This window comes from Paramormyrops kingsleyae, chromosome 1, assembly GCF_048594095.1.
Source record: "Paramormyrops kingsleyae isolate MSU_618 chromosome 1, PKINGS_0.4, whole genome shotgun sequence".
In the NCBI taxonomy this organism is placed as follows: domain Eukaryota; kingdom Metazoa; phylum Chordata; class Actinopteri; order Osteoglossiformes; family Mormyridae; genus Paramormyrops; species Paramormyrops kingsleyae.
In genome coordinates this window covers 73,360,511-73,912,907 of record NC_132797.1, presented here as the reverse complement: position 1 = coordinate 73,912,907, position 552,397 = coordinate 73,360,511, and the positions used below count along the sequence as shown (strand labels likewise).

Sequence of the window (552,397 nt, the reverse complement as noted above, 5' to 3'; positions counted from 1 at the left end):
CGTTACCTCGTGTTAATCCCTGATTGTCATCACCTGTTTCCTGTTCCTTTTGACTTGTCCTGTGTATATTAGTCCGCGTCTCCCACTGTCTCCCAGATCGATCATTGTGTAGTGTCGTGTTGGATGTTTGCTGTTTGCCCGGATCCCTTAATAAACCCCGTTTTCCCGTCTGACCGGCTCATCTAGTCTGCTTTCCTGCTCGCTCGCTCCACCAACGTGACAGCTTCCTTATGAGAAATGTTTATTTTTGAATGCATCACTCTTTGACTGGTTTATCAGGTATTTATTAAGCAGGATAATTTATCGACATTGTTTTTCATTGTGTGACTACCAATCGGTGTATTGGTTGCAGCGCACAAGTATTGTGCAGAATGATTTGTTGTTTTGTATTTTATTCAAACCACATTGCTCACAAGGTGGAGTCTGATCTTCTTCAATACCGGAAATGAAACCAAAACCGGTTCACTCACTTTGCAAAACTTGCATTGCAATACCAGTCCGTTCCAGCCTTAGGGATATTGATTTCGGGGAGGCAGATGAGGGGCATCCGGCAGGGCGGGGGTGATGACCAATGCTTGGGTGGTATTACGGTAATATCGTAGACTCCCGGAACTGCATCTGCCATTGCTGCCTTATCTGCACCCGTAGAACACGTTTTCAGTCTTGCTGGCAAGACAAAATGTTTAAAAGTATGAGGGCGCGCCTGCTATTTGGGAGAATTGCCTAAATAAGCCACACCTATTGCTGGTTGTAGCTGAACTTGCTCCTAGATGATTCCATGTCACAATCACTTCACTTGTGGTTGAGCAGGGCAGCTCTAGCAGGATCAGAATGTGGAGAACCGACTTGTTGGAAAGGTGTCCAATGATGGTGCTGCTCTGACTAACCTGTCCTGTATGACCACCCCATTCCGTGTTATTGTTTGATAATGCAGGTTGCATGGCTGTGTGCTTAATTACACACCTGCATGTCAGCAATGGGAGTGGCTTATGTGTTCAACTCCTGTAATTACTATGGGTGTCTTTTGTTCATATATTGTAGGGTGCCATCTTTCAAAGGGGGCAGTTTGCCACATTTCTGCCCTGTTGGAGCTGATCTGAACCACCGTAAGAGAAGAGACTGTGAAGTGGAAACATCTCGGAGCTGTGCGGTGGTCGGTCACGCTCGCTCACAGGAAGGGACCTGATCACACGACATCAATACCCAACCTGAATGGCAGCAATCAGCAACATTCCAGTATCTAATGAAAAGCATTCTGTCCATTTCTGCTTATTGGTGTATTTGACAGGGACACTATACAGTATATTAACAACATTACAGTAAATATCGTAGAGTTAGCCAAAAAGCTAGTTTTGAACTGCAATGGCAGGGTTATTCATTCAAGATTCAAGGTTCGAGAGGTTTATTTGTCACATACACAGTTGTACACACACAACATGTAGTGAAATGTAACCCTGATCACTCAGAGCAGCTGTGCATAATAAGAGAATAAGAACATGGGAAAAATGAGTAAGATATAAAATATAAAGATAATATAAAATAAAAAATATATGAAATATATTCCACTGTACATAATCTATACATAAGTGACACGGTCACAGTGAATGTGCTGTGTGATATAAGCACAATGTGCAAGAGACATGAAGAATGTACAGACAAGTATGAACTGAGTGTAAATAGTGCTGATGGGATAATTGGTATGATGTCCGTGTTACAGTCACTGAAGAGTCACTGTAGAGTCCAGTGGGAGACCAAGGGGCATTCAGCACTGTCCTGGTTTAGGAGCCTTATGACCTGGGGAAAAAAGCTCCTCTTTGACCTTTCAGTTCTGTTCATAAGGCTGCAGAAGTATTTGCCTGAGTTCAGCAGGCAAAACAGAGAGTTTTTGGGGTGGGATGGGTCCTTGAAGATTTTTGTTGCTCTGGTCCTACAGCGGCTGGTGTAAATGCCTTGTAGGGAGGGCAAGGCAGATCTGGTGCAACGCTGAGCTGCTCTAACCACCCTCTGCAGGGCTTTCCGGTCCTGGACAGAGCAGTTCCCCAACCACGATGTGATGCTCATGGTCAGGATGCTCTCTACAGCAGCCAGGTAGAAGGCCTTTAGGACAGCGGGATAGACCTTAAACCGCCTCAGCTGCCTCAGATGGTAGAGCCTCTGCCTCGACTTGCTGACCAGTGTGTGTGTGTGTGTGTGTGTGTGTGTGTGTGAAGTGATCATTAAATCAGAGGTAAAATCTACAAATAATCTGCCTTCTTTTATAGACTTTGCTCTATAGGGAAGAGCACCAATTAAGATAAAAACACTGATAGACAAGTAAAAGCTATTATAGCAACAACAGACTGACTAACTTCAGATTAATAGCCTGAGGGGTCGATCCTCCCATCAAGTACTTAAGTCAAGAAAGTGCCTTTGTGTATAGTGTATTCTCCTCTCATAAACACACACACACCCACCATACATAATCCACAGCTGTGCAAGAAGTGTGATTAATCAGTCAAGTATGAAAAGGGGGTGACGCCCTCAATGATTTTCACAACAAGCAAAATGAGGAACATGGCCTATTTAATTTACATTGTAAACCTCTCTGAAATCCGCGGTATTATTCTGCATATGAAAGCATGGCGGTGAGTTACTATTCCAATATTGGGACATTCTCACGATCATGACAATCCACCGACGAAAAATGAAATGTTATAAATATGTTTATTTCCATCTTTGTCACAAGATGATTTTGATTTTTGCCGCTATCCTTATTTAATATACCATTTCTGTTATTCTGTACTTGTTCATTGTAATGTACCGTGAAAAGGAGCTGTTTGCATGTGTGTGATGTAGTGTGGTATGGCAGCGAGTACGGAAGTACATATGAAAGTTATGCGTGTGAAAGTAAACACGGTATGAAAGTCAACACGGCTACTGCAGGTTTGTGTATCTCCTTTGTTTTATTAATGTTAACAACATTCAGCTCTGATTTAATGATCACACAACCATTTTCCCCAAATAGGCAGTACCAGTGCAGTTTCAAGATCAAATAACACAGAACTAGATAAAATATGCTAATATTTTAAACCACAAGTAAGCCACAATAGACAATCAATATATGATGATGTGTTATGTTGTCCTATAAAGAAATAGATCTCTATCTTTCTTTTATTGTCAACTATATCGTCTCACACATATGCAGTCTGGTCTCTTCCTGGTTCCATTCTTTGTCCTTGCCCTCTCGCGATTCTTTTTAACTTTACTACATTTTCTCCCTTTACAGATTAAAATTTTTTTTTTTCAAAATCACATTTACATTCCAACATAGTTCTAACACAAAAGGTATAGCCTTTTAAGACTTTTTAAATGAAAATCCTTCCTTTTCAACTTAAAATTCCACTTCACTAAAAATAACATTGTGACAATTTTATGTCCTCAGTTCCTCTAATGTCCACGTCTTGTGTCAGTGGTTCAGGGATGTGGAACTCCAGTGGCTGAGGTACAGTACACATCAAAGAAATGTGAAATTCCTGATGACCAGTTACATTTTCAGTGTTCACCAGTTTAAAGGAAAGGGTCAGACATGTTTGTTAGTGTGACATAGCGAGTATCTCAATGTCTCCTGTTATGAAGTTATGTTCTTTTGCTCCATTTTTCTGGTCTGCATACTCATTCATACTGTTTATGTATTCATCATGGTGTCTTCTAATATCTCTTGTCCTGTTTGCTTCCTTCTCTAAGTCTGGGAGCTTTGTGTGAGTGTCCCTTCTGAAGATCAGGTAAGCTGAGGTTTCACCTGATGCTCTGTGGGTAGTTGTGCAATATGCCATAAGAATCTTTGGCAGTCTTTACAATTCTTCCCTTCAGATTTGGCAGCTCTTTCTTAGATGATGATTTAAATGTTCGATCCTGCCATTACTCCTTGGATTAATACAGAGATGCCTTTATGTGTTTGATTCTACAGGTCTTCTAAAAGAATTCAGAGATTAGCGACGGACTGTCTGTCGTTATCCATAACGCCCTCTAGGGGGTACCCAAATTGTGCAAAGAATTTCATCAGCTCTCTAATCACAGTTTGTGATGATACAGTATGTCTGATAAGACTACTGCATCTGGGTAAGAAACTAGCTGTTAGTATGTATTGGACCTACCAGATCTATGCTCAACTTCGTCCATGGCTTAGGAGGTAAATCAAATTGTGGGAGTGGATGATCTTCCAGAAATGATGGATTCAGAATGTAAGTAGTTCAATTCCTGATCATTCTCTCAATATCAATATCCATGTTTGGCCAATAGAATTTATTCCTCAAGAATTGTTTGGTTTGAAAAAAGACATATTTAGGTGTAATTTTTTGGGGCCGGGAACCAATTAATTGGTTTTCCTCCATTTTTTATGGGGAAAATTCGATCAGAACCCGAACTTTTTAGGATTTGATCCAGAGTTCTGAATGGATTAAGTTCGAGTTCTGAAGTATCACTGTACGTCCACAATGCCGCAAAGTAGCTCTTTCTAGCTCATCTGCAACATACATAGTTCTTCTTATGTCAAAAAATTATATGACTCCATCCAAATTGCATAGTCTATTTATAAAACCACAGCTCCTGGGTCTACTGGAGTTGGCAGTGATATTTGTGCATGTGCATATCCGACTGTTTGTGGTGGAGGAAACTGTTCAGTGATGCCATTTCAACAACCAGCAGCAGTGAAATCTTCTCCGTGTTCTGTGAGCTCCTGTGATCTTGCTCGCTACCCAGATCGAATGTTATACATAGGCATAAACTTCATCAGTTAACGTTAAATCCATTGTTCCATTTGCCTTGGAGTGTCAATTCCATCTTCATTGCCATAAATGTTGTGTTGTCCAATAACATACAACATACATCGAACAATGAACCACTGGGCAACTGAACTGAGGCAGGGACTTAAATACTAAGGGGTAACTAGACTAACACAGGACAGGTGAGACTAATTAACAAGGGTTGGGAAAACAGGCTACAGATGAAACTAGTAATTAATCAGAAACTAAACAGGGAAACTAGGAACTGACAACACTAAAGACTGACAACACTACAGACTGACAACACTACAGACTGACAACAGGAAAGACTGGGACAAACAGGTGCAGACCCTGACACTGACACACATGCGGCCCGGTCACTTTTTGGTTCCATTCTCTGTTTTCACCCTCTTGAGATACCTTTAAACTATATTACACCATGTATCCTCAATTGTTTTGTATTGTCAATTGTTTCACTATGCAGCTGATTAACTACAACAGAAGCAGAATCATATTTTATCATATAATTATAGAATGGTTGCCAGTGTATCAGTCAGCCATTAATGAATAACTTAAGCAGCAAAATGAGCACTCTCTTGCGTCACGTTTATTGCCCGATACGCAGGCACCAATTGCGTGTGTTAGTTACCGCTAGCGTAAGAGAGAATGGCATCTGCTTCTAACGTAACGCTAGGATCTCTGGTAAATCATTACAGCATTTACGTCTGAAATGGAAATGCTGGTATCTGTGGTTGGAATGCGTGACTGTCATGAGTCACACACGAGTTAACATGAGAGAGAGAGCATCCAGAGTACCTGACAACCTCACATGCCTCGCGTATCACCCACCTATGCATCCATTTTCCACAGCACTTACCAAGTAGAGGGTCTCGATTGACCCATAGCTCGTATATGGAATCACTGGCCAGAAGACAGAGGGACTCCCAGGGGAGACTCCAGTCAACTGCAGGGCACGCAGTGCAGACGCAGCCTGCGGGGCAGCTTAAACATAAAAATTCACCCATTATATTCAAGCAATGTTCTCTAGGATACAAAAATAACATTTTCTTGAGTCTAAACCTATATTTGATCCACTTTTAATATTTTAACCATTTTACACTGCAATAGTATAGTCTGACTGATTTTACTAATTGCAATAGTACTGTACACAGTTAGAGGTGTGTTGGTTTATAGATTCCCCCACTCCCTCTACCTCTGGCTTCCAGTGAGGCAGCTTGAGGTCAACACAGCCCTGCCCCCCCTTCCCCATCTCATATTCCTGGGTGGTAGGCTGCATAACTCACAAACTAAAATCAAAAGCCACCCCCCAACAAGGTTAATTGTCACACACGGTGACATGATATTATTGACGTGATCTGCAGATAAGGGATAGAAAACCGATTGTGCAAATTTTACCATTCTGTTTTTTTTGGTGCGGGGGCCCTGTGCCCCCCGGCAGAATGCCAGCCTGGGCGGCTGCCCATGTCTCCCTGACCTAAATACGTCAGTAAAGATGCAAATGTCTCATTTGCTGTCAGAATACAGCAACCACAGAAAAAAACGTAAGTAGCTGAAACTTGATTCCATTCATCCTTTACTCCAATCCATTTTATTCCTGCTATGTGGCCAATAGGAGCCGCTGGCACAGAAGCCTGTCCTAGTAGCTCCTTTATAGGGATTCATTATTGGTCATTGAAACTTCTTCTGTAACCTTGAACAAAGCTGGAAGATGGATTTATGCATATAGTTGTCTCTCTAAATTTTATTATGACTCCTGTTGAATATTGATTCACAGAAAGAAATATAATAAAAACAAGACAAAAAAAAGCAAAATACTCTGCACTTCAATGTCTTGAATGTCTGATAGCTTATAAATAACATAAGTGCATTAGAATGTTGAAAAAATGTAGGCTAATGAACAGAAATACGGAATAAAATGATACGCAACAGTGAATTGAATCCAGCCCTGTGAGCTGGGGAATAGGGGAAGGAATCTAGATGATGCAGTTTTTTCAGCTTGGTTCAGGTTTTTCCTCATTACTAGCAAAATATGGAATAAAATACAGATAAAAAGTAAAGAAGAATAAGATCGGGTGTAAGAGGGAGGGACGGAGTCAGATGACGGGCGCTGTCCTGAACATCACTACAGCGGCGCTGTCCTGAACATCACTACAGCGGCGCTCGCTTCCTCCACGGGAAGCCCTCTGCAGCGTAGCGCTGATCTCAAACAGCGGTCGGCAGAAATGCATTAAAAAGTATCTTGTTACAAATAAGAAATACTTGTTCAAGAAATGTAACGATAAAATAACAATAACAAAAACTACAAAATACTGGTGTGAGAAAATGTATTTAATTGAAATACAAATAAGTTATTATATAATATAAAATATTAAATGTACAAGTCTAATATGTGTGTGAACTGTTACAGCCCTGGTGATGTGTAATATTTATAAAATGTACCTGTAGCTTTCCCTAACATCAAATCGAATATTAATTTTGTGATTTCCGTGTGTTATAGGCACAGCGTTTGTTTGTTTGTTTGTTTTTTGTGAAATGAAAAATGACTTTTGTAACATTATTAAACTAATGAGAGCTGAACAGGCTGCACCAGCTGGTTGTGGTTGGGGTTTGAGGGGATATCGCGGTTCCGGAACGTCTCCGTTTCAGAATCATCTCACGCTTGATTCATACCCGGCGTTTCGCGCAGAATTAGTGGCGGTGGGTGACAGGGGTGCCGGGGTGTGTGTGCACGCGCAAGGACCCACACCAACGCTTTCTTAAATTAATTAAAATAATGCGTTAATTTCCTGCTTTATTTTACAATGGGGTACCGAACATGCGCAATCTCCAAGAAGTAACAGTTAGTAGATATATGCTCAAAAAAAAAAAAAAAAAAAGCACACAACCAGCGGTTGTGATGCATATAGTACACAACGTCAAATCCTTCTTGCCTTTACAGAGGCTCACTGGCTTTTGGTTTAGCTAATCGAAATAAATTTTGTCCTTAAGAACAAAAGTAGCTATCCTAATGATGTTCTCCATGAGGCAAATTAACAAGTCTGTAAGCTTTTTGAAGAAGTTCCTTATAATGACAGAAAATAAATACAATGAAATGTTTTAGTATTTTAAATACATAAAATCAATCTCTTAAAGTATCTTGTTAGAAATTACATTTGATTTTTTCTGTCCAGCAAAATACAAATCACAAAATTCACAAAAGTCAAAAAACGAAAAATAAAAATTCAAACCAATTTTTTGACGAAGTGACAATGACATGCGTAACTAAGAATGCTCATGAACATCAGCATTACGCAGTGTCAATGTACTTTCGACATAATGGTTAGTGAAATATTTTATGAATGTTTCTTGATGTAGCTTAGTGTAATTATCAGCTAAACTGCAACGTCATTACTGCGCGTGTTAAATGAGTACAGCCCCCCCACACATACATACCAACTTTAAAATTTACCGATCGGCTGCAGTCACCCAATTTGGGGCGGGGGTTGGGGGGACGCTCCCCAACGATTAATTTTAGCACTGTCGCTAAGTGAGAAATATTTAGGAAGCATAAGTTATATTATTATATTATTAATAAGATTAGAATAATTTGTCATAATGTAGCAGGTTTTAGCAGGTACCCTTCGCACAAAATTACCATTGCATTGCTTACATCATGTAGCATTGTTCTAGTCAGGAAAATCTAACGACGTTATGAATTTTACACATTATATGTACGCCTTAGTCGCTTTTCCCCTGTAATTATGGAATTTCTGTGTAGAATGGAAATATACAGAATTTAATTTCTAAAAAATATATTTCTAAAATGTTTGGCAAGAGCAGTACACAATGTAAAGTGGTGCTTTGGTATGGTACATAATAAAAACATTTTCATGATATGTTCACAGATTTGGAGAGTGCCTCACAATGCTGTTATATTCGTGTTGGAAGATATTTTGATGTTATAGTTAAATCTTTAGCGTCAGGTAGGGGCGTAGCTCACATTCTTCACTAAGTGCGCATATAGGCGTGTTTGTCGTAGTTGATAGGCGAGATAGCTTTAAAAACCTCTCAAGAAATTAGAATACCAGAGGTGAGAAGATACCATACTCCACAAATAATCCAATGTGACAGAATCAACAAGGTACTTCAAAGGATTTTATAATTCGATACGAAGAAACAGACAGAGGGATCGCTTTCAATTGTTTTAAAAGGAAAGACAAAGTGTTTTCTACAGATAGATTTATACATTATTTATATTATATTTATACATTAATTCAATTCTCTGAAAATGAGGACAACCATGACAAGGATTTTATTTTTCATAGGTAAGTTTGTAATTTTGTTAATCACAATATTGTTGATTATATCTATAATATTACTTATAATATATTGTATATTTTACTACACACACAGTATTATACTATATATATTTTTTTTTTTTGGTTACTTATGGTTAAGATTAAGGCTGGGTAGGGGTTAAGGTTTGTCATGGGGCTTGAAGAGATGGTCCATACAAAGTTATGAATATGAACATCTCTGTGTATGTGTGTGTGTGCATATAAAAAAAAATCAAAAGATTGATTTAGAATAGGAACTTTTCGATAATTCAAGTCTTTCACATTTTAAACAATGTTACTGCTGAAACAAATCTTATAAACTTTTATAAGATCACGCAAAGTTATTGTAAAATAGTTTATCTCAAAACAGTTTAGCTTGAAAATAAATAAGTAGTATATTCTGTAAAGGGGGGATTAAGTGGTCACGATAATCGATGGATGGATGTAAAGGGGAAAGTGTTTCGTTTAAATTTTATCTTTAAAATGTTTTCATTTGGTAAAAAACAAAATACTGCAATTAATTACATTTCAAAAATTCATTCCATGTCAAAACCAGCATTCATTTGCTGGCAGAATACTACAGCACAGTCAGCAACAGAAACTTATGCCCCGACATCTTCAACATCAGCTTCCACAGCAATAAGCAGTATCCGAACAAGCACAACTGCAGCAGCCTCAACAGAAACTTCAGCAAGTAGCACTTCTTCAACTAAAACAACCACAGAACCCCTCACATCCTCGACATCAGCTTCCAAGCAGACTAACAGTAGCCCAACAAGCTCAACTGCACCAGCCACGACAGCAACTTCTGCCAGTACCACATCTACAACTTCAAAAGCCACAGAAGCCCCAACATCTTCAACATCAGTTTCCACAGCAACAAGCAGTAGCCAATCCAGCACAACTGCAGCAACCTCAAAAGAAACTTCCGCAATTAGCACTTCGTCAACTCCAACAACCACAGTACCCCTCACATCTTTGACAACAGCTTCCACACAGACTAGCAGTAGCCCAACAAGCTCAACTGCACCAGCCACGACAGCAACTTCTGCCAGTACCACATCTACAACTTCAAAAGCCACAGAAGCCCCAACATCTTCAATATCAGTTTCCACAGCAACAAGCAGTAGCCAATCCAGCACAACTGCAGCAGCCTCAAAAGAAACTTCCGCAATTAGCACTTCGTCAACTCCAACAACCACATTACCCCTCACATCTTTGACAACAACTTCCATGCAGACTAGCAGTATCCCAACAAGCACAACTGCAGCAGCCTCAACAGAAACTTCCGCAAGTAGCACTTCTTCACCTCCAACAACCACAGAACTCCTCACATCTTTGACAACAGCTTCCACGCAGACTAGCAGCAGCCCAACAAGCACGACTGCAGCAGCCTCAACAGAAACTTCCACAAGTAGCACTTCTTCAACTCCAACAACTACAGTACCTATCACATCTTTGACAACAGCTTCCACACAGACTAGCAGTAGCCCAACAAGCACAACTGCAGCAGCCTCAACAGAAACTTCCGCAAGTAGCACTTCTTCAACTTCAACAACCACAGAACTCGTCACATCTTCGACATCAGTTTCCATGCAGACTAGCAGTAGCCCAACAAGCACGACTGCAGCAGCCTCAACAGAAACTTCCACAAGTAGCACTTCTTCAACTACAACAACCACAGAACCCCTCACATCCTCGACATCAGCTCCCAAGCAGACTAACAGTAGCCCAACAAGCTCAACTGCACCAGCCACGACAGCAACTTCTGCCAGTACCACATCTACAACTTCAAAAGCCACAGAAGCCCCAACATCTTCAACATCAGTTTCCACAGCAACAAGCAGTAGCCAATCCAGCACAACTGCAGCAGCCTCAAAAGAAACTTCCGCAATTAGCACTTCGTCAACTCCAACAACCACAGGACCCCTCACATCTTTGACAACAGCTTCCACACAGACTAGCAGTAGCCCAACAAGCTCAACTGCACCAGCCACGACAGCAACTTCTGCCAGTACCACATCTACAACTTCAAAAGCCACAGAAGCCCCAACATCTTCAATATCAGTTTCCACAGCAACAAGCAGTAGCCAATCCAGCACAACTGCAGCAGCCTCAAAAGAAACTTCCGCAATTAGCACTTCGTCAACTCCAACAACCACAGTACCCCTCACATCTTTGACAACAGCTTCCACACAGACTAGCAGTAGCCCAACAAGCTCAACTGCACCAGCCACGACAGCAACTTCTGCCAGTACCACATCTACAACTTCAAAAGCCACAGAAGCCCCAACATCTTCAATATCAGTTTCCACAGCAACAAGCAGTAGCCAATCCAGCACAACTGCAGCAGCCTCAAAAGAAACTTCCGCAATTAGCACTTCGTCAACTCCAACAACCACATTACCCCTCACATCTTTGACAACAACTTCCATGCAGACTAGCAGTATCCCAACAAGCACAACTGCAGCAGCCTCAACAGAAACTTCCGCAAGTAGCACTTCTTCACCTCCAACAACCACAGAACTCCTCACATCTTTGACAACAGCTTCCACGCAGACTAGCAGCAGCCCAACAAGCACGACTGCAGCAGCCTCAACAGAAACTTCCACAAGTAGCACTTCTTCAACTCCAACAACTACAGTACCTATCACATCTTTGACAACAGCTTCCACACAGACTAGCAGTAGCCCAACAAGCACAACTGCAGCAGCCTCAACAGAAACTTCCGCAAGTAGCACTTCTTCAACTTCAACAACCACAGAACTCGTCACATCTTCGACATCAGTTTCCATGCAGACTAGCAGTAGCCCAACAAGCACGACTGCAGCAGCCTCAACAGAAACTTCCACAAGTAGCACTTCTTCAACTGCAACAACTACAGTAACCCTCACATCTTTGACAACAGCATCCATGCAAACTAACAGTATCCCAACAAGCACAACTGCAGCAGCCTCAACAGAAACTTCAGCAAGTAGCACTTCTTCAACTACAACAACCACAGAACCCCTCACATCCTCGACATCAGCTTCCAAGCAGACTAACAGTAGCCCAACAAGCTCAACTGCACCAGCCATGACAGCAACTTCTGCCAGTACCACATCTACAACTTCAAAAGCCACAGAAGCCCCAACATCTTCAACATCAGTTTCCACAGCAACAAGCAGTAGCCAATCCAGCACAACTGCAGCAGCCTCAAAAGAAACTTCCGCAATTAGCACTTCGTCAACTCCAACAACCACAGGACCCCTCACATCTTTGACAACAGCTTCCACACAGACTAGCAGTAGCCCAACAAGCTCAACTGCACCAGCCACGACAGCAACATCTGCCAGTACCACATCTACAACTTCAAAAGCCACAGAAGCCCCAACATCTTCAATATCAGTTTCCACAGCAACAAGCAGTAGCCAATCCAGCACAACTGCAGCAGCCTCAAAAGAAACTTCCGCAATTAGCACTTCGTCAACTCCAACAACCACATTACCCCTCACATCTTTGACAACAACTTCCATGCAGACTAGCAGTATCCCAACAAGCACAACTGCAGCAGCCTCAACAGAAACTTCCGCAAGTAGCACTTCTTCACCTCCAACAACCACAGAACTCCTCACATCTTTGACAACAGCTTCCATGCAGACTAGCAGTAGCCCAACAAGCACGACTGCAGCAGCCTCAACAGAAACTTCCACAAATAGCACTTCTTCAACTCCAACAACTACAGTACCCATCACATCTTTGTCAACAGCTTCCACACAGACTAGCAGTAGCCCAACAAGCACAACTGCACCAGCCACGACAGCAACTTCTGCCAGTACCACATCTACAACTTCAACAGCCACAGAAGCCCCAACATCTTCAACATCAGTTTCCACAGCAACAAGCAGTAGCCCGTCCAGCATAACTGCAGCAACCTCAAGAGAAACCTCCGCAAGTAGCACTTTTTCAACTGCAACAAGCACAAAACTCCTCACATCTTTGACAACAGCTTCCACGCAGACTAGCAGTAGCCCAACAAGCACAACTGCACCAGCCACGACATCAATTTCTGCCAGTACCACATCTACAAGGTCAACAGCCACAGAACCCCTCACATCTTCAACATCAGTTTCCATGCAAATGAGCAGTATCCCAACAAGCACAACTGCAGCAGTCTCTACAGAAACGTCCGCAAGGAGCACTTCTTCAACTCCATCAACCACAGAACCCCTCACATCCTCAACATCAGCTTCCAAGCAGACTAGCAGTAGCCCAACAAGCTCAACTGCACCAGCCACGACAGCAACTTCTGCCAGTACCACATCTACAACTTCAAAAGCCACAGAAGCCCCAACATCTTCAACATCAGTTTCCACAGCAACAAGCAGTAGCCCGTCCAGCATAACTGCAGCAACCTCAACAGAATCCTCCAGAAGTAGCACTTCTTCAACTCGAACAAGCACATTACCCCTCACATCTTCAACATCAGCTTCCATGCAAACGAGCAGTATCCCAACAAGCACAACTGTGGCAGTCTCGACCGAAACATCCGCAAGGAGCACTTCTTCAACTCCAACAACAACAGAACACCTCACATCTTTGACAACAACTTCCATGCAGACTAGCAGTATCCCAACAAGCACAACTGCAGCAGTCTCTACAGAAACGTCAGCAAGGAGCACTTCTTCAACTCCATCAACCGCAGAACCCCTCACATCCTCAACATCAGCTTCCACACAGACTAGCAGTAGCCCAACAAGCTCAACTGCACCAGCCATGACAGCAACTTCTTCCAGTACCACATCTACAACTTCAAAAGCCACAGAAGCCCCAACATCTTCAACATCAGTTTCCACAGCAACAAGCAGTAGCCCGTCCAGCATAACTGCAGCAACCTCAAAAGAAACTTCCGCAATTAGCACTTCGTCAACTCCAACAACCACATTACCCCTCACATCTTTGACAACTTCCATGCAGACTAGCAGTATCCCAACAAGCACAACTGCAGCAGCCTCAACCGAAACTTCCGCAAGTAGCACTTCTTCACCTCCAACAACCACAGAACTCCTCACATCTTTGACAACAGCTTCCACACAGACTAGCAGTAGCCCAACAAGCACGACTGCAGCAGCCTCAACAGAAACTTCCACAAGTAGCACTTCTTCAACTCCAACAACTACAGTACCCATCACATCTTTGTCAACAGCTTCCACACAGACTAGCAGTAGCCCAACAAGCACAACTGCACCAGCCACGACAGCAACTTCTGCCAGTACCACATCTACAACTTCAACAGCCACAGAAGCCCAAACATCTTCAACATCAGTTTCCACAGCAACAAGCAGTAGCCCGTCCAGCATAACTGCAGCAACCTCAAGAGAAACCTCCGCAAGTAGCACTTTTTCAACTGCAACAAGCACAAAACTCCTCACATCTTTGACAACAGCTTCCACGCAGACTAGCAGTAGCCCAACAAGCACAACTGCACCAGCCACGACAGCTACTTCTGCCAGTACCACATCTACAACGTCAACAGCCACAGAACCCCTCACATCTTCAACATCAGTTTCCATGCAAATGAGCAGTATCCCAACAAGCACAACTGCAGCAGTCTCTACAGAAACGTCCGCAAGGAGCACTTCTTCAACTCCATCAACCACAGAACCCCTCACATCCTCAACATCAGCTTCCAAGCAGACTAGCAGTAGCCTAACAAGCACAACTGCACCTGCCACGACAGCAACTTCAAAAGCCACAGAAGCCCCAACATCTTCAATATCAGTTTCCACAGCAACAAGCAGTAGCCCGTCCAGCATAACTGCAGCAACCTCAACAGAAACCTCCGCACGTAGCACTTCTTCAACTCCAACAACCACAGTACCCCTCACATCTCTGACAACAGCTTCCATGCAGACTAGCAGTATCCAAACAAGCACAACTGCACCAGCCTCAACAGAAACTTCCGCAAGTAGCACTTCTTCAACTACAACATCCACAGAACTCCTCACATCTTTCACAACAGCTTCCACAGCAACAAACAGTAGCCCATCCAGCACAACTGCAGCAACCTCAAAAGAAACCTCCGCACGTAGCAATTCTTCAACTCCAACAACCACAGTACCCCTCACATCTCTGACAACAGCTTCCATGCAGACTAGCAGTATCCAAACAAGCACAACTGCACCAGCCTCATCAGAAACTTCCGCAAGTAGCATTTCTTCAACTACAACAACCACAGAACCCCTCACATCTTCAACATCAGCTTCCATGCAAACGAGCAGTATCCCAACAAGCACAACTGTGGCAGTCTCTACCGAAACATCCGCAAGGAGCACTTCTTCAACTCCAACAACCACAGAACACCTCACATCTTTGACAACAGCTTCCACGCAGACTAGCAGTATCCCAAAAAGCACAACTGCAGCAGTCTCTACAGAAACGTCCGCAAGGAGCACTTCTTCAACTCCATCAATGGCAGAACTCCTCACATCCTCAACATCAGCTTCCAAGCAGACTAGCAGTAGCCCAACAAGTTCAACTGCACCAGCCACGACAGCAACTTCTTCCAGTACCACATCTACATCTTCAAAAGCCACAGAAGCCCCAAAATCTTCAACATCAGTTTCCACAGCAACAAGCAGTAGCCCGTCCAGCATAACTGCAACAACCTCAACAGAATCATCCAGAAGTAGCACTTCTTCAACTCCAACAAACACATTACCCCTCACATCTTCAACAACAGCTTCCACACAGACTAGCAGTATCCCAACAAGCACAACTGCAGCAGTCTCTACAGAAACGTTCGCAAGGAGCACTTCTTCAACTCCATCAACCGCAGAACCCCTCACATCCTCAACATCAGCTTCCAAGCAGACTAGCAGTAACCCAACAAGCACAACTACAGCAGCCTCAACAGAAACTTCCGCAAGTAGCACTTCTTCAACCACAACAACCACGGAACCCCTCACATCTTTGACAATAGCTTCCATGCAGATTAGCAGTAGCCTATCAAGCTCAACTGCACCAGCCTCAACAGAAACTTCCGCAAGTAGCATTTCTTCAACTACAACAACCACAGAACCCCTCACATCCTCAACATCAGCTTCCAAGAAGACTAGCAGTATCCTAACAAGCTCAACTGCACCAGCCGTAACAGCAACTTCTGCCAGTACCACATCTACAACTTCAAAAGCCACAGAAGCCCGAACATCTTCAACATCAGCTTCCACAGCAACAAGCAGTAGCCCGTCCAGCATAACTGCAGCAACCTCAACAGAATCCTCCAGAAGTAGCACTTCTTCAACTCCAACAAGCACATTACCCCTCACATCTTTGACAACAGCTTCCACACAGACTAGCAGTAGCCTAACAAGCACAACTGCACCAGCCACGACAGCAACTTCAACAGCCACAGAACCCCTCACATCTTCAACATCAGCTTCCATGCAAACGAGCAGTATCCCAACAAGCACAACTGTGGCAGTCTCTACCGAAACATCCGCAAGGAGCACTTCTTCAACTCCAACAACCACAGAACACCTCACATCTTTGACAACAGCTTCCACGCAGACTAGCAGTATCCCAACAAGCACAACTGCAGCAGTCTCTACAGAAACGTCCGCAAGGAGCACTTCTTCAACTCCATCAATGGCAGAACTCCTCACATCCTCAACATCAGCTTCCAAGCAGACTAGCAGTAGCCCAACAAGTTCAACTGCACCAGCCACGACAGCAACTTCTTCCAGTACAACATCTACAACTTCAAAAGCCACAGAAGCCCCAACATCTTCAACATCAGTTTCCACAGCAACAAGCAGTAGCCCGTCCAGCATAACTGCAGCAACCTCAACAGAATCCTCCAGAAGTAGCACTTCTTCAACTGCAACAAACACATTACCCCTCACATCTTCAACAACAGCTTCCACACAGACTAGCAGTATCCCAACAAGTACAACTGCAGCAGTCTCTACAGAAACGTCCGCAAGGAGCACTTCTTCAACTCCATCGACCGCAGAACCCCTCACATCCTCAACATCAGCTTCCAAGCAGACTAGCAGTAACCCAACAAGCACAACTACAGCAGCCTCAACAGAAACTTCCGCAAGTAGCACTTCTTCAACCACAACAACCACGAAACCCCTCACATCTTTGACAATAGCTTCCATCCAGATTAGCAGTAGCCTATCAAGCTCAACTGCACCAGCCTCAACAGAAACTTCCGCAAGTAGCATTTCTTCAACTACAACAACCACAGAACCCCTCACATCCTCAACATCAGCTTCCAAGAAGACTAGCAGTATCCTAACAAGCTCAACTGCACCAGCCACGACAGCAACTTCTTCCAGTACCACATCTACAACTTCAAAAGCCACAGAAGCCCCAACATCTTCAACATCAGTTTCCACAGCAACAAGCAGTAGCCCGTCCAGCATAACTGCAGCAACCTCAACAGAATCCTCCAGAAGTAGCACTTCTTCAACTCCAACAAACACATTACCCCTCACATCTTCAGCAACAGCTTCCACACAGACTAGCAGTATCCCAACAAGCACAACTGCAGCAGTCTCTACAGAAACGTCCGCAAGGAGCACTTCTTCAACTCCATCAACCGCAGAACCCCTCACATCCTCAACATCAGCTTCCAAGCAGACTAGCAGTAACCCAACAAGCACAACTACAGCAGCCTCAACAGAAACTTCCGCAAGTAGCACTTCTTCAACTCCATCAAGAACAGAAGCCCTCCCATCTTCAATACCAGCTTCCACAGCGACAAGCAGTAGACTAACGAGCACAAGTGTAGCAGCCACAACGGAAACTTCTGCTAGTGCTAGTTCTCCAACTCTAATAAAAACAGAAGCCCTCACATCTTCAACATCACCTTCCACAGCATCAAGCAGTAGACCAGCGAGCACAAGTGCAACAGCCACAGCAGACACTTCTGCAAGTGCCATTTCAACTCCAAAAACAACAGAAGCATTCACATCTTCAACATCAGCTTCTACAGTGACAAGCAGCAGATTGACGAGCACAAGTGCAGCACCCACAATAGAAACCTCTTCAAGTACCGCTTCTTCAACTTCAAAAACCATAGAAGACCTGACATCCTCACCATCAGCTTCCACATTGAGAAGCAGTAGCCCAACCAGTAGCACTGTAGCAGCCTCAAGAACATCTGCAAGTAGCACTTCTGTATTCCCAAAAAATACAGACACTGCAAAAGTTGCAACCTCATCTTCAAGCACTTTGTCATCCCCGGTGAAAAATACCATGTAAGATTTTTTTCATATTTGCTTTAGTGCTTTTTCCTCAATTTTTTTGGAATCCAGTAATTTTATTTTAACAAATTACATTGGTAATATTTATTTTTTGCTTTTTCATAATTTATTTTATGATGTATCACAAATTATATATATTGTTCATTCATTTGTTTGTTTGTTCATTCATGTTTTCAGTATTGGATCAGTAGTAATCAGAATCCAGTTCTTCTTCTATTTAATGAATGTTGCCAGTGAAAGCACGATACTTGCTATCATGAACCAGTTCCAACATTCACAAGTCAAAGGTCTGACTCAACCTCAGATGTCGCGGAATATAACTTATCAAAGTAAGTTTCTCTTAGGTCTCTAGCGCTTCACGAACAGACTTTGCTTATTATTATTTGTGAAATTCTTGGGAATGTTTACTTCACTCTATTAACATCCTTTCCTCTCCTTATTTTACCTTTATATGTGAATATGTTTTTTCTAAATATATGGAACATTTAAAGCTTGTTGACACAATAGCAGGACATAGTCAAGGCTGTAAATCAAGATTTATTATACTTTTTTTTAACTTTGTTTCAGAATTGTCTAATGGAGGCTTTGCCATCCAGTTTACTTATGTGATCAACAATGTGAACATGTCAGAAAATGTTCTGGACAGAAATGCGACTTATGGATTGGTCCAGGACTCCATCAACAGTCTGGTGAGAACATTAATAATTTCATATGTAACTTTGAGTTTGAAATGTCATGTGGTTATTCCTATATAATACTTATTGTGCTGTCATGTACGGCTTTTTGATTGAATCTTTTTGTGTTTTATTCTTCATGAATCTTCAAACCACAGTTGAACTCAATATTGCAAAAACCAGATGCTAATCCTTTTAAATTTCCACTTGCAAACTACACGTAAGTGTTATTTTCAACAAAAAAAAAAAAACATTGTGCCAATATATTACATGCACTATATTGCCAAAAGTATTGGGGCACCTGCTTTTACACACACATGAACTTTAATGGCATCCCATTCTTAATACATAGCACTAAACAGGTATAATGGCTTCAACTTTTCTGGGAAAGCTGTCCACAAGGTTTAGGAGTGTGTTTATGGGAATTTTTGACCATTCTTCCAGAAGAGCATTTGTGAGATCAGGCACTGATGTTGACGAGAAGGCCTGGCTCCCGGTCTCCCCTTTAATTAATCCCAAAGGTGTTCTGTCAGGTTGAGGTCAGGGCTCTGTCCAAAATGGCTTAGAATGCTGCAGCATTAAGAGTTCCTTTCACTGGATCTAATGAGCCAAGCCTAATCCCTAAACAACAACCCCACACCATAATCCCCCCTCCACCAAACTTTACACTTGGCACAATACAGTCAGGCAAGTACCGATCTCCTGGCAACCGGCAAACCCAGACTCGTCCATCGGATGGCCAGACTGAGAAGCATGATTCGTCTCTCTGGTGAACACATCTCCACTGCTCTAGAGTCCAGTGGTGGCATGCTTTACATGCTTTACAGCACTGCATCTGAAGCTTTGCATTGCACTTGGTGATGTAAGGCTTGGATGGAGCTGCTCGGCCATGGAAACCCATTCCATGAAGTTCTCTACGCACTGTTCTTGAGCTAATCTGAGGGCCACATGAAGTTTGGAGGACTGTAGCTATTGACCCTGCAGGCAGTTGGTGACTTCTGCACACTGTGCGCCTCAGCATGCGTTGTCCCCAGTCTGTGATCTTACGTGACCTACCACTTTTTGGCTGAGTTGCCATTGTTCCCAATTGCTTCCACTTTGTTATAATATCACTAACAGTTGACTGTGGAATATTTAGTAGTGAGGAAATTTCACGAATGGACTTATTGCACAGGTGGCATCACGGTACCACGCTTGAATTCACTGAGCTCCTGAGAGCGACCCATTCTTTCACAAATGTTTGTAGAAGCAGTCTGCATGCCTAGGTGATTGACTTTATACACCTGTGGCTATGGAAGTGATTGGAACACCTAAATTCAATGATTTGGAGGGGTGCCCCAATACTTTTGGCAATATAGTATATACGTTCATTCACTCCAAATTTGAAAATGAAATTTATTTTTGCATTACAAGTGTACATTTACATTCATTTGTTTTTTCTGTTCTTTTAGGAGTCAGAGTAACCAAATAGTGGCTAATATAGACTACGTCTTTAAAGATGGAGATATTAAGAATCCAAGTGGCTTCCTCCTTGCAATCTTGGAATCCACTGGTATGTTTCACGTGACAACATTGCCACTTAGACTCTATCAATCGATAACTGTCCCCAGCACTAAGAAGGGCTTGAACTACACATTTGCTATGCATGTTGGATGAGGTCCAAATCAAAACTAACATAAATTTGACACTACACTCCGAAAGCCATGAGAATTTGTGGATCGTAAAAGTCATTCCATAAATAATGCCTCAATATTGCACCTCCAGGCTCGTTGAGTACCACCGCAACTGTACCGCTCACCACTGGGGCAAACATCACCCACGTGGGAGGTGGCTTTCCTGGCTGGGCTTTGGCCATTATCATCCCATGTGGAGTCATCCTCCTGCTCATCCCTTTCTGGATTATTCTTTGTGTAAGTATGAGAACATTTTTGTGGTTACTGTCTTTGTGAGCTCCTTACCTGTGTGTGATGGCTGTCATTCCTGACTGACATCCCTCTCCTCCAATCGCTCGCAGTGTCTGCTGTGTGGCTGCTGTGCAGCTAAGAAGAAGCAGAACTACAACATTAACTACAGGCTACACAACGCATAACGAGGTAAGAGTTGTTTCATAATATGAATGTTATGTCTGCATGTGTGAGTGCGCACTGCGGTGAGTGGGCACCCTGTCCTGGGTTGCTCCCTGCCTTATGCCTATAGGACAAGTGGGCGCAACAAATGGATGGATAGCTGGATTGTGTCTTTTCCTTGGGCTCCCTGAATTTCCCCCACATGCACTGTTTGATGAAATGGTTTCTGGACATATCCCATGGTGTGTCTGTCCTGTGATGTGACAAGTGACTGTGTACTGGAAACACATTTAACTGATTGCATGGATTAACAATTAATTTTAACTTGGTGAAGATTCTTGTATTTAGTTCTTTAGGCTTTACCCCATTTTTGGTATTAATCTTTCAGGCAGTAACAGGAAATGCAACTCTAAGCCCACACTGGTAACCAGTCACGGAACTGGGCCAGTGCTGCCCCTGCATCTTCATCCTGCAGTCAGAGTGGATGTCCATCTAAACCCCTCCATCCTCTTTCCTTCATGGTTCAGTATTATCATGGAAAATCACTTTAAATATTAGCATTCAATGGAATTACACAACTTTTGTCCTGGAAAGATTTTTTACAAAGCAATAATGTGTTTTCTTTATGATGAAATCATCAGTTGTCTGAAACAGGTTATTTTTGTTAAATGTAAACTGAAAAATTGTAACTGCATTGCAATTATCAATATTATTGTAAAAATTATTACTGTATTGAAGAATTGTAATTGTAACAATAACAATTCTTGTTGTTTTGTTGTTATTATTGTCATTTTAGGTAGAATTATTTTTGCAAGATATTTATTATTTTTAACGATTTTTTGTTTTTAACACAAAGTTAAATCATTAAAAACAAATCATTAAAAACACAATCATTGACAGTTTATTGCGTTCTTAGTAATAACGTAGGAAAACATGCTAAACTGAGTTATCTGTGTAATAAAGACAGAACAGTGAATTGAGATGATGATTTTTTTTTGTTTCATTTAAATTTTCAGTGGAGTCAGTGGAGGGTCAGATCAGGGCTCCAGTGAGATTGAGTGAGGAGAATCAGAGTCTGGGTTTGTGAGGGTACTGGATCAAAACTAAGATACAGGTCCTTAATGACCTCTTGTGGTCATTGTACTGTGGTACTGTGTCTCGTTGGAGAATCTTTGGGTACAACTGGTTTGCCATTGTGTCACACGAGCGGTTTTTCTAAGGAGTCCTGAATGCGGTACATTACCAGCATTGTGAGGGAGGGTCCGTTATGGCACTGCGTCCATGTGGCGAGATTCCCTGAGGGTGATCCTGCGAGCAGGATCCTCACTGCTGTAGTCCACAATGCCAGCACCCATTTTTTGCATAAGTTTCTATGATTTACTATAGGTAGACATAAAACATTCATGTTTGTTCTTTTTTCTCTCATTGTGGGAAAATTACTCAAAATATGTAGCATCTCACTGCTTCTTTTTTTTAAATTTTTTTTAATTTTTTAAATCTAAAACACTCAATTGATTTTTAGCCAAGGACTAGAAATTCTTGAGGAACAGTATCCAGAAATAGGCAGTAATGAGGCACATTTACTTGAGTCCTGACAGTAAGCAGCAGACCAGTGTCCTTCAGGTGAGCTCAGGCTCATGGTCCAGCCTGAGTCTCGCTCTCATAGGGGCACCAGCTTTGATGTCTCAGGCTGAGGGACACGTCCTCACACTGTAGTCACAGCTCTCAGTGCACGAAACCACAACTCAGCTCATTATCAGCCTTGTGAAGAGAGTCTGAGCACAAAGCCCAAATGACACCATGAAGGCCGTACTGCTGCCAGGGTCACATCAGGTACCGGAGGACTCAGCTGCAGGGCCGTGTTCAGAGCAGTGATGGCGTGTTTCTGCAGCCTGATTCTCCACGATTCGGTCCTGTCCTCTCTCCCTCCCCCACATCCCCACACCTGAGTTTCTCAGAGAAGATAGAAAACGTGGGGTCTGCTGGAACCAGAGTCTTATTCTCTGCCAGTGCCCAGATGTCCACCAAAAACTGACGTGCCCCATCTCCTCCGAAACCCAGTCATCCTCCTCAACCAAATTAAAAAACAAAAATTATACACAAAACAAATTATATAGGGTGTTTGCTACTCTGCGGTTTCAGCTGTTGGCTGGTAAGTCTTGTAACCCTCCCTTGGATTGGCACTACAACTACGGAAAACAATCACATGCAATATGTAACTAAATCATTTCGAGAGATTGTATTTTATGTATTTAAATTACTTCATAAAATATGTCATTTTATTCATTTACTTTCTGCCTTTTTAAAAGCCTTTATCACCAGGCTTACACACTTGTTAATGCAGCCTATCTTTGGCATTTGGCACCGTCTTTGGCTATATGCAAGTAAATCACATGACACGTCCCAGTTATTTCTGCATTTTCACAGCTGACTGAGGGAAGTTTGCACAGTGAAAGTGAATTTTTAGAATCTGGTGTTCAGTATTGACACACCACAGCACAAAGTGAACAACAACGAAATACGTCCTCTGCATTTAACCCATATGTGACATTGTGACATAGCAGGGGGCAGCTAATTCAGCGCCCGGGGAGCAGTGCTTGGGGGCGGTACCTTGCTCAGGGTACCTCAGTGGTGCCTTGCTGGTCGGGGATGCGAACCAGCAATTTTTTAATTACAAATACACTTCCCTAACCATTAAGACACCACTGCCAACTGTCAGAAACTGTCAACTAACGACAAGCACTTGCAGCGGTGAGGACGAGTTTTTCTTGTTTCTTTTGAGCAAACAAGTGAAAAGGGCAAATATACCGCATACATCCAATTCCATGGAAGCTTATGCTTACAACCACAATTGTTTAGTCAAAAAGAAGTTTGTGTCATGCCCCGGATGCCTTTTCCCCCATGTTCCCTGTTCTGTGGCTCTAACGAGCCTCACCTGGTCAGCCCCCTTGTGGATGATCTCAGGTGCCTCTTGTCTGCCCCCTCATCTGTGCTGTGTATAGTGCCTTCTCATCCTGAGCTCCCCAGTCTGGCCATTGTATTGATGTGTGTCTTGTTGCCTGGATGTTGCCTCTTGTGCTCCCCCCATTTACCCAGCGCTCCGTCTCTCTCCCTAGTTGTGACCCCTTGTGGTCCATTTACTTAGCTTCCCCCCCAATAAAGCCACTTTATTTTTCTCCCCAGTGCCTGCTTTGCTCCCGTCCTTCCCGCACCGTGACACTTCGGATGTATCCGTCTATTATCAGTTACATAATTACAGGGGATATTGCAGAAAGCAGGTTAGTGGTATTTCAGGATAAGCACAATTAATATTATGAACATGCCAGCAACATAATCTGTTATCAGTTTATTAACTAAAGGAATAGAAAAAAACAGCACTTACTGATTATTTTTATTGGATATTAATTGTATACAGATAAGGCTATAAACCAAGCAAAAGAAAGATATTAAGTAGACACAGTCTAATATAACACAGGAGGCATATTACAAAACCTTAAATTAATGATCCATATAAATAAAAGCATTTCGAACGGTCCCTGGGCGCCGCTACGGGTGGCTGCCCTTCGCGGACAACTTACTCTATGGAAAAAATATAACATTTATAATATTATAATTATTAAATATAATATTGCCAATCAATATATATATGGAAAAAATATAAGTTGAGGGAGGTGTAAAGACAATTTCCCCACGGAGATCATTAAAATATCAATTATTATAACATGCCCCTTTGTCATCAAATAAGACAGGCTACGGATTATTTCGATCTCAATGTTTTCATTTTGAAAATCAATTCTAATATTAAAATATGAAAAATTAACATTGTAAGTTCAACATATATTGTAAGAGGCAGGATATGAACTGCCCATAAGCGTGGAGAAAGGGGAACGGTACCCAGACACGGCACGATCTATAGGCAAAACCCCCACCCCCGGTTCGTTAATTATTGTTTATCGTCAGGGTTAAACCTGCACTGGATACAGTGGAACTCGAAGATAATCCATTCCAGAAGGCTGTTTGAGAAGCAATGTGGTCGAAAACCGAATGAATTTTCCCGTAAAAAATAATTTAAATTCGATTAATCCGTTCCAGATTCCCAAATTGCAGCCTATTTTAACTAGTATAATTGCATACATAACGCCAAAACCCTAAATAAAAACTTTAAAAACCATAAATACATGATATAAATTAACATTTGACTGCATTTATCCTGTACATTGGATAGATAACATACAATTATTTAATTCCTTTTTAAGCTCTATCTTGGTTCTTTGGTTTTGCTGTTACCACTAACCATCTTAGCACACGATGGGCCATTTCAAACCAAAGTAAGATCAACAAAAGCAAAAAAATAAAAAATAAAATAAAATAAAACTCAAAAAGGAGAATATTCACAGCACATTTCGGTGGAAATATTCACTACGCAAGAGTTACCGGTAGACTGACTCATGCACGCATTCTTTCCTTTGTCTGTGCGTAAAGAGACGCGTACTTTGTCAGACAGGTTTTAGGGCGAAAGGGTTGGTTGAGAAATGAAAACATGTTCGACAACCAAGACATTTATTATTATTATAATTTTTTACACCGAACAATATGGTCGAGAACCGAATTGCGCGAGTTGTGAGACTTTCGAGAACCGATGGTTCCACTATATTGGTATCTGCAATACCAACCTTGGATAGAAACAAAGTCGGATCAAAATTTGTATCACGTATCATTGCAGGGTTGTGTTGTAAACCAAATGAATGGTTTTCTTCCTATTAAAACTTATCACATGTAAAAACTGACATCCTATTACTCATTGTTTTTCTAACGCAATGACAGGTCATGACAAGGCGAACTACTTGGTATGAAAGTGTTAGGGTCAGCTCCTGTTTGTCCAAGTCTTCAGTGTGTTGTTCCTGTTTCCCAGATGCTTGCATGGCTCAACAAGCTGAGCGTGTGGTTACCTGTTAACTCCTTTGTTGTGTGTTTGAATCCTCCGTTTTTGTTTTCTTGAGTTAATTATTTGTTTCACCTGTTGCCTGTTGTTGTGCCTGCCCATGTGTGTTTACCTGATTGCCTGTTGCCCTGCACCCTTCTGGAATGGTTAATTGTCTATGTCTCACTCCTGCTGTGTCATTATCCATTTTAGTTTCTGTATTTAAGTTCCCGTCAGTTTACTTATCTAATGGGTCATCTATATACTTGTAGCTGCTGATGGGTCTTGTTGACTGTGTGTTTGAGTTTTGATTTCCCGCCTGTTTCTTAGTGTAACCAGTTGATAATTTGATGATAATTTTTGTATGGGTGAAACTCTCCATTAGTGTCACAGTTCTTGAAGCAATTCTCGCTGTGAATATCAGTTGTGCAGATTGTTTCACACAGTATTTCAGTAGTTATACACCTGCAGCTTCCGAATGCCTGAGGTCGATGCACAGAGGCAAAGTGCTGATTATGTTCTTTACCTCCAGCCGGAACCATGCAGAAGGGGCACTGCTTTCCACAGCCATACACCCTCTTGAAGAGCTCATCCTGAGGCTTGATGGCGAGGCCTTGCAGAACATCGGGAATGTTTTTTGTTTCATCAAATTCAGTCTTAAGCACTTTTTCCAGATCCTTTACTGCTTCTAAGAGACTGTCTGTGAAAGACAGGGGTTTTGATTTGATTTGAAATAAGACCCCTTCAACTACATCCATAGGAATCTGCATGTCCTTGCTAAGAGTTCTGCATAGATCTTTAACAAATATACTAGTGTTTTCAATGTCGTTAGGTAAAAGCTGGCCATCACTGTTGGCCTTTGAGGTTTCTATGGCCTCATGGATCTTCTGCATAATCACATGAAGAATCTTGCTATTTATCTTTCCAGCCGACCTCTCTGTAGATAGCCCATTGACAATTCGCATCAAAATCCAATCCTTGACAAATATCTCATATCTTAGGATATATTTGACATAGCTCTGAAAATCATCTTTCTCTAATAGGTCCTTCAGAATGATGAACTGAAAGTAAGATCGAGAGCTGTATTCGGTGGAGTGACTGCTTGTCAGGATTTCATCCACAATGTCAGTCCCCAATTATCTGTTGATATAATCTGTCACTGCATGTTTAAGACATAAATTGACAAAGTCTGTCACTTGTCACTGTCCTTCTCGTGGATACAGATCCAAAAAGTCTAAGTACCGAGCTTTAGAATCCTCTAGGTGTTGATGAGGATCTTTATTTTTAATGAACCGCCTGTGCATCTCAAGGAAATCCCTTGCAGCATGACTACAGATGTACAGTTTTAGATCAACTTCACACTCTGTGTTGATTTTAAGGTTGGTTTATCTTTTCAAGCAAATCGTTGGTGAACATGTCACTGTAATTCTCCTGCCTCTTGACAAGGTCATTAACAAACCTTTGGCAATTTTCAATGATCTCACTTATAGCATATTGTGCCTTTGAATTTCTTTCTTTCTTTAGAAATTCATTCCATTTCTTTCTAATTCTGTTTCCTTTTAAATGTTTGCTCTTAACTTCAAAGGTCTCACCAGCATAGTCAATCAAACCCCGTAACATTTTGCAAGTCCTCATTGACGTTTCGTCTTTGCAAATTCTTGGCATAACTGTGCAAACACAGAAGAAGCAATATCTCGCTCCTTCAGACCTGTAATATTTATCACAGTCTCAGTCCACATCTTTTCAAACTTTTTGCTCAACTGCTCGTCTGACAATTAGGTATTTGTGTTTTTACACGATTTCAGGACTCTGGACACTTGCTCCTCAATCATTTTCATGTGCTGACTGTGAATGTCTCTCACCTTTATCATGTTTCTTTCTAATTCAACAGTTGTGTCCAGTTTGTTATTCACAGAATGTTCAATGTATTTCTGCAGACATCTAATGCTATTAAATAAAATAAAAAAAAACTCAAAAAGGAGAATATTACTTTTCAATTAGATGTTTGAGGTGATTGCAAGTCTAATTGACTGATTAGCTGCTCAATAGAAGGATTATTTATTCTTTTTGTCTCTTTATCAATCTCAACAACCAGGAAAAACTTGGACTGGGATTCAGTATTTTTTAGCCTGATCCAGAAAAGATAGTGGATGACACAAATATCTTGTCGCAAACTAGCCACTGTCAGGTTCTGGGTAGATATCAAGATTTTTGTTACCACAAGGAAGATACAGTGAAAGTTGAAAGGGACGATGCAGTCATTTCGCATTGATAAGGGGACATTTCCAGGAGTCCCCTTTCCCTGCGCTGAGCAGGGTGACCCTGCACTGATTTGTATTGGTGACGGATAGGTGTATTCATACGGTACGTAGAAAGCTAGTGGAGAGTTCGTGTGAAAATAAGCAAATTAAAATTTCCTGTGTGTGTTAGATAGCGATGTGCAGAGCCCTCACTACTGTGGCTGTAGAGAAGTTTACCCTGGTTGAATCCATTGAATGTATCCCTGCTGTACCTCCATGTGCTTCCGTCTGTTGCTAGATTGTATAGAGAGAATTTTAAAAATTTATTGTATACCTTAATAAAATCAGTGTCACATCCTGTCATTTCTGCATGGACTGGATAATTTCTTGTTCAACATTTTCCATACATTATGGCCAGTTTCTGTCTTACATGCTATAAGGAGGGACAACCATTAATCTGAAACATCGCGACCACCACTGAAAAAGGATAAATCCAAATACATTATCCTCCTGAGACCCCACCTATTCATTTATGTCCATTGTAGTGGACATTTTGTTTTTGCATCTATCTTTTCACTGATGTAAGGAAACATATTTATTCCTGTTGTACACTAAAGAGGACATGCTGTGAAATTAAAAATAAAAATGAATTAGAAAAAATCTAAATTGTAAGATGTCTTATTTCCTCCAAAGACAAAAAAACTAAAATTGAAGGACACTCAATTTTAATTCTCAGGAGGATCTACAATATGAACTGCTATACTTACAGTAATACTGCCATCTTGTGTGGTAACCTGGTAGTGCAGGCTATTTGAAAGCAGTACAAGAATTCTGCAGTGTCAGTGATCCAACAGTGTCATCATAGGTTTGTGTTACTCTTCAAAAGAAACATCAAAACTGGCTGAATAAAAAAAATAGAAAATCCTTTATTTTTATTAATTACATGGACAAACATGATCCTATGAGCTATTTCAGAGCACGTACAACCCCAATTCCAATTAAGTTGGGACGTTGTGCAAATTGTAAATAAAAACAGAATGCAACGATATGGAAATCTCATAAAGCCATATTTTATTCATAACAAAACATAGAAAACACATCAAATGTTTGACAAAATGTATCATTTAAAGGAAAAGACAAGGTCATTTTAAATGTCATGGCAGCAACACGTCTCAAAAAAGTTGGGACAAGGCCATGTTTACCCCTGGGTGGTGTCCCCTCTGCTTTTAACAACAGTCTGTAAACGTCTGGGGACTGAGGAGATCAGTTGCTCGGGTTTTGGGAGAGGAATGTTGTCCCATTCTTGTCAGATACAAGATTCTAGTTGCTCAACTGTCCTACGTCTTCTGTGTTGTTATTATGGTTTGCTCTCTCTCTCCCCAGTTGCTTGCCTCCTCCACCCAATGCTCCATTGTACACACAGGTGGCTTGTGGATAATCCTCTCATTGAACTCCTGAGCGACAGTGACCTGGAAGAGTCAGAGGAGGAACCCGAGGAGACTGCAGGCCTGTGAATAGCCCCACTGTAGTGGATGCCTTACTGGTCACATGGTGCCAAGGAGGACCTACCCATACCCCTTTCCCCAAACCCCACAGCTGTGCTCCAGGTGAGGGTTCCTACTCCTACCTAGTTTGGGGCAGATGTCAGGACCTGTGCTGAAGAATGAGGTAGGAGAGATCTGGAGCTGGAGGATTCTTGAGCAGCTGAAGGACTAGCTACTGGAGCTGGCTTGTGTGGCAGAGATGGAGGTGATGGAGCCGGTGGAGAGTTACATGTTGCTGAAGAGTGGGTGGAAGCCCCACTGCTTGTCCCTGATGCTCCAGCAGACACCTTCATACTTCGTGAGCTCCAACCACTGCATATGGAGGCATAACAGTGGACTGCTTCGGTGTCTGTCTTGTCCACTGACCTAGCAATTCCTGGTCCTGTTCATGTCTGTTTTCTTGACTCTGGTGATGTCTTGTCCATCCTGGGTCCTATTTGGTAATGTGTCATGTGTGTAGGTCTTTGTGTGAGATTTGGCCTTGTTCTGTCATGTCTGGTGCTGCGCTTTATTTGCCCTGGCGTTAGGTCCCGTCCTCGGTCTGCCTTGCGCACCCAAAGTGCATACGTGGGGAACATAAGAACATAAGAACATAAGAAATTTACAAACGAGAGGAGGCCATTCGGCCCATCAAGCTCGTTTGGGGAGAACTTAGCTAATAGCTCAGAGTTGTTAAAATCTTATCTAGCTCTGATTTAAAGGAACCCATGGTTTTAGCTTCCACTACAATAGCAGGAAGACTATTCCATACTCTGACTACACGCTGTGTAAAGAAGTGCTTCCTCAAATTTGTTTTAAAATGTTCTCCCGCTAATTTCCACTTATGGCCACGAGTTCTAGTATTTAGACTAATATTGAAATAGTCATTTGGCTGAACGGCATCCAGACCCGTTAGAATCTTATAGACCTGAATCATATCCCCCCTTAGTCTCCTTTGCTCAAGGCTGAACAGATTCAGTTCCGCTAACCTCTCCTCGTAAGACATTCCTCTAAGACCAGGAATCATTCTCGTAGCTCTTCGTTGCACCTTTTCTAAGGCAGCAATGTCCTTCTTGAGGTATGGTGACCAAACCTGCACACAGTATTCTAGGTGGGGTCTTACCAAGGAATTATATAAGTGTAACATCACCTCCCTTGACTTAAACTCCACACATCTAGAGATATAACCCAACATTCTGTTCGCCTTTTTTATTGCTTCCCCACATTGGCGAGAGTGGGACATGGAAGCATCAACATACATACCGAGATCTTTCTCGTAATCAGCTACCTTTATTTCAGTGGAACCCATAAAATATCTGTACTGTATATTTCTGCTCCCTGCATGGATTACCTTACATTTCTCTGTGTTAAATTTCATCTGCCAAGTATCAGCCCATTCGCTAATTAAATCCAGATCCCGTTGGAGCCTCTCTGCTGCTAGATTAGTATCTGCTACCCCGCCCACCTTAGTGTCGTCTGCAAATTTAACCAGTTTACTGTATGTATTCGTGTCAATATCATTAATGTAAATTAGGAACAATAGTGGTCCTAAAATTGAACCCTGCGGTACCCCACTATAAACGGAGGCCCACTGTGACATAGTGCCTCTAATAACTACTCGCTGCTTCCTATCAGTTAGCCAGTTTTTGATCCAAGCTGCCACAGTTCCTAAAATTCCTGCAGCTTTAAGCTTTAACAAGAGCCGTTTGTGGGGGACAACATCAAAGGCTTTCTGGAAATCTAAGTAAATCACATCATAGGCCTTTTTGTGATCAATTTCACTTGTAGCTTCCTCAAAGAACTCAAGCAGATTCGTTAAGCAGGATCTACCTCTCCTAAATCCATGTTGGCTATCCTTTATAATGTTATTTGTATCTAGGTAATCTACCATTTTCACTTGAATTATAGCTTCCATTATTTTTCCAGTAATGCTAGTTAAACTGATTGGCCTATAGTTTGCCGGATTACTTCTATCCCCTTTTTTGAATATGGGTGTTATATTAGCATGCTTCCAATCTGATGGTACCACACCCGCAGATAACGATTTCTGGAATATTAAAGTCAAAGGTTGGCTAATAATATCCCTCATCTCTTTCAAGACTAAAGGTAAGATGCCATCAGGCCCCTGTGATTTATTTATTTTGAGTTTAGCTAGGCTTAGTATCACATCAACCTCAGTTATACATATATTGGTCATAGACGATGCTGTATTCGTATTAATTGGTGGTAAGTTACTTGTGTTCTCTATTGTGAACACCCTTGAAAAATAATCATTAAACTCATTTACCATATCAATTTCGTTATCAATTAAAAGGCCCATACTATCCTGTAAATTAGTGATTTCAGCTTTTTGGGCTCTCTTGGAGTTAAAATATTGGAAGAAACCTTTACTGTCATGCTTAGCCTCCAATGCAATTTTTCTTTCTACATCCCTTTTTGATAGCCTAATGTCATTTTTTAACTCTGCCTGTAGACTTAGATACTCCTGCTTGATTTTGAAATCATTAGTTATTTTCCAGTTGTGGAACAGAGCCCTTTTCCTCCTGACTTTATTCTTAATTTCCTTAGTAAACCACCTTGGTTGTCGTTTCCTAGAGTTTTGCTGGAAACAGGTATGAAGTCCTCTTGCACTTGCAACAATGTGCTTTTGAAAAATTCCCATGCCTCTTCTACTGTTTTGCTATTTAACTCTGCCCAGTTTACAGTTTCTAATTTCCGTCTCATACCATTAAAGTTAGCCTTCCTAACATTGTATACTTTTAATTTAGACTTTGCTCTTTGGACACTAAAATTAACCTCGAATTTAACCATGTTATGATCACTACCATACAATGGGTCTAAAACCTCTAATTTTCCAATCCTATCCTGGTTATTACAAAAAACGAGATCAAGAAGGGCTTCTCCCCTGGTAGGAGTATTAACAAACTGAGTAAAAAAACAATCCTGTACTAATTCCACCATCTCAAGTTCATTTACAGAAGAGCCAGAGACTGTGTCCCACTGTATCCCAGGTAAATTAAAATCACCCATAACCACCACATCATTTTTATTACTCATAATCCTGATATCATCATATAATATTCTGCTTTCCTCTACAGCTACATTAGGTGCTCTATAACAAACCCCGACAATTAGGCCATTTGAATCTTTAGCATCAAGTTTGATCCATACAGCTTCTGAATTTTTATTTTTATCAGTGAGATCCCTTGCCTGCAAGTTTTCTTTTACGTATACTGCAACACCACCTCCCTTCTTGCCTATCCGGTCTCTACGGAACAACGTATAACCATCCATATTATATTCATCACCATCATTGTCACTCATCCATGTTTCAGTTATTCCTATAATGTCGTAATTGTCTGAAGAAATTAAAGCCTCTAAGTCATTAATTTTGTTTCTAATACTCCTAGCATTCAAATACAGACCACTAATGGTAGGCCTTTTACAGTGTCTACTTTTAATTTTTATTTGGGCTTTCCGTCTCTCCCCACATAAATTCTTAACTGACCTCCCTGCCCCCCCAGTCCCTAGATGGTGGGGGGGTACTGTCATGGGCACTTTTATATTACTTTTATGGTAATATAAAGACAGAAGGCCTATAAAATCGATCATCGACCTGTAGCCCCTGTATGTTCGTACAATGGACACCCTTATGCTCGGACATGGTGTTCGTTATGGACAAACCATACATTGCACAGAAGTCCAACAACAGAACACCACTCGAGTTCAGATCAGGGAGTCCGTTCCTCCCAATCACCCCCCTCCAGGCCACAATGTCGTTGCCCACGTGAGCGTTGAAGTCCCCCAGCAAAATGATGGAATCCCCTCGTGGTGCACTAACCAGCACACCACTCAGGGAGTCCAAGAAGGCTGGGTACTCCAAACTGTCATTCGGCGCATAGGCGCAAATGACAGTCAGAGACCTCTCCCCGATCTGAAGGATCAGGGAGACAGCCGGGATAAACGCCATTGTTAATGCACCGAGCTGGTGGTGCACCCTCAGTAGCCCCAGCCTAGCCCGGTGTAGCTCACCCGCCGCAACTCCAGAAGAAAAGAGCATCCAGCCCCTCTTCAGGAGATTGGTTCCAGAGCCCACGCTATGCGTTGAGGTGAGCCCTCTACTGATATCTCTCTACCTCATGCACAAGCTCAGGCTCCTTCCCCACCAGAGAGGTGACATTCCATGTCCTGAAAGCCAGTTTAGTCAGCCGGGGATCAGTCCATCAGGGTCTCCCTTGACTGCCACCCAACCCATCGCACCAAACTCCTGGCATTCCCCTTGCGGGTGGTGGGCCCACCTGGGGACAGTCCCATGTACCTCTTTCAGGCTGGTCCCGGCCGGTTCCCACGGGCCAAGGCCCGGCCACCAGGCACTCACCAACGGGCCCCTCCCCCAGGCCTGGCTCCAGGGTGGGGCCCCGGTGACCCTAGTCCGGGCAAGGGTAACGAGACCTTGTTGTAATACATTTTCAACATAGGTTTAAACTGATCATATGTGAGTAAATAATCAGTAATTGCCATGGCAGGGCAGGTATGGTAAACTCATTATGTTCTTATTCCCTTCTAACCTGAAATGCCAATACAGCGCCTGCAGGTCTGTTTATGATACAGAACTGAAAGTATGCAGCAGGATTTTGTTTGTTTTGTTTGCTTATGAAAAGCAAAATGTTATGTAGGATATTTCATGGTTAAATGACTTGAATGTCATGTACAGGAAAGTAGGGTGTTACGGCGCATTATGTAATAATAACTCATACAATAACAAAATTAATCTCTCCATTATCTGAAGCACCTGCATTTTCTAAATGCAATATGTAGTGAATTTCGCAGCATTTGTCAATTAATTATTACATATTGCGGTGGTAATTACAAAATGCAGGAGTTTTACTTTTTAATTATGAAAATGTAATACTGTGCATTACGTAATAAAAAAAAATGAATGTCTTCATTGACACCTAGTCAAGTTATTATGTTATGCCAGATTATTAGCTAATGCATTGTTACAGGGATTCATAAGGTGCTTGTATCATAATTATTTAAGTTTGAAGTCAAATACTTATATTTTCAATAGTACAAGTAGTATTGGGTATAAGCAATTTCAGAATGTATTACGTGTATTATTGTCTGTGTTTGATGCTCAGTGCATATCACCATTGTCTCCAAGGTTGGCGGTTTGAATCTTGCCTTTGCTCTGTCTCTATGCAGTGTGCATGTTCTCATGTAATGAGCTTCCTCTGGATACTCCAGTTTCCTGCAGCAATCCAAAGACACACGTGTAGTTTGCCATTATGAATGATACCGGCCTCGTGTTCTGTGCCGCCTGTGGACTCCAGGCCCCCCTGTGACCTAGACCAGGATGCAAGGCTGATTATCCCAGTGAACGGGAGTAAATGAGGTTAAAATTATTAGAAGTTTTGTTTTCATTATTTTAATTAGTATAATGAAATGCCCTGTGATGGGTTGGTGCCCCATCCTGGGTTGTTCCCTGCCTTACGCCTGTAGTCTGTGGGATAGGCTCCGGACCCCCCCCCCCCCCAACCCTGAACAGGACAAGTGGTTACAGAAATTGAATGGATGAAATTAGTATCATTATTTAAACAAATACTTATTTACAGGAACACAATAAACACTGGGGGAGGTGCAGTGGTTAGCACTGCTGCCTCGCACCTCTGGGACCAGGGTTCGAGTCTCTGCCATGGCTCTGTGTGTGGAGTTTGCAGGTTCTCCCCATGTTGTTGTGGGGTTTCCTCCAGGTTCTCCAGTTTCCCCCTGCAGTCCTGCCTCATGCCCATAGGCTCCAAATCCCCCACAATCCTGAATAGGACAAGTAGTTTCAGAAAATGGACGGATGATTAATGTCACATCATCTTTGAAAATTTAAATGTTTTCTTTTAATATTAATTTTGAAATGGTAAATATTAAAATATAACAACTTCCTTATGAGAAATTATGTTTATTTTTGAATGCATCACTCGTTTGACTGGCTTAACAGGTACTGGTTAAGCAGGATAGTATATCGACATTGGTATTTACGCAATGAAAAACAATCTGTGTATTGGTTGCAGCGCACAAGTATTGTCCAGAAAAATGTGTTGTTTTTATTCAAACCACATTGCTCACAAGGTGGAGTCTGATCTTCATCAATACCGGAAATGTAACCAAAACCAGTTCACTCACTTTGCGAAACTTGCATTGCAATACCAGTCCGTTCCAGGCATCCCACCTTAGGGAGGGAGGCAGTTGAGGGACATCTAGCAGGGTGGCGGTGATGACCAATGCTTGGCTGGTATTATGGTAATACCGTGTAATGTAATATATATATATATATATATATATATATATATATATATATATATATATATATATATATATATATATATATATATATATATATATATATATATATATATATATAAATATAAGAGATTGGTGGTAAAATCTGGGGTAGAGTTGCAACAGTAAAACCTTTTGCAGACAAATTTCACAACTGCTGAATAGCGAAACAACAGATTTCCAGGGCGCTGTGCATCATTTGTGGGCGTCGGGAGCCGCTGTAGCTTGCACGAGACTCCCGGAACTTCCGGGAGAGGTGGGGCGTCTGCCATTGCTGCCTCATCTGCACCTGTACAACACGTTTTCAGTCTTGCTGAATCACTTAAATAAGCCACACCTATTGCTGGCTGCAGCTGAACTTGCTCCTAGATGCTTCCATGTGTTTCAGTACGAGAGGGGGATTATTAGGATTGTATGAGAAGCAATGCAAAATAACCTCGTATTACAAATGATATCAAATAGTATTATATATCATAGCCAATAATAATAGGTGCAAAGATACGAAAGGATTATACAGTGCATCTGGAAAGTATTTACAGCGTATCACTTTTTCCACATTTTGTTATGCTACAGCCTTATTCCAAAATGGATTAAATTAATTTTTTTCCTCAAACTTCAACACACAACACCCCATAATGACAGCGTGAAAAAAGTTTACTTGAAATTTTTGCAAATTCATTAAAAATGAGAAATCACATGTAGATAAGTATTCACAGCCTTCGCTCAGTACTTTGTTGATGCACCTTTGGCAGCGATTACAGCCTGAAGTCTTTTTGAATATGATGCCACAAGCTTTGCACACCTATCCATGGGCAGTTTGGCCCATTCCTCTTTGCAGCACCTCTCAAGCTCCATCAGGTTGGATGGGAAGCGTCGGAGCACAGCCATTTTAAGATCTCTCCAGAGATGTTCAATCGGATTCAAGTCTGGGCTTTATAGAAAAGAAGCAATAATGCATATAAAATGCGAATTATTATCACAAGCGGTGACAATCAAATCCAATAATCAATGAAACTGTATCCTACCGTGTGCCACGCCCCCTCATCTACCCTGTGTGGATTCCCCGTCTTTACCAGCTGTTTTGTGTTATTTCCGATTAGTTCGGTGTATTTAAATCAACGTCAGAGTATTTTTCCCCAGTCCTGTCATTAACGTTGCGTTGAAGTTTCGTGGTTTATGTTGCTGTTTCCCGATTACACCCCGTATTTCCCAATCCTCCGTCTTCCTGCTCTTGCTTCCCTGTTCCGATCGTGACAGAAACGCACAAGCAGTTGCAAAGCTATTCACACTCGGACGTGCCATCATCACCCGCCTTCACACACAGACTGGGGAGCCCCTTTCAATCCTGGTAGTTTTCCCCATTCCTTTATATTAAATTGGGAGCGGTACGCGTGCGGGCAGGAGTCGAGCTGGCTGCTTGCGCTTGCGGTTACAAAGCATTTTGGGTAACTCTTTCCCCTTTCCTCTGGGAAACACAGGAAAAGCATCCCTTTCCCCAGAGAAAGACAAGACAAGTCTTCTACCGCTTTCTATGAGAACACAACATATTGGGCAACACTTTCCCTTTTCCTCTGGGAGAGACAAGATAAGCGTCCCTTAAGGTCCCCAGAGAAAGGCAAGACAGGTTTCCTAGCTCTCTCTATGAGAAACAAGTTATATAAGTGACCAATGAAAAATATCTTTGTGCAGTTTGACCAAAGCACAATAATATTATGTGTGAATCATGGATGACATATCTCAGGATTAATCCATACAAGATCAGAATCAATCCATACCTCAATCACCTCTTATGTATGTCTAGGTGGAGTTGGAGGTGCTCCAAACTCTGAGTAGTGGAGTAGGACAATCACAACTTCCCATATCATTACAATAACAAGAGGACAGTGAAAATATTTCTTTAATTCTATGCTACATTGGTGACGTGGTCCATCTGCAAAGCCACCTGAAAGTTCATTTCAATACACCATGTCACAATCACTTCACTTGAGGTTGACCAGGGCAGGTGGACAGCAATGTGAAGAACTGACTTGAAAAGGTGTCCAGAGATGTCCGATGATGATGCTGCGCTGATTACCTTCTCCTGTATGACCCCCCCCCCCATTCCGTATTCTCGTTTGATGCTGGAGATTGCATGGCTGTGTGCTTAATTACACACCTGCATGTCAGCAATGGGTGTGGCTTATGTGGTCAGTTCCTGTAATTACTATTGGTGTTTGAATACTTTTGTCGTAGGGTGCCATCTTTAAAAGGGGCCAGTTTGCCACATTTCTGCCCCGTTGGAGCTGATCTGAACCACCGTAAGAGAAGAGACTGTGAAGTGGAAACGTCTCGGAGCTGTGCGGTGGTCGGTCACGCTCGCTCACAGGAAGGGACCTGATCACACGACATCAATACCCAACCTGAATGGCAGCAATCAGCAACATTCCATTATTTAATGAAAAGCATTCTGTCCATTTCTGTTTACTGGTGTATTTGACAGGGACACTATACAGTATATTAACAACATTACAGTAAATATGGTAGAGTTAGCCAAAAGGCTAGTTTTCATCTGCAATGCCAGGGTTCTTGTCTTTAGATATAAAAACACTGATAGACATGTAGAGGCTATTGTAGTAAGTGCTTCCGAGTTTAGCATATTCTCGCCTCATAAACACCATAAACATGGACACACCTACCACACATAATCCAAAATAGAACATGCAGCCGTAATTAATCAAGCATGAAAAGGGGTTGACGCCCGCAATGATTTTCGCAACAAGAAAAATGAGGAACATGGCCTATTTAATTTACATTGTAAACCTCTCTGAAATCCGCAGTACTATTCTGAATATGAATACAAGAACTTCAACATGAATATGAATATCGGTACATTCTCACCATCATGACAATCCACCGATGAAAAATGAAATGTTACAAATATGTTTATTTCCATCTTTGTCACAAGATGATTTTGATTTTTGCCGCTATCCTTATTTAATATACCATTTCTGTTATTCTGTACTTGTTCATTGTAATGTACCGTGAAAAGGAGCTGTTTGCATGTGTGTGATGTAGTGTGGTATGGCAGCGAGTACGGAAGTACATATGAAAGTTATGCGTGTGAAAGTAAACACGGTATGAAAGTCAACACGGCTACTGCAGGTTTGTGTATCTCCTTTGTTTTATTAATGTTAACAACATTCAGCTCTGATTTAATGATCACACAACCATTTTCCCCAAATAGGCAGTACCAGTGCAGTTTCAAGATCAAATAACACACAACTAGATAAAATATGCTAATATGTTAAACCACAAGTAAGCCACAATAGACAATCAATATATGATGATGTGTTGTGTTGTCCTATAAAGAAATGGATCTCTATCTTTCTTTTATTGTCAACTATATCGTCTCACACACATGCAGTCTGGTCTCTTCCTGGTTCCATTCTTTGTTCTCACCTTCTTGGGCAGAGTGGTGGCTCTGAGGTTAGGGACCTGAGCCACCAACTGGAAGGTTACTGGTTCAAATCCCCTCAATGCCTGGAGTGATTCTACTCCGTTGGACCCTTGAGCAAGGCCCTTAACCTGCAATTGCATTGTCCTGGGTATGATGTTAATCTACATCCAGCTCTATATATAAGGAGATCCTCCAACTTATGGGGAAAGACTTTGGGGTTGGTGGCAGGATTGGCACTGCAGCCACTGGGGGGGGAAAAAACACACTGGTTCATTTGGTGTCACCCACCACATGGCTGCACTGAGATTTTCATCCCTGAGGTAGTTTGTTGTGCGGTGGATGTGACAATGCACTGTAATCAGTGCATGCCCCTTGCCTCCTCCTCTTGCAATAGCTTTTAACTTTACTACATTTCCTCCCTTTGTAGACTTTAAATATTGCAAAAACACATTTACATTCCATGATAGTTATAACACAAAAGGTATAGCCTTTTAAGACTTTTCAAATGAAAATCCTTTTTTTCCAACTTAAATTTCCACTTCAATAAACATAAGATCTCTTTTCACATTCTATGACCTTTTTATTTCACACCATTCACATAATCATGTCCTTGAAGCGTGAGGGTTTCCTGATAAGCCTTCCTGATCTGGGGCCTGCTGGCTGAGATTCTGGCACAGTCACATCCTTCTGAGCACAAAACAAGCCATAAACATAGCACATGAAGCACATCAAACAGTCGTTCAAACCAAACAATTCTTGAGGAATAAATTCTATTGGCCGAACACAGATATTGATATTGAGAGAATGATCAGGAATTGCAATGCTTACATTCTGAATCCATCATTTCTGGAAGATCAACCACTCCCCCCATTTGATTTGCAGTACCTCCTAAGCCAGGGCTGTTCAAATCACGGTCCTCAAGGGCGGAGCACTGCTGGTTTTCCAGCCTTCCTTTACCTGAGAGACAGTTGTGAAGCCTCTGGCCACTTGTTTGATATTACCACAGCAGGTGGTTGTTGTGGCTGTTGTATTTCCTCAATTCCTCTAATGTCCATGTGTTGTGACAGTGGTTCAGGGATGTGGGAACTCCAGTGGCTGAGGCACATGTCGAAGATGTTTGACATTCCTGATGACTAGAGTTCTATTGTCAGTGTTCACCAGTTCAAAAGAAGTGTCAGACGTGGTTCTGGTCTGCATACTCCTTCAGGTTGTTTTTGTATTCATCATGGTGTCTTTTTATATCTCATATCCTGTTTTCTTCCTTCTCTAAGTCTGGGAGCTTTGTGTGAGTGTCCCTTCTGAAGATCAGGTAAGCTGAGGTTTCACCTGATGCTTTGTGGGTAGTTGTGCAATATGCCATAAGAATCTTTCGCAGTCTTTACAATTCTTCCCTTCAGATTTGGCAGCTCTTTCTTAGATAGTGATTTAAATGTTCGATCCTGCTATTACTCCTTGGATTAATACAGAGATGCCTTTATGTGTTTGATTCTACAGGTCTTCTAAAAGGATTCAGAGATTAGTGACGGACTGGCTGCCATTATCCATAACGCCCTCTAGGGGGTACCCAAATTGTGCAAAGATTTTCATCAGCTCTCTAATTACAGTTTGTGATGATATGTCTGATAAGACTACTGCATCTGGGTAAGACGTGTAGTAATCTATAACTGTTAGTATGTATTGGTTATGCATTGGACCTACCAGATCTACGCTCAACTTCGTCCATGGCTTAGGACCCCCCCTGTTCAAATCTGGCCCTCGATTCCAAATCCAGGCCTTGTTTTCAAGTCTCCCAGGTACTTAGCTTAATAATTTCTGGCTCTAATTGGCCAGAGGCTTCACAACTGTCTCTCAGGTAAAGGAAGGCTGGAAAACCAGCAGTGCTCCACCCTTGAGGACCGTGATTTGAACAGCCCTGGCTTAGGAGGTAAATCAAATGGGGGGAGTGGTTGATCTTCCAGAAATGATGGATTCAGAATGTAAGCATTGCAATTCCTGATCATTCTCCCAATATCAATATCTGTGTTCGGCCAATAGAATTTATTCCTCAAGAATTGTTTGGTTTGAACGACTGTTTGATGTGCTTCATGTGTTATGTTCATGGCTTGTTTTATATTACTTTTTGGAAGCACAATCCTATGCACTCTCAAAATCAGTCCATTGCATATTGATAACTCATCTGAGCATCTTCTGTATGGTTTCAACTCTGTAATCAGTTTAGGCCATTGTCCCATCTCTATGATTAAAATCAGTTCTTTCAATGCGTCAACTTTTCTGTGCCTTTTCTGATTCCATCAATTGTCATGGCCGGTATTTCACTTTTAATAATGGAAAATATTCTCTCCATGTATGTGTCGATATACTCATTGTCTTCTGTGACTGCCAAAGGCAGTCTCTAAGGAGAGTATGCCACATTACATTTTCCTGCGATGTGTTCAGTCGTGTACTCAGATGGATGCAATCTCATCCCAAGTCTCTCTATTCGTGGTGGTAACATTGTTGCTTTATCTGGATTGAACATGCTAGTGAATGGTTTATGGTCTGTTTGTAGTGTGAGCTTACTTCCCCATAAGTACGTCCAAAAATGTTCTATGGCCCAGCTACATCCCAGAGCCTCTCGCTCTATTTGAGAATAACATCTCGCTGTGGCAGTCAGTGAGCAACTAGCATAAGCTAACAGCTTGTTTTGTCTATCTGGGCTGGCCGAACAAGATAAAGAACGACGTAGGTTAAAAAAAAAAAAAAGTGCAATGACGAGCAGCGATAGGAAACGGAAGCAACACCTCAAAAGACGCCTTAAGACAGCTTACTGTGAAATGCAGCTCTGGAAAAAATTGAGATATTTTTTTAAAAATATGCATTTTTAAATCCTGGTTTAATCCTTGCAGCAGAAGGCTACACTGCGAGGCAGGCTGCTTCCAGACTCAAAGTTTCTAAGACAGCAGGACACAAGAACAAGGCGAAGCAGAAGGTTCTGAGCATAACCAAAAACCAGCCAGGTAGAGGGCAGAAGCAACTTTCTAATGCCAGAGATGACTGTCAACTGACAGTGCCTCATAAATGGGAGGATGACCTCAAGTGACCTTCAAAAGGAATGGGAAACATTAAGCGCAGGTGTGACGTGCACTGCTAGGACAGTTCATATCAGGCTCCTAGAAGCAGGACTGAAGACCCATAAAGCAAGGAAGAAGCGCTTCATTAATGAGAAGCAAGGAAGAGCCAGGCTGGAGTTTGCAAAAAATGTATATTTTACACAGGTACATACCCATAAACTGAGAAATGAATGAAAATGAAAAGTTTGCTGTGGTCTCTTAATTTTGTCCAGAGATGTATATTTTAATGAAATAATTACTGCAATGTTGTGCAGCATGGAACCCATATGAAGAAGAGGACAGCAGCATGCAGGGGAAATCCCAGCAATCCCAGCATCATCTGCATCCTTTCTAAAGTCTGTCTTTCTTTCTCTGTGTCCCACTTGTGCTGTGCGGCCAGTTTTATTGAAGCACACATGGTTAACTCTGGGTTTACTGCTTCCTGACAGGGATTTAGCTTCAGCCTGAGCAGCCTTGAAAGGTCCAGCTACCGTGAGGGTTCGTTCCAGTGTGAGCCCTTCCTCCTGTAACAGCGTGTAACACAGCCCCATATTTGCACACTTCTCTACTATTTGGTGTCTTAACACGTTTGCTTCTAGTGTGCAGAAATCACATGATCTAGCCAGTTCCCTCAAGACATTAACGTAGGCTTGTCAAAATTTATGCCCTTCAAGAATTACATTTCTCTGTGATGAAAAGTAGGTTTTCAGTGCTTCAACCATTTGTGTATATGTCATTTTCTCACCAGGCAGATTTGCAAAAATTCATTACACAGGTGCTTCTATACAACGCCGCAAAGTAGCTGTCATGTCCCCATTGTGCCGCTCCTCCTGTGTGCCACGCTCCCTCGTTAACCATGCGTGGAATCCCTACATTACCAGCTGCTTCTAGTCTTGTCTAATTGAGTTCCTGTATTTAGGTACTTCCTTGTTAGTCTTTCCCCAATTCTGTCATTGATGTTACTACCTGTTTTTCCTTGTGCTCCATTTTGTTTTCCTAATAAATCCCTCGTTCCCCGATCCTGCGTATCCTTCTCCTACTTCCCCGGTCTGTGCTCCCCGTGTGGTGTGACAGTAGTTCTTCTTACCTCAGCTGCACCATACATCGTTCTTCAAAAAAAAACATATCCAAATTGCATAGACTATTTATAAGATCACAGCTCCTGGGTCTATTGGAGTTGGCAGTGATATTTGTGCATGTGCATATCCGACTGTTTGCGGCGGAGGAACCTGTTCAGTGATGCCATTTCAACAACCAGCAGCAGTGAAATCTTCTCCGTGTTCTGTGAGCTCCTGTGATCTTGCTCGCTACCCAGATCGCAAGTTATACATAGGCTTAAACTTCATCAGTTGACGTTAAATCCATTGTTCTATTTGCCTTGAATCAATGCCACGTAGAATTAAGGCAGTTCTGAAGGCGAAAGGGGGTCAAACACCGTATTAGTATGGTGTTCCTAATAATCCTTTAGGTGAGTGTATATTCAATTGTTTTGTGTTGTCAACTGTTTCACTTTGTAACTGATTGACTGCAACAGAAGCAAAATCAACATCTTAGACAATGTGTCTGCCGTCAAACTAATTCTAAGAATTAAAGAAAATCGATGTGTGTTTGGTGGGGGATGCAATGTTTGATTCTAATCTAATTGCCATAGCCACTGCCACTTACAGTACACCCCACACGTGCATTAGAATGCTTTCCAATTTGTCAGTCAGCCATTCATGAATAACTTAAGGAGCAAAATAAGCATTCTGTTGCGTCACGCTTATTGCCCGATACGCAGGCACCGACTGCGCGTGTCAGTTACCGCTAGCGTAAGAGAGAATGGCATCTGCTTCTAACGTGACGCTAGGATCTCCGGTAAAACATTATAGCATTAACGTCTGAAATGGAAATGCTGGTATCTATGGTTGGAATGCGTGACTTAAGGGCATTTTGCTGTCGCACATAGCAGTGTACAGTGATGTCATACAACATGCTGCTGGAGACAGTCGCACATGAGTAAACATGCAGAATACCTGACAATCTGACGTGCCTCATGTATCACCCGAGGCAGACATGGTAATGAATGATGCATCATTGATATTTTAATGTATAATTTATTTTCATTTACTGCATATTTTCTGAACCACATTTGTATCCATTTTTCGCAGCTCTTACCAAGTAGAGGGTCTCGACCGACCCGTAGCTCGTATATGGAAGCACTGGCCAGAAGACAGAGGGACTCCCAGGGGAGACTCCAGTCAACTGCAGGGCGTGCAGTGCAGACGCAGCCTCACCCACTATATTCAAGCAATGTTCTCTAGGATACAAAAATAACATTTTCTTGAACCTAAACCTATATCCTCCTGAGACCCAAGGAAAAAAGTGTCCTTCAATTTTAGGTTATTTGTCTTTGGAGGAAATAAGACATCTTACAATTTAGATTATTTCAAATTTATTTTTATTTTTAATTTCAGAGCATGTCCTCTTTAGTGTACAACAGGAATAAATACATTTCCTTACATCAGTGAAAAGATAGATGCAAAAACAAAATGTCCACTACAATGGACATAAATTAATGGGTGGGGTCTCAGGAGGATACTTGATCCACTTTTAATATTTCAACCATTTTACACTGTAATAGTATAATCTGACTGGTTTTATTAATTGCAATAGTACTGTACAAAGTTAGAGGTGTGTTGGTTGATAGATTCCCCCACTCCCTCTACCTCTGGCTTCCAGTGAGGCAGCTTGAGGTCAACACAGCCCTGCCCCCCCTCCCTATCTCATACTCCTGGGTGGTAGGCTGCATAACTCACAAACTAAAATCAAAAGCCACCCCCCCGACAAGGTTGGTTGACGCACACGGTGACATGATATTATTGACGTGATCTGCAGATAAGGGATAGAAAACCGATTGTGCAAATTTTACCATTCTGTTTTTTTTTGGTGCGGGGGCCCTGTGCCCCCCGGCAGAATGCCAGCCTGGGCGGCTGCCCATGTCTCCCTAAATCCTTCAGTAAAGATAACTGCAAATGTCTCATTTGCTGTCAGAATACAGTAACCACAGAAAAAAAACTTAGGTAGCTGAAACTTGATTCCATTCATCCTTTACTCCAATACATTTTATTCCTGCTATGTGGCCAATAGGAGCCGCTGGCACAGAAGCCTGTCCTAGTAGATTCTTTATAGGAATTCATTATTGGTCATTGAAACTTCCTCTGTAACCTTGAACAAAGCTGGAAGATGGATTTATGCATATAAAATAAATTAAAAACCAGACAAACAAAAAAAATGCAAAAGACTCTGCACTTGAATGTCTTGAATTTCTGATAGCTTATAAATAACACAAGTGTATCAGAGTGTTGAAAAAATGTAGGCTAATGAACAGAAATACGGAATAAAATGATACGCAACAGTGAATTGAACCCAGCCCTGTGAGTTTGAAGAATAAGGGAAGGAATTTTCAGCTTGGTTCAGCTTTTTCCCCATTACTAGCAAAATATGGAATAAAATACAGATAAAAAGTAAAGAAGAATAAGATCGGGTGTAAGAGGGAGGGACGGAGTCAGATGACGGGCGCTGTCCTGAACATCACTACAGCGGCGCTCGCTTCCTCCACAGGAAGCCCTCTGCAGCGTAGCGCTGATCCCAAACAGCGGTGGGCAGAAATGCATTAAAAAGTATCTTGTTACAAATAAGAAATAGTTGTTCAAGAAATGTAACGATAAAATAACAATAACATAAAATACAAAATACTGGTGTGAGAAAATGTACTTAATTGAAATACAAATAAGTTATTATATAATATAAAATATTAAATGTACAAGTAAAATAGTCTAATATGTGTGTGAACTGTTACAGCCCTGGTGATGTGTAATATTTATAAAATGTACCTGTAGCTTTCCCTAACATCAAATCGAATATTAATTTTGTGATTTCCGTGTGTTATAGGCCAAGCGTTTGTTTGTTTGTTTTTTGTGAAATGAAAAATGACTTTTGTAACATTATTAAACTAATGAGAGCTGAACAGGCTGCACCAGCTGGTTGTGGCTGGGGTTTGAGGGGATATCGCGGTTCCGGAACGTCTCCGTTTCAGAATCATCTCACGCTTGATTCATACCCGGCGTTTCGCGCAGAATTAGTGGCGGTGGGTGACAGGGGTGCCGGGGTGTGTGTGCACGCGCAAGGACCCACGCCAACGCGTTAATTTCCCGCTTTATTTTACAATGGGGTATCGAACATGCGCAATCTCAAAGAAGTAACAGTTAATAGATATATGCTCAAAAAAAAGCACACAACCAGCGGTTGTGATGCATATAGTACACAACGTCAAATCCTTCTTACCTTTACAGAGGCTCACTGGCTTTTGGTTTAGCTAATCGAAATAAATTTTATCCTTAGGAAAAAAAGTAGCTATCCTAATGATGTCCTCCATATGAGGCAAATTAACAAGTCTGTAAGCTTTTTGAAGAAGTTTCTTATAATGACAGAAAATAAATAAAATGAAATGTTTTAGTATTTTAAATACATAAAATCAATCTGTTAAAGTATCTTGTTAGAAATTACATTTGATTTTTTCCGTCCAGCAAAATACAAATTACAAAATTCTCAAAACAGTCAAAAAACGAGAAATAAAAATTCAAACCAATTTTTTGACGAAGTGACAATGACATGCGTAACTAAGAATGCTCATGAACATCAGCATTACGCAGTGACAATGTACTTTCGATATTAAGGTTACTGAAATATTTTATGAATGTTTCTTGATGTAGCCTAGTGTAATTATCAGCTAAACTGCAACGTCATTACTGCGCGTGTTAAATGAGTACAGCCCCCCAACACATACATACCAACTTTAAAATGTACCGATCGGCTGCAGTCACCCAATTTGGGGCGGGGGTTGGGGGGACGCTCCCCAACGATTAATTTTAGCACTGTCGCTAAGTGAGAAATATTTAGGAAGCATAAGTTATATTATTATATTATTAATAAGATTAGAATAATTTGTCATAATGTAGTAGGTTTTAGCAAGTAACCTTCGCGCAAAATTACCATTGCATTGCTTACATCATGTAGCATTGTTCTAGTCAGGAAAATCTAACGACGTTATGAATTTTACACATTATATGTACGCCTTAGTCGCTTTTCCCCTGTAATTATGGAATTTCTGTGTAGAATGGAAATATACAGAATATAATTTCTAAAAAATATATTTCTAAAATGTTTGGCAAGAGCAGTACACAATGTAAAGTGGTGCTTTGGTATGATACATAATAACATCTTAATGATATGTTCACAGATTTGGAGAGTGCCTCACAATGCTGTTATATTCGTGTTGGAAGATATTTTGATGTTATAGTTAAATCTTTAGCGTCAGGTACGGGCGTAACTCACATTCTTCACTAAGTGCGCATATAGGCGTGTTCGTCGTAGTTGATAGGCGAGATGGCTTTAAAAACCTCTCAAGAAATTAGAATACCAGAGGTGAGAAGATACCATACTCCACAAATAATCCAATGTGACAGAATCAACAAGGTACTTCAAAGGATTTTATAATTCGATACGAAGAAACAGACAGAGGGATCGCTTTCAATTGTTTTAAAAGGAAAGACAAAGTGTTTTCTACAGATAGATTTATACATTATTTATATTATATTTATACATTAATTCAACTCTCCGAAAATGAGGACAACCATGACAAGGATTTTATTTTTCATAGGTAAGTTTGTAATTTTGTTAATCACAATATTGTTGATTATATCTATAATATTACTTATAATATATTGTATATTTTACTACACACACAGTATTATACAATATTAATTGTGTTTGGTTACTTATGGTTAAGGTTAGGACTGGGTAGGGGTTAAGGTTGTCAAGGGACTTGAAGAGATGGTCCACACAAACTTATGAATACGAACATCTGTGTGTGTGTGTGTGTGTGAGTGTGTGCATATAAGAAAATCAAGATTGATCTAGAATAGGAACAAGACTTTTCGGATAACTCTAGTCTTTCACATTTTATAAAATGTTAGTGTCTAAACAACTCATAAACTTTTATAAGATGACGCAAAGTTATTGAAAAGTGCTTTATCTCAGAGCAGTTTAACATGAAAATAAATAATTAGTATATTCTGTAAAGGGGGGAATAATTGGTCATGTTAATGGATGGATGGATGTAAAGGAAGATGTTTCATTTAAATTTTATGTTTAAAATGTTTTCATTAGGTAAAAAAAATACTGCAATTAATTACTTTTCAAAAATTAATTCCATGTCAAAACCAGCATTCATTTGCTGGCAGAATACTACAGCACAGTCAACAACAGAAACTTCTGCAAATAGTACTTCAACTCCAACAACCACAGAACCGCTCACATCATTGACAACAGCTTCCACACAGACTAGCACTTTCCCAACGAGCACAACTGCAGCAGTGTCTACAGAAACTTCCACAAGTAGCACTTCTTCAACTACAACAACCACAAAACCCATCACATCATTGACAACAACTTCCACAGAGACTAGCAGTATCTCAACGAGCACAACTGCAGCAGCCTCAACAGAAACTTCCACAAGTAGCACTGCTTCAACTCCAACAACCACAGAACCCATCACATCATTGACAACAACTTCCACAGAGACTAGAAGTATCTCAACGAGCACAACTGCAGCAGCCTCAACAGAAAATTCCACAAGTAGTACTTCAACTTCAACAACCACAGAACCCATCACCTCATTGACAACAGCTTCCACACAGACTAGCACTTTCCCAACGAGCACGACTGCAGCAGCCTCAACAGAAACTTCCACAAGTAGCACTTCTTCAACTACAACAACCACAGAACCCCTCACATCATTGACAACAGCTTCCACACAGACTAGCACTTTCCCAACGAGCACAACTGCAGCAGCTTCAACAGAGACTTCCACAAGTAGCACATCTTCAACTGCAACAACCACAGAAGTCCTTACATCATCGACAACAGCTTCAACGCAGACTAGCACTTTCCCAACGAGCACAACTGCAGCAGCCTCAACAGAAACTTCCACAAGTAGTACTTCAACTGCAACAACCACAGAACCCCTCACATCTTTGACAACAGCTTCCACAGAGACTAGCAGTAGCCCAACAAGCACAACTGCAGCAGCGACAACAGAAACTTCCACAAGTAGTGCTTCAACTCCAACAACCACAGGACCCCTCACATCATTGACAACAGCTTCCACGGAGACTAGCAGTAGCCCAACAAGCTCAACAGCAGCAGCCTCAACAGGAACTTCCACAAGTAGCACGTCTTCAACTACAACAACCACAGACGGCCTCACATCACTGACAACAGCTTCCACAGAGACTAGCACTTTCCCAACGAGCACAACTGCAGCAGCTTCAACAGAGACTTCCACAAGTAGCACATCTTCAACTGCAACAACCACAGAAGTCCTTACATCATCGACAACAGCTTCAACGCAGACTAGCACTTTCCCAACGAGCACAACTGCAGCAGCCTCAACAGAAACTTCCACAAGTAGTACTTCAACTGCAACAACCACAGAACCCCTCACATCTTTGACAACAGCTTCCACAGAGACTAGCAGTAGCCCAACAAGCACAACTGCAGCAGCGACAACAGAAACTTCCACAAGTAGTGCTTCAACTCCAACAACCACAGGACCCCTCACATCATTGACAACAGCTTCCACGGAGACTAGCAGTAGCCCAACAAGCTCAACAGCAGCAGCCTCAACAGGAACTTCCACAAGTAGCACGTCTTCAACTACAACAACCACAGAACCCCTCACATCACTGACAACAGCTTCCACAGAGACTAGCACTTTCCCAACAAGCACAACTGCAGTAGCCTCAACAGAAACTTCCACAAGTAGTACTTCAACTGCAACAACCACAGAACCCCTCACATCATCAACAACAGCTTCCACAGAGACTAGCAGTATCTCAACGAGCACAACTGCAGCAGCCTCAACAGAAAATTCCACAAGTAGTACATCAACTTCAACAACCACAGAACCCCTCACATCATTGACAACAGCTTCCACACAGACTAGCACTTTCCCAACGAGCACAACTGCAGCAGCTTCAACAGAGACTTCCACAAGTAGCACATCTTCAACTGCAACAACCACAGAATTCCTTACATCATTGACAACAGCTTCAACGCAGACTAGCACTTTCCCAACGAGCACAACTGCAGCAGCCTCAACAGAAACTACCACAAGTAGTACTTCAACTGCAACAACCACAGAACCCCTCACATCTTCGACAACAGCTTCCACAGAGACTAGCAGTAGCCCAACAAGCACAACTGCAGCAGCGACAACAGAAACTTCCACAAGTAGTGCTTCAACTCCAACAACCACAGGACCCCTCACATCATTGACAACAGCTTCCACGGAGACTAGCAGTAGCCCAACAAGCTCAACAGCAGCAGCCTCAACAGAAACTTCCACAAGTAGCACTTCTTCAACTACAACAACCACAGAACCCCTCACATCACTGACAACAGCTTCCACAGAGACTAGCACTTTCCCAACAAGCACAACTGCAGTAGCCTCAACAGAAACTTCCACAAGTAGTACTTCAACTGCAACAGCCACAGAACCCCTCACATCATCAACAACAGCTTCCACAGAGACTAGCAGTATCTCAACGAGCACAACTGCAGCAGCCTCAACAGAAACTTCCACAAGTAGTACATCAACTTCAACAACCACAGAACCCCTCACATCATTGACAACAGCATCCACACAGACTAGCACTTTCCCAACGAGCACAACTGCAGCAGCTTCAACAGAGACTTCCACAAGTAGCACATCTTCAACTGCAACAACCACAGAATTCCTCACATCATTGACAACAGCTTCCACGGAGACTAGCAGTAGCCCAACAAGCTCAACAGCAGCAGCCTCAACAGAAACTTCCACAAGTAGCACGTCTTCAACTACAACAACCACAGAACCCCTCACATCACTGACAACAGCTTCCACAGAGACTAGCACTTTCCCAACAAGCACAACTGCAGTAGCCTCAACAGAAACTTCCACAAGTAGTACTTCAACTGCAACAACCACAGAACCCCTCACATCATCAACAACAGCTTCCACAGAGACTAGCAGTATCTCAACAAGCACAACTGCAGCAGCCTCAACAGAGACTTCCACAAGTAGCACATCTTCAACTGCAACAACCACAGAATTCCTTACATCATTGACAACAGCTTCAACGCAGACTAGCACTTTCCCAACGAGCACAACTGCAGCAGCCTCAACAGAAACTACCACAAGTAGTACTTCAACTGCAACAACCACAGAACCCCTCACATCTTCGACAACAGCTTCCACAGAGACTAGCAGTAGCCCAACAAGCACAACTGCAGCAGCGACAACAGAAACTTCCACAAGTAGTGCTTCAACTCCAACAACCACAGGACCCCTCACATCATTGACAACAGCTTCCACGGAGACTAGCAGTAGCCCAACAAGCTCAACAGCAGCAGCCTCAACAGAAACTTCCACAAGTAGCACTTCTTCAACTACAACAACCACAGAACCCCTCACATCACTGACAACAGCTTCCACAGAGACTAGCACTTTCCCAACAAGCACAACTGCAGTAGCCTCAACAGAAACTTCCACAAGTAGTACTTCAACTGCAACAGCCACAGAACCCCTCACATCATCAACAACAGCTTCCACAGAGACTAGCAGTATCTCAACGAGCACAACTGCAGCAGCCTCAACAGAAACTTCCACAAGTAGTACATCAACTTCAACAACCACAGAACCCCTCACATCATTGACAACAGCATCCACACAGACTAGCACTTTCCCAACGAGCACAACTGCAGCAGCTTCAACAGAGACTTCCACAAGTAGCACATCTTCAACTGCAACAACCACAGAATTCCTCACATCATTGACAACAGCTTCCACGGAGACTAGCAGTAGCCCAACGAGCACAACTGCAGCAGCCTCAACAGAAACTACCACAAGTAGTACTTCAACTGCAACAACCACAGAACCCCTCACATCTTCGACAACAGCTTCCACAGAGACTAGCAGTAGCCCAACAAGCACAACTGCAGCAGCGACAACAGAAACTTCCACAAGTAGTGCTTCAACTCCAACAACCACAGGACCCCTCACATCATTGACAACAGCTTCCACGGAGACTAGCAGTAGCCCAACAAGCTCAACAGCAGCAGCCTCAACAGAAACTTCCACAAGTAGCACTTCTTCAACTACAACAACCACAGAACCCCTCACATCACTGACAACAGCTTCCACAGAGACTAGCACTTTCCCAACGAGCACAACTGCAGTAGCCTCAACAGAAACTTCCACAAGTAGTACTTCAACTGCAACAACCACAGAACCCCTCACATCATCAACAACAGCTTCCACAGAGACTAGCAGTATCTCAACGAGCACAACTGCAGCAGCCTCAACAGAAACTTCCACAAGTAGCACATCTTCAACTGCAACAACCACAGAATTCCTTACATCATCGACAACAGCTTCAATGCAGACTAGCACTTTCCCAACGAGCACAACTGCAGCAGCCTCAACAGAAACTTCCACAAGTAGTACTTCAACTGCAACAACCACAGAACCCCTCACATCTTCGACAACAGCTTCCACAGAGACTAGCAGTAGCCCAACAAGCACAACTGCAGCAGCGACAACAGAAACTTCCACAAGTAGTGCTTCAACTCCAACAACCACAGGACCCCTCACATCATTGACAACAGCTTCCACGGAGACTAGCAGTAGCCCAACAAGCTCAACAGCAGCAGCCTCAACAGAAACTTCCACAAGTAGCACTTCTTCAACTACAACAACCACAGAACCCCTCACATCACTGACAACAGCTTCCACAGAGACTAGCAGTATCTCTACGAGCACAACTGCAGCAGCCTCAACAGAAACTTCCACAAGTAGCACTTCTTCAACTACAACAACCACAGAACCCATCACATCATTGACAACAGCTTCCACAGAGACTAGCAGTATCTCAACGAGCACAAATGCAGCAGCGACAACAGAAACTAACACAAGTAGTGCTTCAACTCCAACAACCACAGAACCCCTCACATCACTGACAACAGCTTCCACGGAGACTAGCAGTAGCCCAACAAGCACAACTACAGCAGCCTCAACAGAAACTTCCACAAGTAGCACTTCTTCAACTACAACAACCACAGAACCCCTCACATCACTGACAACAGCTTCCACAGAGACTAGCACTTTCCCAACGAGCACAACTGCAGTAGCCTCAACAGAAACTTCCACAAGTAGTACTTCAACTGCAACAACCACAGAACCCCTCACATCATTGACAACAGCTTCCACAGAGACTAGCAGTATCTCAACGAGCACAACTGCAGCAGCCTCAACAGAAACTTCCACAAGTGGCACTTCTTCAACAACCACAGAACCCATCACATCATTGACAACAGCTTCCACAGAGACTAGCAGTATCTCAACGAGCACAACTGCAGCAGCCTCAACAGAAACTTCCACAAGTAGCACATCTTCAACTGCAACAACCACAGAACCCCTCACATCATTGACAACAGCTTTCACGCAGACTAGCACTTTCCCAACGAGCACGACTGCAGCAGCCTCAACAGAAACTTCCACAAGTAGCACTTCTTCAACTGCAACAACCACAGAATTCCTTACATTATCGACAACAGCTTCAATGCAGACTAGCACTTTCCCAACGAGCACAACTGCAGCAGGCTCAACAGAAACTTCCACAAGTAGTACTTCAACTGCAACAACCACAGAACCCCTCACATCTTCGACAACAGCTTCCACAGAGAGTAGCAGTAGCCCAACAAGCACAACTGCAGCAGCGACAACAGAAACTTCCACAAGTAGTGCTTCAACTCCAACAACCACAGGACCCCTCACATCATTGACAACAGCTTCCACGGAGACTAGCAGTAGCCCAACAAGCTCAACAGCAGCAGCCTCAACAGAAACTTCCACAAGTAGCACTTCTTCAACTACAACAACCACAGAACCCCTCACATCACTGACAACAGCTTCCACAGAGACTAGCACTTTCCCAACGAGCACAACTGCAGTAGCCTTAACAGAAACTTCCACAAGTAGTACTTCAACTGCAACAACCACAGAACCCCTCACATCATCAACAACAGCTTCCACAGAGACTAGCAGTATCTCAACGAGCACAACTGCAGCAGCCTCAACAGAAACTTCCACAAGTAGCACTTCTTCAACTACAACAACCACAGAACCCCTCACATCACTGACAACAGCTTCCACAGAGACTAGCACTTTCCCAATGAGCACAACTGCAGTAGCCTCAACAGAAACTTCCACAAGTAGTACTTCAACTGCAACAACCACAGAACCCCTCACATCATCAACAACAGCTTCCACAGAGACTAGCAGTATCTCAACGAGCACAACTGCAGCAGCCTCAACAGAAACTTCCACAAGTAGCACTTCTTCAACTACAACAACCACAGAACCCATCACATCATTGACAACAGCTTCCACAGAGACTAGCAGTATCTCAACGAGCACAACTGCAGCAGCCTCAACAGAAACTTCCACAAGTAGCACTTCTTCAACTACAACAACCACAGAACCCATCACATCATTGACAACAGCTTCCACAGAGACTAGCAGTATCTCAACGAGCACAACTGCAGCAGCGACAACAGAAACTTCCACAAGTAGTGCTTCAACTCCAACAACCACAGAACCCCTCACATCACTGACAACAGCTTCCACGGAGACTAGCAGTAGCCCAACAAGCACAACTACAGCAGCCTCAACAGAAACTTCCACAAGTAGCACTTCTTCAACTACAACAACCACAGAACCCCTCACATCATTGACAACAGCTTCCACAGAGACTAGCAGTATCTCAACGAGCACAACTGCAGCAGCCTCAACAGAAACTTCCACAAGTAGCACATCTTCAACTGCAACAACCACAGAACCCCTCACATCATTGACAACAGCTTTCACACAGACTAGCACTTTCCCAACGAGCACGACTGCAGCAGCCTCAACAGAAACTTCCACAAGTAGCACTTCTTCAACTACAACAACCACAGAACCCCTCACATCATTGACAACAGCTTCCACACAGACTAGCACTTTCACAACGAGCACAACTACAGCAGCTTCAACAGAGACTTCCACAAGTAGCACATCTTCAACTGCAACAACCACAGAATTCCTTACATCATCGACAACAGCTTCAATGCAGACTAGCACTTTCCCAACGAGCACAACTGCAGCAGCCTCAACAGAAACTTCCACAAGTAGTACTTCAACTGCAACAACCACAGAACCCCTCACATCTTCGACAACAGCTTCCACAGAGAGTAGCAGTAGCCCAACAAGCACAACTGCAGCAGCGACAACAGAAACTTCCACAAGTAGTGCTTCAACTCCAACAACCACAGGACCCCTCACATCATTGACAACAGCTTCCACGGAGACTAGCAGTAGCCCAACAAGCTCAACAGCAGCAGCCTCAACAGAAACTTCCACAAGTAGCACTTCAACTACAACAACCACAGAACCCCTCACATCACTGACAACAGCTTCCACAGAGACTAGCACTTTCCCAACGAGCACAACTGCAGTAGCCTCAACAGAAACTTCCACAATTAGTACTTCTTCAACTGCAACAACCACAGAACCCCTCACATCATTGACAACAGCTTCCACGGAGACTAGCAGTAGCCCAACAAGCACAACTACAGCAGCCTCAACAGAAACTTCCACAAGTAGCACTTCTTCAACTCCAACAACCACAGAACCCCTCACATCACTGACAACAGCTTCCACAGAGACTAGCACTTTCCCAACGAGCACAACTGCAGTAGCCTCAACAGAAACTTCCACAATTAGTACTTCTTCAACTGCAACAACCACAGAACCCCTCACATCATTGACAACAGCTTCCACGGAGACTAGCAGTAGCCCAACAAGCACAACTACAGCAGCCTCAACAGAAACTTCCACAAGTAGCACTTCTTCAACTCCAACAACCACAGAACCCCTCACATCATTGACAACAGCTTCCACGGAGACTAGCAGTATCTCAACGAGCACAACTGCAGCAGCCTCAACAGAAACATCCACAAGTAGCACTTCTTCAACTACAACAACCACAGAACCCATCACATCATTGACAACAGCTTCCACAGAGACTAGCAGTATCTCAACGACCACAACTGCAGCAGCCTCAACAGAAACTTCCACAAGTGGCACTTCTTCAACAACCACAGAACCCATCACATCATTGACAACAGCTTCCACAGAGACTAGCAGTATCTCAACGAGCACAACTGCAGCAGCCTCAACAGAAACTTCCACAAGTAGCACTTCTTCAACTACAACAACCACAGAACCCCTCACATCACTGACAACAGCTTCCACAGAGACTAGCACTTTCCCAACGAGCACAGCTGCAGTAGCTTCAACAGAAACTTCCACAAGTAGTACTTCAACTCAAACAAGCACAGAACCCCTCACATCATTGACAACAGCTTCCACGGAGACTAGCAGTAGCCCAACAAGCACAACTACAGCAGCCTCAACAGAAACTTCCACAAGTAGGACTTCTTCAACTCCAACAACCACAGAACCCCTCACATCATTGACAACAGCTTCCACGGAGACTAGCAGTAGCCCAACAAGCACAACTACAGCAGCCTCAACAGAAACTTCCACAAGTAGCACTTCTTCAGCTACAAGAACCACAGAACCCCTCACATCATCAACAACAGCTTCCACAGAGACTAGCAGTATCTCAACCAGCACATCTGCAGCAGCCTCAACAGAAACTTCCACAAGTAGCACTTCTTCAACTGCAACAACCACAGAACCCCTCACATCATTGACAACAGCTTCCACGGACACTAGCAGTATCTCAACGACCACAACTACAGCAGCCTCAACAGAAACATCCACAAGTAGTACTTCAACTTCAACAACCACAGAACCCCTCACATCACTGACAACAGCTTCCACACAGACTAGCACTTTCCCAACGAGCACAACTGCAGCAGCCTCAATAGAAACTTCCACAAGTAGCACTTCTTCAACTCCAACAACCACAGAACCCCTCACATCATCAACAACAGCTTCCACAGAGACTAGCAGTATCTCAACCAGCACAACTGCAGCAGCCTCAACAGAAACTTCCACAAGTAGCACTTCTTCAGCTCCAACAACCACAGAACCCCTCACATCACTGACAACAGCTTCCACGGAGACTAGCAGTATCTCAACGAGCACAACTGCAGCAGCCTCAACAGAAACTTCCACAAGTAGTACTTCAACTTCAACAAGCACAGAACCCCTCACATCACTGACAACAGCTTCCACACAGACTAGCACTTTCCCAACGAGCACAACTGCAGCAGCCTCAACAGAAACTTCCACAAGTAGCACTTCTTCAACGACAACAACCACAGAACCCATCACATCATTGACAACAGCTTCCACAGAGACTAGCACTTTCCCAACGAGCACAACTGCAGCAGTGTCTACAGAAACTTCCACAAGTAGCACTTCAACTGCAACAACCACACAACCCCTCACATCATTGACAACAGCTTCCACACAGACTAGCACTTTCCCAACAAGCACAACTGCAGCAGTGTCTACAGAAACTTCCACAAGTAGCACTTCTTCAACTGCAACAACCACAGAACCCCTCACATCATTGACAACAGCTTCCACGGACACTAGCAGTATCTCAACGACCACAACTACAGCAGCCTCAACAGAAACATCCACAAGTAGTACTTCAACTTCAACAACCACAGAACCCCTCACATCACTGACAACAGCTTCCACACAGACTAGCACTTTCCCAACAAGCACAACTGCAGCAGCCTCAATAGAAACTTCCACAAGTAGCACTTCTTCAACTACAACAACCACAGAACCCATCACATCATTGAGAACAGCTTCCACAGAGACTAGCAGTATCTCAACGAGCACAACTGCAGCAGCCTCAACAGAAACTTCCACAAGTAGCACTTCTTCAGCTCCAACAACCACAGAACCCCTCACATCATTGACAACAGCTTCCACGGAGACTAGCAGTATCTCAACGAGCACAACTGCAGCAGCCTCAACAGAAACATCCACAAATAGCACTTCTTCAACTACAACAACCACAGAACCCATCACATCATTGACAACAGCTTCCACAGAGACTAGCAGTATCTCAACGAGCACAACTGCAGCAGCCTCAACAGAAACTTCCACAAGAAGTACTTCAACATCAACAACCACAGAACCCCTCACATCACTGACAACAGCTTCCACACAGACTAGCACTTTCCCAACGAGCTCAACTGCAGCAGCCTCAACAGAAACTTCCACAAGTAGTACTTCAACTTCAACAACCACAGAACCCCTCACATCATTGACAACAGCTTCCACACTGACTAGCACTTTCCCAACGAGTACATCTGCAGCAGTGTCTACAGAATCTTCCACAAGTAGCACTTCTTCAACTGCAACAACCACAGAACCCCTCACATCATTGACAACAGCTTCCACGGAGACTAGCAGTAGCCGAACAAGCACAACTACAGCAGCCTCAACAGAAACTTCCACAAGTAGCACTTCTTCAACTACAACAACCACAGAACCCATCACATCATTGACAACAGCTTCCACAGAGACTAGCAGTATCTCAACGAGCACAACTGCAGCAGCCTCAACAGAAACTTCCACAAGTAGCACTTCTTCAACTACAACAACCACAGAACCCCTCACATCATTGACTACAGCTTCCACAGAGACTAGCACTTTCCCAACAAGCACACCTGCAGCAGCCTCAACAGAAACTTCCACAAGTAGCACTTATTCAACTACTACAACCACAGAACCCATCACATCATTGAGAACAGCTTCCACAGAGACTAGCACTTTCCCAACGAGCACAACTGCAGCAGTGTCTACAGAAACTTCCACAAGTAGCACTTCAACTTCAACAACCACAAAACCCCTCACATCATTGACAACAGCTTCCACACAGACTAGCACTTTCCCAACGAGCACAACTGCAGCAGCCTCAACAGAACCTTCCACAAGTAGCACTTCAACTGCAACAACCACAGAACCCCTCACATCATTGACAACAGCTTCCACACAGACTAGCACTTTCCCAACGAGCACAACTGCAGCAGCCTCAACAGAATTTTCCACAAGTAGCACTTCAACTGCAACAACCACAGAACCCCTCACATCATTGACAACAGCTTCCACAAAGACTAGCACTTTCCCAACGAGCACACCTGCAGCAGCCTCAACAGAAACTTCCACAAGTAGCACATCTTCAACTACAACAACCACAGAACCCCTCACATCATTGACAACAGCGTCCACACAGACTAGCACTTTCCCAACGAGCACAACTGCAGCAGCCTCAACAGAAACTTCCACAAGTACCACATCTACAACTTCAACAGCCACAGAAGCCCCAACATCTTCAACATCAGTTTCCACAGCAACAAGCAGTAGCGCGTCCAGCCTAACTGCAGCAACCTCAACAGAAACCTCCGCAAGTAGCACTTCTTCAACTCCAACAACCACAGAACGCCTTACATCATTGACTACAGCTTCCACAGAGACTAGCACTTTCCCAACAAGCACACCTGCAGCAGCCTCAACAGAAACTTCCACAAGTAGCACTTATTCAACTACTGCAACCACAGAACCCATCACATCATTGAGAACAGCTTCCACAGAGACTAGCACTTTCCCAACGAGCACAACTGCAGCAGTGTCTACAGAAACTTCCACAAGTAGCACTTCAACTTCAACAACCACAAAACCCCTCACATCATTGACAACAGCTTCCACACAGACTAGCACTTTCCCAACGAGCACAACTGCAGCAGCCTCAACAGAACCTTCCACAAGTAGCAGTTCAACTGCAACAACCACAGAACCCCTCACATCATTGACAACAGCTTCCACACAGACTAGCACTTTCCCAACGAGCACAACTGCAGCAGCCTCAACAGAATTTTCCACAAGTAGCACTTCAACTGCAACAACCACAGAACCCCTCACATCATTGACAACAGCTTCCACAAAGACTAGCACTTTCCCAACGAGCACACCTGCAGCAGCCTCAACAGAAACTTCCACAAGTAGCACATCTTCAACTACAACAACCACAGAACCCCTCACATCATTGACAACAGCGTCCACACAGACTAGCACTTTCCCAACGAGCACAACTGCAGCAGCCTCAACAGAAACTTCCACAAGTACCACATCTACAACTTCAACAGCCACAGAAGCCCCAACATCTTCAACATCAGTTTCCACAGCAACAAGCAGTAGCGCGTCCAGCCTAACTGCAGCAACCTCAACAGAAACCTCCGCAAGTAGCACTTCTTCAACTCCAACAACCACAGAACGCCTTACATCATTGACAACAGCTTCCACAGAGACTAGCAGTAGCCCTACAAGCAGAACTACATCAGCCTCAACAGAAACTTCTGCAAGTAGCACTACTTCAACTCCAACAACCACAGGACCCCTCACATCATTGATAACAGCTTCCACAGAGACTAGCAGTAGCCCAACAAGCACAACTGCAGCAGCCTCAACAGAAACTTCCACAAGTAGCACCTCAACTCCAGCAACCACAGAACCCCTCACATCATTAACAACAGCTTCCACACAGATTAGCACTTTCCCAACAAACACAAATGCAGCAGCCTTAACAGAAACTTCGGCAAGTAGTACTTCAATTCCAACAACCAGAGTACCCCTCACATCCTCAACATTAGCTTCCACACAGACTAGCAGTAGCCCAACAAGCTCAACTGCACCAGCCACGACAGCAACTTCTGCCAGTTCCACATCTACAACTTCAACAGCCACAGTAACCCCAACATCTTCAACATCAGTTTCCACAGCAACAAGCAGTAGCCCGTCCAGCATAACTGCAGCAACTTCAACAGAAACCTCCGCAAGTAGCACTTCTTCAACTTCAGCAACCACAGTACCCCTCACATCTTTGACAACAGCTTCCACACAGACTAGCAGTAGCCCAACAAGCACAACTGCACCAGCCACGACAGCAACTTCTGCCAGTACCACATCTACAACTTCAACAGCCACAGAACCCATCAAATCTTCAACATCAGTTTCCATGCAAACGAGCAGTATCCCAACAAACACAACTGCAGCAGTCTCTACAGAAACATCCGCAAGGAGCACTTCTTCAACTCCAACAACCACAGAACCCCTCCCATCCTCAACATCAGCTTCCAAGCAGAGTAGCAGTAGCCCAACAAGCTCAACTGCACCAGCCATGACAGCAATTTCTGCCAGTACCACATCTACAACATCAAAAGCCACCGAATCCTCAACATCTTCAACATCAGTTTCCACAGCAACAAGCAGTAGCCCGTCCAGGATAACTGCAGCAACCTCAACAGAAACCTCCGCAAGTAGCACTTCTTCAACTCCAGCAACCACAGTACCCTTCACATCTTTGACAACAGCTTCCATGCAGTCTAGCAGTATCCCAACAAGCACAACTGCACCAGCCACGACAGCAACTTCTGCCAGTACCACATCTACAACTTCAAAAGCTACAGAAGCCCCAATATCTTCAACATCAGCTTCCACAGCAACAAGCAGTAGCCAATCCAGCACAACTGCAGCAACCTCAACAGAATCCTCCACAAGTAGCACTTCTTCAACTCCAACAACCACAGTACCTCTCACATCTTTGACAACAGCTTCCACACAGACTAGCAGTAGCCTAACAAACACAACTGCACTAGCCACGACAGCAACTTCAACAGCCACAGAACCCCTCAGATCTTCAACATCAGCTTCCAAGCAAACGAGCAGTATCCCAACAAGCACAACTGTTGCAGTCTCTACAGAAACATCCGCAAGGAGCACTTCTTCAACTCCAACAACCACAGTACCCCTCACCACTTTGACAACAGCTTCCACGCAGACTATCAGTATCCCAACAAGCACAACTGCAGCAGCCTCAACAGAAACTTCCACAAGTAGCACTTCTTCAACTACAACAACCACAGAACCCCTCACATCCTCGACATCAGTTTCCATGCAGACTAGCAGTATCCCAACAAGCACAACTGCAGCAGTCTCTACAGAAACGTCCGCAAGGAGCACTTCTTCAACTCCATCAACCGCAGAACCCCTCACATCCTCAACATCAGCTTCCAAGCAGACTAGCAGTAACCCAACAACAACTACAGCAGCCTCAACAGAAACTTCCGCAAGTAGCACTTCTTCAACTACAACAACCACAGAACCCTTCACATCTTTGACAATAGCTTCCATGCAGATTAGCAGTAGCCTATCAAGCTCAACTGCACCAGCCTCAACAGAATCTTCCACAAGTAGCACTTCTTCAACTCCATCAAGAACAGAAGCCCTCCCATCTTCAATACCAGCTTCCACAGCGACAAGCAGTAGACTAACGAGCACAAGTGCAGCACCCACAACAGAAACCTCTGCAAGTACCGCTTCTTCAACTTCAATAACCATAGAAGACCTGACATCCTCGACATCAGCTTCCACATTGAGAAGCAGTAGCCCAACCAGTAGCACTGTAGCAGCCTCAAGAACATCTGCAAGTAGCACTTCTGTATCCCCAAAAAATACAAACACTGCAAAAGTTGCAACCTCATCTTCAACCACTTTGTCATCCCCGGTGAAAAATACCATGTAAGATTTTTTTCATATTTGCTTTAGTGCTTTTTCCTCAATTTTTTTGGAATCCAGTAATTTTATTTTAACAAATTACATTGGTAATATTTATTTTTTGCTTTTTCATAATTTATTTTATGATGTATCACAAATTATATATATTGTTCATTCATTTGTTTGTTTGTTCATTCATGTTTTCAGTATTGGATCAGTAGTAATCAGAATCCAGTTCTTCTTCTATTTAATGAATGTTGCCAGTGAAAGCACGATACTTGCTATCATGAACCAGTTCCAACATTCACAAGTCAAAGGTCTGACTCAACCTCAGATGTCGCGGAATATAACTTATCAAAGTAAGTTTCTCTTAGGTCTCTAGCGCTTCACGAACAGACTTTGCTTATTATTATTTGTGAAATTCCTGGGAATGTTTACTTCACTCTATTAACATCTTTTCCTCTCCTTATTTTACCTTTATATGTGAATATGTTTTTTCTAAATATATGGAACATTTAAAGCTTGTTGACACAATAGCAGGACATAGTCAAGGCTGTAAATCAAGATTTATTATACTTTTTTTTAACTTTGTTTCAGAATTGTCTAATGGAGGCTTTGCCATCCAGTTTACTTATGTGATCAACAATGTGAACATGTCAGAAAATGTTCTGGACAGAAATGCGACTTATGGATTGGTCCAGGACTCCATCAACAGTCTGGTGAGAACATTAATAATTTCATATGTAACTTTGAGTTTGAAATGTCATGTGGTTATTCCTATATAATACTTATTGTGCTGTCATGTACGGCTTTTTGATTGAATCTTTTTGTGTTTTATTCTTCATGAATCTTCAAACCACAGTTGAACTCAATATTGCAAAAACCAGATGCTAATCCTTTTAAATTTCCACCTGCAAACTACACGTAAGTGTTATTTTTAACAAAAAAAAAAAACCATTGTGCCAATATATCACATGCACTATATTGCCAAACGTATTGGGGCACCTGCTTTTACACACACATGAACTTTAATGGCATCCCATTCTTAATGCATAGCACTTTGCAGGTATAACGGCTTCAACGTTTCTGGGAAAGCTGTCCACAAGGTTTAGGAGTGTGTTTATGGGAATTTTTGACCATTCTTCCAGGAGAGCATTTGTGAGATCAGGCACTGATGTTCACGAGAAGGCCTGGCTCCCGGTCTCCCCTTTAATTAATCCCAAAGGTGTTCTGTCAGGTTGAGGTCAGGGCTCTGTCCAAAATGGCATAGAATGCTGCAGCATTAAGAGTTCCTTTCACTGGATCTAATGAGCCAAGCCTAACCCCTAAACAACAACCCCACACCATAATCCCCCCCTCCACCAAACTTTACACTTGGCACAATACAGTCAGGCAAGTACCGATCTCCTGGCAACCGGCAAACCCAGACTCGTCCATCGGATGGCCAGACTGAGAAGCATGATTCGTTTCTCTGGAGAACACATCTCCACTGCTCTAGAGTCCAGTGGTGGCATGCTTTACAGCACTGCATCCAATGCTTTGCATTGCACTTGGTGATGTAAGGCTTGGATGGAGCTGCTCGGCCATGGAAACCAATTCCATGAAGTTCTCTACGCACTGTTCTTGAGCTAATCTGAGGGCCAAATGAAGTTTGGAGGTCTGTAGCTATTGACTCTGCAGGCAGTTGGTGACTTCTGCACACTGTGCACCTCAGCATGCGTTGTCCCCAGTCTGTGATCTTACGTGACCTACCACTTTTTGGCTGAGTTGCCATTGTTCCCAATTGCTTCCACTTTGTTATAATATCACTAACAGTTGACTGTGGAATATTTAGTAGTGAGGAAATTTCACGAATGGACTTATTGCACAGGTGGCATCACGGTACCACGCTTGAATTCACTGAGCTCCTGAGAGCGACCCATTCTTTCACAAATGTTTGTAGAAGCAGTCTGCATGCCTAGGTGATTGACTTTATACACCTGTGGCTATGGAAGTGATTGGAATACCTAAATTCAATGATTTGGAGGGGTGCCCCAATACTTTTGGCAATATAGTATATACGTTCATTCACTCCAAATTTGAAAATTAAATTTATTTTTGCATTACAAGTGTACATTTACATTCATTTGTTTTTTCTGTTCTTTTAGGAGTCAGAGTAACCAAATTGTGGCTAATATAGACTACGTCTTTAAAGATGGAGATATTAAGAATCCAAGTGGCTTCCTCCTTGCAATCTTGGAATCCACTGGTATGTTTCACGTGACAACATTGCCACTTAGACTCTATCAATCAATAACTGTCCCCAGCACTAAGAAGGGCTTGAACTACACATTTGCTATGCATGTTGGATGAGGTCCAAATCAAAACTAACATAAATTTGACACTACACTCCGAAAGCCATGAGAATTTGTGGATCGTAAAAGTCATTCCATAAATAATGCATCAATATTGCACCTCCAGGCTCGTTGAGTACCACCACAACTGTACCGCTCACCACTGGGGCAAACATCACCCACGTGGGAGGTGGCTTTCCTGGCTGGGCTTTGGCCATTATCATCCCATGTGGAGTCATCCTCCTGCTCATCCCCTTCTGGATTCTTCTTTGTGTAAGTATGAGAACATTTTTGTGGTTACTGTCTTTGTGAGCTCCTTACCTGTGTGTGATGGCTGTCATTCCTGACTGACATCCCTCTCCTCCAATCGCTCGCAGTGTCTGCTGTGTGGCTGCTGTGCAGCTAAGAAGAAGCAGATCTACAACATTAACTACAGGCTACACAACGTGTAACGAGGTAAGAGTTGTTTCATAATATGAATGTTATGTCTGCATGTGTGAGTGCGCACTGCGATGAGTGGGCGCCCGGTCCTGGGTTGCTCCCTGCCTTATGCCTATAGGACAAGTGGGCGCAACAAATGGATGGATAGCTGGATTGTGTCTTTTCCTTGGGCTCCCTGAATTTCCCCCACATGCACTGTTTGATGAAATGGTTTCTGGACGTATCCCATGGTGTGTCTGTCCTGTGATGTGACAAGTGACTGTGTACTGGATACACATTTAGCTGATGCATGGATTAACAATTAATTTTAACTTGGTACAGATTCTTGTATTTAGTTCTTTACTCTTTACCCCATTTTTGGTATTAATCTTTCAGGCAGTAACAGGAAATGCAACTCTAAGCCCACACCGGTAACCAGTCACGGAACTGGGCCTCTGCATCTTCATCCTGCAGTCAGAGTGGATGTCCATCTAAACCCCTCCATCCTCTTTCCTTCATGGTTCAGTATTATCATGGAAAATCACTTTAAATATTAGCATTCAATGGAATTACACAACTTTTGTCCTGGAAAGATTTTTTACAAAGCAATAATGTGTTTTCTTTATGATGAAATCATCAGTTTTCTGAAACAGGTTATTTTTGTTAAATGTAAACTGAAAAATTGTACTGTAACTGCACTGCAATTATCAATATTATTGTAAAAATTATTACTGTATTGAAGAATTGTAATTGTAACAATAATTCTTGTTGTTTTGTTGTTATTATTGTCATTTTAATTAGAATTATTTTTGTATGATATTTATTATTATTTAACGATTTTTTGTTTTTAACACAAAGTTAAATCATTAAAAACACAATCATTTACAGTTTATTGCGTTCTTAGTAATAACGTAGGAAAACATGCTAAACTGAGTTATCTGTGTAATAAAGACAGAACAGTGAATTGAGATGATGATTTTTTTGTTTCATTTAAATTTTCAGTGGAGTCAATGGAGGGTCAGATCAGGGCTCCAGTGAGACTGAGTGAGGAGAATGAGAGTCTGGGTTTGTGAGGGTACTGGATCAAAACTAAGATACAGGTCCTTAATGACCTCTTGCGGTCATTGTACTGTGGTACTGTGTCTCGTTGGAGAATCTTTGGGTACAACTGGTTTGCCATTGTGTCACACGAGCGGTTTTTCTAAAGAGTCCTGATGGCGGCACATTACCTGCATTGTGAGGGAGCATCCGTTATGGCACTGCGTCCATGTGGCGAGATTCCCTGAGGGTGATACTGCGAGCAGGATCCTCACTGCTTTAGTCCACAATGCCAGCACCCATTTTTTGCATAAGTTTCTATGATTTACTATAGGTAGACATAAAACATTCATGTTTGTTCTTTTTTCTCTCATTATGGGAAAATTACTCAAAATATGTAGCATCTCACTGCTTCTTTTTTTTTTTTTTTTTTATTTTTTAAATCTAAAACACTCAATTGATTTTTAGCCAAGGACTAGAAATTCTTGAGGAACAGTATCCAGAAATAGGCAGTAATGAGGCACATTTACTTGAGTCCTGACAGTAAGCAGCAGACCAGTGTCCTTCAGGTGAGCTCAGGCTCATGGTCCAGCCTGAGTCTCGCTCTCATAGGGGCACCAGCTTTGATGTCTCAGGCTGAGGGACACGTCCTCACACTGTAGTCACAGCTCTCAGTGCACGAAACCACAACTCAGCTCATTATCAGCCTTGTGAAGAGAGTCTGAACACAAAGCCCAAATGACACCATGAAGGCCGTACTGCTGCCAGGGTCACATCAGGTACCGGAGGACTCAGCTGCAGGGCCGTGTTCAGAGCAGTGATGGCGTGTTTCTGCAGCCTGATTCTCCACGATTCGGTCCTGTCCTCTCTCCCTCCCCCACATCCCCACACCTGAGTTACTCAGAGAGGATAGAAAACGTGGGGTCTGCTGGAACCAGACTCTTATTCTCTGCCAGTGCCCAGATGTCCACCAAAAACTGACGTGCCCCATCTCCTCCGAAACCTTGTCATCCTGTCCAGTCACTTAGTAACAACCATTTTTAATTAATGATTTTATAAGCACTTCTAATATTTATATTTTTAACAAGAGAGCAAACAGTAATGTGTGGAAGAACTGTACCAATCATCTGAAATTCTCACGGTGTGTGCTTATGTTAAACAAATTGAGCGATACTGATAATCACTCAGCATACTCTCCTTTCACTTTCAACTACAAAACACAGCACATATGGGCCCCTTATGGGCCCTATACCCATGTCATTCCAGGGTCCCCGGAGAATTGAGTCCACCTCTGATGAACATGGAAAAACAAATTATATAGGGGTGTTCGCTACTGTCTGCGGTTTCGGCTGTTGGCTACTGGGTCTTGTAACGTGTCGGCCACAGATTCGGGGACCTACTGTACAGTATAACGACTACATACATAACATCTACATTGTACTGGGTATTATAAGCAATCTAGAAATTATTATTATTTAAAGTCGTGGATTTCTTGTGAGGTTTTTATAATTGAATCGGACTGAAAATACATAAATATTAACAGAGATGGGCAGTATTTCAAATAAATATATTTAAAATATGTGTTTGATTACTTTGAAATATTTTGTCGTTTGTATTTTGCTGAACGGAAAACAATCCCATGCAATATATAACAAAATACTTTTGAGAGATTGTATTTTATGTATTTAAATTACTTCATAAAATATGTCATTTTATTCATTTACTTTCTGCCCTTTTAAAAGCCTTTATCACCAGGCTTACACACTTGTTAATGCAGCCTATCTTTGGCATTTGGCACCGTCTTTGGCTATATGCAAGTAAATCACATGACACGTCCCATTTATTTCTGCATTTTCCCAGCTGACTGAGGAAAGTTTGCACAGTGAAAGAATTTTTAGAATTTGGTGATCAGTGGTCATTGTTGACACACCACAGCACACAACAATGAAATGTGTCCTCTGCATTTAACCCATATGTAGCATGGGGCGGTACCTTGCTGGTCGGGGATGCGAACCAGCAACCTTTTAATTACAAATACACTTCCCTAACCATTAAGACACCACTGCCAACTGTCAGAAACTGTCAACTAACGACAAGCACTAGCAGCGGTGAGGACGAGTTTTTCTTGTTTCCTTTGCGCAAACAAATGAAAAAGGCAAATATACCGCATACATCCAATTCCATGGAAGCTTATGCTTACAACCACAATTGTTTAGTCAAAAAGAAGTTTGTGTCATGCCCCGGATGCCTTTTCCCCCATGTTCCCTGTTCTGTGGCTCTAACGAGCCTCACCTGGTCAGCCCCCGTGTGGATGATCCCAGGTGCCTCCCGTCAGCCCCCGTGTGGATGATCCCAGGTGCCTCTCGTCTGCTCCCTCATCAGTGCTGTATATAGTGCCTTCTCATCCTGAGCTCCCCAGTCTGGCCATCGTATTGACGTGTGTCTTGTTGCCTGGATGTTGCCTGCTTGTGCTCCCTCCATTTACCCAGTGCTCCGTCTCTGTCCCTAGTTGTTCCCTGCCTAGTTGTGACCCCTTGTGGTCCATTTACTTAGCTTCCCCCGTTGTGTTTTGGCCCAATAAAGCCACTTAATTTTTCTCCCTGACTCCAGCTTTGCCCCCAACCTTCCCGCACATTTCGGTGGAAATATTCACTACGCAAGCGTTACCGGTAGACTGACTCATATGCACGCATTCTTTCCTTTGTCTGTGCGTAAAGAGACGCGTACTTTGTCAGACAGGTTTTAGGGCGAAAGGGTTGGTCGAGAACTGAAAATATGTTTGACAACTGAGACATTGTTTTTTGTTTTTGTGTTCCAGTTTTGAGCTCCTGCATGTTCCTTAGTGTAACCAGTTTTGTTTGTTTACTTAATACCCCTTTTTAGTTTTGACCCCTCGTGGTCCTTTTTGTTTTGTTGTGTTCCCCGTGTTTTCTGTTCAGTTAATAAAGCCCTGTGTTCCCTGAACCGCCAGTCGGTCCTCCACCTCTTTTCCCTGCCTGCACTATGCCACGCCCCCCCTGCCAGAACCGCCCGAGTCCATGGGAGAAAGCCTTCAAAGAAATACATCTGTTTGTGTCTGAATAACGCAATACGTTTTTTTTTTTTTTCGTTTCAAAAAATCTGACTCGGTGTGAAAAGAGGGCTAATGTCCAGAGTTCAGTCTTTGGTTCGGATGGGGGTGGGAGGTGAGGAAGCATACAGGATGTTATAAATGTTCAATGCTATCAAAATTAGTTTTGAATCAAAAATGAATCTGAATTGTCATCGTTGGGGGTAGCATGGTGGTGGTTACTAGGGTTGTAAAAGCACACATATTCGTCGTGAACCACTACTAATTGTATGTATTTTTGTATTTTCAAATGACAAATTACTTATATTTAAATTAAATACATTTTCTCATGAAAACATTTTTTCACACCAGTATTTTGCATTTTATTTTGTTACATTTGATGAGCAAGTTGTTACAATTACAACTTCTAAAGTATACTTTAAATTCAGCTGTGTATTTTAAATCAGCCATTTAAGTGACTTATTTTGATTTTTTTTTTGTAAGTAAATGCTACCCATAAACATACTTAATCACACTATCAATCAGCTGTTCCTGTGAGCTTCTTTCATTGTCTTAGGAAATATAAGATTGTTTTTAAATAAACATCTCAGTTACATTATTCTACTATACGATCCACCTTGTGTGGTGTATGACTTTCCCTGTAATTATATGAGACTCAAGTACACTGATTGTGTAGACATATGTAAGCCGTGGCTACAAGCTGCAAACAAAACACCCCAGTGTCTCCATGGCGATCTCTGGGGATTTTAGTGTTGCATGGTTATTTGGCAAATGAAATTTAACTACCTTTGATATTGAAGGCTATGTTTAAGCTCTCCAGGGCTTTCTCTCTGGTGATTTGTTTCCATGCTTCTGGAATCTCTGCAGGTTTGGCTTTGTACTCCTCTGCAAACCTGTCATTGTATCTCTGCAGCACATACTTCCAGTAATCAGATGCTTCAATTGATGCATCAGGGGGGATGGTCCAGTCAGGGTAAATGGAATGATAATTTTTGTATGGGTGAAACTCTCCATTAGTGTCACAGTTCTTGAAGCAATTCTCGCTGTGAATATCAGTTGTGCAGATTGTTTCACACAGTATTTCAGTAGTTATACACCTGCAACTTCCGAATGCCTGAGGTCGATGCACAGAGGCAAAGTGCTGATTATGTTCTTTACCTCCAGCCTCACAGGGAACCAGGCAGAAGGGGCACTGCTTTCCACAGCCAAACACCCTCTTGAAGAGCTCATCCTGAGGCTTGATGGCGAGGCCTTGCAGAACATCGGGAATGTTTTTCAGTCTTAAGCACTTTTTCCAGATCCTTTACTGCTTCTAAGAGACTGTCTGTGAAAGACAGGGGTTTTGATTTGATTTGAAATAAGACCCCTTCAACTATATCCATAGGAATCCGCATGTCCTTGCTAAGAGTTCTGCATAGATTTTTAACAAATATACTAGTGTTTTCCATGTCGTTAGGTAAAAGTTGGCCATCACTGTTGGCCTTTGAGGTTTCTATGGCCTCATAGATCTTCTGCATAATCACAGCAAGAATCTTGTTTTTTAGCTTTCCAGCCGACCTCTCTGTAGATAGCCCATTGATAATTCGCATAAAAATCCAATCCTTGACAAATATCTCATATCTTAGGATATATTTGACATAGCTCTGAAAATCATCTTTCTCTAATAGGTCCTTCAGAATGGTGAACTGAAAGTAAGATCGAGAGCTGTACTCGGTGGAGTGACTGCTTGTCAGGATTTCATCCACAATGTCAATCCCCAATGATCTGTTGATGTAATCTGTTACTGCAGGTTTAAGACATAAATTGACAAAGTCTGTCACTTTTCGCTGACAATGATCCTTCTCGAGGTACAGATCCAAAAAGTCTGATAAGTACCGAGCTTTAGAATCCTCTAGGTGTTGACGAGGATCTTTATTTTTAATGAATCGCCTGTGCATCTCAAGGAAATCCCTTGCAGCATGACTACAGATGTGCAGTTTTAGATCAACTTCACACTTTGTGTTGGTTTTGAGCTTTTCATGCACAAGATCATGGTCTATCTTTTCAAGCAAATCGTTGGTGAACATGTCACTGTAATCTTTCTGACTCTTGACAAGGTCTTTAACAAACCTTTGGCAATTTTCAATGATCTCATTTATAGCATATTGTGCCTTTGCATTTATTTCCTTCTTTAGAAATTCATTCAATTTCTTTTTAATCCAATTTCCTTTTAAATGTTTGCTCTTAACTTCAAAGGTCTCACCAGCATAGTCAATCAAACTTGTAACATTTTGCAAGTCCTCATTGACGTTTCGTCTTTCCAAATTCTTGCGTAACTTTGCGAACACAGAAGAAGCAATATCTCGCTCCTTCAGACCTGTAATATTTTTCACAGTCTTAGTCCACATCTTTTCAAACTCTTTGCTCAACTGCTCATCTGACAATTGGGTATTTGTGTTTTTACACGATTTCAGGAGTCTGGACACTTGCTCCTCAATCATTTTCATGTGCTGACTGTGAATGTCTCTCACCTTTATCATGTTCCTTTCTAATTCAACAGTTGTGTCCAGTTTGTTATTCACAGAATGCTGAATTTCTTTCTGCAGACATCTAATGCTATTAAAGAAGTCCACTTTGTACTTTTCAATTAGATGGACATGCCTGTCTTTTCTTTTGTAGTATTCCTTTAGTTTTTCAGTCATTTTTTGTTCCTCTGTCTTCAACTCACTTAATGCATTTTGTTTTATCTTTGTGATAAATTGCTGTAAATCATGCAGATTATCAGCATTTTCTATCAGAAAATGAGAAATCTGCACTTCTGCTCCTGCTACCCACTGGAGCATTTGTTTACCAAATTCCCATTCCCATTGACTGAAGTCCTTGCACAGGTTGTCGTAGGCGTGGGCCACCAATGTGTTTCGGAAGCTGAAAATGAAGTTTTCATATTTGACTGCTTTCCATAGACTCCGCATCCATTCCAAGAATTCAGGAATTTGTGAAGGATGTCGTTCTGCCTTGCAAGACTTTATCTCTTCTATGAGGTGGTTCTTGAATTCATACACAGCTTCACTGTAACCTGTGTTGACTGGGGCCATTGGTGGGGTGCCATGCCACAGCCCTGGGATATACCAGTTATTCTTCTCCATATCATAATCTAATACATCTGTGAATTTAAGGACTTCACTCTGTTTCTCCATTTTAGCTGCGATATTTACCATCTCATCTAGCTGGTCCATGAGTTGTCGTCTTTCTGCAGTGGTTTTATTGTGTGCTGAAACTCCAGCCACATTCTGATGAACAAAATGGCATCTGGGCTTCTTGCCAACTTCTTTCATCCTGAGAAATGCATGAACAACAATCTGCAAAATGTCCTTCATTTCTGTTGAGTTCTCCATGGCGATGTTGATAATAGTAATGTCACTCAAACCAACGACCAGGGTGGCTAGCTGATTGTCATGTTCATAACTGTCCTCAAGCTGGGACATCTCTGAAGACTTGAGGCCCTCTGTGTCAATCAGCAGGATAAAATCACAGCCCAGTTCTTCACGCAGGTCCTCCTTGATTTTAAGAAGCAACATAAATGCCCCACGGGTACATCTGCCACTGCTGACAGGGAACTGGACCCCGAACATAGCGTTGAGCAGAGTTGACTTTCCTGTACTCTGCACCCCAAGCACTGCCACCACCCACAAGCGACTTTTCTCACCCACTGCACTGTGAAGCTTCATGAGCACATCTCTCACCCAGTCCACTGGGATGTTAGATGCATCTCCATCCAAAAGTTCCAGAGGGACTCCATTTAACAAAATTTCTGCGGCAATATTAGGAAGATCAGAGAACTGATTGGACCTACCCTTAAAGGCCTCATAGATTTGTCCCATTTCTCTAAAGTAATGCTCAATGCCCAGAGAACTGTCAAGAAGCTGTTGGTCAAGCCGTGCCAGTGAGTCCTTGTTGATTTTCTGCTCCCGTGCTTCCTTCAGCTGGCAGCGAAGTTTGCTTAATACTTTTTGGGAATGAGTGTCCAGACTGAGACTCAACCATTTAAGGAAAAAGGCTCTTTCCTGTTTATCTGAGGTTGAGAGAGCATTAATAAAGCTCAGCATAGGTTTAGTTGTTTGGTAATTCCCTTGTTTATTTTTTATGTCCTGTATCTGCTCTTGTAGCTGAGCCTTGTATGTTTCCAAATGTTGATCTCCTGAGTTGAGCAACCGACACTCTTCCTTTTCTAGTTGTGCTAATCTCTTCCACGGTTCACCTTGCAGAGGCAGAAAATTCTTCTTGTATTCTGCTACGTCTCGAACACCAATTGTTTTCTCAACCTCCTTGGCAGCCATTTTTCCAGATCTAGAAGCATCTGTTTGGTCTTCATCAACCTGAATGCCTAGATCATAAGCCACACTTGAAATCTGTCTTAGGGTTATACTCTCCTTGCAGTTCTGCATTACGTGTGTGACAGCAGCAGTTAGCTTATTCGAAAATCTTGATTTGTTGTCCTTTGCAGATTTTGATATTATATTACTTGATTGCAAGTCTAATTAACTGATTAGCTGCTCAACAGAAGGATTATTTATTCTTTTTGTCTCTCTATCAGTCTTAACAACCAGGAAAAACTTGGATGCAGTATTTTTTATAGAGCTTAACAGCTTAATTTCTGCCTCTTCAGCCTGATCCAGGAATACAAAGATAGCGGATGACACCTTAGTGAGAAATGCAAATTGAGTTTCTGAGGAACAAATATCTCCTCGTAAATTAGCCACTGTCAGAGGTTCTCGGAAGATATCAAGATTTTTGTTACCACAGGGAAGGTACCAAGTAATTTCAACCAAACCATCAGCGATGTACCTATGTACGTTTCCAGCCTCCATGTCAATGTGTGTGAAGATGTTGTGCATTTGCTGAGCTTTGCTCATGATCTCATTGAGAAGCTGGGACTTGGGCAGGCTGCATTCACGTAGCCTGACAAAGGAGATGAATGGCATGCTGACATTGACAATACTGTCCTCCTCAAATCCTTTTGTGTCCAATAGGTAATGGGGACGCCACTCTTTCCGGATGTCCAGCATGGCCCAGAGCATCAGCGTGCACTGGGATCCACTGCCTGGGGGTAGTAGAAGGGGCAGGGCAAACTGACACATTGACATCTTTAGCATCATTGCCTGCTGAAGGAAGCTGTCCGCGCAGTGGAAGAGCACAGTGACGAGGTCCAGAGGATTCACTGTGTCGCTTTCCCCATCATCATCGTCATCGTCGTCTTCTGTTTGAGCCACGATGCTTCGGCATTCAGCATTGAGCATCATCAGCCGCTTCAGGAAGCGCATGGGCAGAGCCCTCCCTGAGTCTGACGCTGCATCTGTACTGGAGTCACTGGTGATCTTCAGTAGACACTGGAGAGACAACTTGTTGGGATAGTATTTCTCCAGTCCAAGCTTGCATAGTATTTTCCTTAGATCATGCACTTTACGTGCCACTGAAACGAAATGCAATGTCACAGACTAAGATAAATATAATGGCCAATTTATAAAACTGAATTTAAATAGCATAATACATGATTATACAATATAAATCCATCCTCACTTAGTTTTCCTTTATGCACTTAAAAATGTAAAAAAAAACTAAACATAAATTCAAGTTACAAACAGTGCTATCTTAATTCAAAATGCAGATGAATGATCAATTAGAATTAAGTACACCACACATACACAGTGCATTATCATAACCTTAAAAGATGGAAGGATGTAGTTACCGAAGCGCGGCCGGCTGGGCTGATCAGGGCTGTCCATCGTCCCTCCCTGCTTCAAATGCCGAATGCAGCTGCTACTGCTGTATTTATGACACAAAACTGAAAGTACGCGGCGGAGTTATCTTTAGCGTCAATCTTTAATCTGTAGACCAATCTGCTTATAAAACCAACTTTAAAAGATAAGTGGCCATACAGTCATGGACAATAAGAATTATCAGAAGACATTTAAATCCTATTATGAGGTTCAGCCCAATTTTGTACCATGCAAAATATATCCTTATCTTAAAATTATATATTGAACAATTTATTCATTCAGTTTTCTATTAGCAGAACGACACACAAATTTAGGTCTGTTTTCACTTGGTCCAAATCCATTTCTGCAAATGCTTTTAAAGAATACCCTGTATATTGATAACTTTTAAATATTTATTTTCAGAGGCTGGGACACATGTAGCACAGTGACACATGTAGCACAGTGACACATGTAGCACAGTGTTACATTGTTTGCAATATGTGTATTATTTCTGTGGATTAATATAAACTAAAATTGCATTGGTGGAAGTGTTTGCATCTGATGGCCTTTGTTTCCTGTTGTTTCATTTCTTGTATTATTTTGTGAGAACTTTACAGTTGCTTACGTGAATATATACATTTTATCTCAACGTATCTGCATCAGAGTTACATGTCATGGTTAAAAATTAGGTTATAATTCGTAATTTAGATTTTAAATCAGGTCTGCTTTATGCTCCCCTTGCTTATCTAGAGAGACCTTTAAGCAGAACAATAAAAATACTGACTGGTCAGAGATCTCTTCACTTTAGGATTTACTGTATGTACTGTAATAAAAGATGACTTCCTGATGAGAAAAGGTCTTTTTTAATAAATCTTTAACATTTGCATGTTAATCCTTGTTTGTAGGACAAATTTAATCACGTCGAATTTTAATCCTCACATACGTCATCATTACATTTCAAACATTTACACATTATGTGAATGTCACTATATTTTATTTTCATCCTGTGTTCATTTTTCCTAAATCTATAACCAGATTTTTGCAGCAAAAAGTGTTGCAAAATTATGTGGAACTTTCCGGGCGATTAATGGGACAGACGACTTCACCCAGTGTGCTCTGCACATGTGGGTTTGAATCCCACTTTGTTTTCCCCGAGTGGGGGCAGCATGTGGCTCAGTGGGCTAAGCCTTTTTGCTGGTGATCAGAAGGTTGCTGGTTTGAGCCCTGGCCTCAGCACCTCAGGGCCCTTGAACACGGCCCTCAAACCCCAGTTCCATGGGTGCCACAGCAGGTTGCTGCTACTTGTTGCCAAGCTGACATTCAATTTATCCCAAATGAAGCTAATGCAGGTGAAAAGAGAATTTCCCCATGGGGATCAATAAAGTATAATCATCATCATGCATGAGTTAAACATGCTATGAAATGACATTTAATGCTTTCTGGCAGGTATTGTGAGGTTATTATGTTAATGTGTGTAATTAATATGCAACCCTGATCAAGACAATCTGTTCTATGGATGGATGGATTGATAGATGGGTGAATTAAGGCCATTTTATTCTACAGTCATAATATGAGACATATAATAAGAGAGAGAGGCACAAGATGGGGCTTAGAACTTATAACCCTTTAACTAGTGTCTGTTGCATATTTCTGAAGATCATGTGTATTCAGTATGTAAAATATTTCCAGAAGAAAACCACGGAGCAGCCCCAGTCATCGACTTTAACGTGATTAACTTGCCCAACCAAGACCTGAGAATGTTGGACACCAGTTGCACAGTTTATTTTTATTTGCATTTCATTTCAGTTTTTTTGCATTGTGTTTAGGGAGGCATATACAAATCCATACCATTTACATACAGGATCATGACTAACTACTGAACAATGGAAAACGTGATTTATGAAGAGGTCTTTGATCAGAAGAGGCCTAATTTAATTGTTCCAGCCCTGCAGCCCATAATGATGCGGGTCTCCAGAAGCTTCAGCATGTCAACTTTGACCTAGAAGAGACACCACAATGTGCATATTAATATAACCGCTTGTGAAATGTCATGTATCCACCCCAAACAATGAACTCTGCAGGAGACACTGGATAGCAAGTTAATTCAAATGAACTTAATGAATAACTTCTTAGTGTTTTTAAGAAATGCATAAGAAGGAAGATAAACCATTGGAAGGACCCTTAAAAAATTCATTCAGAGTAAAGTTTGTTTGACTTAACATTTTCAGCAGTTACTATACTTCTGGCACCAGGTGGCGCTCTCTCACCTCTGGGATGTCAACCATCCTCCTCAGCTTCTGGTCCCTCCAGTTCCAGTCAAGCACCACATACTTCAAGGCATCCAGGGTCAACCCATCTGTGATCAGGGAGGGAGTCTCACATGAAGGTCACATGACCAGGCCTGGAGCCATTATTTTTGTAGTGGCAGAGCATCTAAATATTACCGCTGTAATTCTCAGTGCTACTTATTAAGTAAATTATTTGGCCTGAACCTCTGCAGGAAACTACTGCAATAACGAGAACCTTCTGTATGTATGCTTCTTTCGTACCACCAGGGGGCAGAGTGGCACACATTTGATCAGTTCCGGAGGTTAAATAGATAGCACTGATATTAATTTTATCCCAAATTAATGACAAACAGTGTATACTTTATTGCATTTTCCTCTCTGTGTCACGCAGTAATGCAGACCCCCCCCCCCCCTTCCCCGTGCTCCCCCCAGTGGTTAACAGCAAGTAAATGTGACCCCTTGCCTTTTTCAATGAGCGCTTTTATTCTCCCTGGCGTTCCCACTCCGATGTGTGCCACCCCCTTTGCCAGCAGCTTCATCTGCTCCTCCACCTGAGGGGGGGGGGGGGGGAATTAGCGGCGTTACACAGCAGACCTCCATTCATCACACACAGACTAAATCTGCTCCTTTGCAAAACTGTTTTCAGGTGTGCTGAAGTAAATCTAATCACTGGAGCTCTGGACTGTGGCACTGCTTACTGGAATTCACTGGAGCTCTGGCACTACAAGAACATACATATCTAGCTCAAACATTTGAGCTGCTGGGGCGGTGTGGTTGGCTCCATAAAAAGCAGTGTGGCCTCACACCTTCGGGCTTGTGGGTTTATTCCTGCATATTTGTGTTTCCTCCCACAGACTAAAGACAGGCAGAGAATTCCATCTGAATTGCCTGCAGCATTTGAGTTGCTGTCTTGTGATGGGTCAGTATCCCACCGTTTTTGGGATAGACTTCAGGCTCACCGTGACTTTGTACAAGACAGAAGGTTATGGAACATGCTTTGGATAAGAGTTAATCAGCAACAAAAAATATCTAATTTTAGACCAAGAAAAAGAGCACAAGAACTTCAGCAGAAAGCTGCGGCATTGCTCACCTTTATGTGCTTTGCAAATAATTTAAGAACTTTTCCTTCTCCTTTAAAAGCCGTCAGCTGCCTAACAAGAGGAGGAATGTGAGCTGAAGTCAGTATTTTCCTTGTGTACAAGTACATTTTCATTGCATTCATACTTCAGATCGTGACTGAATAACAGTCCTCTGTCACTCACTTGATGAGCTCGATAGTGCGAAGGGCTGAGCTACAGATTATCAGCAGGACGACAGATCTCTTAATTGCGTGGTTCTTCTGCACTTTGGCCCATTTTGGACAAACTGAAACATAATGTGAAACCAAAACAAGGTCATCTAGCAATTTGCAGGAAGAAATTTATCTCATCTACAGTTTATCCAAAGTGTAAAGTAATAAACCCTCTTATTGACAAACCCACAATGATTCACTAATCATATCAACAGTGATTTGGCCAAAAAATAGCGAAACCTATAAGATACAGGCAGAAAAATGGCCGCAGAAGATGGATTAAGCATTCCCCAGATACAAGGAGCCCAGCTGTGTTCCTGGAAGGCTGTGGGCATCAGGTAACTTACTAACCAGGGTTGGGCTTCTGTCACATGAGGCACAGTTACCAGACGCCAGGCACTTACTTTCCTTAAGGTAGGAGGACAGGGAGTGTGAAAGGTCATTTCTGGCCAAGAAGCAGGAATCTGGCATGAGAAGCGAGATGAAGGTCACAGATGAAGGGGAACTTAGGATTCACCTGGATCATGCTTCAGCTTCCATTAAGCAGACGGCTGCATAGCTTTAGTATCAGTCACAAAAAGTTAAAAAGCTGAACCACTTTCATATTTGTGTGCTGCCTTCCAAAGGATTCTTGCCTGGACATTATTCCCTGGGGATGCCCTTAGAAACATACCTGGGAGCTGCAACTCCTCCAACTCAATGATGGAGAGCTTGTCGGCGTAGTGATCACGGAGAAGTTCCTGAAGATCGGCTGCACATCCTGGCTTGGGCTCAGATGCGGCCAAAGCATCGGTGATGTTCTTCTTCTACACAATACATGAAAGATCATGCGAGTTCAGAGGAACACGGTAATGGCCGGCTTCATCAGTGGCATGCACATTGAGTGCAGTTCCCCATTTATTCCTGCAGGTGTCAGTAAAAGCAGGGTTGTCTCCTCCATTTGGACAGTGCAGCTAAAACAGTTTTCTATGGGTTTTATGCATTGCTTTACCTTTCTCCTCTTCTTTGGCTTTTCAACACCTTTATCTTCAGCCGTGTCTTGCTTCTCCTGAGCAACGAAGCACTCCTTCTGTAAGAACATCTAGTGTAAAATGATAAAAGTCAATGCATGTTATGCAAATTTTAAACTAGGGTTTTTCATATACCTTCTTCTTCTTAGCCTTTGTTAACTTCACACTCTCAGTCTTCCTCTTCCTCGGTTTCTTCTCATCTGCAGCTTTCTCTGAGGGCTTCTCTTCTTCTCCCTCATAGGATGCATCTGTCAAAACGACAGGGTTATTTTTTTTCTCTGCGTTTCAGAGTCACGTCTCACTTCTGTCCACACGAGTGGACGAACACTGCCTCTGTACCTTCCATAGTTTCCACTTCAGCCACAAGTGTGTTGCAAAGGGTCCATATTAATACAACGGATGAACAGGTACTGTTTTGCTGCTACAGGATGATAATTTTCCAGCCATTTTTGTGATACAAGTTGTTCACACCTTTCCGTCACGGGTGCCCGTGTTCTGTAGCAGGATATCTGCATTTCCGCCCACTGCACCATCTGCTCCCAAATCAGAGCAAGGAAGTCGGGAATAAACGCATCAACATCATGGAATCATGTGGGCGAAAGCTGCCAGATTGGCTCTGGAACAAGGCCTTACAGCAGAGCCCTGAACCCCTCACCATGCAGGGCGGAGATAAGTGTTGCTTCAGTTCGTTTCACTCATGCTGAAGTGGACGGCAGGGGAGGTCATTGCCGACAGGGAGATGATATGACAGTAGGGGTGGCCAAGCATAACTGACAGCTATCTTTAAAACGGCCGACCCAAGCTCCAGGAACAGAAGGCTGCGGAGAATGCTGAATCATAAATACCTCTTCTTTTAATGAAAGCAGCCTCCTCCCCCCCACTCCCCCTGTGCTGTGAATCCAAGCTTAGTGACACTGAACTTTAGCACAGCAAAGGGTAGGAAAGTCCCGTGGATTTAATGCTGCGCTCCACACAGCCCAGGATCCTCCCCCAGCTGGCCTAGAGGGAGCTTGTACCCAATAAAGAACATGTTTCGTCGTTCCCCCATGAATGTCAGCTGGTTATGTTCCACCACTGCAATGTTCAACACCGTAAACCTTCCTGTCAGAGCCTGCAAGGCCACTAGACGCAGTGGAAAGGAATTCTGCTGTGTGCGGTGCAATTAAAATCGACGGGGGGAAATTAGCGAAAGAGAAAGTAGAGGAACCGGGGGAGATCCAGGGCAATACAACAAAACAAGGCATTCACTGAAAATGGATCTTATAAAATATGTAGTTTTGAATAAGTTTCCCGGAACTGAACTGGACAGTTCTGAAAGCATGCACAGAAATAAATCAATCAATCAACCAAATTTATTTATAAAGCACATTTAAAACAACTTCCATTAACCAAAGTGCTGTACAAGCATAGGAACAAGTCGATATATACTCTAAAATGTATATAGTTGATATACAGTTAGCATTAATACAATAAAATACCACAGGACCCAAAATGGAACCTTGAGGTACCCCACAGCCAAGAGGCGACACAGTGGAAGAATACTTCCCTAGCTGGACAGAGAAACTCCTGCCTGTCAGGTATGACTGGAACCATTAAAGAACTGACAAAGAAATCACAGCAGGATGAAGCAGACAGATTAATGTGTTTGGACTTCCCACACACCTCTTTTAAAATCGTGCAAGGGACTGAAAAGACCTGGACCATCTTTCTTGGCCATCCGAGTGTTTTGGGGTGGGAAGGAGATCCAGAGAGCCTGAGAAATAATTTTCTACAAGCACTGATGAGCAGCAGGGAGGGATAAAAAAAAAAAAAGGGGATTTAGCAGAGAGCCGCAGTGACAAACGGCAATGCGCGATCGCCAGTGGGCCAGCTTCTCATAAAAGGCCTTCAGTGCTGAGGCGGGCCCCAAGAAGGCGTTTACAACTGTTTGGATGATTACATTTCCATCTGAAGAAGCATGCAGCAGGGGAGCTGTTAAGAATGTCCCCATATCGCTGGGCGGGATATATCGCATCCGCTGCTTGAGTGCGGGAGAATCCTGTGGTAGGTTTGCCCACACTGCTGCCACACTTGTCCTCAGTTGTAAGTCTGAAAAGGTTCATGGCTTCCACAGCACCTACCAAAGCTCCCACAGCCCCACGAGCGAGACACACAGCCCTGAGTGGCAGCAACTCATGTCCCTGGAATCTCTCAGCTGCAAGCAGATGAATGCAGACCAAATCTCAGGAGCTGCTGATGGCTCCTGTGTCTATATCACTGATCGTTATACTCAGTAAAAAATAGGTAAAATATAACTATTACTAACAGAAGTGTCTTTAAAAGCAAAGGAACAAAAGAGTTTGATATACAGCAACCCAGACTGTGAACATAATAACACTGCAAGTCAGAACCTCATTTGACATCTAAAGACCAGTTATGGAGAATCCTCTCCGTAGAATCTTTATAATATTGGTGAACCACCCTGACTGAGACTGCAGTCTCCCTGGAAATCAGACCACGGTGTCCATGGAAACCAGTCTGTAACATTAAGTTCTCCTAGCATCTGACCGGAAAACTGATTCTTGCCACGCCCAGTGAGACATCTGCCTCGATGTCCCTTTCCTCACGGTTTTGGGAGCAGTCTAATTTGGGATGTTGTAGATCCCCCTCTTCCTTGGCCGGCTGCAGGTGGAGGTACGACAGGGTTGGGAATCAGCCTGCTATCGGAATAGCAGTTCCACTCTGGTGGGGGTGATGAGAGACAGGCGGGTGTGAACCCTGCACATTGCAACGGTGCCTGCTGAGCTGTGGCAGTCAAGGTTAGTTGAGAGACACTTGAGATTAGTGTCTGGTTTCCCTTGGGGGTGGGTGATCTGACTGAGGGGACCCTAACTCAGACACAGATAAACAACCACAACAAAAAAGCATGGTGCAGGAGATTGCTGCTTATCCTCAAGCTTTATCTTTAAATATCATTTTGGAATCATTGTTCTTGAGATGGAATGATGCTGGTCCAGAGCTGGTCCTGGAAGACCCTTCGCGTATTCTTAACTAGGAATGGTCGCTCATGCAGATGACTCTGTGTCCACGTCTTGGAATTCTTCCCATTCCGGTGACAGATTATATTCTGTAAGCCTGAAGATCAAAGCCCAGCTTGACCGAGGCAGTACAGTAATCCCTCATTCCCCCGTTGAGTGTTGAGCGAGGCGTAATGAAACTCCGCTAATCAACTGCCTATTGTAATTGCGGATGTCAGATAATTCCTCCAGTTTATTGCTGCACACAGCTTGTTCTTGTTGCAGTAGTCCTTTCAGTAATGGGCCATGATTCGCAGAGCAGCATACAATCTACACTGTGTATTGCTTCTGTTTTTTTTAAACTGGGAATTATTAATGCTGAAACACCAAAAGTAAGATGCACAGATTAAACATTTTGAACACAATATTTATATGGTAAATCAACAGCACAGGAAGCGATACCTAAAATGTAACCATGTGAGAAATTAGCTGGACTTTCAGCAGAGAAACGAGCTGCACTCTGTGTATCAAGATGCATCTCTTCCCCTGAAAAGGACAACAGGTGTCTGACAGCAGGGTCTCCATGACAACCGCGAGCTCATGACAAATACACTGGGAACACTGGGACAGAACTTGTCAGTTTAAATTTACATGGTATCTTTCTTGTAGGGATTATGAGGACTGCCTTGCAGTCCATTTTGCAAGGCTTTATATGCGTGACACTGGAGACAGGGGGGGGGGGGGAGCGTGGAGCGACATATGGCAACAGCTGTGACGTAGATATTGATGTAAATGCAGCTCATTCTGTCTTCTAAAGAAAATTCCACAGAGCAGACAGCCTGGGTACTTTCCAAAGGCTGAGCAGGGTCTTTGTGGACAAATGTGCAGAGGTATCTACAGAGCCTTATTCTGACATCACAGACGTGCCAAAGTCTTGTGTTCTTTTTATTGTATCTGAATATAATATAGAAGTAATATATAATACAATTACTTCTAAGATTTGGAGCGCAAGTAAATTTTACTGATGAGAATGAGTCTTGAAAGCAAAGCCACTTACTGCTTATATTGCTCACTGTTTTTATGCAAAATGCATTCGTGGTCCAGTACAAATATAACTGCCAAAACGTGCCAAAGTTAATGAAGAAAGACTCAGGAACACTGACATCCATAACAGACCTCAATCCAACTTTGTTCTCCCTTGTGCTGTGATGTTAGTTCATCATCATGACCCCATTTTTGGACAGTCAGACAACTGGTATGTGCTGTTGAAGCTCCAAAAGCAACCTCATGAAGACATGATGAAGATGTTTTCCACAGTACCTGATACTGCATCAGTATTCAGGAGCGGCTATTTATGCTGAACAAACACTCAGCAAACTAACTGGAAACACAAAACTACAAAAGCAAAGCTTGCCTTTCATTTTTTTTTTCAGTCTTTGAAGACATCTCCTTCCACATGCTGCAACCTGGCTGTAGCATGCTCTAGAGTCTAAGATTTAACTTCCGTTAAATTTTGGACTGCCATCAGTGAATATTTCTGTGTGAAGTGTACAAAGCAGCATCCGACTGATTTCGGCAGCGATCTAGAGATTTCTTTCTAATCACACGGACCAGGGTGAATACCAAATGAAACATATGTTCACTAATTCAGCTAACATCTCTATCGTTCCAGCAGTGCTGATCACATCTTCCATTGGATAGATACATCCCTATAGCATAGTATCCAAATACATAAAAGAGCATTAATATACAAGTAGCTCCATGAGATTTCGATTACTCGCTCAACCAATAGCAAATTGAAGGCTTGCCATTGGAATTGCATTTACGTACTTTTTCGGGGCCTGGGATAACCTCATCTGTCCCCGGTGTGTTTATAAATCCACAAAAGTCATGACTCCTACGGCTTTCCCGAGGACCACCTCCTCCACATTGAGGACCAGCGCTAATCTCCACCACCCCTCCTCCAAGAACAGCCAGTTTACTGCAGGTGTCCCTCACAATGCGAGAACCTGGCTAATCTGCTTGTGCCAATCACTGAAGTCAAGCGTGCAAAACGAGCACCATAATAAACATGAAACCTAGTAAACCTGTAACCTGCACTAGTACACACACACACACACGCACACACGCACACACACACACACACACGCGTGTACGTTTATATTCATATCTTTCTTTAGACTCTCCATTCATTTCTATGGCCATAACCCTAATCCCAAGACTGACGACCTTAACCCCCACCCAGCCCTAACCTTAACCATAAGTAGTTTTGTGGACTGAGAAGGTTGTCCCCACAATGTCAAAGTAACAGGTTTTTATCACATTGTGATAAAAATGTAATTTATTTTTTTAAATAATTTTTTCACATTTTTATGACACTCAGGCACACACACACACACACACACACAATCGTGTTGATTCACTCCGGAGCTGGTCCGCACTGTTCTCCTTACCCTTACTCACGTTTGCACAGATCCTCCTTCTTAGGTATCACGTCTCTCCCTGGGACAATTTCTTAATCCACAGGACCACTCACCAGCTCCATGGGGGTCACTCTCCTGACAGGACCATCTGCGTCGGGGGTGGGGGGGGGTGTAAGTGCCTGCTGGGGGCCGAAGGGTGAGCAGGTTAAATTTAGTGGCCCGGCTGATTTCTGCATGCCAGGTCCTGCTCCAGCAGCTCCCCCCCCCCCCCCCCGAGCCGCTTATCCCGTCCTCCGCTACACCGTTCTCTCTTTGCAGAGCTCTGTGACAGCCAGTAGCTCTAAGCACTCCCCCCCCCGCACCCCCACCCTCACCAGCACCTCCATCCCCCTCCCTGGCTGAGGCACGCTCCCACTTCAGAGATGACCGGCAGGAGGCCGGTGAGGACTGCTTCAACGCACTAGCCCCCCCCCCCCCCTCCCCCCACCCCATGGGCTCCAGATCGACCTGGACTCCACCAGACACACGCGCAGGCAGCGGGCTGGAGATAAAAACACATTACAAACACAGCTGGAGAGAAGGCAAAAGGCTGGGACCGTGGTACTGGATAATAATTCCTCTCCGCTGGCAGGAGACAAAGCTGCAGCAGGCTGGGATCGACTTCAACTGGGAGGTAGGCTACGTCTGACGCTGGGTCAGCTTCAGTGTGGTGCTGCTGGGGGGGCGTGGGGCTTTTTAATACATTGCTTCAATCGTTTTTTTTTTGCTTCGCCTTTTGCCGTATTTACTGCCCGATCTCTGTGCCGCACACGAGCCCCAAGGTGCAGGTTACCATAAGATTGCCGTGAAGGTTACTGCAGAACGTGGGTGTTAAACCCCTCGCTCGGCATCTGCAGGTCCTACTGAACTCCGCACGGAGGGACGAGCGCTCTGTTGCCGCAGAAACGCCTAGTCCTACGCAACGCACCTTCACGAATCCTGCCGTGCAAAATGAAATGAAGAACGACGTGTTCATTGAAATAACGCCGGTCGGCTGACTCACGTGGAGAGCTGCAAGGCGCGGAGCTTTTTACAGGATCATCAGCAGCAGATAAATAACAGGGTCCTTTAGAAGTACGTGTAGACGATGTACACATTGCCGCAAAGTCGGCCTATAGGAGCCCAGCGTCCCCCTCCCACTGATATGAGCTCTCCATGGGAGTTTCTGCCTCGGCCCTGGGCAGGGATCAGCAAACTAGACAACCCCCTGGTGGCACTCGTATAGCAACGGTGGTCTTAGCCGTCAACCACTTGCGGCCAACTCCAGGCCTATTTCTTTGCATGTTGATGGAGATTCTGAATGATGTTAGAGCCTCAAATACTTGAGTCACAAATACATGGACTTGAGTCTGCAGTACATAATCCCATGTCGGGAGAGGGCCTGAGCAGATGTCCCCACTATGCAAAGGGTAAACTTACTGCAGTCGTTTGACCTTTTCTATACGCATTATATATAAGGCACAACAGAGACATTTTTTATTGTATCACATGGTGCTTGGGTTAGGGGTATCCAGGGAGAGGCAGACTTAGCAGAGTATGTGCAAGCACCCGGACATTTACGGTGGCTTGAATGTTCTGCTGGAAGGTTTTCGTTGAGGGTTCTGGGACTCGTCTGCCATTTTCAGAATGGAAGCTGCACCACTCTGCTAATCAGCATTTTGTCTCCCCCAAGAGTCTGAAACGTACGTAAGAATCGTGCACTAGAACGCATCCAGCCACATTCTGAGCACTAAACGGACGAGCCAAGTGTATTACAGGATGGGAATCTAGCTGGGAGGTTTAAACACTGGAAAAAAACAAGAAAACTCAGCAAAGCAGCCCCCACGTGTCGCTGGTGTATTTCTGTAGCTGCCTGTGGACTTCTGCTCTCGATCCCTGTAATGCGCTTGGAAGTATCTCAGCTCTCAAGCTGTCATCGAACATTCCCTCACTGGTGTCCCCATTGCGAGCACCACACACTTTCGTCCGGCTGGAGAGAACAGGACAGGTGGACGGCTGGGATGACAGTTCTGTTCGCTCAGGATTCTTGGACCTGCCGTAACGCTGATTCTTCTCAATTCCCAACGTATTCTCTTGTAAATGCCGACAACCAGCAAAGCGAGCTTTCCTTTTTTACCCTCTGCACACCGTATTTTCCATATAATTTTGGCAATGGGGGTGCATGAGATGCACACTCTGTCCCCTCCAAAGCACATAAGTTTCCTTTTACATCAGGGATCCAGTTTCCTCACTGTGTGCCTTCCCAGGCTCTCGGAAAAGGCCACTATTTATACACAAACTTCTTAATGTGGTCTCTGTTTGCACAGACAACAGTCATTTTTTTTAATGACTTCTATACAGTTGTTCAGAAGGAGGAACTGTTCCCCAAGGCTTCCACGTTTCCATCTTCCATGGTGGAACATGCGAGATCTATTTCATGCTGCACTGGAACATCTCCAGCCTCCAACATCTAACAACCGGAGGTCAGTGGAGACATTGAGTGTGTTGGCTGATGGACGGATTAACAGCCAGTGTTAAAAAAACTCAGCGGCCCCCATCAGTGGAATCGAAGCTGGGCTTTGGCACTGCTGGGGGGGGAAGGGGTGTGGTGTCCCACCATGGAATCATGAACACTGTCAGGGCAGCATCCTGACGTAGCCCCTCTCACCTGACGCCAAGCTGGATGTCCATATTCACCATTCGTTTTTAGACAAACGCTGCTGTACCTCAAGCAGACCACAAGTGCTGGCTGTCCTTCCTAAGCAGGGCACAAGTGCTGGCTGTCCTTCCTAAGCAGGCCACAAGTGCTGGCTGTCCTTCCTAAGCAGCCACAAGTGCTGGCTGTCCTTCCTAAGCAGGCCACAAGTGCTGGCTGTCCTTCCTAAGCAGGCCACAAGTGCTGGCTGTCCTTCCTAAGCAGGCCACAAGTGCTGGCTGTCCTTCCTAAGCAGGCCACAAGTGCTGGCTGTCCTTCCTAAGCAGGGCACAAGTGCTGGCTGTCCTTCTTAAGCAGGCCACAAGTGCTGGCTGTCCTTCCTAAGCAGGCCACAAGTGCTGGCTGTCCTTCCTAAGCAGCCACAAGTGCCGGCTGTCCTTCCTAAGCAGGCCACAAGTGCCGGCTGTCCTTCCTAAGCAGGGCACAAGTGCCGGCTGTCCTTCCTAAGCAGGGCACAAGTGCTGGCTGTCCTTCCTAAGCAGGCCACAAGTGCTGGCTGTCCTTCCTAAGCAGGCCACAAGTCCCTGCGCCAGTTACAGTTCTCTGGGTCCATTCATTTCACCTGACCTAAGCAGGAAATACATTCTTGTCCTTCGCCAGTGACTGTGTTCAATAATTCCAATCAAAGACATCGCTGTACTTCCTGTTAACCTTTGGGCCAATCGCAGCCTTTTCTGTGAGAACCTGTGAGAGATTGACTTCAAGGTCCGTTATAAACGTGAAGCTTGACGGTGGTCGATCACGGGCCGCGGGGTCAACGTATCGCTCGGCTGGACCTTCCCGGTAAGGTCAGCAGTCACAGGGTGATAATTGGCAAAGAAAATCCCCTTTGCTGCCCCCCCCCCCACCAAAAAAAAAACTGGGCCTGCTGATATCAGCATGCTAAAAGTGACGAGGGCTTAGCATGTCGGACCCTTTCCACGCTCACATTCATTAAATGACAGAGGTGATTATCAAGCTATTTTCCACCCTTGGTGGAATCTCACCATGGCCTAATTTAAGCCCGCCGTGGCATTTACACTGCTCGTCGCTGGGACAACGGGTGGGGGGCACAGGGCGTGCTGTAGGGTTGAGTGGGTCCATTCACATGACACGACATGATTTACAAGGTATCGGCTTAATGCCCATTCCTCAACCTTGCGACTAAGCCGATGGTTCTGCAGAAACAAGAACAATTCCACCTGCTTCTAACAACCTTTCGGACGCTTGGCCCAAAGCAATCAATGAACCATGTGACGACAAGACAACAGTGTGATTCGACCTGAAAGCAGAACATTATGCAGAGGCGACTCTTGGAACTTCTAAGGTTGGGTGCATATAAGGGGACAACATTCTCATTGGCTGATGATATGTTTCGAATCAGTGAGTGACAAGGGAGGGCACATTTCGGAGGCCAATCAGCTTTCAGCTGGGGCTGGTATGCACCCCTGCAAACAGAAGGAAACAATTTACGAAACAAGTGCAAAAAATTATTACAATGCCCATAGTACTCTTCTGAGCCAGTGGGGGAACGACTCCCTGTTGTAATTTGAGCATCGCCACTGGTAAATGGAATCAACGAGACATTTTTCTATAGATAATCGTTTTTTAGCCCTGTGTCTATTGATTGACCGTGTGATGGCAGATCTTCCCCGTGAACCCCAACAGCTGCTCAGAGCTCGGTTGGTTAGAAGTTCTCCCATTCAGCTTGGTGCTGGAGGCCTTCCGCCCACACCGGCCTGGGGACAGGTTGTTCCCCAAGGGGAGTGCTTCGGTTTCTGCTGACAGATGGAAGTCTGTCCTGGCCTGTCTGCCCCCTGGACCAGGAAGCCCCATCATAACCCTAACCCCCCAACCTCCAGCATCTGTGTGACTGTCTCCATAACCAAGCAGTTCAATCCTTCAGCGGAAGCTCTTTATCGCTGCAAAGATCACGCATATTACTTTGATTAAAGGTACCAGTGTAACTTGATGGATTGGCTCGTTTAATTACAATTTTCTGCTCCTGCAGCAAACATGCTTCCAAGTGTTAAAAAAAAAAAGAAAAGAAGTAATTCAGAGCCTAGCAATTTGCAACGCCTAAGAGGAAACATCCTGACTATTTATTGCGGGCCAACTAAACCAAACCCAAACCCAAGAGTGGAGCTGCTTAGCAACCTACTGGGAATTTAGTGCAGTTTGCCGGGGCCCGCCCTTAACTTCCGAGAGCAACCAGAACTCCGAACTCTTAGTCAACCTTTTTGCTAATCCCACTCAAAGTCAATGTTTAACATTGTGCCGGTATTCCAGCGTCTACCTCATATTACCTTTAAATTCACAGGCCAAAAAAAAAAGCCTGTTGTGGGCAGGCTAATGGGCTGCGGCTAATAGCCAAAAGGCCATTCTCGGGTTCGAGTCACACGAATGGAGCCATGCCAGGAGCCTGGGTGGCATGAAGGTGATCCTTGGAAAGCGGCGGAGCTGGCGTGATGCCCGGGTGTCACTCGGTCCGCCCTCCGGTACAGTCGGCCGTATCAGGTGGCCATAATTATAGCTGGGCAGCATGGATTACAGGGCAAACGTCCAAAATATAAGCAAGGCACATAAACGTGAGGCAGGAATGCAGCCGGCGGAGCGCGGGCACAGCGGGAACAGGCTTAATAAGGGCAAACCGCGAGGGTCCCCATCGCGTGGCCGCATCCACACCTGTCGCGCGGTGGTGTACAGCTGACACTGGGCCCTGCTAAGGTTCAGCTCTTTGAAGCAGGCAGGCAGGAAGAGGGGTTTGGACCAGAGACGATTCCAGGATGTGGGCCTTAGGGAGGCTGAGCCCTCCGAAGAAATACGGGCAGCCCGCAAGTTACGAATGAGATTTACGAAATTTGTAGGTAAGTCAGAGCAATAATGATACACGACACAATAATTACATAACAATAACAATGAAAATACGAGCGACTTCGAGCCGACGGATCGCTGAAGGCGCGCAATGTTCTCATGAGTATCACAAAGCAGTGTATGCGTTGGTTATTATGAAACACTGTATTTAGGTCTAATTTTGAATATTGGCAGTCTGTTCGCAAGTACGAGTTGTCAGATGTTCTAAACCTAGGGACTGTGTATGAAACACTCCCCCCCCCCCCCCATCCCCCATAAAGTTTGCTGAGCGGTGGGCTTGAAGTGTGTACAGAAATATAGGAAAAATCTATAAATGGTTTTAGAAAAATTATTTTCTGAGGCAAAAAAAATGTCACCCCCCCCCAAAAAAAAAAAGGGTTGCTTATATGTGAGACTCGAACCCTGGTCCTAGAGGTGTGAGGCAACAGTGCTAGTCACTGTACCACTGTGCCACCCCTACACACATATATAAAAATATAATATATATTAAAAAAAATTTGACAGACATCTCTCTTCTACAAAGCCCATCGTCATGGTGTTTTGGTGCTTTCAGAGACAGACAGATATACCCAAATATATGCAGGGATGCCCTGACACACATTTGAATTAAAAGTAAAGAAGGTCATCAAATAGAGGCAATAATTATACAAGCACCAGCAATGGAGAGAAAGGTTGAAGCTGGTTGTTCTCTGACAGAAAGAGGACGATGAGGCAGCGGTGAGACCTGCCCGAACGCCTTAGGGAGCAGCACATCTCTCCAGATGTCTGGAGCTGGACGTAGACGGTCAGGTCATTGTTAATGCATAACTCTGCAGAACTTCTCTTCACAAGGTCACCCTTGACCAGGGTGACAGGAATAAAAATGGGGAGGGGTGTGAAGTCACACACTAATCGTCTGTGGCTGTTTTTTTTTTTGGATGTTCGAGTCTTTATTTGTATTTTATTCTGTAGTGTAATTTGTCCTAAGCTCCTTGCTGTCATAATTTGCTGAGCCCTGCCACCTACTGGCCAACCTGCAAACTTGTCTGACCGAACAAAACAAAGCCTTTCAAACATGACGGAAGGAGGGTCGGCACAGTGACGCAGTGGCCAGTGCTACTGACACAGTGGCGCAGTGGCCAGTGCTACTGCCTCACACCTCTGGGACTGGGACTCAAGCTCCCCCTCTGGCTCAGCATGTGTGGAGTTTGCAGGTTCTCCCCATGTCATCATGGGATTTCCTCCAGTTCCACCCCCCCAGTGCAAAAAGGTGCTCATTGGTGTGAATGGTGTGTGTGCCATGCAATGGGTTGGCACTACATCCAGGCCCTACCCTGTGCCCGTAGGCACCAGACCCCTGGAACCCAACACAGGGCAAGCAGGTACAGAAAACAGATTATGGAAGGAATATATTTCATCATTTTCAAATGATAGTATAACCTGGTTCAAAATGGTTAAAATATAAATGATTCTACAAAAAATGTTTTAAATGTCCCAGAAGACTGACGTCGTCTGCTTCCTTCACAATTTCATATTGCATTTGGTTACTGTTCTCTTCATCAACACGACTGACTGTTTATCCAGAGTCTGACAAAATGAAGAGCCAAAACGAATAAAGGCAAAGATCAGTTTAGACTAAGTGCAAACAGCACAGACACTTAGGCCGCCTTCCTTAAGCTTAACTGCTTCTGGAGTTTTCCGTGAACCTGCCTGGAGATCCGTCTTGTAAACGTATAATGAAACGTTTACCAACAACGAAACCATTAAGGTGACATCACAGTACAGCTGTTCCAGTCTCGGTTGCCAGACGGACCTTGACAGCCGGCGCCGAGCTCGATGTTGGTGTTTCGTGCTGTTGAAAGTTGCTGGTTCGTGTTTCTGTGCAGTTTGGACAGCATTCCATTAGAAGGAGTGTATTTAGGAGGCAGTCCTTACAGACTTCTGACAGATAAAGCGCAGGTATGGGTGATCTGTGCTTGTGAGCAAACGGGAGGTTGATCATCATGCGACATGCGGGTTTCGGAAGATGGCGGATAAACCTCACAGTGTTAGGTCTTCTCACAGTTTTTACTCTGCGGTACTGGGGGCACTGCCAGTCGTTATGGCCAAAGCAGACTGGGAGTCCCAGTGACGCAGAACCCACACTGGCAGCCTCAAGTGCTTCCTGTAACATCGACAGGGAAACCCACACCCCAGGCACTGGAAGATCTTTATTCTGTTCCCAAACTCAGAACACAACACTTGCCTAAAGCCCTCCAAGAGGCTTCTAGCACATCCCCAAGTTACTGACCATATCTCATACACCATCACCCCCCAAAATTAGTATGTATAGGTGCACTGTAAAGGTGCACACCTACACTCCTCCTCCCCTGTGCACCAGAGCAGGGTGCCACATGGAAACCTCACTCCGGCGTGAGCCGGGCACGACGAGTTAGCGGGCGGCTGCTAGGGGGATGCCGGCCTTCACAGTCAAGCATGAAATCTCCCCAGCTAAGCTCGCTCTACATGTATCCCCACCCCTCCCTGTCCCCCACAATTTGGCAGAGAACATGGATGCCAACCGCGATCAGTTTATGTTCCACACGGTAGGAGAACCTTTCCTGAGAAACCAGACCTGCTGCAGGTTCCTGATGTCCTTTTTAATTAATCGTTTAATTGACCGTACAATTTCCCTTTGAGCGTATGGAAACAGCTGTACATTGTTTCGGCAAATTCACAGTCTTCTGGTACTTTTCCCTGCCCCCGTTTGGGGCACACTTGAGCTAATGTCTGGGTTATTAAATCACCGCCGCCATGTGTCCCAGTGACTGTGCTGGACCTCAGTGCACTCTGGGGACCCAGAAGGTCATGCTGTCTCGGGGCGGAATCACCTGCATGTGTGGGCTCGCTGCGCAGAGCAAGGGGATTACGTAACAAGTCTGAAGTGGGGAAGATGGCAGGGTGCGGGGATGTGTGTGCTCACGAGTGTGCTTCATTATCCTGAATAACTGTGGGAAGCACAGACAGTGATGCACAGAACACTGGATGTCTGAGATACGTGACTCAAAAATGAATGAATAAATAAATAAAACCGCTAAAATTTATTTAAAAATTTATTTCGACACCATAAAACAAATATCTTTAAAATGGCGACATCTTAAGCAGGGGGGGTTAAGTGAAGCATCACGGGTGTCCAGTGTGAGTGACTCCCAGAGTCTGATCAGGCCATGATGTCATTGTTTCCAAGAGGGCTGCCTGAAGCGGCAGAGCAAGTCAGAGCGAGTCAGAGCGACCCTGTAACCACCCCCCCCCCCATCAAAAAAGAAAGCACAAACACAGGAACCAACATTGTTTTTCTGTCCCTCTTGTGGAGCGCTAACAGTCACTGGACCGAGACACACCACCCCCATTCTGCTTTGGGAAACTGCAGTGTGTCTGACTTCAGTCCTGTGGAATTCCCAAATTGGGCTTATGTTGCTTCAGCTTCAGCGTAAGGCAGCGGGGTGCCTCGAGAAGGCTTAACGGCACGCGGGGTCAGTCCCGGAAGGGGACCGCAATCGCTAGCGAACGCCCTCCATCGCCATGGTGACCTGACAGTGGTTTGTAAACAATATACTCCTCAAGAGAGAGGAAGGGCCGACAACAAGGCATCAAGCACAGCTTACACTGTCCAAAACAAGCTACATGGATGATATTTATTTATCTCCCTTCTTGTCATCATTTCTGCTGCTGTGTGTCTCTAAGTCATGCTTAGTCAACAATGGCACCTCTAGTCCTCTTCAGCTTTCATGGGATCTTACAGCATTATTTTATGAGGAAGGAGGAGGGACAGTGGTAATGGGGTAAGGAGGATTGTAAATGTGTAATTTTCTTAGCATGGATGAATACCTGTGTCCTCAGACAGCTAGATGGACTCGCCGACCTTTAGAAGTCTTAGGTAAAGCCTCAGTAAATATCAGCTCATGAAGAAACAGCAGGGTCTTGTGGGCAGGAGATGTCCAAGCCGGGACAGAACGGCGGCACCCAGCTCTGGGAGAGGCGTGAAAACCGCAGCACGTCAGCCGATGGCATTTCTGCGGCCAGGTGAAATAGTTTCCAGGGTGGAAGCAAACAGTGCTGACGAAAGTGTCACACGGTCTCACAGGGCAGGGGGGGGCAACCACAGCAGCTAAGCAACCACTTACGCAAAAGGCAGCACTCAGCTTTGTCCACAGGACCCCCAAAGCCAGACTCCTGGTACAACTGGAAATGTGCTGAAAGACTATGTTACGTTTAAGCTAAACTCAGTGCTGCAGAAGTTCTGTCGGGGGAAAAAAAGAAAAACTCAAGTAGTGGTTACATAAATCCAGCACAAAGAGGCCCGACACTGAACCGTAACCAGTTACATACCACTAGACTGTCCCCACTTCCCCTCCCCCGTGGATAAGAGTGGAAAAACTATCTCGAGAGGCCTGTGTTTCCTCACGTAAAAGAGCAGCTTTGATTCTGCTGTAACATCTGCTCACATCACACTACAATCTCAGTCTTCCATTCATTTATCTGATGCAGGACAACGTTCCAAAAATAAAACCTGACATGGATAGCAATGGCTGTTCTCCCCTCTGCAGATAGCTAGGCTCTTACAATTAGATACCATTAGCTACTAAAGCAATTAAGGGTTTAATTACATTGCTAAAGGGGGAATCATGGAGCCCATTTCCGAGTTCTTAAACACCTGCTGTCCTCATGATTAAACATGATTTTGATGTTGCTGTTTTTATTTCATAGCTTATTTAGAGAGACTTGAGTCGTGATTGACAATTATACTCAGTTATATGAACTCATGATTTCACTAAATGAGTTTAATCCAGGTTAAAGCGTCTTAGGGCTGAAGCCACTGGACGTCTGTTTGTGTCCATATTGCTATCTGCTAGCCCACCAAGCTATGCTTGATCTAATTTCCTCCCTAACACTTGTAATTAGTTGAATATGCTGTGGGACTTAGCTTTCATGCACAACTACGCACGAGCTGAACCTCTGTGATGACTAGCACTTGCCACAGGCTTTGTCTGAGGCAGAACTCGAATCCGGTTCCTTCTCTGTGCCCCATAAATCTGTCCAGGCAGGAAGATCGCCCACTCAAGGCCACTCCTGGGGGCTCTAGAGGAGCCCCCTCCTTTCAGCACCACCTGCTCACTCCGAGCAAAGCCATTGGATCAGCCCGGGCCATGTGCTCTTTGGCGAGTGCTACACAAACACACCGTGCCTCTTCCTTCGCCGACAGATTTATACGTTCTCGGCACCGGCGGATGTCATGTGACGTATGTTCCACACCGATGATCTCAGCATCTGTCTCCTTTTGACCTGACCACCCGAGGGCCATCTAAGAGCCCCCCAGAGCCCTCAAACTTTGCTGTTCTTTGCAGGCACATGCGTGTACGTATGTGTGTGTCCATGTGTGCTGACATGCATTCTCAAGTGTTCCTGCAGTGTCTGGGGTCCGTATGAAGAGACAGGATGAATTTGCGGGCCGCAGTGCTCTGCTGAGTACCAGTGGGTCACGCCTGAGTACAAGGCAACGCCGACGGCAGTGAGATACATGTTGATAGGTATATATAATCGGGAGCTACTGCGATTGCAGTGAGATACATGTTGATAGGTATATATAATCGGGAGGCACTGCAATTGCAGTGAGCCTTTCAGCTAATGCACTGCTGCAAAAAAAGATGAATATCTGACAGCACTAAAACAGAATCACTCCACAGCCTTTATTTCAATCTCTGAGCACGCTGACAATTTTGGGGAAGACTACATGATCGGTATTTTTAAGGCCGTGACCGTAAGGAAATAGCCGATTAAGAAGCATCTTTATTTGTGGTTTTGCTCATGCAGTAGGTCACATGGAAGGTTGGTCACAGCACTGGCTTCAGTCCTGATGGGTCGTGACTGTAATAAAAGGAAAGCTGTTCTGTGACCTTCTAGGGGTTTGTTTCAGTGCTGTTTTCATTAAAAACGGGAGCAGGAATGGCTGATCCACGTCAGGCAGCAGCATTACAACATACCTTTGGCCTTCAAAGTAGTTACTGCTGTGTTACCAACATTGCTCTGATGTTGGCGTAGATCACACTGCCCTCCGTCAGTGGTCAGTGTGGAGGTAGACCAACGGCAGCTCGGAACATTTGGAGCAGTTTCTCATGTCTATCTCTCATATCTACATCCTTTATTACATGCTCTTCTCCGCTCCCTCTTCCTCCATTTCTCTTTTTCTCCGTCTATCCTTCTGTCTGTTCTTCTTTCCCCTTGTCAGGTAGCTGCCTCAGATCAGCGCGGCCTTTCGTCCCTAATGCTTCAGTCACATTAACAATGATCTGATGTCAGGCTTCAGGAATGCGAGGTTGTACTGGAACATGCAGTGTGTGTGTGTGTGTGTGTGTGTGTGGGGGGGGGGGGGGAGATTATGTTTATATTACATTGTGAGGACCAAATGTCCCCCACATTGTAATAAAAACCTGTTATTTCGATGCTGTGGGCAATTTTTCAGGTCCCCACAAAGATCTGTGAATGCAATCAAAAAACTAAAAATGACAATAGTCTTGTATTTTGTTGGGTTACTTATGATTAAGGTTAGGGCTGGATGGGGGTTAAGGTCATCATGTTGTGATTTGAGTTTACCCCATAGAAATGAATGGAGAGTCCCCACAAAGATATAATTACAAACCTGCGTGGGTGTGTGTGTGTGTGTGTGTGTCAGGACGTGGGGCTGGCAGTGAGCTCAGGGTAGCAGTGCAAACAGACCCTGGAGCACGGAACACACCTGCATCTTCACCGTCCAAACCTCTGGCTTTAAAAGCCCCATCCTGCCTGTAAAGGAACAGCAGAATACTTTACAAGACCCAACCCTGTATCCAGCGAAAGGCCCTCTGGACAGAGTGTGCTGCAGTTATCAAGGAATTATAGTGTCACACCTAGTGCTGTACTTTGTGTATTTTGCATAAAGCAGGTACAAAATATAAAGACATAATTCCTTCATGACCACTGGAGATATTTATCACTGGTAAAAAAAACAAAAAAAAACAACCAAAACCCACTACATGTGGTTAAGAGCTTTACCCGAGTGAGTATACGTCTCATAAAGAATTTTCAACAACGACGTTTAAAAATATGTAACATTAAATGTAAGGGAGAGATGTCATATCAGCCCACAATATCTGGACAGAAAAAGCTCAGCAGAGACTGTCTGGAAAATTGATCCACAGAGTATGTGAACTCAACACTAAAGCCTGCATTCTGGTAATCTTATTGTACATGCAACATATAATCCAATACAACTCCGGCCAGACGTGTAAAAAAACACACCACTTAAATCCCAGCAAGCTCCTGTGTCCTAGTTCTCAGTTTAAGAAAATGACCACATCAGACTCAATTTATACACTGGAGGCCACGCTGCACACCTTGAATTCTGCTCACAGGTCCGGTGGTCAACATCTTACGACTGTCCAGTGCTCGGCTTTAAACACCTGGTCTGGGGGTGGTCAACGTCTCATGAGAAACCCCAGAAGAGCAGCAGGCCACTGCTGCTACAGCGGCTGATTGTCCAGAAGGGGGTGCTATTCCTGCTGAAGTGAATAAGCTTAGGTATTGCCAGGGTCACAGCACTATAAAAGGTCTTGTCTTTAAAATTTCAAACAAAGCACAGTCCCATTATAGCACTTGAAGTCAGCATGACCTTTCATGGAAAGTTCAACATGCGTGACCCTGCAAAGCCACCAAAAAAGGACTCAAATATAAGAGTTTATGGCCCAGATTACTAAACTACACTTCCTCTTACAAGGAAAATCAATAACACAGAATTGAGCAAGAGCAGAACGGACGTAATCTGGATTTCACTTTAAGCGAGCACATTTTAAATTAAAATGTAATTTTCATTTGTAACCACAAGTCAAGGTACAATTTAACTGTATAACATCTGAAGGCTTTTAGTGCTGCTAAACCACACCTATTGATCATAAGCAAGAACTGAGGTTAGATCCCTGCAAGGATTCCAGTTCCATAACAGGGAATGTGTTCCATTCCAATAGTGGGAGAAGCATATGGAAGTAACGGTATGGAAAAAAGCTCCGGAAATCTTCTGCTGACAAAGTTCTGCAGCAAAACCTTTTGTCTGCCCCAAAACACACTGGCGCTGGAATATCCAAGAAACCAATATCTACAGAGCAAAGCAGACGACCACCAATGTAGTCTAACGTCTAAGCAACACAGGGTTTCACTGCACAAAAAAGATTATTTAAAGCTACCAGCGATCTTCTCGGAGGTACCTAAACACCCTGGTTAATTTTGTCCCTGGAGTTTCTCTGTTGTGGGGTTTGAAACTGGACCTTAAAATGTCAGATGTTATTGGCGGCAATGTTTCAAAGAGCGATACAGGCCAAAACTCCCAAAAGCCAGTGGGACGCATAACCATCATACAGAATTTTCCTCATCGTTATTGTGCCATTCAAGTCCCCTGAGCTGATGTCACTAAAAAGGTCCTTCTGTTTGCTTGATTACAGATTTAACAAATTGCCTTGAAGGGTCTTATCTGACTAAGCCTAAGCTGAGCCTATTAATAAAAACCTTGGCCAGAACTTGCATTAACATTAAAGAAACAAACCGGCACAAAAAAAATGAATGAATAAAACAAGTGGCGTATTCTGAAGTCCGTATTTACATGGGTTAGATGCAGACTGCCAGACAGCATAGTGTGTAGCAAGGGGGTCAATTAGGGGGCAACTCTGGCCAAGTCACTGGCTCCACAAAGTCCAGACTGCTGCTGTAGCGACAAGGTGCCAAGGAGAAGGAGACCACAAAAGCACGATTCAAAGAAAGTGAAGTTATTAGGCCTGACAGCAGGAAAACAGGCAAATCACAAGAAACAGGTGCAGAGTGGATGATCGGGACGAGTTGCGGGGACGCATGCTCCATTATGCATGAGTCCTGAAGGAATAGCTGTTAGCTAATTATTTACATGGTTATACGAGCTCAACTGCCATCCAACAATGGGATATTCACGTACTTTTTAAGCATTAAATAGAAAATGTACTGGGATTAAACCATAGTACTATAATTGCAGTAACTAATTGTGGAATTTCAATAAACCTCAGCAATGCTCGTCTCATCAGCGAGCAACTGAATTCCTTTACCCTCGGCCTCGTGACAGCTGAGAACACCTTCACCTGCACCAAGTCCTTGCTTCCAGCCAGTATTTCGATGTGCCAAACGAAAGGAAGCCACTTGAACATCTAATACCTACAAGCTGGGGGCAGGGAATACAGTTCAGCTCGGCCTGTAATCCCTCCTGACAACAGCCCCAAAGTGCCTATGGGTCCGGCCAGCATTTGGCCTACCCCCCCAAGCATGGCACTGAAGATCTACGATGCTACAATCACCACAAAAAGTCTCTGAATACTAGATCTCCTGCATCCATCGGGGGAGACCTGGAAAAACACGGCAGATGAGCATGAAATCACATCCGGCTAAATTGATATTCACTGTCACCCTGCCAAGGACCGTCTGCGCTGAGGCGGAATGAAGCCAGTATGCCGTTGTGGTAGCCATCTGATTAGCTGCAGTGTTGGGAAACAATAACATAAGAATGGAGTAATAGATGACTTTGGGTGGAGTTTTGTTTCTTACTTACTACAGAAAATGCTGTCACTCTCTCAGTGCTGTAACCTTTAACTTGCGGGCTTGTTATGACTTGCTTGACCTGGAGTACAACTGATCAGTTTACTGCTGTTCTGTGATGTCATTTTATCCTGACTCAACCTAAAGGCGAAAGGCACTCAAGTCGTAATTTCATCAAGGGAAGGGGCTGTGGTTGGGGTTCAGCTTGAGTTACGGTGGCTGGTTAATTTTATTTTCTGATCATGAATCTCAAACAATACATGTTTTTTGTCCAACTTGATCTGTGTTCTGCCGAAATTCTGAGGCACTAGATTGTTTATGTTTTCTGGATGAAGACTAGACCTGTTGAACCTTGAGCAGAAAAACTTGGAAATCAACACCACCTGGGTTGTCCCCTACAAGGCAGAGCTCTCTGTTATCCCAAGCTAGTGACCATAAATATCTCCAGTGGCCAGAGCTCTATACAGATACACACCCCCTTATAAAATGATCCCAAATCAGCATTAAAATCATGACACATTAGCTTAGAATTTAAGGAGGGAAAGCTGAACTCGAACTACTGGGAAGTAATTGGGAAACCTTTGCTCCGAACAAGAAGCTGCATCATCCCAAAATGTGCCCCATGATAGCCTCTTCCTAGAATTCGTAGGGTTGGGACACTGCGATTCTCTGCTGCACTCCTGCCAACCGTCCCCATGATAGCCTTATGTTTTATATCGGCGTACATGCGTGTGTGTGTAGCGCTACTTGGGAAGTATCCTCAAAAGCATCAAAGGCAACCGCCAACTCCCCCACAAACAAGCCAGGCTTTTATTTACCATTAGGTCACCTATTGGCAATGGGTTCTTGGTGTTACTGCAGCTCAGAAAAATGGGATCTGCCTGAGCGAGTCAAAGTCGTGAGGCACCTATGAATGTACTGTTTGTTTAGCTAGTCAGCTTAGCTCAGGCAGCCAATGGGCTTTGCCATCCAGGGAATCTCCTAAACACAAAAAAATAGCTACTTATTTTGATGAAATTTGATATGAGAATAAACTAGCCTTCAATCTCTTCATAGTTCTCCACTATCTGTGTAAGACTCGCCCCGTTAAATGGAAGAGTCTTGCTATGCAGCTTAGGAGTCTGTTGTTAATATTTCCTTTTAACAGCTAATCACCTCACACGTCCTTCATAATTAGGTGTGTCCCCATAAAAAAGTGCATGAAAATCATTTCATCTCACTCTGAATGTTTGTAATGTTCCCCAACGTAACTACTGCTGTTGTTCTCTTTCTGTTAAAGACTCCCATAAACATTTTAGAGCTTACACGAGCCACGCACTGTTTTCCTCATATGGTCACTAATTAATCTGCAATGTACTGGCCAACCTCGGTGTTCTTATTTCCTAAGTGTACACCTTTCAAACAATGATGTAACAGAGAAACTATGAGCACACAGCAACAACAAACAGCAACAGAAAATTACAGCCACCTTCTCTCCTTGACAAACAGCTACCTAAACGCCATGACAAAGTGTCTACATTTAAATCATCATCTAATGGATATAAACGCTGATGATTTCGGAAAAGCTCATTTTACTCTACAAACCTTCATTTGCTTTCAATATTGCACAGTACTAAATTTTTCAGTATTAAATAAAATCCTTCATTTTGGACCTTTCTCAGCCTTGGAAACCCGTATGGTCTTTACAGTTACATCATATTCTCAATATTCCTAATTTATTACTATTTGTCAGTGATGGTCTTGCAGCTGAAAATGATGTCAGTCTATGTGCAGGAGTCTGCACACCAGAACTGTAAATCCAGACCCTACAGCTCGACGGCAAACATAATGAGAATCCGCGAATGAAAGGCTTTAAATCAGTAAAACTCCCCATTTTGTTTGAAACTGGAGGCAAGAAAAACCACAGAGATTTGTCCATATCCTCCTGAGACCCAAGGAAAAAAGTGTCCTTCAATTGTAGGTTATTTGTCTTTGGAGGAAATAAGACATCTTACAATAAAATTTTTTCAAATTTATTTTTATTTTTAATTTCACAGCATGTCCTCTTTAGTGCACAACAGGAATAAATATGTTTCCTAACATCAGTGAAAAACTAAATGCAAAAATACAATGTCCACTACAATGGACATAAATGAATAGGTCGGGTCTCAGGAGGATAAACCTGAACACTCCAGATTCCTTAGATTAGTCCAAGAGTCGCCGAGACAGCCACGGTTGGGAGACCCTGGTGTAGGATCGGTAACAGTAACTCCTGTGAAGCCGTAACCCACAGCACTGGCCCTCAAACAAGTGGGATTAGTGTGTGCAGTGATTCTGTGAAGTTGCACTGCAAAAGCCGTCTTGGCCTTAAACATAGAGGGAGCATAACTACAACCTTTTGGTTTACAAAAGCTGGTATGCTTAAAAAATATATAAATAACAAGACATAAACTGTATAGAACAAACATTTCAATTACAGACCAACCCCCCCCGCTACCCCGGCCCCTTGATCAAGCTGCAGCCCTGGGAGGTAGCAGGCACAATCATGGTCACATAGCACACTCTTCAGAAATGCACTAGACAGAGACGGCCCATCTGGTGAATCACCCGAGGTCTGCTGTGCCTAGCGCTGTCCCGGACTGAACTCTGCACGGCTGCCGCTGCTTCCACGTTTCTTGCATTTCACAGAATGTATAGCTCAGCTAAAATCGAACCTTAGGAGACTCTGGGCCCCATATCGTGAACCGTTTCAGTGGAGGTGGGTGGGTTAGATTAAGTGACAGGATGTTGGAACTACGAGACTAGCTATTATCACAGTGAGGCTTGCATTGGCTGTTCGTTAAACCTTTTCTTCTTTTGTGCCATGGAAATACACACATATGCTGGCTTCTGATGATGGGGAGTTTGTAATCAATGGCCGTGTTTAAAGCTGTCACGGAACTTCTAGGGAGCCACAATTAACAAATCCTGCCACAACATAGATGTCTGTACTTTGGCCTTATCTGTGTACACATGTATTTAAGACTTAAATTACTTTCACGCACACAATCTAATGGCCACACAGTACCGTACCATTGCAGTGATGAAATGCACACAATTAGGCCCAAACTTTGATCCACAAGGGTAAAGGTTGTTTAAAGGTCGTTTAGATAAAAAAAAAATCTCATGCTAGCAGACCGTATTGGTCAGAACTAACAGCCAAATCAGCATCCTTAGTCAAACCCGAACATTTGCGTGATAGTTTGCGATCTTGGGCATTTCACACAATTCACACCACCGTGGCACAGTTGTAAATCTAACAGGAAAAAACGCATCCTCTCCCGCAGGTAAACAAACATGCGTTCCCGTAGCAACAGTCTGGAGAAGGCTGCCAAGACCAAGCTGTCCCACCACAGAGCACGCTCGCGGCGGCGGAGCTCCGAGTGCGAGGACCCGCCGAGCCGGGGGGCAGGCCGGGCCCGGCGGAGGGAGCACCCTGACGATACAGGCACCGTCCTGAGGAATCACAAGGGAGGGGACAGTGGGAAAAGTGACAGGAAAGCAGGTGCATCCTCGGGGAAGGGCAGGGACCTGTCCCGGGACGACCTCCTGTTTCTTCTCAGCATCCTAGAGGGGGAGCTGCAGGTAAGGAGTCTTCTGCAAATATAGAGGCCTATCTAGGTGACAGCGGCCGGCGCCCGTCGACCTCAGGTCTTCCAGCTGTTTCTAAAACACAGAACCAATGTATCGTGCAGACGAGCGATCCCAGATTACCTCGTCGAGATGAATAGAAATCCGGCCGCTGCCAGTCGGTAGATCATGACTAGACCTGATCCAGCTGCAGATTCTGTCTGCCTTGCAATGTCTGCCCTGGCTGATTGTTTCTTGTCTCTCATGCGCAGGCCAGAGACGAGGTAATTACCGTGCTGAAAGCTGAGAAGATTGACCTGGCGCTACTAGAAGCCCATTATGGATTTGTTACGCCACACAAGGTGCTGCAGGCCCTGCAAAGAGATGCCATTCAGGGAAAGGGCAACGACTGGCAGGAGGACATCTACGAGAAACCCATGGCTGAGGTAGGAGGTCCAGGATTGTCCAGATAGATTTTATTACTGGGGGAAGTTAAAAAGTGCAGTATATATTGCCTTTTTGGGAACTTCTTGTACCGTTTCTTTGCTTTCTTCATAACTATAAAACTAAGCTGCTGTATCCAGGGATGCAGCAAGTTCAGTACGGATCAGGCTCATCACCAGCCGCAGGAAGGGAGTAGCTAAGAAAAAGTACCTCTTTAACAGAGCATATTATACGATGAAATTTCAAAATACAGCAGCAGCCCAGCTGAAGATCTTCATCTTTAAATGTGCGCTCAGTACTTCACCATCTGGCAGCCATTTTAAAATCCTCCTTCATAAACTGATGAGCACATTGATGCTTCACATTGCTTTACTGTTTAAAAATAAAACAAGGTGGCGGAGACAGCTAGGAACTAGTTCTGGGTTTGTGTGCGCTCGTGTTACCATGGTGAGTAATCACAAGGCCAGAGTTTACAGAGAAATCGCTCAGCAAAACTCCACTGATACCCATTAGCTTAAATATTTTACTAGGGTAATTTTGAGGATTGCATAGGTTTGAGTAGAAGTTTTGGATGGGGTGAGCAGATAATCCACGTAGAGGGGACACTTTGAGCTACTTCAGGATCTACTAGCTACTTTCAAACTGAAAGTTTCCTGTTCTTGGCTAAATTGTTCAGTTCGTGTGCTTTGGCAGGTTTGTTTCCTTGACTGAAACACTCAACCAGCTGTTTCACATTAACATTAATGATTATTAACATGATTAAAGGAGGTCGACCAATTAGCAGACAGCAATAGCTCAGTAAAATCCAAGTCCTTTTAATTGAAATGGTAGTTTACAAATACTGTCCTAGTTCGAAGTGTCCTCCCTTGACATGGAGTCTCTTTTCGTTTACATTCAAAAAAGGCTTTGTCCTTAAATAGATTTTGAGGTTTTATGTTTGATGGAGACTATCTGCTCATTTAACACCAGCCATCCTACCCTGTAAAAGTCCACCCCTCTGGAAGCTGCCAAAATAGCTGGAAATGCCAACTATCCCATCACGTTTGTCTGAATAACTAATGGTTGCTCAGGGTCCGTCGCGCTACTCTGAGAATCATTTCCGCAAAAAAAATCACACTGAAGAATGTATCTGGGTCACTCAGCTTGACAGACTGGTGGAGAAGCAGCGGGAGACGCACCGACGGATGCTGGAGCAGCTTCTCCTGGTGGAACAGGCCCACAAGCAAGCCCTCTGCAAGCTGGAGGACGAGAAGAGGAATCACAGCGACTTTGTGCAGAAGAGTGACGAGTTCACCAACCTGCTGGAGCAGGAACGTGAGAGGTCAGTCACCCTCTTTAAGCTGAGCCACACAGCCTGTCTGCGCGACGTCAGCTCATTCCCAGCTGAATTCCTGCGTTAATGCTGCAGGAAAGCAGCCTTTACGTTTCAGGCATTTAAGGTGACAGGATTTTAGGTGCTATTAGCTTCCCCTCGTAACAGGAGTAATGGTGCCTTATTTGGTACAGCTAATCGGAACCTGCTGGCGACAACGGTTTTCTGAGAAAGAACATAAGCGCTTGTGGAAACTCGAGGGTACGATATGTAATGTTCTAAGCATGTCTGCCAGTCTCCCCTGAGTTTGGTTATCTTTAAAGTATGAGAGGTTGTGGCAGTTATTTTGTCATCGTGAACATATCTTACGCTGCTGGTCTCTCAAACCTTCCTCATTTATACAAAACATGCTCATCACCTCGAGATATTAAGTTTCATAGTTTTGAGAAGGGTCCTAAATGGTTGAAATACAATCCCATTACGTAACGAGTGACAATCATACCCACCAAAATGAGTTTGGGAATTCCCTTCAGATTAACCGTGAATTATAATATATTGCCGACCAGCTGTCCATCTTGGATCATAGAGGATGTAAAGAGCATTTATTGCGCCGAGAGTCTCTTTACATTTCAATAAAACATACACAGATATATTTACTACACTGGAAAATGGAGAGGCAAAGCAGTAGTCAGTAGCAGGAACTTTCCCAAATAAAACATGGTGTTCTGTGACATCATCGCCTACCACACCTCTTAAAACACCTGAATCCTCTAGTCAGCTTAGAACATGGGCTGAAGTTTATCCTCGGGAGAGATCTTCTCCTATGCATGCTTATGGCTGCATGGGTTTGGCACAGGAATGATGGATCCCACCCTTCTGAAGGATGCTCTCTGCAGAGCACTTCTCATTTTGCATTCTTCTGAAATGATTTTCTAAATCTTGAGTACTTTCATTCTCTTAAACTGGTGAGGTTGACAAGGCGCCTGCAGGCTCGGTCTGAGAAATATTTCAGTGGTTTAAACTTGTTTTCTTGGACCAAGCAACCGGTTATGCCCTGGTTGGGAAGGTGGAGGCATCAGCCAAATGGTTGTTTGTCGAAATCCCAGTGTTGGTCTTGTTCGATACATAAACAGCCAGCAGCATTTGCTATGCGTTCCAGTGAGAGCTGGAAAGGGCGGAGCAGCTCCTACTCAATGTTTCTTTTCTTGGTCTTTAGCTGTAAATTGTTGGCTCTGACCTTTCAGACAGCATGATCCCCCATGACTGAGGCTGCTTCCACTCGCGGCGGTTTCCTGTGACGTCACAACACCCTCTTCTCAAACAGTAAACAAAGATTTAAGCTGCTATCTGCAGTCTCCCAAAGGACATTCTTCTGACTTTATTGAAGTGCAGATTTACAAGCCGCGGATTTTTACGGGAAAAGGGGGCTAGCTATGAAGGAGCAGGGATTAAGTACATATTGCCGAATGGGAGGAGAGATCTTTAACACGAAGCCACAACATGATATTGGTTATGTACAGAAAGGCTTCTGGTCTGAATAACATTCTAAAGAGTTGTGGTTTGCGCTTTCATCCTAGTCCATATGCAGTAATCAAAGTCATACCTTCATAGGCTATGCCATTGCTGAGACACGTGGAATAAGGTTTCTAGTAGAGCCAGAAGTACTTCCGGGTGACAGTCAAACATCATTTTCGGGGCACAGTGCTGAAAACCCCATCGCGTGTGACTTTCACATCAGAACTAATATAAAAATCCCCTGTCCCAGGACTGAGACGTTTGAGAATTCCGGTCGTAAATCTAAGCCCTTTCTTGGGTTACAGCTGTTTCAAACCCAAAAAGGCCGAAAATGTGTTAGGAGCCTGGTGCCATGGAAAATAAATCGCTAGACCACAAATAGCATGAGGCACTGGCACAGGGTCCAGGCTGAAATGCACCCAGTCCTTCTGCTGGTGGAGAAGCGCCAATGCGAGCAGATGCGTGCGTCTGTCCTCTGAAACTGCGGATGACGCGTCAGAGCCCCAAACGGAGGAGCGACCTTCCGACTGTCCAGCCTGTCTATGAGACTCATTTCCAATAGAAATCCCCAATGCAAAACATATTCATTATTCAAAAGTCATTACTCGAACATGACCGCCACTTATTCTGGGAAGAGGAGCGTGGGGAAATGTGAGTACAGCTGGCGGACCATGAACACAAGTCCTGGCAGCTACAGCTCTCTTTGTTAAGCTGTCCATTTTTTTTTTCTTTTAATTTTTTGACGTGTCTGTTTGTAAATGGCTAAACTTAGACCTGACATATTACTGCACTGACAGTAGGAGACAATGTCTTTTGTAGGAACGTGTTGGTTACATCACAGATAACCTTGCAGTGAGCTTTGAAGATATATAAAGATATTTTTCTCGGTGGAGAGCGGCTCAGCAGGCGAAGTCTCTGTGCCTGTGATCGTAAGGTCAGAAGATCGGAAGGGCAAGATGGGACAGGCGAGGAGAAGAATTCCAGTGTAGACGTACCTCAGCAAATAAAGGATTTTTTTCATTTTTTCATTATTACCAGCTAGTGATGGCCACCCTGGTTATATCATGGAAATGATCAAGGTGGTCGTAGAGAGAGAGTCAAAACATCTATGCAAAGTGGTCAAGGAAGCAAATTAACAGTGACATTACCCAGGGCCACATGGCCTCTTTCATTTGGCAGGACAAGTTAGAGCCTTGTGGTCACTCACAAAGCAAGTCGGGACGCGGAGCCTGCCATGGAAAACAGCCGTCCATCTGGGATGGTGCTAATCACGCCACGCGAATGGTGGATGGGGCACGTTTGGAAGCAGGCGACCCGCAAGGCGGCTGGACGCTCGTGCGTCGTGTGAGGCAGCTGGGTACATGATACGCCGTGACTCACCGACCTGTTCGGCTGGATCTCTAATCCCGCGTCTCACAGCTCCTAGACAGATCATGAGAATGAGGTACGGCGTGACTCCCATCTGACAACCACTGACAAAAAGCCAAAATGTGGTCTTGTTCTTGCTTGTTCTCGGTGCTTGCATAGATAAATAATTGGTTTCTGCTGAATATTCTTAATGTAATCAGAATGTCCCCGGGAAATTACAGAAGTGCTTAAACGGGAACAGTGTTAATCCCTATTAAATACAAAATGGCCTCTGCGACGACCACCTATGACACAACTGTGATTGTGAGTTACGTCTCGGCTGAACAAGTGCCAGGTGTGAGACACTCTCTCATGATCGGGCGTGGAGAAGCAATGTCATCGCACTGTTTGTCTCTTTTGGGTGGAGAAGAGTTGAGTTCTTTACTCGAAGTATTCCCACTATTACGCTGACACTGATACACATTGACTAAACTTTCCTTTGTTTTCCAAGCCATCCTGTGCTGCAACATTCATGTTCGTATGTGTCCTGGTCCCATGACGTAAGGGGAACTTTGGGGAGAAGCTCACCGGCAGCTACTCAGACTCTTTCCTTCTATGATTTTTAGGGCTGAGAAAAAGAAAACAAAGTCAGAGGTGATGTAGTGAATCGTCGTACATTAGAGGGTCTCTGGTCTGGCCCTCAAGACAACAGGAACTGCATGCAGCTTCAAAGTGGGTAAACCATTTATGGTCCTTGAAAAAGCTCAGCAAAAAGCTTATCGAGGCGAGGATCAGCGCGGGCCCCCATCCTCAAGAGTGCCGTGCTGCAGCGGTTTTTAATTTCATGCTCGTTAATTCGTCGTTGCGCGACGCGTTATAACGGGATGTGATCATTTCCTGTCTGTGGGCTGGCACACGTCCCCCTGCGATTACACAGCCAGCCGGCGCAGCACAGCACCGGGCGCTAACTCCTCCCAGTTCCTTCACCTCGCTTCGGGGGTCTCTGACTCCTGGGCGACCCCCTTGTCTTGAAGCCGAGAGGCGGGAGGAGAACCGAGAGAGGTCAACCAGGACACCCCCCCCCCCCCACCATTTTATCAAGTTACGTGCAAGCAGACTGGGTGCAGCCCTTAATTCACCTCTGTGATGCGTGTGACGACTGGGGGGAGCGGGGGCCTGACTTCCAGCAAATGTGTCAGGAAGCTGCAGCGTATTCTCTGGTGTTCGCTTTTGCCCCTGAACTTACACGGGCGGCTGAGAGCTTCACAGCTACTTCCCAGCAGGACGTTCAGCTGCTCAACCCACCCGCAACCATCACTACAAAACAATCAGCCTAGTCCCACAAGGCTTCTAGTGTCCTACAAGAATTCCATCTTTCCAGGAGAACATTTCTGAATGAATTTTGACCATCTATTGGTTCATATTTCTATTATTCTTGTGTAAACTCTGGCATCAAAGAGCTAGCAGATTATTTTCAAAATCTACATGGGCACTTGTGTTTGATGTGGTCAGTGCTGGGACAGCCTTAAACGTGTCTTAAAAAGTGACCTTCGTAGAACTGTGGAATTCGCATTTCCGCACATATCCAGCCCACGAAAAAAACACCCATGGTAAAGCAGGTGCTTAATACAATTTCCCTGCGTTGTCATTTTTGGACATTCTACCAGTTTCTGTTAGCAGATCCTTAGATGTCATTAAAGGGTTAACAGCATCCACTTCAGTCACCCTCGTTCCAGTGAACATAAAGGAGAATTTCAGTCTGCCTGTGGTTTTGGCAGCCTGTAAAGGAAATTGAGTGCCTCATATGTATAAGCTGTGAGTTCCTGTGACTGTGTATTGAAACTTGACTTTTCCTGTAGATGAGATCATTTGAGAACAAGATGGCAATGACCACCCAAGAATCCATGTATCTTCCATGTTAAGGCACTGCAAGCCAAACTTGCACTGCTTCTTTAAATCTTTCATGAAAGGCAATTAAAATCTTAAAAAAAAAAACAAAAAAAACTTCCACTGGATATCCCTGTGGTTTGGGGTGCACTATATACATGTGCAAGCACTAACCTACAATAATTTATCATAAATGAACACCAGTATGCTGTAAAAGTTGCGTAAAACTGTAGACATTTAAAAAACATCTTGTGACAACTAGCAGTATATAGATTCCTTTCAGCCTTTCGAGCTTCTCTCCAACTCCAGAGGTCTAGTATATTTTTATCATTATTTCCTAAGTTGACCATGTTTCAAGATAAGACCTTCACACCAAACGCAGTGCCAATGACATCCTAATACCAGTTATGTATTCAGTCATCACTGCATAGGCGTACTGACCATAATACCCCTTGAGTACACTCTCTAAAGGGGTCATGCAGATTTCACGCTGAAGCGTTGCTGTGGCTCCATGCTACGTCTCTGGGCTGAAATGAGCAGCTGTTAGTATAGAGAACTTCTCTAGAAGTGTTAAGTTTACAGTGTGATTTAGTTCCATGCAGGACACGATACACCAGGTGGAAGGACGTCAGGCTGGCGGGCCCCGCCACTCTCGCCGCTGCCAGTGCCGGGAGCGCTTTCTCGCTAAGACACGCACTGGGTTCGCGGCTTCCCACTTGCCCGGTGAGATCACCCCATTCTGGAAGTGACATCATAAAGGTGGATCGGACACATTCCAGTGCGCAACAGTCATCAGCCAGTTACTGATTACAGACAATTGTTCCCTCCTCTCAGGGGACTTCTAATCTCCACTCTTTCTCACAGGTTTATTATTAGAAGATATACATAATTTTTGTGCCCCTCCCCCCCCCCTTACAGGCTGGCAGTTTGATGTGTGTTAGCTATTTACTCTTCTGAAACTTTATCAGGAAATAAAATAATTTTCTTAATTTACTTTAGTCGACAAATAGGTTTATAGAGGCTCCAGCCAGCGTAAATATCTCGGTGGCCTATAACTGAATTTCGAAATTTTACACATTTGATAACTAAAGTCTGTAGTATTGAGCCTGTACTCTCGAGTAATACAAAATGTCATACGAATGAGCACTAAAATGATCGCAGGTTGCTGAACAGGGGTCCGTCATGGCTCAGATTTGCCATGGGTTTACCAAAACCACAATCACGCAGCCATGCTTTATACTCTCACAAGGAAAGTGAGTTAAGCGAGCGACACGACACAGTGTGAAAGCGGGAGAAGGGGGGGGCTAAAGTCTTTGATGAGCCTTCCACAAATCTGGGAATGCAGCCTCTGATCTGTCATGCCGTACATCTGCAGAACATATTTTGGCAGAAGTATCTTGGGCAGAATGGTACATTTCCAATCATATGTCTTATTTCTTTGAGGAGAAAAAGTGACAAGAGGTCCGGGAAGAGAGAAATTCTAGAAGGAAGCACCTTGACACATATACGCCGATGAGCCATAACATTAAAACCACTGGCAGGTGTAGTGAATAACAGATTATCTCATTGTAATGGCACCTATCAAGGGTGCCATTAAATATTAGGCAAGTAACAAGTCAGTTCTTGAAGCTGATCTGTTGTAAGCAGGAAAAATTGGGCAAGCATAAGCATCTGAGCAACTTGGACAAGGGTCAAACTGCGATAGCTAGACGACTGGGTCAGAGCATCTCCGTAATGGCAGGTCTTGTGGGGAGTTCCCAGTATGCAGTGGTCAGTACCTACCAAAAGTGGTCCAAAGAAAGCCAACTGGTGAACTGGCGATGGCATCATGGGTGCCCAAGGCTGACTGATGTGACGGAGAGTGAAGGTTAGCCTATCTGGGACTACCACAGGAGAGCTACTGTAGCATAAACGGCGGAAAAAATTCATGTTGGCTACGATAAAAAGGTATCAGAACACAAAGTGCATTGCAGCTTGTTGCGTAGCAACAGGTCAGTGAAAGTGCACGTGCTGACTCCTGTCTACCACTAAAAGCACCTACAATGAGCAATGAGTGTCAGAACTAAACCATGGAGTAAGAGAAGAAGGTGGCCTGGTCTGATGAGTCACATTTTCGGTTACACCATGTGCACGGCTGGGTACATGTGCATTGTTTAACTGGGGAGATGATGGCACTAGGATGCACTATGAGAAGAAGGCAAAAGGGCGGAGGCAGTGTGATGCTCTGGCCAATGTTCTGCTGGGAAACCTTGGGTCCTGGCCTTCATGTGGATGTTACTTTGACAAGTACCACCTAAACATTGTTGCAGACCAAGCACTCCCTTTCACCGAAAAGATATTCCAGGGATAAGGCGCCCTGCCACACTGCAAACATTGTTTAGTAATGGGTTGAGGAACATAAAAAAAAGAGTTCAAGGTGTTAACTTGGGCTCCAAATTCCCCATATCTCAATCTGATTGAGCATCTGTGGGATGTGCTGGACAAACAAGTCCGATCCATGGAGGCTCCACCTCTCAACTTACAGGACTTAAAAGATCTGCTGCTAATGTCCTGCTGCCAGATACCACAGGACACCTTCAGAGGTCTTGTGGAGTCCATGGCTCATTGGGTCAGAGCTGTTTCGGTGGCACAAGGGGGAGCTACACAGTATTAGGCAGGTGGTTTTAATGTTATGGTTGATTGGTGTACTTAGGAAATGTGCATATAATGCAGGCCATTGACCCAGGACAGTCCACGTGCTACAGAACGCAGTTAGCTGTTCTTGCAGCAGTTTATTTTTGTCACAGCAGACAGTGCTCAGACATAGAAACAGGAGTGAAATAGTCATAAGGTGCTGACAGGGGGATGAGCTGGTCTGGGCCCGTCATTTTGTTCGAGTTGCAGCACAGCAACTGTGACGAGGTCAATAATTGCGCAACTCACCATGTTTGCCCAAAGCCGGCCGGACGCAATGACAACATCCTCAAGAAGACCGCCGTCCTCCTCACACGGAAATGCTGCTGGCTTACCCTTTCCGGACATTTTTGATCAGAGCTATGTGCTGGCAGATGGGATGAGGGGAAAATTCTGGCTGTGCTCAACAGAAGTTCTCTGAGCAGTTGCAGATTTGCACAGATCTGCAACTTCTGTGTACAACTGCTAATATGCAGCTTTTTAGCGACAGAAAAATTTCTGTGAGGCTATTTGCGTTGCCTTCATCCAGAACCAGGAAATAAAACTCCAATCCTGACCAGATACAGGTCAAGATGGAGGCAAAAATAGCCCTTTTGATTCATATCATTAAGGCTAAATGCTCATAATCACGCAAGTAGGTTCCAATTGCTTTATCTTAAAAGTGTCATTCCTCCATCCAAGGTTGGCATTCACAGTCTGCTCTTGAAAGCAATGCGATCAGAAAATGGTGTTGATAAACACCGAGGTTATTCTATACCCGCAACAAATATGTTGCTGACAATTGATTAGCCAAAACTGGCATTGTAACTTAGAGTTAAAAACTGGACGAGCACCTAAACTTTTTTTTTTTTTTTTTTTTTAAAAAAGCATCTTCCTTGTCACTCAGAAATCTAAATATTTACTCTTGTTCCAGGAATGGTAGTTTAGACAAAATGTGTGTGGCAGATTGTGTGATGTAAACGGACCAAATGTGACTCGAACTGGGCTAACGTCATCCAACAGGGAAAACAGAATATTATGAAACACAGGGAGACAAATCCTTTCAGACTAGACAAAGAAACCAGGACAGAAAAAAATGCAAAAATGTTGTGTGGGCTGTCTGTTTACAAAAAAATTGCAATAATCTCTTTCTGGCTTTCTGTAGCACAGCAGATTGTAAAGTGACTTGGAGAAGAAAAATTACTGTGTGACCTGTCATCTCCCTGCTGCATGTCACTGTCTGCATATTGTCTGGCAATTTGGAAATGTGCGATCCTTCTAAAAGGTATTAAGCTAGCTATATGTTGAGTAATACAAGTGTCATTTTCTATTCTTCTATTGCTCTTGTGTTGCCCTTCTGATGCTCTTCTGTTGCTCTTGTGTTGCCCTTCTGTTGCTCTTGTGTTGCCCCTCTGTTGCTCTTGTGTTGTTCTTGTGTTGCCCATGTGTGGCAGGGCTGGGGCCTTGCATTCCGGTACGGGTGACCTTGTTATACTCTTGAAAAGAACTGGCAAATGTTTTGTAATGCATATGTACATGCATACACGCAACTGATTATCATTCATGACAATCATACTACCGTTAAAAAAAAAAAAAACCACAGCTACCCTTCTGGATGCATTTGTGCGCATGTAGCTTCTTGAGTTACCACGGCCGTAAGGAATTCTTCTGTAATTGTGCGAGTTGTTCTAATTAGGCCCTGGGCCTCGTCACCACATGGTGTAATGATTACATATCTCTGAGAGAATGTAGCGATTAGCCGCTCAAACCACAGGCTGCATACTTTGGGCCTGTTTTTCTGCCCGAATTTTTTACAAGGAAAAGCCTTGTAAGGAATACCCTGGGATTAAAGGGAGATCGGTCCGGGTTATCAGACTGGACGGCGTCACTGAAAGAGCACAGACAGTGTATGGAGGGGTGCCTCATGCTGTAGATGCATGTTAGGATTGTGGGTAGGTCTGTGCCCCACTCTTGGGGGGGGGGGATCAAAAATCGGGGGTCACTCTGTATTCCTGTTATGTAAGTTTGAAGATTTCCCTCCTGATGGCTGTTCTACCCATCTGTTCTTCTGCCTTTCAGGTATTTTTCATACAAGAGCTGGCAATACACATCTGATTAGTACCTATTTCCCTTTTTGGAAGCAGATTTAAGACTTATTACCATTTACTAGAGTGCATACTGCTCACGCTCACGTTATCCGGCCAGTGGCGTTACACACAGGCTAATATTGATTCCTGGGATGTTTATTGAGGAACACAATGCCGTAATGGCTATCTCAGCCCAATAGAGAGGCACTGCAGCTTTTTTCGGAAAGGAGATACAATCACTGATTCCCAATCTGTAGCCCTCCCTGGCTACAGACACCAAAAGCAAAGGACGTGTAAATGAATAAGAGAAAGACTTCCACTGATCCACTGAGCCAAAATCAAAGATCTTTATGTTTTTAAAGAGACCAACTCTCCACGTTTGAGCCTGGGTTTAATGGCTGACCCGTTGTAGGCCTTACCACAATCCATGAGCTTTGGACACCACCCTTGGTGGTGTGTGAGAGACTTTCCATGAATATGCATGGAATAAACCTAGCATTTCTATCAAAGGAATTGCAGTTTCCATCCACACACTCCCGAGTTCAGATTGTAATATTTTGACAACCCAGTGACGACTCTTACACACGCAAACTCTTAAAAAACCTCAACCACAGTACTCTCACAATTCTGCAGGAAGTTCAAGACCAATTATTAATAAACTAATAATATATTTTGGCGTGAAGATGAATGATACAGCTTTTTGAGTATTCTGTCTCGCTTTTGAAAATCAGAGCTCACAAATGCATAAGAAAAATTATTTATCACTATTAATGTTTAGGCTACAGAAATGATACAATACAGCAGGGTTTGGGACTGTTGAAAGAATGTATGTCAATGGAGTAGATGCTGAAAGAATCTTGGTATTTGTTGGACTGGATAGCGGCCAACGATGCTTCTCTAAAGCCTTCTTGGATTTCAACATTCAATGACACAATATGGCAGGAGCTGTTCTGCCATCATATGCTTTCAGTGCTTTTTCATCCTCTAGACTGTCAAGAATGAACAATTCTGGTATGCTCAGGTGGCTCTTGGATGTGGTAACATACATATGAGACCCTTTCCTTGTGGATCCAGACTCATGTTCGAGAAATGCAAGGAGGACCACTGAAAAACACAAAAGGTCCCTTGCAAATGTGTCTGAAACAAATGCACTTGAAATTACGCCATTTGGAGACGAAAAAAAAAGATGGATTTTCCTGTCCTCAGGGTAGAATTGTGCAGGCCAAACATGGAGACCAAAAAAAGACCAAAGAAGAATCCAGCAGAGAGGGAGGAAAAAAGATTGAAAACAATGAAAGGGAACAAAAATGAAAAGAACTATCCATCAAGGATTCTCTTACAAGGAAGGAGAGGTTTTTCTGATTTATCCTCCTCAAACAGTTGTTAGAGAGGAGCTTTCCCTTAAATTATGGCTTGGCACGACGTTGGAAAGGAAATGAATTTTTTCCCCAACTTTGTCAGACTTGAAGGAAATGACAGCATGATCTTGGACATTAGGACTATAGAGCCAGCAGCTGCTCTGTCTGGACAACATGCTCACATTGGTCGCAAAGCCAGCAGCGTGTCAAGATAGCGAGTAAATTAGTGGAGAAATTGGCACTCTCTGCTAAAAAAAGAAATCCCTCCACGTCCCGAGGGCGTACTCCGGAAAGCTCTGGCACGGCGGGCAAAAACACACACGAGGCCTTGCCGGTTGACCCTGCAAGTGAGACGCTGCGGTGCTGCATGGTCCAGGAGGTGTTCCCACCACGAGCAGCTTCCAAAGAGTACAGAGCAAAGGAAACGAATGGCGTGTTAGAATTACACAAGAAACAGCGGGCCATAGGGGAGCATGGACCGCGTCCAGGGCTGTCTGGAGCCTCCAACAGGAACCATGCTTGATGGAAGGTGCAACGTCCATCCCAGAAAGTGCTGTGAAATGCCTACAGAGGAGGCACATTAGCAGGGGAGATTATCTCCTGGGTGCCTCACAGCCCAAGTGCCTGTGGTCACATGGTCACAGGACCCCACCCACCCCAATCAAGCTCATCCACCAGGCCATCTGCGAGTATGAGGCTGACGCCAACCCGTGCTCTTATGAGCAGTCAGGATATTACAGAGAAACACTGATACAGCAACACTGTTCAGCTGTATATGTATAATAGATTTATTTAAGCAAGCACTAAAAACACGCTAGGTTTTAAAAAAAAAAGAACATTTAAATAAAGGGAAAAATGATCTGACAGATGGACTAAGAGCAAAAATTATGACAATGAATCGTTATCTTCAGATAATGAGACACCCCAAATGGATGCGATTCCTCATCCCTTATTCCCTATTATACAGCCCAGGGAGACAGGAATATGGAAGTTATTATGCAGCTGACAATTTAAGCACATTGTCTGTTGTAATGCAAGCACAGCTTCTGCAATTACGTTTTTCTGAGGTTTCGAATAAAACCTAAAGCAGACCTAATAATTTTAAATACTAAAAGGAAATAACTAATTTTCCGGTGGGAACTATCCATTACTAACATTTATGAGAAATGTAGCATATTGACTTCATCTTGGTTAAAACCCCTTTTGTTTATTTGTTTGGCATAAATGCGAGCCTGCCCTATACTCTCATTTCCTGTCCAACTGCATCCTTGCTCGGACTGTGGACTGAGGTTTGGTCCACTTCCGTAACCAGCCTAATTACTGCAGCTGGAAGTTGCAGCTGAGCCAAAGTCTTTGGTGCATTCAGGAAGATGAATTTAAGTACGGGGGGATGTGCATTGTCAGATGTGATGTGGGGAATGAGGGATAAAATTGTGGGGGCCAACTGTTTGGCAGGGGGAAACAATGTGGGTAGGGGGAGGTTGAGAGACGGAAAAGTGCCATGATGGGTTCAACTGGGATCCCAGTAAGTTTCTGTTGATGGGGCATGGCTTCATGACGTGGCAATCATCGTGTCTAAATAACTCCCCCCTCAAACACTGATTTGAGTAATTTCTTACTTCACAATCAGGAGATGATGTTGCCGGGCATGGCTGCATTTCACAGGACAATGAAAGCCAAGGGACACTCACCTCCAAAGATTATCGCGCACAGACTCCGACACAGTACAGAGTACACTAATTGTAGAGGACTTTAAATAATGGAAGCTATAAAAATAATGGAAGCTATAATTCAAGTGAAAATGGTAGATTACCTAGATGCAAATAACATTATAAAGGATAGCCAACATGGATTTAGGAGAGGTAGATCCTGCTTAACGAATCTGCTTGAGTTCTTTGAGGAAGCTACAAGTGAAATTGATCACAAAAAGGCCTATGATGTGATTTACTTAGATTTCCAGAAAGCCTTTGATGTTGTCCCCCACAAACGGCTCTTGTTAAAGCTTAAAGCTGCAGGAATTTTAGGAACTGTGGCAGCTTGGATCAAAAACTGGCTAACTGATAGGAAGCAGCGAGTAGTTATTAGAGGCACTATGTCACAGTGGGCCTCCGTTTATAGTGGGGTACCGCAGGGTTCAATTTTAGGACCACTATTGTTCCTAATTTACATTAATGATATTGACACGAATACATACAGTAAACTGGTTAAATTTGCAGACGACACTAAGGTGGGCGGGGTAGCAGATACTAATCTAGCAGCAGAGAGGCTCCAACGGGATCTGGATTTAATTAGCGAATGGGCTGATACTTGGCAGATGAAATTTAACACAGATAAATGTAAGGTAATCCATGCAGGGAGCAGAAATATACAGTACAGATATTTTATGGGTTCCACTGAAATAAAGGTAGCTGATTACGAGAAAGATCTCGGTATGTATGTTGATGCTTCCATGTCCCACTCTCGCCAATGTGGGGAAGCAATAAAAAAGGCGAACAGAATGTTGGGTTATATCTCTAGATGTGTGGAGTTTAAGTCAAGGGAGGTGATGTTACACTTATATAATTCCTTGGTAAGACCCCACCTAGAATACTGTGTGCAGGTTTGGTCACCATACCTCAAGAAGGACATTGCTGCCTTAGAAAAGGTGCAACGAAGAGCTACGAGAATGATTCCTGGTCTTAGAGGAATGTCTTACGAGGAGAGGTTAGCGGAACTGAATCTGTTCAGCCTTGAGCAAAGGAGACTAAGGGGGGATATGATTCAGGTCTATAAGATTCTAACGGGTCTGGATGCCGTTCAGCCAAATGACTATTTCAATATTAGTCTAAATACTAGAACTCGTGGCCATAAGTGGAAATTAGCGGGAGAACATTTTAAAACAAATTTGAGGAAGCACTTCTTTACACAGCGTGTAGTCAGAGTATGGAATAGTCTTCCTGCTATTGTAGTGGAAGCTAAAACCATGGGTTCCTTTAAATCAGAGCTAGATAAGATTTTAACAACTCTGAGCTATTAGCTAAGTTCTCCCCAAACGAGCTTGATGGGCCGAATGGCCTCCTCTCGTTTGTAAATTTCTTATGTTCTTATGTTCTTATGACACACGAGCACTTACACTTTCAGAGGAAATGCTACTTTTCAAGCATGATACACCACGTTAATCCAACCAAAGGGCCGTTTTGTCTTGTAGGGCTGCCTTTTTGTGTCTGGCCAACTAACACAAAGCAATGTGAATAGCTGGGCATTGAAAATGCGTAACGTAACCAGCTAACAGCTGTTAGCGACTGCTAACTATATGTATAGCTAAGCAATCTGAACAAGACAAACACTGAAACCAGAACACAGTTTGCAGGCATCCGTTTGTCGCTTTAGCCCTCTCACAGAATTTATAGCCATGGTGAAACATGTGAGAAAACTTTTTATGTCACAGCCTGTAAAATCTGGACATAAATATCTTAGACCATGAAGGGCCTGGCTGGTTGCATATCATTCACTACCCCTGCCTAAAAAAATAAAATAATAAAACATTTTACCCATTATTCTCATTCCCACTTTTTGTGCTCTGCAGAGACATGATGATCATTCCGTGGCCTGCATTACATTAATATCTTGTAATCGCTAGAAACAGAACCCGCATGGAACGGAGTGTAATGAAAGATTTTCAGGCAAAGACTGAAAGGCTCACAGCACAAGCCAAGAGGGTATTCACTCCGCAGAAGGCACCGAGTGGCCAAGCCTTCTCTGTTGCCAAACTTTGCTTGTTAACTAACTAACCCAGTAATTCCGAAATGACACAAGCAAATTTACAGGGCAGAGGTTCTGTGAATCCTCACTAATTGTAAGCAAAATCTGGAAACCTTTAAAAAGCCAAAAATTGGATTTTGACCTCAAACTATTAAGTAAATGAGCATTTTGTTTGGCTTCTTGTATCAACAATCTTTTGAATGCAACGTAAAAATCCAAAGATTTAAAACTTACTGTATTACATTGTTCTATATTTATTTTTTAGTTTCCCCAATTCCAAAATGGGGAATTGACTAAAATGCTCCTGTTTCAATCAGACATGAATTTTACTCTGTGGTTTCACGAGATTCAAAGTATGTGTGGGAGAATGGATTTATCTGTATGGAAAATGTGCTCTGGCATTTGGACCCTTCACCACCACAGAGGCGAGATTCGCTTCATGTTTTGGATTAGGGAGCTGAAGGAAGTCCCCACCCTGCAAGACGATGTCCTTATTGACAACATATTTAATGAGCTGCCACCGATGGTCTCAAATTCCCTCGTTTACACTCAGGATTCCGAGTGAGATACAAGAGCTGAAGTGTCAACATACTGCCTCTCCCGCATGCTCGTAGTAACTGCGCAGTAAATCGTCACTGCCCGTTACCGATCCCTTTGGAATTACTGGGTAACTATGGTCCCATACTGGAAAATCTGGAAAGGAGGGAGCATCTGTGATTTGATGCATCTTAAAGCGTGACACAGATCCAGGAGAGAGTACAAAGGCGTAACATTATGTACCAGTGCGATGTTAGCTCAAAGATCTGACAGGTACAACTCTCTGAGGCCGGAAGATACAGAGGATTTATGAAAGTTCTGAAATGAGTACTTGCCTTGATTTTTAATTTCAATGAAAAGGGTGATCTCATCTCAGAAGAAGGCACATTTACAAAACACTGCATGAGATCATTTTCAAGAAGCTATAAATTACACAAATCTGTAAGATTATGACAGCTCACACAGTGAGCTTTAAATAACCCGTCTTTAAAACATACCGGTGCCACAAACCTTCAGCTTTACGAGGCTAGCCAGACGTGCAAGCCGTGCGTCTGGGGCTACAGTCCTGCAAAGACAGGTTAAGGCTGCTAACGAACCGTGTCAGATCAACAGCACGACAAACATGGCTGCCACACGTCGGAGATCACTCATACCTAACAGGGTTCCATGTACACACACACACACACACACACACACACACACACACACACACACACACACACACACACACACACACACACACACACACACACACACACACACACACACACACACATACATACATACATAGGCCCTACGCAGGGCAGTCTCTGTTCATATAGTGGTAGGCTGAGGTAAACCATCTGTTTCTTATCACAGAGGTGAGAACAGAATCCGTCCAGACCATAATATCACACAACCACTGCCCCGGGGCCTGTGCATGAGCAAGAGTGATGAAATCTCTGCAAGGCATTCTGAAACTACTCCAAGTGTCTCACGCGTTAATGGCTACGGAGCTCTGTTGCATGTCACCGAGCCCTTGGTCAAGCCCTCGGCGTCCCCCCTCGGTGCCGTTCTTTCGGGATTACCGGCTCCAGGTCTGACAGATTTGGCATGCGTGAGCACTTACGTTCACCAGCCGCGCCGATTGTAAATACCATGCACTTACCTCGCCTCGAAAAGCGAAAGGAAAAACAGGCATTATGAGTGACTCGCTCTGCTGGACATGCTCTGAGAAACCTTGACAGGAAAAGGACGCTTTTTGGTATTTAACATTACCTATGTTATTTAACACTAAGCCGTTTCGCTCCCGGGACACAATGATGTCATTTTTGGATCCGTGTCTCTACGTGAAGAGGTTGACTTGTCGGTGATGGAGGGAAATGTCCTCCTTCTCCTGCACACTTCTCTCTTTAAAACACATCAGGACAATTCACATTCCTGGTCAACACAAACGGTCATGTCTTTATCTGTGTTCTGGGAGGATCCTGGGAAATTACTGGACTGCTGCAATGGAAAAGCTGAACAGACAGCTTTGATATAAAGCCAGGACAAATGCTGGTGTAGTAACTACTATGAAGCCAGATCCCTGCGCTTGCTTTGTGGGGGGGGGGGGGGGTTCATTCAATGCCATTTCCCGCAAAATCCACTCAGGACAGCCACACCCTAATCCTTGGCCATGCACTCTTTTTGGTGTGCGCTGCAGGGTCGAGGTTGACATGGAGAAACCTCCCTGATAGGGGACCAGGAGAGTCACAGTTGTGACACTACGGGGTGCTAATCAACACTAAAGCTGGTCAGCACACATTCGCAACCAATTCGTAGAAATCAGCGAACCCAACATGGCTGATATGATAATGGATCTATGGATGGTTTATTCTGAGGAACATCACACTGTACTTCTCAGGTCCTCATGGCTCCTGCTGGAAAAATGTGCCACCACACGATGAAGTCTGGAATCCTCTCTGGAGTTAGATCTCTATGCAGGACAACACTTCACCACCTAATTAAGCTGTGTAGCACACTGATAATTCATACTAGTTAAGTGGCTAACACCAATACTTAAAATACGCCTGATGATGTAATGGCATTCAATCAGCTAAGCTACAGCGCAATCAAAACATTCGCGCCTAAAAACGGACCAGTCTCTAAGGAAACAATGACAATAGCCATTTGTCATCAATGACAATAGCCATTTGGTGTGTTTCGAATGCTACAGCTTGAGGGACACCGTAAAAGAAAGGAAAGCACTAAGAGACCCTCCTACTGATACTGAGATATCTTATGTCCTTCAGCTAGGCAGTTATAACATGAAGTCATCCACTCTACTTCTGTTGAGTCAAAGAAGAACTTAAAAACACCCTCAAAATTGCATTGGCTATTAAGAAGATCCCTTCAAGTGCCATTTGCCAGTCTTTGCGACTCTTTGAAGTAGAATTATTATAATTGCCTGTCTCCATCTCTGCGCTCATGTGTTGTCATATGTTTTAGATAAATCGTCCCCAAACGATCAGGCGCTGAGCCACCAAAGGGTGAAACCTTCTTTGAGAGACCGCAGAATGGTGCAAGAGTCAGTGTAGGGACACCTCCTGACCACTAGGTGGATCCAGCAGGCATCCATTCACAAAACTTCTAATTATGTGGCCAAAGATGTGGCATATGATGAAACTGTTTCAGCAAGAGAAACTAGATCTACAATGAAGCGATGGGGAAACAGTCCAGCATATAACTGACAAGCTTTGAGATATGTGTATTAGTGGACATGGTGAGCTCCTATGGGAAGAGAAAAGCCCCTTGTGGCTGGAGTCTTACGGTTAATCCAAGAGGAGACAGGTAGACAGACGTTAGGCAGAGGGAGGGGGCTCACCTGACAGCTGGGCACAGTTTACGTCTTTTATTATCAGAGGAACACAAGCTTTGAATAAAGGCCTCCATCAGAAGAATCGGGCTTAAATCCTCACGTAAGATCTCCTGTAACTACAGTTTAAGGAACAACGTCTCACGCTTCCGGGGCGGTGGGGACCAGCGCGGCTCCTGGCCGAGGATTTTTCCGTGCAAGACAGACAAATTACCCACGACGAGGGGTGAACTTCACACTCAGAAAAAAAAACTGTAAAAGGAGCATGTGCTATGTCCAAAGCGCCTCGTTCCTGCGGTTGGCTGGGCCGGGCCCCCCTGCCCCCCCCCCGGCCCCAGTGCCAGGCCGTCTCCAGTTTGGGCCCAGTCAGGAGTTCCTTGTTCTCTTGTAATTGCATGAGGTTTTTGTTTCTGCCTTGCTTTGAAATCCACAACGCTATGAAAACATCCATGGCATATCCCGAAAGGAACCCCGGGGCATCGCAGTCCGAACTCGCCGAGCGCTAATGGGTTTCAGCTGTGGTCGGGGGTGGGACGCCATCCCACACGCCGACTTACGGAGAACCGAGCAACAACAGCAAACCGTGTTTGAGAGGGAAAATTGACATGTTCCCTCTTCCATGCTTGTGGACGGTGGAGCGGGTCGGCTGGATGAAACTGCCGTGGCTTTGGTCTCCACCTAAGCAGCTCATACTGGCATTATTTACCAATCTGTAATGCGTGCTCTCTGGTGAAAATAAATATCTATCCATCTCTCTATCCACCATCCAACCGGTTATCCTGGACAGGGTCATGGTGAAAATAATGCCTATATGCTGCTCAGAATATTGGCCTGGAGAGTGCAAGAAGTTCTTGTGTTAATAGTATTTTACACGGACTAAACACAAACATAAACGGAATCGTAATATGTGTGTGTGTGCCATCCTGGGTTATTCCCTGCCTTACACTGTGATCTTCTGGGATAGGACCCCCACGACCTTGTAAGTGTGCACAGGAAATGGGACGAGCTTGGGAATAAGCAAGTAATATGCAGGAGGTCTTGGGTACGGGAAGATGGTAGATGATGGAAGATGGACAGTTTTGGAAAGGAGGTGATTGCTAAGCAGCTTAAGCTTGCTCTGGACTCCAAGCAGCACATCGCATCTACAGCTGAACACCCCTCTGATCACCCACTGTACCATGAAATTATTTGGATCAAGTAAAAAAAGCAGCAGCTAGGAATGAAGCAGCAGACTTTGTGAAAGTGAAAGTCCAGACCTAACCCAGTCCTGAGAGTGACCATGGCCCAGAGGAGAACAAGCTGTCCTCACAGACCCACACGCAACACTCCCCTGTGCCACTCCCCTGAAGTCCAGTGTTAAAAAGAGAAACAAGCCAGTCAGCTAAAAAATGACAGGAAATGATATCATGCGTGATGGGAGGGTGAGGCCCACTCGCTCGCTGCATGCCAGGGGACTGAGACAGCCAAGCGGGAGGGAGGCGGGGCAGAGGACTGCCAAGGTCAACGTGGCTTCCCCAAATCCAGACCTGAAGTGGTTCACTGCTCAGACTGGCGACAGGCGAACGTTTACGAGCCCCTGAGGCAGGAACACCCCCCACACGGGTGCCACCGCCAACAATGGTAAATAAAGATGGAAGATGGCACGGCGGTTAAAGGGCCTGCCCTCGTAGGTTTCAGTCCCAGGAGAAGGGTTACCGCTATGCCCTGAGGTTACAACTCTGCTGAAGGAAAAAAACCTAATAAAAGCTAAAACAATAACATATCATGACACAATTAGCATTAATAACATTAACATGCAGCCTGTCTTCTAGAAGGCTGGAGTGCTTGCCTTCCAAAAATAATACCCACTCCTTGTACTGATTATACAAGTTTTTAATATATGGGTGTCTGCCAGTTCGATCAGACTGCATGTGTTTGGAGCCGGGCAAGCAGCACTGTGGGGGGGGGGCGGGGGGGGGTTGAATATGGGCCTGGCTGGGCCTGCTGCTTTGAGATCATGCATGAATATGGGTCTAATTACAGGGACAGTGACGTAATCCATGTCAGGTACGCCCGGGTAATGGCGCGGGGGCCCTCCTTCTGAAGTGAGCCCCCCCCCCCCATAGCTACATGGCGCGTGCCGACCGTGCAGACTGCTCCGTGAGAACTCAGCATGAATAAAGACCCCAGAGGGCTGTGCCCACCAGTCTGGGTAACCATGCCGATTTGGTGAAAACTCCCAGTAACGGGACCTTTCTGGAATTCTTTCGTTTTCTCAATACGCATAACACCAGTCTTTATTGGGCACCTCAGAAATGCAAATGGAGAGGGGGGGGGGGAAATCTGCAAATAGTTACGCAACAAAAATTAATTTTTCCATGTTTGTCGTTGGAGAGGGTGACGCGATTTGCTGGAGATGCTGCTGAGTATCTTGGCTGGTGACTCGTTAACAGAGACAGAGAGGAGAACATCTGGCTTGGCACTGTGGGACACAAAAAAACCCCCTAATATAATGATGATTCTATATTGGGGAATTTGCACATTTCAAAAGAAAGCAGAATTGTTGCAGACAGGAAGAAACAATTCCCTCTCACCTTCCAAGAAACAGTCCAGACAGACTCGTAATACATGGACAGGGACTTTTGCCGGATCAGGCACTTCGAACCCTATTTTTACACCCGAACTGTAAATCAGTGGAAGTCACGTCTTGTGCTAATTGAATCTAGATTGTATCTTGTACCAAAAAATACAGAAACATCACCAAAGTCAGACAGAAAATACCCATTGTACACACGTGTTTTTATCTCTAACGTCGTTAGTTAATGTCCGTGTGAGCAAAGAGTGTAACATAGCCAGACCATGCAGAATTTATTATATAAACGAAAAGCACCATTGATCACATTAACTACATATGGGTCTGTAAATTCTGTTATTCTCTGCCAACTGCAAATACTTTTTGCTAAGCTTTGTGTCCAAACTTAAATCTGAAGAAACATTAATATAACAATTAGTATTAAGGTTAGCGTTGGAACCCATTTTTGTTATGAATGATATGCGTGTTTGCATTCGCGGTGCCTGTTTAAATTTGAACAGAAAACGCCGACAGCATTTCAGCCATCCCAAGGATGGGATTATTTTACGTAGGTCTTTGTTGTTGGCTGGCAGCCTTCGCACGTTTCGACAAATCGACTGATTCCACTGAAGTCTGCTGCTCACCCGATGGCCGACGCTTGCAGGACCAGAGGCCTCCGTGCTTAAGGCTGAACAGTGTAAGCTCTGCCTGGGCTTTGAGTCACCTGGCAGGTCTTCCAATCAGCAGGCAGCGTGAGAATAGAAACACACATATCACCAAATGCCAGTCATTCTGATCTCACACAGCCATGAGTCTCATGTAAACAGTGCAGGTCATTACTTTCTGAGTATTTGGTATATTTAAAACTCGTCTCAGATCATTAGCTATCTGTGAACAAAAATATCACGTTGGTTTGCTTCATTCTTATAAAAGGCGAGCTTTAAATGGCTGGGAGTGATGAGGAGATTAGCTGCGGACATTGAAATGCGCAACTGCCATCATTTGCAGATTAACGACGGAGCTGAAAATATTGCAAAGAAAACAAAGGGGACGCAAAGATGCAAACAGCCGGAGCAGGGCTCCGAGTCTCTCCTCACGCAAACACGCCAAGAGCAAAGCGGCGCCGCGTGGCAAAGCCCGCCAGGCTGGGGCCTCCAGGGGGCGCACTGTGCTGCCCTTCACATGTTTTGTCCTTGAGTTTGTCCGTCAACGATCTGAGAATTCGGAGAGCACCTCCGTGTTGGTCTGTCCTTCCCATCATCACGTCTGGCATGGTTGGATGATGATCTCATCTGGAAAAGAAGACTAAATCCCCCTCCCCCAGTCTCAAATGCACATGTATACACACACACACACACACACACACACACACACACATATACACACACAAGCACACAGAAAACATGCCACGGATTGAAAGTGCAGCAAAGCAAGTGAACACAGTTTTTAAAAACTTATTTACTCTACACTTGCATTAGGCATGCTGAGACGGATGTTCACCGAGAAGAAAAGGGTGTAAGAAGTGCAATAGAGGACACTCCTGTTTAAATGTCTTTTATCTCCTGGACTTTGACTGACAAGGGAAGCCAGCATTTCAAAAGCTTATGACATCAAACATCACGGTCCGTAACGATCCAGTATTTACCCCTTTTATTAAACTCTGTGTTTTTAGGGACCACACACAACGTATGAGGAGATGACCGGGTCACCAACAGATCCCCCTGACTTCTCTACTTCGCACACTCACTTGTGAGACACACACACACACACACACACACACACACACACACACACACACTCTCCCTTACGCGTTGAAGCACACACCCCAGCAGAGGCTGTACAACATAAAGTTCCATATAAGGGCATGCTGATGATGTAATGCTCCATAGGCAGTGAGAATGCAGCAGGCGGATTTTATTGTTTGGTTTCCCCACTGGAATGTCCACATCGAAGGCTCTGAGTGAGACGGGCGCGGAGCTAGAGGCAGCCCTAACCCACAAGGCTGTACGGAGGCACGCAGCAGGTAGGCAGAGAGGCAGACGACCCGCAGCCCTCGGCCGGCGCCTCAGCGCGCCGCAGAATCTCTCCTGTCGCTCCAGTGTCTTAGGCAAAGTCTGACAAGTACGGTGGGCAGCTCATAGCAAACGGCAACGCAGACACAGATGTAAACTTGTAATGAAATACTCATCCTTAGCTGGGGAAGAATGCATTTTAATTTTAAATGAGTCTTTACTCATCTTTATACTTTAATTTGCAAGTTAATAATCTGAACCTGAAAATTTGAAGTTGCCTTTTTATTAAAGAATAGGTTCCAAGAACAAGTTTAATTCATAAAAAATTTGTTAACTTTTTTTTTTTTATTTTACATATATTACATAAAATACATATGGTGATTTTGTCTGTAATTCTTAGCATTGACAATATGGAGATTTTGTCTGTAATTCTTAGCATTGACAATATGGTGATTTTGTCTGTAATTCTTAGCATTGACAATATGGTGATTTTGTCTGTAATTCTTAGCATTGCGGTCTGTCGGTTTTTGGTGCAAAGATGTAAACAGAGGTGCTAGTTTGAGGGGCTGGAGGTCGGTGCCGACGCATCTCGCTGATACTTGGCGGTCCGGCTGGCCGTCTCATGGGGTCAGTGTGAAGAGGCACGCCGCTGCCCCCCCCCATAACTACCACTTTGCAAGTGATAGATTTCAAAATGCTGACATTTTCAGTGGGGCAGCAGGGTCGCGGCTATCCTATCAGTCATTCAGTACCATTGATCGGGTGACGGAAGAGACGGTCAGTCTAAAATGTTTTACTGTTTCTACATCTGACAGTACGTCACTCACCCTTATACTCAGATTGGTAAATATGTAATAATTTTTTTTCAGTAAAAGTGCTAAAATATTAGACCGTTTGTCATTTGAGGATCCACCTTTTCTTGTAGCAGAAAAAGGAATCAGCAATTAAGGATGCGGGCTAGTTAATTAAAATCCACTAATTAAAGCGACAGCGATATCGAGTGTGATATCGAGTGCTATCTGTCCCGGTCCGAAAGCTACCTCAGAGACTATCGTGTTAAAAATGTTAAACAAAACCTTTGCATTTGTAGCTTAAATAAACAGACTAACATAAACATCTGGACAGCACTTGGACAGTCATATGGTTTAGACTAGCTTGCACTACTGTGAAACGGAGTCTGGACATCTGCTCCCTCTTGGTAAGCCACCATCCAAGCTGAAGTGATATCCCAGCCGATGCTACACCGTGCAGAACAATTCAATTAGGCCTATACAAATCGCGGCTTAAGAAATGCTGACACTAGCAGTGATTGCAATGATCAAGCAAGAATTCCGATTTTTTTAATTTAGCTGCAGCTCAGATTATATTGTAGTTTCAGAAATGCACAAAACTACACTTTGTCCTTAATGTCGATTTTACTAAGACTTGTCATTACCGGTCATCGTCTGTTGTCACGGTAATTAAAGTTGCGATTACAGTGCTGTTCGAGGACCTCCACAGAACTGCATTGCCGCTGTCATTGGGTCAGTGAGCACTGCATCATGTGACTCATTACTTCTTGATGAATGAAGATCCCCTTTGCTGGTCATCAAGGACCTAAGGGTTAGTTGCTTGTTTCACTTTTTGCTCATTAAATGCGCAAATTCCTATTCGAAGCTACTCAGAGCATCGGGGAGGCTGTTCTAAAATCTTGTGTAAATGCCTCCATTATCAAAAAATAAATCAGTGATAATGGACAAACCAGCTGTTGGCATCCGAGCAACCTAACCGCGCTTAATCTTGATGGACGTTGCCTGCCACACCACAAGGGGGCGCAGTCTTTCGAAATTCCAAACATCCATCCAATTAAGGAACAAGCAAAATTCCAAAAAAAAAACTTTAGAGAAAAGTACTTTAGAAGAGCAAATATGTTTGACATGAAGTCTGAAATTCAGACTGACATACACTCCAGTGTTTAGTATGTAACCCAACATATTACATGCCAGCAGTCGAGTAGATACGTTGTGCAGCGGCATGAAATCCTTACTGTAAATGCGATGGCTGACAGGCCGAAGCTCCGATATACTTTTTTTCAGTGGAAATTCTTACCTAACTGGTAGCAGCAGGCTGGGATTTGTGTTTAAAATGAATAACTGCAGCATTCTTCGTCATGAAGCATTACTACGCCGTGGTTTAAAGTTTGGGGACACCAAGAACACAAAGAAAAAAAATAAAGATTTTTTTTTTTTTAAAAATCCATTAACATTTATATGACTGGCTATGAGGACGCGCACATTAAAATAAAAAATCTGGTTCAGACCAGATCTGCCTGATGACATCAGTAAGAGTTTCCTCTGTATTTCTGTGATCATGATGCTGCCCTTAGTGTAACGGAGGCACAGCGCTCTGGACTGGGCTGCTGACGCAAACTACACTGCATTCACTGCATTCATTAACGGCAGGATGCTTCGGCCGCCTTTGTCTGCTGCCTTTTTGTTCTTCATGTATTTCATTTCCACCTTTATTTTATTTCGAAATTTATTTTAACAGAATTCCTATACTTGGAAAATATACTCCAAATTGACTTCAAATTTACTCCAAGTATACTCCAAATGTTTGTGTTTCGCTAGAGGATTGGTGCTCGTAAAACTGGTTTTTTCCATCATTTGAGCAGAAAGAATCCAAATAAATCACATGTTTTTCTTAACCGCCAAATAACTACAATATGACTTAAATTACAGAAAATTAAGACATTCAAATGAGTTCCGTTTGCTCTGTTTAATGTCCTGAATCGTCTGAATCATCAGAATCAGATTCCTTTTATTTGTCATGTACAAAGGCTACAAATAATTTGATTTAGTGATGACACAAGCGTACAATTTAAACACATTGTTGAAACAAAAATTTGACTAACATGCCACATGAGGCTAATTAATTAAGAGCTTGGCCGGTTCATAAGCTACCATGCAGAATGGTTTGACGAGGAAAAACCTACATTACAGTATTATAGTAACTAATTATAACATGCTGTAGCTACGTATGAATTCAAGAATCCCCAGACATGTAACCAGTGACTAACTAGTGAAAATCTAATGCCGATTCATCATTTCACACAAAATATTTATTAGTATTACCATGGCAAACAGGCTAAATTGCAAAACGATTTGATACATGATGTGGAACGTGCTCATGCCACAGTTTGTAACAGACAGGCATCAGCTGATCCTCCAGCACATGGCTGTTACCCCATCAGCAGCCATGAGACCTTTGACCTGGAAGCATAAGGTGTCGGCTCATTCCTGTTAATGTTAGCATAGAGACCGTCCCCACCCTAAAAGGATCTGTTTATGTAGCCAGCCTGTAATTGCCTCTGCAAGAAAGGGGAATTCCTTTAAATGTTAATCTGAAGGCAGGCATAGGACAGTGGTGGCAGAGGTGGGGGTCTGAGGAACCCCTGAATTACTAGAATTGCTCGATGCAGAGTGTGGCTGCAGCTCCCAGCTCGAAACAAAACACCTCCCCCCCCCCCACCCCGCACAACACTGATTGCCAGTCCATCACCATAATCCCCGCAGACTCAGAAAACTCCAGGCGTCTTCCCAACGACTGCTATCCCACTCATATCTACTTGCACACCATTCAACCCACCTTTATCGTACACCAGCCCATATAATGACATTAATGGCAAATCTTGTTCCTAAGACGTGAATTTCCTCCAGTGGCATTGTACAGAGTGAAAGAGGACGGCAAGGAGGTGACAGTACAGAACCCCAAACGAGCGGCCAGTGTCAGCTGTGGGTCACGGCCGATGAATAAGCCATCACTTCTATTTTTGATCGAACAAACATTCTGTAGCTAAAATAAAAACCGGTTAGATCTTGGGGCAAGAATAACAACGTAAAGCTCAGAAGGTCAAAGAGAAGACACAGCAGGGATCAGGTCAGCCCAAGCTGCAGGCGTGACGTAGGCGACTGGAACAGACGCATTTGGGCTGGTGCTAGGGAGACCGGACCTCCTCTCTCACTGACGTGGGACAGCGACTGTGCTGCTTTTATGCCAAGAGAAGGTAACGGCTCTGTCGTTGCAATGCACCGCTTTAGGTGATACCTAAAAGAAATGTGGGGGCACTTTAATATATACATATATGAAACAAAACAAATGGGCTTCTGCAAAAACATTTCTGTTCAAATGTTTTCTCAACCCATTAGACCTATGACTGTTCCTGAGTGGTTTTCGAGTGTGAACTGTTCCAGTCAGCAGAACGTGTATCGTCAGGAGAAATAACATGACATCTGGAAACTCTCTTTGTCTTTGACAATTAAAAAAAAAGTTGGGATAAATGTAAGGGGAGGGGTGCATAAATTTATGCTTCGTGGTAGAAACTCTTCAGAAGTCCTTCTGAATTAGCTGTCCTGGGTCCAGTTTACTAGCATTCTGAGACCTGATGAGAATTAGGAGACCCAACAGCTACGCAGACATCTCGCAGGCTACTGGCACGCACAATTAACAGCACGATTATATTTATGATCTATTAATGTTTCCATGACATCAAACAGCAAACAACACGGAAAGCTATGACCAAGTTGTCCTGGCCAGACAAACACATGGGTGAGTTAATACAAATGCTTCCCCTGAAATTGCACTTTCATTTCATTCGTTCCCTAAATACAGAATAGAGACCACAACGCAATTATGGGGGAAGGCAATGGTGCAGCATAAACCAACAGGCCCCCCAAATGCTCCCCTGACAAGTTGTCAGTTTTATATACCAACATCATTTTCAACTAACGGCATTTGCGATTTGAGGATCCAGAACTTGGACCGGTTCGTACAAAAGGAATTTATGGCTGGGTCAACCTTGGCTTTGCTATCTGTGTAAAAGCCACCAAGCTGAGCCAGCAGAATGTGGTACAAAAATGCTAGGGAGTGATAAAACGTCACAATACACTGAGCTGCACAAATGTTACTTGTTTGAAAGGTTTTGTCGAAGTAAAACTTGCGCTGTGTTCTTCGAAGCAAAGCGCACAAACAAAACACACAAATATAACACACATAAAGGAATTTGTGCCCAATTAAATTGCGGTTTTTCTGTATTTTCCACTTTCCTCTCAAAACGTTATGCGGTTGTGTGCCATGACAGCGGACTAAACACTACGCACATCTGGCCAAGGGCTGTGACTAAGACCAGAGCAAAGAACTCCCAAGCTGGGGGGGGGTCTGTAAAGGGAGTGTTTATCAATGTTCTCTGTGCTTGGCAAAACTTTCACAGGAGTGTCATTGTTTGAAATATTAAACCACTGAGCTCCTGGCTTGAGCTGCATACCCAGGGATATTAATGGACTTCCACATTCACTACGGATAAGTAAACTCAGAGCTATATTCAGCCAGGCTTCTCCATATCCAGCTTAAAATCTGGATTTGCAGTTTTTTTTAATTCATAAATCCTACATAAATTAAACCGTATTTATATAAGCACTTAGAGTATATTTGATAGGACTTTTAAACAGCATCTAACTCAAATGTGACTCAAAGACCATAAAATGTTTACATTTATTCTTTAAATCTTTTTATATATTTACTGGAGTAATGTGGATATGGTCTTTCGGTACTGTGCTTTGTGAAATAACTGGTTAGAAATTTACAGGGTGTGTTTCAATGATAGTCAGTCATTGGTTCAATATTTTAAAATATCTATTCTTATTTGTACAATTAAATAAGGTGTAGTAAAGCATGTGATAAAAATCTGAAAGCACGCTTATATTAGCGACTGTAGGTACGGAAACGCAGGATCAATAAATGGGATAAATGTCCTCCTAACTGGATAGACACACACACTTTCATTCTTGAGCATGAAGGTACAATATTTTGACAAACTGACAAAGTCTGTCTCGTTTCTCACTTACAGACTGAAGTTGCTGATTGATCAGGAAAAGGTTTATCAGGAGCGGAAGGAGGAGGAAAACAACAGGAAGACCAGCCGCCTGAAACAGGAGCTGACCAAGCTGAAGTCGTTCACCTTGCTGGTTGTGGATGAGCAGCAGAGGCTGACTGAGCAGCTTACCCAACAGAGTGCAAAGGTCCAGGAGCTGACAGCCAATACAGCCCAGGCGCAGGAGAAACTGAGCTCTGCTCAGGCCAGGGCACAGGAGGAGGAGCACAAGGTGTGTCAGCTGCAGGCGGAGCTGCGAGACCAAGCTTGCCGCTTTCACCAGGAGCAGGAGGCCATGACTGCCAAACTGACCAATGAAGATGCCCAGAACCGGCAGCTCCGGCAAAAACTGGCCAGCCTGAGTAGACAGCTGGATGAACTGGAGGAGACCAACAAGACACTGCGTAGAGCTGAAGAGGAGCTACAGGACCTCCGGGACAAAATTAACCGTGGGGAGTGTGGGAACTCTAGCCTGATGTCAGAGGTGGAGGAATTACGAAAGCGGGTGCTGGAGATGGAGGGGAAGGATGAGGAATTAATCAAAATGGAGGACCAGTGCCGGGACCTCAACAAGAAGCTGGAGAAAGAGTCCAGTCAGGGCCGCAACCTTAAGGCTGAAGTGGACAAGCTGAATCGTAGGATAATGGAATTAGAAAAGCTGGAAGATGCTTTCAGCAAGAGCAAACAAGAGTGCTGCTCACTAAAGTGCAACTTGGAGAAGGAGAGGACTGTCACAAAGTACCTCTCCAATGAGCTAGACTCACTGAAAGTGAGGATTAAAGAGCTTGAAGCCATTGAGGGTCAACTGGGGAAGACTGAGATCACACTGAAAGAGGACCTCACCAAGCTAAAGACACTGACTGTCATGCTAGTGGATGAGAGGAAGACGATGGCCGAGAAGCTTAAACAAATGGAGGACAAGCTCCAAAACAGTACTGGTAAGCTGCAAGCTGAACAAGACAAAGTTACATCGGTGACTGAGAAGCTGATAGAAGAAAGTAAAAAAGCCCTGAAGTCCAAGGCTGAGCTTGAGGAGAAAATGTGTATGACCATCAAGGACAGGGACGACCTCAGGGCCAAACTGAAAACCGAAGAGGAACAGAACAATGACCTGCAGTCCAAAATCAGTATGATGAAGAAGAGGCTGCAGTCACTGGAAGCTGTGGAGCGAGAGTTTCTCAGGAATAAAGCCAAGGAGGAGCAAACCAAAGTGCCCGTTGTAAAACGCTTCCATCAAGAAGATAATAAAGTGAAAGATCTCACTCAGGAAGTGGAGAGGCTCAGACGAAAGCTCAAGGAGATGAAAGTGGTTGAGGGTGACTCAATGAAAACAGAGGATGAGCTTGAGTCCTTGGAAAAGAGATACTCCAACGAACATGAACGTGCAAAGGCCTTGTTGGAAGAACTGGAAATATCTAGGAAGGAACTCTCAAAATACCAACTGGCAGAGAAAGTGGAGTCCAACCAGGAGCACACTCTTTATAAGCGTCTAAAAGAAGAAGAAGCAAAGTCAAGCCACCTTACCAGAGAGGTGGAGGCTCTGAAAGAAAAAGTCCATGAATACATGGGCACCGAGGACTCCATCTGTCGAATGAAATCAGAACATACGTTTCTTCAGAAGAAACTGACGCAGCAAGAAGTGAGGAACAAAGAACTGGCGAGAGAGATGGAAAACCTGACAAAGGAACTGGAGAGATACCGGCGCTTCAGCAAAAGCCTACGGCCAGGAATGAATGGCAGGCGCTTTTCAGATTTACACGTCTCTACAAAGGAAGTGCAGACAGACCCGACTGAAAGCAAACCCCCGGCATACAAGAGCGTGGCTCCACTGGAGCGAGCAGTGATGAACGGGAAACTATACGAGGAGAATAATCACGAAGATGAACCGAATTACAACATTGAACTTCCCCTCACCAAGTGCAGTCCTTCCCTTATGAGTAATGTGAACAACTTAACCAACAACAACTTCCGGAGAGTCTCTTTCCCCAGAAGCAAGGAAAGCCAACACCAAGTAAATGGTAAAGTGCTACCTAGACCCAATGGGAACCACATGCAGCAAGGGGATGTGGTGCTGACACATTCACCTGGGCAGCCCCTGCACATCAAGGTGACCCCAGACCATGGGCAAAACACAGCCATGCTGGAGATCACCAGCCCCACAACAGAAAGCACCCACTCCTACACCAGCACAGCAGTTATACCCACCAGTGGCGGCCCACCCAAGCAAAGAATAACCATCATTCAGAATGCCTGCATCTCCCCGCCATCCAAAGCCAAAGGCCCCACTGTAACAGATGGACCCGGAACCCCTGACAGAGCCATCTCACCCCTTACCATGACCACCTACACCAGAACTACAACTCCAGACTCATGCGGGTCCATTACTCCAGACAGGGCCATGTCACCCATCCAGATAGTGTCCGTCACCACCGGCACTCCGGAGCGCTCCATGTCGGCTGAGGCCGTGGAGGTTCTGGGAGGTCACGCGGTGTTCCGGGTGACTCCGGAGAAGCAGAACAGCTGGCAGCTGCAAAGGTCCAACAGTTCCGGCCCCAGTGTCATCACAACGGAGGACAACAAAATTCACATCCACTTAGGCAGCCCCTATATTCAGGCCATGAACAGCACATCTCGCCCCATGAGTCCAAGCTACACCAACAGCCAGGAACACAGAACTCCAGGTTTAACCAACGGTGTCCCTGCTAAAGGCGGAAACAAAATCACCAGTAGTATCACTATAACGCCCACCGCCTCCCCAATCCCAAGGCCTTCACAAATTACAGTAAGTAATCTTTATGAATGACCCCCCCACCCCCAATAGTCCACCGACCCACTCAACCCCCCCAACACTGAATTCTGTTTACCCAACTACCAACTGATGCCCCCAAACTGCCTCCTCTCTAAGTTTAAATAACAACCTAACAATTCCCTCCCTCCATCCGCCTTGACCAACAGTCAAAGACTCCTATAAAAGCGCTTTGTTTATTTTTGTGTTATTTTTGGGAGATGTTTGTGTGCATGAACTATAACTACAAAAATGATAAATCTATAGAAGCACTAGCAAATGGATATCTTTACTCTGGGTCAACTCCTGTGTGCACTTACTGTATATGCCCAATGTCAAACCACCATGTACCAAAATTATTCAGATGTACTGTTTTCATTTTGTTACACAAGTAGTTTTTTGTTTCTTTCGCGCATTTTTCTTTTCTATCGATTAAAATAAGTAAATGTTGAATTGTTTTATTTTCATTATTTTGGTCTACCGTATATTTTTGGTTTGAGTCTTAAATACTGGTTTTGAAAGAATGTGACTGATTGACCTGCTTTAAGTTGGAGTGCAAAATTATTTGGCACATTGCAGAGTGTTACCCCACAATGTCAAATGTTCTACAGTTAAGAATGAGCCAATTCAGCAATTCACTATAATGTAAATCACCATCTTAACTGCCAGTACTAGAGAGAAAAAAAGGTTTTAGCCTGGAATTTGCATGACTTTTTATAACAGCAGTGTTCAGTGCTTTTGTTGATGGGGAAAAAAATCACAGTGAGAAAAATAACTCTATACTGAGGGGGAACTCACCTTTTCAAGGTTTATTTAAACTTTCTCAGGTTTTATTTTTGATATCAGCTACATGTTAACATTCTGAATTTATATGAAGAAAAGGCACAAAGTTCCACCGTGCGTTTGTTTGGCTGAGCACAGCCTTAGGCTGATGTCATAGTTTCACAGTCTATCCGAAACAGAGGAACTCGGGAGCTGCAGGCTCAGGTCTGCATGGGTTCCGATTTCTCTGACTTTAACCTCCTCTGATGACACACTGGAGCTCTTAAATGGCTCAGATGACTCTGAACATTGAGACTGAACAACATCAGTCTTCATGGAACTGACCTCTCTGTGGCTCCACTTCTCAGTGTGTCTAAATTTATTTCTTGTAGAAACATTCTCAAATGCTCCACAATATCCAACAAAATTGGTATATCGATACATGCATGCCAAAGCAACTACAATACTGCCTGTTTGGATTGCTGTGTTGGACAAAATAGAGAGCAAATAATTTCCTAGCAGAGAGGTAAGTATCAGTACTCAATACACTCAACACATCATGAAGATATCTTGAATCAATTGGTAGGTTAGCCTTCATTTATCAAAGTCTTTGAGCCGAAAAATGTCTCTTGTGCCAATAGGAAAAACAGGAATTGTGGAAAAATGAATTTCCAAAATATTCTAAATAGGTTAAAATGTGGCAAAAAATGTCTGGGGCATTTATTAAGCCACACATTAACCACACGTTTAGACACCACAGTCTCGTAACTGTTTAGTAACCTTAACTGTTAATTAATCAGCTGGGCGATATGAAGACTCAAATCTGCATTGTGTAGCGTCATGTTGTACATTTACATGCTGTGAAGATACAGCATATAATCTATGCAGATTGGGATTTGCTCCAACTTTAGGCAAACAGTAACTGTGTTTTTAAAATGCATGTGAATTACCAGACACTTTTATAGCAAGATCAAGCCAACCTAGTTCAGCATGCTTCTTTGCTGCCCCGAGTCATTTTCTCCTTTTGACATTTTAAGATCTTCATCAAAATATATAAGTAAATATCAGGGCTAGGCACTCTGCAAGTTATCATCTGACAAGACAAAAAACAAATTACACTACAAAACATACAGTTGTACTCTAATGCAGCTGCCTTTATCGAAAGATAACTCCGATAAACACATTCTAGTTTGAAGAATGTTAAGTATAAACACAGATTTTTATTGCCATGGTCACATTCTAACCAGCTCACCCACAAGGAACGTCCTAGGACTTCAACCTAATAGTGCAAGATTGATGATGCCTGACCTGAAACTCAAAGTACTGTCTATGCCCTACTTTCACACAAAACTGACTGACTTTGACTTTGGGAGACAGTCACAGTCAAGAATAGTACCGTCTCTGTCCCTCCAGCTAAGGACATTCATGGTTGCTCTGAACAAAGTCGCCTTTTGATTGGCCAGACTTAACAGCTGCTCATTCAATACACATACATATACACACACACAAATTACATTGCGAGTTCAGGGTGGGGGTGCACCGTGACATGGTGTCAACGTAAAGAGTTACCCGTTAAATCGATTTCATTGGAATCTGTGCAGTTTGGAAACTGTATCCCCCACCCGCTTCGCAGGCCGCAGGGAAGAGCCAGGAAACACTGGCAGCCTGAACAAGGCACCAGTCATTATGGGTATCAGCATGACCCCAATAAAGCGCATTCCACCTGTTTACCGAGCACAGCAGTCTGCCTCATGTGTCATCACCTCTCCATGAGCAGAGTAAGCTACCTTCAGAGTATGGTGTTCTAAGGTAGGTGTCAGTGGAGGAACACGGAACACAGCAGCTCACACGGAGCACTGGAAACAGGGCAAGCTCCTGTAAATGACTGTATTAGGAGGACATATACACACATAAACAAGTGTTCTTCTTTAATTACCTGAATGAAACAGAGGAAACCCAAGGACTAGGCACTGGTCTTCCCTCTAAGTGCCCCAGACAATCCAGGCCCCTCACTCCCAATCATACCTTTTGCAGCCTAGACACAGCTTCCATTCTATTAAGTACCATCACTGAGCACTGCTATAGAACCCCCCCCCCCCCGCCCACATCCTGATTTTCAAAATGATAATTTAACTCAGGAGACACTCAGAGCTCATCTCCGTGTTATACCTCCAAGGGAGGCATAATGAATGGGAACAAGTAATGAATGTGTACCCCTCCGAGATAATTAGACGGGCGCACAGCGAGATGCTCGAGGGGGGAGGCTTCGCATCGCGAGCAGAGCAGAATTCCCAAGCCGGGGCTCTGCAGTGAAGTGCCTCGCTGAGCCAGGCTCTAAACAAATCCCTGTGTTTGGTCGCCATGGAGACAGGCTGCCTCGGGACGGACAGGAGGCCGGTTCCTGCTGGAACCCACTCGCCGTGATACAGACAAAATACCATATCAACAGAAATGGACCTCTGCAGTAACATCTCACATGTTGTTTTAGGAAGGCACCCCAATGCTGTTCCTCTATCTAGGATACATTTCAAACATATACTGTAAATTATTTAAAAAACACAGTCTGGGCTTTTTTTTTTATTATTCCATTTGCAAAACATTAAAAACCATTTACAACCACGATGGTCTGAAACGAATTCCCTGTGCAGTTTTCACTCCATGAATTGGCTTTATCAGGCTATGGAAACTGGAGATCACATGCGAGGAATACTGCCTTAGTGCAACACAGGATGCTACTGGGGAAAACGGAAATCCACTGTAAAAAGCAAAAAACTCCTTCAATCTACCAATAATCTTTCTCATGCTAAAAGAAACACAAAAAATAAATGCCAGTCGTGGGTCAAACTATAAGCCATCTCACCAATTATTTTGCTACTAGTCAGACACAGATAAATATTTTTAATACTTTGTTTGGCTGTTGTGTGTCAATGAAGAACCAGAGCTGCCAGTTGTGTTTCTCACAGATGCACAGAGAGGAAAAGAAATGCAGAGTAGTACACACAGAGTAAAAGCAACGGGTGTCCATAATTTACAAGTGACTAGAGCGCCCTCTTCTGGTAACAACCTGGTACCAACTTCCACTGACCAGATGTCTTCCCATATACTGTAAATCAAACCCTTTTTTCAGCACATTAGTCATTATGCCCTTTTTACTAAGACGAACCCTAATTTCAATAATATGAACTGACAGGATGAAAATACAAAAGTACTGCTGCTGGGCATGTTCTCTACTAAATAGAGAACATTAAATAAAAACACAGATGAGCTTTCAGTTTGATCTATGGTAAAAGTCAACATGTGTCACTTCCTGCCTGGTCTTGTAAACTCCTTGTCATTCGTAAAAGACCATATAAAGAGAAATTATATCGGCGGGGATGTGAACCTTTGTAGGGCAACTAACATCCAGAAGTCTCCCAATCATCGTCGTGGTTCCCACAGGATTCTCCATTAGCTGTGCCGCCTTCATCATTCACACGCTTGTGACTGATGTACATAAACACTCCGTCTGTGCATCTAATTCCAGGTTCCTCTAGAAGCCTTCCGATATCCCGGCCCGACAAGAATCCCGAAGCCGAAAGGCCACGGCACCTTCGGAGGGGGGAGCACCAGGACTCAGTCAGGACAGAGCAAAGGCCAACCACCCGCACAGGCTGCCAAAGACTCGGGTGCGATATCCGGACCACACAACCTCAACAAGGCAAACCGGGCTACCAAAATCTGAAAGGCAACTCTTTTTGGACAGCAGCTTATTCCACTAACTGCTAATCTCTAACTGACTGTTGAGCAATAATGAATTTTGCCCACTTTCACTTAAAAAGTCTCTTTCCAGCTTGAAGGCCCTTGTGTTATAGATTCTCATGAACCTACTTTAAAAGTAGCAGCACTGATAAAAGGACAAAGAAGTTGAACTTCACTACAAAAAAACTCAATTTTGAACAGTAATGTTTCTTTATCAGCTAATGTCACATTTTTAATCACATTTGCTTTTGTACTATTGCCTGTGAACAGTGCAGAGTAGTTATTTTGGAACATACATGTAGAATTTGAAGTTCAGTTTCTACAGAAGAGCATATTTACAGAAAATCATTATCATATTAGTTATGTACTAATAAATGTCTTCGCGTAAAAATTACTATGAATTAACGATGCTTCTTGCCAAGGTAAACTCCAAACTGCAGGAATCAGAATGAACTACAATGATCTATATCGAAATACTGCACCCTAGTGGGGGAATACAACATAACGATCCTAAAAATTTAATTATCTGGTAACGCTATTACTAAATATAATGGAGATTTTAAACAACCCATAAACCACTATTATAAAAAAAAACAATTTATATTGCAACGTGCATTTACAGACTGGCTGCAAAATCCGGAAGTGAACTAAACAGACCTATTAACATCTATTGTGGACTAGCATCTGTAGGCATTAAGATTAATTAACACTAACATGAAAAACGATCTTAAAACATTCATAAAAATGATGCGACGTACTTTTGGGAGCGGCAAAATGAAGCAATTAGCTAAATATCTTAATCGGCGAGAACTGTTCCAAAGAACCAATCCAGTATAAACTATATTTACGAGAATCAAGCTCAGTGAGATTTTAATCATTCATGAGCAGATCGTTAACTTGATGGTAGCGGAAATTGAACGATATAAACAGACAACAACATACACAAATCACTCCCTTTAAACGAGCGTGGAGATCAGTACAACGTGGGTACTCAGTGAAATCATCAGGCATCATTCGTGCATGTCGACAGGCAGCTTTTATAGAATCGCATTCAATAAACATTTTACTGCGGTACGGTCGCCTTTGTGAATGTAAAAAAAATAGTAAGAACATAGTTCTTACAATACATTTACCTGAACTGTCGGCTTTCCACCAGTCCTCTCCCAAAGTGTCTGCCATTTGCAAAACTTAAACTACCGCTGTAACTGGGGATTTAAATAGTCTTTGGTTTACTTACAGCATATTCGATCAAAAAGGATACTCGGAAAAAAATGCCTTGTGTGTCTTTTGATCTGATGGCTATCTAGTAATAATAAAGGCGATCTAATTTTAACAAAAACTATAAATAATTAATTATGAATACAAAATATGTGCAATTCTGCCCTTTAACCATCCACCCGTCGAAACAGCAGTACTGTAAAAGTGTCTTCCACGTGGTACTGAATCATTTACATACAGAAATACAGTGGGGGAGGAGCAATATTTAAAAGCCCTAGAAATCTCAAGCCAATCAGAATTTAAGCGGCACCACGCAGCGAGCCAATCGGCGGACAGTAAAGCTGAGGCCACGCCCGCGCGGTAAATTCCCCCTGTTTTTGTACTAGCACTTTTCATTTATTTATTAAAACAAGCGGGAAGGTGCGTGAAGCGTCTTGGTAATAATTATCGTGCAATTTCATGAGTGTTGTTTTATATAAGGGATGCGGAGGAGGATGTGTTATTTTGCTGCTTAATTGGGAAGTTTAACGCTGGCGTCACAGCACCGCTCCGGGTAGATATTTGCGGGAGCAGTGAGGGGAGCTGCGCCGGGCGCCCTGTTAGTTGCTATACGGCCCGTTTTGTCGTGGTTTCCACCTGAAACTGCGCCTCCGGGGCTGTCAGGGTAGCAGAGGCCGAGGCAGCGGAGTCAGCTAGCCGAGGATGGCAGCCGCCTGTGAAAGAAGGCAAGTCCTGGTGGAAATTCCCGCACCTCAGCCCAGGATAGCAGGTAAACGATTTCCTCACAGAAATAATACATACACTAAAATGACCGGGTTCTGTTGTCTGCAACGAGAAAGCGGGGCGCTTTAAATTTCCCTCCGTCAGATTGGGCGGGCAGGGGCCCTCACTGATAAGAATGGAGAAACTCATTTTTATGTTGAATTTTTCTACTTGTTATCATAATAACTATAGTAACCATGCAAACTAGAATATAGCATAAAGGAAACGTATTTAAATGGTTCGGCTGGTGTGTTCCTGACCCCATTGTAACTACCCGGATTTTGGCGGGTCTGCCTTCATTTGGAGGCCGATTTCCCCCGCCAACCATTACCCCCTCCCCAGATATTTTAACATTAAAAAACTATATAACAAATTTTGAAATTGCAGAAAAACTCCCACTTAGTCACATTTGCGATTTTACTTGTTGTGAAATAAATTAGACGATAGCGGGACAGTGGAGGGTATAATCAGGGAATCTAACGAGCCCTTTTTGTTACATATTATATTGATTATTAATAATTATTATGTTAAAACAAAGTGAAAGTTGCCGACTACGGACCAGTTTACCAGTGACTTACCCCTCCTCCCCGACTAATACTACTTACTATTTTTAAATTAAATATTACTAATGGTTGTGAAGATCTTGATCGGCCCGGACTTTGTATTTATCTCGGACTACAGTTCTACATATTAGTTGAGTAAAAAGTTTGGCAGGGGCCTACACGTGTTCTGGGGGGTCGGCAGTACCGGTCCTAGCCGATGTGGCGCCCTAGGCGAACACCCCGCCCGCCCGTGGCGAAGTGAAATTAGCTGGCAAGTCGGCGCCCCCTCTGCAGTTGGTGCTCTAGGCGGCCGCCTATGTCGCTTATAGGATTTCCCGCCCCCGTGGATCGATACTTCGCTAGCAGTAGGGTGTGTGTGTTGACTGGCTGATCCTGTACGCAGGTGTGATCAGACACGCGTAACATGACTGTGCTTTGCAGCTCATATAAGACGCTCCTACTTGGATGTGCTGAATTCCCGTATGGGGTCGCCAGCCTGCAGCTCCAGAAATCCTGCGCCTCGCTCTCTGCCAAGTCGTGCAAGTGAGTACACCCTTCGACAGCGATCTAGACGTTTTACAAACATCTCTTTGCCATAGGTCTCCCGCTCCACGATCAAACGGTAACCTCAGCTTTGAGAGGCCTGGTTCCTGTTGTAAGTTGCCTAAAACTTAAGAACTTAAAACTCTGGCATGTAGTTAAAACCGTGTCACTGCTCCAGGGGTGTTCTTTTTCAGGGCAGTGTAAAAGTGCAGAACTATACAGCAGCTCTTTTTAGACTTGTTACCACCTTATGTTGTTTCGGGAATCTTTGCTCTGCTAAACTGAAATGTTTTTGGGGGTGTATGTAGATTTCCAGAGACCCAGGGTTTACACGAGGTCTGTTCTTACTGATTTGATTCTCTGGTCGTAGAGGCTGATGTTAAGGCTTCATCTGCGACCAGGCCAGAGGATCTGCAGGCAGAGCAAGTGTCTATTTCACAGCAGCAACTTGTCCACCTCATCCGCTCCCTCATCTTCCAGCAGAAGGTACGGCGGCTTGTTTCTCACCTACCCGCACTGAGGTGTGTTAGCCAGCATTTGTGTTTGGATGCTGATGTTATCCAGTATTACTGGAGTTGGGGTGGAGACCGCATAGTGAATCGCACCCTAACCTTCTGTTCACCGTCTGCACGTTGTGTGTTTGCTTGTAGGAGACAGCAGTTGCGTCTGTTGGCTCAGACTTGAAGCTCTTGCAGGAGGATCTGCACCTGAAGAAGACCAATATCTACAGATCCATACCGTACTCCCGCCTTGGGTCCAACCGAGATGCACACTGTTACAGGAAAGCCTACCCCCACCTCCAGGCATTCAAGGTACGCTGATGCACTGGGCGCGGCTCTTTTGGTGCTGCTGTGCACCAGAATGATACAAAATGTCTCTACTAGTGGTTGATGGCTGGGCTGGAGCCGCTGTGAAAACTTTACCTCAAGCTTGTGGAACCGCAAGAGCAGACATTGACTTGGTCGTAACGAGTCAATATGACATCATGTGTGTCTCTGTGCTGGGACCAGACCTGCTAAACTGGGCAGCATGTTAGCATCTGATGCCTTAAGGCCATCAGCTGATCACCTCATGCAGCTGATCACCATAATTATCACAACTATTTTTTCCTCCACTCTTTCGTTGTTTACCTGTGAAAGTACTCACTGCTACCCACTGGAAATAACTAATCCATCATCTTACACATGCGCAGTCAATGCGCACAGACGTGCCTAGGCTCCGCTAGACACAAAAGTCTGGGCTGCACGTGCCCCAGCCACAGCTGTCCGCAAGCAACCCCCGATGATGAAATTTGTCATCCTCGTCCCCAACCAAAAGCGCACATGGAAAAGTATGAATTGTCCTTCAGTGGGGCTGTTGTAGACCTCGCATTGCCACTTAAAGGTGTGCTGATTGTACCGAGTAGTGATGGTGGTGTTTGAGGACCTCATTGGCCCTCCAGGTGGTTGACTGGAGACTCTCCCCCTTCTCAGCGGTCGTGTCAGGAGGGCGGCCGGTTGTTGGTTCAGGCGCAGCGCTGGAGCGCAGTGCTGGAGTACGCACTGGTGGCCTGGCGTTACGTCAGCGCGCTGCCGCAGTGGGACACCAGCAGCCACAACGCCCTCAGGGAGCAGTGCTACGGCGTGTTGGCGGACCTCTGTGCCTCTGCCCTGCATCACCAACGGCCCGGGCTCGGTCAGGCCCAGGAACTGCTAAGAAGGTGAGTTCACACACTGCATAGTCTAAAGTGCGGGATAATATTCAAGCACAAGAAAAAACACGAAATCAAATAACAGCTATTTTCGCTAGTATTTAACAACTTTATAGTTTATCCATTTATCCATAAATTTCTTCTGATGTTTACCGCTACTGTTTTTGTGAGCTCTGCCAGCGGTTTTTGCAAGTGCTCTGTCAGCTGATTATAATCTTTTTCATCCTTGCTCACTGATAGTGTGGCACACTTCAGAAATTTAGCACAAATGAGTGAGGAGAACAAGAACTGGTCAATAGATGACCTTTGGCTTTCATTAGCGGTAACTTTGTCCAGTGTGAATTTGAAACAATAACAGATTACTGTGTTTGACAAGGGTGGGGGCCTACGTCCCCCTTCATTCACTACTTTGGTGTCATTTGGTTGCACACAGCACCCGTTACTCACTTCCCACAACAAATCCGCTAGTCTTCGTGCAGTGCAGTCAGGCTGTGTCACGCGCACAGTTGGGCTTCGTGCAGTGCAGTCAGGCTGTGTCACGCACACAGTTGGGCTTCGTGCAGTGCAGTCAGGCTGTGTCACGCGCACAGTCGGGCTGCGTGCAGTGCAGTCAGGCTGTGTCACGCGCACAGTCAGGCTGCGTGCAGTGCAGTCAGGCTGTGTCACGCGCACAGTCAGGCTGCGTGCAGTGCAGTCAGGCTGCGTGCAGTGCAGTCAGGCTGCGTGCAGTGCAGTCAGGCTGCGTGCAGTGCAGTCAGGCTGCGTGCAGTGCAGTCAGGCTGCGTGCAGTGCAGTCAGGCTGCGTGCAGTCAGGCTGCGTGCAGTGCAGTCAGGCTGCGTGCAGTGCAGTCAGGCTGCGTGCAGTGCAGTCAGGCTGCGTGCAGTGCAGTCAGGCTGCGCGCAGTGCAGTCAGGCTGTGTCACGCGCACAGTTAGGCTGCGCGCAGTGCAGTCAGGCTGTGTCACGCGCACATTTGGGCTGCGTGTAGTGCAGTCAGGCTGTGTCACGCGCACAGTTAGGCTGCGCACAGTTAGGCCGCGCGCAGTGCAGTCAGGCTGTTATGTTGAGTGAAGCGCTGGAGATGGGAAAACAGTTGGGGGCTTAATTTAGTTACCACTAAAAAGTTGTTTTAACTGTCACTGAAAATGTATAATTTTTCCCTTTTCAGTGTCATTCAGCCTTGCTTTGAAGGCTACTACTGATGTTATCTTTTTGCAGCAGCGAGTGGTGTCTCATTATGTATGGAAATGCATTAATGGAGTAACATTTAAGCCAGAGAAGTGTTGTTGGGATTGTGTTATTAAAAGTCTCCTTTCGCCTTAACTGCCCCAGTCATAGGTAATTAGATGATTCTATGGTGCTGCACTTGACCTGTCTCTTCAGGTTCATTTCAGTTTCAATGTAATTTACTCATGCAACTTTATAATGTTTTGTGTTATTTTGTAACAAGAAGTAATATCTCATTTTGTGTGGTAAGAAATGAATATTCTGTTCAATATTTGATTCATGTTTCTCTGTGTTTGGGGTGGGGGCAGGGTTATTTGAATAATGACCGGTGAAATTTGATTAGTAAGTCTACCTAAAATATCCATCCCTATTAAGTGTATAGCTTTATGAATTTTAAGCTGTTTTACATCTATGCTGGACATTTTTTATACTGTTTAAAATGCTTAAAGTTTAAATATGAGGCTCTTGTCATCTTGGATTATTTGTATTGTATTAATTTCCATTTTGTCCATGTGATTCTCTCCATGTGGAAAATATATGTATCAGCAGAGCCTTAATTTCAGAAAAGGGGCTGTTGTGAACAGAAACCCGGGCAGATCTGTCCTGGTGCACGAACATTCATTGTACCCTTGCTCTCCAGGTTTAAGATGGCCCGCACACAGAGTCACCTCATCTCTCCATGCCTTGAAGAGTTGGAGAAGATTGTGGGCAAGACACAGAGCAGCACGGCGGATGTAGCCTTGCCAAACGGTGGTCCGAGCTAGCGTCAGACTTTGGGGGGCTGCTCTGGTGCCAGATGCCGCTCACTTAATCGTCGCTGTAGTGCAGGGTGATGCTCGGCCTCCGTCCGACTGATCTTCGAGGCTCCAGCGGTGCAGTAACGAGTTGCCGTGGAAATCCGTGTTTGTGGCATGGCGCTTTAGCCCAGATCTCCGCTGAAAGCCGGCGGCCTCCAGGGCACTGCTGGAAATATCCCCTAAAATGTTAAGGGGGAAACAGCTCGGAGAAGGGATTTATTTGACCTCATCTGAACTGCCGCGGCTGCCTTATTCCCAAAGACTTTGGCTTAGGGCTACATTTCTAATTAAAAAAAGGAACAAAAAGCTTTTTAAAAATTGATAAAATATTGTGTCTGAAAAGGGGGTGAAAATGAAAACATTCCACATTAATAGGATTATTTTTGACATGAAGGATTTTGTATCTGTATAGCCTTTTTAATTGAATGTATTAACTTAATATTTATATGCTATTTTTCAAGGGAAGTAATATCCATGAAATCCTTTGCATGTAAACTGATCTGTGTAGAAGTAAATGTACCTGTATGTTCTGCAGATCTATTTAAGTTTATCGTCTACCTGTCTGTGTGCATGTGTGTTTTGTTTGGTTGCGTTATTGAGTTTCTGCAGCTTTGGTTGAAAATAAATTTTAAAACCAGGTTGCATCTGACTGGGGTCCCGCGTCAGCGTAGCATAAATGGCGAGAACTTGAAGCTTTCTTTTCTGAGTTTGTCTGTTCACCTGTTATTAATACGCCATCGGTGCCAGATGGTTAGGTGGTTTGGCATTTACTCTGTCTGCCACGTCGGGGGTGTTGGAGAACGTGGGAGGTGTTTGCAGGAATAGTTTGCCAGCACCCACTGTGACGGGAGCTCTGATCGTACTGTCCATATTGTTGTATCCTGCAGCTGATATAGGGGAGGAGTGTGAGAGGAATGGAGAGACTGAGGCTTATTTTCATTGCTGAAATCAGCCCCCCCCCCTTTTTACTGCAAACTACCCTCCCATCTGTTCCTTTATAACTTTGTGTAATGAGCTCAGTGTCTACATTTATATGATTTGGTCCTTGAAAAGTCTGAAAAGGACACAAAAAGTAGATTATTTCTATGCAAACCGCTGTTAGCACTAAACGCTAACATCCCTGTTTGGTGCTACATCATGGTGTTGGTGTATGTTTAAGTCTAACCAAGGCAGCAATGTGGATGTTAATGTCTGACCTGAAGGTTGCTGGTTCTAGTCTCATAAATGCCCCTGCAGTAGCACGCGGCATCTGCTGACTTGCTCTAGTACATAAAGCCGATTGCATGGCTTTTGCGAAGAGGGAGAGAAACTGTACATCTGTCCCGTCTTGAGCTTCGTGATGGAGAAACCGACCTGACCTCTGACTCACAGTGAATAATGGCAAATGTCTTGGTCATTAACACGTTTTAAACATTCTTGTCTTTTCGCTCAGAACAGAATAAAAATATATTCAGCAATTGTTGCATTTTTCATTTCTTTTTTTTTTTAGCCAAGTATTTTAAAGTTACACCGAAAGAAATACTATGATTGCAGTAATTGTCTGGTGTCAAAGTGACTGTGTAAATAAGTAACATGGTATTTAAGGTGGTGCAGTCAGTGCCATTCGCCCACCTGAATGGAGGCAACGGGGCTGTTTGTGCTGGTTCTGAGATGCCAGGCAAAAGCATTGTGAGAATGAGATAAAGCGAAACAGTCTTGTCAGCTTTCCGGTCAGATCTGGTTTGATCCTGTCGTCTGGCTTTGTCGTTTATATGAGTCTGTTATGGTGTTTAGCCCATTTGGAAAAGGGGGCTCGTCATTAACAGTGTCATTCGCAGACGAGGACTGAGGGAACGGTAACAACCCAAGGAAGTTTATCCTCACGCTGCCTGCATTTTGGGCCAATTCCTAGCGCTGGGTTTGTACAGTCTCTCCGGCATTAATATTCAAACAATGTAGGCAGTCGATATATGAAACGTATCTAGTGGACAATGTCCCTTACAGTATGTGCTGTACATAACAGCTTCTGCCTTTTCCCTGTTGTTTGATAGCACTAGTCGCTTGAAACATAATGTACTGTATTGCTTGCTGTGTGCAGAATATATGGGTTTGCAGTTTGCATTTGCCTGGAATGGTGAGATAGTAAATATGAGAGGCTGCGTGAGACAGGTGTGATTGAAGGCAAAAGCAGAGTTACCTTCTCCGGCATATTCCTCACCGACATCCGTAGCAAACATCTCCCATAATTTCTACCAGTTCCAAACATTCCTCTAAACAGCAACAGCTTAACACCTAAAGATAGTTCTTGTTCCCGGTCTAATCACAACTGTGCGGTGAGCAGATGAGCATTTCTATCTGTGAATCAGATACAGTGACCTGGTGTTCAAATGTCACGTTGCACCTGAGCCACCTTGACTGAGACCCTGGGTTTTTGCATTTGTGCCTTCCAAATAAATAAATATGGTTACACTATCTCACTTACCAGTTAGAAAAGCAAAACGAGCTAAGAGTGTGGCCAGCAATGTTTGTGGAAGAGGAAACGGAAGGGCCGTAAAGGGACTGGAATTAAAGGGGGCGCTCTTGGGTGCCGCCCTGTTGACAGAGAGGGGGAGCTGACAGTTGCTTATTGATTTTGTTTGAGGCGGAGGATGTTCTTTGGATGTCTCACTAATGATCAAGGGAGATTTATTTTTTCTTCAGTTTTTGGAAGGTGCCTTCTCTGTCATGCTGGATATAATCACTGTTAAAAAAGAAAAGAGGAAAAGCTAATTATGCCTTGAAAGCGCGTGGTACTAATTACCAGAACACCCACACATGCCTTTCTCGCCATTTACTCTGGGCTGCGCAACTCTGGGTTCATAATTCCATCACAAAGGAAAGAAAGAACTGTATAAATCAGGCAAGGCTTTTACACATCACGCATAGTAAACACCCCAGACAACAGTCCACAGCGCTCCGGATCTGTCCTGCAAGGTTTCCTCGTTCTTAATCCAGATCTCTGTGGCTTCTGTCTATGAAGTTGTTTCATGCTCCTACTAATGCTCTCTAGATGTAAAAAAAAGACTAAAAATTGAATCGTTTAAAAAGAGTTAATGAAATGATTCATTACTGTTTCTGGGACCCTTAGCACTTGTACACATGCAGTGTGACCGTCCGGCTGATTTTGCTCTTCTGTCTGACACCTATTGGGGGCGCTCATGAACTCTGTTTCTGAAACTCTGGTTTCTCTAAATCCCATAGAGGTAGAAGGAGAATAGTTAGTGTCAGTCATAGTATAATACCCAACTTAAACTGTACTGCTTAATTTTTAGCAATTTTGAACTGGGCAGAGTAGAAATGTGGTTGGTTTTTTTGACAGTTCTCAGCAAAAATAAAGTCTGCAAGCTGAATTTCGATTGCTCTTATTGTTAAAGTGTGAGTTTTTTGGAGGAGGCGCAACTTGGGATGTGGAAAAGCACGCAAAAATCTGAGAGGGTTGGGGAATCGCCGGGCCCGTATCCAGCCTACTTTGTTTCTCGCCTGTTCACCATCAGACTTGTTCGTTGCAATTCTAGTCAGCACCCTTATTTGTTTGGCCAAGAGGATTAGGGTTAGGGTCCAAGTTACAGCAGAGAAACAAACGAGCCCATTTAAACATGGGCTCCAGCTAAAGAACACAGCCCTTCTGCTTTTGGACATTTTAGGCCACACAGCCATGGCAGTTCTTCACTGAGCGTGCTCGCAGCGTCTCCGCTGGGGTAGGACTGCCTTCCATTATCAGTCTCACTTCCCATTTGTATTACCACCCCAAAGCATCAGCAATGTTACATTTCGTCTGGTGTGCTCTTCCTCGCCAAGCCAGTGTCCCGGAGAGGACGTGATATGAGCGTTATTAAAATCGCGGACAAGCTGCCCCACTACTTCCCAGTCACTTACAAACGGCACAATGAATTACCTCGGCAGCAACAACTGAAATGGCACAATAACAGCTTAATATTTGCATCTTATCTTGGAGAGAAAGCTAATGACACTGTTGGGACAGCATTTAGAGGATATTTCATTTTCCTTGGCTTTTGTTTTGGTTAATTAGCTGATAGATGTTCATTGGGAAAAGGCAATTTCACCAGCGATAACAACTTCAGTAATCATCATACTTTGCAATATCCACAAAACACAGCATTTAAACTTTAATTATTGACTTGAGGGAGAGATTTTTGCAATGGTTCTAAGTCAGGTTGCTGTGCCCATCATTGCACACTTGTTCAGTTTATGTGTCTTTATTTCACAAATAGTACTACGTTATAGTCTTTTTAATAAACAATTTAATAACTCTATAACTATTACATTTATAATTTTAGCTACTGTCTGCTTTGACTGAAATCTGCCTCCCAATACAACAAAATTGTCTTGTATTGAACAAGTTGGGATGTAGAAGGTGTAATTAAGATTTGGAAAATGTGTTGGGCTCTGGCCTTACAGACACATACCTCTGGTGTCACAACCCTCAGCTCCTGTCCCTGGGAGACATATTAGTCTTCTCTCCAGGTGGCTGGAAAGAGAAGATGAAACTCCACAGCTTCTCTGGACCCAGGCCCCGGGACCACCTGGAACAAGAGAACACACAACACAGTCACAACCCTGTCAAACACGGGCTGGGGCCGGAGAGGGGGGGGGGGAATGCAGCATAACCTTGTAAGAATTTCCAAACTTGTAATTAACAACTTCACGCATCTTTAATTCCTTCTATATTCATGAGCACCTGTTTCAGATGACCTGGGGATGGAGACAGCGCAATGTTGCATGTTAAACACTTGGAGTTAAACTTCCCCTGCTCCTGTGCGAGAGTGAGGTTGCTGGAGATGACTCAGCGCAGGAGGGTGAATCAGCATAGCAGTGCCTCTTCCGTTAGCTGTTTATGTCCAAGGAGGAACATCAGAGGTCCCACAATGTTCCTGTAAAGTCTTTTGCTGCCAGGCGTCCGGTAGCAGGTACAGGAGTATCTGTTTCACACTCCGGCTGTAGGTCAGGCCGCTGTGAAGTCGATCTCTGTTCTCAAATTTTTCCGTGATGTCTGCTGTCATGCTGAAAACGTCAGCCTTCTAATCGCAACATTATACATGGCCCAACGGAAAAGAGGTAGAACAGAATAGGCATGGCCGACTGGTCAGGAGCGCAAGGCCGGCTGTTGGTTTTATGCTGGGAACAATGAAGAGTAAAAGGCATTTCATCTCCGATACTCATGTGAAGCCCAAAACCTTTCATATGTCTGCTGAAGAGGGCAACGCTGAGCAGTGCGTATCACGCCTGCGTATATGTGGTAAGCATTTTAGACCATCGATCCCTGCACTTCGAGGCATTTTCAAGTATTCTAGGGGTCCACACCGAACATACAAACCCTGTCGAGCTTTGCTACTTTGACACGGTGTGGACTGCCCAGTTTTCTGTGATTTATTATGGCTGGAAAGCAATTATAGAGCTGAACAAAGGCTGCGCAAACAGATGTTTCTACAAAGAAAAGGCCTCAGCAAGCCCCTCGGTTCTTCGTTAGTGGCGTCCATTGTGTGGCATGGCGATCACAACAACCCAACTATACTACCGAAAGGCAGAACACTACACCATAATGCTTCTTAACAATAGGTGGTGCTTCTGTCTTTTTTAAACAACTGACAAGGGAACAGTTATGCTGAGGATGTTCCTACAATGTGTCTGTCTGAGACAGCAACCAGTCTGCAATCAGCTCGTTGCACTAAGGACTCCTTGCTCTGTGCTGCTGTGAAGATTGGGCAGTTTGCCGGCTGAAGGAACCGTCCAGCAGATCTTATCCCCAACAGAACACAATCATTAGCAGACAGACCGTGACGTCTGTCTATATCTATAAACAAAGAACAGCAGACTGAGACATCTGCATATGTCTATCAACATGGAATACCATTAGTGAGTCAGCCATGTGCAGAATGACTGTTTCCAACATACATTCTGGCCAATAGGGCAATGAATACATAAGAAAGGAAATCAAATAAAGCACTGTTACAGTCCTGTGCCATTGGATCCTAGTTTTAAATCTGGAATTGAAAAATGCTAATGAGGGAAATTACAATACCACTGAAAAACATCTCAATGGAAGGAAACAGGTCTCTTGCATTGGAATCTCCTGCAGAAAGTGAGTTTGCTGTTCTAACTGGCAGAAACCATACACTGGGAGACGGGTTCCACAGAATAAGGCGTCAGGCCTCGTCCGCTCCAGGTACACAGCTAAGATTGTTAGCACACAGCACTGGGTGTATGAAAAGGAGTTAGGCCTCGTCCACTTTGTACCTGGAGGGCACGAGGCCTAACGCCTTGTCATACAAACTGCTAGCACACAGAGCTGGGTGTATGAAAGTAACGCAACAAAAAGAGAAAGTAAAACAGGATATAAATAGAACCTTACGAGAGAAATGTGGCTGAGGGTGATGAACGAAAGCCGTCGCGCGTCAGGGGCTGACGTGTCTGTAACTTTACAGTAAAGGCAGAGGTGACTCTTCCCTTGCTGATCTGTCACAGACGGACATGTAAGCCAGTCTCATTTGCTTACAATTAATTGCCTTGCCAATAAAGCACTAACATTATAGCTCCCTGGAGGATTGTAGATGCCTCTCTAGAATAGTGTTTTATTAAGGGCCACTACTTTGTGGATCTCTATGCCAGCGTTTTTTGTATGTGCGCATTTATCAATGAACACAGTTGATGTCGCGTTTCTCAGTCTGTCTTTCTGTATTTGAACTTTAAAATTGCAAGTCGTTTGACCTGGAGGCCTGTCCTGTCACAGCCAATGGTCCTCTAGCACAATAACATTGAGAAATCAGGATCAGAAGCAGAATCATACTATCCCAGCGTCACGCCGCTCAGTGGGTGAGGAAGAAAACAGGGCACTGCTCCGTCTAGAAACCTCCAGCAAAGATTAAATGTAAGTTATTGCTATTCTTTGGCCAGACTAAAATATTGCTTCGTCGTAAAGCAGAGGGAACTAATTCTTGATTGAATGCAATCCCAGCTGAGTAAAACTGTCACACACATTCATCTTTACCCAGAGTGCCCCACTGTGTGCTTTATGTTGGCTCGTCAATACAGTAATCCTGTTATCGCACTATTTTTATTGGGCTGTTCCATTCCCTTGATGGAGGGGAGATTACAAGGTAGGATACACAAGGTGTTAAACCCAACCAGACAACTTGATGAAAATATCAACCATGGTAAGTAATGAGGCACTTACAAAATTCCTCAGGCTACGCAGCTCCGCCTGACTATGAAGCTCCTGTTTCTTCTCCTGTGGCACAAATGTGATTCAGTCGCTCTGTGATATCTGCGACGTTGAACGACAGGACCATTTTTGTAAAGGGAGATGTTGTGAATACCAGAGCATACAGTATTTCATTGAAAAATGACATTAAACATTTAATATAGCCCAACAAGCATGCTTTAGCAGGTAGCAACGTTGCCTTACAGGACCGGGAGTTCGAATCTCCCCATTGCTGTGCTGGATTGCTCTTGTAGTCCAAAGACGTGTCGTTAGGCTAATTGGCGCCTCTGAGATGCTCTTTATGACCCTGTTCAGAAAAAGTGGCTGGAAGATGGAAGGATGAAAGTTAGTTTTCATGGATTAAAAAGGAAATAGATACTCAAAGTGACATCTAGTCAGTAATTTAAGTGTTAAGGGTTTGAACGCTATGGAATCTGGAAGATTCAAATGAATATTTTAACATAATTATGGTTACATAAGAGTTTTTCTGAGGGCCACTGGGCTTTTATATTCAGTAGAGACAACTAGATATTTTTGAGGCCTTTCTGCCTTGTGGTTACGGTCGGGAACCTGTATACACAGCTCCTTGGAGTAAGGGGAGAGGTTGGCGGGATGGATCCCTGAGACGTCCCCGGTCTGTAAATATCAGCAGGAAAATGGGTCCCTACATTGGTGACTGCCTCTCAGAGGCACAGATGGGGGCCGGATGAACCACCGGCTCAGCACAGCGAGGTGCTCATTCCTCAGGGGGAGCTCTCTCCTCAAGACCAACTGGAGAAGATGAGCCGTTGGGGACGAGGGCAGATGCTGTTTTCATCAGAAACCATCGAGGAGGACGGGAAAACCTGCCAAACGGCCGGCAGCTTGCAGCGGATTCCCGATCGCGCGCCCGCGGTTCCCGAGTACGAGCGCGTTTGAGCGAAACGGGCGAGATCCAGGCCTTTCAAATTTTAATGTGAAGGCATCGGAAAGCGGCACACATACAAATCACTTCTTCAGAATCCAAAGTTCATCCAAGTTTACAGCAAAATAATGTCGTGTTCTGTAATGGTGGGAAAATTTGAGCCGTATGTACAGTTAAGTGAAGAACAGTGCGGATTGAAAAGAGATAATTGACTTTTTCACATGGATGAATTTGATGTGAATTGCGAACTTGTAGGGGGTGTCTTTCAAAGGAACTGCTCTTTTGCATTGTAGTACTACTGGTAAATCATACAGTTGGACTGAAAAATCTATTTCATTATGTTTATCAAGACAACTACATGTTTTACCAGAATGAAATTAAAATATGTCGAGTTGTTTATGCCTGCAGGATTGTTCTGTATAATTATCAAAACACAAAAAGGTGTTTGTTTTATGGTTACCCTGTGCACGACTGTTTCTGCTTCATCCTGCCGGTGACTGTTTCACGGAGACCTTCTGGAAGCTGACTGAAGAAGTATCTCCAGCCAGAACCCGCACTCCAGCGCTGCTGCAGCTGTGGGTGTCATGGAACAGCAGGGAAAACACCTAAATAAATATATTGATACTAAGTTACTATTTCTGTTACTAACTCAAGAAATTCTTTGGTTAAAAAAATAGATTTAATTATAAACGGGGTGATTCTAGCTATTGAAAAAAAAATCAGGGGCTGGGTCAAGTTTATCTGGGTCTTGGCAAGTTTCTTTTTTTGAAGGACGACTGTCATCGGGGCTAAAATACCCGGGAATATAGTCTCAAGTGATCGAACCTAACAACACCCAGGATGTCACGTGCGTGCAGGCAGGCGAGCAGGGAAGCAGGCGAGTTGAGCCGGTAATACGCACAAACGGGGTTTATTACGGGATCCGGGCAGACATCGAATATCAAACATGACAATACAATGACAGAACTGGGGAATACTGACTGAGACACGGACTAAATTCTCAAGAGAGGCTGAACTGAACAAGCAACAGGTGATCGCAATCAGGAAGTAACACGAGGTAACGAGGGGGGGCGTGGCACACACGAGGATCGGACGAGCCGGGCGTGACACATGATTAGAAACACTTTTTATTTTATTTTTTTTTTATTTTATCGCCATTAATAATTCTCTGCCATCCATCCATGTGCTTATCCTGATCAAGGTCAAACGGGGGTGTGACACGTATTCCAGTCCATCACAGGGCACAAGGCTGGTGCTCACTTTGGATGGGATGCCAGTCAATGTCTGGGCACAGACACTCGCAATCACAGTTCAGAGACACCAGTTAGCCTTGCGTTAGTTATTCTGTAACTTTGTGGGATTGTAATAAAGCAGTACTTCTCAACCAAGCCCTTAGGGACCGCCTTTTTACTCCCTCCCAGATGGGGGGGGGGGGGTGCAAAAAATGTGGACTGTCTGGAGGTCCCCGAGGGCCAGGTTGTGAATCACCACAGTAAAGGACTCTAGTTATGTGTTTTGATTGTAAGCAAATAGGAAAGTAGAGGCCAAGCTTATATAGCACATACAAGCATGAAACAAGCCATGCATTTTTATGTTTTGCATAAAATGCTCCATAATTACACACTGGGTGTCGATACATGCAGTGGAAACAAACTGTGTGGAAATGCAAATGATTGATTGAGCCTGAAAGCCCTTTTCAGAGAGGGCTGCTGTGCATCACCCTTGTGGGCCAGGGGGTCATCCCCGTGGTAACAGCCAGAGGCGTGTCATTAAGGTGACATCACAGCAGAAGAGGAAACCACCAGTCTGAACCACAGCGACCCCCATGCCACAGAGCATGGACGCCGTACTGGGTGGCAGTGGCGTGACTGGGGGGGGGGGGGGGGGGTGGGTCTGGGTCACAGAAACAAAGCAGGGCCTGCTCAAGCAATTTTTCATTGAGCTTGAGAAAATGAAGGATCCCCTATGGGGTGCTGAGGCGAGCCGGGTCACCTCCACATGGGGGGTGGGGGGGGGGCACTGCTGATAGCTTGCTCAGAGTTCAGTCCCCAGAACCTCATTCAGCTGCTCATTTATTAAATTTGTTTAAAGGCACAACAGAAATGTCCAGATGAATGAAAAAGTCCTGTATCAACTGCAGGCCTTCTGCAAAAAAAAAAAGAAATACAGTAACTATGTGGAATTATATTAAGAAACAAAATTACTAAATAGACGGACACTGATTCATCCTGTTTATTTTCTCCCTCGACCTCCAAGTGTAAGTGTGTGGTAACAATAATAATTGGCTGGACGTGTTCCTGCTGTGTAAATAATAAGCAAAATGTTCCTATAAAATTTCAGTGTCTTGGGAATTTGATCTTCTAATTTATTCAGATAATTACATATTGCTGAACATATGAAGCTGAGAGACGTTAGTCTTGAGCTGCATCGGGCTTAAACGAGCATGTGGTGCCTATCCATAGAGTTCTGTAGGAATTAAGTGTGTTTTTCCTCCTTTAAAGCTTCTTTTGGCAAAGAACAGGAGTGTCTGGCCATGATATGAATCTGAAGAGCCTGATTTCTGCGGTCAATATCAATATTAAACTCAATCATTGTTTTGTTTGTTTTTTATTGTACTTGTCAAATTTATAGGTGTATTTTTTTACTCAGCCTCAGTTCTTAATTCCTATATTGAAGCCACAGTTTGGTCAGTGAGTCACCTCACTTGGATTTATCTGTAAATCCGGCTCTAATGAACGTGTCCCATAAAACCTGCTGGACTTGGCTTGGCTGACACTGACTTTACGTATTTCCCAGAAAGGTGTTGTTTGGAATTCGGCCATCATCCTAATAAGATCACACGGCCATTTTTACCATGCTAGTGATCTAAACAGCTACTGATTACACCAGCTAAAACTCACGTTGAACATTTTTGACAGCGACTCACCAGTGAGCCGACGTCATGCTACTGACATTTGTGGTTCGATTTTTTTTTTCCCCGATTTATTTTTTCCTTAACAAGATATGACCCAGTCAGTATGTTCACAGCTGCTGTTTAAAATGGTCTAGGCAATTATTTCCTATTTCAGAAGCCTTTGATGTGTGATGTACGTTTTAACAACACACTTATAAATTTGCACATAGAGGGATTTTTTAAAAGTGAATATTGGGTTACACATTCAAGATTTAAAATACCTCAGTTTTTAGCGTTTGAGTTTCACGTTCAGGGTGAGTAACTCCTTTTTTTAAATTGTCTCCCATAATATCGAAAAATCCTCATAGGTACTAGGGACTCCTTTTTCCTCTTCAGGACCCGTGTTATTAAATTCTCCCTGCTGGTTATCAAATGCTCCCACAAATAATTAACTTCCATGGTTGTTCTTTAAACTTGACTGGCAACAGAAGGTCTATATATTTTCTGTGGGAGGACCAGAACCTTCCAGAAAAGACTAGCTGTAGTTTCTCTGCACAAGCCGCAGGCTTTGAGCAGGCATCCTCAAAGATAAACACTCGAGATTTACAACCGGGACAGGCGTCTGATTATAAAAATAGGGCACCTCCACAGCAACTAGCGGCGGCAGCGCAGTAACCCCTCTGCACTGCAGATGCACTCAGGGTGGGGGGGGGGCGATATAGAAATAATAATCAGGGGAGAGGTTTATGTGCCTCGGGGCCTAGCGGTTTATTTCAGACACTCTTAGTGTTGCAAAAGACAAGGGTCCAAAGTATACAGGGGAAACCAACACTGACAGAAGCAGCCCCGATGGTTCCTCACAACTTTAGAAAGAAGCTGCAGATGGGAGAAAATGCCACAACGTGGGATTATAAAGCACCGTTTAACAAAGGCTCTAAAGAGGGCCACATGTTCTATGTATCGATTTTCAAAAAGCTATTCTGCAGTAGCATAAAGCCCCCAGAGCACTGGGTGGCAGGTGTCTTCTGGAATCATTTTCACTGGGCCTCTGTGTTTTTGCTTTCGTAGTGGGGGAATGTCAGGCAGGCCGAGAGCCCTGCAGGCCGAGAGCCCCGCAGGTCGAGAGCCCCGCAGGCCGAGACCTCCGCAGGCCGAGAGCCCCGCAGGTCGAGAGCCCCGCAGGCCGAGAGCCCCGCAGGTCGAGAGCCCCGCAGGCCGAGAGCCCCGCAGGCCGAGCACAGACTGCGCCTTCAGCCACTTTTCCTGTCACTCGGAGTCGATGTATGATTCCTAAATCTACCCCCACAAAGTCCAAAAGACCCAAACTGGCTGTTGTAGTTGCAGTGTGTATTTTAAAGCTGACTATCAAAACAGAGACAAAAGATCAGATCCCAGGGAATGCAGGCCGTACAGTTTGGTGGTAACAAACAATTACACACACCCTGTCCATCACCACCACAAACTGGTGGTCCAGTTTCCAAGTGAGCAGCCATGCTCTCTAATTCATCTCCAAAGCTGTGTTTGACCCCTCACCCCCACAGCAGGGCTAATTTTCTTTCTGTATTTCACATTTTCCTTTTTTTAAGCCACATACAAAATGCTATTATTATTTTAATAGAGAAAGACACACAGAAAGCTACACAGTTTCTAATTCAATTAACAAAGGATAATTATCGGTTTAATCCCTGTAAAGCAGCGGTAGGTACCGCCATTGATCATGCAGCGATTTAACAAGAATAGACAGTTCTGTCCATAGTCTTTATGGAAATATGCCATAGTAATTAAGACTTACCCACGCAAAAAATCTCTAAAAGTTTGACAAGTTTGTCACATTTTTGTATTTTTCTTTCCTTGTAATGAAAGCTTGTGCCCGGAGGGCTGTATGTTTTTCCGCTCTGCATCTCTCGCTGCTGCGGTTGTCCTCTGCTTTGCCTCGGCTTTCTGTGCAGGGGCCCGGGGTTCTGGAAATAAAGCCGTCTATGGGCGAGGCGCCTCAGGGGCTGCACCTGCTGGCATGTTCAGGGCTCCCCGCGTGGGGCTCGGTAAACTGAACGAGCAACGTAAGTCCCAGCTTGAGCCAGCAGCCGGGAATGTTTGCCAGCGGGTGCAGGAGACTCCCACACGATCGCGCTCACGCCGCCGCCACGCCGAGCTCAGGGACGGGAACCACAGAGTAAACTCCGACCAGAAAAGAGCCGTCTGCAGATTCCTGGTAGGATAATTGCAATCCAGGCTGAGGTGGATTTGCTACACCAGTTCAGCACCTGGGACAGCTACAGCAGGAAAACCAGACCCAAGCAGCAGGTTCAGGACCGGGAGCTGTCCGGATCACTTACAAGTGCAGGATGTGGACACCAGCTTGTCCAACATCACATTCTGAATCGAATGGTATTAATACGAAGTTAGTGTTGTTGCTACAATAGCCTCTACTGTCAGTGTTTTTATCTTAATTAATGCTCTTTTCTAAAGAGAAGAACCCTGGGATTGCAGATGAAAACTAGCCTTTTGGCTAACTGCCATATTTACAGTAATGTTGGTAATATTACTGTATAACGTCCCTCTCAAATACACCAATAAACAGAAACAAACAGCGATATAGCTGCAGGTGGCCAATAACAGGGTCCAAGCACTACAGCCTGAATAGACATTTCGGCCACATTTAACATCAAATGTTCCATTAGAATGTCTGTAGATGAATGTGAATTAAGTATGGAAGCACTTTGTGTTTGAATGGCTTTATAACATCTACATTACTGTATAAAGGCCTATGGACTATGGGCACTACAGCACCACCATAAACTCAGCCACTGTCTTTTTTTCTGGCCTGATTAGTGGATGGAATATTCCACCATGACCCCAAATTAATTGGGTGATAATAGCCTGCTGAAATTTGATTGGCTGTTGCCAGCCATGTTTGATAAGTAGATAAAATTTCAATATGTGATTTGTCGGAACATCTGGCCACAAACTGACAGACAAAATGTTATTTTTTTATGTCCAATGGTTTCCAAGTTATAAGCTCTTTTGGGTTATGGCGCCCATAACCAGACGATTTCTAGGAAATTTGGTGACTTGCCTCGGAATGTCATACCGAAGTTTGAGAACTGGATGTTCCATGGATGAGAATTAGCTCATTAAGTGCAAACAGGCCACGGCCAAGAATTCTTTGTAACCTATACATGGCATGATATTGCGTTTCTGACCAGTCCTGTTCCTCTCCTTTTTACTTAAGCAATAAGAGAAGTGGGCAGTCCTGCTTTGACTTGCAGGTCAAAAAATATCTGTCTTTGTTTCAGCTGAGGGTGGGGGGGGGGGGGGGGGGCGGACAAAGAGCAACTTTTTACAACCTGAGAAGATTTCAGGAAGGAAGTATCCAGAGGCATCTAGACCAGGCAAATGAATTGCGGGCAACCCCCCTGGGTGCTGCAAAATATACCAATGGGGACCCCCCCCCCCAATTGCAACAAATTATATCAAGTAGCCCCCCATGGTTGCTGCAGAATTTACTGATGCGGACCCCACCAATCGCAGCAAAATATACCAAGCAGAGCTCTCCTGGTTGCTGCAAAATATACCAGACAGAATATAGCACACGGGTCCCCCCCCCTCAGTTGCAGAAAGAAATACCAAGTCCCCCTCACATATGATTTCCATATTTCATTGCAGGAACTGAATAATGATTTGACAGAAGTGAATGAAACCCACTGTCTTGATCCACACTCCTAGAAGCAGAGACCTGGCTTGTTCTTTTGTTTGTTGTTGTTTAAAAGAATAAGTGTTTCCTATTTATGACCAGCGGGGGGGGGGGGGGGGGGTGTGCTCTCCTTCCCATTGTCAGGATCCCCCTCTCCTCATCCTTGGCATTATTGTTTGTCAGAAGATAGGGGGCTCCGTGTTCTTGTTCCAGGAAATAAATCCAGAAAGCTTCTTTTGTGGCCTCTCCAGATAATCCTTCTGGTTAAGAGGAACAAAATAAACCACCTTCTTTGCTCAAAGGGAAAATAAACAGTTCTTAGTTGAGAGGAAAATTACGTGTTCCCACCTTTTATGTGTTTGTGGGTACATTTATTTTGCTACTTGGTAGAGGATGGTGTAAGAGCCTTATGTATGTTATCGATAACGTGGTGTAAAGAACGATATTGGGCATATTTGGGACAGATGTGACAAAGAAGAGAGGTTTATGTTGTGAGAAGCTGGTGTTTGACCTCAAAATGGACTGAAAGGGTCTTCTCTCTGCGAGCACGACCAGCTTAGCGTGCTGCTTGCAGGGACTTAGCGAGCTTCAAGAGCTGTTGGAGTTAATCTCCAAGAGAGAGAGACAAACTCCGTTCTCTCTTACAGTTACACTTCCATTACCCATAATGCCCTGCAACAGCGGTCACTGCAATTCATTCGAATTGGAAATTATTCTGGTTAGTAAGAAACTTTTTTGCCTCCTGGAAATATTGCAGTTTTGTGACATCAAATTTAATTTATACACATGCCGCTAATTTGTGCAAATTCTACTTCATGAGAGATGGAAATACAATGAAACCGAGACAATAACTTGGCAAATAACTAAATGTTCCATTAGATTTACATTTATTTAGCAGGCAGTTTTTGTCCAAAGTGATGCACATGAATTAAAATGGTTGTATTTCATTACAATGAATGAGCTGATTATACTTAGTGAGTTTTCGTATAGCTCAGATTATGAAATGTATTAAATTGTTTTCTCACCCATTCTCCCTTCTCTGCCTGATCAGCATTACATGTTGGAGCAGTATAACGTCACCACTAGAGGGCAGTGAGCACCACAAGTGATATCTGTTTTAGGGCAACTTTTAAGGTTGATCCAGGGTCAACCAGACCTATAAATTTGACAAGTAACTGCAGGGATCCAGTTACTGGTTGGTTTACAGAGTTGTACTTCAGCTTCACATAAAAAAACAATCAATCAATAAAAAAATAAATCAGCTATTTAAAAATTCACTTTTATTTCAACTCATATAATTAAATGAAACTGCTCTCAGATGACATTCTCTATTCTCTATTCTCTATTCTAATGATCCTCTAATGATCACTCTTATAAAAAGTGCAGCTCCAGTTATAAGCAAATGAAGGTGGGTGGGTGGGGTGGAGTTGGTGGGGGTCCGCACTGGAGAGTTCAGACGATATCAATGTGCTGATTCTTAAGCATATAGTTCTCATTTTGTGCCTAAGTGGCCTGTTTGACAGGTTTTTAAATAATCCTGGACATCTTATTTCTGTAATTAATCCTCCATCTTTCCAAGTGCAATTAAGATTGATGTCTCATTTTCGGATAACCTGATGACAAAGCAGTGCTGGGGTTGCCTTTGTGTTGGAAAGCAAACAGCACTAACAGTCCCTCCTGGCTGTTGTTGTAAACATTCACGTTCACCCATATTGTAAGGAATAACGACTGGGGTACTTTGGAGAGAGCCGGTGGCTTGGAGCTTGGGGGGCTTGCAGTTTGGTGGGAATGGTGGGGCGCCCCCTCAGCCCCACAGCCTCAAGGGCCCCCCCTGAATAATCCACACGTCACATGCCTCTCAGTTTATGTTTTATTCATGACACCCATAAATGAACAATCTCACTTTTTTTGGCAGCATATCATCCTGATCTCTAGTTCTGCAGGTGCCCTGCTGTAAGTGTAGGTAACATTTGTTCTTTTTAATTCAATGTATTTTTATATAGCGCCTTTCACAACAGAGTCACCCCAGGGCACAATCACAGGATGGGTGTGTTGTTATACATTCCTGCATAATTTGTACAGAATAATTCAAAAACAGGGAAAAGGGAAGAAAAGAAATTAAAGAACAAGAGCCAGATGACAACAGAGGAGAGTAACCAAAAACTCTCAAGTAGGGACAGAGATTTTTTTCTTTCTTTCTCCATGAATATATTCATACATATATATTATAACTCTCGTTTTGTAAAGCCCCTTCCAGAATTCCATCTTGGTTTGTTCCAGGGTCAAGCTGCTAGTTTGTTGCATTATTTATGTATCTATGTATCTAATGATTTTACGGGAGGAGCATTTCCCCCCAAAACGATTGGCGTGTCCAGGTGGAACTGAAGAATGCACAGCCGGGGGCTCCCCTCGAGATTTTGGGCCCCATGAAAGCATCATCATATTGGCCCCTCCAACACCCATCCAATTATGTTCCACATTTTTAGGGCCACATTCAGGGTCAGTAAAAATTTTCACCAGCGTCCTCCTGGACTCCTCCTGTCCTGATTTCCATTCTGGTTTCTATGGGTCCTTCTATCTGACTGTGCTCCCTCAGCCGGTTCTGCTGACGGACTGTAGGGAGAGACTCTAACGGCCAGAAATGCAGCTTTCGTCAAAAGGGGCATTAATTGTTGGAGCCACTCCTTAGTTAGGAGAAATTTCATGGGGGGGGGGGGGATTCTGGCACAATAGCAAGGTCAATAGCAGCAGAATGCAAACAGTGGCACAGAAATGTAGGACAGAACAGCCCCAAAACACTCAAGACAGAGAACTTAGTCTTTGTGTTCTACGTATGGAACCAGCAGTACTGATGTCAGTATATTGCTGTTTGTACTGTAGGCTATATTGAAGACCATATTGCATATCTCTTATATCCTGTTCTGTGTGTATTTCAAAGCCTTTAGAGATTCTGCTATGCTGTTTTCATTATTTATATTGATGTGTTACATAACACGTAATAATAATAACCTGTCAGGGAGACCAGGGGTGGAAAAATTGTAGCAGCACAGCAACAGGAGCTAACAATTTCAAAAGGGGCACTTTTGGCCTGAATGCTGGAGGACCGTGGTACAGGTAGGGTCCTTCACCCTAAAAGCAACACCCTTCATCATCAGCATCCTCGGCAAACATAACACACTATGTCAATGCATAATGGATCAGATTGTAAGGTTATCTACTGTGGATAAAAGCCCGGGGTACATAATGTCCACACAGGCTGAAGGGGCCACTGGCTTCACTGAGGCCACGAAGCTGAACACCAAGGAACCTGGACATTTCCAGAGCCAGAAGTGAGAGTTACAGTAGAACCCTGGAACTCGAACGCATCTTAACTCGACCAGCCCAGACGTCAAGCGGGTCTGTCAATTTTTTTCTTTGACTTGTCCCTCAACTGAAATCTTGGAACTCCACCGTTCCTGTGAAAACTTTGCATGGGTCGAGACACGTTCAACTTTAACATTTCGGACCTTGAATGGGTTGGTTGACAAAAATTCAGCAGCACCAAAAACTCAGAACAGGACAAAACAAAACCGTCCTGCTAAAACGTGTACAGATGGAGACGCGTCTCCCCTTTGAAACAATAACCCTTCCATCCCTCCTACTCCCCACCTGTCACCTCCAGTAAGCCATCAGCCCACCTCAATACAGGCAAAGTGCTCATCAATGGTCATTCATTTCATGTTTATTGCTTTTGTATGTGTGCTTTTTCATGTGTGTATTAGTTTAATACAGATTGTTAATAATTTTATTATTAGTTAGGTATGTAGATAGATTTAAAGAGGCAATCATTTGGGGGTCTTGAATGGATTAAATTCATTTACATTATTTCTTAAGGGGAACTTGGACCTCGACCAATTCGCAACTCAACCAGCCTTCTGGAACAAATGAAGTTCATGTTCCAAGGTAACACTGTATCAGAAACAAAGGTTGGTATCATGGGAACATGTGGTCTCCCAGAATATTGGACAAAATAAATCTGTATGTTTTCTTGAATGCCTCACAAGCAGACTGTCAAGTGGTTTTCAAATAGAAAAAATAAAGGTGCCTTTGGAAATGTACTTCGTTATCCAAGCTGCCTGTAATTGGCTTATTTTCAGAACCATCAATATGGTACGTTTGCTGACTTAGTTGTTATCTTGGCTGGCCAGTAAGTCACTATTCTTCTTTAGCAGAAGATATCCAATTAATCCTGCTACTGCCAAGGCCATTTGTAGTATTTTATTGCCTTATGTAAGAAGCACTATGAAGTTTTTATTTGTGTTTTCGCTATCAATATATTACATTAAACACTGGACCTAAATGTGGATCATATCAAATTTGTTTTGATTATGTGTTTTATGGGAAAGCATTGTAGCACATCCGGTCTGAAGTGTTGCCTACGTCAGTCTTAGATCTTTAAGTGTTCCCCCTTGCCCATGTTGGCACTTGGAGTTTTTGGAAAGTTGCTGCTAAAGGACTGTAGCAACAGTGGGAAGCGAGAAGGTGGTCTGCGTTCAGCGTCCCTGGTTCCCGGCGTGGTCTTCAGGGATGGTGTTTCTGTTCTGTCTCTGGGGGAGGGAACTGCTGATTGCTGGAAGTGGCACAAGCATGTGAAACGGCACCTTGTTTAGCTACTGCGCAGTAAGAGACACATAAAATGTACTTAGCTCACTATGGAGCAGGGGCACGCTGAAATCTCCGGAGCCCAGACCCTGAGGTTCAACTGATAGCCCCTCAGCAGGCGAGGGCACGGGGCTGCTGGCGTTATGAAGTTAGCGCTCAAAGCTAACAGGCGTGACCTCCCCTGTTGGAAGCAAATCGAGTTAGCGGAGAAGCGGCAGCCCGAGAGCCGATCGGCCATGCCATCGGGCGCGGCAAATGCAAGCTAGCGAGCGACAGCAGACAGGGGCAATTAACTCCTTTCCCTCTAAAGAACCATGCAGAATCACATCAAATAAGCACAGTGGGCTCAGACGCCAGAATCAGGGAAAGACAAAAAAATAAAACTCTGCAGCATAGCCCTATGGCAACGGGCAACCTAGATCTGCATTACTCTATTATGCAATGTTTGCTTATTCACAATGGCAGCTGTACATTTTTCATAAATCACACCGATGACACAGGTGACCTGAGAGCTGCTACAGGGTTCCGTTGGAAGTTGAGCCTAAACTTCTCCGGCAATTTGACCTTGCTACCACATGTTGGCGTTAGAGGTCTCCTTCCCAGATGGACGAACCCCCCCCCCCCTTCACTGAGCCCTGCTCAACCTTGGGCACAGAATGAATTAGCCTGGCTGTGTGTGTGTGTGTGGCTCGGCAAAGTGGATGGGGCGGGGGGGGATAGAGATTCACTCGTATGCCTGTGAGGGGGGCACACAGAGGGTTAACACTGCCCAGGAAGATGCGAACACCGGTCCGGTCCTTACAGCTGTCACCGAGACGAATGCCAGAAGCAATAATGTCACCGTTTTCACCCTCACCTTTATTTTTCTGTGATTATTTTTTCTACGAAGATGCTTGATGATTCAGGCTAAACTGTCTCGTCGCTGCCTGCGTTCAACTCACGTGGCGAAGTCCCGTGTGTCTCGGTGCGGCACCAAGGCCGCGTTTAGGTATTCACTATTACATCAGTGGCTAGAGGCACAACACGCAGGAGAACGAAGCTAAACAAGGCGAATGTGCTTAAAAGCTATTGTTTCAACATTTAAATGAAGGTACGTTGAAAGTGGATTCATTAAAAAAAGAAAACTGGACATAAGGATCATCCTTATGAACATATACAGCTCAAGCAGTGATGCACTGCATCACTTTCCTTGAAGTGCTTCTCCATAATCAGATTTTTGGCCTAAGATTGCTACGCTGAGGCACCTTATTCACAGCTACATTACTCTTGGAGCAAGTTAAGCACCCAGGCCATTACTATGCTGTGCTCCACAACATGCAGCAGAGTTCTTTATAACCCCAGGATATGGGGATCTGCTAACTCACTGCGAATCTCGTGCCGGTGCCCTTTTAATTAATTTACCATGGAAACTGTTCCTTCCTGGAGGATATACCAGTGAAAAATGAAGCTCCGCGGTGAGGCTCCGGTGCAGTGGGGTGGGGGGGGGGCTTAAGCTGGTATATTCCCAGGTGTAGCTCGGGAATGTCTGTGACTGACAGCCGGCTCATCTTCAGCAGTAGTGGGGGGGGGGGAATTAGGTTGCAAGGTGGATGCATGTCTAAATGAGAATTTACCTGCTCAGTCAGTGCAGTCACCCAGAATGACTTACAGAGCTTAAAACATTTTTCATCCCCAAAAAGAAGGGGGGGGGGGGGGGGGCTGAAAGCTCCTTCAGCAACATGCAGGAGCAGAGCGATGCCTGAGTACCTGTGTTTGCAAAGCTGGAGCCCTGAATTTTTCATTACCCCCCCAGAAGGCGAGACGACACTCAGAGCAAGGAAAGGGGACAAGCGAAGCTTTGCCCAGTGTTCTGAAATGACCACATTTCATTGAGACAGGATCTTACAAATGTGTCTGTTTACCAGAAACTGAAACTGACTGAAGCTATTTCAGTAACGCTTTACTTGAGGGATAACAAAGAGTAGTAACTCAGTTACTACTGAAGTACAAATCATGAACAAATATTGCATCTACTTCAGATAAAAGATGTCACTATTCATGAATGATGAACAAACGCAATCAGAATTTCACTTGTTCATTCATTCATTACTTGTTCCTTCAGTAGTTCTTCAGTAGTTCTTCAGTAGTTCCTGCAGTAGTTCACAAAGGTTTACAGAGTTAGATATAGTGACACATGTAGTAACTGCTCAGGAGGAAAGATGCATCATGATTCGTTAATGATGAACGAACATGAGATCAGTATGTAAGTGATACTTAGTTTGTGGTTAATTAATACATAAATAGTAGCTTAATACTACATTATTTTTGCCCCCTCAAGTAAAGTGATACCTATATCTCTGTCAGTGGCTAACAACAGGAACCTTAAAGTGCACCATTATATATAAACACAAATGAGTTCTTCAGCCATTCAGACTGTTTGAGTTTCCGAATCCGATGCCGATGTCAATGAGCTGAGTTTGGATGATCAGTTGTGTTGCATGGTTACTGATTACAGTATGAGCCTTCTGCTAACAGGTAACTCAGTTAAAGACACCCAGCTGGCCCTAACGAGATTAATCGCCGTCTTAGGGCTTTTCTTCTTAGGTCAGATGCCTTACGGAAGACCTCTGCTCCTCTGCCAGCCGCAACATATTTACATAAAAGATCCAAATAATTCCAAAAAGTGCTGTTCTTCTGTTATTTGTTTTGTGTTCAGCCTAACGTACAGGTATTGGAGCCCAGTTCTGCTAAGGAACACCAAACCAAATCAACAAAATTGTTCATTAGAGCATCAAGCTGGAAATAATCACACCCCCTACAGATTTGCTAATTTCTCTGCCGCTAGATTCTGTTTTCTAGTCTTCCTGAATATGATGGGGATTAGGCTTTAAATGTGTAAGATTTTCAAATATGTGCAGAACCCCCTGCTTACTGGACCCCATTCCCCCCACCGCCCTAAGGGGGGGGTTGAATCTGTAATTGAACCATTGTTCTCTGTACTCAAGCCCGGCCTTTAGCCACTGCAACACCTGCATTCAGATTTTCCCGCAAGCATCCCATAAATCAGGGAAGGCAAACTGTAGGCTTAGAAGGCTGTTACCGTTTCTCCCTGTAGTCCTAAAACACGAGTGAGGTGGAGCGCTATCAGATTAGCGTGGCGCTAAGTCTGACCTCAGAGGACCACAACTGGCCAGCCTGCTCCCAAAAGCCCAAGTGCTTCTTAAAAAGAAAAAGGGGAGCATGTGTGTCATTCTGACATGGTGAACCCGGTGTGGGAATGTACCTGTTAATGAGTGTAGGGCAGGATGGCAGGGGGCGTAGATATAGAGAGAGGCCTAGAGGAGGCATACGTCTATTGCACAGGATTTCAGTCTATTTAACACTTTTCCAAAGCATGTCTACTCTTTGGGGAAAAAAGTAAAAAACAATCTGTGTGTTTACTACTAAATGCAGTTAGTGTGTATTTCATAGCCGAATGATTAAACAAATGATGCTCATCTGTGTTCCATAATGGCTCTTTTGAAATTTTCTCTCTTGGTCTTGGTGCCTGCTGAGTAAATCTATATTGAGTGCTAATTTCTGCACCGGACCTGCAGAAAGAAAACCGAGACACTGGGAGGGGGCCATAAGTAAGATATTAAACATTCATATCTGCAGGAGCATCAGCCTGGTAGGTTGGCTGATTCAGAGTCCAAGGTTTGGTGAGTGGCTTCCTTAAGCCAAAGGCCTGTGCCAGTCCACACAGACTGTATCCTAGTATAGGTACATGTAGGGACTGCGACTTTGGTGACCCATAAATCTTTGATAATCTCCATGGAAACGACTCATCTTAATTCATGCTTCTACAAATAAACTAAAGTGTCTTTCCCCTTTCAAATCCCAAACAGCACTCACGTGCTCTTGGTATTCCCCATGCTCATCGACACAGCATCTCAGCTTGGCTCAGGATTACAGCCTGACAGATACCAGGCTCAGCATCTCGGCCTGGCTCAGGATCACAGCCTGACAGATACCAGGCTCAGCATCTCGGCCTCACATCTTTTTATTCGACAGATATTCTGCTTATTCTGCTTAGTGCCAGTGAGTTGCTACTTCCCACAGTAGGGTTGCTGTATTGTACAGAGGTAGGACCACATTACCTCAGCTATTCACTGATGTTGTTCACTATTTGGGATTATCTGAGTGGCAGTTCATAACTGGTTCAGAAACGGGTTGTAACTGGCAGCCATTTTGGAAAATGGCTGCCATGGACACAATGTGAAAAACTAATGAAGGCCCAGTATTCAGATTTCTTTGTATAGATTTTTCCTGTGTGCCAAATTTGGTGTTCCATCACAAAATGTTTTTAAGCTATGCTGCTGGACTACATCTGTTAATCGAAATTTGTCTTAAAATCCACCAGACATTGTGGGGGGGGGGGGGTGTCACACATTTTCATCAAATGCTCTGAGATGTCGAAAGCAGCTTCCATGTCTTGGGACAGTAGCAGCAGTAACAGCCTTGCTGCCTATCCTTCAGTCTGACCTTCCCCGCTGACAGTAAGCCGCAGGGGGTGAGAACCTCACAAATTTCTGCTTCCTAAAAAAGAAGAAAAACAAAACTGAGCCCAAAATCCAAGACCCCCAAAGTTTGGTTAAACCACAAAACAAAATACCTGCTCACAACAATGGTCACTGATCATTATATACGGCCTTAATGTCGATCGTAGGCCCTGAGAAGTCAGCAGAGATTAATCTGCTTGTGAAAAAGGCCAGTGTTAAATCTGCGTGCTGTGATGAAGTGAAACGGCAGGCAGGGCTCTGTTAGAAGCTGCTCTTTGCACACAAACACGCACTAGAGCTTTTGAGTGTGCGGGAACAAACATAGCAGCACAAACACAGTGACAAAGGTACAAAAGGCAGCACCCTGTAAAAAATGCTGTCTTGTGTAGGGTGGTATTTTGGGATGGTTGCCAAGGGCAGGTAGCAACAATTGTCAAGGGGGTCCCAGTAAGCACACAGACTGGTCCACCTCCCTCAGCGATGCCGTAAGCTCTAGAACTTCAGAGGAGCTCTGGGTGTTTGTGTCAGTTTAAGCACTGTAGACAATGACAATGGATTGATGGAGCATGAGATTGTAGTGCTTTGGTTACACGCACACACGTTATTGAACGGTAATGATTTGCGCATTGACTATTCCGGTGGGTAAAGATCAGTCAAGCTATGTTGTATGGAAAAGTTCAACATGTGTGTCTGTTAACATGCCTTTTGAGGTTGTGTTTACCACAACACAAGCCCATTACAACCAATACCTTCATAATGGAGTCTTATGGAGTCACTTACATTAGAAAAAAGCAGAAAACAAACCTCAGAGAGGTACTTAAACCGGAATATTTGATTGACTAGTCTGTGGCCTCTAATGCTGATTAAATATAATTATCTTTAAGGTCAGAGTATTGATTTTTTTTACAGCATTCAACGGAGGAAGAAAGTTCAGATCCAGAAAGTACAAATCCAGACCAAGATTATTTTTCAACCTACCAGTTAAGTATAAAGAGTCACAATCACAGAGTACTCAACTGGTTGGCTGGTCTGGGTTTAAACTTTCTGGACCTGAACCTTCCGCCTCTGGTGTTCAGTACATGCAAAACATTTCATTTTTGTGCTCCGTGACTTTTACTGTAAAAGCTGATATCATCAGAGATGTGAGAAATGCTTCTGTGCCACAAATGAACGCCAGCTTAGTCCACACAAGCAATTGTCAAGGCCCAAGACTCATCTCTCTCTTTTTTTTACTTTACCCTCTTTTGTAAATTGTTTAATTACAGCGATTATTCTGAGAGGAGGTCACCACACCTGATGTTTTCACTGAGTAAATCAAGAACTAATTGACAGATTTGTGTATGTTTTCAGTGACTTGCCTGATTGTGAATGCTAATTCATCATCTTCCAGGCTTCTGGCAATAATTCCTTTCAAACTGGCTGTCAGTGGGGTAACTGGTTTTTTTTTCTCTTTCAAAGCAGTACAGTCATCTTCAAGAATATTTAGAACCTAGTTTCCACATCCTGTTTCTATTTTGATATTTTGTGGTGGATATTTTGTTAATAATTGGGCTGGATTATCATGTGCTATTAGTCAGTTCCTGGCTTAACCCAAATGGAATTAAGTAGCCAATAGGAAGTGGGTTAAACCATTAAGTGGGTGACACACACAGAATTCCTGGCTACTCTGGAGAAGATTGAGCTTTGGGGTGCTTGGAGATCAGTACTGGCTTGCTCTCAGTCTCTACATCTGTCAGCAGGTAGATTGACATCTAGCTTAAATTAGTTGAGCTTATGTTCTTTATTAGAGTCTGATGTCCTTAGAGGAGTGTAACTTGCTAAGTGAAACAGACATTGGTTTGAAGGACAGGAGAGGCAGTAAACTGACATAATTGTGCGACATAGGATAACTATCAACAAAGAGAAACTTGTTAGAACTGTAGCCAACTAATACAGCCAGCCCATTGCTGTTTTTGCACAAATTTTCTCACAACTGTGACCGGTAATGTTGAGTGAAATAAGCCTTTGGAATTTATGTCAAGTGTGATTGTGTTGATAAACAGCTGGTTTAGGGACCTTCCCATTAGTTACTTTAACTCCGTGAGTTAAAACCAGACAAGCCATTCCGCATTTCAAATCTTTGTTTACTAGATCTGTATGTGTCAAATTTAGATGGGGTACATTCAAGACATGTGACCCACAAGCAGTGCAGTTTGGCAAAAACGCCACCAGGAGGCACAGTTCTGATGGGCTGAGAAATTCCATAAGCTGTTCCACAAGCCTGAGTACTGACCCCACATTTTATGCAGCCAGGGAGCTGTCACTGGGGCAATGATCGTTGAAGGCCGTCCCAATTACATTTTGGCCGCATTCCTCTTCCTGCAAAAGAAGGGGGCCGGTCAGGATATCACACTCATCAGCTTTACGACTCCCCGACTCGTCATGATGGAGAAATGAAAACTTCAAAAGCACTTCAGTGATGTAATGGCCTTATAGTAAATCGGCAAATGATGTGTCACTGTGCACACACCTGCCCCCATTCGCGTGCTCTGGCGGTCTGATTGATATCTATCGCTTCAAAATATCAGTTTTTGAGAGTCAATTTTTATCTGGGAGCCTTGTTGTCCTTGTATGACTCATATAAATGCTCGTGAAATTGGGTATATGTCCACTGGTGTTAATATATTTACTCTGTGGACAATGGATTGTTTTTCATTCGCTGGATGGCTTTTTAAACCCATCATGGTTTAAATGGGGAAACACAGTCTAATGCGATGTAAACATGATCACTTATGGTTTACTAGCATCATACATTTTTAAAATCACTATAATAAAACGACGCAATTTAATATTTTTGGAATAATTGTCATAGGACACTGAATGGTTATGAGGTGTGTTTTGTTAATTTTTCTGTAAACATAAATATTTGTAAGCATGGTGAAAAAAGAAAAAGAGAAATTAATACACCGCTGAGATCATCAGAAGAAGATTCTCTGCCTCTGATCCAGTCTGATAAACACTGTTGTCAAGGACACTTTATAGTGTGTACTGATGTAAATCGATAACTGTATCATTATGGTTGTATTCATCTGTGATCACAGTTCATAAGAGTTAATTTTATCACAATGTGTGATCAAAAAAAAAACATTTGTTCAAATATTTTTTATTTTTTTAAATAACCCTTGTGAATTTCTGGAAATGGAACCAAATGAACTTTAATTTTATGCTACAGTAAGTGCAAATTAGTTTCACAAAAATTATTTTTAATCACACCCTGGTGAGTTAATTTGGTATGCAATCACTTTCTTTTGCATACTCCGTAACCCTCAAAGTAGCATGTCAAATTTCAAAGTTGATTTTTGTTTATTCAGATCTCTGGGTTTGTCCAACTCGTTTACAACTAGCTGTGCTCTGCACTTTCCTTTCCACATCTATTCCAGTGCAGGTATTTTGGCTCTGCTGATGCCTGTAAATTATCTTTGGTAACATGTTGATATTTCGTCATGGCAACAGTGTTCTGGAATAGAACCCCCAACTGTTCCTCCAGCCTATCAGAGCGGCAGCTGCGGCACCCCACTCCCACTCTAAGACAGTGAAATTATGGAGGAGTCTTTCCTCCGATGCATTGTGAAGAAATTCCCAGAGAAGAAGCCCGTTGGACTGGAATTCCTTATCTAAAAAAACCCAGCTGAAATTATGTATGTTCGAGCAGATTAGTGTGTTTTTATGCAAATTCTCAGTGGACTAATATACAGTTACTTTGATCTTTATCCTCAGATAAAGATCTCAACCCAGAAAACCTTTTGCCATTTCAAGAATTGATCATAAATCTCACATTAAGGGAAAAAAACCTTATAAAATTTCAATAATAAAACATTCCATTAAAAAACATCTAAAGGCTAAATACAGTGCAAGCGTGTTATACTGACACTGCGTGTAATGTATAACAAATGAGCCCAAAATGCATTTCAAATGCGTGTTTAATACACAGTAATATGTGACAAGTACTAACAGCCAATCATTCGCATGCGCTGCAAATACACAAAGTGCATCCTTATAATGTGAGGATAATTCATTATGGAGTCTGCTAATTCAATGCATTGTGACGAGCATTCATAAGGTAACAATAAAGCATGGTTATTAGAAATGACTAAATTGGGATGGTAATGATTGTGGGAAGAGCATCCTGGTGAGGGCTGTAGTTCCAGTGTGCTCAGCCCAAACACCAGTCAGATAACAGCACCCCCTAGGCCTGGCTACAGGTAAAACAGCTCTGAGGGGGATACAGTTCTTGGTACCTTTCATTGGGGGTCTTTGCTGGGTCACATTATATCTGGCTTCTCCACACAGATCTGTTTGTTAAGGGGACGCCCTACCAGGAACTTAAGCTCTGTACCCGAGCCGTACTGCGAACTGGCGGTTTTCCCTTGCAAAGTATGCGAGCTTTACCTGGGGCTTACACGAGCCGTAACTGCGCTGACGTGGGACTGCTTACTACCGGGGCCGAAAGCGTGACCAAACACCGCCGTCCGATTGGTCGCAATGCATGAAGATACCGGTGTTCTGCGCATGGATTATCTGAAGGAAAAATAGTATATTCTATATATTATTCATTACTAGTCGTATCACGATGTATTGATGCATTCCCTAAAACTCGGGAGCTGAAAATGTCCAAAGTCATACTTTTAAAAGTATTATAGGAAGGCTGAATGGAAAAGATTCTTAATGCAAAATCACACAAGTGAATGGTAATTCCGCTAGCGTTTGATGCTTGCATAACGCGGCAATACTATAAAATTAGGAAGGTAGTAAACATTAAATTATGATGTGCACCATGTGAACAGTAAATAAGCGCCTCTTCGGTTTCACGTCACTGTCGCTCTCCAAACCTGGCGATGCCGTTAGCGAGCCGGAACCGTGCTGTAACTAAGTCTCTCTTCGCGGTGCGGCTTGCATGCTCAGTTCCTGTATGATACTGGAAAAGTGACTTAAGGTATAAAACCCTTCCACTACGCCAAGGTCATGATCCTCAGGGGGCACTGTGGGAAAAAAATAATTTAAAAAGAATGCAGTGGAGGGTGAGCATGATTTGGGTGAAAAGTTCCGCTATAATCGTGTTTCTTTTCTTACGCCACAGACAGTTATTACTGTACCGTCGGCTCTTCACAAACTGTGCAGTTGTCGTAAACGTAATGGCAGTTTGCAGGCCTGTGTCACACGAAACGTTTATCTGGGATTAACAGCAGAAATGTTGTTGTTCTCCTGACTACAGTCGTGATAAACACAGACACTCCCAGGGGGGGCGGAATGGCAAACTTCATAATATACGGATGGAAGTGCCCTGTATTAATTATATTTCATTTCACGTTGTGTACTCGTTTTGTGATGCTTAGTAGAAGCTTTCGGTGACAGCTGCAGACATGCAGCGTTAATGAACATGGAGCCTAGCAGAATACCGGCTTGGTATCTCACTCTGAAGAAGGCAGAGGGGTCGTGTTGCAGATGCTGAAAAAGCGCCTTCCAGAATCAGGTCTGCTCATCTGCTGCTGAGCTCCGTGCCTGTGAGGAGAACATGCATTCGTACACTCATGTTCTCATCATTGCTGTTTATGATTGGGAAACAAATCTATTGTTAGGCTTTTGTGATATAATTTTGCAGTTTGCAAGAAGAACTGTGCAACTGTTCAGTTGTCATTTTGGTCTCACAATATGCTACGTACAGTATGTGTCAGTCCTGAGATCGAGGTTTTAGTTCTGCACCGTTAAGAAGCCTTGACCCCTTGACCCCCAGTGGCTAGTAGTTGGTGAGACGAGAAGACGGAATTGCTGTCTTTTTTTGAAGGTGTTTCCATCGTGTCTTTGCCTGTTCTTTATAATCAGAGTATGAATTCCTCATCGCATGCTTTATTTTTGCATGACAGTTAGGTGTCAGTTTCCATGTGTTAAAAATCCCATAAAAGAAGCAACACTATGTACCAACCCATTATTTGCTAAAATTCTCTGTTTATGTCAATGTCAGCACAGTTGGACAATGAGAGTAGTGATTTGTGGATCGTATTGTACGGTATTGGTTTAAGTGTCAAAGATTCTGCTGGCTAGTGAAGGTGCATTTTGTGCAGAAAACATTAATTATGAATAAATAGTGGCAAGAAACCCAAAGTTACAGTATGCTCCCTCAAGATAATCGTTAAGGCTATGTATTTTCTTAGCCCAAAATAAACTAAGGATGAAACACATTTACCAGAAAATGCAAGAACCATGAAGTTGTGATGTGTCTACAAATGTGTTATTATCGTATCAAACCCCCCCCCCCCAGTTTTCTGTGTTAGTCATGCATTTGTTACAGTTAATGTGCACATTTTTTACAGTTTAATGCAAGGAGGGCCGCCTTCCATCTTCAGGTAATTGAAACGGCAAGCTTACTATTGCGTATTTATAAATGTAGTCGTTTTCAAATCACCTTCCAGGACTTTCTACAGCCGAGTATGAAGACTACATCCTTTTCAAAGAGCGACAGATGGCTTATTTCAGTCACCCCCCCCCCCGCCCTCCTCGGTTTGAGTCGTCAGTAAGAACAACCTAAGTCGTTGTTGAATCGCTCCATCACCACACCTTACTTTTAGGAAACACATGGCATTAATCGGTATGGGTAACTACTGTTCCCCTGAGCTTTTCAGGGGTGGACTGGCAACAAAAAGCAGCCTGGGTCCCATTGACCTGGGGGAGGGTGGGTGGTATTTTTTGGCAACCCAGATCAACAAGTTGGCCTCCAATGAAATAAAGCATTATGCATTAATCATCTCCTGCAATCGACCTGGAAACACACCAAGATAGACCAATGGATTGGGCATCCCTGGTATATAGGCTATATAATAATAAAGAGCTGTCTAGCGGGGGGGGGGGGGGGGGGGGGGGGGGGTAGGGTCACTTACCCAAACAGCCAAGTATCATTAAGTATCATAGCTGTTTGGATAAGTGACGCTTATCCCTGATACTTATGATAGTTACAGTGTAGCTATTAAGATACAGTGTCACATGATCCATTTTAAATATAATGCTACAGTGTAAGTGAAAGGAAAGTAGATGTTCCTCAAACAAGAGAGGAAATGTAGCAAATTCCAGAATCTACACAGAATCAGTTGTACAAACTAATGGTCATAAATGCGATACATTTAACTATCTGCCAATAATCTAGTTATTTGTTTCTGCGGTATCTGCTGAATGTCATTCTGAAGTACACTTAAATATCTTAAATGTACTAATGATTCTCTCCCTGCATGTCACTCTACAACCACCTAAGTGGTTTGGGTCTTTGTTTCTTCTAAAACAATTTTAAAGACTCAGACAAGAGAGCTGACAAGATCAGGCAGTTCTATTACAGCTATTTGAAAATTACATATAATTGCCTTCAAATGCAATGCAATACAAGGATATTGCAGCCGCTAATTAGCTTGTAGCAGCGGGCAGCGTCCTCGCGTGCCTTGACGCCGTGCCCTGTGCAGCTGCATCCTGTGTTTGTGAGTCGGCACCTCATCACAGAAATGGTTTCTGTTTCACAAGACGTGTTTGTCAGTTAGTGGAATGGCTTTAGATGAGAGAGCTGGATTAGGCTCTTTCCCAGCGCTTGGGGGAAAAAGCACAGATTACCTGAAGCCTTTAACCTTGCCTTTGTGGCCCAAGACAAAGCACTTTGTAGGAACTATTCAGCATATTCCTCTGCCAATGTTAATACCAAAAACATTATGCTTCTGCATAAAATGCCCTGATCACCAATATCCTGCTGCCTTTTATAAAGTAAAACTGACATCAGATTTAGGTAAACATGGTGTCATATCACACAATTACAAAACAATGGATCAAATTTATGGACAAATAAAGCTTAGACCTGTTCTGGCATCCCGACCCATTTTGCCTCACGCGGCATCAAGATGAATGAAGTTTATCTGGAGACTGTGAGGAGCTGTAGAGCTCATTGGGACAAGTCGACAGAAGAGTCCCGCAGGCACGACACGAGGCCCCGCACAAGCTGGCAGCCGGATTTGGCAGATTCTGCTGCCCTCCGCTTCCTCAGAGGCTCTGCACATATGCTCCCCGGAGCAGAAGATGCAGGTCGAGTCGGACTGCGGCGGGAGAAGGAGACCATCTGCTAGCAGATCCGGGGGTCAGCGCCTCGCCGTCTCATGCCGAGATGCTGTGCCACCTTCGGCGGGTCTTACTGGGGGCTCCATAGCCACTGGCAACAGGTCTTTGCCCTTTTAAACACCCCCACCTTGGATTTGCCGGTGAAAGCCGGGAACAGTGTGGTTGTTGGTTCATGGGGAGGCTTGGCGTGCCATGATCACCTGCCCGCTTTGCCCAAACTATTTAATGTGCATGAGCTTCAGAGGTACTGAGTGCCCCTTTACTAACCTTTGAGTCTCAAAACGATCTTGATTTTCTTTAAGGAATATAGAAATTTGCATTAACAATATAGAGGGAGTCTCAAAACGATCTTGATTTTCTTTAAGGAATATAGAAATTTGCATTAACAATATAGAGGGAGTCTCAAAACCATCTTGATTTTCTTTAAGGAATATAGAAATTTGCATTAACAATATAGAGGGAGTCTCAAAACCATCTTGATTTTCTTTAAGGAATATAGAAATTTACATTAACAATATAGAGGGAGTCTGAGCAGACATGTGCCAGAAACCATCCCTCAGTGTACAGCAGGGGTCTCAAACTCCAGTCCTGGGGGGCCGGAGCTCTGTGAAGCTTAGTTCTTTTCCCCTTCCACCACAAATGATTCAGCTCAAGAGCTGTGTGGTAATTAGCACAAGTAGTTGAATCAGGTGTGTTAAATGAGGGTGAACCAAAAACTGTGTAGGGCTCCGGCCCCCCAGGACTGGAGTTTGAGACCCCTGCTGTACAGTATAGCTGATTTTCTTTATAGAATATATAGCTCTATATTAACAATATAGAAGGAGTCTGAGCAGACAATGTGTGCCAGACATCATCCTGCATGGTCCCTGGCTGCAGTGCCTTGGGATGTTGAAGACGCCTCTTCTGGCCTTCCGGAAGGATGGGCCGCTTCTCATCACACCACAGCGTCACCTCCCCCTTTCCCCGGAACTACCTCTCATGGGGAGTAAGAAAGGAAGCTCTATTTCTCTGTGAGCTGTGAGGCAGCGAGCCCCAGTCTCCTTTTAGACACATGCAGGACCGACGCAGGAGAGTCAGCCAAAAGCAGCCCACTGTCTCATGCTGCATTAGTATGAGTGTGAGAGGAGGCAAGGCTGACAACAAGGCAACTGCTTCCTGTGACAACTAACATCAACATATAATACAAAAAACATATCGATTGTGCTTTGAAAACACAACATATTTACAGACTTAAATAGGATATTATTGTTTCATTCCTGTACTTATAAAGTCATAAGGCCTACTTTTTAAATGTAAAGGTAGATGTTACATTGGCATTAGGATACAGGTGCGATTTGCATCACATAACTGCTTTATTTAGCAGCTTATTCCAAAGTTAATAATTAAAAATCACCATTGTGTGTCTTCTGAGCAGCTGTAGTGCATATTGCGCCATCTGCAGACCGCTAACCCTGAGCCCCAGCACTGTAACATATAATAGCATTATATAATACAGCATACTCTCCTAAAGCCACCCAGCTAGCTAGCTTGCAAGAGATCTGCGATGGGAAAAGAGGACACTGCACGCAGGGTTACAAGTGACACTCCCTGTGACATCCTACACTGACTGGAGAAGAAAACGCAAAGTCTAAAGACGGTAACTCCTGCATACTATCAGACAATGTTTTCATGTTATGATTACTATGAATTTATCATCAGACTGTGAATGATTTTTTGTAGTATGGGGAAAAATACCTGAAATGTATAATTAATTATTTGCAAATCTTGCAGATGACATATATATTATCAGTTTTAATATGATTTTACAGTTACAGTTTAAAAAAAAAACAGCATGGGGATTTAATAGAGGCAGGTGTGTGTGTGTGGGTCAGATATACATTGTATTGTGGGGGGGGACCAAATGTCCCCACAATGCAATAAAAATTTGTCATTTTGACATCGTGGGGACCATTTTTTTCGGTCCCCACAAGGGGAAATTCCATTAATAAAATCTGCAATCAATGACTGCAATCAAAAAACTAAAAATGCAAAAGTCTTGTATTTTGTTTGGTTCCTTATGGGTAGGGGTTAAGGTTGTTATGTTGGGATTAGGGTTATGCCCATAGAAATGAATGGACGGTCCCCATAAAGATATGAGTATAGGTTTGTGTGTGTGTGTGTCTTACCTAATTCACACAGTGTGTATGTGTATACAGTATATGATGCTGAAAATGACTGATGTGAAGCACAGGGATGGTGTAATTTGCCCTGTTGGGATTTTCCCGCAATGACCTGCCCAGCCTGGCAGGCCCTCATGATCTTCCTGTCCCATGTCAGCTGATTCTGTAGCTCCCCCTCATGGTCGGGTAATTTCCTGCCTGATTGCCATTCATGTGAGTGCCTCGCTGGCTCCAAACTTAAAAGAACTTCCAGCTCCTCATTATTCATTTGTGGAGCAGCGACATTGGGAGGGAAATGCATGGCAGGAACCCGCAATTAAAACCAGCTTATCTGTCTGCAAAGCACAACCTCGGTTCATGGCACCGGTGGCAGTTGTTATGTATCACCGGGAAATTACACAAGTCAATATCTTGTTATCAATGATGAGGCTAGATGCACTTTGTTATTCAGTACATGACTGGTTTAATCACAGACCATTGACTTTCATATTTGAGGGCCTGTTTTCGCATTATCTCTCAGTACAGTTTTGTGGCCCCGTGCCGACGGACTCTCGCGGTTTGTCATCTCATACGGCGCGCACGTGGTGACAGACGCGAGATCGCTATGATTATAAGTCATGCGAAAACTGCAATTTTCTCTGTGAAAAAGAGCGGATCTGCCAGGATTGTGCTGCGTGAGCGATCGCTTTCATTCCCCCTTTTATCGGAGGAGAGCGGAGAAGGTGGGAGCTCAGAGAGATGACACTGGATCTCCGGGCTGTGGAGTGATCATCGTCTGCGGCAGTACGTTTTTACGACAGTTTAGCAATATATTTCACTTAAGGTTATTTACATGACAGCTACGTTGTTCTTTGTCAACAGGAGACACCGATCAGTTAAAATGCTCCTAAGGCACTTTGTCTTTAGCCTCACACTGTTTCTGAAATAGCATAGTGACTAACTAGGGAAAAGGACACCTGTTCTTTTTGGAACGGAAGAACCATTTACAGGGTTCTGTGTTTCTTTTCGGGAGTCGCTTTAAACTTTAGTAGTTCTTCATGGGAAATAAATGCCATGTGAAACAGACAAGCTGTTAAGTTGCAGTTACTTGCAGTTACAAGACAGGTGAGTCACACAGGTGGAAAGTTCAGGTCCAGAAAGTACAAACCCAGACCAAGATCTTGTTTCAACCATCCAGTTAAATACTCTGAGACTGTGGCTCTTTATAATGAACTGGTTTGTCAAAACAAAATCTTGGTCTAGATTTGTATTTTCTGGACCTGAACTTTCCATCTCTGGTGAGTCGCATCCTCATAGACAGCGGCAGCCCTGTGATTGTCTGGTTCTCCTTCCATAATCCTAAAACCAGGCTATTAAGATGAGTTGGGGGCTTTACATCGGGATTGTGAGAGTGCAACGTTGCACTTTTGGGATAGACTCTTAGGAGGTAGTGGAGCAGTTGTTGTTTTTCTGGCATACACTCCCATAAGATGATGGTAACTGGCATACACTCCGATAAGGTGACAATAACTGGCATACACTCCTATAAGATGACGGTACAGTAACTGGCATACACTCCTATAAGATGACGGTAACTGGCATACACTCCTATAAGATGACGGTAACTGGCATACACTCCTATAAGATGACGATAACTAGCATACACTCCCATAAGATGACGGTAACTGGCATACACTCCCATAAGATGACGGTAACTGGCATACACTCCCATAAGATGACGATAACTGGCATACACTCCTATAAGATGACGGTAACTGGCATACACTCCTATAAGATGACGGTAACTGGCATACACTCCTATAAGATGACGGTAACTGGCATACACTCCTATAAGATGACGGTAACTGGCATACACTCCTATAAGATGACGGTAACTGGCATACACTCCTATAAGATGACGGTAACTGGCATACACTCCCATAAGATGACGATAACTGGCATACACTCCCATAAGATGACGGTAACTGGCATACACTCCCATAAGATGACGGTAACTGGCATACACTCCCATAAGATGACGGTAACTGGCATACACTCCCATAAGATGACGGTAACTGGCATACACTCCTATAAGATGACGGTAACTGGCATACACTCCTATAAGATGACGGTAACTGGCATACACTCCTATAAGATGACGATAACTGGCATACACTCCCATAAGATGACGATAACTGGCATACACTCCCATAAGATGACGGTAACTGGCATACACTCCCATAAGATGACGGTAACTGGCATACACTCCTATAAGATGACGGTAACTGGCATACACTCCTATAAGATGACGGTAACTGGCATACACTCCTATAAGATGACGGTAACTGGCATACACTCCTATAAGATGACGGTAACTGGCATACACTCCTATAAGATGACGATAACTGGCATACACTCCTATAAGATGACGGTAACTGGCATACACTCCTATAAGATGACGGTAACTGGCATACACTCCTATAAGATGACGGTAACTGGCATACACTCCCATAAGATGACGGTAACTGGCATACACTCCTATAAGATGACGGTAACTGGCATACACTCCTATAAGATGACGGTAACTGGCATACACTCCTATAAGGTGACGATAACTGGCATACACTCCTATAAGATGACGATAACTGGCATACACTCCTATAAGATGACGGTAACTGGCATACACTCCTATAAGATGACGGTAACTGGCATACACTCCTATAAGATGACGGTAACTGGCATACACTCCCATAAGATGACGGTAACTGGCATACACTCCCATAAGATGACGGTAACTGGCATACACTCCCATAAGATGACGGTAACTGGCATACACTCCTATAAGATGACGGTAACTGGCATACACTCCTATAAGATGACGGTAACTGGCATACACTCCCATAAGATGACGGTAACTGGCATACACTCCCATAAGATGACGATAACTGGCATACACTCCCATAAGATGACGGTAACTGGCATACACTCCCATAAGATGACGATAACTGGCATACACTCCCATAAGATGACGGTAACTGGCATACACTCCCATAAGATGACGGTAACTGGCATACACTCCCATAAGATGACGGTAACTGGCATACACTCCCATAAGATGACGGTAACTGGCATACACTCCCATAAGATGACGGTAACTGGCATACACTCCTATAAGATGACGGTAACTGGCATACACTCCCATAAGATGACGGTAACTGGCATACACTCCTATAAGATGACGGTAACTGGCATACACTCCTATAAGATGACGATAACTGGCATACACTCCTATAAGATGACAATAACTGGCATACACTCCTATAAGATGACGGTAACTGGCATACACTCCCATAAGATGACGGTAACTGGCATACACTCCTATAAGATGACGGTAACTGGCATACACTCCCATAAGATGACGGTAACTGGCATACACTCCTATAAGATGACGGTAACTGGCATACACTCCTATAAGATGACGATAACTGGCATACACTCCTATAAGATGACGGTAACTGGCATACACTCCTATAAGATGACGGTAACTGGCATACACTCCTATAAGATGACGGTAACTGGCATACACTCCTATAAGATGACGGTAACTGGCATACACTCCTATAAGGTGACGATAACTGGCATACACTCCTATAAGATGACGATAACTGGCATACACTCCTATAAGGTGACGGTAACTGGCATACACTCCTATAAGATGACGATAACTGGCATACACTCCTATAAGATGACGGTAACTGGCATACACTCCTATAAGATGACGGTAACTGGCATACACTCCTATAAGATGACGGTAACTGGCATACACTCCCATAAGATGACGGTAACTGGCATACACTCCCATAAGATGACGGTAACTGGCATACACTCCTATAAGATGACGGTAACTGGCATACACTCCTATAAGATGACGGTAACTGGCATACACTCCCATAAGATGACGGTAACTGGCATACACTCCCATAAGATGACGGTAACTGGCATACACTCCTATAAGATGACGATAACTGGCATACACTCCCATAAGATGACGGTAACTGGCATACACTCCTATAAGATGACGGTAACTGGCATACACTCCTATAAGATGACGGTAACTGGCATACACTCCCATAAGATGACGATAACTGGCATACACTCCTATAAGATGACGGTAACTGGCATACACTCCTATAAGATGACGGTAACTGGCATACACTCCTATAAGATGACGGTAACTGGCATACACTCCCATAAGATGACGATAACTGGCATACACTCCTATAAGATGACGGTAACTGGCATACACTCCTATAAGATGACGGTAACTGGCATACACTCCCATAAGATGACGATAACTGGCATACACTCCTATAAGATGACGGTAACTGGCATACACTCCTATAAGATGACAATAACTGGCATACACTCCTATAAGATGACGGTAACTGGCATACACTCCCATAAGATGACGGTAACTGGCATACACTCCCATAAGATGACGGTAACTGGCATACACTCCCATAAGATGACGATAACTGGCATACACTCCTATAAGATGACGGTAACTGGCATACACTCCCATAAGATGACGATAACTGGCATACACTCCTATAAGATGACGGTAACTGGCATACACTCCTATAAGATGACGGTAACTGGCATACACTCCTATAAGATGACGGTAACTGGCATACACTCCTATAAGATGACGGTAACTGGCATACACTCCCATAAGATGACGGTAACTGGCATACACTCCTATAAGATGACCGTAACTGGCATACACTTCCATAAGATGACGGTAACTGGCATACACTCCTATAAGATGACGGTAACTGGCATACACGCCTATAAGATGACGATAACTGGCATACACTCCTATAAGATGACGGTAACTGGCATACACTCCTATAAGATGACGGTAACTGGCATACACTCCTATAAGATGACGGTAACTGGCATGAGCGCCATAAGAAGTCCATATGAGGCAGGGATGAACAGGGCATCAAAGTTTTGATGGGGTTTCTCCACAATTTGTCTCACATCACACATTACTTTGACTGATTCAGTTGCACATTCGTTGATCACTCAGTCCTGTATTAATGATTAAGGGTGAGGTTACTTGAGCAGAAAAGCAGACAAAGCCCGAGTAATGGTGTACACAGGTGAGTCCAGCCTCTCCATGCGAAGAGGAATTGATCCGGTGGTGATGCAGCAGCCAGGAAAGGGACTGAGGGAGTGGTTTGCTAAGTCGCTCAGAAGATGTCGACCTCGGCAGACGTCGCCTAGTGGGTTGACCGATACTGGATGGAAGGCCAACAACTCATAACAAGAACCTCAAATAAAATCAATACAAGGATTAAAAAGTACAAATTCTTCAGCAGAAATTAATTAAATATATGCATGAATCTGACCTACAATTAGGTTTGAGTTTCTCTCTCCTGTTAGACTTAACTGATCGCTGCATGTTTTCAGTAAGTGCAATATCATACATGCACAGCAAATTGCAAAGATGTTTTAAACAATATTTAAGCAATACTTTATATTTGAAATGCCGCATTGCAAGGCAACATAAAAAAAAAAAATCACATTGGTTACAGTGACTGGCCACAAATGAGTCACACTAAAAAACCTAATTATAAACATGATCCCATTGTGTTAATTCTTGGAGGCAAAACTGTGCACATAATGAAGTACATGTGCCATAACTAAAGATTTTTAAGTTTCAGCCAAGCACTGTTGGAATGCCTTTCTTTTAAAAAACACTCCGTCCATATTAATGTTCTCAATTACAAAGCCAGTAAAAGAACAACGGGACCTTGTACAGGCAGAAAAGGCAAAACTGCCTCATTCCAGACTCTTTCAGGCTGCAGACCGTGACCTGGGAGGGACTTTCTGAAAATGGTCAGGTGACCCTTCAGGCACATTCGTTCCCCTCGTCCCTCATTTTTGTCGAACTGTGTAATTTTATGTTCGATTTCATTCTCACTTACAGTAAACCTACCCAGACCCGATGTCCATCATCCCATTTGGTGCATAATTCCCTGAAACTGCCCCTGCTCCCTCCCTGAAATGGGAAACCCCATCCTCTCTTCTGTTTGCTAATCCAGATGGAGCAAGTCTCACACTTCCAAGAAGCTTGTTATAATTACCCCTTTACTGACATTAATGGGAATCCATCGTTTTTCATGTAAAGTCGATGTAAAACCACCAGTGACCTTAAGCAAATTATACAAATGGTCACAATGTTCTCTTGTTTGACAAAAGTGGAATCGTGCACTGGGATACATACTCAACTCTGAAATCAGCGCTGAAATATGAGTTTTTATGTCCATGTAGAAGAATGAAATGCACTTCTCCTTTTAAATAGGAGCATTCTGAGATGGATAAACCCAACCAACATCAACATTGGCTTGTTTCCTTGTTGACTTCAAGGACAGAGTCAAAAGAACATCATTCTGCTTAAAGGAAAAACAAGCACACAAGCAAGCAAACAAACAAACAAACAAATAAATAAATAAAACTCAAGAATAGCTCTCTTTTCACAGCCCAGCTAACAACATTCATTCCGGGTGTAATTTTGTAAGAACGTTGGATCAATCTAAAATACCACTGGTTCCTGCCACTCTAGTTAATTATTCGTACAGTAGAACTTATTCCTCACTCGGCTGGCGACACCACATCAATATTACATGGATGAACTGCAAGCAATAAACTGTTTGAGGGCCTTTTTGTCTTTCCACATACGCTATCAAGTTAATTAGAAAATACCATCACGCCCGCTCTAACAAGATGCCTTAGATTCTTAATCAAACAAAACAATCTTGGGTATTGTTTTCTTTTTAAGTTATTTATATACTAAACTTCGATTATGGATTCCAGGTAGAAAAGCGAGAGATCGACATTTAGTTGGTCTGTAGACAGGACAGCCTTCATTCACATTCTGCATCGATGAGTCTCGGTCACCTAACACCCTCTTGGCGGTTGGGGGTTCTTCCCTCCTCGGACCTCTCTCAGTAGATACTCACCCTGGCTCACTGCAACCCCCCCCCCCCTCCGCCCCACAAGCCTTGTCATTTCAGAGATGCTCTGATCAGGGTCGTCTGGCCATAATGATTTGGCCCCGTACAAAGTCACACAGATCTCTACCCCTGTCCATTTCTCCTGCATTTATCATGTTGACTTTGAGTACCAAATGTTAGCTTGCCATCTAATATATACCAGACCTTGACATTTGCTGTATTTACTATATCAACGTTATTTGTATCACGTGGAGATGGTCATAATGTTCTGACTTTACTTTACGTGGTCTGCCACTTCGTGGCTGAGTTTCTGTTGATGGGTCTGAATGAAATACCTGAATTTAACAATTAAGATGTGTGTCCCAATACTTTCATCCATATAGTGGTGTGTAATGGTTTAATGACGTCACCTGTCTGCATGTTTGAGGAATCAGATGCTGAAGCTCGTTGTTCCGGCCTGGAAACCAATCAGACACAAGTGTGTGGTATTAATGAGGAGGAGTGTGTCCAAGTGCAAGTGGGTCTGCGTAAATGACGGTCATCACCCCTGTATTTATCTCCACTACTGCTGTCTGAGCACAGCAATTACCGCCACATCTGGGGGAGGTGCCGGCTGAATATTGATGGTCACCCACTTCGGTGGCTTTTAATACGACTGACACCGATGACCCCAAATGCACAGTGTATCCTGTTTTCTGTTATGGAAAACTGCAGGTCCAGCAGAATTGGCACTGCATGGCACTGCATTAAATCAAAGTATAAAATCTTCAAAACAAAAAAAAAATGCTGCCGGTTTACTTTAATCAAACTGGATGCTTAATTAAAGTTACCCAGCTTGCCAAGTCATACTGGTTTCCCATTTCCCCTTTTTTTTGTCTCATTTTAGTTTAGATTTAATTAACGTACGAGCGTATGACTCTGGCAATGTATAATGTTAAAATTCAAATGATTTTTGCTGTTTTTGTTTTATGGCAGGATTGTACAGAATTCCAGATGTGCATAGATTGCAGAATTTTATTCCTGGACCGGCAGTTTGCATATATAATCAGCGTGTTTCAATTAAGAAGATTAAATTTATAGTTACGATATTGAAATGTAAGGCTTTTGGACCGTGATCAGAAGAAAGCTGTAAAATATGGAGACTTTTATATACAACAATTAAAGTCAATAAAGTGAACAACAAACTTTAAACGACATCACAAGGCTGTACATATAATCCCGCAAAACAAAGCATAAGGAGTGAAATGCGCTGGTATTTGCTCTACCAGTTCCTGCTAAGATTGCAAAATCTGCTGCTTTTAAAATGAACACAAAGTTGTAGCACATTTACCTTTTTATCACCTGGAACAGCAGCGCTCTTGCAGCAGGATTGCACGGGCCGTCCAGGTGCATCTCAGGATGAACACCAGCTGCAATGGTTTTTAATCAGCTGACCTCTGCCCTTCTCCAAGCTGTGCAATACTGGAAAATTTCAATTATGAGGATCAGTGGGAACCATCCACACCCGCCTTAATTTTCCCCGCGGGGATTAATAAAGTCTGTTGATCAACAACAACAACAATAATAATAATAGCTTTGTTAATGCTTCTCTCAGGAGGACTTACATGCTTTAGGGCACAACAGCAGAACCTCAACTGGCAATCCTAAAGTTACAAAGTTGAGTCCTTAACTACCTCGCTGCCCCCTGCCATATTTCTGCTGCATGTGCTTCCATCAAGACTAAAGACTAAAGACTAAAGCACCCCCAACATGACCTGCTGGATGGTACCTTAAGAACGATGGTTTGCCGTCAGTAGTTTTACTAAAGGACCGCATGGCTGTGATCATTTATTTTCTCAAATGGAATGTCAGGGTGGGAAATAGTCATAATTCGTCATCCAAAGCCAAATACTCGTAGACTTTATTTCCCCTGGCCGGGTTTTGTATTAAACCTTAAAATGCCATATTTGTGAAGGCAACTTCCTGAGAACAGATGGTCTTTTGGTATGTGAGGCTCAGCTGAATAGCCAGGTAAGGTAACCAGAACATCTCACAATCTGGCTGCTGTCCATAATGCCCAAAATGCCAAATTCAGATGAATTACAATTTTAAAAACTGTACAACACATTATAACTGATATCTGAACTAACCACCTGAAATAACATATAATAGGTAATGATTATTATTTATTATTATTGTGAAGTTGATGTGCTAGGCTGAGCAGATACCTCAGGTTTTACAGGATACCTTACAACTGAAAGGCTCCTGTTCTTGGCTAAATGTCTCAGTGCTTCTTGTGTTTTGACTGGTTTCTTTCCTTGATTGAAAGACACATCCAGCTGTTTCACATTAACATTAGTGACATACGCATGTGAGCAACAACTCAATGCTGAAGTGAAATCCTGGTCCTTTTATTTGAAAATCCTGTCCGAAGCTCATAGTGTCCTCCCTACGTGGATTAGGTGGTCACCCTACCATGTGCTGAAGTAACAGGACACAAAACAGGAAAACAAATCATTCAATAAGGCTTTTTGTACATACTGGCAATATGTATCTTGTAGTGGAATTGGAGGATTTCAGTTTCATGCAAAACCTTGAAATTCCTAGTTAATATCATTAACTAAATATACTAATATTTAGTATACCCTTTGAGCAAGGGTATACTAAATATTATTAGGTATTCAACTAAGAATAGGTAGCAACAAGCTTCTAGTGGCTGGAGCATAAAACCCAATAACCTAATTTCCTAACCCAATAACCTAATTTCCTAACCCAATAACCTAATTTTTGATGATGGTCACACCTTGGTACACAGTCCTTCTGAAAGATGCAGTCATGAACTGGTGAAAAAAGCATGCATCATTACCCACGCAGGGGAGGTTACAAAGGATGTTTTTATCACTTTCAAACATGAAAATACAAGTTAAAGTGATCCTGATAAAATGGAAATATGTAAAATATCTATTTATCTATGTAAAATAGCTATAAATCATGCCACGCAGAGATAAATGACTAAATGTAGAAGTACACGGAGGTGTAATAGCAAAGGATAAAATATAATGATTTAAACTTGTTTGCCAATAAGCTCCATAAATGAAGGAGTTGACATGACTTGGGGAAGGGAGGAATGTTACTGATGATGAAAGGTATTTTATATACTGGGTTTCCATAGTGATTTACAGTCCATTGGCACAACATATTGATTGCATATATATTTATAACACATATTGAGGTTTATTTTTTTTGGTCTTAAATGTCTATACGAAACCCAGTGTGCTATTTAATAAAACAAACAACAATGGCCAATGTATGCATTTTAATTACAGGTGGCAGATCCAGGCGGTCATGCTGCGTGCCAATAGAACACGCAGGACCACAGGAACAACAGGTGACCAGCAGGAAACGGCATGTGGGAAGCTGTGTGTCTCAGCCGCCTGACTCTGCGGGACTCCATCTGGAAACTCCTTTACGTCATGCTGGGCCGGGCCCCCTCCTCAGCAGTGTCTATTTGAGAAAAGGGGGGCATCTGCTAACTTCCCTATGCCTCTTTTCTATTAGTCTAATTCAGTGTTTCCCGATCCGATCCATGGGGACCTACAGCCGGTCCACGTTTTTGCTCCCTCCCAGCTCCCGGTGATGTGTACTGTCTGGCAGGGAGCTGGGAGGGAGCAAAAACGTGGACCGTCTGTGGGCCCCCATGCATTGGTGCTTATTTGCTTAACTGATGTTTTTGTACAGAGTGGCTCATGATTCTACCCATTTAGAAGGCTGTGTAGTGCTGTTCCCAGAGCTCATACTGCGAGGTCCCCCTGGGACTTAAGCTAGCAAACTTATCCTCCATGATACTCTGTACACATGCCATTCATTTCCCAAGACATTACAGAAACACAGAGCAGGGCTGTGCTGTACGACAGTGTTCTAGCTTGGTAAGTAGGGCACTACATAATGATGTCATTATGTCTTAAGATAGTGGCTGCTGTGATGGGCTGTTGTGTAATAAACAGCGGCTCAGGATCATAGCCGACTGGCACCGGGATTGCGTCTGACCCAGTTCTCCACTGATTAAAAATAGACACTCTGTCAAGTGGATTACCGTCAGCTGTGGGCCGCGATCAAAGTTGGCGGTAAACGAGTGATGCGCTTCGCGAGGAGGTGGAAGGCGGGAACGATTCGGGCCAAGCACTCTCAGGGGCTCCGTGGCAGCGGCGACGCACGGGGACGTGCTCCCATAATCCCACCTGCCGGTTGAGTGTGTGTGTGCGTGCGTGTGACTATCAGTCAGCTCTTCCGTGGAGGGCCCGCATCCTGTGCTCCAGCAGATGCAGCGTTCAGCAGTTACTCACAACCGGCTCTTACTCATGACACGCCTGTTGACATTCCCGTGGGAGCTGGCATGGCTGATCACGCTCCTCAGGGATGGTACTACGCTACACTCCCGCCCCGCGTGAAACATGCCCTCCTCCAGCACGGCTGATCACGCTCCTCAGGGATGGTACTACGCTACACTCCCGCCCCGCGTGAAACATGCCCTCCTCCAGCACGGCTGATCACGCTCCTCAGGGATGGTACTACGCTACACTCCTGCCCCGCGTGAGTGTAGCGTAGTACGGCATGGCTGCCGTGCACCAACATTTCCTTTTTTGGAAGCGGTTTATACATCTTAATGAGGTTGTCTAGGTTATGCACCATGCACAAAAGTATACCGAATCAGGCCCATGGAGTCACAGAGGTCGGGCTTTAATATGAGAAGTCCTAGGGAGGGGTGGGGGAGGGGGGACAACATGCACATCACTATCCAGCCTCCTAATCCATACAGCTTTCTCCTAAATGAAACAAAATATCATTTTTTTTAATTTCAATATTTATTATGCATTCTAATGATAAAGGGTTAATGTATAACTGAAGGGGAGGGGTCTATTGTATGATAATTTGGGCATTGTTGGTGGGGCATGGTTTTATATCGCAAAGTTTGAGTTCCATGAAGCGCTCTGCTGTGACCCCCCCCCCTTCAGCAGGCCAGTTAACCTGATTTGCTCCAGTAAGCCGACCGGCACAGCAAGTCGACTTGGAGAAGCCACTCAGCTAAGAGACTGAATGTATACAATATGCTGGAAGCCATGAGAGAGGGCGTTGGGCCTCAAAAAGCCTGAACACCCATGAACAACGTCATTAACCCCCAAAAGAAACAGAGAAGCACTTCCACAAGAAAAAAGCTATGAAACTGACACCTGTACACAAGATCACAGTAACCCAATCTAAACTTACTGTCTCTCATAATGACAAGACACATCAACCAAGTCTTTTCTGCAGTGGGTGGTAAGCAATCATCTCATTATCTCTCTTGAAGTTCCTGTGATCAGTCAAACATGTCCAGAGAGTAGAAGTCTAGACAACCTTTCACTGTGATAGTTTCAGACCCAGTAATGAAAAGATAATGCACTCAAGGCAGAACTATTAATAACAAGGACGCAATGGCACATTGTAAACTCCTTCCTCTATGTTGCAGTTCCATCCCCATTCTGCAATATCCCCATTGTAGTATCAATGGATTAACATGAACTGTAATTAAAGGGGTCAGCGCTTTGCGGAAACAAAAAATGTGTGAGAGCTGAGTCCTGCGGCTAATGTGCGTGCGGCTTGTAACCTCTATCAACCTCTTGGAAAGCCAGATATATCAACTCAGCGCTACCTGGCTCTAGAAATGCCAAAAAAATGCTTTAAAACATTCAACAGGCACTGCTGTTAAAAACATGGACAGGAATGAGGAAAACTGTCCACAGGGAGAGATTCTGGGGGCAAAAGGAGGCAGGAATGAGATGCAAAGGGCTGAGGGAGAGGAGAGAAAGCCTGAAGTGTGAGGGTGCATGATGAAATCAGGAGCAAACAATGAGGTACTGCTGTTTAGCTGTCTGTGTGTGTGTATGGGGGGGGGGGTGGAGGCAGACCCACAGCAGATGAAGCTGGATCAGGGTGGGGGGGCATGCTGAGGTGACGCGATGGAAATGGGGTAGATGAAGGTGGCACGGCAGGACAGCCAGTGTCCCGTGAGTGACGATGACCGGTCATGGCGTCTGAGATGTGAAGTCCGACAGGCCGGGAGACAGTTGAACCGCGCGATGGAGAGCGCGGCCGCCCCGTCCCCAGACTGGAATGCGAACACAGCGGGGAGCTGGGCCAGACCTGACAATGCTAACAGCCAAGCCTGCACCCCTGCGCTGAATTTGCCCCCGTCTGTCTGATTGCCACATTATCTCCAGCCAAGTGGCAGCCTTCGCACAGAGCCATGGCTGCCGCCCAACAAGGCCCCGGTCTGGCGCTGTCAGCACAGGGACAGTGTGAGAGTAGGCTTTGAGCAAGATGCGTGTCGACCCCCATGACCTCTGGAGCGTGGGGCATTGGCAACATGCACTGGCTGAGCGAGATCAACAGTACAGGCGGGGGGGTAATGCCTGCCATTCCGCTCCACCCCCGACCTCCAGTTAAACCAGAACACAACAGTACCATACAAAGCCATTTTATGGCTGATCTCAGAAGAAGATTGGAATTGTTTTCAATAGAAAAAAGTAACAAATATAGTAATGAGCAGCATATATGAAATAATTTCAGTATTTAAGTTTCATTGTTAAAAAATACAATTCAGCTATCTTATATTTGATTGCTTGAGCTTATAAACTAAGTAGTAAAACAAATCCAGGGTCACAGAGGTCCATCCCAGGCAAGTGGGATGCCAGAGTGGGATGCCAGAATATCACAGGGCACATGCACAAGTACTGAGGGCAGTATAGAGACTCCAGTTGGCCTAGCTGCCAGTCCTTGGACAAGAGACAAAAGCCGGTGCAATGTGAGAAGAAAACGATACAGCGGAGGCAGGGTTCAAAGCCCTACTCCCACTGAGCCACTATGACACCCACTAATGCAGAAGTATGCCATCTAAAGGCGATATACGGAACTGCTTCCATTGCGTCCTGCTTGTTACTACTGTTCAATTTCTAGGACAGCATTAAAATTGTTGTGAGTTTAGTGGATTACATTTTCTGAAATGTTGGGGACTGGAGGGGACATGGGAGAGGCGGTCTAAGAATATCCTTCCATCATCATCTCTCAGCCAGATCCTCGATTAATAAAACGCACAAGTCATTTAACAACCTTAAAATAACCGTGCAGCAGGGAGCATGACATAGCGTGACAAAGAACCTCTGGGCTGTGTTGCATCTTCTAAACACCATCCTATGTCCTGATTGGTGTTCATCCAGAAAACCTGGCAGCCAATGAGGGCTCACCATTCCGACCAATGGGGATGCTGGGAGCACTTGCATGTTGGCCTGCTCATTTGAGCGTTTCTGAATTCCTGCCTTCCGCAACAGAGGGGAGGAATTATTTCACACCCAAGGAACAGGCAATAAGAGTAAACTTTCTCATAATTACACTAGCCCTGTCACCGTGTAACAGGATTTGGGGACAGACTCCTAGCCAGAAGCGGAAAACAGTCCTGCATTCTCATTTGACAACCATTTTTAGTCTATTTTTTTTGAGGAAAAGAACAGATTTCATTTTTGTGGTTTTGATTCACTTTTATTTTTGGCACAGCCGGAGCTGTAAACTCATGCCTTTGAGGATGCATAATAAAAAGGGGTATTATAGCTTAAGGGTGTCATGTTCTTAAAAGAAGACACTGAGGATGTATCAGTGTGCTGGTTACCTGACTTGTAGACAAGCAAATCATGGTCATTCACATATTCCACATGGTCAGTTGCTTCTACAATTATAATGGCTTGCTATTATCATTATTAATACTTTATTCCCTCAAGTTATAAATATTTTTATTCCTAAACATTTTCAAGAATCTCTCTTGGAGATCTACTGTAAAGGTTGTGATGTTTCTTGTGAGGCTAAGTGATGTGAAATTTTTATATAAAATCATGTCCTGTAATATAAGCTGTACAAGGGTGTCGGGATCGGTCCTTGTCTTGTCCCGTTCTGTCCATTGGTTCTGTAAGTTCCATGTTTGGCCAGCGGGTGTCGCTGGTCATCCCGTTCTGCTTCCTGTGTTACCCTAGGTTTATCCCCACTCACAGTGCCTATAGCACTCCCTGTTCCCTGGGCTGTTGCATGGCTGAATGGGCTGAGCTTGCGGCTGAGAACCGTGTAGCCTAGACTTTATATCCTACCTCACAGGGGACTCTTTAATTTAATGGACACTGAAGATAAATTCAATAAACAAAATCAAATAACCCTGTGAACCTGTACTGGATTTACATTTAGAAGATGTATGTATGTATGGATGGATGGATGGATGGATGGATGGATGGATGGGAAGTTAAAAAATTCTCTTGCATAGAATGTATTTAACAAACTGCTCAGAAAACATGAAAATAAGAACATAACAAGCTGCTGAATCATTTTATTCCCCACTTTTTGGAACATTTGATCTGTAACCTTCTTCTTCAGAGCGTGAATGTGACAACTTTGACATTTGCGTTGTAAGACATTCAAAGACAAAGACTGAGCATTAGATAAGTGCATGAAATCCCCTCAGGAAAAACAAAACTGGGAATGTTTATGTAGCTCGTGTGTTTCTGTGGTTTCATCCTTGACGGTGTCTGTTATATAAGTCACAAGTAGGAATTTCACAAATATGCATGTATGCAAATGTGCATCAATCTTAAAACCATAACAAATGACAAACATGATCCTGACACTCATTTTTGCACTAAGCATCAGTATAGGGTGGGATTACTGAGACAACCTCAAACCAGGACTGAATTTTAAAGTATTTAATTGTTTTAAATTATAAATATCAGCATGTCCATTCAGGGGTAGTTAATCATTAGGCTGCCAACAGTTTTTTCAGCGTTTTGGAGCTTCTAAGCCCAGTGCTTAATAGATTTCCTGAGGCTAGAGCTAGCTCATTCATCAATGCCAATAAAACACTGAGATTAGCAGCCCAAACACACAGACAGGGATTGCACTGAGGTGCCTCGTTCTTCTTAAGGAGACCTTTCAGTAAACCAACGCTTTGTAACACATTTTGAAATTGATTAAAGACCCATTGTCCTGGACAGCATCTTGCAGGAGCCGTTTCAGAAATGCAGGACCTCTACTTAGTGACCTCTGTGTTGTCAACCAGTTATTACCTGTTTAAGTTTACAGGATTCAAGGTATATGCTGGTCATATTTTGTTTCTATGTTGAAAGTTCAAACAAGCATTTTAACCTCTAACGCGCTATTCAAATTTATGAGACCTTTTCGTTTTTGATAAGCAGCTCAAATTTTACATCATGCGGACGGCTACATTATACAAAAATAAATAATGAAATTTTTGAATATATCAGTGAGGCGTTTGTCTTTTGGCAGAAAGTCATTTGCTGCCAGACACATTTTAATGGAGTGTAAAGTTAGTGCTGAAATCAGTCTTTGAAATGCCCTGTTATTCTGGCTGTCAAACATGTCTTGTCTTAACATCTTCAGTGGAATTTTCTCCTTCTAGAGGACATCGAAATCTTTACAACAAGGCTGACCTTTAGATTCAAAAACAGTCACAAGGAGCAGGCAGTAATCGGAAAAGTGGCAACAGAATGCATTAATTTAGATCAGGGAGGCCCGAATCTCCCTATCATCTATCATCAAGCAGCCCGTTTTTTAAGCACTTAAATGTCTATCCTGTTGATGCATATAGTGTCTGTGTTTTTTTCTTCTTTTTTTGTCAGTTTATAAAGTTTTATCGATGACATCAGATTGTTAGACAGCTACAAATATAGTGGCACCAGTATGAACATACAGTACCACAGATATAACCTAGAATATGACAGCAGAATAAAAGAATCAAAAGGAAAATGGGAAAATGGATCGCCTTAGAAGTGTGTCCATTTCACAATGGTTATAGCTACTGGCTACCCTATACTTTTCCTGTACTTACAGCTACATATGCACACTTATGCTTCTCATGACTGAAAACTGAAATCCTGATTCTTTTCACTCAGTCGATTCTCTTGAGTTCATTCAGTTAACAGATTTTTCCAATGATTGCAATGCATCTGCTAGGACAATGTAATGTTAATTTCATTAAGTACATTTGATGTTAATTAAATTATATTAGGCATACTGACTCATTCAGACATCTGTGCATAATTTCACCAGTGGGTGGCAAATATAGGTAGTGAATGAACTGAAAGATGAGTCACTCCGAACAAATTGGTGCAGTGATCACAGGCGTTTTGTTCACTTGAATATTTAGTTTCAAAATGAAGGAAATGCTCATAAACAACACAAGCCTACTGGCGGGAGAGAGGCCACCCCGTGCCTCACCTCCCCTTGGTCGCTCCTGAAGGGTCGGTCCGCCTCGGCAGGACACCTGGTCCGGGAACAGCAGGTGACAGCAAAGGGCTTGTCACCCACGTAAGTGTGAAGAGGTGACACGGCCGCCGGATGGACCGCATAGTGCAGGTCAGAACTGTTTCCAGCTACTTGTACTGAAGCCTCATCACTGAAGCTACACTGACCAATAAGAGTAGAGGTTAATGAAGGTGACCGAGGATGTTTTCACCTTTATAGAAAAAAGGCAAACAACGCAGTACAACTCTGGGATGTATGAATAATTCATAATAAACTGAACAATGACTCATCTGCCCAAATGAAAGTGCATGCGACCCTGAACACTTGGGAAAACACAGTCTTAAGTAATAATGTTTTGTTCTGTTCTGAAGTAGTTGCCGGACTGATCGCCATCATGGAGGTTTGCATGCGCCGCTCGCGATTTGCTGTTAGCAATAGGGTAGAGCTTGCATCCCTTTAAATAAGGGGGTTCCTTCCATGCGGGGGTCGGGCAACAGGTTAATCATAAGCGAACATGTGAGAAAATATTACTGAAGAGAATTCAGTACAAAACAGAGATGAAGTAAATTTCAGGAACTAAAGTTTCCATAGAAATGATAGTTTGTGTTGTTCTGTGAGCCATCCTCTTGTCCTCAAACAGGGAGGTGGATATATTTGCAGCAGCTTAATTTAAGAAAGTCTTTCCACGGTAGCGCTCCTCCCTGAGGGTGTCAGCCGACTGCAATCTCGTTGAAAGGTTTCTTGGCTTTTGCGTTGCTGTCATTTATCAACGTTAGATTACCGACTGGACTGCAAGTGAAGCATCTTCCCCAGAATGCCTCTCTGTCACCCAGAATGCATTGCTTCACATGGCACTTTGATTGACCTGGTTTATTATGCTTTTGTACAAGGGTGAATGTTGGATTGTTTGTCCTTGGGTTCCATCTTCCTGTGACCCATGTTTTGTGTGTGAAAAGTAATGTCACACACTTAAACAGCAGTTTAATAATTAAGCCCTATAACTTGGGGTTTTACAGTGAGTGAGAGGCTTTTAGTATAATTTGAGAATTGAGAGAAATTTCATTACATATAGATGGATTGTTGGTTTAGACATTTAAGGTTGCTGGTGAATCCTGAGCAAGAAATTTACCTCCAAAGGCATCAGGTAGACATGGAAACAAGGCGGAATATGGAGAGACACCACTTCCATACCCACAAGTGCTGTAGGAGTCAAGTAACTGAACTTTTCAATCAACATTCAGGATTTGTAGTCTCTCTGTACTCACTAGTCCATAAGGTAGGCAACCACATTCTTTAAAGCAGTGTTTCTTGACCAAGACTTCAGGAACTCTCAGATGGTCCTGGGAGCAGGGAGGGAGCAAAAACATGGACTGTATGAAGGTCCCCAAGGACCGAGTTGAGAAACACTGCCTTAAAAGATTTGGAACAAATTCAAGACCAACTCACATTGCAAGAATTAGATCACAGGTTAGTGGATCAATCAAAACCTTTCCTTGACCACAAGATGTGGTGTTACAGTCGTGGCAGAAGCATGTGTTGCTCTGCAGGTTCCACAAACAACATTCTGTCGCATGCCCAAATTATTGTGCTGATTAATTCTTCACCTCACACGTGGGAGGTGTACCGTGGCTCTCTGCGTTTCTTTGTTTGAATAACTCGTGGTTCATCCCAACAATAAGCCCTACAACCCATTTATATAAGGCGTAAGTAATACACATGACAGGGTTTTACTCCTTTCTGTGGGAGACAGCATCCATTTAAAACATAAAGGCATTTAACAGGAAGGCATTTATCACTATAACACTGACAGCAGGGCAGCCTACTCACAGTATACTCAAGGTGTCTGCTCCTCTCAGTGGAACTGAAAGCTCTCCAAGCGCTCTACAAGACAAATTATAGAATGATTCTCCTTTATATCCGCTCTCATCGTAGCTCCTTTTACGCCGAAAACTGAATCCCGTTACATTTTGGCTTCAGATCTGCTGGAAAATCATGATTACTCATTGCTGTGGAAAAGGTTAAACATCACAACATCTTCATCACGAGAAGCATACAGCAGCACCAAAGATTCCACGGTCTAAGGCAATGTAGCTTGGTTACTGTTTTATGAAATATGACGGCCTTGTGCTGATAACACATTTAAGTGATACTTCCCTAGCAAGTGGATGAAATTTAACTTAGACTGGTAATTGAGGTCTTTAAATCGACACTGTTGCCTTGGGCAGTGCTATAACAGTTCTGTATGAACTTTTCAATATTTCATGCACTGTAGTTCTACTTATACATCAATACATGTGAATACGGATACATTTTGCACCAATATTTTAATTGCTTCTCTCAAACAGAGGGCAAGCCAAATTGGTTTAATACTCCAGAGGATTAATTCTTAATGAGATATTCTACCCACCCTGCATTTGTTAGGTCCCTGCCCAAGATTTGTCCATGGGATAATATTTGGGGATCATTTGTTATTTAACAATCAAACATAACTGTTAGTAGGTTTAGTGTTAGTGGGTCTTTGAATGGTTTGCACGTTTAAATCCTAGGAGATAAGGCCTATGTCATTCTTCTATTGTAGGCCTCAGAAAATACCAGTTGAACCATACCATACTCATGACTGAAATACCATACTGAACTGTTTAAAGCTGTCATGAATCCAACATAATTTAAAAAATGCTTTGTCGAATGAAAAGTATCCCTCGCTTTTGAAACGTTCGGCTTACGCCACTTGGCTTTTACGGTGGACATTCATGAGTACCTGTTTCTGCTAAACCGAAAGAAAAGAGCGAAGGAGTATTTTCGCTTTTATGAAAAATGGAGAAAAGTGAAAATTTGTCAGTGAGGCGCCACACAACGACATTTCGGTTAACGGTCCCTTAAGACCATAATAGAGCTGTGAAATTCCCATCGCCTAGCAACGTCGTAGCTGTCGTGACGTCATATCACAACGCATTCCTCTCATGTTTATGGTGAGGCTGGTGTAAAGAAACATACTGCGCTGGGAGTCTCATAAAAGAATAGCGCGTATGATTATGTACAGTTCCGAATATTTGATAGTAATAATAAACAACAATTTTACAGGTTTATGTATTTACTATAGTCTACTCCTTATCGTTATTTAGGCTGTACCGTATTACCGTATAGTGTACAGCAGGCTATACCATCTAGCTTTATGTGAAGACACTGTATGATGTTCTCACAACGGCGAAATAGCCTAACAGTGCATTTCTCAGAACGTATCAAGCTGTTAATTCCTATATAATTCCTGCTGTTTCTATGGGCTAGTGTCATTTTAGGTTGTATTTATTATTTGGTGTGATTTGGTAGGTTATTTCGGTCTGGGAATTCTCCAAAATTTTTCCAATATAAATGAATGGTAATAGTCTCTCTGCTTTATGCTATTTCGGCTTCCGAAAGGTTTCACAGGAACGCAAGGACAAAGAATGAGAAATAACCAGATCTTGAAATAGACTGGACTCTGATTACACTAAAATGCCTGTAATGGAGTCTGTGTAGATAAATTATTTTTTAAATTATAACAACTATAGGAACAGCAGGAAGATTGCTGGCTTATTGTTCAGGCAGCACATAACCAGTACGAGCTGGACGAACTAATCCCACAGTGTCACGTTGTTTCTCGTGCCATATTTTCACTCAATTTGAACTGCAGATGGCTGCAATAACACCTTAAAATGGCTAATAAAACAGTCCCAGTGGAGGTCCCAGTTAATGCTTCGACATTAAAAAATCACCTTTTTTCCCTGTGTGGAGACCCTTTCTATTCCCAGAAGCCTTTGCTGTGTTTTTTTTTTTTTTTTTTAAATCTATGGGCTTCTCCATCTTCAAAGCGTGCTGTGATTATCCTATTAATACAAATGCGATGTTGGTGATAGCGTCAAATCCCTCTCTGCCTGCCCCAACCACACGGGCCCTTTCATATGCTCCTGCGCTAAGCGGCTTAGCAGAAATACATCGCCACACTCCTCTCCTCCCAGAGGACTCTTCTGGAATTAGACAGGGAGACTACAGCCACAGGCTCCGCTTCTGAGCCATTCCTTCTTGTTGACAGTGGGTACAGTCATTGTTTAAAAGCATAATTAGACAGCAGGAGTGTAGCCGAAATGGCTAACCTTTTCATTTAAGCTCAGACTAAGCCACAATTAAGAGGCTGAGTACCTCGTTAGTTTTCTCCTCTGTAATTTCATATGGTCTTAAATAGGTGGTTTAATTTAACTTCTCTACAGCTACAGTACAATGGTAATGTATTTACAAATCTTTTATTCAAAGAACCTTTACTTTGTTCTATAAATGAACGCAGTTTATTCCCTAAAGTCACTTATCATGTGTATTAATTAAAATTTTTCATATCCACTGAAATGTCTATAGGGACCCCTGAATGATTGTGATAGAAATACAATTCCCTTATATCTTGACATTCAGTGTAGTAAATTATATAAAAATGTCTGTGATTTGTAGAAGGAATATGTAATGACTAATTCATATAATTTTATACAAACATATCATTCACTCAAAAACGATGGCTTCTGTTCTGTTCAAAACCCAGTTGACTGGTTGATTTCTATACACTTACTCTTTTTGGTCGCTAATAATGTTACATTTCAATGATATTTGACATTTATTGTAATTAATGAGCTGCATATTGTGGTTAAGGTTGGTTCTTTGAATGTTATACTTCCATCCAGTGGTAGGAGGACTAAATTACAAATACAATATGCAACATCCATGACAGAAAATTATAACAGCAAACTCTAGTAGAAGAGCTTATTTTTTTTTTGTGTGATGAAAATGGGGGGGGGGGGTAATTAACATTAATAAAACACTGTTTGTGTTTTGTTTTGACTGATAAGTGGATTTTGTATACTGTATCATGTATTGTTCCTTCATGGAAACACAATATTCTTTACTGCAAGAGAGCCCTTTTGTGTCAAATCTCTATACTTAATCACTGCAGTATTTGTAGAAGTTAGAACATGTTAGAATTTGAAAGGCTGCGCTTATAAAAAAAATGAGTGTGCAAATATGATTCCTAGTGAGGTTGGTCTTCCTTGTGAGGTGGTTAATTGAATGGTATTTTGTGCTGATATTGGCTACATCCACAACCCAAGAAAGTCTTCGCAGATTTGGGGACGTGTTGTTCTGAGTTTTACAGCTCAGGCCAGTCAGCCATCAGATTTTCACATCGTTAGCTATCGTTAGCTGTTTCACAATAGCGGGAGCCTTATGTAAGGCACATATTAACACTCACTATAGTGTATTCCCTGAATAAAACTGCTTTCTCATTATTTAACAGTAATGTACAACATTCAGTACAGTCATTCAAGTAACTTTCACATTACCAAGGAACTTAAAGGCTCTTTTCATTTAAAACTTTTTGATAAGAAGTCTCAAAATTGCAGCCTTGTTAAAAAGCTGACCTACATCTCAAATTAAACTAATTTTTTTTAGTTTTCCGAAAAATAAGTTTTTGCCTGTTGTTATCTTTATTCGGTATGTTTGAAGTTTTTCTTGTGCGAATCCCTTGTGTTTGCGCCAAGTACTAAGCGGAAAAATAAGCAGACCAATGAATATTTTTTTTGACAGTATAAGAATCTAACAAAACATTAACTGTAGATGGGAAGGAGCTTAATTCTGGATGCAAGTTATTAATTTGACTCTGATTGTTAATGCATGTTCCGAATTTAGTAGGTTGATGTCAGCAGAACATCTATTAACAAGAGATGGAACTAGAGTTGACCCAGAAAGGCATGATTATGATTATTAAGTATAATTAAAATGTTTTGTAGATTGCACCAGTGCTCCCAAAGTTCTCTCCACCCATAAAATATCCATCCATCCATTTGCTGTAACCTTTCAGGGTCACAGGCCCATAAAATATAATTTGAGCTTTTTTCCAAGTTGCCTGACTATCCTTCAAACCAGTGCTTGAAGTGGGAAAAAATAAGTGCAGGAACTCTAATTTTCCGACATTTGACATTTGTGCGGTGAAAAAAAAATCAAGTCTTTAGGATGTGTTGGTTCAAAAACTATTTTAATTTAATCATTCTTCCAAGCAATAACCTATAGGCATAGGCTACTTTTTTCTAATTCACAAATGGAATACTGAAAAACCATTAAAACAACATGTAGTCTTTTATCGGTCTTGTGATATTGTCTATTCTCGGGCCACTGTCGCTGCGTCGGATCAGTTTCCGTAAGTACCGGAACGCAGAAAAAAGCGGCGGAACCCAAACTGCGTTCCGGCCCACTTCAAGCACTGCTTCAAACTAAATTGAAAGCTCTGCTGGGCATACAGTGGGACTTAGGGTCACTGGATACACAGGACGCCTTCTACTGGTGTGCTAACAGCTGGGGTTGAGCCTTAGCTTCCAGTCAGGAGCCCACAGTCCGGAGCCCACAGTCAGGAGCCCACAGTCAGGAGCCTACAGTCAGGAGCCCACAGTCAGGAGCCCACAGTCCGGAGCCCACAGTCAGGAGCCCACAGTCAGGAGCCTACAGTCAGGAGCCCACAGTCAGGAGCCCATAGTCAGGAGCCTACAGTCAGGAGCCCACAGTCAGGAGCCCACAGTCCGGAGCCCACAGTCAGGAGCCCACAGTCAGGAGCCCACAGTCAGGAGCCCACAGTCAGCTTTACCTGTGATTACAGAGGAATGCCGCTGGGACCGGCTCTTTATGGGTGTTACCTGCTTTGGGGACGCGACCGCCGGTGAATTTACAGCACAGCGAAGGCAAATGATGTGCAAATCATCTGCTCTGGCGCGATTCTTTAATCATATTCCACTGTCTTGTCCTTGTCACAGGTCACGGATTGCCACAAATGATTCTCAGCTGATTCCTTCAATTTTACAGGAAATTAAACTGACTTAAAAATCAATTAATTTATTAATTAATCTGCTTTAATTAAAGAATTCCAAGTATACTGCTTCCATTAATTATTTATCGAGTAATTAATGGGCTGTAGTAATTAATAACAGCACTGATCTCAATTTTAAGCACATGTACGAATAGCAGGGCGAATCGCTAAGTATCCGTTATTGGCTGGAGGAACTCAGCCGCTGTGGTCATGTGATGCTTTGCCGCACTGGGATTCTTCAGTAGACTTCATTAGCTTCTTCTTTACATAGCTTCTGAATAGAAACACATAGAACACCATGTACACGAATGGTGAAAGCAGCACACAGAAACTCATCTGCTCACTGCATTCCATTCCAGTTTTCTAATATTCTGTAATATATTATATTGTCAACATTCCAGTACAATAAATGGCATGTTTACATAAATGTAGCTGTTCGCCTAAGTCTGTGACAAAGTTCGTCTGTCGAATTTTATCTGTCAGCCCGCTGTAGCTGAATAAGCTTGCCACTAGTGCTCCAGATGGTCAATCAACAAACTGCTTTCACCTTACACAGAACATGAATATAGGTGGGAAAAAATGAGTTCAATTAGACCATTTCTAAGAGACGTCCGTGAGATGTAACTTCTGATCTCAGCAAAAGTTCCAGACGGTTTTGAAAGGCGTCTGTGAGGTGATTATTTCATTCGTAACTGAACTGTTTTATGATGGTTCTCCATTTACTCAGGCATTTTATGTATTTTATTCGAGTTCATGGTCTCAGGCGAATGTAAAAACAAAGTTTCTTCTTTGCAAAGTCTTCTGGCGTATTTTAAAATGATTTTTTAAGAATAGTGTTTTTGTGCTATATAAGGGTAATTCATTTACTTGCAAAAAAGACAGACAGGCCACAGGTCTGGTGAGATATATGTTGTCATGGATCCAAAAATCAGCTGCGTACCAACATTTACTTAAAGATACACAGGTAGCCTGATGGTGGTTAATCAGGCTGATTAACCACCTATAGGATTCTTGTGCTTCTAGGGCTGTGTCCGAATTCAGGGGCTGCATCCTTCTGAAGCTGAATCCAAAGACCGAATGCGTTGCAGTGCTGCGGTGTGGCTGTCCCTTTTCGAAGGCTCCTTGAGATGTGCTCTAGAAATGCGTCCTTCTTTTGCCAAGTTGCGAAGGATGCACCCCGATGGGTCCTTCGTAGCCCGATGTATCCCAGGATTCATTGTGGAGGTAGAGTAGGCGTGTCCCAGGCAATAGGAGCAGCGCTTCGTGACTCAAGGGTAAGGGCAGGAACAGCTGGTAATGCAAATAGGAAATTATCCGTAGGCCAGACCGCCCGCTTTTTGTTTGACCTTTGAAGAACGCAGCCTGCAAAGGCTATGGCTTTCTAGCCCATGTCCTTAGAAGGATGCAGTCCCTGAATTTGTACACAGCCTATATCTTTATCTAAATGAGCATCTCTGTCCCATGCAAAGAAAAGATGATACTGGACAGGCCAAACAGCGTAAGTAAATTAACAAATGAAATGACAACAAGCTCTATTTAAAAACCATGCCGACAAAAACACCATGTAGTAAAATGTGGTGGTTTGACATAAGGATATGAAATGCAATAAAACTATGAGTGACTGCATTAGTGTTTCATATTTCAACTTTTCACTGTCACAGAGCAAAAGTAAGATGAAAAAGTTCAAAAGAAATCTGATGATGTGTCTGATGCAGATTGACAGCATTGCTTATATATTATATACATTTTAGATTCTTCTATTGCCTTTGAAAATGTTTACCTTTCAGTAGTTTTAGAAACAAAGTAATTGAGGAAAAATTGTGCAAGCACAGTGTTTGCCAATCCGTTCCTCAGGGACCCACAGACAGTCCATGTTTTTGCTCCCTCTCAGCTCCATGCCAGACAGTCCACATTTTAGCTACCAGGAGCTGGGAGGGATCAAAAACCTGGACTGTCTGTGGGTCCCTGAGGAATGGATTGGCAAACAGTGTAATAGTGCATCGCTTTGTTTATCATGAGTCAAAAGTATCATGGTAAATTTCATGGTCACATTTTCTGTGTGCAGCAGAAAGCTAATTAACTTCATTTTTTTTGTGGCGAAATTCCAGGAATGAGTTAACAAGCCAAACAACATCCATCATGCACAGAAGTCCTGACCTCCAAGATGCCTGCAAAAGCTCAGACTTATCAGTAAGTAAATGAAAATTCCGTTATATTCTAGGGCTGTACAAAAATGACTGTTTTTGATGAGTGTGCAGTTTCTGCATCTTTAAATAAATAAAGCATAATGTTTCTCTCAGAATGCCATGCTCATAGGCACAGTGCGCTGTTTAAAAAGCTCACAAAAAGAGAGCACATCTTCTTCCAAGATCCCTATATTGTGTGTTTCTCCAGTTTGATGGGTCTTTCAGATTCTGACTTTCAACTGCATATTCACAGAGCTGTTGTTTCTTATAGGTAACACACAATTATCCCTGGTTTTAATTCCAGTATTTACTGGCCAACAAAGAGTCAACCAAGAGTGAGAACCGCAAAAGCGCAGTCTGTACTGGTCATGGTGGTAGTTTGGTAATTGAACGACACTTCAGAAGTTTAAGATACTGGAGCAGACAAGCTGGATAATGTATCAAACTGAACTATCCAGGAAAGAATCCCACTGAATTACTTTTCTTACAAGTTACAGGGGGAAGACTGCTGAGTAGGTGAGCTAATGCCTTTTAGCATCTCTATAACACCACTGACTGGCCAAGGTTGGCAGCTTGTGGATGGCTGATGAACAGCTAGACCTGGAGTTTCTGTAGGCTGAAACCGTTGGAGTCTGTGTTCCGTTACCATGCTATTCCCTGTCGCAATCCCAAGGCGACAGGGCTGTAACTATGACATGTGGTTCGAGCTACAGGAACTCGAGAAACTCCATCCTGAACCAGCTCGGCATCTGCTGATTTCCCAGTTCTTAAAAGCCAGGATCACCATCTATTCAACCATCTATTTCTTTGTCTATCCAACTGAGTTTTTCAGTGGTCCGATTATGTTTCCGCAAATAATCTCTCCATTAAATCTACAAAAGAAATCGCAGGAGCCACCTTTCTAAAATGTTTAAAATGCATCTTTAAATTGAAGCATAAACCTTAAATAGCATCGCATTACAAATGAACAGGTTTAGTATGTTCTTCTGAGGCCTGACGTGGCTGAGTGCAGACGACAGCGCAACATCTGCCTTTCCGAGGTCTTTTACGGCATCACCCTCAGGTCAGGGTTGTACCTGGCTCACTTGGGCTTGTCCTTGTAGCATTTATGCCTATATGTTGACATTTTACAGTATTTTGTCATAGTAATTTTACATGACCCAGCACAGCCTAAGCATGCAGAAGATGATCAATGGATGGATATTTGACACTGCAAAATAATTTCCATAAAAGTTTCAAGTGTGATTATTTCAGATATAGATATTTCCCATTATAATAACCGAACATATATATGATTATATCAATACATGCCAAGCCAATAAGCAGAGGTGGGTAGTTCAGGTGCAGAGAGTAAAATTCCAGACCAAGATGTTGATTCAATCAACTAGTTGAGTAATTTATCACTCTTTATACTCAACTGGTTGGTTGAAACAAAATTGGTCTGGATTTTTACTCTCTGGACCTGAATTATCCTTCTCTGCCAATAGTTTTTCATGAATCAATAATCCCGCAGAAAAGTTTGGGGCTTCATGGTGACTCAGCATGACTGCAGATGGCTACTAAAATGGTCGCCAATGAGACTAGATATTTTATTTTGCAGCTAATTTTCTTTTTCTTTTCCGGTCGCCAATGCAGCTCACAATCCAAGAAAAAAATTAAATACAAACTATTAAGGCAAGAAACGAGGCAGCGTTTCATTAAGTGCACTGTGCTTTTCCTGCTACATTATCACGTGGTTAATTATAAGTGTGGCTGCAGAGCAGAGTTGATAAACTGGGCAGCTCCTCACGCGATCTGGAAGCCTGTTACAGAGACTGTCACTATGGAGCCCCAGAAGGGGCACGGAGGGGAGAAAATCTGTGGTTGGAAAAAATGGACTCTCTCAAAGGTGCCCGCAATAATTTACTGTTATGATTAACTGCACTGTGTCCGTTTAAAGTACGAAAGATAAAATGTATTTCAGTACTAATAAGTATAAACCTAAACGATACAGACATGTCCTAACCTATGACACCGCGGTAAAGTTAGCTGTATGTTCACTTTTCCGGCAGTAATATATTGCAACAAAATCAAGCAACACCCCGTGATTTTCCAGATTTCTTTTCGGGTGAATTTTAATTAATATTTCCGTGTTTGTGTGTGCACCGCACGTTCAGTAGCCCAGCTGTCTTGCTTACATATTGCATATTTCTATGTCATTTTTGTTATTATGTATAACATTGCAGAAGGAAATTGTAGGCAGATCAGATAGGAGAAAGAAAAGGCAGTGTGAGGTAGACCGGAGACAAAATGTGCCATGTGAGTATTTTTTTTTATTTATTTCACGTTTGGCAAGTGATGGAGATTACGGCTCAAAAAAAGCATTTGGCTCCTAAATATATTTGGGTTTAGGAGCCAATGGCTTCTAAAGTTTTTTTTTTTCCTCTGGAGCCCAGCTCAGTGAGCGCTGTTATTGGCTTGCAGTTTAATGAACGTGAGTTTGAATCGGTCTCTACTTGTAGCTCGATGTGTTTTAAATGTGCGCCTCTGTCTGTTTCTACTTCCTGCCTGAATTCTGTTTTCCTGAGACGTGCTGATCAGGCTGACTGGTAGCTGTGTAGTGACCTTCGTGTATGACTGCGTGAGGTGATGTATGCGGGAGAGTTTTGCGATTTATGACCGTACCATCCAGGGCGTGCGTCACCTAGCCCTCATCTTATTCGTGTGTGTTTTGGATCACTGTAACCCTAATTGATTGAGCAAATTGATATTAGATTTGATTAATTTTACTATTGCTAAAATAATTGTTCTAGCAAATTAAATGTATTTGTCTTCATTCATTTTTCCCATGACAATTTTGTACAATATATGCATTAATACGATTTAAATGAAGCTTTGCTCCCAGTAGTTGATATCGAAATGCATTTTTCTACTTAATTCAAATGGAAATTGAAGCTGAGCAAACATGTGGGACAACAATGTGGCAATGCTGAAACAAAACACAGATAATTTATTTTGCAGTAACCTGTTTGCTGCATTAATGCAACAATTATGTCTGCCTAATTGCATCTGCAGGAGCTCGGGCCATGGCGGGCGGTGAGCTGAGACTGGCAGCTTCTCTGCGTAGCCTATTCCCAAACCTGCCGTAAAACCGACTGACCGGAACGTGTTTCCTCTCATCTCTGAAAATGTACAACCCCCCCCCCCCCCACCCCCGCTGCGATACTCTAGCAAATGAGTCTAGCCCGAGTCTGAGTGCCTACTGAGTTGGAGGTTTGAGCAGGTAAAGGCAGGCCACCATATGCTGGGTGTGTGTTGGCCCCCGCCCCTGAGCATGCTGGGAGACCATATCCAACAAGTTTGGCGTACACTCTTAGTGATTTGATAGGCTGTGGGAGCCAGGGAAACCATTACATCACCCTTGACATGAATATGACGACCGTTAAGTATGAGTGTGGAATTCCATAAAAGGCAAGTCAGATCCTCAAAATTTTTTGTCTACATCTACAGTTTTATAATATTTATATGGTGTAATAAACATGAATAATCTGCACAAACTTCAAAGAAACATGTCGCAAGCACTTTTTGCCCAACACAAGGCAGATATGCTCAGTCTCCGAGGGACTTCTTATGTACAAGAAACATTCTCCTGGCTGTTGGTGCCAATATTTACTTTTTGTCTCCACACCTACTGCCCACCACTTGCAGATGCAGGCAAAACTGACACAACCAGCACAATGCAACATTCATGACGCAAGTGATGCAACATACATGATACACGGTTAGCATTCGGTTTTATACACCTATGAGTGTAAAAATGGAAGGAGACGCTTGAGTTGATTCGCTGGGAATATGAAGTATTGAAGATGTGCTGTACCTGTGAGAAGGTTTAGTCCTCATTTCTGTTTATATATGCTGACCTTCATAAAGATACAGGGAGCATGGTGCAGGGGTTTATGGGTAATATCCCAGTTGCACTGGGCTACTGTAACTGGAGCTTCAGCTCAGGTAGGTGTCAGCGGTGTAGTGGGGCTGCTTATTATCTGGACAGATGTTTCTCACCCCCCTTGGCACCGTGCCTTAGTCAGCAGAGCACAGGGGCTCCGCCACTGCAGAATAACATAGCTGGCCAGCCAGGTTTCTAAAAGAGGGCTGCCGTTATGAGACTCCCCACCTCACGGGGATGGAACGGCTGCAGCGGCATGTGATTAAAAACAAAGACTGGATGCGGCGTGGCAAGAGCGGGTGTTTTGGGATTAGGCTGGCACGCCGTTCTTCTGGGCTGCGGCCCCCAGTTGGAGGTCTTGTTGGTTGCAGGGGCATAGTTCACGGTTCTGTGGTTTATGCAGGCTCTGCGGGCGCAGAGAAGAAGCTGCCCGCTCCTACAGCAGCGATGGCTGCAGCTGAGTGGCAGAGTGCTGGCACCGTCTGAATCTAGGGCTAAAAGGGTCCCCCCAGGGGCTGGGGGGGGGGGGGGGGAGGCGAGTGGCATGTCCTAGCCCTGCTGGACGGATCTGTGTGTTGGCTCCAGGCCTTGATGCTTCTGCCAAACCCAGCCCCCCTGGGACGTGCATGTGCGTGTGTGTGTGTGTTTGTAGTGGGGGGGCATGCAGAGCCAGCTGGAGGTGTGGCACATGCCCGTGATCGGCCCTCAGAGAGCCGTGCTGACTCCTCTAGTCAGTCGCCTTGACTCCTCTCCATTTCGTTTCATTGCCTCCTCCCTTCCTGTAAGACGTCAGTAACACCTCAAAATGTCCGAGCTTTGCTCAGTGTCGCCCATCAGTTGACGGCACTTGGAGCTGAATGCATCTCTTGGTCCCGCGATACTCTTTATTTAGACTTATATCCTCTACCCCATCCATGCTTGTCGGCATTTACATTAAGCTACTATTAGCGCCGCTGTGGCTAATTACCAATGCAGCGAGTATAATAAGACTCGCTGTGTAGAATCTCATTGAAACCAATTTATTTGCATTCTAGTTCTATTTCTGCACTGTCAACTGGAAGCCAGATGACTTTTTAATGTTCTTTTTAAAAGATGTTTAATACAGGGAATAAACAATTGAAAATGTTTGTGTGCTCAAATATGTCAAAAAGTTGTGTGTGTGTGTATGTGTGTGGGTCATGTATATATTACATTGTGGGGACCCCACAATGTGATAACCTGATATTTTAACGTTGTGGGGACTATTTTTTCAGTCACACACAAACATGTGTGTGTGTATTGTAGCTGTCCATTGAAAATGGATTTTTGGCAATACATGCATTATTTCAGGAGTATGAAAAAAAGCATTTTCTCACAACTCTACTTTACAAAGTAAAAGAAAATAATGGTACCCTTAGTACCACAAACACAAACCTACCTTTACACAGCCATGAGTGAAGTTTGTTTTAAAGGGACTTATTGTTAGTGAGGTAAATATTTCAGTGTCAACAAGATGCAGACTAATCTCTCTTTATATTTGCAGTTAAAAATCATGTTAATGTTAAAATGTTAATATTAGTGATAATATTAACAATACAAAGTAATCTATCCAAAATTACCATCACGAATACAAATCTTACCTAGAACAAAAATAAATATCAGATAAATGGGTAACTTCATAAAATGTGAGCTTTTCATTGGTCGAATAGATTTCAAACACTATCAGTAGCAGAATGGGTGTATTTCATCTATAGTAAAAAGGGTAGTACTTTGAGGGATCACAAATACTTAGTAACTCAGTTCCTACTGAAGAACAAATCATGAACAAATATAGTAACTGCTTGAGATTTTTGACGATGAACCAACATGAGATCAGTATTTCACTTGTCTTATTCATTACTTGTTCCTTCAGTAGTTCCTTCAGTAGTTCACAAAGGTTTGCAGAATTAACACATATAGAAACAAATACAGTAATTGCTTGAGAAAATGTCACAATTCATTAATGATGAATGAACATGAGATCAGTATGTAACTAAGACTTAGTTTGTGATTAATTAATGCATAACTAATAACATAATACTACATTATTGTAAGTCATTACTGTAAAAGATCACTATCGCCAAAAAGTTGACTTACATGGTTTTCATCGGACAGCGACAATATGAATGACTGATTGAGGGGATGTGTAATATCCCACAAATTCATGACTGCGTGCAGGGGTTTTTAAAATCCCACAAATTCACAACTGTACAGGGATGTGTAATATCCCACAAATTCACAACGGTACAGGGATGTGTAATGTCCAACAAATCAACAATGGTACAGGGATGTGTAATGTCCCACAAATTAATGACTGTGTGTGGGGATGTGCAAAAATCCCACAACTTCATGACTGTGTGCAGAGATGTGCAGTATCCCACAAATTCACGACTGTGTGCAGGGATGTGTAATATCCCACAAATTCATTGCATAGTGGTTTGATTTCAGATAAGCTGATTAAAATGTGCACTGCTGTGCTGGCTCCCCAAACCCTTTATCGCTCAGATTGCTGGGCATCTCTGGCCAATCTGGTGCCACTCGGATTCCTCGCTTTGCTGTCGTGAATTTATGGGGGCGTGAAAGCACGATTTAACTTCCCTTCAGGCATTGCTGGGCTTTACAGTCTCTTCCCTGTTTTTTTTTAGTTCAACCCAGCACTAATAAATTCAGCCTTCCTATCGCAATACAGCTGCCCTCCGTTTAACAAGCCCTAACATGGAAACAAACAGAGCTTTTATGGCGATTAATAAAGCGTCATCGTTTGAAGGAATTAGTCAAGGTTTTTAATTTCACAGAAACGGCCTCACAGTTTGTTTCCTCACAGTGATGACTTTCTTCTCCAGATTTCTTCCCAAAGGTCAAATGAGCTACATGAAATATAAATTGATTAATAAAAAGAGAGCGTTTCACTGATGTGAGAAATTATTCACAGGCAATTTTAATATCGTTCTTTAAACCCTCCATTTCTGTTCTGTCGTCTGAAAAAACACAAACCAGAAAGTACAGTCTGACATGATGGCAGTAGATAACTAGTGATTCCTGATGATTTCTAAACCACAAGAAGTGCATTAGCTTGCCTTCTTAACCTTATGAATACAGTTTAATCACACTGGCTGAGAGTGACAGGATTACAAAATACCACCAACTGGGCTGGTTCAAAGGCCCCCTTGGTCATTACCCTTATTGCTATTTGATTTTACAACCCATTCGCTGCCTTTTAATAAACTCCTGCTTACCGCCAGTGCTGTATCTCTGGCCTGCTGGGGTAGGTCATTCCAGTACTTTGTGATGTTTTATATTATGGCACTGTCCTGCTTTATATTCTTACAGAGGGTTTTATCAAAGATTACAATTTGCATTATGCAGATACCTTCGTCTCGATTAAAAAAGAAAAAAAGACAAAACTTAAGGTTGAAAGTCATAACATTTAATTTTTAAGATGTGATTTGTTTTAAGCACTGTCCTTTTCTGTTCATTAGCATTTCTGAGAGGCTAATTATAAAAGGAGATTAAAATAATTTAAGGCAAGTTGGGCAGTTTCGGAGTCTTACGGACATCCTAGTAGCAGAGAGCGGTGTAATTTATGGGCTTGTGTCTGACTGGTGGCATTGGACAAGTGACAGGTCTCCTTGAAGAGTTCTTGCTCTAAATACACAATAAGGTCGTAGAAATTTGTGTTTTGGGAAAGTTTTTCTTTTCCCCGTCTATTGTACTCGAGGTGAAAAACACACGGTATGGCGTATACCGTAGCATTAGCTTCCCGTTGGCTAACGGTACTGTCCACGTGTTCATCTGAGCTTCCATGACCTCCGCAAGATGCCCTTATCTATGTTTTTAATTCTTCGTGTTCATTCAGGCAAGGTAACCGGTCAGCAGCAATCCAAGTCTCGTCAATTCAGCTCTCGGCCCAAGGTTGTGAAGGTATTCACACTGCAACAGATGGTATCAGAGGGGAGACGCGACACTTTCAGGCCGCTGGAAACCTCTGCACTTCACTGCACACAGGGACACCGTATGCAGCTCTGTCTAACTGCAGGTAGAAGTTGCTCCTAAGTATCGGTCTGCTGCCGGCTGAATGTTCTTAACCCACATGCTGCTGAAGACCTGCTTCTAATTCCTTTCTCTTTTGCTTTAGTGGCAAAGTTGTGCTGCATTATGTCGACTGTATTAGACCGCACTAATCTTTTCTCTTTGACCTTTACTGTGTCGAAGCGTGGGTTCGGAGTGGTGGCTCTGAGGCTAGGGGTCTGGAAGGTTGCTGGTTTAAATCCCATGATTGTCTGGAGTGATTCTACTCCATTGGGCCCTTGAGCAAGGCCCTTAACCTACAATTGCTTCGTCCTGGGTATGATGTTAATCTACATCCAGCCCTATAAGGAGGTCCTCCAACTTACAGGGAATATCTTGGGGGTTGGTTGCAGGATTGGCACTCCATTCGGACTAGTGTGGTTCTGAGGTATCACCCCCCACATGGCTGCACTCAGGTTCTCGTCCCTGAGGTGTTTTTTCGTGTGGTGGGTGCAGCAACGCATTGTAATCAGTGCATTCTCCTTACCTCTTCAGTATGTCTGGTGAGATGACCTATTGCTATGACACGTGGGGAACTTGTTTCTGAAAACCATCAAGTGGTTGTGGTGTACTGTGTTATCAGCAGTATTCTTTTTTCCTAATAAAGATGAACGAAAATATCACGGTGATATATATATATATATAATCATATCCCTGGGGATAGAAGAATCAGACAGTAACTTGATTAGTTCAGTCGCCTTCTTGTAGTAAATAACTACAACGGCTTTATTGCTCTGTTGCTCTTGATTAGCTTGTCAGCTAATTTTATAAAATTAACAGATGTGCACATCACCGACCTCAGACCAAAAATAGTGTGTAGTTATTTTTTTGTGCATATTGCTGCATCACAGTGTTTACTAACTAAGAGGTGATTTAATGCATTGTTGCCACCGGCATTACCAGCAGTGATACTTAGTGCTAATTTAGATTGGTCACCTAACAGCACCAATCAAAGGGCTCCATGAGGGAATTATAGTTGAAGAATGGAGGAAAAAAATGTCCTGATTTATGGCACAGCATCTGCTGTGATCAAACACGGGAAAAATCAGGGACCATCTGTGAAGGTCGAAAGCTAAGCAAGCCTTCGACTCAGATTAATTAAGTGTTTTACAGCCTGGTAGGGTTAAACGCTGTATGTTACGGAAGAAGAAAAAAACAGATGACTTGAGCTGGTCAGAAATGTCCTCAACACATTAATGATGCATGGAAATCTCTCTTATGGATTGTACATGAATACATCTCTGAATATATCTCTATAATTTACTTTCCCTCTAATAAAATTTGCTTAGATGTATTCCCTTTCCTGGTCCCTAATCGACTTTAATTTGTCACTGCTGTGCTCTGTAAAACAGACAAAGAGATTTGTAATTAACTTTCTTTCTCGTACCCCTGTGAGAAATTAAGATCTAAATAACTTCTACTGTGGCAGGTTAAGAAGAACTAAATGACAACATCTGTGTAGTGGGATTTTGCTGAAGAATCATACTGTGTGATACAGAGGATGTTCAGGCACCTCCAGGTCTCGCTCTGTAATTGATGCCTTTTGCAGCTTAATGATTCCTCAATGACAGGTACCGGTTTTGTCGTATAAAACAAAACGGATGACGGCACCTGTGATGGAAAGTCCGATATAATCGGAGCAGAACCAGACTGTTCTGCGATCGTACTAAGAACCATAATTTAGTCAGCACAGCAAATAATCTATTAACCTCTCACTTTGAGCCCAGCCCCCCACTTGGGGGAGACTTTGATGATAATCGGGTACGTCTGTATCGCTAACGGACCGGAACGTGGGAGGTTCTGCAGGTGAGCCGGTCCACAGAGATGAAAAATGACCTGTGCTGGATCATCCGACACCCTCCCACGTCTCCACATGCTTCTTCGGAGACGGAGCCAGGCTCAGAATGAAACTACATAATTAAAATGGTATACAGGATGCCCATTTCCAAATATTAAAAAGCCTCACTGGCAACAATCAATATGCAGTACATTTGGGTCGACCTGCAGTCGTGAATGACATTAAATGTAAAAGATCTTTAGAATATGTTAGAATAATGGATTCATCTTTTTTGGGAACAAATGCCACATACATCCTCTCCCTGGGTTACGACAGGGTTATGTTCCGACAAGCCTATCGTAAGGCTAAAATGCATTTTAATACAGTACATTACATTTAAAACACAGAAAAAAATATGCGCTCTAACACCGATACAACTTAACCGCGCGAGTCGTTGGCGAGAGTGAGGCATCACATAAGGCAGGTGATGTGTACATCTTGGCAGCATCCCAACGTATCGTACCTCATACTGCGTTACGCTTGCCTGCCAGCGATGCCTGCCCGGCAAATCTTAAAATATTTCACAATTTTTAGCGTATCGGAATCGCCATCGGAAAAATCGTAAGTCGGACCGTCGTAACTCGGGGACCACCTGTATTTTCAAACAGTTCATTTATCATCTAGTTTTTGAAGCTGGATACATTTGATATAATTTATTGCAATGAGAGGAGACTGAAATGAGTGACCTTTTGTTAGCTATAGTGTAAGGTGCAGTATGCATCTTATGAACTAAGTTTAAGATTTTACTGCTTGGTTACTCCAGCCGAAAAAAAAAAAATCACTTTCTGGTTGTTAATAAAAACGTCAGGATTCACCGACTTGCAAAGGTGTCGAATTGAAAGCACTTTAGTAAAGGGGATAAACAGAGATCGTCGCTTTTCTCATCCACAAATGTAAAAGTGACATAGTACCAAAAAAAAGGGCTTTACAAAAAATCCCAGTCCCTCTAAAATGACTCACTTCACCCCTGTTACTTCTGCCCTTCAATTTGGGGCTGATGGGGTGGGATCTGGGGAGAGTCAGGCCCTCCCATGACAGAAATGTCTGTTTAATTAATCAGGATGAAGGCGCGAGTAATGGCAGCACTCAATTATGGGGGGTGGGGGGGTGGCAGAGATGTACCCCACCCCCCATTTTGGGCGATCTCTGCAGGTGCATGATCAAGGTCACAGGGAGTTGTCAGTGCACCAGTAATTGCCATGTGTGGAATGCTGTTTGCTGATTGGACGGTCTCCAAACACAAATTCCAGGTTGTAAACTGGGGCAGCTGCAGATAACTAATTGCATATTTTTAAAGAGCTGAAGGTTCTCCTCTGCATTATAGCAGCTATGGAAAATGATTTTTTTGGTCTGTGTTTCTTAGTGACTTTGGTTTCTCGTTAAGCCAAATAGAAAAGCAGTGATTGTTTCAAAGCCATGACTGAGCACTTTGCATTATCGTATGAGAGCAAAGTTGGATTCAGAGCTTAGTGGGAAAAGTCCTTTGCTTAATGTAATTCCTCTCCAACATTACAATGCAATATGCTTCCTGAATGCAAGTAATTACAAATTCAAGTAGAAGTAAGGACTTTAAGTGTTCAAAAGGATACTTTATTTCTGTTCGATTTTCACACGTCCTTCATGTGAGACATAGACACACCTATCTCCAAAAATCCATTATTTCAGTAATGTAAGAAATGCATTTTCTCAGAAATTACTTTACCAAATAAGTCTAAAGCAGTGTGATGTCACTCCCTTAGTATCACCAATAGAAACCTGCTTCACACAGTCGTCAGTAAACGGTTTAATGTTTTAAATGGACTCCAAACGGATTGTTGTCAGTGAAAGAAATGTATCAGCAAGAACTAATCTCACTATCTATCAATGTTAAGTTGTTAACATCTGCAATAGAAAGTAATCCCTACAAACAACCGTCATTAATATAAATGTTAACCAGTACAAACGGTACAAAAGTACTAGTTAAATACATCACTTCATAAAAGTAAGTAAATAAGTAATTTATTTATAAAGCGCTTATCTCAGACAAAAAGTCACAAAGCGCTGTACAGTACTAGAAGGAATAGAACTGAGTAATAGAGAGAAGATAAAACATCTTTTCTTAGGTCAATTAGACGTCTGACTATCAGTATGCGGAGGAGAATGGGCATAGAGAGTCAGGCTGTGTCTGAATTCAGGGGCTGCATCCTTCTACGGCTGCATCCAAAGACCCGAATGCATATACAGCACGTCGACGTGGCTGTCCCATTTCGAAGGAACCTTCAAAGGCGATCTAGAAATGCGTCCTTCTCTTGCCGAGTCGCGAAAGATCCACCCGATGTATCCGCTGTAGCCTCACCTATCCCAAGATTCATTGCGGAGGAAGGGCGTCCCAGTTAGGCAAAAGGAGCGGCAGTTCGTGACCCAAGGGTAAGTGCAGAGGACAGTTGGTGATGCAAACAGGAAAGTATCTGCAGGCCAGACGGTCCTATTTGACAGAGCTTTCTGTCCGACCTTCGAAGAACGCAGCTTACAAAGGCTGCACATCGGAGGATGCAGCCCCTGAATACGGGCACAGACACAGGTTTCGTTGGATAGCGACGACGTACAGGAGAGCACATTTTGGGGTCAGAGGATGTCGGGTTGTGTCCTTGCTTAGGGGACACTGACGATATGACTGCTCTGCTGGCTCTGTTTCTGCCGCGTGTGCTAATCACCACTCCAGAATAATTTCTGATCCCTTAAATTTCTTTTAAAGATTGCTTAGTGTCCATATGTCATTTCAATCCCTTTCTTTTTCTTTCTTTTGTTGATTCAGTTTGTGTATGTACTCTGCTCCCATTGCGTTGAGTGTTCCCAAACCTGTGACGTCGACCGTGCACAGCATACTGACGCCGTAGTGATCTCAGGGATTACCAGTGTGACGGACAGGTGTTTGCTGCTGTTGTGGTCAAACTTAAAAGCCATGACTGTCCACGTGTGTTTAATGCCTCGAAGCTTCTTGGGCAGGCAGCATGAATTAAACAGCCAAAATGTGCCAAACTGAAGGAGACAATTGCCCTTTACATGCTTATGGTGCATTGAATACATTTTTCAAATAGCCCCATATTTTCCAGTCTAGATATTTAACTATTCTACACCACATTCATGTTTTCTAATGTAATTTGCAAATTTCAGGAGACTGGTATACACCGATGGGTTAACGTCGTACTGAAATTTCATAGCAAATGGGTGGTATAATTTCCTAAACTGTATCTGAGAGAGGATTCAGTTGGACTGTTTCTATCAGACTTGTCTAATGCTGCAGTTTGGTTAAGCATCTCAGATTTCACAAGAGACTTGCTGCCCTCACCCCGTCATTAGATGTTAGTTTTTAATGGGATTTTTAATGCCGTTCTGTTTGCCTGCACTTATTTTTTCCCCCCTCTTTCTTTGTTTCCCACATTATGGAATTGGTAGCGAGGATGTACTCTAATATCATAAAACAACTTCAAAAGGTTTTCAAAAAGAACGCTTTTTTTAATTTATTTTTTTGTCCTTGAGTCTTAATGATCAACATAAAAATCTTTTTGTGGTTAAAAATTTTATTGAGTTCTATTTCATGCCTTTTTAAACAACTGATTATTTTTATGCTGCGTGGGATTATAGATGTAATGGAAACTATTAAAGAAATAAAAAAAAAAAATTACATAGTAAATATAAACTTATGTAATGATTTAAGGTAATGGAAAGGCAGGAAAATAAAAGGACGTGTAAGGCACATCAGGAAATTTACCAAATGGGAAAGTTTTATGATTTTATTCTATAACTGTAGCTGTTTAGCCTTGCTGATGTAATACTGGCACATTTGTCCTCTGGGTCTCTGAGCATATTTGCTGACTTGCACTATGATGGCAGTTTAGTAGGAAGAACATCCTTCATTACAAAGGCCTTGGCTGATCTGTATGCATCGCCAGGTGCCATTGCCCAGGTTTTTGTGTTTTTCGCAGGTGTGTTCGCATTCGCACCTTTGCATATTCAGCAGGTGTGCGGACCTGTCAAATGAGCGGCCCCTGCCCCCCCCCCCCCACCTATCCCCACCCAAAAGTGACACTTCCTCCCCTACAGATGACAGGTTTTCCTGGACCCGGTGACACTGACGCTGAGGGGTCACCTCCCCAGGGCAGGTCCCACCTGCAGTGCAGAGGGACCTCCGGCTGTGCTGGTTCCGAGTCGTGCTTTCGGGTCTCGCTAACAGAACCCGGGGCCGGTGCCACCAGCATTTCCCGCTAAGACCGACTGCACTCTGCACTTTGAAGCCCCTGGCTCCTGTTTTCCTGTTGCCTTCAAGATGCCTCTCTTTAGTTTCAATGTTATCTGTTTCTTCTTTTCCCAGTGACACCAGTGGAGACCTCGATTCGTAGCGTAAAGCCGTCCATTCAGCCCGACTTGGGGGACTTCAGACCAAAGCAGCAGCCGGCCTCACAAAGGTCTTCACACCTGATGCAAGGTAAGTTCCTGCACGCCCTCATCCTGCAGCACTGATCAGGAACCCTGAAGGGTGAGTAGTAAAAGTCAAACTGTATTGGTTTTAATGTTCTTTTCTACTGCTTTGGAACATGAGTTTTATAAATCAACTCTAGGCATGCTGCACCATTGTCCCAGAGAAACTCAATATGATATCGTACTGCTCCGAATTGTAAATAATGAAATATGTATTTTACACCGTATCGTTCTTGTAAGTAACCTGTGAGAAACAGTCAGTAAAACCGACAGTGTGCTTTGGAATTCCAGACACCTCATTTTTTAGGAGTGTTACGTGAAATTTGTACCTCGCTGGCATGGAGCTGTGTGAGAGGATGGGGTGAGATGGTGCCATTATGAATCCTCGGTCACAAATAAACCCGTAAGAGCCCAACACCCAGAACAGGGTCTGCTTAAAGGAAATGTGTAACAGTTTGGCACCCAGAACAGGGTCTGCTTAAAGGAAATGTGTAACAGTTTGGCACCCAGAACAGGGTCTGCTTAAAGGAAATGTGTAACAGTTTGGCACCCAGAACAGGGCCTGCTTAAAGGACATGTGTAACAGTTTGGCACCCAGAACAGGGTCTGCTTAAAGGAAATGTGTAACAGTTTGGCACCCAGAACAGGGTCTGCTTAAAGGAAATGTGTAACAGTTTGGCACCCAGAACAGGGTCTGCTTAAAGGAAATGTGTAACAGTTTGGCACCCAGAACAGGGTCTGCTTAAAGGAAATGTGTAACAGTTTGGCACCCAGAACAAGGTCTGTTGAACAGAAGTGCTCCTTCCTCATATTGCCAAACTATGTCAAACTGTGTAGTATTCTACCACTGTTGTTACAAGTGTTTTTGCCTTTTAATGGAAGTATATGTGAGAAGTTCCTCTTTGCCTTTTTTCCTCTCAGGGGTTTTAAAGACTTCCATTCTGCTTCATATTTTTCAACATATTCAGAAAAGAGAGAGACACACACCCACAATAAGAGCACAATTTCTGACCTCCCTGTCGCTCGTAATACAGGAATACAGTCTTTGCTCTTAATGTTTTTTAAAATGCAAGGTTCCTCCTGCTGTGTTAATGTGACACGTCTTTCAGTGAAGATGCCAGGACCTGTTCTATTGTATCTCGGATGTGATTCTTCATTGTGCACAAAAAAGCGACCCTTTTATATTAGCATGCTTTAAATTTACGCTCTCCAAACAGAGAGCCCTTCATCTCTCTTTATCCTCCAGATCTCCAAATATGTTAATTCTTCTCTACCTATCATAGAAGCTGTACCTTTGATATAGTAGAGAGAGATGTTTCCGTTCTTCCTCTTTTTTTTCATTTTATAAGGTTCTCTGATGTAGAAGCACAATAGAAAGTGGCTCGTGAAGGTGGCTGACAATTTATTTGCCAGTAGATGGAAGACTCAGGTCAGCAAGGGCCCGGCTTCTGCTGGAGCTGTGGGTATCTTTCTGGAGCAATCAAAAGGCCGTCCGCAGGTTGCATGGATAGTGGTCGGCATGGTGGTGAAATGGGTTGCATGGTCACGGGCCACTTCTGAGCACGGCCAATGCTTCAGGAACAAAATTTTATCAACAATGACTGACATCCTTTTGGGGGGGAAATGAAATCTCAGCTTAGCTGGAGTGTGAGGGTTAGGGGAGCAGGAACCAGGGCTCCTCTTAGAATTGGTATCGGTGTGTCTCCATGGCCACTCTGTCCCAGTGACGTTTCACTGATGGCTCAGGATGGCTGACGCAGGGCATAGCGCTAAAAATGGGAAGAGATTCCATTTTCCTTCTCCATGGGATGCAAGAACCCCCCCCGCAATGCTGTCAAGCCAGGGAGCTATCGAGAACCAAGGCTCCAGGATACCAAGGGGTAGGCTGTACTGTGGGTTTCACAAGTGTTGTTGTCAACTGATCTGATGGAGGGTTCGATCCGAAAATGAGGTGAGGAAGGTGCATTGTTCTGCCATGTGGAACATGCATCCTGATACCGGTGTCTGTTCTTGTACCTGGTGGCCAGCGGCAGAGAACATATAAATCATAACAAATCCCGACACACCAGTGCATCATAGCTGAACTGGGGTGTTTGGAAAGGAGAGGGGGGGGGTGGTCAATCGGCAGTGGAGCACATGCCGTGCCGCAGGATCGGACCCGCTCGCGATTCACGACTGCGTCTGGCAGCTCTGCTCATCCGCAGAGTCCACATCAATCACTTGGGAACCAGTGATGGGGAGAGTGTCAGCGAGCTCAGGAATAATCATTCAGAACGGGGCCCCAGGCTTGTACGTACGGCTTAAACCAGTGCTAAAAAATGACAGGCGATCTGCAACACCAATCACACAGAGAGGTGCGCAGACGCTGGCTCCCACATTAGAAAAGGCGTACAGCTGCCTTTACGCTGCCTGTCCCCTTTCTCCTTACTCTTTATGCATTGATCTGTTTACATATTTATTTTCTTACATCATCACTGGCCAGTCTGAAAAGCTTTTTAGTCGATTGCTCGTATGTTCTGGTTTTAGCTCAAGCAGCCAATTTATTCTTTTTTTTTTTTCTTCGTTTTATAAAATGTATGTTATCCCTCATTCAGGCCATGAGTCGGAGCTTTAATCTTACCTATGAACAATCCTTCATTTGCATTTAAATTTATGATGTGACAAGAGCCTCGAGTCAGCATGGGAGAATTTTTACCCGATAAAGCCCTTGTAATAATTTATTCCCCGGAGACGATGGCTCCTGCGTCACATGCGGCCTCCCGCTGAGTTCAGTCTCTCGCTCGGTGCCGCTTCCCACAATGCACTTCCCCGTGGGCGTGTCCTTCGCATTGTCACATCATTTTCCACTAACGCAGCCCGTATTTCAGATTAATCACGACGCCCTGGATATGGGAATGTCTCTGTGACGAGGGGGGAAAAAAAAAAAAAGATCAGCGCCTCAGGAATATATAAAAATAAAATAAAAATGCCATTGAGGTTTGCCGTGCAGCTCTCAATCTGAGGGATGATTCCATTCCGTAGTTTGTCTCCACCAGCCATGACTAAGATGAAGACTGAATTCAAGAAAACATCCATAGTGGAGAATGACGCCCCAGTGCCTGAATACGGACAATCAGACTGACGGATGTGCGCTGAGATTTTCCCTGCAGTATGGATCGCTGCAATCCTCTAGGTCCCTTCCCTTGATGTGACTGTGTGGTTCCGTACGTCCTTAGCACAGGCTTGCTGAATGGGGCAGCGGCTCTGTTGAAGGTTAAGATGGTTCCAGTCCCAGGAGAGGCCCTGCTGGCTGCCCTGAATCAATTAATTAACCTGAATTGCTCCACTGAAGAGTGTGAGGGGGAAATAGTGAATTCAGTTTTTTTTTTTTTCCTGCTGTCCAACTAAATGAATTAAAGACAGTGTTAGAGTTTTAGAGGCTCAGGAAAAGCTAAATAGGACCCTTACGAAGTGTCCACCAACACGCCCGCAGACCGGAACACACGTCTAGCTCTGTAGACGGAGACGGCCGCAGAGCTGCTGCCTCCTCTTGGATTTCACGGCATCGTGCTCTTTTATTAACGTACCGTACATGTGCAGCTGAGGTCTCCCGCGAATGCATTGTTTTGACGTGTCCCTGAAATGCTCCAAAGACACGCGCTTAATATTTGCGCGGTTTCTGCTGCACCACTTCGCAGTTTGGAAAATACCGGCCTGACTTTAACGTTAAAAACTACTTCATATCTGGAGATGACTCAGCTGGCTGTTGCCTAAGTCCATCGCATGGAAGATGGCATCCCGATTTAGTGCAGTGATGGTATTACACTTATTTCTGGAATATTCTTTTCCGGGTTTTGATGATCCGTAGCTGCAACTGGAAGTTTGCTGTACTTTGTCTTCATATCACCGAATTTTTTATTTATTTTTTTCTTCCAATTTTAAAAATCATATGAAGACCCACATGTTTCACTCTTTTTTAATCAGCGGGGTTCCTGTCGTTTCATCACCAACGCAAAGCCCAATGGATTTAAGAAAATTAAACTAACAAAACACAGGCAGTTAATGTATTCCGTTTTTTTTTTTATTGCTATCACACACCAACATTACGGCGCTTTGTAAATAATGGGAAAAGTGACATTTGCTTAAATTCATTAAGTCGGAGTTTGGAGAAAATGAATTGGCTGTTAGGCTGAATCACAGCCTAATCAGACCTTCCATTCTGCCTGGTACCTTATTCTGTGAGAAGCATCTTAATGCTTAGAAGCAGAGCAGAGAACAAAAAAGTGAGGAAAAATGAAAAGCTTTATTACCAGGGAGTGAGATGGGAGTTGGGGGGGGGGCACAGCAGTACTGTGCTGATTCAGTCCACCTGTGCAGTGTTTCGTTTGGCGCTGTAAATGGTTTCTTTTTTATTCTTGCCTGCAGTAAACTTGGCCAGAGGTTGTTGCCTGTCTCTGATCTCCCAGATGCTGTCCCTGGCACCTGCACCCAAATTAGTTTTCTTTTTATTGTCACTGAAATAGCTTTTTTATGTCTTTCATCACCGCTTCTCTGTTAACCCCCTTCCTGCCCCGTCTCTATAACAGTAACTTAATAAAAGCAAAAATAATGACCTGAAACATAAAGGCTTTATGAAAACAGTGACACCATCTTTATCAGAAGGAAGCCACCATTTTTTTTTTAATTCTTGGTTTAATTTAGTTTTTGCAGTGTTTACTGTGTTATGCTTACTAAAAAAACAAAGTATACAAGAAGATAAGGATCTGTTAAACCACGAAAATAAAGCAAAGTCATGTCTTAGAATAATATTTTCGTAATATATGTAACTTGCAGTGGTATTGCTTTTTTTTTGAGCAAACTGAATGGCAGCTTTGAGCTTGGCAGACAGCACTGTAGAAAATCAGACTCTTAATGTGGACTAAAGTGTATCCTTGTCTCTTGGGGCACAGTTAGGTTGGGAAACCTGCCCATCAGCTTGACATTTCATAATAATAAGGTTTAAGACTCGCCTTGCATTTGCTTCAACAAATAATGCCCCTAGCAATGAGACTTTGAATCCTCCAGCCGTGTATGTTGCTCAGAAAACAAAAAATGTGGAATAGGAAATATGTCGTTTGCAGAGTCCCTCTCAGCATTCAAGAAATGCCATCTTTTTGAGAAACGCCTCAGTTGCCTCATCTAACCATTGACCTGCTCTGTCTTCATGGCTGTCCTATGGTTCTGGTCTGTTGGTGACACTTGATTGTCTTGTGTTTTGTGCTTGTCTAATGAAGTTCCACAGAGCAAGATTTCTCAGTTATCTGGGTTAAGTTAGAATCATGATTGTCCAGTAGGAATGCTTCTTACCTAAACTCTTATTGGACGGTCATGATTCTGCAATAAGAATTCTCCTCACCTAAACTCTTATTGGATGATCATGATTGTCCAATAGGAATGCTGCTTACCTAAACTCTTCTTGGACGATCATGACGTCTAGCTTAAGTTAACCCAGCTAACTAAGAAATCGTTTTTCATGGAACACCCCCCTAGTCCTCAGCATGTTTTGGTGTTAATAGTTATCCTGTTATGTTCTTACATTGTGTTGTGTTGTGTTGTGTTATATAGCTCTTGCTTCACTGCCACCTGGCACTTGTACCTGGACAGCTATTGGAATCTCAGCCTAGGGGCACTTAAGTTGCCTGCTTGTCAGTGCTATGGCTGTAATGTATTATCTGGCTCGCTTGTGTGAGGCTTTGGGCAAAAACGACAGCTAAATAAACGTGAACGTAAAAAACAAATGCCTTACGACTCAAACGGCGTGATTGAAATTAAAAATCTCTATTGTTATTTTTCACATGTAATAATTACACAATTTTAAAGATTAAGAGCATCCAATAATGAATACATTAGTTTCTCTTTTGTTGTTTAACCAGTGCTCATTTCAAAGCAACTTGAATTTGTACTGGTTCAGATGCCTGGATATTCCAGTGTAGCAATTCAGATTAAGTACCTTGTTCAAGGGTACTACAACAACGCAGCTACAGGGCTTTCATGCCCTTGATACAGGACTATGACTCTGCAACTAGTTTTAGCCTGATTCGCTTTGTCATTGCATCAAAAGGGAAAAATTTTGTTTACAAATAATCATGGTAATAAACAAACCATAAATTATGTCTTCAAGACAAATATTCATTAAATCCCTGATCTAAAATTCATTTAATTTACATGACGCCATCTTCCTCTCATGCAAAACCATCTAATTTGTAAATTCAGGTAATTTATAACTTATAACTCGTGCTTTTAAATTGAAATTGGGCACTTTCAGTGATTACGCAGTCGGCTGTGACAAGACAGGGTGCACGTAATGAACTGCTTAAACCAAAGTAAGTAAATGGCTGTGGGGGAAAACGGCTCTAAACATTTAAAATAAATATATGTTGCTGTGAAAAGTATGCTTACCAGAAAAGGAAAAGCTGAACAAATGAATTATTTGCAGTTTCAAGAAAGAAAAAATCCGTTTGTATGTTAGAATGCTTTTCTTCAAATACCTCATCTTGCTCACTTTTTAACGACATACACACATACATCTGTAAAGCTTGGGGTCTGGCTACTGCCTCTATAGTATTTCAGCGGGTTAAGGGCCCATCTCAAGGGCCCGCCAGATACGTGACCATTCCATAGAGGCTGGGGCACAGAGGCTTAGCCTGCTGATCCACACGCTGTATGGAACGCAATGTTTTATAGAATTCTGTGTGACCTTTTCCTTCCCTTTCCTTTAAACAAGGAACGCTTGTGAACACAGACGCACACGCTTTGTCGTGAATCATGACTTATGTGGTCTCTTGTTTATAAAAATGCCGTAGAGGCTTTATGAAGACAGTGGCACCATTTTCAATCGGAAGGGATCCACCTTTTTTTATAATTCTTGATTTAAATTTGTCTTTACAATCTTCAGTTTCATATTTTAAAAAGGGAGTTTTGTTTTATTTTTAAAAATGGTTTGTAAAATATGTTCAAGAAGATAAGGACCAGTTTAACCACTAAAATAAAGCAAAGGCTTATATCTTAGAATGTAATTTTTTTGTAATATATGTAATTTTATCCGGTAAAGGTGTACTAAACCACTTTTATTGAGCAAACTGAATGCCAGAGTTGAGCTTGGCAGAAAATGCTGTGGAAAACCATTGGTGTCAGACTTTAAATGTGGACTAAAGTGTATCCTTGTCTCTTGCGACAGAGTGACGTTGGGAAACCCCCCCATCATTTTGTCATTTCATAAAAAGGTGTAAGACTTGCCTTGCATCTGATTCACCAAATAAATAACACAAACCGCAATGAGACTTTGAATCCTACTGCTGTTTGATGTAATGATCTTGTTTTTGTAGATGCTGACCAAACTTCATCTCTATATCTTATGTTACATTTTGTATAGTTAAATGAACATGCTACATTTAACTTGCAATGAAATATATATTAAATATCCAGTTTGTCTTTGAATAACATCTAAATAATTTTCTTTAATCAGTGTTTCTTTCACTCACAATTTAAAACTGACGTCAACTTCAACACAAATGTGTTTTAAATGCACGTCGCTCCTGAGAATGAGAATTTAATGAAACTTTGCTGTGGGGATGTTCTTGCTGATATTAAGTAGTTTGTACATAAAAAAGTATCTAACTAGCAGACTTGATTAAAGATTTCTAATTAAAATTAAACTAGTGGATTAGTTGGGAGTTGTACCAAATAAATTTGTAATACAAATTTTCTTTGGAATATTTTTTTAATAGAAAAAAATGGGTTGTGAAGTATTCAGTGTTTCAGGGAACTGACAGAAATCCAGTCCAGCTTGAATTTTTGCAGATGTTTTAAGGATTTAAGGGTATTTACTGTCTGGTCTTGTCCTTCTATCTTAAACTTTGTAACAACCAATTGAATCATTTCTCAGATAGTGTCTGTGTATTATAAAATTAGACCTTTTCTCCTAAATCAGTAATACCGCAGGCTCAGTTGAATCAATGGTTGGTGTAGAATAGATTTCTGAAGACTCTCATCGGTGCTAAAGCAATCACTAGATGTCTAATCCATTTATTATATTCTTCCTTTAGCTTCATTTTGTTGAATATAAATCCCTGAAAGTGAAATGTTTTTTTTTTACGCAATACCACACATATTATAGCTGCCTCAAGCAAAATCCCCATATTTCTTAATGCATCATAGAAATGATTACATAGTATCTTCATAGTATCTGATATAAACTGAGTGTTAAACACGCTTTAATTGTGGATGCCTTTTCACAGTCTAAAGGAGATCCACCCTAGTCTATTCTAACAGTTGAGAATTGTTACATTCTGTTATTTAATATCATATATAGGAATACAAGAATTTGCCTGCAGTGTTGAGGTTATGGTAATAAATTCATGTAGTCAGTTTCCTTGAATTGCAGCTGGTATCTTACACGTATCATAAAGACACAATGCTTTAATTACATATATTGAACCTTGTTATAATTAGCTGCAAATCTGGGTGGTTGACTTTCCAGCCAAGTAGACTTTTCTGTGGAGAAGTTCCTATCGTACATAGTTTAGTTCATACATCTACCTTTTAAACGACGTGGTAAATTCCCTTGAGTTGCGGCTCACTATAATTACAAGTGCTATGGAAGGAACGGTCAGAACGAGCTTCCTAATTATAAACTGAACATTTTTATTCTGGAGTGCCTTCGCTCTTCACCGAACCTAATACACATAATCAATTACCAGAGAGTTATATAGATGGGTGACACCAAAATGGGCTTCTTGACTCCTAATTACAGATGTTTGGTGACTCTGAACCCATTATTAATAAAGTGGGTGTTTGATATTTTTTTTCTTTTTTTGATAAGATGGGAGGAGTGTTGAACACCTCTGCCGTTAGTGTACAGGAACATCATTAAACACTAGGTAGCAGTCCAAAGCTAATTACGGCACGCAACCTGGCAACAAGCTAATTAATCGGGCAACCTGTTATCCAAGCATTTCAATGCATTAGTTCTTGCTTGACTTTTGGTTATTGTGCCATTCGAACGGAGTGAGGGAAATGTTACGCTGAGCAGTTCTGTTCAGGACCAAAAGAATTTACACGTGTCATTCAACGATGAGCCCTGTTACTTTTATTGGGTTGGGGGGGTGCAGCTGTACAGAGCTTCCTGTTCCTTCCGCAAACATTCGGCTTGGCAAAAATTTGCAATTTGGAGAATAATATATAATTCGGCCATTTTTTGGAGAATCAGTGACAGTATATTAAGGGTTATTATAAAAGTAGCTGAAATCACAGGGAAAAGATCCCATGTATGCTGTGAAAAATTTATTTCATTCGTCCTGCAAGCCTCACTGTCGACGTTATGTTAGAATAGAGCAAACATTATCTGGATGTTTTTATTTTCCCCGCATTGACTATACAAGCTGATTCACCAGCTTACAATTATGCAATTTTATTAATTAAATGTTAATTGCCAATTAGCTATGAGAGACAGCTGTATGTATTTTTTATTAAGTGGCTGGGAGAAAATGCATACAGATGAATGTGTAAGCTGGGCTGTTGGAAGGGGCATATACAGTTATGTTTGCAGTGATCGGGGCTCTCAAGAAATGCAGGGAATGAAGTAAACGGTAGCATGAGGGGAAACGTCCCAAGAATGGGCTTGTCATGCCCCGATCGTCCGCTCCTCTCATGTGCCACGCCCCCTCGTTAACCTCATGTGGAATCCCAGTGTGTTACAGCTGTTTCTGATTGTTGTCATTAGTTCATTGTATTTAGTCCGCGTTTCCGTTTGTTTCCCTAGTCCGGTCATTGACGTTGTGACGTTGTTTCGTTGCGTGCTGCCATTAAAACCCTTGTTCCTGATCCCTGGAATCCTGCCCTGTTTATCTGTGCTCCGGGCGCGTACACGTTCCATGACATGGGCTACTCTCTAAGGTTTAGGTGGGAGCAATCCCTGTGTTTTGTAAGGTGCAATTCAGCAATAACCTGTGGGAGTTTCCATGTAGCAGTCATCAAACATTACTTGAAAAATGGTGAATAACGGAATACACAAATGCTGATAGGTGAAACTGATGCGATGAACCCCCCCCCCTCCCTCATCACATGACACAAATGAGTCAGCCATCTTGTTATTGATGTAGTGACACAATTTCAGTCGTTTTCAGATCTGCTTCAAACCCAGTGGAAGGTCACCATATAGCCAGTATGTCTCATGCACCTTGATTTCAAGAGTGATTTAACTAACCAGCATGTTGCAAAATAGTACCATCTATCATCTAAGTGTTTTTTTCCAGTAGTTGGAGGTGGTCATTCAGGATTTTTCAGGAGTCATGGCATCAAACTGAAGATGTGTGAAGCAGCTGTTTATTTTGAACCAGAGACAAATACAAATCAGCCTCCCCGTTGCTTCTTATCACGCCGTGACAGGTTGTAACGGCTATCTTTGGTTTCCCGCAAATAGTGATTTTACTCACCCTGAGCCCGAGTGACTCATTTTTACTTTTGTATTCCCTGGCTTCTTTCGAAAGGTTACTCTGGTACATCGTTATGACATTTATATGTTTTTGAATAAAGGACAAAAAAACAGGAGAAACTTTCCCCATGAGCATGATATAGCAGTGATGTTGTTAACATGATGTTAAGGCGATTTTGTCAATTGCACAAAAATATTCACATAAAGTGCGGGTTAATTTGGAATTCAGCAAAGAGAGCTGGAAATATACACACATACTGTACATATAATATTATTATTATTATACGGTAATGCATATTAATAAATTAGCAGCATAAACGAATCTTAAAAATTGTAATTTTTCAAATGTATTATTTAATGAGGGAAGAGGCTGCAGGCATGTGAAAGGCTGGGTCTGGTGTTAGGGTGTGTTTTTCAGTGTGTTAGGGTGTGTTTTTCAGTGTGTTAGGGTGTGTTTTTCAGTGTGTTAGGGTGTGTTTTTCAGTGAGAATCCCCTCACTGGTTGCCTCTCATTCTGTTCTGAGTGCAGTGCCGCAGGTGCTGGTGCTGGTGCTGGTTCTGTGTGCGTGGGATGGTGCTCCGGGTGGAAAACGCTGTCTGCTTGTGCCCCTGCATGCTTTCATTACCACACAGGGCAACAGCATTATCCCATTCTATAACAGATAGGTATTCTGACAGGAATCAATACACATTACTTGCGAAGGAGACTGTATTTACCTGTAGAATCAGCTTGCTATCAAACAAAACATTTTCCTTACCTGCTTATAACCTCAGGCAGAAGTTAGATTTTTACAGTTAAAGTAAAAACACAATCTGAAAACAGAAACTGCAAAGTACTGTAGAAATTACGTAATCATTAAAACGTAATGATACAGCCGTTTTCTTCCGATATACATGTACATACTGTTTTACATATAACAGTTGTGAAGGATATGCATTTTTATTATTGAAAGTTAAATGAAAACTTATTACAATCTTTTTTTTACATTACATAATAAAAAAACTTTCTGTACAAGAAGCCACCTCCCTCTGGGTAAATATCCATCTGTAAATAAATGAATTGGAGTATTTTCCCAGTGAGAATCCCCTCTAACGCAACATTTTTTAAATGTTCTTTCATTTCATTATGTTATAACTTGTGGACGATCTTAAATGCAACCATTTGTCACAGAAAGGACAACTATAGTAAAAATCTCAGCGGCCAGTCAGATTGCGTTCCGCTCTGCATCGTCTGACGGAGCCGGGCTTCTGCAGTAATCTGGAAGTAAATGATGTCTTTCTGAGAGATATCATTTATGTATGGCGTGCAGCTGTGGCAGCTGCTGTACGTCACCTTAAACTGTTGGAGGAGACCAGCTCAGTCAATGCAGCCCATGATTCTGCGGGTAAGGAAAGGTCCTTTTGGAGATGGAGAAGTTGTCACTGCATAAACGAAGCTGTTACTGTTTATTCAGTTCATTCATGTTGCGTGTCCGTTTCTGGGTCGCGGTGCACTGGACCCTATCCAAGAGACGATGGGCACAAAGGGCTTTTATGATACGGAGTGATAGTGTAACACTTTCTTAAACAACAGATGTTAATGGTTTCTGAGAGAAAGGGTGGACACAGTTCCTGACATGTAGCATAGTCCTGGGTGCTGTTCCACAAAACAGGACCTGTTCTCTAATGCCTGCGCTCCCATCCCTGGTCAGTGTCGCTGCAAACAAAAATCACTCTTTCTAAACTCCACTCTTTGAATTACATTTATCTAACAAAACCCTCAATTTATGTTGCTCCTTAATATGTGAGAACAGTGCTTTGGACTGTTTTATGCAGGGGTCAAAAGTTTGCATGCTTTGTGTTTTTTTTTCTTCTTCTTCTTCACTTTATGTCACTTACGAATCAGCAGTGTCACTCCGTTATTCTGGATCTGTGACTCTGGATCTGTGACTCTGGATCTGTGACTCTGGATCTGTTACTCTGGATCTGTTGCTCTATCCTGCCAACATGATATCAAAAACCCCAGGAAATACTTGTTTTTTTTTCTGTAGTTGGCCATTTTTATTTGCACTACTCAAAAGCAGAAACTATCTACAAAGCCATTTTTGAAAGTAATTAGAGTATACGTAGAACACGTGACCTTAATGCAATATCTTCTGATAATTTGGATTTCATTCCACCCAGGCCACAAGGGTAAAAAATTGAAAGAGATACACTTAATTAAAAAGTTATAGATGTGGGTAGTATTAGTGGAATAAAAGGACACAGGTCTCCTTGACAATAGAAAAAATGCTATTAAATGTGGCTACATGTGATTATCTGTGACTTGTGCATTTGCAGCCTCAAAAAGTCTTATTCAGTCACCAATTAGCTGCGGAAATGCGAAAATATTTACTCTGCTATTGGCCACTCTGAGCAAGTTAGCACTGAACCAAGACCACAAATGCTTAAAACTGAAGAATGAGAGTTCAGGTGCTCAGTGCTCATGATCCGTATGATTTTTGGACGGCTGGCACAACGTTTCGGAAGGTGCTTAGCAGGCTTAACCCCTTCCTGTCCAGTTGTTCCCAGCTGTGCTCCGGAGCTAGGAAGAGTCCCCCCCGGATCCCCGGACTTCAATCCCCCTGCTTCTGTATCTTTATCCCCCCTACAGCCACAGGGGAGCATCTCCTTGTCACCTGCTTTCACGCTAAATTAATTTAACTAATGACATGTACCGCAACGTAGCTTAGAAAGACACCACATGTTTGTCAGTTACAGACGGGGGGACTCGTTATAAGAGAAACCTTTCTAGTATGACATAATTAAATTTCCATGCCTCATCGACATTGTTATATGTATTATGTCAATTAGAGTATACTTAGGAATTGTTGGCCTCCAAATCTAAAATTGCTTCAGTATCTCAAACAATAGGTGCTTTTCTTTTTTGCTTATATATAAATGTTCCACCCGTAGGCCAGTTGATTATCCTAGTTTGGGGGGGCCAGCACAGTGGTGCCTGACACCTCTGGGGACCTGGGTTCGAGTCTGTGCCCCAGCTCTGTGTGTGTGGCGTCTGCATGTTCTTCCCGTGTCGTCATGGCGTTTCCTATATGCTGTGGTTGATTAGAGATTTCAGATAGCCTGTATGTGTGCATGGATGATGCGTGTGTGTGTGTGTGTGTGTGTGTGGATCAGATATACATTACATAGTGGGGATAGAAACCTGTTATTTTGACATTGTGGGGACAATTTTTTGGTCCCCACAAGGGGAAATCCAATTTTATAAAAATCAGTGACTGCAATCAAAAAACTAAAAATGGCGAAAGACGTATATTCTGTTGGTTACTTATGGTTCAGGTTATGGCTGGGTACGGTTAAGATCGCCCTGTTGTGATTAGAGTTTCCCTCACAGAAATGAATGGAGAGTCCCCACAAAGATATAATTAGAAACCTGTGTGTGTGTGTGTGTGAGTGTGCCATGTGATGGGTTGGCGCCCCATCCTGGGTTATTCCCTGCCTTGCACCTGTAGCCTTCAGGATAGGCTCCGGACCGCCACATCTCTGCAGGAGGATAAGAAGGAGAAGAGGGTATAGAAAATGGATGGATGTTTTGGGGGAACGGGGGACTCTAAAGCAGAGTCTGAGGTACACCCTGGATGGAATGGTTGTAGGACCTTCACATAGACGTTAAGGGGGGGGGGGGGGGATTCAGACCCCTTATCCTGGAGGTGAGAGGCTCAGTGCTGCCACCACAGGCCATGTATAAAAATGCTTGTTTTGCGGCATTCTTTGGTGGGATAGTATGGATGTTGCTACTTCTGTTTCTCCCTGCGCCTCTCATTCATTAGCATGCGGTACATACAAGCCATGCTGAATATATTATGCAGGCTTTTACCATTTTCATTTTCTTGTAGGAAGAAACTAAACTAATTTTATTTGATTATGTGTCAGTTGGTTTTGCTTGAGGTGTAAAGCGCCATTTGCCCATTTTGGAGGATGCTAATCGTAGACACCCTTTGCTGTTTTATTATTGCTGTCAACCAGTGAATTAGGCTTTTAAAGCTCATTTAGGGGGACTAATTCATCGTAACCGAAACAAAGCCTTCCATGATCCACAGATTGTCTGCCATTACGTCTCTGCTTCTGTGTCTTAGAAGTGCATGTATTTTGAAGTCTAAGTAACCATGTCAGAGTCATAGACATGCTTGCTGTTAGACTTCTGACTGTAACACAGCAGACAGGAAATGACATCAAAAGTAGCATAGGAAATGTAATCGAAAAACCGGTGCTTAGGGCAGCCACAACCAATCAACCAGTGAGAGGACAGACCTGAGAAATACAACATTCAAAGTTTGTTCTTGTAATCATAATGTGATGGTATAAATATGTTTTGTACTTCATTACTTTGTGATAGAGTGTTTAATAGGCGATTGCATGATGATCTCACTCTCACCATTGTAATCTGTACTGCAATGAAATCAAACATTTTTAAAACCAACGAAGACCAAGAATGTCAAATTCCAATGTTCTGGTCACACGGGTAGAATGGGACAATGGCGACGCCTTGACTTCTAAATTTCTGGCTCTTCAAGCTCTCTATGCAAGACTCCTACATCCTTGCAGTAGGCATTAATTGAAAATGTTTGTCGTTGCTATGGGAACATATAAATAAAACATGTAACCGAAGTTTCCTGGCAACAGCACTGTGTGTAGGTTGGAGATGCATTCCCCGTGTTGTTTTTTTCCGTCTGAACTTTCAAGTATCCAGTGAGGATCAGAGGTTCTGGCCTTCAGGAATGTGATATTTGTCCATGTATATACATGGGTATATATAGATATTGCCACTCTCCACTTCACACAGTTCACACACTTGAATACCAAAAAACCCACGATTGGTTGTTTAGTGCTGTGCTATGTTCAGGAGCACTTTCTGAAAACTGAGGCTGCATTTGCGACACTGGAATCCTGCTGGAATTCACATTGCATTAGGATTGTTTCATTCACCTACTCATGTCTGTGTTACTACATCATCATCAAGTGTGGGGTCATTTAACTGGGACTTATTCCTCTCTGGGGTTGGTTAAAAGAATCACTGGCAGCAGGCACTAGAACATTAGGCAATGATAGTCATATCAGTCAGGAAAACTATTTTGAACACTGCATCACTGACTCCTCCTCTTGTTTTTACAATCATTTTTTTTTTGCCAAAGCTTCATGCTTCCTAGGAGAAGAGCAACAGGGTCGGCCATGTGGAAGTGATGTTAGGGTAGCTGTGGGCAACCCTACAGGGTATCCGCGACAGCCAAGCCCCTATATTATCATCATATAAGAATAGCTTTGCGTTTTCAGGTAGTCACTGAAGACAACTCCATCCCCCGCCCCAATTTACCCACGTCGCCTCTCAGAGAATGACCTCAGGACAGATCCCCGACAAGAAAGAAAATCCTGAACACTTTTAGGTACCATTGTCATGGTCAAGTAAGAAATGGCTTTAGCTGCCAGAAATGTTTTGTGCAGTATATCTTTGAAGCTCTTTCTCGCCATTCCATGTTGTTTTTTTTTCTTTCTTCTTTTGCAGTATGAAATATTCCATTTTTTGGACTCGCTGGTAGAAATGTTGCCGTTTCTGGGTTTTTTTGGTGTTATGTGAACGATAAAATTATGAAATGTGCAATTTTTTGGACCGGCTACTGAGATTTTTAGCATTCTGGTGTTTTTTTTTTCTGGTGCAGTAGGAATGATTAGAAATGATTAAATACACAATTGGACCAGTTACTAAGAATTTTGCAATTCTGTTTAATGTTGTTTTTTTTTTATTATTGTGGTGTGGTATGAACAAGCCCAATGCCTAAAATCATGATGAAATCACACAGTTTGTGGCTGGCGAGAAGCAGCCTGCTGTGTGTAAACATGGAGCCGTTCTCCATCTTTTCCTCCGCCGCTGTATTCCGACAGCATTCCAGACCACGGCTGCTGCTTCGGGTGCGACTTCTACCAGCTGGCATAGAAACCACGGTTCCACAGAAAGCCATATGGCACAGAACAATCGAGGCAGGAGACGACAGGACGAACCGAAGGACCGTTGAGGATAACGGTTCCTAAATGGGGCTTATAGATTACACCACCTCACGTTAAATTACACGCCATTGTGTGAGAGCTAAGCCGTGCCTTCATCCGCTTAGAGTCCAGTTCAGTTCTGCATTTGTTCCCCATGCCTGAACATCAGGGCTCAAAGAACGTGGAAATCAGGCCAAAGAACATAAAAACACAAAGGACATACAGTACACTTACTGATGATGTTGGGCAGGTTGCTCAGGAGGTGTCATAAGTTACTGTTTGCTTATTACTCTTTTAAATAGTAATAATATTGCTTTACTAATTGCTTGGTATGAAAATTAGTCATGGTACTCGTTATATTACTTTCGTTACCCCCCTCCCTCCCCCACTTCATTGGAACAATAATTAACCAACAATCAGCCGTCTGCATAACTGCAAACACTGGAGCCTCTCAGGGCTGATGGGATACTGTATATGTATAAATTTATACATATAAAAAATAAATCAAGCTTCACATTCCCTCTGAGGTGCTATATCAGATGCTTCAAAAAGATCAGATGTATTTTTCAAAGTTGAAAGCATTTCACTGCTGGTACAGACTTTACGATGGATAACAATGTTCTTTGCATCTTTGACTGAGCAATAACTCAAAATAATGACAATACTTCTAGCTGTTGAAAGCATACCTCGATCTCTCCATCACTCTCCATGCTTCCTTTAGCTTTTTGGCTCATACCTGATGTGACCTGTCCTGACCTGCCTCATGTACACAATCATCATAAGACGGCCTACCTAGGCGATAAGGAGCACATGCTGATTACAGGACGCTGCCACACGACAAACCACTTCAGGGGCATATTTGCAAGTCGCACTGTCTCCAAAATCAGTCGCAAGATGCGACTACATGGTCACAGTCTGGAACCCTGCGGAGCCACACTTATGATTTCTTAGGCAATTTTTACACCACACAACAAACAAAAACAACAACACACTTGCAAGCCATTTCACATGTTTTTCCTCCACCATACGTTTTTCTTCCAGCCTATACATCTAACGTTACGTTAGACAGCAAATCACCAGCGACTTTAGAGCCATACGCAAGTACACTGCATGTTTATTAGAGATTTACTGTTTGGGTATCGGAGTTTGGCACCGAAAGAAATTTATCTTTCAATTCTTGATCGGATTGGAGCATTGCGGTAGCTACCACAAAAGTACCGAAGTTCGATACCCAGCCCTAAATGCGTTACTGCCCAAGACTGCTTACTGACCGCTTCATTAGGTAGGCATATCCAATTCCAGGACCCCTCTTGTCTCTAGAACCACTTCATGGGCCGACGAGTTGTGCTCACGGTTGTTCCGAGCTGTTTTTGTACTTCCGGCCTTCCTGTTAGCTTTAGCGAGTGTGGCCGTTCTCCTCTGACCCCTCTCATTAGCAGTGTGTTTCCAGGAACAGATGACTGGATGCTTCTGTGTTTATCGCACCTTTCTCTGTAAATGCTAGACACTGTAGCGCATGGAAATCCCAGGAGGCCCAGCTATTTTTGAGACGCAGGAACCGACAATCTTGCCAGGTTTCAGATCTCTTAGATCAGGCACCCGAGCCATTCAGACGCTTAGCAACACGGTGAGTGAACCTCTTGACCCTGTCTGCCTGCTGTATATATTCTGGTGCTGTTTGGAGGAGCAGGCTACTGGCATTAACAAGCAGGCATACATGAGTATACAGACTGGCTTCATTCTGCAGGGCCCTTCAGAGATCCTCTCTGCTAAGCCCTGCTTTTGCCACCAAACATTAATAATACGGTGACGCATGTCCAGGTCCAGGCACCAGTTATTAGCTTGAGGCTCCAAGTCCAATTGAAGACCTATATAATTAGGTCAGTATGTGGCATAGTGACAAAAATCACAGCCTAAAGCCATTACGCACTTATTTTAATAAAACATGTCGCTAAATAGCATGTTTCTCCGAATAAAAAGCTCCAAAGTCGTAAAGTAATTAAATACGTTTTAATGGCATGACTTTAATACTCCTTCCTCATGCTCTTGACCAGTTACCTAATACTGGGATGAATATGGTTCACTGGGATCATAAGAGAAATAATGTTGGGAACCCTTCCCCCCCTGCCTCCACCCCCCAGCATTTTCACAACCAAATTGCACATTTCAGCTCCCTTGACAAAAGTGAACCACAAAGGTAGTCATTACTGGGCCCTAGACTGTTAAAAAGTTATTGTGTTATTAAATGTTATTAAAAGGAATATAATTGCACAATGTAGAAACAAAACTATTCGCCATGCAGCTTCTGTCCTGCTGCTGAAAAGCAGAGGGATTCAATTTAGTCCTATTTTGATCTGTGCACACTTTAAGGAGGAATCAGCAAATTAGTCTCCATTTAAAAAATCCAGGTTTATTTTCTTTTTTTACATAATTGATATGCATAATCTTAGTGGCTTTCCCATACGTCGTACATTACTCGGATGTGTGTATAGTACATAGTATCTGTATGTTTTTTTCCAAAGGAATCAGCTAATCGTTTTATCCTATTGTGTTTTATCCTGTGCACACTTCACGAAAGAATCAGCAAATTAGTCACCATTTTAAAAAATCCTGTTTTTATACATGATTGATATGCTTAATTTTAGGGGTTTTACAGAATCTTATTGTAGCTGTTTACATATATGCAGAACATATTTATATTGTTCTTATAGTTAGGGCTAAGAAAAGATATTGGTTATAATGGACAAGTAAAATGAAAATAATGGCTTATTGTTTATAAGGAGATGTTTTTCCCACTTTGATGTCAGACTTTTGTAAGAGGTGTGAAGCTGCGACTGTAGATTCTGATGAGGAGGCCGCTGTCTTCATCTCTCCACTTTGCTGGTAGGCTTTGATATGTTGGATTTTTCTGCGAGTAATATATTTGTTGACGGAAACATTAAGTTGTGATAAATGGCGACAAAGGGATTTGTTGAGGCCTGAAACAAGGTTGTGAAAAGGTTTTATTCTGGCCGCGATACAGGGGCTAGATGCGGAGCTCCTGAGAGTCTGGTTATCAGCTTTGCCCTGAGGGACACGGTGCCAGTGCTGATCAGGGGCGACGGCCGTGCCGAGCGGCTCCTTCCTCTTCACAGCCGGCAGTGCGTGAAAGTGTGACGGTTCAGGGGCAGCCAGTCGGGGATTAGAGCGTGTGGCACGGCGGTGCGGGGGTCGGACCGGGTGCACAGACCGTGGAGCGAAGGAATGTCAAAGCCAAGGTGCGAGGCACTGGGACTTTCTACCTACGTGACAGACTGGCTCAGGTAACTTCATTTAGGACATCATACCGTCCAAAAGTCATAACCGGTAACTCACTTAGGGCCAGTCCTAGCCAATGTGCTGCCCTTGGCAGCCATTAACACCGGCGCCCCCTATCTGAGGCAAAGTGAAATGTTGGCACCCGTCTGACAGGCCCTGCTCAGGGCAAATATGCAACGCTGCTTATCTTTATAAATATCTTTTTTTCTGGTGCAATATTTTACCGTATCTTTTTTCATGTATGTTTCTTCCTAGTATTGTACTTATTTAGTAGCCACCTGCTAGCTTTTAACCATCTTATATAATTTTATACTTTTTTTTTGTAGCATACGGTACCTAGTATCCAGTCCGATACTACAAGCCATTTCCTTCTGGATAATAAAAGTATTCTGATCATGATTTATATGCGCAGTCTCAGACAAAATAGTTTGCTCTTCAAGCATGTGAAAGATTATTTAAAATGTCTGCAAAGTCCTTTTATACTAAATTATTGATTCATCCTTTCCAGTTCACTAAGATCAGAAGTAATTAGTCATTAATCACATGGGCTGTTAAGTGAAGGATTTTCTTGTCGTTATGAGCAAGATACTTTAACCAGGTTTGCTTTTCAGTATCAACAGGAGATTAAAAATGGTACAAAAAAAAAAAAACCTGTGCAAGTCGCATGTTAGTTTTGAAGAGCCAATCAGAATGTCTGGTCTCCCTCAAAGCTGACCTGTGATGCAATCTAAAGTAAAGCGACTGCTGCGAATGACGGACGGTGCATTTTCCGGCAAGGTGTTTCCATGCCGACGTGGTGCCTAGCGTGTCCCTGCTACACTGTTCTCAGGCTCTGCTAAACCTTGAAGGTCAAGTCAAAGAACCATCACATGGATTGATCCAGGTCTTCCTTACCGCATCGAAGGTCTATAAAACCTGTGTTTCTGTCTACAGATCTCAGATATGAAGCACTGCACTCCTTTTAATCATTTTAAAGGTTAATCAGCAGTTGCTATTGTTTGATCTGCTCCCTCCACCGCAAATTGACTGAAAATCCCCAAAAGGGAAATGCAGTCCTTGCATTGGAAAAGTAATTTTAAAAGTGAGCTGATTATGTTGATTGTGTTAATGACATTAGCGTAATTCGCTGTATGCCATAGCCGCTCTGTTAGTGCAGTGACCTCAGCACTCAGTTACTCTGCTGCAGCCCATAACAGCTCACTGCAGCTTCCCGGCCCAGCAGCGGGAGCCCAGCTCCTCACTTCCTGTCTCTCAGGCTTCCATCCCTTTGGTCTCGTCAGGCCACATCTGCAGTTTTATCACATAATTTGAGATTGATCATTACAAACTGGGACCGGGAAGAATGTGAGGCATCAGTATCATATCTCCTTTTAAATTTTAAGTAGAAAAGTAGTATATGTCTCTGAAGGCATGTTTAAATTATACAAAGGTGTTACTAATTTGCTTTCTCTTTCTGGGGGAATCTGAATTATAATAAATGTATATTATGATCAGTAGCAAAGTTTGCTCCCCCTCCATCTTTTATTGGTGCCAAACTTAGCCCCCTCCCCCCCTGCTTTGTAAATGACCTCTTTGCTCTTGCTCTGAATTTGCTCCGAATTGTTTGCTGGAGATTGTGTGTCAGGGGAGGTCACTGGCTTCCTGCGAGGGCGGCAGAGGTGTCCTGACCTGAGGAAGACGACAGCCCTCGCTGGTCAGGGTTGGAGCTGCGTTCGAGTAATGGTGTGGTATTGTGCTCTGTGGCACAGACTCTGGGAAATCAGCCACGAAATCAATAAAGGTTATTAGATGGTCTATCCAGCTCTTGCCACAGCGCAACAAGTCATCTGTATGAAAAGGGTAATGTTTACATAATTTGTTCTCTGTTAACACATTTAGCAACTCCCTCAGCAGTCCTCAGTTTGTGTGCTTCTGGTCCTTATTAATTTTTTATATTTTTATATTTCATTGTTTGTGTGTATGCCTGTGGGTGTGTTTGTGTGAGGAAGTCCGTGTGATTTTATTCTCCCAGTTCCCCCCCAAGTAGTGAACCTGCATCCACACCTGCTTGTTTCGACATCCTGCCACTTCCCATGATGCACTGCAAGACTCCCTGCCACTTCAGTATCCCCCGTGTGTGTGTGTGTGTGTGTGTGTGTGTGTGTGTGTGTGTCAAAAGCAGTTCTCGCGTTTGCCTAGCAACCCTGGTGCTTCATGGAATATTTACTGGTACCCAGTAACCGTGGAATGGCAAAGCAGCAGGAGTCAAGCAGCCATAGACACACCTTCGGTTCTACAGACACCTGGAGGCACTTCTGATGTTGTTGTTGTTGTGTGTGTGTGTGTGTGTGTGTGTGTGTGTGTGTTTCATTTTTAATAAGTTTGCCGTAATGATTGCAGTAATTTGTGCAGCTGCTGCATCGTGTACTGTGATTTGCTGTGGTGTATTTGTGCACCATTTCTTTCTATGATTTTGTTTCCAGCGTTCCATTTATAGTGAGCGTCTTCTCCATTTTTTACCCAGCAAGTGCTACATGGTGATTCATGAGGTTTGTAATGACAGTGGAATGTCAAACTTGATACCCCAGTCAATCCACAGAGATTAATTGTAGTTAATAGCCAATTACAGAGCTGTTTTTGTGGCATCACTAACGTGAAATGATGCGTTTTTCAAGCTACAGCAATCAAGGCATTATACCAGAATGCGCTTTTATTTAGCGTTTCATGTTGTTATGAATTCATTTGGGGGGGATGGCTTAGAAGCAGATTGAGCACAATATATTTTGATTTCCCTGGGACTTCAAAGAGTAGGAGGTAGAAGCTTAGCTGGAGAAGCACTTTGTTCTCCACCTTGTGCTTGACAGGACGCTAATGAGTGTGGCTTTGCTTTTTTTGCAACCTTGTGAAATCTGACTAAGGTGAGTGGAGTGGGTCCCCCCAGGGTTGTTGAGTAACCACTTCCACGCGCTTCATCTGACATGCAGATGTGGTCCCTGCAACCCAATTCCACGACAAAATGCAAAGCGGCGGCGTTCTCGGCAGAAGGATCAGGGGGGAAGTTACTTAAACCGCCCTCAGGCTTCCAATAAATCTAACCAGAGAGCATGAAAAAAACCACACCATCTATTTCCGTCTCGTGTGCTGTGCCCCACCCCGTCTCCACCCGTTTCCCTCCAAGCCAAAGATAATGTGCTCCCATTCCCAAAGGTGCTGCCACTGAAGATCCCAAAGCTACAACAGGATCTCAAATCTCCTGTGTGATAAATTTATATATAGCAGAAATGTGCCGTATTTATATCTCTCCCTGCCACGTTTGGGGATCAGACGTCTCCGACTACAGACGCGGTATGTTTGTAACAGTCATTTTATAAAGTCGATTTAAGATCTCATCATGTAAATCATAAATAATGATTTTATGCGTGACATCACACGCCGAGCAGCTCTGCATGCTCCTAAGCCAGTGTTTCCTGGTGTTAATGCGGCGGTCGCTTAGGTGAGGGAATAGGATGAATCTCATCGAATCTCAGCTTAATGTGGTAACCACATGTTTACGCTTCTCCTCCTCCTTCCTGGTAACCCCCGCATGTTCGGCCACGTCTCTGCTTTCCTCTTTAAATTCTGATGAGCCACGGTGAAAAGTTAATAGTGCAGAGTAACGGTGAACCCAGCCGTTCAGGATCAGTGGGGAACCTAAGAGTCGTACAAACACAATGTAATGTAACATTTGGGCTCTAAGGTAGGGGGCACACAGCCATCCACCTACTGAGGGGATGGAAAATAGCTTCACTGTTAAAAACCTTCAGGCGTGGACTGCTCAGCTGGGGGTTAAGCGCAATCCTCTGAAACCGGCGGAAAAGATGCCGGATTTCCAGCACATGTCAGGCGGCCTCTAGCCTCCATCCCTGTGCCGGTAAACACAGACTATGAACCAAGATGGCTTCCAGATCTAGGCAAACTCTTGTCTTCTCCGTCAGGTTCTGTAATAAACTCTGCGGCCTATTAATTATTCTGTTGATCTGTGTCATGTTGCTTGAAATCTTGGAAAAAAAGGACAGCTTTGACAAATTAAACCTCACCCTCAGCAACCTAACAAACAAAATGCTGTGATCTTAAATGACATCCTTTCAGTTTGACGTCGTCGGAGAGCAGTAGGGTGAGAGAGTGAATGACTCTGTCGTCAGATCTACAGAAAACACAATCGTAATGTATGAAGTTACTGTTAGAAAATGGTGTACGCAGTGTGTGATCTGGTGTCTTGTAAAATGAAGTCATGACCTTTGACCCCATCACTGTGCTGAGAGTCATTGGCTGTAGATGTGATGAGACGCCAAACAAGGCAGGGTACGAAGGAAGTGCGATGGACAGACTGGAAAAACATTTTGTGCCAGCATCCTGGGTCCCCCCCCCACCAAAACACGACCCCCTAAGGTGATTCATTACTATTCAGGGAGCTTTCTGCTGGCTCCATGCTTGTGAACCGCTGTAACCAGCAAGTAAACAAATTGTTCATTTTCAAACAAAGCCACTCGCAGATATGAACACATTTCTTGAAAATCAAACCAAAAGAAGCACAGACTTCAGTAAATGCAACTGGTGTACAATTTTTTTTATCATGCCATGTGAATCACTGCATTCAGATTGAGCCCGAAATTGCATTCACATTCACTCAGCACTTCATTCAGATTAAGCCTGCACTGCATTCAGATTGAACCTGCACTGCATTCTCGTTCATCCCACACTGCATTGATTGAGCTAATACTGTGTTCACATTTATCCCGCATTGCATTCAGATTGAGCCTGTGCTGTGTTCGCGTTCATTCTGCAATGTGTTAATGTTCATCCCGCACTGCTTTTCAGCAGGCTAGACTATTGTAACATTGTGTCTTATAGACAACTTCAGCTCACCCAGAATGCTGCCACCCAAGTCCTCACTAACACACAAGGAAGTAGAGCACATTACACCGGTTCTTAAATCACTGCACTGGCTTCCTGTGCGTTACAGGATTGATTTAAAAATATTATTACTTGTCTGCAAAGCACTAAGTGGTCTGGGCCTGTAAACATTACTGATTTACTTGAACATTATGAAGAATCCAGAGCCCTGAGGAAAGGTTTATTCAGTCTTCTCAAAGTCAAAACCAAGCAAGGTGATGCAGCTTTTAGTTCCTATGATCCCCGTCTGTGGAACATGTTTCCTGAAGACCTGAGGTCTGCAACAACTGTCAGCTCATTTAAATCATGGCTTAAAGCTTTAGTTTGCTGCAGCTTTTCAATAAATTAAATCATACCCTGCTACTGCAACGTAACGTCTTTTTAGTTAACTATTTATTCGTTTTGGCTTCTAGGTTTTTGTCTATTAAATGTGGTTTTTAGTCTTCTGATTCATGCATACCTGTGCCCCAGTAAAGCACTTTAAATTGCCTTTCGTCTGAATTGTGCTATATAAATAAACTTGCATTGGCTTGCATTCACGTTCATCCCGCACTGCAGTCAGATCGAGCTTGCACTGCATTCACGTTCATCCCGCACTGCAGTCAGATCGAGCTTGCACTGCATTCATGTTCACCTCGCACTGCAGTCAGATCGAGCTTGCACTGCATTCACGTTCACCTCGCGCAGCCTGCCTGCACAGTGCATCTCCCTGCACTGCTATCTGTGTTCTTCACCTTTTGTCTTTCCAGCTGATCGTTGCCTATGACCTACTTTTATATTGCAGCTGCAGATCTTGACAGCAGTGTATTACTTAACGTTAAGTGTTCAGGTTTCATGGTTAAATTTTACGGCTAAGCGGTCAGCTGCTGGCCCACTGCCGCCAGTCTCCATAGAAGCCTGAAAGTTTGCAATTGCTTTACCACATTTCACTGAGGTTCAGCAGAGTGCAATTTCATATTTTACATATTCAGTTTTAACTGAATATTTATAATGTTTTAGTAAAACTGTCATTTGTCAGAATGTTAAGCCAGGTATTTGTTCATTGGCAAATCTGAAAAAAATGCTGCTGTCAAACAATTAGGAGGGAAAACAGAAAACATTCTTTATACAAAAAAATAAGTATTGATTCTGGATAATTTCCCAGCGCATTTTAAAAGACTAGATAATGAGTAACTGAATTGAAATGATGAAAGGATCCATGAGTATGAGTCTGAAATGATGAAAGGATGAATCCAGGAGTAGATGAGTCTGAAATGATGAATTCATGAGTAGATGAGTCTGAAATGGCACAAAAGAAGAAAACCACAGTAGGGCAGTAAAGCTTGTGGTAGTAAACAGAGCATTAATGAACATCTTGTATAGCTTTAGCGTCAGACTGCGCATACTGGCAGTATTTCGAGTATTCCTTTTTGGTGTTATCAAACAGCTGATGCATATGTTTTGTTGAGAGATCCAAAACTGTTGTTAGCGGCCTGCTTCCAGTTAGCATAAATTAGTGTCTCTCCCGTTCTGTCCGCCGTCTCCAGACCGGACTCGAGGTCCATTATGTGCAGCCCACGTACGGTGATATAAACAGCACATCCTCCCCTCTCTCATCCCATTGGCTATCTACCTGGTGTTTCAGAACCGCTGTTAACAAATTTGTGGTTTCCTGAGCAGTTTATGAATGCTTTTTAAGTAATAATGACACTTTATTGATCCCCATGAGGAAATTCTCTTTTTGCCTGCCTCATCTTGCTCTCCATGACACACAGGTGTATATATGTAGGTGAGAGGAAGCTTGGCAGCAAAGTGCAGCCACCTGCAGTGGCGTCCATGGAGCTGGGGGTTAAGGGCCTTGGTCCAGGGGCCACAGACGTGACCATTCTACTGTGGCCAGGCTCGAACCGGCGACCTTCCGATCTCAGGCAGGGGCGGAGCCTGCAGAGCCACACGCTGCTGCTTTTACACATTATAATGTTTTAATGGGGTTTGTATGCAGTGTGGAATGTCTGCTGCCAGCGTTTGAACATGCTTTTTTGCTACATGATCTATGCTGCCTCATTGTTCCAGCCCCCCCGTGACCTTGTCCGGGCTAAGCAGTTGGAGGATGGATGGATGGATGGATGGATGGATGGATCCTGATTATCATTATGATTAGCTGTGCAGCTCTGGGTGCAGTTTCCCCAGAAGTCCACTGATGGCCTGACATCTACTGTCTCCGTGGCGACAGGAAGCCCTGAAGATGTGTGGCTTCTAAGTCAGCCATGCTGGGTTATTATTATGCTTCTGAAGTCGTCCCCTATCTAGACGCCATCAATCACTTTCCCTTTAAACTAATCTCCGTGTTCCCTTTCGTGATTCAGGCATTACAGATGCATTACCTCTTCTAATGCTTAGAGTTTTTCTTTCCGTGCGGTTTGTGTGCCCTTAAAAACTTTAAGGTCTCGAAAAGATCGACTTTAAGAAGCACAGAAGAGGCGCACATTTTAAGAATGCCTATTTCCATAACCCTGCTTCCCATTAAGCTTCGTAAACAGAGCATCAAGCCAAAGGGAGAAAAAAAAACAATCTCACCATTTAGAAATGGGAATTCTCCATTAAGTTTAATGTTAACATTAGCATTTCATTTCCTCTCTGTTCTGTACACTCTTTTGCTAGCTGTCATACCTATTGCTAGCCAGGTATCATTATGCTCAGATTGTAGTGTATAATACAAGTGAGCGTACAGAAGACAAACATTTCATAAATATACAAGAAATCCAAAGGTATGGATTTTTCTTACAAAGATTGATCTATGTATTTAGGCAATATTACAGCTGGCTCTTGATTGCTCTGGAGTCCCATACATACATTGGCAAATATAGTACTTTCAGTCACTTCATTATGGTCCATCTGCAGTCCTGCTTTAGAGAATCCCTTGGCATTCAGGGATTAATGTACCTTTGGGAGGATGGAGGTCCAGGCCTTTTCTGGCAGAGACCGTCCACAATCAGAGCCGACCGCCGTATGCAAGCAGCGATCATCGCATAGGCGGTGGGCTGTGTTTGTGCTTCCGTGTAGCAAGTCGGATTGTTACCTCTCTGCGTTGTGACTTGGTAGCATGAAACTCAAACAGCCAGGTCTTAAAACAGAGAGGAGAGTGCTTTCAGTCTCCGGCCCACCCTGTAAGGTTCACAGCTTTACATTTCATTCTCTGCGATAGAGGCGGGAAAAGTCAGCATTTTTTTTAAAAGCTTTGCCTGTGTACTGCAGATGAGGAAAGTATTTGTATCAGTTTAAGTAAATATCTGACGGAGCTACTGTGCCGTTTCAGTAAGCAGCCCAATTAGTGGGACTGTCGCAGTTTTGAAGCCCCTCCAGCATTTCTGGGCCTTGTGGAAGTCAGGACATTTGCGCTTTGAATCTCTGCCTGGCCGGCAGGTCGCTGCTTTGGCAGCAGAATGGAGCTAAGCAGGCCCGAGTCAGACGACATCGGCAAGCAGGTTTTTGCTTAGAGCCGGTAGAAAGCACAACAGCGACCCAGAGCTCTCCCCAAGAGGCCTGGCATTCTGCAGGCTGAACTGCAACACGGACAACTGGCATTCAAAGTCAGATCTAGTACAAAACAGTCGATTTTCTACGCGCTCATGAACAAAATAGCCACACTGATTGCTCTTTATAAGGCACATCATTGCATGTGTCATGTCATGTTGATGAGTGTCTTATATTTACCAACTGAATTCTAATCTAGTTGACCTCTGTCACGCACTCCTCTCAGTTTTTCCTGATATTGACTTTTTCTCTCAATTACAGCCATTCCTGTTTTTTAAATTGTTCATCACTGTCCCCAGACCAGTGACCTCCTACTGAGCTCACAGACGTCCTGCAGCTGCCTATAGATGGTGCGCGAGATGGAAACTGGTCCTTGTCAATGCGTGATCACATGAGTTATGTGCATTGGCCCCCTCTGTCTGAACTCTGTGTCTTGTGTGAATGTGGAGGGTAAGGATAGAGAGATTCAGAGACTGATAATCAGCTGTGTGACATCTGCAAGGTATTGAGTTTATGGTGAGAGCACTCGTAAGCATGCGTAACCAGACAGTTGACAGACGCAGGCATGAGCAAAAGACAGTTGACCCTAGACAAGCAAAAAACACTTTTTCTCCAAAGCCTCTGACATTAAAACCGCAGTTGGTAAATAAAGTATAGGCCTTTTTCAACTAGGCTCTTGCAATGAGAAATTAAAACCTGCTTTTCTCACATATGTGAATTGTTTTGTCTGTTTATCCTGAGACAAATATTAAAAATACGTAGTAAATCTTAGTGCTTCAAAAGAAGATACAAGCATTAAGGACTGATTACCGATGCAACCGTGAATTAGAGCAGTTCTTCTGAAAAGTGAGGAATGAAATATTTCCCTTAGCATCATGCAAAACTTTCTTCCCTCTGTTGACTTATGCATTACCTTGAATTATGAACAGCCTGCGTTAATATAGCGTATAATGTGACATTAAATATGCAGATTTGCGGCACGGCACAGCTGATCTCACATATGAGTGTCAAAGAACCATCTGCCGGGGGTCAGTTCTTAGTGCGCTTTGCAGTTGTAGCGTCTCTCGGGCTATGCTGGGCGGGGGGAGAGGGCTGGGCTGGGCTGGGGGGTGCGTCTTAATGTTAATCCAAATGACCTGTCTTGTACCTGAAGAGATTCTCTGCATTGCCCCACTGCCCACCTCCCGTTCCACAGGACGGTGAAGGAAAAAGCCTGGAATGTCGTCCAAACAGCATCGGTAATGCTCAGCTCATGCGGAGAACAGGAAAATAAAAAAAGGTTTATTCTGTAAAAGGAATTTATATTTGCAGGCAAATGTCTTCCTAAGAGTGTATGAATACACAATTGATTTATATATACTTCTGAGCAAAACATTACATCATCCGTAGCTCTGTAGTCTTCATCTGAAGTGTGATTATTCTAGTCATGTGGATTATTTTACTAATTAAGGTTCATCGGTGATTCAGGTTATCTGCTCCTTGTTCCTTGGAATACGTTCCCTTTCCCAAAAGGCACGAGTCCCTTGGGCCATCAGATACTCAGGAAAGTACTTGGGCACCGTACAGAAACTGCAATAGGAGAGAAAAATCACCAAAGCATTTTAGAGGTGAGGAAAAGGTGTTTTACAAAATGCCAAAATGACTCGCTCTGTCTCCCATTTGACCTCAAGAAAATGATTTCCTGTGGCAGCAGGCTTGCTACAGTAAACTGGCACTGCATCAACTGATCAATAGGTTATGATTGCAGTGATGTATTCGATGGACACCTTTCCCATATTGGCTATAATTTATTATATAACACCAGTCCTGACATAGCTGGCCCGCACAAGAGCAGCATCGTAGATCAACAGTAACACTATGTAAGTTCTTAGCAACAAAGAGCCAGGAATTATGGGGGATCAGCAATAGGATCTTCTCTTGTACTTATAGGAGAAAAACCTTTGAGGGTTCATAGTCAGCCCCTGCAGAGTATGTCATACTCATCCAATTCAGAAATTACCATGCAGGTGTTATTAGAACTAAAGTTCAGAAAGGAGCAGTCTTTATGTGTCTGTCCCCAGGTGAGTGAAGCTCAGCATGGTGTTGCTACATCATATGGTGTGAACCTGCTGCAGGGATCCACAACAACTCCCAGGCACTAACACTCAGGGAGTGTTAGCTCCCAGGCACTAACACTCAGGGAGTGTTAGCTCCCAGGTCTACTCTCTCAGCCCACACAAGTCAGACTGCAGTACTGCCACCTGCTGGTGGCATGGGAGGAACCCACCCACACAAGCCCACCTCAGGAACTCAGACTTGTAGCCCAGACATCTCCAGGTGAATTCATCTGCCCCACCTTCATCTTTCTGCATAATGGCGTCCTTTCTTCCACTGCAATAAATCACCCTAATAAGCATCATACCTGGAAAAGTTACCCTTGATTCTACATTGTTTAAAAAGCAGTTATTATTGCAAATAGGGTAATAATATTCAATGTACATACCTAAAGAAGAACTGAAAAAACACGGCTGGACAGTAAAATGGGACCTGGCGTCCTCAGCTGGCCCATAGCCTTTTGACAGCGACCTCTCATCTCCAGCCCATGGGTCACACATGGCTTGTTTGACTCCCCATGTACTGAGCACCCCCTCTGTCCCTCAGCAGCCATGGAGAGCATGAGAGACCCCTCTGAGGAGCACAGGCAACTGCCAGAACCCTAGCCCTAACCCTAACCCTAACCATGTCAGCATCATGGCCCATCTCTGAATTGTTTTTTGTTTCTTTTGGTCAAAGGTCTCCTTCATACATGCCTGTGTCTCATCCTTGCTGTTCTCACAGACAGAGTACAGCTTGTCTCCCAAACGGTGGCTATCACAACTTTCCACCTTTTCATTGTTAATAAATGACTTTTGACTACAGTAGTACAAGCCTTACATCTGCAGAAGAGGCACTTTGGGAGAAAGAAAATCGCAATTAGCTTCAGCTGTTCTATTCTGTTATGTATCGAACTGACAAACATAAAGACTTTACTGCTGGTATAATAATTTTACATATTTCTGGATTTTTTAGGTTATTTGTGACTTTGTGGGTTTCACTTGGTTACAGACGTGTGTAAAGGGGATTTTGTCCCTGCGGCTGCATGTGACACTGTACTAATGACAGCCTTCACACCTCAGCTAGACCAAATAAACGATAGTCAATAGCCAACATGGGCAGGTGTCAAGAGAGATAATGTGGTCATCGACTATAAAACCCCCTCAGCTGATCCCACAATGACATTTAGCTAACTGGTCAGTGTGGTTCTTAAGGGACCGGATTGAGAAACACTGCCCTGCTTTGGGTGAACAAGAACTTTTCTTATTGTTGTCATCAGAATGGCATAGGGAAGACGGATTTGCAGTTGTCTCTCCTTCCTCGTCTCTCTTCCTGCTTCACTTCCCTGACAGCTGTTCTTCTCTCAATGCCCTGCACCCACTTTTCTCCAACTTTGTAGTTTTCTCTGATTGGGGTAATAATTTATATCTGTATGTCTCATGCGGCGGCTGTTAAAGAAGTTAATTAAAATGCAACAAGATTTGAAGTTTAGCTGAAGGCTTTGGCGTAACTTTAAATTAGGCGCTTTGGCTCACTGTCTCTTCAGGCCTGAGGAGGGGCCTTGCTATCGTACCCTTGAAATAGACACTGATGGCAGGAAAATGTCCATCTGTTTAAACGGACCTTCTTTCCCACCGTGAGTCTCATCTCACCAATGCATTGCAAAGAGTGAGAGTCACATGTATGGTCAGATGGAAATTCGGATGTTAATATGACCGTCATTTCGCCCTACCTAAAATGCTTGGAAGGAAATACTGGAAATGGGGGAAGATTGCGTTGGAAAATAGGACAGTTTCCTTCTGAAGCTTCCTTAATCTTTGCCCTGCTGCCCAATTATTGTTTCCTGCTATTTCCAGAAGATGAAGGATGCCTTGAATCGGACGTAATTCAGTGAGTGTGACTTTGCGTATCTAACTATGTTATGGGCTCATCCGACACAATGTAATGCATACTAAACATACTACAGTCGGAAATTAGCCAGACCACCAATTTTCGAGGGATTAAGACTGTCAAAAAATTCATTATTTGTTAATCTTTGTGTATCGTATATCTTGCTGTGTGGAACTTTCATAGGCTTTTAATTATAGGGTAAGCCGTACTACTGCATAACAAAATTGTTCTTTCGATGTACAGTTTGTTTAGTAATTGAAATGAACAAAGTAAATCAGGCATTTTCTCCCATATATAACTGGGAAAGGCTTTTGTCTCCTGGAAGTAGAGAGTACCAGTGATTTTGTTCAGTGACGCTGGGAGACCTTCCGTAACAAATGTGAACATAATCCAGTCTCGTTATAATCTCACCTGAGTGGTCGACTATACACCAAAGGTAGGAGCATGGTTATGTGAAGACAGTGGGTTGTTTGCCTTCCAATGCATGCATAGTCCAATCAGTGAGAATGATATGAACAATGACATTCATTCATTCCCCGAAGGCTGGCTGTTGTGTGTTTGTCAGTGGCTCTGCATTTTGGCATCTCACCACACCGGTGTCTGTAGATATAGTCAACCCTCCGTATCCACGGGAACTACATACACGGATTCAACCAACCGCAGATCGAAAATATATATATTTAAATTTTTTTTTAAATAATCCAGAAAGTTCCAGAAAGCAGAACTTACATTTATAGCATGGGGTCCTACACTGAATCCACTCTAGTGGTGTGATGTGTAGGTATACCCTGCTGTAGGCTAATGCCTCACGCCTACCTTCAGTGCCACACATCTCCTCACCTCACCACATCGGCACTTTAGGTACAGACTTATCTTTTGTGTCAGTATTCCCTGAACAATACAGTATTACAGCTATTTACATACAGTAGCATTTACACTGTGTTATGTATTTAAGTAATCTACATATAATTTAAAGTATCCAGCAGGATGTGTGTAGGCTCTATGCAGATACTACGCTATTTTATATAAGGGACTTGAGCATCTGTGGGTTTTGGTATCCGCAGGGGGTCCTGGAACCGATCCCCCACGGATAGCGAAGCACGACTGTATTTTTAAAAGGCGATAAATAGGGACCTTTTATTATTTATTAACTTTTCTAGCACAGTACTGTGCTGGGGCGCAGAGGGCGGCCATTTTTGAAAGCCTGCATAAAGGAGCAAAATCGCTAGGGTGACATGCGTAAGCATGAGTGACATCTGCACTCCCTGTGCCTCATTGTTCTCCGAGGACCATAAACATATCAGCTCAGATGCTCTGTGTTGTTAATCACAAGCAACAGGAGAGCATAATTGCATCTCCATTGTTCCACTTCAAGTCCTGCCAACAGAGCACCATGCTGCTCTATGCTTTCTGACACTGGTTTTAAGATTATATAATAATATTAATTTATTTAGTTGCCTAGAAGATACGTTTGTCCTTAGCAACTCACAATGCTTACAACTGGTGCACTTTTCATCTGCATATACCACTGGATATTTATTGAAATAATTTGAGTTAAATATATTGTAACAGTCCGTAGACTGTTTCCCATGTCCGAAATGTTATTTCGTGATGGCTGTGTTACTAGTTTCAGTGGAAATTCACATTATTAAATGTGACCTTCATCATAGTGACATTTATTCAAAAATTTTAAAAGCTCTTCTTTTTGAAAACATTAAAGTGTGGTTTGGCAGATAAGTCGTTTTCAACCAGATAAAGGAAAAAAGAAAGTTTTAAATTAGAGTCAGAGTCAGTGATTAAATGTCTTTGAGCAGAGAAGTGGATTGTGTACAGTACAGTGCTCATAGCAAACGGTAGGTGGTATGGTATGGAGGCACACTTAAACCTGGAAATCAGAAATTCAACTCCCAGAAGAGGTTCAGCTCAAGTACCCTGAAATTTTTTACATTACCCATCCATCCGTCTATCCATCCAACCATCCATCCATCTGTCCATTTTCCATATCTGCTTGTCTTATGCAAGGTTGCAAGAGTCCGGAGTCTATCTTGGAGGCTACGGGCGCAAGGCAGGGAACAACCCAGGATGGGGCACCGACCCATCGCAGGGTTGTATGACATCATATTAACATTTTAATATTTACATTATGTCATAGTTTTTTTAATATAGCGGAAATTACAACGTTATTCCCATTTCCTGTGTGATTTTTCAGGAAACACACATAACAGCAGAAACAAACAGGCAAATGCATAACAAATAAACACACACAGTGAGACAGAGCTGATGAGAAACATGGACCTACTGTAAATGGTTAGCAGAACAATCCAATTTAGCACTGTACCCACGAGGTATCGCGTCTGTGCTCTCAGGAGGCTATTTTACAGAATATGGAGCTTGTGGAAAGAGCATTTTATCAGGAATGTTAAAGCCTTGTGGCCCATGAGGAAAGTTTTGACAAATAGTCTTTGTACTTTTAAATTCTTCATAGTGCTTATATAACAACAATGGACACTCAGCAGCCTCTGTCTCCATGTAAAAAAACACTGTGAGGATTACGTCTTTTAAGATAAGATTAAGCTTTATTGATCCTCTGGGGGGGATTAATGTTGTCCAGTAGTATTGCGAAAATAAATATCTCCTAGCATGATAGTCCCCTTCGATGGATGGATGGATGGACGGACAGTATAGTCAACCCTATCTATCTGTGCAATTGGTGCAAGCAGGGGTGTTGGAAGGGCATGGATACCCTGGAAGATTTTAGGGCCCCAGCTCTTTGTTGGGGGCCCTGAATATGTGAAATTATAGGTAAAATTGGTTGTGGCCTGCAAAGTGACATTTTGTCTGGGGGTCCAGAATTTTTAGATATGTCCCTAGAATCGAGTGCTTATTAATATAAAAGGTTCATAATTTAGTGCCAGTGAAACAGTACTGTGAGTTGAAGAGAACAGGGGTGGTGTTGTCTGAGCTGGGGGGGGGGGTTTAGGGACACAGAGCCTGGAAGCTTTGAGCAGACGAATCCCTGGAGGCTTACAGGAGAAGCCCTGTACCTGGAGGTGCTCCTCAAGCCACGCTTTCCTGACAGAATGGAGTACAGTTTGGACACCGTGCTTCCCTCCATGGGTGCCTCCACGACGTCGCGACTCGGTTCCGTGAGAGAGGCTTCTTTCACCTTGATATCACCTCCTAGCAAACAGCAGAGCATGACACCGTCTGCTAAAAAACCTGTAGCAGTTTGCTGAACACACCAAAGGACTTTAGTCTCCTTGGAAAAAAACAGCTCAGTCTGCACTTTCTGGTGCTTCCCTCCTTGGTGATATACCAGACCAGCCTATCACTGATGTTTAAAACGCTGAACTATTTCTACAACACTTCCTTGGATGATACCTCCATGTTGCTTAGCACCACATCAGATATGCCGTTACTGATGCAACCCCCCCGCCTCTGATCAGGTAATCCAGGCAACGGCGGGTTGAATGCCCTGATACAGGGGTGCCAGAGTCCAGTCCTGGAGGGTTGGAGCCGGGCACATTTTTGGGTTTTCCATCGTTTAACACACCTGATTCAACTCCTGGCAGCTCCTGGTGCTAATTAAGCAGAGGTGGAGATTTCAGGTCCAGATAGTACAAATCCAGACCAAGATTTTGTTTCAACCAACCAGTTGAGCATAAGAGGTCACGTTCACAGAGTACACTGGTTGGTTGAAACGAAATCTTGGTCTGGACTTGTACTCTGTATTTAAGACGCAGCTGAATTATTTGTGGTGGAACAGGAACAGAACTATGCTACACAGGGTTCCAGCCCCCCAGGACTGGAGTTTAACCCCCCCTACCCTAATACATACTAAGTGTACATTATTATGAGATGCATATCTAAACGACCCCTAGATTTGTCTACCAGGTGATGTCTTTGTTTGTTCCTTCAATTTATCCTTCAGATTTTTGGATTAACCAATAAACTATCACTCCTATTTTAACTAACATTTCAGTCATTGAATGTTTATTCAAAACCAACTTGCAGGCTGGAGATTGAGGTCACAGCCATTTTAATGGTTCTGGGTACAGATGTGTGATGCAGAAAGATCACTGATTAACAGAGTTGCAGCTAAGCTCATATTCAGCTCATATTCATATTCGGTGTTTAATGACTTGATTTAATGACTAATTACTTGAATATGAGTGATTGTCTGTGTGTTCAGTGTAGTAGCTGCTCCAAACTTAGTTTTCCCAGCTGAGGCGACGAAGCCCAGTGAGTCACTGTTGTTTGTCTTGCAGTTTAGTTGCTGCCTGAGACAGACTGACAACATAATATTATCTGTTATGGTTATACTATTTAATTGTTCAAACTGGACTGAAATTGCTGCGTCTGTGTCTGTTATAGTGCGGCAGGTGCACAGGTCACCCCGATGCATCGCTACTCCGACACTGATAGAGGCTTTCAGCTTCTCCGTCTGACTTGAGCTGCTTGTAATAAGCGACGGTCGCGGACAGATGCGGCGTCACTGGTGAGGAGCCAGCCGCCCACACCCCCCTCCGCGATAGGCGGTATGCAGCCAGCGGCCCCCCAGAGAGACCGCAGAGATGAGGGCTTAGGGAACAAGAACAGAGCAGTAAAGAAGCTGCTAGCATGTGAGGCCGGTGTAACCTTTGCTTTGTCGTGGTGCCGCTTTCCAGTACGGCTCCCTTTGCCACTTCTAAATGGTAGTAAGTAACTCATTAATAAAAAGAAAATTGTTATAACTTGTTTAAAATTGTCTATTAATAATTTACAAAATGTTACAACCTAATAAATAACCAGATTATAAACCATTCATAAACTCTTTATACGGGTAGCCTTATTGTAATGTGGCACCTTGTCATATTACAAGGCAAGATCCCCATTGCTACTAATCATTAAAATAATAATAATAATAAAAATGAAACATTTCCTCACTCCCTGTTAACTGACGCTCTGGAAACAGGAATCCTCACCCTAGTAATCCCCAGTGGATATTTTATTTTATTATTTTTTTACCAGCCAAGTGACTGATCTCCTCAATCCTGCATGGGGAGGTTTCCCCCCCCCCCCCCCCAGATAGCCAACGGTGCTGGACTGCAGCGTTAATGCCGTCATATTTGTGGCACCTTATAGTCGTGGCTTTTCAAACTGTTTCTACAGGAAGTGCTGACACAGTTCAATTCTGTAAGCAAGACTGAGAAGGAGCTTCAAAGCTTTCATTGTGTCAGCAGAGTCTCGGGTTGCTGAGGATTTTAAGGAAAACGTTGGTGTTTTGCTTAACTTACTGTCCTACAGCAGCACGAGGCTGCCGGTCCCGCACCTCCAAACGGAGCTTTGGGCTCTGCTAACGCGACATGCCGAGGATTAACCGAAGACACCGACTCCCGTTGCGTTCACAAGATTAATTCCCATAAAGGAAGAGGAACTGAGCACCTTTTTTTTAACTTCCTGTGGCATACTAAGTCATTTGCTTCTCGTTATTTCCATTCCATTCTTGGCTACATGCAAGTCTGAAATTCAATGCTCTATTTTCAATGACCAATTAAAAAGAAACTCTTCATTAGAGCTTTCTAGAATCAGAGAGGGGCTGTAGAGACCTCTGACTGCCAAGAATCAAAGGCCAGACATTAGCATGAGTGGTCACATGTTGGGAAAGCTCAAGCCTAATGAAATGATGTTTTAATTGTATGATTTATATTTCATACCCAATTAATCCTATTGTATTAAACTGGGTTATTCATAGAAATGTTTCATTCTACAATATTAATACTTCTGCTTTGGTGGTAACATAATACATGCATATAACATGATACAAATACAAGGATGTGTTAACGTTATAGTTTTTTAGGATTATATAACTATTGGCTTTAAAACAACCATTATAACATGCTTACTGAAGTGCTAGTGTATCGGTTCATGAGTTTGTGAAGCAAGTTTCTCTGGTTTCAGGTTGATTTTACCCTGTGGCAATACAACAAGAGATTTTCTCTTTCAGGGAATTTTGTGTTTGTCTGCATTTCATGCAGTTGCTTTCTGAGGATTGATGGCTTACGGTCACGCCACACAGCTAACCCTGGCCAATGGGACTGGCACCGCAGCGAAGGTCCCTTCCGTGGGCACAGGGTTCCAGCTACGGTTGGCCAAGACTCGGCTGTATGCCGCCACGTGTGCCGCCGGGCAAATAGGGGCGGGTAATAGATTGAGATGCGCATTGAACAAATCCAATATCCGGACGACATGCCTTTGAACCTGGATATCCAATTTAGCAGGAGATGTCTTGAGTGTTTTGCATTCTGGTACATTGACGGGGCAGGTAGTCAATAAAACTGCTTTTGAAACAAGAGCCAAACCTTGTCTCCACTAACTCTCCCTGTTGTTTCTTTTTTCTGTTCTGCCTTTGTACATGTACCCAGCCAGTGCCTTACGCATCCAATTAGACTCCAGAGCTGAGCCGTGGCAGCCCTGTTTAGCTGATTGACAGGGTGATTTCCAGAAAGGCTGTGGAAGACACCGGACCCATGGTATTTCCATGCGGTGTCACATTTCTGTAAGAGGCATCTATTATTTTCCTTTTTAAAAAGCGCTCCATGTATTATGGAATTTGGGGGGGGGGATATTTGGCCAAGTTTTGAAAATAGCTGTTTGTGAGTGAGCATGATTCTGTGGGAGGATGGGTGTAGTCTGGGTTATCCCTGCCCAGTGAACACACTACACTGGGTGCCCATAACTCCAGGGGAAGCTCATCTGGGCTGCTCCAAAAACAAATGTAAAATACACAAGCCTTTGTCTCTGACTCTAGCCTCTGTCTCCGTAACCGGGGCAATGTTAACACAGGGCTCTGGCATATCAACATGGCCTCCGACCGCGACACTGCATGCCGAATTGTGGTCGTGGAAGTCGGAGTCATGTGCTGTGAGGTGCAAATCATGATTGAAAAACACCGTCGGGACTGTCGACGGGGAGTTGGGGGTTACCTCTAAGCCCTAGTTTAAAAGGGGGGATCTGGCCGTTAATTATTTAATCTCTGGATGTAGTGCTGGCTGTCTGTGACCTCTCACGGCCAGCAGACCGCTGGAGGGCGAATAGGCACATGGAGACAGGCTGCGATTCGCCCAGACAGCCAACCCCCGGTACTAACCCACGCAGGCTTTCCATTCCCAACCAGTTATTGAAACAGGAAGGAGGTAGAGTCTCCATTTGCCGGTATTTCTGAACAAGGTCCGGAAGAAGCGAGGCACCATACTGCTGTGTTTTTTTCGATGCTTGTATTGTCTGCTGAGACGATTGGCTCTAAATCTTCAGAGCGGAGAGCTTAAAACCAAATTTAAGTGAACAGAATTTTACATCCCACTCTTTAGTGGTGACATATAACTGCATTGCTCGACATCTAGGATTCACTCAAGCTAACAAAATTATTCTTTTTGTTAACTGTGAATAGACTTGTGTTCCAGCTCCAGATAAAAAGGATAGTAAACGTTCATTCTATTATTTCTGAATAGTCTCTGTCCTGGTGACCTGTAGCCACTCACATTGTTACATTCGCTGTTGCAGATTTAATGGACTATTTAAACATGAATCTCTATTTAAAAAAAAAAAAAAACATCACAAACCAAAATTGGGATTTGAACCAAGCTAGACTGGGATTCAAACCAACAGTCCATTTACAACCAGATATGTTACCATTACAATAAGGCTACCCATATAAAGAGTTTATGAATGGTTTATAATCTGGTTATTAATTAGGTTGTAACACTTTGTAAATTATTAATAGACAATTTGAAACAAGTTATAACACAGTTTTCTTTTTATTAATGAGTTACTACCATTTACAAGTGGCAAAGGGAGCCGTACTGGAAAGTGGTACCGTTGCCATAATATATTTTGTCTGGGTACGATGGAGAAAAGCCTCCTCTGTCCATGAACTGATCCTTATTTACTGAATATTTGCCCTTGACGGAGTCCCACATCATTAGCGGAATCACGTTTTTCCTAAACCGAACACGTCGGCAAGGTTGCAAATCGATCCATGTGCCTTAAGCTTAACCTGATACACATGCAGCAAACTCCAGCCACAGAGCAACAGGCTGTACATGGGCAGACAGGACAATTCAGCTCCACATATATATTTTATTTTATTTTTTTACATATCTTATGAAACTTTTTTTGATCTTGCAGTCCCAGTGCATTTGCCACAGCAGCTGAATGTCACTCTTCATAAATGTGTGTAATCTGTGGAAAATAACTGTCAGTTCATCATTTGAAAGAAATGTTATCCTGTTGTTCTCATTAAGCTAAATAAGTTTATTTTAATGTAGAACATGGGTTTCAGGGGGGTCATGACACAGTTTGTATATAAAATTTTTTAATTGTGTAAAATACCCTAATCCCTCCCGCCCAAAAAAAACACATTTATTCGTAAATATTATTAACAACATTTATCGTACTAATTTTGTCATTAAAGGTCAGCAGCTACAACGTTGATGGTCCATCCGCCTCACATAGTGCTCAGTCTAACTCATGAATCATCTGCCTGGTATATTACATTGAATACCCTTGTTTTCTGTTAATACACATGGAAATGAACTTTGTACAGAATACATAGAATCTCCATTTAGAGAAATGAAATTTCTTCAGATTCTGCTTTTCATAGATACACACAGTACACATACATTTAAGAGCAGTTTGTGTTACAATGATAATTTCCACATCAATGTACTGATCATTAAGTGATATTCTTCTAGAATCCTTATTTTTTAAATTCTTTCTATTTCATTTTTTTGGCTGTTTGTTATGCCTAATATATGAGATTATTTTCTAATTCAGTAACGCATATTTCATTTGCTAATGCAAACAATGGCTTGTTACATTGTCTAGACTTTCATATACTGGGTATTTACAATATGTATCACCTGTGCAAAGTTAAGTTGAAAAACGTGTGCTACATACCTAAGGAATGCAAGGTTTAACCATTCAGTGCCATGAGTGTAAAATGAAGGACTATTTCTATGGCTTATGCTTACAGAATGCCATTTAAAGTGAGATATTTGCAGAATCCTGACTACTCAGAACTGGCTTGGTAGGTCTTTATGTTTGGATTATTTTGACTTTCATTATTCTGAAGTCTTGGGGAAAAGGCTTTTGATGAATAAATGTTTCATTTTTCCGACATTCAGAATTATATACTGTATGCATACGGGAAAAAAATTTAAAAAGGTTTTCCATTGAAATGCCATCTCTATGCGCCTTTATCTCAACAGAGTGCTTTTGAAAAGTAAGCAGTGTGTCAACTACTCTGTGTAAGAATAAACCCAGATTTAATAAACACACAGTCTTTGTAAAATTACTTTGTTATTGATGTGTATTCAATAGCTAAAATGAGATTTCGGAGATGCATGTGCACGCTTTAATTAGAACTTTGATAATATATGTTCTAATATCTCATGTAATTAACCACTCTATAATCATTAGTCATGTTACATGTTGGTGCTGGATGAAGCAAAAAGAAACATTTTGGGTTAAACAAACACCAGTGAAGGGTTTCACTATTTATGATGGTATTATAAAATTATTCTTGCCATAGAATTGAGTTGGGTTTCGAGTTTGAGAAGAAAAAACACCATTACAGCTTTCATACGTAATATTTCTTCCGCAGATAAGAATTCACAACTGATACTTGACTCCTAGAACCACCAAGAAGTGCACGACTTCAAGGCAAAAAGAGAGAAAAAGATAGATATAGAGATAAAGACAGAGACAGAGAGGAACTTGTGGCTGTGGGAGAACCTCTGCTTTCCTGCATTGGGGATAATTCACAATCGCAGTTCACACAGGAGTCTGTAATCAACGTAATTTATCATCACTGAGAGTTGTTTTTGATATTACCCAGTTAACTCAAATGGAAAGTGCAGTGCACAACACTGCATACAGTAAATGGATCCTGAATGTAAATAACTTGAGCCAGTGGGTATAATTCTTACCACACCACTCCGCGCTTTTTGGAAATCTCTAAAGTGACAGACTAATTCTTTATGTTGGCGTTATCATTACAAATAGTGTGAATTGCAATTCTCCCTGCCTGGTACCATATTAAATTCTTGTTATCCCCACCAAAGTGCTGTGCCGTGAGTTATTCAAAAATGAAATCATATAAATAGCAGTATTAGCTGAAGCAGCATATGTTTTATGATAAAGTAGATGCTTTATTACAATATGGAAGAACAGAGCACACTGCGTGGCCTATTTCTGAATCCAGGGCGACGGTTTTACGTTCTCAAAGTGATGACTGGTATGTTTTATATGCCACTTAGTGGCCCAATGGAATCAATTTAATAATACGACGTACATGATATCCAGCGAAATGAAAGATTTATTTATTTTTTTTCCTTTCCAAATATTACCGAGAAAGTCATGTTCGTATCAGAAGGCAAATTGTTTTCTGTGAGCCTGACGTATTTAAGAATGATTAATGCAGATGGGCCAGGGAGATCCATTGTGTGCAGAGAGAAAGCTGAACATCTGCGTTAAGGGGGAAATGGGCCACGTGCTCCAAGAGACGCTCATAAGAGTCAGCTGCCCACGCCCTGCTTAAATTGAGACGTGGGGCAAAAGGTAAAACAGCTGATCTAAAGAGAGACATTATTTTCCTGGCTGAGTAATAGTGCAGCCCTAAAGCAACAACAATCCCTGAAAATCCCTCTATTTTCTAATCATAAAAAAATTTGCATAGATATGTATATTTTTTTCTAATTCAAATGAAATTTACTGCATTCTCAGTGCAGAGGCATTCCTCTCACATTTCGGCTTTTCTTCGTTTAGAAAAAAAAAAAATTTTTTCAGGAGCCACCGCATAATAATTTAAGACATTTGATCTTTAAATGGTGAGATGAGCCCTAAGGTTGAATTTCCGAGCTGGCCGACGGGCACTGGCTGTGGTCCAAGGGCTCTCACCATATGCAGACTGCCATGATGATGTTACTTACAGCACAAAGCTGAGTTCTCCAGCAGCACTGAGGAAGGCTGTAACATTCGTATCATCAGCACCCTAGTTTGGTATGTTGACAGAAGGCAGCATCAATATGGACTCAATACCAGGCGAATATTCCAGATCTGAGGACCATAAATGCTCACGGGACCATGATCACTGTTGTTTTTAACCATTTCAAAACCAAGATGTCTTTGTCAGAAGCCTTCATTTTATAAAAATGTCCTTTGGAAGATACAAAAATCCACCCACATCTCTTACTGGTTCCAGCTGCCCACTGGCTTCCATTTAAAATGCATGAATCCCTTTAGAGATAAATAAAGAATGAACATTCTCCACCCTCACTGCTTTGTGTCTTTTAAAACGCCATTATACATGTGCTTTTTTTTGTATTTATTCTGCATTAGTAATGGCTGTAGGTGGAGGATTTGAGGGCACGGATGGCAGATGTGGGAGGGACAGCTGAGGAGGTTAACACTGACCCAACTCCAGTCCGGCTACAGCTCGCTTGTGTGGCTGAAGATCTTCACAGACTGTGTTGTTTAATTGTGCAGTTGGTACTTTTTTTGATGCTCCCAAAGGTTTTACTCATTTGAATGACTAGGTATTGTGTTGGACTGACTGAGGGCGTGAGGCTCACTTGAGGCTACAGCGTCGCTGATAATTCTGGGATTTGAACTGGCAACCTCCTGGTTACAAGTCAGTGTTCTTAATTATCATGGCACTGGTTGCCCTTAGGCTATATTAAAAAATAAAAAGATCAAGGCTTGCATGGCTACACTGTTATTTCAGTAATTAAACTGACTGCTACAATACTCGCTAGCAAAATGGCTTTATTATTATAAATAATATTCGTCACGGTTGTTGTAAATTACCTAGAGTGGAAGAGAGGGTCTTGCAGCCTCACACTTGCAGAATTTCAGATGGCACGGAATGGTTTTGGTTTTGGCACCGTATTTTTCTCCAGGGATCCAAGTGCATGCAGGTCAGGTAAAATTGTATCTCTAAATTACCATCTGCACCCTATTCTGTGAATAAATAGTAGTTTCATGTGATAACAACAGCAAAATGGAAAAAAAATATCCCCCATTTTCAGACAATTCTCATAAAATATCCAGAGGGTATTAGGTAGAACAAAGATCATTAGTAATCAGCATTTAATGGAATAACATAAATCCAGAGAAAATTTACAGTTGCATCCCACCAGTACCTAAGCTGCTTTTACTATCTCCTTATTTTATGTGTTTTCCGGTTGCACTGCGGAAACTTACATTTGTGGATTAATGTCTGTTTAGTCTGCGGTTAGTCTGGGAAGTTAACCAAAAAAAGGAACACAGGAGATGGCCATAGATATTCATGACTCGCTCTTTCTATCTCCAGCAGAGCGTGATCCACCGTAGTCCGGTCAGACGCAACCCGTTCCGGCTTCTTTTTGACACACACGGCTGTTCCGGAAGGGAAAAAAGGCGACATTCACACATGGCTGCTGAATGCTGCCAGTGGCCTTTTTCAGATTTTAATAGGCCGTGAGTCACAGGAAGCAGCAGCCCCGCTTCAGCCCCCGCTATTGATTACTTTAGATAACTCCGTTATTACATGCTGATCATAAATGACCGCTGAACAATCCAGCTAGAATATTAAACAACCATGTCTTTGGGTGATGAAGTAAATGGACAATTTATAATTATGAATGTCAGGTGGATTGGAAACGTCTTAAAATCATTTAGGGACGGAGCTTGTGAACGAAAACTATATTATCACACCGAAATATATCTAAACCACGTTTTAATCCCTTTGATACTGAATATTTGCTAAGAAAACGAGCTTGAAACTATATAAGTTATTAAAGTAACAATTTCTAAAGAAAGTGAATGGGTGGTAACGTAACTTCCTTTTTGTTAAATGTTTAAATGAGACCTATTTCCTTACATTTAGCTGTGTCAACCGATTTGCAGAAAGCCATAGCCAAGAACGGAAATTGATACGAATGATGAGAAACTGCTTTGCATTTTAGTCAGCAAGGTCGTTCTGCCGCTACATTAATCCGTAATACTGCTAAATAAATAAAACATATAATGAAAATAGTCGATTAAGCTTTTTTCCTGCATTGAATTTTTTACATATTAGTTTGACGGTCATCCTGTCTATATTATAGCAGGTCAGCTGCAATGCAATGCTCTTTTTTATTTGGCATGAAAATGTTGCATTTTTAGTGCCCTAAGATCGCAAAAAAATATAATTTTTTTACATAAGCGAAAAAATGTAGCCCAAAGTTATGAAGATGTTTGCTAATTCACCTGAAGTTCTTGCAATAATCATCAAGTTTTTTTCACGCTGGCTTCAAGTAAGGCCTGCTGAGTTTTGGTTAGAAGTTGTGAAAGTTTGGGGGCCTCTTCCTGGTGCAGCATGAGGTGGAGATTGGGGTGTGATTGGTGTCTATGGAAAGCAGGCCCAGAAATAAATTTAAAAGCTTTTAGTGTACGAAGTCTGTTCTTGTTTATGATACATTCTCCCTTTCGCACTTGCAGGTCTAATTTATTAGGAGATTATGTTATTAAGTCCTTTTTTTTAAAGCCTGCTTACACTTTGTATCCGTTGCTTGCATGCGCAGCATATTTGCGGTGACATAATTTAGCTGAAGTACCTTCCCAAGGGTACAACAGCAAAGCCCCTCATGGGAGTTTAACTCGCTCGCCTCTAGATAAAAGTGCTTTTCTTTAATCACTGAAGCTCTTGTGAATAAGGAAGATGATTACCTTTATGGTACAGTGTTTATTTTTAACCCTTCTGCGCTGTGTGGCATACTGGCTATCCTTCTCAGATCAGCAGTTGGGATATATATATACACTTAATTTTCTAAAATAACAGAATTAAATCTAAGGTCTTACAAGAAGGCTAATTACTGTTGGTCAATCCCTGGAGATGAGTGAACATTAACCCTGATTTGAACACTTCTCCCTACTTCATGGCTTCCCAAATTCTCAGCCTATGACCCCCCCCCCCCCCTCCAGAATAACAGTGCCACAGACTTATGACCCTCCATTTTACTAGCCGGGGGGGGCTTTGTACATTTCACCTATGGGGGAAGGATGCCTTTGTAGATTTATCACAATGGAGCAGTTACTGTTAAATTTGAACATTTTCCCCATTTTTAAAATGTTATAAACATATTGTGGAAATCATCTCACGACTCCCCCCACCAGGGCCTCCTGGCCCGCACTGTGGGAATGCCTGGTCTACCCTGGTGTCAGGGTGGTTAATCTACACAATGACCAAGACAACAGATCCAAGAATTTTCCACTGCAGTTGATTTTGAATCGGTTCATAGCAGCAAAGTGTTGCTCCAGTTCCTGCCCCCCCGCCCACCCCACCGTGGTGTATATAATGCAGATCAGTTCACAGGTCCAGGACTGACGCTACTGCCTTCAGCTGTAAGAAGCCCGCCTCCACTCGCACATCCCGAAACGTCTCATTAGGCAACAGGTGCTACTTGTTTATTTTAGTCTTCGTGTCTTTAGAAGTCGACACTTTAAAAAAGGTTATTTTCTATTTTTTTTTATTTTTTTTTTAGAATTAGTCTTTGTCATTTTGCTGCAGAGAAAACGTATCACCTCATACTGTGAGTTATCAAGGTCACAAATTTATGCTAACAGCCCTCGGCTAATAATTAGACGCTCCTAAGTGAATGAGGCAGCCAGTGTCAGGCTACGCCGTGTCAGCTAATGGTCTCTGGATCTCAGATGCCTCCCCTGCACCCCAGGCTGTTGCACCAACTCATCAAAGTTGTAAAGCTCTTCTCTTTATCAATTAAACCGTAATTGCCAGCATCTGTTGTGGATGAGTCTGAGTCGCAGAGCGCTGCACTGTCGTTTGCTGCCCTAACACTGCAGCCAGCAGGGCGAGTGGCCACGGCAACGACAAGCTCCTTCCGCTGCTTTGAATCATTCTCCTTGGTCATTTAGCTGCTTAGAGCTCAAATGTGATGTTTTTCAGTTGGATAACATGAACTTTCTGGACCATTTATGTTCCTTCATCGGCTCCAAAATACCCTGTTTATTTATACTCATCTTTTAAACATATTTTATCATTTTCCATTTAGATTCTATAATTTGTTGCCGTTCTTTTTCATAATCACTGCCTCTGTTACTACTACCTGCAACTTTATGTGAGAGAAAAATTGACTAGAGAGCGATGTTTTTGTATACAGCTTTGGAATATATTTTTATATTAATGCGATGGTACCTATGTGTTAGGCAGATAACAACCGAGAATATAAGCTTAAGAGAATTAAGAGTTAACCTTAATGTAGCAGTACGTACTTGGCCTTCTTGCAGTTTGGATTTCGCAGAAATGCAGGCTATAGAACAGAAATGTAAGTTTGGAGTGCACTTATCAGACAGAGCAGGGAAACCACAAAGAGGCTGCATGAGTGGGGGCCGCATGCAGGTCACCAGTCCCATGAGACAAGGGCTGTACAGAGTGCATTTGTGCCGAGTTTGATACAGACTGTATAAAGTATATACATGTTTGCAAGGTACAAACTGCATAAAGCATATATGATGAGGTGTATGTGGCCCACCCTAATCGGATTGATACAGTTCTGAGGAGGGGGCGTGAGCTATCTGTGTCCCACTATAAACGGTATGTTAACTTTTAGTCCTGCGAGCATTACCGCGGTGATGTCATGGAAGTGGCTGCTCCCTGAATTCAGCAATAAAGCGACGTCATACTCTGAAGCACCGACTAAATGTCATAAATTTCTGCCACAGTTGCTTTTTAAGAGAGTGCAGCCTTTTTCTCCTTCCACCATTTGAGATTTTTAAGTGTTGCATCTGAGTTCTGAACATATTCCGGAGTCATGATATGGGACCGTGAGCCCAGGCCAGCTGGACGCGATGGTACCTGAGATCTCGAGAAGTTGCAGACACTTTGTCCCCCTGCAGAAGCGGGTTCTAGAATGACCAAGTGCTAGATATGAACTTCAGTCTACCAATTCCTGATTTTTCCTTTTCCATTCTTATATTAGTATATAGTGGAACCAAACATCCAAGACTGCAGTGTAACATACATACAAAGAAGGCTGTACAAAAGACCACACAGTGCAGTAAAATGTAACAAGTGCAACAATGCAATACATACATAGAATATAAATATAAATAATTTATATGCATGCACTTCTATACTGTGTCAGTACAGCTGAGTTGCTGCTAGGAGACTGCTGGAGTTTTAAGGTTTCAGAAGCAGCGCCTTGGGATTATCTGCATGCGTTCAGCCTCTCAGAGCGCAGCGCTCCAAAGGACGGCGCATCAATTTCTTTCCACCTTGCAAAGGTCTTTCTGTGTTAACAGCTGAATTTAGCAAGTTGGCTTCCTGACAGCGATATGCTTATCTATGCAGGCGAAACCTAGTACTTTACTTCAAAACAAAGGAGACGGTAATTAAGGTTCTAGTGCTGCAGAACCAAGTGAAATAGTGAAGTTTGGTGTCCAGTAAGTAAATTATTGGCTAATCAAATAATTGTAAAGTAAGCTCGTCTTTATAGTGTTCTTGGAAGAAAATATTAACATGTCTGTTATAATATATCAATCTCAGTATGTGGTATTAGTATAGTTCTCTGCGAAACAGGTTTTAGCAGAAAAGCCTCTCGTCTAACTCCCCGGGCAAAATCATCGGTACCAGCTGCTGACTAGAGACATCCGATTCTGTTTGTAAAAAATAACTAGAGAGCACCTTACTGGGAGGAGATGCAAATGAATTTTTATAGCCTGGTGTTTGTGACTGAACCAGGAGTAGGATCTAGGCAGCACGATGGTAGGGAGAGGAAGTGATCCGGACTAAAAGGGACGTGCAATAAATCAGCTAAGCTGGAAAGCAGAGGGGCATTTGCTGCATCATCCACAGAGGCTGATTATTTGGATTGTAATGGTTGTCTTTAAATCAAGGAACAGTGTCCAGCCACTCTCATCCATCTAGGATGCCATGGTTTCAGTTCTGTGCCAAAGTATGATGAATCTTTCCAAATCTGGCAAATACCCACCAGTTTTCCTCCTCATGCACCTCCCTCTGTCCTCCCATATAGGACTCGGGTTGCTAGGAATAGCACACGTTGGGCTGGTTGACCCGGGGGAATGCATTAGAAAGGAGACCAGCGGACACACACTCCAGCAGAACCCGGGCCTGACATGCTGCAGGACCAGCCATTTGCTGCCAGTGTGTGTCATTCTTAGAAGGGCTGGACTGTGAACTCACTAGGTTTGCTCCCGGCCTTTTTCACAGACTCTGGGTTCAGATGCTAATCAGCTAATCTGTCTGACCTGGCCCAGGTCTGCACATGTCCTCATGGGAGATTTACTTACATAAAAATGTTCTGAGGGCGGAAGGAAAAATTACTGAGCCAGAGAGATGACCAATCAGATTGTAGAGAAGGTGGGTCCAAGCAAATAGAGGAGGCGGGGCCAACCAATCAGATGTCTTGGTCCTGCCTCCTCTGAGTTCTTAGACCCACCTCTTCTACAATCTGATTGGTTGTCTCTCAGAACCAGTCATTTTTCCTTCGCACCTCAGAGCATTTTTGTATATTATAAAACTCCCTGGAACTGCAGATGCAGATGCAGGTTGCTGTCCATGGTGCTGGACCTTTGCTGACTTCCTTCTCTGTGTCAAATGACTTTGCTGCATAGCTGCTCTATATCTGTTTCTCTCTTCTGCCCTATTTTTCCTATATTTTTTTGAGTATCTATTACCAGCAGCAATGCAGCCACACTGTTGCATTTTTAATACTTTATTTCTAAATCTAAGCAGTACAGTCTGAGTGTGGTGTAAAGAGACTGCAAAGTTGTCTCAGTCCAACTTATCCTTCTCAAAAAGGTGCTCAAGTGTTAACCTACATTATTAGAGAGTGGGATGTTCAGTTTTCGTTTGTAAATATAAGAAATATGGACGCGTGTCTTCGTATGAATGCATGCGTGCATTATCATTACATGGCTGACTGCTCTACTATTTTCCTAAGTTGCGTTGCATTCTAAGTAAATGTCAGTGGCTGTTGGCCAATTGCTGTAATACTGCATTTGTATTTTGGACGTTAGTCGACTGGCACTGGAAAAAAAAAAAGAAAAGCATCCTTCGGGTATTGACAAGACAACAAAAATCTAGTTAGATAAAGGTTCAAAAGACAGATGCATGGCTTGTCATAAAAATGGTCCGCTTTTTTAGTTGCTTTTGTTCACTTGCGATTTAATTGTTTTTGTCTTTCATTTTTCAATTCAGCATTATTTTGCTAAAGTATTTTATCAGATCCAGCCATCTGTTACAGGAAAAACACCTTTGGCAGCCCATTGAGACTGAAATGACCATCTGTTAAATAAAACCCTCTTCAGTGCGGCTTCCTATATGCTTCTGATGTCGAGTCGTCTCGCGCTTCAGCATTTTTGATTAGATGAGTTTTGAAAGAGACTGTAGATCTATGGAGGGGGGCCTCACACAAAATCACCAGGGACCCATTCCGCTGGACCAGCATTTCCTTGGCGTCGGACGTTGCTGGAGCCCACTGGACGGACCACGCAAACACATGTGGCTGCTGATCTTTATGAACCCCTGGGGATTAGCCAGTGTCACTTACCGTAGAATACGGTGCCCCTGGGTCGGATAGCTGAGAGATCCATAGCAGTATGTGTCCAGTGTATAGGAGGAGCTTGCAAACAAGAGCTGCTGTACGGCGAGCTTTACTGTGGATCAGTCTGCAGACAGGTGATGTATGAGGCTTTGTTTAGCTCTTTAGGCACTATACCAGGGCCCAAGTCAGTGTCACTGTGTGGTAATCTGTCAACTGACAGGACCGGTAATTCTTTGGGTAGAGTCCTGGAGCGCTTACACCACACGGCCTGGCTCTACTGTGAGAGCCAGCAGTCAGATACTCCGCACAGAACAGGTGTTGGAAAAGCTCTTGAATGAGGCAGCCATCAGAGGTATGCCGGGGTGTGTGTGTGTGTCTCTCTCTGTTTGTGTGTATGTGTGTGTGTGTGTGTGTGTCTCTCTCTCTCTGTCTGTGTGTGTGTCTCTCTCTGTCTGTGTGTGTGTGTGTGTGTCTCTCTCTCTGTCTGTGTGTGTGTGTCTGTGTGTGTGTGTGTCTCTCTCTCTCTCTGTGTATGTGTGTCTCGGTCTTTGTGTATGTGTGTCTGTGTGTGTGTGTGTGTCTCTCTCTCTCTCTGTCTGTGTGTGTGTCTCTCTCTGTGTGTGTGTGTGTGTGTGTGTGTCTCTCTCTCTCTGTCTGTGTGTGTGTGTCTGTATGTGTGTCTGTCTCTCTCTCTCTCTGTGTATGTGTGTCTCTGTCTTTGTGTATGTGTGTCTGTGTGTGTGTGTGTGTGTGTGTGTGTCTGTGTGTGTGTGTGTGCATGTGCGTGTGTGTGTGTCTGTCTGTGTGTGTATGCACTTCATAACCAACTGGACTAGATAAAGCACTGATTGCTCTTACATTATGTTATTACATAATTATTTATAAAACATTAAAGGTAAATTTTATCGGTTTAGTTAACTATAGGAAATGTAGCATATTCAGCATTTTAAAAATTGTTTATATTTATCTAATTCATTTTTTTGATGTAATTTCACATTGAATTTTTATATATTGCCAAATTTATGAATACAGATGCTTAATTGCTTGCAAAAGTAAAAGGTGCCATTTTGTTTGCATACGGGGCAACTTGGCTCAAAAAACAAACGTGCTTTTTATCCCATTTGGCGCTCCGTCCCATGGAGTCCCTGCCTCACATCTGTCATTCATCTGCCTTCTTATTCAGTCAATCCCGGCTCCGACGTCGTTCCAGACAAAGCAGCAGTAACCCAATGTCTGTTTACAGAAATATCTTCATCCCAGGCTCTCGTGAACTTCTCATCTGCTTGCCTTTCTGCCCATAGAGAGCTGTGGTCACTCTCCAGACCAATTATGAATCCCAGAGTGATCCATCTCCCTGTCCGGTGCTTCGTCCCCCACCTTTGCTTGCGTGCCACCAGAGACACCTCGCTGTCCCTTTCTGAGACAGACGACGTTTTCCCACTTTTGGCATAAGTGCGACTCCGCCATTCGCGAGAGCAGACACATCCCTGAATTTTTCATGGAGAACAGAAGTCTCTAGCAAAACACATCTGGTGCAGAGTATGTTTTGAGAATGAATTTCTAGATGATCTTAATCAAAAAAAAAACACCCCAAGTATCAGAATTTATGAAAAAATCAGTGTCTTGAAATCAATCTCTTTAATCAATAATCAAGTCGGTACTCATCCAGAAGGTATGTCTTGCCATCAATATGTATTTTTTATGCAATTAAGCTTATTTTCCAGGGCAGTCGAAAGAGATTAGGGCAGCAGAACAACAAAAACCCACATGAATTAAAAAAAAAAAAAAACCTAGTAGTCTCTCACACCCAATGGGGCATTAACAGTGTGGATAAAAAGGATCCAGGAGTCTGGATAATGGACAGGAATCACCAAGGCCGCTGGAATGCCAGTTTCCTGACCGGCTTTTGTTTACTCGCATGTTCACTCTGCAGAGCAAGAACAGGACAAGAGCTTGTGGGGAATGAAAGGTGCGCGTTAAGGGATTTCCGCTCTGTGCGGATTCACGGGAGCGATAGGAGCAGCCAAGGAGCTTGGGTTCCTTTTGAATTTGCTCCCTGTCTGTTCACAAGCTCTCGAGTACAAGCAAGGAAAATGTTACCAGCTTTTAACACCCAGGGCAGAGCCGAGGAATGAGGAGGATCACACTTTTAACTAAAGGTACGTGACTGCGTAGCTTGCGTTTGCAGCACTCTTTACTATGCAGGCTTGACCTGTCTACCGCCGTCTCCCACCTAATGCGTGCTGCACCGAAAGTGGATGCTGGGCGAAGAAAGGACATAGCGGGAGTATGTATTCCAAGGAACAGGGCGTGGTGTCGAAGCAATGGCTGGCCCTTCCGCTGGGTATGGAGAAGCTTATGTGCGGAAGTGTGAGGAGGTGAATTTGCTGGACTGGCTGCTAGCTGGTGTTCAGCTCCCCTTCCTTAGAGTCAGAGGTCAGTGTTAAGTGAGAGGATAGCGCAACACGTAAGCCTAAGGTTAGACATCAGGGATATTGCTGCCGGACACAGAGGGCGAGATTTGGGAATAACAGAGAAAACCTTGCCTAGATTAATCCCAGTCTGACCATGAAAACTCCAGTTAATGGGGATAGGAAGTTCCTGTTTGATGATCTGAACTGCCTCTAAGTCTCACACCTAAGCAGGACAAAGGGCATTTTCAGAGCCTGTCGGTCACAAAAAAACACTATACTTCAAATGATACAATATCAGGTTTTCTGAATTTAATGGAGTGGTCATTAAGCATTTGAATGGGTAGCCTGATCATCATATCACCAGATGACTATAATTAAATCAGCCGAAAGTGACATCAATATTATGCAATGTCAAGTCTCTCTGAGGACTTGGTTAAATTGGATATGCAGTTTAATTCTACTGCTGTAAAGACTCATTATGCTGTTCTGCGAAGCCGGGGAAAAAAAACGCATAAAGGAAAGAAGGGCCATTAAATCAGGCATGGTAAGGGATATGTTTTGTTTTCTTTTTGTTTCATTTTTTTATGCTTCTATTTCTGAGCTCTGGCTCCATTAATGGATGGGAGATGGTGGTGGATGTGCTGTATGTGTAGGTCTGACGGAGCCTGCAGATTTTATGAAAGGCTGCACAATTTTTCACCTGTGCACAAGGTGTTCTCGGGGGAGCGTAAAGCTAAAGTGTTTTCGGGTGCGTTTTCGTGTTAGCATTCCGTGGAATTTTTTCCGAAAAACAGGAATATATGTGATACAACAGAAAAAACTTGGTGTCAGAATAATTGAAACGTTTTATTATGTTAAATATTCTGCTTCGGCCCGTCTCCCAGGCGGTGCACATGATCGATGCAGAACACGGCATGGTTACCAACGTGAGTCACTGTAATCGCTTTAATGATTTGACTCATTATGTTGACATGAACATGCGCGTTAAAATAACTATGTTCTGTTACACTTGTAAAGGCGTCGCACCAGACGCTCACATAAATGCATCCGACTCGATCAACGCCCTCTGCTCCTCTGCTCCCTGCAGGCTCCTCCTCTTCCTGCTGGTTCCACCCTTCAGTGCATCCAGAGGGACGCTTATCTTTGACCTTTGTACTTAAGGTGCTTTCTGTGTCAGAGCCCGAGGCTTCTGCAATAAGTCTTTAAACGCGGAGAAAAGGCTTCCATGACTTGCGCTGATGGATTACCCTTTGCCAGATGCCTATGACCTAAAACCTCGGTCAGTTAGAGCCTTTTTAAAACTGTAAACTGTGACCTAGTAACACTTCCAAGGCCCCATATTACATATCTAACACATTATCCCAAATATTATTATACATGTGATTTAAAATCTCCAAAATATCTTCTGTGTTAAGCTACAAATTTAAAGCTTTCCTGTGGATAAAATCTTGCAGGCTGATTTAATTGTCGTGCACAAAATAATAATAATAATAATAATAATAATAATGATGATGATGACGATTGACCAAAGGGTTAACTTTTCCTTTATTTCTTGTGTTCCCCAGGGAGGTAACACTGCGCTATATTTAAAACCCATCTGGGGACAATTTTGTTTACTTGGTTCTGCTTGCGTAGTCACTGAAACCCTTGTGCTCTAATGTAACCAATATTAAACCAGCAGGTATATGAGCTGCTGAGCAATTTAAAAATCAATTCCTGCCTTGTTGAGCTGCTTAAACCTTTATGGAGGAGTTATTTCTGCCGTCGAGCTATCATTCACATTTGAAAACGAAGCATGTTTTTACAGTTTTCATTAGTGTAATTAACTGTAACTGTTTCGTTAACCAACATTATTTCTTTTCAATGTTTTTGCTGGCACTGTAGTGGGAAGTTTTTTGGAAGCACTGCTGGTTTGTATCCCATGAAAAAGTGAACTGGTACAGTACGTCAAATTAAACGCACTGGCAAGGGCACTTCCTGAACAGGGATAGGGAACCTGACCCATGGAGGGCCGGTGTGGGTGCGGCTTTTTGGGGTGGCCTCTCAATCAGCCAATGACTGTGGGTCCCCAGGACTGGAGTTGAGAACCACTGCTTTATTATTGGCTGATTGAGAGGTGATCCCAAAAACCTGCACCGGCCCTCCATAGAACAGGTTCCCCACCTTTGTCCTAGAAGGAGTGGGTCCTCATTTTTAGACCTTCATCGGATATTGATCGCTGCCACATAGTGGTAGGGTGACCACCTAATCCATGTCAGGAGGGACACTATGAGCTACAACAGGATTTGTAAACCACCATTTCATACATTTCAATTAAAAGGAGCAGGATTTCACTTAAGCACTGGGTTCTTGCCGTGTGCTGATTGGTCAGTCTCCTATAATCATGCATATGTGTCAGTAATGTTAATGCGAAACAGCTGGATGAGTCTTTCAATCTAGGAACTAACCAAACATTTTAGCAGAGCACAGCACCCTTTCAGCTTTAAAGTAGTTCGTAAAAGCTGAAGTAGCTCATAGTGTCCCTGCTGACATGGATTAGGTGGTCACCCCACATAGTGGACAGCACAACAAACTGTCACACATACACTATATGGCCAAAAGCATGTGGACACCAGCTTGTCCATCATCTCACTCCGAAACCAAGGGTATTAATATGAGGTTGCTGTTGTTGCTATGATAGGCTCTGCTCTTCTGGGAGGGATTTCCATTAGACCCTGGAACATTGCTGGTATTGATGTTGGGTGGTCAGGTCCCTCTCTGTGAGCTTGTGTGGCCCCCACCTCGCAGCTGAACTCGCTCCCAGATGTTTCTACTTCACAATCACTTCACTTGCAGCTGACCAGGGCAGCTCTAGCAGAGCGAAAATGTGGCAAACTGACTTGTTGGAAAGGTGGCGCCTTATGTTGGCGCCTAGCGGAGAGTCACTAGCCTCGTCTGCATGACCCCCCAATTCTGCCACCAGTGTCTGATGCTGCAGATTGCATGGCTGTGTGCTTAATTACACACCTGCATGTCAGCAATAGGTGTGGCTTATGTAGCCGATTCCTAAAACTACTAGGAGTGTCCACATACTTTGGGCCATGCAGCGTGTTTGTCACCAGTGATGAGATTATTTCGAGGCCTGCACTGTCCCCAGAAAGACTGCACCTTTTTCTGGTTAATGTACGCAGTCAGCCAGCTAGATGTCTCTTAAATTTCTGTGCCGAGGTTGTTTTTCCGCTCTGTGAGCTAATTCCTTTCTAGATGGATAATCCAGGTTGCGTCTTATCCCCCTCCCAGGGCTGAGTCATGTTACGGTAGCAGGGCAGCTGACGCTGACTCTCATTGCTAACAAATGTCCGTGTGGCTTCCCCTCTACAGCGAGCAGCACAGCTCCAGTGAATGGGGAATGGTGTCTAAATTAATTATATTCATGTCAGGCAACTAAAGTGCAGAGTGAGATGTCGCCATGCACTTGACTTAAATGTCTGAGACGAGCGTACTTTAAAAACAGATGAATCATTTTAACTTTCCTTCACAGAATACACAAATTGTTATTTTTTTTTTGCTGTAATGGGTGATCTCAGGAAGGGTGTTTCTTGAATGTGAGGTTGCCATTTTTTAACAGAGCCCAGTAGACTCAGCATTCTTTTATCCCTCATCCGTTTGTCCTGACGCTTAGATAAACAATGGAGAACATTTCTGTGCTCGTTCCCTCCTCCTGTAATGGCCTTTAATTGTTTCACTGTACAGGAACGCTGGCTGCGGTCGCTCCACGTATTTTCTGTCCCCACGCAGCGATCTGCAGCTTGGACTGTTAATAAGCAAATCCTCCTCTGCCTTGGACTTAGGCTGTAATTACTAATTCTTGGCTGACCTTGCCATCCAAACTTTGCTTGGAAGTATCAATTACGTCTTGTCAATTTATATGATAATGAGCATTTTGGAGGGTGATGGTTTCTCGGAGTTTATGTGGGCTTTATTATGTTAGGCGTCCATAATATTCAATGACTGTCAGTCTTAGTGGGGGGGGGGGGGGGGGGAAATACCAGTTCACTAAAGGGGTCAGTCCACATTTGACAGATGTGCCACTAACATGTTATATATAAAAAAAGTTCTTTTGCAGCAAGTGCTTCATAACCGGAGTGATTTCCTTGTTTTAGCTTAAATGGAGTGTGCAGGAGAGACACAGCAACCCTAGGCTGAATGATTTAAGCTTAAGATATAGTGTGTGTGTGTGTGTGTGTGTGTGTGTGTGTAGAAGCCGTCGCTTTCCTCTTACGTGAATCACAGTATTGCTTGCTGTTGCAGAAGGATTTCAGAAAATTCTTCAAGGTCTCCGCTATATAGTCAGTGTTCCTATTCTCTCCGTGTGGCTCTGGCCTTTCAGTCCACGTTATCACACTGTCTCCCTGCTGTCCCTTGAAGGTTTCTGTCAAGCACTGACAAAGTTTATTTTATAATTTTTTTTAGACCCCCAGAACTGGGGTTCTGCTGGTTCCCGCTGAGTTTGCTGTGGTGGGTGGGGGTGGGGGGTGGCGGTGGATGTTCTAGCAGCCTGAGAAATGATGCTCTGAGAGTGAGGAGATCTGCTTTTGGCCTAATAAGCACACAGCGGTCCGCATCTTTCTCCCCCCTTGCCTCTCGTCACATGTGAGCCTGACGGCAGCATCCTGCAAGGACTTCAGCCCACTGCGACTTGGGATCTGAAGTGGTTTCCTAATATTTTATTATGTTATGTTTAATGTAACTGCAGGTCATCGTTCACATCATACATGGCTCAATATTTCCAAAATAATGTGAGACTTTAGAGTAGTATTTCAGCAGTTTTTCCCCAAAAAAATCTCCACATGGATCACAGCAGCACGCTTCAAATGCACTTCAGATACTTGATAGGGATTTTATGTTTGCAACAGAAAGTTGCTCATGCTCGGAGTCTTGTGAGAGTTGAGAAAATGCAAATAGAATTTTTAATTCAATTTAAGTTTGAGCTGAGGTCGGAATAAAAGTATCTTAGAATAGCCAGCTGCATTTAATTTGAATCATTTTTTTTTTTTTCCTGACGTTGATTTGTGTTTCTTCCCAGCCTGTCCTCCAGCACAGCCTTGCAGAACACGACTTGGCCAGAATATTTAAACATCCACGAAAAAAATATATGTATTTTTGTGTGTGTCGTGACACATTACTCCCGTGACCATCATCAAAATTATCTGCAATTTGTGTCACAGTAGCCCTTCTGTTGGCTTGTGCCAAATGGGACAGCCTTCCTTCACATCCCATATCTTCACATCCCGTATCTTCACATCCCATATCAACGAGTCTTGGCTGTCCACCACCCTGTTGGCGGTTTGTGGTTCTTACCTCCTCGGACTGCTCTCAGTAGGTATTCGCCGCCGATGACCGTGAGCACCCCATAGCCAATAGATACTCGCCGCCGATGACCGTGAGCACCCCATAGCCAATAGATACTCGCCGCCGATGACCGTGAGCACCCCATAGCCAATAGATACTCGCCGCCGATGACCGTGAGCACCCCATAGCCAATAGATACTCGCCGCCGATGACCGTGAGCACCCCATAGCCAATAGGTGTGTGTGTGTGTGTGTGTGTGCATGTGCGTATATATATATATATATATATATATATATCCAAAGTGTATCCTCATTCCGATATATGCATGCAGTATTTAGTATCTAGTTTGAAAAAGGTAACACGTCCTCAGGTTTCAGTACACTCTATTCTTCATTTGTTTCACCTTTTGTTTTTGTTAAGTTGATGTTTCAGCTTCAGCAACCTTAAAGTCCCCGGAGTCAGAGTTTAACCTCCTAGCACTTAGCATGTGGAGTTAGCGTGATCACACAGAGGTACCAAAGCATCACGGGAGAATGAAAATGAAACCCCCGATTTTTGGGGCCCTACAGCTGTGTCAAGGTCAAGCATCAGAATCAGGGCTTATTTCCTGCCAATGAGAGAGAATTCAATATTAATGTAATAATATGGACCAAGCAAATGCATCCTGAGTCAGCCAGCTTGTCATCTGACTTCCCATCTCAGGACATCCTACAAATATTTATATCGTGCTCATAGAAAGTCTTAACTCTGTAATAATGTTGCAAATTATTTTGTTTCATGTTAAAAGTCCATTGACAAGCGATGATTAATGTATCTGAACATGTCTTCTGCACACATATTTTCTTTTTCTTATGTGTCATAATTTTTTGACAGACTCATTCAGTTCTGTTCTTGCCATTGGCCCCCAAAGGGATGCTAAAAGCAAACGTTTGGCGTTTTATGTTGTTGCAAAGGTGATGCTAATTAGAAAGCAGCCAATGATGTTTGTCAATGAACTTTTTAACTCAGAACAGCTCCTTTAGAACTATTTGGGTTTCGACTTACTACTTGAAATGAATGTTTTACTTTTAAACTTTTGGTTGTTTCTAATGTGATTCTTCTTGTAAATGAATGAAACAATTATAAAACCAATAAACGTGCAATATTTTTACTGAATTAAGGAAGCGTCCCAAGACTTTCTGCGAGTATTGTACATTAGTATTTATACTTTTCCCTGGTATTTGCTAACACTTTGAGTATTAGAACATGCTCAGTATGCATATGGGCTGTGTTTGTAATGCTCTGCTATATGGTCCTCTGTGTTTGTTCATATCACGCTACTGTCGATTATTACTGTGACCTATTAATGAGGATACTTCTTGAAGGCAGTTTACAGTAGGGATTCTCATGCTTGAAGATTGGGACGTTTTACATTTTCAAACAGCAGGATCAGTATGTTTCTTAGAATGATCCCATGAGAGACTTCAATGTCGACCTTCTCTTGCTTTGTGCATTTCTGTCACACCTGCATGGAAACCAAGATTTGTGCTTCATATGTTCATCTTAGTCATTATCCAGTAATAATGTTTATGCAACTTGCAGTTCTCTTCGCATTTTGAATGAGGCACCCAGTTGAGAATGCAGAAAAGGAACCCTTCACGTTCAAGAACTATACAGAATGGAACAGGAGCAAATGAAGACCATTGAAAGCCAGATGAGAACAGGGCGACTCTGACTTTGAATTTCATTTGTTCCCTGTTTCAGATTCGCAGCAGGAAAAAAAAACTTTCAGGAAACACATTGACACAGTGACACGAATACATTTTGACTACCGGAACATTGTGGGTCTTTGTGGTTCTCTAATTGCCTTTCTTCTGGGGAATGTTCCTTGCCCTTATAATAAACAGATTGATCTCCTTGTAAAGGAAAGTACTGTGAGTAGAGTGAACCTATACGTGTAAAATATAATGGAATGTCATGCTTTCTCTTTTGGTCTGTAACTTGCATTAATATTAATGTCTACTATCCCAGTTACTGCATCCCTCCAAAGTAGGCACAGTAACACAGTTAGAGGGGATCTGAATTCTCAGTAGGGTACTGTGGGCCATCTCATGACAGCACGGGACCACCACTTCAATAGGAACCTCAATGTATAATTCAGAAGCAATGATACTCACTAATGATGTTTACAACAGCTTAAAAGCCATTAACCTGGTTAGTATTTCAAAAAGGCGGAGATCCTTCCATGCTGTTGTGCTGGAGGTATTTAAGTGGGATACCCTTCATCCAGGGTGCAAAGCAGAGCTTCTACATGGGTGGTCTACAGGGCACTGAGGTTCTCACTGCCTGTACACGTTGTGTACTGGCCAAAGCTGCGTCTGTTTGAATACTGCCCCATGTGTCACCCCGTGCTTTCGTGGCTGTCAAGTTTCCCCCAAAAATTCCTGCACCTGCATCGCCAGTATTGGAGTTTTAAGAAGGTTCCCGAACAAAAGTGTTAGCAGATGAAACCATGTTATTTGATTATGTAACTTTCTTGGGTAACTGCCTTGTCGCTCCAGTGGTACACAAGTTACTGATCAATATGTGAAAATTTTGCACCCAAGAAACTGGCGGGGGTGACCCTTGGGCACTGGAAGGCACGAGCCCCCCCCCCCGGGAACGGAGTGGTACAGCTCTGGCTCACAGACTGACGGCACAATATAACTTGCATTTCTATGCTGAATTGTTCAGCCCTTAATTCTAGACTGAGGTATCCGCCAGTGTTTTACGTGGTTTACTGTTGCACGGTAAACAAAAGGTCAGCGAGTGTAAATTTGCATGCTGAAAAGGTGACTACCTTAAGTGAATAGTCCTTCCAATTTTTCTAAATCTAAACCCAGTGGTGGTTCACAGATTATGGTAAACAGTCTTTGCATGGAGCCCATGTATTATCAATATATAATACCTGGACAAAAAAAACCAAAACACTTAGTTTCCAGGCACTGCAGTGAAGAATTAAGGATGGGGCTCTGTTCCTCTGCCGTTGAAAAATGCCATCGATTTTAGGGTCTAATTGCCTTTGACGATTACATTCTGGGTATTTTTTTGTGTATTTAATGTAATCAGTGTTCAGTCAGGCCTGTATACCTAAGTGCGAACCATTAATGAAAGACTGCAATGTTTTTTTGCTTTTGTGTTTTTAGTTACAGTTTGTCAGTTTCAAGAGGCCTAAAAAATGCTAGACGCCAAAAATATGAGAACTACAGCAGCTCATCCCAATGCTAAATGTTGGTATGGGAATCAGTATGTGGGCAACATTCAAACAGCAATTTCTGACACCACCTGTTCTATATCTTCATCTAGACAATAGCTGTGTGAAAAGGGTAGCAGGGAGAATAAAAAGGCGTTCAGTAGCAGACACCTGGAGACATTATTCATATATATATTTTTTTCAGTAATTACTGGTACTTAAAGTCTTCAACTCCAAATGAGCTGGTCAGAACAGGGGTGTGTAAGTGACATGGGTGGAGATGCATATCTGCAGTACTCAAGAAACTTCCAGCTGATGTTGAAGGAAACTCACTGCTCCACAGAAGTGGGGGCCATATTTCTCAAAGCAGATGAAAGTATTCCGCACACACACAGAGGAAATCTGCTCCACTAAAGCTTAGGAGGCAGCTTCACTAACTAGATCTAAAGTCACTGGGGCAAATTTATGACAGACTGGCTCCCTTGCCCTCCTGAACTCTATTTCTCTGAAAATCTGCATTCTCCCATCAGCAAATCCGCATAATATTAAGTTTAACTGGTTACGTAGCTCTGCCTTTGAAGTCTATACAAAAAAAAAATCAGGCCTTTAATGCCGACCGTCCTGATCATTTCTCACTCTTCTCGACCAAAATTCAAAAAGCAACTGAAAGAAACCAGAAATGTCATTTTTTGTTTTCACCTGAAGCAATAGACCAGAATAACAAGGTTCCACGTACAGAATGCCTACGATTTAAGTAAGTGAAATTGCTGAAATGAATAGGGAAAATAGTTAAGGCACTTCGGAATCCCATTTCAGACTTTCTTAATGCCATTTCAGGCCTTAATTTTCGCCAGATTGATTTAATGCTTGTTCATGCTTTTTAATGACCTGCAGATATCCTGATTTAGGAGAGGAAAAAAATCAAAAAGATATGCTATTGGAAAATTCTCCTTCAAGCCGTTATGCATTATTAAAAAAAATAAGGCAATGATCATGTGTAATTGGGCTTTCTCCATAATTATATCAAATTAGCTCTGACCTGAGACAGATAGGAAGCCGCTGACGGGAGGAAAAGCCCAAATTAGAAGCCTAACTGGATAACCTTGCTCAGCCTGGCAAGTTTGGGTGAGTTTTGTAGATTGCCATCACTGCCTAGGACAATATAGACTGCCTCTTCCTTTCGATGGCCATTCGCAGCAGTGGTTCGGTTAGTGCACCTTCGGAAGGCTGGGTTGTAATCTTGGGATATAGTGGACATTATACTTTGTTTCATTTTCGTTCTTTTGGGAACTGCCGTGTTTCTTTTGATTTCAGTTAACAGGAATATTTTTTCACTGCCAGTTTTTGTTTCCGTGATAGTTAACAATGATGTTGTAGATAAAGCTGGGCTTGCGGTCTGTACAGGGCCCTCAGCATGGTCTACGTTCCTTCTAGGTCATTGGGGGCATTTCTCAATACCAAGAATGCAAAGACTGTACTTGTGGTCTTGGCAATGAACTGGGGAGCAACGAATCATGGGGTTGGTCTCATTTGGCGAGGATCCATCCTTGATATTTGGGGAGGGGCAAGAACAGTATCTGGGGATTTTTATCGTCTTCTGTACTTCTGTTGTTGAGTATTGAAAATGGTCTTTGGCACAGAGACAAGAAGACAAGTGTGGTCAAGTACGCATATTGAGATTCACCCAGAGTCTGCATTTCCCCACTATCAAAGTTCTTTAATTGTCACATGCAGTTGTACTTATACAACATACAGTGAAAGGCTTGTTCTGGCAGATTCTGTGTGTGCTGTATAGATAGGAAATGTATCATGCTAGGTATAATATATCTAAGTATACAAGAGTTTAATAAAATATATACTAAATATACCAGGGGGACAGAAGTGAGTATTGAAGATGACAGCAGTGTGCAAAATTGCAAGCGAGGTGAACATACAGTACGGGGAGAGAGACAGCCAGTGTGAATGAGTGCAGTGGTAGATCGGCACGTCTGCCTGCCACATCCACCCCAAAAGTAGCTCTGCTCACACGCCTCCACTAATGATAACAAAAAGTTATTTATTAAACCTTGTCCAGTTCACCATAACTCACACCGTGGGGTTAGCCACGGGAGTCTCGACGCTCTGCTTTCTCAGCATTTACCACAACATTCTCTTCCTCCTTAATGAACTGGCTGCCTCTTTTCTATTACTACTTTCCCCCCAAATATGGGTCCATTCCACGTGTGTGAAGTGCAAGGGGCTGTCAGGATCAGTCCCTGCCTGACCAGCAGGTGTCACTGCTCACCCCTTTCCTAGTGACTGATGACCCACACCTGTCCCTCGTCTTACCCTCATTATCTGTGTATATATGCGCCTGCCCTTGCCCTTGTTCCTCAGTCGGTCATTGTGTGTCTGTAGCTGTTGTTGCCCTGTGTTTGCTGCTATTTGCTGTGGTTGCTCCTGTGTTGCTCCTGTGTTGCTCCTGTGTTGCTCCTGTGTTGCTCCTGTGTTGCTCCTGTGTTGCTCCTGTGTTGCTCCCAGCCTGAGTTTTGTCATTTGCCTATTTTGTTTTTGACCCCTGATGTAACGTTTGTTTCTTGTGTTCTTTTTGAATTCTAATGAAGTCCCGTTGTGCGAAGCCACAACGTGGATCGTCCGTCCTTCATCACGTACGTCCGTAACAGGGGACTGTGTTGGCGTTGGCACTGGTGTACAGTACGCACATGTGCAGAGCATTCCATGTCATCTTCCCCGTGTTGGGGGTGCAGGCGTGACCTCGTGCACAGATAACTGCCCAGCATCCATGACCCATATGTTGGATAAACCCGTAATTAGAGAGTAGCGATACAATAGCCTATGTTTTCTCTTTCAGACCATCTGTGTCTGCGGATGGGTTGGCGGGCGTGTTATTGTGCGTATGTGTGTGAGAGACTGAAAAAAGAGCAAAAAAACTGAGATTTCTCTGCTGAAGATCCAAGCAGTAAATATATTATCTTTTCAGTTCTGTGATGCAGATTATTAGGGGGCAAGTGAAGTTTAACTCAAATTAACACTTATCTTTAACCTAGTTGGGAGATGTTAAGGCTGTGTACAGTGTAGGCTGCCCACCTTCGTGTTGCCTGGCACAACAGCACCAGAATGTGGTGTATAGTATTCAAACCCCTACCATTTAAGGTTTCCCTCAGCGGTATGTCTGACCCTTCGTGACAGGAGGTCAGGCTCCATGCCACAAGCTATTTAATCACGTCCACTAAATCTCCAGGCTTATGCCACTGATTCGTGCTCATTATTCTCGCATAAGCGTGGATGCTCTGGCTGCGGTCCAGGGACAGCAACAGGAGGATGTTGGGAATTCTGTCCTGCAGCGAGAGCCGGTGCGCTCAGGGCATAGCAGTGCACATGAAAAGCCATTTCAGTTCTCCTGCGACAGGCCAGGTGTCGGACAACCCAAAGCTCAGGTAAACGCCGGGCATGGGCACACGCTGTACCTGCTATGGGCTCCTGCAGAATCAAGGTGAACAAAAAGGTACCTGAACAAGCTGTAATGGTGACATAGTGTTAATCAAGACATAATTAACACTAAACAGGCAATTGTGGCTCTATAATAGAGAAAACATGTCATATGGCTGAACTAGACTGTGGGCCTCCAGCTGTGCAGGAGATGTAGTAAACACAGAGGGCAGTAGGTGGCATAACGGTTAAGAACACAGATTTGTAACCTGAACATTATGGGGGTGCGTCCCAGGAGGGGCCTCAGCAGTGCCGACCCCAAAAGAAATCAGATGGCACACAAGGAGGTAGCAACGGTAAGAGTTGTCGATCGGGGGTGTCGGGGGGGGCGGCGGTGGGTGCGCAGACAATCATACGGTCCATAGCGATGCCCCTGGGAGAGACTGAGCTTGTTTGTTTTAGGATAAATGCCTTTATTAAAAAACATAATTAAAATAAAAGGCAGTGTCCTTGGTGGGTGGCTTTTGGGAGGGGGGGGGGCACAATGATTCATTTGGGGGCATGACCCGCGAATGACACCCCCCCCCCCCCCCTCCCCTCCATGTTACTGACCCCGGGCTCCAGGAAGAATCACGCTTTATAAACAGGTAAAATTATACGTCACTTTGGGGGTGCAAGTAGAGGAGGGATTGTTGCCTTTTAGATTAAATAATAATCAAAGAAGTAAAGCAGTATTGAAATTGGATTCTGAGCAATCATCTGGACACATCGGGTCTCAGCCGTAGCAGGGACACCATGATCATTCAAAGTTCCGTGCAGCTCTGGGAGCTATCAGCTAATCATGAAGCCGAGTGCCCGATACAGCCGTCTAACGACGAGACGCTACGTCGTTTACGGACGGCGTGCCCGGGTGCGCATGCGTGCGTGTGCGTATGTGTGAAGAACTAACACACGCATGAGGGCTCAGTTGACAAACGGCATCCTTGAGTGATACTGTTGACACTGAAACGAGTCATTTGTGTTTTGGGACGCGCACTAAAATGAAATGAACAATTCCCCTCCCTCTGCTGCAACAGCCGTTCTTCACCACCGTGACAGTTTCACATCGCGGCTTGCCAGATGGTTATGTGACAGAAGCATCTGAAATGATTATTTTAAAAGAAGGCAGGAGAAAAATAGAGACACAGAGAAGCAATCACATTTACTCGCCACTGATTTATAAGGGAGAAAAATTATACTACCATAATATTGTTCATATGAGTGTGAAGTTTCAATTTTTAGCTCAGCCTGAATATTAATTGGGGTTTCTGAACTTATCTTAATGAAAACTCAACTTTCGTGTCTGCTGTATGCGCAAAAGTATAAATGTAAGATTATTAAAGGATTCTACTGTCAAATTAAATGCCACAGAAATTTCATTTGACCCTTTACTTACTCATCTATATTTATACCTTGTCCCAAATGCAATTTCCATATTCCTGTTGTAACTTATTGGTTACATTTCATGATTCTGCTATTAAAGCCGATCAAAGTGTATTGGCATTGTTGAAAATTAACAAAAAAAATCACTGAAAACCAGAGATAACTTGCTAGTGTTGACAATTTGTATGTTAATTCAGTTTTCAGTGTAGCAAAATATACAGATCCTGTGACAATTCTTGGGCTCCGGGGACGAAGACTATGATTGGCTCCCGGCATTCTGCCACGAACCGGTTTGTTATCAAATCGGATTTATAATGAAGTGACACACACAAAGCAGCGGAGTCTTCCCGGAGAACTGGCGTAGCGATCTGTCTGAATTTTGTCTGCCCTTCGTTTGCCTGCGACGTTTCAAATTCTGCGAGGTAGCAGCACCGGTGCGTGAGTGCAGCGAAAAAGCGCAGGAATGATGTCAGCCAGTAACCAGCAATGCCAGTTCCCTTCACCCTCGCCTCAGTGGTCGCAAATAACTGCTTGATTTCAATGAAACGTTTAATGTAGGGTTTATATGTCGTTTTAATATTTAAAAATGTATACTGGAGGTTTCGGTTTAGGTTCTGCAAAAAATCTAAAGACCGGTAAAACTTGTAAACGGGGAGGTACGGGGGGGGGGGGGGGGGCGGGGAGTGGAGGGCTCGATCGACGAGCCAGATTTAAGTTCAGCCGTTTCCATCTTTTTTCAATCAGAACGTACAGACGTCATGCGTCGTGAAAAGAGCGTGGTTTGAATATATAGACCTAGTCTCGTTAAATTTACCAACCAATTAACCAATCTCTGGCCTAAACTCGCAGCGTTCCATGCCCTGGGGGTTGGTAACCCCTGATGTACACTATGAGGATTCTTACAAATAGACGTGAAAACAGACAGCATAGTGGTTCAGGACAAGTAGGCCTGTTTAGGGACGATCTTGCAGCGCTACGCTCACTTGAAGCAGTGCGAATGATTTTTATTAATTTTTTTTGGACTTTTTTTTTTCTGAACTGGTTCTCGAAAATTTCTCATTAGTAGCTAGCGGTGTCGGAGGGGCATAGAGACCCTGGCAAAATGCAGGGGCCCCAAAATCTACCGCCCCGTCCCCTCGCTTGCCAACATCTACCGCGGGGGGTGTCAGGCGACCCAGAATGTCTAGCTACGCCCCTGTAAGTAGCCGCGTGTTTCTGAGCCACATTTTTTTTTAAATAAATTTTTCTAAATATATTTCGGAGCCCTTCATCCCAAAACAAAACATTACGAAAGAAGAGAGAAACTTATAATAATATCTATTAATTGGTTGGTGTCGATGTCTTCAAGGGATGTAGTTTAATAAATTACTTTTTAGAGACCGCAAAACATCTACAGTTGTTTATAGTTTATATACCCGCGTAGACCAAATCTACAGTAGTACAATGTTTGTAGGTAGCCCCTATCACATCAAGCTATATGATTTTCATTTACAACGTTTATTCTAATCGCTGCAGCTGGAGAAGATAAAGACTCGCATTATGAAACGTGGTGGTTCTCCCTCACGCCATAATTAATACGCTAATAAACAATGTACGTGTCATTCTCCGGTCCTCGGACTTTTTTCCCCAAAGCTTTTTATTATTCAGATCTGCGAGCTGCCGCGTTGATGAAGCAAAATGTATTTGAACGGGAACCATGACACCCAACCGAAGCCAATGTGTCACATATATTTAGCAAATGACCGTAATCCTGCCCCAACTTTTCATTTTGGCGCATAAGAATAAAAATACGAATGGGTTTTTATTTCGTATTAGACTGTGAATTTCGTACATTTATTTATGCTTTAATGCTTGCATCAAACGAATCCTCATACAGTAAAGTACAGTATATTGCAAATGTATTCGATGATCTTCCGCTGCTTTAAACCCACACAGTAAAGTAACCTATCCAGCCCATCCTGGAAAATCAAAGCGCCGACTGTCAGCGGGTCATTCATTTAAGAGTCACGTTTCACCCATGATTGTGCTACACAGAGTATCTGGCGCCCCTCCCACAAGGAGGGGGCTTTTCTTTCTGTCAATACCCCCTTAATCGAAATGCGGGGCACGCGGGACCGGGTTTGGAAGCTGCCCCTTGACTTTGCCGCGACGTCCCGGGGAAATCAAACGGCGCCATTCACAGGGACCCCTGCGCTCCTGCATACCCCATAGACCTTATCCCGAATTCATGAAGTCCCCGCCCGAAAAGACAAGCGCCATCAATAATTACCCGAAGCTCAGGTTAGAGCCGCAGCACTGTATCGCTGTATGTCTTAATATGCCTATCATAATCATGCTGAATGATCAGAATTTTTTATTTTTTTTTACATTTCACAGCTGCCAAAAAGACAAACCCCAAAAGACTGACAAGGCGTCCTTCATGAAATTTTTACTGGGTGCCGGTGCAATATTATGGTGAAAATTAGACGAGTATTGCATTATACCATATCTCATACATAATTAAGCGCATCATGTTTAGCCTATCACTGTTTTATTTCAGTGCGGTTAATTGTTATCATAAATATATATAATTTATAGCTAATTATCCATGATTTTCTGTGAGGTACATTTCCAGCAAATCCACTGTGGGTTATCCTGAAACATCAGGGTCTAGTTAATGTAAATCTGGATGAGCAGAAATATAATATTTTTTAGTCCGAACAATATCAGGATGTTGGCTCTCCCGGCTTTTTCTTACTTCCTCTCAAAAAGTCGCCGTTCTGGCTGCCGTCACCGTGAAGGCAGGTCCAGGGAAGCAGAGGAGCAGGGCAGGTGCGGGATGGGGGGGGGGGGGCTGCAGGGGCCGGTGGACGCGGTACCAACTCCGCACACTTTGATGACAGCTTTAAAGCACCCAAGGCCGTAGGTTAGACCGCAGTGTCAGACCGAGGAAGGCGCTGAGTAACTCTCAAATAACTGTAACGTTAGCTATTTACATTTAGTTTCATAGCTAACTTTCCCATTTACTGGAATTTAACGATGTATGGAAGTCGTGAGTATTACCCAGCTGTTATGACATTTCCAGCTGTTACCCCCTCTCGAGATCTCTGTCGGCGCTAGATTGCTTTGGATTGTAGATGGAGAATCAGTGAGAAGTAGGAAAAAAGTTCTCTTTTAGTTTTGTTATTTAAGTTCAAATAAGCGACATAGAACTAATAGTGTTTCGGTGATGCTCTGCCTACATTTGGAAGATATTGTTTTAAATAGCCACTTAAGGACGGTCTAGTTTGACGTATGGTCATCACTCCACGGGTTTGTTAGCATCATAGTTACAAAATAAGCAGCAGCGTTACCGACAACCCACGCAGGTCCCCCTATGTTCTATGTCCTTAGTGCTGCTGAAAAATCCCCGCGTAGGACTCCGTATTCACCCCGCCCGCCACGTAGCACCCACACCATAACCACAGAAAACTACAAACACTTTTGACGTTTCGGAGCTCTACATTTGAGTATTTTAGACATTAAAGAGTAATATGAAAATTTTGAGGAGGGTAGTTGCGGAGATGCCGCTTTAAGCCATGAAGTTGGTCCTGAAACGTGCCTCCGGATGGTTTCTGCTATTTCCATTGGGCGGCGGTAGGAGAACCCTTAAGCTCCACTTCTGCTGCCTTGGGTCCTCGTCGAAACACTTGTCTACTGAGGGTGAGAAGGAGGCTGGTGCCTTGGGATTCAAGGTGATGACTTATAACGTCTGGCGATACCCTTCCATTTGCTTAGAAATTCGCGCTATATATGTTTTTTTTGCTTTTTAATATGCAACACCTGCTTTCTCTTTTTTAACATAAGCCCATTCATACGTATTGTTACCATCAGCCGACACAATGCGGCTTTTAAGAGGCTTGTTGATAACCCAGGATGCCTCTCAGCGGGCTTTAGGACCACGGAGACGAATTTATAAGCAACGAGGTTTGTGAGTCTTCACATAGCAGCACTGGAGGAAAACCCCGTCGGATCCGGTATTATAGGATACTTGTGAAATATACATAGATTGCCTTCCTGTCTACGGCACAGCCTACCGAAGATTGCTCATGTGCATTGGGATGGTAACGCAGTGCACTTTTTTTAAGATTCGTGATCAACAATCCTTGTCATAGAGAGAGGACTTGTTTGGTGTTTAATCCCCTCTCATTTTATCTCGACATTTATATTTTTTTAATGTATGTCTGTTTTTTCCCTACTCCATGATCAGGTCTAGTAAAAGCCTGAGCACTTTTTTTCAGTCATTACAGGCAAGGCAGAAAAATGCACGGCAAATATTGGATTAATTTCTCCATTGGACAACTTGGCTATTGCATGAATGGGATATGTTGCTGAAATACATCTTTTTCACCTAAACATAACAGACGCGGAAACGTGTTCTTTACGCTGATCCGGCATTGTGATGTTCATAGATTTTTTTCCCCATTGACTGACGGAACTGGACCATTTCGGAAGCTGGTTGTAGGTAAGCCAATTTATCTCCACGAATTGCCGCAGCTTCCCTCTTGGAACCATTTGGTAAAGTTGGTGGTTTTAATTTAACGGGTACTTCCGTGATTGCGGCTAAGCATTGATCGGTCTGATTTAGTCAATATTGAGAGAAAGTGTGAAGTTGATGTAGTTGCACAAAAGCCGTTCTGGTAAACTACGGAAATCATTTATTATTTTTTTTTACCGGTTAAATATAAACGCCTGGATGAATTGCGGACTAATCGTCATTGCGCTCTGCGATTGCGTTCAAGTTCATCACCTGCCTACAGTTTACACATGGAAGAGACAAAAATCTACAACTACGTCTAATCATATGTCTTTCCTTTTATTTACAAACCCATGGCTATACAAACCAGAATTGTCGTGTCGATAAGCAATATACTTCAAGTATGTGCCGTTATATAGCTTAGTACGAAGCCTGGTTGGTACAGGCTACCATTACGGACTGTTGGAGACACATTGCAGTATAACCGAATCAAATCCTCCTGCTGGAGATCGTGAATGCGCCGTTTATAGTAAATCATACCGGCAGAAAGGGTACGTGTCTATAGGTATGATTTCGTTCATACCAACAAATAAAAAAACTGAATTTTGATAGTAGCCTATACCTATATTCATATTCGGAATATGGCCCGACTCTGGATGAGTCACGAATAAAGTATAATTTAGTGCTGCATGTATATTTTAATATACAAAACATGTATAAGACCCAGAAGACTACTTTTCTACCCTTCCACATTTTAAGGATTCATCTGCCATGAATTAATCTCCCCACATTTGACTGTCCGCCTGGGACTACGTGTATGCACGCGCTTTAGAGAAAAATAAGTAGGCTAATGAAGAGGATTTGTTGGTACCAACATATTTTACTATATAGTGCAACTGAGCGTTAGGAGAATTGTCGCACACGTTCTGAATTGCAAATTCATTCTGGCAATTATTAATATGATTAACGTCAGCTCAACGTACAGTAGGTGCCTCTTGACTACGAAGTTCCTAGTGGACCTAGGGAGATCGGAGAGTGCCTTGCCTCTCTTTAGCAATAGGTGGTGGAGTAAACCTCCCAAAAATCGCTGGAAGCCAGTTGCTTGTGGAGCGATGCAGCGTCCGTCTTGCCCATATCCATGCAGTCACGGTCTGTCCTATTGCAAGTATGCTTGTGGTATTTACCGCTGCGATGGCTGTGAAAACGAGCTGTCCAGTAAACGAATCTCTGCCAGATGAAGTGGTCTTGGAGAAATAATAAAAAAACACACATTATAGGCTACCGTGTGATGCAATCCGTGACGAAAGAATATGTCGGATTTATTCGTGAATATGGGACTAAGGGAGATGCTTTCGATTAAAACAAATTAAAACATTTTGGTAATTTTGGCAATCCCTTCTTATAATAGCAATGTTTCAATTGTATTTATAAATCATTTGTGGACATAATGTGGGTTCATGGTATTTATTTGTAGTTTATATGTATCCCGTAAGCGCTTCGAATACTTGAGTTTAATCTATCATTAACCTATCAATAAAATGTGAGAAAATGAGGAAATGTAGTCTAATTGATAGAAATTTCCCGGCGTTATCAGTATAAGAAACGGCATTAAACAAACTGCAGAGCTAAGCGATTTGGACCATTGCTGATACGCAGCTGCCGTAGGCCATTTGAAGGGTTAGGATTTCTGCGGGTGTGGGCGATGTGCTTTTCCAGTAAATACCAAAATGACGGGATTCAGTTTTATGGCAGATTTATATATATATATATATATATATTTGCGCGTTACCTTGCTGTGCCACCAGTTTGGTGGCTTTGCCTATGCAGTTAAAATACTTATTTTGTCTTTACCTTTCTGTTACTCGAGTGTCTATAGAATTAGTTGTTTGGCATACGTAACCCAACATAGAAATAAAAGATGCGATCAGTTAGAAATCGTTCAGCCCAGCAATTAGTTAATTTTGATGTATCGATATGAAAACGCTTAGAAGTATGATTGATTAATGCACATCATTTACCGAAGATGATTAGCTGATACTTGGGTAATACGTTGTAACAATTACAGCGTACACTGTCACTGCATTTTTACGAAATCGAGCGCCCGATTAACAACATCCTACTTTCGTGAAAACTACAGAATTGTCCTTTTATAGAGCAACTGGTTAAACGCAAGCATGATGAAATAGGCCCACGTATTATTAATGTGTGGTATTAATTGGTCGACTCTTATGTTAAAAGAATAATTGTTGGCAGAAACAACCAATTAGATTGCGCCGATAGAGAGGAAACGCTTAATTAGCTTATCATTACGAAATACATAGTTAATGGGAAATGCATTTGATCGGCGTCTCTATAATCAGATGATATACTTGGTATATTTAGATGGTACGTCCTACTGTAAAGAATATTACATAGTCTTAAAGATCGCGTCGTTTCTGGCGTTGAGAATTCGATTAAAAGGCTTTTGGTCCTAACTTAACTGTAAATCAGGCGATTTTTCATTAGCCCGTAAGAAGACCCCACTCTCCCTTGCTGTATGAACGTTGTCCTTCTAGTCAATAATATTCTCTAAGCAACGACGAATCTAATATCGGGGTGAGTTGAGACAAATGATGATCAGCTGTCCTTTTCTATTAATTAATTTATTTATTAACTTGACTCCTGACTTGCGCCTATACGCACATCTACGAGCCAGAGCGTGCGCTTCTCAATCCTGACAGTGACCAGCAATACATAGTAGATGCCGTTATATGCCCCGATGCGTTAATAATGAATTGCGTCGATTCCCAGAGCTGGGTAAATCGTGAGGTGTGATACATTTTAATTGATATTTCCTCTTTGCGTTAATTAATTTTCATTAAAAAACAGTTGCCTGTGGCGTTTTATCAGAGGCACAGGATCCACGTTAAACATCCACCTATGATGTGTTGCGTGTAAATTGCCAGTACACAATCTGTATACTTTATTTAATAGTCCCTACTTTATTACTGTAGGGGTACCCTTGTGACCTGACAATTCCACTGAAACCTGTTTTAATTGGCTTTTGCCTTATAAAATCGTTGAGAGAAATATAGCAACGAGGTAAATGGGGATTTGCGGAGCAGTGTGTTTTAACTTTAGTAATCCTCAGTCAGGGTATGTGCTAATTAAAAGAGCCCGATTGTGTGTGTTCTTAGTCTTCCTGTTGGGGTAATGTGTTCTGGGGTGCTGTTAGACATTTTGGGCCCCGTGAAAGAGCACATCGTATTGGACCCCCAACTCGGACCAATCCAATTATGCTGCAGTCTTTTTGAGGGGCCCTTGGAATCATCAATGTCCCCCATAACCCCCCCCCCCCCCCACTGACTGTGCGTCTTATTCGTTAATTAACATATCTTATTAATTAAAAGGATTTTCGTGGTGACAACTGCTGCTGTTTGCCTTAGCCCTATGAAACAATATCAAGAGAGGCACTGTAGGACGTGCGAGAGTTAAAAGGGTGAGATAATGAGGAGGATTTGTTAAAGGGTGGCCCCCAGGTTCACATCATGGACCACTTTGGCGTCTGAGTGTGTGTGTTAAAGGCACCCGCGACGAGTTCAGTGCTGCTGGGGCATTGTTATGTCTTAATTCATTTTTGAAGTCCAACTTAAAAAGCATCCATTTTGTTCATTATTTCCTGCTGGGTGGGAGACATTCAAAGGTCTCAACACCACTGGTGTCCCCTGAGTGGAGGATTCTGCAAACACTTTGCCCAGCTGGTTAAATGGTTTGGTACGCTGGAGTTTTTAAAAATGGCTGTAAAGAAATGGGACAATCTGTCATGATGGTGATCTTGGGGTGACTGCTCTGACCAATGAGGCATAAGATTCTGGGAATGAGGCAATTCTATTGGTGTTTTTGTGGTTGTCATGCGGGACATTTGCAAATGTTCTCCAGTTTGATATCTCTGCTAGACTGTGAGTGAGATGCACACTCAGCATTTTTGGTTGGTCTTTCCACAGTCTGTTTGATCTAAGTTACAACCTGTTTCTAAGAAATAAATGGCAGAAGAAGTATTTTTTGCTCATTAGAAGCTGTGGATCTTGAACGCCTTAGATTGTTTTTCCTGTGTTTTTGATGTTGGCCCTGTTTGCTCACATGACCAAAGCATTGAGATCCGTTTACCTTTGGTAGTGTGTGATGGACCAGCCTATCGTCCAGGGTCTGTCTGGGCTTCAGGGTATTGACCTGCATCTTTTCAACTCACCAGGAGGGTTATTATTTATGTTTTATAGTGGTTGGGATACAATTAGAGAAAGAGCTGACTTTCTGTCGTGGGTGATGTGTTTGCCATTCATTCACCACTGAGGCCAAATTAAACCTTATGGCTGTGTTTCCCTGGATCTGTCATAGACTGTTTAGTTAGATGTTTTTTCTCCCCTGTTGAGGATGTTTGTATTGGATGTGGTGGAGCAGGAGTGACAGCAGCAGCATTTGGATGCCCCCATGAAAAATGACCTGGAAGCAGACGGAGAGGAGCAGGGAGAATATCAACTCGGCCATCTTCGTGCAGGAATTGCGCGGCAGCGGAACTTTTCCGACAGCGCTAAAGCATTGATCTGACTCTATTGACAGCACTGAACGGGCTTACAGTTTCAGGGCGGTGGTAGATTTAATTCTCTGCTGATAAATGGAACCACTGTGAAAACAAGGTACGGGTCCCATGAGATGCCCGGCTTTTTCACCCATGAGCCTGGTACTCAACCTGAATCATAACGGTAAAATATTCAGCTGTATAAACAGGTGACTGGAGACTGCACATCTCCACATTTCCGTGGAGACTGTTGTTTCCTCCTGCCGTCTCAACACAAGCAGCTTAAGTAAATTTCTGACTTTGAATCAAGTGTGTGGTGTGTATGTAAGTGTCTGAAGGTGCCTTAATGCACTGACGTGCTTTCTAAGTTGCTTGTGCCTTATGCTTCCCAGGAAAGTAACCCTAATTGACTGTTTGTTGAAGATGGATGGATGGGTTCAAATGGATAGTTGTGCAAATTGGTTTGACCAGACATAAATAATATATTAAGATAAGGATCCCTCTTCCCAGCGAGTCAAGGTCACTCCACCAGTTTGCAGGGGATGTTATTTGTACTCAATAAGCAACATCTTTTTGGTACTGGGTGTGCAATTATAAGTCTCCAACCATTTCGTTGATATACTGGTTACCACTAAAGATGCTTTGCATTTTACTGGGGCGTGAGATATGTCGCCTGGTGTGTAGAACATGGGACTCTACATTTCCCGAGGGGGACGGGAGACAAGGATAGAGTGTCTTAAAATCAGGTGGTTTGCAATTAGGGTTAGGTGGAGCATCTTCTGAATGCCTATGAGCAGCACTTATATTTGTTTGTTTGCTGGTTTGTTTGCCGGTTTGTTTGCTCTTAGGTGCCTGAAACAAATATGTGGTGTGTCCTGTTACAAACAAAAAAGGGATAAATTTCAAATTTAATCGAAATGCAGTACAGTGTTTTTTTTTTTTAATTCTCTGTGCATTGGTTAATGAGTGTGCCCAGTGACTTTCTCTCCCTTCCCAGGTTTTGTACATGAAGGTAAAGATTTACAGATTTTTGTCTGGCATTTAAAACGGCTTAATGTCAAAGGTTCAAAGTGCCTGTTGTGCAAACACATTTGATTTTTTTTTTGTTCTTGTTGGTTAATTTATAGAATCTTTCATCTCTTTATTCAGCACTAGGTTATGTACCTAGATCATGAGTACTGATTGATTGGTGCCTTGTTGCCAGGGGAACCACAGTAGTATCAGAATACCACGGCATGCATACTAATCAGCATAACACCATTTATTCTATTCCACTTCACGCGTCAGATTTGGACCCTATTGGGCGGAGCCTTGAGACGTGGGAGCTGTCAGGAATCCTGCCCCCTAGAGATTCACTGGTAGCTGTAGAGATGGTCGTGTGATGAAATGGTCAGGGGGCACTGGAGGAATCCCAAGCTCAGCGATCCCGCTGATAATCGATTCGCCTTACTGTGTTCAAGGCAGAAGAGCCAATGGGGAAAGAGCCATTCAGATCCTTCCTCAAGTTTTCAGCTAAACTCTGTCAGCTTGTGGACACAGTCCTGCGTTAAATTGTCGACACACCATTTTATTTCAGATGCTCAGTGTTAATGGTTGTTTGACCAACTGATTGACGTCCTTTGGGTTCTGTGTTTGCTTCAGTGGTCACAGCTGATCTGCAAACGGAATTAATTGAATTCTGGTGTTTCGGCTCATATTAATTGGCCATAAGTAGATTTTTAGTGTGTGTTATTTACACATACACATCTCCTTTAAAGTTAAACAACTTCTGAACTCAAGTAAAGAGAGTGAATTATCTAGGAGAATTGGCTGAGGAGCCAACATGATAACACTTTAGCAAAGAAATTATTCTCTTGCAAAAGTACTCATTCTAAATGTTTTCAGTAAATACCCCCATAAACTAGTAAAGATGTAAGTTATTTCACTTGGAGCAAAACCTTGTTATTCCGCTTTCCTCATATTTTCTGTACAATCAGTTCCCAGTTACAGAAGAACAATTACCCTCATTCTCCTCCGGTTACAAAGAAGCAATCAGCTGCCTCTTAGTTTCTGTAAGGAAACGGGGTTGCAGTCAGATCTGTGTGTCTTCAGCATAATTGAATTCCATTTCTGGGATGTCACAATTGCAGCGTGTCAGGGATTGTACCAGATAGACCTCCGCGTTTCCATTTCTGGCCGCTCTGTCAATGTCGAAACAAACAGATGCAAAAACAAGAGAGGAGCAACTGTGATTTTCCAACTGTCCACTTAAACCGGACAAAAAAACATACGGTAGATTCCCAGCTGGAGCCTGGAGGATAAAATACTAGTCAGTTGTTACACACAGAGAAATAAAGATTGAGGCAATGAAATTGCTGCTCTGTGCCCTGGCTGAAATTCCATTCAAAGGTGTAATCAAATTATTTTTTTATTTTTATATGTTTTTGGCTCAAGGCACACAAAGGCAAGACTGAAGGGATTTCAGTGGTGGTGTGGAGCGGCTCAGCTGTTCTGTGGAGAAGACGGCAGCATTGTTGGTTTTCTGCAGTAGTTTGATCCACAATGTCTCTCTTTCCTTACTGTAACAGTCTGTTATGAAACTGGAGGTCACATGACCAAGGTTCCGGGCTCGTTTGATGACTGGAGCGAGTGGAGGGGGTCAAAAAAACACAGCTAAAAACGGAAAAGAAGCATGGAAGGAGATTTACTTTCAGAAAGTCTGTCTTCCGGAGCCACGCACATGCCACTTTCATGATAATTTTAGAGATTCTTCTCCTACCAGTATTAAATTTTCAAATTTTAAAAAGCTTTTTGTATTTTTCTTGCCTGTGTAGCTGCCATTTGCTCTGTGAGATAGAACCTCTGTGTGTGTGATTGACAGGCATCCTGTAGTTCACCTTTGAGCAGTGTGTCCACCCCTGTCATGGGGATAAGCGGTTAAAAGGCTCCTATTATGCTTTTCCAGGTTCTCCTCTTTTCTTTAGTGTGTTATAATGTTTATGTGCATGTACACCGTCTCCAAAGGGCCAACGCACATGCCGAAGGAGTAACTCTCACCACAGAAAACACTGTTCTCTAATCTGCCTGAAACGCCTCGTTAAAATTCTAGTCTTTACTTCTGTGACATGGTGAAGTCACCTCATAACAGTCTTTATTGGCCACCTACCTGCAGGCTTGGCATGCCCTCCCACACCCAGTATCCTGGGCAGAAACTTTTTCCAATAGGGACGGAATGTGTAGGGCATGTTGGTCAATCAGAGCGCTGGGCCAAAATTGGCTTTCTTAGCCTGCTAATTTCGAATGACAGATGTATACATTAGTGCATATTCTGTGTAGAATGATTACTGTGATTATTCATAATGTACCTTATCCCAGGGTAAGCCATTACTGTACAGAATAGCTAGGACTGGGACATGGTCTGACACGGGGTGACTTAAGCATCCCATAGCAGCTTGCTTAGATCTCCAGCGGAGCCTTTCAGACAGTTATAGACAGAGTGAATATAGATGTTTCTAGAACATTGAAGCATGTACATCTATTCTAATAGACCCCAAAAATAAAATTACGAACCGTAAAAATGAGCATAATAGGGCCACTTTAAGGAAAATAAGTGAACGGATTTTGTTTTGAGATGGATTCTGCTCTGTGAACATGTTGACAGCACTTTCACATGTCATTTATAAAAACATTATTAAAATGTTGAGGGGTAATATCCGTCATCATTTTTTGCTAACTGCTCATACGGGAGCTTGGAAGAACAGAGACATCTATGTATTAATCAAATGCCATTACAATTAGCTTTATTCATCAGCAGTACCTTTGATGTCTCTTTTCTGTCTTGTTAATTAGGGTGGACGTCCTTTTTTTTTTAAGAAAGTGGACTATGGTATTTCCCTGCCCGCTATCGCTGTCAACCACACACTGTGTAAAACAGCACTTTCTGATTAATGATTCTAGTCCCAATTGATGTTCATAATTTAATTTGCAGCTTGTTTATTCTTCTAATATGTATCCTTGGCAACCGCAGGAAAGTTATTTGCTTGCGTGTAATTGCGAGCATCACAATAATTCAGACGCCCGCTGCTTTCGGTCAAGGAAGCCGGAGAGGAACTGGCAGAATAAGAGAGAGAGAGCTCTGTTAGTGATTGCAGCGCCATCCTAACCGGATGGCACACTTTGTCATGCTGGAACAAAGTGAAATGTCACGTCACTTAAAGATCAGGCAGGAAACCAAAAATCCACAAAGCACCTACACCTAGGAGCCTTTGGTTGGCCAATCATTATATGAAAAATACGGCACAAACTGCGAAATCAGACATGATCTATATCAGCCTCATTTTTTTTATCTTCCAGCCTTTTCCAGGGTTATGTTGAATGGATATTTATTCTCACTACAGTGAAAATGAAAGAGCCTGTCATCAAGCAGAACATTCTAGAATAGAATAGAGTGCTTTGACCTTATCCCTTTGAGGTTCAGTCCAGCTTACCTTGTACAGTATATCTCCCTACCTATGACGCCTGTTCTTCTGAGTGTTGGTCGAGTGGTGTTCACCGACAGAAATTAGCAAGGGCGCTCGTTTAAGATGATGAACATGATCAAGATCTGAACATTCAATCAGTATAACCAGGACACAGTCTCAACAGCTCTGGAGCAGTGTATTACTGACGGGTCACGTAACCTCTGTGATAAACTCCTCGCAGATTGTAAAGCTCCTTTTTAACAGGATGGGGAATCATTTTTAAATTAAATATAATTAGTGAAATGGGTTTTTGGGATTGGGAAGTATGCAAACAAGGCCAGCCAAACTGAGTACTGGAGACTCTGAGCCAGACCTAATTACACAAATTAAGAGGTTAAGGTACTGCTGCAGAACTTGTCGGTAAGAGCAGAGAGGGAAGGTTTAAACCATTACTGGGGCTTGTTTTCACTCACTCAGGGCCGCAAAGTGCTTAGGGGTTTGGCACATATGCAGCCATCCATGCCGGCCGAGGGTGTGGTGACCAGGGGAACGGAGAGGTGCGGGCGGGCTTGAAAAACTGCCAGTGGCCCGCTGCTGCAATCCACAGACTCGCTCGCTGCCATTCTCTCCTTTGGCAGGAGAGAGAGAGCAGTTTTATTGGGGGTGTTTGCTAGCGCACTTTCAGTTCATTAAAGTGCAGAAAAACAAAACAAGTGAGTTAACTTGCTAATTAGTCAGTGAGGGGGGTGAGGCATGGGTGGGGGGCTGATTTCTTTCAGTTTTTTTTTTTTTTTCTTCTCATATATAGCAGCTAGGGGCTATCCATCGAGTTCCACTTCAAAGCCGACGTCGCCACATAACTTCAGAGAGGCATGTCGCTCGAAGAAGCACGAGGGATGCCACTTCTGCTACCGCCACAATGCCCTTTACCGCACGTTGTCGTCCTGAAGACAGTCCAGTTTGCTGTAGTCCCCATAGGGGTCTTGCGATTGATGGTGCAGTCATAAATATTCATACGGTTCGTGATAACAGGTATAGGCGATTTGCAGAGGGAACTTTGTAGCTAATAAGATCTGGCTTTGGCTCGTGTGATGGATGCCGGGATAATGGACCAGCACACGGAGGGGACGCGATATTAATCATAGGAATTAATCTCCCCTTTGTCTCCGTCATTGTCACTCCAGGTGCGTGAGTCAATGAGTGACTTAAGAGACGATAATGTGACAACATGCGCATTTATTGTCATTGTGACTTTAAATTCCTTGTTGTCACTGATGATGTTGCTATTGGTATCATTACACCCAGAGTAAATCGCAGACTCCAGGAGAAAAACAAAACGTTTATGGTTGATTCTGTGAAGGTAAAATTTCCATCTAAAGGGTATTCATTTTCTCCTTTTCTTTTACTAAGCACGTGATTTATCATTTTTGACTAAGTGCATTTGGTTCATCTGCAAAGTTTTTAGAAATCTTTAAATTCTCCCAAACTGTATTGTTTAAAATATTTGTCTGTTAGATAAACCCCAATTAGTTTTATCTACACTATATGGACAAAACTATTGGGACACCTGGTCATTACACCTACAGGAACTTTCTGACATCCCATTCTAAATCTATAGGCGTCAGTACGGAGTTGTCCCCCCCCCCCCGCCACTCTTCTGGGAAGGCTTTCCACTAGATTTTGGAGCGTGTTTGTGCAAGTTTTTGCCCAACCATCCAGAACGGCATTTGTGAGGTCAGGCACCGATGTTGGACATGAAGGCAACTTCGTCCCAGAGGCATTTGATGGGGTTGTGTGGGCCAGTCAAGTTCTTCCACACCAAATGTACCCAAACACGTCTTTATGGACCTTGCTGGAACAGGAAAGGGCCTTCCCCAAACTTTGAAGCATAGAATTGTCCAAAATGTCTTGGCCTACTGAAGCATTAAGTGTTCCCTTCACTGGAACTAATGGGCCAAGCTCAGTCCCTGGAAAACAGCCCCATACCATTATCTCTCCTCCACCAAACTATACAGTTGGCACAATGCAGTGAGGCAGAAGCGTGATTTGTCACTCCACAGAACATTTCCACTGCTTCAGAGTGCAGTGGCGGCGTGCTTTACACCTCTCCATCTGAAGCTTGGTATTGCCCTTGGAGATGTGAGGCTTGCATGCAGCTGCTCAGCCATGGAAGCCCATTCCATGAAGCTCCTGGTGCATAGATTGTTATGCTGGGGTTAATGCCAGAGGAAGTTTGTTACTCTGCAGTTATCGAGTAAACAGAGCGTTGGTGACTTTTACTCACTAAGCATCTCTGATACTTTATGTGGTCTCCCAGTTTGTGGCTGAGTTTGTTCCTAAGTGCTTCCACTTTGTAATAATACCACTTACAGTTGACCATGGAATATCTAGCAGGGAAGAAATTTCACAAACTGACTTGTTGCAGTACCACGCTTGAATTCACTGAGCTCTTCAGAACGACCCATATTTTCGCGAATATTTGCAAACCTGACTGCATGACTAGGTGCTTGATTTTATACACCTGTGGCAATATGTCTGAAAGAATTCAGTGATTAAGAGGTGTGTCCCAATACCTTTGTCCAAATGGTATGTGTTTTACAATTAATTATGTTGACTTTAATTAAATTTCATTAAAAGGCAGTGAACCAAAGTAGACATTTTTTTGCACTGAAATAATCCACAGGTTGCCTTAATTTCCATGATTAATGGTGACGTTTAAAACTCACTGAGAATTCTGTGAAAAGGATTAGGCTGATCAAAGCTGTTTTCTCCCTGTACCTCTGGTTGTAGGTTTCATTTACATATTTTTCCTTAAAACACAGACGGAGGCATTAATAGCATTTAGAATGAGTTTTAAAGCAGAGTACAGTGCTGTAAGCTGTGTTCTGAAGGATCTGGGAAACAGTTGGCTATATTTGATTAAGCGTGTGGTTATGGACGGCGAACAGACAGCGACTGCCCATGTCTCTGTCTTGACTGTGATTTGTATTCTACCATTTTTTAGCTAAAACCATTGAGACGTGGCCTTCACTCCGGGACGGCCGAGGGGGCAGCAGACCCCCCACCGTCTGTCCAATCAGTAGGCTTTCTTGGTGTTTTTTTCCCTATAGTTCCTCTTAACAGGGACTCAGCCATTCTGTGAGGGAAGGTGCGAAATAACCAGTCTGGGCTGAACTGGGCCGGACTTCCTGTTTTACTCTATTTTGCTCCGAATGTACAGAACAGGAAGGGGTCGGCTGATGAAACCTTTTCTCCCCAAAACTTTATGAACTTTCAAGGTTTTTTGGACATTTCTCGGCTATGTGCTTATAAGCACATTCTACAATCTCTCCCCAGTTATACATTTTTTTTAATAATACAGGAGCTTTGAGGCCTAAAAAGTAATAATTGCTTTATCATTGACATGTGGACTTGCCTTTTGGCAAATATTAAATATATTAAAATATATTATTTCCTGCTGTTTTCTTATAAGATAAATGATTAGTAAGAATACAGCCACTCAGCTTAGGGAAGATGTTAGTATATTTCTCGAAGGATGTAGTGCAATCCTACCAGACACCTTGGTTAACTAGGTTTGATAAATCAATATAATGTGATGGAGACTGATAACGACAGGAATGGTCACAGTACTCGGCAGCAACAGAGAAAATCGTCTGTGTTTAATTTGATCCTCTTATTTTAAATACATTTTTTTCTCTTTTTTACCTCATCACTATCAATAAATGGCTTGTTTTGTTTTGCTATCCACTTTGCGTTCTGAAAAGGATGAATTTTACAGTGAGAAACTGGATGGCTTTAAAGAGCCACTTTTGTTCTCAAAAAAAAAATGCACAGTACTGACTACAGACAGGAGGGTGGACTGGTCAGTGTGCGGGGTCTCACTGGTGCCTGTTCTTCTGGCTGTGCCACATGGTAGCAGTGGAATTATGCAGGTCTTGGGAGGGATTGACCCGGATTGGCTGCGCTTAACCAGGTCTGACCAGGAAGTCTCTGCTGCTCCGAAGCTGGCCGAGATGATGGATGGATCCCCAAAATCAAGACCAGGGGTGAATTTATCTACAGTTTCCGACACCCCGTGCCCTGGGGTAGGGAGTGCAGAATATTTCCCCACTTAAGGATTATGGGCAGTGTGATTTATTGTGAGGAAAATGAAAACTTATTGTTAGATGGGCCCATATACTTACTTGCTGATGTAATGCTGATGAATGTGGGCTTTTTTTGTCTTATATGGGAATTTAAGTCTTCATCCTTCAGAAGTCTTTAAATAAATAAAAGGTTAACGCTTTAGATGTAGTGGATGATTGGTGTCTTGGGGCTTATTCTACGATCTCCCTTAATAATTAATTCATAATTGAATAGCTTTTGATTTTTTGGCAATATTCACACAGTGCTGTTTTATTTAAGATGAATATGCACATACTGCATTAAAATGGATTACTTCACCTGCAGTAAACTCACACCAAGGAGTGATACTTATTCATTGTCAGGGTGACATAGAGCGATATTTCCTGCAATTAATGTGCTGGGGATGGCTGGAGTGCGTCTCATACACCACGGTGAAAATTTTGCTGTAGGAGACGCAGTGATTGGAGAAATCCATCCATGACGGGGGTGTCATGGCGGGGGTGTCATGGCGGGGGTGTCTCAGAGCCTCACAGCTTAGTTTGAAGCTTAAAGGTTTGAGCCCCACAGCTGGGGCAAATGCACCAGTTCACTGTGTATATTATTGGTAGCGGGGAACACAGCAGCGTGGCTGTTTGTAGAGATGGTGACCTTCATGGCTGTGACCTTGAAGATGTCAGCCTTCAGCGGGACAGCCGAGACCCGGATCATTCTTCCAAGTTAAGACAGGAAGTCTGTCTACGTCCTGAGCTCTAAAGACACCCCCCGTGGCTTACAGGCCGGTTAGGTTCTGGTCCAACTCTCCAGGACAGACATTCTTTTTGTGAACATGAACGTAGGACAGCCGCCCCCCCCCCCCCCCCCCCCCATTCTTCACTAATTAGTGAGTCTCAGCGATTGGGCTTGACTGGTCACACATGGCCTCTGGTGTGTTGAAGTCCTGCGGCTAGAGTTTGGCTGGGCGTTGCATTCCCGTCTCACCCCCGCTGTGGCACCTCGTCTCGCCGCGCCGCTTTGTTGCATGTCGCTGTAATGCGACTGGGCCGTCTTGGCGGGTTTGCTCGTCCACACTTGCGGGAACCTGTCGGCCGCTGTTCTACGTTCTGCTGGGGTCTGATCGTTTCACGCAGTGGTGAGTGCAGCTCGCCAAGGAAGCTGGGAAATAAGGTGTAAAAACCATACGGCCGCAGAGGTGTCTCACGTTCATGAGGAAAGGGCCTCATGTCCCTTGAAATTCCGGCCGTTGTTGGACCTGCAGTGTTTCAACACCTCCATGATCATGTGTGGGCTGCTGAAGGGTGCAGACCCGCTTAGACGGCCAGCAGCAGAGTCCAAGTGGACTCTATTTTGGATCCACACGGCATCCTATGTTCTTCCAGAAACCTTCCCAGAATCCTTTGGTTTGGTCACTATGATGTGCATGGTTTGCGTGTGTGGCTGCGATGCCCCACAGAGCTCAGTGCTCTTACAGCGTGTTCATGATATGTAGGAGAGGATTCGGAAACTGTTGACATCCGTGTCAGACCAGTTAACCCAGTTAAGAACTGAGCTGGTTTGTTGTTTATGAATTTCACTATATATAGTGAGGATTCAGTTTGAGATTTTTTTTTTACCTTGCTGTTAAACTAGGTCAACTATAGGTTTATAATGATACCAATTGTTTGAGGGTCATTAAATTGTAAGAGAGCTGAGTTATTTTTCAGTGCATTGCTTGTATGACTGACCATTACAGACAGGTGTGCATTCAGTATTGCACACTGCATTTTTTGCAGAAATTTAATCAGAAGCTAACCAAGCAACAATGAATTTGTAATTAATTTTGGCTGACCTTGAGAGCTTAACCTACGTAGAACTCTCTGGCATTTTACACGTGACAGTGGCTTTAAACCTGGGCTCTGTGGCCCTTGAGGGTCTGCAGACTAGTTGTAGGGGTTCCGCAGGGATGTAAAGGCTAGAATTAGGTCTTTGTGCATTAGTGGAAATGGATTCCCAGCTGTGATCTGTTTTTATTCGAGGGTTCCTGTTTAAGAACCCCTCATGCTAAGGCATTTTCTTCAGTGAGATAGACCTTCAGGAGCTCTGGGGGACTGCTTCCACACTACACCACTAGGGGCAGGCTTGTTTAAAATTGTAAATGGGTCGATCGGCTGATTTGTCCTCAGTAGTTTTAGTATATTGTGGGTATTTCATGTGCTCCTTTAAACTACCGTTTTACAGATCATAAAATATCTAAGAACTGCTATGTGAAGAGTGGTTTTAGCAATTCTCTCAATTTCTCACTGACCTTCCTACAGATTGTTCTCTGTCTGCATTCACCTTTAGAGTGTTCTGAAGACTTAATTTATGACCTAAGCTCATGTTCATCATTGTGCAGCATCACTAACAGTATCATACTTTGTTCTGTGCAGGAAGGTGCTTTTTGTATAGGTGTAACTGCCCCCCACACACACACATACACACACACTTACACAAAAATGGTCACCAAGGGGTTGCTGCAGTATAAATAGCCGTAATGAAACGGTTCAGGGAGCAGACCCCAGATTCACGAGGGAGGAAAGGCATGCATTAGGTGTCGGGACACCAGAGCATTCCTCACAAGCAAGAATTTTAATAACCAGCAGAGGCAGCAGGAATATCAATTTAGTGGTAGCTGTCCTGGCTTGTAGCCAGCATGGAGGTGGGAGCAGGGGGGGGGGGGTGTCCGTTCTTTTAGGTGCACCTCTTCCTCGGAGTCCTCTCAGACATACACATTACCCCCACTGGTTGAATTTTGGTACAGGTGAGAAGGGGGAGTGGCGCTCATGGCGTGGGTGAGAAAAATAAATTAAAAAAACAAGAAACGGAGCTGCTGGCTACGACAGTGACGGAAACGATAAATTGAGGAGGGCCTATTTTTTATTCTTTTTGGGAGATGCTGAGAGGTGGTGTCGCCCTCTGGTAGTTTTACAGTTATAGTCAATCAGAGGAACGCTTGTTTGCAGAGCTCTGTCACGGACCGCTGAAGCGCGGAGATTGCGTGCTGTGTCGCCGGCGCGCCGTGTCGCCCGCCTGCACCTGCTCTGAGTGCCATTAAGCAAATTAGTTCGGCTCTTTCCTGTTGCTCCCGCCGCTCCTCCTTTGTCGGGGAGCGTCTTGCCGCACGCGTGTGCGCTCAGTCGCCCCTCCTGGAATTACTGCTCGCCAGATGCCGATATACGAAAAGTATTGCCCTGGGGTTCAAATCCTCGTGACGTTAGCTAGTGGTTTTCAGTGCGGCAAAAAAAAAATATCTGGAAAGTAAGAATAGCTTTTAATTAAAAAAAAATCCAAAAACCACAGGTGCTATTTCACCTAGCTATTTCATTTAGCCCGAATGCCAGTTTACAGCTGTTTATGCTGCTCTGTATTCCGGAACAGTCCATGACCTGAACCTGCAACGTTCTGCTCATTCCAGGTCTGTCATCTGATTGTTTGTCAATACAAATAATACTGAGAATCGTAAAATTATGCAAATGTATGCATGCGTGCACTTAAACTGGTTCTTCACTTGCCGAATCTGTTCACCCATCCGCCCGTACGTTTATAATTATCTGTATGACCCTCGTTTCCCTGGAAACAACAGTCAAGATTTGCATTGTTAAAGCAGCCACATTCTTTCAAAGTCTAATCTAGTTTTAAAATTGTGTTATCTCCTGATAGAAATTTTACTCCACCTCTTCTATACATTCTTGTGTTTTATTTATAAATATAACCGTGATGAATAGATGGCATCATTCCTTTACTAATTAGTCATTTTAACACACTGGGAACATAACAGTGCATTCATTAAAGTAAAAGATAATCCTCCTAGAGCATGATAAAGGCTTTCTTTATTTTTCTATAGAATAGTGTCTAACCTCTCATTGTAATCTGGTGAAATGCACATCTGACCTCGTTTATTCATGGACCGCATGAGACAGAGAGAGAGAGTTTTCTTTCCGGCTTTGTTGTATAGGTGTTTGTGCTAATTAAACTAAGACCACCCCCCCCCCCCCCCCCCCCCACCCCCACCCGAGAGATTTGGACAGCCAAACGGAAAGAAAGGCGATGGTGCGAAGGCTGAGGGACCACACAGAGCTCCTTTCTTCTTTTGATGTCCCTCTTGGCGATCGCTCCTTTCCGAGTGGCACCTCCCCCTGCCCAATGGGATCTCTACCTCGAGGATGCGCAGTGCCTCCTACTGGCCAACGTGCCGTGGTCAAACAAGCGTACGCTTTTACGTACGTGGTCGTTTTTCTTTACTTCCCACCGTCTCACCCTCTCGGCAATGAGATGGCTGACGTCTGTTTCTGGATGAAGCTTTTCGAACAGTCCCGCGAGGAGCTTTACCAAACACACCGTGAGTTTCGTTCAATCAGAAATGCAACAGAATTTCATTAGATTAATTTTTTTCTTCTTAAAGCAAAATGGCTGCCCCGTGCTAATAACCACATTGTGAAGCTTCTCCTACACGGGGCACCACCTTCACTGTCTGCGTGGGCGTCCGATGATAAGCCTGCCGAACAGGAACCGGAGCTTGTGGCCCAAATTTTCGAACAAATTCACAAGCTTATCGGTGACTTGTTTCGAAGGCCTTGTGTAGATCAGTGAATCCACAATCCTTGACTTAGCCCTGCCAAATGTTTTTGGCAGTAGACTGGCATTCCTAGAAGAAAGTCTGGAAAAGCAGAAATGGTGATTTCATTGCTGGCTCACAAGTGCATTGTAAGTACACAAATCATACACCACGACTTAATTGAGAATGCTAATCTTACCTACACATGACTTAACAGAGCTCTTCTGACTCAGCATAGCATCCCCCTCTGTGCCAAGGCCTTAGCCTCTCCTTTTCCTTGTTTACAGTATCTGTTCAATGCATGTGCCGTGTCTCCAATTCTTTCCGAAATGCAGATTTGTCTAAATGAGCCATGGCATTTACATATTTTTTGTTTTGCTTCTCTATGAGGTTCCCATTGGGGCTTGGATCTCAGCGACCCTTCACCTATGTTCCCCTGGCAACAATCACAATGTTTGCGCTCCAGTCAAAAGGGCACAAATGAATCGAGACACTTGCATTAATAACACCTCGTACAAACGCGGAAGTATGGCATGACGTTGGTGTATGAGGGAGAGAGTGTCTCCCAAGCGAAATAGTTTTTCAGTTGTAGAACTTCATGTGGTAGCTGAGGGGTAGATAAGCTCCATCAGACTGCATGGAATGTACTTTGGCACCAGTTAGATGATTGAAGTTGGGAGGTTTATTATCCTCCGAGAGACATAGTCCCATTAATAGATGTTCTGGCGTTTTGCACCACATTCAAACACATTATGTTTTTATAACGCCATTCCTTTTAATGCGTGTGTTTATCTCGAGGTACGGGTGAGGTTTTGAACAACCCTTTTAATTTAATAGTCCTCGACTTGTGCATGATGCGAGGGGTCTGTCAGGATAATTATTAATATCTCAATATAGTCACTCGTGTTTTAATTAAAGCATGAGCACTGTGCGCCCAGAAAGGAAATTAATATGAAGAGAATTAACTGTTGTAATCATTTTATTTGATCTGCTTTGCAGACATAATGGTTGCGATATTTGCGTCCGCTTCATGCGGAAATGAAATCAAACCCATATCTTGGATTTTGTTTTTAATGAACACGATGATAAAAAATAGAATCGAGTTTCATCTAAAGGTAATTTTAGCACCTGGTGAAATACGGTCAGATATAATAATGTGTCTTAATTGGAATCACATATGAATTTGTTAAATGTTATTAAAAGTAACTTTATAATTCACCTGAGACCCTTGAGTCCATATCATTCTTTTGCCATAAGCTCTTGTCATGTACTTTGCTAAAAGATACTGTAAATGCAGCTAAATCTGTGCTTCTAAGATACGAAAATGCAGCACTTTGCACATACAGTCCAGTCCACTGGTAAAAAATGTTTTGATTGTATTCTATGTAAATATCCTATGCACTCTGAATGACCTCTGCGTTTGAAGATGTGCTGTATAAATAAACTTGCCAAGACCTAAATATCTTCTAAATATCCTCAAACATAAACTTAGTATACTTCACGGGTATACTAATCAACTGCCTGTCATTACGTTATTAGTAAGGGATCTTCATTGACCCTGCAGCAAAGATGAATTAGCAGTTGACTCTCCTCAGGAATACAGTATCTGTTCCCAAGGCAGTTAAATGAATGAAATGCTATGCTAATCCCTCTTCTCCCTCACCAACAGGACGCTAGGCTGGGCGAAAGATGAAAGCGCCGATCCCGCTCCTCTTCCTAATCTATGCTGCGGTTGCCAGGGGCTTGAAGGTGGTTTCCAAGAGGGGCTCAGGTAAGTCGACTTCATATTCCGCTTCTGGCTGCTTTGGCTTGTTTGGTAACCAGAACATATATAAAAGGCTCAAAGCGAAAAAAAGGGCTACATTTTTTTTCTGTGTGAAATTACATCTGGGGGGGGACAAAAGGGCGCCTGATGTTCTCAACGTCTTTCAAGCACTATCGGGTTCAGACATATTTGAAATCCTTCTTTTATTTGAGAGTCGTGGTATGGAGCTATTGAGGATGGCAAGGTGTCGCTGCCCATGATGGTGAGGCCGTGGTGCGTGTGGCTTTGACATGGAAAATGGCAGCAGAGCTGGTCCCTGTGTGATAATGTCTGGAGGAGAGGCGGAAGCTGTGGGCTGGTGCATGGATGTAGAATCTCCTCCCTCAGGATCAATGGTAGAAGCTGAGTGGGTGGATTCTGCCCACATGAGAGCTGACACCTTTTCATAAGCTTGGGTGTAGATCTACTGACCAACACAGATGCTTCAGCAACACTACAAGCACATTTATATAATTTTTTTTACCATATCGATAACATAGATCATCAGATTTCTTGCCATCCTCATGCCAGATGCCAGAACATTTGTTATCTGATACTAAAATTCATGTTTATTTTTCTTTGTACAGCAGAGTGGTAATTTCAGAAATAAGCCTAAAATGCTGAAAAGTTTTTATAAAATAGGGTATCGTAATGACCTACTTAGTAATCACTAAAATCATGTTTGATTTTCCTCTTGCTGTCATTACCAGTTGAATGTCTCTTTTTTTCCCTCCCCCTTATCTATAAGGGTATCTGGCTTAATTAGGAGGAGATGTGATGCACACAACCCAGCGTGTTTATGTGCTGTTCATTGCAGGAGGCAATCTGTGCCGCTATTTATTATTTAGAGAACAAGATGGCCTTGGCGTTTGTCAAGTGAAGCTTTGTCCGTCGTCGGAACAGACAGATGGTGCGTTAGAGCGGGACTGCATGTTGCTCTGAGACGTACATTTCCCTTGGTGTTCCTGCATCTGAGACTCTGGCCAAAGGTTCTTGTCTAAAATCTTCTCCAAGCAGCTGAGATGTTCCCACACCTTATTAAATGCTGTGTGGTGCACGTGCAGTGCCGGTGTTGTCATGTTTGCGATGGGGATACACAACCGGTTAGTGGGTGCCTCATCAGCCACCCTGCGCCCCGCGTTTACCCCAAGGCACCAGAAAGCCTGTTAGTCTACTGGTGTGGTTAGTGTTGTGTTGTGCTGTGCCGGGGCACTGAAGCCGATTTCCTTCTTCCACATGTAGATGAAGTATTTTATCTGCGGATAGACAGCGGCTACATGCATGTGTCGTACTGTGTGCACAGACAGACAAACGCGAAAGCAAAAGCATTCTGTCACTGAAAATCTCTGTCCCCTTCGAGATCCTTTTTGGGAAGGCTTCGGTTTCTCTACAAAGAACTGCGTGCCTCCGACTACAGTATCAGGGGAGATCCGATAAACCCAAACACGTCACAGCTCTGGTTCAGCCCGTGCACGTCAGCAGAGGGACCAAGACGCCGCAGCGAAGACGAATGCACTCTCTCTCATGAGAAAAGCCAGACAGACCTGCTATAGGCGAGAGGGGAACAGCCCACAGCTTAGGGTTGTTGACAGGACTGTCCTGACATGTTAGCAAGCAGGGTTAGGGTTCCCCGGACGACATTTGAACAGGATGTCTGTGTGTTTGGGGGGGGGGGGGGGGCGAGCATACATGTGATCTTGACAGATTATAGATTAATCCTTGAAATGGAGAGGCTGATAGTCAGTTTCCTAAGAGAATGGCACTGTTTTCTATGCTGGTGGAACTTGGTGCAGTTTCCAGCTTAAAGGTCTCCGGTTGTGTCTTCAAATTAGCGATGCCAGGACTGCAGTACTGCAGCTGGTATTTCAGGAACATTGCTTGGAAAATGTGCACAATAAATTTACATTTTCTCCAGGGAACGCTGCTCCGGGAATGCAGTCCTTGCTTTGCCTTGTTTTTGAGCTTCTCTTAATCCTGTTTGCGGTTTGACCTGTGAGACAATCATCATCATCATCATCATCATCATCTTTGTACTGCTTCAGATGTTAAGCGTTCAGTGGACGCATGCTGAGCAGGTCAGACCAGACTTCTTTCCAAAGACCACGGACTCGAACTCCTTCTGGGGAATCCCCAGATGTTCCCGAGCCCCCGGGGTTGTAATCCCCTTGGTGTGTTCTGGGTCTGCCCCGGGGCCCCGCCCCAGTGGGACGTGCTGTGAGCAGCTCCCTGGGTAGCGTATGAGGTGCCATCCTAATGAGACGCCTGAACAACCTCAGCTGACTCCGCTTGATTTTAAGGTCCCTTGTGATTTCCCAGTTCCTCACCCTGTCATGGAGATTAAGCCTAACAACCCTGCTGAGAAATCTCATTTCTGCCACTTGCAACCGTCTTCTTTTGAGCTTTGCCCACATTCCATAGATGATTACAGCACATAGACCAGGGTTATTCAACTCACGGTGCTCGAGGTCCGAGCACTTCTGGTTTTCCAGCCTTCCTTTACCTGTCAGTCAGGTGTGAAGCCTCTAACCAATCAGAATCAGTAATTATTAAACTAACTACCTGGGAGAACTGAAAACACGGCCTGGATTTGGAATCGAGGTCCAGATTTGAAGAACCCTGACATAGACTGTCCAGCTGATGCCTCCCGCTTCCCCACCACTCCTGCTGACTGCAAGGTCCTGGTCAAATGAGGCACAAAACACAACATCATCTGTAAGTAGCAGGACTGTGACCCCGCCTCCTCCACATTGGACGCCTGTCCAGTAACGGTGGAGCGCTGACATCCTCTTCATGGACAAGGTGCTCTGTCCTTGGTATCCTTCATGGGTCTCTTTGCTGGGTCACAGTTTGCCTTCCTCCTGCTGATCTTTTCACTGGGGGGGGGCCGAAGGAGCTGGCTCTGTGTATCACTGCAGCCCAGGAACAGCATGGGGGGGGTGATCCTTCAAAGGGCTGGGTGAAAATCAGCTTGTTATATTAATAGGAAGTAGGTGATTCCTGTTCGATGATGCTGAAATGATTTTGTCATTACTGCAGAGTTCACGTCTGGCTCGGTCCACTCTTGGTCTTTCTCCGTCTCCGGCCGGCAGTATTCAGCACATATATTTCCTAAAAACGGTGTTCAAGTTGTTTATCGGTGGCAAAAGCATTTAACCTGTGGTTGCAGAGCAGAGAGGGTTTCGTTGCTTGGTGCGTGACAAACATACATCCTTTCCCAGTTCCCAGACTTAATAATGACAGGGCTTCAACATTTCTGGGTGCTGTTTTATTCAGGGCATCTGGCCTTTCTCGTGGACTTTGCTAATTGCATATTTATGCACATTGGATACATGCATGGAAACCTTGGAGTTGTGCTGCTCGTGTTGTGTTGCTCTGCGCTGATTTTGCTGGAGTCCCTGGAGGGATTTCGACCCTGTGGTCTCTGCCCAGGGGGCAGATCGAGAACCTGGCCTGTAACAAATGAGGGCTTTGCTGATTGGCTAGAACTGCTCTCCCTTTATTGTTTTCCACCAATCGGAGAACACAAGCATTTTTTTTCACGGGGAGGGGGGGGGAGGTGGCCAAATATCACACCGTATACCAGGGAGCTGCTTCTAATCTCCTGCAAGCTGGGATGAAATCGTCTGTGGAATTAGTCATACTGTTTACCGCACAGTTGTGGGACTGACCTGCTAGGCCTCGTCCCCCCTATCTTGAATTTGCCCCCATGAACTATTCAGTACCACACACCATACCCGAAACTGTCTGCCCCACCCCCCCGGAGGCCTGCAAGTGAAGGGTGAGGCACCTTTGTGGAAGACTTACGTTCACTGTGTGTCACAAGGTGAATCTGCGTCCAGCGTCTGGGTGAACCGGTGGGTGAATCTGGCATGAATCTGGCATTTATGTGTGTTAGAGATCAGTTCAACTGCCTGCCATCTGTCTTCAGCTGTGCAGAACCTGCACATATCACTTTTCAGGTTATCCGTCGAAAAAAGTGATAGACTGATTTATTAAATCAATAATATGCAGTCAGTGCTGGAAATATGTTTGTAAGATGCACTTCATATCTGTCATCTGATGCCTGGTTATGTCACAGTGCTTTAAATAAAAATATAGAACAAGCCTTCTATGTTAGTTTTGTGGCCATCATTATCCATTTTTCAGAAACCCGAGAAAGATGAGTTCTGATCTGCTTTGTCTCTGCTGGTATTGTGGGCCTTTCCGCTTGTTTCTCTTGCTTCCTGTTTTCTTCTTCCTTTGACACTGGGGACAGCAGAGGGGCAAAGCAGCGTTTTCCAATCATGCCGACAAACGAACGGCTTTTGTTTCAATGTTGCGATTCATCAGAATCTCCTTAAAAGGGGGCCTGGCGGATCCATTCTGAAGCTGCAGCGCTCTCCCTCGATTTACATGTTTATGACATTGTGAAGAGAGCCTGTTTCGATTGCCGTCCTTCGCCCCATCGTGCATTGCAGCCATGCCTTTCAGAATCATTCATTTCCCCAGGATCATTTAATTCGCTTTTACTACAAAGTAGGACTCATAAGAACTCCGGGAAGGGAGCTTCATAAAAGTGCCAAACCTCCTCCTGTAAGTATGACCTGACCCTACAGAAGAACTACTTTAGCTGTACGCTGCATCTCCCTGTCTCCTAGTGCTTCAATCATCTCCACGTCCAGCAGGGAGTACCTTCCATCGGCCCTTCTGAGGCTGGCACAATTCTTCCCCGGGGGGCCCAAGAAACATACGTAATTAGGAACATGCGTTCACCCACCACGAAACGCACAAGATCGAGTTTAAAAACTTTAATAATAGCCCTTAGTGGTTAAAAAGCAGCCTTATAGCTGAAGGATTAATAATTACAAGGGCGAATAAGTGCCAAGGTATTGCCCACCCTTATAAGACAAAGTACTGAGCTCTCAGTTAACTTTTAAGTACAGGGTTAATGTAAGTAACACTTACACCAGCAGACGCATTAAGAGATTTAATGAGGTCAGAGGGCAGAACTGCCTACAATGTATCCAAGCCTGCTTATCTCAACACTGTAAAATGGGGAAAAAATAATGATAACAAGGCTTACCGTCAAAAGTGACCGAAAGTTAAAGCTATTTATAGTCACTAGAGATGCGGGTCTACACCATTCGGTTATTTTTTGTCGCCTGCCGTTCCTTCCGTGCTGGTTTTGCACGTCTCCTCCTCCTCACCGTGTCGTCCTGAAGCGTGAGCGTTCCGATCCCCCAGATGGGTTATCGTAGCATGCGCCCTAATTTAATGGAATCGATTTTATTATTTATGACGAGGTTATTTAGTTTGAAATGGCTTAGGACTGCACCTAAAGATGCAACACTGAAATTAGTGTATGCTTAAATGTGTTTAATTATGTTCACTTTATAATTTATAGGTTTACGCAGTTTTGATGAAGGAACACATTTTGCATATTGGTGCTCCTGTAAACCAGAGGAAGATGGGCACACATTCTGCGCAGACACAAGCCGGTTCCAGAGGGATTAGTGTGCTTTTGCGGCTTTTAATGAGGACATCCACTGTGGTGTGCAATCCATTACTGGACATCCGTCGCGGAAAAGGGGCTTTTGTGTGCGGTGGGCTGGGTTCACTGCAGCAGTGTGATTTGGCCTCTGGGGATGTGGATCCATTGATAATTGCCAGTCTCCAGCGCAGTGATCTCTTTCTTTGTCACAAGCTTCTCAAACACCTGTTATGATGTGATATAGATCTAAGCCTCATACCGGTCCTGTGTGGGTGACTCGCTTTTGAAATCCTGTTTCTGTGTCATTGAAAGTGGCGCTATTTGAAATACAAAGTTGACATTGTTGAAAAGCGGAGGAAAAAATCCATGGAGGATCATGCAGAAACTCTAAAAAAAAAAATAAAATAAGGAATGAGCTTGAAAAATGTATTTTTTATGTTTTTAACACAGGGATCATATATATATATCCACCTTACAGCCAAGGTCATTCTGGCAGTCTGTTAAAATTACAGATTTTACTATCGAGAACGATGTCACAATCAATACATCAGTTAAAAATGGATTCAGCTTTGACTCGAAGGGGACTACTTGCAGTTTTCCCAATAAAAAGGCGGTATTAATTGAAAAAGACAGTTATTTTTAACAAGAGACATCAGCACCACACAAATTCAATTTACGGTTGTGCACTTGTCTTTGTAATTGATATTAAAGGTTGTTAAATATGGGGGTGAGCTGTCATCGACGACAAGGGGGGGGTTGTTTTCTGGAGCGGAGGGAAAAATGCCTTTGCTTTCAGGTGGATGAAGCACTGACATAGTGCAGGCACTAAGAAACCTGTGGACCCTTTTTGTCCAAGTAAACTCTGCATGGTTTCTACTTTTATTTTGTGGGGATGTGAATATGGGGTGTACATCTTGGTGGAAATTATGAGAAAGTTGAAGATCGTGAAGAAAATTGTAATTTTTATTTTTTTTTTAAAACATGCTGAAAAATTATTGAACGTCGTATTTTTTCTTTCCTTCTGCATGTCCTATTTAAAGAAAGGCAGTGCAATAAAAATTCAGGGTGCAACTATTCATGAGTTTTCACTAATATAACCGGTGGCTTGTCCAAATGAAAATAAATTGTATTTAACTCTTCAAAGGAGTCCAGTCTCACCAGACTGAGAACAAAATTGAATTCTGAATGTCTCTTAAAGTGACATTAACCCTCTTTTCCCATTAAATTTGCAAGCCTTCTTCAGCATTGTGTACACGTAGTTACCTCTTATGTAACTGAGCCGTGGTTTGCGCTGTGATAGAAAGCATGCACTTTACTGAATAATCTCCAGCTTCTTGTCTCAAGGAGGGCTCCCTAACGATGAATAAGACTGCCATAGACCTGGGGGCATGCGATGGTGCCAGGGAGCACACCGGTCTGTATCCCGCACCCTAGTCCAGACGGGGCAGATTGCGTTCGCCATGCTTGAGGTCTGATCCTGCCAGGGGCGGCGGACATCAAACGGCCGGCCGCTTTTGACCATTAGCCATTTCCTGCCGGCTCGCCCAAGGCGCCACGAGCAGAGCTGCCAACCCAGCAGCAGTGGGCAGCTCCAGGGAGCATGCGTGTGGGCAGTGGGCAGGAGCGGGACCGACGTCCCCGCCCCGCGTCCGTCCCGACGGCATGATCAATCTGGGACTTCGCTACCCAGGTTGGAATTGCGCTTGCTCTGATCATGGGAATCTGGCAGGAGAGAGAACCGCAGTGGAAATGTCTCTCAAAACACCACCGGCAAAGGCAGGCCGACTGTTTGGTCACTTATTTCAGCTGATTTGGTTTTGCCAGCTAAAACATTTCAAGAAAACGGCAGACTGGCATTTGAATTAGTCTGAATAGGAATGTGGATGGTTATGTATGTCTCAAGACCTGCTGCTCTTGGACAGAAAGACAATACTGAGCACGCAGAGGGGACCTTGTGTAATTTGCTGAGGCACGGAGCCCCAGCCACTCGCTGTTTGATGGATTAATGATCGCAGTGGAAAGTGACACAAATACTACAGCAACAGCACAGATGTCCTGACCTCTTCTTGCTGACCATTCCCTTCAGAACCAGGCAGCCTCCTAATACAACGTTATTTTATTTCATGCCGTGAATGTTATGTGTCACTGGATGCCTTTGAGATGGGTGCAGAAAAGTGAAAGAAGGGTTCAAATTGTCATCTGCCTTCCTTTCATTTCATTTGTCTTTCCTTTTCCATCTTTGTTTTCCGCTCTTCTACTACGACACACTCATGTTAAGCACCTTGGGGCGACTCTGTCATGAAAGGCACTATAAAAATGAATTGAATGATTAGATTTAAATATATATTTTAAGTCCTGAAATAAAACCAATGGATAATTTTCTCATTTTATTGTCAGCTAGGTTAAAGGTTCCTCAAATAAAAGTAAATAATTACGCAAAATTAACATACTGGAAGTGTTAAATATCAGGCAAAATTTCTGGAATTTTAAAAGCACTTTTCCTGGGTCAGCTGGCAGATTTGTGGAGTGAAACCTGCTCGGCTCTTGCAAGCTGGAGTAACCTTCCGCAGTCATTACACCCGGCGCTTCCCACAGGTCGTGCCGTTAAAGCCTGCATCACCTCATGTCGCGGGTCCACACGCCCCTTCACAGCACAGTTTTCTTCAAAACCATCCCAGTACTGATTTTAATTGCATTTTCCAGCTAGTGAAATTCATGAATCTCATTTATTGATAATCATGAAGTATGAGTCCAGGGAAAAGTAATAGCTATAGGTCTGTATTAGATAATTATTTTTAAATAATAAAAATGACTAAGGGGTGGCTCACTTCAGGGTTCAAATCTCCCCACCAATGTGTGTGTGGAGTCTGCCTGATCTCCCCGGGACGTTCCAGTTTCTTCCCACAGTTCAAAGGCATACAATTAAGCACCCATAGGTTGTGAGTGTGCGTGGCTGTTCCCTGTGACAGATTGATATCCGGTCTAGATGACTTTTAAAATCCTCCATTAACCACAGCGAGTCAATAAGCATTTAGTTTGTTCCTCGGTTAGAGGAAAGCTAGGTTTAATTCTGTGTATTATTGTATATCATTTGATGTATTGCATCGTTTAAAGCGTTTTATACGCTGCCGCACTTCTTCTAGACCTTGAGGATGGAGACAAAAGCAATGGCAGTTAAAGGATTCAGAATTAGCTATCATGGATGTCTGTAATTTCACACATTGCCAACCGCTAAACACACCTGCTAATGAACCTCATGTCTTGGAATTGCGAATGCATCTTCAGAATAGTATGTGATTTACTTCGTGACTAGTAGCTGTCAGGTCCTGTTGCAGTTCTTACAGCCCAGACTCAGTTTTATTTATTTTGGATTTGCGGCGTGGGCAACGAAGTTAACTGTGCTTATGTTCATGGCAGAGCTAACAAGGTGCTTCCTCATTGGTGGAAAACTCCAGGAAGTCAGAAGTCTTGCAGATTTTTTTTTTTTTTTACAAAATACACTTCTACTACACACTTTTTTAAGGGTCCAAAGGACGAAGTCCTTATGGACCATTATTGTTTTTCTTAGGATTATTATTATTATTTTTCTGCCCTAAAACTGAATGCCCAGCCTAAACCGTAAGTCCTAGGCTGACCAAACTTGGTAAGGTGCTTGCAATTCCTACCCACTACTCAGGTTGTCCGACCCGTCCGACTCAGCCAGAGGGGGGTGCCGTAGCGCCCCCCAACACGTTTTGGACGATATCTCCTGTCCTGTTTGTCCTACCATCGAAATTCTTTTTTCTCCTGATGCAGACAGCCTTGCCCTACCAAAAAGTCAATGGGACCATGAAGCTCCGCCTACTTAGATTTTTTGCTAATTTGCATAATTTGCAAATCATACTTTTTCCTTAAAGTGCTGGCTTGTCCTACCAAATCAGACAAATGAGGTGTCAGACGAATCAGAATTCTCAGCTGATCAAGAAACATTAACAAAATTGAGACATTTTTATATCCTACGGCCATTAGCCACGCCCAAACAATGTCCAAATTTGGCCCGTTTTGGTCTGATGGCTATAACTTGGCCGTGCCTTGGCCTACCTAGACCAAATTTGAAATCCTACCTTCCGACACCATTCTGGGGACACGGTCCAAGGCGGGCTGCATTTCGTCCATAGGGGGCGCTACAACTAAAAACTGCCAATATCTCCTGACTGCCTTGGCCAATCCAACTGAAATTTTGCTGACATATACTACGACCTAGCCTGAGGACAGTCACATACAATGCCAGTCATCAATCATAAAAGCTTGGCTGCCATTAGCCAATCAACATCAAGCAGCCATTTGACAGGCTTAACAATGACCAATCAAACCAAAATTTGGCTGCTACATTCACCTTCTGACCCTCTGCACATCCTGTAAAGGACAACTCACTAGGCCAGATGGGGGCGCTACAGTGGCCCCATTTGCATTTCTGCCTATTTCTACAAAACTGTCAAGCCTACAGTTAAAATTGATTGCCAGTCTAATTCAATATGTCATGGCAAATCTAAACACATATGTAACTTGGTTATATATCATTGCATTTTTGCATAATTTATAATTGTCTGTAAACAGGCTTTTTCGTTGCCCTCCTAGAATTTTTGCCGCACCTACTTAAATCTGCTGTCATTAAAATCAGGAGACAGTCCATTTAATGATTTACAGAAAAAATCTTATGCTTTCAGTAAGGTACGGCCAAAAGCCAAACCATGACCATACTGGTGCCACGTACATTTCAATCAGACAGCTATATCTCAGGCATGCTTCAGCCAATCATTACCAAATTTCTCTCACTAATGTAGTGCTATACCACCGAGCGACCCTCCAAATTTTGTGTCGATCAGTCAAACGGGAGCGCTACGGCCACTGTTTATATGTTACTAAGACCAACCTAGGCCAATTCAGGTATAATGAGTTACCAGATCAGTTATGAAAGTGTCTACTGATCTCACCCATCTTACCATCAGAAGCGGGTGGCTCAGTGGGCTAAACCTGTGTGCTTGTAATCAGAGGGTCACCGGTTCAAACCCAGCTTCGGTTGGTACTTGAGCTAGGCAGCCCGATGTGCACAGCATGCTCTCTGTAAAGCAAGCTGGGGAGACATATAGGCATTTTCCCCATGATGGTCAATGAAGCTTCTATTTTTGTTATTAACCCAGCCATTCAGACGGGCTTAGGCACTCCTCCAGAGGGTTCGATTATAATTATTTTTCTTCCCTAAAACTGAATGCCCAGCCAAAACCATAAGTCCTAGGCCGACCAAATTTGGCAGTAAGATTCCTATTGCTATCCACTACTGAGCCTCTCTGACCCATCCCAGTCAGTCAGAGGGGGGCACCGTTGCGCCCCACAACATGTTTTGGTCGATATCTCCTGTCCTACTTGTCCTACACTTAAATTTTATTGGCAGTCAAATTTACTATGTCGTACCAAATCCAGGAACATATATAGTCATATCGCATTAGACCTATGCCAAAATTTCCATCATGTTATGGCTGACTAATTCTGTCTGACTTTCTACTACCCTGGCCGCCAGATCTCTGCCCTTATTCCTCTACTGTCCTACCAGTCCGATTGTCCTACGCTTTGGACCCTTTAGTAACTGCTTGCAGTTTCTAGTTTAATTTGCTTTTTCTCTGGCTCAGTCCTCGAATATGATTCCAGCATTTTAGTATGAAAAAAGTGTCAGAGTTTGCTGTGCTGCTGAAATTCAGGAGGTCTGGGAATGAAATGCTGTTTGTACAGCTGGCATCAAACCGGCCGTCAGCGTTAAACTGTACTTTTACTGTCAGACTGCAGTGACCTACTGAAAATACATACAAAGAAGGTCCAGCGGTTTAGGAAACCAAACGAGAATCACATGACAAGGCGCATTGTGTTGTGCAGTGTGTACTCCCTGGTTTTCTGGATTACTGATATACTCTGTTGGACGACAAACAAACAGGGTTGTACAGCCAATACACGTCTTAGCAGTCAGACAGAATTAAGTCCCAGAAAAAAAAGCAAATCGTCAAGGCCTTCCAAATGTATTCAGGGACATGCTTTCTTTCCTCAGTACGGTCAGGACGGGTAGCCAATTTTGAGGGATTATACGAGTGATTGGTAATGAGTCTTCCGTAGGAAAGGGAGACAGACCTTGAAGAGGACGTTGCCCATGTGGCTTTCTTATCCCGAAATTGCGGAAAACTTTCAGCAATCCGGGCCATTCACTCCGCAGGATCTGCAGGCTTCCAAAGGGCCTGTTTGTTTTGATGGCAAAACACAAGAGAATATCCAACGACGGCCATAACTCACGCACATATTGTTCGTGTTGACCTCAAGCAGTGTGTAATAACATCAGCTGAAATGACTGCCTGGATCACTGTGCACTGCACATTCATTTCAGAATCATAAGACTGGCGTCGGGGGCGAGGGGGGGGGTGATATCCTGGGGCTGGGTGATGCTGGCTGCCGAGGCCATTCATTCACCTCGCCTCATTACCAGTAATACAAACTGGATTCCTGTTTTGTCTCTTGGACCCAGAGCATGTTCCCAGGTCCCAATGCCACCTTTCCCTGATCCCACACACACTTTATTTGCCCGCTTTTCCAGCTGCGGTTTTGTGTTCATTCTCCATCACCATTTTGTTAAACCCATTTCCACTGCTGGCCTCAAAAACAGCCCCCATTTTCTCTGCTCACCCCCGTGCCGTGCAGTTTTGTCTGCCCAGAGCAAGTCTTATTAATTATTATTGTTGATGAGTGCATGAATGGAAGGGACTCTTGACACGTCCCAAGCCTATTTGCTATTAAATTGAGCTATTTTTCTAATAAAATTTAAATGAAATTAGATTTTATTATTATCTATAATGGCACATTTTTCTACCCAAGTTGCAAGAGAGAGAGAGGATTTGAAAATAGTAATGTTGGAGGAGAACGGAGATGCAAACCAAGGGCCTGTTGCAGTTTGTTATGCTTTGTTTTCTCATGGGTAGGTAAATTTAACTCTGTCTGTCTGTCTGGCGGTGGGGGGTGGGGGTGGGGGATGGCGGAGTTTCATAGATCACATTTGGGGGCCGAAATGTCACTAAAATGTAGTAAAAACGTGAAACTTCCTTACTTTTGGAGGCATTGAATGCAGTCAAAAAATATTGTTTGTGTGTGTGTGTGTGTTTTGAGCACAGGAAGAGCAAATGAAAGCATCCAGAAAGGCCTATCTGCATGGACAAGGGTCACATAGCTGTAAGAAGCAATTTCCACTGACAGGGATCAGCGGAGCCCTGTACCCAAACCCCGCGGCTGAAAGAGAGCTGCAAATGGCATCTAGCATACTAATCTCCATTAACACTTACTTGTTTGCTTTGTCTAGCTTTTAGCACAAATGACTCATTTGCCTTCTCCGGGACAGATCCATGTTTTCTATCTGCAGCAGAAAACGGCAAGTGTGTTTTTTGCGGCATTTACAATTAGTACGCCTACAAATGTATTATAACGTGTTGCTTAATGTTTGAATTTGCTCTCCTGGTGCCACTTGCTTAATAGCAGTGACCGTAACAGCATTACCCGGCATCCAAATAGAAGTTTCTTTTGTAGTTACATTATTCCATTTATGTCTGATTACAGACTATATGTATTTAGCCATAAAGCTGAACTGCATACCCACATAAATGCTAAATACATGTAGAGAAAAGCAGAGAAATTACAATATTCAGCAGAACGGATATATATACCCAACGCCGTTAGTAACCAGCTGTAGGAAGGCGAACCGGCACCATACAGATTCTAAATAATTATGTGTCATTAGTGAGAGTGGAAGGCATTCTTCAAATCAGCAGTTGTACTTGTGTGAGGTGTGTAATAACAATGGTTCTGAGTCCCAAGGCGTGTGTAAACATACTATTACGTCACATCCAACAGTTTAAAAAAAGTTTAGTTTACTATTTACAGTTTTATTGAAAAGATGTGACCTTTTCTACATCACTCATGCGTCCCTTTCCATTTGAATTGAAGATTAATGAACACACACACGCACACATAAGCTTGTTTGACTGGATCAGATCCCAAACCCTAAATATGCAGGGTACTCCCTTTCACTCCAGTGTCTGTCACTGTAACAACAATCTTCAGGCAGAAATCGCTCCTCAAAGTGCATATTTCAATCTTCTGACAAAATGTGAGAGGCAGAGAGCTTCAACAGATGATGACACTCCAAAGATAGATCTGGAGAAATGACTTAACTAGTAGCATGTTTTCACACATCTTTTTATACTGGTTTAAAAATTTATATGTTGCATGAAAGGAGTTCCACCAAAAACTGATATAATTAGTTTTAATATAAACATTTTTAAAAAACATATTTCATGCACTGCCAATAACATGCAAATTTGCAATTTGTATTGCAAGTCTGTAGCGCATAAAATTTACATGCTGGCATTTTTTTCTGACCCCTGCGTGTTTTTAATCAATCAGTTTCACCCAAATAGCAATGGTTGCCCTTTTTTTGGTTACCGGCTGCTGGTTACTGGTTTGCTGGCACCAAATGATAGAGATCCACCCTCAAAGAGCTGAAGCATGAAAATGATCATGCAAGTTTTTTGGTACTGTATGAAATATTACAGCTCTAAACACAGGTAGTTTTATATTCATCATCTGCGTACCTATGTATGTGTGTTACTGACTTCTGCTTTCCAGTGATCCTTTTTACTTGCTTTAATATGCAGCACTGTGTTACATGCAGTAATTAAATAAATATCTGCCTGCTTCCTGCTTTTTGGTTTTGCACTTAACAAATAAGGCTCTCTGACACCCGTAACCATTTGCGTGTAATAATAGTAATTTACCTGCACATTTAAAAGTCTTTGGACAACGTTAAACAAAGTGCAAAAAACACTGCTTGCTTTTTTATTTATTTCCAGAGTGAACTTCAGAAATTTGATCATACTTGATATTTATGTCAGAACAGTACAAGTTCCACAGAAACATTTATTCTTGACAGTTATGCAAAAAAACTTTTTTTCAGTCAGATATGAAAAGGAATAATTTCTCACAGTAACTGCAAAGAAACTTTAACACTATAACACTTAATCACCCCCTCCTCATTGCACCAGAGCAAATAATTCATCCTGCTATGTTTTTATATAGTGCCTTTCCCAGCATGCTTACCCCAAGGCGCTCATCAAAGAGAAGAGAAACTGCATGAGTACTGAGTATATGAGTACAGGAGTACAAAATGAGTATTTTTAAAGCAATTAAAGTGAGACCAAGTTCAAGGTCATAACAATTAGCATCATACAATTTTAAAAGGAAGTGTGGAGGAAACCCAGAAGGTTCTAGAAGAGAGGAAATGGAGACTTCTGGGCTGAATATAAGAAAAGGAAACGCATTTGAGAGTCCAGGGCTGACTGGCTGCCCAACCTGCCTTGGCTTGTGACTCGGATAGCGTGGCGGACTCCTGCTGCGGCCTGAGTTAGGTAAGCCAGTGGTGGCCAGCCGTTTGCCCAGCTGGGGGTGGTGCGGGGGGGGGGGGAGTTCTGCATCTGGCTCATGGGTCGAGGCAGCGGGGCTCAAATTATCTTCACCCCAGGTGTAGCAGCAGTCTGGGAAACATTCACTGCTCTGTGTCAACATGACAGTCATCGGCTGCTTGTTCAGAAATTCTGTTTACATCCATTTACGCTAAAGGTGCCGTGAAGTCAGCATTATGCTGGACTTCCAGGCCTATAGTCACAAAATCAATCTCGGCCAAATCTGACTTGCCTAGATGCTGGATTTTGTTTCCTTTTTTGAATTCTGCCGTTAGCAGAGACAAATGCTTTGATTAAGTAGCTTCTCTCCATGACTTCTCCATTTCAGTCGGATCACATCAAATGTTCTTGAGTTTGTGATTAGATTAACAAGAAGGAAAAATGCTATTTGTGTCTCTCCATGATGTCTTGGCAACAATGATGGAAGAGGTAAGGTTAATGCGTCGGCGTGGGATGCTCCACAACCAGCGCTGCACCTGATTCTGTGTCCTGCAGATTTGGTGGTTTAAAAAGGTCATCTGGCTTTCTTGAGTTCCTGAGTGCAGCATTTTGCAGCACCGTCCCATCCATAAGAAACGGGACTGAAATGAATGAGGTGCTTGAGTGTTTTTTGCAGGGTTGGGGCCATTCCGGAATGCATTGATCAATTCCAGTCAAAATCAGGAAATGGAACTGGAGCTGGGATTGGAAAAAAAACTACGGGGAACAGAATTGGAGTTGAATTTGAATTTCAGGGAGATTTAAGTTCCAACTCCAGTTCCATTTCCTAATTTGGACTGGAATTGATCAATGCATTCCGGAATGGCCCTAACCCTGGTTCTTAAAGATCTTAAAGATGCTACACTGGATTTATATGGAAAACGCCAGTCTCAGGAATCACAGATATGTTTTCAAGAAGAGTAAGGGGAAAAATACAACTAACCGTTTACGTTTGTGTATTTTTAAAATGAGATTATAACTCTTGATAGACCTGTCTCAAAATGCATATCCTTCAGCTTGTTTTTTAAGATTTTACTTTGTTACCCACGTACGAGTCTGCAAAATGGCAACTATGATTTCTCTTGTATCCTTGAGCAGTATCTCAGGATTCTAGAAGCTGAAGAAGTGTCATATGGTCACACAGTGACTCTCTTTAATAACATACAGCCCTGACTGCAGAAATAGGAGAATGTTGCGATTCAGAGTAGCAAGATAAAACAAGTGTTTATGTGGACGAGCCACTGGTCATTGAGGCCTGCTGTCCAGGCCTTCGCCATATCAGGAGTGCAGCATTAGGATTCCCACAGTAGTCCTTGAACTGGTTGCCAGGACGAAGATGAACAGAATGGGTTTCGTGGGACAGTGCACAATATGAATGAGCACGAGACGTTTTCCGTTTCTGCTTAAAAGGTCTGGAAAATCCGAAGTTGAATACCGAGTTCCAGAACATATTTAATTTGATTTTAGTTTACTTTAAATGGATAAAATGTAGTCATCATTAAATAGTGGTCGCACTGTTAAAAATACATTTTCTCTCTATAGCACTCATTAAGATATTCAATATAAAAAGGACAATTAAAGAACTAGTTATGGATTTGGGATAATGACACGTGGGTTAGAGGTACCGTGGGTATAAATTTCCTGGAGAAGATCTGGTATTTACCCTTGAACAAGGTAATTAACCTGGAGTGATTTAATATCTGGCTATACGAATGTGAAATTGTAAAGTCTTCTAAATGAGTCCTTGGATAAGAGGTTTGCTGGTAAATATTTATACAACAGTATTTAGTTTCATTGTTTTTGTCTTTTTTTCCCACAGTTTAGGGGTAAAATTGAATGAAATTTAAGGTCCTTTGAATCGTCTGAATAACTTCATTCCAAAGAGCAGGATTTGCATAGATGAACTAGCTAATGTGCTGCTGCCAAGAAAAAGTAGAAAATGCTTTCAATGCGTATTTGTCTTATTGTGACATTTCAATTGCTTCCGCCTAAATGAGGTACACAGGGAATGGGGACGGATTTCAGATACGCTGATGTAAAAATGCGCTGGAAATGGATTTGTGAGGCACTGTGTGTTTGGGCTGCGGCCATGAGTTTAACTTAAACACTTGGTAGCTGCTTGTGAACAACATCCCTGATGTAGGCCAACACATCGTATTATGTGACTGTGTCTGCTTATAATTTTAAGTTCATGCGATGCTTCTCTGCAGTGTAAAGCAGTGTTTCACAATCTGGACCTCGGTGATGCACGCACAGTCCAGTCCTAGGGAGCTCGGAGGCAGCAAAAATGTGGACCGTCTGTCAGGGAGCTGGGAGGAAGCAAAAATGTGGACCGTCTGACAGGGAGCTCGGAGGGAGCAAAAACGTGGACCGTCTGACAGGGAGCTGGGAGGAAGCGAAAACGTGGACCGTCTGACAGGGAGCTCGGAGGAAGCGAAAACGTGGACCGTCTGTCAGGGAGCTCGGAGGAAGCGAAAACGTGGACCGTTTGACAGGGAGCTGGGAGGAAGCGAAAACGTGGACCGTCTGTGGGTCCTCGAGGACTAGGTTGGGAATCACTGGTCCATTGTCATCCGGAATACACAAGTAACCACAGTGAATAAGGGTACTGGTCACCCAAGGGACTGGTCACCCAGGGGACTGGCTCAGATCCCTACTGGCTCGGATCCCTACTGGCTCACCTTTGCATTAAGAACTCAACCTTGAAAGGGTCCAGTAAAATATCAGGCTGTGTGAAAAGGTGGAAATTGTAAGGCACAGTTAAGCAGCAGAGAAGAACCCGCTGGAAGCGAGTGAGAAGGTTCCATGTAATATATTCACTGTGGTGCCCCCCTCTGCGAAGCTAAGTCCAGCATGGTGTGAGAGGTTAAAGGTTAAAGGTCACAAATGATGGCTGTCAGGCACACATCCCTAGACTGTAGCCTTAATCCTAATCCTCGCCCCCCCCCCCCCCCACACCACCCCCCCCCTGCTTTTAGGCACATTCACAACACAGCTCAGGAATCACACAACCTGCCTTCAAATGTGCTCACAGCAGATGCACTAAACCCCCTGTCTGCAAAGTAAATGGTCCCAGACAGAAAGCTGAGGCATTTCCCACGCAGGGATCTGTTATTGTCAGTTACCGTCTTGTTTTTTAACCGAGTCTGACGGAGACAGTGTTTTCTTATCAGAACCCTTTTTGGGGGGTCGGGATGGATTCGTGTGAATGACAAAACACTTAGCTGTCATTTTGCTCAGAGATAACAGTGATTATGCGGATGAGCTGATTTCCTTGTCAGTTTTCAAGTTCATGTTCACTAATTCATCTGAGCTCGGGCTACTCGGGGCATCGCAGATGCGACCCATTTGGGCCAGCATAAGCATTAACTTTGTTTTGCATCATCAGCTGGCTCAGCACCACGCAGAATGCATTCTTACATTTGCAGTCACCCTCGACCCACTTGCTGCAGGATTTTAACATCAGTTATTGCCGTAGACAGGCTACGATGTAACATCTGTAGCAGAGTTCATTACCACTTTTGCATATACTGAGATTTGGCACAAGGGTGTAATTAATTTAATGTTGTTTAATCAGGAATTAATTATGTAAAAGATTATAAAGCATTATTCAAATGAGTGCCGTCTGATACATGTCATGTCTGGCAGTGAAAATATTGATCTTGGGTCAGAATAATGAAGTTAAAAATGTTTGTCTGAAGACCTTTTTAATTGTTAGTGCAGCTTCAAGTGATCTGTCTTTTGTATGTGGCTCCTTATGCCACTGAATCCAGCGAACATAATTAAAATATAATATAATTTTAAGCTCAAAACAAGGCAGAGAAGGAGATAGGCCCCACGTTATGCACACATATGATCGCAGGGTGTCTGTCTCTCAGACTTTGAAATCTTTGACTTGTAGGTCTTTGAGGGCTGAAGCCAGAAGACATTCAGATCTGATGAGTGTGGCTGGGCTCGTGTGCATAGTGAACAGAAATCAACAACGCTGAGAACATAAAGGGAGAGAGAGTCAGCCAAGGTGGTAATCTGTTAGTGTTAAAGCATAATACACAGTTTTGGGCATTTCAGGCCTAGAAGTTACAAATCCAGACCAAAATTTTGTTTCCACCAACCAATTGAGTTCTCTGTGACTGTGAAAGGTACTGTAGGAACTGTCAACTGGTAGGTAGGAACAAAATCTTGGTCTGGATTTGTAGCTTCTAGTCCTGAAATGCCCAACATTGCTAATGTGTTCAACTTATGTATTAATGTTCTTCATTATATCTTCTGATTTTAACTTTGAAACTGAAGGCTTTATCCAAATTTCTCTCGGGCAAGTTCTGGCCTGGCCCTGGTGGAGCAGCTCAATCTCGTTGAACGTGTAACCAAGGCAGACAGTGGTCAGGTGTCTCGCCTGCTTCAGACTCTCACTGAGAAGTCTCACTGTCTCTGGACTTTCGGTTTCTCCAAACAGCCATTCGAAAAGCGTCACGTTCATGCTGTGAGAGGCCTCTTTTCCACTCGGAACCATCCATCATATTTTGCTGATTCTCTGTCCATCTCCTCAGGAAAACAAGGCTGTTCGGTCAGCATGCCAGGGCAGGGTATTTCTGAGAGGATCTTCAGGAGCTCTCACAAAGCTCCATCTCTCGTCTGCTTCTCCCATCATGGGCAGGGACTCAGAGCGATGCTTTGACTGTTGAGGCTGGATGATTCTGTGAATGACGCTCTGCATGTTCCCCAGTCAGACTTTGCTCCAGAAGAACAAAAACAACTGAAGAAACTGGTCTTCTGTAAGCAGTAACGACATGGGAAACATAATGATACCAGATCATTCGCTTATGTGGTGATAATATGTATCCATTATACAGTACTGTGAAATTGCTGAAAATATGACAAAATTACGCAGCATAGGTACAATAAATTGCATGTTACCTCAACACTGATACAGTATGAGGTTAACCAGGAACACAGAGCTAAAACCAAAACCCACCTGGTATCTGCAGGTAAAGGTTGTCACAGCATGGGGTGTAGAGAACCAGGGAGCTTCCCTCAGGAGTTCCCTTTATCCCGGGTGAAAACCTCCTTTTACTCAGCACTTGTTAAAGATTCCTCAGTCCAGTCTAGGGCTTCGGTTTAGTAAAAGCCCTTTCTGCTTTACTGTCCCTAATGAGTGCTAGTATCTATGCCCATCATTCTAGTACATGTGTCCCTGACTTATCGCAGCTAACAGTTTACTAGCTTGTCATTCGTTTATCAATTGTTTATGTGACACATCGTGACAGAACATTATAGGAACCTGAAAGTGAATTACAACTTAAGTTCCTGCTCCACTGATTTTACAGCAATGAACGCCCTTACGGTCCTTTCCAAGGAATGGATATGCCATTAATATGCAATGAGGAATCCTGTTATGATATTATTTATTGAAGGGTATTGATCTTGGAAGCTATTTTTCCTTGAGTCCTTGGGTCCATTTTTCAAACCCAAATGTGTTTGTCCACAAGATGCAGTAGTATCTTCTCAGCTATTTTATTGTATTTCACTAATACATTCTTATAGGTAGATGGCAGGATCCAAGTACTCATTAGTATTCATTAGAATCAAAATGGAAGACCATCATAGTGCTTGACTTTTTGATACTGGGTACAGAGCCAAATGGTAACCTGTCACCTCTTGATATGCTTTACCATCAGTAGGTTGGTGATTAAGGAACCAAATTTGTGACAAAATGTTTGCTGGTCACTTTGCAGGTAAGGTCTCTCTGTTTTGCCCTTGACCAAGGGACAGTGTCGTCAAGCAGTCTTTAAAATTTCCAGCTCCAGAATTTGTTCTAGCTTGATCTCATAGTTCTGAGTGAAACGGTTTACTAAGCAACATAGACAAAGGATCAAATTGACTTCTTTTTTTTTTGAAGGTTCCATGTAATTCTGAGATGATTCACAGATGAGGATACAAAAGTCAAATCTTCTCAACATCAATTTTTCCCAATTACCCACGTCGGCAGACAGAGGCGAGATGACCTCTTTTTCTGCTGACAGTCATGGCAGTTGCACATGAAGCCTGATATTCTGCTCTGTAAATCGAGAATCACTCCAGTAAGATCGTAATGAACATTCTGACCTGCCATTTCAGACGTAAGTGTCTATGTCAGACTTCGCAGCGAGATGCGCCACAGCAATCCAGTTTGAGCAAGACGATTTGGTTTCCATGCTTCTACTGCTGAGCCAGAAATACTTTGCTCTCCTCAGTGGCTGCTGCTTACACGTTTTTCAATCAGGATGTATTCACCAGTGGGGACTGATATTGATTCTTTGATTAATACAGTGAGGTCACGAGAACCAACCCACTGCTGGTTTTTAACCTGAGATATAAAAGTAGCAATTCATTCTGCATCTTGGCAGAAGGAGAAAACAGGGGAACTTATATCACCTTCCCAGCATGCTTCAGTGTTGGCAGGGTTAGGGCACAAGAATTAATGATCTTTCCTTGACACATCTCAGCACCGTAGCTAATCGAGGACTGCGAGATTCTGGGAGATGGCAACAGGAAGGGTCAGAAAAAAAAAATATGAAAAGAAAAATGTAAAATCCGGCGCCGTCTTGAGAAGCGGCTCCCAGTGGCGGATTTCAGTTCAGCATCTGACCGTTTCAGAATGTGATGTTTGCACATCGTCGTTCTGCAGGACTGATGTAGCGCCATCAACCCGGCCAGCTGCCTGAAAACAGCAGCCACCATATGTGGGTAATCCTGACCTTGCATAGGCCAGGATCCAGGCCTGAGCGCTTCTGGGGCCCGCAGTTTAGGAGGATGGATGGGGTGAAATATAATAATGAGATATTTTGTGAACCCTGGCCTTCCTCTGAGCTGCCAGTGCCACTTTGAATGGGGAAGATGCTGTTTTGTGGTGGGCTGTCATTCACCCCCCGGCAATTATGATTGAATCAGCAAGCTGGCCAGGAGGCCTCTGGGCCCTTAGGACAGTCTCTGCTGCCCTTCCCTTGCCCTGTGGGCAGGTCCCTCTACTGTCCCTGTTGTCAAAAGTATCGAAAGTACCAAAAGTATTAATGCTATCATGCGTAAAACAGTTTTACTACTCGTTTTTCATGGTATCGAATCTACAGCCTGCACTTCCAGTTTACTGGAAAGACATTGGCTTTGTGCCAAATGAAGACAGTAAACTACAGTGCATGGGCATGTCTGTGTGCACACTGTGCCACTGTACTGACAAACCGGGCAAACACCATGCGACAATGCAGGGAGTTTTGTGATACAGGAACCTTATTTCTGTATGAGCCTGTTGCAGTTGAAGTAGAGGTGTGATGTCCATTTTCCCTACGGGTTTTTGTAGTCGGTTAAACATTTCTGCATTAAGGAAGGCCTGCAAAAGTAACATATATCTGTTCTGCTATGCATTGTAATAATAATATAAAGTAGCATCTATATTTTTATATTTACTGCTTGCAAATGTCTCTGAACGCAAGTACGACTAATTATAATGGCTACTACTGAACTTATTGAATATGAAATATTATTACACTTTCACTAACAATGCATTACAAAAGTTTATATTTTTAGTGAAATGAGTTTACAAAAGGTTATAAAATGATGAAATTAAAAATGAATTGAAATTAAATTTTTATTGAGTTACTTGAGTTATATAACTGTGAGTATTGAAAACAGTACCGAATTTCTGTACTTTTCTTGTTACTGTATCGAAGACTGATATTTTGGTATCGTGACAACACTACTCTCTGTCGTTCTGAAATGGGACTGAAGCATCTTAGTCCCCCATGTTGGGTCTCCCCTGTCGTCCTGGGGAGGGTAACGAGTGGCTTTGAAAATGGAGATGTGGTTTGGTGCAGGATAGAAAGCAGGAGACAGAATGGAGGCAAACAATTTCTGTAACTCGTATAACGTGACTCAATTTGACTCTGCAGATGAGTTGATATGGAGAAGCTGCACTCTGGCATAAACATTTCAGCCAAGTCTTTATTTAATCACATAAAGCCTTCTGAGATTTGTAGGGAAGAAAAAGTTGTTTTTCGCCCTATCTTGCTGCATTACATTTTCTCTTTTTTGTGGTATTTATATCCTTAAAAACATCCATCACAAACATGTTAATGTACAGTATATTTTCTTCAGTCAAATTATTCCCCCCTTTTGCTACTGTTACATTATAATACCTTGTGCAGATTAAATAGAATATGAGAAACACTCAATTGCAATTCAATGGATTCATACATTTTAATCAGTAAACAAATAATGCCCTACATCTTTATTAATGAGAGTTAATTAGATCAGGCGAAAACTTCTGCTAAAAGCATGTTTGTATCTCAGATCCAAAGCTTGAAGGCGTTGTCAGAGTTGCTGAAAGCGGGGCTGCTGGCTGCCTACTGTATCTCCGGTCAATGACACCAGAAATTTTCACAGGAAAACGAAGGAAGCAGCATCCAGGCATGATCTGGTGGCTTTAGTGAGGATCCGAGTCTAATCTGTGCATGTCTGTATGGGGCTCTGGTTACAGCTGAGGTGCTTGGAATCCTTCAAGAATCGCAATAGCCTTCAAGTGACCTGCAGCACACCGCTGTTTAAGTCTACACAGCGCGAGCTTTAATCCGCGCATCATGTATAATGGTTTGCCCATCATAAACAATCGATTTTGCTGGAGAGGCAGCCTGGGAACCACACATCAATTGGCCGTTTAATGCCCAGTAGGTTAAGGGAAGAGTCGCACTTCACCAGTTCATTTCGTTTAGCACTTTGGTCGTCTGGCATCTGCGGCTCTCCATCCTCACGTTTGATCTCGTGCGACTTCCTGCTAATAAACGGCGTTTGCCTTGCTGTGCCTTAGCGGTGCCTCCGTCATCTGTGTTGTTGTGTTTACAGCATATCTTAAGAAGCAGCAGTGGGGAAATGGACACACAGACTCACACTCTTCTGGGGGGGGGGATTAATTTATTTTAACATGCAAATGATTAGTCCAGCATACTTTGATCTTAGCTGTTTCTGCATTGATGGATGCTAATTACTGTCATCTTTCTTTCATTTCAATATCATCACATACGATCTTCTATGAAGATTTCTGGTCAGCATTAGGTGTTTTTTGGTTTTTTTTTCTGGATACAAATGTTGGTCCTCTTTCGCCCCATTTTTGGTCCAGGAATCCTGAATGCTCTTTGAACTTCTCATCTTTTCCCACAATGGTTTTCAGAAGACAAAAGGGATATATAGGTGAGGTGGGCCAGAGCAGTTGGCTTTGATTAAGAGCACGGTGCTCTGTCACGAGTCGTGGCTGCCAGAATGAGGCTTTGGGGAATCGTGACCTTGCTGTGCCCTTGATTCCACACATTGAAACCTCCATGTGGATCTGGAATGAGCCAGGTAGGGTCAGGCCACGGTTGGGTCTCACGGAACTTTGGATTATTTGTGCAAAATGTCACGATGAAAGACGGAAAACCACGGGACAAGATGAACAACACTTCCAGATACTCGCATCTGTTGAGACAGCTTGTTGAAGATCCCTCAAGATGGTGGATAACCACTACAGGGTAACAATGTTTCATACAGCTACATAGTGAATCATTTGTACTTATGTGAAGTACAGAATAATGAGGAACAGAGTTCATTGAGAACCTCTCAGTGTAACACTCAATCCAATATGTGTAAGAATCTGCTTTTGTGTATGATAATGCAGTCACCAAAAAATGCTTATCAGACTCTCATGCCTTAATTCCTCCTTTTGGCATAAAGCATTTACAGAAATACGTTATGGTTAAATCGTTCTTGTATCTAAGTGAAATAAGAATGACCTCTAGAAGGTTCTTTGGCTATACATATGTTCCTGGGAATTGTGGTAAAAAAAACTGTACCAAACTGCTCTACCGAAACCTCATTTATTTTGCTTTATATTGTAGGTCAACACAATTGCATCCACAGTATTAAAATATGCAACACTAAAATTAAGTGATTAATAGCAAATCTTTCCAAAATAATATTGCATATTATACATTGTATTCAGTCTGGCAATTTATTTGAGCTCGGTAGTTAAACCATATTGGGAATCCATTTTCAGTACACCCAGGCATCGCAATAACTGGGCAATTAAACCTTATTTCTCAGACACTTGAGACTTTGCTTATCGCATAGATCGCTGGCAGGTAATGCGTGACAACGAGAAATGGCAACTTGCACCCGCTCCGGTGAACGCGGGAAGTCGTCGCCCCTGTAAATCTCCAAAAATATATGCTTCTAATTAGCACTGCCGTCGAGCTTGAAATGATAATGACATGGGCTCAGGGGGGTCGGCTTATTGGGTTGACCAATGGACCCCTCGCTGGCAAATTTCAGAAGATGAAAGTCTTCCGTTGCCTGGGAAACCCAGCAGTGTGACCGCGGCTCATGCCGGTCTTCCATGGCAACTTGCCATAGGAGTTTTGTGGGTGGTCGGGTTTGTGTTGTGCTGGGTGTTTTATGGATTCAGTAGAAGCAATGCATCTTAGAACCAGCATCTGCTGTTTTGACCTTTTAAGCAGTTCTAGGACTGGGCAATACGGACTGTAATTTGACAATATGCATTCTGTCACATTGCAGATTGTGCCATAATCTCCCCATGCTCCCAGCTTTTCTCAGTCAAAATATCTTTTTTTTTTCTCCCCAGTTTTTTTTTCTTCTTCATGCTTTGTGTATGGTCAAAGGGTCAACATATGTTTCTCTGACTACCATGTTTACCCCAAAATTGTTTCAGAAGCTAGCAACATGTTTTTGAAGTGGAGGTGGAGGCTTGGGTAAGGAAATATGCAATGAATTGTTTAGAATATGGTGATGCAATTCAGTGCATTCTAAGGGTGTCAGACACAGCAGAAGCTCCCCTTCTGGCTACCAGGCCGGATTCAGATCGTTTGCCCTCTACAAGTTCTCCTATAAAAATGGGAGGGAGAGACCTGGGAAAGCCTGAGTTGTCTCGGATGCATGCTTACAATATGAATAGCCTTGCAATAGATGTAGTCATAGCCGTGAAGGTGAGCTACATGGTGTTTGGTCTGGAAGTCCTCTTCAGAAGGATCCTGTCACTCCAGGGAATGTGCATAATACATTCTGTTCTCATCTAGTGCCAATATCCCAGAAACTCGTATCAATTATTGAGCAACTATATCTAAGTGAGCTCATCCATTTATTTTTAAGTAGCTGAACGGCTGTTCTTGCCAATGTGATTATGCAGTAAGGTTTACATGCTGCTGTATTTTTTAGGCTCCCTTTAAATGATAGAATAATGCTGGTTTTTGGACTGAGGATTAAAGTCCTTCATGCATCAAATCCAGTATGTAGTTTTTAGGGACCCTAGTTCTGCTGGCATCCCACCCCCCCCCCCCCCCCCCCCCGAACAGGATAAGTGGTTAGAAGAAGGGTGGATGGATGGGTGGATGGATGGATGGATGGATGGATGGATGGATGGATGGACGGTGCTACAGCTCAGCTACAAAACTGTTGACTATAAGACAAAAGACACATTGAGCAGCAAGTCATAGCAAACAAAATCGTGGCCCAGTGTAACAGCATATCAGGGAGGCTATAGCCGAAACGTTAGGCTGTAGGACTTCTGAGAAGGATACAGAAAGGGGACTGTTCCAGTAAATTATCCGGCTGGGAAAATGGGTAACAGTTAAGTGGTTTGGATAAAGCTAAATGTAAAAGTGTACGCTTGTACTGATAATATAATCGTGTTGTTATCTTCATGAAAATATTGGTGATATAAAAACAGAAAGTGCACAGAAATTCAGACTTAATATACATCCCCAAAAAAACTACTAACCAGCAGAAAGGATGTGTTTTTTTGTGCAAGCTTCTTCTACTGCATGTCCAAGATCAGACATAATCAGTGCTGGTCTGTGCTGGATGGTGCCTCCGGCGTACAGCCCATTCCAGCTGCCCAGGGCAGCCAAATGACCGAATCTGCCAACAGCTGGATTAGGGGTCACCCCGGCCACCAGACCACCACTGACGCAACAAGAAGATTACTACACAGGAAATTGTCTCCCTGAAAGGGAATTGCCACAAAGTGATTTTCCCAGGCAAATTCCTGGGCCTGCAGATATTTTTTTCAGTCAAATTAACAAAGTAGAATCAGCAATGAATTTGATAAAGGAAATAAATTAGCACGCCCCACAACTGGTCACTCTCTCTTCCCCAGAGGACCATTAATGTGTATAGAATCTAGAACGTGAGGAAACCCCCGGAGTACAGAAGAGTACAGAGGAGTGAAGAAGAGTAAAGAGGAGTACAGGGGAGTGAAGTGGAGTATAGAGGAGTACAGAGGAATAAAGTGGAGTGCATAACAGTAAAGAAGAGTAAAGAGGAGTACAATGGCGTGAAGTGGAGTATAGAGGAGTACAGAAGAGTACAGAGTCGCTCATTTCTATGTCATCTTTCATAGGTTCCGTTGGGTGTCATTTCCCAGTACGACTCCTGAAAGATCACTGTCCAGTGGGTTTTCACTCTAATAATTTAATTAATTGAAAAGGAAAAATGTAATATATAGTTTCATAATTATTTTTAAGAGTAGTGTGTTCAGAGGTCGTTGCTTTCCTGTATAAATATATAATATACTAAGCATTTTCTGAATTGATTTAATTTTCCTTAATGACGGTGGAGCGATTTGCTGGCATATATAGTGGGCCTCAGGGCACTGTGAAACTGGAGGTCTCTACACGGTGCCCTGTTTACAGGTTGTTGTGCAATGACTTAATCATTTGAGAATCTCTGTGGGCTGTATCTCATGCATTCCGAATGCTGCCCTGGATGAAGCCGCTCATTAACCTAACGGCAGAGAGTCATGCGCCAGTCAGAGTAGCTCTTGGCTCCTTCAGGGCCAGACTGACACGCTTTACACATTGTGGTGACGCACTTTACCTCACAGAACTGCATCTCATGACTGACAGAACTTCCAGAAAAAAAGATACAAAGTGCCTGGCGTGTGCAGATTGAAGGAAGCAGTGGCACATGACTTTGCATCTATAAGGCTGGAGCCACACCAGTCAGGTGGACGTGTATTTTTTGTTTTATTTGACCTCTTTCCAGGAATGCAAAGTGATGCCATCTAATGAGGGACACAGTAACTGGGTCAGACTCCTGCTTTTACTGCGTCTATGAGACAGTAGGAAAGAGGCAAACAAACCGTGCATGTCTGAGCAACAGACCCCAAGATACTGCATACGCTTCAGGGTGACAGACCCTCAGAATGGCCGTTCTCTGTCTGAGAGTGGCGCTGGCTGATGCCGCGATGCCGTTTTTTGATCGTGCTGTGGCTGCAGTGATCCCTCTAGTCCCTAAACCGCTGCAGAAGTTCTCGGTTTATGGGTCGTAACTCCACTGGCCGCAAGGTCAGGACGGTGAGCCCTGCTTCCATGAAAGCCCAGGGCAATTGCAGTGCTGAGTGGAGCTGCTTAGCGTTCGATCGCAGACTGACGTGACCTCCTTATCCTGCAGGAGAGAGCCAGGTGACGTAAGGCCGCAGACAAAGGTTGCGTCATGTGTCAGGTCCTCTCTCAGGTCCTCTCTCAGCTGCCTCTGCCCAGCCCCGACCCCATGCATCTGACGAAGGGGAAATCAAATGGCGTAGTTTATAGGTAAAGGATACTGGATCTGGGCGTCAGTGATCAAAATGACATTTAACGGGACATTCTTAACATGCCTCTGAACCACTGGCACTGCAGTGAGACAAAAAAAAAACTATTATAAAATTTTGTGTGTTTCTGTTTGATAGTCTCTAGTTTGGATGTATTCTCAGAGTGGAATCTACTTATTTTGTGTTTTTTGTTGCTTTAAGTCTAGTTTAGTTTTAGTGTTCATTTATGATACAGGTGGAATGCCAAGAGTAAGGATGCCTACTGTGGCAGTGAAACACTGTTTTAGTGAAACATCTCGTGATTATGTCATGATCCTTCACCATCCTGCATTGACTAACTGGAAGAAGGCCTATTAGTTACTGCCATTGATCAAAACAGTTCATGCATGTTGCTGGTTGATTGCTTAGTTAAAATATTGAAGTTAGCAGTCAATCAAGGATTTTTATTTGTCATTGTGCAAGTAGATTACACAAGTGCAATGAGATTTAGTAGCTGCCTGTGAAATGACAAATAACATACAAATATTTATGCATATATACATAATCAGTCTAGCATTAAATACATACTACAAAAAATAGGACATATATGTCTTTACATATGTGGCAATTCTTTGAGAGATATTTTCAATATCTAAATGGTACATGTTGCACTGTTGTGAAGTAAAATGTAAAACATAATGTATGCCAAAAGCAATTGCTCTAAGATGATACGGGAAGCACGGCTTCCCCATAAAATTGCTAAAAGAATTGAATTAGTCAGTGTATCAATGTAAATTAATTTTATTTGCGATTTAAAGTATAATCTATCTTACTAATTGACCCAAAGTGCTGATCATTTCACGGAAGTTGCTTTTGACAACATGTACATTAATATGTACCTGGGAACATGAAGCCCGTAGATGCTCACTGACTCAGTGCTTCACTGGACGTTTATGGAAGATGCATGTATGCTTTGTGTAAATGGAGAATAACTGAAAGCTTATTGCTTAATATCCTCTGGTTATGTGTTTTGGGAGCTCACCATGATGCTGTGAGCCCACCCTGATGCTGTGAGCTCACCCTGATGCTGTGAGCTCACCCTGATGCTGTGAGCCCACCCTGATGCTGTGAGCTCACCCTGATGCTGTGAGCTCACCCTGATGCTGTGAGCCCACCCTGATGCTGTGAGCTCACCCTGATGCTGTGAGCTCACCCTGATGTTGTGCTTCACTGGGAGTCTATGAGAGCTTCATACTTAGTTTTTGCTTAGACACCGTTGACTGGACAGATAGACTTGCAATCAGGTGTTCTAGACCTGCCTGGAAGTCAGGCTTCTGCGCAGAAGGCAGAACTACAGTAACTACTGATGAGGTTAATGCTCAAAACTTTCACATGGTGTCTGTGGTGGTGACTTGAGTTTTGAGTTTGGTCACTTGTTTAATTTTCAAGCTGAGTGATTTTTAGTAGACTAGTCTGGTAGTTAGCTAGCTAAGCGGTGAGTGTCTTCAAGCTGAGCTAGAGGCCTTGAAGCAGCCTGGCAGATGCTGCAGCTATCGCTGCCTTCATTCTGAAGAAGTCCTTTGATGTAGGACAGCAGAATTTACACGTAAGTAGCTGGCCTGCTAAAATACCTGCTGGTCACAGTGTGCTCACCCTATTTTTAAAATCACCATCCACCACTGACGTACACAGAGACGAAGATTTGCGTTCTACTGAAGGTATTCGACCTGGTTATTAGGCGGATGTCGTTGATCCACCATTAAGATAATGATAAACCTGCATCAGGTTCTCCACTCATTTGTGCATCTTCAAGTCAGTGTAGGTGAGGTCAGAGTATGTAACTGCGCTGCTGCGCAAACACAATGCTCTGTATAGAACCTTAATTTAGCAGGGTAGGGTGGTTTGACAAGATATCATTGGTTGGAAAGGGATAGACTGAGAATGCCCCTCCTGAATCAACATTAGATAAATATAACTACCGTCAGAAGTTGTTGCAGGCATGAAAAAGAAAGTAAATTAGAATGAAGACTTCAAGGAGAACTGCGAAGGTGGATTAATTTTTGCCCTCTGGTACAAGTCTATACTTATTAGATGACTAACAACATATCATCAGTGCTGGAGGCCTCGCCAAAGGCTTGCGGTCACCCGTCTCTGTTAATTAAAACCTGGTAGAGGGTCCATGAGACACTGTCCTTAATATGCTTGTTTCACTCTCTCCTCCCTCGTTAGTTTGGTTCTGGCAGGGAAGGGGTTAATGGTGCTTAGGTGTTAGAAGGTGAGAATGAGGATGTGGAGCCATGCTTGTTAGCCTCTCCACTCTTTTTGCTGGACGGAATGGGGGGGGGGGGGGGGAGTGAGAGGATTGATGGGCAATGGCCGACCCCCTCCCCAGCACTGTGGCCACAGGGGCAGCACTAGCAAACTTTACAGCCTTGGTGTGTGTGAGGTGGGAGGCCACCGGGAGTTGTCGGTGATGGTGGGACGCCATCAATTATAAAGCCCAGCCGTTGCTATGGCAACCAAAGCCCAGCCAGGCTGGAGAGTTTTGTCAAAGTGGCTCGAGAAAAATGAAGAAAGCAGCAGCAGAATCAGCAACAGTGGTAATACTAAGAAAAAGCAAAACCTTTGTGGCGTAACATTACGAAGGACAGAAAAACACACGACGGAGGTCAGTGATCGGAGGGAGCAGCGGTACGGCGACGACCGGGAGCTCCTGGCTTGGGGTGTTATGGTTCACATGAGTAATTATAGCCATTGAGTGGACAGCTCCACCTTCCCGATTGCAGCAAAAGCCGCAGTGCAGTTGGTTAAGTGCTGTAGTTGGGTTAGTGTTGCGTCTGGAGAAGAAAAGCGTTTCTGTAGTGACGTTTTGCTATGGGCAAGACAGACAGCTTCAAACAAAGACTGACTTTCGGTGGGAGCAAAAATACTGTTTTTGGGAATGAGAATCTGCAGCTGGGTATGTTATACACATTGTGAACCGAAGGATGCATGATAAGGCCTTTTACACGGTGTTGACGACGAGTTCACAGTCCAGGAAGGAGTCCACAGCGTAGGCTTGTTAGCTATGTGCTCAAAGGAGATTATATATCTACAGGAGGAGCGACCTCACGCCTCATGGCCTTGCTGTGTAATACTTGTTAATTAGTGGCATATAAGAGATGTTACAGGGGCTTCTGGAAAGATGAGGCAGATCACAGGGAAAAACAAGGACTCTTAGAAGACCCACTGACTCGTGGGTGAACTCGTCTCTGAAAGGGCCCAGTCAGCGAGCAGCCTGCTTTTAGTTCTTTCCCCAGGATTGTGACGATATGTTCAGGCAGTGGAGCCTATAGTGATCATTTACATAAAATTCCATTTGACGTATCGTATTTACACGAGCGCTGACTAATCAGGAAAAGTAATGACGGTCAATAGCAATTAAGTTGATTGCTTTGCAATTAACTGTATTAAAACAACAATGAGGACACTTGCTGTACACTGTATACCTTATACATAGTAACCAGTTCTTAACACTGCCAATTAAATGACATTTTCGCATTTTATTACCTCCTTTGTACCACATCCTTTATCCAAAGGCAGAACCGCCTGCCTCTATTCTTTCGGAGAGATGATGATCGATTATTTACTACTTATTTTTGCAACTCCCCTCTTGGAAATACCTTCTCCACTCCTCCTGGTCAGGCACTATTTTCACTTCCTGTTTGATGTTCACTTCCTCGCAGGTGAAGTCGGCCTCCCCCAGTGGGGGCCTATGGGTACGGCAGGAACATAATTCCCTAACGGCTCTTTTATCCCATCCTCAGTGCCGCTTGGCATTCCCAGAGTAGCTCTTTAGAAGAAGGCTGCCTTATGAAACTGCTCCACTGCTGGTTTGAGATCTGAAGTAGGAACGCGTGGACAGATTGCCATGTGGAGGACCGTGAAGGGCTTCTAAACAGCAGCTCTGGACTGATTGATGTGGCGCCGAGGAGCTGAAGGGGAGATATCCTGGCCAGGTGTGTGTGGGTGTGTGTATGTGAGATACCACTTTATGATCATTCATTTATAGAGCAGTGTGATTTTAGCCAGAGATATACATGCTTTTCCCTCTACTTCCATCTGAAGTGAAGTAGATCAGTTCCTGGTGTTGCTGTCAGTGCTCCTTTTCATCATGGCCACACTCGTAAATGTATGCTGACACGTAAAGAGCATGAAAAGCAGCCAATGATTTTTATGCACAGGAACTCTTTTCTGAGCCATAATGTGTAATGTGCATTTTGAGCCTTCTAGGTTTCCATAACAACAGTGATGTCACAATCTCAATACCCATGCTGCTGGTGCAGTTCGGCTTGTGCGGGGTAAGGGGTGGAAAACACCCTGTCTCCCCCGGCGATGGCGACCACGATGGCCGCCTCCCTTGAGCCCTGAGATCGCGGCGTCCTCCAGCGTGCCCTGGATCATCAATAATGGATGAGGGTGCCTGGATATGACGGGACAGGCTCTCAGTCAGGACGGCTAATCTGAGAGACGGGATCTCCTAATGGCGGCCCGCCTGTACCTCCCAGCTGTCAGCGCGGCGCCGGGGTCTGTTGAGCGATGGCTCTTTGCCCTCACGCGCTCTGCCAGGTCCCACGGGAGCTGTCACGGAAAGGGCCTCCACGCATAAAGAATGCCGCCTGACTCAGGCTCTTAGTGCCGCGCAGACAATGTATGTACCTATACGTTGGGGGACGTGTGTCTTTGCGGACGCCTCGTTCGTTATTTATCAAGTTAACACTTTAAACGGCCCCCTTCATCCTGAGGTTAACTCGCAGTGTCAGTCCACTCCTGAGTCCAGTCCCCTACAAGCAGACCACTTCCTTTTCGCTGCAGAGTGGCTTCCTGTCACTGTCACCAGTCTGCCTCACTACCTAATGCATGCTGTGTATTCACCCAGAGTCCTGAGTCCAGAGACCTTCCCTTTCATCCCAGAATTTTCTTTCCTTCAGGCTGTACTCCTTCCCTGACCCCCGTTCTTCGTCTGGATCAGTCAGCTGGATCTTATTGTTCTCCCGAGAACCAAACTGTACCTTCTGTCTGTCCCAATTGTGCTTTTATCCTCCGCTAAAACTGGATAATATATGTCTTGCTTGAGAACAGTAGTAGCAAAGTAATTATGGGAACCAAAAGATCATAAGATGTACCATCGGCGTACAGGATGCCGCTTGTCCGTAATGTTTTTAACCACGAAGGCCAGGCATGGCAAATCACTCCTGACATGGGTGCAAGCTGAGTGATTACTGCATGAGGGCGGGGAGGATCTGTGCTGTATTAAACGCACAGGTAAGCACTTTGTGATGTTCAGATGGGCAACGTGTTGCGTGTCTCATAGATCATCCCGTTCAGTAGCAGCGGCAGTCGGGGGGGATTTAGCTGTATTCAGAGCAGTGTTGTCATCATGCACCTGCAGGGCTCCGGGTCCGAATGTGGCCCAGGCTGTGTGTGTGTGGGGGGGGGGGATTCTCTTGCCATAGCCCTGGTGACTCAGAAGTGAGTGATTTTGCTGCATAGGAGCATTTAACTCCTACAATGCCAGACGCGTAATGACATTTCAGGGATTGGAGGCTGAAGGTTGTTGGTTCTCGTCCCTGTAGAGGCCCTCCAGATCCCTACACCATACGTGCCTTAATTCAGCGAAAACATTTGTATATGGATGTATAAATGTGTAAAAATGTGTATCTTGCCTGAGACAAAGGTGTCAGCTTGGCGACAACCTGAAACATAAAGTGAATTTAACTGTAAACCATCCGATGAAATGAGAGGGCAGGTGATAGCGTGGGCCTCCACGGCCCGTTGGAAAAAACAAATCTCCATCCTATCGGCAAACACGGCAGGACGTCACCCTCCTCATAAATCTACGTTTTTCTCGATTTTTGCTGATGCCAGTAAGCAGGGCTCGCTTCCACACACGCCACGTGCTCCTGCTGCTTAAACAATTTAAAGAGCGGCCTGGAAATGCAGCATTCGGTTACACACCCTAACCCACGTTCACTGCTGCTGCTATGTGATGTACCTGTTGTCCAGAGGTCAAGCTTTGGGTTCAACTGGAACAAATCGGGACGAGATGCTTTTTAAATGCATCCACTGGCGCAGACAAGCCAACTAAGTCCAGGGCGGAAGCCACCAACCCCCCCTGGCATTCCAGTCACTGACGCGCTCTTTGGACTACCGCGTGCAAGAAGTGCTTTATCATGTCAACATGTCTCACTGCGCCGTCTGGCTTGGGAGGGAGAGACTGAGGCACTCCTTGTGGGAGCAGGATTATTACCAGAGTTCTGGATCTTTCTGCTCGCACATCAGTCACTCTGGTGGAGGCCCCGTTGTCAAGAGCCTTGAAGAGGATCTGGGTCCGGGGGTCCCCTACAAGGGGGCGAGTGACAGGCGACGAGTTCAGACACAAAAGGGCCTCTCTTCCCCTCCTCTGTTTTACTGTCAGGAAGATGGGTTTGCGCCACGCTTAAATGTCGTCTCAATGGTTTTAAATGCGTTTCTAATTATTCCACGGAACAATACCTGCCTCTCCGGATGACAGCCGCTGAGGGATTTTTCATGTAGGCAAATTTATTTGTGCTTTTTCAAACTTCCAGCTTCCTTAAAGGAAGCATGGTCTTGAGAAATGACCCTAGTATCAGTGAAGAGCATGTCACTCTCACGGACATTCATCTGCTTCTTCCAGCCTCATCTGTATTGTCACTGTGTTGTACTAATTATGTCTATCTATTATTAGACCTCTTTTGTCTTTTTGTACCATTTGCGATTTAGGCTAACACTTTTGGTATGATTGATATTTGCAGGGCATTTTTATTGGCTAAAATGGGTTAATACCTACAGGGCTGCTCACTCCTGCTCCTGGAGATCTCCCACTCTGCAGAGCTTAGGTACGGCCCTGATTTAACACGCTTGATACGCATAATCAGGCCCTTTGGTAGCATCTCAGTATTAGAGTCAACTGTGTCGAAGCTTAGCTGATTATCTGTATCAGGTGTGTTAAATTAGGGCCGTACCTAAACTCTGCTGGCTGGTAGATCTTCTGGCAAGTATTCCACAAAGCAGGGCATGTTCCACAAAGCAGGGCATGTTCCACAAAGCTGGATTTCTCAGTTAGCTGGGTTAACTTAAGCTAGAAATCATAATTGTCCAGTAGGAATGCTCCTTACCTCAACTCTTATTGGACAATCATGACTTCCACACTGTTAGAAAAGAGTACCAGTTTGTGCCTCTGCTTATCACTGGGGCTATACCCTGAAGGTTCTGCCAATTGTACCCTATTGCTGTACCTTTTAAGGTTCAGAAATGGACTCTGAGATGGTACATTAATGCTGTTTGTACCTTGGGGATGTTCTTCAGAGTCCATTTCTGTACTTTAGATTAGACTAAAAGGTATATTTTCCAAAAGCTAAGGGTACAATTGACAGACCCTTGGGTGCAGCCCCAGGGACAAGCAAAGGTACAAATCTTTTTTTCTGACCGCTTAGCTAAAATTAAGTCCGCTAACGGAGAAATCCTGCTTCAAGGAACACCCTCCAGGATTTTCCAGTTAGCTGGATAACTTAAGCCAAGTGTGAAAAACGGCCAGTAGGAAGGACAGGCAAGTGACATTGCTATTGGACAATCTTTACATTTTGCTTAAGTTCTCTGGCTAATGGAGAAATCCTGCTTTGTGAAACACCCCCAGGACCAGGAATGAACAGCACTAACCTACCCTAATGGGGATCTGCTTTTGTCTACATACTGCTGTTCGTGGAAGTCGACCTTATTTGAGACTATTGTTGAATGGGTCTTCCTGCCTCTTGGTAGGGTCCAGGTCCTTGTAATTAGGGAAATTCATGTTAATCAGTTCTTTGTAATTCTTTTCTTCCACCCGAGTTTATTTGGGCAGCTGGAGTTGATCTGGAGACCAGAAGGGGGGTGGGCATTTTTATAGGACACTATACCCACTAGGTGAGTAATGTGCTCAGTTAAGATAATTTTAGCTGGAAAAAAATAAATGGAAAAGAAAGCTGAGGGGCCACTTGGTCCTTGAAGTCAAGGGGTTACGGGCAGCGCCAGAGACTGACGGTAACATCTTTCTTATTCTGGGCTGCTGAATGAAAAGGACATTTATCAGCTCTGCTGTGTAATTAACACCAAAGAGGAGCTAAATTTTGGGAGACTGAGGAGTGGTTTGCCTTGCCAGCCCAGGCACTCAAACAGTAACCCTTCTGCCTTCAGTGAGTGAGGAACGATGAAGTGGCAAACGGGACTCCAGTGCTGAGCTCCCTCACTGCACCAGCTGCAGTGCTGAGCTCCCTCACTGCTCCAGCTGCAGTGCTGAGCTTCCTCACTGCTCCAGCTGCAGTGCTGAGCTCCCTTACTGCTCAGTGAAGTTCTTCTGAAAGCGTCTTTGTGGTGAGATTGGGTCTGGGATGGGTAGCCTTCGGAGTGGATGGCACAGTCGTCGTCTTTGGCTTTTAATGATCCCATGACGGCCCACCCAGACTGCAACCCCCCCCCCCCCCCCTTCATCCCTTTCATTGCTTCCTCTCTCCGTTCCTGCCTGGTGAGAAGATGCGAGGCTCCTGCAGGCTGTCAGAAGGCCATGGCCATGTGATGTGTCTGGGCCCAGAAAGTGAACAACTCTGAGAACCAATGAAATAATGCCAAATGACGGGTCTTTCTCAATATGCGTACTTGATCATAATTGTGTTCTTGTGGACCTGTTTTACGTCAACTTCCATTGCCAAAGACCAGTTCCAATACTCAAGAACAGAAGTTCAGAGGACGGTAAAAATCCCCGGATGTCGTTCTCGCCACACCTGAACGAGACCAATCCCATGATTCATTGCGCCCCGCGTTTCTTGTTGGAAGTTAGCAAGACCGGTTTTGCCAATACCACACGTACGATCCTTGTGTTCTTGGTACTGAGAAACAGCCGATGTCCTGCCGCCTTAATGATTTCATTTTCCTTCACATACGCATTAGTTGTGGAAATAATCAGCGGCCTTGCCTATAGCCAGCCGTGCCAGCTGCAGATCCCGTGTCGGCTCACTGGAAATCTGTTAGGCCCAGATAAGGCTCCGAGACATCAAAGATGATTTCGGCTGCCTCTAAAGTCGCAGGTCGGCTCCCCAGATGCTCCATCCTGTTCTCCTACCCCTTTTGTAATTGCTTTTGTCTTGGTGTTAAACGCTTTTGTGAAACAATCTCCTATTATTAAAGAAAATGGCTTGTGAGGGTTAGTGAGCTATTGTGTGGTAGTAGACCCCGCCAAAAGCCTCCTGGGGGCGGGAGTCTTTGCTACTTATAAATAATTTTAATGGCACGACAAAGCAAAAGATACTTCATAATATATATCTCTCATTTAGTCTGTAGATTAAGTCAATAGATTTTAGTGCATTTTTGAAGTTTTGTTTGGCACTAAAATGAGCTCATTGTGACATTACCTAATGGAATTTAATACTGACCTGCTCCTGCTGTTGCCACGGCTACATGCCCTGCTTCATCTGAACTCCTCCAATACCGGTTGCTTTTCTATTCTTTCATCATAATTCTGCAGCCTCCATAATTGTAACAATAGTATTAGCAACAGTGTTCTAACCATAATCTTTAATAATTAGTTGTTTCAATTGCAATAAAATGCATGAGAAGCCATTTATGTTGCTGGTGATTATTATTCTGTTGTTGTTTACTGTTTATTAATGTCCACTGTGCTGTATTTGATTTCTGCTCTCACATATTCTGCTGCTTCCCTTTCGGAGCTGTCTGCAGTGGGCAATCGCAGTTCCCCCTGTATATGAGTTAATACCCATCCATCTATTCTTATCCTGCTCGGGGTCACTTGCAGCCTCTCCTGGGCAACCCAGGGAACATGGCTGGGGTACAACCCAGACAGGACACCAGTCCATCACAAGGTAACTTCGCTATGGGCAGTTTAGAGATACATAGAATCAGAGTATGATGTCATGCCATGACAGCGCCCCCTAGGCTCCGACAGACACGGGGGCACCTGCGGTGGGTGCCTGGCACGCGAGCTTCTGTCACTATGTTCTGTCACACCTGAGATGGCATCACTGAGATGCCCAGGATTTCCCCATGTGTCACCGTGGTGACCTCAGTGCCACTGACTTGGAACCCTCTCACCTATGTGACATCAGGCCAGAAGCTGTCAACATCGCGCCCTTGCCAGACTGACTCTCCTGGACATCTTGGACTCTGATGCCCGATTCCCCTTCCACGGTTCATCAGCAGCTCTTTGGGGGAATCTTCCGCCCAGCTTGTCCTGGGTAACGAAGCTCACGGGAGTTTGCACGTGGGTTGCGGTGAAAAAGGAGACAGCAGACGAACTGATCATTGTTGACACTTGACGTTTGCTTCTGAAGATTCCGGCCATTATTAAACAGGTGCCTGACAAGCGAAGTATAGCACACGTATAAAATACATATTCCTAAAGATCACCTTTAACGTTCTTCATGCAGCAAGTGCATCCTGTCCCGAAGTAGCGCGGGTTCCGAGTTTAGAGGGGCAGTGATCGGGCAGTCAGATACAAGCAGGAGAATTTGCTTCTTCTTTAAGTAAGATGGGTGTCTGCCGGTTTTATATGGAAATGCACATATGGTTATAAATATAAAATACATCGTAAAAACGGTTCAGTGTTTCATCTTAGGAATAAACGTATGTGTGAGGGTATCTGGAGACCCAGACCAAAACAGAGCAATAACAGGACAATAGAATAAAAAGAGATTCATTAATATACATCTCAAAGAGGACTATAAATCCTCCCAGGGATAAATGACCTACAATTTATAAAAGTGCAGACATAATTCAGTGGCTTTCATGGTTAGATTATCATATCGTATAATTGATTAGGAAGTTCTTAGAAGAGCGAATATTTATACAAGCCTCATTAAGGTTGCAAGAGCTGAAATTAATGTGAAACGAGGCAACATTGACCGTGTTTTTCCACTGATCCAAATTATGCATGCTAATTTTTAGGAAACAATTTTATAAATTATTATTATTAATAATATCAGTATTATTCACATTTCTGTTGCCATTATTCATATATTTGCTGCCTTGACTAATTAATGTATATTTTGGTTTGCCAGTCCTGGTAAATTTCTCCTTCCTTGAAGCCTAACCCTGACAGAAGTTAATTGGTCAGATGCGTGTGGAGGAAGCTGTCGCGGTGCAGCGACGGCAAGATGTTGATGAGGGGTGAAATTCATCACGTTTATAAAGTGTGACCCTGTGGTCTCCTTTACCGTTTGACACGCCACATACTGCATGCGAATTAAAGGACCCCGTGACAGGCTCCCTTCCCTGCCTCCACAGGAATGTGTCTAATTGCATCCTGATGAGGCCTTTATTTTGAAAGGTGGCAAACGAGAATGGAGACGACTGTGATCCTGACGTCCCATCTACCCGTCGCACAGTTTTGTAAACTTGTCAGAAATCATAAATTACTCTGCCGTGGAAGTTTCTCTGCAAGGTTTATGTGTCTCTTGGTGCTGTTTATTAATACGTGCGTTTGAAACCAAATTAATGCAAGGCTTTTCTGTGGCAGCAGAGTGGAATCAACAACTGTGCGCTAGTGTTTTGTGTATCAATAAAAAGGTAATTGGAAAAAATGGAACAACCAGAATCCTTCAAAATGATTTTTTTGTATGTTTTATGGTTGGATTATGTGAGGGATTTTCAATCTCTTATGAACAGGGACCTTAAATGAAAACAGACCAGAGGCAGGGACCCCCCCCCCACCATGAATTTGTGATTGTGTAAGAAACTAAGAACTCAGAACCAGTGGGGGCCTTAACACTTGTTTATCTGGGGAGCAGCCCCCCCCCCCCCCCAGGATGCTTTTGGCTCCAACTGGGGCCATTAGCATTTTTCACAACTGATCTATGGACCCCCAACGGGTCGTGGACCCCCAGTTGTATCCTCCTGCATTCTATTATTACTTCTCACATAATCATCCGTGAGTAAGAATATTACACAGCCTTTGTTAGTCCTCTTTTTTTATTTTGCTTAGCAACCCTCTAAAGAAGATAAGAATTTAGAATCCCGGTTGGCCTAAAATACGGAAAAAAAGTTATGAGAGAACTTTTAAAAAAAAAAAACGATGGAGATGAAAGTGTTTGCGGTTAAGAGCGGCTCCCCCCTGGGCGAGGTGCGGCAGCTGGGTAAATGGGAAGCAGGCGATGGGCAGGGGGGAGGAGCCTCAGGGAGGAGGGGAGGAGCCTCAGGGAGGAGGGGAGGGGCCTCCAAGAGGAGGGGAGGAGGGGCCTCTTATTTGGATGAAGGAGGTGGTTTGCGGTGAAGTGCGCCATGGTGTTTGGGGCGGAAAGCGTACAGCAAAGCTTCTCTGTTGCCTGTCTGCCACGCCATCAATATTACATTTTAGTTGCTTCCCTTAGCTGTTGCTGCAGCCTGACCGAAACCAACAGACACTCTCCGTCAATCAGCCCTCTTCGCCTCGGGCGGGAGACCCTCACAGTATGGGCACATGTGTTTTATGCTGCTGCATTTCTATGCGAGCGTCATGCATTATGTAGGATTTGTCCCCCTTGTTGCACTTTTCTTTATGTAAAAGCATCAGCTGAAACTGGGTTGTTTTCCTGTTGTATTCATGGACACATATTCAGATAAAAACCAGTAGTACCAGCTCATGGTATCTGGTTCCAGTTCAGTAGCATTCACATTGCACTGTGACTCTGCATCCTGTGGGTAGGTTAAAGTGCAATATATTCTCAGCTGAGACGTGCCTTTTTTAAGGGACTGCATTGTCAAAGTAGCGATGTTTGCTTGGTTATTGTTAATTAGCCTGACAATGGTTAGAAGAGGATATACATCATTTTTAACTGAAATGTATCTTTACTTTTTGAAAGCAACTCTGTAATGAGTCACATTCTTTCATGCGGCTTATTCCTTCGGTGTGGCTCGGGAGGGGGGTTCGGTCCAGGTGTGACACGGTAAGGATGAGCCGGTCGGGTGCGTTTTTTAAAGGGACACCGCACGAAAACCTGTATTCCGATCGGAACATCCTGCCCATGGCTCAAGCAACACCATCCTGCTGCAAGGTTTTCTGGTACCGTAGGTGAGAAAATAGCACTGCGAGGCGACTGTATCCATCCATTTAAAATGAACTGCAGCTACAGTACATCTGCAGGTAAAATGTTCTTTCCATCACCTGGAAACCATGACAACTGGAAAAAATAGTTTCCTCCTAATTGACTTGCACGTTTAATAGTCACAAACTTACTGAGACATGATTAACAATGCAATAGTCTTCACCTATGTTTTACATAGAGAGATGATCAAATAAGTTCAGCACACTGTAAACGTCACTATTGTCTTTGCAGTAGAGATTACGTATTCAATAGGCATATAATTAAATTGTTCTGTTGTGTATTCCTGACGCTTCATCTATTTTTGACACAGTAGCAGAGTCTAATCCCATGGCTGCTCTCTCCCATGATATCATATTAGTTACATCATTGTCAGGGTTACCTTGCACACCTGACATAAAATGCACGGATGTATCAAGGTTAAGGAGACAAGAAGTGGAAAAGCTAATTCTTCATGCTTTGCGAGAGGAAAAATCTATTCCCAAAGAGTTTGATTAGGGATGTTTGGGTGCCCGTCCCATCGTTCACAGCTGTGGTGAGTGGTATCAGAGGGGGGGGGGGGATGGTAACTCTGGGAAGGTCATGGTGCTGTTAACGAGCGACGAGCAGAGACCCGTCAGCATCTTCGACCCGCCGTTTTGATGTGGAGAATAATGGGGGGGGGGGGGGGCGCTCTGCCGGTTGCGGGCCGGGCGAGCAGGTGCCGGATTTGGCCCGGGCCGCCTCTGCTGTGTCAATACTGATCTATTATGGATGACCAAAGCTCATGTGCTTCCTGCCCCTGTGAACTTAAGCCGAGCTCAGGAGGGTTATCCCCAGGTGTTAACTTAAAGGATATTTAAAATTTCACTGAAATTGACTTTTGCAGATTCCACTCTAGGGTTCTTACAATGGATCCACCCACTGATGGGATTCATTTGATCTAAACTAAAATTTATACAAAAAATGTCGAATACTTTATCTTATGGATGTAAAACTTATCATTGCTAAATGTAACAGATTTTATGTTAATGTAGCCAAATGCTATAGTAAATACTTTTTCCGTTTTATCGTTTCTCTGAATCTGGGACACTGTATGGTTGACCTCCTCCAAATTGCAGTGAGTCGACAAAGAAAAAACTATTAAGGTGTGTAAAATAATTATCACTTTTACCGAAGTACCGAGGATTTGAGGATGACCTACGTCTAACGGTTTGCGCGTTGAGCAGAGTTGAACAGAGTTGAACACTGGCCAAATCGTTTACTTTTTACTGACGCTTTATATGGGACTGAAAACTAAAATAAAGGGAAGCTTAAATAAAAAAAAATGTCATTTAATTGGGGGGGAAAATAAAATGGAAATCGTAAGACAAAGATTCGTGTTTGTATGTATCTACGTTACATATAATGTATGCTGAATTTTACATATGACAACAAAAATACTACTTGAGTGAATAAGATCCAATGAAAAATGCATGTCCCAAAGCAGTGCAGAAAACAATGCAGAGAACGCGCACGTCTCCGCGCGAGAGGGGCTTTCCGCAGGGTGGGGGGGGGGGGCTTCTTTCTGCAGGACGGCGGGATGCGGAACCGTCAGACCCCGCGAGTATTACTCATGCTAATATATGCATCACGCTGCTAGGTATGGGAAACTGGGCTTTGGCTTCTTTTGATGCCGCTTGGACCAGGAGGGGGGAGAATGTCGCAAGATTCCTGTTTGATCTTTAACGGGATTATTACCCCACCCCCCTCGCCTTTTATTTATTTATTGCATTTTATTTATTTATTTTGAGCTTATTTATCTGTTTCTTCTTTTGAAAAATAAGCCACTAGAGTGTGGGGGTCGGGTTATGAAAAGCATGTAATAATGAAGTAGGTATTCTTCATATTCTCAGCACTGCACTGACTGTCGACGAAACAGGAGTTAATAATATTGAAGGAGATTTCATTTCTTATCAACCGGCGTGGTTTAAAATAACATCAATCTGTTTATTTAATAGTTAATACTATTGCTTTAATTTCAAGGTCTGTCAGTTTGTTTCCAGGTACTGTCAGGCACGAGCACTTTATATGTCAGCATGAATATGCTACGTTATTTATATCCTAGTCTATGGAAGGTAATTTTGCGATTTAATGTAACTTTTCTGTACAAATATGAGGTTTTTAATTAGCTCTAAGCTGAGACAGGGCAAGGAAGTGATCACCTTCTCACAGTGAATACGTATTCGGAAAATGTCATCCATCTTGCAAGTGCGGACTCCAAAAATAGATGACAGATAGAGAAACTTTTTTACAATGGGCCAGAAGCCCAAACATTTATAAGACATGTAATTGGATTCCTACAGCTGATGGGTCCTGTGTCCATTGGCAGATGGTAACCAGAAGGCAGACTCAACTGTTGTGTCAGTCAGCATTAAAGGTTACAGCATTTTGGAACCTCTCCAAACTATTTCTTTCAAACTATTAATCTATTTCCCTGAATCCCATCGTCTTTTATAAACATTATCCACCCCACCCTGTAGGGGGCAGCAAGACGTATTTAAGCACTAGAATTTCAAAGGTTGGTTGGTTTAGATTCTAAACGGGCATACAGCTGCTGCACCTTAAGTTAAAAAGCTGCAGTTATAAAGCAGCTGCGTGACTGAGAGTCACGTGAGACACTTTGCTTAGATATCCCCCGAGCAATAAGGAGCAGAAGCTGACGTCCATGTGTGAAAACCTAGCATGGCAAAGTGTGCTGAAGGCAAGACACAAGCAAACGATCCTCTACTGATGACAGCAAGAAGCTTTGATAATTCACACTCAAGCATCTTTTTACTGAACTCTGGAAAAGTCATGGATTACCAATTAATGTCATTCGGCTGATTTAGTTGAATTGTGATTAGGTGTTAGAATACATAGTCATGGTAACAACGACAATAGGTTACAGGTTTGTATTGGTAGTTCTCTCCTGTACTTTAAATCCATCCATCCATTTTCTGAAGCTGCTAGTCCTATTCAGGGTCACAGGGCGGCTGGAGCCCATGCTGGAGGCTACGGGCACAAGGCAGGGAAGAACCCAGGATGGGGTGGCACCCCATCACAGGGCACACACACACACCTGTGGGCAAATCGGTAACGGCAAGCAGCCTTGGCATGTTTTTGGACCGAGAGGGCAAACCGCAGTACCCAGAGGAAGCCCTACAAAGACGGTGCCTGCTGCTGTGCCACCCCCACACTTTAAATCATTTCATAAAATCATAAAATACCTCATCTCCTGAAATGTAGCACACCTGCCTGGGTAAGGTATGGTGGCCACTTTGAATCAGAACATTATTGCAATAACAATAGCTGGTTGACATGAAACTATCTGACCTGAAACCAGTGCCTGGACCCCTCCAATCCTGCATCTCCCCTGAAATGTTCAGTTCAGTTCTGCTGTTCCCAAACATCACCAGCTAAGCTTTGCCTTAATACCCAGACTTTAACTCTGAAATTTCAATGCTGGCCATTTTTTATGACATCAAGAAAATCCAGAGAAAGTCCTGCTGAATCCTTGGATGGAGTTTAGGGGTCACTCTTTATGTAAGGTCAGTTTTTGAGATACTCCCAGCAAATCATAAATGTGAAGTGAAAATTCATCTGACATTTACGTTGCACCAAGTGGCAGAGTGGTCAACAAGGCAGGTTCATGAAAAGATTAAATGTCTTGAGTTTCAAGTGCTTCTTGTCTAATTTTGTGGGAAAGACTGGAGCTAAAAACTCCTAATATGTCAACATGAGATATGTCTGAATGGCATTTCCCAGCAGATGCTGCAGTGGGAGATGCTGGTAAGTTCCGTCCTGCTGACACCCACAAAATGTTGGGATAGCAAAAGCCACGTACTGTAGGGTCTCGATGAACCGCGAAAAAGCCGGAGGGAGATCAGAGCGAAGCGGGCATCTGAAGCGCCGACTTCCTGTCCAAATGGCACGCGATTGTCGGCAACTGCGGCAAGCCAGCCAGATCATTCTGAACTAAAATGCTTGTGTTTATAGATTGCGCGGAAGGCTTCATAAAGCATATGTAGTGATGGGAACAAGCTTTTCTGGAATTGGTTTTCAGAGGGCAAGATTGGAATGTCAGCGCGCAGTACTGAACCAATTTCCTCTGCCGCATTGTAGTTGGAAGCACCTTAACTTCTTTGTTTATTGTATGTGAGCGTAGCTCCACGCGTGGAAGAAAAGCATGGAGCAGTGAGCAGAAAGACGATCCAGGGCGAGTCTCTCTCCCTGCGTTCAGCTTCTGCTGGATCTCACTAGGCGTCCGGCATCAATCACCGTGATTGGGGTCCCGGCGAGCGGACCCTGCGGCTTTCCACCATGGCGCTACCATATGCTCCTCACAGATGTTCCTCTTACCAGTACCCCCGCCCCCCTACCCTCCATCCCACCGGTTCCCCTCACCGCTTCCCATCCTATCGGCCAAAAAAAGCAGATCACCTGCGGCGTAGGATTCCGATCTCTCGGAGAGCTGGCCGGAGCGAATGGGGATCCCCCCCCCGCCCACGGCATCTCCGGAACCCCCGTGGGCACCTGGTGGCACACAGACAGATCACTCCCCACATTATCGTCCCAGTGGCCGGGAGATGGGAAGGGGCATGTCGTCAGTGTTTGCAAGTGGGAGAATAGTTTAAAAAGCAGTGGAAGGTCAGGTGGACAGTGTGCTGATGGAAATATCATTTTTGGAGGGAAATTTCCAGTCACCGGTTCTGCTCCTATCTGGCCCAGAATATCGGTTGGCAGATTTAGCTACAATGTGCCAGGAATGAAAAGACAGTTCAGTACATAAAGCAAATACAAAGACCTTTACAGGTTTGGCAGATATGGTTAAATAAGACCCGTCAGTCAGTGAATTGAACTTAATACTCAAGTACGGATGGTGGGCAAACCAGCAGAAGCACTGACAGAACCCCCCGGGGCTGTTTCACGCAGCCAGGATGGCAGCAATTCAACTTGACTTATATTCAAAAAAAGAGTCTGGTTCCTCCATAAGTGATTCCTCCATTCTGCACCAGTACACTCATGCAGTCGGAACAATCAGTGGATTTGGAGGTTTAGTGGACCGGAGGGCCACAGCAGATCAGTAACTCTAAAGGCTGGGCATTGACATTCGGGGGTGGGGGGGGGGTTTGTGCGTAAGGGCAAGGTCCTGTATTTTATTACATTACTGTACGTCATGTGGTAGGTTCCTGGTCTGGAATTCCTCTGTTGTTGTTTAACCTTGACAGAAACTCCAGTCGATCCTATGGACGTGGGGCTGTCTGGTGTGAGCTTCGTCTTCACCAAATGGGAACTTCCTCTAGCTGATTGTACCTGCAAGGACGCCCCTCTCACTGGAGCTTGCCCACTGAGCTCCTGGAACATGGGGCTTATGCTTTGTGAGCCTGGGGAACAAGCACAAGGCTAGTCTGGCAATTAGTGTTCAGTCCAGTAGGGGATTGGTTCCAGTCAGGGATGGGGCTGAGGGAGTGAGGTCGATAGTCCTTGTGCTTTTTGTTCTGAATTCCTGGAGGAAATCTTGTGGGGTGGTGCTGGTGTGGATGGGGGGTGGGGGGGGTTCATTGTCAGGGTGTGGTGTATGTGATAGAGAGAGAGAGAGACAGACTGACACCTCACGTTTCCTCATGTGCGCGTCTCCTGTACCAGAGGCGGCTTCGGTTTGAAACGCGCTGCTGATGTCTGTCATTAAGTGTCTTAGGGGTAGCTGATCAAAACAGTCCCTGTGTGGAAGCCGTAAGTGGCACATCAAAGGCCCTGAGGACGGGCTGGGTTAATAGGATGCTAATTTAGCAGACATGTTCCCCTCTTCATAGATAATTCAAACTGAGACAGAACTGCACCCATTTAAACTGTTATTTCAAATTAAAATATTGTTTATACGTATAAATATTGTTTGCAGGCAGCACACAGAGGAATGATGCCTCGGATCGCAACGCCACTGGCTCGTGAGAGACCAGCCAGCCAATGACGTACTAGCAATGCTCTGGGCGTAAAAACCTCTGCAGTGTCATGCACCCGCCTCATCGGGCTATGTGCGTTTGCATATGTTTGTGTCTGAGCTTGTGTATTAAAATGCTGACCAAGCGAGTAGAAAAGTAAGGATAACAACCATTAGAATCACATTAGAGTGTGTTTTTTTCAGCTGGCCTGCTCGAGGCCACGAATAGCAATTAAATTTAAGCGGAAAAAATTACATTTGCAGCTAGTGCGCTGCGTAGGAGAGTCCATTCGGAAGTCCGGTCCTCGTGCCCCGTGAGCAGCTGCTAGGCCACACGGGCAGGACGGGTACTGAAGAGGTTTTGAAAGGGTCCTGACCCCAGGTCTCAGAAGCCAGTCAAGAGTGTGTAGCAGGAAAAGCACTGACTGTAAGCTTCATTTACTTACGGCCATTATGTGTATACACATTTGTGCAGTTTAATGTTCTTCTTTTTCAGTAATTCGGGGGGCTCCACACTGTAGATAAATGGGTCTATTAAGGCGCTCACAGGCCTAATAGGATTGATCCCTCTGGCAGGGTGATCGATGACTGCTGTGATGCATCCTGCCTTGAGGGTCAGGACGGGGGGGGAACTCCTCCAGCCCAGTGACCTTTGGCTTCCTTTGAAGCCTCAAGCCTCTTTGTGTAGCTTGGTCCACAACAGCGGCCCCACGCGGGCCGGGTTCGACGAGAGTTGTTTGCAAGGCCAGGAAGAGGTTCACAGGACACAAGGGCGTATGCTAGGTTTCAGCGTTGGTAGGAACCAAATCAGCCCCGACCCCCCCGCCCCCCTAAACACACACGGTTAGTAGGGACATGTCCTTGCCATCCATAGCCAAATCTACACCCTTGACAGGACGCCTAACTCATGGGTTGGCGATATAATGGCAATATTGGTCCATTGTCTTGCAACATTTTGGTCAACTTCCTTAGCTGATATTCCTCAGTGAACCCCCTGCCGCAGCCCTTTACATTGATGGTGCATCCAGCCTCCATCACATACTTAAGCTCCAGTGTCATATGGGGGTCTAACCCCCAGCTTGTGGGAAACAGGCCCCAGCTCAGGATAGTGAAGCGCAACTCTTCCTGACCCTTCCCCTCACGGCCGTCACCAGTCAGACCTTGATGCTGATGGTTCATGAGTTCATACATGAACTCATACATACAAGGGGCTCAAGACTCCCACACCAGTAACAATGTCGAGGCATAGCCAGCAATGGGAACCAGGATTCCTTTACCTCAAATAATCAGCCTGCGCTACCTGCTTTATGTGCAACGAGCATCTAGGAGCCCAGAAATGATCACATACTGCCTTATTTGTGAGTCATGGGAACACACAAGCAGGGCACCCAGCCAAGTCCTCACAGGGGTGTTTCTCCATACCAAGAACACAAAGATCTTACTTGTGGTCTTACAAGACAAGTCTCGCTAACTCGCATCCCAAGAATGAACTTGGGGCACAATGAATCATGGGATTGGTCTGGTTCGTTTAGGATGCAACCGATGTACTTGGGACGGAGCAAGAACAATATCCAGGAATTTTGAACGTCTTCTGTACTTCTATTCTTAGTATTGGAACTGGTCTTCAGCAATGGAAGATGATGTAAAATGGGGACACAAGAACACAAGTAGTAAACGGTCAAGTATGCAATTGAGAAACACCCAACGTTTTTGCAAAAAGTTGTCCATGCTAGTGACGTGTGCCCCACATAAAGCCTGTTTAGGTGCCTTGATGTCTCCCTCCACTGGAATCTTGTGATGTTATGAAGCAGTGGTCTCCAACCTTTTTACAGTGATAGCTACTCTTAAATCTTAAAAAGAAAATAATTTTGCTGACTGGGTGAAGAGGTCCCTCTTCAATGCGTTTTGAGCTGGCCGCAGGGGCTCTAAGGTGAAGGTCTGATTGTTGCGATCGGCTAGCAATGTCTTTGAAGATTGAAGATCAGTGAGCACTGTTGGTAAGCAAACGTGGGGGTATTCTGTTAATGATAGTGTTAGCTTAGCTCTGAATCCCACTATACCGGTGACAAGGTTGCCCACTGGTTCACTTCCTGCAAGCATGGCCATAATTTCTTTCATAAAACGTAAAATGACAGCCCAACACTGGTCACAGTGCTGTCAGACATGATTTTGTTCTCCATTTCCACACTTGCCTTGTCCGGCACTGTTTGCCTGTTCTCTCACTGTGTGTGATAGCTCTATTTTTCTTCTGGGGGTTGGTGTTAATGATGTTCTGTTTGAGTTGCTTGCATGATTCCTGCTTTGGTGTGTGGCCGTGTGTGTGGGTGTCTGCATGCATGTGTATGTAAGCAAGATGAGTAGAATGAAAAATGGAGATTGTAGGTAGGTTGAAACGGAAATCAATTGTTCCCCCAGAGCAGATGTAAGCAACATTTCATCTTGACTTAGTGTATTTAAGATGGAGCAGTTTAAAGCAATACATTGCCGAACGCAGCGGTAAACTCAGCATTAATCCACAGAGATATTCCTTTAGCGAGATGTACGACATTAACCAAGGGACCAACACAAGAAAATAGAAAAGGAAAACTTTTTTCCTCCTGATCTCATTCTCTTTTCTTTCTCTTTCACTTTCATGTATGTGTACCTTTTTCTCTCGTAGGTAAATATGCTCATAGTCTCTTACGTACACAAACTCACACACGGGTGAAAACTCTTATCCGTGTTTTTTCTCTTCTGTTCTGGTTGAGGGTGGATTAGCTGCTGCTTGGGGAATTAAGAGGTTTCTCATTAATCTTCAGCTAAGGGGACACTGCTCTGTTTTTACTGTGCTATGGAACAAAAGTGAGAAGATCCATGTTTTTTTCCTATTTGCTATGTTTTTGCTGTGGTCTGGTTCAGTCTTTGACAGCACTGCTTTGCTACATGTCAGGGTTGCTGGTTCAGGCCTTTTCACTGTGTTTAAGGTTCAGAACTAGACAAATCACTGTACCTTTGCCTGATTTCTTATCCATACAGTAGATCCTACAGGCAAAACAATTCCTGTGTCGAAGTAAAGATCTGCATGAGCTGCATGAGTTTGAATAACCAAAATGATTAAAATTTTGCTTTGTTTTTATAATTCTCACCTGGTACCTGTATACATATAAACCATTAATATACCTAGACATACACTATCTGATGAAACAAAGGAAGTGCAATTAGTTTTGTGACCCTACCCAGAATGACACCCCTACCACCCTACCTGTAAACTCACCTCTTCCTGTTATCAAGAGGCTGGTCACAGTCGGAGGGCTAGGCCATATAATGACTAGATCAATATGTAATTCTCTAAGTGAAATTAGACCAGCTTCCAGTTCTCTGGGTCTGAAACTGCCCCGCTGTTCTGCCCTGCAAATTAGGCTTATGATTTCCAGATAAAGTAAGGAATTGCTTTTCATTGGGGATGTGATTTATTTGGCACAATTTACGGTTCAGCAGAGGAATGGTGCCTTGCTTTTGATGTTTCGTAAAATATACTGATGAATAGTGCTTATTATTAAAGTTCTGTTTTGTTGTTGGGAAATTGCTCAGCCAAGTGATTATGATTGGTCATTTCCCTATGAAGGCAGAATGCGAGGGGTCACACGGGTCTCCCATTAGTCCTTTCTCCTGAATACTAATGAGGATGCTAATGAGGTTTATACCCTAATGAAAAGTGCTTTATTACAGTGTCATAGGCTTTAGTTCTTCGTATCTCACACCCAACATCTCAGCAGGATGCTCTCCTGTGAATACCACGGCAACCATGGACTGTCCTCCCAGGGTTGCCGTGGCGATAACTGGATGCATTGCAGTCTTTAAGCTAAAGAGATGTTCGTGTTTCCCAGGGGTGGGATATGACCAGAATGAAGGGCTAAAAAGGGGCAGTTTATTTCAGTGGTGTGAAGGAGAGAAGGGAAATGTTTTTTTTTTTTATTACTCCAAAAATGAAACACAAAGTTGGGTTTGGTCGCAGAACTTCTTCATTCTCCAGCGTTAAGAAGCTGTTTTTGCATTTGCGTGTGTCACGGACTAGAGTTTCACCTCCGTCACGCCATAAGCAAGCGGCAGGATTAATTACTGAGGGTGCTAACGTCGCAGACAGCACACAGAACAGGCAGACGCTTCCAGAAGCAGAGACAGATTGCGGTACAGTGGCTTCCTTTCGACTTTATTAGTCTGACATGAGATGCCGCAGAGAGCTCAACTCTCCCGCACTGCCGCTCGCGACGGCGCTGCTCCTTGCCGGGGTGGATAATGAACCTGTTCGGTTCGCTCTTTTTCGCGCCAAGGACGGTCTCGCGGTTCCTCTCCCAACGTGCTGTGCTCGGGAAAGGAGGAAGTACCATCCGACAAGGATCCCTCCCTGCCCTGCCCACCACTGGATAACAATACTGGGAGAGGCAGTGCTTCCAGCGCAGAGACAGCAGTAAGACGCGCGACGAGGTCTAACTCATCCAGCTCCTCTGCCTAATATACAAGGGGCCATTTTAATTGATTTTGCTTAATTGATTTTACTGGAGAGCTTGTTTTGCTGCACTCCACTTCAGATGCTCATCGTGCTGGGACGCAGAAGGACCCCCACCCTTAGACCCCAGCTCCATCTGAGATAAACAATCGCATCACAATCTGCACCTGATCGCAGCACTAACATCGTAATTGCTACCATTGCAATTATTTTAAAATACCTGCAGTTCCTTCTCCATTATACACTTCTATAGTAAGCGGGACAACACAGGGAGCTTTAGAAGACAGCTGCATGAAAGGCATTTCCTGCGTGCATTTCCTGTGATTCTGGAGAAGCTGTTTTTGCAGATGGAATCGAACAGCCTTGGGCAGTAAATACATTTTGACTAAATGTAGTATTTAAAACGCTCGTGGAACACTGCGAGGATAATGTCACCATTTTCGGCAGGCATGATTTGCTTTGAAAGGGAAACCTAACATCACATGGAGTGAGAAGATGGCATCCGCTCGCTGAGTTTAGACTGTAAACATTAATGTGCTAATGCAGGTTTCCCAGCAGCCCCAGGGGCACTCAAGGCTGGGAGGGGCAGTTTGGGGGGGGGGGGGTTCTGCCGAGTTTAAGCTAGACCTCATCGCTACTCATGGACCAGACACCGAGCTACTCATTGTTTCTCTGTAGCCAGTTGAATGCCGTGGGGATTTTGCTGTATGGAAATAGATCCTCGTCACTTGTCTTAATGTATATGTTTACATACCTTATGGACCTTTGTAGTTTACAGGTATGGGATAGAGTTAGACAAACATAATCTGCATGTAATAGGTTAGTGAATTACTGCTCATAAGAAATAAAATTCATCGTTTGTGTGAAATTTGTTCCTATATTAAAGGTACAGGGTATTTTGAATAGAGATTATGTTAGTTGTAAATTGTGTTGCGCTAATGTACATCTTTACTGATAAGTTACATTCCAATGAGTTTCATCAGAGTAGCTGGTTGGATAGCTGGTCAAACTTTGCATCCTCCCTGTAAGAATTTGGATAATATGGCAGCAACTGTCGACAAATAAGAGACACTTGTCAACATGACAGCTGTCCAGATGCAGGCCCACGTACTCAGGGTTACCCTGGACTGGCCTCCTGTCCCCAGGCACAGCTGGGGGGGGGGCGGCACAGATATTCCATGCATAAAGCAGGGGATTAAGGTGGAGTGGCTATAGATAGAAGAACAGCCATAAAATGCTGCCTGTACTTTTGAGGACTTCAGTGTAAAATTTTTCATTTGAAGTCTCGAGGAATCTTTGGACCATTGATCGCCGTTGAAAAGCAATAGTGTCCTGCAGGTTTTTGGGGAGACTTTTCGCTTCAGCTGAGCGGTAGCTGAAAGCGTGCAGCGAGATCTCCACGCCGATCTCCCGCATCGATTAAGCGTGGAGAAAGAAGCCACCCCACCCCACCCCCCAACACTTTCTGAAAGGAACATAAACGTCTGTATTATTCAATTTGCTTTGCCGTGTCGCATTAGGCTGGCGGAAATGTGGCGGATCTCTGAAGCGTCTGCAGTCTTGGCCTGTGAAGCTGCCTGTGATGTTAAATATTTTATTTTGTGTGGTTAAGCAGCAAAATGTGCCTTTGCAGGTCTTTCTCGGCGGCCTACAGTTTGGGGTAAATTGGTGTGATACAGAATCCTGGGCCCCAGCTCTCCGACCGCCTGTCCTGTCGATGGCCGCCGTGATTAAATGGCGACTCGGAGCTGAAATTCATGTCTTTGCAGTTTAACACTCAGCGTTTCCATGGCTCTCTTTGATAGTAAAATGTTTTTTTCTTTCTTTCCTCCATCACTGAATGTATTTTGTGTGTGTGTGTGTGTGTGCACATACAGTACCTGCCCCCCCCTCCCCCCCCCCCAGAGGAATGTCCCAGGTGCTATCATACAATCCACGCCCCCAGAAGGCACCACTGAGCGACGCTAAGGAGCATAAGCTTCTTTTAGTAAAATCCCTTTTCTCTTTTCCCTCCAGTTCTGCGTGACAGCTTTCCCTAAATAAGCGACACGGAAGACCAACCTGCCATTTTGGCTGCTCTCAGCACTTGAACAATGACCACAGGATTATGAGTGTGGAATCACCTTGAAACAATTAGCACAATGCTGCAATTCATCGTGATGCTTTTGGGTACTGTTGGGTAGGTGTGCCATCACTAGCTGTAAGTTTGATTTAAAATCAAGGCGAGCGAGACGGTAAAATTATAATCATTATAATCAATAATAGGTTTTTACACTTTTCAAATTTTATTTTGTTTTTTACTGTAAAAATATATTTATATGTAAATATATGAACCCCCCCACCCCTTAGCAGGTGGTATGCCCCTCCCACACAGATACACATAGGGATGGAAATCATGTGACTCAGTCGTGAGTGTGCGTACTGTATATGTCACTCCTCGCCCCCGTGACGGGAGCGCTCAGTGTTTCTGTTACTTTAACAGTTACACGGAGTCCGTGGTCGTGCCAAATGGAAGTCCTTCCCGCTCTGGGAGACGGTGGCGAAGCCTTCTGCTCTCTACAGTGCATTGGATCACATCCTAAAACGCAAGCAAAGCTGTCAGCACCGTTAAATACGACTTCAAAGGGTTTCCCTGCTCGCTCGGCCCATCGCCGCACGCCAAGGGTGTTTGAATGAAGTGCCTCGTTCTGAACTTTGCACAATCCGCATACACAGCTGTAATGTACTCACTGTTTGCACAGTCAGAGTTCAGACACTGCAATGAGGTTAAAGAAGCGGGCACAACACAAGGGACAGGCCGCGCTTCACGGCGTCCCAGCATGTGTGCTGGGGGGTGCCACTGTATCCGTGGACGCATAAGCGAACAAATACGCCAGCCGTTAACCGCCAGACAGCCATGTGGCTATGGGAGCCCACAGCCTACAGGATGTGATTCTCACGTCTCCGGGTGGGGGGACGTGACCTAAGGGAGTCCGTTTCCAAGACATGCTCAGCCAGCCTTTCCAAGATGGTGGGTGGCTGGATCTGACAGGCCTCCATCCAGTCCTCTCTTAGTCTTTATTCATGATGCAGGACAGCCCAGTATCAGAGGATCGTGGCCTGGGTTTATTTTACTTTACTTTCATATATGGCGTCTTCACCAGAGATTTGTCTTTCTGCGCTTCCACTCTGGTCTTGTCCTGTGACCCGACAATGAGAGGGAAATAGACCCCAACTGTGTTTGGAGGGAGACCTTCGCAGAACTCTGTGAGGGTCCCGTCACAATGAAAAGAACCATTCTGCATAACAAGCCTTGTGTGGCTGCATAGGCATCACATCCTCCAAACAGTGAATATGGGCCCACCCAACAGAAGAAGTGGGGGTGGGGGTGGGGGGGGGGGGTTGGCCGTTAGCCCTCATTTTTCCCTGTGATACCAGACACAACAAGGCTGATGGCATTTGAGCTTTAATGTGGCTTTTGTGGCTCTGCATGGAACAGAGTGACTCCCAAAATAAACATCCCACCTGCATTCGCACAGTCTGTGCTAACAAGAAAAATAGGTGCTTCCTATTGGCTGTCCTCCATTGTGTTTCCTGTTTTCATTGGTCCAACTGCCACCCACTGGCCAGGAAGTCCCTCCCAGAGGAAGTCAAAGATACAGTACCTATGCAGTCTTTTCTTAAATGCCTGGATGACACATATGAAAGTGAGAAATAGAATGGAGAGAGCATAATTATCAGCATTTTCCCATTTAGGAAATTGACAGTTTTTTGCTGAGGGCTGTAATTAATTTGAGCCTGTGAAATCTCCAGAAGGGAAAATGATGGTAGAGTCACATTGGATTGGTTCAACTTCAGTTAAATATCCAAGTGTGAGCATTGCAGCCATGTTGCGTTAGGACGACTGCATCTGAGCCAGATGTCTTTCTTTGGACAGCGTTCATGCTTTGGGGAGATTATGGAAGACTTACAAACCACAAAAGTAATAAAGTCCTGCACCCTGGGAACTATTTCTAATCTTAATTAAAATTAATTTCAGATAATTCCTAATTAACATATGCATTCCCCACCCCACCCCACCCCCCCGTTAGTAGTTTGCTGGTGCAGTTGCTTGTAATTGGCGCGAGAGTGTTAACCACAGACACGTGGTCGCTGTTTTGTGAGGCTAAACGCTAAATTATATTCAAAGGTTTTTTTGCTGGATAAGAGTCTATTGAAGAGGGAAAATTACGTAATGATTCTGAAAGTGCACTTGGTGGTAAAAAGAGATGGACACCTTTTTTTCTCAATTAACCATGTTATCTGAGAGTAGTGACCTTGTCCTTTTCAGCTTGGCTGTTCCTGGAAAAAGGCAGCGGGGGATGAGAGCGAGCGGGGCCCCCGCACACGTGCGCCGTTCGCTCTAATCGTTGCGTGAAATTCCCTGCCCGTGCCGGTGTGCACCACTTCGCAGAATAATTAACCTCCGTGTTCCTCTCCAGGATTACCGCGGCTCTCACAAAAAGTGAGACGGAGTGGGTGCAGCTGGCCCAGCGGGTGGTGGGTAGGGTGGCTTCACACTCGTTATCGCGGGGTGCCCAGCCCTCCCGAGGCAGTGAGGTCAAAGATCGTGGAGGGAGAGGAATTCTATGTTCTTTCGTTCTCATATTTCGTTCTCATATTCATGTACGATGAACGTTCCCCCGTGAACCTGCATGGAGGTGCCACGCGATGGTGAAAGCGAAAATGGACACACGGCGGCACAAATGAGACGCTTCACGCTCTGTTTCCCTCGTGCTTTATGGATAATGGGACAACTCTCGCCGACAAGCAGGGGGCGCACGGCCCGAAGCGAGACAGGTTCTGAATCAGGGTTTCGCCTTGCTTTGGACTGGCCCGCATCAGGCTGAAGTGTTTGAGAAATGGGGACGACGATCTGCGGTAAATAGCTTTTGTAGCATGGTGCCACTGCAGCCTTCGAAGACACACAAAGCAGATGCCTGGGACACATTTAATTAATCCAAGTCTCTCATGTTGGCAAATTCTTCAAGTTGCCACCGGCACCCGGCCACAAACAAGAGACAAATGGAAACTCTCAAGGATGTTAAAGGCACCCAGGGAGGCAAAACAGATTAAATAATTGTGCCGTATGCTAACTGTACCTAGATCAGCTCCCATGCGAACAAAGTCTTTCCTACCAGCTGTGCTCTGAAGACGTGGATGGGGACTGAGATTTCTGGTCAGGACCTCAGATTTTGGGCCAGGCCGTTGCCAGGTTTGTGTGCCACTGAGACGAGTGCTTAACTCGGTACCTCTAGCAGGGGTGACATCGCCATTGTGACACGAGGACAGTCACTGATACTGTATGTCTACCCCTGAGTTCCAGAATAGCGTGGTGCTGTCTCGCATTCCCGGACAGCGATGTTGCGAAGGGCTGGCAGGCTGAATTAAGGCAAAAAAAAAACTTGATGGTTGTGACGAACAACTGAATACTTTCAAGAGGGACACCTTGCTGCCGCAGTCAAGATGCTCATCTAATTAATTTCAGTTGTTTTTCCCATATGATGGCTAACAGTTAAACCATTTGCTAGTTTCCAGAAATGCCATGTAGATGAGATTTCTCTGCTATTCATTATCATGAGTTGTTCCCTTAAAATGTACAACAATGTGCCTTATTCAAGCTGTCCTCTTAAAAACTACAACACCTATCCACCATATTCAAGCTGTCCCTTTAAAAACTACAACACCCATATGCATATTCAAGTGGTCCCCTTAAGCCATGTGCTTCTGTGTGTTCTAGACTTCGCTCATCACCATCAAAACAAAAGCAGTGTAGAGATATAAAGTGGTGTGAGCCATCCCTGGTTTAATAGTTTAAATAATCGAGTCAAACTTTAAAACATAATTTTATGCATACTGCAATACTGACTTTCAGGATATTCACTTTCAGGAAGCTGTAATGATATTCAGAATTTTGCTGAGTAAAAAAATTATTGTGAATTTATTATCGAGGTCAATGTTTAAAAATATTGGGAAATTGATTTTAGGACATATTTCACAACCCTATTAGTATCTAGTATCTTTATACTCTAAAACTCAAATTGCATTACCCAAATCATCTATAATGATGCAATTCTGGGTAGTATGGTAAAGATAATTGGAGTGAGCCCGCAGTTATTGACCACACGTCTGCAGAGTTCGCACATATTTTCCAAGGTTGTGGTGGAACTGCAGATATGTTGGCGTTAGCTTTTCTTTAAACAGCGCCCTGGACTCGTGACTTCAGGTGTGAGGGGGAGGACTGGGGAGACTGGGGTCACATCGAGGGAAATGTTACCCACACCATTCCGAAAATCAAACCGGCAACCAACAGGGCAGGAGACCTCCCAATTCAAATCTCAGGAGTGGAGCTACTGTTGTACCTTGTTGCATCTTCCGGTTACAAGTCCACAGAGTTGGGCAATTCAGGTCCAGAGAGTAGAAGTCCAGACCAGGATTTTGTTTCAACCAACTAGTTGAGCATAAAGAATCACAGTCACAGAGTACTCAACTGGTTGGTTGAAACAAAATCCCGGTCTGGACTTTTACTCACTGGACCTGAATTACCCAACTCTGCAAGTCCACATCCTTAGCTCCTGCGCCACCTGTTGCCACAGACAAGTCATTGGCAAAGCAAATTAATATGAAGTCACATGGTGTTTTATTCCCTGTGTTTTTGCCATCCGTAGTTTGCCAGTCACATATGTGTCATATTTTATTTAGTTTTCTGGCACATGGATGCAGACTAAACTGGCTTCATCACTTTTCTTTGTGACCCTTAGACATTCTGCGTCCTTGTTGCCCTATCCATGCAGGACTTGTTTTGTGTTGTGATATATCCTGGAAAAATCTGCGGGCCTCGATTTATGTGTCACTGGGGAATTATGAAAGATGGCTGCTTTGCAAAGCACCGGCAGTTTGCCTTTCAGAGCTCCGTCCCTGGTGGGGGTCTCCCTACCTACAAGACATTGTTGGTATCGGCAAACAAATAAACGATTTATCAAACAGATAAATAAACGTGAACATTTTCCTTCACCTGTCGAGCAGGTTCATCACCAAGGGTGGCAAGGAACTGAGTCAGGCGGCACATTGGGCGGTTCATGTGACAATGGGGGGGGGTCGGAATGGGACCACCGGCCAAAGACCCCACAACAGCTCCCTCCCGCTGAAATAGAGAGTGACACAGAGACTAATCAGTCTTAAGGAACATGTTAAATTGGATAACTTATAATCGAGGAGGCTCAGAGTGCATGAATATTTTATGCCTGGCAGAAAATGTTCTTAATAATAGCCGTAAATCTCCCCTTTTCCCCCCTTTTAAATCAAATGCATTATCTGCATGATAGGAAATTGCTTGATGACTCCATGGCCGTGCAAATTTAACTCAACCATTCTTTTGACTAGAGTGTAATAAGGAAGGGGATATTGTCAGCTGAATAATTTAAAAGCTCAACTTGCTTATACTTTCCTTGATTTAAAATGTTCTTTCATCTCTCGGTGGTCATTATGGTCCGCCATCGCATCCCTTCCGTTAAGCACCGTCGTATCCATGGCTCGTTCCCCCGACCTCCATCACAGCGAACGGCTGGTGCCCCTGTGGACGCAGTTCCGTCCCTGAGCAAAGCTCTCAAAAGGCCCCCAGTTAGATTGTAAAATGAGGGGCAGGTGAATTTATGGTGGGGTGGTTCTGTCGGGGCAGGGTGTTGGGTCCGTACACGGTGGTGAAGTCCCATCTCGCTGTCCTCCCTTCAGCGGGTCCTCAGCTTGTGTCTCCAGTAGATCATCTCCTGGCATGTAGGGCACGTGTGAATTTTTCATAATGTTATGTAAGGAGCTGCACCCCAGAGACCCCTGGCCTCATTCTCATTTTTTTCTTTTGTTTTCTTTTTTTTTAAACTTCCTTTGCAAAAAAACAAAAATTGAAAATACGGAGGGGCGAGAGCGAGAACCATGGGGGGGGGGGGGGACTCATCAGTGTGCCGTATGTAACGAGAATGGAGAGAGAGAGAGTGGAGAGGCCAAAGGAAGGGGAGATGGAGACTGAATGAGGGACAGAGTGTGTCCATAAATGACTGACAATTATGCTAAATGCTGATTCAGGGAGACATTTGGCATTGGAAGAAAGGACAGAAAATTATTGTGTTAACTGTAAGCATTTTATGAATGGTTTAGGATCTATTAGTATTAATTCACAATTCTGAAACTTTGAAAAAGAGCTAAAAATAATTCACTGAAAAATATCCATTGACTAATCAGGGGAGACTCCTGGGCACATTGTGTCAGGTGTGTTAGGAAAACGCTGACAACATTGTGCTCGTAGTTAACTACTCTGCTCTTCAGGTAAAGATATTTGTTTAACTTTGTTTTCTGTGAAAAATATGTTTAACTGTAAGGTAATATGTAAAAACTCACCCAAAATAACCATGTTTGTATCTCCAAAGTATATTTTGGATCCAGGTAGTAAAGGCAGACATGTAACCACAGTTTGCATTAAGCAGAAGTAGGATCATCCTGAGGATTATTCATAGTGCTGCTGTTCACTGTGTAGTAAGGAGGTTGTGGCACGATCCCCGCTGAGCTGCCGGGTCAGCATACCGCTGGAGGCCGCACCTGTATCCTCAGACCCGCTCCTGTTTTATGCAGGTGTAAGAATTCCAAGGAGTCATGTGAGTTTCTGCTATGGATCAACCAGAGTTTTTGCTCAGTGTTTGTGTCCATGGAAACAAAGAAATACTGGTGCACTGCCATCCATCCATCCATCCATTTTCTGTGACCACTTGTCCGATTCAGGGTCGCGGGGGGGTTGTAGCCTCTCCCGCAGGCTACGGCACAAGGCAGTGGTGCATTGCCAGGTAACTGATTCTGGGTGTAATGAATCGTACATGAACACTTCGCCATGGGAGTAGGACCATGTCCAAAGAACATGGATATTTACCTAAGGGTGAGGAATTAGTCATGGGTCTGGGAATTAGACGGCACACAGGGCAGTATATCACACAGAGTTCTGCTCCAGTGTCAGTAAGCAACTCAATGAGTCACAGAGAGATCGAGTTCAGTGTCAGTGAGCAGGTCAGTGAATCACACAGAGATCTACTCTTGTGTCAGTGACCAAGTCAGTGAGTCACACAGAGATCTGCTCCAGTCTCAGTAAGTAACTCAATGAGTCACAGAGAGATCTACTCCAGTGTCAGTGACCAAGTCAGTGAGTCACACAGAGATCTGCTGCAGTGTCAGTAAGTAACTCAATGAGTCACAGAGAGATCTACTCCAGTGTCAGTGAGCAAGTCAGTGACTCACACAGAGATCAAATCCAGTGTCAGTGAGCATGTCAGGGAGTCACACAGAGATTTGCTTCAGTGTCACTGTGCATGTCAGTGAGTCACACAGATGTAAGCAGGGTAGTGAATAGCACAGACATCTACTCCAGTGTCAGTGAACAAGTCAGTGAATCACACAGAGATCCACTCATGTCAGTGGGCAAGTCAATGAGTCACACAAAGATCTACTTTAGTGTCAGTGTGCAAGTCAGTGTGTGACACAGAGATCTGCTCCAATGTCAGTGAGGAAGCCAGTGAGTCACACGGAAAGCTGGAAGGTGAATCATATAGAGATCGGCTCTAGTGTCAGTGAGCAGAGCAGTGAATCACACAGAATTTTTGCGTGTCTGTGAGCAAGGCAGGAATTTGAACCGTTTATAAAGCAGACATGCAGGCATATACCTGGACACCCAAGAATAGGACCCATAAAACAAGTGAACGTTAAAGATGGGTTAAGCCAAAATAAGGCTGGCAGGAGAACGAGGGACCCCAACTAGCAAAGAAATAAAACTGCCAGCTGGAGGAAGCACTGATCTTCCCAAAGATGACTCTAAGAAACTGTCTGTTGTTGGAATTTAAATAATTTTAATTGGTTTGTGTCATCATGGTAATCCCTCGTAGAACGACTGTCATGAGAATTGTAGCCTAAGTGACACATTACCTGTAGCATTTCCATTGGTTTGCACTTATCAGCTGACCATTGATTTGAATAGATTTTATCATTGTTAATAAGCTGCTGGATCAATAAGATGGAAATTCAGGTGCCCATAATGCCTGTTTTGTTCCCTCAGAGGGCTCTGACGACATAGCACAATGAGATCATTGCTTAACACCACATACATGCATACCTGCATTTTCTGGCGCAGTGCTCTTTGTCCCTCCTCTTTCTCAAATAGCTCAGTTTATCTCATGCCATCCAGCGCACCTGTGACATCAAAGTCATCCCCCCCCCCCCGAGCATTTGCAAACCTCAGAAAATGGGTTAGCTACAGACTCACGGAGCATAACAAGGGTTTTGGGGGCAGCAGCCTTTGAGCTCCCCAGTTATGTTACAGCACCACATTATGGCGTATTAAAAAAAATATAGGTGTGCTAAGTTAAGTATTTCAGAAGACAGCGATGGCTTATTTTGCGAGCGTGAGGGTGTGGGAATAGCTGTGTGAACTGGTTATTTCTGTGGTGATGGAAGTAGAGGAAATCCTCTTTAAAAGATATTTGCTTCCCTGACAGCAAGATTAAACGTCTCTGACAGTCAGACCACATTACACGATATTGGGTTTTGGGCATGAGGGACTCCATGATAATTTACCTGGTGAGATAGAAGATTGAGTAGATTTGATTTTCTGTTATTTATTGTCTTGCATTTCACTGGAGCGGTTCTGACTGTTAATCTTACTTAGGCAATATTTTATGTTAATTTACTGTTGCAGTTTCCTTGAAATGTGACCGTCGACATTCCCCCACCTCCCCTCCTCCGCAGCATTGCTCTGCCCCCCCCCATGGTTTCTGTATCTTGCCTTCTTTTTCAGCTATTAAAGGCACACAAGCTTTTTTTTTACTTCTTCTTTTTTCTTCTTGATGTATATGTAGGAGCCTCCATCCTGCTCGTGCAGAGCTCAGCCTGTTTTTAATAAGCATCACCGTCTCTGCCAGTAAAAGGTCGCCGTGTCTAGCATCTGTAAAACGCCGTGTAAGTTAGCGCGAGTAGGACGGGCGCCTCGGCGGAGCCCCTCTCTCACTCTCCGGCGCGGCCAAAGCCACGCCGGCGTGATTGCAGGGGTGCCGATGACACAAGTGTGGTGGGAGGAGAGATAGCTGCCTCAGCATCTGCAGCCGTGCTTTACGAAGGGCCTTTTGACGAGCGTTAAGTGCTCGTTTAAAAAATACACGCAACCCACAGAGGTAACCCGTAATCTTTAGGTAACCCTTGTGTCTAGCGCGCGGTAACCCAGCTCAGCAGTGAGGGTGGGTAGATGGGGGGGTGCATGACAGCCCGCTCACAGAAGGCTGCAGGCCTCCTTGTTGCTATTTAATTGTCTTTAACGTCAAAATAAATGGGTCATATTATGCTGACGTCATTGTCAAAGTACGCATGAATGAAAACAAGGGAACGACTTAGGCGATGGTGATTATCGACCGTTGTGTTTAGCTATAGTTAACAGCAGCAAGAAAGAAACAAATCTTCGTTTCTTTTGTATACCTTCGATTCGGAAAAATCAAGGCAAAGACAAATATAAATAACAGAACGGCGATGAAACGCTTAGCTAAAGGCCATCACAATTACTCGAATTAAACTCGATTACTCCATTATTTAAAAGCATTGATGACAATTTTCCCTCTCGATTGCTCGACAATATACCGGAAGGTAGACGGCACCAGGATGAGGGTCCAAATAAAGAGGCAGAGCAGCATTTGTGTGGAAGCACTTTGCATTAAAAGTGAATGAGAATGCAGTCGTCTGTCAGTAGTACAAAGTGGAAGCTGAATATCACCACAGCAGGACTGCAGTGCAACTGCATCTTAAAATAAGGCTTTTGGATTTGACGGACTCACCAAATAATGCAAGGTTAGCCATAGATACGCGCCATTTAGCCTCTTGGAGTAGTCTAGCCTGCCTTTGTCAGCACTTTGACTTCATTTATGTTGCCTAATGTGATTCCTGTATGTTAGAATAATCGCTGCTAAAACAAAGGTTACCCCGTCGCTTATTCACACCATTTTACTCGATGCCACACATAATAACAAATTAACATAAATTATTATTTGTTTTAAAGTATTGTGTGTTTTGAGTAGAGCTGAACGAGACTAGAAAAAGATAACAATTGGATATTTAGGAGTTGAAAATTAACTATATAGCCAAATGTAGAACTTAACTACCTTTAACTTATTATCTACCAACAGAGTTTGGCAAATAAGTTACTGGTGTTACCGAGAGTTGCACCGACAGACACGAAGCAATGCCGACAAATCACTTAATTGCTTTGCTCGTTGTCACTATAAAATACAAAATATTTCAATACAGTGGAATACGAATGGCAGTTCTTGTTTGCCTTTCTCCTCTTCCCTCATTTTTACTTAATTCTTCACAAACGCACCACACAGTCTACAAATCAGTCCAACAGACAGGACGAAAATGATACAGTGTGGTTTTCTCGGAGATCGCATGCAGTGCTCATGCAGAAGCAGCCACGATAAACTTTAGACTGATTCTTTAAACCTATAGCCTACTAGATAATGTTGAAAATGAACCATCATTAAAATTGCAAAGCTCGCTAAGTAAATGTTTTAGCGCAATTTATTAATGGCTTGAACCCAGCAGCCTATCGCGGTCCTTGCAATGTGGTGTTTCATGTAAGGCAACTGTTGTCGATATTAATGTCACACATCATTACGCACCGTCGCTTGTGTGTGTGGCGTTTGCATGTTCAACCTTTGTGTGGCTGCCTTTTCGGCAGATCCGCCGATTTCTTTGTACTGTCCAAAAACTTAAAACTTAAGTGAATTGTAGTGCCTAAAATGATTGTATGTGTGACTGAGTGTGCATCCTACAATGTGAGGTTGGTTCCTGCCTTGCGCCAATTGCAATGTATAAATTAAATTATATATGAACGATTACTCGATGAATCGTCAGATTACTCGATAGATTACTCGATTATTGATATATTCGATAGTTTACGTCAGCCCTACATCGATCGAAAGAACTTGAAGGAGGATACTGCCAGGAAGTGGCACGTTGTGTGTTCTCAGCATTTCCTTACAGGCAGGTTAAATCCACACAAATTTACTTTTATAAACGCAGTAAATATATTTCAAACCACAGTTTTATCTATTGGGAATGCAATGCACCTGTGAAATGGTGGCTTTTGTTCATGGACGGAGTAACATCTGAAAGTGGAGAGCATAACGTACGCTTCCACTTCTCTGTTTTTGAAAAACTCAGGTAGGCTACAGTATAAGCTTTTTTAAAAAAAACAAAACACTGATATAATTCGGGCATTTACTAATGACGTTTAATTGGTTTGGATTAATTTATTTGTAGCTATTTTTTTGTTATTATTCATCATTGCGTTCTCTAATGCTCCAGAAGTTCCTCGGTTCCACGGTCCATGTTTTTCATCATTTATTTTTTCGCCAGCCAACCAGGAAAGTAATAGATTTCTTAAAATATTCTGAGGTGGTAGCAGTTTTGCGTTTGAAGTGACTGACTGCTAACCGGAAGCCGCCTCCCCGGTGATGAGGACGTTGTTTTGCCGCATTAACGAGCCCCCGACCCCCCCTCCGGTACACTTAGCCATTTCAGAGTGGAGCCTAACCTGCTGTGAATTGCTGCCCTCTTTTGTCCTCCGCTGACTCGGTCACTGCCTTACTGTGCTGTGAGCCCCTCTCTCTCTGGGTGAGTCATTATTTGCGCCCCCCCCCCATCACTTCACTGTCTATCACTGAACTGAACCAAGCACATGACTTTGCCATTTCGGAAGCTGGAAGATTTATCTGTATGAAGAACATACCCTATGTCTTACAGCATTTGATGTTAATTGAGTTTTTTGGACAGGACGTCTTAAATACGTTAATAAATAATATGAACAAATAAAAGAAAATGGCCATTGTTACAACTGTTTTTGCGGAATGAATGAATTCATTGTTTTGCTGCTTTGGAAATACCTTGATGCAGCGGCTGTAGTTCAGCATCTCATTAAGCCGGGAATCTGGATCCTATCATACTTCAGTGTCTTCTGCCTGTGACATCACTTACGCAATGATCGTCTCTCCAGCACACACATTTCTCTTAAAATTGTCTTTTTCATATAATGTTTACAATGAATGTGTCTTATTGTAAAAAAAAAAAAAAACCTCATAGGAATATAATGTCACAGTCGATGTGTAATGTCCAAACTGGAAAAGGCCAAAGGGGGATTGCGAATGGCCGAAACATGTGGGTCCAGCCTTACTTTGAAGACAGTCATCTAAGGTCAGGCCGCTGCAGTGGGCATTGCGGTCTCTGTGCAGAAGCTGTGCTGTGGTTCAAAGGCATATTTTGTGTGGCTGCCTCTTGCTGTGCATGCAGACTTGTGGTGCTTATCAGCCTGTGTGAAGGACAACTGTGCTTAGAGTCCTTAAGCAGAGTAGATGGTGTGTGTTTAGATAAGGCAAACCACCATATATCACTATTTTTAGAGACAATATAGAGAAATATGGAGCTTGGCAGCTTTATAAATGTGTATTATTTGTATGGCTTGCTTCCATATGATCGGCATATTCGCTTAATTAACTTGCGGCTGTTTTTTTTTTTTTCTTCTCTTGTGTTTCATGGTGACGTGATCCTGGATCTGCCTCCCGCCCCTTCTCATTTTAGGTAAGTCCTGGTTTCGTTTTTGCTGTCTGCTCCCTCAACTCCCCCGGGGGGGGGGGGGGGGGGGAGCACAAGTCATGTGACCACACACTTGGGAAACTCTGCGTAAGACCTCTGCTCCTCACCCATGGATTAAATGGACCGTTTCGGGACGCTGCTGGAGTTCCGGCTCCTGTCATTCATTTATTTTCCATAAAACATTAACTTACTCTGGATGGAGACCACAAATCAGTTAATGAACGAGCCATTTGAAAATGACAGCTAATTATCTGCCGGAGAGAGCCACAAGGCAGATTAATTGTAATAAGAAAAATAAGTTATTAAAAAATAGGCCTGCTTGTCATGAGCGGAAGCCGCTCTCCGTACTGTCTGCAGTATCAGTCATTAGCTGTTCCTCACAGTGGCTGCAGAAATGAGCGGTTTCTGTGTGAGTAGAGCAAGAACCTTCCTGGGAAAAGTTAGCGCTTGTGTGCTTTTCCTCTCCACACTCAGGGATGCAGGATTGCAAGCTGCAGCCCTTAAAATAATTAGGCTTCTTTTTAAAGGGGTCAGCCGCCTGTCGAGATCTTATTTACACATGGACGTTATTGGCTTGGTTCAAATTTGTGACTGTGTTCTGGGAGTTAATTACCATGCGGATTATGGACTGTGAACTTGTTTTGCTGAAAGGAAAAATCTCTTTGAGCATTTATTTTCTGCTATTCCCCTTAAAACTGATTTCCACTGAAGTTCAGACTGCTGGTATATGGTATGTGTTCTCTAAGCATGTTTTTATGTGTAATAAGCATGTCACAAAATATTACTTCAATGATGTGTTTCGTGGTGCGCCACGGTTGTGCACTGGTTAGTATTGTCATCTCACATCTCCGCGACCAGGGTTCGAGTCTCTGCCAGGGTTCCATGTGTGTGGAGTTTGCAAGTTCTCCGTGTGTCATTGTGGGGTGTCCTCTAGGTACTCTGGTTTCCCCCCGCAGTCCAAAAATGTGCTGAGGCTAATTGGAGTTACCAAATTGCCCCTAGGTGTACATGTGTGAGATGAATGGTGTGTGAATGCTCCCTACAATGGGTTGGTGCTCCATTCTGGGTTGTTCCCTGCCTTCCGCCCCAAAGGCTGAATAGGACAAGTGGTTTCAGAAAGTGGATGGATGGGTTTATTTTGAGTGGCTATCATTCGAGGGTCGTGCCGATAGTGCTTCCATGCACTTTTTTCACCGTGGTGTGAAATTACTGTAACCCTGTGTCTCTATCTAATGCCATTTAGAGAAGCTCAGTCTGATCAACAACAACATACAGTTGTGAAGTGTTTCTTGCATGGCGGACGGAAGTCCCAGTATGTCCTGCCGTGATTTCCCGGGAGTTGGAGCGGGACCCTCCTGTGGCCATGAGGCCGAGCCCAGCGGCAGCGTCTCCCTGCTGAAGGTCGTATTTTGCATTCGTCGGCTGTCGTGTGACGGCAGAGATGTGGTTGTGAAGGAGGATCCAGCTCAGCCTCTCAAGCCAGGCTGAAGTGCTTCGCTCCGCATGTCATTCCGGGCAGGGAGGGAGCGCTTAAGAGCTGTACTACAGACCTTCCCCGGGAACCAACTCACCGGAGTGCTGCACTTACACTCCCTTCTCTGAACATCACGCTGAACCTCGAGCCATTTCAGAGGAGATGAACTTCTGTCAGGGTGCTGCAGGATCCAGGGAGGGAGGGAGGGGTTCGCGCTCCATTCTTCCTGCGGTGCAAGCTTCTTACTGCGGCTCTTATATAACGGCATGCCTGTGTTTTGTACTTCGCTCTCCGTTTTTTGCACGGTGTATTATCCATGATGGACAGTGACACTGAAAGCTGCCACTCCTTCGGATATGCATTTCAGAAGCGTCTTGGGAACCTTCCAGCGGGATGCCTTCCGTCGGCACATTTTTAATGATAGAATCTTACTCTTTTTCTGTACATGTCAGGCTTCTTTCCACAGAGGTGCTGAGGCATTTAATTGCACCAGGGTGGGTGGCAAGTTGGAAATATCCCCCCTGTCCTTCTCTCCCCGCACTTGGGCCAATCAGGGACTGCTATGTGTTTTCGAGTTGTGACATGGCACCACCCTCCATCACCCTGTAGATACTGCCATCCTGGGTGGGGGGGGGGGGCACAGGGTGAACCCCTCTAATGACAGCGTGTCTCTTGATAAATGCTGTCCACCTGCGTCAAAACAAACAGCCGAGAGACAATAAAGGAATGTCTGCCGTTAGCGGAGCCTAACTGGCGAGCTGAGAGATTTACTAAGCATTATGATGGATTTATAAATGCCATTGGCAGCCCTTAATCTAAATTTTTACTGCTTCCATTAGGATCAGATCAATATGTAAAATTAATAGTGTCGGAGAGGACAGCCGATAGTATATCTAGCCCCTGTGCTCTTTCCTGCATAGAGATTTGCTTGATTTTTGTGACGGCGTTGGAGTCTCTTCACGGCTCATCCAGATGATGTGGTTTTCGTTCTGTCCTTCCTGGCTCTGCTTACAATATGTACGACTGGCCATCTGCTCCTGTCTGCAGACCTCCTGCACCATGTGTGCCCTCGCTGGCGTTTCCGTGCGTCTGGCGAGCCGTGGACGTCACTAATGGAACTCGCTCCTTGCCCTATAAATGAAAAATAAATTTAAAGATGGACCATTAACAGCACAGCTTGCTTAAGTGGAAAGAAAGTGTTTAGCACAAATCAGCATTTTAATACAGAGTCACACAGTGATGTTGTCCATTTTGTCTTGATGGTGAATGCGTGTTATGGTATTAAAATTTCCCTTCCCCTCCTCCGGCCATTTCTCGGCTGCATGTTTGAGGCGTGTACATGGTAGATAGTCACCTAACCCATGACTTCCTTCTGTTATGTAAAGCTGTTGATTGGTGGGTAGATTGCCGTGGGCGCTTTCCGTAGCGCTTTGTAAAGCCGCCCCCAGGGATCGCGCCTCTCTTTAGCATGTCTTTGCTTCTCTGCGTGCTCCGGGCTGCCCGCACATTCCGCCGATGCGATGCTGTGGGGGTCAGGCTATTACACAATAGTGTCACAGACCATGATGGAGTTACAGCTTAGATCAAAATTAATGTATGTGCATCACGCCCACTCAGAGCCCCCCTGAAAGTATAAGAAAGCGTGTTTACTAGGGCTTGTCTCCTTTCGTCCCTCCCACATCTCCAACGAGGAGGGTCATCCTCAGTGACAAAGCTCGAGGGAATGTTTGGTGTTTTAAACCCTGCTCCAGATTCTCCACACATGACCACAACACCCGAACCTCGTCACGATGGCATGGTACCGTTGACATTCCACTCTCTTTTTTCCTGGACTTCTGTTTCAGGGGCACCGTGCCTGATCATCCCACTATACGTACGATGTGGGAAGTCCTGTTTTGAGCAGAGTTACGGAATCCTGGACTCAAAACGATAACAAATGTTTGCTAATTAGAAAGTCAAAGAAAAGTGTGGCGATGTGGCGAGGAAAAAGCTTTTTCTGTTTTTCCTTTTTTTTTTTTTTTTTTGCTGGATTAATTACCCTGAGCTTTTGAAGAACAGAAGTGATAATGACTTGTCAAATTAGAGGACACTGATCCCGCAGAGGGTGTAAACACGTTCCGAAATGGGAGGATGACGTTTTGGGAGCTCTGTTTCACAGAGAGAGATTAAGGGTATGACAGCTTTGCTAACATCAAACGCAGCAGGAACTCTGAGCCCTGGCATCAGCGTCAGATACGGTGGGGCAGGAGACCAAAGTCTGGGGCTTCTTCTTTTTAGGGCACCATGTGTGTGTGTGTGCGCATTTTTGTAATTCCATTGTGGGGACCAGATTTTCCTGCAATGTGATTAAAACCTGTAACTATCCCCACAAGGATAACCTGAATTTTATAAAAGTCTGTGACTGCTATCAAAGAACTAAAAATGCCAAAAGTCTTGTATTTTTGTTTGGTTACTTATGGTTAAGGTTAAGGCTGGGTGGGGGTTAAGGTCGTCATTGTTGGGATTAGGGTTATGCCCATAGAAATGAATGGAGAGTCCCCACAAAGATGTGAATGCGTGGACTGTGAGTGGAAGCCTGTGTACAGTGAGCTTCAGGAAGTGGTCTTTAGGACCTGTCAGATACTGCCCTAAGGCCACCCCTGATGCCCTGTAGGACCAGAGGAGGAAGCAAACCCAGTCATTAATGAGCTGTGACCCAGCTTGGGCAATATGGTGATTCATTGCAGATATCAGCAGCCTCCACGCCCAATATCATTCTGGCGTTGAGATGATATTCAATAATTATTTATCCATCGATCCATCCACCCACCCATTTTCTGCACCCACTTGTTCTCTGCAGAATCACGGGTAGGGCTGGGCTGTATACTGAATTTTTACAGTATATATAAATATATTGATAATATGAGACATAGGATGACACAGTAGTGTTTATATCTATATATACTTTCATCATTAAAAATAGGGCTCTATTAATAATATTTAATATAGAATAATAGATACCTAAAGATATTTACTAGAGACTAATAATATTCCTTCTAGGTTGTAAACAGTTGAAGAGCTTTGGTCTTGTTGCACAGAATCTATAATCAAAATATTCAGTTAGCACCTCAGTAGGCAGATAATGGAGGTGAAAAATGCAAGGAATTATTGTGACTTGGTATGTTTCATAGTAAAAATTGCCAAACGGCTCACAGGGTAAAGATACTGTAATTTGCGACATTTGTATTATTTTGTTGAAGGCTAATACTGTACCTTAAAATGGGGATCTTCCCAGCTAATAACTTTAATTCGTTTCAGACTCCTCTTCTTAGAGCCAGTTGCCAAGTAGGTTTTAGATTTAGATGTTTTTGGTTCCTAAACACTCACCTTCTGCATTGTGAGTCATGTTAGATACTCAGATAATAAAATAAGAGCCTGTTGTGGATTCAGTCCAGTGAAATACTTTAATGTTGTAGCTGCTTTATTTGACCCCTGCAACACTGGTATAGTCATAATTAATTTTCTGTTTGGAATAAAGGAAATGTCTGTACCGAATAGTTCCAGTTGTATATTTGCTAACAGGGAAGGAAATCCGGTAGTTGCATTTTTGACTGCACTCTTTTATTAGAAGTGGTTGTGATATCTTAAATACAGTTTTGGCATAAAACTTAACCTTTTGCCCACTTCATAGAATATACTGAAATATATATCCTGAATTACTGTTCTGCCTGAAATTACTGTGAAATTGTATTTGGTTGGGCCAGTGGTCAGCACTGCTGCCTCACACGTCTGGGACCAGGGTTCGAGCCTCTGCCATGGCTGTGTGTGTTTCGTGGGGTTTTCGGCAGGTATGTTTTGGTTAGGTTTAGGGTTGCATGCTGTGTGAATGTGCCCTGACTGTGCCCTGTGTCAGGTTGGTGCCCCGTCCTGGGTTGTTCCCGCTTTGCATGGTGTGTGACTGTGCCCTGTGTCGGGTTGGTGCCCCATCCTGGGTTGTTCCCGCTTTGCATGGTGTGTGACTGTGCCCTGTGTTGGGTTGGTGCCCCATCCTGGGTTGTTCCCCCCTTTGCATGGTGTGTGACTGTGCCCTGTGTTGGGTTGGTGCCCTGTCCTGGGTGGTTCCCTGCCTTGTGCCCATAGCCTCTGGGATAGGCTCCAGCCCCCCGCCCCCAAACCTGAATATGACTAGCGGTTTCAGGAAGTGGATGGTATTTGGACAGTATTGCCCAACCCTAGTTGTATACCTGATCCATGATTAGAACTTTCGTCAGGAAGTTCAGGTCCGGGTTCAGGCAAAGTGACACCGCAGGCAGGCAAATATAATCAACCGACCTACGCTTCAGAACCTTATTACTGTCTCTCAGTGTCCAGGGATTACAGTGGGTCCTGGGACTCAGCTGTCATTGGCCATGTGATGAGCCTTCTCTGGGGAGTTGGCAGGGGGGGGGGCTGTCACCAACTGTCACTCTCCATACTCCGGGTGCCCTGACTCATTCCTGGCTCACTTTGAGTGATACAGGAGTGCAAATCTGCCTTGCCTTTAATATCTACCTTCCCTCTCTCCTTCACACAAACATGCTGCTCTCCTCAGTGGTCACTGCACTGTTAGTTAAAGTGCAGAAACTGTGCTGTACCGGGGCCCTTCGCCATTCTGAGGCAGGATCAATCATAATTTGTATTATTAAAAAAGAAATAAATAATATTTAACTTACAGTATTTGTTTCCACCTGTTTTTGGTTCTGTTCTGCTGCACAGGTGGTTCAAGGCCCTATTAATGGAAAAATAATTATTCTAGAACTTTTTATTGATTAGTCCCATATTTTCACACGCATTTCATACCTCCCCCCCTCCCCTGCAAATTTTGTTGCGTGGGACCCGCCCCCTTGCTAGGTAAACTTTATCGTGCGATGCCTTCCACCCGGCAAATTGGTATCGCCTTGGGGGGGTGGCTTCCCGCGTTTGTTTAGGGCGTTAAACCCCCCTAATGGGTCAAGTCCTGGAATTGTGCCAGTTGTGCTGCTAAAACATTTAAAATGATCGACAAACAGACAGCTTCCCTTTCCATCCCTTTCCTTCCCTTTCCTTCCCTTTCCTTCCCTTCCCTTTCCTTCCCTTTCCATCCCTTTCCTTCCCTTCCCTTTCCATCCCTTTCCTTCCCTTCCCTTTCCATCCCTTTCCTTCCCTTTCCCTCCCTTTCCATCCCTTCCGTTTCCATCCCTTCCCTTTCCATCCCTTTCCTTCCCTTTCCTTCCCTTTCCTTCCCTTCCCTTTCCTTCCCTTTCCATCCCTTTCCTTCCCTTCCCTTTCCATCCCTTTCCTTCCCTTCCCTTTCCATCCCTTTCCTTCCCTTTCCCTCCCTTTCCATCCCTTCCGTTTCCATCCCTTCCCTTTCCATCCCTTTCCTTCCCTTCCCTTTCCTTCCCTTTCCATCCCTTTCCTTCCCTTCCCTTTCCTTCCCTTCCCTTTCCTTCCCTTTCCATTCCTTCCCTTCCCTTTCCTTCCCTTCCCTTTCCTTCCCTTTCCCTCCCTTTCCTTCCGTTTCCTTCCTTTCCCTTTCCTTCCCTTTCCCTCCCTTTCCATCCCTTTCCTTCCCTTTCCTTTCCTTCCCTTTCCCTCCCTTTCCTTCCGTTTCCTTCCTTTCCCTTTCCTTCCCTTTCCATCCCTTTCCTTCCCTTTCTCCTTGTTTTCGTTTCAGTGTAGAACCACTAAACTCATGCGGCTCCTTTCTGGTGAGAATCGCTGGGTCTTTCACAGTATCTGCATCTTTTGCTGGGAGATTCTGACAAATAGCATCTCTGGGTTTGAAGTGACTCATGCCAACCGCACCAACCCTCAGAGGCGTCTCTGCTTGTTCTCAAAACTTCCCTTTTTTCCCAGGAAGGAAAAAAAATCTAATGCTAATACGAGAATGACACCCTTTCTCTCACAACAGGGAAATATAAATTCTATTATCAGTTTCTATTCATTTGGAGTCAATTGGAAGTTATTAAAAGGATCCAGTTTAGCTAAAATTGGTCAAGGGCATTGCCTATTACACTAAAATCTGCATGAGACTATTAATCTAAAACCTGAGAATGACCTTAAAATGACCTTGTGCCAATCTTAATAACTGGGAGGTGCACTGTTATGTTATGTTATGCAGAATATAATTATGCGTTTGCATATGCAGGCATCTGTCCACTTGCACTCAGCAGAAACTGCGCTTAACCCCCCCCCCCCCCCCCCCCCCGCATGTGTTGTTCACCGTGACCCAGTACATATGCATACATTTACAACAAATATCAAATACACCTTCGATCGCATCACTTTGAAACGGGTCCCTTGAATAACTCTGCATTGTCGTGCTTTCAGAGGAGCCAAAATACAGACCCTGGTGCACTCAGTCAGACCCCTTAACTAATCTAACGCTATTAACTATTGCTATTGCTCTCTGCAGAGGCGTCCATTGTTTCTCCATAACTATTAGGCCATGAAATGAGTAACAAATAAGCAACGGCTGCAAACTATTGCCAAGAGAGCAATTTTAATTTCCTTTAATTTTTTTTTTTACCCTGTCCTTTTTTTACAGGTGGATTTACCGTAAACTCCTTTTGCATGGCAGCACTAACCTGCTGACATTCTGGATATGCACCTTTTTATTATTACCTCTGTAGCTGCTGTGACGCGAGACAATATAACAGCTGAAGTATTCAATGGTCACTTTGGCACAACTTGCGCTCAATAGGGATTCGAACTCTGGGTTTTTAATGAACGGCCCACCCAGTGTTTCCTGGTTGCTGTATTACTGACATCTGCACGGTACTGAACACTTGCTCAGGGAACGGACCCTTTCCTGATGTCATGGGTTAGTCTGGGTCTCATTCCCACCTGCCGAATGGAAGCCACACTGCGATTTATCTTTGAAAGGTCTTCCGTTAGCCTGTTGTCACACTTCAACTTGGCCGGGAATGCTTTAATCATTATTATATTATTTATTTGTCTGCCAGATTTTATCCAGAAGGCAACATAGTTTCACACTTGTGTGTTTTAACACATATAATACTTCTGGGATACTGCGCAACCAACCTTTGCACCTGGGATGCAATAAACGGAAGAATGTGTTTCTTAGCATCGTTAAACATTCCACTGCAGCCTAAGACTCAGTACCTAAGTCATACAAAGGGGCGTAACAGAAACCGACCCATCGGCAGCTGCCAGTCTGCATTTGACGCGCTATAGGCCCGAATGTCGGCGCGCCCGCTGATTACCCCACATCGAACGGCTGTCTCACGTTGCTCCCCCAGTGCCCAGTAATTGAACCGGCTTTCATCTGCGATGCAATCAGCTCACCGCAGGTGGCTGGGTTTCAGTGGCCGGCAGTAATGCCCCCTAATTGCCCTCAGCTGTTCCCGAGCGTCCATGCGAAGAGGCTTCCAAAGGGATCGCTGATGAGTCGCACGAGCTGAATTAAAATGACCACTTCCACTTATAGGTTAATATTAGCCTTTTGGTTTAACTCCAAGCTTTTCATATGACCTTATTCATGATTTATTTAGCATTTTTATACTTTGGTATTCTTCAAGGGTGTAAGTTAGGTTTCAACATTGGTAGGGGCCAAATCACAGCTCCGCCCCTAACATACACGGTACTTCCACAGTATTGGCAGGACATGTTCAAACGTCCATATCCAAATCTGCGCCCTTGATTTACTTTCAGGCATGAAAGGGTGATCCTTTTTTCAGGGAGACACTCACCTGTTTAAGCAGCGGTTTTCGAAAACACTGTCAACAGTGATTCAGAGAATGCATCTTGATGCCTTCCTCTCTTCTCCTCCCGGGTCGGCCATAGACCCACGTGTGGGAGGAGAGCATTCAGTAAGGGGGGGGGGGGGGGACAATGTGAGCTGGTCGTGGGCGGCGGGACGGCATAAGCGTTCACGCGTACGGAGGGGAATGAGCAGCACGGAAGTCGCATGGCCTCCGAGCAGCTGGGCGGGTAAATCTCTCTTTCACTCTTGGTCTCTCACGTCTCTCTCTCTCTCGCATCTTTCACACATGCAGGTGCATAAAATTGCTTCGTCTCTGGCAGTATTTAAATGATTCGTTTGCAGGGAATATGGCTGTAAGTAAAACAAGGAGGCCAGGTCCATTGCTATGGTTCTGAGCCTGACCCCAGATTCAAAACTCGGTGTGTTTGTCCAGGTGGGGGGGATTCTCCTGCGGTTCCTCTGTGTTCTCCAGTTCCAAAGATGTCCTCTTCTGGTGATCTGGAGTCTCTGAATCCCTTCATGTCTGTCCTGTGATGGACTGGTGTCCCCTCCAGCTCCCTACATCTAACAGGATGGGCTCAGTAATCGTAACTAGATAAGAGTTTATTAAAAATGAATGGATGGAAAGGCATATAATTGGAGTTTTATAAATGTGTGTATTAAAATAACGAGCATGAAAGTAAATGGATCTTATCTGCAGTAAAATAACAGGGCGATAAATTATTTTTGTGACTGCGGCACTGAAATTTTATTGTCATGGCAAATGTAACTTTGGCACCTATTTATACATTTCGGAGGCTGAGGTGCTCTGTTTTGATGTGGGGCGGCTTGTACAGTAAATGCTAAATGTCAGTAGCCGTTTGGCCATTATTGTGCAGAGAAGGTCGATACATTACTGTTCCTGAGCATCATTTTTCAAAACTTTATGACAAAGCCTCACAAAAACGCACAGGAGTGGAAACACAGAAGTAATGACAGTTGATTCTAATGCGCAATGGCTCTATATAAAACTCTGTCTTACACTTCAGGAAGTGGCCATATCCTACCTTCATCATGGCTACACCTGACTGGAGTGTTTGGATACTGAATGTGACCCTTCAGGGACTGTATGCGCAGGCACAGTACAGGGGACACCTGAGGAATGGTGAAGACAATTGAAATTCAGATGGAATCTTATGCAAAGTGGATCAGCAAAGGAAATGTCAGCATTGTTGATCCTCGTGACAAAATAACAATAATTGCAGCACATTTGCATGTAAATGATGGTTGTCCGACTAGCACGGGTGGAGATGGACAGGCTGAGATTGAGGATCGAGCGATGGAGTGTAAAGATCAGGGAAAGCCAATTCTCATCCTATTAAAATGGGTTCTTTGTCTGGGGGGTTGGATGAATTCAAACATGGTGATGAGACTAGGTGTGCAGCTGGCTAGAGTGAAATTTATTGGTTTCCTTTGGTCTCTTCGACTTGTGGCACTTAGCCTCACCATAGTAAGTCAGTCTCATTGCAAGGAAATGTTCTTTGGGGTCATATATAAATCTATAAAACCTAAAAGGCATCTGTTTATGGTCCTCTTGAGTTATAATCCTGATTAAGTCCCAGTTTTTCTGTCAGTTGATGTCCAGGGACTCTTAGGGTCACTTTTTGTGCAAGTCATGATCGCCTGCACAGTCGAGCGAAAAGTCTGCTTCTCCTCCTTGCTGGAAAGGTCACGAGGTCTAGTCAGAATATTCTGATTAGCTGTGAGGAACACAAGCTCGCGGTCGCCTTTCCCCAAGGAGCCCATGTCTTTATAGAGCAGAGGAGCACTGCTGTTTTTGCTGCACTTTCCCATGGATGATTGCTCCCAGAGTCTAATACGATGTGACTGTCTTCTGACCAGCTGAGGGACCTCCAGCTATCCAGGTAATCTACCACCAGTCGCCAGCAGAAAGCTTCTCTCCCCACCAATGATTTTCTTTTGCCTCCTCTAATTTCACTCTGCTGAGGAAGCATTTTTTTTCTCCTCAATGGTGGAAAATGACAAGTGAGGATCAGACAACAACCATCTCATTCAGGAGAACAGTGCTGGGAAAAGTTCTGCCCGGAGTATCGATCCTTCACTGTTTGATCCAGGGTCTGTGCCATGTTCACTATATTTGTGTGTGTGTGTGTGTGTGTCCATTTGTCCATAATGTTCAATGATTTATCTGTGTAGAACAGGTTTCAAGGCAAAAATGCAACAGACTGTGCCAGTTACAAGCCGTGTCTATTTAAGCCCGTGTTAAGCTAACTTAAAATTCCTGGCTGCCATTCTTGCTAATACTGTTACATTTGGAAACATTGGTAAATATTTTACAGATAAATTAGTTTTTTTTTCATACCCAAATTTCATAACTGTTCATGATTGTCCTCAAAAAGGTTATGTTTAAGAGCACTGTATTTTCGATGTAAGTGGTATTTTAACTTAATTACATATTACACATTTAACTAAAATTACATTAGGCCAAAAATAATTGTTTTAATAGTAGTGTGTAAGAGTACTTGAAAACCCTCGCAAAAAAGGTACGTTATAGCACTCTGTAAGGTGTTGTCTGTACTGTGTGTGGAGGTTAGAGGTAAATAAGTAACCATTGATAGAGACCTGGCAAAAATAATTTCCGTGGTCTTGTTCATAGTGTTAATGAAATTCTGTATCTCTCATCACATTAGGCACTGAGGGGGTATTGTTTATTTGGAGGAGAATGATCTGAGAGAGAGCACAGGAAGAGAGGGAGAGGACACGGTAACAGAGAATGTGTCTTTCCTGTCTCAATAAAAGTAAACCAGCTGGCCAATAATTACACGGAGTTTGGATGCGGGCGGGAGGTGATGAGATGCCAGGTTTTATAGGAGTTTGTTGGGAGATGAATTGGTGTGAGAGGCCATAAGAAGGAGGGCAGTAAGGGCCAAGGAACTGGAGAGGACCATCTGGAGCGCCCACACCTTACGTCCGGGTTTGCGACTGCGCTTAATTTAATTAGTTTGAGCTAAGGGAAGTCTCATGTCCAACAAACATTTTTTTACATTATCTGATGCTTTTATCCAAAATGATGTACAGTAGAGGGAGGGTAATCCTGTGTGTGATCCCTGGAAACACACAATGCTCTACGTGTTCAGCTACAGGAGCTAGAGACACACGCACATGCATACATGTGACACGACAATGAAAAGGCCGCACTTAAAAATGAACATATTCTTAATGGACCAGACGCCCTATAAACAAACAAGATCCACCATCTGTAAGTAAGCTGAGATGCAACCTGAACCGTTTAGCCAGAGAAGGAAGTTTCGGTTTGTTTTGATTTGCTTGGGCAAGATGCAGATGTAGAAGCAAGACTATAATCCGTTCAAATTCTGGGTGGGTTAGTATTGTGTTCCATCTTACCATGGTACAGTTTTATTCCGGAATTTCCGCCTTTATTCACCCTCAGACTTGCACAAACACACACCAATAAATTACCACCCCATGTCCCATAAGGTGAAAAGAAAATTAACTCTGACTGTGTGTAGTTGATATCAGTTAAGTGTTTTTTTTTTCCGGCCAGGAAGCTGTAGTGAATTTCTGGTGCACACAAACATGAAGCAATATCATTTCTATCACGGTGAGTGATTCAAAGCTCCCAGGAATTGTAAGCCAATCCACTTGCTGCAGACAGAGCTCCATAACGATAACCGCAAACTCGTTATATTTTTAACTCTCCTAAAGCTGTTGTAACTACTCAGCTTAATAGTAGGCATTTTCAACAGCTCACCTCTAACTGAAAAATCAATCGGTCTGCCTTAAGTATATTTTCCCCCATTGCTCTACTTAATGGAATTAACTTGGGCTTGTGGGGCATACATGTAGTTGCAAGTCGATCAGCTTCGTTGTCATACATCCAGGTGAACCGTCTCCTTGGTACGGGCACCCATCTCCACCAGAACTGTGTCAGACCTTGTCTGCTTGTTCAGCCAGACAAAAACCCATCCTCACCGGTGGTACTGTGTCAGTTGCGTTATTTGAGAATGTCATTCCTCCTCCCTGCTGTGAAAAATATAGAAAAAATAGATATGAATTATTTAATGGAAAACTGGAAACAGGTAAACTAATTAATTTGAAGCTGTCAAGTTTGATTTGCAGTTAAAATGTGATGCAGCGTAAGAGCCCGTCACGATGAAGAAATGAGGCAATATTCAATCCACGCGGTGTATTTTGACCAAATTAAATGAGATAGAAGTCTTGGCATGTAGTGTGATGTCTTAGTAAAGTGCTTAAATCCCCTTTTTTTCTACAGTATCTTCTACATTGATTGTGATGATAAAATGAAGTCCCGGTCCATTGTGTTTTTGCATTTAGGCACGTTTCTCCACAGGTATAATTACCGTCCATTCAACGTGAAATGAGAGGTGAGGCTTTCTGTGTGTTAGCGAGGGAAATTAACTGCATGCACAGTGTTTAATCGAGATATCAGTCAAAGTATGTCTGACATGCCAGTTATTCTCATTTTCGCCATGATCAGTAAAAAAAAAAAAAAAAAGTAATTTTGCGAAGGCAAAAAGGTATTTTATGTACACACCTTAGCGCAATGTCGTGGTAGGCGGCTCCGGATAGGAGACTGGCCGGTAAACGGGCACTGAAATTTGGTTGGAGGTCTATGGAGCTGAGTGGGGGAGGTAATGAGACTAAAGATCATCAGCGCTTCTTCGCAGACGTGGAGGTTAATCAGGCCTGTAATCTGGGACGCAGCAGCGGGGAGAATGGCATGAGCTGTTTGGAGACGCCACGCCTGGCGGTCCCCAGCCTAATTGGGATGCTGCCCTGTGGCACGGAGATTTCCGCTCCTTTTTCGCTCCTAGCGCACCCCATGCCTGCTTTGCGAAACTTTGTTTTGAAGGGGCTGCCTGGTTTTGCCTGCTGGGCTCCTCGGCAAAGGGCAGGGCTCCGTAAACCGCGAGCTGGCACGCTTACCGCGGGGTTCCGCTGCGGTGTGTTAACCCTGACAGACCCCCCCCTGCGCCGCGATACACAGTATCTGCCGCTATCTCTGATAGTTTAACGTATCCACTTCATCCAAACCCGTCTTCTCTGATTATCCGGCTTTTTTCTTTTATCTTACATTTTTCTCCACATAACTCTTTCTATTCAATTTCTCTCCTGTATACAATTAACCCCCTCCAATTCTAGTTCAACATGTATGACTCATATTTTATTAGTATCCAGTAACTGTTTTCAACCCAACTTTCAGATCATGTATTGATCTGCTGTTGCCTATTACAACACCGTGTGAAAGGTGTAGTCAATCCATTGATCAGTGTCTGAATATCAAGTGAACGTTTTATATATTTGGATGTGTAAAATGTAATAAAACATGTACATCCTTTTTAGGTCCCACAGGGTTAAAATCAAGGGTCCTGACAGATGCCCTTAAGGTAATATTGTAGAGTGCCTTTGTGCATTACCATCTGGCCGATGAAAGTCATTGTCTTCTGGATTTTTCTGTGCACTGGCGTGTGTGAAGAGCAATAATGTTTTTGGTGCTTATTGTTATTGGAATTAAGCAAACATATATGAAATGAAGAGAAATTTCATAAGGTTTAAGTGTTTTTCTTGTTTTATTATTGCCTCTGCCCTGTGGTAAACAACTAGGCAGTGTACTCTATAACAACTGTCGGAAAACAATTATTTACATTGAATTCTCTTCTGATCCAAAATGTACTTCATTAGACTTGTGCTCTAATAACTGCTCCAACTCGGTTGCGGAATGATTTCCAATATTGCTAATCTGCTGAATAATTAACAGGGGAAGCTCTCTTGACATTAATTGTAAGCAGCCGCTGCAGCAGTCATGCTGTTGATGAATATTTCATATTCATTTTCTGATAACTAATTGCATGTTTTGTCTCCAGTTCCACGCTAGCAAGGACTGTGATCAGTATGTTTTGGGATATCACTTTGTCTTTGGGCATCAAGTGTTGTATTTTCTCTCATGTGTTGCTGAAATTAACATCTGTGCTCATACGGCACATTGAAAACCTTGCTTAGCAACAGTTCCCTCACCCTTTAAGTAAACCTCACACAATTCCTGACGTTGACGTGGGGTATTTCTAGCTCCGTGGCTTGTGACTGTACCCACATATGCTTCTCCCAAAAACTAGGGAGCCCTAACTCCCATGGTAGAGATGCCTGTACAGATAATTAAGGGTGATAATTACGCTAAGCAGTCCTCATGAGTGCTTGGTTTAGTTACAGATTGCCACACAGCAGTGTAGCATTACTGTACACAAAATGGTGCTTAATTAGTCGATGTCTGATTAACGAGGTTAACCCCTTTGTCACCATGGCAACAGAAGTAGGCACGGTTTCGACAAACTCTTCTATGTTCAGAACTTTGATAGTGTTCAACGTTAACCATGGGCAGGACAACTGCAGCCCTTAAATGAATATGGGGGAGGGATGATACATGGATAATTATAGCTCTCATTCATCTATGAATCATCTTCCATCAGAAATAGACTTTCAGATTTAAAAGTATTTGGACGCTCTCAAAAGTAGGACAGATGGCCGAGGATGACTGAGAGTTCTTCCCCGTAATTCTACCCGATATCCATTACATCTTGCTTCAGTTGGAGTTCCTCAAAGTCAAATGCAAGTACTCAGTCATCTGCTGATGTGACTGTAGAGTCCTCTTTAATGTCCTATAATGATGAGCTGGGATTCAGTGTCACTGTGTGCTAAAGGTTATATATCGACTGGGGAACTCTTTACGGAATAATAATGGAAAGTTCTTGAAGATGTTGAACCCACCACAGGGTGGTTAGGAGAGAAATAATAATAGACACAGAGTAAGCACCCATGATCTCCCTGACATTGTGCTCACGTACCACTTGGCTCAATACCTTGTCAGCTATCGACACGTCAAGATGATCAATCAGCCACTCAAATTAAAGGGAGTACCGCATTTGCACGGCAGGATATCAGAGAAGTCCTTCCCCTCACCCTCACATCCATGTTCCTTAGAGTTCCCTAGGTCTGTAAGATTTAGGAGCCCACAGATTACCAGAAACGTTCGACCTTTATGAGAAATGAAGAACAAAGAATCTAGTGCTACAGGATGAAGATGGCAATCGGAGCAAACGAAAGGAAAAGCTAAACTGATGAGTTGGAAGTGGAACTGAGCGGAATGGCACAGGCCAATTAGATGATGAGTTTTCTTCGACCTTAATTAGCTGCTAAGTTGTTTCTTCTGTAAATGAAATATTTATGGATGCATGATTAGGATTCATCCGTGGAGAACTTGGCAGTTGTGCCCGCCAGCTGTTTTAACGGGATGAACGTAGCGCGGGATGTAATGAGGGGGGAGAGGAGGGCCTGCGGACTTATCCTTGGGCATCGGGGCCGGAGGAAGGAGCTGATGGGCATTTCGAAGGGCAGCGAGAGCAGCAGGGAGAAGTGTTTGGACCTAGTGAAGGACAGACGTGGCATGAGATGGATGGATGATCTGCTGTGGGTGGTTTACTGTGATGTCGGCTCAGCTGAGCAGGCCGTTTCACTCACTGTTTAGAAACTGCACTGGAACTGTCTCATTCTCTCCACCCACTTCTCAGGAAGCTGGAAGTTTGACTGAAGAAAAAATTGATCTGCATTTATAATCTCCTCTGTGACCTCGATAACCAACTCCCCGCTATTTTAACGTGGCCTTTACCGACCGCGCGCTCAGCTACTTAGAGTGCTCCATCCCACGTCTTAAACCCACAGCACTTAATCTTAATGATACTGCCCTCATTCATATGTGCTTAAAGGCGAACCTGGGGGGAAACCGGGCGGCCATGACGGTTCTCTTTGCAAAATGCTCCAGCTGCCGGACTGCGCTGTGGCTGTTAGTGTTCTGTCTTTTCTTTACCATTCCTGGTTTTCATGTACCTCCCCATATTCTTTCTGTACAAGAGAATATCTTCTATGGTGTCCTGGCCCATTGATGCCAAGGAACCAATGATCATGCAGATTGAGGTAGTGGGAGGGGCAGGGCTACCATCTAAGCCACTCCCAGAAATGAAACCCACTCTATCAGGGGTTTCCAAGACAGACGTGTGTCAGCACTGCGCACCCATATATACTGAATTAAAAAAATATCAGGCTGAGAATTATTAAACAGTGTAATTACAGTGTAATGGGTAGTGGGAATTTGATTGGTTAGGAGCACATGCAAATGAGGTAGCGCCAGCCGGTCCAGCCGTGCCTGCGAGACAGGTATCTCTGGTGGAGTGGGGATGAGGATGACACAGCCAGCCGTGTGCTCTCTCTTTTTTAGATACACGGCGTGACCAGAATAGGCAACGCGTGTCACGACAGCGCCGGGCGGGGGCCACGCGGTCGCCTCCGTGTTGAGCGGATGCTCACACACATCTCGTGTGCCGAAGGGGTTTTATTTATTTGTTTCTCGAATCGATTTTCACTGCTGTGTGGGCCTCTTGGTAAGATGAGGAGATACCAGAACAAAGGAGGCGGGGGTTGCAGCTCTAGTTCAGATTCCTGACTATTTCTTCCCATTGGATGCAGTTTGTGGTATTGCACCTCTGCACACTAACAACACACATTTTACTATGCTTTGTATCAGTAAGTATATATTATTATGCACGTGGATCTGTCGATTAAATTTAAATGAAACAAACACATGAAAGGTTGCCAAAGTGCTTCCCAGAGAGAATCATTACTTTATTTTAAAAGTATATTATTTTATAATTATTTTATAAGGAAGCTTGGGAATTGGAAATATTCCTGAACATTTAACCATTGTTGCGTGTTTAGTGAGTAGATCTGTATGTGTGTTTCTGAGTGTGTGTGCTTGACCTAAACAGTCCTGCTGTCCTTCTGGATGGGCGGGGGGGGGGGGGGGGTTGGACACAGCTCTCCTTTCCCATAATGCCGTGGGTTTGAAATTCTACTAAGCGCTCCCCCCGAAACCACCCCTAGAGCAGCAGAAAACAAACTCCGTCAATTAATTTATATTAAACTATTTCAGTAGCACAGGGTAACTGGCTGCTAACTATCTATCTGGCGTCTGTTTAGCAAGAAAATTAGTGAAATATTAAAAATAACTGGAATGTGCGGTAATGCAACCAGAGGTGTTTCTTCACATTTTTTTAATTTGCTCTTTTGCGCCCCCTAGGTCGTTGCCTATGTCGCCTATAGGGTGGCCGGCCCTGTGTTCAGGCACAGGAAGTAAAAGAGCTGAGCTTTAGTACGGTTCAGCCATTCATCACACCACACCATCAGCTATGTGACATGGTGTTTGCTCTCCGTATCGCCATGGCGATGCGTTTGGGGCTTCACCAGTGCAACTTCACAGTCTGGGAGCAGACGACCGCTGGAGGATCCTTGACACAGGCTGGTTGACCCCCTTGATGTTTCAGGCCTTTAAACTGGGAGCCTTAAGCAAAAAAACGGGTTCATCTGGAACTGAGGCTCTTCGAATGCTAGAGAAATTTTAATCAGTCTTCTTCCAAGTGCCCATGTTTTCTGTGCTGTAGTCATTTGGTCAGACCCCAAGGAAATAGGCTTAGACATGACAAAACACTTAAAATAGTTGTATTTATGTTATAATGTGCAAACATCAAATAGCACATGAATGATATGTTACAAATGCACTAATATTACATGTTTCTGCTTCCATCATTAACACTGCAAACAAATTATGTTTTTTTAACACATTGTTAGGTCTTTTTATTAGCTATGAATTTTTTTCCCATGTAATATAAAAATTTCCTTGTAAAAGTTAATTCTGAAGCTTTTATTTAGTAGCCTGTGAAAACATTATCTCATTATATTAGAAACAACAGATTTGTAAATGATGGGATGAGTGTAGCTCTGACAAAAACAAAACTTGTTAAGCCCAATTAGCGGACAGTACTTTTCTACAAGCAGTGTTTCCATGGCGACACCCTTCACTGACGCGGCACAGGTTTTCACACACATCTTTCAACACGGTTTGGTCCATTGAGTTCCAGCGGCCTTGACGTGGTGATATGATTGTCTTTGATGTAGCCCAGTTGACGCTAATTAGCTGCCGTTTTCTCCCCCCCCCCCCCCACCCTTTTCTCCTCAGTGGACGGCTGCACAGATTGGTCGGTGGACTACCTGAAGTACAAGGTGCTTCACGGGGAGCCGGTGCGGATTAAATGCGCCCTGTTTTACGGATACATCCGAGCCAACTACACTCACGCGCAGAGCGCGGGACTCAGTCTCATGTGGTACAAGAGCGCGGGCCACGGCGACTTTGAGGAACCCATCTCCTTCGACGGACTGCGCATGAGCAAGGAGGAGGACGCCATATGGTTCCGTCCAGCAGAGCTGCAGGACGTCGGACTCTACTCCTGTGTCTTAAGGTGAGTCCAACGCACTGCCCTGGTGGTTCTTAGAATACATTTATTTGGTTTGTATATAAACAAGGAAGACTGCATAATTAATTAGTCTTGCGTTCTGGAGCACGTGAGGGAAACAGTCACTGGGTGGGGGGTGGGGGGGGGGAGTATGAGCAGAGTCACAATCCCATCTGGACTGATTCAGATTCTCTTGTATAGCGGATAAGGATTGGAGTCGGCAGGCCTCATAAACAGCAGAGGTTGAAAGACCTCCTGTGGTTTCTCTTAATGAATCCTCAGTTCCACAAGACCCAGAGAGCACCGGACAACCATCCATGCTGAGCTGGGCAGGTGGGGGGTGGGGGGTGGGGGGGGGTGCTCGGGTAGCACGCTAAATTAATTTCCCTTCCATCTCAGGGGAACAGTGAGGTGCCTAGTCGACGTCGTCATAACTCTCGCGCCTCATATCCCTTGTTATCGCTGGGGGGGCCTGGGACGGACGGAGCCTCCTCTCCTCTTGCTGAATTAAAAAAAAAGAAGAATAAGAAAAGATCTGTGCATGATTTATGATTTCCATAAAGTTGGAAAGTTCCTGCCATCTAGATCATGCCAGGAAAAGGTTTCATTAACACGAAGGTCATTTACACGCTGACGAGCGGCAGGACGCGGCCAGAGCCGACCAGCTTCTCCACCATCGCAGCCCTGCAGGGATTACAGAATTACACCTGAAACTCCAGCTGTGGAGACTCACCATTCCAGTAATTACTGGAACTAATTTATGCAATTAAGGCTGACCAACAGGCAGCGGCTTGTGAGGACGAGGTGCTGGGCCTCGAGAGATCTTCTAGGGTGGGAAACAGGGTGATTTTAGTAAATGTCACTGTTTTGCTTCTCTGCTTCTCCAAGGTTTGATGACGCCTGGTTTCTCACGGCCGCGTTCGGTGCTCTGAAACATTAAGCTTTCTTCCCACCCTAATGAAAGCTTCAGGCCCTCACTATGTCCACCGCTGGTCTCTGCATCACGTGTGGGTTGTGACTGAATAGGAGGAATCTTTCCATGCTCTTCTGAGTTTGTACTTTACTTAAAGGTCGGTGGAATGTGTTCCTCATGGTTATTATGGAGGGAATTGTCCTCATACAGCAGTTGGCATAGAAGTTATACCTTATGGACCACTAGGTTATTAGTTCAGGGTCTAACCATTCAGCAGCAGTTAACCTGAAATCCTCCACTGCTATAATGTTATTTTGTTCGTAAATCCAAAAATGCTTGCCCACCCAGTGGCCCTTACTTGTTTGACGATCAAACACCCACAGCTACTCAGATGTCCTTCAAAGTGAGGGCGACGGCCACGGAACCGAGCACCAGCTATGATACAGCTATAGCTCAGATGTCCTTCAAAGTGAGGGCGACGGCCACGGAACCGAGCACCAGCTATGATACAGCTATAGCTCAGATGTCCTTCAAAGTGAGGGCGACGGCCACGGAACCGAGCACCAGCTATGATACAGCTATAGCTCAGATGTCCTTCAAAGTGAGGGCGACGGCCACGGAACCGAGCACCAGCTATGATACAGCTATAGCTCAGATGTCCTTCAAAGTGAGGGCACCAAACACCAGCTAGGTTACAGTGGTTCCAGAGAAATTAACTCACACTTGATTAGGGTGAAATTAGAGATGGTCTAGCTCAATTATGGGAAATACTCAGTCTTCCACAATTGAAAGAAATAACAGCATTTACTCTGCGGTCTTGGCTCAGTGTTGACACCATAATGTCAAGAATTCACTTGCCGTGCCCCCCCCCCCCCCCGTAAGCATGCAGAGTATTCATGGCCACTGTGGCAGATGTCTAATTCATAGTCCTCGTGCCATTTGAGCATCACCTTCTGAACCTCTTGGGTATGTGACCATTGATTTATTGTCATCCCAAGGACAGCTTGCATCGCTACAGATATGGAAACATCCCCTAGATCTTAGTAGTGGGAACTGGACATTCTCTTCAGTAACTGGGGTTTTTCAACATACTGACATATTGACATTTCCTTAATCATAATACAAATTTAACTGCCAACTACATCTGCATTTTTAAACAGCACACTGGGTGGAAAATGTGAATATTAAATGTTCTGTACTGAAGACCCTTTAAAGTAAAGATTCCTGACGTTTTATTGCTCTGAATAAAACAGCGGATTCAGCCATATAAAAGTTTAGACATGAAGCCTATTCAAATGTTTATATAAACCAAGGCACTTCAAAGGGAATGTTGCATTGACTGTCAGTTCACAATGTACATTATAGCATTGTGCAGCGACAATATAAATGATTATAAGAAAGGAAAATACATAAATGAAACTCCAGTCTCGCCACCAGTATGTAAACTTAAGAACACTTAACACTTAAGAATACATGCTGCATGTCTTGGCTTATATATAAGGGAATAAGTTTGTTTAAAGCAGTGTCGATATGCATAATGATATTATAACAACATATTAACTCTCCAAGCAAAGTGCAACTTTTAATGAATTAAATGCTTCATTAGTCCAATTCGTTATGAAAGGCACTTATACGAAGCCGTAAGTTACACTGAACCTGGAAGAGCAAAAACTTTTAACAAAAACAGCTTCCCCCCCCCCCCATAAGTCTGGTAGACTTCGAACATTTCATTCCCTCAAGGGTGTCTGTATCTGATATGTTTTAAGCGAAGTTTATATTAATCCCGTCTCTGGCATTTTCATTTACTGCTCTTATTGTCTGGAGATATCAAATCCATAGCTTCGACATTGTGTAGCACTACGCATTGCATCTCCCCAAAAACAAGCTAATGTTGCCGTTTTATTGATTCCTGTCATGGCCTTCTGTCTGGCTGTAATACTCTGTTGGGCGGGAGGTGTGGTGTTAGCATTCTGGTAGCGGTGGCTGCATTGTGTCCATGCCGCTGTGCCCGGGAAGTGAACCGCGTCTCCCTTCGCACCCACAGCGCTTTTTGGTGCAGCCGTGTATGAAAACATAGCTTTAGGAAGTCAGGTCTAGCTACTTGACCCTAGTTTGCTAGATGAAATCAGGTCCTGGTCTGGTGCCGACAAAGGCTGCCATCATTCCAGCTTTGAGGGCTTGGCATAGAAACATGGATTCTTCTCAAGATGGGGCCATTACCTCACCACTTGTGTGTGGTAATGGGGGCTGCTGGAGGAGTTGTCAGGCTCATGTGTGAGATTACTGGTAGCATGTTGGCTCTACAGGTGCCCAAAGCCCATAGTTATCCTTCTTGTCATTGATGTGTGTCCACCTATATGATAGTGTTGGCTGAATTCCTGTCAGTGTGTGGCGCTGCTTGCAGAACATCGAGGTGCTTAGCCCACCGAAAAGCGGAAGCACGTGCAGCGTCGGTCAAAGCGAAAAGACGAAACGGAGTCCGTGGCTCATTTGAAACCACAGGCTCGTAAGACGGAGCTGAGCCTCGGCGGTTGAGATTGAAAAGAAGACGGTGCTCAAACCTGGCATTGCAGTTAATGGCTGAATAATTCAGGTAACCTGGAGATGAGCTCAGCCATCCTGGCCAAACGGCTGGAGGTGCGGCAGCTCGCCACTGGCAGGCTGAGACAGACATCCGCAGGTGCTTGGTAGGAGATGGGCGGGGCCTCCATTGGCCGGGCCTCCATTGGCCGGGCCTCCATTGGCCGGGCCTCCATTGGCCGGGCCTCCATTGGCGGCTTACTCTAGCTGTCTGATGTAATATCACATGTATCTGACACAATCGGGAAGTTCATTTGAATATACTATGCAAAATTAAAATTTAATGCTTGCTCCCCTCCGTGCGCATAGTTTGTTTTAGGATTTTATTCCGGATTTACAGACGACCTTGCATGTTTCCACACATCAAGTTGGGATTGGGTAGAATACACTTTGATTTTGGAATTTCTACCTTCTTTCTTTTGCAGCTCATCTACCATCTTTTAATCTCCTTGATGTTTTTGCAAGACAGTGTCCTCTGCCTGTGTCTTAAGGATTCCTCGGATTGGTTATGTGGTTGTCCTGTTTCTCAGGTCTTTCTTCTGTGCTATCAGCATGTGTTATGAAGTTTCTGCTACCCTCATTGCTGCGGATTGAAACAGCTGGACAACCAGGTGTTACCCCTGGGAGCGACTGCATTCCGTCAAGGCCAATAATTACCCAAATCCAGTCTTTGTTGAGCTTTGGCAAGGAGACGGAGTCCGTCGAGCGCCAGAGTGAAGGGAGCCAAGTTGTGCTTTTTTGGCTCTTATGACAGGACGTCAACAGGAAGTCGCACCTCTTTTCAATCGAGATCTACTTCCTATCACATCATACCAAAAAGCCAGTTATTATTTAATGCACGTCTGCCTGGACGCTCCCACTCGTTACTGTCTCCTTCACTCTTTCTCACCCAATTGTGTCTTGTCTGCTTTTTGATCAGTGATTCCCTGCTCTTTCTTCCCACTGTCACGTCACATGCGGCAGGGTGGTGGAGGTTGACTCAGACCCTCACTCAACTGGCCACCCTCACCCACCCGACGGTAATGAAGACGAACCCCTCACAGCGCCGCGACTGAAAGAGCCCTTAATTCCACGCCACGCTTCATCTGACAATAAAGGGACGACACAAAAGGCACAGATAGAGATGAGCTATTCTTGGTGTCAGATTCAAGCCTTTATTTATTTAGTCATTCCCCTGTTTAGCCTGCAGAGAATGGATTTGTCTGAATACAAAGCTATTTGGGTTTGTCATTTAGGGTTTTCGCTTCTCCTTGTCTGAGGATAAAGACAGGTGGCAGAATTCCGTGGGAGGACATCAAGGTCACATGGAGAAACTAATGTGCAGAAGGAGCAAACAGTACAGCCATACATACTGTTGGGTCCCATAATTCCATGCAGAGTAAAACAGAGAATGTTCGTAGTCAGCAGGTGATTTTGATGGGTTGCCTAACTGTTCGCAGGTTTTTCAGGGAGATTTTGCACAATTGTTGTTGTTTTCTGTGAGTGGAGGAAGCCATCAGCAACAAATTCTGGTTTTATAATGATCTATACGGTTAAAGACTGTATCCATACCCAGGAAATCCATTCCTGACTCAGCTTCCGGTCAGGCCTGAATTCTCAGTCAAGGTGGTGAGATCCCTGTGTTGCCGAATGACTGTTCTTGTATGCATTTGTATGCACACCTTCACAGTCAAATGTTCTCTACAAAATGTTCTCTTAATTGCATTAGTTGAACACCAAACGGCATTGCTGATTTCTGCGCAGTGCACCGGTGACCTCTTGTACCCGACGGAGATATGAACCTGTGAACATACACTCTCCATATGCATTTGAACCTCACACCTTATACCTCGTTACATCACATTCCCATGTGTTTTTTTTCACACACCCAGGTGTCGTACAGTACATGTACTACATACACTCAGAAGTCAGCCTGTGCTGGCATCCCAGACAAGAGTAGTGGATGTGTAGATGCACCCGGATGCTATGATTTATGAAATTTGCAGGGGTACTTAATCGCATTAGAGAATGCTGCTCCTTTAAAAGGCAGATGAAGTGTTTTGTTATGGGAGGAATGGTAATCTGTTTTAATTGGAAGTGGCAGCAAGCAGATTGCACGTTTGACACAGGGGCTTCCATGTTATTTGTGTTGTTATGTGAGTGTTAGTGCTCCCAGGAAGGGTTTCCAGCTTCTGCCGCTCATTCGCCTCTGGTCTAAGTGGGACTCCCCCCCCCCCCCACCCAGAGACAGATGGGTGTTTCTCAATGCCATGAACACAAAGACCGTGCATGTGGTCTTAGCGAGACCGGTCTTGCTGACTTGCCTCCCAAGAACAAACTTGGGCCACAGTGAATCATGGGATGGGTCTCGTTTGATGAGGATGCAACCGTCGTGTCCTTGATATCTGGGACGGAGCAAGGCCAACGTCCATCCCCCGTACTTCTGTTACTGAGTAACTTCGGCAGTGGACGATGACATAAGACGGGTACCTGAGAACACAGTAATGGTCAAGCACGCATGTTGAGAAGCACCCCCATGAGACAGCACAACAGTTGTACCACTTCCATGGTCCTGAAGGTTTTAGTCTAAGGAGCAACGTTTGAATGTTTGTAATTGGGTTTGGAATGTAGAAAGGGAACAAAACCTGCAACTACTGCTAAAATGAAATTATGCTTCAAAGTTTTGTGTTACCAAAAGAGTAAAATATAGTGCTATTTTCTTTTCAATGAAAATGGAACTAGTTCAGACTGGCAATCCTTAGTTTTAACGTACTAAGTTCCACGCAAAGCCCCACCCCTACACGGAGGAGCAAAGTGACAGCGAGCCTGAAGACTCCCAGGATAAAAGCTTTCCGTTGAGCGTTTTGTGGGAGATGGAAAGGCTGGACAGCCAAGGAGGAATCGGCTGACATAGATTTCCAAATCTCTTCAGTATCAACTCTATTTATATGTATGGCATAAATATAGTTTTTCTGTAACATTGGTGGTCATTCCTCACATTGTCCTCAATAAAAGAGCTAAAGACATTTTATCTTTACCCAAAAGAAGCCTCTTAGGTGAATGTAGGCTACAAGTGATGCTGAACGGCACCTTGAAGGCACTCCATTTTTATCTTGTTGCAAAATGTGTCAATGTTGCTTGGCGTAGGAAGTAAAGTGTTTGTAAAGGTTGCTCCCATTCAGATGTGGTCTGACTGATGTCCCTTTGGAGCATATTGATGATTTTATTATTCTGTATAAAAGGGCCGATCATACCTCGGAGGCTCTCTGTCAACTTAGCAGCATCATTATGAGTAAAATATCCGTTTCCAAAATGTCAACATTTTATAGAGATTATGACATTATGGAAATATCGCTGTAGTGATTATGCATAATTCATTTTTTTTTTACCGTCTGTTGAATAATTCAGCTCTAACGTTAAACCCCCAGAATTTGTTTCTCAGCAGTATATTTAGGGGGCTGAATCGTAAACATGAGTGTTTGTGCCTGTCAAACTCATAAGCGGTACTCATGACTGGAACAAGGCACATCTTGATGCCTGCTATGGCCTTTCGGCGCGGAGACAGACACTCTGCGGGACAGGTCTGTGGATGAAGGCCGGAGCCGCTCGATTTGACGGTTTGCACAGCGGGTGGGGGGGGCGTGCATCAGCGCACTCATCCCAGGCTCCTCTTCTGAAGGCACCGATCATACTTAGCTGCCAGGAGATCAGTTCCTTGGGATGAACTGAGAAATTCGGTTTCTCAGGTTGTGTCCTGTCAGACAGGCATTGGCTCCAGATGGACAGGGAGTCTGTTTTGTATGCCAGATACTGCTAAATGGGGCCACAAGGTGGCGTCATAGTTAAAGAGGAAAGAAAAAATCCTGCTGTTTTGCTTCATTTGATCAGTGTCTGTTCTTTGTCTAAATATATCCATTCGGTGTCTAAATATATAACGGATGAAGCTGTGAATTGCTTTGGATGAATGTGTCCACCAAGCAAAGAATGTATAAATGCATCAGTGGAGGTCCTTATGGGTCAGCTTCACTGCCGACGATGTCTCGGACGGTGCACCGTGTGCAGTGCTGTGTGCACCAGGGGAGCGGCGGACGGTGCACCGTGTGCAGTGCTCCGTGCACCAGGGGAGCGGCGGACGGTGCACCGTGTGCAGTGCTCCGTGCACCAGGGGAGCGGCACCCTTTAAAAGATGGCACTGTAGGCCAGAACTGAATTTAGTGGTTTGGGGGGCCCTGGCCTAAATTTATTGTTGGGGCCCTACCTACAGTGTAAAGTGCTGTTGTAACAACTAAAAAAAAATTTGGGCCCCCTACAATTCAGGGCCCTGGGTTATAGCCCAGGGAAGCCCATGTAAAAATCTGGCCTTGCCTGTGTTGGCTGCCTATGTTGGCTAATGGGTTGAATTGCACTAAAATACACACTATATATACTCATCACACTCTGGGTAACAGTGGAGATCATCATGACTGCTGCAAACCCAAGACGTTCCTGCCCAAGGGTACATGTTGTGACAAAGCTAATCGTGTCAGTATATGTATGAAACTTTTGCTCTTTGCATTATCATAAGAATAATTGGCTGATGTCATAAATTTTCGTATAAATTATATATTTTTGCAAGCTAACATATCAGTCAAACACTGTACCTTAAAAGTGACAATAAATTAGGGATTATGGGGCACTGTGTCCAAAATTGTGCCATAAAATGGATATACAGGTTTTTTTTCCATTCCCTCTGTTTCATCAGGCTGTAAAGTGATTCCAATCCATCATTTGTGCACAAATTTAGCATTTTTGCTCCTAGGTGTGAATGCTCTTCTGCCGCTATGTACAGTTCGGTGTGATAAATCTTTTCTCAGCATCTCTCACTCAACACAGTGAGAATATAGAGCATCCATCCCATCCGTCAGGCTCGGCGGTATCCACGGAGATGTGTCTTTGACTGTGTCGCTGTGTCACTGCCAAACAGATGGCTTCCATCACCACAGTGACACTCCTGAGTTCCCGAGAGCGTTGGAAAGTTGTGGCCGCCCGGTTTCTTGCCCGTTCCGCTGAAATCCAGCCACGTTGAAAACACCATGGCATCGCAGCCCGCGGAGGCGGTGAGAAGGAGATCGGGAAGAAGGGATGGTAGGAGATCTGTGAAAAAACGCGGACAGAGCCACAGAACAGAGAGGAGACGTGCGACTTTGAAGCATTTGGTCTGCAGAAGATGAGGACTGGGAGGAGGAACAGAGGAAAGACATATGACTCGGGAACAGTTGACGGTAAAAACAAAAATGCGGATGGAGAGCTGGAGGAGGTGTAAAAATGTGGAAGAGAGCAGACAGGACTGCCTACGGCTCAGATCGTCACGATCAACTCCGGAGCACCGAAGATGAAAGGAGGACGAGGGGACTGTAACGCTGGAAGTGTCTTGGAAATGCATGGCAGCTTTTACATCAGGAGGCTTCAGAGGAACAGAGGGCAGAGAGGAGGCAGAAAGCAGCTCGCCGACCCAGGGCTGCCTCCACCACATCTTTTGTGAATCAGACTTACAGGTCATCCTCCGTGCTGCTGCCGTTATCGCTGTCATCGTCCCCGCATGCCTGATCCTGTTTCGGTTGCAACGGAAGATGGCCAGCTTCATGAATGCGTTTTCAAATATGCCTGACCTGGAAAGCATCACTCCTAGCGTAGGAAACGGAGCTGTCTATTCAGCAGGGCTGCGGCTTTCCGGGGTCACGTGACCCATGCGGCACAGCGCCATAAAGCATCTGGAGGCGGAAAAGAACCACAACTCGTGCATGTTTTGTCAGTGATATCACAACATTTTTTAAGTGGCACCTTAAGTGAGTTTATCTGGTCCTTCCTCATCCTTGTCCTCCCCAGTATTACAGTATGTCTCCGTTATCCACTAGCCAGGAGAACCATTGTTCAGCCCGTCTGGCTGCAAGTGCTTCCAGCTTTGTGCCCTTATTCACCCTGTTTGGCTGGACGTGTGCAGAAGGAGTCCGGCCACCGGGATGGCTGGAACTGATAGCGGAGACACTGACCTTCATTCCTGGTGTGTCGTTGGGCTTTATCGCTCAAACAAAATGTCAGAATCAAATTGTTTGAGAAAATCAAATTGCCCCCATCTCCTCTGCCAAGCCCACACCCCGTCCATTAATAATAAAAAAAAACCTCGCTTGATTCCAGACACGTCTCAGCTGCCACTCAAGGGATAAGTGACCCAATTGGAGAAGCAACATCAACTTTTTTTATGTAAAGTCAAACTTCAAGCTGTAGGGTTTGCTGAAAATGTGAAAAATGATGGGTCCTGTTTATGAGCTTATTCTGGGGGAACACAAAAAAAAAAAGAATCCGTTAAAGGCTCTTTGAGATTATTGTGAAAAGGCCCGTTAAGGACATATGTGACAGAGAACACATTAGACGTTACAAGGAAGGGTCGCTTTTTAGGGCACAGAGAATCCTTGAGCCTACGCTGTTCATGCAGGGGATTAGGGTTAGGGTTAGGTATGGTATGACGTGAAGGAGGTGTAAAAGTCTGTCGATATGGAGTAAGCTCACTGTTGCATCACTGTTTCCTTGAAATCCACTCCCTCTTCACATGAAAACATTCCTGTAAGGCCTTTTCGGTGCGTCTTTCTGTGAGATCCTGTAAATCTCTGCTTTCTGCACTATCGATTATCGCCCCATGCTGTCACAGTCATTTTTCATACCCTAAGAGCATTTTACTGGTGCAGTTTTTTTCTTTCACACATTATGCACTCACTGGTGACTTTACTAAGTACACCTGCTTGTGTCTGCTGCTCCAAACAGTGAACCACGTGGCTGCAAGTGAATACATACAGCTATAGACACGGTCCAGGGGTCCACATACGGTTTGGCTGAGCATCTCTAAGAATGCTCTGAGAATTTCTAGGATGTGTGATCTTAGGGGAGATTTTGAATATGGTGTGACTGTCGGTGGTTCTAGTATCTCAGAGTCGCCCTCATGGGATCTTCACGCGCTACAGTGTCTGCAGTTTACAGGGAATGATGTCGATGAACAAAAAACAACCAGTCAGAGCCGTTTCTGTGGCTAAAAACGCCAACTTAATAAAATAGGTCTAAGGAGAATGTCCAGACAAATGAAACCTAACAAGAAAAGTGCAAACCGTCAAAAGTGCAAGAATAACAGCTCAGAACAACAGTTGGGTGCAGAAAGGCTTCTCTAAATGCAGAACTCGTCTTTCATGTAAGCCGTTCTAGAGGCAGAAGTGGTTCCTAACCGGTACTAGTGGGATGCTTAAAGAAAAGTGACTATGTATGGTGTGTGAATGTGGAATATACAAATGTGTGTGGCACATAAAAGCTAGTTAAATGTACCATGAAAGCGGAGCTCTGATTAAATTAATCACTGCGTGAATTTCCTGGCTACGGCTGACTGATCCCACTGATCAGGGTCTGTTCTCTAAAAAGTGGAGTGGAAAGATTAGTTTATGAATCTGCGTCCTTCTCATGGCCTCTTCACACTGTGTCCCACTGGCAAGCGGACCCCGGAAGGTGCACATCCCCTGATGACAGTGTACAGATGCAGCCTGTGTTGGTCTTCACAAGGCAGAGTCATGATGTGCACACCAATCACGTTGCAGGATGTGCAATGCCATGTAAGTCCGTTTAAATCACATCATGCTGCAACAAAAGGAAAACTCACATGGTTCTCATTTTCCATGATTAATCTGTAAGAGAAGTCTAACATAATTTACTCTGATTTAAGTATTTTTGGATACATGGAGTTTTGCTAGTGAGTAACATACAGGTTCTGCATGCACAGCGAACCACCAATCACAATTAGGGCTGTGTGACATGCGATATTAATATCAACATTGCATGTTATGCACATTCAGTTCCCACATCGCAAGGACCGTGACACCCAGGTTGAGATCAGGCTTTCTCATACCATCCGGACATATACAGAAGTGTATGGTATTTAAAAAAAAAAAAAACATTTTTTTGCAATTTACTACCAATATTTTGTGTTCTTGGTGAAAGATTCAACGAGTGCGGGGGGGTTGGGGGGGGGGGTTAAATTTCACTAAAACATTTTTACTCTGTCATAGGAAACGAGCTTTTCAATTTTAACAATTGTTCCTTTTCAAGATTATCTTATGTATAAAACTTATTTTTAAAGTTTATTGCCTCTGCTTTTGCATGAGGTCTGCATATCCTCTCCAAGTCAATCATAATCATTATCGTCCTTGCTGTTTAAATCATTCATAGCTGCGTTTGTGAGAAATGTACTTATTTTTAGCTCAATTTTTGCTTCATAAATATCGCAACATTTATTGCAAAAAAATTTTTTATCACATAGTAATATCTGAAGTTTTCCAAAATCACGCAGCCTGTCATGGCCTTTTTGTTAATATTGTTACTTTCTACACTATTCTTGCCAGTCACAGATCCAAAATCAGCATGTCACAGTGCGTTTACAGGTAGTTATACTGTATGTCTTACGTACAGCACTGTGCAAAAGTGTTTGACAATCACAGAAAAGTTATTAATCTGAGTAGTACGTTTATATCTGCTTCTTGAAAAATTCTCCCCATGTCATTGTGGTTCCAGATCAGTCTAAAAACAGGCTACGGTGAATCGGTGTTGCCTAGTTGTCCATACGTCTGCCTTGTGATGGTGCCCCATCTCGGGTCGTTCCCCGCCTGCGCCTTCCCAGGATAGGCTCCGAAACCCCCTTCACCCTTCATTTCACAAGCGGGTACAGAAGATAAATTAATGGACAGTTAGCCAAACATGCTATGCTAGTGGCCAAATCAACAAACACATGGACACGTTGGACAGTTACTGTAAATGCTGGGGTGAGTTTCCCGACAGGCATAAAATCGTAGCCTTACACCAGCAGGAAGATCATTTAAGCATCATTTTCTTTGACTGCCTAGGACTTTTGCACAGTTCTGTAAATTAGTGAATTAATTAACATGGTTTGTAGTCTGCAGAAGCCTGTAATTTCAGTCAGTAATGGAATCAAAGTGTCACTTAATGCACCTGGTTTGCTACTTGAATTCAGAATTCACTTCCTGCTTTTTTTGTCCCCCGTATTCTTTATCACACAGGTAGAGCCGATTACCATGAACTGGCTCTAAGGTTGTCATTTTTCTCTCCTTTTACCCACCATCAGACCATGAATTTTGAGCCGTTCTCCTGGATGTTGTGACACGCCGGCACACACACACACACACACACACATACACATACAGTACACACACACAAAATTTCTTTCTGCCAGCTGGAAAAGCAGAAAATTCATCCTGCAGCTTCTTTCACCCTGTTGCTGCGAAGTATTTGAAGTAGTTGACATGCCTTGCATATTTATTTAGAAAATCCTTCCCATGATGCACTTGGGGCCGGTCACTGTGTGAATGCGTTGTGACTCAGCATTTGCCAAAGGATCCTGTGTGTGTGGAGCTGTCCCATGTTCCAGGATGCACTCTGGTCCACGCCAGCCTCTGCCTGTCACGGTGTGCGGCCGCATTTTCCACTCAGTGGAACGCAGATGAGATTTCAGCAGACACCGGCCTCTGAAAAACACGGCGTCCCCTTCTGGCGCTGTCCTCCCACGTCAGCATGCGCCACCACCCCCACCCCCCCACACACACGCCTAATCCGCCCACGTCGTGTGCTGAGTTGGCCAGCTTTACGGGAGGAGTTTCGGAGGGGGAGAGACGATTGATAGCGGACTCCACCTTTTTAAACGGATGGAAAGCATTGGGAGTGTGATGAGTGGGGGGGGGGGCAGTGAGGGGCAGTGAGGGGCGTGTAACTTGGCCCACAGTCAAGCTAATGGCGTGGCCCGTTAATCACCTGGCCTCGCACGATGGCAGGTGAATTACGAGCCGCCCGCAGGTGGCCCCCCTCCAGCCTGCCATACTGCCTGACCTTCGTAAATAACTCACCTGTTGCCTGAAGATTGATCGGAGTCCGTCCGTGGCCTTGGTCCCGTTGGGGAACAGAGTCCTGAGCGAGGGCGAGGTTCCCGTATTTACGGGGTGGGGGGGGCGCATTCCCAGTCTTGTTTACTGTTTCCTTGGGTTTAACCTCTAGGCCACCAGACTCATCATCATATTTTCCTTACGCTGTCGATAAATTAAGCACCAGGGCAAGTGAGCATGTGTCCTGCAATGGGCTGGGTCACTGGCCGTTTAAAATCCCCGCTTATTTAATTTACTGTTTTGTCTGGTCCCAGTATTACAGCACCTCTTAGTATGCCGTCTATCAACTTCCCATCAAGCCTATTCAGGTATGCGGAGCATTATTACTGCTCTCGATCTTCTGCGGAGAGTCCGCAATGAAAGAAATCCAGGGACAGCCATAGTGGTCGCACTGAAAACAGACTCTAGGCTCACATATGTGCAGCTGCCCCTCTGCACATCCTCTCACAGTGAACCTATTAATTATGGAACGGACAAATCATTAGCCTGTGTTTTCTTTCCCCAGAACTGCGAGAGGGAGCATTGAGAAATTCACTGGGGCTCTTTGTGTGGTTTGGAAACCAAGACTGACTGCGAAAAGGGACTCTCTCTCTCTTTCTCTCTCTCTCTTTCTCTCACACTGCCTCTCTCTTTCAATCTGTCTCAAAATGTGCTGCACTGGCACGAAGAAAATCTTTTTCGGTTTTTCCCAGGGCATCTAGATGATATTATATAAATTAGCTGAACAGTCCACCGTATACACACCAAATAAATGGAAGATGGCCAGTAAATAAAGCAGCTGCAATGGTACTGCTTGCTTGCTTGCTTGCTTTCTGTCTGTCTGTCTGTCTGTCTGTCTGTCTGTCTGTCACTCAGACGGGTGCTGGACCGCAATCGGAGCATGTGTGACCCAATGTGGAAAGGATTAATAAAACACGCTTAAAGGCTTAGCAGAGTGGAAAACGGCTGCGTGGTCCTGGAGCCACCTAATCTGGATGGGGCAGCTGCTCCCATCCGACAAATGAAACAGAACGAGACATTATATCAGAAGGAGCAGATATCAAAGCACTAATCTAATGGCGGATCAAAGCAGCCTCAATAGGCACATTATTAAGGAACATTAATAATAAGCACCATCTTCACGTTTTTTTATTCCGCCTATATTTAGTCTGTACTGTGTTTAGATTCAGTCTGTATTCGGTTTTATTCTGCCTATATTTCGTTTGTACTGCGTTGAGGTTCGGTCTGGGTTCGATTTTTATTCCGCCTGTATTTAGTTTGTACTGTGTTTAGATTCGGTCTGTATTTGGTTTTTATTCCATCAATATTTAGTTTGTACTGTGTTTAGTTTCGGTCAATATTCAGATTTAGTCTTCCTATATTTCCTTTGTACTGTGTTTAGGTTCGGTCTGTATTCGGTCTTTATTCTGCCTGTATTTCATTTGTACTGTTTTTAGATTTGGTCTGTATTCAGTTTTTATTCCGCCTATATTTCGTTTGCACTGTGTTTAGTTTCGGTTTGTATTCGCTCTGTATTCAGTTTTTTTAGTTTTATGTGGCATAGATGACGATAGAAATTTCAAAATCTGTTCTGCTCAAAGTAGAATAAACAATGAATTCAGGTAGTTCCCAGGACCACTAAATATTTACTGAAGATTACCATTTTTGTTGTATAAATTGTTTTAATAATAATTTCATTGAGGATAGTGGATTGAGTTGCTCTAGACAACAAATAGGTTATATATATATATATATATATATATATGTTTAACAACAAGAAGCAGCTGATCTTTTAAAATTTAAGAAATACTTTTACAAAACATCCAAATACAAAAAATAGTGATGGCATGTCAGGCTTAGTCCTACTTGATAATTCATATTTTGCTTGTCCTCGTTTTAGATTAATAAGGTCTCTTGGCTCCGTTATCTTTTATATTCTCAGCAAAGCAATTAAACAAAGATGAAGATGTAATATTTTATACTTCTAAAAGTTATCAAGGGTATTTTTTTTTATCTGTCTTTTTTCCTGGTCCTTTTGCCCTCTGAAATGTGAACCACTTCCAGTGTTAGTGCTATCCTGTAATTAAGCAGTGTCAGAATTCAGAAGAGATTTATATAATGCCAAATTAATGTTCCAATTGGCTCGTGTGCTGAAACTCTTCTATTGGTAGTTCGTGTGCTGTGAAGAAGGTTGTGATTGGCCAGTTATGAACCATAAAGGTCTGCTTTCATCTCCACACGTATGCACTTTTACAGTACTTTTCTGTGGCTGAATCCCAGTAGCTCTGGCCTGACCCTGGATATGTCGGAAGTGGTTTACACAAAATGGGTGAGAGGATGCTGATGTGAATATCCAGGACTTGCTGTCGTCTTGGCTTCTAGATAGCTGTGGAGATTCTGAAGGAACTACAGCTGAATTCACTTCAGCTCTCAAGGAAAAAACATAATTAAAATATAAAAAGGAACATGATTTATTTAGTAGGTACTGTACCTACCTGCACGGTACCTATATTTTCTAAACTGTTAATTACATTCATATTATAGACATAATATACCACATATCCAGTGATCTTTTGCATATATATTACTAAACTGTAATAAATATATAGTTTAATGCATAAATTATAATTTGTAAAGCAGATAATGAAGCTTATCCCTTTGGACTCCGTGCAAAGTGCTGAATTGAGAAGGATGACGGATGACGGGGGGGCATTTAGTACTAAACTGTGTAAAGCATTTGAGCATGTGACCCTGGAGAAACCTGATGCTTTAGGTTCCCAATATATACCTGCCTGCCGCCCCCTTCCCAGCCCTCCCAGTGCAGCGCTGTATCCTCAGCAGCCTGTCCACTGTAATGAGATGGTCCCGGCAACTTCTCAAGTCTTACTCTGCAAACTGTCAGCCGGGATTTCTGTCTTTATATATTTATTTTCCTCTTTAAAATCTTATTGCATTTGAAGTATGACAGTGCCATGAAGTGATACAAGATGGTTTATTTTTTTTTATCCCCCCCCACCCAGCACAGGAAGGCATGGCATTAAAGCGCTATAAATATTACGTTTCCACCTTGACGCGAGATTGTCACTGGATTTAGTAACAACGCTGCAACCTAAAACCATGCACAGCCGATGACCTAGACGTGTTACAGTAACGATGCGGGTGTATTGTGTGGCTGACACAGCTACTTTGAGAATATGGAAACTTTAAGCAATGCCTCAGATCTTCTGTGTTCAGCCTAAATATCTCCCTCTTTGATGTCTAATTCTGAAAAAGAAGAAGAGAAAAGTGAATAAACAAGCGTATATTTCCATATGTTTACATTCATTTTCAAAATTAGCGTGGAAGCCTGGAAATTATGCAGATTCTCTATAGATATCTGACATACTTTATAGCAGATGTGCATTTTGATGTATTTAAATTCAAAATCCTCAGGTAATTAAAAAAAAAATGTGATGGATGTGTTTGACCTCATCTATTGATCACTTGGGGACAACAGATGAAATCCCACAATCCCTCGTTGCAGGTGTATTTGCTCTGGCCGGAATATTTAGCAGGGATGGGACTCAGGGATCTCATTTGCTCAGGTGTCCATCTGGTGGAAGGTGTCTCCGATAATCTCCATATCATGTCATATTTGCAGCAGTTGTTTAATTAAACTGCACGAGAGATCATCGCTTACAAGTGCACTTCCGCTTCGGCGCAGTGTTCTGCTAATCCGCTGCATTACTTTGTCTGCACATATTTGCAGTCTATTATTTTCTGTTTGTTTGGGCCCTTTAAGTGAGTTCTGTGGGACAGATTTCTACTTGGATTACCTGGACTGAAGAGATTTGTGAACACGACATGCATCCATCCCAAAACCTGCGGGCTGATTGTCTCCTGCTGGTTCCTCATTCTGTCTCTCACACACACACACACACACACAGCCCCTCATGGCTTTGGCATCATTAGTGACTCTTAAACAGGTACTGGGACATACTGGGATCAAACCCATTGATCGCTTCCGCTTTGTGTTTCGGGACTCCGTGTAGCCTATGGTTCCTTTCCGTACTGTCCATCGATTTCTGCTCTCCACATTCCTCTGATTCCAGTCCAAGGTTTACTTGACCGTGTTCCGAGGCAAATATTGACAAGCTCTCCAATCACAAGGCTGAGAGTTCCATGTTGAGCTCTGGGCAAATCATGATCACTCCCCGGGGGGAGGGATTTTGATTTGTCGTATCCAAAGTGGAGACCACTGACGTACAGTATTTATAGTTCCGGCCCATGCCGACTTAGATTAGACGTTGTTGTTTATCGGTTGCACAGATAAGGTATAAGTGTTGCTACTGTAGAGGGACCATCTTAAAACTGCTGACTTAAATGGCTCTGATAACTTCCACCTGGGGAGTAATGTATGGTGAGTATGCAACCACACCCAGCAAATTACTGTGTGAAATTACTAAAGCTTCCTATTACAAAAACAGTTCCAATGTAGTGCTTTCATCAAGACCTATAACAGGGATTATGAATTGGAAACCTCCCTCTGAAACGGAGCATTAGCCGAAAGCCATTCACCCTACAGCTATGGGTAGTGCTTCTACCACCCGGCAGCCATTTTGGTTTCTTGTGTGCATCCTCCCTGCCTTTGTGTTCTAATAAGTTTCCCTCACCACACTTGCCCCGAAATGTAGTTTTTCTTTGCTTCCGCCTATCAGCATTCTCCTCCGAGAGAGATTCTGACACTCGATATGGTGAGTCAGGAACCTGAACCACAGCACCACCTATAGGTTAAGTGCTGAAACATTCCCACCACAAAGTCCCACGATTTATTATTCCAGGTCACACCTGATATTCGCCGTCAGTCTCTGTGCGCCGTCGCCTGATCACATGCACCCAATCAGCACGGAGCGTGAAAAACAGTGTCAATCAGTGTTCAGAAGTCCCATTTGCTGCTGCTGATTCAGTGCCTCTTCTCGTTTTTTTGCCACTGATAATTTGTGACTCTGCCCTGTTTTTCTCCACCAAATCATTCACATTGATGGTCGAATGGATCAGCAAGAGCACTGGAGCTCCGTATTGGTCTGCTGTCCCGGCTCAGCCCTGGGATCCATCCTCACGTGTTGTGTCCTTCACGCTTTGTGCACTGAAAAATTCACGAGGGGGTTCTCCTCAGAAATTTTTCCCATCATTCTCTGAAAAGCTCTGAAGTAAGAAATGAACAGGATGAATCTTATTGGCGGGTGGGGTGGGGGGGGTTAGATTGTAGAGTGAAATTGACACACCCCCCGTCTTAATGTTACTCTTGGGTATTGAACTAATTAGCAGAAATTGACCAACAAAATCATATTCTTTAATGAAAGGAGGTGAAACTGTTACCCTGATAAGCAGAGACAGGTGAATGCAGTGAGGTTAATGTAGCGTAGATGATGGAATATGCTAATTCCATTGGTGTAATATAATTACTGTGCATTATATACTTGTTTAGCTGAAGCTCAAACCCGGAGCCTGTTGCCATTTTTAAACTTCAGGAGCTGGGCGTTGCGCTGTAAATTATCAGGAAGCTCGGGTTCGATGCCTCTCTCCGCAGTCGTCTCTGGTCTGGGATCCCAGCCAGGACTCCTCACCAGTCCTGCGCACCAGTACGGCTGCCTAACTGCCAAGCCAGCTGCTGCTCCAGTTACAGGAGCCACAGTGAAAGGGGAATCGTCCCTTGACTTCTGCTGTAGGAAGGCTCTGGGCCCAGCACCACGCGGGAAGTCGCACCTGTGCCGCGTGCTCCTGGATTCAGCTCATTAAGCTCCTCGCTTCCCGTCTGAGTCAGGCGGCGCTCCTTCAGCCTCACCGCGGAGGCGCGGGGCTGCTCCTCAATCGGAGAGCGGCTGAACGCTCCCCGTCGCCCTCGCATTAACATTCTGCGGCGCCCTCCCCAATAAATTCAGCCGGCGCCGTAATTGCATCCAGCGGCACTGTAAACCGACTCGGCACATTATTACTGCTAAACTGGGGAGTGGCTCGTGTGCCAGTGGTTTCTAAAAAGGGAGGGAAGAAAAAGAAAAACAGGGGAAAAGACGCAGACTGTAAAATATTATGTTGCTAGACCGAGGAGAGAGTGAATGTGAGGAGGAGACGTCTGAGATGGAGTGGGGGGTGGGGGGACGACTGAGGACTGTGGGCCAAAGCCTGGCTGATATGTCACCTCTGTCCCCAGCCCTTTCGCTTTCAGTTTCGAAAGATCATCATAATTGATTTGCCCCCAACGGGGCTAAAACATACTACCTATACCAGAAGCGGATGGAGTTGTAATAGCAATTAAATAGACAGCCACCCTCCCCCCATCACGGGTTGATACACAGAGCAGTAGTGAGCAGGGAGGTCAGCAGAATAGCGACATTCTGAGAAACGTCCAGCTAAATGTGGTCATATCAGGCTAATCTTGCTAAATGCCATTTGATATTGCACATTTCTCTCACAAAGTGTTTTATAGAAATTCTCCAGAGGGAATTAAACAAAAAAAAGGAAAAAAGCTAAACCAGTGTTGGAAAATCTGAAAATGATTCCCTGACTCCTTGCTGGAAGGCAATCAGGAGAGATTTGGTTAGTAAACGCTCTTATCAAAGCTGAAGTGTGTCATGCTCACAGCTATAGTGTCATAGCGACTTCTGACTTGTCAGCTGAACTGTATGAATCACATTTCAGTGGTGAAATAGGGGACATCTGTAATGTCTGTCTGTAATATTATTCAACGACATTAGCAGGCCTTTTGAAACCACTGATTAATGAAATGCATTTATCCGTTTGTGTTTTGCAGGAATTCCACGTACTGTATGAAGGTGTCGATGTCTTTGACCGTGGCAGAAAACGACACCGACCTGTGCTACAATTCCAAAATGAGGTACTTTGAGAAGGCCGAATTGAGTAAAAGCAAGGAGATCACCTGTCCAGATATCGAGGACTACGTACAGGCCGGGAAGGACCCCGTCATTGTTTGGTACAAGGTAAGAGTCACACTAGGGGGGTCACTATTACCATTGTTTGGTATTGATCTAAACTCGCCACCACCACCATTACTGTAGTACTAAGTAAGGGTTCAAACTCATCACTATTACTGCAGTACAAAGGGTCTAAACTCACACCACCGTTACCATAGTACTACGTAAGGGTCTAAACTCACACCACCATTACCATAGTACTACGTAAGGGTCTAAACTCACACCACCATTACCATAGTACTACATAAGGGTCTAAACTCACACCACCATTACCATAGTACTACGTAAGGGTCTAAACTCACACCACCATTACCATAGTACTACGTAAGGATCTAAACTCACACCACCATTACCATAGTACTACGTAAGGGTCTAAACTCACACCACCATAGCCGTAGTCCTACACATAGGTTTAAACTCAACACTATTACCACGGTATCAAGTATGGGTCCAAACCCTTTATTAAATCCCTGAAACATGCATGTGCAAGGTTGTGTATCTCTGGCCCTTTTTTTACCTTAAAACCATTGACCATTAGTGGTGGTTTGTCTGAAGAGTTGAAAGCCTCTTTATGTCCCACTCGTTAATATTGGTCTGACTGTACCAATACGGCTCCCACTTCAGAGCAGCACCCTAACAGACTTACACAGGTAACCTTTATGTGAGCGAGGATCGATGTGGCTGCCTTTGCTGTACGCCTGACTGAACGTGTCTCTGTGCCAGGATCATGTTCCGTTTGCCATTTCCCAGTGATCCCAGGGGATTGGGTCGTTCATTGGGCATGAATGCCCGGCTTCATCCTTCCCCCAGCTCACCGCCCGACAAAGCCCAATGTGCCCTCTAGGACCCGGGCCCTGTATCACCTAATGGCTTTGTCCCATTTATCAGGCAGGAATTCTTCCGCGCGCCGTGTTTACTGTACTTTATAAACGGTGCAGTGCACTCAGAGCCCGAAGGCCAGCAGAAAGGCTAAGTGCCAGTGGATTTCAGTGTAAACAGAAACGATAATGAAGCGACGGGGACTTTCCTCACCTTTAACATACTTGGCGCTGTCGTGATATCCAGCTCTTCTCGGCTCGGCGTCTCCGGGGCTGTGAGTCTGGGGAGGCTGGAAGCGTGGGGAGATAATGTTCATTGTTTTGGAAAAGCAGATTCCACGAATGGCATATGCAGACTGTGAAGCGGCTGCAGAGGAAAAGATTAGTTCAGCGGGGGAGGCGGTAGGTCTCCGGAGGGTAAGTCGGCGACGTGAGACGATCAGATGAGTAAAGCTACCTGGCTTCACCTCTGCTCTGCTGGGGATGGACCCCACCAGCGGGGGCGCCCCCTCCGATGAACCGACAGCGGGGAGCTGGGGCCGGCTCGTTTCCAGCAGATCAGGGCAGGATTATGTGGCCCCATTTGTCCTCCGGTTTCACTGTAAATGAAATTAAAAGCTAGCGAGGGCCTGCAGGTCTGCCACCCAGTGTTTGGACTGTGTCGAGGGAGAACAGACAGCTCTTTTTTTGCCGTTAGCGCGGGCGGACTGGAGAGAGGCGAGTTCTTGTCTTTTATCTTCGCGCGGCTTTTCAGCTGCAGAGCGGAACCCGCGATGCTTCTTCCCTCACGATTCCCGCCACGTGCTGGATGAGCAGAATGCAGCCACGCTAAATGGTTACTTAAGGAGTCGCTGATGATGTCATTATCTAATGCAATTTTATGTGGGGAAGTATCAGCTTACTTCTCTTTACGGAATTGAACTCCAAGTTCTTCCAAAAACTCGCATCATGCAAAGAATAAAAAGATTCGTGTTCACACTGCTGGATGGTCTTGTGGATTTTGCATTTAGCATTGCGGGGCTTTACAACTGCCACCAAGAATCGAGCCGTACCCGAGCTGTACCGCCAACTGGCGGATTTCCATCGTGAAGAACGTTAGCTGAACCCGAGCTGTAACCTGCCTGACATGTGCCTGCTTGCTGGCAGAGCCAAAAGCGTGACTAAACCGAACTTGGTTGGGTCGCCACTATCCGATTGAGATACTGGTGTTCTTCGTCAATATGCACGGAGAGGAAAAAATTTTTCTATATATAATTTATTATTAGTAGTATTGCACATCACGATGTATTGATGCATTTACAACTCAGAACCTGAAAATTTCCAACCACCTACTGAAAAAAGTACTATAGACCAGTTGAACGGAATGCATTCATAATGCAAATTTACGCAAGAAAATGCTTATTCTACTAGCATTTCATGCTAACATAATCACGGTCACACTCCAAACCTAGCAATGCCTTTACAGATCTGACCCTTGTGGAGTGGAAAAGCGAATCGAGCTGGAACCACGGTTCCTGTATGTCAGTGGAAAAGTGCCATAGATAATTTTGGTATTTATTTACTTAAATAGCTTTTCTGATGCTTGATGTTTATATAGCACTTGCTCCAGTACTGTCTTGCACTTGTTACTGGTCACTCATTGGAATCTCCACTTTATCAAGGAGCTTTGTTGGCTCCTTGACATCTGTATACTCGTGATGTTTAATCTGCCTCACCTGTATATCACTATGGACAAAAGTGTCTGCTTAATATGTAAATGTGAAGGTAAGAAGAGTTAAGGCCTGTCGATGCACAAGCCATCAGAATACATATATGTAATATTCACATTCTGTTCAGAGTAGGGGATTAGGCTACTGGGTTCCACCGCAACACTTGCTAACGCCCACAGGGCTGTGGGTGGAATTAAGTGAATTATGCTGTCCTACAAGGACGTCACGTTACAGAACAAGACCGCAGCACATATGGCAAAAGGAAGAATGTAGCTTATAGGACACACACTGCATCAGGCTCCGCCCCTCTCTGTCAGGTGCTGGGCGTTGTTCTTGACGGGGAGATTTGTAATTGGATAATGGTTTGTTTCAGATAGGGAGAAAAAGAGGAAATAAGAAATAAATTAAAACTCATTACGGTTTGTTTGTTATCCAAAATCATACAATGCATTTCCTACAATGGGATCTATAAATGGTGTCTGTTCTGTATTGTGTCAGAGCTGAATACCATGTCAGCGCTAAAGATTAAATATCGATGCTGTGCAGTGTGCCACAATGTTGGGTTTGTCTTTGTCTTTCCAAGGAGTGTCAGCCCAAGCAGTGGAGGCAGAACATTCTGCGTCAACGGGACCTCCTGTCCATACGGGAAGTCCGCGAGGACGACATCGGGAATTACACCTGCGAGCTGCAGTTTGGGACATTCGTTGTTCGCCGCACCACCGAGCTCAAGGTCACCGGTGAGTTTCTGAGCCGTGAAGGTATTTTGTGGGCCGCAACACCAGCCCACAGCTGGCCTTCATGAACCGCCACATGCTTAACTGGATCTTGATGGTCATATACTTTACTCTAGTACATTATTGCATTTCTGAATCGGATTCCACAGTTCCCGGTTTTGGAAGGTCAGATTCCTGTGTTTGCTCTTGGTATTCATGCTGTTAAAAAAGTTTAGTGGCTCTTATTTGTTCTCACTTATTAATTTAAGTTTCTGGGTGTTTGTAGAGTAAGAGCAGAACCAGGAAACCCCTATAATGGCAGTTTATTTTCCTCTTTCCTTTTATTTATTTTTCCCTTGCTTTGTGCCTACGCACACTCTGATGCTGTTTTAAGTTAAATGTACAGTAAGCATTACTGTCAGAGGAAGGCAGTCAATATGGTTTAGTCTGGACTGACCTCCAGCGTCTTTAATTGCTGTGAGTAGCAGAAAGTTTCAGATAGGAATAAATTTGAGCTGGACTGCTTCAGCACTTTTTAACTAACAAGGAACGTTGAAATATTCAAGGCCGGACTTGAAGGTACTGCTCCAAAGGCACGGGCCGGACAGAACCAAGGCGGCGCCCCTCAGGTCTCGCCCTAGATGTGCAGCATGCAGCTGCTGATGGGATATGGGGGGTGGGGTGCGGGGGTGAGCATTCGTGGAATGGCTGACGGCTAATTAACTGAGCAGTGGGCAAGAATGGGGAAAGTTAACTCACAGACATCAGTCTGCAAAAAGCAGCACCTAAATTATTCTCTCTTCAATAGCTCCTTCTCCAACATGATTGATTTTAAGGAGAACTCAGCCTCTCCAAATGGTTCCTTAATGAGTCACCAGTGATTTCATTATTTAGCAGAATTTCAAACAGGTCATGTCAGAATAAATAGTGCAAACGGCGTCCTATTGCTGTCATGCACACCACAGTTCAGAAAGTCTCCCTATGGAGAGAGGAGCGTTAAAAGAACCAGACGGCGTTCACATTAATAGCGTGGTTTCAAGTCCTTTTCAGGTGACACGCATTTCTCCGTGTGTTATTGTCGTTTTACACACCTACTCCGTAGAGCTGGTTCCAAGTCATACATGAATCTGCTTGCCTTCCATGTCATCCTGAGCGAAGCAGACATGTCCAGCTGTTGACACGCTTAAAATGGCTAACTGCCACTTCATTCCCATAGGAGTGCAGTGCCAGATTGTATAACCGTACATCTTCGCTATTATTGGTGGCCCTTCTGGTCACATGACCACAGTACACGTCAGTCTGAATGAACCGGCACGCGGGCAGCTCTGTGGACCCTGCTGAACCTGAAATGACATTAATGGGTGAATCGTTCTTGCCCTAGCCTTTCCTGGGGACTTGCGTAAAACAATTGGCTGTTCACTGAACCAACCAGAGGTTCCTGTTAAGTGTGCTCATCCTTGTCTGGGATGTAAACACTCGCACTGCCAGCCCAAAAAAAAGGATGTGGCGCATTATAAGAGAGCTACATTTTAAAAGCATCAGCCATACCACTGATAAGGGAAGGGTCAAATGCACTCTTTGTAATTTACTGCTATCTGATTATGGTTTATTATCCAGTGGAAAACAGTGCCAGATTTTGCTAAAATCCAGTTTCAGTAATCAGTCACGTTCTTCACAGCATCTCAGCTTATCTTGACTGACATTTTTCCCCACTCTGCAGACTCATTTATTTTGTGCAAAGGCGGGAGGTAATTACAATTTGGTGATTATGCTAAATGGTAAATATCAGTATACTGTATTCATAAATCCAGTTTTTTTGCCCCTCATTTATACTTTCTGGATGGGTGATAATCAATGCTGATTTTCTTATACACTTCTGTGCATCGCCTATTTCTATGGCAGTTTCTCAAGGTTATATGTTCAGTGTTCAGTAACCGGCATGTTACAGTACATCTTGTGTGTGACATACACTTACAGGCCACTTTTTTAGGTACACCCAGCAAGTAGGACCCATGTTTGCCTCTGGAACTGCTAGGGGTTTACCAGTTGTGCATTCGGGGTATTTGTGCACCTGTGGCCTTCCTGTTAGCTCTAATGAGTCTGGCCGTTCTCCTCTGACCTCACTCATTAACACGGTGTGATCAGCCACAGGGGTGTCTCCCATTGGGTGGTGCTGTTTTTTGCTCACTGCAGACTGTCGACACTGTGCTGCGTGAAAATTAAGTTTAGGGAATGCTGGGACAACCGCAGTGACGGTACTTTCTAAATTGCTTGGATCAGATATCTTCATATGCTCAGTTGAACAGTAAGTGAACCTGTTGACCTGTTTGAGTGCTGCGTATATTGGGGTTGTAGGCAGCCGTACATAGTAAACTTGCCACTGAGAATATGTCACACTAATGATATCTAATGATCACAGTGACATCACCCAGCCCAGTATTTCAGTGGTGTGATACCCAATTAAGTTCCAGCTGTGTGTCTGTTTTTCCTTACGGTTTTTCCCATCTTGTGTGTACTTATCCAGATTGTTAACCTCAGCCGCAGTTAACGGCACCTGTTCCTGTGGCTTTAATAGTCCTTGCTTTTACAGAAAATTAGTTTTTGAAAAAAGGTCAGTTTCAGTCTGGTTGTCCTAAAGACCTATTAAATTTAATAACCTGATCATCCATTGTGGCCTGTTAAAAATATGCAGTAGTCCCAACTGAATCTGGGCATTTTACTTTTCTGGTGTCACGGGAATGGATTTTGCTTGATTATTTAAAACCAGTCGGGTGAGTTTTCTACCACTAGTAACTACCTGGGTCCCATTGTGGTTTCAGTGCTGATATCAATCTGTTCCCGATATCTTTTCAGAAGTGCATTTCTAAGGTTTTGTGATATAGAAGCAGGGGGAGAATGGTGCAGAACCATGTGACACAAGGCCGTGTGACACAGCACCATGTCACACAGAACCATGTGACACAGGAGCTTGTCTGCCAGACATAGAGTTTTATTTTAAAGTTTGCATTTTCAGGGATGATGACATTGAGACAAACACAGCATGAAATACAACAAAGAAATCAAAAATATCACTGACATTTTGATAAGTGGAAAAAAAGGACAAGAATAATTATTGCAGCTCATCCGTGACACTGTGGTGCCCCCCTGTAAGAAAGGCGCCCCATCTCCGGATTCGGGTGTCGCATATTTGACTGCCGCGATGCACTCAGACCATTTAAAGGGGCAGCGCCTGCCGTGTGACAAATGACAGGGATAAAAAGGCCGAACGTGCAGGTAGCGATGCCATTAGCCACGCGCTCAGTTACCTGGGATTTTGCGTTTGTTCAGCTTCCCCAGTTGACTTTTGCTCTAAAAGTGATGCCATTTGCTTTTCTGTATTTTTATTTTCTCCCGCGCAACGGAGGAGGCACCATCTCTCCGGCATGCTGAACGTCTTTAGATGAGGTACCGACACGGCGGATGAGGGGCGGCAGGGATCCATGGTGGCTCACAATGGGCTTGTAACCAAAGCGCACCAAGACCCATCAACACGGCACTCAGCGTGAATGGGTTTGTTAAATATCTATGTGCGGAAATGAGCGCAGGGAGACTGTAAACTGCAGTCTGGAATAATAATCTGAATGGCTTGGACCATATTCCTTTAAATACAAAAATCCTTTGTGTCGCTTAAAGTGTCTCAGTTTGCATCACTCACCTGGAACCTGAACACCCCATGCTCTAACATGCTGGCCGTGGCATTCATTAAATGTTCATTTCGGCATATTTCTTCTACTCCGTAGTTAAGTAAATGGCAAAGAGCGCTGAACCCAGCTTATCTGTCGTTAAGGAAACCGCACACGTGAAAAACACAGACGTGAACCGCAGTGGAGTATGAGGTCCAGTGACGTATTACAAAAGCACAACGGCAGGCGTATCACCCACATCCACATCGGCTTTACAGTAAGAACATGGAGAAGACGAAGGTGTCACTCCTGCTGGGTACGCACTTTCAAGGGCGTCGCTGCATACGCACTCCTACCTGGGCCTGCGGCCTTCATCACTTTCTTGTCTTAATGCATTTCCTCAGGCCAGAGTATCAAAAAGATGTAATCTAATCCAATTTATTTTCAAAGCGTCAAGTGGAGAGCTCTGCTAAAATCCCCCACCCAACCATCAACGAGCGCAATGAACACCCCTCCCCCCTTCTCGTTGCGTCTCTTCAAAGGCCTGACCGTGTTACATTTTACACTGAATTTGTAATCAGGACCAAACTCCATGTGTGAAAAGGAACACATGGTCATCAAATAAATATGAGCCTCTCATGCTCAGTGTGTTTTCTACATCTACATCCTCGTTCCGCTTCTTTTCTGGGCTTTCAGTACTTCTGTGTTTTTTATTTAAATTTTTTTCATCAGATGAAGGGAGAAAGAGTACAAAGTAAGAGGGCGAAGTCTCAGGGCAGGGGAAGAATTGAGGTTCGATGGAGGCCAATTATATCAAGCACAGGGGTAGGATGTGGTAGCTAATCTCAAGTTGAGAAAATAGGGTAATGAGTCCCTCACGAGGCATGTCATTTTCGGCTCTCGTTACAGATACATGAGGTATTAAGTCTCTTGGGTTTGAAACCAAACTTCAAGCCCAGAGACACCATCCCAGCAGGTGTGTTGAGAGTCTGATAGATTTCGGTACATGGCGGCCTGATCTGTGTTTCTTGCTTGAAGACCTTGTGAGTTTTGGTCGTAGAGAACATGAGTTTGTATCCCGTTTGCGTAAAATATTCTTAGTTCTGGGACTTTGTTCTAAGAACCTTTGGGCAAGAAGAACGTGGTGCAGTGAATATCCACAGGCAATAATAACTATGGTTTTATTGGCTCGCCTGTAACCCGAACATTGTTACCATATAAGAAAACTTGTTGCTTTTGATCTCCGTGACTTTGTGTGACATTGGGAGCATCATGACATTGTGTTTAACAATGTCAAATTTCTCCTTTAAGGTCATTAAAGGTATGGTTCATATCATTTAACTCAGCCACAAGCTATGATGGCTTATAAGATGTTTAAGATGTGTTATAAGGTGGCGTATGAGTATGACAGGAACAGGGATGTGACAGAAACCTGTTAGTTCAGTATTTTTCCCCTAAAATGTCCCCTATATCCTCAAAATAAATATTTACCCCATATATGTTCATGCAGTTCATATGTGATGAAAAGTATGTGGACACCAGCTTGCCTAACATCTCATTCCAAAAGCAAGGATATTAGTATGAAGCTGGTCGGTCCAGTTTTGCGCTGCTCTTCTGGGAAGGCTCTCTCATAAATGTTGGAACATTGCTGGTGGGATTTACTGCCGTTCAGGTTGGGTATTGATGTTGGGTGGCCCTGTCCCTTTCGATGAGCTTGAGTGGCTGATCACCGCTCCCAGATGTTTTGACCTTCACAATCACTTCACTTACACTTGCCCAGGGCAGCTCTAGCAGAGCAGAATGAACTGACTTGTTGGAAAGCGTAGCATCCCATGATGGTGCCAAGGGGTAAGTCACTAACCTCTTCTGTACGACCAGCCATTCTGCCACGAATGTTTACTGCAGGAGCTTGTGTCACTGTGTGCTTTTAATTATGCACCTGCATTAACAATTAGGCAAGTCCTCTGGTTACTTTCTAGTAAATGTACATTTTTAAACGGCGTTGTGAAAAGTGAGAAATACGACAGGTGTGGCTTCGCAGCACAGCCATAAAGTCCCGTGCGCTGAGGTAAATCCACACGCCAAAGAGATACTCCTGGAGTTAATCTCTCCTTCTGCCACGGACCGGAAGCCGCCTGAGATGGACAGCCCAGCCACAGATACGGCCGCCAGCTTCCTCGCGTGAAAAGTGGTAATTTCCTGTCTCCTCAATAAGGGCACACTCTCGCAGTGAAAGGTCCCATCTTCACCGCTGCCTTTGCCTGATACGCCGCCACGCACGAGGTCTCCGGAGAGACGTCAATCGATAGACTGCCGACTGGGATCTGTATCTCGGATTAGATAGAGACGCGTCACATTGAAGCTAACACTCTAGAGCTTCTCCAGAAGGGAGACTCAGGCACAGTTTGGCTACATGATAGCTCTTCAATCCTATCTTGGCTTCTGAAATATACAACGCCTGCATTTCAGAGCCTGAAATAGTTTTATTGCGGAGATTTTCACCATGACTTAAGTGGCAGTGTAAAATCCTTGCCCTACCATACAGTTTAGCATGAGACCAAAGTACACAGTCATCTTGACACATCCTTATTATCTTAACTGTATGTACTAGACACACATACAGTAAGTATTTCCTGATTAGGCTTGTCCACACATTACTATGACTAATCCAAGTCAAACGTGGGGCCCATCACAAGGCAGGACAGTAAAGCTGGGCAACAAGGTTTAACCAGAGGCTTCATTATGGATGAAAACAAGCGTAGAATGAGACCAAACCCCCTAAAGAAAAGCTAACGGCCAAAAAAAAACACCCCAGCTACAGAAAGTAAAAACACGTACTTTAATCAAACAGTGTGTCTCACATCATTTTCCCCAAGAGCAAACATCAGACTTCCTAATTCCCCACGACCCACCCAGCTGACCCTATTAAAACCCTAACAAGGTTATCAGTCCTATCAGGCTGGTGTGGCCTTTGCAGGCATGGGGCTGCTGATGAATTGCCATGGAAACACAAGAGATCGGCCAAACCCAGCCCTGTCTCCAGCCAGCCCAAAAGATGCAGAGGACCATCCCATAGCAGGGTTACCTTAATACCTCACTATCTGATCGCTTTTTATCGGTAATTATTTACAGAGTACAAGGTAATTATAACTGCAGAGTACAAGGTAGGAGCCCCTTCTCTCCTAAAACCACATCATAGGTTACTGAGGTGCACATTCAGAGAAGCCTTTCTTCTCATCCCTGTTACACTGAGCTGTTATTTCTCCTGTCTTTAACGAGTCTGCCCATTCTCCTCTGACCTCTCGTACCAACACGGTGTTTTCAGCTACAGAAATGCAGCTGATTGAATGTTTTTTTTTTGTCACGTAATTCTCTGTACTCTCTAAACATTGTAGTTGGTGAAAATCCCTGGAGGGTATCTAGTTCGGAGATTCTGGCACCAACAGTCATACCATGATTAAAATCGCTTACATCATGCATGAAGGCTTTAGTAATTTAACAGCAATTTAACTTCTGCATACTGTATATATTCAGCTGTACCCACAGGTATACCTAATGAAGTGGCCACAATAGCATGAGCAAAGATTTTCAAGACAGACCTACAGTATTCAGTGCTAAACAAGGCAAGCTTTGGGGCTTCGTTCGTGACACTGCACAGAATCCCAAAATTCACAGCACAACATTCAGTCAGTGTCTCATTGGGGAAGCTGATGGAGAGGATATGCGAGGAATCATTGTGACTTTGTTCATTTCATTAAAAAAAATTGCCAGACAGTTCAACAGATAAAAAAAAAACAACTGTGATTTGCAATATTTGTCTTATTTTATTGAAGGATAATACCTTAAAATGAGGATCTTTCCAGTAAAGTGCACTGCTTGTTAGGCTTCTGTTTTTGGCCATTTGCCAAATAGGTTTTAGATGTAGGTTGTTTTGTGCTTAATCAGTTACCTTCTGCATTTAGAGAAATTTCATAAACTGAGAAAAAAAGAGCCTGTTGGTGGCCATAGTGAATGAAACACATCTGTCATAGCTGCTTTACTTCACCAATGCAACACTGATATTGGCATAATTCATTTTGGTAACACCTAAAGCAATCATGTACCTGTATAATGCATTATAGATACCTTCATAATGTGTTATTATGCATTCATAAAGTACTATAAACATGCCTCTAACTATAAAAAGGCATAACACATTATAGCCATCTTTATTATGCATTATGGATGCTCTATGAAGCTCTCATCTATAATGCACTATAAATCCCTTTATAATGCATTATAATGTGTTATACTGACCATTATAATGCGTTATTTGCATTAATTTTACATTAATTTGGGGATTCACTGTGCAAATATTTATGAGTTTTAATATTTGGTGTGGTTAATTGTGATTAATTCACTGCGCTAATATTTTCCATCATATTTGTAGCATAACGAAGTAAACCAAGAGCACACACATATGCATACACACGCATGCACACACACATGCACTCTCTCTTGGATGTGTCCAATGATAAAGGGGATATTTCCCACGTGCCCACAGAACACGCTCTGTATGAACCTGCCACACTAGGAATCTGTCTTCATTGTGATCTGGTTGTGATACAGACCATCGATCTTTGTGCGAACCAGTCAGGGCTGCAATTGGTAACCCGCTTACTGGAAGTGCGGCAGCTGCATATTTCTGTGTTTGGCGTAAGTATGGGGTTGGGGGGGGGAGGGAAATCCAAACCCTGAACTGGAAAGAGCATCAGCCTGTAGTGGGTCATCAATGGGTGTTTGTCACCTGCATGTGTAGTACTCTCTGTAGAGCTTTTCAAACAAGAGCATCTCAATAGAATTAAAGGAAAATGGTGGCTAAGCTTTCACTATTAAACCATTCAGGGCAATAGTTAGACATGTCCGGCCTTCTGAGAAAATGCCACCTCGGGCCCCATGCTTAGGTTGGCACTTTCAGTCACTCAATTGATGTTGTGGCCCCTTTAAAGTGCTGTCCCCCCCCCCCGAATATGTAATGAATCTCCATTAATGCATCACAAAAAGGCATCCTGAGCACAAAGAATATACAAAACCTGAGTCTGAAGCAGCCAGACAGCGCTGGTCTGTGACCCCCGTCGTGCCTCTACCATCTCTGCCAGGTTTAAATACCCCCCCACCCCGGCAAACAGTTTTCCGAAGTACAGGTAGCTCCCAGTTGCAAACAAATTTATTTTGTTTCATTGGCGGGGCTATAAAACGTTTAGCACCATCTGTAAGCGTTATTCTCCCGCACACCGATGTGTCGGACTCATCAGCCCTTCATAGGCTGCTGGCAGCGGTGTGTCTGTCTGGCCGTAATGGCCGTCGATCGAGGCCCCCGTCAAGCTGCCTCATTAGCATATGAAGGCTGCTGTGAGATAGTAAGAGCTAATTGCACTTTTAATAGATAGTGTGTAATTAGGCTGTCCAGAGCAAGCATCAAGAAAAAAGCCCTATATATTCGTACTTTTTTTTTTTTTACCTCTGGAAAGGGGGTGGGGATTATTCGCTAAACGTAAACATTTTCCTGACGTCGTGGCTCATTAGCACAAAAGCTAACCCATGTTTGCTCACCTTTTTAAGGAGTCGAGTGTGAAAGGTCAGAGGTGACACTTCTACAAAGTCTGCCTTGAGGAAGCTTGAGTCTTGTCCACGTAAAAATCAATATTTAATGTGCAGTTTTCTTTCTAACCTACTTTTAGCTGAGTTTGTGAATATTACTGGGTGATAATTAGCTTTGATATTCCTCCAGGATTATATCGTAAAAAAGTGAGGAATGTAAGTTCTGTGAAAGGAAGGCCTGCGTGTGTGTGTGTGTGTGTGTGTGTGTGTGTGTGTGTGTGGGATGTGCTTCTTGGCAGTGAAAATGATATTGGCTGAAGGGGTATTTATTTCTGCAGCAGGCAGAAACTACTTGCAGTAAACCTGATTGCCCAGATCTTGATCTGAAGCTCAGATCTGTTCACCTGACAGAAGGATGCCAGTACTCATAGTGAGGAGGGGGCACCCAAGCACGGATCAGTGCCAGGGAAACCCACGTGCCACAATCCCGCCTGCTTCACCACAGGTCTGTAGACCCTTGATGGATGCGTGAACATGGTGAAACAGAACAGACTGGTCTGGGGAACAGCCTCGCTCGTGACGCCTGACATCCCACTCACTCTGACCGCCTTCTCAGGCTGGCCGCGGGCATCGTTAGGAGATTCGTCGTGCAGTTGAGAAAACCGCGACGGAGAGCATTACCCCGTGCCCATGTGCGTCGGCCCACGGTCTGAGGCGGAGGCACACAGCCACGCGATGCGTCATACAACGAACGAACGAACGAACGAACGAACGAACGCTCGCGAGGCGAACAAGCGAGAGGACGTGGGCACGAAGTGGGCTCGGCGATAATGATGTCTGCCATTCGCCGAGAGAAGGGGCCCTGGCTGGTGGAAATGCGAAGGTCTCCCCAGACACCTCCCCAGACCCCCCCCCCACCCCCCAGTGCTGTCCACACGGCCTTTAGGGGACAGCACAAACCGCTGACACCTAAAGTTTCATAGCGCATGACCGAGCGAAATGTGTGGAGGTGTGAGCGCTTGAGGAGCGCCCTCACAGATACCCTGTGCGCCAGGGTGCCAGGCTTCCTGCACACCTGCTCCACCCTGACTGAAGGCCACTACCCACAAGCCCCTGCTGCTGTTTCACTGTTGGTGGAAAGGCCTCACAGCTTACGTTACACAGCACTCCCAGCTCATCTTGTACTCCGTTTAATTACTTTACAAAGCGTTTTTTTTTTTCAATTCACTGTAAAATTGATTTTATCTTTACCTTTTTTTCGAAAAATGAGGAACAAAACAGGCTTTCTTTTCCATTTAGTGCAGCTTTCGGAGATTTGAGATAAAGAGATACCAAATTTTATGTTGTGCTGTAATTACAGCTTCCTGTATGACTAAGAAAGACAGCGGTGAGTAATGACGTCCCAACACCTTAACAATTAATAAGTAATATTTGCCCAAGACACACAATTAATTAATTAAAGGAGAACTGTTGCAAATATACACGTGACTCATTCAAAATAATTTTTGCCTACATGTCCCCTTGACTTAGTTTATATTTTGTCCCAGGTTGGAAATAAAGTGAGATTAAAATCATTAATCAGGTGTGACGTTAGGTCAATAATTAAATATTCATTTCTCCTTGTAGTGCAGTTTCCGTCGCAGTATATTTGCCATTCCCAGGACATTCTGCACAAACACATAAGATCGGGTAATATTTAACGGGAATGTTTTTGAGGCAATTGCAACTTTAGTGTCTAATTCTGTATTTGTTTCTTCTGTTCATAAAAATTTGTAGACAGCAGAATCGTATCTACCCGTACTATAACTGTTAGCTGTTCATCGATGGATTGGAGTCCCAAAAGGCGAGTTGTATGTGGTAAATAGCTATAAAGCTAAATGGAACCGGTAACAAAAGTCATATTGATTTTTGTTTTGATTGCCTGTTACTGCCTGGTGTCTTTATTAAGACTCACAATAAGATTTTAGTACTGTGCTGCAGGTTGGGTACCAGATGTTCATGACCACCGTTTAAGGGGACACTGCTCATTTTTCAGGTGCGGTATCACAGCTAGGCTGTGGTGCATCATGCCGTCTCCGTGGGAACATAATCCTCGGTGCTCAGTGCTAATTTCTCTCTCAGGCTGCCTCTTTAAACTCACCGTTATCGCTCGGTGTGGAAATGCTACTGCTCTTCTACATCCTGTTCTGGATTACAGCACTTGAGTCACCTTCTTAATGCAACGGATTGTGTTAGAAGCTGTTTACAGCTACAGACACAGCCCTCTGCCGAATATTAGTACCCCTATTTATTTATTTGTTTGTTTGTTTTGACCACTAGACTTCTGCCAGTGTGGAAGACAGGATTGGCGTGTGCAAAGAGACATCCTGTCCACTGCTCAAAAAGATTCCGGAAGATTCATTGTGTGCTGGTTTCCTGTTCTTCTGCAATATCTTGCCATCATTCCACTTGTCACTGTGTGTTTCCCACAAAAACAGTGTAACGTGATAGTCATATTTTTCCCTTTCAACAAACTTTTTTTGGCTTTAGTAATGCAATCAGTGAGGGTACTACCAGTGACGATGTGGGTGTTCTGTAAGGGGAATCTTCTGCAAGTTTTATGAAGAGTTTTACTCTTCTTCAAGGAGAGACACCAGAACGAGGTAGCCTTAGCACGGTGAAGTTCGGTGATCAATCTGCCACCTCTGTCACCTTAATCAGGGGCAGCTGATGTGAAAAAGGTCTTTATATTTAATTTGTCCTGGCTCTGCTTTGCTGGTCGTACATCTGCTTGAAAATAAGGTTATGTCAGGTCTCTACCATCCAATAAAGGATGATGAAGTCGTGAAACATTTATGGCGTTATAAAGGGATTTGTGATGGAGTGGACATGTGGTTTTGAGAGGACGGACAACAACAAAAAAGCCTGAATTTAAACTTGGCCGTCCTCTGAAATCTGAACACAAATGGTTATTTTCAGCTTCTTACGCAGCAGGGCAATCCATCGTCTCCTGAAGGCTTTGAATTTGGAAGGCTCACTGTTCAGAAGTTTATTTTGGATGAAGACTGTGGTGCGCTTGACATTTTCACGCACCAGTCATCCAAGATGTCATCGTCACGTGGGTTTGATGTGCTGGAGAGTGGGGAGGCTTTCAGCTGAAACGAGGTGTGATGGAAGAGAGGTTTCCACTCTCAGAATGCATTTAAGTAAATGAACTTCATCTCTGAGGGACCACCTTGAGATTAAGGGCCACAGCCCACGTCGATGGAGATATTTAATGTACTCCAGTTGCTAAGTGACACAACTCTAACACTGTTATATATAGATATCATTAGCAAAGCATGACAAAATTACTTGGTTTAAAATGTCACTGGCATTAATTACAAAAGCAAGTCTCCCTTTTTTAGTGGCTCTGTCTGCACAGTTCAGTTGAAGCTATTTTAGAAACTCTAAGTCAGATCAACTTTGAAAGCTACATTTAGAGAAATTTTACTCAAATTAGTAGCATGTGGTGTGTTTCTTAAACCTGGGTTCCTCACTGAGAAGTGTAAATATAAAGTTTTTTACCTTGTTTGGTGATCACCCATCCTTTTAATTCCTATTGTCCTGGAGAGTCAAGGATAATTCCAAGAAGGTAGGACATGTGCAAGTGAACCACATAGCTGTGATTGCGAGAGGAAACCACATGTAGAAAGTTGAAACATGGAAGCACCACGCACACACAGCACAGCACATTGACCCACTTGATGGTACTGCACACTGCTGTGGTGTTTTGGGTCAGTTTGTAATCCCAACCTTAGCTTTTTTGTTGCACTGGCAGTCCACATCTAGCTGTGTTGCACTGGCAGTCCACATCTAGCTGTGTTGCACTGGCTGTCCACATCTAGCTGTGTTGCACTGGCTGTCCACATCTAGCTGTGTTGCACTGGCTGTCCACATCTAGCTGTGTTGCACTGGCTGTTCACATCTTGCCCCTTGTACGTGTCACATGGGCGATTTCATCCTGTTCTTTTGATCAGTGGAGATGCTTAGGTTGGGTGAGGGAATTACTCTCTAGGTCACTTCTGTCCTTGCTGGGGGTTTATCACCTCAGCAAGCCTTTTGTCGTTATTAGCGAAGATATTTCCAGATGATCGCACCTTGGAGTTTCACACTTTGCAAAAATAAAAGTTCCTCGAGGCCTTAAGGCACATTTCAGTGGGGCGTGATGCTGTTTTTGTTCTGTCACAGCGAAGGATGACTGTAGCATTCAAGTATTTGCAGTTCATTTATAATCGTCATTTAATAACAAGGCTGCAGAAATTTCCTTTGAAGTTGTCTTGTTTGAGCTGAAGATACATTTTCTGATTAGAGCACAACTGAATTTAATAGAGCTGATTTCTGGGGGATTTTTATCTGGTGGGGGATGACATCAATGTATCTATTCTAAGAGCTGTTTTGTAGCTTTATGTACAATGTACCCAAGAAGAACCACTCATCAATGTTTAATATATAGTATAATTTATAATAGCAAGGTTCTTCTTGAAATAGCACTCACTGTATAGCAGTTTCTAATCTCTGTGTTTCTGCAGTTGCGATGCAGCTTATTCCTGTTTGTAAAGGTTGACTTTCCTACCTACACTGAGCACAAACATTGATGGCAAACACTGATAGGAATGCGGTCTCGCTGAAAATCTATAACTCGAGACTCTTTTCAGTTTTTTAGCCAGACTTCCGGCACATCTGGAGATACCGTAACGTAAGAGAAGAGGTTTGAAATCTTTTAAACGCTACGTTTTACAGCTGTCCTGTTCAAAGACTCTTGAGAATTAATGTTGTTTTATTTGTAATTGTTCTTAAATGAATTTCATAGTTAGTTAAAACTAGTGTGGACCGGGAATGAAAGTGTGATCCGGGGTTGAGGTAGAGGCATACAGTTGCACCATGGAGCAGAAGATTCTTCCACAATAACAGCAATGACAGCAAGAATCACAATAAGACTCTATGTATAATGCTGCTTTTATAATAATTGGTAATGCACCATAATGGACATTCAGGAAGACAAACACCATTGAAATTGTGCCAGATTCAATAGACTGTCTCCATACATCTGCTAAACTTCTGAATGCTCAAGAGAGCCAAGAAAACAAGGGTATTATGGGATGTCGATACTGATTTCCATATACCGCACAAGGTATAAATCATACAACCACCTGATGTGGTAGACTTGTATATTCCACAGATTAGTCTGTTGTGTCATTAGAGCTGAGCTTTACAGCTGCCTGATGGGCTTGGACAAGGAAATAGCATGATGCAGCATGCCGACTGCTACCTGAAGGCCAGTCATAAGTGTGATTGGAAGTCCATTTCATTTATCGATCTTAGATCTCATTTCGTTAACTTGAGGTGCCGTGCTGCAACATTAATCATGGCATTGCATCACTTTATATCCTACCTTTTCATTCCAGTAGTGGACCTGTCATACTTACTGTCAAACAAAAGCTCATTGATCAGGTCTTGTTACTATGTTAAGAAAAACAATAATTATTTCTACTTTTCTCAGCAGTTCCTGTTACTTTTGCCTGCTTGTTTTGTCTGTTCTTTCACCCCTTGTGTTGCACCTGCCCTTTTCCTCGGAGTCTTCGGGTTTCATAAATCCAGTCTAATCCGCAGCTCTTGAAATTTTTCACTGTCACCCGGATATGAATGTCCGACATGGCTCCCACCTCCCGTCCCACGAGGTACGGACTGAAAACTAATAATAAAAATAATAATGTTCAATAAGAAATAAAAAGCGAAATGAAAAACAAAAAAAGATCCTATATAAAAGATAGGCTTCTCACTTGGCATTGAGTGGGTAGGAGTACGCTCAATGCAATAAGGGAACCCGAGTGGGACTGTGGAGGCTTTGGGTGCCCGGTCATTAACCCTTCAAGATGCCTCCTCCTGGTATTGCTCCATTATGCTCAGTCACTGAACACTGGCAGAAGGCATGTGACTATATGCTGTGGTGCATATCTTGCGAACACCCACCCATTTTGACCTGTGCAGGATCGTGGGGCTCTGGAGCTTATCCCAGAAGCTATGGAGACAAGGCAGGAAATAACCCAGGATGGGGCACCTACCCACTTTGCCTTGGCATGCTTTGGACCGTGGAGCCCAAGGCAACATGAGAACTCCGCACACATAGGGCAGAGACTCAAGCCCATTTCACAGAGCTGTGAGGATAACCACTCCGGCACTACCCTAACACCCTTTTTCCGATTTCCAAGTGTATCTGCATGTTTTAACAAGGATCTTCAAATTGACTTTCTCATTCCGGAACTTTCTGTTGTGATGAGGCGGCCTTTCTCCCTGCGATCGTCCCATCGGACCCATGCTAGCCCCACAGAGTGGACCTTTGCTGCCATTCTTTTATTTTCCTGCTGATAACCAGGGCATTACCCAGAGTGCCGAGAGTGCTTCTGGGGACTTCTGACGCTTTCATCTGCGGGTTGGAAAGATTCCCTACTGATGTTCTTCATCTCCAGAGCCCAAGCCAGAAAGGGGCCACGTCATTCTCAGATTATCTGCAAGTCGCCGTGATCCTGGTCCATCACTTACTGCAGGTCAACCATTGCAGGAGGAACCAAAACACTATTGGACTTTTTCCTGTTCTTTTTTAGTTTGCCTTTGTGTGGATCCACCCCTGGATACTAGCGTTGATTTCGAGATTGGCCTGCATGGATGCCACTGTCTACATTAATCTGACCGGAAGTCATTAATACACTGCAGATTCTAGGCTCGTTTGAATTGCCGTTCAGCTTTATTTGTATAAGGTTTCAATGCGTGAAATTAGCCCCAAACTTTTTCAAAACTTTTGTACGTTTTTAGCGATGAAATTTATTCAGTTTAATGGAAGCCCTCAGCTTAATTAAGCTTATATTGTTGAATACACAAGCTTGCTTTTGTAAAGTGCTCTCTGCAAATAATACCAACTGAGAAACATAATTTACATGAAGTTAGTCAGAAGCACATAATAAGCAGGAGTAATAGATCAGATAATATCTTTTTGCTCCAGTGCTCAGTTTTAACAGTGTGTGACTCTTGCCTGCAACCAAATACTGCACTTCTCTTTCTTATAAAATATTTTAGATAAGCTCTCCTGTCCTTCATATCATTAGTGTCTACACTGAGCCATCTTTCTTAGATTATTTGTCTGTAGGTACAACTATTTCATTTAAAAGTGACAACTGTTTTATTTAAAAGTGACAACTGTTTTATTTAAAAGAACATAGTCATTCATTCACCATTATTACATTGCATTTGTTAGACAATTTCCTGCTTACAAAATACAAAATAATCCAAAATGATGTTTTACTGAATATAGCAATAGTTAAGTGATTCTTTAAAGAAAAATCGGCTTTATGGAGATTGAAAACCCGTGTTATATAGCAGTTATATGAATAGGACAAGCTGTTACCCGGGGGGGGGGGGGGGGGGGGATTGGATTTGTTGTGCAGCTGCGGAGAGTTTCCAGGTTTGGGCCTGCTGTTCGTACCCGATGTGCTTACTGGACCGAGTCCCCAGGGTAAAGGGATAACGGACCAACACCGGCAGGGGCCAGGGATAGCGATGCCTGCAGAACCAGCCTGGGGTCCACATAATGGCAGTGTCAAGAGGCAGACTCCGGCAGCCATAGTCACGGGTATCTCGTGGGGAACATTGCATTGTGGCTGGAGGAGTTCGATGCGGAGATGTGGAAATCGCAGACACACAGTCACGCAGGCGCCATGTTGCTGGGGGCCATTCTGCTTAACTGATAAGTCCGGCGCTGCTATTGCAGGGCTGCATGCTGCCATTCGAGTTCAGGGATCCTCTGCAGAAAAAGTCAGAGCTAAGCAGGCCTCAGAGCAGTCCTTAAATAAGAATGGCTGGGCTTTTTTTAGGATGGGAGTGCTGGAGCGACGAGTCAGAAGCACAGCCCCTCCCACCACTAAGACTGTAGCAGACAAGGAGCATTTGCCCATAAGAGCGGTTCCTCCGCTGCGAGACAGTAGCAGAGTGACGTGGGGTTTAATGCGATTACCACCTTCCAACAGCAGAGGGCCTCCTGGAGCACATACAGCCCAACGCATAGTGTCATATTTACCGCTCAGATTGGCTTTTGTGTTCTTTGTGGGAATAATTCGCTCAATCCTCACAGCCGGGGGTGTGTGTGGAGGGGGGGGTGGTTCTTTTGTTGCTCAAATCTCCCACAGTTGTTTTTTCCGACCTCTTTTGACTTTAGGTCCAATTCAGTGTTTTTTCCACAAAATTAATATTTAATACTTATCTCGCTCTTTTTTTTACCCCTATCTCAGATGTTAAAAGGAAATTAGCTTGGTTATCTGAAGATTGCATCACAGAACAATTAAGATTAAGCCAAACGATGAGTGTTATGGTTTACCCCGTTCCATTATCAGTATGTCTGCCTGTGTATGTGAGTACATAAACACAAATTTAGAAACATTCAGAATGAAAATTACAGGTGTTATCTTTGGGAGGCTTTTACTAATCGCAGAGATTTTTGAAATATTGAATAATGAATTGCGGGAATATGTCATCAACAAAAACAAGTTTGGTTGTGAGTTCTTAGTATGACCTGGAACTGAATTTTAGTGTCATGACCCTAAAATATTCAGGCTGCTACCCCCCACCACCCCCCAGCAGAAATAATGGACTGATGCATCTCTGAGTGTAATTCTTCTGTGATAATTAATGCTGTGTACTCACACACATGTTCGCAACTGCATACATCTGGGATAACAAATTAGAAAGACATCACATAATCAATGCCCATGCTTGTCAAATTAACACATAATTAACGCCACCTTCTTGCAAGTGTGGAAAGTGGTGTTAAACACTCCACAGCAGGAGGAGAATCCCGCAAGGTTTCGGCAACTTCTGTCTCATCTGGAAGGAAAAAGAAAGTTAGAGGGTGGCTTTTCGTTTAATTATGCATATGCTGCGATCTGTGCGTGTGACAAGCAGGGCCAGTGGCAAGGCGTAATATCTGACTTCTCAACATCTGCTTGCATTGTATGCGTAGATCGGAGCAGATGGAAAAGAGTGAAACTTTAGATGGAAGAGAGAAACGCTAAAACAGAATTATTTGCGGCTGCAGCTTGTAGATTATTGCTTGTGAGAGTGTGCAGTGCACGGAGCTCCGGTGATGCGATTGTGAGACTCTGCCTGTCTCCGTTATCCTGGCAAGGACACCGAACTGGTCTCTCCCAGCCAAGCGTCCTGGCACCTGTATATTCCGTCCGTTCCACGCCCTTCGTCCCCGTCCTCATCGACTCCCCGCCACCGATGAATGTCGCCGCAAGGACAAGTCGAGCTGGGGGGAGATGCGTAATTAATTTGCAAGTCATGCTCATTAAGCGTGCTTTTTGAAATCAGTTTATTGCTTTTAAGCACACATGAAGTGCCATCCTATTCCAGAGGGCATTTCCGTCTTTAAGATGTGCCTTTCTCATGGTCTGCATTTGCTCTATTATTGCATTAGCAGTGACACGTGGACAAACTCATTACGGGATCCTTCAGTTTGAGGGCAGTCAGCTGTAAAAAGCTAATGCAAAGAACCAATTTTAATTCGCCCCCCCCCTCCCCCACCTTCCCCCCAACATTTAATAAAGATTTATTTAAAATAATTTCTGGGCTACCAGTCCATTTAACAAGTGTGAGAAATGCAAGGGCGTAGGTTTGGTTTCAACGTTGGTAGGGACCAAATCAGCCCCGAATCCCTAGACCCCATAAACACCCATGGTTTGTATGGACACATCCTTGCCGTCCATAACCAAGTCTGTGCCCTTAACACCTTAAAAACCTGGGCCATTAAGACTCTAGTCTTCCGATGGTCTTTAATACCGTCCTATTGAGTCGATTAAAGAGTGGAAGGTGGAGACACAGCAGATGAGCTCAGGCATTGAGTGTTTACACACTCCCTCTGTCGCACACGTTCCCCTGGGTGCTTCACCCTCCTCCCGCACTCTCTAAGTGTGAGAGCTTGTCTGTGCTCCACAATACCCTGGCATCCAGTCCAGGGTGCCCCCTGCCTTGTGCCCTGTGATGGCCTGGCATCCAGTCCAGGCTGTATGTTACCAGGCGTCGGCTCCAAGAATTCCCACAACCCTCACCACCCTAAAGTGGATAGAAGATGTTTGGATGGAAAGACACTAATCCCAGGATATACCATTATGGCTGTTGTCCAGGAAGGGATTATTATACAGAATTTTCATACACAGTAAAATCCCGTTATAGTGGACTCGCTTATAACAGAATATTGTCTGTAATGGATGAGATCCGTTGGTCCCAGCTGTGCGCCTTTGAGAACATGCAGAAAAAGCATCAGATACAGCGAACTCGCATATAATGGAATTTTGCTTATAAAGGACAAACAATTTGGTCCCCATGGCCGCTTTTAGCTGTAGTTTTGTTCGGCTATAACGGACATGCAGCTCCGCCTACAAGGCATGTGGCGTGCCGGTGATATCCGGCGCAGATACGTAGTCGGGATTATTAATAGTCACGCATCTACTCAGGTAAAGTTGGATTACTACATGTACAATATAATAATCTATACCACAAGTGCGTCTGCTGGGGTGTGGCATGAGTAAATGGTGTCCTGTAGTTATGTTCTGAGCATACAGCAACTCTGGATATAACGGACTTTGGATATAACGGATAGTTTTGCCAGGTCCCTTGAAGTCCGTTATAACGGGATTTTACTGTATAAAAAGACTTGCGAAGTAGCCTTTTTTTTCCAAGTATCAGTATAAGCTTTGACATGAGCTCTGGCCAAAGTGCATGATGGGAATGGAAGAGATGTGTAGCAGCTTTTGTGACTCCAGCTATACGTCAACATCAGATTCTGTGAGTGCTGAAAAAGCCGCACATTAACACAGGCCTTGGTACGCATCTGCACAGAATAGTGTCCCTAGCGCAGATCAGGCTACTTGAATAATGAATATCAGCAAAAATGAACCAGCCCCTTTCTGCCTACTACTGGGCCTTTCATATAGACTCCACACTGCCCCCTGCTGGTCTAACTAAAGGCTGGCAAAGTTACCACATAAGTGAGCCTCGCTCTGAGACGAATCACAATCACAGACCTGGCAGGAAAGCAGCTGTTTTTTTGTCAAAAGATGCACACACAGTTTGGGCATCTGGGGTTTGACCTTGTCAGACAGTGATGTCACTGGGTCCTTAAGTGTAATTTAAAGTCTCAAAAAAATCCCCAACAAAGGTAGGTCTCTGCTTCACACTTATAAAAAAAAGTCTTGAGAATGATGCCTCATAATCCCGAGATGGTTATCAGTGTGGCTGAAGGACAGCCGCGTCAATCCTTGGTGCTTCGCAGGTGTTAACGTCAACATTGACGCATGAAGGCCATGTGACAGGGACGACAAAAAATAGGGGAATTTTTTTTAAAACCCCTGAAGTCATACTGACCACAAGTCTTCCTTCTGCTGGAAGTGTCACGTGGAATGGGCAGGGGTCACTGGAGCACTGGAGAAGGAACCAAGCCTGAACTGGTCGGACATGAGGGATCTCCATGTGACGTTCTTGCAGTGACGTTCACCTCCGTCAGTTGATTGTGCATAATCGCACGCATGTGTTTGCCGGCGCATGGACAGAACGATTAGGCATTTAATGGCACTCATGGCGCGTATGTGTATGTATGTGTGTCACGGCACGGGTTGCCATGGCGACACGAGTCCCCCTGCACGTCATCTCCGCGGTTACGTAACATCGCACAGCCTGTGCCGTGGGGGTGATATTATTCTGCTGCATTGCAATTCCTGTCTAGTCATCATCTCAGGTTGGGATTGGGCTGGAGAGAGGCGGGTGTGAGCAGAATGATGATGGGATGGCAGACGCACAGTGGAGTTCGGGGGGGTGAGATAAGGTTTCTCCCCTCGTGTAGGTGTATCAGTCTGAGGGTCTTGTGTGGATCATACCGCTAATGATTTCGTCTCTGGCACCTGCGAGGTTCCTGCAGTCACTTTTTTTTTTTTTTCCTCTCTCCTCTCCTTTCTATAATTTGTCACTTTTTAGAGGAAGAGGAAAGGCTTGTGAAATATATGTACATGAACTGTCCCTGTCTTATTTTGGTATGTTAGGAAGCCTCAGAGCACAAAGCACAAAACAGTCACACGTGTATCTCCATCACGTGGCACTGCTGCTAGAGGACAGGAAGTCGAACCAGACAGGACAGGAAGTCAAACCAGACAGGACAGGAAGTCCAATCAGACAGGACAGGAAGTCAAACCAGACAGGACAGGAAGTCCAATCAGACAGGACAGGAAGTCCAACCAGACAGGACAGGAAGTCCAATTAGACAGGACAGGAAGTCAAACCAGACAGGACAGGAAGTCCAATCAGACAGGACAGGAAGTCCAACCAGACAGGACAGGAAGTCGAATTCGAAGCCCCCAAATATACATTGCTTTGGGGGGGGGGGGGCACTCAGAGGCATCCTACACGCCCCAGTAAGGACCTCAAGCATAAATCTGACCCATCCACTACATAACAGGTTTCTTGGGCGAAATGAAAGGATGAAAACAAAGGGGGTGAGGTGGAGCCTGGGGGGGCAGGTGTATTTCTGAAACTCCATGACGCTCCATTCCTTTAATGGAACCGGCGCACAGGTGATGCTTTTTGCCCAGAACCTTTCATTTCTTCACTCCAGCTTCCATTTCATTGTGGAATAATTGCTTTCTACAGCCTCGCACCCCCGTCAGAGCTCTGCCGCCGGGGATCCAGCTGGCCCGCACCAGCGGCTTTTAAACTTATAATTGCAGGTTGATTTCTAGTCTTCTGGGGTCATTGTTCTGCGGGTAACATGGCAGCTTCTAAAGTCCCTAATAAAGAGAGCAAGAAAAAGCACGATTTCTCCCGGAAACTTATCGGCCTTCCGCAGCCTCAGGGGACCGCAGGCCGCTGAGGGAGCGGCAAAGCTATTTTCGGTACATGTTTCTGTGTGCGTGTGTATATATAAAACTTTCCTTTATAAGCTGTGCCTATAAATAAAGGCAAACCGGCATTACTGTGTCCGAATGTGAAAGAAGAGCGTCCCTAGACCTCGAGAGTGTCAGCCTCCCTGGGACGTTGGTGCTGCTCGATAAGAGGCGGTCTCAGCCTCTGTAGGGCCCGTCAGCGGCGCCGATGCCGTGCCTTAGCCGTGCCTTAGCCGTGCCTTAGCCGGGCCTTAGCCGTGCCTTAGCCGGGCCGCGGCCTGCTCTGCCCGGATCTCAGCTACCAAAATATGTATATCGCTATACTTTTTCCAAATTATTACTACCCATCATAGCTCCTGTCCTTATACATATTTATTATTCAGTTATTTTTAAAAATGTCCTTTTCCTTTGTCTTCTCCTTCGTTGCGCAAACCCAGGCCACGGCTGAGACGTTCTCCGTGAGGTCATCACGGCTTCCCCGGCTGATGGTGCTTTTCCACTGACACCGGAAACCGGGCCGACGGTTTTCCATTGCAAAGTATGCGAGCCGTACTTGACCCATAGCCACGCTGTCACAGCCCTGCTAGGGACAAGAAAGAGACAGTGATCTCTGTCGAAAAGTACGGATTATGTGAATGGAAAAGTGAAATATTCTATATATTCCTCATTATTAGTATCACACATTTCCATGTGTTGATGTATTCCTGATAACTCAGGACCTGAAAATTTCCAGCCTCTTACTTAAAAAGTACTACAGAACAGCTGAATGGAATAGACTCGTGAAGCAAATTTACACAAGCGAATGCTAATGATACTAGCATTTGATGGTAACATAAGACGGCGATTCCCACGTACTAGCAGACATTAGCACACATGAAAAAAATTTATCAAGAATAATATTAATAATAATTGCACGCAGTAAATCATGACGTGCACCATTTGAATGGTAAAGAAGCATCTCTTCAGTTTTGTGTCACTGTTGCTCTCCAAACTCAGCAACGCCTAGCTGAGCTTTCTGCAGTGGAAAACCGAAGCAGGCTGGAACCATGCTGTAACTAGTCTTTCTGTGTGGCACGATTCAGGCACGGGTGGTTCCTGTGCGCTAGTGGAAAAGCGCCGTAAGAGCCCACCTGAACCATGGCATAGCAGATATATGCAAGATACACAGGCACAGGATTTGCTGGGAAAATGCGTAATAGAATGCAATATGCCTCTTATAAAGAATGTAAGAACATAAATGTCGATATACCTATGCAGCAGTGATGGATATATACTGTGATTCCTCTCTCACCAAATGGCAGGTCTGCCATGTAGGAAAGTGTGTGTGTGTTTGTGTAGGAGAGAGAGTGTTCTCTGGTGAGGAAGTTCACTCCGGTCGATAAAGTCCGGACTCCTCCTCTATGATGAGAGCGAAGGGGATAAAGGAGGTTAATGTCAAGCAGCAGGTCAGGCCACTGAAGCATTTGGACCTTAAGACATTTTTCATTTTGACATTTCGAGCAAAGAACCGCTGGTAGAGCCTAAAGAGGAACAGGGGAAGCAGCGGGGGGGGAGGGGCTTTATAAACCAGCCCAAGCTCAGCCCAGACAACTGTGAACAGCACAGAAGAGCAATGGATTCCGGCAAGATGGGAGCACACTCTGGATTAGCCTCTGGATAAGATTAGCTCCTTCTTTGCAAAACTGTGCCTGCAAAAGTCACATGGACACGCGCAGAGCAGGTCAGCCACCTTCGAAGCGGCAGCGGCAGGAAATTACCTACCGCTGATAGCCGACGTGATTCCAGCGGGGAGGCGACTGCTAACAATGTGGAATGAAGTAGATGGTTCCATGATGGATTAATCGCTGCTGCTTCCTGGTCACCTGCCTCCCCGGGGAGCCTCCGTTAAGCACTGATCAACTCTGACGATATGCTCAGTAGCCTCGCACTTCTGTCGAGGACAGAACCGTTTTCGGTTGGGCTGCCGTAGCAGAAAGTCCATTCTTCCATCCATTTTCTATCCCCGCTTCTCCTGTGCGGGGTCTCTGGGGTCCAGAGCCTATCCCAGAAGCAACTGGCACAAGGGAATAACCCAGGACAAGGCGCCAACCCATCACAGGGCACATATACACATTTACATCTACAGGCAATTTGGTAACTCCAATTCAGCGTGTTTTTGGACACCCAGAGCACCCAGAGGAAACCACACAATGACACGGGGAGAACATGCAAACTCCATATACCTAAAGCCAGGGTGGAGACTTGAACTCCAGTCCCAGAGGAGTGAGGTGACTTGGCTAACCACTGCACCACCGTGTTCACCTGTCGCCATGCAAATTCCAACATGGCAGCCGCCGGTGCCGTTCGCATTCTGCCCAGGAACCACACAAGGTCACAGTGGATTTATGATCAGTGTCTATGCAGTTGCCGGTCTTCACCTCTGAGGGTTCTGCTCGAAGGCGCCGTTCATCTCCAATGAACATCTATGCGCGCATCTCTGATTTATTCCCATGCATAACGATCAGTATCGTTAACGATAAGCGTCTTGCTCGCATAACTACGCTGAATAATCGGCGTTCAGATGATGCACTACTGCGGGAACTTTTACATGGCGGGTAAAATGACAGCCAGCGTGTCAGAATCTAACAAATAGCGTGGCTCCGTGCTCCTTGCGCCCCCCCCAACATCCCCCCTACTTCCAGCTCTAGGCTGCGGTGCCACAAGCGGCGGGTTCATCCGAACGCGACTGGGGAGGGATGACAGAGGCCGAGATGAAGAGGATCTCCTCCGCCTGTCTCACAAGTGCCGGAAAAAGCCCTCATTAGCCCTCTGTGTCAGCTGCAGTGGTGGGGGGAGGGGAGGGAGCCGCTCAGCCCCTCATTATCATATTCATGATTGCACGGGGGGGAGGAGCATAAAGCCTCTTGCTCTAACCCAGTGGGGGGATTAATATGTGTCTCTCCTCTGTCTGTTTGTTTTGGAGCCTCTTGCACCAGTCTGGCTCTTTCCTTTCCCCACATTCCCCACTAGTGCCTCTCGGCTCCTTGGGTCAGACGCCGGTGGTCTAATGTGAGCAGGTCTGCTTCACGCTGTTATTCTGACTGTTTCTCTTCCTCATTCAGAACCTCACAGGCCTCACTGCACTAATTGTCTAGGAGGATATCAGGTAGTTTACGAATGTTTCTGCAAAGGAATGTTGACACAAAGGATGTGAATATTGACAGTAAATCAGTCTCCTGGTCGCGCTACGATAGATTCAACAGAGATCTTGGGTCAGGCAATTCCTGCTGTTTGTGGTGCTGATGAAGGTTAGATGTTAGGTACAGATTCAGTAATTGTGCATTTTCTGTTTGTAGGGGTGACTCAGAGGCACCACATCAGTCTCAGATTGTGTGTGTCTCATTGGCCGGTTTTGACTGTTTGATGACGTTTTTTTTTTTGGAGAAACTTGTAGTAGGAGTTGGGAACATGAAATATCCCGATGGAAATCCACATGCAGCCAGCTTGGTGACTCTGGTTGCTGCAGTGTTTCCTCGAGGAGTGGGTGTGCTGTCTGGCAGACCGCAGGGCAGACGAGGAGCCGAAAATGAGCTCGGGTTGATTTGACGTGAGGCCGACGCTCGGTGCCCATGTACGACACAAGGCCAACGAGCTGAATGTCAAACGGCGAGCGGGCCGCATTTTGTAAGACCTGTGTGCAGTGTGACCGCAAGACAAGGCTTGTCGAGCTTCATGTCGAGCTTCATTTGTTCTTCTGCCTATCACAGTCGCGGCGTTTTAATTATTCATGATGTACCCGCTGATGTTTGTGCACTCCCGAGCTTAATGGAAAAACACTGTACTTTTATTCTTTTCCGTTAAGGGGCATCTATGCATATGACATTGAATAATTTAATCAGTGATAACTTATCCTTGAGTGGAAAGTATAAATGAAAAGTTCTATTTTCTTTTGTTTTGTCTTTTGTTTTGTAAGGATTATGTTCCTTTTCAGGAAATTAGTGACATTTCTTGCTGTTGGATGAGTCAGATATGTAGATTTATGATGTACCCTTCTATGGATTTCTTAAAAAGTTATTTTCAGACTAACAGACTTCCTTTTTGAACACTTGTGTCTCCCTGATATTCACTAACTGTACCTTTGAACCTAATGGACCCCTCTGTTGCCATGGAAATCTTCCCACAATAGTCCAGACACCCCGAGGCCCTTAGGGATACATCTCTCTGGCTCTTAAGGCCCCTGGTGTCCAGCTCACTGATCAGAGGCTCGCTGGCTCTTTCAGGAACAGTGGAATCGCTTTCATTGCCCATCTCGTCACTGTATGATAATCCACCATTGTTTTTCTTAGCTTTCTGGCTGCCCGCCGTAGCCACAGACAGAGTTCTGGCATTTTATTTTTCCCTTAGCTGCATTCCATTTAAATATGTAGGACAGTCTCTTCACAAAGAGAGGGGGGCACACAGAGAGGTGGAACATCGGTGCCACAGCAGTAAGAGGGTTGGCACGAGAAACCAATAGCATTGTGACTGGCATTAAAGTCCCACCTTCTCCTCCCATCACAGCCCACCTGCCAGGCCCCGCCCACACCCCCTCTGCCTGGCCCCTCCCTTCAATGACATGTGACTTCGGTCACGCCCAGCACCGAAAAGGCCATGCACATCTTCTCTCACCTTTCTCTGTCCACCTAGCTTGTTCATGGTTGCTGTAGCTTTTCCTCCAGTTATTCGAGAAAAGGGAACGACAGTAAATATGGATTATCTAATTCTGCCTTCTCCGTATAAAGTGAGAACATTGAAAGCATATACGCAAGCGCCGTCGTAAGACTGGCCTGTACCCTTTTGTTAAAGTCGTGATCCAGCCTACAGGAATGTCTTCTGCATTTCATCTGGAGTAGCGGAGCAGAATAATGAGCAGAGATATGCGTGATTCCATTAGGTTTAAAAGCCTTTGCTTTATACTGTACCTATAGCAGCGTGTGGTTGTCATAGAAATGTGCCGGGAAAACCTGCTTTCGCAGGTGAGACCCCAAGGGGGGGGGGGTTCCAAAACTTAATCTCAAGTTGGAAATGCATACTGGTGTCAGTGCCGTTTGGGCTTCGAGGCCTGACATGGAAACAGATGGTAAATGTATAGCTGCCCAATCTGTCGTTTCCCCAGGTGTGTCACCAGTGAGACCAAGGAGACGCACAATGACTCGCTGTCGATTAGGGTGGGAATAGGAGGGTTGGGAGTCGTTAACCCCCCCTCCCAGTGTTGCATCTAAACCACCATTTCTCATCTCCAGCTGTACACATACTTTATCGCCATCAGATACACCAGTGACTGTATAGATAAATACTGAAACACTGAACAAACACATAACTCACTACATGTCCCTGGAAAATGTATTTCATTTTGGCATATATTCACGTAAATCGTCCCATTAATGACCAAACTAAATAGTAAACTATAAAAAACGTACGTTAAAACCACGTTTTACTGAGGAAGCTCTTAAGTAGCTATACAATACGCAGAGAATGACATGACTCAACATGTGATGTATATAATGAGTGAACACACTCAGGAAGTAGATGGCTTTACAGGAGAGGAACAAACGTTGCAGTGGAAATCAAGATACCTATTCTATGTTTTTAATTTAATTATTGCTTAATAAAAAAAAATCCATTTGCTGGCCCCGGTAATATAATTTGTGGATGTTTCTTTGCAGTTCAGAGAAAGCCCTCATTTCCTGATTAATGCCCCTTTTATTGTTGTGTACTGTGTGACGAATGCCATTGAAATTGACTCCACGAGACATAGACAGTGCCATGAAATATTTTTAGCAGTCTAAAACGGGTAACTGGGAACGAAGAGAAAGATTTCCACGTCAGTAAGATTGACGTTTTTAATAACCACTGTGTCAAACACACAGATTTGGACGGCGAAGTCCGCGTCGGTGCCCATAGAGAGGAGCCTTGCTTTCTGTTATGTTTCCTTCAGCCTATTTTCGTCCTTCTTATTGTTCAAACAATGCATAATTATAATAATCACGACTAATTACTCCAGTGTTGCGTTTACACATCTGTGTAATTGCAGTTTGCAGAAAAAAAATATATAATAATAATCTGTTAAGTTTTAATATCGATGCTGGATTTTTTTTTTCTCACAAAAATAATTGAAGAGCTGTAATCACTGTGTAGTTAATGCATCCCAGTATCGGGGGGGAGGAGGTGGGGAGGGAATCCTATATACGTATGTTAATGCATTATGTTAATTAAAGAAGCGCAGTCCTGAATGTTAATGTGAATCCCTGCAGTATGGAAGAACATATAACAGGTCACCTGATAATCCTCTATCTGAAATCCCATGACCCAAAGAGCCTGTGTGAGCAGACAGAGACCTGACTTAGACTGCTTGCTTCTGGAAATGGCCAGATATGTCTGTGATGCTGAGCTTTCCCATGACTGTGACTTGGTGCAAGGGCAAAGTGTAATACAGCAGATGGCCTGACGGCAATGATGGCCGTTTTGTTAGTTCGGTTCATTTCTAATTGACGTAACCGAAACCAGCAGAGCCTGCAGCCCTCACTGAATAGTTTTCGGCACACACCCATGGCCAGACCTCAAATATGAAAAGCGTTCAATTATTTCTGTTGACACATTGAATCAGCCATGTTTTCTTCTGAATTTCTAAGCCATTGAACATCCACATTATTTATGGGAATGCAAGCAAACCTGAAGCTCATTTGTAGAAAACTGTGATGTTTAAATGTTTATTGATTTTTTTTTTCTATTGCATGTTGTACAGTACAGTATATGAATTAATACTACATTCTCCTTGAGTTTATATCCAATCAGAAACTATTAACATTGCACTATGCAGCTCGGACACTGGGGATGCTGATTCCAGCGTGTGCTTCGCTAGGCTGCCAATTTGTGGTAAAACGGCTGTTAATGTGAGACCTATGAAGAACTTTAAGTGAAGATCATGTTAGCTACAGAGGAGAGAGAAATGGCATCCTTACCCTCCAGCACATGTGGAGACAGACCAGAGAACACCTTAATCATCATTACACTATGTGCTCATCCTCTGTTAAACTTCAGTCTTAACCTTTAAGCAATCTGAAAGTCTTGTTCTTGATTCTGGCCTTTAAACGAGTCATTGAGTGCTATCTTCAAGCCAATAAACTGCTCTTTGTGCTTCACAAAGATCTTGGACTCCAGTACCTGGCAAAGCTTGGCCCCAATTATATCTCCAGCTGGAAGAATTGAAGTAAACTCCTTCATTTCAAGTTTTTGGTGATGGGACAGCATGGTAAATAAAATTCGCTGTTCTTAAGAACAAACCTCATTACCTGTCACCCTGTCAGCACCTAAAGGTTCATTTTTGCTGATATTGGCTCCATTTCCCCCCCCCCAGAGTGCAATAGCTAGTTACCGCTACCTCCCTAGACTACAGCAACATAGATACTGTCGCATTTCCATCTCCTTTATTGTTAATAACTCTGTAAACATTTATTTAAAATAGTTTAATAAAACATACATCAAGATTAATATACTTTTTAATTACAGAAAACTTTATAGGTTAGTCTGCCAAGGGGCCGATTTAAGGTTCGGTTGCTTTTAAAGCAAAACTGGCAGTGCTGAAGAAATCGATAGCACGTTTTCCCCCCGCTTTGGGAGGTGAAACAAGAGCAGCCCCATTCGCATCATAACAGGCAAACAGCAGAGAGAAAAGGCTGCACGCACTCTTTTGTGTGGACCAACACCCCTCTGCGGTTCAGCCTCACGGAAACAGGTGTTCTTACTTACTTAGAGACACACTCAGACTTGCCCATAGGATTGTTTAAGGGCTACACCTGCGATTGCAAATCGTGTCGGCTGCAGGAAGGATGCGGTAATGGTCACCTAGAGCTACAGAGCCGTGGCAGATAATTAGAGTGCCTTTAAACAGCAAGCTGGGCAAGAAGAGGTAAAAATGGATGCCCTGAAAAGTGAGTGTGCTTCGTGTTTCCTATCAAAGCTCTCTGTCTCTTCTTTCAAAGGTAACTGAACATGGCTTCATAAAATACACCCTGATCTTTAAAATCATGTGTTCTCAAATCATTTCAGAATTATTTTTTTTTTTTTTAAATAATAATAATAATTATTATTTTTTATGGTTCAATTTCTTATTGATTCACCTTATTAACAGTGATATCACGACAAAGACCACAAAATGAGCAGGGGTGTTGTCCTGTGGGGGTGTTGTCCTGTGGGGGTGTTGTCCTTCAGCCGAAATGCCAGAGTGATGGTTGTATGGTCAAGGAGCAGCCAGAGTGGGAGAACGGCTGCTCCTGAATCATTCTTTCATCTCGAGCCTGTGAGCGTACATAATCATGCATGCCTAAGAAAGGTTTGCCTTTTAATTAAGCAGGTCTGCTCTCCTTGTTTACCGTCTCTTCAAAGGAGCCTCGTTAAAGTAGGCTGCTGCACACGCACACGGGCAAGGAACCACCTGGGCAGCACTGCTGGCGAGATGAGAGCATCCACGCACCCAGGAGGGCGTCTGTTACAAGAGCGAACAGCAACTGATTAAAACACACTCAGGGAGCAGATGTGCAGATTCATCCCACATGGGTTACAATAAGGAATGGATTCGTGAGGAGGTAGAATTGAGTATCTGGGGCAGTGTGTGTGTGTGTGTGTGTGTGTGTGTGTGTGTGTGTGGGTGGGTGCACAGTGAGGTTTCAGGGCTACCACTGTAACACATGTAGATACTATGAACACATGTAGGTTCCTATCATACAGCCTAAGCATTGTTTGATTTTTTTTTTAAGTTTTATGATATATTCCATCTTCTGAACCTGTCATTAACTATAGTCAGAGGATTATTACTTTGGTTGCTCATCAGAAGAGTTTCCTGGACTCCAAGCAAACTAAAAGATGACTGGCGTTTACTGTCAGGCCCAGGGGCTCCTGATTGGTCCTGGAGAGAACGGGGACTTGACAAGGTTAAGTGGCTACAGGCTGCACTGATTCAGCATTATGTGGCTAATTGAATTTTGGCCCCCTTGTGGTGTCTGTGAAGGATACGGCTGAAGGCTGTATTTGTGTGTGATCACGGAGAACATGAAAGCACTCCCTGAAACACAGATTTTAAAAAAAGATTAGAAGCGTATAAATTTCAGACTGCTTGGGAATTCTGGAATCCAGTCAGTGTTCCTTTTTGTGTGCAGTCGATTCTATACCACAGGATACTTGCCTGCGTTTATTTTTGAGTTTCTTTGTAATTTTTAAATTACTTTATTCTTTATTAGAGGTCAAATAAAAAGGTATGACATTAATTATAATGAAATTGAATGAAGGTGTTTATCAGTAACAATAGAGGCTTTAAATGCCCCCTATTAAAAACCCATCCATAGACACTGTGTGTAGGACTTTCCTATTACGCTTATTAGGTAATTAGCTGGCAGTTTGGGGCAGAAGTATCGCAACCCGGCACAGTTACACAGGACTTGGGTGTGGTGGTCATCCACTTTTCAATGGGCCACCTCGGATAATGAAGCTCAGCTGGATGTGGGGTTAGGTTTAGGGTTAGGGTTAGGAAGGGAATCTTGGAGGCTATCGGGGGCTGCTTTACAGGGACCACAAACTCAGTTTCAGTAATAGGCTTTTGGTTTGGTTGAGCCTGGAGTTCTCTGTTTCAGTGCTGCCCCTTCTGTCAGACCTTCTGTCAGAGTTTAAGGAGTTTACACCCTAAAAATATGTTTAATATTGTTTGAGGAGTCAGTGCAGTAAATCGCTGTCAGGGACACCTCAGACACATATAGAGCTTCTCTAAGTGGTCTAGTCGGCCATATTTCAGTTTAATTGTCGCTGACACGCATAGACTCTGTTTCATGTTCGATCAACTGCCAATAGTAATAGCACGTTTAGTTTTACAGATCCATCCATCCATTCTCTGTGCCCGCTTATCCTTTGCAGAGATGCAGCAGTCTGGAGCCTATCGTGGAGGCTACAGGTGCAAGGCAGGGAATAACCCAGGATGGGGCACCAACCCACCGCAGTGGCTGCATTTCTAAAGGAAAATGGACTTGTCATTGCTTAACGTAGATAAAATCTGGTGGGCAAAATTCTTTTAAAACACATTTAACTGGCAGAGTATAATTTTAACAGCTAGAACACAGTATCTTCGGCCTCTTTCTAGGAGTTTGTTAATGAAGAGTTACACTCACAGAGTACTCAGCTCATTGGTTGAAACCAAATCTTGGCCTGGATTTGTACTTTCTGAGCTTGAACTTTCCATTTCTGATTGCTGCAAAGATGAACCAGTCACTGGATTGGCTTTGATAAACGGGGCACTAAAAATGAAGTATATTTGGGCATGTTATAAGGAGGTCCTCATTCTGCCTGCACGTCCTCATAATTGTCCTGTTACTCAAGTACAGTGCTCTCCATATTTGGGGCAAGCGCTTTCAGCAGAATTGACAGCTTTGATCATTTTGGGAAAAGTGGCTACCGGTTTTCTATGCAGTTTTCTGTCCATTCTTGTTGGAAAATCTGTTGAAGCTCTCATGTTGCTTGCAGGTCACTTGTGGAGAGCAGTCTTCAACCTTTTCCACAGATTCTCAATTGGATTCAGATCAGGACATTATCCGGACCACTCTAGGACACTGACTTCCTTCTTCTGAAAAGCCACTCCAGGGTAGTCTTGTGATTGAGATCATTGTCCTGCAGAAAGATGAAGTCTTAGCAGACTGAAATGGGCTTTCATGCATTATTTGCTTATATTGTACACTATCCATTCTTCCTTCAGTCTTCAAAAGCTTTCCGTCCCTGGTGAGAAAAAGCAACGTTACTGCAGGGATGCTGTTACCTGGGTGATTTGCTGCGTTCAGTCTGTGCCAAACATAACTGTTTGCATGAAGCCCAAAAGTCCAATTTCTGCTTAATCTGACCAGAGGACCTTTCGCCTTTTTCTTTTTCTTAGATGACTAAAGGGCTTTGTCTCAAACTCTAGGCAAACTTTTTTAAAACCGAAGCACTTTTAAGCAAGCTGCCTTTTTTCCACTCTGCCATATAGGGCTGCTGTGCGAAGCGATTCACAGTTTCTACAGCACTGCGTTACTGGAACAATTGCAGTTAAGTATCTTGCTCAAGGCTTTTGTAACTGCGCTTCTCAAGGGATTTCAATGAGTAACCTTCAAATTACAAGTTCATGTACTTAACCACAATGCTATTGCTGTGCCAGAAATACTGTGTCTCTCTACAAATACAGCACACATGCAGCAAGCAGCAGCTTCTAAATGTTAACTTGCGGGAAGCTTTCAAGACAGGGAAGGTTTTCACTGGGTTTGTGCAGTTGGCATGGGCCGGGCTGCCTGCCATTGTTGCGTGCATGAAATTTAGTCAGACCCAAATTATGTGCACAAGTCAGGCTTTAATTATTTGGTTTGCCCCAGTCTTAGATTTCATCGGAGAAGCCGCCCTGTTATGAAAGTCCAGTGATCCGAACTCTGAGGCCTCGCAGCGTCATCAGTTTGCTATTCACACGTCGTCTCTCACCTTAAATAATCTGCGTGAATAATCCACAAGGCCTCAGCTCCAAAACAGAAATTGGATTTCGGATGAATGATCACATAGCTCATCAGAAGTCTGACACATTCAGCAAAATATATAATACCTCACGTTGCATGAGTCTTATGAAGGGAAGTTGAGCCACATTCAGAAGAGCATTTTGCCATATAGTGACATTCAAATGAAGAATTCTACCTACAGTTAAATTAACACTTTATAAACTACATTGACATTCTAATGAACACTTTCCTGTACACTGTTATATCTCCAGTGCAGATCTAAAGCCCACCCCCACCCAGTATTCGCTAAAATACAGCTAATTATGCAGCTAAACAAATGCTTTGTTGTATCATTAGTATAATATCATGTGGATGTCAGAAGTGCTGGACTTAAAGCTAAGTGTGTTATGATAGTGGCTCCCTTGAAAATAAGGCGTGGGCGGATTCACATGGTCTTAAATGAAATGCAGTTAATGAGCATTAAATTCATTGCTACACTGAAGGCCATCGCACGTGGTGCAGTACGCTTCCAGAGGATTTGATATCCAACCGCCCAACCCCCAGCAAACCTTTTCTGCTGGGGTACTTGTGACCTGATTCGTGTGTGTGTGTGTGTGTGTGTGTGTGTGTGTGTGTGTGTGAGAGAGAAAGAGAGAGAACGTGAGAACTGCCCTCTCACCTCTGGACTCCAGACCTCTCCTTTGTGGGTCAGCAGAACAGTGCTGACGGAGGTCTGCACCCGCTCTCTCATTACCCTCTTTCCTGCTTTCAGTCTGTAATTGGGTTTTGTGAAGGACTTTGAAGGCCAGACTCATACCCTTGCGGGGGTAGCCAAGGCCCCATGCTGTCGCTTTCCGTTACTGATTATCCCTTCAGCCACATGACTCAGTTAATCGCGATTAATTTAGCAACCATTAAAATGATTCTTTATTAATATTCGTTAGTGTGATGTATTTTTGCCCCATCGGATTCCTGTTACCCCTGAAACAAGGCCCCAAATAAAACTGCATTCTCTTGCCAAACCTCCAATCATGTGATTCAGTTTGATGACCCTGCAAAGGACTCTCTGAGCGACCAGAACAGGAGGCATGGAATTAGCCGCAGAAGACAAGACAGATTGTGTGGGGAGCCAATATCCAATAAGCAACTGCTCACAAATAAGGCATTACAATAAAAATAATTACTGTGGGACTTCCTGTCCTGCAGAAGGGTTGGTTGAAACTGCGCTTCCTTGTATCAAGGTTGTCGGTGTTGACGTTAATGGCACAGCAATTGTCGACAGTTTGTCCTCAGGAAAGGCTGATTTCCAGGTGGGTGTGTGTCACTATATCCTTCACACAGAGCCCCAAATGTCTCAGTAGATGCCTGGCAAAAGCGTTCAGTCTCTGAGGACAATGGTCCTCCACTTAGCAGACAAATAAGTCTGCTTTTCTGCACTGGACAGAACAGGTCCATATTCTCCTGTAGAATTTACCCAGCACTGTTGGTCTCTTTCATCACTGTGTGTGTTTCAGTTCTCTCTGTGACATTTTACAAGCTTCTCTCTAAATTCCAGTTTTCTCATTTATTCTACCATTTGTGTTTTTTCTGCTCCAAATCACATCTGTCTCTGATTGAAATCTCCGCTTGTCAGAAACTGCCACGAAGCTTTTTGCGAAGCATTTTTCGGTCTTTTTTCCTGTTTAGCAGCAGCATGCATGGAGCAGATCACTTTGGCGGATGGTTATGTTTCACGTAGTTTTTTTTTTTAATTACACCTCTGGGTTGCAGTAATTAATGATTAATGGTAATTAACATAATGCCGTTTTCTAAGTGAGTTGCTCCTTGCTAACAGGAATGCTTACTGAGCCTTCAGCTCCAGTTTGGATTTATAACATCGGCCATATTGGCTTCTCTCTCCTTCCTTACTCAGTGTGTCGCTCCAGTTTGCATGCCGGTCACCCTGTGTAGGACGTGCGAATACCTTTTCCTTTTTGTTTTCTGTCTTCTAGATATCAGTTATCTGCTAGGCCTCTCGTTGTCCTTCCCCAGCCATGGGTGAGGTGCCCCCTGCTGGCGTCAGTCAACGTTGACCCGCTGTTCGCAGATTTGCTTGTCTCTTATGCAGAGGTGGTCAGCACAGGTCCAGAGTAAAAGTCCAGACCAAGATTTTGATTCAACCAAAGTACTCTGTCACTGTGACCCTTTATGACTCTCTGGACCTGAATTACCCACCTCTTCTCTTGTGGACAGAAGATTCAGTCTTAAGTTCCCCAGTAGGCTGGGCCCACGCGGCACTCCCCCATTCTCCCAGCCGATTAGGATCTCCCTTTCATTTTTACAATGATTCATATTCAAAACTAGTACATATTAATTAGAAAATGTCAGGAAGCAACCACCCCCACCCCCCGCCACCAATCGGGCAGCAATTAAAGTGATTGCATCGGCTGTGTTCTGGCAGATTCTCGTCCTTCTTCATGATTGAGGGATTGGCAGGGCGGTGGTTGTGGGAGATTAATTGCCTTCTGGTTTGAGGTGGTGGCATGTGGGGGTGCGACTGACCACAAATCGGGCCCTTGACTACAACATGACAGGACGTCTCTCCTCCATCCAGAAGCCAGGAAGATGAATGGCTCTGCTAACCACTAGCCTTGGCCTCCATCACCCATCTGACGCACACATAGCCAGGAAGAATGGGAAAGCCTCTCAAAAATGACTTTGGCAGCCACCATGATTGATCTTTATTCTATTCCATGTCATGGCTGAAGATGTATCCATAATCCAAACTGCACTGACCTGAAAAACACTAGTTGTCCACTGGACCTCATTCATCCGTATTCTTAATGTCTGCAGATTTATTCAATTATGCAGTAATTCAGATGAGATGCCCTCAAGAAGGATGTGTATCAAACATCTTCCAAGGATCTTAAGTCTACAGTTGTGTTTCTTTAAAAGTACAGGAGGAGATGCATAAGAGCCCAGCTCGAGTTTGGAACTTTACTGCTATTAAGGGTTACAGACATGTGTCCTTTCTAATGACATGTTAAAGGAAAGACCTAATTAATGGCTTGACTGAGAGCTTCTCTAAGTACCTGCCATTTGTTATGGATGATGCTTAATCAGTATTGATGTGCAATGCAGACGAGGAGAAAGTGTGCTGCGAGTGATTTCTTTTTGTCTGTAAATGCATCACAAATATGACCAATTGGCCTCAAGTCCATTTTTCACAGCAATGTGCGGACTGCACTCTCCAAAACTCAGCTGCCGTTCCTGGAACATAATAGGACTGTCCTCATCCTTAGGCAACCCTTTGTGATGGGCACTGGGCACTGGGCACTGGGCATTCATTTCCATTCCGAGGAGCCCATAAGGCTCCTCGGGATGGAAATGAGCAGCAAGTTTGACACAAATATGGCCGAAAGTGGAGCCCCACCTTCTACATCAGAGGAACCACTGGCACCGTGTTTAAAAAGACACCAAGCCATTCATCCAATTTTCTTTTCAACCTCCACCTCCAAACAAACACTGGCCTTTGATATTACATCCATTCGCATTCCTTCCATGCTGAATATTTCACATGTACTGCGTGGACGAAGATGTATCGCCCGCCTTGCCGCAACGGCTAGCCGATGGCGTTCGATCTCACTTCAGGTTTTATTATTTCCTGAACACAAGCAGCTTGCATGTCGCGCAGATAGTTTACTTCATAAATTTTTAACGATACACTTTTTCTCGGGCATAAGTGGCGCAAAGGACCGGAGAATTTTCATGGCAGGGATGGATATATATATATATTTTTTTACACGTTTCACATTTTGATGACTGAGAAAGAATGGGAAGACTTTGTTCTGCCGTGGTAATATAGAGGAAAAAAATACAGTGGGTCCTTCAGGCTGTTCACTGCCTTAAAAAATCAGGTGACACCAATTTACCACTGAGTATGAAGAACAAAGAACAATTTTTGGGGTGTGTCTCCCACTTGACTCTCCACATTTACTTCGGAAAAGGGGAAAAACAATCGTGTCCCCTTGTCATCAACCCTCCTGCTGCATGTTAAAATAGGGCTCGGTTAATGGAACGGCAGTGGGGTCGACAGATGATTGCTTGTTAAGTAGGAACTCTCGCATCTTCCATGTGAAACACTGGTTTCCATTCTGGGAGGCTCTCCGTGACTTTGCGGTCGCTCCCGATGATTCACTCGCACTCCTCGGTGCATGTTGACGCGTTTTTGATGTTGAGCGCGTCTTCGGGCTCCGGAGCTTTTTCACGTTCTGTTCCCCTCTCCACTGGGTTAAAAAGCTAGAGATTGCAACTGCACAATCATCCTTGAAAGGTTGTGCTCCAGTACTATAAAGGGATCTGAACTGTCCCGAGCATGAAATAACAGAAGGGCCATTAATAAGGCTGCATGCACATGCAGTGCAGTGACTTTCACACACACACACACACACACATGCACCCATTTTAACTTGAGCTGCTAGTGTATTCCTAGTGATGAAGGAGTCAGACTACAGCTACAGTATGTGGAAATGTGCCTCTTGGTGCTGTGACTGTGCCAAATGCTACCTGGCTTTCATCTCCACTCCCCGCCTGTTCAAGGGCTCCTTCTTAATTGCCGAGGCACCCGGTCCGGCCCAAGTTTCTGTGCCAAAATGGCTCTTCTGTGAAGTTCTCAGGCACTGTAGTGCCTCAGCTTAGGAGCAACGTTGTGCAGGTGCCTGCAGGCCCCATGCCTGTGTGTACATCTCGCCTCTCGCCTTCCTGCTTCTCCACAGGCCCAATTTTGCAGTCAGTGGGTCAGAACTGCGCTAGAATGTTCTGGAACCCGAATGCTCCTGTCTTATTTTTCCGATGGCTGGTGTCCACGGAGCTGACGGAGGCAGATGCCCTCATGCAAAAAAAAAAGAAAGACAAAAATGTTTTCATTTCACAGGTTAGAAGATAGCACTGCTCCCTAAATCTGTTCATGCTCTGAATTATTAGTATACATCTCTCGCTGGAACAGAGACAAAACCCTCTCCTAAGATCTGCGCATTTATTTTTGCACTGTGTTGTTGTTCTCTCGCAGCTGAAAGGGACCATGTGCATGTATACGCTTAAGGGTGGTCAACTAACATTTGCTTGTCTGTTGTCTCTTCCCAGCCCCTCTGACAGACAGGCCCCCGAAGATTCTGTTTCCTTCAGAAAACAAGATAATCACCATGGAGATGCAAATAGGTAAGATACAGGGTTGTCTATTTATCATCAATATCAAAAGGCTCCTAGTAGACTTGGGACAGGTTAGGGTTAAATTGTTTATATCCTGGAAATCTAACCTGTAGACAAAGAATTATTCAGGTATTTAAAATCAAATCATTTGGGGATATTCCTGGAATGTGTGTATAAACATGCATTTAGGAATTTGACTTTCTCTGCAACTTTGCCTTCTGTAAAGAATCGATTCACAATTTCTGGGCTCACAAATGAGCTCTCTTTTTCCAAATGCAAATCTTTTATGTTAATTTGCACAAGTTTTGTTTTTTTTTTCTTCCTTCCTCTTCCCAAAAAAAGAAGCTGCCCATATGGTGTTTAAGTTCCATACCATTTGTTTTGCGAGGGGAGATGATTGTTTATGCGCGTGCCGATGGGAACCGGGTCAGTTTGGACACTTTGAGTGTTTGCGCATATTGCCGCTTTGGCAGGAGCGCCGTCTGCGTTGCGCTGGTGCTGCGATGTGCTGCGAATGGCAAATAATTGCAGCCATGTCCGGCTGCATGTAGCGGCTTGCCTGTCTAATCGTCCAGACGGTGTGTGAGATCCTCACAGAGCCTGGGTCCTCTGCGTTCGAGACGTCTGATCAGACAAGCCTTCCGGGGCGTGATGAGTGGTCCTCAGTTTGCTAGCCGCCTACCGCCTGCTGTGGTTCACTTGCTACTCTAAATGGTGGCTTTTGGCCCAGCATCGCTTCCTAAGGAGAGCCGCTGTGAGTCGATTGATCAGGGGCTGTTCGCCAGGGTCGTAGGGGCACGCAGGCAGTCAGGCGGCCACACTGCGATCGGCCCGGCAGAGATCCAGTCCTCCGACAGAATGTGCTAAGCAGGCCATGATGTACAAAAGAAAAAAAAATCCTAAATGTCAGCAACTGTGTGCTTGAGATAATGACAGATTAGTGCGACAGCTTATTCGCCAATTTACGATGATTTATTTTTTTAATTGAAAGATGGGAACATGCAGGAATTTGCCTCCTGCTACTTTATGAAGGAAATTGATGGAGAAGTTTGGACTTACGGCGATACCGTTCCTTCTCTCTGGATTTGTGGTGTGTGTAATGAGAATGAGTAATCCTCCTAGGACACTTCATGTGTTTTATTAAAACCATTGTCCAATGCAAAACAGTTTTGAAATAAGATTCTGGTAATAAACAAAAGAAAAAACAAGATGCATACATGCAGCCGTCCCTCTATTTTATGCCTCCTTATCCTGGTCATGAGGGTCAGTCCATCCCAGAAATGAAAAGAGGGAAGAAAAAAAAATGGCAGTAATTTAGTGTGTTCATTAAGTATGGGTTAATGCACATCAAGCCTCGCAATATTCGTTTTTAAACGCACAGCTGGAGGTGAATATTGGCCGCCGTGGAGTGCACTTAAAACACATATAATTCACAGCTTGAAGTGCATTAACCCGCTTATGCCGTAGTTACTATACGTTTGGCTTACACCTTTGTACCTAAACACATCATATTTTCATTTGTGAACCAAAAGCACATTTAATAATATAACTTTCTTCCTCCACCAATTAAACATTTTGCTTTGATGTGACCCAAGTCACCATTGTTAATTCAAAAATTGTCCATTGCTAAGCCCGTAAACCAGTCGTTAGTTCAAAATTGCCCGTGTACAAATGCATAGTTAATACAGTCCGAGCCTTGCAATATATTTTTTTAAACAGATGGTTGTGGAAGCAAAGAAATGTGTGTGTGTGTGTGTGGGGGGGGGGGGGGGGGGTTGCATAGATCACATTTGAGGACCAAATTGTCCCCAAAGTGTAGTAAAACCTGAAATTTCCCTACATTTAGGGACATCTTTTGAGGTCCCCATTTGGATGACCTCAGTTTTATAAAAATCTGTGTATGCAATCAAAAAAGTAAAAATGCCAAAAGTCTTGTTTTTGGGTTGGTTACTTATGGTTAAGGTTAGGGATGGGTAGGGGTTAAGGGTATCGTGATCAGGATTATGGTGTTTCTCATTGAAATGCAATGGATGGTCCGCATTTATGTAGGAATACCAACTTTGTGTGTGTGTGTGTGCGTGTGTCTGTCTGTGTGCGTGTGTGTGTGTGTGTGTGTGTGTGTGTGAAATGCAGCCAATGTCATAGGGAAGAGTTTGTTATGGGAGGGACACAACTTCTATTTATTGGAGAGAATAGATGAGTCAAAATATTGGGGGTGTACAGCCATCATTTTATTAATTTAGCTTTATGTACCTCTTGGTATTCAACTGCATTATGGGTAAAGCCCATGTTTCTCATTGCTTATCAATTATTAAAACTTGACTTGCACCCCATCCCGTTCAGGTAGGCTACACATGGCCGTGGAGTATGACTGGGCCACAAGTGTGTTACAGTAGTAAATCTTCTTGGTATTTAATCACTGACCACAGGTCTTGGTTCTCTGCCTGAAACACTGATGTTCTCTGCGTGATCTGTAGCAGTTTCTTTGATTCGATACTTTCCGTTTAATTTTAAAATGTGCCCTGCGTCTGAAATTTTGAGTACCATTAGCAAGAATTAAATATTGTAATCACGCATTTTGACATGCGTAGCAAAATGCCTTAAAGACAACAAAGCAGAAGTATTGGAGTGGCCGTCACAAAGCCTAGACCTGGATCCCATTAAAAATGGGATCCTGATGGAGAGGGTCCAGTTCTGCTGGGAGAGATGGGCTAAAATACCAGCAGCAAATTGGGAGGAGTTTGTGAAAGCTACTCGAAGTGTTTAGTTCAAGTTAAGCAATTAAAAGGGCAATGCCACCAAATATTAACAAAATTAATTCCAATGCCATAGTCTGACATGGTATCTGATACATCAAATGCATGCTGCAATAAACATCTCTTAGCGATTATTTTGGCGTTACCTCTTTTGGAAGTGAAGTAGATTCCCTGACTGTATGGTCACATGACCTGTGAGGGGTTATGAAAGATTGGGTCTGAAAGCCTTTAGCTGAGCTGTATGTAAACTATTGGCCTCCACTGTATTCTAATATGTCACTGTTCTTTGGACAGAAGCACCCACATTTTTTTTTTACCAGACAAGTTAATTGAGACCAATTTTAATTAGTGACAATGGAATATCAGATGCATTGATTCGGTGTCAACTGTAACAATGTTTAACTGGAAGTATGTCTCACTGAGATCAACACAGATAAAGATACACTGTATGACCAAAAGTATGTGGACACCAACTTGTCCAGCATCGTATTCTGAAATAGGTATTACCATTTGAAGATGGTTATTGATGTGAGTTTGGTCTGCCTTTGCCATGATAGGCTCTGCTGCTCTGGAAAGACTTTCCATTAGATGTTGGAACAGCACTTGTGGGATTTCCTGCCATCCAGGCTGGGTATTGATGTTGGGTGATCAGGTTCCTTTGTCGGTTTCTGTAAAATACCACTTCACAAGTAAAATAGCCCCTAAATGGTTCCACTTCACAATCACTTGTGGTTGACCAGGGAAGCTTTTGCAGGACATAAGCACAGCAGGCTGACTTCAGTGTGTGTGTGTGTGTGTGTGTGTGTGAAAGACTTTTGCCTGCATATTTTTTTACACACAATCTCCCTGATTTTTCTAGCATTTGGGACTCTGCACTGTACAGTGTACAGTCTGCCAGTGGCAGTGTTGGTTTATGTTATCGGTTATTGAAGTCACTGTGTGTCAGAGGCTTGTTTTGGGCAGGAGAAACCTGGCAATCAGTAATATGGACAAATTAGGGTCCGTGACTCCCCCTTAAAACCGCAGTGGTGCGTAGAAAATGGCACTGCCGCTTGGTTTGTTAGTTTCAGGCGGGCTCGGGCCGCGGCCATCTGTGTGAGAAATGATTAACCTCCAGCGACACTGATTTCATACGAGTCTCTGACCAGCCTCCTGCCAGCCTCAGATAATCGTGACCTTGGCCTCTTAAATAGCAGGGGTGTAATTCTGCTCTCTCCAGCTTCCTGAGTTTGACATGATCTAAAGTTTTATCTACAAAGGTTTATGTCAGGTTCCTGGTTTTATGTCAGGTTCCTGGTCTTATGTCAGGTTCCATGTCTATCAAGCCCAGTAAAATGGGGGATTTTCCAAAAGGTTTGCTTGTTTCCTGCAGAACAGACACCCCCCTGTGCATTCCTCTGCTTTTGTCCCCCCCCCCCCCCCCCTTAATATTTGTGGAGTCATGCATGGATTTGTTTTATGGACCAATATAGCTGATTTATAGTGCAATGAACGCTGGCCGCAGCGACGCTACATTCCTCTGGAAAATGCGGGACACCATTAAGGCCCAGGAAGATAGACAATAAAACGCACTGTGGAAAGAGACGAGTAAATCCAGGCTGCTGCTCAGAGGTGAGAACCGCATTTATATCAGCCCCAACGCCGCGGTAAGTGCTGCATCGTGGTTGGCTGACAGAGTGTACATGGGAGAATATGTGCATTTTGGGGGGGGAAGGAATTCCCTTAAGATTCTCTTAAGATTCTCACTCTATCGGTATTTAATTATGACTGTGATGTTTAGAAAACAGAACTTGTCCAATAGATTATCTTTCCACTGGTTCTCCTTTTGCTTTTCTTTCATATTTGATTGGCCATCCAGGGGTTACAGAGAGAGGTGCACGAAAAACTGAATACTGTGTGGATGTTTAATTCAGAATTAAACTGTGACTACAGAGAGAAAAATGGAAAAAAGCAGCATTGGAAAGATAGATGGTCTTCCATCAATTGGATATTTTTTGCAAAGGAATGAAATATATAGAAATTTGATTATGTTGGCTAAGAGCGTATTTACCCTTTGTGAGATGCAGAGTTTGTTGCAACTGTGTAGACTTGCCGGGATTTTTAATCAGGAGAGCAAATGTTCGTGTTAGTACATAAAAGTTAGCTGAGATGAAGACAAATGAGATTTGCACGGAATTGCAGTACTTGACACCTGTCCAACAAAGACCATGGGTACTGCGGGGAGTGTCAGAATGGGATGCTGCTGGCTGCAGTTTTAATGCTCTGAAACATCAGAGTGCCACAAACAGTAAGAGGCACGACAGCCAGAAGGCAAATGGACCTATAAGCCAGCACACACTTGTACTCAGTACATGGAGGTTTGCATGTTTGCATTGGTTTATTACTTGCCATTATGTTCATAAAGAAGAAGGAAAGAGGATCTTTATTATAACATAATGCATTGTGGACCAAGGAACTACCAAGGGTGCTTGTCAGGATGTTCTTCATTCGCTCTGTTAGTATCTAATCCTGAGCAGTTTGTTGTCCTTCAGTCGTGGAGGGATGAGCAGCTCCTTTGGACTTGGTTTTATCGTCCCTGTGGCCACAAGTGACCATCAGCATACAATAGAACTGGGGCCCATTCAGAGAAATGTTAGGAAGGTGGCGGACCAGCATGCTGGAAATGAAGATGATGCAGAGGGCCACTTCATGCACTTATGGAGAAGTGACGTCCCACCCACTCCCCCCTTCCCAGAACCCTTTTCCACTGATCAAGTGGCTTGATGGCTGGATTAGGGGTCCAGAAGTCATGAAGGATCTTGCCAGCTCTTTACATTGTTGCTTCCCTTTGATCTCCACTTGTCATTCTCCCTCGCAACCATCTCCACTGCTTCCTCCCACCAGTAATTTCCTGTAGTCCCTTGAGTAAGGAGAAAAGAGACCCTTTCTGCCTCACATTAACAAACCTGCTATAGGAACCAGTAAAATGCTTTTCCACTGGAGGATACTGCGTTGCACATGAACAAAAGGAAATAATTCTAATGGCAGAGTGTTGTGGTTATGTCTTTAATCTAACTGGTATGAAGAATATAATAAAACTGCTGTACTGTGTACTATTCCAGTCAATACCATGTCTACCTACAGAAAAGAGACAGTTTAAACCTATTGCAAACTCAACAGCAGTCTCAAAGTAATGGTTCCAACAGATTTATACCTGTGAAAACCAGATCTGAATGGGCAGGTCAGCTGTTTTGTTTCGTTTGTTTTTTCGATTGAAGGTTTCTGACTATTCTTTTCTGATTACAACACAAGGAGGCCTTTTGAATCAGCCGTGTTCACAATGACTCCTGGAGACCTCGCTTGCTGGCCTTTCTGATCTTTATCTTTCTCTTACTGGTCTCATCTAAAAACTAGGTTAAATCTTTAGTTTTACTCTTGATTAGTTCAATTATGCTAAGACTGCAGTGGAAATCTCTTTGCAATTCAGATGGACAGGCAGACAAAGGTTGAACGTTATGCCCAGAGGCATTGAAGTCAAAAGGGCACTTGGGGTTTTTGATTTTTTTTTAAGGAAGATTGATGCAGGAGCATGGATATGACACTTTTCTTCATGTTAAAGTAACGTCTCGTGAATCCATAATGACTCCTGACAAGACTTTTGGATGTTTTGTTGGTTTATGATTAATGGATGGAATAATATTAAATTGGAAGTATGATGAGGGTTTACCATGATGTTACAAGGAGCCTGTAGTATTTTGACGCTGTTTTTCAGTATTATGGTTTTCCTGGGCCCATTATCCAGAGCTATTAGGCTTGTGAACTTGTGGGAAGAAGCCTTTTGGGAAAATGCAGAGATGAGATGCTCCATTGTGAGAATAATCCCCCATGGCAACAGAGCAGTAACTATGAGCCATTCTTGACGCTGCAGGCTGGGAGTGTGAAGGTTTATCACTAATGGCTATGTAGCTACATAGTCAGGCCCGTCTCTAAGAGGGGGCGAGGCCTGGAGCAAGCCAAATTATTCCAGGCCCCAGCTGAGGCCAACATAAACCAAGTAATGGAACAATTCTGTCTGCTACTGCTCGGTCATTGTAATAAAGATGAAATTACAATGACGAATAATAGCTGAACAATCGCTAACAGTCTGCAGCGTGACCTTTTTAGCTGCCACCAAAGGCTAGTATGGCCACACAGGCTACGTTAGCCTAGGTTATGGTAAGATTTAGAATGTGAATTTCCAATGTGTATTTAGTAGGTGGGTAATGACACACACAATTCACAGTTTGGTACAAACGTCGGTTTCGGGTTCGTGGTTCGGTGCAAATTTGGTGCAACAAGTGAAACAGAATCAGTTTTGAAATTAGGTGAGGGTGGGGCGTGGGTCTGGAATTAAGGGGTTTTGGTGGAATTTGCAGTAGATGTAATCAATAGGCTACAAAAATCATTGATGCCAGGAACTTTAAATCAGCCGTCAGTGGAGCTCCAAGCCCTTTAACCTTGGTTCTACCCCAAAAACTGATGTCTTAGTATGTTACCCATGATGCAGAGCAAAGGTGATTTGTCCTGCACTGACTTGGTCCTTGTTTCCTGCGAGCAGGAGGCTGAGAGGGGTCGCTTTGGACAACAGATCTCCCAGGGAACGGTCGCTATCCAATGGAGAATGGCAGGAACGCCAGGATGCAGGCAGGGTGTTTTATAGACCAAACATTCTGTCGCTATTCCCCAGTACTTTTGGGTCCTGGAATTTAATTCAGTAGCCATTCCTACTGACATGCAAGGCAGTTATCAAACCACTGCTTCCACACTGCAATGTAAGTTATTAAATTGGGTGTTTTTGGTGTATGCTAGCAGCTGTCAGTGGTCAAGGATCCCACTTGCAACCTAAAGGTTGTCCTGGGAGTCGTTCAACTGTCCTTGAGTAAGATTCTTAACCTAATGTACTTAGTAATGAAGTTCTCATTACTCTACAGATGCTCCTCGACTAATGATGGGGTTACATTCCAATGAACTGCTGAAAGAGTCAAACATGAGTACTGCATGATGTGATACACGTAGGTGAGGGAACATTTAGTAGACATAATTGCACTTGGGAGACTCTAGTTAAACAGTAAAAAATGCTGTACAATATGTTGTTAAACAGTTCAAGAGATGTTTATGCTTACGGTTGCTACAGAGATTGTAAGTATGGCTGTGTGGGATATATATATATAAATTGTGAAAAAAATGAACACAAAAAAATTGGATTCGGACACAGGTGAATGTGGTATGTTTCTATTTAACGCTGCTTGTGAGTAGCTTGGGAGATTGTTTTTAATTTCTCCGAATGTGCTGCCTTGTCGCTGTATTTGTTTCTGGCTTCATGTCTGAAAAGACGCTTTTAAAAAACAGTTTGAATCTAAGTATCTAAGGATGAATGCTTTACCTTAAAAGACAAAAGAAGAGGCTCATCTTCGAAAGACCCACGGCTGGCTTGTCTCTGGAAGGCAAGGAGACGTGGTGAGTATCTGAGCATGTGCACAGCACTCTGCCGGATCAGTCCCGCTGATGGACGGAGGTTATAGGCGAAGCTGGAGATCTATTTTACATCATTTCTCACAATTAGGGCCGTCTGTACCTTCCATCTTCTCGCTGCATGTTACAGTCTGCATTTCTATTCTGTAGAGTCTCAGAAGATGAGTTAAGAAAAAAATTCAATTTGATTCCAGAGGCTGGATGAAATATTAATGTTTTACCTTGGGTTATTACAGACGAAAGTGGATATGAGAATGCAGACTGTCGCCAGTGCTTAATTCTCACTGCAAGATACTGATGTAAATCATACCTTGCCAAGTGCAGACATTTTCACAGAAATGGGATTTTAGTTTTCTTCACCATTAATGTAATTCTGCAGAAATCACAGAACATGTTAATAAGAGTAAAAGGATATAGCGTAAATCATCAGCTGCCTATTCGTACAAGAGAAAAATTGCATTAATGAGTGGATTAATTAATACTTACTTCCTTCCTCAATCACTTCATGAGCTATTTCGTTTCATATTTTTCAGGTGCCTTTAAATGGTTGTAAGTTTTTACACAGCTTTCACATCTTGTAATGAATCTGTCTCTCTATTGTATATCATTTCATAGAGGCATACGGGTATTGCCTCATCAACCCAGTGAAGGGCATTTGAAGGTTATTTTCTTCCTCTGTCATCACTAAATCCCCCAAATCCTGCTTAGGCGTGGAAACAGCAGGGCTACGCCTTCAGCAGAATCGTTGGCCGTTTCGCTGTTACTGCTCCTTTGGGTTCCAGCCTGAGCTTATCGATATTCACATGAATTTCACCTTTGCACGTATTCAGCCGCATAGCTGGACGCTTTTGTGAAGCTTGCCAGTTAAAGGTTATGCTGAGAGGTGCACCACGTGGACTGAGAGGTGCACCACGAGGCCTGAGAGGTGCACCACGAGGCCTGAGAGGTGCACCACGAGGCCTGAGAGGTGCACCACGAGGCCTGAGAGGTGCACCACGAGGCCTGAGAGGTGCACCACGAGGCCTGAGAGGTGCACCACTAGGACTGAGAGGTGCACCACGAGGCCTGAGAGGTGCACCACGAGGCCTGAGAGGTGCACCACGAGGACTGAGAGGTGCACCACGAGGACTGAGAGGTGCACCATCATGACTCTGATTGGAGCCTGAAGCTTTGGGCACTGCAGGGTATTGATGTGCATAAAATTGTTGCCTTCGTGAATCTATGTCCAGGGGTTTTAAATTCATGCAGTAGAATTGCTGTGCAGTTTATAACTTGCCTTTGGGGGAACATACATGCAGGTAGGCCCTCTCAATGACTGGTTTTGAGCAGTGTTGTTTATACAGGCTTTGGATCTGTTTCAGATGAGTTAGGCTTACCTTTGGGTATTAACTGCAACTCCACACTTTGTGTCCTTGTTTCATGAAAGCTAATGTGGCCGGGTTTGACCGTGTGATCCAGGGCTATGAAGGCCCAGAAATCCAGGTCTATGGAGTAGGCTGATTATAGTTGGCATCAATGTCCCAGATGAGAGGGCTAAGAGGTTATCGTGGGAATTGAGGGAACTGAGTGACCGTGGGTCTTATCCCCACATGGAATCGTAGTCGGTGTCGGAGAAGTCTGTGGTCACCCAAGAGCGGGATACAAAAATCCAGTCAATAAAGCTGAATGCAGACACCAGTGAAATGAATCCCAGTGGTTTCATGTCACAACATTGGCAGGATTGTCTAATCCCAAGGGATGCAGCTTTGGTAAGGCATAGATCTTGTTTGTCCTGTTTGTATTGCAGCACCAAGCTGAACCTTCACAGACAGAGTGATTTACTCCAGCATTTTATCACAGAGGCCCCACAGACCCTAGAGGCTCAAGACTAATTGAGACGGTAGATGATGCTTATCTCCATTTAAGGTCCTCTCATTATTTCTCCGTCCCCCTTTTTAAAAGGTTGGCTTAGATTTAGTCTGTTCTGGCTTTTCTGTACAGGTGAATGATTCATATTTGTTTCTTGCGCGATAAAAAAAAAAAACAAATGCAATTTGCATGATTTATTGTCAGTGATAAGAATTATCACCTCCTGACTCCCATCTAGCCCGCAGCTTTAGGAAAGGAGACGAATTGCGGAAACATAGGGAAATGGCACGTCTGCGATCCCGCCGCAAGATCGCATGTGGGATTGAATTGAGCGGGACGTCTCTGCTGAAAAATATGGCATTAATCATTCAGACGCCTGTGCCTCTGTTTGGTATTGGGAGAGATTCCTCCTATCCATGTTTCTTCCGTGAAGTGCATGTGTCCAGGGCTGTCCGCTTAGCAGAGGCAGACAGATGACAACGTGGTGGCGGGCGGTGGGGTGGGGGGGGGGGGGGGGCTGACGGCAGTGGCTGGCATCTGTGGCGTAAAGATATCAGCCTTCTGCAAGTCGCATTGTTCGCCGTCCATGTCAGCACTGCTGCGAAAATCCTTTTGAGTTTCCCCCAGACGAGTCGTGTTCTGTTTTCCGCACGAACCCATGCTTATGGGAGCCCTCTCCCCCCCCCTCATTCAGGATCAATGCGTGTCAGGGGCGGGAGCCCCGTGGGCGGGCCTTTGTTACCTTCCAGTGGCTCTCCTGGCAGTGCGATGAAGCTGCAGCTTTGCCCGTTCGCTCTTATACTCTATAATTGTAGCTGGAGATGCTCGAATTGATCAAGGGAGGGACATAAGTGCGATGTGCTGTGGGGAGGAGGGCTGAGGAGCCGAGGGCCGCCAGCACGCGCACACACGCGCCAGCACTCCCCCAGGATCCCTCCCTCCTCCCGTTTAAACGTCCAGCTGTCAGGATTGTTTCTCAAACTGAGCCACTCATCCCGAGTAGCCATGATGCACGGCTGTACGGGAGTCTCCATTCATCTGATTGTGCAAATACCGGAAGCGACATACGGCCGGTCCCTTTATTCATGGCTACAACATCGGAGCATCCCTAAGCACTTTATGCCTGTCTTGTGGCCCTTCTGCTTCCGTCGTCTCCTCCCATGGCCTGTCCCAACATCACAGCACGCTCCCCATTCAGCTTCACGGAAAGACGAACAGGCAAAGTGCTATAAACTTGACAAACACGCAGAGCTTCGCTTTTTTTTTTTGTCATTTGCTCGGTTGTCAGATATACTCCACTGGATTGACTTTGCGCTTGGACTACCACATCTCTTACCTTAAAGGGGGGGCAGAAATACAGCAGAACCTGAGGCGAAAAGCTCCTATCAATTTCTGTTACTGTCGTCCCTGTCTGGGTGCTGTGCCGGAAAGTCATTTTACGCAAACCCCTTTAATAAACTTCAGAGCCTGTTTTGTTTTTTTTTTGCCATCTTCTGTGTTTAGCTGAATGGTTGCAGATATAACACCGCAACGTGGGTAAACAGCGCAGAACCCTTGTGAGAAACTTGGGCTGAAGGGCTGCTTCACTGCTCGTGCTTTGAAGGTCGCTTCACTCCTACTCCTCTCACATGATGAAAGTGAAACAGAACAGCCCTCAACAAAGGCAACACGCGCATAAACTTTCCAGAGGATCTGGTTTGGCCTATAGGGACACCTTTAAGATGTGGGCACAGAAAGGAACAGAGTTCTTTGGACCATCTGCAAAACTGGAGCCTATCAGAAATACCCTGTTGGCCAATTTATTGTTGATATATCAATGTAACGTACACCAGAGATAATGAATGTGCCCACACCCCTTCCTTTCCTCTTCAGCAAGAAATACCATGTGTCTCAAACCTTCTTAAGTGTCAGGTTGCTGTCCCACAGCTCTTCTTTGGGGACTGTGGGTGTAGTATTAGTTCTCACTGCATCCTGGGAAGATTTACACTTTAGTCCAACCCATCCTACTCCCTAATGAGCAGTGTAATTGATGATAATCCCAACCATGATGCTGGGTCATTCTCAGCTGAAATGCTCCTGGACATTAGCAGATTTTCATTACCCATTTAATAGCGTTGCAAGTCCCCCGTTGGCCGATCTGAGGTTCCCGTTGCCACAGTGCCACTGCCGGCAAACCCCTATTGGCTGATCAGAGATTCCCTTCGCCACATTACCGCTGCCACCAAGCCCCCACTGGCTGATATGAGATTTCCATTACCATTTTATCACTATTGCAGAGTCTTCATTGGCTAATCTGAGATTCCTATTGCCATTTCATCACTATTGCACTGACTTCTACATGAAACCGCAGAGATGGTGGCTGGATGATGACGAGGAAGAACATTGCTGCTGAGTCTTCTCCGCATTGGCGTTTTCCTAACGGCCTTCCCGCTCTGACTTTCCACTTTGTGTTTTTCCTTCTGTTGGCGGTACCGTTCCTCCCAGTATGAAATAAAAAAAAAAAAAAAGAAGGAAGCAATCAAAACATGATCCAGTTCAATTTTCCAACGGCATTTCGCATCTCCATTAGTCAGTCAGCACCACGTGCTGGTGATGTGTATATATCAACTGAAGCTGGTGATGTGGTGAGTCCTCAGGGATCCCGGTACTCTGCAGATGTATACTGCAACACTCCAAGCATGCTGTTAATACACTTTCTTAGGCAAGGCAAAAGCTTTATCGAGCTCTTAACCTGCAATTTTTTTTGGATCGGGTAGCACAGAACCCAGATATCCATGGTGTTCTCCAAATCGTCGGCCAGATTCGCAGTCCATCAGAAAGTGTGAACCTTAAGCACTCCAATCATAAGATAAGCAGATTAGCAGAACACCCTGCGTGTCTAACCCTTCACTCATACATTCAGCTTTAAGAACCTTCCTGGGGAAATACAGAATCGGCTTGACAATGATTCCGTTTCCTCTGCCCTTAGCACACATGTCATACAGCTGGACCTCCCAGCCCCCAGACTCTCTCACACTGAGCATATTTATAGCTTCAGTCAGTGCTGCATCCATCTGCTCTTCTGGTAGAGCCAGGATCACACCAAGCCAACCCATCGCTGTAACGTCAACTAGCACCATGTTTGTCTTGATCAAATCACACAAACCCCTGGAGGAGTCTCTGAAGAGTCAGCTTGCTATGTGCAGCGGCCTCTCCGTTCTCCGTTTCACCTTGAACCTCAATCGTTTTCTTGCGTCAGTAGACTGTCACAAACACCCTCAACACTGGCCGTAACTGGCTGTGGTCCTGGAGAGCCTGAGTTGGGTTTAGAAGAAGAAAGAAGGTGGGCAATATGTTTAAATGGATGTAGACAAGTGATTCTCATACTCGTATGGTAGAGGTCATATCTGACTATTGAGGATAATAATTTCTGATTATTGCGGATAAAGTTAAGATTATTTTTGATGTGAGTCACTGTTTTCCAAAGTAACCCAACTTATATTTACGTGGACATTCGAGTCCTGATGAAAAATAATTACATCAGATGAGAACGGCCAAGACATGGCTCTAGGTGGCCATATAAAGCTCATATAGGGTCTTATGTAGAGGTGCCCCAATTGTATCAGTCAATTATCGGTATCGGCTGATAGAGCAGCAGTCGGCCATCAGTCAATGATTAAAAATGAGCTGATATTTACTCTTTAAAATGGTGACCCATATTGGTTTGCACACCCGCGTACTGATGTTAGAAATATGTCAGCTGTGTGGAATTATTTTGACATCGTTAGAAATGCATTTTGCAAACATGTCTCTACTAAAATTTCTCCTAATAAACATTTCAACACAGCAAATTTGATTGTTCACCTTAAGGCGAGACTGTGAAGGAGAATGAAGTGTTTCTGAAAAACAAATCCGTTCCTATAAATAAGGCTGCAGCGCTGCAGAATAACACGATTCTGTCGGTAACGCAAGCATTTGATAGCAAAAGTGAATTCAGTGCAGACAGTGGAAAATCAAAAATATATTACTCGGACAATTATGGAGTTTATCACACTTGATGATCAGCCTTTCTATGTTATACTGTAAATGTTCTAAGTCTATAAGATGTACATAGTTATAAAATATAGTGCTCTGGGAGATTCAAGATTCTTTAATTGTCACGTGCATAGTTATACAAAGTACAACACGTAGTGAAATGCATCCTGAATCGCTCTTTTGTAGACTGTGCAAGTTGCTAAAGTTAAAAAGTGCAAAAAGGAAGCTTAAAAATGCAAGCAGAGGAGTTAGTTCAAAATGAACGGTAACCAAACATAAAAGTGAGCAGTGTAGCAGTGCTGATTTGGTGAGGGGAACAAAAGCACAATGTACATCAGGGTGTGAGGAGCAATGGCATGTCCAGGTTCAGAGACCTTATGGCCTGGGGGTAGAAACTCTTCCTAAGCCTCTCAGTCCTGGCCATGATGCTCCTGAGTCGCTTTCCTGATTCCAGAAATTGAAACAGGCTGTTGTATGCTAGAATTTCTGGGATATTCAAAAGACTGTTGTATGCCAGTGTTTTCTTACCAAAAATAAACACTCTTTCATATTTTTGGAATTTGTAAAGAATTAATTTTTTAATTTATTTATGTGGAATGTCCCTTTAAGCTTATTTAAGCAGAACCTCCCAAACAATCGGTTTCGGTGTCAGTTTTCGAAATAATCGGCTTTCAGAATTGGGCACAAATTTCCTAATCGGTGCATCACGACCTTGGGGGACCTGAGGGACATTGGGGGCCCTTGCCGGACCTTGGGGGACCCTTGGGGATCTGGGGGACCTTGCCAGACCTTGGGGGACCCTTGGGGATCTGGGGGACCTTGCCAGACCTTGGAGGACCTTGTGGGCCCTTGGAGGACCTTGGGGGCCCTTGCCGGACCTTGGGGGACCTTGCCAGACCTTGGGGAACCTTGTGGGCCCTTGCCGGACCTTGCCAGACCTTGGGGAACCTTGTGGGCCCTTGCCGTACCTTGGGGGCCCTTGCCGGACCTTGCCAGACCTTGGAGGACCTTGTGGGCTCTTGCCGTACCTTGGGGGCCCTTGCCGGACCTTGGCAAACATTGGGGGCCCTTGCCAGACCTTGCCATACCTTGGGGGCCCTTGCTGGACCTTGGCAAACCTTGGGGGCCCTGGGGGCCCTTGCCGTACCTTGGGGGCCCTTGCCAGACCTTGGGGGCCCTGGGGGCCCTTGCTATTCCTGAGTTTTAGAGCTTCTGTTTGTGCATCCATTGCTTCCGGATTGACAGCAAACATAACGTCGCTTTAAGCTGATGGGTAAACCACTAATCACATAATACTACATCCTATATTCCGCAATGCTGCGGTAGTGACCAGCGTGCTTCTGGGAAGAGGGAAGATGGTCCTCGGCACGAGGGTCGTAGGACCCAGCGCTGCAAACCTAAATAACACGCAGCCTGTGTGCTTTATTGAAGCAGAGCCTTGAATATCAGTTACATGATAGCTGGGTGGAAATTTGAATTATATATTCTGCCTGTCAAAGAAAGAATGATATTCCCTCGCCAGAAGAACAGATATTTACAGATGCTTTAATAATGCAGTATTGGACGTGGAAGTAATTTTTCTCTCCATTCTCGTCTGAAACGCACATAAGCGAAATTTTCAGCTATGATGCCGTTTCTAGGGAACACAAGAATTTCTGAGGAAAGGTTTCTATAATTTCAGGTCCAATGCATGGCTCCTGATTTACCACTTTGATTTGTGCGGATCATGATGTCGTAAAGTTCAGCCAGGTCTCAGTCAAGAGGCAAAAGAATTCAAAGATTAGGGCTACATGTTTGTCGAGGAGTTTGCACTATGAGGTTTTCAAGGGGCTGTTCTCCGTGCTGTAAGGCTGTGGGCCGCATATGATATGCGGATGCAACCAAAATGTTGCTGTTGATCCTGCAGAAGTATCAAAGGATATATCCAAAGACCTGAGACTTTGTGCCCTGTGTCTCCGACATTTTATCTTCTATCTGTTAAAACTGCTTAATCACAAAAGCATAGAAGAAAGTGTAGAAAAAAAGATATTGAACAAAACAAGGATTTTCTCCATAAGTCTTTAAAAGGGAGGGTTGATGTACTGCAGTACAGGGTAAAACCCCTCCAACGTGAGTTGTCTGCTGGGAACGACAACGAGGAAATTCTACTCAGATTCAGTTTGGGGATTAAAACATGCATTTGGACCTGCATACCTAAATCCCGAGGCTGCCACAAAGTTAACAAACTGTTCTTATGCATAGATCGGCTCATTTACTCCAATTGATTCATCTGGGATTACCCAGGAGCTTGGGGGTTAATTATGGGTTAATAGCTTTTCTTATAGTAACTCAAAGACCATCAGATGGTGGTTCTCAGATGGGTAAGACTTGATAGCCTGTCATGAAAAGAAAAGAAAATGCATATACAAGCGTCACAAGTACACATCTTTTAAGGCAGAAAAGTACAAATATTTACACTGGCAGCCTTTGTAAGGAGCCTGCTCTGTTTTCCCATGATGCAGCTCAACACAAGTTAGACTCACTCTTCTTAGATGGTGGCTGGGGGAAACCAGCAAACAAGGGAGGTTTGTCTTCTTATTAATCAACTGTGCTGTCAAGCCTGGTTTCTTGCGTCGCGATTATTGACAGAAGTGTCACAGGAAATAGTTCCCCTCTGTGCCGACATGGGAGTTGAGCTGACAGGCACCACTTTGACCCAAGGATGCAGGTCACCTGTAGCAAACAGTGGCTTTCCTGTTGCCCCCGTTCCTTCCTCCCAAGGTCCTATAAGGAGGTACAGGAAGGGTATTTTCCTGGTGAAAATGAACCGCCTGTCAGTCATTCCATGCAGTGGGTGCATGGGATAGCTGCAGGGTTTGCCGCCCTACGCACAAAAATGGCATCGGCCTGGCCACTGTAGCCCATCCAGGCACATGTCTGAAGCTAAGGGAGATACTAGCATGTGACCATTAGGCAAGTTCATGATGATAAAATGCGCCAAGCAGGAAGCTTCCCATGATAAAATATTAGCCAAATGGCAGGGTGGGGGGGGGGGTGGGGATCATACACATAATTATCAAATTATGTAAAAAAAAAAAAAAAATGTATGGACTATATAGAAAATATGGGACGATTCGCTAAATCGATTTCAAAAAATAGTTTTCCAGTGGGGCTGACACAAAAACCCCTAATTAGGGCATAGAAATGTGAAATTTCTTAGAAACTCCACCCCCACGGGGACATCACGCACAGGCCATGTGGCCAGCAGGTGGCGTGATGGTCAAGGACACTGAACTCCGTGATGTCCTGCCTGCTATCGTACCTTTGGCACCATAAATTAATCCAGCTGTACTGGTAAAGGGGACCTGTTAGCGGGTTTCGGGCGAAAATCGCCAGCTGGAGACTGAGGCGACCGGAAACGCTGACTTGGTGACGCGATGAAGGCGATGGGGTCAACTGCAGCGGCGACATTCCAGCTCGGAACGCAGGTGGCAGGCGACACGGACCCCCAGCGCGTTAAATAACATGCACGCAATGTCACCGGCTTCGCCCCAGACACACATGCCCACACTAAGTGGCCTGAAATATAATATAAACTGCCAATCAGATGGGGAGTGAAGGAGGGATTTTAGAGGCTGGCTTACAGTGCCCCCTAATGGTGATGCCGTTGCTCTTTTTTTAATCCCCCAGGGAAGAAACTGAGAGCTAATTTTTATAAGAGAAGCTATCAGCACCGTAGAGTCAGGAGGGAGCTCGGAGAGATTGTTACGGGAACGGGGAGTTTTTATGTGGTTCTGGTGCACGTAACTTTCTCCTTTTATGACGCCGGCTGTGCCTGCGAACGCTGGTGAGTTCGCTGTGACAGAAAGATGAAGGCTCTGTGACATCACGCGCACTCAAAATGCCTGGAATCGGCTCCGGCGCCATCCCATCCCCACGTCCCCCGGCGTCAGCTCCTGCGCAGAGATGACATGAATCAAGCGGCGATTAGTGTCAGGCGCTCGTGGTCGCGGGGAGTCCCGGTTGGTGCCGCGAGGCCGGGATACGAGGCGGACGGTGTAAACGACACAGCCGGCGCCCCCTGCTGACAGCCGAGGGCCCCTGCACAAGCAGAGGCGGCAAACTGGGCAAAACTGTTCGCCGTTAATCACCAGATTCAGAGGCCTATTGTATTAGCCTCCAAGCGTGGTGGTACTTCAAGCTCCACATGAGACCAGAGGGCCGCAGGCGTCAGCGTGACAAGGCGTGTCGACCCCGTTTGGAACAACTCCCTCGTGTGGATCTCACCCTCCCCTGGAAACTGTCAAAAGTCAGATTAATTAATGGGAGTGACTGCTGTCTGTATGTACATCAGAAGTGTGTATTGCACACTCCCAGCACCCCAGAATACAGCAATCAAACCCTCATTTTAATGTTTCCTCGTGTGAAGCTGTAATGTAAGATCCTAAAATCTTATATGCCAAGGAAGCAACTAGGTTGACTTTTTATTTTATCAAATTAAGAAAGTAAATTATTTTGCCTGATTGTTTGTTTAATTAGATAATTATCATTATCTCCTGAAAATCAGGCTACTTTTTGCATCTAACTTTGCCATGGTATGTGTGTGTGTGTTTGTGTGTGTGTGTGTGTGTGTGTGTGTGTGTGTGCGTGTGCGCGTGTGTGTCTGTGTGTGTGTTTGCGTGTGTGTGTGCGTGTGTGTGTGTGCGTGTGTGTCTGTGTGTGTGTGTGTGTGCGTGTGTGTCTGTCTGTGTCTGTGTGTGTGCGTGTGTGTGTGTGTGTGTGTGTGTGCGTGTGTGTGTGTGTCTGTATGTCTGTGTGTGCTCGCTCTCTGATGGTATAGTATGGTATCCTGTCCACAATGTGCCCCTGTGTGCCAGTGACAAACCTTGCAACCATGCTCACAATAATCAGATGGATGGATGCATGGATGGAAGAATAAAATGACCATGTTTTTAAAATATATATATATATATATATATTTTTTTTTTAAGCTAAATATTTAAACCTGCCAATTTATTATTTAACAAAAGGCAGGCATACTGTATGATTGTTGTCATCTCTGGTGACTTGGCATCCTGTGTTTTTTTATAGTTTATAGCTTATTCTGATGCATAAGTACCTTTACCCAGGAAAGAAGGAACTGGCTTGCAAAACAGAAATATCATTCATCAGTTTGAGAAGAATCAGTGTATTATTGACATGGTTTAGGGACCCAGTCTGCCACCAGCCCAGACACTTTTCTCTTTAGCACAATAACCCAAAAATACTTGGCAGACCTTTCTCAAATTTTGCAGACACATTGTGTTGGTGATTTTCTGGAACTGTTCAAATCTTGAGAGAAATTGCACCAAAATGGAAGCAACACCACTTAGTGGCAACAAAGGGAAGTATGACTGGAGAAGACACAACCTTATGAGCATGATAAGAAGTTTTTGATAGCTATTCCTACCACGTCACAGAAATGTGATATGAAGATAACACCGGATTTCATTTTCAGACAAATTGTACCAAAATTGAAGCAGCAGCCCTAGGCGGTTGATCTTATGAGGAGAGTAACTTTACAGGTATTCCATGGGTCTTTTACAAACTTTATTGGGACATTGTAAGGGTGATGATGTGGGGTCCATTTCATTTTGAGTCAAATCTCACCAAAACTAAAGCAATGTCACAACAAAGGGAGGAACCATTGCAGGGGGGAGTGTGCAGGGGGCCTAGAGATTGTGCAGTCTGAGGGGTGTGGGAGGAGTTGGCGTTTGACAGGGGAGGGGGTGACACGGCCATCCGGATACATTGCTGTCGTTCCAGCAGCATCCACAGATCGTACCCAAGGTCAGTTTGAGCTTAAATCAGCCACAGAATGAAAGGAACAGGCGTAATCTTTCAGGGCCCTTTGCAGCTAAATATATTACTAAATATAGTCAAAACTTTGGACACACCTACCCATAGAAAGGTCTATTTCCACTATTCTCTACATTTTTGAATATTTATAGACTTTGAAACAATAAAATAACATATATGGAATAATGCACTGTCCTAAAAAGTATTTAAAAAAATAATTGGTTGGTGGGGTAGGACAGCTCCATGGGTCGAGGACCAGAAGGTTGCCAGTTTGAATCCTTTGGTCGCCATTGTGCCCTTGAGCAAGGCCCTTAATCCCAGTTGCTCCAGGCACTGGCTGCCCTACAGTCTCCTCTCCGCCAGTTACATGAGGCGGCCTCCTGGGATGCTTTTCCAGCTGTTCTGAAGGAGCTCCCACATATGCTGAGCCACTTTTCCTTCAGTCTCTGGTCAAACTCCTCCAAAACCACTTCTACTGTGTTTAGGTCAGGTGGGCAGGTCATGTGATGCGACACTGTCACTCTCCTTTGTAGGCGGCTTGGCGTGTCCTTTTCACTGGTACTGTGTATGTGTGTTTGGCCAGAATAAGCAGATAGATGATGGATGGATGAATATATAGTGTATCTACAACAAACCAAGCAGCATAGCTTTCATTGCACACTTGATGATTGCTTTGCATTGCAAATACAGTCTGCTAATTAAAGAGCCGACTTCCTGCAGCTATGTTTGTTAAGCTTTTATTGTTTTGTAGTTACTTGCTTTAAACGTCACTCTCAATCCTTCCAGTTTATTCTGGAATGAAATACGGGTTTAATGTACTGATTGTTGCAGAAATCCACAGAAATATTGTGATTTTTGGGCCTTCCTCATTAGAGTCTTATAGTTTCATTTTGGTTTGTAATTGGATTGCATCTGTCCCACTGGAATCTGTCCCTCGATGTCGACCGTGACACTTCCCTGCGTCTGTAGACGCCCTCTGGTTTTCTGTCTGCTCCTGCACAGCTCTCTCCGTCCTGCTGACACAGACTTCCAGGGACAGCTCTCTCCAAAATAGGTCCTGCATTGCTGACAACTGCCCTGACACTGAATGGATCAGTGCAACCAGCACGACTTGGGATATGGCCACTCAGGGTTGAACTAATTAACAAACTATCTAAGTTCAGGTGGGGCATCAGGTGATCGGTGTATGCATGGTTCTTTACAGTCAGGGCTGTAACATCCCCGCTCTTTGATCAACAGAGTAAGGTCCGCCACTCATGTTTCAGTCAGTCGTCCTCAAACGTGCAGAGAAAGACCTAGATGTTTCCGTTCAGAGGGGCTTGGGCTTCTCAGCGCCTGGGCTTCTCGGCGCCTTCACAATGTGCTTTCCTTCTGATGCAAAGGTGCAATTAGTTTCACTTCCATCTGTCTTTCTGGTCGAGAGAAAACGTCGAGTTGGCAAAATGGCGGCTCGCAGGGCTGTCGAGGGGGCGGTCTCCATGGAGTGCTAAGAATCCGTCCATCAGCTCTCAATCCGATATTCCTGCGTGACGGGTAATTAAATCAATCAAACATAATTTTCCAGCAAGAACATGCTGGCTTGCCTCCGTTTCTTTCTGTTTCTGTCAAATGATTATGTGTTTAAAGCAATGTTTACAAATCCAGTCCTTGGGGACCCAGAGGCAGTCCACATTTTTGCTCCTTGCCAGACAGTCCACATTTTTGCTCCCTCCTAGCTCCCGGTAGCAAAGACCAGGGTTTGTATGGTCATGAAAATCTCGGAAAAATTATGGAATTAAGAAATCACGTTTTCCAGACATGGAAAAGTTATAGAAAATAAAAAATATGAGAGTGTTTTGGTCAAGGGATTTTTGTCTGTGTCACTTGTGTTGTATTCATATTACCATATGATATTATTTCGGCTTTTAATCATAACCATTGATACTCAAAATTTGTAAAAATTTCAACAAAGAGGCTCATTGTTTTGTCTGATATGCTGAATAATATGTCTAAATTGGAACAAGGGAAATAAAAGATAACGATCTGTGTAAATTTATTATTAACTTGTAAAAGTTTGTGCTAAAAGACAAATTGTTTATGCGTGCAATTAAAATAGCCCTGACATGACATAAGCGCAATATATGCATTATAAATGTGTGACAAAAGAATGAAATAAAATATTATCTTGAAGTGTATCCAACATGTCATTCAAGTCGGTGTCATTCAAATGGTTACTGGAAGGAATTCATTTAACATATAATATAAACACTTTCACAATTGGTATAAAGTCATTTCTATCTTATAATTTCAGGCAAATGCTAGCAGCTGCAACACACACCCAAGGACCTTCCTTCCTGCATGTTTACATGCATGGTGCACTGTGGCATTTGTTTATGGCAGTATTATTATTATTATTATTATTATTATTATTATTATTATTCTTTCTCATATTTCAGCCTTATACATTCTATAACATGTTCGTTATACTTCAAGTTAAGATTAATTATATCTTTCTTTTGTGTCACATTTATCACGATTATATCACATAATTCGTCTTTTAACACTAACTGTTACTCAGTAATTATTGCAAATGTAAGGAATAAACGAATGACTTTCTATCTAGTGATAGCTAGAAAAGATTGAGTCTAGTTGGTTAATAATCTTATTAGACCAGATGGAAATTAAACGTTTTTGATAGTGTGTCTGAACAAGAGAGAGAAGCTACATACGTATCTGTAAAATCACATGAAATGGAAGGTACACCTATATCCAAAGGATGAATGCAAGATCATAGCAGCTGATTCTTCTACACAAAGTACATGTTTGTTATGGTGTCATGTGATAACTTGACACTTTCCCTGAATGGGTTGCACAAAAAATGTTTCTTTGAAATTTACCTTGAAGTCCTAGAGAAGTCATGGAAATTTGATGATCGAAAAGTATATGAACCCTGAAAAACATGGACTATCTGCAAGACTGGATTGGGAAATACTGATTTAAAGGACTGAAATCATCTGTTAAATGAGGGGATTTCTATGGGGGGGAGGGGGTGACAATTTGTAATAAGGCTTTGCTTGGGGAAAATAAATGGAGCCGTAGGAAGGGGTCAGGTCACTATATTTTCAGCCTTGTCTTCCATAAGTCAATAATGGAGTGAAAGCCACATCCGTGGGGTTGCCATATCTCATACACCGTGTCCCCTCCATCGATCTGCGAAATGCACTTTCACATCAGTCAGGGCGTCATATCCGAGGACGCTGCACGGTGACAGCTATGTCTGCTCTGACCTGCTGTAACAGAAGCTCCCTCGATCAGACAGGCGTGAGCTTCGGGGCTCAGGTGCGAGCACCACCTGTTAGAGCGGGACCCCCCCCCCCTCGAGGTTGCAATGTAAAAGCCGGTGGGCAACTTCAACCTGATGCAGCAGTCATTGCTATGGATATCAAAGGTGTTGAATAGGACAGCAGCCAGACTCATGAATAATTGTTTTTTCTGCTGTATTGCGTGCATGAGCATGTTTTGTTTTGTAAGTGTAGCTCATTTGGAATCGCCGTTGCATATTTTATGAGGCATCCAGCTGCCTGGTAGCTAAGAGATGCAGGTTGCAAGCTGGGGATCCGATTCCAGCAACACCCTGCTGATAAATTCTTGAGCAAGTTTACTACGCAGAAGTAGGCAAGGGACACCCACCGAATTTATATAAGTTCATCTAGTGAGTAAGCAAGCCAAACAGGTGCTTGTCTTCGGAAATGACAGTTTTTACGGACGGAACACAGGGTCCCGACAGGAGCCCAAGCAGGCGCGCCGGCATCACGCGCTATACTGTCACGTACCAAGAGGCCCGACAGCATGACTCCACAAAAGGTGACCTTCACAAAGCCACCAGGCAGGTGTAACTTTCAGCTTCGGCACTAGGGAGCCATCCTCACTTTCTGGGAGCCCCCACTTTGGGAGCCCCCAATAGCACAAGCCAAGTTCACTGTGCCACCCCCTCCTCCCCTTGTCCAGGGAGCAGCAGTGTCTCTTGGCTTAATAGATTCCCCTGCAAGAGCAAGATTAAACAGTCATTTGGGGGGCCACTTTGGGGGCCTGAGTTTGCCTGCGATTGCTCTGCAGCCGGCAGCGATTACATCATAGGGTTTCTCTTCAAACTGAGCCTTTATGGCCAAAGTCGCTTTGCTTTTTGTAAGTGGGAGCATAACATTCAATTTATCAGCGGCCCGACCGGATGCCACAGAGTGATGGCATTTGGAGGCGAAGGTGGCCGGCAAGCAGCATTAAATACCTCCAGCGCATCCCGCATTGTGATTCCTGTCGTTTGCCCTCGCACCCCATGACGGGCGAGGTGCTGCCGTTTTGTTAGCGTCCGAGCTGCTGCTTTCTTTCGGGGGTGGGGGTTGCGGGGAGGGGGTGATTTCAGTGCATCCCTGGTCTGATCCAGCCGCCTGAAGCTACCAGCTGGGATAATTCATGCCCTGAATTGCAGGGAAGAGTCACATCTCGGGAGCAGTAATTGTTGGTCTTGTCTGGCAGAATGCGGCGCTCCGCAGCCAAACAGTCCTGAGCCACACTGTAATAGTCAGATTGCATCTTATTTGCTGACTTTTGTGCAGGAAACGGAGGCCTGCTCAAATAGCCCCCCTCCCAAGCCAACCCCAAGCTCATCCATTTCTTCCACTGCAGAAAAAATGGTCCCCACAACTTCAGAATAACAGGTTTTTCTCACATTGTGGGGACATTTGGCACCAAGCCAGACCGAGCGGCTTTGTCGGAGTCACATCAAGGAGACTCTGCGGTCGCAGGCTGGCGCCGGATCTGCTTCTGCGACCTGCCGATTCCTGCAGCTTTTATCGTTCATAAAAAACCTCCCCCGCTAAACGCTTTGTGTCATCAAGTGGGTTTTTAGTAACCAAAGGAACCAATCCGAAGTCAGCCTGAAACTGATTGAATTGAATTGCGCTACATTTTTGCGACGATTAACATTACTTTAAATGTACATATCTCCCAAAACATTTGTAATAGCATTTGAGATCTGACTCCCAAATACAATACAAAGGACACAAAAGTCAATATTTATTGTTTGAATGGATGGCATTGGAGCGCGCAGTATGAGCAACGGAGTGTTCAGACTTCCATACCGTAAGGAGTGATGTGGGAGAATCAGCAGTAAAGCAACAGCGTGAGAGCGGAACCATTGTTGCCAATAATGAACGTATACGATCCATCAACCGCATTTTCCCAGCAGTGCTTACTGGAACGTGTTATTAGCTACGAAGAAAAAGGATGATCCTTAAAGATATCAAATATAGAGGCTAATAATGGCCCTTATAGACAATAATTATAGCCCCCAAAACAGAGGTTGCTAGGCAACCTGCCTTCGGATCGGGTGTTCCAAAATGAAGCACGTGTGCGTCAGAGACGGCCATCAATCGATGGGAGACCGTCGGGGTGCAGCCTTGCTAAACCGTCACCCTGTCAAACTCTTATTTTGACAGAAGAAAACATTATTTTTGACACCATTCAGATGCTGTAGAAACAATCGCATTTAAATCGCTAGATCAGGAATTGAGCGTCTGCGTTTCACATGTGCCTCCCAATCGGAACCCCTACACCCCTCTCACATTGCAGTAGTTGAAATTAAACGAGCAGGTGTATTTTTTAATAATCTGAAAATTTGACATTACACCTGCCGGAACCTTCTAAGGTGGTCACAAAGATGTGAGGAAAACAGGGTCCAAGACTCCCTTCCTGCAAGTGTAAGTGATCAGCTCCACAAATCAGCACCTCCTGCCACTGCTCCCTATCTTACAGCCAGGGAATATATCGTAACGCGTGTTCTGATGACTGGTCCGAGAAGTCTGACTCTGTACGTCTACTAGATACACTTTCCATGGTCCCGCTTTCCAACTGAATGCAAGTTGTCATGACCAATGAGCAGAGGTCCATGCCGCTCACACTTTGTCATGTGATAATTCATGTGATGTGGCCCTTTGACCTGTGACCTTTTTTTCATATTGTTTTTTACTCTGTAAGAGACTCAGATTAGAAATGTAACAAATTACAATTACTGCATTTAATAACGCTTAAGTAAAAGTAAAAGTGCTGTTATTTAAAATCCCTTAAGAAGTACGATTTTACGAAAAAATTATTCTGTTGCAGTAATGAGTAAATTTGCCCCATTATTTTCGACCACTGCTTCATTCCCTGTTTAGCCAGCTGAACGGGGCTACTGTACGTGACTGTTGCTCTTCCCAAGCGAGGGATGTCTGCCTCAGTCTGACTTGAAAAGACAGTATTGGTTTCCACGGCCATCTTGGTGCCAACCAAGGGCAGTTCACAGATGCGGTGACCCATGCCATTGAGGTATCTGTGGCAGCCTGTCAGTGTCTAAATGAGGCCACACAGGGCATTAGAGTTCCTGTCGTATGATTGATGATTAGTGAGGCGTTCTCATTTCCCCCCTCCCCCCCCCCACGCACCCACCCAAGCGTCCTCTAGGCCTGAAGGCAGCAGCAGAGGAAAGCAGTATCATTACCCAGAGATGGACCTTCTCTATCACTCTCTTCAGAGAATCCCCCGTGTGCATCCCTGCACCGCGAGAAAAAAAAAAACAGTTTGTACCTTTGGGAGTACAGTTACTCATCACTGGGGAGTACCCTCAAGGATCTGCCAATTATACCCTAGCTGTAGGTAAATTAACCTTGGACTCTGATGAACATTTTTGTACCATTGGGAGTACGTTTGATACCTTGGGGTAGTGAACTGTACCAGGGCTGTGCCAAAGGCATGTTCCTGCCGCTTGTCACAGCGGAGAAGCAGAGACTTTGTTCAAGGTAACGATGCAGTTTCTTTTTATTTTTATCCCTTGTTTTCTCAATTGCATGTTTTCTGCGAAGGCCGGCAGTACGATCCATTTATTCACATTCCTGAAATAAAGTGTTGTATACAGTATATGGGAGGTGGGCTAATTTTTATGATCAACAGACTATGAAAATTATTACTCTTTGTTCACACAACTGTAATTTACATGTGAACCTCAACCGTATAAAACCATTTGTGGTGGTGTTGTTAGATTTCCTTGGGGGAAAAGGTCTTGCATCTGTAATATAGGGTTTTCATCAGGGGTAGATCCATTAAGTATTGCTATGAGGAACGGTTATACATTCACACAGACAAATTATTATATACCCAGTAGCTGCTGGTACAAACTGGACCATGACCTCTCTACTTGCTGTTTCAAGCTTTTAAAGAATGATTAGTTGGAGGCTCTCGGCAATGGGTGCTCATTCAGCAAATCGCTGTGGTTTATTTCAGGTCTGATTCTGACAAATCGCAAACTTGACAAGCTGAAGCCACTGTGCCGAGATCAAGTAGCAAAAAGAGCAGCGTGCCACAATATATCGACGATATAAATGACAATATTACGATAATCTTATGAAAGATGATCACTTGCATTGAATTGCAGGTACAGAAAGCTGCTGGACAAGAAGTTTTTGCCGGCGCTTTATTCCACTGCCCTGGGCAATGATTTTTCACCAGGGATTAGAACATTATTTTTGGTTCTATATATATTTACATTGATAATTGACATACTGTAAATAAAGCATAAATAATGTAACATAATATCATTGAATTTAAACTCTGATTATCTAAAGTTTGTTTTAAACGCCCACTTAAAATTCAAAACCAGGACAAGTACTCACTTTGGGCATAGTGGTTTTTGTTGTGGATTTATTTTCCAGAACATTTTTCTTTTCTTTTTTTGTTTAGAAATGCCTAAAAGTAAAAAAAGTAAAAAAAAGAAAAACAAGGCACATTAACTGAGGTGTGGGCTGACTTACGTTTCAGCTGAAATCTGCCTTGTTGAATATGCATCAGCCCAAAGTCGTGTTATAATTTATTAATGGCTTCTTGATGTGTCCTTATAAAACTGGTGAAACATTCTTTTTGCTTAATATTTGTTTGAAAAATACTGGTGGAGTTCTAATTTGGGCATTATATAACCCCTCACATAGGCGAGCATGAATCGAACAGGCAGATACACATTTTAAACACATAATGTCCTTTCTTTTCCTGGTGTGAAATCACTGAGGGAGTTCTGAGAAGCAGTAAAGCTGGTGTTCAGTAACTCCATGAAGTGCCAGCCAGACTTCAAAGATCAAACGCATTATTATTCCAGTTTGATTTTTAAAAAAAGTCTCTTTAGTCGTTTTTGAAATGCATCATCATTTTGGGAAGAGTGTCCCACGTTAGCAACAGAAACTCTGTCATATAAACCATACTGTTGAAGCGTCACGTTAATGTGTAATAATGTGAAGCAACACAAAATTAATTTTACATAATTACATAATTTTCCATACATCTGAACACATTATTGTAAGCAAACCGTTTCGATATGATTCAGCTCTGTCTTCTATGCGCAACATATTTATCGTACTTTCTGTGCCTTCTGAAGAACTCTTGCTGCATTTAAAATATTTAAAATTAACCTTAAAAGGAAACATAACTCAGTTTTATCTGTTCCTCAGTCAGCATATTTTAACATTTCAGTGTGAGAGTAGAAATCTGAAATTCTCCTAGTGCAATAAAGCAGCCCAAGAAAAATTTAATGGGGAGGGTATTTTTAGGTAGAGGCAGTTTCTTGATTAAATGTCATTAGTTTCCTTTGGAATAAAACTTTATTACCTGCATTGCGAACTACATCAATGGCAATTCGGGGGAAAATGAAGATGATCCCATTCCATGAGATTTTTAAAGAATGATAGTTCCTCATGCATTAGCGCTTGCATTATGAATGAAATATTGTTAGAACTCCATATGCACAGTATAGATCTTCTTTCCAGTCTCTTACAGGTGCTCTCTCAAGTTATTAATGCAAGCAAAGTCATTTTGTTTAATATTCCCCTCTTTATCATTGTAACATCTAGCATAGCGAATGACTTTCTTGCTAATGAGTGGATGAGTAGCGGCTGCATTAGTGCATGCCCTCCAGCAGGGTGAGCTCCACTAAGCACTGACATTTAGGAGCACATTCTAGAAGGGTCTCTACTAACACCACAGAAAGCCCTACAAAGAGCACCACCCTGTCCGCTTTCAGCAGGTGGGAATTAGAGTATCTCTAGGTTTTGTGTATTTAAAATCCATCAACCTACTATAAGTTTAAATTTTTTTCATGCTAATTAACACTGTTGGTTTGCTATGGTTCTGGTTTATTTTATTGCCAGGACAGTCATGTAGGGACATGCTTTAAATGAGTATTTCTGGACAAAAGGCATGCATTTTATTACTGTGTGTGAATTATAGCATAATTAGCTTTGCTTAATTAGTATAATTAGTACAGGTTTGCCAAGCAGATGTTCTTATTCAGAATGTCTAAGCAAATAAGTAATAGTTTAACACGGCTACTTAGTCTCTGGAGCATTCTTAAGCCGAGCCACACGCATCACCGTATCTCTCAGTTTCCCTGATAGGTGTTACAGCCACACCTATGCGGTCATGGGCCTGGGTCTTCTACCCCATTAGTGGGCTGTAGCATGAGTAGCTTGTTCATGCTTGAAGGCAAAAATCCCCTCCCTCCCCCCACCAGTTGGTTGCTTATGGTATCCATCCAGTTTCTTCTAAAAGTAGGTCTTCTTAGAACGGAGACGCCTTGTGTCTCATTGTTCCAGAGTGAGGGGGGATAGGCGCCTCTTTTCAAACGCCCACCCTGTTTTTTTTAATTGATTTGAATTGAATTGTAGTATCTGAAGGTTTTTTTGGGGAGCGGAAAGAAAACGGATTGCATGTGATGGGGATGGTTGGTTTCCAGTGGCAGCGTTGGATCGGTATTCCGCTTTGGCCCAAGTTGAATTGATGCGTTTGATGTCCCAGGCTGGTTAAGCGGAGACCCCATATGAGTGCGTTCTCCCCCCCAGACCACTGACCGATTTCCCCTCAAGAGATGCTCTGTTTGAGCCTTTTGAAGTCAGCTTTGAGTTTCTGGCTAATATTATACTGATAACAGTGATGAATCAAGCCTAGTGGTATTAAATACTCCACAAGTTAAGATGTTACTCCATCCCACTGGACGTAAAACACACCCTAATTGCAGTTGGCGATCAGCGTGGCACCAGACAACTGAGAGAAATGGGAAACTTAGAAGTGCAGTGCTGTACTATTACGTAAACAAACGGGGGGAGGTGCTCAGAAACCACCACCAACACCCCCGGAATGTCACGCTCAGTCCAGCTCTGCTTGTGCAAATGCACTTGGTTTCTCTACAGTCTTTCCCATTAAACATCTTGTAGGTAGCTGTAGGCACTACCCAGCCAGTCATGTTGCCATTCAGGTCCCGTTTTCCACCTAAATTCTCCTTAATGAGGGACATTTTGAAAGTGTACATTCTTGTACGTCAAAGCTGAAATCCTCCCATACCAGCTGGCCGAAGCTCGCTTTGAACACCCTCGGCCAGTTTCTCACGTATGTCACTCTCACTTTTCGTGACGCTTCTTGTTTCTGAGGATGGTGGCTCAGACTGATTGGAGGGCATAGGATGCCTGTTTGAGCTACTTCCTGTTTAAGCCCCGCCCACACCCACATGACCTCTTCTTCATTGGCCGCTACCACCATGACCTTTCAAGCTATGGCACTCGGTCAGAGACTAGGCATCTTCCCCTAAGCCGCCGTCAGTCGGTCCCAGTCTTCAGACACGCCGTACGTACTGCTGCTTTCCGGTCCGGCTGTGCTCCAGATTAATCAGGCTTAATTGAGCTATTGATCACATGAATCACACAATTAAAATCACATTTAATCAAATGCATTAACTGAAGCTGGATTGGTCTTAAACTGAATTGTTGCTGGGAATAATGATGAAAAATGATGAGAAGTTTATGTATTTCTAAGGTTTTTCCCCTTTAAATGAGCAAAACAGTGCTCATTATTTAAATGAATCTGGTTGCCGTTTTATAGGCATAAATTTAATGACAGATAATTCTAAATACAATTACCATAATTACGAAATAGCTTATTTTATGAACACATATGTCAAGGCATAGGGTTTTTAGTTTGACTGAATGTGATTAGAGTTGCAGTAAATTCTCAACCAGCATATTCTGTAGGGTGATTGAGATAAACAAATAACTGAACTAACATCTCATGTCACGCATAATGAAGATCTCATCTGGACCGAAACCCCAGCATGGAAGATGGGTCACATGACCAAGAGGAACACCGCTATAGGCCAAAGCGTCATCCTGTAAGAGACTTAGGACTGGAAGAGTAACCTCTCACTGTCTGAGGGCTGTTGCACCGGCTCCCAGAATGCCATGTTGTAGCACAACTTTAATGACAGCTTTAAGCTCTACAGCAAAGTATTAGCACTTTGCCGTCTTGTTCATGGGACGTCCTCCTGCCGGCCTCCAGGATGGGCTGTCAGGTAGTCTGGCTCCTCCCAAGGCTTGTTCTTTCTCGGGAGTTTTTCCTTGCCACTGTCGCCTCTGACTTGCTCACTGGGGGCTTTGAGCGGTGATAATGTAAAGCGCTTTGATACAATGTTAAGTTGTGAAAATGCATTATGCCGGTAAAACTGAATTGAATTGAACTGACTGCACCTGTGTAGCTCTGTAAATACTGTAACTGTAAGTCATATTCAGCACGGAGCACATTATCGCACATTTATAAAAACGCATTTTATAAGATCTGTTGTGGTCAAGCATGAATATATATTTGGATGCTGCGGTTTGTTGTCCTTTACAGCATTATCTAGATAAGTACTGTAAAATTAAAGGAGTTTATTGGGCATGATCTAAATCCTCGCAGTAGGACTGCTGAAGAGGGCAATTTTTCTGCAGCCTTTGCTGATTCTCACTTCATGAAGGGTTTTGTATGCTGGCTGCCCTGGTTCTTGATGTTGTGAAGGTTCAGGATTCTCACGCTATATTCTTGCATTAATTTCATCCTGCTGACGCCTTTTTCCGTTTTCTGAAGCTTTTCCAGCTTTCCGCCTGATAGCCGGGACGCTCCTCTTGCGTTCCTGAGAGTCGCCATGATGTTACACTGATAATGCTGTAGTCATTCTGTCCAGGTAATGCCACAAAACATGATGAAATTCAAGTAGGGGCAAACTTTACAAGTGAACGTTTGGGGAAGGAGCTGACTTTAGGGATGAAAGTTTCACTCCAAGAAGTGCAGTAATTTTGCCAAAGTTTGCCAACTTTTTGACTGAAGATTTACTGTTTAATGAAGAAAAAAGAGTTTTTGTCTGCACCAGTTTGGTAGGGTGGTAGGTTGAATTTGTAACTGCACTTTTGCCCCCTAGTGTCCAAATGCAGGTTTAACACGCGTTCAGTGTGTATGAGGAGAGGAAGGCAACCACTCAGCAGTCCGTCTGCGGCCTCGCGGGGACTCTGGAGAGCGGGGATTTAATAGCGCATCCCTGAGATTCCTGACAGACGAAGCTGCGAAACCGGCAGCACTGGTTTTAAAGTTTTACTCTCCTTGTTGTCTGGCAAGCAGACAATTCCCCCGCCAGGGACCGTGAACAAACTACCCTCTTTGGCATCAATCTCCTTTCTCTCGAAGAGTGTGGTATCTCACAGCAGGTGTTATGACTGCGGGTAAGACCTTATCTGAGCACCCCTGGGCGCCTCAGACGAGCGCAGCCTGGATAGCGCACGTGGAAGTCGCGGGGTGGGGGGGGGACGCGATTTGCTGCCGCAGCAGATTCAGCGTCCGCGTTTCAGTGCCGTCCTGTCGCTCCTGCCTTCCCCGCGCTGCTGTCTCTATTCAGATTGCGTTCCCTACATGGCATCTGCTAAGTGACATTTTTCTGCACATGTTCCATTTCAAAGCGGGGTGTCTCATCCGACGGACACTCCCCACCACCCCCGCGCCGGCACAGCGGGCCTGCTGGGCCGCGTTCAGGGGTAGATATGTCACGTTTCAGACACTCCACATCTCACATTAACAATGAGCACAGAGTACGTATGTTTCAGGCTGAGACCCCCATATGTCATTTTAGAGTATGGCATAAAACAGCATTTTATCCCCAAATCACATAATAAAAAAGACATAATCAAAATCACAGATATTATTCCCAGTATTCTGAATTTTGTGCAGTGATATGTAATACATTATTTGTCTTAACAAGTAAACAGGTGCAGTAATGCGACGTTTGTCTTTCTGTACGTTTAATTGTGATTTTATTGTTACACAAACACAGGGAAATTCCCATCCACGGCATGGAACAAATCACATGAATTATAAATTGACTCATCACCTCTCTCCTGACCTTCACTTCTTTATTTCTCGCCCGGAGCAGTTTGCACTTAAGACCTCAAATAGCTCTTTAGAGCCAGCCTCATAGCAGCCTGTACGTTTTTGCTGTTCGCCTTTTTTTTTGAGGATGTAATTAAAACAAACGACGGCGCTCGAGTGTGCACAGGATTGTTTGCTGCCCCTCTCTCCCCCCCCCCCTCCCTGGTGAGTGTCAGGTGTCCCCCGGCGGGAGCACGTGCTTTAAGTCGAAGTCCTCGCAGGGGCTCATGGGACGTTAGCGAGTTAGTTAGCCAGAGAAAAACCCAGATCCTCTTGATCGGGCCAATTACCCAGCGTCCCCTGCTGCTGGTGGAACGGAACCACTGAATAATGAGAAGCGACAACAGGGAGGGGTCCCAGGGTTAGCCTGCAAGGCGGCAGAACGCATCAGGTAGGGACGGCTCCATGAGCTGTGACCCCACCGGTCATTTCCTTCCAATTTGCTCCGATCTGCTCTTAATCGGCCCTTTCGTTTCCGGCCTGGGGCCCAAATTGCTTTCCCCAGCTTCCTGGCCACTGTACGGGTGGAGCTGTCAGTCTCACATGCAGCAGAGAGTGTGCAGGGTGACTGGACCATCTCTCAGGCCATAAGCCTCTATCGGCTTTCGCGTCCGTCACAGCAGCAGTGACACGCCTCAGGCTCCCCGCAGCAGGACATCTGCAGTGCTGTCCAGGGAATACCAGCCTGTAACATGCTGTACGTGCGTTTGATTTTATGTGAAGCATCCACTGCTGGACTTTTGTAGTGTAGATACTGTTTGTTTATTTGAAGGGTTAGGGGTCTTTAATCTCAGTGAGTAGCAGTCTTGCCTCACATCTCCTTGGTTCGGGGTTCAAACCTTACCCTTGTCCTGGAGTTTGTACCCCCCCCCCCCCACCCCATGTTGCTGTCTGGGTATCCTTTGAATATTTGGTGTCCGTGGTGTGTCTCTCCTGCGTTGGACTGGCATCCAGTATGTGCCCTGCACCTCCCAGCAACCCTGACCAGTACTGGGATCTTTATTGTCTCTTGTTGGCTTTTTTCAGTACGTTTGCTTTTTGCTTTGAATTAATTGAATGCTGAACTTCTTGATATATGCATACAGTTATTAGTTTTTCTTGCGTAATGTGTTTTCATGGCTCATATGAAAAAATCCTGAACGGTGAAGTATATTCCCAGGAAGTCCGTGCTGTAGAAACCTCAACACCTATTTCTGCACATCTACATGTTAAACCATGTATAAAATGTTCATAAATTAGTCAGGCTGCGTTTTTTTGTTAGAGAGAAGTGTGTCCAGCGTTCAGGGACATGACAGTTCAGGAGTGAGCTTTGTTTAAAAATGTATGCTTCGTCCTGAGATGTATTGTCGAGATCGCGTAGAGCGCTCCCAATCCCTCATAACAGACACCATCACGGTTCAGGATCAATTACCTGCGTTAATTAGGGTAATTAAGCCTGACTTCATTAGCTGCTTTACCACTTTGGCTGGTGAGGAACGGCTAACGATATTCCTGCGGAGTGCTTGTTTGTGTTTACTAATCACATTTATTGTATAAAGTGGCGCTAGATGAATGTCCTGAAAATCTCTCGAAAAATATGCAAAGCTGACGCCATCGCACTGTCACCTCCTTAATCTTCCACCCGTCGTGACGAATTTACACCACTCCTAACGAGCATGGCGCGCTAATTATACGGCTGTCAGGTTTCAGCCCCTGCGCCGTATGAAGAAAGAGGCGGCGTTATGCCGCGATGTTCTACAGTGTGTGCGGCGCCTTGTTTGTGGTTGAAATCCCCACCATCCAGTGGTCTCACATATCCTGACCGTTTATTCCGTGTCGATTAACCTGAGAGAAGCGTCCTCAATTAAATAAACACATATATTCCTGTAAAGACTCCCCGCAGCCCCCCCACCCTTGGAAATGAAGGGTGACTCCACCAGCCCCTCCCCCGTGCAAACAGGGGCTGCCAGCATCCAAATCTATGTTTGGGGTCCGGATGTAATCATCTCCAGCCGTGAGCCTGGACCACTGGGGCGCCCAAAGCAGAGCCTCTGTCATCAGGCTCGCTGGGTGCTTGAAAGGGCTTGGTTCCTGTCCGCTGTTTCGCAGCTTGGACTGACTGTAAAACCCACAGCTGTCCTTTAAGCGTTGTCATATCATGCCATATGTTGTGCGATAGGTCGCTAATTTGGGTCTTGCCCAGGCATTCAGCCTTGAGCCGCCAAGCCTGCAGAAGTTACAGCGTTGCTGTTGCATTGACGGCAGGTGTGTCATAAAGGCAAATGCCTTAGTACTGGAATGAAGTCCCTGTGATTGGCCAGTGCTGGTGAGGGGGTGGGACTTCGGATTTCACAATGGATGGAATTTGACTGACTTCCTACTGGGATAAATCAGGCGGTGATTTGGCGGGGTGCAGTTGGGGTGTAGTTTCCGGGCCTCGTTTCCCCCCATCACCAGAAAGCACAGAATTTCCGAACAGCCAAAGGGCCTGCTATTGGCTGCGGCAGTTAATCACAACTCACCTCGACAAGTCCGGGAATATCGCAGTGCCTGTATGCTGTCGTTTCTCTCTTTCGGCACAATCAGACAGCGTTCCTTTGCCATCAGCCCGCCTGCCCTTTTAACTGGAACCACAATGGGTGATTTGGATGTCATTGTGTTCTTTTGCTACATCCATTGTAATGATTTCCCGAGGCCTACATTTGAATCTCTGTTGTTGAAAACGCTTTTATCTTCCTCTTCAAAGCTAAAGGTCAGACAAGGTCCTGCAGCACCGTGTCACTGATCTCTGCAGAGCAGCCACGCACTGCATTGTGAACCAGTGTCCTACTGGTGTTCGTCGTCTTACACAAACCCTTTTCTGGTGGCTCTGCTGTATCCCAACATACATTTTATACAGTGAACATCCACATTAACCTTATTTTAAAACACTTATTAAATAGAAGACAGAAAAAACAACAGAAGAATGTAAGAATGTGAATATCTGCTTTACTGTTAGGACAGGCGATGCACTTGTAGATGTATGCAATAGGCACACAAAAGCGTTAATTTGTTAAAGCTGCATATAAAAATGGCTGCCAAGACCAGGCACAGAAACATGGTAGCCGATTTGTATGTGATGATGCATCCTAATAATATTTAATTTGCTTACCAGTACATTTGACACATTATTTCAGCACATTTTATAACTGGGCTAAATTGCGGTTCACACTGTGTGGTCGTGGCTAGCTTGTGGTTTTATTCTTAGCGATCAGGGTAACGCTGCTGGATTGTAAACAGCAAGATATAATTTAAAGTTTAACAACGAAACGATTCTCTCTTTCTTTAATTTCTTTTACTCATGTATTTTGTTTACCCATAGTTACTCCTTCAGCTAGTATTACTGCGATACGTATCGACATCGTATAAACATCCTTCTTTACTCGGGAGTTTTTGGATGAAATAAAAATCGCAGTGTGAACATATAATCACAGGACATGCAGTTGGCAGAAGACAAATCAGCATGTACCTTCTATTCATATTGCCTCTGGATTTCCAAGTTCAGGCTAATTACTGTGATCATGGAGGTTATTTTAAAGTGGAGTCCCTCACCAGGACAGTATGACTTTATACTCTGTGTGCCGCAGATGAAGATGTTCTAACCCCCAGGTAGATAGTCATTGTCAATTGAAAAGGAGGAAAGGGAAAAAATAATAACTTTGGGTTATTAGCGATGTTTTTAATCCAGAAAACCAGACACTCATCTCTCTGCCCTACTTTATGAGGATTTCATGTGCCGAACTGTACCAGCATGTCACATTCTCCCAAACTGTCAGGGCTCCCAGCTCTTACGCATCTGGCATGACACTCACACTTTCAGACTGTCACGCTCATGCAAGAAATCTTACGGCGAATATATATCATTCCATCATAAACCTCAAATTAGCGACATGAAAAGCATTGGGGTAGTTTGCAAACCCTACAGAAGTTAATAAAACTGTTACATACATGTGAATGCAAATTGAAGATCTCACGCCAGCCAGCTGACCCGAGTTGGCAACCTTGGACTGTTAACATGGCTCTGTTTATTATCCTTGTCTGGATGCTCATCAATACATCCTAATTAATGCCTAATTAAGGAAGAGCCTGTCTGAGCTACCCTTACAGGACCTGACCGTGTTTCGCCAAGCTGACTGACCCATGTGAGAGAGACTGTGATATCTCAGCATGCTAACGAGCAGGTAGCAAGACGAACGAGGAGAGACCATGGCTAATGACGGGCTGAACCCAGCGAAAGCCTGCGCTCTCTCTCTCCCCCTCCCCCCCTCTCTCTCTTTCTCGTTAGTGCTCCTGTCTTAATTATAAATCCATCCTGGCGTCCCCGTACCCGAGCAGACGGAGGAATGGAGGGGAATTTAAGTGAACCTTTTCATGTTTCTATAGAAACCCGCTCTGCAGTGAATTAGCCCCAATCTATCAGTTCTGCGCTGCGTGCGTAAAACTCATTGCAGAGAGTCAGCCGCTGTTTTCACGTGAACCGCACGCCTGCTCACTGTGGAAGCGCTGAATATATAACTGTGAGACGAAACAGATTAAGACTGGATTTTAGACTTTTTATGTTATATTTTATGTCTTTATTATCCCCTTCATTCATGGCCAGTGAAACTACAGTTTAATCGTGGAGGTAGCTACAGAAATTCTGAATATGCATACCGTGTTTAAGCAGTGTACATCTCATGTCAGATTATTTCAGCAGAATGTGTTTCATGTGTATGAATTAGCCATGTATAAAATAGAGAATTTTTATATTGAATTAAAGTTAAAAATCATCATCTGACATGCAGCCTTGGGTTCAGAATTCAGTAGATGCTGCTCCTGAAGTATTGCAGAAGTTCAGGGCAGTCGTTGGTGCTGAGATTTGCTGAAGAGCTTGTATTTAAATGCACTTGAACATGGCAGAGTGGAAGCAGCGCCCCCCCCGCCACCCCCAGCCCTCCCCATTTCGCTTGTGTTGCAAATCCGCAATTAAACGATGCTGTCCCAGTCCCCAGTCGCCACGGCAGCACAAACCTGGAGCTTCTAGCCACGCCGTCGGACCCATCCCCCACACTTCTGCTGAATGTGCCAGACGCACAGGGAAGTTACTGTAGTTTTTTTCTCTTTTTTTTGCAGAAGTTAGCGTTTTTGGAGAAAGCGTGGCTGGAGTGACAGGACACTTTTTCGGTACCTCGCTTGAGCGGCCCACAGAATCATCTGGGGTTTCGTCACTAGGAAGTGTCATGCCCCAGCACAACTGTGGAGTGTTAGCTATCTGGTGATTCTCACTCCTGCGCTGCTCATTACTTTCCAGTCTCCTAGCCAGTTTGGTCAGCAAAGGTTTATCGCCCCCTTGTGGGGGCTGTCACTGGCCCTCCCCTTGTTTCTGTTGGCCTGGGTGTTATGGGACGGGCCAGCGCTGCAGCTCATGTTACGCAGGTCAAGAGACTGAGTGTTTTGTGCTTGATTTTCTGCAGGCTCCTCAGTTACTGTGTGCATGTGGGGGAAAAAAAGCAGCTTTATGAAATATCATCCCAAGTCCATTGTTTTGAGTAAAGCTAGGTGTATAACAAGCCAACGGCAGAAACCTGGCGCCGACAAAGGGCGATGAACGATCGGCTCCCATCCTGTCTCGCCAATTGTGAAAATTTGCACAGGACCCCACTGCCACGGCTGACATGCGGCCCAAACATAGGGCTCCATTTCGCCAAGTAGCTCCGATGCCGATTCAACATGCTCAATCGGGCGAGGCAGCGCAAACAGGGCCAACCGTGTTCAGCCGCGCTGCACATGCTGGCGTTCAGGCAGTCGCCGATTCTCACCGGTAGCCCGACCGCTTTCGCTGGCCAAAAATCAGCTCGCTGTGTTCCAGGCATCAGAGTGTTGGTCAGCCCAGGTCACATGCTGCTGTTGCAACAGGAACCTTCGCAGAACAGTATCTCGCCATTGTGTAAATATCCGAGGAACCCGCGAGAACCGCTGTAAACAAGGCGGTGTCTGCATCCTGGGCTGTTCTACTAGCCTGATTATTAAGCCTAATTAATTTGTTTGTCAGGATTTCACTTATCGGGCATTTTGCTCCTGTTGAGTGAAGCTGAAATTGTGTTCTGCTGCGTATGCAAACAGCCAAAGAATAAGAGAGGAAGAGAGAGAGAGAAACAGAAGATGGGAGGCTCCTTTTAACAAGCAGCGCTCGTGAAAGAACAAGAGTTTTATGGATAAAATAGTAAAAACTTTGGTTTTGGCTGGAAGAGGAGCATGGGGTGCTGAGTAGAGAGCTCAGTGCAGAGCAGAGTGGCTGCCAGTGTAATCTGGGCTAGCCCAACCTTTTTTTAGGGCCCCAAGAAAAATCTGACAAATCTACTTGTCATTTGTCAACATCCTTTCCATTCTGGCAGGTTGATCAGATGGGACGCCCCCTGGTGGCCGCTGGACCCTAAGCAGCCACTTAGTTTGCTTATGCTTTGGGCCAGCCGCTGGTGTGATGCCCCAGAGTGTGAGGGAGATGGAGGCAGATGGAGATGCAGTGAGAAACGTGTGGTTGCTCCATCAACCTGTCCTCCTGCTGACTGCCAGTGAGTTTCTTACCACCACTGCATTTAACTGCTCAGCAGACATTTTCATCCAAAGTGACTCACGCAGAATCCTTTCTTACCATTTCACACAGTCCGATGTTTAATGGCGTCACTGGCATTACTGATCTTAGTCACCAATCCCCGTCTGCAAGATGGTTTAGCTCACAAATGCAGTCCCTTAACTCCTATACCACCTGCTTCTTTGTAGCCCAGAGGCAGATTATACAGAAACAACCTTCTGAATTACAGAGTGGGGTGTATCGTCGTACAGAAGTGACAAGGCCGCTGTGATCAGGCCTGCCGTGGTTTATCTGAAAAAAAATCTAGTTCTTTTGGTCACAGCAAGAGCACCAGGATTCGTTGTCATCTTCAAATGCTCTTGGGTCTTGGCGAGCAGCGCCCTCTTCATGCAGCAGCCGTCAGTGCAGGTCCGCAGTGGGAAAAATGCCACACTGTACAAAAGGGGCTATAGGTCTCTGACAAAGAAGAAGGAAATGCAGACACAGTGGGTATGAGGCACCAGGAAGCATGGGGGGGGGGGGGGGTGAAGGTCATGCTGCGCTGAGACGATCACGATGTCTGTAAGCCAGTCTCTAACCCACAGTCTGCACCACCTCAAAAATGATCGCAAGCTCAACCAACTGTGCTCATTTAAAAAACGAGCCCCCTCACAGTGCACAAACCTCTCCATTCTGCGGCCCCAGTGGTCGACGTCCCTGAGTGTGCATCCATAACTCCCATAACTCCCAAAACTCCCACCCATATCAGCGGGCAGTCGGGGGCGCCATGTGGCTCAGCTTTGTAGCTCTGCTTTTCATTTATTTATTTTTTTGCCATGGATCAGGAAGTTTGAGTGTCAACTTCTTCCAAATGTGTGGTGTGATTTGATTGATTGATTGATTAATTGATTGATTGATCTCTCCAAACTCAGTATAAACTTTAGACTATTGGAACGAAAGACACGTGTCTCCAGTGAAAACTGAGTATAAGGCTTTTCTTCACATAAGATGTAATCTGTTTGAAAACCCTGTATTTTTACATCAGCTCATCAGCAACTTTTAGCCAGATAACTATAATTAATAACTCCCATAAAAACCTCTTACGTGAGGAGGCCCATCCCCCACCATCTACAGACAGCTGTGCAGGGGAATTACAGGACAAGCTGTCATAACACGGGGCGCACGGGCCGGGGATGCAAGAGAAGGAGATGAAGGGTCGGGAATGAGGGATTTAATAGGCAAACGAATTTTTGCCTATTAAATTACAGGACTGAGGAAAGACTAACAGGGAAGCACTTAAATACAGAAACTTAATCAGACAGGACTAGGAGCAGCTGGTAACATGGGGATTCCACACGTGGTTAATGAGGGGGCGTGGCACACAGGAGGAGCGGCACGATCGGAATGTGACACAAGCATCTGGCCAGGGAAGCAGTTCGATCTGAGATGTTGCAGCAACTAAACCTGCTGTTCTCTTCATATGCATTTTTCTTGTTGGAAAAGGACAAAGATGCCCCCCCCCCACACACACAAGTAAGTAAGAAGGAAAGAGTCTTAAAGCCAATATTCTAAAGATCATACGCTTAATGGGCAGCACAGTGCTTTAAGTGGATAATACTGTTGCTTCATATATCCATGGTTCATGTTTGAGTTCAACAAAAGAGCTTCCACTCTTTGTGAGTTTGCATGTTCTCCCCTGTCGGGTGGGTTTCCTGCTGCAGCATAAACACTTGCAATAAAGCAAATTGCTATCTCTAAATGTCCCAGGTGGGTATGTACAAGTATGTGCCCTACGATGGACTGGCATCCCATCCAGGGCGTACCCCAGCCTTGTGCCCCGTGCTGCCTGGATAGATTCCAGGAACCCTGAGATCCTGACCAGAATAAGTGGTTAGAAGATGGGCAGATGTACAGACGGTTGGATGATACGCATAATTCCCCTCGACACTCTCATGAACGAATTTAATCTCCATCATCATGTTCGCCCAGCGACATAACCGAGGTGCAGCTGAGTCACCCAAGGCGCATTGATATTTCTTAGACGGGCTTGATCATGCAAAAAAGAGAATAAAATCCTGTTGTTGTGCATGCGGGAGTCCAGAGGTTCACAGGAATGCCTGGGGATTTCTGGATCAGTCACCAGTCCTTGCAGGTTTTGCTCTGCGCAGGCGCTGGCACATCGAAGGGCCACTGCGGCAGGCGGTCTGCATGGCTCATCCTCGGCACCATTCACTTTTCAAAGCCTTTAGTCTCATCTAAAGAGAAGTCGCATAAGGTTTTGACAGGAACCAAAAAGAGCAGAAACAGTGAAGCCAGCTGTGTGTCCCCGTCCCATGGGTAGCTTAATTGTCTGCTTCTCACATATTGCGCAACATTTCACACATCATTTTTACATCATTGTTTATAGACACATGGTGTAATTCACTTCTCCTTCTGAGATATTGTAATTGCGCCCCCTGACACAGGCCGCCTGCTTAGTGTGACATATTTACCTGTGGTTAGCAGTAAACTGGTGGTTTGCATCACCACCATTTGACAGTTTTTAAGAATCAGTACAGACACCAAATTTCTCCACTTCAATACTTAAGTTAAACTGCTCCACAGGTTTGAGTTGCCTTCATTGTTTGAGCCGCCCTAAGACCATGACCCCAACCTTCTGGTCTTGTAAAAAGAGTGGAGAAAGACTCGAAGTATTGATTCAGATGGTGAATCATAATAGAGGAAAACTGCCACAGAAATTCCTTTCCCTGAATGTTGAGTTTGTGGCATTGTGGGTTAGGGTTAGTGCAGGGCTAGGCAGCCCTGATCCTGCAATGCCGTCATCCAGCTACCTGATGAGTTCCTATCTGCCTGAGATCTGGTGTGGCTCCACAGAGACCAGGTAGGATGCAAAACCTGCTGGATCCTGGCACTCCGGGATCAGGGCTGCCTGCCGCTGGGTAAGTGAACACTAAAAGAAAAAAAAAAGCTAGTGTTGTTCATTTTAGAGGAATTTCTGTGCCTCTGTTTATCAAGACGGATTTTATGTGGTTAGGGACCTAATAAACTTTCTGTACCTCCCGCGACCTCCTCCAATCTCTCCTTATCCTTGTTTAAGGAGGAGAACGGTCGGTTCTTTTATGTAAGAAAATTGATAAGGACAAGGTTTTGTGTTCAGCCCCAGCTCAACCTGTGCAGGGTTGCCTTGGCAACCTCTGCAACGAAGAAATCTGGTATAGTAGGGGGACATGCAAGTGCATCACAGGAAAGATGGCAAGCGGACGGAGGCCAGGGGTGCTTAGGTACTCTGAGAACCCTTTGGCTGGACAGGACATCTTGGCCAACAGACCAGTGAGTTTTCCACAACCTGACTCCTTCATTTTTCAGATCGTGATGTCACAAGCAAAGCATTGATTTATATTCTGTATGGATACAACAGTCAGTTACAGTGGAAATCAAGGGCCATGTTTGATTACAAATGGCTGTATTTCCTGGTCTTATTTGGGTATATGAAATGCAGAGCCTTCTGCTCAGAAATGTGAACCAGTCTCTGTGCGTGACCGCATTTCTTCTTTAAAAACCTGCTCACGGTTCGTCATCCATCTGCCCGTCTCACCTTCCCTGCCTTTTAAAGAGCTGTTGATCCCATTTCTCCAGCTCGTGAACATAAACCAATCTTACAGCACGCAGGTGATGAGGTCGGCCCATCCACTGTCCCCTCAGCATGCAAAACTAAGAGCCTGCTTAGAAAAAACATACTGATGGATGATTTGGGCGTCTCTCTGAGCGCTGAGCTTTGCAGAAAGGAGCGAGGGGGAAACAGAGAGTGATTTACTAGCGATTTAAGTCCCGTGAGAGGAGTCGGCCCTCAGCCGGGGCCTCGGCTCTCCGCGCTGACGGAAACAGTATTTGAGAGAAAAATGACACATTTAATTCCATGGTGATATGTGGTGACTGTCGCTTCACAGCTTCTCTGGTTTTTTTCAGCCTGAAGCTCCCTGTCTTTCTGAATGCACTTGTGCACAAATGCTCATTTCACTAGATACATCTGTGTGACACTTTTGTTTTCTGTGTTTGTTTTCTTTATATTTTTAGGATTTTCATATTGTATTTTCTTTTATTTGTAATTGTGTTTTTTATATAGTGCAAAATATTTCTAAAACTAGTAAAAAATAATAATAATAATAATAGTTTTCCTAGCAGTCCCTCCAAACACTTTGGAGATGGAAGTAGTCGGTCACCGATAAAAATAATATGAGGTAGTGCTGAGACAGACAGGCTGGATCTTTCTGAGAGAGTAATTATGAAAAATCTTGAAGGCAGGAGAGAATTTATAATGTCGAGTAGCTATGCATGTAGTCATTTTGTTAGTCAGATCCTTGCTGTGATGAGACAGACCTCTAATCACCCCTCATCAGACCTGAAAATGTGTATCCTGCTCCACTTTGCACTCTCCCAATCTACCCACAGCTCTGAAATCCTTCACCAAAGGTGCTCGGTGTCCACGGCCGCACTGGCGAATGGGTTAGCAGGGTGGGGCTAAAGAGGAGATTAGTGAGCGTGTATTTTCTGGCTGAACTGCTGCTCCTAAGCCGGAAAAGCGGCCGGATAAGCTACGCCAGCTTCTCGACAGCCAGTGGAAACTCTTTGTGATAAAGAGTAAATGGGGGCCAATTCCAGGCTGTTTTAATCAATTAGCCACAAGTTGTGGGCTACCTGTCCAGCAAGCTGAGGTTCATATTGAAAAGCACATCATTGCTATTGTTATTATTATTACTCTTACTGGATTATTTTGTAGATTCACAGACAAAATCCAATAGACAATAACTGTATCTGTGGGGGTTCTAATGTAGCTGGTTCTTCATTCATAGTGTCCAAGAACAGGACCTCTGTAGAGGTCTCTGTCACTACACACTTACATACCTTTCGGTTCTGCAGTCTTCCCATTTTATATGGATATTTAACTTGCTGAAACAGTTTTAGGAGCTATGCTGTTGTCCCGTCTCCTAAAAACCAACGTATGAGTGTCTGCCCGTATAAACAAACCTTCAAACATCAAAAAATGATCCATACTGAGTCCCCACTAGGAGATATTGTGTTTCACAGGCAGGTTTTGGTTGGCCAGCGCAGACCTTGCATGTCACTGTGTTGCCAGTCACTGTGATTTGACCCATAAAAATGTGTCTGGCCTTGAGACAGGTGCTGCTTTGTGCCGTTTTGCCAGCTTGGAGCTGGGCCTGGCCCATCTGGTTAGCACCAACAAAACTGCATCCGGAAAGCCAAGGGCAAAAGTGCACGTTCGGGGATCTGGACACCACTCAGAGGAGGCAAAGGGGGATGCCTCCCCTCCCCCATTCCTGGTCATGCCCCTGGAAACCAGAGTAACTTCCTCCTGGCAAAGTACAGCCCTGGAGCGTTAGGCATGAGGAGCTGTCTGTGTGAAATCCGCCCAGGCTTACTGACACTCCATTCCAGGCAGCCTCTTTATCAGCTGCTGTCTCCGGAGCCGGAGGACAACACAGAGGGCAAGGATAAGACGTCCCTCTCTTATTAAACTATAATCTGCAGGTGTCACTCCCAGCAGCCTGTTGATAGAAGTGGTGTCTCCCAGCAGGCCAGCCTGAGCCGGGCGGTGGAGCAGCTTGGCGTCTCCCGCTTCCGAGGCGTCTTAGACCCAGGGTCCACTTGAGCACAGATCAAGCCCAGCGAGGTGACAGACAGCTCCCTCAACGCTCATCTCGGGCCTCAGCCTGGCTGCCGCCCCTCTTTCGCTCTCCCCTTGCTGGGCTTCAATGTGCCCCCCCCTGTAGTTTTGTGTAGCTAAATCATAAAGGCTTATTGTAAGAAAATAATCCAACACACACACATCTGGCGTGACAACTCACGCTTTCAGACTCTCACGCTCAGGCAAGAAATCTTACAGCAAATCTATATTATTCCATTATAAACTTTAAATTAGCTACATCAAAAGCGCTGGGGTAGTTTGCAAAACCTACAGACTATTTACAAGGTAATACAACTGTCACATACATGTAAATGCGTGTGCATGTGTGGGCAGACTTGTCTCAAATTAAAAATTGACCAAAGTTGGCAACCCTGATAATCAGATGGATGAGCAGAGCTTGAGGAGAGAAGAAAGGTGTCAGGCAACCTGAGAGGGAGAATTAGCGAGCATGAACGATGGAGAGAAGGCAGAGAGAGAAAACAAGTGAGGTTTGATTTAATTAGACAATGTAAGCTCCTGTCATTCATTGCCGTGTTTGTTCTTGCGGTCAGACAAAGACTTAAAGATCCTGAAGATTTCAGTGGAGGACAGGAACCGTATCCCACAGAACCAGCAACGGCACACGCACCCGAAAGCTAGTCAGGAACCAGAGGAATACCCACCGGTGTAATTACTTATTGGGCACCGTGTGTGTCGCCACTAGCTTGGTAGCTGTTGAGGATTAACAGGCCTGCATTACTGTCTCCAGAAATGAGAAGCGAGGAAGATAAACCTCAAAGCTGCCGCACAGAAGCTCCTGTGGAGCGGTGGCAGAGGGAAAACATCTTGGTTAGAAGGGAAAAAAGTAAAGAATCTCTACCAAAGTCAGCGGTCTTGAGGAGAAGTTAGTGTAGGGTGTCCGGCCAACAGCTTCGGGGAGCCAGTCATAGTGGAATTTCCAACTCAGCTTCTTCAAGAGGACCCATCCATCTCTCCATGTTCTGTAACTGCTTGTCCTGTTCGGGGTCGCAGGAGGTCCGGATTCAATCCCGGGGGCTACAAGCGCAAGGCAGGGAACAGCCCAGGATGGGGTGCCAACCCATCACAGGGCACACTCACACACCAGTCACTCACACACGCACACCTATGGGCAATTTGGTAACTCCAGTCAGCCTCAGCATGTTTTTGGACTGTGGAGGGAAACCGGAGTACCTGGGGGAAGCCCCATGATGACACGGGGAGAACATGCAAACTCCACACATGTGGAACCATGACGGAGACTCAAACTGAGGTCTCAGTGGTGTGAGGCAACAGTGCTAATCACCACGCTGCCCCACTTCTGGAGTAACATTAAAGTAATATATATGTTTTAGAAATGAGCAGGACAGATACTTTTTCCAATGGATAAAAATATATAACAGTATCTAGTCTAGATATTGATATTAGTACCGATGTTTCATGCCAGTTGGACTAGGTTGTGTGTCAGTGTTGCTATGCTATATATCTGGAAGCTTATGACCGAAACTATTTTAAATGTAGATATTTCGGGCAGATGGAGGAAGACAGATTCCTGTGATCATGCGGGTTTAATATGGTTATAGAATATAAGTTGAGACAGTTGGTGAAAACTTTCAGAAAGACCTCATAAGCTGCCTGATATTCAGTTTAAAGTGTTAAAGTATGCAAGTGGAGGATCTGTGGATTATTCTCCAAATGGGCAGTAGATTGTAGGTGCAAAGTCAATCCCAGAGCACATCAAGGTACCAGCATCTGCTTCAGTGAAAATCCACTAACTTGTCTTTCATCAGACTGTCGGCAATAAATCACGACTGGCGTGAAAGACCTGGACAGGTGAAGTTTTTGCTTTTCAAACATGAGAAGCTTTTATTTCTGTGTTTGGCAGGTCTTTCTTCTGCTCCGCGGTAGATGGATATGACCCCGTAATTACCATTCAGCGAGCTCAGTGTCATTAAATAAGAAAAAGCGCAGAAACACTGAGAGTATAGAGCTACTGCTGTTTACCTCTGGTTGTGTGCTGAAGGAGGCCAAATTGAAAGGTTCTCTTCCACATTTTGGGGCACAAATTAGAATGAGAGGTTATATATCAGACAGGCAGGCAGCGAGGCAAAATCCAAGGCACCGGCCGAGGATTTAGATAACCCTTGTGAATTTTGTAAGACTGATTGGTGTTGTTTGTTTTCTACTACCATCTGATTGAGAGCCTTTCTCTGCAATCAGAGATTGAAGATTGTCTCAGCAGAGTTGATGAGAGCTCAATTAGCTAAAATAACATAATCTACTGGGTAAACGAAGATGCCGCCAAAGTGTCAGCGAGGATAATTAAGACAGCTCTCGCTCACTGCTAAGAACATTTTCTTGGTACACACGCATGCACGAGTGATCACTACTGGTTACCACGACTGTTCAGTCAAACAGCGTTAGCTACAGCTGCTTCCAGCAGTCCAAAAAATGACATATCTGTAAAGAGCTCCTACTGCTTTCAGAAAGAAACCTTCTTATGTGATGAAAGTTTTCTTCTGCGCATTATGGACCACTCTGACTGACGCACCTGTCCCCTCCCCCTGCCACTGGGGCACAAGAATTTGCATTGTGTTTCTCGGACCTCACGTGACACACTTGACACTTGAATACAGAAGCGAACAGAGAAGCCGTCATGTGATACGGACCATAGCTGCTGTGCTGTCACAGATATAACAGGTTCATATTAAGAATACATCACTACTCACCCTCACCAACTGAGCTAAATGTACATCATCAGTAATTAGCCCTTCCTGATTGAAAACACCCATCAACCATGAAACAGGAAACGGACGGTACCACCTGTTATTTATCAGAGCCAATCATCTCAAGCCTTATGAGATGCTGACGGCTTCTCCAGAAAACCTTCAATGTCCCTCACAGGGAAGGATGTTCTCTGCATCGCCATCTAGCCCTACATTATCCCCCGGATGATGCCGTTCTCAGACTAACGTTCCCAGTAACACAGAGCGAGGTTCTGCTTGCACCAAAAGATTTTTGTCGCTCCGAACCGCATGGCTGAGACATATTTATTTATATCTCTAATTGGAAATACCAGGCAGTCAAGATCCTTTCACAGTTTATCTATGCAGTTAGAATTTGTCAGTCATATGTCAAAAGGTACATTTTATTTGACAAATTATAACAAATATAATCTTGTCGCTGTATTACCATAGGGGCCCAGGCTGTTTTTGTGTGACAGGAATAATAATTCTCTTAGACTGAAATGGTTTTCGAAGGCAGATAAAAGGCAGAAGTTTCTTGACTGTTCCCACCAAATAGCTGAAAATGTGTAAACATTAACGCATCCAGCACCAAATGCATGTGTTAGTACAGTAAAATCTTGGATTGAGAGTAACTTAGTCTGCAAGTGTTTTGCAAGATGAGCACAAATTTTTAATAATTTTAACTTGATAAACGAGCGAGGTCTTGCAGTACAAGTATTATGTATATGCTTTGTCTGCCGAGCGTTATGTGATCACAACTGAGCCGATGGTTCTTCTCTCTCTCTCGCTGTGGGATTGTGGGTAATCGTCTCCCATGCTCGGTCTCAGTCGGCGTCCCTCACTCGTATTTTCAAAATTTAGTAGAAAAGCGCCACCCAAATAAGGGCGTAGCAGTGCGAGCGATGAATCTGTTTAACGACAATGCAATGTCACATTTCCCCAAAATCGGAAAGGAGGCAGAAGCGGCCATCATTGGATAGGTTCCTTGTTAAAGTCGCACAAAAAGAAAAAGATTCCAGTGAGCCAAGAGATAGCAGTGATTCTGTTAGTTATAGTGAAAGTCGTCCTACAAAATAACCCTCCTCTTCTCCTCTCTCTCGTCTCCCTCACACCATCCACGATTCTTTTCAAAGGTAAAGTGCAGGTTAATTTGTTTTATGTATTTTTACTTTATATTTTGTATTAATCATTTTTATATGAATAGTTTTGGGTTGTGGAATGAATCATCTGTGTTTCCATTATTTCTTATGGGAAAATTCGCTTTGATATACGAGTGCTTTGGATTACAAGCACGTTTCCGGAACGAATCATGCTCGCAAACCAAGGTACCACTGTATATAAAAAACGTCCTGCGTGTGAAGGTTTTACCCAAAGCTGTGTGACATCACCGGCCAACTGGCAAGCAAACTCCAGGTCCAGTCCAGCAGCGCTGGATTTCACATCTGACAGGCCTGCTTCTTAAATTCAGTTTATTTTTATATAGTGTCCTTCCCAACAGATTTCCCAAAGCACTTAGCAAATAAGGACTGTAGCATGACAGACGTTACACTGAGGTGGTGTTAAGAGGCTCTGGGAGCCAAAGGCTGTTTCTAGAGGACAGTCAGCGTAACAACAGAGTGATAAACAGCTTACCCAGCTAAAATGTGCTGTGGAGTTTTTTTAAAACTGAGCTGATGCTGTGAGCTTTTTCCAGGGAACGCTGAATCTAACAGAGGAGTGGATATTATCGATCTGTTGATTCGAGGGGGGAAGCTTCAAGAGTGACAACAAGATTGCAAAACTGTCTTCCACGGGCGGCTCTGTTGTGTCCGATGTCACTGGTCAGCCCTGGGCAGTCTTTGGGCAGAGAGGCCTGCCACTGGTGGAGTGTTTCCCACGAGCGGCTCTGTTTACTTTATTGTTTATTAATCATGAGTCCCGCTCGGCAGGTGAGAATGCATCGCTTCACTCAGCATGGCTATTGATTCTGTGCTAATGTGGAAAGTAAACCATGCAGCACTTAGAGCCACGTGGAAAACTACAGCTGTACCTCTCATTGCTGACATCAATACTTAATAATACTGTATTGAAAAGGATCGTCTGCCTAGAAAATGTGTTGGTCTACGTTCACAAATGTGAGGGTGCAGTGTGTGGCTCCACAGGCCAGAACACTGTGACTGTGATCAATTCAGTTCAGTTCAATTCAATTTTATTTGTATAGCGCGTTTTCACAACATTACATTCTCTTAAAGCGCTTTACAGCATCCCTGCCCAAAGCCCCCAGTGAGCAAGCCGGAGGCGACAGTGGCAAGGAAAAACTCCCCAGAAGGAAGAAACCTTGGGAGGAACGAGACTCAATGGGGGAGCCCATCCTCCAGGGGGCAGCAGAGGAAGTCAGATGAGCAAGTTGGCAAAGTCCCAATTAGACCTTCCCAATCAGAAGGGTGCCAGTTCAAATCCCAGGGTTGGCAGAGTGATGTCACCATTGGGCCCTTGAGCAAGGCTCTTAATCCCCAATCGCTCCTGAGGCTGGCTGATCCTACTGTTTTTAAAAAATGTGTGTCGCTTTGGATAAAAGTATCTGATCAATATGTACGATGAACATGAGAAGCAAGCTATACATTTCTATAGTTTCCTTTCTAATAATAGCCAAATATTGGTACACAGATGGACAGATACCCACACTGTCGCTAAGCTGATTTTAAAAAGCATTTAAACGGATGGCAGGTTCTGTTCATGCACAGCCAAAATGCACACTCAAAATTCCTGAGTAAGCGTAACTCCATCCTGAATTACTATGGTGATTTTATGTTGGCAAACCTTTCAGCTACTGTGAATGTACTTCCCTCTGTTTAAAAAACATTTAAGCCATGCAAAGTCAATATTTGTTAAGCGCAGCAAGAAAAAATAACATGCAGCTATTAAAGTACTATTTTTAAATTGAGGAAGTGCAGTGGCTCCCATGGTACGGCAGGACTACTGACCCTGAATCTGCGCTGTCAACGAGGCCTGGAGTCCGTCATTGAATGGTCGGTTAGGTAGCATGATCATGGGCCTCCAAAGCCACAGCGAGACCAGTGTAATGCACTGGCGTCCCCCCCCCCCCCGCCCCCTATCAACCACAAAATTCATTTTATAAAACTGCAAAGGGGCAATCTGGTCTTCTGAGCTGAAACCTGCTTCTCCGCAGGCGTGTGGGTGATGAATCCTCTCCTCCTTTCAAAAGCAGAGCAGATCGCAGACAGGTCACCAGTCATGGAGATGATGGCGGAGTTCCAGTGGACCTTTAATGCACTGCACCCCTGGCTAGTTAACTCCGTGCTTTCCGGGTGCCTGTCTGGTTAGTGCTGGTTATCACTCCCAGCTCTGTGACAATACTCCAAAGACACCAGCTGTTGTTTTTCTCTACTGGTGTTTACTGGCCTTCCTCAGCTCTTCTGTTTCCGTAAGTCGCGACTGGGATTTGAATTTAAACAGACAAATTAACTGGGATTTTTTTGTAGGAACGTTGTGTGGACACTCCAGACCCCATTCCGATATCTTTAATGAGAAATGAATGCTCTTTGGCTATAAATCGCACAGCTATTCTTCCCAGTTTGAATGACGGAAATGTGAGTGACCACGATTTGTTTGTCGCTCGTCTGCCCTTAGTTGAATTCCTGCTACATGAAGTCCTCTAAAGCACTCCCAGCGGCACAAGCTCATAATTGAACTCACTTTTGTTTATTCATTTCCCTCCCTGCTTCCGTGGGCCTTTCAATTGTTTTAATTAAATGGATTGGCGGGGCTTAAGTGTCCCGGCTCTGAGACGTGTGCTATTTTTTTTTAGGAATCACCAAGGTTATCTCAATTCAGGCGTGCCACACGGCACATCTGTTATGCTAAATAGCCTCTTAACCGCAGCCCTAGTCGGGTGAATTTAAGCAGTACACAAATGAAAGAGATGGCAAACCCAGCTGAGAAAGAGAGAGACTCTGGCCATTTAAATATGAATACGTATGTAGGCTTTCAGGGAATAGCGGGGATCAAACTGCGCTTTGACATAAGTGCCCAGTAAGTGCTGATAAATCTCTCTAAAATCTGCCTGTACAGACAGCCATGTCTACAACATTTTTTTTTTCCGATGGGCAAAGTGCAGGTACCTGTATCCATTAAAGGATCTGCTCTGTATCCATGTCAAATCCTCAGAGAGCAGCTGCGACAGAGCGGCGGACATGTGTCGCAGAACCAGATGGATATTTACCCCCAGGGGCCAACCATGAGCTTCCCTGGGTGAAAAATTACTTTTGTTTGGGAGCCATGCTTGTTACCTAGAAGGGGGCCTCCTGTTGTTCTACTTTCATGAAAACATCTACAAGCCTTAAAAATAGCTAGGATATAGAACTGCAGTTAATGTAAGTGGTTTTCATAAGAGCATCTGAAAGGGGAGTGAACCCAACTCCCTCACCGCATCACCGAGCCTGATGAAGTGCATCTTGGTCCAAAGCTGGAGATGTTGTGTGTGTCTTAACATCATACAACTGAAAACAAGCAATTTTTGTTAAGTGCTTGTTTCCAATGGTGTTACAGCTGTGGTTCGAACTCACAGCCCTTGGGTCACCTCCCCAGCTCCCTAGCCAGCACTTCAGGGAGCCATTTAGCCAAACCTTATGTCAACAGCTCCTCTGGGATGATTTTAAGACCCCCCATCCCCGGCAAGACCAGCTGTCAGATCAATAAGCCTGACGAGAATTCAGTGCTGCTGCCAGTGTGGCGAGAGTGGACCAGTGGGATATGGGATCTAGGCCCCTGTGATATACACAACACACTACTGAGGCTTGATTTAATAAGTTAGGCAAAGATGTAGCAAGTTTACTTTTGCAAAGAACAGAAAACCAAACACTTTTTCCAAAAATGGTGCATTGATCAGTAAAAAGGACAGATTCTGCATTGTTTCTTCTTTGTTTTGAGCAGGAAGACTGGGGCAAGAGAGAGACTTTTCTTAAAAAGCCATAAAGGCAACAGCACAATAGACTAAGTGTGAATGCCAAAATGATGAATGAATAAATTAATAGTTTTCTGAACAGAAGAAGCCTTTGGATGTCATGGACGTTTGATTTTTCAACCTCAGACTTGTTGATTGTGAATTCTGCTGTTGTGTGCAGTGGGTTAGTGACAATGCTGGTTTAGTTATCTGAATTACTTGAAGAGAGGCAGAGACAGACAAGGAGACACAGAGAATGACACAGAGAAGGAGAGTGATACCATGGGACAGAAACCCAGCTACAGTATGTATCAGTGGCTGCTGACTATATGTAGTGCTTCTGGTGAGTAAAGTGGCAGAGTAATATCAATGCTCCTTTCAGTACTACATTTCCCAGAAGACCTGAGAAGGGACTCACAGCCAGCAGACCAATTAGCATGCAGTTGGTCAGGTGACAAAACAGGAGCAAGGGGGCGGATACAGGAGCCAGACTGCAGAGACGGCGCCTACAGTGTTAGTGCAACTCAAGGATGGTGAATAAAAGACGACGACAGTACTAGGACAGTAACGGGTTTTATTTAGTTCACCATACCCACGGTCAGTCTCCTTTATGAAGGCTAATGACTGAGTCTGTTACTTTCAGTGGTGATTTTATTCAGCTACACCCATACTGATAACGGGCTATCAATGGTTACAAATCACAGCCTTTAACTGATAAAAACCTGAAGCACTTTAATCTGAAGTTTTAAAACTACCATTGACATCCTAAATAATAAAACATAAATATGAATCCATTTGAGGAAAGTGGTAGCTTCGTCCAGATATATGATAGTGGCAAAACCCTTGCCTCACTTGTTTTATGGAAGGATGCGTGTTACCAGGGATTCTAGAATTTAGTGATTGTCATAGTTGACACACCACAGCACCCAACAATGAAATGTGCTCTCTACATTTAACCCATATGAGACAATGTGACATAGCAGGGGGCAGCTAATTCAGCGCCCGGGGAGCAGTGCTTGGGGGCGGTACCTTGCTCAGGGTACCGCAGTGGTGCCTTGCTGGTCGGGGATTCAAACCTGTAGTCATCTGCAGTGTGTGTAGGTGTTAATCAGTGCACTGTGCTGGACGGAGGCCTTAATGTGTGACTGAGTGCTGCAGAAGGTGTAAGCTGTAACTCTGTAAGAGTTCAGGTGTTTCACAGGCAACCTGTCGTTCCTGCAGTCCAAGGGGCGTCTTGTGAAGAAATGCATTGCATAATTATGTTTGGGGTCATGCTCATCCATCCATCTTCTGTAACAGCTTGTCCAATTCAGGGTCATGGGGGGTCTGGAGCCTATATCTGGAGGTACAGGTGCAAGGCAGGGAACAACCCAGGATGGGGCACCAACCCATCGCAGGACACACCCACACACCTGTCACTCACACATGCACACCTACGGGCAATTTCGGAACTCCAATTAACCTCAGCATGCTTTTTGGACTGTGGGGGGAGTGAAACCAGAGTACCCGGCGGAAACCCCACAACAACACGGGGAGAACATGCTAAATCCACACTTGGAGCCATGGCAGAGACTCGAACCCTGGTCCCAGAGGTGTGAGGCAACAGTGCTGGGTCACGCTCATATTGTCTTAAACTTTGCAGGACCGTGGGAAAGGTTTTCGTGAGACAGAATCCAGCTGACCCCACTGCTGGTGGAATTCTACAGCTTTTTGGCAGTATGACTAAGACAAGCTTAAGAAAACACGGGGAAAGCAGGGAGGGAGAGAGCAGGAGAGAGCGGGACAGCGACTTGTGTTCGAATTGATTTTAGAAAATTCGCATGTGCGGACGAAAATAACATAAAGTGGCAGCGCACCTACTTCCCAGCCAATGTGAGCATAATATGCAGAAAGCCTGCTGTGAGGCAGCACAGCACTTACTGGGAGTTTAATGCGCAGCGTTTTAATCCCGTTTCCAAAGCCATGAGCAAGAAAAAGGAAGAAAGTCCCAAACCTGCTTGTATAATCAATTAGATGCGTGCTGCCTATGGACAGCGGCGACAGTGCGCCAGAGTCTCAACCTAACTGTGCAAATGTGATACTCAGAGGGAAAGCAGGCAGGACCCCTTTCTACACGTCTCCCCGCTGCTGCCGCCATAATCCTTCAGCCGAATGTTGCCTTTGTAAATCTACAGTGACCCCTTGTGGAAGGGAGTGGTATTGTTTAAAAATGGCACCCTAATTTTGTTTTATTGGTTATGTTAAGTGTATGTTGGCATCAGTACCAGAACGTGCGATGAATGACTGATGAAGTTGCGTGTTTTTGTGTGTGTGTGTGTGTGTGTGTGTGTGTGTGTGTGTGTTTTAACTTGGAGTGATGCTTGTAATGCTGAATTCTTTTGTTTTTAGTTTTTCCATTTTCTGCTTTATAGATGGATGAAATTTGGATTAAAGCAGTCAAAGCTGTCTGTCAGATGGGTGTCACTTTGAACAGGAACGACTTCCTACTTGAGAAACAGTTTCTCCAGTGAGGTTTTTTGACAAACTGTATCAACACCTACAGTATCTGTCCTCAGCGATGCTGCAAGATGATTAATTAACCTCGACTGATCTCCTGGTACAATTACCTCATGTTAGCAGGCAGGGATACAGGATGCTTAGGGCAGCATGTCCTGTTCAGACGTGCATGTAAGCATGGTGTAAGAGTCTTCCCCCCCACCCCCCCGTAGGCTTGGGAGCAATGGAAGCAATCAGCACCCATTTCTGTCACCTCCTACCCCCGATGTCACAAACATGGCACAGAACTATGATTGAGTGTCACTCAGCAATAATTAGAATTACAGTTTAGGCCGAGCAGTGTGTCTCTTCCCACTCGTTTCATACACAAGCACCAATTTGTGCCCCAGTGGTGCTGCTGACAACACTGCCAGTGCACAAATGCAGCTGTTGGGTGTTTAACAGGCTGCAGGTTCTGAACCAGCATCTCTGGATAAAATGCATCGATTTGTTTGTGATTATCATTGCAAAATATAATTGATGTGGACGGCGCGTGTGTTTCCACACTGTGCGAGCGCCATGGGTTGTCCGTTTTCTTGATCTTCTCCTATGATTCAGTGCAGGATGGCAGTGGTCCAAGCTTGGCGTGGGTGACTAGTAGAGCGCACGCTTTACCGTGTTCTGCATCTCCTGCAGGAATCCCCGTCAACCTGACCTGCCGGGCCTTCTTCGGTTACAGCGGCGGAGTCAGCCCCCTCGTCTACTGGATGAAAGGAGAGAAGTTCATCGAGGACCTGGACAACAGCCGGATCCGGGAGAGCGACATCAAGTAAGAGAGGGTTGCCAGCGCGTGATATGGGGATGGGAACGTGAGCGCGGTACTGCTGAGGCGGCAAGGCCGATGGCCGTCACACGTGAAGTTATTTGCTGGTGCCCTCATTAGCTTTTTGCGGCTGAACCAGGGAGCCTGGCTCTGTGGTCAGCAGGAAAGTTCCTCGCCGGTGGGGTGGATGGGGAGGGGGGGGGGGGTTAATGCTTCTTCAGTGAGGCAGCTGCAATGCTTCGGTCTTGTTGATAGGGCCACAGTCTTTTTGCTGGATGATACTGGAGATTATCGCGGAGAAGGACCCAGCGGGCAGGCACAGGGTCGTCCACAGTACTGCCCGCGGATTGAGGGCCACCCGGTGCACCGTGCATGAACAGAAGAGCCCACAGGTCTTAGAACCAGACAAAACAGCATTTGTTATCAAAAGGGCCTTTTCTGTTTAATAGGCCGGCCTTTGTTCTGCTGAACTTGGGTTTGTGTGCATGTGTGTGTGTGTGTGTGTGTGTGTGTGTGTGTGTGTGTGTGTGTTCATGCACACCATGAGCATGGAGGACAGAGGGCCCCTGTTCCAGATGACAGCTCACATAACACAGGCAGCCACTGCAGTCGCGGCCCACGGTTCACCGTGCCAACAGAAGACTCCATTAGTCATGATAACGTAGGAGAGCAGGGTGTCACTGCGAAGCAGACGCCTGGCCCACCTCCATGTGGAAGAATGTCTTTGAATGTAGGTTTAGCTGAGCCATCTGATCTTTTCATCTTTTATCAGTGTTGCTGTGAAATCCTCCCTTTCACATCCCCAAAATACCCAAGTATGCTTGCACATTACACACTAGCCCTCTCTCCACACCCCCTGCCCCCAGAAAACTCAGGTACCACTCACTGCACTCACTGCAAATTGAAGTTAATATGCAGGTTAACACCACTATGGGTGCAGTCAAGCGGAGGAGAACAAAATTAGCCATTCAGTGCTGTGACATTTAAAATGTCTTTGTTGGCTGTGTGCGGTTCAGCACGACCCAGTATATTCACCTCGCAGCATTCCCAGCAAAGGGGTAAACAGGAGAATTACACAAATTAGATGTTAAATGTGGAAGAATGAAAGGGATTGAGTGGGGTTACATTTTTCCGGTTGCCCAGTCGCAGGGATATTTTCGGCGCTGAGTATCCGGTCATCTTGTTCGCCTCCCTCAGGCCAGAGTCAGGACCTGCCCCCTGGAGGCTAGGGAGAGCCACTGCAGCGTCCTTCACAAAAGTACCTACAGCAGAGTGCAGAGGCTGACAGCCGTGTGAGAGGAGTGCGAGCTGACACAGGCTTCAGGAATTTCACATCAGGTCACTGATGACACAAGTCACCAGGCCTCTCCTAGGAGTAATGAGATGGTCCTGCAACCTCACTGCCTCTCTCACCTGACCCTGGCTGACTAAGAAGCTGGGAGTGATGGTACAGCAGAGGACAGTGGTGTAAATTTCTGAGCTGGGGACTTGAGTCATTGACCTGCGACTCCACTCAGATTCAAGTCGCAAATTTGATGACTTGTGACTCAACTCGGCAAAACTGATAGAAAGTCTTGGACTTGACTTGGACTTGAGGGCAAATGACTCGAGACTTGGACTTAACTTGGATCCCATGACTCTCGTATAAATTTTATAATTTCAGTGTATATTAATTCTCTGCTTTCTGCATTTTCTTTTGGCTAAATCGGTGTCCAGTGATAGTTTGTTGAAAAGATGCATCACTTCCTGCATATACACGGACATAAAAAACTGTGTGAGGACAGCCATGAGTGGACATTCTTTTTTCAACCTATCTCTGCCTATAAAGAACGTATCTTACAATGTACTTGGGCAGGTTTTTGCTGCAGCAAGTCTTAATCCCTAAGGGTTAAAAAATTGACATAGGTGGGGACTCAAGTTACATGACTCACAACTCGAATTGGACTCGAGTCGCAAATTTGATAACTTGAAACTTGACAGCAAAAATGGTAGAAAGACTTGGATTCGACTCAAGGGCAAATGACTCAACACTTGACTCGGACTGCAGTGTTTTGACTAGAGACTTGACTTGGACTTGCCAAGGAATTACTTGTTCCCATGTCTGGTAAATTCTACCTGAAAAGACCCGAAACATGACCAAAGTAGTTCCGTCACTGACAGAGCAAGCTTAAATGCAGTCTGTGGTCTCCTCTATTCCACAGAAGAAACTGCAGAATTTCACTAATAATGCCCTCTGTACCCACTAGCATCTCAAATGCCATCTCAGTTGTGCCATTGTGGGAAGTAGACCAAACACAACATTCATTCGAATACAACTCTGAATCTTGATGTTCATCCAAGCCCACTTCTGACATTGATATATATCATATATATGTTGATGTAGAAAAAAGTGTCAGAAAAATTATCTTCAATGTCAGGACCAGGCAGTCCAAAAATGATTTTAAAAGCATCACCATTTAGCTTAATCTAACTTAGTCATTTTTAATACCCATTTTTTCTGTTGGCAGTGTGCACAAAGTTTAAATATCCATATTTAACCTAATAAATGCTTTCAGTTTTTATGGGGAAAAAAGTATTTTCTTTTTATGTTCATTTTGTGTTTCACGGAAATCACTTGTGGCTTTATGGGATGTGTGGGAATCACGCTGCTTAAGACGAAGAACAGAATACCGTAACGCGGAGATGCGAGGGAGGAAGAGGGATTTCTTCTGAGTGCAGGAGGGAGACGGGTTCAACAGATAGCCAGGGAGGGATTAAGATGAAAAACAAAAAAGCAGCTGCTTCAAATTCAGTGCAAGGGGACGTCAGGTTTGGGGAGGGCCGGAGGGCAGGGCTGGAATCTGGCTGCGTGGTTTGGGTACATGGTCTGGAGCTTTGCAGAAAACAAACTGAAATTATACTATCTGTCATGCAGTACAGGTGAAGCGAATGAACACGCTTGTCCTCGCTCTGCCCCTGGATGTCACACCCCCATCTTACAGCATGTTCTCCCATTTTTCTGACACTGTAAGAGCAGCGATTCCGATTTCTTCTCTGTTTCCTCCAGCGACACAAAGCCCTGATGTCTCATTACAGCACAGAGGCGAAAGGTCACTAGTGATGGTTATGAATTGCATTTCAGCCCTTGGGCAAAGGAATAACCTAATAAAATAAACCCTTTTAAACTTTAATGCTGCTTTTATTATGAGCCAGGGTATCGTAAAGCAAGCACAACAACATCGATACTGGCAAATGTAAAGAAAGGGGGACATTCTTTCTTTTTGCACTGTGTCTGTTCAGTATGTCCCCTGCAGGAGAGATTTATCTAATATATGGAACATCATTTCCCACCATTTCGTGGTTTCTATGGCAGCGGTTATAAAAAATTGTATTTTTCTTTATTATTTGGTTTTCCTCCCTACAGTGATAGCAAAGGAAGCCTCTGTTATTGAATTTCCGTGCATTCGAAATCCCAGACTCATTAGCATAAACTGACTTTGCCAGTCTGTATTTGCCAGTCGGAGGCTCCAGCCTCTCTCAGCCGCCGTGGCAAAAAGGTCGCTTGCACGCGGCCTGTGGGTTTATGCCATTACCAGAATTCCATGTCTTCAGTTCGTAGCCAAGTCGTCCCAAGTCAGAGGTCTGGATTCCCTCTCTTTTCTTTCTCTTGAGTAATAGCATCATTACAAACAAGGTGAAATCTGGCAAATAACAAAAATGGCCCGGACTCTCATTGAGAATTTACATCGGCCCCACAGAATCATCCGAGAGCATCTGGGGGAGCTGGAGGTGTCGATCTCCTTGACCATCGATTCCGTGGAGGAGGCCGACCTGGGTAATTACTCCTGCTATGTGGAGAATGGCAACGGCAGAAGGCAGGCCAGCATCCAGCTCAGCAAACGAGGTAAGGGCCCACTCTCCCCACGCCCTGCAGGCAGCCCAGTGTCCTAATCCGTACCCTGCCATGTTTGTTTTGTTTTGGTCGCACCTCACAGCTAAAAATGTTTGCTTTCCACTGGTGCCTGGCTGATGTCTGTCTGCATGGTGCCACACAGAGGATCACGCCAGACAGAGATGGTATCACACACCTCTTCACGCGCTTTGCTCCTGGACTTCCACAGTGGAAATACAAGCCCTGATGATTGTGACACTCACAGAGGACATCGGGAGCACATTTGGATATCTGATATCTCACACAACCACACAGGGATGTCAGTCGAACCTTGGAGCCACAACCTTTTAATGTTCAGACACTAAGCCAAAGCCACTCCGGGAAGTCTCCGCAGCCCGAGGATAGGCGATAGAAAGAAGAATAAAGAATAATAAGACTGACCAAACTGCCAATAGTGAAAATGATTAGGGATAATAATGATGAAAGGTAAGGTAGTAAGAATACTAATCACTACAGAGTAACTATTTAGTGGCACAGTATTTGCCAGTGGATGCAGTGGTACTGCAAGTGCAAGGGAATGTGCAAGAAAATACTGCAAATGTAAATGTTATAATACAATAATACTAAAAATACCAGAAATGCTATAATACTGTAAATACAAGAAATACTGTAGCACTTAAAGGTCGATGGAAAAGAGCGATGAAAGGTGTTAATGTGTTTATGAATCGGAGTCTGTTTCATCAGACTAAGGACAGGCACTGGCAGTGTGACCAGGGCAGCATTAAAGTGGAGCCCCAGTGACCTGAGGGCCAGACCCAAGGCCAGTGTGGTACGGCGGCACTGAGGGCTGCCGGCTGTGGGACTATGAGGCTGTGGGCGGGGCTTAACCTTACATGGCTGAGCCTGATGTTTGGCCGCGTGCCTGTGGGGTGGCATGGTGAAGCTCCGCCCTCTGACGTAGACCTACAGTGATAAGCACTGCTATTCAGTCCCCTGCACTGTCACACTACTGCATAAATGGACATGTCTGAGGATTCCCAAGCAATAGCCCCAAAGGTGCCCCCACCCTCTCGCTGGCCTGACATTTTAGCATGTAGCCCTGTGTAATCAGAAGATGATGCGTTTTCAGTTGCTTAAACACGCACCCTTGATTTAATATAAATATTATATCACCTCTGATTGATATAATTACCTTCATTTATCTTCTGAAGCAGTGCTTTCACCCAAGGTGACTGCTAAAGCGGTCTGTCTCACAGCTTGGCAGTCTGCCGACGGAATTCGAGATAATGCTCCAACAGTTAGTCCTCCAGCGTAAAAAGAAAAGCCCGAATGGATCTGGATATATTCCGCATTAGATTGATGGAGGCAGAGGTAGGGCTGTGAGGAGAGGAGCCCTGATACATTATATTCCAGCCAACCATCCATCTTTACAAGCCGCTTATCCAAAGACATCTCATCTTCACTCCGATTTACAGTCACCGAATCACTTGACGTGAATGTTGGGAAGGGAGTGTGGAAATGCACAGGAACACGGGGAGAACATGCAAATTCCACCCAGGGCATAGCCGTGTGCTCAAATGAACATGTCAGAGGAAATTAGATTGTTTACTAGGCAGCATTAGTACTAAATATTCCTCAGGGACCACATGATAATAGACAGTCTGCTAATTCACAGGCAGCTACCCAGTGGACTGACTGCGCTGGGGAGTGTCCGGTACGTTAGCTGTCATGTAGCTTCCTTCACGTTAAAATGCTTCACGCTGCGTTTAGCCTTTCAGGAGATTGTGTGCTGTTTACAGTCCCGGCGTGTGAGGCAAGTGAGGCATTGTTGTTAACACAAGGTCTGTCAAGGCACAGAAACATCTGCTGCCTGCAAAATCACCATTTTGAGAGTTCAGCTTCTGCGCGTCACTGGGGAACGGCTACGTTGCTAAATGTTACCAAAACAACATTGACGTTTCCTTTCACTGAACCTCTTAAATGTGATAAAATGTAGTATCATCCTATCAAACACCACTGCCTCCTTAATGTACTCTGCCGTTCAGTACTTCCATATGAGTGTGAATTCAGCATAGTTGTTCTGTTTATTATGCCAGTGTTTGGTAAACATTTATGGGTTTATGTTTCTGGACATTGCTCTTGTTTATTTCTGTCAGTGTTTTGTGATGATCGTTAATTAGCTCACAGAAATGATTTGGTGGTTGTGTAAGGACTTTTTCCCGGTTCCCAAAAGTTGTCAAGTTGTGAATATATTTGCATAGTAAGTCTCTTGGCTTTTAAACTTACAGTTTTTGAGATAGCTTTGAAGGCACCCTAGTTCCATGTCATTTAGTTTATGAAGAGATTTATGCTGTGTAAAATATCTTTGAGAAAAAAAACATAGAGATTCTGTTGGCCTCCTGAATTGAAGCTTTTCAAAAGCCACCCCCCGTTCAACCATGGAGATCGTCATATATTAGTGATGTTTATTTTACGGATTTACAATGCAATATTGATGAGTTATGCGCAATTGGGGCCGTGTTGCAGCTTCATGAAAAAGAGACGGTTTGTTTTCCTTCCCCAAGCTTACGAGCAGAACAGCCACAATTAAATTGCTTTTCAGCTCCATTCTTTATTCTTTTTTTTGTTTTTTTTGTTTTTTTAAAAAAAAAGGCAGACAACATTGATTTAACCCCATAACATTAAACCTTATAGTTTGTTCACATATCTGTCAATCTACCTTGGGAGTAGGGAGGTGGGCTAATCACAGGAAAACTGACTCTTCATCCAAGATTACACATTTCCAGGATGACAACAGGATGTTAGGGGTGAGTCAGACATTGCTCTGCTCTCTCGTCGCTAATGGAGGGATTTTGGGGGGGAGGCCGGCAAGCTATTCCTTCAGGAAGGAGAAACGCATTGGGCTTGAATTGCTCCGTGTTTTGGGGCGCCCCAGTGCCCAGCGTGACGCTGCTTTGAGCTGAGTGTTTACGTAACGTCTGCTGCTCTCTTACACGACGCGGTCCCATCTTATCGACGTGCCTGTTGTCCGCAGCCATGCCCGCGCAGCTCTCGCTCGGAACCTCCTGGCACATTCCAGAAATCACATTTACAAATGAGTCTCGTGATATTATTTTTGAGTGGCGTTTATAAATACCTGTGTGCTCCCTTTTTAAAAGATAAGGATGCAGCTGAAAACATGGCCAGAAACAGACACGCGCATCACGTTGTTGTGTAATAAACTGGCAGAGAAGGGGAACTGGAATATCTTGTGGTGAGTTCCTTTAAATGCCACTGGAATTTATGATTCGGCAGAGGCGTCAAACCGCAGGTAATAGTGAACCTGACTAACCCCCCTCCCAAAGACTCGGAAATATTTGATTTTGGTTCCACTTGCATGATGAGTCCTCATATAGCACGATATATGTTTCAAAGCAACTTCACTTAGTGACTGTCAACTGATTAAACTTTAGATGCATACCAACCGACCTAATCATTAAATATATTAAAATACATTATATATTTTACCGAACCCTAATTTTCTTGGCAGGGATTTGGGGGGGGGGCAAAATCAGGTGCTACATCCTTGTGATTTGGGGGCATCAAGTTATGCAGATATGCAGACTTTATCTAGAGCCAACTCAGAAAAATAAAGAAAACAGATCTAATGATTGAAACCCCATGTGTTTGATGTTAGATCATGCTATAAATAAGAGACGAAGACACGAAAATCAGTCGAACATTTATTCCAACGAGATTTAAAAACATTGCAGTCTGAATGGAAAACACATTAATATACGTTTTCAGTTAATTTCTTTATTGACTCATCCATGTCATTATTGGTTTTAACAAGCTGTACATGGACCCCAGACACGAACGGCATTCCATGCAACACCATCGCCCTCTGCAGCGTTAGTGAGATGCTCCGGATCTCCACGACAGTGACTGAGAACGGCACCTGGTCCAGTTGAAGCAATAAGGCACATTTACGGTTTAGTTCTCAGAATAATTCATGCTTGCGAGGCATGGGACACTGGCCGTTCCCTATGAGGTAAGTAGCTGGAACGTTAGTGGCGTACCTAAGCCAGGACACCTGTCCTCTCACTCGAGGGAGCCGAGAAGGCAGCCCAAGAGCATGGAGAGTCTTGCGGTTCATCAGCCCATCCAACATTCATACGTAAAGACAGGCCATCCTGAACGGCTTCGGTACGCTAACGTGCTAATTAGCGTCACCAACCAAAGCCAAGGTCTCATTGTACATTTCCCACATCCGTGTTCTCTGATGTAAGCTGTCTGGGGGGGCTGCCTGCATTGGAGTAATTGTTTTCTTTATTGCATATTCTGGACCCATCACCATCCCCCCCCCACCCCTTGCCACACCCCCAATAAGTTATTAATGAGGTTCCCATGCATGATGACAAGCAGACTGGGGTTGTACTGCATGGCTGACTTCAATGGCAAGGTCCAGCGGAAGCTCTGTTTTTTTAAATACTGCTGAATTTTGGTTCCACAAGGTGATAATAATTTACTCTGGTAAATTGTAGCAGCAGCTGCACAAAACACAGCGGAAATTATAGCTTGGCCAGAGTGAACCATGGAGGAGACGATACCCCAGACGGGCGGTTTAATGGGCCGTGTTTTCATTGCTGTCCGCTCTGCCAAGGCCTGGCCAGCGGCATGGGACACAGACACTGCCCTGTTCATCCTTTCTTAATCCCTCAGGTTACCTGAAGCAGACGAATCAGGTGCGATATTCTCCATAAGACACAATGAAATTTTCCATTCTTTGCAAATGGAGTAAATGAATTAGTGCCGTCGGGAAGATCTGTCATACTGGATTATTCATCAAATCAAAAACAAGGGAGACATCATTTTATACCAGTCAATAATAATTCCTCACAATAGGGCACAAAATGTTGATTTTCTCATAGAGGAGCACATAATGCATCAATAAATATGCAGACCGACCTATGGGCCATGGGCACATGCCAGTGTAAATAGTCAAACCTGGAGCCAAGCACAGCTTGAAAGATTGTCAACACAAGGTGGCCTCTTCTGCCTCATTGAGATCACTCGGGTTGCTCCCATCAGGCAGACAAATTAGGCTGCATTCGTTCCATCAGCATATCGATGGCTCCTCCGATCCATCATCACCTTCCAGCCCCGAATGTGTGGTGGTGCCGGTGGCGAGAACCAGCCTGAAGCGGGCGGGTGAGCCAGCTTTCAGCACGTCTCCCGAATCAAAATGCCAACGCTGACAGATACTGTAGCATTGGCATCTCCAGACATGAAGCCAGCTCTGGTTAGGAGGAGAAGGAAGAAAATGATGAATCGCAAACAGGCAAGCAGCTCTGTCAGATACAGTATATTGGCACATAAGTGAGGCCTCCTCTCCAAAAGCAGAAGATAATTTGTCTTAATCTCCCAGCGTTAATCGCAATTAGGTGCCACGTGGGGAGGAATGTAGCTTATTGGTGTGATTTTACAAAAGTGGACAAACTCATTGGATGAGAATGTGAACCTTGTGAAGTGAAGACACCTATGAGTACGAAGGAAGGGAAGCCACAGGCAGGGCATGGAGGAAAAGTCCATCCATCAGGGTAGGGTCTAGACTCTTCAGAAGGTAGCAAGGAAGTTCATGGGTGGTCTTCCAACGGGAAGAGCAGGGATGGAGCAGGTGCTGTGCAAGTAGTTTTTCCTAACAGAACAACACCAATGGAGTCCTTTGTCAGCTGGTCTGAACTTGTCTCTTATTGGCTTCTTTTGATAGCGCTAACCTGCTGCATCGCCTGATTTATTGGACAGAAATGACTATATTTATTTCCTTAACTTGCGTACGGGAACCTTGAGTGACTTGACGCCGTGACTCATGGTCTGTAGCTGACATGAACATGTTGGTTGTAGTGTTACAGCTTTTAGATCACTGATCACTCACCTTCCATGTCAGTAAGAACGTGAAGAGATCCTATGGATGATCGCAGGCTTGATGGTTTGACCCCTCACCCCCTTGGAAGGGAGCTCCATGACTAGTGGAGGGTACAGATTCTGCAGTGACCCCCTCCTCACCTCCCATACGTTTATTTAAAAGAATGCACCCCCCTCATCATCTCCCCTGACAGACAGATCAGTGTCACACTGCAGCAGCTGTTGAATAAGCCTCCAAAGAACAGTCTCACTGCACCTTGTGAAAATGCAACACAAAATCAAGACAGAAGTAATCGTTTCTCTGTAATCTCTGCTAGTGCAGTCTCCTCCCAGTGTGGCCTTTAGTATGTCTGCATCTGGGTATGTGGAGCACCTGAATACATTTGAAACCCCCTATCATCCTATGTCTCTCAGCAGAGCTTATGTACACGGTGGAGTTGGCTGGGGGGCTGGGTGCCATCTTCCTGCTGCTCGTCTGCTTGGTGACCCTCTACAAGTGCTACAGGATCGAGCTCATGCTTTTCTACAGAAATCACTTTGGCAGCGACGATGTGGATGGTGGTAAGTCTCCGTCACCCACTACCAGCCCGATGAGCCCACCCAACATCGTCATGTTGAGCTTTCTTGAGAAGGATCAGATTGTAGTATTTGTAGGGAGTAATTATTGGGATTCAGTAGCTCAGCCTATGCAGTTGTCCCAAGGGACTTCAAGTTTTACCAATTTTGGCACCCAAACATGTCGGAGCCATTTAGGTTAAATGCTTAAAATTCAAGCAGTATGTCGCTCAAGAGGACAACTCCAGGGCCCCCCTCAGGGCTTGAACCATCAGTCATCATACAGCTGGATATTTTCAGGTATGGCCCCTAACAATATGGAACAATTCAGGGTGGGCAAAGCTGAACCCCAGTCTCTGCTAGTCGCTAATGGCTTTGACATATGCCAGCCAAGGAACGTTGGCTAAGAGCAGTGTTTCTCAGTCCGGTCCTTGGGGACTGGTCCACGTTTTTACTCCCTCCCAGCTCCTGGTAGGAGGGAGCAAAAAAATGTGTACTGTCTACCAGGGAACTGGGAGGGAGCAAAAATGTGTACTGTCTACCAGGGAACTGGGAGGGAGCAAAAATGTGGACTGTCTGCCAGGGAACTGGGAGGGAGCAAAAATGTGGACTGTCTGTGGGTTGGGAAACATTGGCTAAGAGAATTAGGGGGTCTCATGATGTAGAGTGGCACGGCAGCCAATCAGAATGCACAGCAGACAGCTTCTGCTTGCCCTCACAATTCAAGGATGACTAGACCCACATTACAAGGCGTGGAGTGAAAATTCATTTCAAAGCCAGTTTGATTTTAAAACACTTTATTGGTTTAACTTCTTTAATTCAACAGCTGCTATCAGAGTCCAAGTAGCTGTTTTGGGTTATACACAAGGGGAGCAGCAGGGAACACTGACTGATTCACAAAGAACAGTGAACTTCAAACTAGACTTGAATCCTGTTTATTTTCCATTTTGTGAATTTGGGACACATCGTAATCTCTGTTCTTCCCTTGTTACATTTGAACTCCATAGTACAGACATTTTCTTTGATTCCATCAGCAAAGGACGCCCGTGAAAGCTGAATGCACATTAAAGAATCTGAAACTGAAATTTATGTGCAACGCTTTAAACTTTAGGGCCGGCATGAGAATGAGAAGAAGACCGACTATTCCTGGAGTCACAGCAAGACTCAAAAAAAAAAACGTTTGATAAGGCTACAGTGACGTAAACCTGTTTCAGGAAAAAGACGAGGAATTGGGGGGGGGGGGTATATTTGAAGGCCCCCTCAGCAGACGTATCAGCGCCATGGCATGTGGGCGGTGCCATCTGAGTAGCGGAAAAGCCAAGCATTCTAATTACTAGCTGTTTCAGACAGAGGCCCGGCAGCAGATATCTAAAATAATTAATGATTCCCAGGCATATTAAAAACAGGAAGAGGGGAGCACTTCTGGATACTGAATCCTGGACCCTCCACTTAACAAGGACGAGCCTTTGTCTCCTTTAATCGCATAGAATGAGTAAGCAAAGGCTGACATAAATGGGATTTCAGTTTGCCTCCTCTGTAAAGCACTGTAAAGCTTACAAGTCCTCAGGGAAGGGGGACCCACACACATCCACGTTTTTGCTCCCTACCGGGAGCAAAAATGTTAACTGTCTGGCATGGAGCTTGGAGGGAGCAAAAACGTGGACTGTCTGCCCAAAGGGGATCGGTTTCAATAAGCTACCTGGTGTAGCCAGGGCACCAGTAGGCTGGTTATGCTGCACTGAAGCCTAGTATTGACTAGCAGACACCCTCCCCTTAAATCCTTTGAGCTTGGCTCCCATTGGCTCTCTCCTTCCATTCCTAAAAAACAGGGATTTCAGTTCAGGTTGTGGATGTTGAGAAGGTTCAGTGGATACATATCTGTATTATTTTATATTGTATATTACAACGGAGCAGATTATGGAGGACAACAACAGACATTATAAGCTTTATTGTAGGATTAGGGACACCTGACTTGGTGAGATCTGTATAGGCCTCTAGCAGCTTTGAGCACTGAGCCATCCTGTTACATATAGACACTGACTGTGGATATCTCCCCTCTTTTCTATTAGATGAGATAAATGTAGAAGTTTAACACAGAAGCCAACTATGGGCCCCAAACTGCCCAATTCTGCAAGGGCCATGAATCCTCAGGGGTCCGAGGCTCGAGAAGATATTACTGATGTTACATATTACATTTCATCTCATCTGAAACCAAGCCTACCTCGCAGATCAGTGATTCATCGCCACAGTAACAGTTTTCTCTCTGCCCACGTCTCTTTTCTGCTTAACTGAACAGGAGTGTGATTTCTCGCCCGAGCAGGCGATAAGGCGGACGCTCTGCACCAGCTCCCGTTTCCACTTTCTTTCGGGTCACGGAGGACCGAGGCGTTGTCATTCTGTCAGAACCCAGTGCTAATGGTGTGAGCAGTTTGTTTCATTTTCAGTCGGCCTTTCTGTAATCATGGTAGATTGAAGGCTTGGCCGTAATTTCCCACAGAGGAAATAAGTTTCTAAATTTGAAATTTCCTTTCAAGGTTATCAAACATCGTCTGTGCACTTTACTGCTTTCTGAAGAACCATATACTTCTTTGAAATGATTTATGTAAAACTAAAATTAAGAGATTTTTTTTTTACTATATTTTTAAACAAATCTACATTTTTAAATCCTGATTAAATCGTGCTTCTGCTGGCAGAGGCTACACTGAGCAGCAGGTTGCTTCCAGGTTAAAAATTTCTAAGACAGCAGCACACAAGAATAAGGTGAAACAGGAAACACTAGGAATGACATCAAGTGACTTTCAAAAGGAATGGGAAACATTAAGTGCAGGTGTGACGTGCACTGCTAGGACAGTTCATATCAGGCTCCTAGAAGCAGGACTGAAGTCCTATAAAGCAAGGAAGAAGCCCTTCATTAATGAGAAGCAGGGAAGAGCCAGGCTGCAGTTAGCAAAAAAAATATACATATATATATCTTCACTGTATAACTTTGTTTCATGGAATTTTCCTTTGGAAACACATGCTAGCCGTCTCATCAGAGCTGGAACGATCTTCAGTTTAATCCATTAAGAGCCAGCATCTATCACACCGTTCAGCGCAGTAATGGATGCCAGCCGTCCTCTGACAGTAGTGTTAATTTTTCTTCCGCCCTGCAAGAGGGGAGTTTATAATTTGCTTTTCTCACTCCGGGTGATAGTGTTTGGAAACATGGAGCCTAGACAGGGACGAAATGCAGAAATCACTGATGCAGGTACGTGTAGTTCAAGTACGACCACAGTCCCAATGGAGGATGAGCAAAGTGAGGTCATCAACGAAGGCCACACTGAGGTCCCAGCACTGATGATGATGAGTGCAGTTAGGTCATGACCAAGGGCCACGGTGAGGTCATCACCGAGGGCCACGGTGAGGTCATCACCGAGGGCTACGGTGAGGTCATCACCAAGGGCCTCAGTGAGGTCGCAACAGTGACGATAATGCTTCTGTCCAGCTCCCGCTACCTTGCTGGACATCACCAGCCGCCCTAATGAACCACAGAGCTCGCACTTCTGATTACTTTCAGCAAGACTGTCTATACAGCATGACCAGCACTTTCATTTATTTGCTTAATACTTTTTTTTGAGATTTTTCTGAATCTTTACTTACAGTTTTGGGAAAGTCATGTTGGGATGAGCACTGAAAATTAAATGAGCCTTCCCTGCACACCTCAGAAAATAAACTCCGGCCACATTATTCACTATGCAGCACGTAATCAATGAAGCTTTTACTGTGAATACCACAGCATTCTTACGCCTTACACGGTCCTCAGCTGTGCCTGCCTAAGGCCAGGATGCTTCCCGCCCAGTCATTAAAATAACGATGTTCCCTCCATGTAAAATGTCTAAATCAAATCTGCAAGTGGAGGCTTTAGGAGCTTGGGGGTGCAGCTGGACTGCAGTCTCCATCCCCACTGGAATAGTGCTCTGACTTGCTCTGCTGTGAATGGCTGCCCATTCTTCTCTTTACCTTTCGAATGCCAAACACTGAAGTCTTAGCGTTACCTAGTTTTGGAGATATGGGCCATAGAAATGTTCGAGCATAGCAAACTAGATGGGTAGATAGCACTAAAGCGCCTCTGAAACTGCCTCTTTAAGTGCAGAAACAGACTTGAATTAATATGAATTAATATTTTTACTGAGTAATGGTTAAAGTCAAGGCCATATGGCTGGCAGTATGATCTTACAGGGGACCGTGTTGTCGTACCCTTGAGCAATGTGCTTGACCTGAATTGCTTCATTTATTGCTTTAACAGCTGAAGAGTAAAGCTGTTATGCAATTATGTACCTCTGTCATTATCCTATAATCTGGCTTATTAAAGGCCTGGTTTATGGAATCTGAAGAGAGGAAATTGCAAGAGAATCACTGTGGGTCCATTTTTGTTTGAGTGGCATTAAATGAGATGTTTACAATCTCATTTAATGCCACTTAAATGATGAGTGCTGTGATGTTAGTGCTCATGGTGTTTTGGTTTGAATAGCTCTCCTGTTAGCTTCTTACAGTATTTAGTGATGTATAGCATAGCTCTCGCTCCAGTCCTAACCGGTCTCTCATTGGAGGCTTAGCCTAGCAGGCCTAGCATCAAAGCTAGCATCTTGACAGCCGTGTGCTTATCTACCTCGCTTGTGCCTTGAACAACAGCATCTGCTGAATAAATAAATGTGAATGTTAAATGGCAAATTGGCCGCCGTCCCCAGAAAATGTAACAGATTCAGGTGTCTTCTGTGCACACTGTAATGACGGAAGGTGTTATGGTTGTTCTCGTCAGAAAACAAGGACTACGATGCATATCTATCCTACACCAAAGTGGACCCTGATCAGTGGAACCAGGAGACTCGGGAAGAGGAGCGCTTTGCACTAGAGATTCTACCCGACGTCCTGGAAAAGCATTATGGGTATAAACTCTTCATTCCAGACAGGGACTTGATCCCAACAGGAAGTAAGTACCGGCCGGATGCCTGCGGAACGTGTCTTGTGGCTGTTAACTTTCGTCTGGGAAAACAGAGGTTATTGTACGTCCAGCGTGCATTGTGATGTTGACGCAGCTACCGTGCAACATCACAACTTGCCACAGCGCGACGTGTCATCGTTTACAGCAAGTTAGCTAAGCTGTGCAGCTCTAAAATTACCGAGCAAGTCTGTGTTCCACTGGACTGTTATGTTAGATGAGCTAGGCATCTGCTAAGAAACACGTTTAATGTACGTTTAACCTCCTAGAGCAGAGTGAAATTTAGTGATTGTGAGCATGTTGACGTTTGTGACATCACAGTTTTAAATATCCAATAGCCTTTGAGTACCAGTGTATATCCATTTTGGATGAAGTGATGTCTGTGATTGAAATCTGATATGAATGGTGCCCGTGTTGCAATGTAATGTGTAGCCCTGTACGGCATGCCGTCTCTGTGCTCTGAGCATGCGTCAGTTGATGTGCACCCGCATGTTACACATCCCTGGCATCCCTTTCATCATCTCCTTAGCCTCAGCTTCACTTGGCATGAAAGCTCAATATGCGTTAATCGCCTCATTGCCCGCTCCCTGGTTGTGGCATTAAGAGGTATAATCTGACGCAAAATATTAAATCAATGATCAGGATGTGGTCATTTGTCAGTGTGCACATTCTGCTACATTATTTCTCTTATGAATAAATACAGATCAATTCACAGATGCTTAAATATAAACTGCAGGTTTCTGTAATGATGCGTAGATGTTCCTTGCAAAGAACCAGAACCCTTGTTTCTTTGTATTCAATTACTATATACATTGTATTTAATAGAGAGTGTTTTACCTCCCGTAAGAAGATATTTGGCAAAAATAGAATCCAGGATAGAGATGTTCATAAATCTTTCCACTTTTAAACTTTGTGATAAACCCAAGGTGACCTTAGGAGTGAGCACTCCATTCTGACTGATCTTTCACCATCTGCTACTGTGACGCGTGCCTCTTTCTGCCCTTGTTACCCTGCCTGTTGATGTTCTTCTGTCCTCTTTCACTTTCCAAACCACCCACCGCAATGTAAATCATCATTTTTGTGGCCGTTCACTGTTGTTGTTTTTTAATCCTCAGGGGACTGTTAGGTTATAATATGGGACGTGGTGCTGGTGATGTAGAAATATCATCATCACAGGTCATAGTGTATTTATTGCACTACAGCTTTCATTTGCATAAACAGCCCAGAGTTACACGCACAGTTATTTCTGGTTTTGCAGCGTTATCTCACCCAGAAGACCTACAAGATGGGAATAATTATGACTCATAATTGGCCAAATTCGTAATTACATTTTTGTCATGAATTAAAGAATTGCGTGCCACTTATTACAGTGTAACAAAGCTTCCGTAGCTCCAGGTCCCATATTAAACTGGAATAACCTGGTCATGTTGAAAAAGAGGGCGAAGGCGGGGAGAAACTGGGGAGGAGACACAGCATGTTTATGCTGGTGTTCTGACCCCCTGGCTTCTTCCCTGATGCCATCCTGCAACCTCCTGACAAGAGTTTGAATGTTGAAATATTTATGTTTAGGTTTCACCAATGATCATTTCCAGGATGACACAGGACTCGTTAGAGGTACTCATTCCAAACCTTCTCCACTTGTGTCAGCAACCATAATGTTCTCCATCCACAGACAAGTTCCCTCAATAAACAGTCCACTCTACAGTACCTAAAGGGAGTTGGGTGGGTCCTTCCATTCATGCTGTACAGAAGTAAGTCCTATTAGGCGGTCAGTGAGAACATCAGCCTTGTGTTACCATGATGGCTTTGTTCTCTGGGTTTCCTGCTGACGGAGGCACCACCTAATCCCAGCAGACAGAGAGGGTGGAGATATAGCGAGCGATAGAGGGGGGGCCTCCGATACCGTTAAGCGCAGTGGCGAGACTGGGTGCCGTTCCCCGGAGCAGGCGGCCTGTTTTTGATGTCCTCTTTGAAAGCGAAGTTCAGCTGCCTTGCTTTTAGCCCCATTAAAGAGGAAGCGAAATGCCTTTGTGTTCGGCATGGCACTGGTTCAGCAAGCGCTAAAAGCCTCCTGGCGGCGCCAGGCCTGGCCTGCTCGAGGAAGAGTGGCTGTCAGTAGAGCTGTTTCAGTAAGATGCGCAGTATTTCCGTAGAGCCATTTCAGTCAGATGCTGAATGCATCTTTCTTGCTGTTCGACTGAAATGCTACATGTTTTTATTTAAATGGTAAGTATTATAATAGAACCATGTCAGATATATGCAGCGGTGATGTTTTTGTTACTTGCTGATTCTTCAATGGAGGAATTTTAGTTAGATGCTGAGATTTCAGTTGGGGGTGTTTCAGTTCAGGTGCTATTTCAGTGCACAACTACAGGGGTTATCCTTTCTCTCCCTCCCAGAAATCTGATGTGTTGGAGAGCAGGTAGAGTGATTTCCCCCCTGCCTCATTAGTTTCAGAAATTGCTTTTGTTTAGCTTTTACTGTAAATTAGCATACTTAGAGTTTAAATAGCCTTGGATCGGTTTTTTGCTAGCCGTTTGATTTTGTGTTTGTCTGTCTGTGTCGTGCCCCCTGCTTTAACCATTCTCTGCTTTTCAACCTGGGCTTTTATATGGAAAGTTGGAAGAAACCAAATCTAACCGCCACATTTGCATTTTCAAGCACTGAAGAATATCAACACATGCCGATTTGTTAGAGAAATAGTTTAAAGTAGTAGTTTCTGAATTAATATTTACAGCAGAAACTTGTCATATTAACCGTCAAGTAAAGAGCTGTTTAGATCTGAGGAACATGAAAAGGTTCTCCATGCTGATCCGTGATTCTCAAGCCTGGTCATGCTGGGGCTCATGTGTGAAGCTTTATTGTTTCTCTGACAACCTCTCTGAGAGACTAAGCTATGACGGGTCAGTTTATTGTGTAAACTGGTTCAGTGGGTCGGTTAAGCACTCAACTGGGCTGAAAATCTGCTCACACTTCAGCTCACCAGAGCCAGTGTTGAGAACCACGGGTCTTGAGAAAGCTGGGTGGAGGTTTGGGGCAGAGCCTTTCTCACCCGTCACCTCCGTCTCTGTTTGACGGCCGATCCATAGCCTACATCGAGGACGTGGCGCGCTACGTCGACCAGAGCAAGCGGCTGATCATCGTCATGACGCCAACCTACGTGGTCCGGCGCGGCTGGAGCATCTTCGAGCTGGAGACGCGCCTGAGGAACATGCTGGCGACGGGCGAGGTCAAGGTGATCCTCATCGAGTGCGCCGAGCTGCGCGGCATCATGAACTACCAGGAGGTGGAGGCCCTCAAACACACCATCAAGATGCTCTCCGTCATCAAGTGGCGGGGTCCGCAGAGCAGCAAGCTCAGCTCCAAGTTCTGGAAACACTTGCGGTACGAGATGCCCTTCAAGCGCCCCCAGCCCGTCGCCTCTCACGAGCAGGCACTCGAGGCGGGCGAGCCGGGCCCCTTCAGCGAGCTCCAGACGGTCTCCGCCATCTCCATGGCGGCCGCCACCTCCACCGCCATGGCGACGGCGCACCCAGAGCTGCGCTCCACCTTCCACAACACCTACCACACTCAGATGCGGCAGAAACATTACTACCGTAGCTACGAATACGATGTTCCCGCGGGGGGCACCCTGCCAGCGCTGTCTTCGCTGGGCAGCCAGCACACCTACTGCAACATCCCCATGACTCTGCTGAACGGGCAGCGGCCGCAGAACAAGTCGCCGCGCAAGCCCAGCCTAGAGGAGGCGCACACCAACAACGCCATGCTCCCACTGTTGCCACGGGAGACCAGCATATCGAGTGTCATCTGGTGACGTAGACTGGGGGATAGCGGCCAGGGAAACCGACTTGGCCCATTCACCAGGACCGTGGCCTGGGCGACAGTCTCGTTCAGACTGGCTCCACAGGGATTAAAACGAAACAAAACGAAAAAATAAAGCAAACAAAAAATAAAACAGCAAAAATAAATGGCGATCAAAAAAAAAATCAGAAATGAGAGGACACCCACATGTTTTTTTCCACACACACTCACCTACACAAACAAGGAAAACAGGGTCTTGTATATATTTCCAGTTTCTTTGTAGCATCTGTGTCTTCCTGTTCCTTTTGCGTTTACCCTTCTCCGTTTCCACTGCCTCCTGCCGTCCATTTTGACTTTGTTTGTTCTCCTCACCCAATCTTCCAAACAGATCTTTGCTTTTTGAATTTAATTTCACCCCGAGAAACAGAAAGCAGGTTTGTGGAGTCATGGACTGTAGTCTTTATTTTTCCATATATCTTGACTTAGTGTAGTTTAAATGATTTTTTTGTTAACATTTTTGGAGAATACTTGGACGTGGCGATGTTTTATTTGAAGGATCAACATCCTTTTTTGTTGGCCTATGTAAAGGGTGTGACACTCGTTTTCAGTGGGTATTAAAAACTATAGATTATGCAAAAAGTTCAGACACTTGTCAGTAATATTTCCTCCTGGAAGAACAAGGAGAGGCAATTAGTGAGCGGTGCTAGATTTTCTCAAACTGATGGTGTGTATTTCAGCTGTAGCTCTCTAAAAAACGTAATATTTTCTATTTTAAAAAAACAGCCTTGCTGTTTAGGTTGATAGCGAAATGTCTCACCTTAAAATATTCTGTAGATTATTTTAAAAAAGGAGTATATTTTTGTAACAAAAAGAATTTGCTTGGTAAGTCATACTTAACATCTCATTCCACGTGAGTGAGCAGACCGCAGAGGTGGGTACACGACAGTTCTGTACAACATGGTTCCTGGATTGTGAAGCCAACAAAGTGGATTTTGAATCCTTCTCTAAATATTTTAATTATTATTTATGATAAAAAGAAATATTGCATTTTTGTTGGTTTTGTCAAGTTCTTGAGATTTTGGTCCTAAGGATGACTTCTCCACATGTTAAATCATGTTTAGGGGACGAAAAAAAAAGTTAATTTATGTGTTGAAAGACATTTTTAATTACCTATGAAGGTGTAATTTCTGAGTATGCATAGCAACTAGATATGTATTCTATATATAAATATATATATATATAAAACGCAATTCACACTTGGAAAGAAAATGGCTCTTTACAGAAACACAGTCATGATAAATTACCCACCATTTCTTACTCCACATCCTTGATGTCTCCTTAGTGCCTCCCTATTCCATCTACAACATATCTTGTCTGTAAAGTGTTTTAATGCACTCTCTCGCCTCCTGCCTGTTAGGGGTGGTACTGCAGCTACCCGAGTGCTTTGAAAAGTCCCTATTTAGTCTTGTGGCTGTTCGCTACATAACTCCCAGGTAAGAAGAGGTTGCATTTACCTCAGTTTGTCCAAAAAAAGTAGAGTAACCCCTTGCACATCTGACCGCCTCAGGACTGGTTAAATGAAAAGTCTGGTTATTGAATCGTGTTCTGCTAGTAAAATGGGGGAACATCACAAATGCACATACATTGCCTTGATCTCACTTTTCCAAAATTTCTACCTTTCAATTTCCAGATTAAACTAACTTTTTATGATTTATATTACATGTAAATAAAACATAACATCATCAATGCAGTTAGAAGAAATCAAAGATGATGTTGCTAATCAGACATATACCGCTATGTTTTAATTTTGACAGATTTGTAGAAAGGTCCCTTTTACTGTACATGAAAGTCCCTTCATAACCCAAAATCATCCACAATAAAAAGTTTTTAAATACAGTATTTCTGGGGCATGAAATTACATGCCAGACCCCTAATTTGTACTGATAACTGCAATAACTGAAGATGAACAGCTGGGGAAGTGACTAGCAGTGATTTTTAATGTGGGGGGGGATATCTGCTGTGTTCAAGTAAAGTTGCTTCAGTGCTTTTAGAAAGTTGGCCTGAACCATAGTTCCCACGTGACCTATGGATTTTTGAACTGTGCAATTCTTATTTTTCCAAACATCAGTTTTCAAAGAACAAATGTATCTCATCTTACAATGCCACTGGGCCACAGGTGTTGTTCTCACCAAACTTTGGTTCTTTCAAGCCTGAAGATGTTCTGCTTTCTTTCTATTGCATCATGGGTAAGTATTAAGGGCACAAGCTGAAACAAGAGGTTGCAAACCATCTCCTGATTTATTTCCTGTTTATTTTGTAACATAAACAGCATTTTTAATTAGGATGGCTGGGTTTTATGTAAGAGACTGGTTAAATGAACTGAATGTAAGATACAGACAAGAATTATGCAACATAATCAATCAACGGGATAGGTAAGAGTAGGAGCCATGCCGGATTTCTCAGTCTAAAGACAAATGAATCTTCTCCTAATGTCTATCTTTAATACATGTAATGATTCAAACAGTCAGTGCTGTTTCTTGTCGATCATCTGGAGGCTGAGTTAAGGTACTTTGGGAGCTGTGGAGGCTTCATAATCTACACCGAAAATTAACAGCAGATCAGTCTATGGGCTGAGGGAAAAGACCAACAAAACGTTTCTTTTCACTGTATTTGTTTTCTAAGACATTGTACGTGTATATATATATATATAAATGAAAGTGGAAAATACTATGAAGACAATCTTGCCATGTTCATAAAACCAATGTTTGCATTTTCCAAGTGAGTGGCGAATTGTTTTATGAACATTTGTAATAAATAACACAGCACAGACCGACTCCTAGCACTTTCGCGGTTCTGAGACTAAAGGTTAAGGTTCTCTTTGTCTCTCGTTTTTCTGTTTGTTTTTTTCTTTGATTTTTTTTTCCTTTTTTTACTCTGTACTTGCAATGTTAATTGAAGAAATACTATTATTAATAATAATAATAATAATAATAATAATAAAAACCAAATTTAATAATTGGTTTATTCATTGGTTGATTTAATTTCCCCCAAATGAATGTGGATCCAGGGAGGGGAATATGGTAGAATTACATAACCAAGCCTACCGTGGGTTTTGGATTTTTATGCAAAGTACTCTGACATGCCAGCGCAAGGCAACATTTCATGTCAGTGTAGTAAAATGCAGCAAATAACAAACAATGTGTATTTAACTTCTGATTAATACTAAGCGCTCAGATGTGAATAAGGGTCCGAGGAGAGCATCAGCCACCGAACCGCGGAGGCCAGCATATGGGCATGAATATGGATTGACTTGGTAATGTCAAACCGGCAGAGCAATATACCGAACTGGGTGTTACGTAAGTCATGCAGTGAAGTAAAAATCAAAGGCATGGGTGAGGTTTGAAGAGAATCGCCATGACCAAGTCAGAAGTGGCAGCGTGGTGATTACATACTGTATCTGCTTTTGAGTAAGTGAAGTTTTAGGGTTAGAATTACAATACGGACATTTTTCAACCACTGGTGGGTCATGATACAAATGCAAGAAAGCACCAATTACCAACTGCAGTCCACAAAAATAAAACATACAGGTAGCAACTGACCAGTGCATGATCATAGTTACAGGCAGTTTGCGGCCATCAGACACCTCACAGCTCCCTAGGGGGCGCTATCGTTCCCATTTCCCCAAGGGCAGGACGTGTTCGTCATTGGCCACTTGGGTAAGGTTGCGACGGGAAAGCAGCTTCTCGGTTTCCGTCTGTCCTGATGGAAATCCTAACAAGTGAGTAGGTGTTACCAGTTACAGTCCACTGTCTTTGGACTGGGAATAAACTGCATCTGTGAAGCAACACTGAGGAAAAGAACCTAAAGCTAAACCAAGTATATTCCTGTAATGAGCTGTACATTAAATCAAGGAAAAACTAATAAAAATACTTCTCTTAATAATCTTTTAATCAGCACATAAGCAGGTCTGTCTGCCTGCTCTTCTTGTCCTCATCTTGTTCATCTTTAATATTGATTCAGTACTGTGTGCTTTACTGTATTATGAATGTAGAACTCAGAGGCTGACACTTACAGAATCTTCCTCACACTAAGGCATCAACAGTCTGACAAGAAACTGGGTCCAGTTGCGGCACAAAATAATAAAAGTGTTTTTGACACGGAGGCCTCTAATGTTACCACAAATGTTGAAGGGCAACAGCAGTGTAATAGTGTCTATTGCTTCAGAAAACTTCAATGCATGTGAACCTGTATCATCTCTCCTTCTGTTATACACTCATGCCCTGCCCAGCGCTCCCCCCCCCCCCCCATTGGTGACCTCCTCTTACATCCATTTAAGGGTAATTTAATTTCACACTCTCACATGTGCATTGTCACAGTCATTTTTAATACTGTCTGAAAATACACTGGTGAAACACTGAGCGGTTTACATTCAATATACCTTCAAATCAGTGTTTGAATTTTCTAGCTTTAGAGCTTAGCCTGTGTTCTGAACACTTTAATAATATTATATGATGGAGTTTTATATCATTCCACACCCAGCCAACCTTGAAGTTACCATTCACCTCATATCTGCAGTAAGATGCCTTTCGGCGATCTCGCGGCACTGCAGGACCCCTGTATAAGCGACTTCACAGGCAGCTTCTGTGTGTAGCTTTGTGCCTGTTGTCATGACGACCTATTTCTTGCATCAGCACCGAAGAAATCTAAAGGAGCAACTGCAGTGTGTGGACCTACAGCTTAGTAACTTGTGCCCAGGTCCAAAAGGTTGCTAGTTTGAATCCCGTAGCCAGAAGAGTTATTATATCATTTTCGGGGCCCTTGAGCGAAACTCTTAACACTAACTGCTCCAGGGACAATGGATGCCCTTACTCTCTAACCCTAAGCTTCTTCCCTGTATATGTGGGTGTCAAAGGAGAGCAACATGGGAGATGCAAATATTGAAGTTTGTTGTAATTGCCATCTATACCTAATACGAAGGGCAATGCATTCAAACTGTGGGAGAGGCAAAATTATTTTTCAAACTGTGGCACAGAATTTCTGTTCTAATTGGTTCTGTTTGAATTTGTAATCGTGTTGTTAAAGTACAGACCGTTGGGTTTCAAAAGGATTTCATATTGCAGGGTTACTGTCTGTAGCAATTGGACCGTGAATAAGCCATGTTAGTCCCAGGTAAGCAAGAACAGTTAAGTTATAAATGCAGTTACATCTCATCATTTATACGTGATTCAGAGAAGAAACCTTCATTTTCGGGTAAACACTGTCATCCTCACAATTAAGTATTCTCCTGGTACATTAAAGGTCTGACTAGTTCTAGTTCAAAGCAACACGGGGGAATAAAGTCATTCATAAAGCGTAAGTATGCGCGGCAAACACACAGCGCACCAGCAGCCTTGTAGCTCACAAACGACACGCTGCTGGCAAATGGCAGCCTGTACACATTTAGAGACAGTCATCCGTCTCCATATAGTGCCGCGATCAGACAGGCTGTAAGACCCAAATGCAGGCGGAAACGATCCGACGGCTGCAATTAGCTCGATGGCAGCTCATCCTGCCCGCCTGCCGCAGCGTTCGGCCCATGTGTCCATTCCTCAGACGCAGCCTCCGTACGGAATGAGCGATCAGGTGACTGACTCGGGAGACACGAATAGGATCCGCGACGCGATCGGAGCAGATGGTGCCGGCTCTCTCGCGATGACCGCACTGTGTTTCCACGCATCTGCTAGGAGCAGCGATTTATTTTCACAGTTACCAATGTTACCAAAGTACTACGTGTGAGTAGGTAGGACAGCTGGCGCGGTTTGTTTGTAGGTGTGTGGCAGATGCCAGCCAGTCTCTTCTGTCTCCCAGATCATCGCCGTTACTGAGATTGCTATAAAAACCAGGCATCCGTAGCCAATGAGCCGCCTTCTTCTGCCGTGAATCTGGGGGCCAAATTATCCCTGTGCTCCAGCTCAAAGATGGAGGGGCGGGTAGGTGTTTGGGTCCAAGTGGGAAAAAAAAAAAAAACAGAACTCAATATCTCACCAAATGCCTTTTTAGAACAGAAGAAACAGCATTGCTTTCCATTCTGACATGTTGTGAAATGCCGTTGCGGATGGTGGTATGGCAACGGTTTGCATGAATACAGTAATGAATTGGTATTGGGTGGGAAATTGTGGGATCTTTGAAAGGTCTTCTTTAAATTGTTTTCTTATTATTATTAATTTCAATATGACAAACTATGGGCAGCTGTCTAAGTAATTCTCAACTGGTTTCTATTACTCTTTTACTGTAGAATGCCATTCTGTAAAAAAAAAAAACATCTGAAAACCAAGATGATTCAGCTTAAAAGTTTGCCTCTGAAAAGAAAAGATCGCCTCTTGGTTGTCTTTATTTGTGACTGCTCACTGCGTGTTCCAGCCCAGTGAGCTGCTTTCCCTGCTCACAGGCCAGCTCACCAGCCTCTCACTGCACATCCTCCGCAGTGCTGAGCACACAGTTACAGCTGCCTATTTGGTGAGCTCCCTTATCACTGGTGCCGAGCGCTCGAGCCATGTGCTGGCCTCAGTGTTTATTGGTCAGATGACAATTCTGTCTTAATTCCAACCCTTCAACCTCTCGCTGCCTGTTCTGCCTCAATGTTTACTTGTGGTTCTTCCAAAATAAACTTTTAAAAAGTGCTGAAACTGTGAATACACTATTATTATAACAAGCACATGACACCTTGCCAGCACATTGCAAACCCAGTGCTCTTTAAATACACCCAGCTGGTCCTGCTAAGTTTCATTGGGGCAGGTGGATTTCACTGTCTTTGGCTAGTGATTACTGCTTTACTGATACAAAATCCACTCTGGTATGCTTCCTGTTGCCTGTCACTAGTCCAAAATGCCTTTTTGTGACATTGACTATATGTTGAATGTAGTGACTTGGTATAATTGTCTATTCATTCTGAAGATAACAGGATTTTTTGTAATGCATTTATTTGATTTGGCAATTCAGGATGTTCAGTCCCAGTGTAAGATGGTATCTAAATTCACAGCGACTCCCTCTGGGTCTGTTTCTTGTGACTTAGCCGGTCGTATCATTTGACATTGTAATTTTGTAATTCTTCCCAGGTCTGTCTTGGGTAAACCCCATTTACTTAAGAAAGCTCAGTCATGGAAGCTCATGGGATTTTGAAAGTTTGCAGATTGTTTGTGTCATTAAACAGCTTTCGCTTCAGCATAGGACTCCGAGAGTCTTCCTTGGCAAAGGCATGAATTTCTGCATATTTTCTGTAAACAAAACATGATGGTAGGTATCCTACAGCGTGTGGGAGTTCTGTGTACTGTCAGTCATCGCAGGGTTCAAAGGCTGCTCTCTCACGTCATGAAAATTGTGACTTCATAAGAAGGAATTAATCTAACACATGGTTCGGTGATATTCTTATTTGACAAGAAACAAATCCTATGCTAACGGGTCCTTTAAGAAGAGCAGAATAACTGATGGATGATCAACACCAGGCAAAAGTACGTTCCTTTTGCTGTGGTCCCCTTTTCATCACATTGTACAGTCTCGACTGGTCACTCAGAGCTTGCTTCAGATAAGTGCTCTAGTTCCACACAATTGTGAACAATTACAGATGAAATCTGCAGAGTGATCAGTCAGAAGTATGGCAGCCGTCTTGCTGTTGCTCAAATACTTCTCCAGTAATTATATTTATTAGAAACAGTTTAATACCAATGGCATCCTTCCTGTATCTTTCTAGGAAAAACAAGCTTGTAAAACAGTGCCATCTTCTGGCCACTCTTAGGTACTGTCCATGTTGCAGTGGTCTGGGTAATGAAGAGGTTGAATGTTATCCATTACGGAGGTGCAAAGCGATGCTTTATTATTAGTAGTGTTATTATCTTCCTGCCTCAAGGCAAGTGGGTCCACAGCAGTTTGAGGGGAGAGAGAGCTTTATTAAACATCTTGTTTCAATTAACCCAGCGAAACACAGTCAACAAAATGTCTGGTTCCGAATTATAAGATGGAAATACAGCAACAGATGTCTGAGAGCCCAGAAGTGCTTATTGTTTCAGTGGGGGTGTCCTCTTTACGGTTAGCTCTCCCCTGTGCTCAAAGATACTGCATGAAAGAGTGCCACGTATTTTCCTTCTCCCCAACTAACCTCATCAATTACAGAAACCCAGTCAGATCCATTTTTATAATGATATATGCATCATCCCATCCAAGAACAGTGTAGCTGAATGTCTGGCTACTTCAAACTGCATCAGTCAGTTTTCAAAATCAAACTCATCAATAATCGGCATCATGCTGTTATGGAGTTTTGGAGCTTAGAAACATCAAAGCAGAGCTGTCGTAATCGTCACCCACCTGCCGCGATTCTCCCGGGAAACAGTATTCCTGTGCTTAGCATTCTGCTTCAGACAGAACTGTGTGTTCATAGAGAAGTATATTTGATGTGAGTCACTCTGTCGGCAGATATGCACATGATTTTTGAATCGTAGCATTCTCTGTTGTGCCAGGGAAACGGGCAAATTGTCTGGATGGTCAGCAGGACGTTGTAGGTGCCTGCATTTAGAAATTATTCCGGATAAGGGTGAGCATTAAGGAATTATGCGAATGTCACGGGGTGTCTGAGCCTCTGAGTGCTCAGTAATGAACTGGTATTGGTATTTTCACGTAGAACACTTAATCAAAATCTGTCATGAATTATTTTCCGTTGACGTTAAGACTGCATGTGATCTCTTGTCACAGCCAAGTTTGAGGTTTCTGAGCCAGAATGTTCTTGGTGTTGTAGGCCAGTGTGTGGTCACCTTGCTCACACCCAGCAGAGTTTAGCTGAGGCCACTCTAAGGATCGCTAAGGAAGACTCACAGAGGAATGGCCCTGTCAGATTTGGCCTAAATCTCACTTCAGAACCAGTTCATGCAAGGCCCATAGCGATGTCTGGTGAAAGCAAATGAGGTCATGTTGATTTATGTGGACGTGGAAGGCAGACTGAACCACTGCTGGTTAGTCTGCCCATCTATGCTCACATCTCGCTGAGTGAGCAAAACATTCCTGAGGCAGTCAATGCCAATGCTTGGCTTTATTTTGGTAGTACAGGCCACCTCTGTCCCATCTGACGGGTCATTAAGTGCTCAATTAAACAGCCTAAATAATTTGTGCATCAAAGACCTCCCTCTAATGAGTGCTTTGATCAATGAAGCATAATGATGATTCATTTGTGAAATATCGCGGGTAACTGTTCAGCTGAGTTATTGACTGATTAATTTGCCTGTAGATTTCTGCACTTTCAGGGTTTCGGAGCAGCACTTCTGGTCTTGTATTAGTTTTAATGACGAGTTTAAAGTCGTGATTGGTTGCAGCTGATCCTGCAGATCTCTCGCTCTCTCCACCTTGAGCGGCCTGATCTTCATCTTTGCCTCAAGCATCAATGTCAAGCCTGTTGTTGCCAGGGCAGTGTAATCTGACTACAGAGGTCAGTATGGTGCGTGATGCTTGTCTAAGCAGAAGGGGCACAATCCTCGGTCCTCACAATCCTCACCTGGGTGATGCCGTCACACGGAAACGTAGGGACCTCCAGCGGCAAGTGGCCGTGGTCCGTCGTTGGCCTTCATCCCACGTCATCTTCATTAGCACTGACAGATCTACCCGGTTCGATATTGTCTTTGCAATTAAGCGCTTAATTGGAGATAAAGCGGGGCTTCTGCAGGGCCAGTGTGATTAATACAAGAATAACCATCAGAATAAATGAAGAAGGTTGAAGGGATTACGGTGTTTTGTCTTTGCGGCAGTGTCTCTGCAGGGGGGCCTCTGGGAAACGAAGCGCCAGATCATTAGCGTGCAGTATGATCGCTTAAATTTGCCTGTATTTGCATAAGTCCTGCTGCACTTTCGTTTCATCTCACTTAATTCCCAGGAAGGGGTCCACAGGTACACATGCTACAAACACGCACAAATAGACTCTCGCAGAGTGCAAGGGAAATCTGGGCAGTATCCAGGAGGTATTAAATAGATTAAGCCGAAAGACAAACCTGAACATATTTGAATATCAGACCAAGACACGGGCCTGCATTACTCAACATAGCTGTATTAAATTAACATGAAAAATACATCTCATGCATGCCGCTGAGAAAACCCCTGGCTGTGACCAGCATCTCCATGAGGGAAACATTAGCTAATATGTGACAAACTGCTAAGGTATAACCGAATTATATTCTGGAAAAATGTGTCCACCTGTCAGACTCACGAGGTGATGCCTTCTTCCATAAAGCAGCAGTTCAATATACAGTAGCTCACCTGATAGCAAATTCCATTCTGTGAACTTTGTGCTTCTCTCTTCAGGGGTTCACAGAAGTTCTCACTCAGTGCGTTTTAGCGAAAATGACGCGTCCGAACCACCATCCACTGGCTTGTAATTTTTTTGTTCTGACGTTCAGAGGATATTGGACTTGGGGTCTGCCTGAATGTTGGCGTGCCAGATTCTCTGAATATAAAAGTATGTCGACCATGAGTAACAAGGTCATGTGATCTTTAAAGCAGAACTTTCTAAGAACATCTGATGTTACTGTTCATTGCCGGAAGATGGACAAGTAAATTATTTAAGCACTTTGCCTACCAAGTTCTCTACAGCTGGTGTAAGTGATTATCCCAGGCTCACAGCTGTAGCTCAATGTGAGCATTGATCTGTATCATACCAAGTAACAAGTACCTGCACACAAATGCATAGAAAGCCTGAAGTCTCTGGACACTCTCAACCTTACTGCAAACCTTGAGTTGTCACATTGTATTGCTGGCTTGTTTCCAGGAGCAAAGAAGCCCTGGAGCATGCTGGGAAGCCCTGGAGCATGCTGGGAAGCCCTGGAGCATGCTGGGAAGCCTGTTTGCTAGCTGACAGCAGCTCAGTTCTGCTGTGTGCCTTTTTTTTTCCATCACTCTGACACAATCTGACCCCGATTCTAATTGAGGGCCAGGGGTGTATAGAAGCAAACAGACCGTCACTCACCTCTCTGAAAATCAAAGGAGTTTGTTTCTCTGTGGTTTAATCAAGCCATAATTTATCCATTGCATGCCTACTGACGTGAACCAAGGGAGACGGCAGCAAGGATGTGATGTTGATTAAAGAAATGGGAGATTAAGTGCAGAAGTGCTCGGTACCCCTTGTTGACACATGCTGTTGAGCTCTGAGACACCCGGTGCGATGTCTCTGCTGTTACGTCCTTTGAGAGACTCTTAAACAGAATCGCTTTGCTGAAATTGGATAGCTGTGTAAGTGCCTAAATTGTAAGATATATCCAGGGATGGACATAACTGGTACACAAGTACACATTCACCTTTAAAAATGACCGTGCGACAATCGATTGTGGTAACTGTAAATGCGTACTTATTTTATGTGCATTTGCGCTGATTTGAAAAAAATATATAATATATTTTAATCTTGATATGTTAACTCTACTTCATTTGCGGTATACAGGTTAAAATGCAAGGTATTACTTTGTCATAGCAGTGCAAAGGCACATACACTAACTACGCATTTGCACTTTTACAAACAATCCATTTTCGCATGTATCGTTTTTAAAGGTGAATGCGTACTTGCGTACCATGTCCATCCCTGTTTAGAAACCTACCGAATTTTTCCTGCCTAGAGCTTCTTAAGGTGGCACCGCAGAGGAAGACAACTTCCCTTAAGTCACGGAGGTCGGTACTGTTTCAGCCCCAGATTACCTTCCGGAGAGTATGAGCGTGACGCTCAACAGTCAGACACGAGGAGCGGGGTCTTGCAGTAAGGGAAGGAAATCCCTGTCCGTAGTGCTGGTCTGTCCAAAGATGTCCTTCTGAGCTCTTGTAAAATTAATTCTTTAAGTGAAGTACAAATGAAAAATTGATGAGGGCCTAGAGATAATCTCACTGCCATAAAATATGATCCATGTCTCCTCTATTGAGCAGTTAATCTTACATAGTCTGTATTTTATATTTTAACTGCAATTTATTAGATTTCAGGCACAAAGTGAAGTCATAAGAGGTACATTATAAACTGATTGTACTAATTAAGATGTGTAGCTGGATCAGAAGTTTGGAAACACCAGACTGTGGGCTGAAGCTTAGACCTCTGGCCTGCAGCGTTGCATTTGGAGGCCTTGTTAGGCCAAAGTCAGCTCCCCTTCCAGCCTGAGCTGAGACAGGAAACCCTTCAGACCTTTGGAGCTGAGTCCAGTCAGGAAGGACAATGGTAACCTTCCTCCTGACTGGCATCAGCTCCAAATCTCTGCACAAGCTTCAAAAGGTCCAAACCTCTGCAGCTTGCCTCCTCACCAACACCCGGATCCACCTACACATCTCTCCAGTTCTCTGTGACCTGCACTGCCCCCCTGTGAAATTCCGCATCCAAAAAAAATTTTCACCTACAAAGCCCTCAGTAATCTCTCTCCCCCTGTCTGTCTGATCTTTTCCTGCTCTGCCATCGTTCTTGTGCTCTTAAATCCTCCTTTTCTGGCCTCTTCACTGCTCCTCCTTCCAAACACCACAGCTTTGGTGACCAAGCCTTCTCCAGGGAAGCTCCTTGTCTTTGGAATCCCCTTCCCTCTGACAGCCGTAAGTCACCCTCTCTCTTAAACCGTTTTGGCTCTCCCAAGCCTTCCTATTCTCTTAGTTCCATCCATTTCTATGTTTTTCTTTCTTAAAATATTATTAGCATCTTTGGGTTTAGAAAAGTGCTATAGAGATCTAATCTAGCGATTATTTATCATTTATCATCATCCTGGGATTTGAAAATGCACTTACCTTTCAGCGTAGCACACCTCAGAACGTCTTGTTTTTCCCAGAATACCTCACCACCTCCACCCCACATGCCAGAAAGAATATGCTCATTTTCTGCCTGAGCCTGCCCTCGCAGCTGCATAAATCCTCTGCGCTGACGAGTTACAGCAAGAAGCTTTTTGTCTTAAGGTCATTTAATGCTTCGAGCCACCAGCAACTCAGTCATAAGCTCGACAGACAGAATTTGTTTGATTCATTATTTCATTTTGCATGGTCTAGCAGAGGAGCCCTTAAAAGATGTTTGAAGCATGTATGACTGTTCTGTAGACGTCGTGCTAGGGGCCAGTTGTCTCCATTGCCCCCCAGCAAAACAGCTGTCCTACCCTCAGCCCCAATCAACCAATACAAATTATTGTTATTGAAAATACCTGCTATCCGAGGCTCATGTGAAATACCAAAGTCTTTTGTTTTCTTCTTTTTTTGATCCATTGTTCCCAGTGCTGCCTCAGTAAGTGCAAGTACTGCAATTGGTTGGCATACATTTGAGCAAAAAAATTATCTGTGGGTCTTTTTCACTGTCACCCATCTCATAGAAACGCTAATTTGGGGAATCACATAGGAGTTTGAAATCAGTGGCGGAGTCATTGTGGTTCAGTACGGCTGCGAGATGACAACACGCGTCAGGTTTGCATCCTGAGTGGGTTTCCACTTCACACCCATTTGAACTGACCGGATAAGTAAAAAGCGCATTAAAAAATACATTCTTAAAAAACACACAGAAAATTCAAGTAGGAGTCTACACTACGTCCCACTAAAGGAAGTTCACCATATAACACTGATTCTTCGTAAAGATGCTATTCTAGCAGCAAAATATAGAA

At 43.9% G+C, this 552,397-nt stretch overlaps 6 protein-coding genes, 3 long non-coding RNA genes and 1 pseudogene across 30 annotated transcripts; 4 read left to right on the top strand and 6 right to left on the bottom strand.

The window, feature by feature from the left end:
• Positions 1-8,858: 8,858 nt before the first annotated feature.
• LOC111859741 (uncharacterized) lies at positions 8,859-22,071 on the top strand. Of its 2 annotated transcripts, XM_072698819.1 has the most exons (9): positions 8,859-9,085; positions 9,654-18,345; positions 18,529-18,680; positions 18,919-19,040; positions 19,184-19,245; positions 20,477-20,577; positions 20,790-20,935; positions 21,040-21,118; positions 21,480-22,071. In XM_072698819.1, exons 1-8 carry the CDS (start codon positions 9,049-9,051, stop codon positions 21,112-21,114), a joined length of 9,387 nt encoding a protein of 3,128 aa, XP_072554920.1. In that variant the 5' UTR covers positions 8,859-9,048; the 3' UTR covers positions 21,115-21,118; positions 21,480-22,071. The 2 variants fall into 2 exon arrangements, with proteins under 2 accessions (XP_072554920.1, XP_072554916.1); XM_072698815.1 differs by lacking the exon at positions 8,859-9,085 and having other exon boundaries at positions 9,555-18,345.
• A 14,673-nt stretch (positions 22,072-36,744) lies between these two features.
• Positions 36,745-37,479, bottom strand: LOC111842382 (uncharacterized). The gene is made up of 2 exons (XR_002837896.1): positions 37,134-37,479; positions 36,745-37,039 (listed from the first exon to the last, which is right to left on the bottom strand). It is a non-coding gene; the product is annotated as an uncharacterized lncRNA (long non-coding RNA).
• A 24,604-nt stretch (positions 37,480-62,083) lies between these two features.
• LOC140578928 (uncharacterized) lies at positions 62,084-66,843 on the top strand. The gene is made up of 8 exons (XM_072701080.1): positions 62,084-63,382; positions 63,566-63,717; positions 63,956-64,077; positions 64,221-64,282; positions 65,506-65,606; positions 65,819-65,964; positions 66,069-66,147; positions 66,508-66,843. The coding sequence occupies exons 1-7, from the start codon at positions 62,181-62,183 to the stop codon at positions 66,141-66,143; spliced, it is 1,860 nt and encodes a 619-aa protein (XP_072557181.1). The 5' UTR covers positions 62,084-62,180; the 3' UTR covers positions 66,144-66,147; positions 66,508-66,843.
• A 3,719-nt stretch (positions 66,844-70,562) lies between these two features.
• LOC140578314 (interferon-induced very large GTPase 1-like) lies at positions 70,563-74,643 on the bottom strand (annotated as a pseudogene).
• A 93-nt stretch (positions 74,644-74,736) lies between these two features.
• Positions 74,737-76,081, bottom strand: LOC111839646 (up-regulator of cell proliferation). The gene is made up of 2 exons (XM_023803769.2): positions 75,945-76,081; positions 74,737-75,668 (listed from the first exon to the last, which is right to left on the bottom strand). The coding sequence occupies exons 1-2, from the start codon at positions 75,979-75,981 to the stop codon at positions 74,737-74,739; spliced, it is 969 nt and encodes a 322-aa protein (XP_023659537.2). The 5' UTR covers positions 75,982-76,081.
• A 1,631-nt stretch (positions 76,082-77,712) lies between these two features.
• On the bottom strand, positions 77,713-143,467 carry cmss1 (cms1 ribosomal small subunit homolog). 9 transcript variants are annotated; one of them, XM_023804319.2, is made up of 10 exons: positions 143,343-143,467; positions 80,679-80,791; positions 80,525-80,614; positions 80,207-80,339; positions 79,938-79,997; positions 79,505-79,607; positions 79,333-79,393; positions 78,706-78,793; positions 78,222-78,310; positions 77,713-77,953 (listed from the first exon to the last, which is right to left on the bottom strand). In XM_023804319.2, exons 1-10 carry the CDS (start codon positions 143,386-143,388, stop codon positions 77,870-77,872), a joined length of 867 nt encoding a protein of 288 aa, XP_023660087.1. In that variant the 5' UTR covers positions 143,389-143,467; the 3' UTR covers positions 77,713-77,869. The 9 variants fall into 9 exon arrangements, with proteins under 9 accessions (XP_023660087.1, XP_072554900.1, XP_023659785.1 ...); XM_072698799.1 differs by having other exon boundaries at positions 80,525-80,602; XM_023804017.2 differs by lacking the exon at positions 143,343-143,467 and adding an exon at positions 87,005-87,152.
• filip1l (filamin A interacting protein 1-like) lies at positions 86,461-149,637 on the top strand. 3 transcript variants are annotated; one of them, XM_023803533.2, is made up of 11 exons: positions 86,461-86,635; positions 104,455-104,752; positions 105,010-105,183; positions 106,324-106,502; positions 134,901-137,706; positions 141,995-142,136; positions 145,173-145,274; positions 145,645-145,760; positions 145,925-146,086; positions 146,747-146,973; positions 148,832-149,637. In XM_023803533.2, exons 2-11 carry the CDS (start codon positions 104,465-104,467, stop codon positions 148,953-148,955), a joined length of 4,320 nt encoding a protein of 1,439 aa, XP_023659301.1. In that variant the 5' UTR covers positions 86,461-86,635; positions 104,455-104,464; the 3' UTR covers positions 148,956-149,637. The 3 variants fall into 3 exon arrangements, 2 of the variants coding, with proteins under 2 accessions (XP_023659301.1, XP_023659395.1); XM_023803627.2 differs by lacking the exon at positions 86,461-86,635 and adding an exon at positions 91,527-91,542; XR_002837135.1 differs by lacking the exons at positions 145,925-146,086; positions 146,747-146,973; positions 148,832-149,637 and adding an exon at positions 144,096-144,196 and having other exon boundaries at positions 145,645-145,663.
• Positions 149,638-211,306: 61,669 nt separating this feature from the next.
• il1rapl1a (interleukin 1 receptor accessory protein-like 1a) lies at positions 211,307-541,770 on the top strand. 11 transcript variants are annotated; one of them, XM_023839920.2, is made up of 13 exons: positions 211,307-211,414; positions 223,726-223,839; positions 314,229-314,330; positions 400,451-400,730; positions 420,928-421,114; positions 424,219-424,372; positions 463,166-463,240; positions 519,558-519,690; positions 523,422-523,567; positions 529,874-530,020; positions 534,813-534,983; positions 536,562-536,606; positions 538,082-541,770. In XM_023839920.2, the coding sequence occupies exons 3-13, from the start codon at positions 314,249-314,251 to the stop codon at positions 538,804-538,806; spliced, it is 2,145 nt and encodes a 714-aa protein (XP_023695688.1). In that variant the 5' UTR covers positions 211,307-211,414; positions 223,726-223,839; positions 314,229-314,248; the 3' UTR covers positions 538,807-541,770. The 11 variants fall into 11 exon arrangements, with proteins under 11 accessions (XP_023695688.1, XP_023695944.1, XP_023696106.1 ...); XM_023840176.2 differs by lacking the exons at positions 211,307-211,414; positions 223,726-223,839 and adding an exon at positions 293,836-294,088; XM_023840338.2 differs by lacking the exons at positions 211,307-211,414; positions 223,726-223,839 and adding an exon at positions 294,115-294,858 and having other exon boundaries at positions 529,877-530,020.
• Positions 417,150-422,661, bottom strand: LOC140578311 (uncharacterized). The gene is made up of 3 exons (XR_011982408.1): positions 422,384-422,661; positions 422,141-422,216; positions 417,150-417,401 (listed from the first exon to the last, which is right to left on the bottom strand). It is a non-coding gene; the product is annotated as an uncharacterized lncRNA (long non-coding RNA).
• On the bottom strand, positions 527,265-551,592 carry LOC111858827 (uncharacterized). The gene is made up of 3 exons (XR_002841697.2): positions 551,544-551,592; positions 550,488-550,619; positions 527,265-528,833 (listed from the first exon to the last, which is right to left on the bottom strand). It is a non-coding gene; the product is annotated as an uncharacterized lncRNA (long non-coding RNA).
• Positions 551,593-552,397: the final 805 nt, after the last annotated feature.

Excerpts from the sequence above, each read along its gene's own strand:
- LOC111859741 (XM_072698815.1), top strand. The coding sequence starts at position 9,581 with ATGTTTTCATTTGGTAAAAAACAAAATACTGCAATTAATTACATTTCA. Across the intron at positions 18,681-18,918 it reads GCGGAATATAACTTATCAAA|AATTGTCTAATGGAGGCTTT; the intron begins GTAAGTTTCTCT and ends ACTTTGTTTCAG. Across the intron at positions 19,041-19,183 it reads AGGACTCCATCAACAGTCTG|TTGAACTCAATATTGCAAAA; the intron begins GTGAGAACATTA and ends TTCAAACCACAG.
- LOC111839646 (XM_023803769.2), bottom strand. The coding sequence starts at position 75,981 with ATGGACAGCCCTGATCAGCCCAGCCGGCCGCGCTTCG. Across the intron at positions 75,669-75,944 it reads GCCCAGCCGGCCGCGCTTCG|TGGCACGTAAAGTGCATGAT; the intron begins GTAACTACATCC and ends ATTTCGTTTCAG.
- filip1l (XM_023803533.2), top strand. The coding sequence starts at position 104,465 with ATGCGTTCCCGTAGCAACAGTCTGGAGAAGGCTGCCAAGACCAAGCTG. Across the intron at positions 137,707-141,994 it reads CAAGGCCTTCACAAATTACA|GTTCCTCTAGAAGCCTTCCG; the intron begins GTAAGTAATCTT and ends ATCTAATTCCAG. Across the intron at positions 145,761-145,924 it reads CCCTCATCTTCCAGCAGAAG|GAGACAGCAGTTGCGTCTGT; the intron begins GTACGGCGGCTT and ends GTTTGCTTGTAG.
- cmss1 (XM_023804017.2), bottom strand. The coding sequence starts at position 87,098 with ATGTGTACATCGTCTACACGTACTTCTAAAGGACCCTGTTATTTATCT. Across the intron at positions 80,340-80,524 it reads AGCCAAAGAAGAGGAGAAAG|AAGAAGAACATCACCGATGC; the intron begins GTAAAGCAATGC and ends TGTATTGTGTAG. Across the intron at positions 79,998-80,206 it reads GGAGGAGTTGCAGCTCCCAG|ATTCCTGCTTCTTGGCCAGA; the intron begins GTATGTTTCTAA and ends TTCTCATGCCAG.
- LOC140578928 (XM_072701080.1), top strand. The coding sequence starts at position 62,181 with ATGCAGTCTAGCAGTATCCCAACAAGCACAACTGCACCAGCCACGACA. Across the intron at positions 63,383-63,565 it reads TCCCCGGTGAAAAATACCAT|TATTGGATCAGTAGTAATCA; the intron begins GTAAGATTTTTT and ends TCATGTTTTCAG. Across the intron at positions 65,965-66,068 it reads CCTTCTGGATTCTTCTTTGT|TGTCTGCTGTGTGGCTGCTG; the intron begins GTAAGTATGAGA and ends AATCGCTCGCAG.
- il1rapl1a (XM_023839920.2), top strand. The coding sequence starts at position 314,249 with ATGAAAGCGCCGATCCCGCTCCTCTTCCTAATCTATGCTGCGGTTGCC. Across the intron at positions 421,115-424,218 it reads CCGTCATTGTTTGGTACAAG|GAGTGTCAGCCCAAGCAGTG; the intron begins GTAAGAGTCACA and ends TGTCTTTCCAAG. Across the intron at positions 534,984-536,561 it reads GGACTTGATCCCAACAGGAA|GTTTCACCAATGATCATTTC; the intron begins GTAAGTACCGGC and ends ATTTATGTTTAG.